The sequence below is a fragment of the Lutjanus erythropterus genome, chromosome 5, assembly GCF_056507025.1.
Source record: "Lutjanus erythropterus isolate fLutEry1 chromosome 5, fLutEry1.hap2, whole genome shotgun sequence".
NCBI lineage: Eukaryota > Metazoa > Chordata > Actinopteri > Lutjaniformes > Lutjanidae > Lutjanus > Lutjanus erythropterus.
The window spans coordinates 21,789,186-22,365,901 of record NC_139321.1 but is presented as its reverse complement, the minus strand read 5'-3'; the positions used below and the strand labels follow the sequence as shown (position 1 = coordinate 22,365,901).

Below are 576,716 nucleotides of genomic sequence, written 5' to 3'. Positions count from 1 at the left end.
GTAAATTATGAGGAATTTATGAACCTGTTAAATAATGTTTTTTTGTTTTTTTTTTTGCTGCTGGTGAGAGATTGGTTAGGTCTACACACAAATACAACTTGGTTGTGGGCAAAGGTTGACTCTCTCTGACTGTGGACTAACATCACAATATTTCCTCCCTTAGGAATTGGCTAATCCTACTGTCTTCCTTCAGAGGATCGTCTCAAGGAATTAATACTGTTGGTTTGATCAAATAGTAATCAGGCAGTAGTGTTTGATGTAAGCTTAGACCAAATTAAAACTGTGAATCATTGGAGCCTCAACTTCATGGTTTCTAAATGGTACCAAACTGGCTGTTATAGAATAAGTAAACACACCACACACAATCTAGATGAATAACTGTGTATACGCCTCCATGCGTGTTCGTGTGTGTGTACTCGGAGTCTGTTAGATCCTGACACTTCTGCTCTCCAGGCGATATGACAAGCAAAGAGTCTGAAGTGAAGATCACAGCAGCCTTCAGGCCAAACGTCGGGAAGTTAAGCGACACTGGGGGGAAGAGACAAGAGTTACCCAGACATCCAGCGTGTGTGTGTGTGTGTGTGTGTGTGTGTGTGTGTGTGTGTGTGTGTGTGTGTGTGTGTGTGGAGGGGTATATACAGGCCTAAATCTTGTAGGACAGATAATTTGAGGAGGGGATAAGAAAGACACTTCATTTGAGGAGGAGATAAGAAAGACACGTCATGATGAGAAAAAGGATGTTGGAGAAGACAAAGCAAGAGAAAGACAGAAATGGCTGGGAGGAGGGAACAAATTCTCTAAAATTAAATGTATCGTCCCGGGTGACTCAGCAACAAACCGTGACCCTGTCACACCTCTGCAACACTATTTTGTTACCCACTTTTCTCCGCCTCCTTTTCCCCCTCATCACAGTTTTTATGCTGCTACCAAATCCTCCAGGGTGGAGAATAAAGAGCAAGAGAGATCCATCAGCGCTTGCTAAAAAGCCTTACTGGCTCATAAATAAAGGAGGTGGATGAATTAGGAAGTTAAATCACCTTTGGTTGTTAATGTCACAGCCTACAGACAGACATGAAATACTCCCCGTACCACTCAATGTTTCGCTGATCAGCTCTGCTCTCCCTCAGGCTCCGCCACCAGATCACCATATGGTGGGGTGTCATAGCATGAGTGTGTGTCTGTGTGTGTGAAGGAGTTGATAAAAGGTGCACGACTTTGTATTTTGTACATAAGTGCACATAAATTTATTTGTATTGATCATCAGTCTGTTTCCTGCCCTTCATATATTTTATTTAGCTTATTATATTGTCTTGGTAACAATGGTTTCTTTGATCTTAATTAACCATCTCTTATTTCGGTGACTTGAACTGGAAATTACATAATATGTAGTGTAATTTACCACAAGGTTCTTTTAGCTGATCTGGAGCTTTTGATCATCTTGCATGATCTTCATCAGCAGATATACATACTTAGCTCATTTGTCATGAGATTGTAAATGTTCAAATTTACATTTTTCTGAGCTGTAAGGACTTCTTATCAAAAGCTGAGATCAAAAAGTACATTCTTTATCTCAGACACAGTAGTTGACAAAAAAAAAGAAGAAAATTCTCACTGCAAGGTCCATTTAGTAGCTGTTCAGGTGTTTACAATCTTTTACAGCAGATCAGCGTTTTCTTTATTCTGTTCAGTGTGAAACTGTGAAAGTGCTCTGAAAAACTGAGCATGTATAGCTGTGTTTCCATCTAAATAACTAGGAACTAAAAGCTTTCTTCAGCCCACCACGATGCAATGATTAGGTAAATTAGTCCACTGGCAAATGAAAAAGGGACAGCTGTTTTTACGTGTCATCTTTGTGTACAACTATACAACGACAAACCCAAATGAGGCAGTGGATAATATGATGTCTGGACTTCATAGCCAGTCCATCTATGCTATGCTAATGTTGGTCTTTGGTTTCTTCTACATGTTGATGTGTCACAGTGCAATGAACGTATCAACACGTGAACTGGTATGCAGCAGCAGACATAAAAAAAAATGGTTGCTGAAATGTTCAGTGCTGCAAACCCCACCCCCTAAATTCTTGTACTTGTAGAAAATACTATCCCCCTGCAGGGACTTTTCAGGGAGTAAAATAATGTTCCCGGAGCTTAATTTAGACCCTGGTCCCTGCGGTGGAAATACACTGAGTTCCTAGCCCCCCTGGGGAAAGTTGCTGTAGTGGAAATAGGGCTGATAACACCCACACTGACAACGGGGCAAACTCCATCTGCTCAAGAAGATTGTGTAATGTGATCAAAAGCTCCAGAGTATTTAAGTGTAATGACACCGGAGACTTGGTTTGAAGTCATATCATGATTGTTCATTTTAAGTGTTAAAACACTTTCCTCTTGGTACATTTTGAATGGCTGGAGAAGCTGATAAAAAAAACCTGAAAGGTCAGGTGAATGTGTCAGCAATCTAAGTTTGATTTTAATCTGCTTGTCTGTGTTCTCGCTCAAGAGAGAGATTCAACCTGCCACAGATCATAGAAAACTGAAAACTGTCATGAACAGATTTACTACAAACACTAGACACAAATTATCCTCCTTGTTAGCCTGGATATAGCTGTGTCCAAGAAACAGGGCAACTTTTCTCTACACACACACACACACACACACAGAAAGCGTTGCCTCTGAGGGAAGTCTGTCTGTTTTCCATCCCTCCTGTCTTTTCATTGTATTGATTTGTTCTTTTACTGTAGTTTCAGCCAAAAGCCTCACTCCAAACCTGATCCATAACTATCCTCCCACTGTGACCACTCGGGCATACAGATCTGGACAAAACACATTCACACATCGATTTACTAAGGACACATTTTTTCTTCATTACTGAATGTGTCAAATGTTGTATTTAATGGTTGGTTGACAACAGCAGTTACAGAACTTATACGGTTCTCTCTCACAGTTCCTACTACAATAAAAATGATCTGCTCTGGTATACAGTAGTGTTTAGTGTAATTAGCGCACCACATGTGTCAGAAGTGCGGAGACGTCATAATGGAGCAGAGAGATAATCGAGCCTACAGCCTGTCATCTGAACCAGATAGAGCCGTGGCTAATGCACACAGGAGGATCAAAGCTAGCCCCTTCAGTAACATGGAGCTATTTCCAGGGTTAGCTTCAATCCTGACATCATGGTCTGTTAGCGAAAGCTCACATGAAAGCTGTAGCTTGGGACTTAGAAGCGTTGTTAACGTGTGGGCAGTAGATTAAATATGAGCCTCCGCAGAAAAACGTAGGGGTATTTACTGGATGTAAATGTAATTATTAAGGCTAACATGGCCTCTTTTCTGGCGTGTGTGGTTGTAGTTTCTCAGAGGCTAACAGAGATGTGTGCATGCTGTATTTCTCATTCACTGACCATCATACACATTTGAACTTGTATTAATACCACCAAATTCACTGTCATGGAATTCAGTTAATCACTTGTGCTCTGCTACAACCTTGGTAATATCAAACCTGAAATGTCTTTAGACAGTTGTTACTGCAAGAAGGATTTTCCAAAGAAATCTATTTTAAAACTTTTCAAAGTGAAACACTGAAATTTGTTTTTCCAACACATACACGGAGGGAATATTTATCAAACTAATATATTTTAGTTCCGGCTGCTGTGCCAGGAACAAAAAATACTGTTTGAAAACAAAAGTTGCCCTCCTCTGCATCCTCCTTATTAAATTTGACCAAATGGTTGGGTGGTTCTCCCCATTTGTTCCCCTGCCATGAGTCTGCTTCTCCGTGGTTATTATGATTCAGCGGATAGATGAGACACAAATGAGATGAATGCTGGCCACCTCTGGCATTACCTGCAGGCAGTGTGTGTGTGTATGTGTGTACGTGGGTGCGGCTGTGTGTGTGCGTCACATGCCAGTGGGGAACCGGTGAAATGAACTCTCCTGCTGGCTGGTCGTGTGTGTTGAATGTGTGAATCAGTCTGAACACACAGACCTTCAGACGGTTTGCTGAACTGCAGACACAAAGATTACATAGACAGACAAATGCAAACTACATTAATTACATAAAACTATTCCTGGGCAGTCCAGAGGCCCAGGCCATGATTTACTAAATATTCAACTCTGGCCTCACAGATCATTAACTTTAGCTTATATCTAAATACTTCAGTATAGTAAAAATTGTAAAAGGAAAGAGTCAGACAGTCATCCATATTGAAGCAAAGCACAGTCCGACAGCCTTCCCCTGATGTGTGCAGCCTAAGGCAGAAACTTTAAAACTTGCACTTAGTAACTGCTCTGGGCAAGAGTTTTCATATTGGAAACTACAATTCCAGAGGTCAGTCTGTATTAAAAGATATTAGAGTGAAGAGAGAACCAACATGTCCCTTGACTCAGGTATGCTGCTCAGTGCTCACAGATGTCCACGTTGTGCCTGGACGGTAACACACGGGGGGGAAGTGTGACACATCGGGGAAGGAAGGAGAAAAGGTCACACACTCTCTATTCAAACCATGTTTTATCTTTACCAGATAATGCAGTGTTGTTCCTGTAGCCATAAATTCTAAGTGGCAACTGTGCTGCTGTCATTTCGCCCTAATGGACTGAAGTAAGGCATTATTATTTACATTTAAATTACAGAACTGTTGTTACTTGCGGTTCTTTAACTTCCTTTACCTCTTTATTTGACCTCATAACACATTTTGTTGTTGAATTAAACATTACAGTGATGCTGATGCAGGGAAAGTCACATGTCTAGCAGTCAGTCATATAAAATATCAAGTTTATTTAACTATGTAACTTTACTGAAACAAAGTTTAGAAAATTATTTGCAGTCACTGATTTATTGATTTATAATCCAGAATCGTTTGTGCATTGTTGCAAAGAGATCTACAAATATTTATGTACTATAATCTTAAAGATAACATGCTCTACTGACCTGCTGAGAAGTGATATGTGTGAGGAATAACCATGCTATTTGAGTAATTGATATCAAGGAAAGAATAATACAGTTACATACCACCTAATAACTGGCATAGTGTCTGTTTTACCTTTCTGTTCAACAAAACTGACATATATTTTTTGATAATTTTTGCAGTAAATACGATTTGGCATCACTGAAATGCTTGACATCTATTTTTTCTTTTAACAGTACAAAGTAACTCTGTGTGGTCGTTTAATCCTCAAGTTAAACTTTAGCCACCAAAAATGTGCATTTGATACAGTCATTGAGTCCACTTTGTGACTGTTTTTGACAAATTTGACAAAGTGTGACAAATCGTATTCATGAGTGTTTATCTCTGAAGCAGGAGCTTACAGTCCCAGCCTCTCAGAATTGCTGCTTCCAGCCGGAGGCTTCCTGGCTGCCAGCCAGCTGGGGTCCAGCCTTCAGCTATTATCCAGCCACTGGGAGCCCCCATCACCACCTCCTGTTGCCTGACAAGGCGTGTCCAGAGTTCTGCAGTAGACACACCCAGTTAAGTGGCGTTCATTCAATTGCGGGGTGTCATCATAAGATGGTGGTTGCTTTGCAAAAAACACATTCACAGATAAATCAATGTGTGACGGCCCGCAGTACACGTCAGTCATGTCTTTTCCCCCAGATTCCTGAATCTGACAGAAGGTCTGAGTGTTGAGGGTCTGGAGCACTGCAATATTTTTCCCCCAGCCCCAGATTTGAAAGAAATTGAAGTGCCAGTTTAGTTTAAATATGTTGCCATATTTGTTTTTTTACTGGCATCAACCTACTAAATAGGATTCACTATCCCTCTTTGTTAAGCCTTGGGTGTATTAAGCAGTGACTGACTGGATAATTTGGCTACAGAAATAAAATCTCTCCAAAATGTCTGTAGAATGAATTAAATTAGATGTATACAAAGTAGCTGCTTTGACCTCTAGAAAAACAGCCCGTGCGGAGCTGACAATGCAAAAAATCATTGTAGGCAAGCGTTGAGAAAACTTCTTTAAACAGTGTCGCAGAGCTCCATTATTTATTTTCAGCTCTATTGACTGTAATTGGTCACAATCAGCAGTGGCATCCTGTAGCCTGGAGGCAGAGAGTGGCCTCACATTCACTCTGCTGTGCCTTCATTAACACCAGAGCACAGAAGACACTTGGAGTCTCACTGTGACTCTAACAGGATATTTCAGAGACTATACTCCACTGGTCACCCTTTGGCATGTGTCCGATGGCCCTCTGGCAATATGTCCGTCTGCAGCTTATTAGCATTTCCCCAGTCCAGGAATCACTGCAGGGTTTGGGATTGTTTTGCCTTCTTCCCTCTCTACTTAAGGAATAGTTCAGATTATTTGAAGTGGGGCTGTATGAAGTACTTAATAAAGTTAGTGTATTGCCTACATTAGATGATGGAGTATGATTGGTTCGGAGAGAGAGATATTTGGCTTATATAATGGCAGTTTCCCAGTTTCCCCAGAAAAGGCTGTCAGACAGCAAAGTAAAGTGGTTAAAAGATTATAAATATAGTGTATGCTTCAACTGATCTATATTTTTTAGGTGGACCCTTTTAAGTGGCTAAAATACCTTTTGTTGCTGACCCTGTCCACAGCAGTACACTGTTTAGCTTCTATGCTGATGCTTCTCCAAACTGTCAGCTGGCATCTACTGCACTAACTATCAATAAGTATCCCATACAACCCCACATCAGATAATATGAACTATCTTCATATCAGTTTTCAATAATATTGATATTTATACATTCACAAATAAGTATGCATCTAGCAAGATTATGTGTAATGCAGCAATATGAATATTGATGAGATATTAATGAAAAGATACATTTTACAAGCAGATTGCTTTTTATGAATATGTATATGAGCATTATAGTTATTTTATGTGTTGGCTCTTAAACTCCATAGTCCATTTGCTCTCAGTGCTGCTGTAGTATAAAATTCAGTGCCGTTCAACCAAAGAAAAAAAATAAGTCGTTGTCAGACAGCAGTTAATGGGTTGTTGTGGAGGTCAGGGCATGTTTTTTTTTACTCGGGGAAAGCGTGTCTCTGCAGAGGAAACTGTGGATTTGACGAATACTAAAGGACAGAGGCCACATCAAACACGCCTTTGTTAATAGGGAAGAAAGCAGAAAGGGAAAATCTCCCTGCTCAGATACAAACACAACAGGTCTGCTTGAAAGGTTTGCGGCAAAGTCAAGGATTCAAACAGCTATACTTTCTGTTATTTCAGTAAAACGGCTAAGTCAGCTTCCAATTAGTGGAATGTCATTGTGCAGATGTGCTGGCCCTGGAAGGTCTTCTGGCTAAATGTCAGACTTTCCTTTGTTAAAAAACCTTCTGAAATACCTGAACGAGTGAATGTTTTGAATGTATGCGCTGTTATTAGCTTTTGTTGAGCTGGAATTTATGCAGGGATATGTGCAGCTTGTCAAAGCTTTTGTGTGTGTGTGTGTTTATTTGTGTTATATCTGTCCTGACTTCAAGACAGTGAGTCAGTCCACAGTGCCACAATGCAGCCAAGTCTGCCCCCCCCCCCCCCCTCTCTGAGCAGCTTATTATATAACAAATCTTCTGAGTTACATCCATAATATACAGCCATATTTCTTGCACATTAATTCTGTCCTTTTCCCATCATCCCTTCACAGGCTTTGTCCTCTTTTTTTTGTCCCATATCATTCCTCTTTTCTGCTGGCTTCTCCTGGTTATCCCACACTCCAGTGCCACTCGATGGCCAAACAGAGTCATATCCCGGAGGAAAGTTTCAAAAAAGCACAAAGAGACTTTTCTTTTTCATTCAGAAATTGTCTTGTTTTATGTTTTGCTCTTATTTCTTCTCCTCCCTCAAGTGCATGAAAGGAACATGTTTTTTCCCTTAAATCTAATTTTAAACAACACAGAAACTTCCTTTTTTAAGACAGATTTTTAAAGTCTCTTTCTTTTTAAATCTCCCCTTAAACATCCTTTGACAGCAAACTATTAAAGGCGATTAAAGAACCACTCAGCGCACATAATCACTGTCCTTTCAACAGCAGGCATGCTGGCCAAACAACAACAGCTGGCTTGGATAGAACTGAGGATCATGTCCTCGTTTAACTCAGAAAGAGAAAAAAAAATGTTTTAACGTCTCATAGATGATAGATCATTCAAAGTTCATGAATATTCAGCATTATAACGGTGTACCGGACTCACAATGCAATACAAAGAACATCATGAAAGCAATGACTTTGCCATGACAGAGAGGTACACAGGTGCATCTCCCCAGGCAACCTTGTGCCCAAGCGTCACATATTTGAGAGCAACAGAAAAATTAATAAAAAGCCAGTACAGCAAATATGGCAACATGGGAAAATGTGGGTATGTTGAGGACAGAACTGGCTGCAGCATGCTTGATTAATTTAGCTGAGTCAGTAGGGAGTTGTGTGTAAAACAGAAATCCACACAAAGTCGTGATCCTTGTTAGAATCGGGCTAATAATGCATAATATCACAGACATGTTATAACTGGATGAATAAATCAATGGTTGCACAGCTGATTTAAATCAGTTTTTAGGTTGAAAAAGTAAAATAATGCAAGAAAGAAAAAGGACACAGTCCATTAATTAAGAAGAACAAAAGCTAACAAGACAGAGGAGGTGTGAAAAGAAAACACTGGCAAACTTTTCCAGAAGTGTTAGAGCTACAAAAAAGTAAAGCTAAAATGAGACATGAGAGATAACTATGAAAAGACAGCAACAAGAGATCGACACTAAAAGTGAAAATATTGTACTAAAAGTACAAAGTATTCTTCTAAAACTACTCATTATATTTGTTACTTTTTAGCTGTTGATGTTTAATGCATCATCAATTGCACACAATTCAAAAGGTGTTCTGTTTCTCCAAATCTTTAGTCTAAATTACTCCTGTGCTGCTCTGCTCAGTAGTCACGCTCACCATGTATATCATATCATATCATATAAATCCTCATGGTTTTCATTGGCCCGTTTAGCTTTACTGTAGATGAACAGTTTGGATATAAATTCAAACTGTAGGCCTACTCAGCACAGAATTGAATAAATGCAAGTACCCCCAATAATTATTTAGTTACTTTAATGTAAGTAGTTGTAATGAATTTCTTCCACCCCTACCACTTAGCACTAAACACAAACTACAGCAGAGGCTGGTATGAATATTGCTAGTTTTGCAGGTATTTGGCCAAAGTGCTGAACAAACTGAAAGTTTGGCCCCACGTTGATGCTCGATGAAAAGTTAAATACATAATAGATAATACCTAACAGAGATTTCTGCTGCTGCTGCTGGGTCTCTCTCACATCATCAAAAAAAACACAAGACATAATTGAATGATATCATGAGATCAGTCAGTCTTCATTGTTATCAAGATATTTTGAGACCAAATAGTGAATAGACACACCAATATTACCATCTCTGGAGCCACACTGCCATTAGAACTAAAAAGATACTGTGTGAGACACCACGAAGGAAGAGCTGCAACTGGTTCATTAGTCATTGCTGTTCACTCAAGCAATGACTGATGATAACACTTCTACATTCTGCTCTGCCCCCACCCACCCATATCAACTTCTGCTTACACACATCTACAAAGTGTTTACTCTGAGGATCAGAAACACGAGGCGAGATCGTGACTGAATATCTGGGTGAATCAAAATTAATTTCATGTAAACAGTGTCTAATCTGGTCATTCTTCATTTTCATAACAAAGAGGTTCCAGCTGTGCTTAAAACCCATCCCATCGGTCCACTAATGGACATTAGCATCCGCACACGGTGCTTTGATCTACATACTGATCATGATTAACTGATGATTAACTAGCTTTGAAATCAGCTTCAGCCCTTTTACTGTGTGAAGACGCGTGTGTGGGTTATAGTGGAACAATGGTTCAAAGTCAAGGCGTCTTTGATCTCTGTTGGCTCGGACACCAGCCAGCTGGGTCTCTCAAATTAATCTCCATATTAAGATCTTCATACTTCAGAAAACTTGATGTCTGCTTCCCTAGTCTTAATTATTCCTCTTCTTTTTGACTTTCTTCGTCTCTAAGCTGGCTTTGTTGTGTTTTCAATTATGGCAGCTGTTGATCTACCAAAATACCAAGAAAAAAAAATGTTTGCTCTATTTCAAAATGAATGTTTTGTTCTGTTGTTCTGTTATTCTTTTTGCATACGAACTCTACACAATGAATAAACAAGGTATATACAATTGTGGGAGCCTCTATTGTGGCCAAAACACTGCTACAGTAATGGCAAACCTTTCCCACATGTAGTCACAAATAATAATGTCAAAGTTATTCAATGGAAAGTAAGCACACAATATCAGCCCAGATGCAGAAGTCTCCACAGATACAACATACACACACACCAAACCTCAGAGCAAACATCGAACTGATGTTGGCATCTGCCATCAGGTCTTCACATGGGAAAAACTTAGCTACATTGTTAGTTGCTGTAATCATATTGCATTGCACCTTTCTTGCTGTGTAGTTATTAATAATAATTTGTGATTAAGACTGAAGGTAAAATAATAATTGACTGGTAGAGGAAATAAACTGACTGGTATAGGTAAAATCAGGTTTTGTAATCGATTGCCTGTCAAGCAGAGTGAGTGTGGGCACACACAAAAATCATGTGTGAAGGACACAGATAAATTCTCTGCTGCAGTACTGCTACTGCTACTATTACAGCCATTTTTTCTTTACACTGAGCTGGCAAAGAGTTGTGCAGTGAAGAGCCAGAGTTGTAACCAGAGAGCAGTGTGATCCCCCCTATTCAGAGAGAGAGAGAGAGAGAAAGTGAAACAAGACTTGTTGCTTATTCACTGAACATTTTGTTGTGTGCCTCCTTGCATTTTGGAAAATATTACAACACCTCTGTAAAGACCATATAAGGCAAATAAGGGATTGGAAATAAACTGAAGAAAAGGGAAGAAAAGAAAGAAAGTTTCAGAAGCACAGAATATATTATTTTCCCTATTACACATCAGAATGCATAAATTGTTCAGTTATTTTGGAATAAAAATGGCTGCCTCCCACACATTGTGCCCTGCAGTTTCACTTATTATTTTCTAAACCTGCAATCACCAGTAATAACCTGTCTCTCTCCTGGACCTCTTTGTGTAATCTGACCTCAGCAGTCTTGACAAAGAAGCTGACAAACAGACTCAGCGAACAAAGAGAAATGAGGGATGATGATGGGTGAAATGATACAGGTGTATCTCCCTACAGCACGACCTCTGCTCTCTCCCATTCCTCTCAGCAACATTAAATCAATTATGCAATTAAGTGGGAGTAAGTGTTCATTTTCAGATGTTGCTGATGCCCCTGGACAGCCTCAAATGTCACTGAGCAGCAACAGCTCATGCAAATAAACGAGCTAATGGAAGCGGCGTGTTTTTCTTACAGTGTGTCATTATGGCCATCGAGCGTTCTTCTTCTTCTCCTTTCTCTTAGTGCTAGCGTGAGTACAAAACAGAGCATGCCTTCTTAATTCTCTTTTATCCACAATACACTGTATCAGAGTGCTGCTGTGTTTGATTACTTTATCTTAAGTCTAAGTGCCATTCGCAGAAAGGCTTTTGTTACATGCTTTGCTGCAGTTCAGTAGGTATGTTTAAGTAATTAAAGTGTGAATTAATTCAATTCCTCATTAACACTGACATTTATCTAACAAATGACTTGTGTTATAACTCTATCTTCTCAAGAGCATCACTCATTGAGGCTCTGAGCCATGCAATTGTTTAATCTCGTTTAATTTGACTGAGCTGTAATTAACACAACAATGATGGAGGGCCCTGTTGTGGTATTACATACTCGATACTGTATGTTTCAAGTCACTTCATAATCAACAACTTTAGGTGTCATACAGGTTTCATACAGCAGGTTTGGCATTTAGTTAAAAGTTTCATTGATAGTAAGAAAATACTTGATCTGGCTAGCTGGTGAAATTTTGTCGAGAATCCCCATGATGAGACCAAAACTAAAAAGTTTTTATTTGCTAACAGCTTTTCATATGCATGCAAAGTTGTACAATGAAATATATTCAAGCTGACATGAAGTTGAATAATGCAGTACTCCTATGTGTCTCCTCTCCTCTCCACTGCCACTTAGATAAAGCAGCAACTCCAGACTGAACCTCTCAGCCAACATTAACTCTCTCCCCCATCTGCCTCTGCTAGGTGCTCTGTCTTTTAGAATGAGTTTGGCTGCTTTGGGAGAGCCTCGCAGTGGCATCCCCCTGCGCTGCTCTCAGCTGTGACACAGAGACACACTTTCTTATGCAGGCTGTCATGGATATCCTGGTGCAAAGAAATCCAACACTTCAGCGCATGCGGCACTGAACGCCCTCCTGCTCTGCTGGGTTTACAAGGTCTAAGATAAACAGGAGGAAAAGTGACGAGACGAAAAATCATACCTCCTGTATCTGATTTATTTATTGGCGCGGTCTAATTTTTCATGAGAATAATTGTAGCTCAGTTGGTGGGCTTTATACTTGCAAAGAACCAAGTAGGTGTATGATCCACTGTCTGCATTGTGAATGTTTTATTTTTACAGAAGTTTTATAGATGTGAACAGCGGCATAAATATAGACAATGCAGTTGCACTGGGGCCCGTGGGGCAGGGGTGCCTGCAGAGGGAACAGGCCCTTGGGAGTGATACAGAATGCAGCTTCAAAGAAGAACTCACATTAAATTGAAAAAGGAGCCACTTGATATTTACACCCTCAAAAAGGGAAGCCCATCTCTTTCATGTTTTTTTTTGTTTGTTTTGTTTTGTTTTGGCAAAATTAGCAATTATTCTTACACTACATACTACATACTATTCTTAAATTTGTAGATTTCTAAATGTAATTACATCCACTATTGAAAAAGATTGAATGGACCAATCAGGACTCCTCACTCCAGCAGACCCTAACAATCAGAGGAACTTTCCTCTTAGTGTGAAACAGATTTGGTTTTTCCTACAAGTTAAGAAGTGAAAAACTGTGTCCCACCTGTGTACTTTCTACTCTTTCCCTCTCTCTCTCTCAGGTTACAACTCACATTAAGGAATTATTTCACCTTTCAGTAAAACCCCTATTATAGCATAAAACTATTCCTACAAAACATCTGTTGCACATTTCAGTGTGCGGGTAATCATCAGTGTAAATAGAAACATCAGGGCAGCAACATAACATACCTAAAGAATAAGAATGCTTTTCGTGGACTTATTTTGTTTTATTTGTAGCTTAGATATGATGTCTTGGTTTGTCTTTTATATTTTTACAGACATAGTTTTTGGTGAGAGAGATAATTCATATCACTTGCCACAAACTATTATTGGATCATTTAAACTATCACTGCCATGATGTTTGTAGATGAGCGATACACTTTAAGCCTTTTTCACAGAAACACAGGTATAAATAATGAAATTAATGATGGCTGGATTCCATTTAGCTGCTTCAGTTCAAAATTCCTGTGATAACTTTAGATCATCAAAGTCTGTAGATGATGCTGATGGTGCATATCGGACAACATAGTCACCAATACCAATATAGATATATAGCAATATAACAGTGACAGACCAGTAATATTGGCCAGCTGTCATCTGTCTGACTCTAGTTTATAGTAGCTTCCTCTGAATCTCACAGTCTTGACTGGTTTTACTCTCCTCATGCTCTTAACTTCATCGTCTTATTCTCCATTCACATTTCAATGTGTAAGTAATGAAGGTCATGTCTATTTAACTTTCTTTTAACTTAAGTTAATCTGTCCTTTGTGTTGTCTCACCCAAACTAACATTTCTTCTTCCCCCTCCTCTCTTTCACTTGATTTCCCCTTGTCTCACCTCTTTTATCTCCTTATCTCCTCTGTCTTCTCTCCTTCCTCCCTGTCTCCTTTTATTTATCATCTATCTATTGACTCTTGCCCTGCTATGCCAAGCTGAGTAAACGGCTACCCAGCAGCAGTTTTTTTTTTCTCTTTTATGTATATGATACATCCACTCTCACATACACATTCGGGATCCTATTAATATGACAATACTCTCATCACTAAAGAGACGGCTGCCCACTCAGTGTAGCACATTACTCCTCGGCCCTCTTAAATCATCATCTCTCCTCCGCTCTGTTGTGTTCATCCTCCAGTTAAGTGGAGCAGCTCCAGATTGAACCCCTCAGCAACCGTCATCCCTCGCTCACTCTATCTTCAATTTTCTGTTCACGTAGCATTAAAACACTGTATCAAAACCATATTAGAGAGACACCCACAGCGACTACAGAAAACTGCTGTTTGGAGGGATTTTGGTAACTGGTAAACTGCTGTATGTTGTTATTTCATTTGGCTCTCCTCTCCTGTTTTGTGCTGCCCATCCTTCACTAATAGTAAATAAAACTGTTTTACACTGAAGCTCTCCATCACTTCTCACTCATTTTCCACCATGACACAAATTGTTGTAGGAGCAGGGTTTCATTAAAACCATATTAAGCCCCAGAGAGAGAAAGAGAGAGGTGTGCCGGTGACTTGAAGAGGTCATCCATCTCTTGGGTTTTCTCTCATTCAGCCTCTCCCTCCTCAGACAGATAATTCAATATGTTCAGAACAGGACAGAGAGCTGTTCCTTTGCATAATTTTATTAAGCGACATTAGCGGCGCTATCGGAGAGGTGACAGGAAGGAAATGGATTTGAATTAGGACGTGATAAAAGAAGGCATCAGCGAGAGAAAGGTGAGACTGTGTGTGCAGTGTGGTGTCACACTAACAACGCTTGTCCTCAGCCGCTCGGAGGCAGGATTTACATAACCTACTTAAGTTCCCATATTTCTCTTGGGGGGACCTTGTGATTGGATTGTTGTTGTTTTTTTTTCAGACCAAACAATTTCTTACCTCAGGCTTATTTCAGAGGGGAGCGATGCTATTAAAGTGCATTCTGAAGTGTTTGCTTTGTCTCACATCCCACATACCAGGATATTGGTTTATTGTGTTTCTTTGCACGTGTATATCTTCTGTATGAGTGCAGGTCTGTTTTTATATCAGTTTAATCTTGAGGGATATGTTACCAGTCGGACAGGGAAATCTAAGGGGTGTACTGTGCTGACCTCTTGTTATAAAACTTGCCAGTTTGAACATGAAATTCTGTCTCTAATAATGAAGGGGTTAGTGCAGAAACTGGAGAAGCACCAATCAGATCCCTGGGCTCACCTTTACACACACACACACACACACACACACACACACACACAGCACCGGCTCTTTAACCCAACTCCTGGATAGGGCCGGGATGTTCTGCTTTTCCTGAGTTGCCTAAGGTGAGACACACCAGGTGGGTGTCTGGATACCCCCAAGCCCACTGCATTTAGCTGATTATGTAGTTCTTTTTTGCATAATTAGATTGTAACCTCCGGTGTGTACTGAGGTGTTTTTCAGCCAATTGTAAAGCAGCTGGGATGAGAGTCAGCAGCTTGAAGAAAACGGAGGATTGCCTCCTTTGGTTCAGGAGTAAGTTGCTTCCCCAGCTGAAAAATCTCGGTGTTCAAGTACCTTTGGGTTTTGTTAATGAATAAGACTTAGATGGAGCATGATATAACTGTTGGACTGGATGTGAAAGAGGGAGGTGAACCTGAAGGCAAAGTTACTGATTTACCAATTGTTCTGTTTCAACCTACGATTACCAAGAGATCCTTGTTGAAGTAACTGAAAATACTTATCTCTACAGGGTGTCTGTGCTTACCTGTGTTGGATCTTTAGACAGCTGAAGAAACAACACAGTGGGTTTGTTTTGGCGGAGGTGTGTTGTGTCATGTACAATCCAGGAGAGTTGGATTCGACCTCTAGTTAACACTTCTGCTGCCTTGCTTGAATGGCCTCTTTAAAAAGGACTAAAGTCACAGCCTTATTGACAAGGTAAAGGGAACAGCCACCTGAAAGTGTGGTGTCTTCACCCAGTGTTGTAAAAATGACTGAAATTTAGTAATTAGTACAGTTACTAGTTACTTTTCTCAGAAGCCATTAAAGTACTTACCAATTACCAGTTTCTACACAGAAACATACTTAGTTATTTTAGTGTAGCAATATTATTTTAGTGACAACTGTCAGATTTTTAGCTGCCATTGTACCCGTTGTCACTGATAGGAGTTAGTACCATTTTGACCACCAGAGCAAACTAGCGTTCCTAAGAATAAGCCACATCTATACTGCCTGTGGATTAGACAGTAGGATTTGGTAGCAGAAGACCACAGACGATGCTGGATATAAATAATTATATGATGAAATTTATATTATACTATGATGAAAAGCAACTGTCTTTAAAGGTCTTGTAATGACAGATCATACTATCCTATTTTCAGGTAAGTAAGTTAAGCAATGAGTAACAAGCGCATTTAAATTTCAGCAATTGTATTTGCGATGTGAATCTGATATTTTTGAAATATTACTTAGTGACATGACTACTTACGACCAAAAGTAACGTGTTACACCCAGCTCTGTGTGCCACAGAGCATCGCCTAAGTTTTTAAGAGGAGGAGCTAGCGGCTGGGTGACAAATGGATGTCTGTTTAACAGGCTAGGAAAAACAGCCCAGCTGCTGTTTCACAATCTGTGACTAGCAGAGAGACTGAAACATCTGATACGGTGCAGAGGAGGTCAATCAAAGTTATGATGAGAAGGTTTATTCCCGGGTGAGTCGTTGCCGTGAGCGATAGTACCGATTGTCAAATGACTGATCCCGCAGTATCCGCTGCAGCTTACTTTGATGTTCGAGGGCAGTGATGTTGTGACAGCACATGCTGACTTCACATCTGGGTCCCGTTCCTCGTACGAGGATAACGGAGTTACGGTTGAGTTTGTTGACAGTTTGGAATGTGCCCAGGATTTTCTGTTCCCTGAAGCAAGCTTTGGTCTATCATGTTAACAGAGCTGCAGCTCACATCTTCAAAGTCGCAGGTGCTGCCAACATTTGCAAACATGGCTGCTCCCCTATTTCAATTAATTTTTTACAACAACTCCTGTAGAGGAACATGTAAAGGTGTTGTTTGACCACTGACATAGAGATGAATCATTTCTTGATTTCATATTGTAAGTATTTCTTGTTTCAGTGGGGAGAGACTTTAAGACACTTAAAGAATAATAAAACAAACACAGGTATTTGTCCCAGGTTTGTGTCCCATGTGAAACCAAAAGTCACTGTTAAGTTATTTAAAGTTCTGTGATGTTGCGTGCTTCACTGTAACATGAGATACTCATTTTAAGACAAACCATGACCTTTTGTGCCATGACAACAAAGATCACCTAACTTGATCCTTTTCTGCACATCCAAACCCCGTAAAGTGCAAAATGCTTCTCACCAAGCACTGTTTCGAAAGTCTTCTTGGACGTTGCATATTACTTTTGCTAACGTGGCAGACTGGGATAATAATTCAGGCCGTGAATCTAACATCAGTCTGTACCAATCTGTACCATTCATTCCATTCACAACACCATGGAGGTGTTTTGCTGATTTTTTTTTTCAGTTTACCAGCAACAAATTCAAAAAACAGGTGGGATGCTTTAGTGTCAAGATTAGTCAATTGCACTTCCATAATTAAGGCAACAAGAATAAATATTCATATCTACAATATATATTTATGTGTGTGCACTTTTGGATTTTTTATTTTGCACCTGGCTTTTCCTCAGAGATCTGACTGGTAGCTTTCAGTAAGTGAACATAATTGACAGAAAAGAATATTCAGGTCTACTTTTCAGATTATTTGCATCTCCTGCTTTCCTACATAGCATGGTGAAGTTTTTTGAAACATAGGATCAACTTGGGAAAGGTAGTTGTGTTTAGGATGGTGCTGTTTTTTCTGTACACACCAACTACATCTCTCACTTGTGAAGATATCTGTAATTTACAGAACATCACAGTTTTTAGGCACATTATTCACAGTTTTTTTTTCCTTTTAATGTCTCAGCTCTACCTTTTCTCTTTCTCTTGTTCTCTCTTTCTCCACGGCGGTCTGCTTTTTTGCCTCATTGTTTGGATCAACCAAACACGATCCATGCACTGACTGAATGGTGCGTTGGTGTGTGTGCAGGCGACCAATCATGAGATCATACCATCAGGTTAAAAGCAGGGGAGGGGTAATGGTCTAAAGTTCTGAGGCACTTAAGCTGCCCTATGTTGTTTTGTGTTGTTTTCTCTTTTTACCTGTTTCATTTAACATTTTAACACTAAGCTTGCCAGGCCACTGTAATCCTGTCAGTGCCCCAGATAACCAATCCAGTACTGATTGCTAACTCGACTGCACATGCAAAACTGATGCTAAAGAGGTACTGACAGCGTCATAGTTTGAAATGTAGGGCCACTGACCAAGCCACTATATTTGACAAGCTAGGAGAGAGAATATGTTGGCACAGGGCAGGATATTTGCAAATACAGTCATCACCACCGTACACTTCCAGTGGATCATAAGTGATGACTGAAAATGTTGCAGATTATACCTTTTCAGTTAAGGTAAGAGTTTTAGCAATTTCTCAAACATTTATGTTACTTCATCTGCAATATTCTGCAGTGGTTTCTGTATCATTTTATAGAGATAAAATTTATTATTTAGAAGAAAATTTTTAGATAACTGTTGATCTGCTGTTAAACAAGTGCTGTCTCTTAAAGCCATGGTGCATTGCATGGTTTTGTTACCTTTAATAGAAAACAAATTCACCAGCCAGTTGGTTGGATAAAAATTATAAGATCATTTAAACTGACTAGCTCAATATTAGCTGATAAATTAAACACTGTAACAGAACCAGGACCTTTTCTCGGCATCCTCCCACCTCATCATTTTTAATTTCGCTCCATCTCTTCCTCCGTCCCGTTCTCTGGCAGCTTCAGGCAGCAGTGATGGAGTGAGTGTGTGTGTCTTATTGTTTGTCATGAAAATAGGATTTCAGCAGATGGATGGAGAGATTCTGGAGGAGAAATGTAATCTAACGGGACCGGCACAGAATGGATGGACTGTTATGGTTGCAGACTTGGTGCATCCCAGATGAGGGAGTGGTGGGATGAATTCCCAACTTTCATTCTTCTCCACTACTTATTGCTTCGTTTTAATAAGTTATAGTTAAAGCTGTGATAGGCATCAGTGTGCAATAATTCCATAATAACCTTTCAGCATTTTGTAAGTCAAGTGGTCTGAGAGAGAACTAGACTTCTGCACATCCTCTGGGCTCTGATTTCAGGCTTTAAGAAATCTGGCCTGTGATGGTAACTTAAACCAATCTCAGGTCATCTAGAGACCCGTCATTCCTGTTGGCTGTTCTACGAGTGCAGCTGTGTGTGCACGTTCCTACGGTGGGACCCTGACTCAATGGTTCATGTCTTCATTCATGTCTATCGCAGGACTTTTGCAGAGGGCTGAGAGGACCGGTTGGAGCTGAGACACAGAGCCGACAGACAGCTGCTCAGAGCCAGGAAGCTCTGCATGAGAGGGTCGGTGGCAGGCTACAGCTGCTTGAGGAAGAAACACTGGAGTCGCTCTGATGCTGACTCCTTTACTGGCAGGAGGGGAGCTCAGATTGTATGTTTCAAACTTTTGGGATTAAAAAGTGGATTTATTTTCATTCCTGCTTCTCAACCCCTCTGCAGCTGTGATCCACAAAGAAATCACTGACCCCCGGACCGGCAGATGAGAGCTCAGCATTTGTTTTTGAAACTTTTGGGATTACAAGTGGATTTAGCTTCAAGTTTGCTTGGAAACCTGTGTGCAGCATTGACCACAAAGTCCTATTGCTGTTTTAAATAAACAGTGGTAAGACTAAGTGACAAATGTAGGATAATAAATACCATCAGCATCCTTTAAAACATGTCAGGAGTTCAAGCACAAATCAAAAACACACCACACATCAATACTTGCCAAGTTTAAAGTTTATGCGAAACCAAAACTGGACCAAATGTGCAACAAAGTTGGATTTATTATGTATTTAGATTGACAGATTTATAGGTTTTAGATGCTGATGAGACATCAGTTTTGTAGGTTGACAGTGTAAACAGGTGTGAGAACTTAGCTGTAGCTTCTACAAAAAATAGCTGGGACATCATGGTCTTGTCTTTTATACTTTACTTAAAGGACTGCGCATTATTACATGGATAAAGGCTCAGGACTGAACTGTTTACATTCTCTTGCACTAGCATAGCTTCACTTTCTTCCTCTGAACAGCCACCTTTGTTACTTCTAACTCTGGTGTAAAACATTACTGATACCTTGTGGTCTGTATTAGCCACTCCACAGAATTTTAACTCCTAATACTACAGAAAATGCATTCATCCCTTTAATATATTTTACTCCTTTTAACTGTATGATTTTAACTATGTGAAGAACTGTATCAATGAACTAAAGGTACAACAACAGGGGAGTCCACCCATCATTCTCCTTTTCTTTGCTTTACAAGTAAGACTGCAGCCTGATTATGGAAGATGCCATGATGATGTTTCCTGTACACATATTTGTCTGTCTGTGTGTCAATCTCATTGTGGTGATTGTGAAAGGAAATGAGGAGAGAATGAATATAAATATGCAGAAGGAAGCATTGAACATAAGTGACTGAAAATGTGTTGAAAACTGATGAGAGAATAAGACTGTGCAGGCAAAGAGGATGCTCTCTAATGTGGCATTAAGAATAAATAAGGCACTCATTCTTTCCACTATTGCATCTACAGAATGCAAAGATGTTTGCTAGATGAGTGTCTTTTCCAGTTTTTACTGGAGCATTTACAAGTGCCTGCACTGTGCACCTTCCAGAAACATTTTAATATTCAGGGTCACTGATCTAGTATGAAAATCTGCTCACGTCACCAATTATTTTCTTTGATTCAAACAGTGAAATGAAAACAAAATGGCAAATCAATCTGATTGTCAGGTTGATAAACCCACTCACGCTGACACATTTAAAACAGAAGGAAATTGACTGCTAATTACCGAGAGCTGTCTTTGTCCCTTTAGTAAAGGTTTTACAACCAGCTGTCAGTGAGGCCCTGGAAAGTGCATCATGCACCAAACAACTTTTTACCCATTTCTAAGCAATGTTGGTAAGTGAAATGTCCTACTGCTGGTAGGACTAGTCTTCCCTTAATAAAGACATGAACATTAAATTTTAGTGAAATCAACAGGAGCCAGCTGGTTACCGAGCAGGTTATGAATGAGGAACTGATGGTGAACCATGAGTCAAGTGGCTGATTCAAGAATGAGTTCAGCTCTCTTGATGAAACAGATGTTCTCTTTAAGTAATCTGAGGCACTTCACCCCCAAATCAAAAATACATGTTTACTCTGGCCTCCGGTGCTATTTATTCATCTTGACTGTTTTGGTGTGAGTTGCTGAGTTTTGGAGATCAGCATAGAGACGTCTGCCTTCTCTTACATATAATAGAACTGGATGACACTTGACTTGTGGTGCTCAAAGCTCAAAAAAAAAAAAAAAAGAAAAGAAAGAAAAGCTCAACAGCAATGTCTCTTTCCAGAAATCATGACCCAGCCACTTGCGATAATCCACACACCTTGTTGTGAGCAGGAAGTATTTTCTTTCTACTGAACTATACCTGCCAACTGTATTATCACACAGAAGGACGCATGCTCCTCATGGACGAAAGGCTCATTTTCGTGACGGTACAGAATGTAAACAATACTGTATCTTCCTCAGTTGAATTGTAACATTAGCGCCACTGCAGTGTTTCTCACTAATGTATTTTGGAGTACTGCAGGAGGGATGTGATATATACTTTTTATGTTCATTTGAAAAATATAACGCATAATTCCAAAAATGATTATACTTTAATAAGTTCAATTAAACCACAGAAAACCACACAAAAACCGTCAACTGCTGTAAAACTTCAAAGAAAAAGAAAACATAATGCAGTTGAAAATATAGAGACAGAAGTGAAAGATAAAAGTGAAAAAAAAAAAAATAGAAAAGATAAATGAAATAGAGCCAAAAATATACAGTCAGGATCAAGAAGAATGCGTTGAAGAGGGATTTACCTCAAGGAGCTGACATGGATGGTGCAGCATTATACTTCTGCGACCGTAGTTACTGCACAAATCACATTTTTGGGTTATTTTATTGCTTAAGTTACTGTGTAATTTTGTGTTTCTTATTACTGGGCATATTATTTACATTTAAGTACTTCGTATATTGTTTCATTTGTATGTTCATGTGCAGTGTTTAAGTACAGTCATTGTGTTCCCTTGATTATAAGCTAATTGGTCCCTACCTGCCCCTGTTTTATGGGGACAGGTATGAGTGATACACAGAAGAGTGCCTTGTGCAAAAAAACAGGAGAAGTTGCTGTATCGTTAATTTGTGATGTGTTTGTACTGCTTCCCATTTTGGCGAGAATTAAATGAAGAGAAAGAAACCTGTTTATTACCCACAGCCTGGAAGAACTGGGGAGCCCCAACAATCAAGAAAAGAGGGTTACACCTCTTTAGGCATTTCTGTCAACCAAAAAATGTTTCCTACATAAAACTGCTTGCAACAAGTGATTTGTCTTGAGTGATGGGGTCATGATTTCTGGAAAAAGACAGCGCTGTTGAGTGTCAAGCCAAGTGTCATCTAGTTCTGTTATATTTGAGAGAAAGCAGACATCACAATCTAGATGGATGAATAGCACTTCATGTAAGAGGAACAATGTGTATTTTTGATTTTGGAGGTGAACTGTCATTCAATCATGTTTCATCCTTTGTGTAGTATTATTTACCCTGTGCTGCCACTAACCCCAGATTATAGAATGAAAATTTGCAAGTGAGATATTATCATAGCTAACAAGAATAATCCAAAACTACAAAATCAGATCCACTTTGGAAAACTGCCGAGTATGGCTGAATGTTGGAGGGAACAGAGAGTATCCAAGAAGTCTTTTACCATCTTGACTGCTGCCTAATTAATTCGTCTTCATGTTTGATCAGTGGAAACTATAATTATGTGTTTGGTTTGCTCAGAGCTTGGCTGTGGAACTGAAGGAAGTAGATGTGTGTGTGTGTGTTTGTGTGTGTGTGTGTGTGAAGTGGTATTTCCAGGTCTTGGACTGTGTATACAGACTTACATTACTTTCTAGTGTTTGGCCCACTGCTTTTACTCTCATCTGTGTGCTTTTTGTTACGTCTCTGTCTTGGAAATGACAGTCAGCACTTAAGATATTAATTTCAGATGTTACAGGCAGTCTGTGAGTTGATATTCAGACAGATGAGCTCAATGAGCAGAACTAAACTCATTAAGTCAAAAGTCTGCTCCTCTTCTTCCTCACATCACTCTCTAATCTTTCTTTTCTTTTTTCTCTCTGGCAGCTGTCTTTAATATCCAGGCTTTAGTCTCAGCATTCTCACTAATTAGTTTTAGCATTCATCTACTCGCTCCTCACTCATTCTCTGCCTGATGGACTAAACTTTACAGACACAGAGTTTCATTTCTCCCGTTTTTCTGTAATCCACTCTGACATTTAATTGCGAACCCTCCCTCTCTCAGCAGCCAGTCTCTGTGTTTTTTGTCATTTTTCTCCATCACGCTGTAATGAGATTGATGGGATGATAAAAACAAGGTGAGGCTCTCCCACTTCTCCATCTTATTTGATATCACACCATCTGGAATGAATGGCAGCCAAACAAATATGCAAATACAAATAAGTTAAAAAAAAAAAAAAAAAAAGGCAATTCCTACACACCTTTATCCCTCATCACCTCATTGATTTATCAACACAGACATTTCTGTCACAAGGACCTTCTCAAAACATAGCAGTCATAGTGTTGTGTGTTAAAATGAAACAAGATAGTGGACCCAAAAATGCAGACAGCGATTCAGGAAACAGTTCAAATGCATTTAATAAAATAAACAAAGGATCAAAACCTTACGTAAATGCAGAAAGGCCTCAACTAAAATTCAGAAAAACAAAAGAATCCACAAAGGGCAAAATGCAAAAACCGTCCAAGGAAATGAGTACGAGGTCCAACACAAGAAGGCTTAACAGAAGAAGGCCGGTTGACACACAAGGGGCAACGACGAACTGAGAAAGAAACGGAGAAACACAGGGACTAAACAGACAAAGAACTAGTCAGGCACAGGTGGACAGACAGGTGGAACAAATAGCAATCAAAAAGAGTGGGAAAAAGACAAAGATAGGACACGAGGGAGGACCAGGACTACAAAATAAAACGGGAAAGAAAAACAACAAAAAGCCCAAACCATGACAGATAGTGCTATGTGACATAGTGCTTAAATACAGGTCATAATTGCATGATAGCCCATTGAGGTGTGTAAATAGTCACATGCAACAGGTCACTCATTTAAAATCCTCAACTATCAAAATATAAAGCTTCCACAAACTTCTTCATACCACTGAATGGAAAGAAAAAAAAAATAAGAGTAGAAAAAACTGTAAATAAATACATAAAAAGAAAGACCCACAAAGAGCTAGGTCTCAGGTGAATCAAAACAATCTAATATGTTTGTAGAAAAAAAAAATGGTAGGAAAAAAAAGTAAAAAAGTAGAGAAAAGACCAGTCCATATACCAACTCTTGGGCTGAGTGTCCCGGATAATGTTTGATACTTTTAAAGCTGCAGTAGGTAGAAAGCCTGAAAACAGCTGATATGAGGTGGGCTTGCAGTTCATGTCAGGTGCAGCTCGCCACGATATAAGCAGTCATGAAAATGTAACTCAGTGGCAACACGGTTTGACTCGTGCGGCCAGAAATGACAGTACAAAAGCATGATGTCTGCAATTATGTCATTCTCTCACCCTGTAAACAGCGCGGTGGGCTCCTCCATGGTGCTGCTGCACACAGGTTCAGAAGCAAACATCAAGACAAATCCATTTTTTAATCCCAAAACTTTAAAAAAAAACAAAACTCTGAGCTCTCATCTGGCCGGTCAGCACATCCGTTATTGTTTCATGAATAGCTGCCGCAGAGGGGCAGGAGTAAAAATAAATCCATGTTTTCATCTCAAAAGTTTCAAAAACAAACGCTGAGCTGTCCTCTGTCCGGTCCGCGGCTCCATGATTTCTTCATTGTTGCTGCAGAAGGTTGAGGCAGGAGTGAAGATAAATCCTCTTATTAATCCCAAAAGTTTGAAACATACACTCTGAGCTCCTCTCCTGCCAGTAAAGTAGCTGGCATTACAGCGACTCTGCTGTTTTGTTCCTCCAGAAGTGCCAGTCTGCCACCAGCCCTTCACTGCAGAGCTCCCCGCTCTGAGCAGCTGTCTGTCGGCTCTGTGTCTCAGCTCCGCCCGGTCCTCTCAGCACTTGGCAAAGCTCCTTGATACACATTAATGAACACAACTAGAGGTGAACTCAAAAGTAACCAACTGAGCTGACAAGCTGCAGTAGTTTCTGCCACTGACTCAGGGTCTCACCAAAGGAATGTGCATGCACAGCTGCACTAGTAGGAGGAGTCCTTAAAGACCTGTGATTGGTTTAAATCTATCGTCACGGGGAAGATTCTTTAAACAAACAGAAAACAGAGTCATAGAGGAGGTGCAGAAATCTAGGTCTCTCCCAGAACACCTGATTTACAATATGCTGAAAGGTTTTTATGAAATTATTTCTCAATTATACCAAAACTATGTTGCCTACTGGAGCTTTAATGGTACCAGCATGAAATGCAGAAGGACATTCACTCAGTCACCGCTTCAGTAAAGACAACTTTCTTCAATTTTTCTTACCCATTTTCTTTCTTCCCCTGCCCAGATGGGGACAGACTGCAGCATGCTGGGATAACAGTGCAGTAGTTAAACTCTCTTGGACCTTTGCACCTGTCAGCTTGCTGCGATGGGACCTCTTCTGTGGCTATGGTGGGCGAAGGGAGACAGGCAGTCTTGTTATGAAGCCGTGCCCTCCTCGCCAGCAAATCTCTCCACACACTGGGGATATCTCTTTGCAGGAAAGAAGCTTTTTTTGGGGTCTCCATCTTCACTGAGTTTTTCCAGCAATTTACTTTGCAGTTTTTCCCGGGAGGTCATGGATTCAACCCTGTGAGCGTCTGGATGAAAGCTCACAGTTTTATCTGCAAAGTGGAAATCTACAGACTTTCTGAATGGATGTTTTATCTCTCTTAGGCCATTAATATGGTCTATTAGTCTCTTGCAGTGGATACACAAATATATTACTTCAGACTAATCTCTTTCGGCCCATTTGTGTTAGCTTCCCTCTCTGCTTATTTACCAAATGATATTTGTCGTCTGTTCTCTAAAAACTAATAATTCATGTCTTAACATTATCACCGTAAGTGTAATTGCAGCACTAAGAATGTATAAGCGTAGTTCAATCCCCAAATTGTCGCTGGGGCCTATATGAACTCATTAGGCCATGAAAGTCTTCCTCCGTTTTTAAAGTTAATTAGATATTCAAATTGGAGCTGCAAAGGTGAACGGGTTTGGATCCTTTAACTCTACTTCTTGATCAGCTCCCAGCCACCAAAGGAAGCTAGACGTTCACAAAGCAAAGTCAGCCACTGAATGGGCTAAATCCCCTGACTAAATTAAATTTGTCCTTGCAACATTGTCTGACAACCACACAGAGCTCACAGGAGGATGGATTATGTTCCTGTTCTCTACTCCTTTTCCTCCCCTCCATTCTGTCTGCTCCCTTATAATGGAGTGTCTTTGAACCCGTATAATTAAACATCCATCTCAACTGCTGCACAGACATGCCCGTCACTGCGTGCACACACACACACACACACACACACACACACACACAAACACACACATACACACAAATGCTCTCATCATTAAGTTGTGACAAATAATTGCACAAATTCATTTTATACTGTTTCTACTTTTCAAGAAGAAGCTGCAGGTCTTACAAGAGTACTTGACAAAAATATATTTTTGTACCAATAACTAAATGTCCAAAGGCAGGAGTGTTTGCGTTATTAATCAAGTTGTTTCTGTGAATGGCTTTGTCAGTCAGTGGTTACTACCACTGAGATTTGGATTTTGGCAAGCACACAAGTTGAAACCTGAAATTTGGGTCTACAGAGGTTTTAAAGACATTATGATATTTTGCTCCTATTAAAGCAAAGCAAAGAGGATTTTCAGAGTGAGGGATGCGAAATAAAACTTTTATGTCAGCATACTAACTAAACATAATAAATGATTAAGTAAAGTTTTCTTCAAAACTTCTTCCAGACTCTGTCCCAGGAGGAATGCCAAAAACACTCACTTAACAATAAACACACTTCACGGGCTGACTGCTAGTGATGTTGTTGAATGGCTGCTCCCATATGAGCCGAAGCGCAGCCTCAGATCTCGTACAGGGCCCCTCTGGCTGCTCCTAAGTCTCAGCTCAAGACCAAAGGAGGCCGGGCATTTGCAGTCGGGGTCCCTCAGCTTTGAAATTCCCTGCCTAAAGATCCAAGACTGCAGAATCAGTAACATCTTTTAAATCACCTCTTGAAATGTATCTTTTTAAAAAAGCTTTTATTAATTTAAAAACAGTGTTTTATTTTTCCAGTTCCACTGTGTGTTTTGCTTCTTATTATCTCCCATGTGTGGGCCAGCTTGTTGGGAAAACTGTCCAAGTAAGGCTAAATTTGGGTGAAAGAAAAACTGGTCTAGCCATCACCTTGAACTTTCTCCTCAAGATATCAAAATAAAAATGGGTTCTATGGATCCCCAGGACATTCACACTTTATGCTAATCAGATGCAGTCTTGGGCAATACTCATGCATTATTTTTTTGTATGCAGTATAAATATGTTATTTTCTCTGATTCTACAAATGGTGTGTTTGAATGTTCCTACACACTGGGGTCCCTAAACAATACTGAAATTGCATAAATTGGGTCTGACTGGAAAGCTGAGACTCTTGTAGATTCAATAAGCTTCATTGTATTGATTCGTGTGTGATGATGTTAGTCCTCCTGGCCATTTCTTTGTAGTGAGACCATGGGCACCGACTTCAGTTGAACATTGGGGTGGCAACAAATATCGACCTATATAATGTTAAGGTGTAATGAGGTGAAGGGTAGGGATTAATATTTTCTTGAAAATGACACATTTTGACCACATGATCACTTTAGTGAATTATCTGGTGGTATTAATAATGATTAGTGAGGCAAAAGAATGTAATTTCAACATTAATCAACATTACAGTGAACATAATATAAACTCTGCAGGCTGCGTGCAGCTTGACCTTCGCTGCAGCTGCACGCAAGGATGAAATGCCAAGTTCAGTCTTTGATCTGTCACTGTCTGACTCAACAGCCTTGTGGAAATTCTATTTTTCAATTCTTCATATTTTAAACTAACGAAATTCATTAAAACAAGTAATTTGGTGTTTTCAAAGTCACGATATTGAGCTGAAACAGATTCCACATTTCATTCATGTTCAGAGGCTGCTGCTGAGTGCAGCTCCCACCATGCGCGCTTCACTGTTCAACATAGTCGGCTTAATAAAGTTAATGATCACTCAAAGTTAAAAAGTAAAACCCTGAGAAAGTTCTCACTCACTTGCTGTGAGGCTTTGGATGGATTCTTCGGGAGATTTCAGCATTTTTCTTTAGTGAGGAGCGCTTTTTGTCGCAGCCAACTGCTCAAGGTAAATCCATAGGATGCTGCAGTATTTCACCCAGATGTATTTTGGATAAAATATAAATCCAGTGTTCTTGAAACTTTTGGCTTTCACCTGGAATTTTGTCTGATATTTCATATGTTGCTGCTCAGTCCATCGTATTTTATACCTCCAGCGCAGCACACAATTTGCATTTCCATTGTTTAATCTTTTCAAGTATTTCCACACAAAGCTGGCGACAGGCATCGTGTTGTGTGTCTCATTCAGATGATAGAGCAAAAAGTTACTGTATTAAGTGCATTAATGAGTGGAGGTGCTTGAATTCATGGCATTTTTTCCGGTAACATATTAGAGCAACAAAACACACACCAGCCTGCATGGAAATTAAACCTTAAGAATAATATCAGCATGCTCTGACTTTATTTTCCTTTTCTGTCAAATGTTAATTAAATTTATTAGTCTATGTCTATTTTACAACTGCATTTCTGCTTTGCCTCCAGACTGGAGGGTTGCTGCACCCAAACTTTGCTGTTTGGGGGGACATAAAAACCTTTTAACCTGTATGTATAATAACCTTCTTGTTCTTTGTTTATTCACTGTACTTTTATGTATTGGATTTAATGTAATTGTGACGCTTAATTTAATTTGACTTTGTAAAGGACATCGTGAGACTATTTTAAATGTGCTCAAGACTATTATTATTATAGGACTGAACTGAGCAGTAAGTGAAGCAGTAGATGAAATATCAATCTGCAATATCCAAATCTTAGGAGCTGCAAATCCTTGACAAAGGCAAATTGTATTATCATTATTATTATTAGTGTTGTTGTTGCTGTTGTATTGTTGGTATATACACTGCTATTGCACTGTCAGTTCTTCCTCACATGAGGAATGGAGAAATGGTCTCCTCCTGAACAGAACTGTTTGTGGTGCTGTCATGTCCAAGTAAAACAGTAGAAGTAGGCAGGAGTTATCAGTGTGCAGGTGTTTTCATCTCTCATTTCTCTTTCTGCAGGTTATTGTGATCCAGCACCTGCAAAACCTGTATGGCTGTGCATGTGACTCCTGATGATTGCTAGTTTGTCACTGAACAATAAAACCTGTCCAGCACAGAAAACATGTCGGCGAGAACATTTAAAATCAACTGCATCCCCTATTGACAGAAATCTTTTTTGTTTCTTTTTAAAAACTTAGCAACTGATTAAGTGAAGACACTGGAGGAAATTCCACTAAATGAGGATTTCAACAAACAGACCATGTTGCCACTCAGAAAGATATATGTGACAGTGTTGATCCTCTGTGTTCCCATGACGATAGCTGTTACATCTTCATCTTTCACGTCAGTGTGTCAGAAACCCTTGGCAACATGGGTAATCTGTCTCTTTGGGAACTGCCTGAGTGTTACAAGTGGGGTATACAGATTTTTTTTGTACATAAACAAACATCACAGTAGATCAAAATGTACACATAAATACACGTGCATTAATGCAAACAAAGAGACATATATCTTCGTCAGTGTTGTCTATAGTCGATCTACATTGTAATTTGGTTTGAATAAGTTATGGATGAGTAAACAGTTTTAGTGCTTTCATATATGTCAGAAATATTTGCAAAAAATTCTTTATTTTCTCCATGAATAAAAACCTCATAAGTTCTCCAGCCCACTGGTCATGTGTGGGTTTGGCCTCCTGCTTCCACCAGCCGGTAGTTAAGTTTTACCACAACATGATGATTAAATATGAAGCCATGCTGGTGTCTCGGAAGGTGACGCAAACAGCCAGTGAAGCATATTTCCCTCATTCATCGCCCAACAACAAATGAGCTATGACAAACACAAGACCTATGTTTGCCCTGCGAGTCCATGTCTGCCTTCCACAGTCTTTTTTTAAATCTCCGAACAACAAAAGTTTTCCCCCTTTCCATATTATTTCTTCTTTGAGTTAATTCATGTAATGATGTAATGATAGATAGAACCAGACTGATCTCTCTGGTTTTGCATCACATTGAACTTCAGTGTTACTGTAAATGTTAACTTAATTGAATTGAGAGTTGCATTTGATAGATACATCCACAAAACGCTTATCTCGTGTCTTGAATAACCTCCAAAATCCAACGTGAGTGTAATCTGTTTCAGTAAAGAGCTACCTGAACCTGTTACATTGTAAAGTAACAGTGTTTTTTCACTCCTCTTCTGTCGCTGTTAATCCCTGTCTTTCGCACAGTAACAATGTCATCACTTTTATAGTAACAGATCATTCAGAAGGTTAAAGTTGATAAAGTTAAGGAAACGTGTGGGATGAAAATGTGAGCTAAAATTGTGCAGCAGTTGGAGGAACAGAGGGGTGGAGGCAGAGAGGAGGAACTGAGTGGAACGAAATGAGTTGATGTGTTAAAAAGGAAGGTGTCCCTGCGAGTCTTTTGCTGATGTTTGTACACACTGTATGTGTTCTATGATTGTGTATCTACCACTTTTTTCCAGAAGGAGACAGTCAGTGAAGCGTGCGAGTGCATGTGTGTTTGTGTGTGTGTGTGTGTGTGTGCATATTTGCCATGTGCAGGGCCGCGTGTGTTTGGGCACTGTGTTTTGTCCGCTCTGTGCCCCAGGAGTCTCTATCGATCTGAGACAACAGACATGAAAGACATGGGGAGTGAGAGAGAGGGGCAGACAGGTGGAAGGAGAAAAATGGGAAGCAGAAAAAGGAAAGAAGGTAATTTCATAAACCAGTTTCTCATATCTGACCTGCAGCTGATCGATAGCTTCTCCTGCGAGAAACACACTGACTGTCTGGCTGGGTTCTTACTTTCACTTCCTCCTGGGTACTATGGAGGCATATTCCCCCAAACAAATTATGTGTGCTATACCTGATTATAGCTGAGACATGAGGTTTTGACTGTAAAAAACACAGTCCACAGTCTGCCTGAAGATACCCCAAAGAATTCAAATATTAGCCTCAACTTATTAACTGGACAAGTCTGACTTGCCCTGAGCTATTAGCCAGTGGCAAGAGTGGAAATGTCGCTCATCCAGTCAATTATAAGAGCAATTCTTGTTGCATTTTTGTGAACTTTTCCTTTGTCACAAAAAATATCAAAATGGACACATTTGTTTTGTTTCTGTTTTGGACACTTTATCTTTCCCCTTGCACCACTGTCAGGCAAAAATTTCCCACGTTACTCATAATGTAGTTCATGACTCACTATACAGGTAAACTGAGTATATTCCTGGTCCTATGCGGTTACAGTATGATAAACTCCACTTATCTTGAAGACCTCATGCTCTTTCCTCCAGTGCCATCTTGGAATTCAGGTAACACTCTTAAGCCTTCTTTGCAGGTATTACCTGGGGATTCTGGAAATTACCCTCACACATCCGTGTTTCATGCACATTGGCACTGGATAAGTCTGTATTTTACTCGAGATTACTGACATTATCCCTATGACCAAGGATCAGTTGTCTGATGACAAGCTTGCTGAAAAATGTTCCTTACTACATGCTGCCATGTACATCATCCATCTCATCATGTTTTTTTTTTTTAAGTTATGTTTTTGGGCTTTTCTTGCTTTTATTTGATAGTACAGCTGAAGAGTAGACAGGAAAGAGGGGTGAAGCGAGAGGGGATGACACGCAGCAAAGGGCCGCAGGAGGGAGTCGAACCAGCGGCCGCTGCAGAGGACTGACAGACTCCATACATCAGGGGGACGCTCTACCAACTGAGGTAAACAGCCACCCCCATCTCATCATCTTTTGAGATTTCATTTATCTGATTTAGGCTGTGTAGTGATATGAACCTCCTGACTCTGCACCCCAAATTCTGTCAACTTTCATTTATGATTTCCAATGCTTCCTTCACAATTCTCTGTGTTTAGGATTACAGACATCCTCAAAAATTAGGCTATTGCAAATTATTACGGGTCCCCAGTTGATATTAGTGCCATACAAATAGATTTTGAATAGCTAAATCATTTCATGAGGTGTCATGAACACTGCAGCCTAAACTGTAACTGGCTGGTAGCAAGGCTTTTGTTTAGGTGTATTTTGTGTGAGGTCTTTTTTCAATGAACAAAACAACTGGAAACTACACAACTTCTGCTTCTGTATTTCTGTGGGAAGCATCTGTGGTAGCTCAGTATCTCTTGTGCATATTGGCGTCTATGGTGGAACTCCAGTGAGCTGCAGTTGTGTCCTCCAATAATAGCTTATATCTTCTTCTGTCCCCGTGTGTTGTGGTGAACAATACCGAGAGGCTGGTAAGATGCCAAGCTGGCATCTCAAGCTATGTTTGTCCTGTGCTTCACTAGCACTCTTTTTTTTTTCTTTGTCTCCCCATCCTTACAGGTAACAGATGGAGATTTTACATTCTGCTGTTAGAGGGGCGGAGGGTGTGATTCACACAGAGAGTCTAAGAAAAAAAAGACAAGTAAGATCTAACAATAACATTCGTCTTCTCTATCTATCCAGAAGATGACCTATTGATTTCTCAGTTTCTCCGTTCCAAGCATCAATGTGTTTGTTTGTATCTGCGTAATCTAATGTCTTTGTGGGTAATCCCTTTTGCCCTAAGCTTCTGTTTGTATTTAAGTGTGTAGAGAAAGTATTTCTCAGTGTGTGATAGAGACTGTGGACAATCCACAGCTTAGTGCCTGAGGTGGACTTTATCACTGCCTCTAAATCTAAATAACACACAGGAAATTCACAGCACATACATACAGCACAACATATCCTCACAGAGGTGTGTCAGGTTTGCCTCTTCTGGCTTGTTTTCTTTTCAAATCTCAGATCACTGGAGTGTCTATTCAGCAATCTTTTAACGTGAATCAACATGTTATTATATATGCTTGCATTGACAAAAATGATTGCATTCGTATGGTTTACCAGTGGCAGTAGCAGTATCAAGTATTAGCTTCCACATTAAATCCAGCTTTGCACTAAGAAAGGCCTTTATTCAATGACATTTTTATTGAAAGAGAAAAATAGAGAAGAGAAAAATAAAGTGACATCCGAACACAAATTGGTCTCAAACTCAGATCAAACTAGGCAGTGCTGAACAAATATGGATTAAGCTTATGTTACAACATTGCCTATTTCTAGCCGCAAATTTTCAGAAACACATTTTAGCGTACAAGAAAGATTGTGACCTGGTGGCTGCTATTTTGGCTCCGGTTTCCAACGTAATGTTTTCAGATACAGTACTCATCAGGCCGCCATGCTGAAAACAGGGCAGAGGGAGGACAGAGAGGAACTCCCATACACAAAGATGCACGCATGGCCAGCTTAGATACACAGAGAAACTTAGATAACAGCATGCACAAAGAGAGTGTGACTCTCTGATCAGGATGCTATTAGTCTGCTGTATCTTCACATAGCAAATAGTTGTATGCTGACATCTAGTGAGGCTGAATGTTGTATTTTGCACCGTTCAATTACTACTCTATAAACAGATATCTACATATGAGTGCAGAATGCTTAATTGTAGATGGGCTACAAGATAACTGCTAATGCAAACCAAACATTTCCTACTGCAGCACCTTAAAATCATTGGTGATACTGGAGTCAGCTTTTATTATGGAGTAGTTATGGTGAATGAGAAGTGTTTGTCAGTCAACTTAGAACTTTTCATAATCGTTCAACAAAAATGCATCTACAAAACAAGACAATGGTCACTTTCACAGTCAGGAGCAGCCACAGCGAGCCATTAAACGAAGAGCTGCAGGCGACAGGTCGCACACCTCTGACTTCTCAGCAAAGTCGTTCATTTATTTTCTGTCTTCTCAGCAAAGCAACCAACTCATTTAACTGTGCGCTGCTGTTTACAGACACACACTGTGTGCACCATAAAATTAGATTACGTTTGCTCAGAAAAGTATGAAAAAGTCCATCATTCATGTTTGTTTTACTCACTGTTTTTTGGTGAGCCAAAGACAAATTTCTACCCCGGTCAACAAGTTTAGTAAAGAATTCCATTTTATTCTATTCTGTTCTATTCTTCCATGACTTAAAAGAACAATAGTTTGTTTTGCTGCCCCCAGACTTCTGTGAGCTGTTTTAAACAGCAATTTGCTGTTACCACCAGTAACTACACGTGTCACCAAATCAACACGGACTGAAATCTTCAAGATTGCCACACACTTTAATATGACTGTGTATTTCGTCTAATGCCAGATGGCTACACCAGGTGCCTGGAGTCCTTCCACAACAGTTTAGGTTATAGAAGTGAAAGAGAGATAGTCACTCTACACTCACTTTGGGCCTAAGATCCACAGAGAGATGAGTGGGAGTCAGAAGAAGAGAAATTGGATTGTGGAGAGAGTGAGTATCAAAAGTAACAAGAGATGTATTTCAACACTTTAAAGCCATAGAGGGAGTGAGGAAGAAATGAGAAAAGAAGCACTCAGAGTGTCAAAGGAAGAAATAAGAGAAGAGGGAGAGGGCTCAAGAGATGTCGTGTAATGATCGAAGAGAAAGTGGGATAGGTAGAGTTGGGATAAGTGGCCTCTATTGACTAGCAGGAGATTGACAGCTGCAGGAGAGAAAATGGAGAATTGACGGGCAATATAAAAAGAAATGAATAAGTCCTCAGAGGCAACAGTGGAGCGACAAAAGCAGAGAGTGACACAGAGAGCGGTCAGTTATGGAGGGGAGAAACACTGGATAGAGGGATGGAAGAGAAGAGTCAGATAAATGAAGAGAGGGCTGGAGTTTCCAGAGGTTTGTGTTTGGGAAAAGGGCAACATGCTACAGATCCACTTCTGCCTGAAGAAGAATGATATTTAGGAGGTGACCGCAGATAATGTTTAGTTGTTGGGATCCTGATCTTTCTTTCTCTGCGTTACACCTGCGGAAATGAAGAACACTCTGAAATGTTATCTGTCTGTGCTTGCCAAAAGGGTTGGCATACACATACACCTACACACACACACACACACACACACACACCACACAGACCGGCTTGTGATTTAAGTATAATGTCAGCTTGCATAGCCAGCCAGATAATGTTGTTATTTGTCTTCTCCTTAGTTCCAATCTTTAACCTGGACTCCATTATTTTACAACGGCTGAAATTACGTGACATTCTCAAACTATAACCATGAAATACAGTTGATTCAATTCAGCGTGTATATGGTGGTGCATATCTGTGTGTGTGAGAGAGAGACTTCCAAGACGTAATCTGCCTTTGCAGAAAATCAAAAACGATAGAAACAAATAATTCATTGCAGACTGCATGCAGAAAGGCAGTGTTTTTCCAAATCTCGACTTTTGGACTGGAACATCAGTATACTCCCTCTTACCCACACATCTTTGTGGAATATAAATACACTATTATCTTCCTGGTTTGCCAAGAATGATTGACTTTTGGCTATCTCGGTAGAAGTAGGACAACACAGCACTTTGTTACGACCTTCACAAAAAGATAAAAGAAAGACATCACCAGTAACAAGCGGCACCCCCCAAACAAAGAGAGAAGAATTAAATATAGGAGGTTTGCGCTATTCTGATGATCTATCTGAGTTTTTAGCTGAGACCAGCAGCTTTATAGGTCACTCCGTCAGTACACAAAAATTCCCCACCCTATGGTGGCCACAGTTTTCACCTTAGGAGGCTAAAATTTGGGAACATGGCCGTATGCAGATTGCAGACAGGGTGTGCAAGCTTATCAGTTTAGAACGATTCTAATTCACAAACATATGCATGATTAATCAGACAGTAAGTTTGCGTGGGAACTTATTTGTGCACACAGTATGAACATTTCTACACAAATGTTAATGAACGAAGCCCAATGTCTCTGCCTCCTCTCTCTTTTATTTTCTACATTGTGTGGCTCCTGTATTTTCTTCCTACCTCACTGTTTCCAACTGTTTATCACCAATTTTTGGGGACAGTGTGAGTGACACCTTTTTCTTTCCCCACTGTGCGTGCAGTCTTCAGGGACACAGCATGTCTGAAAGACTGACCTGTGTGTGTGTGTGTGTGTGTGTGTGTGTGTGTGTGTGTGTGTGTTTCATTAGACAGTCCATTTCTGGTAAACATGCAAGCACAAGTCAAATTGATGGAAATGCAAGTGGTGCTACAGTTTTCAGGATATTGATGTTCAGAATTGCAGTGAAGATGAGTACAGATACCAAACCAAGGAGAAGAAGGAGCGAAAGAGAGACGAGTTGAGGGTGTGGAAAAACGAGTGCATGAGAGGAGGAAGGAGGGACGGTAGGACATTTGGTCCTCAGGGAGAGATTGATGGAGGTAGAAAGAACACTGAACAGGTTGCTGGAATGAGTGTGAAGAATAAATCATCTAACCTTGTGTGCGCTTTGATCCTTGTCAGAATTAGATGGGTGGGAGTCAGAAGCAGGGTCACTGGAAAAACCACATAGGTCAATCAGGTTGAGTGACAGCTGTCACCCACAGTGGAAGTGACATCTATATTATCTATGCAGCTAAAAAAAAAAGCCCAAGGGAATGCATGATAAAACAAAAATATATACACAAAATATTGCTGGAACAACAATCCTGTGTGTGTGTGTGTGTGTGTGTGTGTGTGTGTGTGTGCGTGCGTGTGTGTGGGTGTGACCCTGAAAATGACCAGTCCACTTTAAGCAGGATCTATGGTTGTTGTCCTGCAGCCTTCACAGATGCAATTGACTGTAAACCTCAGTCTGTTAATATACAAGAGTTATAGTCAGAATATAAAGGGTCACATGATACTTTTACAACATCTAACTTGCTATTTAAATGTATTTAAACTTTTATTTTACAGACTTGACACTTACACAATGCATAAACAGATGACCTACAAAAATCCCAGAACAACATATGTGCACAGAGGCAAACAAAGGAATACAAGGATGGGAGGGGCATCAATATATTTTAATGTAGCTGTGTTTTTATCTCTTTTTTTTTTTTAACAAAAGATGCTTCAAAATCTTCACTGGGGAGTTTGTGGCTGGGGCAGGGCCTTTCTGTGTGGAGTTTGCATGTTCTCCTCGTGTCCGTGGTATAATAAGTTAAATGGTGACTCTAAATTGTGAAAATCTCCTTTTCCTGACAGATAACTCATCTATTTTGTCTCCTAGTATACACAGTATAGGAACATCACTCTGGAGGATCTCCATGGGTTATTTGTTACCACTGACCAGGAGTTCACTGCAGGGCATTCTCACAGTGTACAAGGATGCCTCTTTTACAGCAGCCATGCCAGCATTTTCACATTTACACACAACAGCTTTTGATTTTGCTCTACTGTGTTTCCATCTTGTCTCTTACTTTAAACTTTCTCTGATCATCTTGTTCTAGTCTTCCTTCTTGCCTTCCTGCTTCTGTTCCCTCTTATCTTCCCTTGTGTTTTTCTTCTTTCTCTTTTTAGCAGCATTGATCGTTGCTTGTGTGCCGACAAGGAGACTGACCACAAACCAAGGCTCTCTCTATGCAGCCTTGTCTGGAAAGGTTTGGCTTTGCTTTTGTTGTTGTTGGGTCCCATTTGTCTGGCTGTCTTTCAGAGTTAACACTTTGATCCAGTTGGACTCTTGTGTGATTGTCTTCTTTCTGTCTAGAAACAGCCTGCAGAGCCTCTCTTTAATAACAAAATCTGGGGACAATCACAGTAACAAGTGCATTCTCTGAGGGACACAACGCCTACACTAATATAGTAGGGTTTTACATGGGATATGGGATAATTAGCTGCAGGACGTTGGGCCTCATGAAACACTCGCAGATTCGATTTTTAAGTGGTTTGTACAAGTGATATAGGAGAATTTTCTTGTATTTTGAATAGATACGATATGAAGACAGTTTTTCCGAGTGGTCCCAACCTGTCAAAGAGTCATGTGTGGTAAGTCTTCTGGTATACAAACTGAAGTTTTTCACTGTATATTTCATTAATCTAAAGACATTTTGAGTTTGAAAAGTAAATTTCTCTTCATAATTATGCCAACATCATCTTGCTTGACTACATTTCAATTTAATTGTTCATTTACATATAAAGCCTATCATCCTCATATAAAGTGAACATCCTCATTTATTCTGTCTTCAATGCTAATTTACAAGTCTCATGCATGTGCACTCAGATATGCACAGGCGGATCATTTACACATTTATCTGAAGTTACAAGCATTTGCTGAATGTGCTGTGACATATTCATATGAGTCTTTTGCATGAAAAAATGTAAGAGAAATTTAAGATAAGAATATGAAAATGAAAATTCTCCCATGAGGTCTATTGTGACTATAACAACTCTCTGTGGAATTATCTTGCTCTCTTTATGACTCACACTGTTTCTTATGTGGGACAAAAAGTACTTCATCATCAGTGCTCAGTGACCTTTTCAAGTTTCAGTCCAAATTTCTTTGTACAAAGAAAATGTCTTTGGCTCATCTACCTTCTCCATCAATTATACATAACACAAAGTTCAATAGTAGGGTTTTTGACTTAGTTTGCATTAACATTGCCAACATTAGCAGCGGCTGTCTCCACTGCCAAAAGTCTCAGATATGAGACGATTAAAAACCATTTCCCTCCTTCAGCTCTTTTAAGCCTCACCCAAACATCCTGTTTCATGTGGAGACACACTAAATTAAAAAAAAAAGTTAGATCTGAAAGCTGTTTCATGGAATCTTCAAGCCCAAATTCAGCTCGCAAAAGACTTTAGTTGAACTTGCATCAAATGACAGCAGGCAATTTTGAATCTCTCTAAGTCTCTAAGTAAAATCACCCGTTCTAAATGCTGCCTAGGATAATTTATCTTTTTATTAGGGTCAACATCATGAGCATGTTATGTCAAATTCCTCTCTAATGTTATTATCTCTCAAGACTGTCAATAATATAAAGACATTTTATCATTGACTTTGACCTTTTCTAAATCTTGGTAAAGCTGTAGCCCTCTTAAGAGACACACAGAAAGGGAAACAGCAGAAAATGCTCTTATCTCTTGGCTTTGAGAAAGAGGACACATAAAAGTGGAGAGCACTTTGATTGTGTTCTTCTTAAGATTACTTTTTACTTTTTAAAAACACATTTGTAAGGAGTTAACATTTACTAACTTGATCAGCAGATACACTTGTTTCATGCTCAATTCCAATATTATTTTAAACCAAAGTTTTTTAAAGTTTATTTCAGTTAGCGTATTTTAAAATTCTGCTCCATTAAAAGGAAAAAAATAAAAAATTTTACGCCCTTTGACAAAGGCCCACCTAAAAAATTATATCAGTTTAAGTCTATGCTATATTTATAATATTTTGACTGCTTTACTTCACTGCCACAGCCTTTTCCACAAATTGCTGTGAAATAAGCCAAAAATCTACAAAAAAACAAACTTCTTTGAAAAAAAATAGCAATTTTAGGTTGCAAGACACTAGAGTTGCTGCTCTACCACTGCCTCGGTCAGTTCGTTATTTCGTGTAGCTTTGGTGGTTTAACAGAAGTCATACAATAACACAAAAACTAATCAGTTGACCAGCAACTCCTGTGTTTGGCAAGGTAAAATTACATTAGGAGTCCAGTTCCTTTGGAGAGAGTGATATTGCTTTATATAATGGTGGATTCTTGATGGAAAAGGTTGTCTAAAATATTCAAAATTAACTTCCTACTCTGGTTATCCCTGCTACTTCTCCAAATTGGGGGTGCCCTGACTGCTATCTACTATAGATAATAGATGGAATAGAATGGATAAAGACCTCATACAACCCCACTTCACATAATGCAAACTATCATTTTAAGAGCTGAAATGACTAGTTTGGAAAAATACCATTAAAGTGTGTTCTGTAACACAAAGAATGGTGACTACATCAAACAACGAACAGAACAACCACTAGAAAGTGTGTAAAAATTCAGCACAGGTATAGATTGCTGACAAATGCATTGGAAAAATAAATGTATCTGTCAACAGCAGAGACAACCCACTGGACCTGTGTGTGTCATTCCTCTTTGTGGTTCTGAATACGACTGCTCTCAGTCAGGTGTGATTACAGGGGTGCCTTAGGCTGCTGATACAGCCCACCTGTTACTGAGAGTAGCATAATGTGAACCTGTTTCCATAAATGTGAATGAATTGTGGTGGAATGTAGATCCAAATGGTCCACACATACACACACTCACAGATACACACAGTTTTCATGCAACTGACCCTAATGTGGTTTTCCTCGTCTGTCACACTGGGTTGTGTATGAGTGTGCCTCGGGGACAGCGGTGGGTGGCTGAGACATGCTGCAGCTAAGCCGGTGCGAGTGGAAGACATATTGGATGATCTCTGCTTACTTTAATGACTCTGTCTTGCATGATTAGTGTATTTAAAGATACCTGCAGAGCATATAAGACTATCGTCAATTTTAATTTTTATGCCTTTGAGGAACACCTGCTCTGGACTGCTAAGTAGGTGCGGTTGAAAATTTAATCTAGCATGCTCTGGTGACTCTGGCAACAGTGAGGGATACTCTCGAGAAGTGTCAGCAGGAGGTCGACATATTAACTTTGTTCTGAGCCACATTTATTCAAGGTGATGAGTATTTACCGAACATTGCAATGACAAGATTTGACACCAGCAGTGGAGGAACTGCCTAAATCCTTTACATAAGCAAAAGTAGTTACACCACAAAGTTGTTAAAACTACAAGCAAAGTTCATGTATTAAAACTTATGTTTCAATAAAGTAATAAATACATAAGTATTATCAGAAAAATAATATTAAAAGCAGAAGTACTTATCACGCAAAATGATCTATTTCAGTGTTAAATATCACTGCATTATTATTATTATTAACACATGTAAGCAGCATTTTAATGTTTCATTCAGTGTTTCAGTAAATTTCAATTATTCTGCAGCACATTAAACTGCAACAAAAACTGCAGCAAATTATACCTAATGAGGTTTTGTTTTTGTAAATAGTAACTAGCTGCCAAAAAAGGCTGAAATGATTACTCAACTCGTGGGTTCGTCAGTCAAGAGAAAATCAAATAGCAATTCAATAATTTTTCATGAAAAAAAAAGATGTAAAACATTTGCTGGCTCCAGCCTTAGAGACCACACATCCACATCCACACATCTGACAACGCCAGATGAAGATCTCTGTTACATCAAAACATTGCTCAATTAACATTGCTGGGAGCTACCAGTACAGTGCGTGAATCCTTTGTTTTGCCTTCAGTTTGCTTTTTGATCCTGCACCTGTAGAAGTTTTTTGGATGTGCTCACCCTACATTGTCCCAGGCTTTGAAACGTAAGGATTTAATGCTTTTCTTTGTCTTGGGTGTCTCACCTTTCGTGCACACTGTCGGTCAGACAAAACAAACAACTTTTACCATTTTTAGACATTTTCTAGACAAAGTGATTAATGAAAAACAAAAGATTACAATATCTTTACAAAAATAAACATTAAAAATCTCACCTTGGTAGTATTTCATTGCAGGCCTATTGGATTACATTACTTTGTACTGTAGGCTACATGTGTTCGTTTGTAACTTCATGCAGTTAATGTCTGAATAAAAATGTTTCAGCACCATGGACAGAGCTCCTCAGTCTGTGGACCTGTTGGCCCAAGACCTATATATACATAATTTATCTCACTATTGTGTCGACCGGGTAGACTGGAGGATTTTTACACTTCTGTCAGACCAAAGTGTAGAATCTGATAAAAGGTTTAACAAGGTGCCACATCTGACAAGATATACTGTGTGCACTTTGATATTAATGGGGCAGTGCAGTACTGTTATTCCTTTAGATAGAAGTTGATAGAAGGGATGGATGGAGGAAGCAGATGGCCAGAACAGCTATAATTAATTGATCATTTCTTTTTTCCAGGGACCCCTTTAATCCTTTCAGTGGCCCATACTGGGCTCTAGACCTGGTGACTGCCAAGACTCATGCATGAAAAGCAGCCTGCAAGTATGCTGCTATACACACTGTGTAATCTTCTTTATCATGCCTTTAACACCTGGAAATCTCCATACAAACTGAGTTACTGTTCCCATGTGGATGCGCTGCTGCATCTGTTGTACTGTAAATCAATGACACACTGATCGCAACAGAGGGAGGAAGGGAGAGAGGTGGTAGTGGAGGCAGTGAAGATATAATAATAATTTAATGTTTTATAAACTGTCACAGTTTTCACACCTGAAACAAAGTAAAATATTAACTTAAATCATAAATGATATATCTAGCTTTTAAATTGTACCTGTTTCTTGAAAGGTTCTTCATTAAATTCTGTTGTAAAATTACACTATTAAACTAATGTCAACAATATATACATTTTCTTCTCATTACTTTTCATGATTTTTAGGGCAATTAGTTTTTCTTTTAATCTAGCAGCTATAAAGCACCTGGGGTGGAAGTAATTAAGCAGTTTTTTGGGTACTTGTTCTTTTATGAGTAGATTTTCAAGTCTGTAGTTTTTCTTGTACTAAGTATTCATTACGCCATGTAATCTAGTTAGTTATTTTTAAAATGAGAATTGAGTACTGAGCACAATTTGAATTAATATCCAAACCTTTTTCCGCATTTTTATAGGTGATAAAAAGGTGATCTGATCGCAAAGGAGCCGATGAAAACCAAGACATATGGATAAAAGAAAACGCTGCAGCAGCAGCAGGTTTGGAGGACAAATGTTAATGATGTTATCGATTAATTGCTGTTAAGAATTTAACAAATTAAAAATGTATTCATGGATATTTGAAAATGAGGGGAAAAACATGTTTTGTATCATACAAATTATTAATGATTTATCGATTGTTAGCTTTTAACTATTGGCAAAGCAAAACACAAAATTTGCAGCACTAGTTTGGAGATGTGTGTGACATCTTCTGTTAAAAGACTCTGAGTAGTTTTGTGACGAAGGCTTTGTATTTTTACTGACTTTACTGAGTACTTTTATAACACCAGTACTTTTACTTTTACTTACTTAACTTAGCTAAAAAGTTATATTTTAGCAGTGTAACATTACTTGTACTTGAGTACAGATTTTCAGTACTCTTTCCATCACTGTAAAGCACTACAGAGTGGTACTAGTTGTAGTGTATTTTTTTGTTTTTCTTATATTTTTAATTATTATACTTTGTACACCGAACACGGTAATGCCAGCAAAGCAAATCTGAATGAGGCGGAGTTTGGACAACAAAACATTAGACAAAGCTTACTTACGCCTGTTGTTTTCATGTCCTATAGCTACGCTTACGTAAGGGGTCTGGAGTCAAACTTACCGGTGGGCGGGACATAACTTTAGCTGACGGTAAGTGTCCTCTCTCAGGTAAGTGAACCGCGGGTTTTGGCTTTCGCTACGACACCGAAAAAACAAAGTAGAGGAGAGCGGTCAAAGTTAGCTAATGGCGGTCAACACTACCCTCAGCTTTGCCCTCCCGACCGTTAACTGTCCCTTATGACGTAGCAGAAGATATTACTAACAGTTTTAGAATTTTGCTACGTCATAAGTTGAATTCTACTCTGTAATTCGACCTGAACTTAACTGTCGCAGTCAGGCAGCGTCAGTGTCTCTAGGTCTGCGCAACGTGCTGGTAACTTGTTTTAACCGTCTTTAAAAACTAGCTTAACTGCTACTTGGTCTGTCTCTCTCACTGAGAAAAGAAACGGCAGTCTCAGAACAGCGAGGATCGTGGATCAGATTCACAAATGTAAGTTTTGACAACATATTTCAGCTCTGTAAGTAAGGCTGGGTGAGACTGGCCAAAACGCAAGTTTGATTTAAAAAAAAGTGTAATGTAAAGAGTTATGCAAGACGGGATGTGAAATTAATTATTATTAGGGATGTAAATCACGATATATTATATTTATTCTTTGGACATCTATACAATATTTGCTTCTATCACTGAGTCAGCCACGATATGGTTTTGATTTAATTCAATTCAGGGGCCTGTGAGGGATATCAGATGATGTCATGTGTCTGTTAAAGACGTTTGATTACATTTATGTAAACTCAGAAAAAAGCAAATTATGATCGGACTATGTTATGCCTGAACTCTTCTTAACATTTATGGCACAGACACGCCATGGGAATTTCAAAATGAAGTCGTATCTTAAAAATGATGATATAGATTAATATTTTTTACTTTTACTGCATCGATCGTATTGGATCATTGAACATTAAATTGATATATCAATCCAGATGGATGTATGGTTACACCCATAGTTATTATATGACCATATAATATGGCACCTTTAACCTGGGAGTAGTGCACTACCTTATATTCAAAGGTCTGTAAACTATATATGTAATTATACATAGTAAAAATAGTAAATATATTATTCTCCATGCCTACGAATAGTTACAATATTGTCAGTGACTTCTGCACCGCTTAGCTCTTTATTCAGGCTTTAGAAAATCTAGCCAGTGACAGGATACTTTGGCCAGTCACAGATCATTTCAGAGAGAGGTTGTTCCTACCAGCTGTTTTTGCAGGGCAGCCACCTTCTGCTGTTTAACGTCATGGGTTTTTGTTGGAGGGACTTAGCGGACTGATATGAGGGAACAGAGAGAGAGGCAGTAAGTTATGGTTACAGCAGCTTTCAAGATACTTTTGCCTTTGAATGTGGCAATTATTTCCCAGTTGTCCAGTGGTAATACAGTGATGCGTAACACTTGTTTATTTATTTATTTAGGAAAAGAAGTGGTAATGAAGAGCTGTGTGGCCCAGCTGTGGTGAATCCAGGATATCGACCCCATTAACTTGGTTGAGTCAAGTACAGCTCTCAGGTACAGGAGAGTCTTATTATGGCTGCCTGCTGTGCTGTTAGCAGCAGAGTGAGATGGGTCAATCTGTCACAGCTCATGCATGAGCCTAAATATAGGTAGCATGTCCCAACCCGGAGCAGCCGGTGCTGCTCTTGGCTGAGCTTTTTCTGGTTGTGTATTGTAATTATAAATGTTGCTCTGTGACAGATGAGTGTTTTTGCTCATTTTTAGAAGGCAGATACTCCAGAAATGTGTGCTGCAGTTGTGATTACTGTGCAGTCTCTGTCTTTGACGGTGCACTTCTGAGAAACCAGATTTGGACCAAATGGACCGCTGTCTCCTCTCATCTGCTCCTTTTTCAGCATCTTTTGTCAGATTCTCTGTGTGGAAATTGTAACAGAAAGCCTGTTGTTGCTGAACAAGTACAACTGATTTGATCCTCAAGAGGAGGAAAAATGCTTCTGTTGTCGTTTCTTCCTACGTGTCCTTTACTGCATGTACTTTACCTTCTCTTCTCTGTCTCCTCATGCTGATAGAAAAGTCTCAGATTTCCCTGTTTTTTTAAACATAATGCCGCAATACATCATTTATGAAAAGAAACAAGATTCTGCACTTTTTGTGTATCTGCAAACTATATCTGAAATAGTGGTTTCCTGCTGTTAGAATAAGTGTCGTTCTTGGCTGAAACTCATCTTTTATCATCTGCTTTACAAACTTTAAACTTCATATGAGTCTTATATTTCCTGGGGTTTTTCTAAGATTCTTTTCTCTAGAGCACAGCCAGCTCATCCCTCTGGGCTGCACAACCAGCCATTCAGAACACATATACACATCCTCCCTCTCAATGATATCTTCAGATTCTACCAGCCAGTAAAGAGTCCTTGGCTCAGCATCTACTGTATCATTCTTCGCTATCTCTTTCCTGTTTTCCACTTCTTTCCCGTCTTTCCTCAGCTCATCTCTTTTCCCTCCTCTTTCATCCTCTAAATCTCACAGCTCTTCCCTCGCCAGTTTCATACTTCACTAATCACTGATGAATCATATAGCCCTGTTCTCTTTATCACTCTTCCTCTGTCTCTTCTACTCTTTTCTCCCAGTGGCTCTGTCTTTCTATATGCCTTTCACTTTTTCTTTCCTCAGTCTTTTCATCTCTTTAATCTTATCCTGTGCCTCCTTTTTTTCTGTTTCCTGTCCTTCCTTCTCTTTCTTTCTCTACTGTGTCAGCTGTGATAAGTGTGTATGATTCTCAGGTGCCTGGAAGGAGAAAGCAAGCGAGAGAAGGGGAACACTAGTATATCTCGGCAGATTTAAGTGTGTGTGTGTTTCTGTGCTGTAATGCCTTTTTGAGCAGACTGGAGGAAGGGGCTCATATCTCAACACACTCACACACACACACGCACACAGTTGGTTAACCACCCTGGGGTTCCTGGGGTGAAAAATTTTAGAGTCAGCCATATGTAATTAGAAAAATTACCTAGCCTCAGACCTTGTTAAGAGACTTGATTTAATCTGTGTGTGTGTGTGTGTGTGTGTGTGTGTGTGTGTGCGTGTGCGTGCGTGCGTGCGTGCGTGCGTGCGCGCACCTACCTACCTACCTACCTGGAGCCCCAGAGGAGACAGAAGAGGGAGTATTTTAAAGCATGTTTAAGTGATGCCAAATCTCATGGTATCTTCAGTATTGCAGAGTAGATCTAAATATGTGTGAGTTTAAAGTTTATACTTTTAAACTCTTAAGTCCCTCTGTTGACTGGAACTGTAAAATCACATGCGCATACTCCTCAAGTAATGGCTTTCAAAATCACAGACAGACTTTCAGACTACAGAGGAACAATTCAATAGGCTTGTTGTCAGGGATGCATACGTTAATCAGTTCACATAAATATTAAATGGCTAGCAAGCTAAAAAAAAATGCAATTTAAAGATACTAAGAGTAAATCTCAAATTAACTTAGAAAAAACATTTTTATGGCAGGCATTATGTTTTCCAGTTGTCCAGAGGTCTTGGGGGAGTTTCTTCAGGTTTGGCACAAACATCCATTTGAACTCAAGGAAGAACTGATTAGATGTTGTAGGTCAAAGGTCACTGTGACCTCACAAAACATGGTTCATGTATTTATTATAACAGTAACATTCACACAAGTACTGATAAAGTGATGACATTTTATATGCAAAAGTAGAGAAGGGCGATATGTTAAAATTTACCAAATGATAATCGTGAGTCCATCCATGGGCGATTGGTGATATATTTGTCCCCCTCCCCCCACCTCCTGTCCTCTCGGGTCTCAGCTGGGAGATGTGCACAATCGGCGAATTCACTATGTTACGCATGTCCGATAGACAAAATAAACTCACGAAGTGTCTAGTTCTTAGGGCTGCGCAATAAAATGATATTATATTGTATTGTGATATGACACTAGATATTGTGATAGATTTTGGATATCGTTATATCGTGATATGTCAGAAGTGTTGTTGTTTCTTGGTTTTAAAGGCTGCTTTACAGTTAAGTGAATCGGAAGTCGGAAGATAAGTGTTTCGTCCCAACTCCACTGTTTACCATGTCTAACCTGCAGACAGTGTCTTTCAGGACCATGGACAGCTCCATGTGTCCATTCAGGCCACAGAGTAGTCTGACAGACCAACGGTTGGCAGCTTGGCACATCCAATGACAATTCATAGGCAAGCTTATGAAAAAATTGCCACAACTTTCAATTTCAGCATTATCCTGTTGGGCCCCTCTCAGCAAAACACACCCACTGTTGGCGAGTTTATCAGTTTTGGTATTAATTTCAATTTTTCACTGCTCACCCTAATCTTTTTAATCAGAGTTAATGGCTCCTCCCCCACTTAGATGGCACTCCATGATGTGGTGACATCTGGCTAGACGTCATGTTCCTGGCCGACCTTCCAGACCTCTGTGTGTGTGTGTGTGTGTGTGTGTGTGTGTGTGTGTGTGTGTGTGTGTGTGTGTGTGTGTGTGTGAGTATGAGAGAGAGAGACAGATTTGCTTATAACTGATGTGGATCTCAAACAGATGGTGTTTGATCCCCTGGTCGAATAAACTGTTTGATGTCACTAATATAGAAATGTATCAAAGAGAGGCCACAGTTTAAAGGTCACTAAATGTCAAAATCCCTGGCCCTGCTTAGAGATATTACATTCATCATCCATCCGTTCAATTTTGCTTAATGAAAGGGGCTTGAAATTAAACACTTAAAATAAATGCTTTAAGGACACGTTCAGAATATTTGAATCAGGTTTCGATATGGGCGTCAGGTGCCCATATGAACGGGTTGTATGAGGTACTTAGTCAGTGTATTGGTCATGCCGAGAATTAGCAAAGGGGAGTACTAGCACTGAAACTAAACAATGTACTGTTGTGGACAGAACCAGCCACAAAAAGTGTTTTAGCCACTTAAAAAAAGTAAATATATGTTTATAGTAGCTGTTGCACTTGTTAAAAAAAAAAAAAACTTGTGACAACATGTGGTGGTGGTTAATTGGTGAGAGAAGGTGAAACAAGTGGTTGGTGAACAAGTTTCAGCTCATGTTTTAGCTGCGTCATTGTACCCAGAGCAGTTCAACAGGATGACACACTGTAAAGTTTACAAACCAAGTCTCTAAATCACCACCAACTACAACACTTACTGTGATGGAAGTGGAGAAAAGTGATAGAAATTAGGGCTGCGCAATTAACCATAACAAAAATTGTGATCTCAATTCATACATGTAATCTCATTTCTGGATGACAGTGTTTAATTCATGTCATGCTGTATTCACATAGCCCAGCACTTTGATATGTGTTATGTTTAGGGATGTCCCGATCTGATATTGATATCGGATATCGGTCCGATACCAGCCAAAAAATGAGTATCGGATTTTATCAGACTGCTCTGATATAAGCGCTCCGATAAGCAGTCCATTTTCCGCTCCAGCACTTCTATCCATAGGTGACTCTGGTTGCTGACTATTGTTCTCTGTTTGAGTAACATCACTTGATCAAGCCTTTTCTAACATTTCACACTACAAAATAAGTAATAAAAGTATGTATGATTCGTGCTGATATCGTATCAGATCGATATCGGTATCGGCCAGTACTCAAGGCTGCAATATCAGTATCGTATCGGAAGTGAAAAACTTTCATCGGGACATCCCTAGTTATGTTTGCTGAAAAAAGAATCACATGAGAAAATCGTGATCTCAGTTCTTATGGAGAAAAATTGTAATTCGCATTTTAGCAAGAATTGGCCGCCCTAATAGAAATGGAGTGCAGGACACGCGCTGCAGTAGCCACTTCACCATTGCACACTTTGGATAAGTAAAATGTTATTTGAACATACGTTCTATCAGCAATAACATGTAAATATCGAAGTTAAAATCGTGCATGTGTGTCTCGCGCTTGGCTGAGGCGCACACACATCTCCACAATCACAGGACACTTTTCATTAATGTTAAACAGTGTCTTTAAAGATAATAATTAATTATAAAATACAACACAATTTCATTGTTTTTCAGTGTAAAACATAACAGTTAGATATCTGCATGACATTTGCGGTTCATTTTTTGTATTGGTTTTAGCAGGCGTTAATGTAAAATAAACTATTTACACATGAAGCTGCTTTGGAGATGGCCTAAACTTGCCTGTGAATTAATGAGGGCACTTTGGCACACCTGATAGGTGCATCCCGCTTTGGGCTGGTGGCGCAAAGGGCGGAGCAGGGCAAAATACCACTCGCACCCCTGGCACAGGACGGCAAGGTTTGACTTTGACACACCTTGAATAAATTAAATCCATTTTGCCTTGCGCTTTCCACTTGCGCCTTAGATCAGTGTAAGATAGGGCGCTCTGTTTTTTTTTGTGTGTGTGTGTATGTGTGTGTGTGAGAAAGAGAGAGAGACTTTAAGGTAGAAGATAATTAATGAGGCTGGAAAACATTTCTCTCGCCAAAGAAGGGTAAAGACTGCGGATACCTGACACTGCAGTTTTTGTGTGTGTGTGTGTGTGTGTGTGTGTGTGTGTGTGTGTGTGTGTGTGTGTGTGTGTGTGTGTGTGTGTGTGTGTGTGTGTTGTTTCAGTGGTAATGGCTGTAGTCTCAATGGTGTGGGGAGCAGCTCAGAGAAGATAAAATATTAAAGGGACAGTAGATCTGTTTTCTTTGTGTTTGTACTTCTCTGTGTGTATTTGTGAAAGTACTGTTTTTCATTTCTTTACTAACGGTGAGTAAACCTCCATGAAAGCAGCACAGCTTTGTGCTCACTGCCAAATGTTCATCTTGGAGATACATAGCCTGAATAAACTAGAATAAAGTGTCTTTATTGGTAGATAGATTGGAGCCTACTTCATCACAGAGACAGATGTGGCTTGTCCTATAGAAGGACTAGAGGCATCTAGTGGAGCTTTTTCTTTATCTTCAAAAGTAGTGGCACTTTTTTGTTTGTCTGCTTACACACTGTCTCGGTTTTGGAGTGGTGATGCCTGTCTGTAAATGCACAAATTGAATTAAAAAAAAAAGAGAAGTGGCACTTTACAGCTAAATCAAGTTTATGATTGGACTAATCACACTGTAAATATACTCTCCTGTCATGTGCATCTATCTCTTATCTTTATTTCACATGTAAAGGTTTGTGTGGTTTTAAAAGAACATGCAGTAATTGTAGTTGTAATTCTGTCAGCTTGTGTGAAGTCTAGAGGGGAAATGTTTCACTTCCTGTGGCACAGGATATCCATCACTTTGTCAAGATGTTTCAAAGGTCACCTAGTCGACCAGGTGGGCGGGGTCATCACTGTCACTCTGTCTTCTATTGGACAGCTGGCCAGTATTTTGATTGATGGACAGCAGTGGCCTCGAGATGCTTCTACCTTGTAGATTTGATGAATGGTTTATTTTTGCACAAGGACACATACAAGACGGACTTGTTCACAAAATGGGCAGGACTGCATCTTTTCTGGACTCTTGTAAAATGGAGGACATGCACTCTATTGTGTATGTGTGTGTCTGTGTCCCTGTGTGTGTGTTTGATTTTACTTATATTTCATCCACCTTGATTTAAACACACAAGATGCCAATTCTGCCACCGAAGGTTACTCTCACATTAAAACAATAAGAGAAGATGTAGTTTGATGACGTTGTGAAGTAGTGTGGGTCCTCATTTCTACGTATTATGGTTCTGTCTTCTAATTGCTTGATTTATTTAGGATCTCTAAAATGTGACACATAATGCGTTGATGTTTTGTAGCTGATTATGTTTTGCTCTCCACCCTCCGACTGTAGCAGATATTTGGGTCTAATGTTTTTAGAATGTGGGTAACACTCTATCAGGAATTGTTGCCTGTTGCATTGTTCCTGGATCATCAGCAGATAATTATCAATTATCTATTCATTAGCCTATAATTAACATGAATCGATAAAACAAATAAAATGTGCATCCCTGGAGTATGAACGCACAGTATTGCTTGCTGTTTTCAGTTTGATTCTACATCTGTGTCATGATTTACTGGGCCAGCCGGTCACCAGATCATTAAATTTAGTATAATGTCCACAGCTTATGATGCAGCTCTTTAAAGTTAGTGTTCTCATAAAATCTGAAATGGAAAAGCAGTTTTTCACTGCTTTTCAGTATCGCTTTCCCATTGAAGCAGACAAATCTATTTCCTGGCCTTGTGCACTATAAAAGTTTTTTTTTTTAATAAACAACCACAAATCACAGAATTTATGCAGACATATGTTTTAAATTGTAGCTGTAACCACATCACAATCTGTGAGACAAAATTATCTCAACTCAAAGGTCCACTTTGTTTTTTCTGAGATTGTCTTATGATCTTCATCAGCATTCAGCACTCAAAACTGGTCACAGTATCGACTGGAGAAAGGCCAGAGTAGTCAACCAGAAGTTAGTGGACAGCAGGAGAGGGATCAAGAGGTCCATCCACATCTGATGTCAAAGGTCATCCGTAAACAGAGGCAGGGGTGACGGCCACTTGTTATGGCATGCCCTTGGTTTCACACTTGTTTTGCGATTGTGAAGATGTGTGTGTGTTTTAGCCAAACATGCCGGGTGCTATCTTGTGCTGAAAGACCACAGACTTTGTGCTCTGACCAGGTTTTAGCTGGTCTAAAGCACAAGTGTTTTTTACTCCATTGCTCAGAGCACAAGATAGCAAATGCGCTGGGCTGTTTAGACCTCCCGCCCATAGCTGCACAGACCAGGCGCAAGTGCATTTGCAATCTTGCAGACATGGCAAAAATGGCACTTGCGCTGGTGTAAGATAGGGCTCAACACATACTGTTACCAAGGTCAAGAATGGACTTCTATAATCAAACATCACATGCTGTTGGAAGAATTTCCGGATTTGGAGAGAGGCACACGGAAGCTTGATGCAATACTAGTTATTTTTGCACTGTCTATTAGAGAACTTTGTTTGAGTGTAGACAGTGACAGCTCCGTTATTTCTATCAGCCATTAAGAGCCAGCTAAGTCATTAGTCCTAGAAATTAGTCCGCCTGCATGAAGACAAACAAACACAGCGCCTCAAACACAATGTCAATCAACAGCCATGTGAGGTTTGTAATGAATGGTAATCAAACTGTGAGAGGGACAGAGAGGGAGAGAGACGGATGTCTGTGGTCTGTCTTACTTGTGTTCTCGCTGCATCATTACCGCAGTGGATCGAATTAATTGCATTTTAGAGAGACGAAGCCTGTTTCTAGTTTCTCTCCAGTATCTCACCTCTAGAGTAAATCTTTCTTTGTGTCTTCTCCTTTGTTTTCACAACCGTCACCATGTCTAGTCGGTAAATGTTTTCTCAACTATTCAACTACTCTTCCTTTTACTACAGCCTAGTTTTATATAGATTGAAAAAAAAGTTATGAATAGGCCGGGATAGTCCATGTCATTAGCACATGTCTGTCTTGACCTCACTTGATCTCAGTGGTGATTATTTTGTTTGAATATTTCAGATTTTCACTTAAAACTGTGATTTCAATGTACCTTGTGACATGTTTTCAGGTTGTCTGTCCCTCTGTCTGTCCATCCTTCCCATTCTTGTGAACATGATGTCTCAAGAGCATTTTGACTGAATTTATTCACATTGGACACGAGCATCCATTTGGACTCAAGGATGAGCTGATTAGATTTTGGGGGACAAATGTTTTTGGCCATAATTCAAGAATTCATTCAGTTATGACAAAATTTCACACAAATTTGTAACGTAGTAATGATATTTTGTATCCCAAAGTTCAAAGGTCAAATTCACTGACATCAGAATGTTGAGCTCTTTGTCAGTCCTCTGTACTCATCTGTAAAAATAGTCTCTAAGTGAGTGAAGACAGCATGTTTCTCACTTCCATTTAGCCAAAAAATACACTTCATACCTTTAATTAAATTCCTTTAATGTCTTCACTACACATATTTAATTTCGACAGACATGCATGTTAACTGGAACTGGTTGGTGGAGACATACAACCGCAAGGTTGTAATTCTAGTTTTCGCATAGCTTGAAATCCACCATATTTATTGAAAATAATGTATTGTGTTTTTGTTCATATATCCATCTGATAGAGTGTGGTGCAACACTAAATCAGGCACATTTACTTTACTGTCCAACTTGAAGCATTTCAGGCAACTGCTTTAAGTCGACTGAGGGGTCTCTGACTGATGATTCAAATCTTTGACCTTCAAGGGGCAGCCTTAACTCACTCATAACTCATAACAGAAACATTAGGTCTACCAGGTTGCAAATGTCCGCTTGACTATGTAGACACAATATAATTTACAGTAATTATAACATCAAATAATATAGTAGCCAACAACATTTGTTTTAACCTATGCTATTTTCATTGTACACCAAAAACAAGATGAAAGAACTTCACAAACATTACGTGAAGGAGTCTTTAATGTTTGAGATTTGATGATGAGTATTGATGACAGCTGGAATAACAATGGTCTGTAACAGTCTGTGTGGGCTTATTTGATTTCAGTGACGGTAGTTTAAGATTGCAGCACAGCAGTGAAAAAAAAGCTTCATAATAAAACACAAATGACAAAAGTGAGGTAGTGTGCTTGCACATGTAATGCCAGGTCAGCTGCTTCAAATATGAATTAACTCTCACTTTCCACCACAGCAGCAGATCCTCATTAAGTGGAAACTGGGTCCATTTGACCAATTTTTCTTTTCAGACAAAGCCAAGCCAAGAAAACATTATTAGTTAAAATGACTTGAAAAACTCAACACTTAAATTTAGTTTAAACTTTGAATTAAGTGGTTGAACATTCCTGTTTCTTGACCTTATCAAATGAGATTTTGAAATTAGCATCTCTTGATGTACTACACACACACAGTTTATGTTCTCCCTTTTCTGGCATTCTTGTGTGCATGATTTCAGGAAATAAGTAATATAGTATACTTACACATCTACACAAAAACATGCACAAGTACTTGTTCTGTCCTCTATAAAGCACAATCGGACTCTCACTTGCATGTAGGTACACGTATGTGCATTCTTGCAGGCTCAGATGCACAGGTGGAGTCTTGAATTGCTGTGTAATTGCATTTTTGAACTCAAGCTTGCAGCTTACCCAAGCATTCAGGTTCTCAGTCAGAATTTGCGCACACGCATACAAATTTATGACTGAGTCCTGAATTGATTTCAAGACCGTAGACCCTTCCTCCCAGACCCTCATCTTCCTCTTATCAACAACAATATGGCACTTAACTGGCTTAAATTGTAAAGCTCTCAATTCTAAGCAGGAGAGAGAGGTTCACCCATTGCTTGGAGTCACACTGAGGTGTGTGTGAGTGTGTGTGGGGGCTGGCAGACAGTGCAGTATACTGATAAGCAGGGTAGAGCCTATTAGCTGTTTGGCCTGCAGCCTGAATGTCACTGTTGATTTTTTTCTTTCTGGTCAGAAACATTGTTATTGTGTCAGAGCCAGTGGGGTGTAGGATGGTTTCCATCGTGTAGCTCCTGTTGAATTTATTTTGGTAGAATATGTTCTTAATAATTCATGTATACTTCTGTACATTTACTTACGAGTAAACCATATGAAGGATCACTGCACTCCCCGTTCCTTACCTGGTGCTCTGAGAGCAATTGTTCAACATTTTGCCTATTCAGTTCTTGCAGTAAGTTAAATGAGGTGATTAATACCATTGCTGGCAACCTTACCACAATGACAAGTCTCCATGAAGTGACTGTGCCCAGCCAAGGAATAGTCCAGCACATAATTGCCCTAAAACAGCAGCCTGTTGTTCTTTATATTTTGTTTTTTTGCGGGGATTAAACATGTTAACATCTTAGTTTGTGGACTTAAGTGCCTATAGGCAGATTTAGCTATTTTAAGCTAGCTTTTTACCCTGTTTTCAGTTATTTTGCAAACTAAGCTAATTATCTACAGACTCAATCTTAACATTAAGCATACATTCAGGAGATTTATATCATGGATCATTTGACATTTAAAGCAAATAAGCATATTTTCCAAAATGTTGAAATATTCCTTTAAACCAGCAAAACCCTAAATACAGCTAATATTTGTAATGTAATGCTAAATAAAACGACATAAGACTGAAATTCAAAACACGGTCAAAATATTTAACTATTATTATATGATGTTAATTGGAAAAATATATAATCTTATTACTTTAGATGAGAGATGAGCCGCTTATATCAGAGGGTGTGGGACCTCTTTCTTGGAGGCGGCCATGTTGTACCACCATGTTTGAATGGACAAACACTGGCTCTAGATATGGTCTTTTGCATTTTGTGCAAGTTTCATGGCCACTGTAGGCTCTCCTATACATTTGGAATGAGGAAAGACATGGTGTTTGCAGTCTGCAGGATCACTACTAGATGAAACTTAATTTCCACACACTGGTCCTTTAAACTGATGGGTGTTTTTTTTTAATGCAAAAACACTAGCATATAACAACCATGAAAACAACAACATTGATAATACATTAGGACTACAGTATTAAATTGAATTACTTTTTTTTTTCATTTTAGCATTAGCATTTGGTCTTGTTCTGCTTGCTCTGAAATTGAATGACAATTTATGTCTATCGATTTAGTGTGTGGTAGAGTTTTTCAAATCACCTTTCAGACAAAGAACACAAAAACTTTAATTATGGAAAATGCTGGAGATGACAAAGAAGTGATCATGGCACACAAACACACACACACATAGTACAATGGGTCTAATTAGCTTTCATTGTTGGAAAAAATGCATTTCCACTCTTGAGCGTGGTGTTTCTGCATTTTCTCTTTGAAATGGCTGGCTAAAAGGCAATTTAGTGCTTTTCTTTCATTGTTTCCTGCTCTTGCTTTCAGTTTAGGTCCAATTTAGAGTGTTTACCCTAAAAGTCACCATCCACTAATACTACTATATTGTGTAAGGTGTGCAGTAATATTAACAGTTTGGCAGTTAGTATGCAAGAAATGAATGTACCTTAGTATTTTGCATCTTGAAATCATACAAACTATGTGAGCAGAGTGGAGTGGCAGCAATTTCTGGTGCTCAAGTGAAGCATCCTTTAATCATTTCCTTCTAAACCATTGTAAAACCAGTTTGCTTGATAGAAAATGTGGTAATGTGCCCCTCAGTAACATTATTTACAGCGAAGCAAAATTGAAATGCACCATTTATGCATACAAAGTCAGTGGAAAGATGTGAGTGCAGACACATTTAAGTCCACTTAAGTTTAAAGTAGGAAAACGTGTGGTTATCACAAGTTTTACAACTCTGCCAGTGTGCAGAGACATGAACCAACCAGACTAACTGGAAAATCAACCAATATTCCCGACAATAGGCTTATTTGCAATTGTTCAGTTGTATGTAGTTCTTGTGCATTTTATTGTTAACACCATTCTAAAAAATGTTTCGGGCATTTTTAAGTATGCCTAACTTGTACACACTATAGATTAGGGCTGCACAGTTAATCAAAATATTATCAACATTGTATTATAATGATAATGTTTGCATGGTACAGACCTTAACAAATTTCACATAATCATGTTTTTTAAAAAAATAACACAAAAAAAAAATAACATTTCATCTGTCAAAATAATTGCAATGTTTTTACCATATCATGCAGATGTACTATAGATGTACTAAAACATGATTAAAATAAGTATACATAATGTAATTAGGTGTTTTTTCCTGCAAAAACAATACAATATAAGATTATTTTACTACAACAGATTTATCCAGATATACTGGCAGATCTACTCATACTTTGGAAAATATCTGAAAGTGAAGCATTGTTTTGTTTGTCCTGTTTACTGAAGAAAAGGTGGGAAAAAAATAATCTATTTTAATCTGACCTAAATATGTTTCCCTAGTTTGTCTTTATTCAATGTTCTTCTCTCAGAGGTGCGAACCAGACAACAGGCAAATAAATCTCTTTCAGAATAAAACGTTGCCTTTGAACCCAGATAATTGGTGACCATTTTCAGACTGAAGCAGCTCTGACGCCTGTCAGAATCCCAGATCACAACTTTTCCTCCAGCTTAAATCCTGCTTCAGGACCGGAGCAGTGTTTCTGCTCTCTTTGAATGGTATCAAATTATGAGCAAGGTCAAACTCATCAGAGAACAAGTCAGTCAGCACCACATGTTTGAATTTACTCATTTTATTCAGCTTTTTCCATCATAGCAGCTGGTTTCCTTGTCATCTCTCATCTCTTATCTCTAGTAAGGAGATGGCCGGCTGGTATTTGAGTCCAATGTCCTGTCATCTTCCTGAAGTCTTTAGAGTGTCTCTCAACACTTTTCCTCCTCAGGCTTCCTCTGTCTGATAGATTAGTAATAATTCAGCTCAGGGCCAGAGAGGAGGAACCAGCCTCAAAGAGATTGTTGTTAAAGGGCTAACTGCCTCACACTAGCCCACTGACAGCCACTCATAAAACCAAAGTCCTCAGTGCTGATCCCACAGCCTGTCCTAGAAGGACATACAGTGACAAATGCATAAAGCAGGGAGGCTGTATTGTCCTCTGAGTGTCATTTCTTTCATATTTGTTTTAGCTTTATGTTGATGAACTGAAAAGATTAATTGAAAAGTCAGTTTGTGAATATTGAGTTATTTGCACTCCCAAAAGGAGCTGATAGCGGCTACATTTGCTGAGTCCTGAGTCACAGTAGTCCAGTAAACTGTCATGTGAATCTAAACTCCATACATGCCCCCATCATAATTGTGGGACTGTTGCCGCCTCTGGTGTCTTAGCTGGCTCTTGCTATCTAACTTCTGGAGAGGAACTGTCTGAAAGAGACTGTACACACTGATCTGAGCTTTGTTATGAGAGATGAACTGATGAAAGTTCTTGATGAGGGTGTAATTTCTTCTTTTTTATTCTGTCTTTTGCCATGTAGCTGGTTAGCTGAAACTACCTAGATAGCACTGGATGTTTGTGGTCTATGAGTATGAAGCGTCTCGTATTGACAGTCCATAGATGTGTCACTTGGAAGATTCTTAAAAATGATAGCCTTGAAAGTGGTTTTGGTCTTTTACTATTGTCGCTTGTGTAGCTGCATTTTGCATGGCATTTTGCATTGTTACTGGCTGCAACAGAGTGGCTGGTAGGGCTGTGCCTTATCATACTGTACTGTTTTTCTGTCATCCTGTGACATCAATGATATAGTGAAGTGTTCCCTAGTGTGCATAACAATGACACAAGTCCAAACATGGCTTAAGGCCAAAACACACTAAATCTGACACTTGCATTTTGAAGTACACCCATTGTTCTAAATGGCAAAACAGGCACTGAAAGCACCTTGTTTGGGGAGAGCTATATGGAAAAAAAGGCATAGATGTGAGAAGTGAGTGCTGATGGAGCTGCAGCTCCACCTGGAAACAGGTCAAAGAAAAAAAGCCGACCTGCAGCAGAGAGCAAGGGAGGGAGAGAGTGTGTTAATATGGATAGATGTGCCAACTTCATATAAAAACTTTTTATGATCATGAATCATAATATTACAGTACACGTCTGTGGTGCATGTTTTTTTTTCCTCCAAGTCCAATTTGTGTACTTTTAAACACTTAATTACTTCATGCCGATTACCGATAACTGTGAGGGAGGAGGGGAGCGTGTGCATGAAGTGCAAACCAATATAAAAACTTTTTTGATCATGACTTCTGATGTTACTGTACAGTTCTGCGGTTTAGACACAGCAAACTAAAACATCTTCCTCAGTAACAGACAGACGCTCGTCTCCTGCACGAAAGGTTTGTCACTGCACAGCAATTATGTAAGTAATGATGAAATTTCCAGATGTTGTCTCTCCCTCTTCGTCTCCTTGGTGTATGTCGGTGTGCAGTTTGCTGTCTGCTCTTGACTAAAGCATCCTAACTGATGTTAATTGTGAGAGTGAAACTGATGTAAATTATCTGGGCTGACTTAATACAAAAAATGAATATCGTAGTCGTTATACAGACTGATCTGAAAAAAAGGGTTAGGATTTTCCCCTCAGACAACAATATTTTATTAAAGAAATAAACTATTATTAACAATTATAATAATAAAGAATTAAAATTATAATAATAAAGAATTAAAAAAATGCATATGAAAACCAACCTTTTCCTAAAATACTGCTGGTTCTGTGGTGTTGAAGCTTTTAGTGGGTTTTGGTCTTTAAGTGTTTATTTGTACGGTTCCAGCACTGACTTTCTAACTTACCTTATTTCATGGTATATCCATTTTATGTTTATACAAGAAATTAGAGGCAATGCAGCAGTTTCAGCACTGTTATTCTACCTCATTTGATGGAAACCCAAAAAAAAGATGCAAGGCAACTGTTATTTAAGTTTTGACAGCATTTTTATTTTATTTTTATAGGCAGTGAGTGTTTACAGTTTGAAGGTTTGTTTGGATTGCTGCTGTTTGTACTTAAATTTGAGGTCAGTTTTATTAGTTGACGATATTGTGCAGGCTCCTGAAGAGTTACAAGGTTAACTGACTGTCATCAATGACAGCAGCTCATTGGAAAAGAAGGATGGAAAATGTCCTTCATATTGTTTTCACTAATAAATGCTGCTGCCTGCAAGCTGTAATCACCAATAAAATGTTGTTCAGTGTATTTTTTTCTCTATTGTCATAAATATCATAAATTTCCTTGAAATATTGTGATAAAATTTTGAGGTTGAAACGCCCACCCTCTATGATAATGGCAAAATGTGGTCCTTTGAGACACCTATTAGTAGGGATGTGTGTGATTAGTTGACTACGTGATTAAACGTCGCCACCCTTGTTAGTTGGCACCAGAAATACTAGTCAGTTAAACTATTTATCAATGTTTTATTCATGCACAATACCAGTTAACTTTTGCCTCTAAGGTTTTTTGCAGCTGCCTGCTACTAGTCAGGGCTGTGGCCCCATCAAGTACGCCCCACTGTCCCATGCAACCCCAGATGTTTTTATCGGCAAAGTCGGACAGATGACAGCTCGTAAAACCAGCACGGTTTGGCAGCGATTTAATTAAAAAAATTACTCACTAATGTATCCACACTGTGTAGCAAGCTGCCAGCTAGTGTCAGCTCCATGTTGTTTACCAACAGATTTTGTCACCAACCTGATTCCTAAGCTTCTGGCGGATTTACCAACTTCACGTAACTATTGTTGGGCAGCAACTTCATGCCTTAAAGTCACATAGCACAATTGTCAGTAGGTGGTATATATCCAGCATTATCCAAACAGTCATTCAGTCCACCATAATCTACACCATTCACAGGACTAGAAGTTGAGTTTATTGAATTTACATCTATCATTGCAGGGTAAAATACCAGAGGTGCTGTTGGTGCTGTTGGTGCCTGTTGAACCAAAGGAGGATAGATACGGCTGAAAAGAGTATTGATTTTCCCTGCGTCTACTCAGGAAATTATTCAATAATTTAATTGCCATAAAACCTCAGATTGTTTTGGTGACATTAATATCTGTAAGGCAGTGTGATTGTGTTGCCATTGACAGCAGGATGATGTGGTGGTTTGGGAGACTATCCTAACTCCAGATGATCATTATTTTTATACCTACTACAATCGATCTGTCCATCCCTGCTGCAAAGCGTCTCCCCTCAGCCCAGCACCTCCAGAGCTCATAAACTGTTTGTTTGCTGCACACAAAGCATTATAGGCTCACTAAAATATTTCTTCCTAGTTTTTAATCTCATGCTTTACACATTTTACTGCCATTCTCATTACCTACTGCAGAGAGAATAATGGATGGAGAGAGGGGAAGAGACTAAGGACTGATGAAGGTTGTACTGTAGACAGAGAAGAGAAAAGCTTAAAGACTGAATATGAAACCACATGGGCAGCTGGACTGCTGTTTAACTTCTACATCTCATACTGTCTTTTACTCTTTGTTCAGACAAGGCTTGATATATGCATAATTGATGTACAGAGAATGTTTTTTTATTCACAGGCAGGAGAATTTTCTCCAAAACAAGAGTCGATGAGTTATGACTTCATTATATGGTGACTGCAGTCTACATTAGTGGTATGGATGTTTTTTCACTTAAACACAGAGATAGTTTTTGCCATTTTTGATCATTTAGAAGAAGCTGCCATTTCTGTAGAGTGATTGACAACATTTTGACTTCATTTCCATGAAGTTAGCACTTTATCATTTATCAAGAGCTGAAAGGTTGAACCCAAACTGTCAATAAAGTTTCACAGCAGGCGAGGAGGACTTTGTAACATTTACCTTTTAAATTAATTCATGAAACCAGTGTTGTTTTCAGTCAGGCCCACACCTTACATCAGACTTGTCCTTTTGAAACGTAGCAACTAGGTCTGGGGCGGTTGTCAACTTAATCAACATCCATGATTATGATAATGCATTGTTTTGCATATTGTGTGTTGACACGTCGTTCTGAACTGTTGCGCCTGATCAGAGCAGAGATTCACCCAGAGACCAAGCTGCAGAAAGCAAGCCTCGCCACGATCATCTAAAGTGGGAGTATTTTAGACGGAGAAGCAACAGTTTGGCTCTGTTTAGCTCCACAAACTAGACATGACTTATCACAGCAGGACAAACTGCCCCACACATCCTCCTCCTGCAGCTGCAGCGGCAGGATCGTTCTGATTACTTTCTGTCAGCACCCAAACACAATATATGAGGATTATCAAGACCTGGAACATGTTTCTGGTAGTAGAATCCACTTTAAATAGATTTTTCTAGATGTTCCTTCATCACCGCCGTGTTAAAAGTGATGTCTGAACTGCTGCTGTTAACTTTACAACGTGCGTCATCCGACAGTTACTCTGCTGTTTTGTACAGACAAAACAGAGAATATTTTCTTTGGCCCACACTGATGCAAACATATACTGCCAGTGATCATTTTTCCTGCATAGAACTCCAGGAATGAAATAACTTCATGTCATAACTAGTTTAAGTTTTAAGTCAAAATACTGACACAGTGATAAGTTATTAAATTAATATGCATCACAGCCCCTTTTCATTTAAGGTCCAGTATTTTTCTGATCAGGCATCTGGCATGCAGTCTATTAAACAGGGTGGAAATTAGACTAACTTCAAAATATGCCACTATTATTATTCTGATGTGTTTTATGTGTCTTTTTTTTTTACAGGATAAAATGTTGAAATATTAATGAGACAAGTTTTTGATATGTGTTTTAGGTAAATTAATTGTTACATACTTGAGTAATAAAAAATAATTGTTAGATTAATCAATAAATTATTTGATAGATTAATTTATTTATTTGAAAAAAATAATCGATGGATTAATTGATTAACCTCAATTGTTTAAAAATTCATTGTTACGTGTAGCCCTATTAACAACCCATCAAAAATGACAACCTGTCAGCCCACAGTCTTGCCGTGATACGTGTCTTTGTTGGTCGACATGCAGCAGCACTGGGATAGGCCAGTATTTCCTAGAATCAACGGGTCAACTTTTCAGAAAAGCAGTACATTCATATACACTTGTAGTCTTGAGAAAATATGTTATTCCATCTGTGCATCTGTTGAAAAGTTTTATAAGGTGTGTGGTAGCCTCTTTCAGAAAAAAATATTTGCTGTCATGGGTCTTACTGCAGTGAAACACAATACGTTATTCCAGTGGGCTGTCTTTGTCCTGGTGGACTGTGGGGTGGAAGCGTTTTATGTTTTTTCTTCTTTTTTTTTGGCTCCTTCTCCAAGGTTAAAATGAATATACTAACACAGGGTCATGGTGAGCTCATTCATAGTATACATTTGGTCTTGCTTTTTTATAAGATTTTATTTTATATTCTGCCAGCTCAGTGGCAGTCTGAGTTTGATAAGAAAGAACAGGTCTGGGTATGGATGGTGGGGGGACAATGTGATTTTCATTTTATATACTGTTGTGCTTTGGTGTCTTTTCAGTTCAGCTTTCATAAGAAGAAATTCATAAGAAGATTAAAAAAAGAAAAGCAGCAATTTCGTCACATTCAATCAGCTGCATCTACTGTACTTTGACTACTTCTTCTGTGTGTATTGCATGTCCGGCCAAATTACCAATCAATGCAGTGCTATGTGACACTGTCATTCTGTCATTGTAATTTGGCTAATTTGGATAAATCATAGTTTGCCTGGAACATTGTTATCAGGCCCACTGAAACACTTTCCAGATAGACACGTCGTGTCAGTCCCAGGGTGCTGTACTGCCGTGAGGTTCCCTTTCTGTATAATTTTTGTTTTTGTGTGCAGGTGGAATGGAACTTTCTCTATGACCTCACAAAAAGAATTTTGCTGAGCAGTTCCCATAGTAACAGTAACTCATGATTACTGTGTGTCATGTTGAGTGGTGAAACAAGGTCTCCCTTGGTTCAGATCTCCCAATGGGAAAGTCACATCCCAAGAGGGCTCATTAGCATCTCAGTGGTGTTTGTACTGAGCCAGCGACAGTGATACCATGTTGAGTTGATGGGCAGAGATAATGGACGGTTAGAATGATGGATGGACTGCTGCAAAGGTAGGCAGGTCATAGGAAGGTCTACAGAATCTCCTGGTGTCCTTCTCTTGAACGTTATAAATAGCTCAACTTACAGGCTGTGATCGCCATCCCTCTGGTCTTTGGCTGTGGAGAAATGTCCCTGACACAAGTTGACATTTTTGCCAAACTGAAATTGAAATTGTGGCTATCTTGGATATTTATAAATGGCAACCATAAAATTGGATTTTCCATTATTCTGTCCTAGAGATCCAAGAGTCGTGATTCTGGTGTTGCCAAAACCGTCATTATAAGGGCCAAGGGATGCATTGATGCTAATTAGGAGAAGGTACAGATGACTGATGCCATTTTTTTCGGCAGTAATCTTGATTATTTTGTTGAGGGACTAGATTGAATGGTTTGGGAATGTGCTTGTATAGAACTGAGCCTCCTTAAAAGGGTGTATTTTGTGATATTTACCCCTCTGAGAAACTATTTTAACAAAACCAGCAGGTACATTTAACCATATCCATGCCAGATATCTTGACCAGATGTGGTCTCGTAAGATATTTTTAGCTATAGACGATCCTTACTACAAACATGGATGTTGCGAGGTGGCATTTACCTTCATATGTGCAAACATATGGCCACCACACATATACACACACTGAGGAAATCTTAGTTTGTGTTTTAGGTAAGTAGTTTTTTTTTCCTTTTTTTTTATATTCGGCAAGCATAGCTGCCTGCAAACATTTTATATTTATAATTTCTCTCCATGCTGCTCTCAAAGTTTGGGGATCATAAATTGAAAAAGAAGGATTTATGGAATTAATTCTGTATTTGTTGTTGCACAGCTCCAAACTTGCAGGGAGTTATTGATCATTAAGAGTACTGTAAGCTACATCAATAAATAAAATTATTTATTTAATAGTTCCTAAAGGGAAGAGAGTATTGGCTGGTTTGGGGCTGAGCTCAGCATTTACTGCAAATACAATTTCTTTGACCTCCAGAAAAGCCCACACAGTAAAAACATATTTTTTTTAATTCCAAAAGTTGAAAATAGTTTTTTTCCCTTCTTTCTTTTCAATAACCAGTAAAAGTGCTTTGTAAGGAATTTAGTGTGACACTTGGCCATGGCCTGAAGTCAATTTTGTGTCTGCTTTTCTTTGATTTGCTTTTAGAAAATCCTGACAGGCAGACATATCAGGACAAAGGTACACAAACTCTCTCCCTGGTTCTCAGTCACTCAGTCACTTGCTTATTCACTCATTTTCACACACACAAAATCATACTCAGGAGAAACAGGTGGACTATTAACAACATATCGTTTTTACTGTAAAGATCTATATCCTGCAAACAGTGATGGTAAACCAGTATTTGTCACCTTGAGGAAAGGGAGTGAAAATGATCCTGAAATGTCCAGAGCAATCTGTTCAGTTTTCTCAGGAGCAGCAGACACAGACAGGAACAGGACAGATAAGAAAAAAGGTAGCTACGTGTTTGTTTTGCACACCTTGGACAGGTTTATAGAAGCAGCCATACAGCAATATGTGGAACTGGATCAGAGAGCTGAGACTGTTAGCGGTGTTGCCAAAATACCTTAGCAGCAGCAAACTGAATTCATCACCTTCTATCTGTTAACTCAGTGGTAGAGCTTACCTCACACATCAACTGTAAATTTAACATGTTTAATTTTAACCTTTATGTGCTTTGTGTCCATGTGAGCTATTTTCCTCGGCCAAGTGGGCTCATGGAACATATCTGTACTCTACAACACAGCAATTTGTGTGTTTGATTCTAAACATACAGTATTTCGGTCTTAAAAAGCAATGTATTCTGTGGTGGTGTTCCTGATGTTGAGCCACATTGTAGTGACCTTTTCTTTCAATCTTTAATAATCACCAAACAAAACTAAAACATGCATGATTTTTAGTCACATCTGACCTTTTCAGACTTGTATAGCTGACACATAAAAAGAGTAAGACATAAGTCAGCAGACACAGAAAAAACTGAATAAACAGATTGGACTACCAGGGTCATACTATTACTCTATTTTCACTTATTTTCTCACCTGTGCAGTTTCTTTTTAGCAGAGAAGTAATCTTTTTTGGTCAAATAATTCATAGTTATTTAAATATAAAAAAAAATCTGTTGTCTTTCACATAATGATAGAAAGCTGTGTTAGGTTAGGGGTTCACAGACATCATAAAACATACCCAGATGAAAGATTCATAAAACTGAACTTAACTCAACTTAAAATACAAATAATTCCATAAATAAACAAGAGCTGCATTAAAAAGTAGCGACAGTCTATTTGGCCGTGTTTAAAATGGATAGAGCAGTGGAAGTGAAAGAGTTTTTGTAAGAGTTGTTTCTGGCCAGAGGTGTTCTGTAGCAGCTGCCTGATGGGAGAACCTGAAAGGAGTGGTGAAGGACGTGTGAAGGGTCCTGAATGATGGAGCCTTCCTTTCTTTCTACTTCGTGACTCTGAAGGTCTAAGAGTGTTTGAGTGGTGATGGTATTTTGGTTACAGTCTTTATGATTCTTGTGGAAGTTGTACCAGGATGCAATGTTGAATGTGAGGACTGATTTGATGAGTGGCTGTTACACTGCTGTTAAAACGTTCTGTCTGACAAACCCTTCAACCTCCTCAGGAGAAACATGCACTGTTTGTACTTATTGTAGACCCAATCCACGTGTAAAAGACAGGTGATGGTCGATCTCCAGTCCCCAGGCACTTAAGATTTTGACCTGTTCAACCACCTGCCCCTCCAGGCTGAGTGGTCCAGAGTGTGGGGTGTCAAGGGCTTGGTTCCCCCCTGCAGCACAGCTCTTTGGTTTTACCTATGTTCAGTTCCAGGGAGCCAGAGGACCATGGTGTCCAGGCCAGGCGATATATATTCAAATTTATACAGTATATTGCCTGCATGTGTATCAGGTATAGAAGATATATTTAAATCGAGGTATCAAGGAAAAATATTTCATAATAATCCAGAAGCTTATTGCTTTTTTGTTATCAATCAAAGTAAGTGATTTTAATAGAGAATTCAGTTCTGTAAGAAAAGGTGCAATCTAAGGAATGATCTGCAAAACTTAGCTGCTATGAGTCATACTAAAGACTAAAGACTAAAACTGGAGTTCTTTCAGATACCTTTCAGTGCAAATGCATTTAGATGATCAGCGGGGTTTTCTCATGTGATTCTTATCCAGAAAAAAATCAGAACACTCAAAAAAACCCCAATACAATACTATCTGCTAACTAGCTAAGTTAACTTTTCATGGGCCAACTCTGCTGTTAACAGTACAGGAAGATGCTGTAGTAACATTACATAAACAGGGACGTTTTTTCTTTTCTGTGGTGGCAAGCACAACACACAGCCTTTCAGTAACGATTATACTGCGATCGGAGCTGAAGTACACACTTTATGGCTGACTGAAGTAAAGTGACTGCCCCTCAGCAGCCACCGGTGGAAACACTGAAAACTCAGATATGATGACATGGTCATATGCTATATCTCACATTAATCCATAATTGAATATATAGAATATATTTGTTGTTGCCCAGCCCTATCGTCAGCATATTTAAAAAGTGTAAGTCCCTTTGAATTTGTTTGTGTCCATGGAGGAGAGGACTGATGACTAGACAGAGCCCTGCTGGACCCCAGGATTTCAAACCATTCATGAGAAATTCTCCTATTTTTCTGCCTACCCTCATTATGTTTTGCTATTGTTATGATTAGGTAATTTACCAGTGGCTTAAATATCCCTACTCCTCCCTCCTTCATTGCTTTCTTATCATCTGTCCACCACCATATATACCTTTACCCCTCTCACATCTGCCTATCTCTTTCCTTTCTTTTTTCCCCTTCCTCTCTATTCTTGCCTTCTTCTTAAATAGCCAGTGGCAGCAGGACTTTAGAAGCGTCTCGCTAAATGAGAGACATTCTGTCTTATCTATTATTCATTACTCTACCTGCATCAACCAGTTACTTTTCCAATACTAGATTTAGGGTGACCTAACATGTATCTCCTGGTGCGGTTACTTGGGTGGGAAACCACCTTGACTTTGAATGAAGTGAGCATCATGTTGTAGCATAAGTACAGTGATCTGTGGGTGAAAAACAAAATTTCTTTTTCTTAACATTAAATATTTGTATTGAGGATTTCAGTTCAGGAGTTCAGTCACTAAGTCTTTAGAATGAAAAATGCACAGTTTTGAGCCTGTTTCAAATCGTCCAATACATCAGAATCATGCCTCTGAGTAGGGATGTACTGATGCCACTTTTTTTCAGCCCAAGTACAAGTACTTACATTTGGTTATGTGCCAATATTGAGTACCGAGCACAGATATGAGTAGGTAATAATGCCATTACAGTTCCTGCAATAACTTCACTTTCTAAATGTCACAAATTATTGCTGTTTCCTGCTGCTAGCATTAGCACACTCCTTTAACTCTGCATGACTATGAGTATGAGCATTGGAGCACAGCATTGGACTGATACTGGTATCGGTATCAGTGCATCCCTACCTCCAAGCTTATTAATTGTTTTTATGGATGCTGCCATGTCTTTCTGGCAGTTGTGCATGCAAAACAATGACTCATATGTCTACGCTGCTAGAAACTTGCAACAAGCAGTCATGTTGTAGATGAAGAAAGTGGCTTCATTTCACAAAGAAAGATGAGAAGAGGGGCAATTGTAAAGTAAATGCAATATGCTAGAACATCTCTCTATGCAGCATGGGCTAAAATTCTGGGAATGGCATATATTGGACACTCTACGCACCAGTGCCACTGCTTTCCAACTGAGGAGCTCATCCACTACTAAGGATAAATATGCTATGTTATAATAACATAAGCTCCACACAGGTAGACTTAGCAGATTTTTCTTTGACTTTGTTTCCAAATTGAACTGCAGTGGAACTTTTGCACACCTGAGTCACAAGCTTTCATTTTTTTCTACTCTTTCTACACAGTGTTCACTGAAAACCTGTGTAGGCCTACTTTTTTTCCATACAGAAAATTTATCAGGAATCAATCAGGGAATTGGTGCAGAACTACACCGTTAGTCAGAATTAGTAATTGCATTGGTATTACTTAATAAAATCCCATCCCTACCTTCAGATACTCTGATTCACATTAGCAATATGTGATCATTTTAACACAATTCTCAGCCTTTATAATAGTGGTACTTCCTCTCAACAACAGTCACACAACCTGCTGGGACTTGAGGCAAAGGTACAAGGAGAAATACTGATAGAAGAGAACTTTTACCAAGTTGACAAGTACAGAAAGAAATGACAGTTGCGCCACATTCTTTGTGATTGGGGAACTGTGGACTTTTGAAGTACTGTAGATCTCTTCTTTTATTGCTGTCATTTCTCTCAGTTCCATTGTTAAATTTTGCTGCAAAAGGTTGAGCTGACCTGACTATTACTTTTTCTTATTTTGTTCTCTGTACATTTTCTTGTTCTGCTTGTCCTTTTTCTGTTAACCTTTATTTCTCCTCCTTTTCCCTTCACCAGTGTCACTCATGTACATCCTTGCATTTGCTCCATTTTCTAGGCTGGCCTATCTTTACTCCATATCAGTCTATGTTCCTTTCTTTCAGTACCATTTCTATAGCTCCACAGGATATAGCTGATCCTAGACCAGTGCGTTTCTACGCAGTCTAGAAAGGGGAAGAGGATGAGGAAGTCTGGGAAGGGGGGAAGAGTGAAGGAAGGACTTGGGCAAGGCTGCACACCAATGAATAAAACAAGTGCATCTTTTCCTTCACAAATGATGCAGCTCATGTTTCTTAACTGTATACACTAGGGGTGTCACAAATTTAATATTAAACTGAAAATCGATCAAAATGAGCTTTCAATTTCAATAATCTAAATCTTTTTTTTTCTCCACCCGTGCCTTCTTGTGGTGTCCAGCACATGCATCAAAGAATACAAAGCTTAGCTTACTGACAGTCATATCACACTTTTCAAAGAAGAATTTGAAAATGTAAATGACAGTGGTCAGGGAATAAAACCAATGGTCTGTTGATCTTAACAAATTAAGACTCGATAGTCTGACAAATCAAATCTAATTAAATTGTGACCTTAAAATTCAAATCAAATCATGGATTTGTTGTGGCATCCCTAGCATATACACAGAAATGAGAAGACATTTGTGCTCCATTTGACTGTGGAAGGAGATGTTAAGATACTAAATAAATGTTGTAAGCAGAAGATACTAATTAAATGTTGTAAGCAGAATTTAAAAAGACTTAGATAACATACATTTGTACCTAAATAGGTGTTAAATGATGTCTTTCATAACATATATCTTTACAAACGTGGAATATGAAATAAAACTGCCACCGTCAATTTAAATTTTCATTATAAGAATTCCAGACAACTTATACCAGGTGAACAAGAAAAAGGACACTGATATTCAACAGGAATTTCATCCAGGAATACAAAATTTCTGAGGTTGGGAATTCAGCTGTAGTACAGGAGTATTGTTATTAGTATTAGTAAGATTATATGAGGCTGAAACTGAACTTCACTTTAGTGGTGAAAAGTTTTGTGTCAGTTGACGCTGATGCACATCCAGTCGGAGTATCCACTACTGGAAAGCTTTTTCAGTTTGTGTAATGTACATTGTGTAATGGCATCGTCCAACCTATGTGGAGTGCTTTGGATTGTGGCTTGTGACATTCATGTGTAACAGCAGACTATTTTATGTTCCAAAATGCAAATGTGAGGCTACTTTTTCTTAGTATTATGAAAACGCGTGGCGTTGTGGAATTTATACTAGAACATGGATCAGTGACACAAATCCGATATGCGATTAATACCTAATGTCAATATTGGGCCCTGATACCGATATTGGATTGGATCAGTCCCATCTCTACACAGTTGGTGGATTTTTGTGGATTTCTGTGGACTGTATTTGTTGCTTACAGTCACTGATTATATAGTTGTATATTTGGGCAGATGTGATGTAAAACAGCTTGTTGGCTCTGCAGATTGACACAACTCATTTTATGGAACTTCAGATGCTTTGTATAATATATATAGTGTGTATACTGTGATAGTAAATCACTTTCCCATAGATTTAAAGCTCTTCTATCTCTTAAATTATCAATACATATGGACCTCATTACTCACAGTATACCCAGAAGTTTGTACTGTGTTAAACTTTGAATAACCAGAGACTCAGAAGGCTCCAGCTCATGATACTGATACTGATAATAATGTGTACGTAAAACGATTTGAGAATGCATACACACACAGACACACACACACACACACACACATAGAGACCCACAAAGTAAACAAAATTCAAAAGTGACACAACTATGTTGCTATGCAATTGGATTTGTAGATTTTATCAAGTGCTATTTTTTCCACCACAGTGATAATCTCTTGCTCTGCACAGTCAGTCTAACTACAGTGTTAATATTTGAACACAACAGCATGATTAGCATCACTTGTCAGAGACCTAATTTGTACTGTGTAGTTGCACAGTAAGTAACCTACTTAGTGGGAGTCATAGTTGACTGTAATGACTCCCCAGTGGCCTCCTTAAGATAAGGATTTTGTGTGTGTGTGTGTATGTGTGCGTGCATGTTTGCATACGTGTGTGTGTGTTATCATAAATATCTAGCTCTGCAGCATGCAAATATCCAATCATTAAACTTTCAACACAGCAACACCCAGATTTTCTTTTTCAGTGTCTTTCTTCCTCATTCTGTTCGCCACAAGCTACAAGACAAACACAACACAAACAGACAAGAACAAACTGTTATAATGGCTGTAGGACATTAGGATTCACATTTGGACATGTATATGCAGAATTGGGAAAACAACTTTAAAACTGTCGTTTATCAAACTGTGTGCTACTTCAAAATGAGAGGTAGTTCAACTTAACTAGTCCAGTCTAAAAACAGCTTGTCAAGCTAAAACTGCTTTGAAAAAGTAATTCAGCCACATCCAAGCTACATCTTAGATCATTTTCACATGATCTAAGTCTGGAATATCATATTGTTACATACAGTACAACTGAACTGACACTGTAGGGTATTTAGGGACTAAAAGCAGGTTAATCCTCACTCAGGCAAGCTGAGGGTGTTTTCTAAGGAGAGGGTATTGTCAGTTCTTGAGGTGGAATCAGGAAAATGATCAGTTTCTAGGAAAATTCATAATAATAGATCGCAGACATCTTGGTCGCAAAACACAGGTGATTATTATCAGACAGGAGGTGATTGTCATTAAAGGAGCAATGTGAAGGCTTTAGTGACATCTTGTGGTGAGCTTGCAAAAACCTGGTGTGTAGGAGAACGTATGTCGGCTGCAAAAGTTGTGCAAAAGGTGGCAAACTGCATGGAAGAGGACTCGCTCCCTCTGTAGATACAAACGGCTCATTCTACGGTAACAAAAACACAATTATTTTCAGGTGATTGTACGCTAATGAAAATATACATAGAAATATTATATTCCATTTCTGCCATATTCTGCCAAATTACAACTGTAACCCATAAGCTGTGGCAGTGTGTCATATTGTGTGGCAAAAAACTAATGAGAATACTGTGAATATAAAATTTATAACTACCTATACATGACCCAAAGTAGAATTGTTCTGATACCATTTTTTTCTTCTTGATAATGATTCTGATATCTGGCCTTTACCTTACGCTGCTGTTAAGTAGCAGAGTCTCGTTCTGGAGTTAATTAATTACATGACATGGATTGGTGCATAGACTTGCGTACTCGCTGACACCAGATCCTGCATTTTAGGCAGTATTTAAGGCATTTTTCATGACTGGTTTTGTATACTGGAAAAACCCTACCCCAAATTAGTTACCTACTGACAAGGGTTAGTGGGATTCTAATTTAGTTAAAATGCCACCTAACCGCTGCACATTCCCACCTAACTACCGCAAATTGTAGTGTAATTGAACTACATTATGTGCATGTCTCCATCAGTTAGAAAAGTTTTATATAGATGATTCCATATGGTTTCACTAAACATTGTGGTGTGATCTGGATTCCTGATCTTGTGAGCACACTTTAGCACAGTGATTTCCAAACTTTTTCTGGCATACCATATAAGCAACCTTTTAAAATATATTACGGCTCCAACCTTTCATCCTCTTCATATTTAGTTTCAGGTTGTGATATTAATGTAAAAGCGGAGTTTCTGAGGTTAATGTCATTTCCGTCTGGGAAGATAATTTTTTAATCTAGTGTCTCGGCAGCTGTGGGAGCCAGACACTGTGAAATCCAGTCATCTTTCCGACCAGATCCATGCAGTCACATCTCCAAATCAAATCTGCCTATTAACTGTTCCATGAAGGCAGCAAATGAGCTTCTACCAAATGGCTCATACCAGTCTATCACCTAATGGATACGGAGAACTGAAATATTCCCCACAGTATCCCAGGACACCCCGTCCAGCTGATGCAGCAGCTGTTGCCAGAATGCAACGGATGCATGTTACCTGCAGAAACACAGGAAGGATGTCAGTTGTGCCATCTGGCGTATACAAATCAGTGGCACAACCCAGTGATTGAAGCTCTGTCTCTGGGCAAACGCTGGGCAGACTGAGTGTCTAATAAACTCATCACAGGCTTAGTACCAGCTTTCTTGCTGTAATGATTTTCACTCAGTTTTGCAAAGTTGGAAAATTGCTTTAAATATCATTCTCATTATTCATAGAGCAGTTAAGAGCATTCTGCAGTCCAATTTATTTTATTCAAGCCTGTGACTCAATGATTATATCCTGTTTGACATCTTTGGTATTTATTCCTGCAGGGCCTCACTCGAAGATGACAGCAGGATAGGAATGTATTGTTAAACCCTCAGTTCATTAATGTCATTTTACACAACAGCCACTGCCGAGCACATTTTATAGTTCATTCTCTGTGTTAATTTACATTACCATTGTGACAAAGACTGAGTGCTTTTAACAGCAAGTGTGTGACTTGTCTCTCTGTCTAGTTTTGTGTTTGTCACAATCTGGCTCTCCTAACACTGTAATGTAACACTAGATAGCAAATGCATCATTCATTTTGATGGCATTCTAAATCTGCCTCACACCTCCCTGTCCAGGCTTTTTGAAAAGGAGAGGGATGAAATACATGGACATAACTCTGTTATTTATTAGTTGTGAGAGAGGAAACAGACAGCGGCAATAAAAAGCGGATATGATCACAAAAGACAGTTTTATATTCTTGTAATCACTTTGAAGAGTTTGAGTGACACCGGGGTGAAGTCAGGGAAGGCTAAGTTAATGCTTTTGAAATGAGCCTACTTAAATATTAATGTGATTCTGGCAAAAGAAAGGTCATTTCGCAGACTAAGGCAGAATAATAAAAGAGTTTGTAGCAACCACTATAATGGTGAAATGAAGTTGTTGTTGAAGGAAAGTTGTATAAACATCTCAAACAATAGCACTGCAGCAGCAGTGCTGTGGTGGATCTGAGTTTCACAGTAAAGAGAAATGAATTTACTCTTGAAGATAAGTTCAATGGACACAAGTAGTAGGGATGCCCAGATCATTATCAGCTGATTATTAAAAATATGTGTTGCAGATCGCAAAAAATGATAGATGGTGCAAAAAACCTGAGCCAGTTCTCAGCTGAGATTGGTGTGATCGTCACATGCTAACTTACTCAAATAAGCACTTCACCTCAGCATGATTTATATATCAGTTACCCCATGTTACCTTGTGTTGCCCCCACGTAACATAGAATAAATCCAAAACAAGCTATTCAGACTTGCTAAAAACTTTTACGTAATTTAGTATATTTAGTGGTATTTAGTATTAGTATAATTAATTAGTAAGAATAATTAAGTATTAAGGAAGTATAATCCAGGTCTCATTTATCTAGTTTGTATGCTCAATACATCCAAAGAGGTTTGCTAATGAAATCATTTCTCATGGAAAGTCCTCAGGGTAAACTACACATCTGTATGAAAACCCTCATGTGGCTGAAAACATCAACCACGTATGATTGTGTTGCTGTTGGGTGGTGAACAAGAACGAAGCTTATTGATCTCCTCCAGTTTGCCCTGTTTAAGTTTGTTTTGCTGTTAATATAAACGCAACACTTTTTGTATCTGTTTCAAATTCAAAGTACACCAGTCGTACTTCATTTCTTAGCATGACATGTTTTGTGAAACATCTATAGGGGTGGTGTTGTTGGCTGAGTCACCTGCAATACCTAGAAGAAAAAATTGGGATTTCCAGTCATATTTGGATTAATATTGAACTGACCTTCAATAGTGCTATAACAGCTGCTATAACAAAACAAAACACGTATATACTACTTATGTACTACTTAAATAAGTGTAAGTCAAACAAAATAAGCAGTGTAATGTCATTACAGTTATATTCTGCGACATTTCAAGCCTACGTTATGTACTTGGAGTTTGTCTACTTGGGCACTGACCAGGCAGATATAATCTCATGAAAGCAGAACCCAGTGTTTTTGGAGTTTCACCTAAATTATAGGCACAAAAAGTCAGAATATATCATCCTCGTGTTGCATCAATTTTGACCATACTTACCACATTGAATCTCTCTCTGTGAGTCCTTCCATTTGATGAAAATGCAGTGCCAAATTGATGGAGTACCCCAGTAAGTACTGTTTGTTTGTAGAGAGCTTGCAAAAAGCTTTATCATACTCTACATATGGCATGTTTCTGTCCGCCAGCTTCCAAGTTGGGGAGACATCCAGATGGTGCAGAAATCAAGATGAAAAATACTTAAAACATTTAGTCGGTTAAAAAAATTTCACTCTCATGATTCCTAAATCCATTCTCTAATACATGCACAGATACACCAGCTATTATTCTTAACAACTTGCTTTTAAGGAACTTAATTGGCTTACTGTATCATGCTCATAGCTGTGTGTTATCGTCCACTAGTAAGGACATATTTTAGGCGGAGAAATAGATGAGGGAGGGACAGGGAGCTGCCCATGTCTCCTCTCTCCTGGAATTTATCTCTTTCTGTACTCTGTCTCCTCTCTATAATTTGCCCTCAATGTGTTTGGAATTACATGTCACATCAAATAAGGCTATCTAGTTTCTGCAGCCTGTGTGTGTGTGTGTGTGTGTGTGTGTGTGTGTGTGTGTGTGTGTGTGTGTGTGTGTGTGTGTGTGTGTGTGTGTGTGTGTGTGTGTGTGTGTATCCAGCTGTACAATGGTACCACTACCACCCTCAGAACCAAATATTCATTAAATGAATCTCTTGGTTGACTTTAGTGCTGAGGATGAGCAGCAGTGCGTTGTAATATATCTGATAGACATACACTATATCATTATCACTGACCTTTGTTTCATCTGTGTGGCCTTCATCCTTCTTTCTTCTGCTGAGAGATGAAGAGGTAAATAAACCCACTTTGTTTATATTTGGTGGTGTAATATGTTGAAATACAGTGCAGCACCTTCCAGGTCCAAGTGTTATCATGAGCCATTACTGCAGAGCCGGAGAGATGTCGCTGATTTAAAAGCTCAGCACACACAAATCTGGGTCGCTGGTCAGCCATTATTTGGTGCATTAAGAATTACTTATGCATGTATTGTATAAATACTGTATTATAGCGCTGAAATACTTTGGGAATGGAAATGTCGGAAATATAATATGATGGCATAGAAAATCAGCTTTCTGATAACCTGAATGTAACTTGTAACTTAGTTTTCTCTTGCAGTATCTGTTTTACATTCCCTGTACGGCCAGCCTTCCCCAGTGGAAGCTAATGAGGATTTTTGCCGCAGCAACGCTTTCAGCAAACTAGCTGCTAATCTGTAAACCCACTGTACGGTGGCATGCCTCATAGATATTTGAAAAAAGTACAGATGGGACTGATCCGATCCCCCATCGATATCAGGGCTCGATATTAATATAAGTCATTCATTGGTTATCAGACACACATCACTGATCTGTGGTCCGATCTACATTCCACAACACCACGTTTTCTATTTGTAAATACTATGCTAAGCAGCATGAATTGAGAGATGAATAGTGCGTTTCACTTCTACTCTGTTTTAGCAGATAAGGGAAACACTCTCCACCTTGAAAGTACTGCTAGAATAAAGGTAAACTTGACCCCACAAAAGGGAAATTCACACGTTACAGCAGCTCAAAAAGTACAAGTAGAACAGATCAATTAAAAATAGAAGAAAAATATAAAAAATATAGATTATACATTAGAAAAACTATATACACAGACTATATATGCTCTACATGTCACTTGTATAGATATTTGGACAGATAAATGAATTACAAGCAGCAAAGATTCACAGGAATGATTCATTGTGTGATAATATTATTGTGCAGATGATTTAACTGTGAAAAGAAATGAACAGTTTATTGCAAAGGATAATTGCATGTACAGGATAATTACAAAATATAAGAAAGCTATAATGTGTAGTATATTATGCATATGTAAAGAGTAACAATAGAGCCCATGGGCCACATCTGACCCACGATACAATTATATACAGCCCGCAAGATAATTTCATGTGTCTACTATGAATGGCCCACCACTCAGCTGAAGTATTCTCATTTTCCTTTATGTTACTGTTGAAGAAAAAAAATGTATTGAGGAAAAAGTTTTTGCAGTCTGGCTGTTCAAATTGATATTTCTGAATAAAAGTCAGTTTTAGACTGTTCAATAAATGTTAATCCTGTTTGGCTCGCGACTTCTGTGATTGAGTTTGACACCCCTGCAATACAGTAATAGAATATGTATAAATATTAGCAAATGTGGTATACAGCCAGTTGTATGTAATGAGTGATGTGACAGACAAATTAACAGTGCTGCATTATGTCATGTTGTTGTTCACCATTTTGACAGCTGTTGGGATGAATGACCTGCAGTAATACTCCTTCTTGCATTGTGGGTGCAGCAGTGTGCGGCTGAAGGAGCTGCTAAAGTCTCATCCAGGGGGTAAGGTGTGTTGTCCATGATTGACTTCAGCTTGGCTAACACCCTCCTCTCACCCACATCCTCGATGGAATCTAGAGGACAGTCCAGGACAGAGCTGGCCCTCTTAACAGGTTATTGAGTCTTTTCCTGTCCCTCTTTGTGCGTCAATAGCCCCAGTAGAAAACTGCGTAGAAGATAACAGATGCTACCACAGTGTTGTAAAATGCTCTTAACAGTATTCTGCACACTTGAGAGGACCTCAGCCTCCTCAGCAGATGGGGTTTACTTTGGCCCCTCTTGTACAGGACGTCTGTGTTTGTAGACCAGTCCAGTTCATTGCTTAGGTGAACACCCAGGTATTTGATTTTAACCTCTCATACTATGATCAGTCAGTGGTTCACACAGCCAGGTGGCAGTCTGCTCCAGCTCCTCCAGGCATCCCCCTGAGCAGTGATGGTGTTGAAAGCCCTGGAGAAGTAAAAAAAACAAAAAAACAAAAAAAACAAACAACTCTCACAGTGCTTCCAGTGTTCTCCAGATGTGTGAGGGATCTGTGCAACAGGTAGGTGACTGTATCATCCAACCCAATGCCTGGTTGTTAAGCAAACTGTAGGGGGTGATTGAGTATAATCCTCTATCCTCTCCATGGTCTTAATCAGATAAGAGGTCAAGGCTAGGGGTCTGAAGTGGTTGGGCTCCCCGGGGTGTGCAGTCTTTGGTACCCACATGGGACAGCCTGAGCCTCCGGAGTGAGGCTGAAGTTGAAGATGTGCAGCACTACCTTCCTTAGCTACCTCTTCATCTGATCAGCTGTTATGGAGAGGCTGAGGGGGGAAGGAGATGAATGTGGGGAGAGTAGAGAACAGAGGAGCAAGATTAAAGTCACCAGGGATGAGGAGGAGGGACTCGAGGTGCAATGTCTGCAGCTGAGACACATCAGTGTGTAAGAGCTCACAGCCTGCTGCAGCATTTGCCGATGGTGGGATGTACACTGTTATTGTGATGATGTGTGAGAACTCCCTCTGGAGGTAATATGGCCAAATGCTTACAGCTAGGAGCTTGATGTCCCTAGTGCAGCATTGCTCTTTAAAACTGATGTGCCCCGGGTTACACTATCTCTAGTTCACAAACATCACTATCCCCCCCACCCTTCCTCTTACCAGGCTCCTTAGCTCTCCTGTCCACTCATAGTGAAATTAACTGGCAAAAAAAAGATAGATACCAACATAAGCCGCCATAAACCATCATGTTCTGAACAAACACATTACAAACACTACTAAAAAGTAACATTCGCATTTTGGAACATAAAATGGCAAACATCAATTCTCAGCAGTGCATCATGGGAAAAGAGGGCTGTCTCTCAGCACTATCTGCAGCACTGCAATGTCGCAAGCCACAATCCAATCCCATCTCTAAAAAGTGAGATCTACCACGTTTTCATAGTGCGTGAGGCAGCGTATATTACCACAAATCCATATTCCACTAATTGGCAGCATTGTGTGAAGTGACTGTTTAGAATGCAAGAGGTCGTTAAAGCATTAGAGAAAATCTATTTAGCTGTTTTAACATCACTGTAAATCACAACTTTGTGAGGCCTGTTGCTTTCATAAAATGGTGTCTACATTGTAGACTGCTTTGGGTCAAGATAAAAAGCTGGTGGATTGGGTGTCGGCAACGAGAGAGGTATTTTTCCAATGAAGTGACAAGACACAGTGGGTTCTTTGGCTGCTCAAACATAAATCCCTGCAGGCTCTGTCTGTTTCTTTCTCTGTTGGATCAGTGATATACAGGTTAAGCCCTGCGTGTAAGTCAATACAACTGCTAAAACCATGGAGTTCACCTTTCCTGTTTTTTGTATTGACATAAAACTGATGGAGAGCCTGGTGTAGCTCCATTTTGGTGATGTTTTAAAATCAATAGCCAGATCCTTCTCAGCACTTCAGGTCTGAAAACAACAAATGGATCACATAGTCTGTTTGAGCTTCATTTCTTGACTCTTCCAGCTCTTCGGTTTCTCTGCCATTAATTCCACTTGTCAGTTGTCTTCTTTTTTTTATCTTTTTCCTCAGTCTTGTCCATTGCTTTCATTCGATCAAAATTGACAGCAAAATCTAATATTGCTAAAATATTGTTTGGCATAGTAATACTGATGTAGTGCAGCCATATGTGTATTTTACAACAGCTTTGAACACGGTTCATCCAATCATGATCAAGGGCCAGAGCCATCTGTTTTATATTAAATCATACAAAATAGCTTATATATGTCAATGTGGTCATGGGGTTATACTATTCTGAACTTGTATCTTTAAGACACAGTGAATGACCTATACCTATACCACTATACACAGAGAGAAACAAACAAACAGAAAACTCTACTCCACATGCACTCACACACACACACACACACACAGACACACACACACCACAAAAAACTGTGGTTCACAGTCTGCAGTGCACTAACATACAAATACTTAGAAAAGGAAAAAGCATTTTCAAATTATATCAATAGCAATCTTGTTGCTTCACTTTCCTGCCAATTAAGCGCACTAAATAGAACTTAAATGCATGAACAAGAACAAGAATGAGTAGTGTGAAGAAAAGGAGAGGAAGGCTGCAGATTTTGCTTCATTATCTCATGCCAAGCAAACAGAACCATCAGCATAAAACCTTAGTGGCTGCAGACTGTAGGACAAGGACTTCTAGACTTTGTGAGCCAATTTTCCATTTTTGTGGGTACTTTTGTAGATTATTGTCTGTCCTGATGTCACATCATTATGCATCCATTGTTTTCTCTTCTTATTCTACCAATTTGTTTTTAACAAAGAAGGTTAAGGTCCTACTTACAAGCTAAGAATGCTGGATATGCTATATTGTTGTATCTATATAGTTGAGACATTGGTGTCATGTCTGCCATAGGCAACACTGATCAGAGCCTGTGCTGTTACAGTGAGGCTTATTTTACATACAATGGGACAGCTATCTAACAGTTATTTGTTATTTTGATGCTAAAAACACTTGTAATCTGCACCTCTTCATGTAATCATCTCACTGTGACTGCTGTATTTTTTTTACCAATCATCCCTTGCCACATTTAAAGTTGAACCACTGGCCAAAAAGTCGTCAAATTGGCAGTAATACTGAACATGTTTTAATCAGACAAGCATTCGATTGCTAACCTCAGTGATGAGGCTTTTTCAGGTAGCTGCTTCACAATGAAAGCCCTCCACTTTTGACTCAGTTGAAAGCTTTTGTGACCCTGCAGCACCAGAAAATATTCTGATTGCATTAGTGGCAGCTTAACACAGTAAGTGCAGCTCCTATAGTAAAGTGGTAAAGTGGAGTGAAGTAGAAAACAGTGAGGCTGATATTTGTTGAAAGTAAGAACAGGAGCAAACAAGTGAGACTGAAATCCAAACCACAGAGGCTCTTAAAAATTTCTGTTTCTGTCAAGACACCTGCATGACTGCACACATTGAGCCAATCAGTGCAGCACATCGACATCTAAGTGCAGAGCCTGTCACAGTTTGGCCGTGTTCATGAGCAGGACCATAATATCTCAGGTCAGTGTGGTTATCACCTGCACAGGGGCAACACCTGTGATCACAGCTCAGCGTGGTGCGACTAAAGTGTGTAATATTGACCGAGTGGGAAAGAGGCCAATATCATGTTACTCCCTGCTGACACTGATATCACTTTCAACGTGCTACTTGAAGTGCCGCTGCTAGATGTGTGTGAATGTGTGTGCGTGTGTGTGCGTGTGTGTGCGTGCATGCATGCTTGTATCTGTGTGTGTGTGTGTGTTTTTACCCCAGATTAGTGGACTATTTTATTTGGCCATGGGGTAAACAGGTACATCAGGTACACCTTCAGGTATATTACAGGTGGAACATATTAATTTTCATACACAGCAGTATATGAAAGGCCTCACTAGTGCCGGATAAGATGTCTGCAATCTGACCAACCTCTGACATCATGCCTACAATTTCTATTATTACATGTGCATGATGCACATGTGGCGTAGGCGATGTGTGTTTAATTTAGTTGTACACTACACTTTATGGTATATGCAAACATACGGCTCAACAACACTACATCTGAAATAACAAAATGAACACATCTGGGAGCAGGTGTAATGTTGAAAATTAACAGAGAAACACATGATAGCTAACAATTTAACCTAATCCCTTAATGCAGTCCAGCTAGGCTGTATTTATCTAGATAGCGAGAGAGAGAGAAAGAGATTTGCCATTCTTCCTGTCCCATTATTGCAGGTACTATATGTTGTTTTTTATTGTGTAATATAGTAAATATATAATAGTATATAGTTAAACTTAGGGATGTGACAGCTTCTGGTTTAACGGTAAACTGCAGTAAAGTTACAGATGGTTAGTATTACCATTTCCAATGTTAATTATCATTAACACTGTGTTTGATTATCATGCTATGAAAAACCCATTGGAAAAAACTGTCAAGCTGGCAGCATCAACGTCAGCCACAGTCCCCCAGACGCAGGCACACACATGCAGAATGCAATGTAAATTTGTTTGGGGAAATGAAAACATGCTGCAGAGAAGTGACAGCGCTGCTCAGGAGATTTTTTTTGCTGTCCAAGAGAGTCTGAAGCATGGTCTTATTTGGGTTTTATAAAAGTGTTAAAGGAAACTGCAGAAGTTGGCAACTCCCACAACTTAGCGAGTATAAGTTAAGTTAACTTGATGTGGTGAGTTTGAGAAGGGGAAAAAATGTCATGGTTTGTCTAACATACTATTTTGTCAGCACTGTAAACTGAAACTTTCAGTTTAAAAACACTGCATGTTCTGCTGTTTTAACATTTTGTTTTGCAGTTCTGCTGCAGACTCTAGTCGCCCACTGTGCACGGTAACATTACATAGTTTGGTCACCCAGCCATCAAATTTTGTTCATTTAAAATCTGGTGGTCATTGAGTAGGTTGTAAAAGCACTCCAGTAGGAGAAGCACAACAGACTCACATGACTTTTATCAGTTATTGTGGGGCTTATTGAAATGACTACTGTGAAGACTGATTTGTCTTAATGTGAATTGTGCACGGGTCCACTGCATAATGGTCTATTCAAATGCAACACAATTTTTTATATTTCTATATCTATCATCTAACTGTAAATACTGGTATATTTTGGTAACCATTATGGCTGATTTATATGTGTAGGTAGTTAGTAGGTAGGAATAATGATGCAACAGCACCAACAACAATAATGATAATAATGATACATTTTCTATTCCCTTATTGTATTGTTCATGAAGTGTTCTCATGTGTGTACAGGCTGTGATGACAAATTTCCTCTACTGAAGGACAATAAATTATCCATCTGTCTATCTACAGAGTGGGCATGCAGCAGGTGAACCCAGTGATGCTCCTGTGTCCGTGTCCTCATCTACAGTGACACAGACACTCCAGAAACCACTTGAAAGACAGGCACCCACATCAAAAAATGCTGTAGACCTCACTGCAGCCCTTTCATATTACATTGCAAAGGACATGATGCCATTTCAAATTATTGTGAGACCTGGCATTCTGAGGCTGATGAAGGTTGCTGTGCCTTACTACAAAGTGTCATCACGAACATTCTTTTCCAAGAATCGAATCTCAAACCATTACAAGGTTAGAGGTGATTTTTTTTTTTTTTTTTTAAAGTTTGGCTCAAGGCACATGGTTTGCTGCAACTACTGACCTTGGGACCAGTGAAAGTGGGACTGGCCAACCCTACATCAGCTTCACTCTCTATTACCTCACCCCACACTGCCTGGAAACACAGCTCTTCCCAGAAGATCACTCAGTTTATAACATCAGAGAGTTTTGAACATGCTGAGTTTTGAACATATGAGAACATGCTGGAAAAGTGAGGGATCAACAAGGAAAACCTGGTCCGTGTAACCACAGATAATGCAGCAATCATGATCAAGAGCTTTGAAGAATTCCCAGATTTGTAGCCTGGGTGCTTTGGCCGTAATTTGAACCTTGCCATCTCAAAGGCTTTGAAAATTCAGAGAATTGACACAGCTGTCAAGGCCTGTCATCATCTGGACAAAGGCCTCTCAGAGCTGGAGGAAAAAGCAAAGCAGGCTGCCCTCCACATAACACAGAAAACATCATATGGTGACCCCATGGGGTTCTACACAAAAGATGCTTGAGTGTTTCCTCAGGGAACAGCAGCCAATCTGTGTGGCACTGGCTGGAGAAACAGGAACATGGCATGTGATGCCTAAGGATGTCAACATAAGTGTCATGGAGTAAGTGTGTAGACTCCTGGAATGTCTAAGCAAGTTTACAGATGCACTTTTCTCTGAGACAAGCCTGTCCTGGACCACCACAGTTTTCTAGTGCAAAAGAATAAGAAGCCACCCAAACCAAGCAGATTAAAAGGGTAATGAGAGAAGACCTTAACAACAAATACACAGAGGACGCAAAGAAAGTCATGCACATGGCTTGTTTCATTGACCGCTGCTTTAAAAAGAGTTTTTCAGATGAGCCTGAGAAAGTACAACAGTTAACAGCTGTGTCCAGGATTCCTTGAAGCTGGCACCTGCAGGAGTCAGGGAAAAGCTGCAAAGCACCAGCAGCACCTCCACCACCATTACCACCCCCACAGAAGCATTAGAGGGGTTGCTGAGAAAGATTACCTCAACAAGACAGCATAGACATGAAGAGGGTCGGCGCAGAAGACATTGCATTGAGTGAAAGTGTGAATGAGTGAAAGATAGGATTAAGGTCTTCCTGTCTCAGCCATCCATTCCAGCAAAAGAGGATCCACTAGCGTGGTGGCGGTCCCATGCATCAGAGCTGTCTCACCTCAACAGGGTTGCCAAGAAGTTTTTGTGCATCCCAGCAACTGGCATGTGATTGGAGAGATTGTTCAGTGCCAGTGGCCACATTGTGTCCCCACGCGGATCACTACTTACACTGGACAAAGTTAATGTGCTGAGATTTTTACATCTCAAATGAACAAGGATGCATACATACGGGGTGGTAGGGCAGCGGCACCTTATTTCTTTATGAAGGAGAGAACAGACATGCAATCAGTCTGAACAACATCTGCACATTGGATGTTTACATATGGTTGCATTTGTTTTTGCATGCACATTACTTTGTTCATAATGGTTGTCGTGTTTTCATAAGTATGCAGTATGCACTTTTGATTTGATTACTTGAGGTTATGTTCACTTTTTGGCAAGTTTTTCCCTGCCTACCTAACTCAAAGGCACCTCCCTTTGTATTTTTTGACTGCCACTTATATTGAAATATCGACACAACGATACACAACTGTGTCAAAACTATTGTGCCTTTTATCAGCAACTCTTCAGTGCATTTACACAAAGTGTATGCTCATTAACATGGCACAGGGGAATGATGCTTTCATAATTTCTGCAAGATTAAGGTAATCATGAGGCTAAGTTAGCCCATGTTACAGAAGTAAATTGGACTGGACAACCAAACCTCAGTTGCCCCTTTTTCAGCTCTTGATACATCATTTAGAAAACTCGTATCACATCTGCACGGACATTTTCTGTGATGCGATCAAAAGCTGTTAAAATTGTGTTTCTATCCTACTCCATGTACTTGATCAGTTCATTTAGTACTGCATAAACTCCTGTTGGTTCACTCTACTGTTTAAATTACACAAAAAAAATGTTATTTTTAATACTTTCATGCTGATTTGCCCATATTAATGAAAATGGATTAAATACTAAATTGGTCTTGTGTAGCAAGCCAATTTTTTATTTCAAATGTGTAATTTATTTTACAAAATTATTTGGAAAGAAAATAATTGATTTTTTTTTCAGCAGCTTCTACATCATGTGACTCCATACCCAATACCAAAATACCAAATAGCCCACACCTATTTTTGCTGGATTTTAATGCTTCTTTTTTATATTAACATTTTTTATGGAAAATTCATGATTTCTTTATTTCAGTATCAGATCTTGTGCCTCTTTGTCTGTTTACCTCCAGTTTCTTTGTCTGCCCTCAAGTTGTTAAGCAAAAAGTGAAATCATGATTTTTTTTTTAACTTAAGTGCATTTTGCTCTAAAGATGTTTGTCCAAACTGTATACAGCCCTGCATGCCACACATGTTCTCCAGCCTTTGCCACCTTTGTCAAAAGATCAACAGAGCATCGCACCTGACCGCTGTAGCTTCACCCAACAACACACCTGCTCTCCACCTAACTAGTTTGACAAGGTTAGGTGGAGTGCAAGTAAGGCACACCTGTCACACAGGTACATGTTCAAAGTAGTAGTGCACATGAATATTAGATAGACAGATAGACCCTTCTTGTGGCTTATGTGTGTTTTATGAGGAAGGAATAGGAGAGGGGGAATATTCAAGGTAAGACAGAGAAAATAGAGCCTTAAGATGAAGAGGTGGGGAGGCTAAGGTAACTTGTTGGTGAAAAGAAGTCAGTACAGCCTGAGGAGTTGGCTAGTGAGCTGTGAAAAGCCAGAACTGAGGACTGACTGTGCTGTTTTGTCATTTCTCAGTGGGGGAGACGGCTTTTTTTGTAAACTCTAAGCAGCTGAGCTGTTTAGATGAACTAGGAGGCCTTTAGCTGTGGGTAATGATTTGGAGCCAGCTGTTTCTCTCCTAATGCACGTGCCCAGCAGCACTGTCAGAAACAAAGCACCAGTTCTGGATTTTGACACAAGGGCATCAGAGCTGAGCTGGCTGTCAGATTGCTAGAGCCACCACAACTGATGTATACGTGTGTGTGTTTGCTGAATGACTCAACATTATGCCAACTTCAATTGTGTTTGATGTGTACAGAGACTGTTTTTGACTGAGGTGATCTTCTGTGCGACCTACATCCTCCAGTCAAACTAACATGCAAACCAAACACCACAGTTCTGCTCATCATTAGGAGCTCTTATCAAATCTTGGCAGAGTCTTGACACATTGTTTGTATAAGGGAGAAAAACAAAATATGTTGGAAGCAAACAAGCAAGCCAGTTTTATTTCCAACAGATTTAGTCCCACACAACGCTCCTCTGCAGCACACATCTGTTTACCAACTGCCATCTGTAGCACGTGCAACATGTTACTGTGATTTATTAGAAATATTCAGGTGCCGACACGCACACTTTGATCATACACCAATTTGATTGTAATTACGCCAACACCATGCCCTTGGAGGAAAAGCAGTGTTGGAAGCTACATTAGATGGAGGGTTTGTGTGTAGGTGGGTGGAGACGGGGAATCATTTTCAGAGTACAACCCCCTAATCAGTATTTAACTTCAAACATTTGCTTGTGGGGCTAATTGAGGATGACAGATGAAGAGAGGCTAGCCTACTCGCAGAGTGTAATTGGAGGCTAATTCTCTGTGATTTGTCTCATCTCAGTGGGACAGATCAGTGGTCTGGGGAGGGGAGATAATCAGGTGAACAAATCACTGTAGTCTGCCTCTGAATTCCTGTTGAACTGCTGGACCTGATAAGCCAAGCTGATTGCAGATGAGAGTGGCACAACATAACTGAATGCTACGTCACTCACTGTTTTTTTTTTTTTTTTCTGTCTTAGTCAGGCTAACTGAATCATTTTGCCCTGTCAGATACACTCTACACTGTGTGAGGGATGTTCTTGTTTGAGCCATCAGGTGTCTTCTTCTGTGTGCAGAATGCCTATGCGTATTTCCTACAGTGTTTTAACCTGATAGTATTAATTCGACTTGATTTCATTTTGTCTTGTGGTATAGTTTTTGTGGATTTTGAGGCAATAAACACTTCACGAAGACCTACAAAACTAAATATTACTTAATTAATACACACACTAAATAGAAATAATCTGGTGAAGCAATAATGTGTCTGATATTTTTCTCCACAAATCCAGCTGGACACCAACCTGAGCCGGATTGAGGTGCAGCTTTGTGGCCGCCCGTTCTCCTTCTCATTTTCCTCTTTCTCCGTATCCTCATCTCCTCCCATCCCTCCACCCTGCTAACACTACTGTGGATGGAGGAAACGGAATCAGAAAGTGTTGCTGAAGTTTAATATCCAACAGGTATATCCAACCAGCGGATCGGGCTGGTCTTGTGGTCAGATATGATGTCTTGTTCATATTGTATGTTATAGATCATAATTGTTTAATCCTTGTTTTTCTAGATTCCAATAAACAGACAGACACAAACACAACAGTTGCTTCAGCTGTCAGCTGACTCATCGGAGGAAGAGGACGATCTGACAGCTGTGATCCCATCCCTTGCGCACTTTGCCGGTCTGTAGAGATTTATTAGGCTTTATAATTACAATAACAATAATTCCTTAATCTGGTCACCTCCCAGACATTTTTTATTTCCATTCTCCATAGCCATGTCTATCAGTCATGCACACATTTAAAACACTGCCTGTCACTGTCTTTCTATGTCTCCTGTGACTGTGAACTGTGAAAAACTGTGGACACCATTTAATATTTGGTGCATTCAGTGCTCTTCACTGTGTTTTAAACCTGTCAACCTGGACAGATTTTACCTGACAAATTTCTATTTTTTTTTTATAATTTCTATTAATTATAGAGAAAATAATCAAATTGATGTAAAAGCAGCTGCATAATGTTTATTGAGTACTACAGGGCTCCTATCAGAGAGCAGTGAGTCACAAGTTCAACTTCTTTCATTGTTGGCAGAGGTGGCAAAAGTACACGCATTCTTCAGTCATGTAGAAATTGTGTTATATAAAAAAGATGATGATAGATGATAGATGTACTGATTCAACATCTTTACTAAAGTAAAAGTGAAAAAGCACAGGCTCTGAAAGTATAAATGTATAAAGTTGCCCAATGGCAGGTATTTTTACTGGCCGTTTCTGTGCAAAACTAACTGAACCTCACCTTTTCTCTGTCTTCCTTTCTTGTCTGTTATGTCTTTTATGTCTCCAATGTTGTTTTCATCTTATTATGTTTGTCAAACTAAAGTAATGCGAACAAGTAAAAACATAAAAATAAATACCAAAGAAAAGTACAGATAACTAAAAACTCTACTAACATGCAGTCATGACGTATTTGCACTTTGTCACTTTGCACCTCTGTAATTTGGAAACATAATTACAGGAATTTGTACATGTTAGTAGTTTATCATCTCTTTCTTCTGTACAAGCAACCACCATAATGTATAGAACGTCTCTGATTTATCGTGCGTAACTTAAGTAATGGACTTATGTAAACACAAAACATGGGAAATGTTCCAGTTAGCATGTATATTGCTGCATAGAACTTATATTAATGATTTCCAATTTTATACCATTGTAAAATATTACAGATAATGATTTTGAATTGCTGGTTCCTCTAAAAGTGAGTAGAAATGGAGAATGTGGCAAAAGAAGTAATTAGAGGAGAAGGGGATATGATTCAGTGAGGAGATGATGACTGTAAAGTGTGCAGACAGTGATTATAAGGTACTGAAGTCTTTCCTGCTCCTTTGTAAGACTCTGACAGCTAAAGGAATATGTCATTATTCACCTTTACAATTTCACTGAAGTGAGGAAAGTGCAAATGAACAGAGCTGGAGAGGAGAGAAAATTAAGGGAAGAGGACCATTTGTGTCATTATGGATAGACCCTTGTGCCCCTTCCCATAATGCCTCTGTATAGTTGATATATGGCAGGCCTTAAAGAGATCCCATCAAAGGAGTGCTCAGTGTGGTGAGAGTAAAGGAGATGGGTGAATTCCTAATGAAAAGTTCAGGAGTTTGCTACAACAAAGACAACAGTAAAATGCTGTGGATAATGTGTGAAATGTTACTGCCTTAAACTAGGGATTAACATTTTGGATAAAATATCAAACTGTGATTTTTTGGCTCATATTGCAGTTGCTGTATAATTCATGATATTGGAGGGGATGATCATTTTTGCATCCTTATTTTCATCGAAGAACATTCAAACTTTTCTTAAGTCTGCAGAATACAATTTGTGGGCTAGGACATATTTGCAGCACTGCAATAACTACATCAGAATGATATTTTGAGGCATAATTTGTCCTTACCTAATATTGTGTCCTGCAATTTTGATATTGCACTAGTAGTCCATATTGTGATTTTGCTAAAATTCAGATTTGTTGTTCAGCCTTACATTAAAGTATATAGTAGCATAGTGTATGCATGGCCTATTTACCTAAGCACCGAAAATGTACAAATACACAGCTCAATCATCACATGTATTTACATGTCTTGTTAAAGTAACAGAACATAGTTACCTGAAGACATGTATGTTTGGTAATGAATTTCACGATATGGCAATGTTCAAGTGTTCTGCTTGTTGATTTTTCTCTATATATTTTGTCCCACAATGAGAAAACATTGCTTATATCATGAAATTTTTTCTTAATATTACTCTGAAAGCTGCAGTAATCAATATTTCTCCACTAACAATGGGTCACATTATCATCCTGAACGTTAAATGATAGTAACTTTACTGTTTTGGTTCACTCTCATCAGTACCCACTGCTCACTACATGCTAAGGACCAAATAACAGACAGACAAATGGGGCTTTTTCATTGTCACTTTTGGCTGCTCCGAGTCAAACTATGTCACACTGATTTGCATTTCCCTTTCCACTTTTCATACATCAAGTTATGCCAAGTCGCAGCTGAGATGGAGTAGGGCCAAAGCGGTGTGATAGTATGTGTTGCGTTTGCGTCTCTTTCTGCTGATCAAAAAAGTCTGATGAGTAGTGCTTTCAATTAAAAGTATTCTGACTTAACATATGGCCATCTCATCAGGGTATTTGTACTACTCAGACATCAGTATTTTGTTTTTCCTGTGGCTCTCAGTTGTATCATTTCATCATAATCTAGGCTAAATCCAGGCCTAATTTTTAATCCTCTGGGCTTCAGTTTAAACATGGACTTTCTGTCACAGTCAATTTGTTTTACTAAATCAAGTTCTTTGTCTTGTTTGCACATCTGATTCATTTTCTGCCTCAGTTTTGTTCCAGAATATTTTCGTCAGTATTCATAAAGCAGACTAAATTAACTAAACCTGCAGTATATTAGAAGCAGTACCTCACCTCCTGAGTGTTGGCTGATGATAGCTTCTGCTGTTTTTCTGTGGCTATTAGAATCATGTTTGAGACACGTGATTACTTATTTTCTACTGTAAAATATGCTTAAAAGACTGATGTTTGGTCCTTCTGCAGTGAATGATCATTTCTCCTCACTGCTGGGAAAATGCAAGAATGTTTTTTGGAAATGATGTGAAGTAAAAAAGATAACAAAGGAAGATGTTTTGTCCCTTTTAAGCACACAACATTAGTGTATTTTTTTTTCATTTGGCTTTTTATCTTTGAACATTTCTCTGCCTTTCTTGTAGCCTTTTTTCTCACTTTTCTTCTTCTGATTATCTCCCCTCTTATGATTATTATTCTGTTTTATTCAATCTCCCAGGCTGTCTCTGCCCTATCCTCTTTTCTTTGAGAGACTTCCAGTTTTGTTATGTATTGAGAGCCTCAGATGAATCATAAATGATTTTCCAGTAGATGGATGATAGTGAATCAACACACCAGAGACCTGTGGGATTTAGCTGATTATTATTTGCATGTATTTCACACATATGAACAAAGTGGTTTGCTCATTATTATCTCTCCAGTCTGTGGTTTCATCAGCCTCTTATCCACTGCTTTGAATCTTCATTAGACCAAACAAGTGCTGTAACCATCTGCCCAGTTTCTCTTTTCCTCATTTGAATTCAAGCCCAAACAAAATTTCATAATGTCTATAAAGTTTTTGGCTGAATATTTGAAGATGATCTGTTCCTTTTTTTTCTAAATTGCACCAATAAAAATATAGTTGAGAGAACCTTTTATACTCACATTGTGTTTGTGACTCCATGAAGTGACCGGATATATATGTATATATGTATATATATATATATATATATATATATATATATATATATATATATATATATATATATATATATATATATATATATGTATCTTCATGCCTGTGAAGCATTCGAGACAAACTGCCTGATCCAACAGACTACAAGTACGACATCTCTGACCATTTTTAGTGATGATTATCAGAATGGATGTGCATTTGTAATAGTCTTAATCCAGTAATACAGTATTTGTGCTAAGAATAAATATTCACAACCTTTCAAGCCTGTACCTTAATTCTGTGTTTTTTTAGTATGTTTTCTACCAAAATAATCCACTTAATGTTTCACTACTTGTTTTTTCCTTACCTCACATCTGCAGGGTCATGTGATTGGCAGGCACCAATCAGTAATATGTAGAACAATTCACTCCCAAAGTTAATGCTTGGAGTAAAAAAGAAGCAATGAGGGTTTATAATTGCATTTTCAGGTGCATGTACTTTCAGTCTCACCACTGACATGAAGAGAGTTCTCTTCAAGAGTTCCCAATCTTTTTGTAGTGTCTTAAAATGAAGCATTGTCTACTTGCAACCCCTGATCACAAGTTGCATTTGTCTTTTTGTGACGACTCTAAATTAGTCAGTGTTTTTTTTTTCACATTTCATATAATGAGCTTGAAGAAAATGGTGATGATGTGATACTTGTTGGGGTCTGTGCCAAACAAACATGTTTCCTTTCATCAAGAAACAACATTTGATTTGATTTCAAGTTTGGTTTGGGTTGTTCTTCAATTTGGGTTTTGCACTTGGCCATATTGTGTATTTTACAAAATACAACTTTTCCAGAAGCATTTAAAAATATCAAGATATTATTTTTAAGACATATCATGCAGCTCTACATCAGAGTGACAGTGGAAAGCAGTGGTAACCGCAGTGATGACCCCCCCCCCCCCCCCAATAACAGGACTCAGATTGTAACATAAGAATTGTTCTCTAAATTGATGTAAATTAATTTTGCCATGCTTGTAAGATGAGGCATTTCATTGTAACTGACGTTCCACAGCAGTTCCTTGACTTTATGACTCTTCTCTATTTGTGTTACTGTCACACTAAGTCTTGGCATTAAGCATAACCCCCATAATTGTCAGTCGTGTTCAGCAACAGCTACACAGTCTCACTTTAAGCAATTGGCCAGTGACATAGACAGGGGAACTGGTGGACTTTCTTTTCCCTGAGTTTTGACGTGATGTCTTTTGACACCTTGAACAGTTATAGAACTGCTGTACATTTGAAATCTTAAACTGCATTTATGTAAAGTGGCTGCAATATGTGGTACTTCATTATGTCACTGCTAAATATCATTGTGTTGCCATGGCAATGGTCTGTTGGCCAGAACACTTGATTTGACATTCAGCTGAGGGTGCCTGTAGCAACTGCAGCTGGTTGTGTGCCTGTGTGTGAGTGTGTATGTGACAGTCTGTTAATGAATGTAATACTTCACACTTAGGGACAGAGCAACTCTGACAAACCTGCCTCTACCCATGTGCATGCAGAGAGAGAGGTGGAGCGTTGGACAGGAGTTGGAGCTTCAGTGCCTGTGCGAAACTCTGATGTCAGATAAGGTCTTCAAACCTTGACGGTAACACTCTTATCACAAGATTGATCTTCAAGACTGACAACATCAGTGGGCAGACGATTACTGTCACTGAGCTTCTTAAGGAAGGTCATATGGCACATATGTTGTTTTTTGCTCTTTGGTGGGGGGGTTGCGGCCTAAAATGTGTGAGTTTTTTGCAACACAATTATGGGAGCAAGTTTAGATTTTTATTAGTTTTTGTACAATTTATTAAAAATCAAAGGCAACTTGTCCTGGTGAGAATAAAACCACAGTCTGCTTTTAGTATTCTACGAAACGTTACGAAATAGGGTCATGATTAAAAAAATTCACAATATGCTTCTTTGTAAGTGCACCTGGGGGGTATTCCACAAAGAAGCAAAGTCGGCAATAATGACCAAACTTGTGTTCTCTTTCATACACATGACAAAATAACAAAATAAAAATACAAAAAATTTCATTGGTTCATTGAGATGTGCATGCATTACATTTATGGAAGGGGCTGCTATGACTGGTGATCAAAATTTGCCACATTTGCCAAAATGTTGCAGCGATTGGACAAAATTGCAAACTCATGCAGAATTCACAGGGCTTAGTTGAATTTACGTGAATTGTTGCAATCACAACATCGAAACTTCCTGACGAAACTGAACCAGATACAACATCCATTTTATCATGATCGTTTACTGTATTCTTCCCCTTGTTTCCATTTTGGTGTAACCTGGGCAGCAACATGCTCACTCAACCAAACATTAATTGTCACGTACCTATTTATGTACAAGGCTTACACACACATACACAAACTTCCAATCAAACACACAAGTGTTTGCCCTTGCTCTCTGCCCCTGAGGTGTGACTGACTGTAGCAATCTCAGGTTAGAGCAGCTGCCTTGTAGTCATTAAAATGTCAGCCGTGTCCTGACATTTACTTCACTACCCATTTACGTGGACAAGGAAAACAGATTCATTCTCAAACAAGCTCATACACTCTCTGTAAAGAGAAAAATGCAAGGACACAGAAAAAGTTGTGCATTCGTGTCCATTGCGGGGTTCCTCGCTGTTTTGATTCCAGTGTCCAGCTTACAGTGTCCTTGAGGTTACTTCCAAAAATCAAATTCTGCTGATTTATTTATTTGTTTTCATTATCTGCATTATTTTCAGCTCTGTCCCATCTGTAGTTGTTGGAGAGTGGCCCAGAGAGACAACAGGGATGGAAGAATCCTTGGGAGAAGATAAGAGTTGAGCTTTCAGCAGGGCAAAGTTTCATTCTTTGGGTCTATCAGCATGCCCCGCAGATTCGTGAGGTTGTGATTGTAATGCATTATCTGGTGAAGGCAGTCAAAGGGAGGATTACAAATAGCAACCAATGCCCCATTATCACAGCCAGTCCAGAGGAGCACAGGAGAGTCAAACTGGCACAGAGACACACATAGAACACACAGTACACAGACATTTGCTCATAGAAAGAGTGGTGAAAGAAAGACATGCCTGACTGCAGAGCAGGGCTGTCCTTGAATCAGGATTTTCAGAGTCAACTCAGAGTTGGCCTCCTCAGCATATTAATTTGTTGTGCGCTTGTGGTCCATGCTTTTTCTTGATTCATGTTCATTTTATCTTTTCTATGAACACTCAACATTATTACAGATTTTTTCCTCTTCAATTAGGGTTGGGCACCGAATTCTTTACTTTTAAGAGTACCAACCGAATAGCGTCACTACTACTGAGTACCGATTCATGTAAAATCAATCAATGCCAAATTTCTGTTACCCACGAGCACATGTGGATGAGGGAGTAGCTTAAAGTATAGCAAGAGAGAGACATCAAGGGTGGATATCTGGGAGAGACGGTAAATAAACAAAAAAATTTTGAGAGCAATTCCTGAAGGGGATGCTATAAGTGGCATGTGAAAGCACTGTTGTATTAAAGCTGCAGTAGGTTAAAATTAAACAGTTTATCAAGGCAGTTGTGAGCAAGCACAGACTGACAGACATCAGCTGTGTCTAATAAAGCTGATACCTGACAGTACAAACAATGACAGAGAGAAACTATTTTTCAAAACATAACGATTCATTTTAAAGAATAAATACTGAGAGTTGGACATGAAGACACTTTCAAAAATGTCTTTCTTTCTGCTCTCTCGCAGACACATGAGCTCAGTATCAGAACACTTGCTTGATTGAGGTGGAGAAAAGGGGGCCTTTCATAGTTTAGCCACGGTGAGCGAGATGTGACGTCAGCCTGCTTGGAGGTGAGTCAGGCTTGCTTTGGCCCCGCTCCAGAGTGGGTCCCTCTTGGGCGCAGTTCAGCGCAATAAAAGTGGTAATGTAGATGCAAATCAGTGCAACATGATTTGACTCAGCGGAGCCAAAAATACCAGTGGATTAGCCCCATGTGTGTCAGTACTGACAGTACTCACTAGAGAAGTCGATTCTTTCTCTTACATCCCTCTTCTCTTTACTCTCCTGACGTGACTTTCAAATACATTTCTCCTCTGGTCAGCAGTCAACATGGACAAAGAGACTAATTATCTTACTGTAAACACCGTGGTCGGCTCCTCCATGCTCACTGCACAGGTTGGCAAGCAGGAGTGAAAATAGATTCACTTTTCAATCCCAAAAGTTAAAAAAACAAATGCTGAGCTCTCATCTGACCAGTCACCAGGTTCACCAATATGTCGTTTTTATCCATTAAGTCTTCATTTATATAGGTTTATGTTTACAATTATATTTTGAGGTGACAACTGTCTGTTTTTGCCAGAAAGGGGGATCCGGACCCTTCTTTCCCCCCATAATTTCATCCCTTGAATGGCATTACCCCTGCAGCTTGTTCAAGTCACAGACAGAACATCAGGGCAATGGTGAGCCAAAGCCAGTCAGGTGTGGTAAAAATTTTCAAAACTCAACATAGACAAAACTCATGGCAGTATTTTTAGCACGAAATGCACAGCTGTCGAGGGCAATACATCTAACCAAACACAAAATATATCTAAAGCTGAAGAGTGCACATTTGCCTGAAACCAAAGTCCCCTGCAGCAGCTGTAGCCAATGTTAACACACCTGCAGCTAGTGCATAAAAAGTTTAACTTAGCCCCCAATGGACAACAAAACTTTAAGTGGGGTATCAACAACTTCATTGACATCTTCACATGATTAATTAGCTTTTTGGATAAGTTGTTGTTGGAAATAACTAGGCTTTTTTCACTGTCTTTGTTGACATTAGCAAAGCATTTTCCTAGTACTAGTCAACATTGCGTCATTAACTCATTACATGCTATATAGTACACTGTAAAAGGTGAGATTTATTAATATGTCTGAAACTTTCATGTGAAACCAATATGCAGACTATTTACAGAAAAATATTGTAATATGAAGCACTGCAGTAGTAGAACAACAATATAACAGAAATTATATCACATGTATTTCTTCTGAACTATAAATACTACAGTGTTAAATGCCCTGGTGACAGACTGACAGGTTGGAAGCTGTAGTGACATGTTCGGGAGAGGAGGCGGAGGTAGAGAGGGTTTTATTTTTTGTGGTGTCTAAAGTGTTATAAATTAATGACTCCATTGAAACTGAGAAGTTTTGACTGATTCTTTACAGCTGAAATTGCTTCATTAATATTATTACAAACAGAGTAAAATACCAAAAAAAGGTACCATTGGGTACTGAATACCAGGTACCGGTACTGTATTGGTTCAAATTTAAACGGTACCCAAACCTATCTTCGACACACCTTATCTATAAACACAAGATCTTAAGGAAGTTTTCTGATTATGATTCATAAAAATATTCCTTCCTTCTTATGTAGGCTAATTCATTTACATTGTACTTAGCTGGTAACTTAGGTTATTTACACTTTGTATCCCTTTTTGCTTGTAAAAGGGATACCTTCATCTTTTAGACTGTCTTGTTATGTTTGCTTTGCCATTGTTCCTCATTGACTTGCTGTAATGTAGTATGCTGCAATAAGCTGTTTATCAAATGTAAAACTTAGAATAAATTACAGTTCTCTATTTCCATCAGTCAGTTTTGTGGTGAAATTTGAAACAAGACTTTCTTTGTTTAGTTGACAGTCTGCCATGCTGTTGCTCTTTCATAGCTCTGTGCACAGTGACACAGCTAAAAAAAAGTTAAGTGATTTGAGTTTAAAAATATAATTTCACTTGAGGACTGATGACTCAAATTAACTGACTTTTAGGGGACAGCCTCCCGTCATCATTGTCTGTCATTGTTGAGCAGTTTGTTCTTGTTTAATAATGATCGCATTGACCAGTCAGGGTAAATTCTGCTGTTGCTGTCAAGTGACACTACTGTAGTTTTGTTTGGTAGGATAGCAGCGGTTGCCACATCATGGCATCAGTTAAATTGTTATAATAAACTGTCAGTCTTGAGAATCGCAAGAAGACCACAATTGTTATTGTGTCTAACAATCCAATTGCATATGAAATGATGTGGCATTTATGACTGCCTGCGTTGGCTCCAGGTCAAGAAGAAATTAGATGGTTTGATTTGTATGAATGTTTCCTGTGTGAGAGTCTCTAACATGGTAAATGTTGCTAGATTATTACTACTTTTACTTGGTTTTAGGCCTTGTTTTTATATACAATTTTGAGCTTGTACACACCAGAAAAACCTCCTTGTCAGACTTGTCAGCAGGGCTTGGTGATATGGTTGAAATCGATGACAGTTTTAAAAAAACGTGTCAGAATATGGCAAGAGTATGCAACTTGTTCCTCTGGTGTTACACTTGTTTACCGCTCTGATATTAACAGTTCATAAACAGAGACTCAGTATCAGCACCCGCAATCTCAGTGATTATTACTGTTACTCTGCTGCAGGGAGGTGTGCACTTCCTATGACCTGTCAGTGCGCAGAGAAAGCTAGAGCACAACACAAGCTCTCACCCACATCACATTACCCTGTCACACACATAATCAGTGATGTGGAGTCTGCTGACACACACACACATGCACACACACTGAAACAATGGAGGAAAAAAAAAAAAAAAGAAGCAATAAGGCATTGTGAATTGAGCAAGCAGACTGCTCAAGGGAGATAAAGTCAGTTAAATTCTAATCAAACCAAGAGGATGCCATGCATTTGATTATGGGGAAATAGAATGAGGTCTGTGTGTGTGTGTGTGTGTGTGTGTGTGTGTGTGTGTGTGTGTGTGTGTGTGTGTGTGTGTGTGTGTGTGTGTGTGAGGTTGAATTGGGTTAGGGGGCAGAGATGGCACACATGCTATAGAAAATACAATAAAGCTCCAAATGCAAAATTCAACAACAAACAAGCTCAGTAAAGAATGAAACTGTGAAGCTCTGACTCCTGTGTGTAAACAATACTAAACTAATTAAAATGTACACATACACATACTGGGAGGGGACGGGTATCATTCAGATTTTATCAGTACCGATACTGCTTTCTGATACTGATACTTAACAAAACTGTTATTGATGCTACTTTCCATAGTTTGTTGCAAAAAATAAAGATATGCCATTCAAACATGTGAAAAAGTCTTTTAGCTGGTGTAACTGGTAACTGTGGCGAAGGGCTTTGGTCAACTTCTAAGCAAAGGAATAATAGCGTATCACTGAAATGAGAGTAGTTGCCCTGGTTCACTTTACATGTCAGGCCACCTTAAGTAAGCCTTTGTCGAAGTTGTTATTACTTCAGAACTAACAGCTAACCCCCTCTAGCATCACTCCAGACTGGGGAACTTGGATTTTGAGGTCTAGGTAGTGCGTGTTGTCACAGTTGTACACACACACAGTTGTAGACACTGCTCGTCACTGCTACATTCACTTACTGTCTCTCCGTGTCTCTCATCTCAACTGCACACTCGCATTGCTACATTAGCAGGAGGGGATACCGAAAAAAAAGGAAAAGTTAAACCAGACTTGTGGAGAAAACACAACCCTCCCAGCTGTGTCCTTGCTTAGTTTATTTTGTGTATGCAGCTTTGACGTCTGCATCTCGCTGCAGTTTATCCTGCAAAATAGCGATGCGAGAAGCTCCGTTTTGTTTGTGTCTATGTGTTTGACAAGGAGCCAGACGGTAAGAGAGAGTGTGCAGCATGCAGGGTATATAGTGCAAGGAAAATCAGACGAATCAGAGAAATAAAAAGTTATTTTCTGATTGTTTCACTGTGGTTATGTTCTAACCACAACTAAACACTGTATCCTGTACAACCCTGTGGCTGATCACTCTGACCCTTATTTCTGTCTGAATGTGGGCTGTGGAGCATTACATAAATACCAACGGCAGCACTGTTTGTTCAGGAGGACAATCAAGAACCAGTACTTATTTATTAGTATTGGTATATTTAGTATTGGTATCCCTACATACTGGTGCATAAAACAAAGATAAATTGGATGTGAGTGTTGGAAAGATTGGCGTTGCTTCTATTAACAGGTAAATGACATGGAAGATGAAGTTGCAACACTGCTGAAGAAAAATAAGCTGAGCAGAAGTTGTAATGAACAGAGATATTTTCAGTCATTTGTGTATCTGCAGTGAGTTTGGAGGCCAGCCCTAAAGCCGTGCATATCTCAGGAGGAAATATGGAGCCTGCAGCCAGGATGGCTTCCCAGTCCCACTGTTGTGTCTTAATTAACACAGGGCTGGGTTGACGTATGGTGTCTAGCTGTGTTAAACGCCAGCAGCAAACGGGGCATTACATCTGTGCCAAAGAATCAATCATTTGACCCATTGGCATTGTGATTTTTCTTCTGCTGATTAACATTATGTTAATCAAGGAGGCACTGCAGATAATTGCAGCTTGACAACGGAGAGAGGGGACACAGACAGAGGGAGGTCTGTACTGCTGGTATGCAGATATTCACATAACCCAAAATACTGGTTGACCACCCACATCCTGACAAATACAGTATAGTCCTGCAGATGAAAGCCTAAACAATAGATGTATCAATAAATATCTAACATCTGCTGTGTAAAATTTTAAGTCTGTTCTTTTCTTACTTTTTTACACACAAAGTTACTCTGTGGTCACCAAATATTGTATTGTATAAAGTTGTATCCCCATGTTGTGAGTCTTTGGCAACACAACATTCCACAAAGTTCACTTACAAAGTTTCACTTGGTTCCCAAAAAACATCCTGATTCCTTTGCACCTTCTGGTTCAACATTCTACAAAAACAGCAGATTAGGGATGCATGAAATTGTGTTTTTTCTGATATCCGATATGCTAATATTTTCCAACTCATTTTGTCAGATTGCAGATGCTGATATATCAGCATATCCTAATTGCAGAGAACATCAAGTTTCTCCAGTGATGAAATTAGCTCATTAGTATGCATACTCTCACCGTGATGGCCCATTGGCACATACATAAAGTACAATACTTTTACAATACTTTTTATTTAAATGTACACATTCACAGGGCAATGCAAGAAATCCATTGCAGACAGGTTGTTCTTCACAAATTTGTCATAATGATCAGGATGATGGCTCATAAGGTGGGTCAACAGATTTGTAGTGTTTAAGGAATGAGAGTTGGCTCTTCATATGACCGATGATGAACAATCATTCTAAATACCAACTTCTATAACCATCTATAATTTTTACACTTCAGAAGACGTCCACACTGCAGACATGCTTGTGTTCAGTATTGTGTCTTGTCAGCCTGTTATATTGGATGAAAAGTTAATTTCATTTTAAGCCTTTATCAGCCGATACCAATGGCATGGCGATTGATCCTGCATCCCGTCAGGGAAGAAGGTTGTTGCCAGCTAGCTAGCCTGCAAGCCTTCTCAGACTGCTAACAGGATCCCTACAGAAGAGCCCGAAATATAAAAGTCAGACTATGAAAAATGAAACAATAATGAAAATTTAGGAGTAAATAGAAGCAGGGACAGCAAGGACGTAATGCACTGTGGTGTTTGCAGCCAGTTTCCTCAATTAGTTTAGCTCATTTTTCATCAGAAACAATGCCGTCTAGAAACACCGCATCACAATTCATGTGAAAAGTGGACAACACAAGTGTCACAGTAAAGGAAGGCTGTGTTAAGCTAAAATGCCTTTTCTTAAAAATTTACATTTTGCCACCAAATTTAGGGGCTTGGTGACGCATGGGGACAGGGCTTGAAATATTATCTATTCCTGTAGTGTTAGCCTTGATTTATAATAACAGCAGGTGTCTTCTCAGCTCATAGCCACCCTTCCAGTGTAGAAAGCTAATGTCACCAAATTTGTAGAAAAACAGGAATGAAGAGTGTGAACCAAACCCTTGGTCTTTGCAGTATTTTACCATAGCCCCACTCATACTTACCTTAAAAACATTCAGAATTTTCTACATTGCTTTAATTTGAAACTGGAAATGTAAATATTAAATACATGAAATCGTATTTAAGGAGCTACATTTTTAATGTAATGAAGTGATTAAGTTTACTACAAGGACAAAGCCAGACCAGCTGCAGGCAACACATGCCACGTTTTCCAAACACACAGATGAGCAGTCTCTAACATACTGTCAGTCATTTGTATTCTGTTAATGAGTTCTTCTCGTCATTGAACTAAAGGTAACTAACACTTCAACCTTGTCTGTCAGCAGCTGAGAGTCAGTTGTTTCTGTCTGAAGTCAATGTGCTTTCTCTCTGGGATTTGGAGTATAGCTGATATCAAAGGTGACTGTGTGATAGGAATGATATAACCCCCCTACTCACATGCATGCGTACACACACACACACACATACACACACATGCACATTAACCCTGCCTTAGGCATCAATCTCATCAGTTCTCATACCACACACAGAATTACAAGTTAAGCTCAAGTCATTTTATAAATCTTTTAAATGTACAAACCAGTCACCACATCAACTCAACCTTGACAGGGCTGCTGCTTTATGGAACAGCTCAGAAAAAACAGGATAGTGCCTGGTTCTTCGATAACTAGAACGGCTTGTGTCCTTCTCTCTGACCTTGTGTCATTTAAATACATGCCTGACTTGTCTCCAGTGGTGGATGGTCTGTGATTTTGATTTCAGTGTGTGAATATATATAATGTTTTCTTTATTCTTAAGCATACATTCAGCCATGATTGTTTAAAGGGTCATTATATGTGTTAATCTAATGAATGCATGTGTTATTACAAGGATAGATTTTGGAATTAGTGTTACAGTAATGTGATTAGCCTTTGACTGCTCTGCAGAAAACAGATCCATTCTCATTCTCTCATTAGTATTTATGCCAAACTGGATATTTTGCGTCATTTTAGATGATCGTTTTGACAGTTTTAGTCAAAATTGCAATGTGAGGCCTAATGTCTATGACTGGGGATCTACAGGGCCCCAATCTTTGATCTTGAGTCGACTCACTCTAGTCTGTAGTTTTCATGGTCTTAAGTGAAATACAGAAAAGAAGTGACTGATGAAAAAATCTAGCATTCTGGCTTGCAACATAGAAATATGAAGCTCTGATGCCTGAAAAACAGCTCCAGAGGATTAGTTTTATTGTGTAAGAAAACGATCCATTGGGAAGAGATCAAACACATCTTCTGTGTAAGAGTGAAAATGACAAACAATATGAATCTGATTTAAAAACATAGTCCCATCCTCACCTTGGCAAAGTACAGCTGTGTGCAGTTTAATAGTGGCTGTTTGCCTGCCAAATCAGAGATGAATTAACTCTTGATGGCTGGAGGGTGGCAGAAGATACTGTAGGTTATATGACTTTGGTGGTTGTGATTTATATAAAGTTATGTAGGAAGCTCTGAATGCCCTGAATAATACTGTACGTAGGTTGAAGGTTGGCTGTTATTTGTCAGCGTCTGTTGTGAGATTAATACCATGGTTGAAGGAATCTGTTGAAACAGCCAGCTGATCTCAACTATTGGGAGAACAATTTATTGATTGGGGCATTGCCTCAGATGTGGTCCAGTTTATTTTGTAGCTGGATCTCTGAAAGAAAAATGTATTGATTACTGAAAACACATTGCTGGAGCAGCAATTTGTGAGACGCTTGAGACCAATAATACTGCATCCATGTATGAAAGCTGCTTATGCTCTTCATGCCTGCTTTAATACACCTGATATTATTACGTATCACAAAGGCTCATGGTTCGATATTTTCCACGGGAGGCCAGACAAGAGTTTTGGGCCAGTTTATCGCTAATTAACCCCTTCTGACAATTGGATGAGAGATCTGGTCTGGGACTGTTGTCAGTGTCAATGTTTGGCCCAGGTTACCTGATAATGTGAGGAGTTTTCAGATCCAAGTCATTTCAAAATCTGGATGATTGTGTCAGTTGGTTCATAGTGGGACCACAGTGGCCAATGAGAGAGACAAGTCTACAAGGACACAGAAGTGAATGTGTGGTGTTGCCAAGCAAAGGTAATCATTCTAGCCCTTAAGGCGAACATTGGCTAGCAGTTAAAATCTCACCACCAGTTCTTGTGGAAGAACAGACAAACTGTGTTGATCCCCTCCAACAGTCCTCTCACTCAGACTGGTTTAGTCTTCCGCTTTTGTTTTGATGCCTCAGTGTCGGCGACAGCCGTGGCCGGAGCACGATATCTCAAGAATGCCTTGACAGAATTTCTCCAAACTTGGTACAAACATCCACTTGGACTCAAGGATGAACGGATTAGATTTTGGAGGTCAAGGTCGCTGTGACTTCATGTCCATCCCATCTTGTGAAAGCAATGTGATCATTCCTCAGCAAAGCTCATCCCATCTTTATTTTTGAAACAGAGCAAGTACACTTGCGCTTTTAGTGAGTGTACCCATTTGCAAATCACTACAAAATACAAGTAATAGCGGATAGGAAATAAACACACTCTCTTACTCTGCATTATTCTCTAATCTAATTGAAAATTTATTTTAATTTATTTTACCCAGTCCTTGAGTTCATTCTCATAAATATTTGATCATGTTTTGTGGTGACAAGAGTGAACAAAAGTAGCCATGTCCAATGCTTAATTTTCTGGATATTAAATTAAAATCACCTTATCTTCTGAGAGGCTCTCTGAATGACGTTCCTCACTGTCATCATTCACTTTGGTGTCAGACTCCAAACACTCAGACCTGTTCACAAAGCAGAGACTCAAGGAGTTTTGATGTTCATCTAATCTGTTTGTCTTTTGCTTTCGGTTCTTTGTAACCCCCGAGGTAAGAGAGAAGAAACACCTTTTTAATGAATTTATCAAACCTTGAAAGTGATGCTGGAGAACAATGAGCAAACACAACACAGACATGTAGCCACTTACTTTTATGCTTACTAAGACCTTACACTGCCAACAGTTTTTCTTGAACTTCAGGCTGAAAAATGAGAACTAGACAAAGTCTGTTCAAAGCACCAAAAATATCCTCTCTATGAAGGTCTACAATTAAACTTGTTCTCATAAAGATAAAAATACAAAATACACACACACAGTGTAATAAAACACAACACTGGTCCATGTCCAGCTCTGTAGTAATTAATTAGAGGCCACCTTCTTCCTTCTGAGAGGGTTTGTTGGCAAAGTGGCCTGTTCTCTTGCACTCTGACTATCTTTATTATCCAATCAGTGCTGGCCTCCGTCCAGTATTAGAGGACTCAGGAAGAGTGTTTCATCTTATCCTCCTTTTTCAGACTCCGTTTTTGTCTTAAGGCACATTAGGTGTGAAATAAATAAAGAAATACAAGGCTGCAGATTCTAGGGAGGAAGAGGTGCTTCACACTTAACCTTTCTTGTAATGAAAATTTTAAGCTCGGACTGGAATGTTTTGGGGTTTTTTTCTGCCAGCAGCCTTGTGTTGCTGGGTCTAAAAGTGGAAGATTACAAGGATGTTTGTAAGTAAAGTGCTACTACCACAAATGAGCATTGTCCATTCCGCTTTACATTAAGGTTTAATAAGCGTGTTGACTCCTTCTGTACCAGTGCCTGCATCTGTGTTTGACATTGTTTACGTAAACCAAGATGAATTTGATTAACTTTTCAAATTCAGATTACTGCCATCAAAAAAATTCAATATATAAAAAGTGCATGATTGACAGATTCAATCATAATCATAACAGAACAGGGGCTGCTGTGAGCTGCTTAATGTCAGGAAGAAAACGCATAATCAAGCAGAAAGCAATTGAGGGACAGTGATAAGGCAAAAGAAAATAATAGGAAAAATAATAGTTACTGTGTTGTTGGTATTTTTCTTTCCGTTAGGGTTTTTGTGGAGCTGAATAAAGAGCTCCCATAAAGCGCATTTTTGTTTTCTGCTGTCATGTATGTGATTTTCATTGTCATGTCACTCTGTACTCTAACTTTTTCTGAAATCTCTCTCCATCTATCTGTTTCTTCTTTCCAAATGTGACAATTCCTGGACTGCTGTCAGATGTCAGAAGGTTTCAACAGTGCCTCAATTTTTTATTTTTATTTTCAGATAGCAAATCACAGATGTAATTACCCCTACCACTGCAGTTAATAGGCCATGATTCATTAATCTCAATGTATATTATCTCTATTACCTCCTCCTATATCTGTGATCCTGCAACCCCCCCTCAAAAAACATAATATATTACACCAAGCAAACAATATTTAACTGCACTACTTATAGTTTGCCAGCACAAAAATATTAGAGGCCTCTTTCTTAACAACACTGAACAACTCTGCAAATTGTTCATGAAGTTCATGAATGCTTAATTGTTTACAATTAATTTATGTATATGCACTATACAGTATAATAAAGTTGACACTAATGAAGGCTTTCAGTGCATGATATGAATGATATGCATGCATAATACCTTAACCCACAATAGTGGTCTGGCAGCCCTTCATTTATATTCACCATACTGACTTTTTACTGAATTTACATACTGCAGTATTTTCTGTTATGGTGAATAAACTGAAAGACAAAAAAGCTGAACTTCTCAGTAGTTCTACACAAATTAAAAGGTAGATTTTGTTAAAATTTAATTAAGCTTTCCAAGTAAAACATACATGATGCAGATGATTATTTCTGAAGAGAGCTATTTTGTAGTTTAGACTCAGCAGTTTACAGCTTGATTATCACAGCGGTGCACATTCATCAAAATAATGTATATTTAAATGTGGTCTTAAGTAAGTTTGTGTTCATTTACACAGCGTGGTGGCGAGTGATGAGCACAGTTGCTTCACAGCAAGAAGGTCCTGGGTTTCTGTGTGGAGCTGGCATATTCTCACTGTGTTTGCGTGGCTTTCCTGTGAGTACTCTGGGTTCCCCCGCCATGAAAAACATGTATGTTAGATTAATTTCTTGTACCAGTGGCCTTGACCAAGACCCTGACTTAGAGCTAGAATCGGTGCCCGAGCCCTGCACAGCAAATGCTCAGGATGGGTCAAAAAGAGAAAAGATTGAGAAAAGATTGTGGTTTGGGTTAATGTCACGTGATGGAAGTGATGTAACTCACATGACAGAAGTCACATACATAACAAAATTTAAGACACGTAAAACAACTCAACATTGACTTTTGGTTACAAACAGGACTTGTGTCCCAGTCTCCTAGGAGAGGGTCCTTTCTATCCATCCACCCAGATGTCCTGTATAGGTGGACTTCTCGCTCTGTACTTCTCCAGGAATAAATTCTTCAGCCACCAGAGGTCACCCATAACAAGAAGAGATTATACATGCCCTTTTTTCTGGTGAGGACAGGCTGGAATTACTATTGCCAATCCAAAGCTTTTTACCTTGGCAATCCACGTACCCACAATTACAGTACAACGCTCTTTGATCCGGTGAGTCACTCACCGTGCAGTCTTTTTTTTACCATCTTTTTTACCAAAAAGTATCAGTTGATGGCCCATCACGCTCATCCAGAGCAGAGCTGTGACACTATTAATAATTGCATTGTGTTAGAAACCTGAAATACGCTATGCTGTCACGTGTGCTGGTGTCACTGCTAATGGGACAATATCATGATATTGTCAAAAAATTTCAATGATTTTTTCTGAATAAGGACAAAGAAAAGAAGCAACTAGAAGAGGCACAGCTAGAAAACTGAAAGATAAAAGACCAAGGAGAGAGGAGAAAGAGGAAATAAAGCATGTGAAAAGTGGAGAGATCCCTGCATTATAAGTGAGTTCTAGTTTTAAATGGGTCTAACTGTCCTCTTTCTTAGTTATCATTCTTCAGAGCCAGTCTTCCAATTCCTTTACCTGTCCTCCCTGCACCTGTCTACTCTGCTGACCTCTCCTCTTCTTCTCCTCTTATCAGTGTCACTACGTCTTTCTTCTCTCCCCACTGTTGTGGTTCAGTGATGAGGCCATTTCTCCTCTCAGGCTCAGATTATTTGATGTTACTTTTCTTACTTTTTCATCATATGTATGCAAGTATCATTCAGTCTAAGTCTAAGGAGACATTTCACATTCATCCATTCACCAAATGTCCACCAATTGATTATTTTTACGTCGCCATTTGTCTCTTTGATTGCACAGGTGTGTGTTTGTACCTCCACTCACCTCATCTTAAATTGCCTTTAAACATCTCTCTCTCTTCTCCTCTCATGCCTGTTATCATTTCCTTACAGTGAAAATGTCATTTTGAAGTGAAGAGAAGTCAGACAGGTCACCTCGAGTGCTGATATATGGAACTGAAGCCAAGCTTCAAATTAAATAACCAAAACATCAGGGGGAAAGGTTGACATATCACTTTGCCATGTTTTAGAAAATGTGACGCGTTTTGCTTGTGTGAAGTTTTCACTTCAACCTACAGAGGCTGTCAAATAGAGAAAAGAAATGATCAAGTTTTCCTTCCCAATGGATCTGTTTCTTTGATTGTACATAAATAAGCTTTGACAACTTTATTGTATGTGTGTGAGTTTCATTTTCCTTCTGTCACCTCCTACCATTTTTTCCATCCTTATTCTGCAATAGTAATCTATTTTTTAGAGTCCCTGTGTGAAACCCAATGACTAGTGACCAGAAATAGACACTCAGCAGGCCTGACTGATGCAGAAATATTATGCGTGTACAAGCTTAAACTTAATGATGCGTGTTTGTTTTACTTATTTAACCAGGGTACGATTTAGAGATTCAGAACGGAGGGGGCAAGAGATGTGATTCTGATAGCATCAGGAAAAAGAAAATATGTCTGAGTCTCTGGCAGATTTAATAGTGTGATTTAACAGAAATAATCTAGCATGTAAAGAACAGCAGTTAACAGTGTGTGTGTGAGATCAGGTCAGGAACTAGTTGATGTTCACATCAGACACCAGCTGTGGCTCAAAAACAACCCATTAAGCCCCTAATGGAGACAAGGCAGCTTCTTATGAATTTTGCAGCACAAGCTAATGATTTGTACACAGTGGCTTGTACTGTAAGTAACAAGTTGAAAAAAACAACATTGCTATATCACATCCATTAAAGGGATAGGTCTGATTATTTGAAGTGGGAATCTTTGAGGTATTTATCCAAAATCAGTGTATTACTTACAGTAGATAGAGTCAGGATGGTTCAGAGAAAGAATATTTGGCTTACATAACAGTGTAAAGCATTAAATATATTTTAAATATAGCAACTTTTTCTTAAGTGGCTGTCCATATTAGTACATTGCTTTGTTTCCGTCCTGGTACTCTGTTTCTCCAAACTGGAGGCATGTCGACCGCCATCTACTGCTGATAATACACTGACTATATGTACCTCATACAACTTCACTAAGGCAGTGGTTTCTGTTATGTTCTTTGTATATCCACACAAACATAGTGGTAAGGTGGACATGTCACCCTGACACAGTTTACACCACTGTCCTAATATCCAGTGTTGTACCTTGACTTTCTTTACTGTAGCTGGTTTTGTTGTTATACTCCAAGCTGTCTGCATTGTAACGACCACATCTCTCTTAATCCCCCACTTGTCTCTGTTTTACTGTCACTGTCTCTTTCTATAATGTCTTCCACCTTCTTTTTTTCCTGTTATTCCTTCTGTGACCTGGAAGTGGGGTTATGCTGTTAGCCTAGTGTGAAATGACATAATGCTCACAGTCAGTGAGCTGCTTTAATCTCTGTCACCTTGAACGCCAGCCAGCTGTGCCTCAATGCCACAGTGATAACATCACCATGGAGACTGATGTGGAAGAATATGTTGTAGATTAATTTTCTTATGCAGTGCACACATTATCATACATTTTATTATTCTTAGTCTATCACTTCTACTTTTTTGTCTTTCTGTCTTAAGATCTCCAAGGTGGAAGAAACACAGGGCAAAAGTTCAAGATAGAGTTTAAAACTTTACCTTGTTTTGCAATGTCAGGGCTTCTATGTCAGCTCTTGACATTTATCCCGACATGCTCTTACAAAGACAGTTTCTGTGCTGTATCTGACACAACACAGGTAGAGTGGAAACAGACACACAGTTTCTAAGATGACATCAGCATAATAATAGTTTTTTGGTGGCTGTTGTGCATTGTTGTGCAATTTATAAATTTGATTTTTCTAGTTTTATTATGCATCTCATCACCCATAGGTCCTGATGATGTGACGAATCTCTGCCTGGAGGTCCTCATTCTCACAAAGTTTGTGTTCATCTGTGACGACCAGACAGCCATCTGCCCCAGTCACAAACAGCCGACCCTCAGGTAACATCAGCACATACTATGCTGACAAACTACACATACAAACTCAAAACATATAGCATGGGGGATTAATATGTCAAAGTCGGTCTTGTGGTAAGATATAACATCTTGTTCATTTTGTATGTTTCAGATCATATTTGTTTTATCCTTGTGTTTCTGGATCCTGATAAACACGCAGACACAAACACTACAGTTGCTCCATTCTGTCAAAGGCGATCTGACAGCTGTGATCCCATCCTGTGTGCATTTTGCAGGTCTATTGAGATTTATTAGGCTTTATAATTATAATAATTCCTCAGTCATTATTAGTGAAAACTTATTTTAAACGCACACATGCATGCTGTTTATTTCGATATTTACACTTTATATTTCTGATAGAAAATATGCTTAAAGGAAACTATAATCACACTCCTTTGTGGGAAAAATCTTAACTTAAATGATGGTGTTTTGAAATTATAGAGACGTGTTTGCCTCAGTGCCGATAGCTATCTTGTGCTGAGCAGACCTACGTCACCACAGACCTGTTAGTAGGTGTGTTATCCCCATAATATTTTGTCAGCAATGTTATTTAACAAATGAATATGTTATTATGTTAATTATTTTCTACTATAAAACACACTGAAACAGTGAATCCTTTATTAAACCTATTTCATCATTCTGTAGTCTCATTCCTGTGTTGTTCATGTGCAGTACTCAGCCCTCCCCTTTTCTCTCCTCTCCTCTGTGTTTACATGAAATAAATAGGTGTTTTAAAAACTATTTCATTAATACAAAATAAACCCAGAAAGACAGTAACTGGGGGAGGTCATCTATCTGCTGGATTTTCTCTCTCACCTCCCCTCTTCATTGACAGATAATTCAATATACTATAAACGGCGCTGTTATGTTGTCAACAAATTTCATTATGCAACATTAGCAAGCTCTAAAAAGAGGTGAAGGGGTGCAAATTATGGTTTTAAATTAGAATATTTGGAACCGAAATGCACTATTTGGAGAAGGCTGAGGCCTTTGTAAAGCATATTTGTGTGTTGTAAAATTTGTAAGCAGCTATTCACAGGCAGAATATCTCATTATTCTTCTTGGAGGCATAGTGTAATTTGATTTTTTTCTCCAACTATCCAAACAATTTTGTAGCCCTCACTTCATGGAAATGAGAATTATACTGTTAAATTACATTCTGAAGTAGTCCATCTTGCTTTTTGCATTGCATTATTGTACTGCAGTGAATAATAAAATGTCACTGGGCATCTCTGTGTCTGATGGTGTCTACATGGCTGCCTAATGGACGCATCTGTTCAACAAAGATAAATGACTGATCCTTTATCAGCAAATCTTTTCCTCAGTTTGTTCTGCTAAAACTCAAATGTGAGTTACATTCTTGAGTATGAAGCATGTAGAGACTGTGTCATTTAAGTCTTCACCAGAACACCTTTGATATGCTGAGCCTTTATCTAAAGTTCCTTGTAGTGCTGTAGTTAACCACAGAACATCTTGATCGACTGAAATTCTACCCACTATTCAACTAATTGATGCATCTCATTATTAAAATGGAAATGCATTTATTGTCTAAAATAAATTTGATCATTATTTTATCCATAATCAATTGTAATTCTAACATTATATAGCTTATCACTCAAACATAAACACTTAAAGTTAAAGATATTTTCCTCCATTCTCCTTATGAAAGCAAAACCAGCGGTTGCACAACCAATGAGAATTTGGTTGGACAGGAGCGCACTGACCTGCCTGGTTCCTTGTAATAGAGATGATGACTCAATTACCCACGGTCCTTTTGGGGGGTTTGCAATGTACTTTGGAGTTCGAGAGCTAAGTGTCAGGGAAGATGATGTCAGTGAAATGTGAAGGACTGTGTCCCAGACAGGTCAAGATCACAGTAAACAACACAAGGCTGAGAAGACTGGTATGATGCTGTCTGTTCAGAAAAAATCATTTATAGACTGGTGGGTTGTTAACTTTGTTTAGATTTAATCCTTAGCTTTACTCTCCTGATATGCTCTTGCCAATGCCATTTGCTTTCATAGCGACATCCACCAGCCCAACCTCCTTCTTATGTGGTATTTTTGGTTTTGTTGATTTAATTCACATGTACATATATCTTAATTAAGGCAGAATAACTCTATTTCTGAACAACCCTAACTATGCATTGTAGTCTATGTAACATCCCCAAAAGTGACCAGATGCCTCATCTGCACGTGGTATTAACGTGCATCTTGGGTTATCCGATCGTCGGTGGACAGCTGTGAACAAGTCTGAATGCACCCAAGATACATTCAGGGCACATTGAGATCTGGTTGCTCAGAACTCATTTGGAAGGGATCTGGGGCTCTGGGCGCCATGTGACCACATTCTCTCAGCGCTTTCAGCAGCGTGTATGCAGAGTGTCCTGAGCCACAACAAGTAACATCCTCTGCATAAGCAGGAGTACATATGTGCAGTTTGATGTTCTCAGACTGCTCTGCCTCAACTCTGTGGTATACAAAGCTTCCTGATGGACCATTAGGTTTACTGCTGTGTGTGTGTGTGTGTGTGTGTGTGTGTGTGTGTGTGTGTGTGTGTGTGTGTGTCTCAAAGCTGCTGAATGATGCTGCAATTATGGATTCACGAACGTGGATGTGTCCTTGACTTCAGTGATGACAGATAATAACTATCTTTTTGAAACATCCTTCCCTGTTATGAAAATATTTACTGTATGAACATGTATGTACATATGTACCTATGCTTGTAGTAATCTGAATTCTCCACACTGATTCATTTTACACGTATTATGACCACCATTAAAGAAATTTAAGGAACTCTGAGAAAGTTTGGAGGTGAAAGACAGCCTTCTTGATCAGATGTTTGGGCAACAGCTCTTTTTAGACAATATGATTGTCTACACTTCTAGTTCAAGATCTAATTCACTGTCAATCTTAGTAGGTTGTTTTTTCTGTATTTCAGCTTGAGTGCTAGACTGGAGAATAGTGTTAGCAGCGTTAGCGATGCACTGATCAACTAAAAAAATGCCCTCATCTGTTGGCATGTATCTGACAGATCAGGGTCAGTCATCTCTAGTTTATATTTTGTAGAGGAATATTTTTTGATATGGATAGTGACAAGCATAGCTGGTTTGGGTTGTATCTTTAATGGAGTTAATGTTGCAGCTAGTTACTAAGTGCTAGTGAATAAATGTGAATCAACACAGTATCCTCAGAAGTGATCAAAACCAATATATGAATGTGAGTGAGTGAGCGAGTGAGTGAGTGAGTGAGTGAGTGAGTGAGTGAGTGAGTGAGTGAGTGAGTGAGTGAGTGAGTTAGTGAGTGAGTGAGTGAGTGAGTGAGAAACCTGTGGCTATTCTGTTTCCTTTGCTTTGTTTGTTTCCATTCCCTATTGATCTCAGTTAACAAATACTGCATGAAAGAGGAGTGAGGGAGATGGAGGGGAGAAAGACGAAAGGAAAGACAGGAGGGTAATTCCCAACCATGATCCGGTGTTTGATATCTGACTTGTGGCTCGGATCAATAGTGTATGTCTGATGAGAAGCACACAGCCTTCCTGCCTGACTGTTTAAAACAGCTTCCTCCTGGGTTCATGTGAAGACCTGAGACTCACAAACAAATCTCTTCACACACACCAACACCTTCACCTCTCCGTATAAAGTCCAAATATGGCTGTCAGCTTGTGTTGATGTTTTTGATCAGTGCAGCTTACATAAGAAACAAGCTTACTGATAATCAGCTCTTGAAATTCAAGGTTGTACTTAGCGTGCATTGTCTAAAAGACACATGGCAACAAACTGTTTACAATATACTTGGCAGGAACTTGCCTTACAAGTGTGGCTAACATTTAATCACTGCAAAAAATAATTTAATCTAAAATGATGAATCATTCACTGCAATTCACAATTGACAGTTGACAAACTCCATATACAGTATGACAGGAACTGACACCAGGATTTTTCAATCAATAAACATTGGAATCAGATACACAACAGTTTTCTCTGTGCATGTGGTCGTTTAAATCTGCCCATTTTTCCTCTCCCCCTCTCTCTATTGCCCTATCCATCTCCATGTCATCCTCCCCTGTCCTTTTCTCTGCTCCATTCTTTTATTTGATGGTGACACCTCTGCATAAAGGGCGGATGGATGATCTGCACATCTTGACTGCAAAGATGAATTACTCGCCTCACCATCTCTCTTTTGTTCTGTTTTGTGAATTCTCTTTCACACATGGTGCTCGCTCTCCGTTTGTCTTCTGCTTTATTATAAGCCTGGCAAAACCTTCAGGTTTACCCATGCCTTTACTAAGGAATGCATATTTAAAGGTAGACTACGCAGGAATTTTCAGTTGCTGTTTGTAAACCCACCATTTAAAGTCAGCCCCTCTTCCCTGGCTCAATGAATGAGAGAGAGAGAGAGAGACAGCAGCAATTACTGAGAGAGCTAGGGAGTGCATTAGGTGAGGGAACGGTGTTGGTGAAAACAAAGCAGTTAATCAGTGGATGAAAACAGTAATTTCTGATTGTCATGGCTATTATGTTCTAAAGCACAAATACGCCCACACCTCCGCACAACAGTGGATTTTGCATGAATACAGCTGAACCAATCCTCAGTCTGCTCTGCCTGTATGTGTGTATGTGTGTGCTTTATACAACTGCTCCAAGGCTGATGGTTCGGAAACATCCTGTGCACAGCAAAATATGAAAATGTAAATAAATACAGGCAGATGGCAGGATCTCTGCAGATACAGACACTACCACACACTTCTAGTAGGTCGTAAGTGATGATTTAAAGGGATTATTTTTATGAGTCTTTGTTTGTTCTTTGTTTTTTTTAGGAAACTCTGCTTAGTATACATAGTAAGTGACCTGTCCAGTTTGATGTTGATGCAGTTCCATTAAGTAAGACAAGAAAGAGGACTGTTAGTTCCATGATACATGAAGCAATGACTTCACAAATTATCGTCACACAGTCACAGATGTGTTGATTTTTGTTGATTGTAAAATTACTGCCATGTCTTTCTTTTGGCTGCCAGTTTTTGGTCTTGATTAAAATACCACACAGAAGAAAGACATGACAGTAATGTTAGATAATTTGCTAACATAAAACATATATGCACTTTGTATTTAGAGTGCAGGAAGACTCACCTGGACGAAAAACATGAATGCCTTTTCATCGTGTAGTAGTGGTGCAATTCAGCCTCATGTGGCTGAAATGAGTAGCTGTTAGTAATGTAATTTATATATAGATCAGTGTATAGGACTTTGTTGTGGCTCTGTCATCTGAAAGAGTGCAGGATCAGCCACAGTCTTGTTCTCTCAGGGCTGCTAGGCACACAGTGTCTCATTCAAGATGACTTCAGCAGGATGAATACCTCCCCTCACAGGGGCCTCTACTGAAGGTCTCTCTTAACCACTAAGTACCCCTTGTGCTCAGAATGTTCAAGTGTTCCCTGTGTATTCCCTGTGGAACAACTTTGATGTCAGTTCTGTGTCTGACTCTGACATCTTTAAGCCGTTCTGACCCTGCCGTGCTGCTGAAAGAAACAGTTAACAGGACATGTTGTCTCTGTGTATCTTGTCCCTTTGTATGTGTGTGCCTCCCAGTGTGCAAATGTTTTCTGCTCCAGCTTTCTGACTCACTGCCCAGCAAAGGACTTCCATCACAGGCAGCAGTGCCATTCCTGTCCAAAACAATTTGGGTCACGCCAAGTGAAACAGAAAAGAGGGCTCCTCTGAGACTCGTCTCGGGCCACGGTGCAAAGTCTAAAGAGAGTTGAGAGGCAAAGATGGGAAGAGGGAGAGGACGGAGAATCGCAGGAGGAATGAGTAGAATGAGTGTCAAAGTGAACAAATTAAGTTTGTGTCCTAACACCAAAGACTGTCAAAGGAACAAAACAGAAAAAGAACAAAAGGGAATACTGAGTAAGACATGTACCCAATTTTTGAGTCAGGAGAAAATGAGTTTGGTAGATGACTTAAATAATGTTGTGAGATGTAGTAGAAGCAGTTTCTAGTGATCACATCTGTGCAGGTCAAGTTGATCATTATTAGATTCAATTATTAGAGCCAATTCTTTTCTTCGTTCTCTTTATTTCTTAAGCAGATTACCATCTAATTGGCATTTGTATATTCATTGCATGACTATAAAGTACTGAAACAGACAGATTCGGTATTTACTGACTTTTATTGACTATTACTAAATACAGTACAGCTGTCTTAAACAGACTTTCTTTTCCCCGTCAAGATTTCAGTGTGATGCAGTAAATGTAGGGAGAAGCAGATGGGTTAGGAATGGGAGTAAAATTGAAAATAGCCTGCAGTAGTTTTAAAATTGTTTTTCATACCGTTTCATGTATGAAAAGACTCAAAATGAAGACTGTAAGTGGACTACTAGGCAAATTATTTAAACAGCATTTATATGCAAATGGTCCGCCCCAAGATTTTTTAACCATATAAGCAGTTGATCACTTTAACTGTGATCACTATAAGGCCCCGTGTCTACCAAAGCATTTTTTCCCAGCTGAAACAGCAGATGCTCTTCTGAAAATACACAGCGGGGAGTGCAAGAGAGCGTTTTGGAGTAACAGCATTATTTCAGCTGTGATGCTCTGGCTGCTACAAAACAGAACGTCTGCAGAAGTGACATTCATTCTTTCCTTTATTTTGCTTGTAATTACCCAGATAGCTTTGTTGTCCACAAACACTGATTGTAAATGTTTCCAAGGTGAAGTAGGCTACTTGTGCTGGTCCTCTGGATGAAGGGAGAGTTTAAGCATGTAGGAAGAGAGGACGGACCCTCGGTCTGTGTGGTTTATGAGATTTTGTAGGTGAGGAAACATCCCAGTGACTACCATCGTTTGGTTCAAGAGCTAAGTAGGAAGGAGCCCGGTGAAAGGAGTACAGGCAGGACACAGTTTGTGGGATCCTAATTGTCCCATCCCTTGGACGGCTTCATCAAAATTGACAGTGATGACTTCAGAATTTTACCCAAGGTTTGATATTTTTCAACTCTCTCCCACCAGAAAAAACACAAAACACTCAGCATAGTCATCAGACCTCTGAGTGAAATCACTCAACCAAGTGCTATTCAAATAAATATTAAGCTAAAAGGAGTTAGCTGAATCACAAAAACTTTATGGGTTAATTGATGACATGTCTTATTAATTTTGCTCAACTTACCTGCTTTTTGTTGGTTATTGAGCCTATCTGTCCTCTCCTTACTTGATTGTATCAGGAGCAACATTACTGTCAGTAGGCTAATTAACTGAAAGTAAAATTGTTTACATCAAGCTTACTTTACTGCCTGCCACATTTGAAGGAAATTTGACAGCTACTGTAAACATTCTGTACAAAACATGCAACACGTGACAGCTAAGACTGAGACAATGATGAAATGGCACTGATTACATTCGAAATTAACTGATTGCATCAATAAATTAGTTCTCAGGAACGATGAGAGAAGTTTCAGAGTGAGACTGTCTAGACAGCACTCAGTCAGTGTAACCATAGAAAGTCACAACAAGTGAACATCTTCTCCTGCAGCGTCCTCCTTGATCATGTTTAGAAGGGAACTCTTGATTTGCAATATTCTTGTAAGATCATGGTTTAGCCTAGAATGATCACTCTCACGAGATGTTTCACGGGTCTGGGGTCCCCCTCTAGACACAACCATCCTCCTGTCTGCAAACACAGTGCAAGGGAGGGAGAGGAAGAGAGAACCCCATACGCTGTTTGCAGAATAAGTTGCTAAATTTATCGCTACTTGCTTTTTAGACGTAAAGTTACTAAATGGGTCTGAAAAATCCCTAAATCTGTTAGCAACACTGGCTGTGCTATGTTGACGAGTGCTGTTTTCTGCCCCTTAGTTAAATGTGGATCTTTGTGATGACGTTGCACTCGTCACGCTGCAGGTGTTTGTAGCAGAGTGTTAATACACAGCACTCCCATTGGACAGAATTTTTAAAAAATGCGCTAGTCTCAGGAAAAAATGCTTTTGTGGACACAGGCCCTAAGTGGTTTTCACTGTAAATGAAGCAGAGAGTACATCACTTCAGGGTCAGTTATCACTTTACTCATTCTGATTGTTATCATTAAATCCACTTCCTCGCGAATCACATTTCTGATTGTTATATTTGAGGAAAATAACAAATGACTTTCTTTCATCCTCACGTTTTAGTGTGAGAGAGATGTTGGATCATCACCTGTTATGTGCATGTTTTCTCTCACCTCTGACACCATAACACTCATAAGCTGTTAAAGCGTTTTTGTGTTGCAGACACACACACACACACACACACACACACACACACACACACACACACACACACACACACACACATACACACACACACATGCACACGCGCCTGTCACATCTCCCTTCCCGGAGTGAATCCTGTGTTTTCTTCACATGCTGCCATCTCTTTTTATCAATTAGTGCTGCCGATCAAAGGAGAGACTCACACACATACACACACGTACAAACTAAATATGCAGGTCAGATATAATTATCAGATTGTGTTCCTATGGTAACAGTCAAGACTTTGCAACATATTTTGTGTTTTCTCTGTTACACTGAAAGGAGTACAAGGAGACAATAAAAGGAAGACAGGGGAAAAGGAAAATTATGTTTGTTTTTTGTCTCTGTTTATTATTATTCATATTCGTATTTTACATGTTTTAACATCTCCCCTCTGTGTGTGTGTGTGTGTGTGTGTGTGTGTGTGTGTGTGTGTGTGTGTGTGTGTGTGTGTGTGAGCATGCGGTTGACACTAACAGTGACCTGAAATCCTCCAACAGCTTTGATTCCACCACTCGACGTGAGTACAGCTACTGTGTGTGTGTGTGTGTGTGTGTGTGTGTGAGAGTATAACTGACTGCAGGGTTTTGTAACATTTTCTGCCATTTTACCCTCCTCCTCATTTCTGAGTCTCAGTTTCGAGTGGCCCCAATAGAATCTGGTGGATGTAGTGGTAAAATAACTAAACAATGAATTGGAATACCATTTCTTACCAGCCAATATTGGGATGGAAACATTTCATATAAATGTGGCCTTATTGTACTTCTTGAGTTATTTACTCTGCATGCAATTTGTTTTGTATTACTGCCCTCTACTGTTCACCGCTTATATTTACTGTTTACACTTGATGCCTAGTGTGGTGGTGAAAAATCTGCTATTTTGGAGAAAGTCACTTGACAGAAACATGTTTTTCAATTGGGAACCACAACATTTCATTGGAATATGCAATCAGGAACACAACTGGATTCAGTACAAGTGTTTTTGTATGTGTGTGTGATGGCATGACTCAGAGAAATGTGTTTTTGTGTGCTATTTTATGTGTGATATATGATATGTGTGTGATATTTAATCTTTTGAGAATCCACATAGAAAACAGCATTAGACAAGTGCTCATTTCAGTTGGAATTAAAAGCCTTAAAAAGATCTTAAAATGTCTTCATTCTTAAAAATTGAATGGATCATGAAGTTAACATTTCATTTCAAACTTCAGTCACACTTTTAACTATGTTTTTTGGGGAAAAAATATTTATCACAATGTAACAATTACAAAATGAAACCAACATGGAACCAATAACCACTAATGCAAACCCAGCATCCATATTTTTTATATAAAATTTAAGCACTATCCAGTATAAAAGAATGAGTTAGGAAATGTTGTTACACTGAGCTTGCTGGGCTCCATATAGGAGAATCACTGGTACATGGCACAAGACACAGTTAATGAAATAAATAAATAAACAGTTCGCAAACTGGAGGGCTCCAAGGTCCACTTGAGTATGATGAAGAGCAGGGGTACATTAAATAAATAAGTGGTCATTGGAGTCCTGCAGTGTATGAGCTATTAACTTCATTATTTGCTCACCTTTGGCTCAGCACCTGTCCTCTTTGGATGGGTTTGAGTTTGAATGTCCCTGTGTACTCCTACTTAAAAGATAACACACAATAGTTGCCAACATGGCATGGCGACTGTCTTGATGGTTTTGTGATAAAGGGCTTGTGGCACAATGAAACCGTGTGGACCTCTTAGAGCTCAAACGTTTGTTCCTGGAGCAGTATAGCATGGTAGTACTCGTAACCTTAAGTGAACAAATGTACTTTTAAACAGTAGCATAATCAATTTGAATCAATGGGAACAGCACAGAATACTACTTCATGTGGCTTTGACCTGGTTTAAGTGAATGCAATTTTGTCAGTCTGTGTCACCAAAATACACTGCCTCATTGTTGGTGACACACACTCTGTGTAACTCTAATGTGCTGTGCAATGTGAGTCACTAAAATAACAAATGGATGCAAGCTTAAAAGACAGTGTAGTTTTCTGAAAATGACATTTCCCTGGTGTAAAGCCCTGTCATTAGCTGTCAAAAATTGTGTTTTTGCTATCTAGTTCCTAAGTTTTTTTTGTGTAGATTACATCTTAATTTGCAAATCTACCTGACACCCACAAAGTGACTAAAATCAAGGAATCTGTTTTAAAACTCACTGGTAACCAGTAAAGAGGTGCCAAAACAGGACTCTTCTGGGCACTGCTGCCTCACAGCAAGAAGGTCCTGAGTTCAAATCCCCCAGCTGGCTCAGGAGCTGGGGAGTGTGCGGCTGCGTGTTCTTGTGGGTTCTCTCCAGGTACTCCAGCTTCTTCCCACAGTCCAAAGACATGCATTAAATAGGTTAATTGGTTGTTCTAAATTGTCCTTAGGTGTGAAGTTGAGTGTTTGTCTCGAAGTGTCAGCCCTGTGATGAACTGGCGACTTGTCCAGGGTGTACCCCGCCTCTCGCCCAGTGCGCCCCTGCGACCCTTCAAGGATAAGTGGTTACGGACAATGAATGAATGAAAAAAACAGTCTCACAGGATAAGAGCACAGTGGGGACCTGAACAAAGCTGCATTCACAAAGCCTTTACTCTCTGCTAAACTGCCTCGTCCTACATTAGAAAAGTATGCAGCTAAAGAAAATTAGAGGTAGTAGAACAATAGCCAAGCACCAGGGAGAAGAAAACACAGAATTTGTCAAAAAAGAAGTTTATTAATATTCCTGTCATATTCTGTCAAAGAATCCCTTTGACTCTTACACACTCCACATTAAAAGCTGTGCACCAGTGTCTTGTACTAACTGAAGCTGTGAGATCATTTTTTGGCTTAACCTTGTATACCGTGAATCACACAAATCCAACCGAGACGATATAAATGCAGGCATGGCCCTCTCAAGATCAAGCCAAGAGTGAAAATACTTGACTTTTCAGATGATTGAATGACTTCTGTAACTTGTTTGAAAATGAAAGGAAAGGTCACTGTGAAATATTACATAAAAGGTTTCTGGCTACAGGTTTGTAGGGATAGACTTTAGAGGACAAAAATAATCATTTTAGACGTGTCCTCATTTAGCTGGAGAAGGTTTTGGGACAACCAAGTCTTTATATCTGACAAATGATAACTAACAGTTGATTAAAAAAAAAAAATGTCTTCTTCACCGGTTTTCAGTGGGACATAAATTTGAGTGCCATCTACAACAAGTGGTCCTGCTGCTTCCAGAAGAGGGGGCGAGAAGGGGGAGAGTTTCCCATCACCTGAAGAAATCTGACAGAGGGAGATGAACTTTGGGAATGAGGAGATGCAAGCTTGAGTCACCAGGGGAAAACAACATCCACACATAGGACACTGTGAATGGACGTTCTCTGCCGGAGTTGGACCAAAAGTGATGAAAACGTAAGTGGTTGTACTGCTAGATGCACAGAGAATAAAGGAAGACAGGGAATGAGGTAGACCATGAAAAGAGGGGGGAGGCAGCATGACAGGCAGGAATGAAAAGAAATAATGAATAAGCAAGGACAGGGTTTGGTTGACAGAACATTTGAAGAGGTTGTTAGTGGTTTAAATCAATACTTTGATCAGCGAAAGTATTGAGAGGATGAAGGAGGTGGACACAGCAAAGACGTACAATCAAAATGTCTTTTGTGTTTGTTAAAACTGTTTTGAGGACACACTCAAAGGACTCAAGGGAAGAGGCCCAAAGGTCATTGTCCAAGGACAAAATATGGCCACTTTGAATGTTAATCACAGTATATACAGAACATTTACAGTACATTTCCTGTCCTTATTTCTTAGATTTGACATGCCTTACATAGCATCCACTGGCCAGTCATTTATTACTGAGAGGCATCTATTACATCAATTAATTCATTATCTATAGAAATGTGTGAGTGTGTAAATGTGTAGATGTCAGTGGCTGCCTTTAAGTAGGTAAGTGGGAGGGACTTGAGTGCAGATTATAAAACTCAGGTTTTTTGATTAAGATGTTTTTATTCTATATTTGTTGCTTATTTTAAATATATTTATATATACATATATGTGTTTTTTAAAATCAAATTATGTACTGTATTCTTCAAATATCTGATCATAACTTGTCACCAACATTCAAAAGAATAAATGTTAGCAACCCTTTCTTTTGCATTCAAAATATTGCCATCCATCCACTGTTGGAAGCTGGGAATTCTTCTGTCTTTGCAAAATATGTCTGTCTCTCAGTTAGCTCTTTGATCCAGGTAGAGTGCTGTGAGACTGTCATCTTTCTGCCAGTGTAATCTGGACCGCTGGAGACAGCCTGCTGAGCTTCTCTTTAAACATCATACCGAAACATAGTGAACATCACAGTTACAAGTGCGCTGTCATTTAGAGGCACATCGCACAGTGATGTGTGGGTGGCACAGTTCCCCTAAGCCTTTTTTTTAACCACGAGAGGGCCCTCAAGACGCCAAAGCAAACTCGCAGTAACAAACTGAGCTACAATATACTGTACATGAACAAGGTCCAGTCCAGTGAGTTGCGGCCTGTGTTTGTTCTGTCAACTACTAAAAAAAAAAATCTGGGTTATTCTTGATTTACTAGATGAACATTTGTTTCCTAGTCAGACATTTACTTTGCTTCTCCACAATGTCCTGCTGTGCATATGCATGTCATTTAATCTGTCTGTGCAAGCTGATGTGCTGGGAGTAGTTCTAAATTGTAGAGAAATGATGCCACTGAAACTGAACAACAACAACGAGCTGAAATTATCGCTATATGGCTGCAGTCAAGCAAGCAGATTTTTGTGTGAGATATGAACACAATCACATTACAGGGAGCCATTTGATTCAGTGTTAAATATACAAAAAATATAAATAAAAAAAATATCTATCCTCTGGGAATCTCTCTAGTGTATGCTTTTTTAGAGATATGCAAATTTCAGTTACAATCTAGGGCTTAAAGTATATTAAATCTTTCATAGAATCAATAGAAAAGATATGCTCCCTAACTCTGGAGTAAACAAAACAGCAGGAACACGTTGCATTATAGTGAAACTCAATGCGTAATAGCCTAGTGAAATAATGTTGTTTTTTTTTGTTGCTCTTGTGTCAAAGAGATTGATATTTTCACCCTATAGCATATGAATGTTCACTTTACCTCTCAAAATTTCATAAATGTCAACATGGACTAAAGAATTCATGCACTAAGTCGGACAAAAAAAAAAATCACGCAAATGTCTAATAGGATAAAAATAGCTCTGGGGAATAAGTACTTACATGTAACTTCTGAAAAGCTTCAGCTTCTGAAAAAAATATGTAATTAAAATACTGTTACTAATCAAAAGGTTGGTGATTACAAAGGGGCTACATCTGGATATTCTTTTTGGGTTGCCTGGCGGAGATCTGTACTCCTCTAATTCTGTCATTTCTTTCCTCTCTGTTTCTGTGTCATGGTCAGATCCCCTGGTCGTCGTCTGTGGGGCCAGAAATATTAGTTTACTGTACATGCTATCATAAATAATGTGTGTTTCTTCCAGCAAGGCCAGATTCTGGTTTATGTTTTCTTCCTCTCCATCAGACATTCACTCTCTTCTGTATTTCACCACTGGGCTCCTTTTAGGGGTCTACAGTGCTGATGCATCACTGTCAAACTCCCAGGCTTGGAGATGCCTGTAATTTTTTCATACTGGGGAGCTTGAGTGATGAAGAAAGTCCAAGAAACAGAAAGATTTAGGAGGCATTTTTTCACGGACATTCAAATGATCAGGTCAAGTTGTACATACATCTTACAGAACATAGAAGGAAAATAATTTGTCTTGTTGGTTATCATGTTCCTGCTTTAAAAATCACTTCATTTTTCTAGACTTTCCTCAATTCAACTCTGGCTGAAATCTTCATAAACTACTACTACTATTTTCACAATTTTACCTTTTCAAAAAGCATTGGAAAAAAACAGACATAAAGACAAAAAACTAGAGACTTAAAATAGAGGCACAAAAGCATTGAAACCTAAATACCAGAAAATAATCTGAAAACGTAACAAGGATTGTTTGTTGAAGTTTGTTACGTGTTGCCTTTGAGTTTAACTGATCAAGTTTATATCTAGTCTCTATTTGGAGGCTGATGTGCTTAAAGAGTCCTAATCATATCTATATGATATATAATCATCTGGTGAGCAACAACAGTTATCACTGACTTGTGAAAAGCATTAATCTTAGAATATCTAATGCAGTACACAAATGTTTAATCTCTTCCACTCTGATTAACAAGTATTTTACAGGTTATGGTTTGAATTTTGATTTAAAAAACTTAAGTACCACCTTTAGCTATGTGTTTGTCGTTATGTTCAAGTTCACCATGAAGTGATGTGTCAGCTGATAGCAAATACATTTGAATCAGTACTGCATCAATATTAAGGGTCCAGTGTATAAGATTTAGGGGGATGCTTCGGCAGAATATCAAGGAATCAAGATAATTTATTATCGTTATATGACACAAGGATGCATAACGAAGAAAGAGAGTTAGAGAATTCAGAACGGAACAGGATAAATCCTGAAACAAAATAAACGATACATTTATTTACATATGTGCATATATACAGATGTACACCCAGAAATAATTCTCTTGTGGATTTTTTTGAATTTGCATAAGGTCGAATGTAAACAACAGCAACAAGACAGTTGTGTTAGTATGGTCAACATCTTAAAATGAAAAGTTAAAAGCATTATCGATGTAAACACAGAGTCCTCCTCTCCCTGTCCTACTGGAGTCTTGTGTGTTGCATCCTGTCAACCCAGAGTATAATCTCCCATGAAGTGCAACAGAATATAGCAGCAAGGGAATATAATTTTCAGAAATATATTTTCATCAATGCATTATCACCTGAAAATAGGATTAGATGTGTTTTCATTACCTTAGAATGAGCCATTTATATCTAGTGGGTGGGTCGTCTTCCACAGAGTCCGCCTTGTTCCACTGCCATGTTTCTGCAGTATCCCAGAATGGGCAAACCAAACACTGGCTCTTGAAAGGGTCTTTCACAATTTTCATGACCTACACACTTAGAAGGGGAGCGTGAGATGAGTTGGTTGCAATCTGAAACACTACTGCTAGATGTCACTAAATGGTCCTGGTCCTATAACACTGCTGAAAACACTTCTGAAAAAGTATTGAAGTATTTCCTGACTTGAATTACTCTGCTGTGGCTGAACTGGAGTTCATCCACTAATTGCATGGTTCAATCCCTGGTTTCTCCTGACCACATGTTTGAGTGTCCTTGAGCAAGACACTGAGCCCAAAATTGCTGTAAATGGTTGGGGTCAGTGCTGCCAACGGTGTGAGTGTGTGCTTGAATTGTTGAATGAGAGGAAAATTGTAAAATGCTTTGCATAAAAGTGCTATATATATGCAGTCCCTACTCAAGCAGGAAAATACTGCTTGTTAAGTCGAATTAGAAGGGAACCCTGCAGTAAAAATGACCAGTTTGTGCCCATCATAAATTAATTGATTAATGGCAACAATATTGCCTGCATTTAAATATTATAATAATAGCTACAAGTGATAGTAAACCTAGAATATAAAGAAATCTAATTCTCAGTCAGCGGGGTTGCTCTTGCCCCCCTGCCAGTCATGCAGAATTAAAGTTCCCCTACAAAATTTTAATAACAGCCATAAGCTTGTTTAAAAAATGAAACACCACTGCCCATTTTTATATTTTACACTCCTCCATTTCCTCTCCATCTTGTGCTTTTGTCTCCTTCCTGGAGCTTCTTCTCTTTTCTTCACCTCCAACCAGGGCTCACTGATATCTGTTACAAGGCGCTCCTCTTTCACAGAGTCAATTCCATTGATTTCCCTTTTGTATTTTTGAATGTAAGATATTGATTTACTCATTAAAGAGACAAATGCAGCAAATGAACATAACCTCAGTTCTCACTGTTATGTTCCATTTTATCTTCTCTCAGCTTCACGGTCAGACTGAAGTGATGTTGACTGCAGCTATAGGCACACAGATGTAAACAAACAAAAACTCCATTTTACCGATCTGTCTTTTACAAATACAATACTACATGATCACATTTGCTCATGCTTTTTTTCTGTTAATGTTTAGTTTTTACTTCTCATTGTAAATACGTATTTCTGTCTCTCTCCATGCAACCACAGTGGATACGTTTTTCAGTCTTATTTTTTTTTTAACAATCCTGAAGTTCTAATGAAATGCTGATATTATGAGCTGAAAAGGTTTTGGTTTTACTGTGACAGTTCCACAATGTTTGTCTGAATAAATTTAAGTCTCCCTGTCCCATGCTGTCTGTTCAGTGTCCTCATTTCAGCAACAGCACTCTACATGCCAGCAGCAGGCACACACACTGACACTTTAGCATGCATCTGAGCAGACTCTCACACACGTAGGTTGCATCCATTGATTTGAGCACATTCCTGCAGAAACACGACTGTGGTTTAAAAAGCATTACAAAAAAATTCCAATCCACACAATTATTCTTTTATACAAGGGTGAAGCTGAGTATGCATTTTGAATATATATATATATAAATGCTTTCACCCAGAGAGGCATACATGTCACCCAAATGGCACTGACTTTTGATCATTCCCATCATCATCCCTCAAAGTAAGCTCGCCTCACCAGCCACGCCTTTGTCTTCATTTAATACGCTGTATTAAATCCATTGTACTGATAATGCCCTTTCTGTAGTCAATTTGATTAATGCAGCTCGAAGAAAATCAATTTTCCACCATCTTTCTCCCCTGTTTCATCCTCTCTTCCCGTCTTCCTTTCCCTATCAGTCTGTCTGTGAGGTTGTCATGGTGGTGGCTCCAATATAATGATTTCAGACTGGTTTAAAGCTGTACTGCATGAGTGATGGCATGGATTACTGCATGTACTGGACTCGCTGGTACGAAAACTTGATTTTCTTAGGGGAGTGGCAACCAAGATCACAGCATCTCTGGTGCCATCACAGTAAATATTTCTGCACCGGTCTGCAAACAGCACCGAATTGCAACTCCAGTTCCTAAAAAGTTAGGTTGTTGTGTAAAACGTAAATAAAAACAGAATGCAATGATTTCCTACATCTTTTCGACCTTTACTCACTTGAATGCAGTACAAAGACAAGAATTTAATGTTTACCACCGTGATACATCAGGTTTTCTTTCAAAAACACTCAGTAAGGGTTTTAGAACTTAGGGCACTAATCGTTGATGTTTTGAAAACAAAATTCTTTCTCACTCTTGCTTGATATATGACTTCAGGTACTCAACAGTCCAGAGTCTCTGTTGTTGTATTTTGCACTTCATAACACACCTTACATGTTCAGTGGGAGACAGGTCTTGACTACAGACAGGACAGTCTAGTACCTGAACTCTTTTACCACAAGACACACAGTTGTAACACATGCAGAATGTGTCTTGCTGAAATAAGCAGGGGGTATGAAAAATATCCATTTCAGAAAACTAAAATTTAGACCCATTAAGCCACAGCACACTTTTCCCATTTGCATCAGTCCATTTCAGATGGGCTTTAGAGAAGTGTGCAGTGTTTCTGGATGTTGTTGATATTTGATTTTCGCTTTTCATGGTAGAGTCTTAACTTGCATTTGTAGATGCAGCAACGAACTGTGTTGATTGACAACGGTTTTCTAGTGTTCCTGAGCCCATGTAGTATATACAGTTATGTGTTTTTAATGCAGTGCCGCTTGAGAGGTCAAAGGTCACAGGCATTCAGTGTTAGTTTTCAGTCTTGTCTCCTACATGCAGAGATTTTTCTTGAGATTTCTCTTACTCCTATCCCAACTTTTTTGGAACATGGAGCAGCATCAAATTCAGTGTACATTTACAAAAAAACTACAAAGTGAACCAGTTTACCACCTTTGTGCTGATTTGCAAGTCATTACATTCTGTTCTTATTTACATTTTACATAACGTCCCAACTTTTTTGGAATTGGGTTGGACTTTCTAACAATTTTGTGCAACTTACGTGATTCTCTTACATTCATTTACATTTTCCATCTGTGATAATTGTGTCAAAAGCCAAATAAACACCATCATCAAATGAAGAACTGCAGTGTTGATGATTGTGGCAGCTGTTGATGGAACAGATGTTTCAAAACAACTGCATTTGGTACATTTCTGCATACACAAAATGTGTTTTTCTGCATGTTTCTCCAATATAGATTGGTGACACAAATGATATAGCATCAGGCCCTGGGAAAGCTATGAGATTGACGGGAGCATCTGGTAATCTCTCCTTGGGGAGTGATAGTTGACATCCAGGCTTTATCAGCTGGATGTGTTGACATCTATACAGCCCTGTCCTCCAAGCTAACTTTGACAGGTAGCACATTGTTTGCTCAAGCTTTTCTTTCATATTTATTAGTCTGCATCACAGTACAGGGAAAATAAAGTAAAAAAAGGAATTTTAAAATCTAACTTAAACTGAAAAATACATTAAACTCCTTGCTCCCTGAGGCGTGAAAGACAATTGGATTATGCCCTGGGTCAGTGAGTGGTGTAGGCAGGCCAGCTGGTCCATATTACCTTTGGGTTTAACCCCTTTCCAATGCATCATTAAGATTGACTGTGTGTCCTGGCCTCTAAATTGAGGTTATTGGTCTTAATCCACTGCGCTGATAAACTCCTAATAGCCTACACTGTGTGGACATGCAGAATGTCTTGCCCTATGCCTCAAAAGACCTCATTTATATTTATGACAACCTCAGCTCTCCATTCCTGATTAATCTGCTTAATAGTTGGATGCAGATCGGTAAATCTCCTTCCACCATGGTGGAGAGCACTGAGGGAATCAGGGATGTGAAAAGAATGTAAAAAAAATAACATATTCACAGCTAAACATTCATGCTGCTGCAGTCCCAGTTTTTGCACATGTCCCACAGCCATAACCTCACAGCAGTGCAGCAGATGGCTGGCAGATGCCAACAGTTGTACATTTTCATAGCCATACAGCACGTCCTAAGAAGATTGGTTTAAGTCATAAGGAAGCTATTGAAGTGCTGACGATTATGATCCTCTTTTTCACTGGGGAGGACAGAGAAAAGAGAGCCTGAGAGACAGACACATACTGAGTCACAGATTAGCTAGTCAGCAGAGAATGTGCTGGTTAATTCTCTCTGAGGAGTTCAAAGGTTTCCTCGTCTGCGTTGAGAGCTACACTGCAAACAGTGGCAAATGAAGTTTTCATGGGAGCATCAGAGCTTTAACGCGTCAATGACAGCAAAGTTGATCAGGGAAACTGGTATTACAGAGCTTTGATTGTTTAAAGAGGCTATATTAGGCTTTGGGGGGATTTCCCTTTCCTTTAGTGTGTTATAAAGAGTATTGTCTAGACTCTGTTTGAAAAGTACTTTGTTATGGTTTGATGCTATGCAAATACAGTTGATTTGAATTTGTCTCCAAAGTTAATAGACAAGTTCTAATATGTGTTTTTCCATCCTGATTCTTCTTTCAATACATTGTCTTATAAATGTGTTAAAATGTTTTATTTTATTTTATGTTGTTTTGTTTTATTTTTTTAATAACTGTACACTACTAACCCTGTATGAATATGATATGATTGCCATCATTGTATTATGGCCTGGCTCATGTTAAACCCTTTGTAAAACATAAATTATTGCACACAGAGAATAAATTCCACATGACTTTTTTTCAGGGGAAATAATGTTGTATAGGCTGCTGCTGGAAAGTAGCAGAATGCTACTGGGTTAATATATTACATGGTAGTGGACTGGGGCATAGACTTGATTACTCGTCAATATTTTAGGCCATATTGGAGACATTTCCTACTATTTTCTACCTGGTATCTGTATTGGAACAACCCTAAAAGTTACAAAGCCTAACGTCCATGCCAAGGTTGTTCCTGTCTCCCACAGAAAACACTCCACCTGAACTGCCTCAAACACCACCTCAAATCCAGCCTTTGTTTCTTTACTTGGTGACATCACATTTTAACACATTTGCATTATGTGCAGGTAGTCTAGAACAAAATTTGGAATGGACTTTGGGCCTTAAAGAGACAGAAGCTAAAACAGAGTGTTTCAAACAGAGGATGAGTAGAGGTGCTGGAGCTATGGCCAGTATGAGAAAAATAAACATATACTAGTAGAAACACAAAATAAAATAGTACAATATCGCTAATTTAATGTCTAAGTCTTCTTTGTGATTTGTTTTTTGTGATTTGTAAGTCCAAGATGTTGGTCCTCTCTGATACACAGCAGAGAAGTTTCACAACCTGATTATGCAACTGCCTGCCACTTTCTGAACGTGTCTGATTGGATGCATCCTCACTCTGTCTGTCATTTTACCCTGCTCACATTTCCTTGTGATGACAAGCAAGACTGTGTCCTTGAATACCCCTGAGTCCCTCCTTCCACCTTCACTCATCTCTCTCTCCCCTCGACCCTACTTAAGCAGATGGCCACAGATGGGGAAATAGAGCCCTGTGAACCTGGTGGCATCTGTTTTGGGTCACGCTCTCCATAACTCTCCCACGTGCATACCTATGTACACCATACACACACACTCACACACACACACACACACACACACAGCTCTTCCTTTTTATGGCCTGGTCACTATGACAACACAGACTATTAGTCACTGTGACATCATTGTCTGCATAGGGTATGAAAGGTCTGTCTTGATATAATACAGAGCATAGAGTGACATTCTGTAAAGGGCAGCCATACATGCAACGTTTACTGAACACTACTAACTCACCCATCGCATTTCACAGAACTGTGCTTTAAATTTACACAATTAAAGCCACTTGCAATGTTCCCTAAGAACACTCCAGCATGTTGAAGTGTTAGTTTTGAAAAGACATACAGAGATTTAATTCTGGTATTAAAAGTGATGCACTAAAACAATAGAATTGGCGGCATTAAACATTTCGTATTCAATAAATATTCAATTTAGAGATTACAGTTTTGAGTGTCTAAGTGGTGTCAAGAAGGTTAAGTTCATTTGTCAAACAAAAACACAAACACACACAGTTAAAATAAAATGAAGTTTATTCTGGTTAATGGCATTGAATACTGACAAACTGTAAAATGATAAAGGTGAAAGAATAAAACATGTAAAGCAAAAGCAAAAAAAAAAGTTTTAAAGAGAGCTTAATGAAAGATCTGTGTTGTTCAAATAAAGTGCAGTATACACAATGTAGCTGTTAGAAATTAGATCCAGAGAATGGGGCAATTAATTTGTGGTCCTGAAAAAACAGTTATCTTGGTGGTTGTGATGGTCAAGATCATCACCACCATTAGAATAGTTGTCTAGTACCATGCAAAAATAGAAATAGATGTTTGCTTTGAATGCATATAATGTCTGACATCTAAAGAATCTGAACCATACACAAAAAAAATCTTGTAACATTATTGGATATTACAGCAGTAATGTGATTACGTTGCAGTGTGCTTTTATTTGAGCAGTGCTTGGCAAGTTAGGAAGTGTAATAAATTACATTTTACTAATTACTCCTTTAAAAAGCAAGATTACTTATTACTTGGTATCAAAAGTGATAAGTTACAGTACTTATTACATAACTATACTGTTATACACATTTATATACTGTTATATTACTTTTATACCTTGTTCACAGCCTTATTGCACTCCAGAGTTGAACAGCTGATCCAGTGAACTCACAGAAGAGTCGACCTCTCTCTGTGTGGCCTACAAATTAGATTCCATCACCACATATTCTCTCTCAAGGAGCCAGACAAACTCAAAATAATGATTAGACTGGCACTTGTGGAAAGTGTGCCCCTCCCTCATCTTCCATCCTTCATTTAGCTTTTTGGCTTGGAGCTGACATGACCTGCACTGACCTGCTGCACATACACACCATCATAAGATTACCTACCTAGTTGAAAAGGTAACTCAGGAGCTCAGAATTACTTGGATTAGTAAGATAATTTACTGTTTTGGAAATTGTAATCCCTTACACTACTCATTACTAGAAAAAATAATAATATTACAGTAATATAGTACTGAGTAATGTAAGACTGCATAACACGGTATTTGAAAATATAGCACTTGTATTATTAATTAGTGCATACATGTATTTCCTATATCAAAAGTTGCTTATTTGGCTAAAAAAGGCTGAGGATTCAAGAGCCTGTCAACCTTTTCTGCTCATCTGAAGGCTCATGTGTGACGGCCAGGTGAGATGAGGAATAACTGCCCTGGTCAGCTCAGCTCTCATCCACAGCACCATCTATTTCTAAGCGACAGATCATTACGGCTCTGATGGTCGACAGATGGTGATGAATTGGCGCTGATACTGGTGCCGGACAATTTTGGAAGCAGTCAGTTGCACAAACTGCTATATCAGTTTTTCTCCATGATGTAGTCATCATGTGAGTGCCAGATCTAGACAGAGACTCCACCCACCTCCACCCACTCCCCCCATTTCACCAGAGATATGGGTAATACCACAGGGGTAATCCTTGGGCGTGTTGCTTCATGCACGAACAGATGTTTATTCTGAACGAAACAATCACAATTCACATGACACTGACTAATATCCAGCATATGGCAGCCCTATAAAGTCTAACAAACTGCATGCTCCAATTAGGACAATAAATACACAACAAGACCTGATCTCTGAGTGTCCCACTGAGCAATACAAAAAAAACCAAAAAACAAAACAGAAGCTCCAGGGATGTGACGCCTATTCATAAACCAATGAAAACAACTGAGACACTGTATAGCCATTCACTTGTCCTTTAACCAATGCTGACATCTAGTGGTCAAAATGTGTGTAAACCAGAGTTTTGTTTCACTGCTAATCCACACTTCCGTATAGATGTCCTCGTCCTCACATATTTTTTTTTTTTTTTACCATTTTTACTTCTGATTGAGGCTCTCACTGCCACCCTTTCAGGTAAGTTTGTTCTCTGTCAATATATCTCTAACATACCTACATAGAAACAGTAAAAATGGGAACACATGAGGAAAAGTCACACATCAGATCCGAAGCCCAATATGTTCGTTAAAAGTTAAGTAAGCGATGTGTGTGGGAAGTTCTTTAAAACATAAAAAAAAAGGTACAAATAGTGCTCATAGTGCTAGTGTTTAGAGTGCTTGCAAAATAATAATAAAGAATAAATAACAATATTTAGATTACATTTAGAAAAAATGTAATTGGATTTTAGTTATATTGTCAAGGGTTACTTGATTATATTTTAAAAATAAATATTATATATATTCTGAACATTTTAATAATATTTTATTATACATATGATACATGGGCTGAATATGTAATGTATATCAATTACTCCTCTCAGGTTGCCACTTTTGTTAATGGTGACTTAACTATTTTTTTAATGATGATTCATGAAAAATTTGAGTGTATTATTATTATTATTGTTATTGTTGTTGTTGTTATTTACATTGAAATGGAAGATTCAGTAACTAACTATGTAGTTACCAACAATAACTAACTATATTTCAAAGACAAAAGGAACTATGGTCACAGCACATATTATATATAGCATACACTTTTGAAAAAATAATCAACATGAATGTAGCATTGAAAATATTTTTGTTATATCAGATTTTAAAGAGTTCGAAGTATGTACAAGTTATATTTTAATCATTTATAGCTCCTGTTTGTCTATTGTAGAGTACTCAGTGTCATTAAGGACAAAAACTCTGAGTGGAAACATAGTCAAACTCATATTTCACTTAATATTACCCAACATGCCAAGCAGTTAATTGCTGTGTTGCAGAGTGACCTAGAACCTTTAATAAGAACCACACTATACTTACACTGTGCTCACACTGCAATCTCAGGCTTACACATAGCTCACCCAGCATCTAACCCAGTAATTTACATCTGCATCATCAACCTCAACAACAGAAGATAATTGGATTACTGAACCGCCTGTCTTGAAACACGGTGCTAATTTATTTTTTATTTTTATTTTTTTAAAGGCTTCCACACCACCAGTCACACTAATTGGACAGCTGACCTTTCTCTGGGTTAAAATTGCCCATTCAGCAGTTTGGAAGCCACATTGTTGTGGCACAGAGAGGCTAAAAGGATGGCTGAACCCCGGTGGCTTACAAAGGAAAACATCCACATCTGTAACATTCAAGACACCAGTTGAATCACTAAACATAGCAGTTAACCTTGAAATCTGGTTAATGAGCAGGTGAACTGGTGCTGGAGACAGTGGAAATGTTTCTGGTGTTTCTTGGCAACAATAAATAGTAAAAAAAAAAAGTAACACCTGCTTGAATTGCCATGAGACTATCCACTGCTGAACAAAATGGAAACACTACATTTAATCCTCTTGCCCCCACTGCTAGTTAAACCTAAAGATTATAATAATGGTGTCCAACAGTTGAACATGTGGAAACGTATTCAACATCACATTCACAAAATAAAATTTTGTCAAGGAAATCTGTGGAAAGAAACAAAATGCTGACAACAGCTGACATGCATTCTGGTTGGGAAGTATTGTCTATATAGCAAAGTGGCCAGCAGGTGTCACACTTCACGCTAAATATTTATGGAAACTCATAATATAATATAATATAATATAATATAATATAATATAATATAATATAAGTTAAATCTCTAACAAAAGTAACACAAAATTAGTGGCTATGTCAGTTATTATACTGTTGGGGTTTTAATTATTATTATTATTTTTTTTCAAACCTAGTTTTGATTAATTAACTAAAATGCTAATAGAAAAACGTTGGTACCACTTTGGTACAACCTAATATTTTATTCAACTGAAGTATTTTAAGTCAGATCACACTAACTACAACTCCCATGACCCATATATACGTAATCCCAGCCAGTTTCAACGGCGTTTGTAGCTTCCGTCCAATCGTTGGTTCGATGTTGATGATTGGCGTACAATCCAAGAGCTTTCATTGGTTTCTATGTGGTTTCCAGGAAGTAAACGCCACAATTCTAACCACCTCCCACATGTGAGCCCCATCGACAGCACCACGCGCAGCGTGTGGAGGAGAGAGAAACCGGTCGGGAAGGCAACGTCACTCCTCGGACCACCGACTCGACGTAGCGCAGCGGACAGACAGCGGAGCGGAGCGGCGTTGTCCGAGGCAGGTACCGTACCAACTCCATTTATGTCGATAGATACTTAAAGTCTGAAAGGCTGGCAGTTGGTTTCCATATGGTTTACGGGAGAATAGAGGGAAAGTAGGTCGTATTAGATAAGAACAGGGTGGACGCTAGGGCCTGGCAGACTGTAGGCCTGTTATTCTCCGCGCACTGTACTGACAGAGACAGCCCGACTTTAAGTCTTTCTCTCACGGTCAGTCCAGCTGCAAGTATTGGTCAGGTGCCTTAACGGACACCGCGCCACTAGTTTGGAGAGGTATCTAATACAGCTAATTGGGACGAATATTTTGTCAGCCTAATAAGACTGTGATTATCAGTCAATCTGGTAACTAGCCGGTTTACCGCATATGTTTTGTTCTTCTTTTTCCACGTCTTTTCAGGTGCTGAAGCGATTACAGCAGAAAGATGGCGGACGACCCCAGCGCGGCGGACAGGAACGTGGAGATATGGAAAATCAAGAAGCTGATCAAAAGTTTGGAAGCTGCCCGTGGGTAAGGGGTCGATTTGAGTTGTGTGTTGATGCCGTGGCCAAGTCAACTGTATGAAGGCTTATTGCTTCGCGTGATGATGTGAATGTTGATCGCCGCAACAGCTGGAGATCGGATAAGTGGGGCCGAATTTGGGAGTGGTTAGCTTAGCATCGCTAACGTATCTTACCCTAGCTTTTGCTGCTAGCTTGCTAATTGCTAAGTGCTAATGGCTGTCGCATTTCGCTTGTCTGGAGGTCGGAAACGTTGTGTTAATCTGGAGGAATATGTGATTTGTCTTGTTGTAGGTGTTGTGGCTGACACTGCGCAGAATGTTGCCACAAATGTTATAACGTTTAAGCAATTATTGTTAATGTTAACGTTAGCATTGTTGCTAATGAGACCCGCTAATAGACGTCATCTTTGGAAAGAGGCCGCTTTCTTTAACAAGAAAGCACGCTGATGAGGAAGGAAGGCCGGTTAGCTTATAGTTGGACGTCCACATGCTCCGTTGGACTCATTCCATAACTTTAAATGGCGGATCGCTTGACATCTATACACGTAAATTACACGATAAAGCTTCTTTATTCCCTCAAGAATCCACTATGTTAAATCACCTCGTGACACCCGTTACATTAAAGCTTCACCGACTACAAAATGATCAGTTGAAAGGAATTCTAGTTTGTTGTTTGTTGGTGCGGACATTCTGGCCTTCGTGAATTATCAAACACGACATGTGAAATGTGGGTGTTGCTTCACTGGCTTGTAGCTTGCTCTGCGACAGCTTGTCGTTTAGTGCTGCGCAGAATTTGCTGTCCTGTGCTCCACCGCCTGCCATGTCACACACAGTTGACCATTTGCCCTACATTCATCCAGCTGCTGCTGCTGCTACCTGCCCGTGTGTGTGCAGTGTCAGCCTGTGCTGGTATGCTTTGTCTCTTGGTAGGTAGTGAATGGAGGGACAGTGTAGAACTGATACTCAGTCCTCTGCTTCAAGGGCAGAGATTGTGTACTGTGTAACTGAAAGCCCACCCTGTTCGTCCCTCAACCTTTCACTCCTTGTCAAGGTGATATTTTGCAAGGAGAGATTGTGTGTTTACAAAACGGGATGAGAGAAAGAGGTGGAGTTATCTCGGAGGTAATAAAATGAACAGATTAAAGTTGCTACACTAAATAATCAAAGTTAGAGTGGTTAACACTCATCACATTGGTGTCATTTCTGACATAGATATGAATTTCGTTGTTTTTGTGTTTAGCCAGTTACAGTGTTTATAGTGTGTTACACACTGCATCCCGTGGCATCTTGTGCGTATGTATCACAGTTGTCACAACACCAGAATTCTGAACTTGAGTACAGTACTTGTATTAATACAAAAAATGATACTCAATACCTCTTTTAAAGCCACTGCAAAAAGGAAAAACAAAGTCCAAGGAACACAATATAGAATAGTTTTCTTCTGTTTTTTTAACAACCTCCACACAGTGCTGGCACAGAAAATTCTGAACACTGTGTTTTGGTAAGCTTTCAGATAGGACAATAAAGACTGAACTGAACTGAGGTCTTGAAGGAGCACTTAGATTTTTTTTTCTTCTATCACTTAGGTACTTTTAATACTTACAATTAACAGATATTATATCATTTTAAACATAGTATAGAAACTGTATTGATGTACCAGTACTTTTGGCAACCTTAGTGTGTATGCCTATGTAAATGTAAATACTAACATTGCTGCCTTTCTCTCTGTATAGTAATGGCACCAGTATGATCTCACTGATCATCCCACCCAAGGACCAGATATCCAGAGTGGCCAAGATGTTGGCTGATGAGTTTGGAACTGCTTCCAACATCAAAAGTCGAGTCAACAGGCTCTCTGTGCTCGGGGCCATCACCTCTGTACAGCAAAGACTAAAACTCTACAACAAGGGTATGTATTGTGTTACAGTGAAAAACCACATAAAACCTTGCTGACTTTAATGTGGGAGTTGTCATGAGCAGCTTGACAAATTGATCCCTATCAGGGTGTCTTTACATAAAAATTACCCTCATGGTCTCAGTAAAGGCTAGATAGATGGTCAGATTTAGTGTTAAGTTGACCTTTAGTCAGATGTTAATGATGCATGGATGTAATTTCACTGTCAGTGACAAAAACTGCTAAATAATCATCTGTAAGAGAAGGTTGCATCTGATGTTTGTGCTTGTGGACAGTTAAGTTCAGATTTATAAACACAAGCAGGTTTTCCGTTACAGTACAACATTACAAGGTTCATTTATGTATCATTTAACAATACTTGGTTGTATAACAAGGCACCAGTTGTAGGTTCCATAATGCTACTAACAAAAACAAAAAATATATACAGTAAATGGGTGAATAAATAAGTCATAGAATAAAACCATTATTCATTCTTCTGAAGTCTGGAGGTATGGTAACAGTAGGTAGGTATAGACTGAACTTGAAATTCTATGAATCTAACTGTCCCAACATCTTTCTTAGCATGTACGTTTTTAAATTATTTTACTGTATGTATGTTTGGTGTGTTATGCACCCCCTTTCAGCTTTTAACTGCCTAGCAAATAAGAGGGCAACATTTAACTGCCAAAATATGTGGTGGTTATAACATTTAAATTACAAGGTAGGTAGCTATAAGTGTTGGAGAAGGGTGTCTGTTACCCATTGGTGCAGTGTTGGTGTATACATAATATTGTACATCGCCATAGCAAAACATTCCTTGTCTACTTTGGACATATTTTGTCGTGGAATAGCATGGCTTTTGTATTAGAAAGGCTAATAATGATGAGTTCTCCAGAGCCTGTAAATCGTTAATGCATCTGTACAGAAACCTGATATTTGTCTGATCTGTTGGCCTCTGACTTTCTCTCTTGCCAGTGCCACCCAATGGTTTGGTTGTGTACTGTGGCACCATTGTGACAGAGGAAGGCAAGGAGAAGAAAGTCAATATCGACTTTGAGCCTTTTAAGCCAATCAACACCTCCCTGTACCTCTGCGACAACAAGTTCCACACCGAGGTGAGACCCTTTGCTTGGTCTCTCTGTCTGTGTGTATTTTTCTTGTAGAGACGATTCTTGGCATGTAAATTCTGGTAGTTATATTACACTTGCTTTCTGTCATGTTCTAATCATCCATTTTTCCCCTCACACCCCCTAACACAGGCATTGACAGCCCTGCTCTCTGATGATAGCAAGTTTGGCTTTATTGTGATCGACGGTAGTGGGGCACTCTTTGGCACACTGCAGGGCAACACCAGGGAGGTGCTACACAAATTCACTGTGGACCTACCCAAGAAGCACGGTACTGACCCACAGTACTCACACAACACTGAACTTTAGATATTTCTAACTACACAGTAGGGATATTTAAGAGAATAGATTAACATATGTATGTATGTGTGTGTGTATGTGTGTATATATACATACATATAAACACACACACATATATACATATGTATATGTGTGTGTGTGTGTGTGTAGTTATGTTACACTATTAATTTGTAAAGCATAAATATTGAGTAAAAAATATATTATGATAAAATATATTAAAAAATATTGTGTCTTTTATGTTTATCTTTCCTTCAGGCAGAGGAGGGCAGTCTGCTCTGCGTTTTGCTCGTCTGAGAATGGAAAAGAGACACAACTATGTGAGAAAAGTGGCTGAGACGGCTGTCCAGCTCTTTGTGTCCAACGACAAAGTTAATGTGGCAGGAATGGTCTTGGCTGGTTCTGCCGACTTTAAGACTGAGCTCAGCCAGTCTGATATGTTTGACCCAGTAAGTCTGTGTCTGTATGTTCTGATAAAACACACGAGCAGTTAAGTGTTTATTCTGTACTATATCCTGAAACTGCTCAACTTGTTATTAATGACAGCATATTTCTGTTGATAGTCTTTAAAACATCTCCCATTTTAGGGACTTAAATAACCAAGATTTAGTTGTCAAACTGCCAGGTTTGGAGGAAAAAGTAATATGGCTATTCAGATTATCTGTGCTTCTAATTATAATCACTTAATGCCCATGTGTAATTATCTCTTTAGTGTGATTAACATGTGTATGTGTTTGTTTTCTACAGAGGTTACAGGCCAAGGTTCTGAAGCTGGTGGATATCTCTTACGGAGGAGAAAATGGTTTCAACCAGGCTATTGAGCTCTCAGCAGAGGTTCTCTCTAATGTCAAGTTCATCCAAGAGAAGAAGCTCATAGGTGAGTTGTCCTGTTGACACATTGGACCACTGTAAGACCAGTAGTAGCTAAAGGAAACAAGAGCTTTTGTTTTGGTGCAGAGTTTCCTAATGGCTGTCCCATTCTATAGGGCGGTACTTCGATGAGATCAGTCAGGACACGGGGAAGTACTGTTTTGGTGTGGAGGACACACTTAAAGCCCTTGAGATGGGAGCAGTGGAGATCCTCATAGTCTACGAGAACTTAGACACCATGCGCTACATTTTACGTGTGCACGGGGCAGAGAGCAACGGAGCAGAGAATGGTAAATAGACCAGAAATATCACATCTACCTTAGCTGGAAAACACAATGATAAATATTGTGTTAAAATGCTAAATCTTCATTTTTTTCCTTTTTGATTTTAAGATGAGAAGACTTTGTACTTAACGCCAGAACAGGAGAAGGACAAGTCTCACTTCACAGACAAGGAGGTGAGCACTATAGAGAAAAGACTGATCCATGTGATTTAAGTTAGACCCTGTTACCCATCATGCTATGTGTTTTTGACTGTGATTGTGTCTCTAGACGGGGCAGGAACATGAGTTGATCGAGAGCATGCCACTGCTGGAGTGGTTTGCCAACAACTACAAGAAATTTGGAGCCACATTGGAGATAGTCACAGACAAGAGCCAGGAAGGGTCCCAGTTTGTCAAGGGCTTTGGAGGCATCGGGGGTAAGCATGATATGGTTTATGACATTAGAATTGTGCTTTAGTACAACAAAAAATTAGGAAAATTGTGGGATATGTGTAGCGCAGTCAGCGGATATTTCATTCATTGAGATTTTCCTGTGGTTCAGTGAAATATGGTCAGTAAAAACAGGAGAATCCTGTTCTTGAATCTCTAGGAAATATGTTGCATGCCACACTGGAGACCACATAGAAGCTGCTCTACCTAAATTTAAAGTCATTATATGCTGTGATCAGCAACAATTAAGACATTGATAGCCAAGGTGGCAAGATTGCATGAATGTCACAGGCTAATAATAATCATCAGCTTAACCAACACATAGTAGTTTATGGCTTCAACTAATTCTGCTTAATAGATGCCATTTCAGACCACTTTTAGGAACAAATTGCTGTTAACATATAACCTTGGCTACAGCAGAGTTAAGTAATGGACTTCAGCACTTTAACTGGATAGGCTTCTTGTAAGTGGGCCACTTGATAGGGATTTTGATACAGTAGAGGGGACAGACTGTTCCAGTTCTGTTGTGTTTTTCCCTCGATTCTCTTTCCTCCTGGATTTTGGCCACCCTCTTGAATGTATACTTAGGAGATATATGATGGATTGGGAGGTAAAGATTAGGCATGGAGAAGGCAAATTAAAAGCATCTTGAATCCTAATGTTACTATGCTGTATTTACACTGTATGTTGTCTTTCCCTCTTAAGGACAGGAAGGTCTTAAAATTTCAAATGTTTTGTTTTAGGGATATGATATGGATTTTTTTTCAGTTGATATTGATAAGATCACTGATAATTTCACATTTTTAATGTTAAGAATAAGATCATGAAACTTGTGGTTTACACACACCTGAGGTGAAGGTGAGCAGAGATGGATGATTGAATGTTCATATTCATCCATATTACAGCAAAAAACATTTCTGATTATTCAGATATTCATTTATTTTTGTCCAATAAAAGACAACAAAAAATTGACAAATATACTTTGGTTTTTATAAAATATTTTGTCTTAGAATTTAAATAAACGCTTAGACATAATCTGCCTAATAAGATATTATTATTGCAGATTCATTATCAGAATAATAAATATAAATTTTACATTATCTGTCATGATAAATCAAAGTATTCAAAATTTAACATGGTTTCCTGCTAACAGGTAAGACCTTTTCATTTTGATGTCCAATATACATTGATATGATAGAGGCATTAACCGTTCAACATCTTTTAATCCTTTATATAAAAAAAACTTTTTTATGTAAAGAAACTAAGTATGAATTCCATGCAAATGTCCTCAGTTTGTAAGTAATTTTACTGATGTTGGTGTTGTAATTCGGTAAGTAGTGCTTGAAAGAGGAATTCATGCTTTTTAGATACAAATACTCCCACCCGCATAACTAATGGGGATTAGCTTATCCTAATACAAATTCTTCCTTTAATGCTGCTATAATCTAACGAAACATGACATAAGCTGGCCAACCATCACGTTACCCTTGGTAATCTATCATCTCTGTGTTTCTCAGGTATCTTGCGGTACAGGGTGGATTTCCAGGGCATGGAGTACCAAGGAGAGGACGATGAGTTCTTTGATTTGGATGACTACTAGGTAGTCGGGGACTGATTATTGGGAGAAAAAAGAAAAGCAAAGGAATGAATGAAGAAATAAGGAAAGAAAAATGCCACCTCTCTTGCAGCAAGTGAGAGGTGCAACCGTGTTGACCATATATATGACAGACACACCTTCCAATTTACCTGTTGCATACACAAACTTGCACATACATTTCATCTGTACACAAGACAAAGTACATCACACAGGCTGAAGAGGAGTGAGATTTTCTTTCATCCAGAGAGGGAGAAAGCCCTTCCTGAATAAATCCCTGCCTTAGAGTGCTGGTTCCTTCCCCTAGTTGGATTGGACTCGACTCATTTTTGTTCTTTTTTTCCCTCCTCCCCTCCATTTTGAATGAACACAACAGCAAGTTCCCAGATTCCTCGCTGCCCCTAACCTGGTCTGAAGAAGAACTTTGGACTCGCTCCTCACATATAGAAAATATATTTTCCTTTCTTGCCTCATCATGTCCCTACCCTCTCTCTCTTCTCCCTTCAATGCTTTCTCTCTCTTCTTTTTTTTTGCATTTCATTTTTTTACTGGTAACTGCTGCTGTTGTATTTTATGAGAGTGGGGGATTTTTTTTACCTGGGTTTCTGTAGAGAAAGGGGGACAAAGTATTAAATTTGAACTGCTGAAAACCATTGCTACCTCCTCATCTGCTGTGGTCTCAATCCTGTTCTGTGTCTGTCCAGTTCCTGGAAAGGCCAGTGTTTTCTCTGCTGCCCTGACTTAAATCAAAAACTTTGATAGTTGTGTGAGTGACAAGTATGTATGACTGCTTCAGGGGAGTTGATTGTTTACTTGGTTCTTCAGATTCCACCTCCTTATGTTGAAATTGAATTACTTTTACGTTGTAGAAAACAAAGGTATCAGATCTCTTGGATATGGGCATTCCTTCGTGTCCTCCTTGGTATGAGATGTGTCCAGTTAAATGAAATTCTTAAAAATTTTCAAGAATCTGAATCTCACCTATGTCAATTTATTGCTTTTAGAATTAATTTGTGAGAGCTTGATGTAGAAATCAGAAATCCATTCAAAAATTTGATTTTGTCTGTGCAATCCTGTGGATGCAATTTTAAATGTGACATGTCAGTCAGGTTTTCATTCATAACTCTGTGGAGAAATGTGAATACAGAACTACTCAAGGAGCTGTTATAGAATGGCCTTGTTAAATATACCAAAATTACATCAATAATTTTCTTAAAAAAGATTCACAGGTCAAGCTGATGAAGTAAAACTGCATGAAGGAGCTTGCTTTGAATTCTCAAAGTAGCCACTGAGTGTTAAGGAAGGAAACAACATCCTGCTCATTACAGCATTAAACATGTCTTTTGAAGATAGCATAACAGTTCTGGCACTTCAGGATGTGAGTAATCCAAACATATGTACTGTCAACCGTATTTCTTTAATCCCTGTGGGATTCATAGAAAAGCATCGACAAAGGTGAACTAAGGTAACAGATGACTGTAGCTGAAGCTGTGAATCCTGAGTGTCTGGCTTGCTGAGTTTTCTGGATTACTTTGCAGAAAAAAAAAAGCCTGGAACAGGTCTTCTCAGGTCAATCCATGATCATGTACTTAAAGGTTTTATTCTGTGTAGTCGCCCAATTAATTCAGTGACCATGTTTTTTTTGCAAGAGGTGTTATTATGTCACTATCATCCCTTGTCTCATTCACTTCACATTCTTTTTAGCTATGCATCATCCTGTGGATTTTCTAAAATATGCAATTTGATGGGAATGTACTGAAACAACTCAAACATGTCATCAAATATTGTACTTAACCATACAATCACAAAGGTATAAGATCACAGAACCTTAAATTATCAGATCACCACCTATGTTAATATTTTATACAGATTGATTTAAGTTGCCATTTACTTTAATCACACATTACATATTAAAATAGGCAACATCCTGCAGCATCTTATAGCAAAGCTATGCGGATGATTGATTTTGCCTTAGTGTATTCCTCTTCAGGATAGCAACAGCATCTTCATCCATTTGCCCTTTTGTTTGGGGGAGTCACCGGGGAAGCCTTGGTAGCACGGTTAGCCAATCAATAAAAGGCAAAGCCGTGAAACTACGCCCCTTTTGACAAAATCCGTCCAATCAGCGCGCCCCGTTCGTTGCATGGGCGTTCCCATCCCCCACCCACCCTCCTGACACTGCCCTACCAAAGCTGTGTGGTTGAGCGAAGTGAATGACGTCTCTGCATTTGCGGGCCGCCGACGCAGGGCTGGGTTTCCATTTTCAGAGCGAGTTTCGGGGGGGATCGTCAACATGGAGCCGGAGATGGAGGACAAAACGTTGGAACTGATGGTAAGATTTCGTTTCGTTGTGGCATCCTGAACACCCGAAGTGTTCAGTGTCGCTCTTATATTGTGTGAAGCGCCGAGGCTCGATTCGACGGCAGGAATGGGCTGAAGCGGCTTTTCGGGAGAGGTGGAGGAGAAAGGAGGGGGGACCAGAAATCGGAGGGAGGGCCTGAAATTATCGATACATTTCGCTAAGAATGCTCCGCATACTGGTCGGATTTATAATAAAGACATACGTCAACATCTGGTAAATGTAAATCGCGTGTTGTTTTGGGTGAAATCGGTAAACAGCGGGGGAGATTAAAAGGTTGATGTTGAGTCGTCGGCCGAAGACAGCCGAGGATTCTCGGGGTAGCGTTCACTGCGGTGACGCTGCGCCACTTTAACTGGGCCCTGTCTGATACTTAGCCATCCAGCTAACACAGGCTAGAAGGCGATGAACCACGTAAATTTACGGGTATGTTATATTTACTACTTTATGTTAAGACAACATACATGGTAATAGGTGTGTGTAACAGTCAAACAGATCCCATAATACAGTGGTATGTAGCTAAAACTGTTACAATGTGCTGCTTGTCTGTTTATATTTTCAAAGTGCGTAGAAGGAAGTGTATTGCTATTTCATTCACATAGCGTTACCACGATTAGCGAGGTAGCAATTAGCTTAATAGCTAGCATGCTAAAATGCTAGGTATACTTGACAGCCATTACCATACCAAAACACTCAATTGGTGAAGGCTATAAAAGCTGTTTCGATAACCAGAAGGATTATCTAACATATTAATATATGTTTCCTCTGTATAAACGGTCAGATTAGGTCAAGAAGCAACGTAGTTTTCTCATGAAATTATGGTTTCTTGTTAAGCTAGCTATCTAGGCTAGCGTTAGCTTACTAATAGCTAACATTAACATTACAGGGGTCAAAGTGGTCGTCAGGCAGACGTCAATTAAGATAAGGCACAAATGTGTTTTGTCAATGAACTTACTCATAAACAGAGTTACAGTTTACATTCGGTTTCCATATCTGAAATACCTCACAGTTCTCACTTTCTCCAATAACAAATCAATTGTATCGCACACATAAAGCAAGTTAGGCCTGTAAAGTAATATGTTAAGACTGTTTAGTAGATGATACTAGATGATTAGATAGATATGAACAAGTTAACTGAGTGAGCAGTTCGTGATTTTTGCCAAAGAGTTTATCCACAAACACTACAGATGTTTATAGATCGTGAATAACCATCACTGAGAGAAATTAATAGTAAATAACATTATATAGACATTATTAATGGAGCCAGTTAGTAGATTCCCCTACATTAGGCTTTAAGAAGGTGTTCAGAAGCTCATCAAAATGAAACATCCTTTAAAATCAGTATGTGAAAAAGAAAAAAGTCTTAATCTATACACTGCTTTAAAAATCTTTCGTTGATTGCTCGATCTGTATTTTGGTCTTAATTTAATAAAAAGAATTATAAATACTGAATACAGAAATGTACCCAAGCGCTTACACAGCAACAGAATACACAGTCTCAGTATGGTACTGTAGTGTTGCAGAGGTGCATTTTAAGAGTTTTGTGGGGAAAATGAAAAGTGTGATGCAAAAATGATAATTACCAGTAATCATCATAAATTATGTCACAATCCTAATATCTTTCAAAGTAGTCACTATGACCTTTTAAAACACATCATTCAGCCCCACTGAAGTTAATATGAACACAAGAAATACTGAAAACACGAACATAGTCAAATGTTTACACAGCCACAGAATAAGAAATCATTGTTGGTGTCTATAGTATGAAAAGTAATTTATCTGACAAGAGCACATACTGTGTGTAGCCCATGTATTTTATGAATTTATACCTGCCTCTATTTCCTTGCACTGGAGAACGATTACTCACATCATTCTTAAGTATATACTATATATTACTAGTAATGAATACATTTGTGGAGGATTTGGGGACTGCAATCTTACAGGCCCGCCAAAAATTTTGAATTTCGTCTGGATTGTCTGTGTATTTAATTTGATTTTATTTTTTGTCCCAGTGTTATTCACTAACCACTCATGAGAGTGGGGATGGCAGAACAGTGGGTGGGGTTTCTGTCAAAACAATAGTGACAGTAATTGACAATTAATCCCATTGCCCCTCCCTCTCCTCTACCTATCCCCACCCGGTTCATGTCTAATAATGCTTCTGTGTGTATGTTTATCAGTCTGTATCTTGTGTGTGAAGGAGTGTGTGTTCCTGCGCTCACTGTGCCAATGTGTGTGTAGCTCTAATACTGGTTTTTCCCCTCACTATCCCCCACCTCCTCCCCTCTTCTTCTCCCCTCACTTTTGACGGTTACACACCCACCTCCTCTCAATTTCACACCAAACCTTGTTTTTTTTGTGTTTATTTTTCCATTATTTTTGAATTCTTACACTTTTTCACACTCCACCTGTCCTGCTCCTCACCAACTCCTCTCTACTTCCATCCATCTGTCCATTCATTGATCCATCCACCTATTCATCTCCTTTGGTTTCCTCCTTCCAACTTCCCTCATCAACCCCTCTTCTACTTTTCCTTTACTTCTCATCTCTGGTCTCTCGCTCTTCCCTTTCTCTTCCTCCCTCACCCTGTCCACTTCGTTCTCCTCCTCCTCCCTTCCTCCCTTCCTCTCTCTCTTTCACACAGTGCTCTGTGCCTCGCTCTCTCTGGCTGGGCTGCTCCTCGGTGGCTGAGAGTTTGTGTGCACTCAGGTGCCTGCAGAGCATCCCCTCCACCCGGGCTCACAACCAGGTTCTGCCTCTCTCCTCTTAATTCTGCTGCTCCTCCTCCTCTCCCTTCCCTCCCTCCCTCGCCATCTCCTCACCCTTCACTTTTCTTCGCCCACTCCACACGACTCCTCATACCACCTTGGTGCGGATAGCACCCACTCATCCCCTCACCCTCCTACCTCCTCACCCTCCGTTGTCCTTTCCTCCCTGTTGGAAGCACACTGCTGCTCTCAGGTTCTTCTCTGGTGCGTCCTCAAACTCTGCTTAAAACAGAATTGCAGCTTTATGAACTGTAATTGACTTCTTTGTAATCATGTCAAATCACAGTTCTTGCATCAAAATTAGACGGTAGAGCTAAAAAGTCAAACAGTGATTGTGCCATGTTATGAAAACTGGAGACTTTTACAATCAGATGGGTTTGAATAGTAGAATATTGGAGGGTTGGATGCAGGGGGTACCAGAGAATAACCCCGCATTGAGGAGTAACGTTTTCTCCCCTTCTACCTGGAGGTGTGAGGGCCGAGGTGGGGGGTCTTCCTTCAAGCTCTGAGAGGCTACATGCTTGCTTGCCTGCCTGCCTGGCCAAACCTGGTCTGTCTGTTTTTATTTCTCCCTCCTTCTTCTTCTGCTCTGCATGATCATCAACACCAGCAAGCCCATTCTGGCTTCTTGTCCTGTCTGCTTTGGTCTTGGTACCTGACCGTTTGTTTGTTTGTTTGTGTGGTTGTGTTAGTGCCAGCCACTGGCAGAGAACATCTCTGTTAGTTTTGCTCTCCTTGTGTAGCAGCATCACTAAATTAGATGGATAACTGCACTGAGCAAAATCTGGAACAGTTCTTGAGAGGGTCTTGGGTTTTGCTTAGAGAAGAAGATCTACATAACTTAGTAATCCTGTTTTTACAGCCTTTGGAGAAGCACTAACAGATAGGCTCTTAAAATAAATAGACAGACAGGCCTCTATTCTAGCTTTTTTTTGCCAACATAGCAATTTCCAAAGACTGTGACCTTGGCTCAGTCATCACCTACACAGATATGGGATAGCAGTGACCCTCTCCTAGGGAAAGGCCTTGCATGTCCCATTATCCCAAGTCAGTTTGCTTAAAGGGATGCAAATTAACCTTTTTTTGTCCACCAGCAAAATGGTCAGTGAATGTTAAAATTTTACCACCCACTTGAGAGATTACCATTGTTTTGTGCTATTTGTTGAAATATCTGAGAATATGGAATGCATGTAGTATAGATAAAGAAATCTAAACTTAGGAAATAATGGTGCATTTGTCCCCTTTTGGTGTGCTTCACATGTACAAGATGGACAGGTTGTGTGGTTCCTGCTAATAAGTTTACAGTGCAGAAATGTACCAGTTTGACAAGAAAAAAAATTACAGTAGGCAAACTTGTTATATCAATAGTCCAACATATCCTCTGCTACAATTAAAGCAGTGAACAGCAAGCCCCTTACGAGGATAGCTGGTCTTCATGTTGTATGTTTGTATGAGTGTAATGATGAATGTAATATTATGGTGTTGCTGCCTGATTATCCATGGCCATATATGCTACCAAAAAACAGCTATTTATAATTTATTTGGTTTATAAGTGTGTATTATTATACTAATATATTTTATTATTCATCAAGTGTTAGAAGCAAACCTAAATAGTCACTCTCTTCACTCTATCACTGTCAACCAGTGATTTTATGCAATAACTCTGTTGTTAAAATGACTCAAGTCTCTTGCTTGTTTGCAGTGCACTTTTAGTCATGCTAGAAATGGGTGGGATCTGGTTACCTCCCAGTTTTTTTCTTCTCGTCTCTATATGCTGTAAGACCACTATCTGATTTTAGTTTCATTACAGTCATGCCTGAGCTGCTGCCAATGACATACCCAAGATGCTGCACTTTAATTTCCTGTCCAGACTACTTAGCCCACATCACAGACAAGCAAGCAAATAGATTCCTTTTGCTGCAGTGCTCAGTTTTTTCACTTCATATGTGTGTGTGTATGCACGGGTGTTTGTGCGTGCACGCCTCAGAAGTCATGATGGTTACCCTCCTTGGCTGTGTTTGTGGCACTCTTGTGTCCAGCGCTGTCCACACCGCTGCCCTGGCTCTCACAGTGCCTTTAACACAACATCCAATGAGAACAAAACACTAACCCACTCCTTCTCTTTGTTTTGTTTTTTTTTTTCTACAGAACACATCAGGGATGGAGTCACAGAACCTTGTGGACGATCTGTCGCCAAAGAAGAACACAGTTCTCAAGGTACATGAGCGCATCTGTTTTTGTGTGTGCTGATCATTTGTGTATCCATCACAACAGCTTGGTGAAAAGTGAGATCTGCAACTCAGTTTCTTAAAATTTACAGTATTTCAAATGTGTATATACTGTACAGGACTGACACAATGTGTGAATTGTTTATTGTCTTACTTGAATATCCCACCCAGGGAACCCTCATATACAGGTTGATAATATTGTGGTTCAAGTGTTGACAGGCTCCAAAATCATTGAAAAATTGTGAATGTACAATTTGGGGCTGGACAATATGGACAAAATCAAATATCACAATATTTTCTACCAAATACATTTATCAATATTGCAACAGTGTTGTAGGAATGACTATAAGTGCATTCATGAAATATTAAGACAATGAGATTTTTGATAAATAATCATTCGTCATGTGGATACAATGACTAAGTGGGTAAAGGTAAATAATAGTCTGTAACAATCTGGTAAGTTCAGAGAATTACTTCAGTTTACTGTATTGCAGCCTTTAAAACCAGGAAAAGACAACGATGTCAATGATATCCAAAATGTAATCTCTCATCATGATATTTATATTATATTGATTTTATTGTCCTGCCCGAAGTACTGTCTTAATAACGATTAATATTTTTTAGTTTGGATACAAAACAAAATATGACTTTTCATGGACTTCTGTTCCCTTAGTGCTTGTATTTAAGTAAAAACTGATGTTGACAAAATGCTGTTGACACGAACATTTATTTTAAAGCATTTTTTTTCCTATTCCCACACATACACCCCCACCACTGCAGGCTTCTAGTGGTTTAACGAGCTCTAACCCAAAGCAATGAAAATTGATTTTTAACTTAGTCTGTTTTGTAACAATAAGAGCCTCCTTTTGATTCTGTACAGAACTGCTTCAGTCTCCATTTTCAGCCACTACACTAGTTCCAGTAATGGCAAAAAAGTTTTGACAGTAATTAAGATTATATTCTGTTTACAATGCTGCTTAAGAAAAACTAATATACATCTGAAATGAGTTCCTGTAATACATCTGAACACCGGAAGAGTGCCTGAAGTTGACTGATTTGCTTCATATGAATGTCCCAATATATTCTCACAAATACATATTTTTAAGACATTTAATAAATCTCTACCTGATCTTTACAGCTTAGTAATGGTCCTGTCGTGGGGTCCCGCAAGCGTCCGTCAGAGGGGAACTACGAGAAGGAGAAGGAACACTGCATCGCCCTGTTTGACCAGTGGTCGGAGGCCGACCAGGTGGAGTTTGTCGAGCGCCTGATCTCCCGTATGTGCCACTACCAGCACGGCCACATCAACTCCTACCTCAAACCCATGCTGCAGAGGGACTTCATCACTGCGCTGCCAGGTACAAATACACATAGGAATATTAAGCAGAAACCACTCCAGTGTGAGCTCTACATTCCCTTCCTGTTGTGTGACAAGACTTGTGGTTCAATTGTTTTTGTTTGTTTTTACTGAAAGAAAAGATTATATTTAGATTTATTCACATATCCAGAATTTGTTTTCTGCTGCATGAGGATGATCATTATTGTTACGAGTAAATGAACAAAAAATTTAAACTACAGAAACTTTACTCTACAAATAGTATTACTAAAATGTTCAGCCAGGTTTTTGTATTATGATTTATTGATTTTCAAATCAAAAGGCATTTTTAATATGTGAAATAAACACAGATTACTTTTGAAAAATAAAATCTGGCACAGATAAACCAACCAGATGAAGTCCTATTAATTTTGCAGCAAACACTCACTCAGCCCCTTCTCTTCTTCCCTGCAGCCCAAGGCTTGGATCACATAGCGGAGAACATCCTGTCTTTCCTGGATGCACGCTCGCTATGCTCGGCAGAACTGGTGTGTAAGGAGTGGCAGAGGGTTATCTCTGAGGGTATGCTGTGGAAGAAGCTCATTGAACGCATGGTCCGCACGGACCCGCTCTGGAAAGGCCTGTCTGAGAGACACCAGTGGTGAGAGCAGACATTTGTATACATACATACAGAGTTATCTTAGTTATCCTACTTTAGTTTTACATTAATAGTTTAAAATTGCCAAAGAGAAAGAGGGTGCTTTCTGAGATTACAGGTGAACTACTTGTTTTCAGTGTGCTTGTTAGTCTTCTAGTTTTTGGCCTTTAATTTAGGATAAAAGATTTGGGATGTATAGTTATACTTGGTTGGCTCTGAATGTCAGTTGTTGGTGAAAAAAGATCCCAAATACAAAGAAGACGTCATTATTATATTTTTCTTACCTTAGGGAGAAATATCTGTTCAAGAATCGCACATCAGAAGTCCCACCCAACTCCTACTATCACTCCCTTTATCCCAAGATCATCCAAGACATAGAGGTAAGAGACAGTGAGATGGATTTCAGTATTAAATGAACACTTTGTTTGAAGATTTGAGTAATTTTGTGCAACTTATTGCGCCAGCTATTATTTCTTTACTTCCTTGTTTGAAATGTGACTTCACTGTTTGCAGAGACAGTATTATCTAGTACCATTTCAAAAACAGTGAAATTAAGAGTATATCTGATATATGGCACATGGCCTATTTCTTGACACATTGATGAAAAGTGGGAAAAGACTGTGTAGTATTGTTTAAATTAGTATTGTCTTGTCTCTGTTAATCTACAGTGCTTCTCTTTCGTTCGCTGGTTGCCTCCTGTGTTTCTTTCTCATTGTTTCTCTCTCTTTCCTCCAGACTATTGAGGCTAATTGGCGATGTGGCAGACACAACTTGCAGAGGATTCAGTGTCGCTCAGAAAATAGTAAAGGGGTTTACTGTCTCCAGTACGACGATGACAAGATCATCAGTGGCCTTAGGGACAATTCCATTAAGGTATGTGTGTATCGAACTGAACATTATGGACAGTCTGAAGTCTTGTCAAATTATGAACTCGCTCACTTCATCTTTGACACTGTTCCCTGTCACACACTGGATCTTTTTCTAAACTTTTTGGTTCATAACTACCTGGGAGATCTGTACAGTAGACATGTTAGCAAGTTCTTACAAGTGAATAAAAATATTTAATTATGCGATTTCCTTCTGTTCTAATGTCAGATCTCAACTGTCATCATTGTCTGTGGTATACTAACGGGCAATGCACTCGACAGCTGCTGGAAACAGAAACTTGTTGCCTAGAATTACAGCTGATGACACCTGTGTACGTCAGCAAAGCAACAGGATGTGAAACTGTCGTCATAGCCACTTTAGTAAGAAATCGCTAAATGTATTTTCAGAATGAATTCTGACATCCACTCTGTTTGGTATTTCTAGATTTTAACTTGTTTGTAGATTTATTGTATTTAATATATTGTACTTTTACAACACTGATTTTGTATCACACTCAACTAAACTTTATAAAAGGTGTATAAAGGAGAACTCCTACTACATTTTCTTTTTGCAAAGTTTTGAGTGAGATTAGTTGTTCTTATTTGTTTGGTCTATTTCCCATACACAGAGGTTAGGGTTGGGTGATATGGTTTATAAATAATACCTCAATATTTTTAAGATATGCCACGATATACAGTATATCTCAGTGCACATTTTCTGTAAAATAACATCCTGTAAATTCTCGAATAATGATGATCTTATAGAATAAAATGCATTTCTGTAGACTAAACCACCGAACAGTATATAAAGTAGGACTAGACAATATGGACAACATAAAATATCACAATATTTATGAACAAATACGTCTATTGATATGGCAACATGGCAACAGTATTTTAAGGATGCCTATTGGTGCTTTGACAAAATAAAAACGCAATGAGATTTTTGATAAATAATCATCAGTAACCTGAATGTGATGACTAAGTTACTAAAGTCAAATAATAGAACAGCCAGCACAGTCTGGTAAGTTCAGAAAACTACATCAGTTTATTATGATATAGCCTTTAAATCCAGGAAAAGACAACACTTTTTTATCACAATATAACAATATCCAAAATCAAAGACAATATCTTGTCTCATATGACGATATCTGTACAATAGTGATATAAGAATAATTACCAGTTTAAAATCTTCCTAGTGGTAATTGCAAATCCCTTTTATTTTTTCTCTTTTAATACTGTAATATGTGATCTTCCCACATTAAAATTTTAAAAAGACTGGATCTTGCGTTATCATACATATTTCCAACAAACGTCAAAGGCAGAGAATTCCGTAATTAATTCAAGGCATTTCCTCCTAGCCACTAGTTGCTGTAACTAAGATAGATTTTCATCAGCAATGGTGGTTGTACATCATTGAAGACAACAACTCCCATGATCCCAGGCTACTTAATCATCAAACTGCCTTTTTTATTGTTCGATATGAGAGAATCTTCTACCAGCCAGACTTGCATATTGTGAGTTTAATGCATTAAGTAATTTTATCTGATATTTCTCCTGAAACATTTTGAATATCATGATTATGATTCAGTGCTGTTAAGCCTAGCATATCATTACACCCCAACTGTGAACTCATATAAATGTAAATGTATACATCGGACTGTTGCATGCACAAGGATATCCCTCAGTTTTCCTGCATTATTTTTTCCTGCTGCAGAGGCAGTGAGAACATACAGAACAGTGGGCATGTATGAGTCTGCCCTGCTGGCCCAAACTGACATGTAGAAGTAATTAACATCCCATTTGTGCATTTAAGCAGCAGTAGCAGTAGAGAGAGCCAAAAGTGTTGGCTGTGAGAAAGACATGCCTGCTGTGTGTGTGGTTGTTTTCTTCCAACCTTGGTTTGTGTATTTATGAATTGAATCTTCTCCTCTGGCTTAGTATGGCTTATCATCTTATTGTCTATGGCGCTGAGCTAAACCAGCAGACACTGAGACAGAACACAAGTGAATTACAGGATAAAAGAGCTCAGCTCCAGACCCGTTGTGTTTTCAAATTATCTGTCTGGCCTGAGAGGAGAGTAGAAGATGATGAAGAGGAGGGGATGAAGGAGGGAGGAGAAGAGCGGATTTGTCTTCTTATTGTTCTGGAGAAGGCTGACGCACACCCAGGATCGAGCTGAATGGCTCTTACGTACAACACGCAGAGCTCAGCACAGCAGTGGGGAAATGGGGCATGAACACTGCTGAGAGAATAGGCCATTCTTAGACTGACCCAAATCTGCAACCTTTTCACAACCATTTATTTTTCCTCTTTTTCGGTGTCCTCCACGGTCAAGATCTCCCTCTCACTCTGCTAACTTGTCTTCTTCCTCCTTTCCTTTTCTTCTCCTAGATCTGGGATAAGCAGTCTCTGGAGTGTCTGAAGATACTGACCGGTCACACAGGCTCAGTGTTGTGTCTGCAGTATGATGAGAGGGTCATTGTCACCGGGTCTTCTGACTCAACTGTCAGGTACGACACACATCTTGTTACAGAAAGTACACACTGTATTTTTTTGAGTAGGATTCAAGGCTGTGGTCAGCATAAATGAACGTAAACAATGAATTACTGCACAACTATGCTTGGATTGAATAATCATATATCTATATTTACTAAAATACTTTCAGTTTGCAATGTAAATCCTTGTTTAGCTGTGACAACACAATGAGACAAAAAGCAGATGAGCATTTATAGACCTTGAGTATTAGTGATTAGTTATTTACTTGTTTAAACAATGCTACCCTTGCTAGTTGACAAAAGAAATACCGGGCAGTTAAACTAATTATTAATACTTTATTAATGGACAACACCAGTTAACTGTTGCATCTAAGATGGTAAGCAGCCACCTACCACTAGCTGGGGCTATAGCACCCATGATGACATCTTGTAAAACCAATAGGTTGGCAGTATTTTGATCAAGACCATTAAACGAGGTTATATGTAGGCTGTGTCAAAATAAAATGTGTCACCACATTCAGCCAAGGCATGTGGATGTTATCTCGCAAAGAGAGCAGGCTGCTGGTGTTAGCCACACTCTGCAAACCAGAGCCAAGCTTGTCTAAATTTAAAGTTTCCATTAAATGACATGGAAATGAGTCATTTCAAGAATCCCTAATACTGTAGATGATAAATTAATTATCCTCATAAACTGACTTATGACTATGTGCTACTGTTTCTTGTCATATTATGAAATGACCCTTGTCATCTTTGACACTGTTCACTGCCACACACTGGATCTTTTCGAAACTTTTTGGTTCATAATTACCTTGGAGATCTATACAGTGGACATGTTAGCAAGTTCTTACAAATGAATAAAAATATTTTTGTTTCATTATGTGATTTCTTCCTGTTCTAATGTCAAATCACAACTGTTGTCATTGTCTGTGGTATATGAACGGGCAATGCACTTGACAGCTGCTGGAAACAGAAACTTGTTGCCTAGAATTACAGCTGATGACACCTGTGTTCGTCAGCAAAGCAGCAGGATTTGAAACTGTCGTCATAGCCACTTTAGTAAGAAAACGTTAAATGTATTTTTTTTAGAATTAATTCTTGCATCCTCTGTTCTGTATTTCTATATTTTAACTTGTTTGTAGACTTATTGTATTTATTGAGTTGTATTTTTACAACACTGATTGTGTATCACACTCAACTAAACTTTATAAAAGGTGTATAAGGAAGTACTACTACTACTACATTTTATGTTTGCAAAGTTATGACTACATTTTACCATTTCTATAGTAGTCAAAACTAATGCAGCTTCTCCATAGTTATTTTTGGGTTGATTACTCGCTTATTATGTATCAGTAAATACAAGTTAACACAAATATCAGTGATGAAGACCACAAGTACTCGAGATGTTTGTATCAGGTACAAAAGCAGAATACTTGATTTTGAAAGCTAGAGTGTGGGCGTCAACAACTGTGTTCCTGTAGCACACGTTCTCTAACTGAAGGGAATGTGGAAATCAGGTTGTGGCAGATGAACAAGGATATACTTGCATGATTGATGATTTAGAAAGGAGACGCTACGTCAGCTGCACCAAAGAGGCTAAATATTAATAACGAGCAAAAAAAAGGAGCTCCTCTATTGTGTTAAATTAGTTTCAAATCCTGCATGTATAAAAACCACGTAATACAAGTATACAGACTTGTGTCTGTGAGTGGAAAGCCTTCAAACACAGCTGTCATTTTGATCTCATGTACACACCTGTGGAGCTCCATCATTGCATCTTACACGGTTGTCAAGCCATCATGTTGACAAAAACTGTACGCAGACAGACATATAAACACATATAATACTGAAAGCCACATATGTGGTAGGTGCCGCTACAGTAAGCGCCTCTAGGACCACATTTTACCATGATAACACACACACGCACACAGACTCGAGACCAATCAGCTATGGCACCCCTAGTCAGAGCTTCGAATTTTTGCTGATATCTTACACTGAAGCATCCCAAAAATGGCACTCAGGACAGCCCTACATTTCAATAATGAATAGATTATTGGTGATACATAATTTTACTGTAGTGGTTTGTTCAGCCATTCAAAATAAAGCGCATATAATAACTAGTTTATCTACACAGGAATATGTAAGAAATATATAGTGCACTTTTGTGCGAGGAGATGACTTGTTTTATAGCAACAGAAACCATGGCTGTTGTATATCATTTCAATACCTGCCGTGAACTTTATGCAATGACAAATAAAATGTAGAAAATGAATTTCGACATAATTCATTTGCTTATATATTTCTGTTAAATGTGTCTAGCCATATTGCAGCAGTCAGATGGAACATAAAAATGTGTATTATTTCATCATGAGTTAGATTTACTATCATTACTACAGATAGTGGGATATGTTTTATTGCAGATATTTAAAGACCTGGCTTGTGTGTGTATGTTGACACTTGCTTGGCTACTGCACACAGAAGCTCAACATTAATTCTCTTATTACTTCACACTTCAGCCGTACTCACTGGGCAGTATCCAAGGAAAATGTGACTTCACTTCCTTAGCAACAGCTTGACAGGCACTTTGTTTGTAGGTTTGGTTGTCAGCTTTTCCAGTGTGTTCTGTGTTTGACTCTGAATGCCCAGTGGTGCAGTTCAGTGACATGTTCTTCACAGCCGTGCGTGTGCATGTGCTTGTGAGTCTCTCCATTGTAAAACTAATAAACATAATTCTCATGTCTCCATTGTTTTCCTTTTTCCTTTGCTCCCATTACATATCTTTTCCACTCCACATCGTCAAACTTCTTTTCTTTCGTTTTGACCACTTATTCCCACTGCCCCATCTCATTTTTCTTTCCTACTCGACCCTCCCTCATATCGTTTTCCACTTTTCTCACCCGTTTGTCATTTCTTCCCTGTTTGTCTCACACCCCTCCCCTTTCATACCACATCCCCATTTTTCCTTCCTGCCCCATTCCACCTTCTCTTTTCCTCTTTTGATCACCTTTGCCCTCATCACTGGCCACTCTGCCATCTCTCCCTGCTTCTGTTTTTCCCTCCACCCCTCTCCTTCTGCCTCTCCTCCTCTGCAGGGTGTGGGAGGTGACGACGGGTGAGGTACTCAACACACTGATTCACCACAATGAGGCAGTTCTTCACCTGCGCTTTGCCAACGGCCTGATGGTCACCTGTTCCAAGGACCGTTCAATCGCCGTCTGGGACATGGCCTCTCCTACTGACATCAGCCTACGTCGTGTCCTTGTGGGACACCGGGCTGCTGTTAACGTGGTTGACTTTGACGACAAATACATCGTGTCCGCCTCAGGGGACCGCACCATTAAGGTAACAACAGCAGTGAAAGATTGAATAAAGAATTAAGAAAATTGTATTTAGTTGTGAAACACAAAACTAGGAATGTCAAGCCCACCAAGGTAGTTTTTCAGGTTTCAGTTTTAAGTTAGTTACAAAGCATACTGTGTTGCTTCCTGTAGGTATGGAGCACCAGCACCTGTGAGTTTGTGCGCACTCTAAATGGTCATAAGCGGGGCATTGCCTGTCTACAGTACAGAGATCGTCTGGTGGTCAGCGGCTCATCTGACAACACAATCCGGTACGTATGAGATTGAATGTGGACATGGTATATGGTATATTTTATGTAATATTTGTGTTCAAATGTACATTGTTAAAAGAATTTCAAATGTTTCAAATAATTGTATATGTTGTAATATGTTTCAAATATTTTATCACTAAAAAACACAAACAGTGTAGGGACTGTATTTTGCAATACATGTTTTCTAAGGTTTCTCTTTCTCCAGGTTATGGGACATAGAGTGTGGGGCATGTTTGCGAGTGCTGGAAGGTCACGAGGAGTTGGTGCGCTGCATTCGCTTTGACAACAAAAGAATTGTCAGCGGCGCCTACGACGGGTCAGTCTCGAACACATACGCACACACAGAGCTTTGTGCAGAGACATTTTGTTCCTGACATGTTGTCTTCTCATGTTACTCTCTGCAGTAAGATCAAGGTGTGGGACCTGCAGGCAGCCCTGGACCCACGAGCCCCCGCCAGCACATTATGTCTGCGCACTCTAGTGGTGAGTATCACTGATTCAGCTTTTTGCCACATGGCTGTCTGATGGAGCTTGTGACTTAAAGTACAAGTGTGTAGGATTTATTGGCATCGGGCGGTGAGGTTGCAGATTGCAAACAACTCACTTTACTCACCCCTTCTAAAAGTGTTAGAGAACCTATGCGAGTGGTCGTCCTTAGAGCCATTGTTTAGTTTGTTCATTTGATTTCATTGGTGAAAATTGATTATTCCTGCAAGAAATCCTACTTTCACAATGGATATAAGGTTCTGTTTTCGTTTAAAGTGTTCAAAGGTACAGATTTAAGTTAATTATCATTAGTCATGTTTCTGTTGTATTGTGTTATACAGAGAGGTGTTTCTAATATTTAATCTGCACTCATTGACAGGGAAAACATTGAGTAAGATTTGCAGTCATACAAAATTGTGTATCAAGTCGAGCGTTTCCCGGTGCTGCAGACAGTACTCAACATTGATAGTCGGCTGCAAAATGGAATTGACATTTGCGCTTTTAGCTCAATTCACCATGGTCTGCCTGTGTGCATAGTTCGTTAACATAATTTCTTAATTCCTCGTGTTTTCAGGAGCACTCTGGCCGTGTGTTCCGCCTCCAGTTTGATGAGTTTCAGATCATCAGCAGTTCTCACGACGACACCATTCTGATCTGGGACTTCCTGAACGTCTCAACCAATGGCCAGTCAGAGGGACGGTCTCCCTCCCGCACCTACACTTACATTTCTAGATAGCAGGTACAGTCAGACACTCTCACTGAGCCTTTTCATGGTATACATAGTTCAGAGAATAATACTGGGTCGAATCTGCGTGTGACTGCAGACTCCTCTCTACCCCCCAGGTGGCGCCATCCACTGCACCCTTTCTTGGAGGAGCCCAGGGCTGATTGGCTGATGGGTGCGTCCATCACGGAAAGGAGCCCATCTCTTCTCCTTCCTCCTCGTCATCTCTCTGTCCACCTCCCACCCCGCCCTCGCCACCTCCACCTCTCTGCCCGTTCTGACAGACTCTCGAGCTTGTGCCCATTGCCTGCCAGTACCGTGACATGCACTCAGACACGCACACACACAGGTCAGCACTGTTGAGGACTCCCTACTACAGACCCAACGCAACTCTCCCAAGAAGTCCACCTTCTACTACTAATTTATGTTTTGTAAAGTACACTAATGACAGTATTAACGTAGACATGAAAAAAGTCACAAGCTCCCTTTTTGTCCCCTTGATACAAACTTAAAGCAGCTTCTGCTCCTCAGTTCTCAACCCCTGCCAAAACAGGTTTCCACAGATATGGAATCGCTTATAGATATATATTTATATATATTACACACACCCACACTCACACCACACACACATACACACCCACACCACACACACACATACACACACACAGTGGCACAGTTGGACAGAGGATGACCGGAGCTGTGATGCGGGAGACAGAGACTCTTTACTCAGCTCTAGGAAAGGAGGGAAGGATTGGAGATGGAGGGAGTGAATGAGGGAGAACTGTGTCAGGGGACGACTTCCCCGCTCCCTCTCCCTCCCTCTCACTCCTCCCTGACTCCCTCTTTGCCCCCCTTGCCCCCTTTCCCCTCTAACCCCCAGAGATGCACACTTGCTTGGAATATGGGGGCGCACACACTCAAGTTTGCGGGAGTGTGTGTTTGTGTATGTGGACTTGTGAAATGGCAGAACAGAGCAGAAGCGTCAAAACAGACAGACATGCATGTGAGGTTGCCATGGATACAGCATCCTGGTACACCTCTGCTTTTTTTTCTCTTTAACTCTTACTTTCTTACTGTTTTTTATTACTGTTATTTTCTCATTTTATTTGAGTATTTTGGTTCTTAGTACAAAAATCATACTAAGCGTAGTCCTCTTTCTCTTTCCCTCTCTCTGACTGTCTTTTTCCTCATTCTTTCTTCTAACTTCAACCCTCGTCCATCTGTCCCTCTCACTCCATCTTTCTCTCCCTCATCATCTACGTGCTTGCTTTGGTTATGAGAGAAGCTGGAACTCAAGAGCTCAAATTTAGCTGTAAACGGAGTTGTCTTGTCAAAAATTGTGTTGTATATTAAAAATGATTTTTTAAAGAAGAAAATGACCTTATTGTGAATAAAGTACTTGACAGTGGTGGAGTGTTGAGCCAACTGTAACATGAATGAGTGTCTAATTGTCTGTGTTCTCGTCTGTGTGTGTGGGTGGATTTGTGCTACGCTGCCTCTGACAAGAAGATACAACACTCTGTACTTTCAGTGTTTTCTTTTTGTCCTTACGAGAAACATAAGGGAGCGTGTGGCTGTTTGTCCTGCACATGAAGAATTTGTATATTTATTTGTAATTTCACAAGAAAACAGATTTTGTTTTTTTACAATTTTTTTTCTCGAGACTACAGCATCTAATGGTCCTCCTCTGACTGGAGCTGTCTCTGTGGACCAACTCAACTGAGCCACCTACACCTGTTGAGGAAGACGCAATTGTGTCGAAGAGGAAAAACAAGTAGAGCAGCCTTTGAGTAAATAGTAGGGCTGCAGTGAACTATAATTTTTGTAGTTGATTAGTTGGTCAGTTATTTTTTCATTATTAATCCATTTGTAGTCTGGTCCACAAAATGTTTGTCCTTAGATGTCTTGTTTTGTCCACAACCCATAGATATTCTGTTTACTGTCATAAGCGGGTAAAGAATCCAGAAAATATTTGCATATAAGAATCTTTTTGCTTTTATTTTCTTAAAAAAAATTCTCAGCAGATTAATTGATAGTTGGCAATTAATTTAATAGTTGACAACAAAGTGATTAATTGTTGCAGCTCTAGCAAGGACTTTTGACAAACTAATATTTCCAAGTTTAAGAAAGAATATTCGTGCTCCACTTAAAACTGACTGTGTTAACATGCGCACTATTATCCTGGCTATAATCTTGGATTTTGATGTTTTTACGTGTAACATATTTATATCCCTGTATCTGCAATTCTAACAGTATCCAGGTTTCTGATCATCTGTGTACAGCTGTGTCTCACCATGTCAGCCAATGTGTTTTGTACCACCAAACTGTATCCTGGTTTCTAATGGAGTACTAGCATGTACATCATATCCGGGTCTCTCAAAACTATGATGTTTATAGTAGCAACACATAACTCCAGATGAAAAGGAAGATACCAGTGCGCATGTAAACACACTCACTGATCTCTGATTGGGCTGTGAGAGAACAAATGTGAAGAACGGATGGAACGTGTGATGTCATAGAGGTTTAGAACCCTGCAACAGTAAAGATTCTGGAACATAACTCAATATACTGAATTTAAATGTTAATGACCTTGTAAGGGTGAGATGATAGTCTCTTGTATCTACTGTGATATCAATATGGTTAGCAGCACTTTGGTAGGTATTTCTGAATCATATTTTCGTCTCATCACATTCTATATGTCTTCAAGAGATGTTGTTTCTTCATGCACAATTGGCCTTTAGATACTTTTATTTTACTTTTTACAGATTTGATTGAAATTTGTAAAGAAACCTGCACGGTATCAGTCACTTGTACAGGCTTTGTTAACAATGTTTCAGCCCTCAGAACTTCACCAGTTGAAATTAATGCAGACTGTCTATATGAAACATTGATAAAGCAGGAACAAGTGATTGAAAGTATGCAGAATTCAGTTTTTTGTAATGTAAAAAGTAGAATTAAAGAATAGTTAAAGGCCAGCTTTTATCCACTACTTGCAACCACAGTTTTATGTGTCACAAATTCACTGTCAACATGTTAGATCAGGGCTGACAGTGGGCCAAAATTGGCTCATCGTAAGGTTGCATTTGGTCCAGCAGATGTTTCGAGTGATTTTTTTTTTTCATTTAGAATATTAATTTCTGTTTATGCTGTTTTATTTTTATAAGGTAAAATTCTTAAAATATGTAGGATCCCTAATTTTTATTTTTCACTTTGTGCAGGATGTCTGCCAGTTAAGGTAACTTGGGATCTTAGTACCAGTTTGCATCTTAACAATCCAGTGCAATCAATGTTTGCTTTTGGCCCGTGTCCCACTGTTAAAATTCACTTTTGGATGTCGAAGGGAAAAGGTTTGGGCACCCCTGCTTTAGATTTTATGCACCCATCAGTAACACCTTCCAATGTGCAAGAACATATCTCATAATTATAATTTTTAAAATGCTCAGTAATTTGACATAAAACAAACAAACATTGGTTAAAATGTATTGTGTGAGGTGACATAATGAGTGTATTCAGCATGGCCACCAGGTGGGAGTATTAACTTAGCTATCTGTCCCCCACAGTGAAATGTGTTTATGAGACCTGGGCTCTGACTGTTTAGCAGCCAAGTTTGGAGTCTAAATAACCTGTTACAGTAGATCACATAGTCAGTCTTGTAAACACTGTAACTGTGAAGGAGGAATGTATGTCTGAGATGCTCAAAGTGGTGCCTTCAGTGCACAGATCTGGCCAGTGTGTTTGAGTTCTATCATACGTCTGGTTATTGTACAGTGTGTATTCTGTGGACAAGGAGAAGGAGGGGAGTTGTCCTGGTTGGTTTTCAAAATTTCTGGGTTTAGTTTTGTATAGTAGAATGTTTCAAATTCTGGGAATAAGTTATGTGGGATGGATTTGTGCTTGGTGGAGCACCATTAGTATATGATGTGTGTATGTGTTGGATATGGGTGTGTGTGCTTCCTCTGGGTCTGTGGGATTTTGGCCCATAATTCCTGCAGCTCTCAGGTCACAGCTTCGTTCTCACGCACATATTTGGCATTCCTTCCCCGACATGATTACCATACACCTTCCACTCTGGGTTTGGCTACGAGGAATATTTCCATCATTCCCGAGTGGAACTGGAACAACGTTCCAGAAATGAACAACTCGCCCCACCACCCCCCTACTCGCTCTTCTTTATCCCACCCCCACACCCCGTTTCCCTTCCACCCCACTGTCTCCTCCTTATACCACCCCCCTCCAGCACAGATTCCTGCTGCCTTGCAATAGGAATCCTCTGGTACAACCCTTTTTTTCCCCCTGAGTCAGCTGTTTGTGTCTGCCGGCATGATTGGGTCATTTGGCAGCGACATCTCTTCAGTGACCTCCCGCTACGATAGGGAAGGAAGGGGAGGGATGGGGGGATAAGAGCAGGAGAGATGAGAGAAGAAGCAGCTATGAAACTCTATCTCACTACTGCATGTTTCCCTTCCACTGTTTTGATCCTTCATGCTGTGTGTTCATGGCACAACTTTATAATCTGGATGTGACTGTTGATTTTTGCTCTGCAGTTGGAGCTCAGCACTTTTCAGAGCATTCCTGAGTAGATTTGTATTTTTTTAAGCAATTAATGTCTGAGATTTAAACGTCAATGATGTCCTACTGACAAGAACTATGAAAACAACAGAATCTGTTTTTCTGTTGCCTTTAAGTGCTTGTCTCTATTAGAAACCTGCTAGTTTGATTTTTGGCAATTGCAAAGGTCAAACAGCTTTTCCATTTGGTATGATGAATTGTGGGTAGTGCAGAATTTCAAAGTTTTGCAGTGGTTCTCATACCTATTAAGAGGAAGAGAGTGAAGTTCTTGCCATTGCCTGACAGTCTGCTATTTCCTCTTGGTACTTTTTCAAACCTATGATGTAGTTGATGTAGTGCGCTGCAACTAAGTAAGTTTCATTAGCAACTAATCTGTCTAATACTTTTTCAATTAAAAGAAAATTTCTTTTCATCTATAAAATTGGGATAGAATCTAGATCACATTAGATATATTTTTATTTGAAAATAAAATGACTAGAGGGCAGTGTTTGTTTTTGGTTAATGGACCAAAGGTGGAATAAGGGACTCTGAATAAAGATAGTTGATTATTGAGTCTCATTCTCAGATCGTCAGATACCAACACTTTGGGTTGATGGCTTGAACAGACCTAGTTATGAGACTCAATACTATGTTTACATGGACAATATTTATGCAATCCAATTGAAGCCACTCTGATTAGAAATTCCAACTTAACTGTTAACATGGGCACTAAACGGAGTGATCTGAGAAAGCATGCATGTTTACATGCCAAAAAACATCAATCGGAACTTTTTTTGGCATGCACAAACTGTTTCTGGCCTCTGTGAAGCGTTAAATCTACCAGAAATATGACAGAGAAAGAAAAAGTGGTGCCAGTAAACAAAAACAAGAAGTGTTTCCACTCAGTAATTTTCAACAAGGACCCACATCCTGTCGTCAGAACAATATTAGCATTTCAAATGTTTTAAGGTTTCCAACAGAAAAGTTGTATCTACTACTGACCCTCCCGGAAACTTGTTTGTGCCCTGTCACCTCTCCCCACGTGGGCCAGACGTACGCAGAAAGAACATATTTATTCCAACCAGAGAGAAACAATCGGAATATGCATTTGCATGGTTATTATTGTCCCATTGGATGGATTACCAAAGGTTTACACCACCTCTTTCAACCTTATTGAAAATCCCTTCTGATCCAGCCAAATTGAGGTGTTTACATGAAGCACTTTAATTCTGATTGAGCTGTTATTCTAATTATTTGTGGAATAATAGCGTCCATGTAAACTGAGCTAATCAATCCAACACAAAGAGTCGACATTTAATGACCTGGCGATGGGACTCAATAAACAAAAAAATTTCACCAAAATCACGTAGACTAACCTAAAAACTATGGTCCATTGATGCAAACATCCTGTGAGCCCAGTATCGCCTAATCCTACCAGAAATATCAAAGGGTTAGATATTTTGATATAAACAGCAGGGCTAAATCTCTGACAGTTGATAAAGTTGTATTTTATCAATCATCATATTGTCCAACCCTACTGTCTAACACAATTTGCCAGAGCCAGAGGAAATGTCCCCAGATTGCTTGTTTTGTTTAACCAACAGTGCAAAACCCCAAAATTTTCTATTTTGAATGATAACAGAGAAAACCATCAAACACTCATATTACTGTAGCAGGAACAAGCAAAAGCAGGGCTTTTTGCTTGACACATGATGTAAATTATTATTTATTGGCAAAATTGTTGCCAGTTAATTATTTATTGATCAACGAATTGATCACCAAAGCCAGCTGACCATATCTGTTGAATCTCTCATTACAATATATCCCTTGACAGAAAAGAGTGTTGTGAGTGTGGGGAAGCAGTTTAAAAAGGCTGAGAGACACAGGAAATGTTTCTGTAAGGTTTACTGAGTCGAGAAAGACTGCTGCACACAGAGCTGAAATAAATAAATGAAATAATTTTATCGTAATAATTATAGTAACCATCATAGTAAGATTGCTTATTTAGGGTTTCTGTCTTCTTTTATATATATAATATATATAACTTTCAATAAATTGTTCCCTTTAATATTTTTTCTCCTGTGTGTATGCATGAGACTTTGGTTTGTTCCACTGAATGTCCTGGTAGCAGCATTCTGTATCCACGGTATCGCACGGGAGCATCGTCCCCCGGGTCGTTTCTATAGCAATGCTAATCGACAAGGCACCCTCCCCGCCATCCTCGCCCCTGCGCTTGTCACCCTCTGCACCTATAATCTGAGGGTGTAGTGTCTTAGGGGTGGGGTGCAGGGCATCGGGAGGTGTCATGAAGAAGGTCTCCAGTTGTCTTTGGTTGGTCGTTGAGTTTGGTTTGCGGTGATTGGCTGGCTGTTTTTGGTGCAGCTTGGTTTTTATACATTCTAGTTCCTAAAGCTTCAGTCCCTGCGGTGAGTTGTCACGGGTTCATGCAGGGACTAGATGGTCCCTTTCCAGAGTCCCTTGTGATCCAGCTTCACTCATGGTTGTTGGTGCACTCACTCTCACACACACATACACACACACACACACACACGCACACACACACACACACAAACACACAAACTCTGTTGCACTCTTACATTTCCTCGTCGTCGTCTTCTTCTTCGTACAAACATGCATTTATTCAGTAAATCTCTCACTCGGTCATTCCCTCGTTCATCCATCCTTCCAGTCATCCAACAGTCTCACAGGTTCCCACCAGTTTAGCAGTGAGACATATAAGTGCGTCACATGTCAACAATCCATTATTGGTCCATTTGATCTGTGCAGATCACTCTATCCCTTTGTCCCCGTCTTCTCCTTTCTATTTTCCCTTTATCCATAGGCTGAGCACCCACTCTCTTGTTCGGTCAGTCTTTCCCACCCGTGTTCTCTCTCTGTCCAGTTGTAATCCCATACTTGATACTGTCCAGCTGGTCCAGAACAGGAGACATGAAAGCCTTGTGGTTCTTGTGGTTGTGGAATAAAGGCCTTCGAAGGGTTTGGGACTCTGGCTGCCCTTCAGGTTTCCTGTCAGTGTTTCTGGCCTATGAAGGGAAGCAGACCAGGTCCATAGAACTTCTAGCAATGGACCAGAAAAGATCTAGTTGGTCCACTTAAAGGGAACTAAAACTGAGAGGAACAATCACTAACTAAAAGGCTGTAGTGGCAAATTAGTAGGTGTAAAGCTAAACCCCGTGAATGATTCATCAAGTTTCTGGTCAATGTTTGTCCCAACAAAGGGAGATGTTCAGTCGTGTGCGACAGAAGAGATGACTGGGTTAGCCATTGGCAGGCTCAGGTCAAGGCTTTGGATGACAAGACAGTGGGTGCTAGCGTTAGCCACTACTAGCGGGGCCCAGTAGCACGAACCCTTTTGCCCCGCTTGCTGACGGTGGTGAAGCGGAAGGGTGTGGTGAGGTCGGGCTGCTCCCCAGGTGGGAAACGTTTCATGAAGTGTACATCCTGCTGGTTGGGGAGCGTGTGGGGACCACGGCGAGGACGGCCTCTTTTAGTGAAGCCCACGTACCAGCCTGTGTAGCGCGCTGACATCAGAGCTGTGTAGTGGTTTTCCAGAACCTTTTCCACAAAGACGCAGTCTTCACTTCGATTACTGGCCTTCTGAGAGAGCAGAGAAACCACAGGTAACCACAGACACACACACACACACACACACACACATTGAGAGACACAAAGAGAGGCTGGTCAGGAAACTGTAAAATACCAAGATATTCTAGATAAACATGTCTCCAAAAGGAAGAAGTCTCACCTTTCCTACCAACTTGCCGCGACGGTTCATGCACAGGTAGAAATTGGTTTCTTTGCCCCGGATTCTCACCTGGCTACCAAAGGTGTCAGCCTCCACTACGAGCTGGGCTTGTGAAGGGACAGACAGAGGAACAGACAGACATTAGAGCCACAGGCTTTGCATAAAAGTACAGATATGTATATATGTTGTGTCTGCAGGTTATACACAGGTTTGTTATGTGGTAAGTAACTATTGATACTTTATCAGTACCATGTTTAACGGAGAAATCTGAATTTACTGTAATCAATCATAAACTGACCATTATAACTAATCAGGGATTAAAGAAACATACTAAATTCAAATACTCGCTTCTGTGACAACAACACTACAACCACAGTGTCCTCTTTTTAAATTTCTATTCCAGCCTCTAACTTGTGTTATTGTTTGCCCGAGTGCCAAATGAGTAAACGCCTGTTTATGAGTCATACGAAATCATTAATCTTTTAGAAGTTTATAACGGTTAAATTGAGCAACATGTTAACAGAGTCTGGCAGGCAGTAAGACAGGCAGTCACTGAACTCCAACTCCAGAGTCTGTATTTTCAGAGCAGTGGGCATTTGTTTTCAGGCTAACAGGCTTAGCTTTACATCAACAGACAACTGACAGTTATAAACAGCTGATCAGCTTACAGTGTAGTACTCGTCACTTGTTACTAGCAGATTAAATCTTGCGATCATCTTGTGCTCCTGCAGTGTTCCTGCAGCCTGCCTGATCTTCCTTGAGTCTGGAGAGGATGGGGCTTCAACTAACTTCAATCATATACAGTATATTAACTAGGATTTCAACATGTTTCATATACTGTCTGTGCCTCCAACTTGCTATTTGGACTACAGTACTCATTTTTGGACTCACAACTGTTACATATTACTCCTTTAAAAAGATACAATATCTGTTAATTATAGTATAAAACATAGCAATTTGTTGTCCTGCCTAAAACTTTGGCTCACAGCAGCAATACATGACAGTTTTAAGTAACTGTAACTGTAGAAAAGAAAAAAAAATCCTATTTTATGCATATAGGGTTTTATTTTTCTCTTTGCTGTGGTATCAAAAGAGATATCAAGTATCCTTGTTTTATACTGGTATTACATTAAAGTTTAAAGTCTGGTATCGTGACAACTATTAAATTGTATTACACAAATACTAGAGGTAGAAAGATAAGTGCAACTCATATTTAAAGCTTACTTAGTTTCATGTTGTTTGAGATCATTTATCACAGCTGTGAACAACATTCAAGTTTATACAAACAAACACTGTAAAGTAGCGTGACACTAATTGCGCAGATTACCAGCCACCATTAAATCAGATTTGGCTTTGAAGCAGATAAGGCATTCACATTGAATCACAGTTTTAGGATTCATAGCTGCTATTAAACGCGCTGATAAATCACAGGCCAATGTAAATGTCTCTGGCTGGACAGATGGTTGTCAGATAAGCCCGGTCGCACACATGGATGTGAGGCCGCTGACCACAAATGGGCCTCGTAAAAAAGATAACAGCCAAGAGTAGACGGAGCACGGTGGGCCAAGAGGAGCGGGGAACACTCAGACTGAGTGTCTGCGATACTGTTGTTTTAAGGTGTGTGCATGTCCGCGTGTACCTCTGTGTATTTGTGTGTGTGCAGATGCATGCGTGTTCCTTCCAGGCAATACCGCTTCACCAACTGCACATCTTCAGAGAGCGCTTGTGCCTGTTTAAAAATAAATCCCTAAAATGGTTCCTACATGACCTTAGTCAACAAAGGGGTCAAGAGAAATCAATACCTCCCTCCCTCTTGCCCTCTTCCCCCAACTCTCCTCTCGTCTCCCTTCTGCTCCTTCACTTCATGTTTACACCTTCATGCACCCGCCCCTTCTTTGCTATATTTCTTCTCTCTTTGCTCTTGGCTCCCGTGTGTAATCGCCATAGTTGATCGGGTTTGAGCATTTGTCAATAAACAAACAGGCTTTTGCATCTATGATCCCATCTATGGCTTTAAGTGGCGTGTAAGCACCCTGACACATTTGTGAATGGATGGGATGTGCAACATGAGCCACCACTGGAGGAGCACACACAGAAATCTGAACTCTAGCTTTATGGCTTGGCTTTCTTCTGCCCATTGATTCTGTGTGTGGTTTAAGAATGGGTTAGACATCATTACAGACGGAGAAAGGTGGAGAGGAAGAAGAGGGAGTGGGGGATGGACAGAGGGAGTGTTAGAGGATGGAGGGAGGGAGGGTGGGAGGGAGAGGAAGCCTGCTGTTTTAAATCCAGAGGAGACAACAGGGAGGATGAGAAATCAATGGAGGGATCGATGGAGGAGATGAGTTTCTAACACTCTACCTGCCAGGCTTCTCCCACTAACTCACACTTTTTTTCACTGACACCTTCTCCCTCTCTGTCTTTTGCTCTCTTGTGAATCATTGAGTCAGCAGCCAGTCGATGAGGTCTTTGTACTCCCAAGACAAGCTCCACTGCCCCTCTGCCAAAGCCTGGGGAGGCATGTGTGTGTGTGCTTTTGTGAGTGTGCCTGCACAGTTGCATTCTGGATCCATTCATGCATGCACTTGGTCAACCTTCAAGTCTTTGTACTTGCAACCGTTAGTTGGTGTGAATGTGCATGTGTGCTTGCCTGTGTTCTGATGTGTGTGTGTGTCTTACCATATTTGTCTCCATCTTCTCCTCGAGCACTGATTCTGCGTCCCAGCACCTGCACATGTTTGCCGCTTGTGCGGCTGTAGAGCTGGTAGACCCGATGGTGTCGCCGACTCATGGTGTCTCGCACCTGCGTCTGGTTCTCCACATGCACGCTGAAGTTGACCCCATCCACACCAAGTACCTGCTGGGAACACACACACACACACACACACACCGAGGCAGACATCCAGAGATTGGCACACATACACACACATACAGATACAGAGAGTCATGAACAGGCTTGGGAAAACTGTACATATGACCAATATACTTTTTCATCAGTGGTACCCAACCTTTCCTTTAAAGAACCTCCTTTCAGTCATTGAGAAAACTGACAAGTGACATATTTTATGGATACTTCATGCTATATATTCAATACATAACAATAACAACACAGAACAACTGATAAACTGGACAATCAACCAAAATAGTGAATGCACTAATTGCAGAAAGTTTGTGTAAAAAGAGTCATCTGGATTGCTTTTGATAAGATTTAAATCAGACATTAGTTTTCATTATATTTTTGGGAGCTTTTTATTGAAATCTCTCTCTATTATGTTTTAGCTCTTTGGTCGTTTTAACTGTGTACTTTTCTACTGCAGTTTGCTGTTTAGCAGAGAGTGAAGGCTCCGTGAATATAGTTTATATAGTGTCCAGGTCATCATCGTGCACTTCTACTGTACAATCTTTTTCAAGTTTATATCTTTTCTTCACAAAAACAAATGAAATTCTGAGATATGGATCTACTGTATATTTTTCTTTTTAAAAAGGGACTTTTTTTTTTTACACCTCTTAACTGAAGAAGTCCCTATAACCCCCCTAAGAAACTTTGGCAAGCCCTAACTGGGGGTCAGAACCCCCAGGTGGGAAACCAGTGTTTTATACTGCATGATTACTCAGCCATGCATGCAGACTCTCACCTGTAATGGATTGCACATCACCAGTAACATCTGGATACATCTGGGAAAAGCAGAAACAGATGAGTTTAGAAATATGTAAGCAACACTGAATGTTGGAAGAGTCATGCGTGACACCATCATTTCCATCTCTTTCTTCTCTGCCGTTCTTTCTGTTCAACATCTCTTTTCCTCATTGGGCGATTACTCACACTGCTGGGTGTGTGGCTGCCTGGCACAGCCACTTGACATACAGACAGGCAGATGTCCAGGGATCAGCAGACAGACAACACCCAGAGCAGTGTTTATCGTTACGCTACCAGCCTTCTGTCCAAACCCTGTTTCTGACCCGATCATGACTTTCGCCACACCAAAATCTGGCCTCCAAATGACCTGATTGGACCGTGGCGAAATGGCAAACATGCCGAGACAACTAGAACATGTTTTGGTTTGGACATCTAAGGGACTGGGCTGGCTTATTTGGCTGCTCTGTGTATGTAGACAGCTGGGCTGGACTACAGGTGTACACTCCACTGTGATGTGGCTTTGGACAGCAGTGGACTGCGGTTGCATTTAGAGATGCTATGAATAAGTGAGAACATGAGCTACCAAAACGTGTGGAAAGATGATTTATGGAGGAATCAGTTGGTGGGGAGTAACTGTGGATATGTCGCATGCAGAATTAATGTGTATTGTCCATATGGAGTATAACTTTTATTAAGAATTTCTTACTACTTACTTGACTTCTTGGACTGAGAGAGACATTTATGAGTGAAACAGCTGGTTACAGTTAGAATTAAAATTCTTCTGACATTATCACATTGCTTAATTGAAGTTTAGACCTTGACCTTGGATGTATCAAATGTTATTTACAGCTTTAGTAAGGGAGTGATTGTGTTGCGCAAAATCTACTCTGGCAGTCCTTGAACTGCTCTGAATTAGTGGCTGAAGACTTGATGAAGTTCAGAACCAAGTGTGTGGGCTGAAAAGCAATTCTATGAATTTCGTCTTTCCCCACCTCATCTTCTGCTATCTCTCTGCATGCCTCTTCTCTCTCTTCTCTGGCTTGTTGTCCTCCCAATCTCTCTTCCACCTTATCTCTCCGTCCACTCTACCTTTTTCCTATCGTTCCCTGCCTCCTATCTGCCTTTATGTTTGGGGTTAGAGGGGTGACTCCTCCACACTGTCATGGGCATGCACACAGATGTGCAGATGTGTGCAGGGTGTGTTTGTGTGTATCTGTGTGTGTATGTGTACAGGAGGAGCAGGCAGCTGACAGCTGGGCCAAAGCAAAGACATACACGCTGCTGAGAGAGGGAGATAGCGAGGAGTAGAAGAGAGCTAAACTGCACAAGTACACATAGAGAGAGCGAGAAGGCCGGGCAGGGCAAGGTGATGTAAGAATAAATAGAGGGGAGATGAAGCGAGGGAAGGCTGACAGATAATACAGGAGGTGAGAGATAAAATCAGAAAGAATGGACAGATGGAGAGAGGGTAAAAAAATGTTATATCTCCAAGGACGGAGGAGAGAAAGTGGCAGAATGAGGGACAGTAGTGTAACCACAGAGTGTGGTCTGGAGTGAGGAGTAGACAAAAAGATAAATAATGGGAATGAAAGAGGTGGGGGGGTGAACTCATGCACATCCTAACACATGTCACTGCCTCCTGACTAACACACATATACCATCCTGCTTCCTCTCTCAACACTTCTTTCCCGTAGCTGGTGTGTTGGCCCCTGACTCGTTCTAATAGATGCACAGATGCCGGGCAGTGCAGCAGAGTGTTGGCCCTCACATTTTGCCTGCGCAGCCGAAAAAACCTGAGCGCCCTGTGCATTGTGAGGACTCTCAGCTGTTAAAACACCACAGCTGCACTGCCGCCGAGGACACTGCAGGAAAAGTGCCTCGGCACTGGATTCCCCCGCTCCCACAAAAACCACAGACACTCCATATTATGCCAGCCACAGAGAGAAGGAGAAGGAGAGAGAAAAGAGGGAGACAGGATCAGCCGAGGGCTGGGGGAGGGATGAGAAAATGGGAGAATAAGAGAGCGGCGAGTAAAAGTCAGGGAGAGTAAAGACAGAAGGAGGTATGAAGAGAGGGAAAGCCCGGTGCGCCTTGGCCGGCTGCCAAAACAAGCAAGGGTCTGACATCATAAACCTGCGTCCCAGCAGATCCACCATATGGAGGCTGCGGTTAGACTAGCAGGCCTCAGCAGTGAGGACTGGGCAGCAGCGTGGAGTGAGAGTGGTCGGCCTGGTGGGAGTCAGCACAGAGCGGCGGTTTCAGCTGTGTGTAGCAGTGGTTAGCGTGGTAGGCCAACACTGGAGCAGTGGGCTTCGGCATGGTGCAAGAGTTTCAGATGTTGAGCAGTGGGCCTCGGTGAAGAATAGTGGTTGGTCTGGTGGGTGTGTGAGTGGTATCAGCAGTAATAGGGCCTACAGTGGAGCAATGGCTAGAGAAGCAGAAGGGCCTTAAAATGGAGCTGTGGCTTTAGGAGAGAAGTAACAGGTTGTTGTGGCAAAAGGCCAACAAAATTAAACATGATCAAGTCTTGGGCTGCAACTAATGGTTATTTTCATGGTCCATTAACCTGTCGATCACTTCCTCAATTAATCGATTAGTTGATTGGTCCATAAAATGTGCAAAAATAGTGAAAAGGTTGATCAATGCTTCCCAAACCCCAAGGTGTCGCCTCAAATATCTTGTTTTGTCCACAACCCAAAGATAGTCAGTTTAGTGTCATAAGTGACTGAAAAAAAACAGGTAATATTTACATTTGAGAAGCTGGAATCAGAGAGTTTGGGCAAGTTTTATTTTTTAAAAATTAACATTTTTTCTTATAATAATGACTGAAAACAGTTCATCAATAAAAATAGTTTAAGGTTAATTTAAAGGTTGCCAACTAATTGATTAATCAACTAATCATTGCAGTTCTAATCAAGCCAGTATGAACAAAGTGAAGTGGCTGTGGTCAAACTGATAGGCAAGGAGGAAATGAATGGAGAGATGATTGGCTCTGGAATACCCAAACTAAAACCAGCAGACTAAACAGTGAGGCTGCTCCTCCTCGGATACTGCCAGGGGCGCCATCATTCAGCAGTTATTAATTCATACTTTTTATCTGAGCAAGTATCTGTGGAAAAAATGGGGGTATAAGGCAAGACAGGAAGACAGATGTAGGCAGTTAGGTGGGTAAGTGGAGAGAGTGTGAGGGGAGACTCAGACGAAGAGAAAGTAAGGCAGACACCAGCAGCAGCAGCAGCAGCAGCAGCACACACCCTGTCCAGGTTGTGTGAGGAATGAGAAGTATCTGGAGATGACTGCCATCTGGGAGAAGTACAGCCGACACAAAGAAAGAAAAATAAATCCCTTGGCTTTTAACAAGACACACCTCGAATGGGCAAACTCAAGCCCCCTGAGTCTGTATCCTCCTCCCTGAGATTTGCTCTTGGCACTTTATCATTTTCCTATCCCACTAGATAAAGCCGGTGTTATTTGACTCAACTTCTGAAATATTTTCAATACGAGGGGGAAAAAAGCATTTTCTTGGCGATGGGAAAATGGCCTTTTCTAAGCCAGCCTGGCCATCCCTGAAGTAAGTGCAGATGGTGATGGAGATGTTTATGGCAGGTTTTATGAGTAACAGGGCCCTGACTCTGACCCAGTGACCCTGAACTGTCAGCCAATCAAAACAAGGCCTTCCATGGCATGTTTTCTATGGGGACTGATGAGGAGTGATGTAATCGTTAGATACTGCAAACCTCCTCTCCATCATCTTCATCTGTACCTTGTGAAACTAGTTTTAACAGTTGCAGAGAGATGTATATCTGAGTGGATGAATGAGATTATTACATTATGAAGTTATAGAAGTGACTTACAAGACGGTCAGCGTGGAAAGAAGGGACCACATTGCTTCCCCCCTCCACTATGGAACTTGGCCCAGAGACGGTCTCCTCGCTCGGTCTGAGCCAGTCCGACAGTCCGGAGAGTCTCCCTGTGTGTTTTGAATCCGCTGGATGTTGTGCAGAGTCAAAGAGTCAGCGGACACTCCCGTTGGCATCGGGCGCGGGCAGTGTGGGGTTTGAGGCCGGGGTAAGTGTGCCACTGTGACCGCCGGGCAACCTCTAACAGCTGTCCAGACCGGTGGAGAGACGGGTGGGCGGGGGAGTAAAAGGGGAAGTTTAGGGCTTTAAAGGCAGCGCGTCCCCGGCAAGGAGAGGAACAGGTGAAAGCGCGCTCGCGCGTCACTGATAACCAACTCCAGTCGACCCCGCTGACCCTCAGAGGGATGCTCAGCCCCGCGGACAGATGCGCTGCGTGCGTAATCTTCTGCGTAATCCAATGCGTAACGTTTCAGCGCCACAGCCAGATGAACCGTGTACTTCGTGAGATGATTAGAGAAAGTGTTTGTTCCAGTACAGACAGGAGGACTAGGATGCAGGTTCAGTCCCAGCACACCGGGGTCAGGAGCTGGTGGAGGTGGGCTACCTGGGCTGGTTGATGGAGCAAACGGCGAGCTGGAGACGGGGGCTCTGCGGGCGCAGGGTAATACAGGGCGGTCTCGGTCATGACTGCGCCCCCACGCTGGCTCAACGGGTCTGTGGCTCAGGTGACACCGACCAACAGGGTCCGACAGAGAGGGTGATAAGGTCCCAGAGCGGTCCAGCTCAGAGGGGTGTATGGAGAGCGCTGAATGAGAATGGGAGGGGATAATAAAGGGCAGAGAAAGACGAGGGAGGGAGGGGTGGCTGGAGAGGATGGGAACAGCTGTGACTGGGTGGCGGACTCAGCCACCCGCGACACAGCGAGGAAATAACAGCCGCACTTTGCACCTGATTTTGTGGACTTCCCCGCTCGCCTCAGCCGCTGGTTACCGCCTGGCTGCAGCAGCAGTCCTCCCTGCGCCCTCTCGACACAATACCAGCCAAAACACAGCACGATGACATCACCTCCGAAATGTTTGAAGGGGGAAAATGCAATCCGATCTTTTTATTTATTTTTTTAAACGTAGAAAGTTTAAGCAGTTTCTGTGAAAGGGGAAAACACGAAAGTCTCCTCGTTCCGAGAGAAACCAACTCCGCGGTGCAAGAGGAGAGGAGCCGAGCTCGCCAGGTTGTGAAGAAATAAAGTTAAAAACGGGCGCACTGGAAACGTGTTTACTTAGAAATCACACTGACAGATCGACTCCCTGACCAGAACCTGCACCGTCCCTCTTCTCCTTATATCTGCCTCTCTGTTTCATTCAGACACCAGAGGAGAAAAACGCAAAAAGAAGCCAGTCGTGCGCTTTTTTATCCACTTTTCTGCAGATCCTTCTCCCTTTCAAAAAAATTCCAAGATTTCCTTCCATAAAAAGCTCTTCTTGAGGGGGCTGCACAGGAGAGGCGCGTCGGCAGGCACAGACCTCACTCCAAGAAAAACCAGAACAAGATTTTAACAGACGCGGATCAATCCTCCCTCCCTCCTCTCCTCGCCTCACTCCCTCCCACCTCCTTCTCTCCTCTCCTCTCTCTCTCTCACTCTGCCTCGCACACACGCACATGCACACTTATTGGATCAAAATGGGATTAGTCAGTCGCTATGCGATGCCGACCCAACTTTACACAGCAGAAAGATCCATTTTAACAAGTGAAAAACATCTGCTAATGAGGTGAGATAATTATGTTTACAATCGAAACCAACTTGTTTCTATCATTCTTCCTGCAACAGGCAATTTTCTGTTGTTTCAACTAATATTTGTTTGTGGAAATTCCTGAAACAAGTCAAATACACTGGAAACAATGTGAATGATGTCATGGTATTAGGAGCAATTCTTTCGTTTCCAGAAAATGCGATTTTAAAGAGCATATCAGAATAAATGAGTCTGACAGAAAAACAAAGTGGCAAAACTTTCTCTTTTCAAAACAAAGACACCTGCCTCAGTCAAGTGAACATCTGTCTTCAAACCAAGCGCACTTCTTGCCCTCCGCTATCTCCCCTGAAGATAACCTCACCCCTGCAGCCTCAGTGGCCCCGGACTCACTGAATATGGAGGGTGGAGGGCAGTGCGCACACACACACCCTTCAGAGCCGCCGCGCTTTCAAGTGATGTATTTTGACTCCCCATTTCATAACTTTTAAGTTAAACCTTAAGAGGGAAAAATGAAACGCAGAATGAGAGACAGTCGGGAGGGCGGTATGTAAGCACGGACACGGATCCAAAATGAACATTTCTCAGGGATTTCGGCAGCAACGCCCGCTCTGCGCTCCCAAAACTCCCTCTCACCGCCGCACAACCGCAGACGGTCAGCCAAGCCAACACAACACTCCTGCCATACCTTTCATTCACACACACACACACACACACGCGCGCGCGCACACATACACACACACACACTGGAGCGCAGACAAGGAGAGAATAGAGGGAAAGAGAGTAAATTTGTGCGTGTGTGTGCGTGTGTGTGTGTGTGTGTGTGTGTGTGTGTGTAATAGAGGTGGGAGGGGGTTGGCCTCATACATCAGGGACAGTTATCTTGGCTCCAAGTGTAGGCTTATTCTTTTCAGCATTGTACTTTCAAATCACACACTTGCACACACACACTCACAGACTTGTGCAACTGGACAGGGTTGAATTGGGCTGGGTAGGGTAGGGGTACTGTGGTTGAATGCCTTTCCAGTCATGCTCCATAGACAAGCCTCTGGCCCTCTTTCCTACTACTGGCTCCCTCTGTCTTTGCACCTGTGTCTAGGCGCTTTTTTTCGCCGCTCACCGCACTGCTGCGAGGGACACGAGTGTAAATGTTGTGGAGAGGGATTTGAACCACATTCTGGTGATGAGGTATGGGCCTCGTCTGGTACTCTTAAGCCCAGATGGAAGGGTTCAGATTCAGAACAGGGACTGCAGCAGCACATCTTGGTACAATGGTGGAATAGGAAACAGCAGGCAGAGGAGCCCAATAATTGATTTAAACAGTCATAATAAATTTGTAGATAGTAGTAGATTTTCCAAAAGAATCCTGATGCCGAGATAATCTTACTCCCATTGTAAATCTGTAAGATTTATGTTACACTATGATTCTTCTGGCAAACAAGTGCATCTGGCTCAGCAGTATGCACATAAGTTTTGGTTGAAATACGAAAAGAAAATTAAGGACAAAATTAGATTGAGCCCCATTCACATCTGGAGTCACAGACAGTTGTAATAACATATTGTTGCTCAAACAGCCAGTTCCCCGCCAAACAAAGCTGTACCTGCAGCAAGTCTTAGAAATGACTTACAGCTTTCTCCCTCTGTGGCGATAGTGATGGTCTTATGCTTTTTACATCTCACAGAAGAGCAAAGGACTGTACTCTTTGTGGTCAATAGACTTTTATATGTTGAAAAATGTTTGAGTAGGAGCGCTTCCTGGACACAAATTGAGTTTGTTTGAGGTGCTCTTTGGATAGGGACATATGTATACTCAAAAATTCACAAAAAACCCACAGAGTTATTCTCTTTTCAAATAATTAAAATGCCTTTATCACACAACATATCAAAGCATGGCCATGTTGGACCCTAAAACAAACAAACACAGATGTGATTTGGCATACAAGCTTTTGTCAGGAAGTCAAACCTTTTAAATGTCTGTACACCAAATGTTCGTAAAGACGTTGGGAAAAGGGCTGTTTATTTATTCTTTGGGATGTTATGTATTGTAACACTGTCTTGTTTTGTGTCTGTTTGATTATTTGTTCTTCCTGTCTGACTCTCTTGGTCAGGACTCCCTTGAAAAAGAGATTTTTAATCTCAGTGGGATCCTTCCTGCTTAATAAAGGTTAAACGTATAATATGTAAAATCTGCCTCTACAATAACAAAACCACAACAAAAGACATACCAACCACCATAGCTGCTGAATATCTGACATTACTCATGCTCATGGGTGAGGTAATGTATTAACTTCTTATTCCTGTTAGGTCTAGTCATGTTTATCAGCTTCCTTCCTCATTTTCTGACGTATCCTGTGTTTTTCCAGAGGTTATAGCAACTAGCAAGTAACAACTAGCACAAAATGCACCATTACCTTGAATAAATTACAAATTTATCTGCATTTGAATATTGTTGGAAACATTTAGGATAATGCAGACATTTTAATGCAGAAATGTTATGTATTATAGCTTTAAATTTGGTCTGTTCCAATGCTGTTACAAGTATTGGAAAATGCCTCTGATATTGATAAATCTGCGAGTACACAAGTCTATGCACTGATCCAATACCTCATAATGTATTGGTCCCAAAATGGGATTTGTCTTTCTTTGGTAATCGTGAACTGAATTGGACTGGATTGTTTGGGGGTTGTGGGGAAAAAAACAGACTCTATATTTACTGGATTGAACTCTGAAATACTTTTTTTTAATGCACCGGATTGGTACTTGGTATCACACAGTCAGGAAAGAAAAAAATGGTATTGGAATATCTCTACTTTAAATGATAAATATATTTCTAAAAAAGTCAAAGATGTTTGACAAGTGTTTCAGCAAGCAGAACCAAAATGTTAAAAATATTTTAAGCCAACCAGACCTTTTCTTCCTCTCTCCTTCTGTCACATCACTCTTTCTCATTCATTTTCTGTCCTCCCTATCTGTCTCTTTAATCTCCCCGGCTGTTTTTTATCTGCTCACTCTGTCCCTCCCTCTGTTTGCAGCCAGCATATTGATTGCCCATGTCTTTGCCTCTGCAGCTCCTGCCTATTGATCCTCAGCTAAGACACACACACATACACACACAAACTTGTGTGCACACACATCCTCGCATACACGGATGTCCCCTTCCCGTTTCTCCGCACTCTACACACACCATGTTACTTTCATGCAGACTAACTTTGCCACACACACATTATTCATAAGTGCACATGTGTGTGCATTCACATGTGCACAAACACACACAAAGAGACGCACACCAGGACACCTATTTTTTGCATATACCCTCTGTTGTGTTGAATAGACTTGGCATTGATGGACGTTATGCCTTTGTGCTCCTCTCTCGACTCATTAAAGTGAATGAGAGCCGTGTGTGTGTCTGGGGCCCTGTAGCTGCTGTAGGTCTGGGCCTAGTATCTCTCTCTCTCTCTTTGACTGGGCCTGCAGGCTTCTTCATCCAGGGAGCCTGGTCAATATGGCCATTCTGTCTAGCAATTAACATCGATCAGTGCTCGTCAATACCGTCAGCACCCAGACAAAGACCCAGGGTGCATTGCGTGTGCTTGCCCTTTCTCTATCACAGTCCAACAAATCCCCAAACAGCACTCTCATTATATGAGGGCATTCTGGCCTGACCCCAAGGTCATCGTGGAGGAGAGGCATGGTGTGCTGGACTCTAGGTTATGGGTGACTGAAGTGGAACCGAATGCAGAGCTTGGAGTGTTCTGAGCCACGGGCCAGTTGTTGACTCATTATGACAGTTGTGAGTGTGCATGTAGAGGTGGGAGTTTAGATAGTTTTTGGTTCGGACACAGTCAAAGACAAGTTGGCTGGCAAGCGGCAATATCATCCCCCCGCTGTGTACTCTAAAGTGTTTGACACTGTGAAAACTTTGAAGAGTATAAATGCAATCCATCATTCTGGTGACTGCACAGATTTGGAGTTCTTAGATGTGTCAAGTGCAGTGGATTGTGTCCAATTAGCTTTGTCTATAAGGTATGGGCTGTATATGTTTGGACGGGAGGAGGGAGCGGGGAAGCAGGCCTGTGTATATGTGCTATCTCTGGAGGGAGAGCGAGGCTTGTGGCTTTGATTAATACCTGCAGACATGGACGTTAAACTTCACATCAGATGTTGAGATGTCAGCCTAACATTGGTTTCTGGGATAGATATCCCTACTCTGTTAATCACGGGCCAAGTTTAAACTGTTCCCCAATGTGTAAATGTATGAGACACTTAATAAAGGCTCTTTGATGACAGGGAGGCCCACGCAAAGTCAAGGAATGTGTACAGTGTGCCGGGCTTTGAAATGAGAACCTGTTCGCCACTTGTCCGCGTCTGCGAGATGAGAGAATCGACAGCTGCAGCTAAGTAAGAGCAGGAATTAATTAGCAGAGAGCCGTTTGTGCGATAGTGAGCCACGGTCGAGATGAAGAGAAAAGCAAAATATTGTTTTTATTAACAGCAATGTTGGTGGTGCACAGCCTGCTCCCTTCTCTCGCTTAGAAAGATTAATCCAGTGAATATGAACGTTTACTCTCCTCCCTCCCAGAATCCATTGCAGCTGTTGTCTCTATACTTAGCCCAGCTGAAGCACTGGAATAACTTTACTTTGACACTTTCAAGTTGGAGGGTTTGATGCTGCTTTGGACATGTGTCAGGGTAATTATTCATGCAATCTAGCTTGTCACTGTTAGGCTAAAGCCCAGTTTTGCAGTGAATCGTACCCAGGTAGTCGTGTTCTTTGGGCTACACTTGCCTTCTAAGCAAGATACATGTTATGATTTTCATTATGGATATTATTCAGTGGCTTCAGGAGTTTGTTGTCATTGTTTTGGATGAGGTTTGCCAAAAAAAATTAGCTAATAATACAAAACATCTGTGCCTTTCAGATTAACCAAGTGCAAAATACCATCCTCAGATTCAACAACATATGAAACCGAGCAGCAAGACTCTCATCTTCACCTCTCTGCCATCTGGCAAGATCACTTGTTGAAGTTTGTACACTTTGCACTGATGAAGTGGTATGTAAAAAACATAATGACATAAAAAGATCAAACATGGAAGCCACTATCTTCATGCAGCTGGATCATATATCAGCATCATCAAAAACTCATGACAGAACCTCATACAGGTGCCAAGAACGCCTGACCCTCTCAATAAAATTTAATGAAAGACAGAAAATTAATCTCAACAACAACAGGGACCATCTGCATATTTAATTTGACATTTAGATGCATTAAACTGGTTGTGTCTAGCAGTGAATGCTAGATATGCAAATATGTGAAAGTCTCATGAGATTTGCGCATGCGGTCTCTTCATTGTTTCCTCAGGCTGTAGACACATCCAAAGTCTCCAACAACAGTTTATTTTTATGACTTATTCATCTATTTATATAATTGTTTGTTTTGTGAGCAGTATAAAGGGGCTGGAGCTGGCATTTCTTTATACAACCTTCTTATAAAATTATAAATAAATGAGCTCTGTATGACATTTATGAATGTTCTCTTTTCTCTTTTTGGCCTATCGCTTATGTTTGTTTTTATGTAGTCTAAGAATTTGTAAAATTTGAGAGTACACATGCAAAGTGCTTTAAAGTAATTCAGATACAGACAAAGACAACAAAATAAAGTCTTTGTCTTATCCTTGCTGATACACTTAAAACTCTGTGAGAAAAGAATATTTAGAAGCGTCTTCGGGAGCATCTCCCAGTATATCCACCATTGCTGAGTTAAGCCCTGCTGTGCTGAATAAAGTGTGCACAAGAGTTTTGCAAATTTGCGGTTACAGTAACACTACCCTCATAAATGATGCATCATTAGGTTTTTAATTAGGTTGTAAACACTTAATAATTGATTAATAAGCCGTTAAAATACATCAGATGAAACAGTGACCTGTTGCTGGCCAGATAGTGAGCATTTATCTTTGCTGTTAAGCCTCAGATCTGATTGTTTACTTACTTTGTCTTGTCCATCAGCAGTATTTATACCTGTCAGCTTCATCGGATATTTGTTACATTTGTTACAAGCATTTAACCCCTGTCAGCATATCTTAAAGGTCCAGTGCGTAAGACTTACTGGGATGTCCTGAAAGAACATGGTAGAGATATGATATAATATTTATAAGTATGATTTCATTAGTGTATAATCACCTGGTAATAAGAATTTTTGTGTTGTTACTGGCTTAGAATGAGCCCTTATATCTACCGAAGGCATGGGTCCTCTTCTATGGAGTCTGCCATGTTTCACCAACATGTTTTTACAGTAGCCCAGAAAGAACAAACCAAACACTGGCTCTACCTATGGCTTTTCATGTTTTTTTGTGAGTTTTGCGGCCATTGTAGGTTCTTCTGCACACAATGTTACTTACCATGACATTTTCAGCATGCACCATTTTATACAATGAGGCTCCCTCCTGCCAGATATATTAGTAACTCATTAGTAAAATAAATTATTACTAAGCAGTAACTGGATCTTGTCAAAATAATTTATTCAAATTAATTTATGAAGTTTTTACAACCAAGTTATTAACTGTTTATGAAGCATTTATAAGGGTTATTTTATTGTAAAGTGGTACCGATAAGATGCTACGACACTACAGTAAAAACAAAATCCTGTGTGATGGAGATTTTCTGCAGAACTGGAACTGCATGCTGTCTGATCCTGATTGGCAGTGAAGAAGAAGAAGAAGTTAATTGCTTTCGACCAATGAGGTTGTACATAAATATGCAGTGCTCAGCGGCTGGGTAGATGTTTGTTTAATTATGGCCGTTGTGGTTGTGTGTGTTTGGTTGAGTGAGAGTGTCATGACCCTCAGTGACAGACTGTGCACAGCTGAGTGTGTGGGGTTTGTGGCTATAGTGTGAATGGTTACAAGTACATGCAAAGATTGTGTCAACAAGGGTATGCACAAAGTTGTGTAAGTGTGTGTTTCATGGCTGCAATGTGCATATGCGTGCGTGTGTGTGTGTGTGTGTGTGTGTGTGTGTGTGTGTGCTGTCCATGCATAATGATGTGAATTGCAGCTGTGGCTTGTGTTGGACACTGAGCCATGTTCCTTTTTTTTCTTCCTGTTTCATGTTCAGGCGCTCAGCGATGGAATCCATGATCGTGGTAACCTTCACTACTGTCATCTTGTCTGTTCATCTCTTCCTCCCTTCCTCCTCCACATCTCCAGTAAATGCCTTTTACTCTTCTATCCTCCTCTCCTCTCCTCCTCCTTTGTGCTGCTTCTGCTCCCTCTCACTGTGTCCATTTCTCTCATTCTGTTTTTTCCCTCTCCCTGCCCCTTTAGCCTTGCCACCGGGCAGAGGAGGAACTGTAATGTTTATGAAACCCTTTAATGTGCTATGTAATTACCCTGGCAACACCTCCCATCATTACTCACGCCAATAAAGCACCTTCGAATTGACATGTCAGAGAGGGAGAGCTGGAGACAGAAAAAAGAGAGAGAGGGGTACAGCACACACACTTTCCATCATTCATCCCCCTCCCCTCCTTTCTTTTCTTTCCTCAGTCTCCATTTGTTCATCTCCGTTTTGTCGTTTCTTTCATTCTTTCCGTCCTTCCTCTCCCTCTGCATCCCCTTCTCTCCAGCTCGCTGTGACTTCTGCCAGATGCCCAGGTGGTGGTCAATTACAGCACAACTCCTTTTGGAATAACAAAAGCATTCTTAAACTTGCTCCACTGAGCCTATTTTAGGAAGACCTCTCTGTATGTTGGAAACTGGGTGAATGGGCTTGAAGGAGAGGGAAAGGGAGGTGAAAGAATTAGAAAGAATAACAGTTACTGAAAGAGTGTAAATGAGGATGCATAAAACAGGCAGGCAGCTGCAGGAGTAGCTTGAATGATGCATTCCTTAAACAAATTGTTGTGAGTAATGCAGAAATGTTTGTTTATGCTTAAAAACTTCCATATGCAATTAACACGTACTCCCAGCCTCTTACAACAGTCCCTCCCTTTCCAGCGCACCCACCCATGCTAGTCCTCCGGTCACTATACCTCCCACTTAGACAGCTGAAGCCCTGGCCCTTCTTGTGTTAGCACTTATGCTAAGTCCCCTAGCTTTTCTCTACCTTTATTGTGAATGTTCCAACTCCATTTGCTGCCTTAACGTTGGGCTCTTACTCTAATACCCTTTGCCCACCTCTGTTCATCTGCAGCTGGAGCCTCTCACTCTTCCTCTGTCCTGGCAAAATCCTCATTTGTAAGACAAATATTATAACAAATTAAGCAGCAAAACAATGGGTGGGTGTCTGCCTGACGTCAGCCTGCATTTCATTAGCAATCGCTAGGCTAACGCGTTCCATATGGAGGAGCCTGCAGGGTAGCCCCCTGCTGCCCAGCCCCAGCCTAGCCGAGCCCAGCGTGGCCCAACTCGACTCAGTTGCCACGGTCTGCCCCCACCCTCAGTCTCAGTCAGCCCCCAGTTTGGACCCCATCCGGGCCCCCGCCATTATGTCATCTTTAATTTGGACTTGTCACACATCACCTGACACCTACCCCCGTCATGCTGTAACCTTTTGTCCCGTTGGAGCAAAAAAGCACTCCAGAGGCTTTCTCCCTCTCCTTTTCTCTCCCACTATGCCTGTTGTTTTATTCTCCCTTTTCCTCTCCTTCTTTCTCCTTCTCTCACGCTCTTTCCCCCTCGCTCACACTCTCTCTATTGGCTTCTATTGCTTTCTCCCTTCCTCTCATCAGCCTCTCACTCTGTGTAAACCCACCTGCCTTTCTTCTCTGACCTTTGTCAGTCAGATTTTGCTCATAATACACACAAACAGATGTATCTAACCAGAGGAAACAACCCAGAAAGACTCTTACAGGAATCTGATGACACCTCTGCTCAGTCACCCGTAGCCCTTTTCCCAGACCCCCGACAGATGAGTTGAATGACAGTGATATATGCGAGGTGACAGTCCGAGGGAAAGTAAAGCGTTCTGGAAAGAGCTAAATTATAGCACATGACAGGATTCTGGAGTCCGACTGGTGTGTTGGACAGAGCTGTGGACTTCTGGAGAGCGGCAGGGCCGTGGGGCTGTCTCCTGTGATGGAAATATGGAATGTGACGCATCTCTGGAATTTGATAGAAGAAGAAAAAGAAAAAGGACAGAGAAATGAAACACAGTGAAAAAGATGAGGGGAAATGTGCAGATAAGAAAGGATTTATAATAACAAGCATGAGTTTATGTGCTCAGTGTGCGCTGAAACAAAGATGTGTATGCATGTGCACTACAGGTGTGTTGTATGTGAGATATGTGCAGGTATTGGTGAGCATGGTCTGGTGTTTGTGTGTGTGTGTGTGCATGTGTGTTTGCACCCATGCCCTTTCCTGGCCTGTGCATCTATGTGTTTAACGTTTTTGTTTTTTATGGCCTATGTGCACTGGTGTGTGTGGGTTGCTGTGCACACCCATGTGAGTTGTTGGGTGTCTCTGGTAGCCGTCCCTCATCACTGCTCTGTTCCCCCAGGTCTCTGCTGTTGGCTTCACTCTCCTCTCCTGTTCTGCTGTGCTGCTGTATGCTTTGTGTTCAACTCTGTTTTAAGCTAACCTATTCTATTCTGGTCTATTCTTTTCCATTCCATTCCATTCTATTCTTTTTTTAAGAACTAGTTTTTTATTTACACATAAACTACAAACAACATACAACTTGGAGATGCATATACAGATACACTTGTATTAAAGGTGCCCATCTTTCAACCAACCTGTTTTTTTAATTGTAATCTTCCTAGGATTTTCTCCATAATAAAGACCTTTATGCCCTGTCTCTCCATTGCAACATGTTTGGGGTCTGCAGCTTCAACTATGAAACTGTTGGCATTTTCTGTGTTATTAAGAGCAGAGTTCTCAATAAAGAAATCAAAACCATTTATCATATTATCTGGGAGTCTTCTCTGTATATAAAGAGCAGGATTTAGAGCAAAGTTAATACCCAAAATCTGTTTAATCTCTCTTTGAACACTCCTTGAACACTCTGAACACCAAAAATCCAGGAGCTTTGGGCAGATCCAGAATATATGAGTGAAATACCCCACCAATCTGCAGCCCTTCCAGCATATTTCTGATGAATTCTTATATTCTGAAGTGATAGGTGAAGCGTTAAAAAAAGCACATTTTTACCTTCCAATCAAATTGCCTTCATGATAGACCAATGGTTAATTTATGCCCAGCTTTAAACATTTCCTCCCATTTTTTACCTGTTCTTATAATGTTTGCTTCTAATTCCCATTTTGCTTTGAAATTGCTATTGTTATCATTACATGTTGTAGTGCTTTATAAATTTTTGATATAACCCCCTGTTTTGTCTCTTCTATAGAACCAATCACAATATTTACAATAACGTCAAGGTAGAAAACTCCTGTGCCACATACAATTTAGTGGCAGCAACATGTTGAATATTATTAAAGTGTAACATCTGGTTTAATGGATGTTTCATGCTTTGGGTATTTTGTGCTTTCACTGATGTTAGGTTGGAGACCTTATTTACCAGTTGGGCCATAGATTAAAGAAGTTGACAGCTTGAGTTTACCCCAAACAGACGTTGCGGCGATTATCACAGGGTTGTCCGGCAGTGTGGGGGTGTTTATTTGTGCTTTGAACATGACTGCTGTGAAACAAGTAATGGATAATGTACAGTGAGCAGGTCATTATTGTGAAATAAACCCTGACAGGTTAACTTTTACATGACTACTTACTGAAAAAAATCTATGATTCAACACAGACTCTTTTAGTTTTTAGTGTCCCACTGACTGTGTCATGTGGAAGTGTCTACCTCTCTACATAGAAATAACAGACTGTAGAATGCCATAATCAACCAAACACAAAAGCCATGTAATAATCAGAAATTGACGTTTTATTTCTTTGAATCTAGCTTTCTCTCTAACCACTGCTTTTTCTTCTCATTCAGTCTCTACCTTGCTCAACCACTGCTGCACGCTCTCTCTCTCTCAAACAAACAAATGGACACAAACTAAAGACAGTTCACTGGTATCACTATTTTGCAGCGTAAACTGAAAGCCAGACCCAGATGTCAAAACTGGTTAGACAAAAAGCAACACAGAGCATAAATTAAGCACAACAAGCATGGCAGATAGGTCAGACCACAATGTTTAACTATATATCTTTAAGTGTTACAATTATAGCTGAAAAATACAACATAAACATGTTTGCCGATTTTACATATATTCACATTTACAATAAACTGCCACTTGTCTACCCTGAAATGACTGTTAATGTTGGCACATCACAATATTCTATTCTATTCTATTTCACTGGTGGAAGTAAGATTAACTGCAGCACTTGTAAAGGGATTCCCCAATATATAGTTTATGATACAGATAATCATTTTTGGCTTTGAGTGGTCTGAAACCCAAAGTTGGATTGTTGGATGATTAATCTGCAGTCACGATAAATTCATGAGCTTTGAAAGCTCTATTTTTATATCTTGTAAGTCATAACTCCCTTTTGCTTCTGCAGTAAAAAAAAAAGCATGAATGAATCAAGTAGTGACAGCTGGTAGACAACCATTTGGTTAAATTATTCTCTTCAGCTCAATGGCCTGTATTCAGTGTGGTTGGAGGAAAATGATTTTTATTATGAGGGAACTATTTTGGACCAAAATGAGCTGGTGAGAACAGTGCTGACCGAAGTGAAGGGAAACTTCGGAGACTATAAATACCCAAACAACTACATATTGGATAAAAGACTGACAATGGAAAAGAAGAGGAAAACTCATATTACACATGAATAAATTATCTTCATCAAAATTCCTTTGCATTGAGAAAAGCCAAAAAAATATTCCCACACATTTCAAACGCAGCAATTAAGAGGCTACTCATTTACGCAAGCCTGAAGAAAGCTGGATGGAAAAATAGAACGGATGCAGATACTCATGCAGAGAGTATGAGGGGTCACTGAATGTAAGAGGTGAGACCAAGTCATTGTCTTGCGAGTCACAAGTCTCAAGTCTTTGCGCTCAAGCTCCAAATTAAGTCCCAAAGTCCTGAACCTTGAGTTTTTTTTTGTTTTTTGTTTTTGTTTTTTGAGTCCTAAACAAGTCATTATGCAATCTTTGGCAAATATAATGCCATCTTAACAACAGAGCGTCAACTTACAGTTCATTTTGCAACTTCATTTGTCAAATGAAGCTGGAAGTTGTGTCTTCATCTGTAATTTTCCTCCAGCATGTTTTTGACCATGTTTTGCAAAATGTAATTTGCTTTTTGTTTACCATCATGTATTTTTTGTACACAAACAAAATCGTTTCTGCTATTACTTTGTTCCAACTGGAGCTCAGTGATGTAACGTTCTTTATGGTTCTCTCCTGTAATGTCATTGGGTGCTGTTGCATTGGTTCAACCAAACTGGATCTGGGGAATTAGGTGTTGACTTGCTGAGAATAATTTATTATTGTTATTTGATTCAGGAAATGAATTCAATCATGTCAAACTTTATAAATAAAATATACAACATTTTTCATCTTTGGGCTAGAGCCAGACAGATATATTGCCTGGCAGATCCAATATTTGATTAAAACAAATTATTAATTTGTTACCCACTTGTATGCTTACCATTTACCTTTTCATATTAGGTATGATTGCTTCGTACTGTGCCTGAGTACAGTTTGCCCCACCTTCACCCTCTCACAGCTTTCACGTGAATAATGTTCTGAAACCGAGTAGACTTGTTTCATCATCTACGCCACATTTGTATAGGTTGTTGCTATAAATCAGGAAAGCCTTCCAATTGCAAGATCCCAGTAACAGTCCACCTCCTTGTTTTGGTATGGTTAGTTTACACACGAGTCGAACTTGAGACCACCTTTTCAAGTGGATCTGTGCACAGATCAATGAACCATATACTCATCAAACAAACTGGACTTGAAGGACAAGTGTTCTTGGATCAGGGCCCAGGTCCCCAATGTGAAAGCCTCCTTAAATCTAAGTACATTAAAACATATAAAAACCTTATTTTTTGAAGAATAAAGAATAAGATGTTTTGACTGCACCATTAGATCAAATGGAGTGCTTAAAGTATCTCATGAATCATTATATACACAGTTTTCTGTAATTGGCATGATCAGATAAAATTAATTCTTGACTTGGAACTTGTAGTTCGACAAAAAATTCTTCCTGCCTTCTTGTCTATACAGCCTAGCTTTTTTGGTGCTTTTAGCAACATCTCCCTCAGTTGACATGGAGTTTAAATAATTAAGTGACAAAGTGGACTGAACTGCAATGTGCTTTATCGCATTGTATTAAATTGTGTTTTGATCCACCAGGTTTCCATTTGTTCTGGCCTTCCTTGTCCTCAATCTGTCATAGCAGCATGGACGCTATTTCTGACCCTCAGTCCACTTTGGACATTCATCATTTCACGGATTGACATGCATATGTGCACCTTTTCTGTGAGCTGGTGAGCTAGCTTTGTCATGTCTATTTTTCAACTCTGTATTGTGGAAAAAGAAACAACCAGCTGAAGACTGGAGTTCCAAACTTAGATGAGAACTAAGCCATCTCCATCTGCTGAGAAAGATCATGAAACGTGGTTGAAAGCCTCAGAAAAAAACTCCTAAGTTTTATTTTTTAGGGGGTAAAACTATATATGTTTGGACTGCAGAAGAGTCATTTGCATTTTTTAAGATTATAAGAGGTAGAGAGGTGTGTAGAAACCACACTGAACAAACAGTGCAGTGTCTCCTGTGACCGAAACCACAATGTCTACATCAGCACATCAGGTGCTCAGGTACATCACTAATACATTAAATTTTTCACGTTTCATTCCACAGTGAAACTGAGATGTAAACCATGTCGACATAGTGGATTTGTAGCACTTGAGTTCTGTTTTCAACCAATAACTGTCACATTATGTGAGCTGTACTTTCAGCACGCAGCTAAAATCACAATGCTTGCACATTCAAAGTAGTGAGGCTGGCTTATAAAATGACAGTGGTGGAGTGGTAAATACCAGAGTGACAACATCAGACATTTGTTTAGTGAGTTTGGAGTGTCTGGTTGCGCGGTATGCTCAGTAGCAGTGTATTTTCTGTGTGTGTGTGTGTGTTTGAAACTATGGTTTGTTCATATGAGTGCAGTTTAGAATGTGTGCATACATGCAGGAGTGTAAAGCGTGTCAGTCGCTTGTGCAGCCAGTAGCATGGCGTTTGTGTGTGTGTGTGTGTGTGTGTGTGTGTGTGTGTGTGTGTGTGTGTGTGTGTGTGTGTGTGTGTGTGTGTTGGCTCTCTGTGGGGTTGTTGGTTGCTCATGCTGGTTGGAAGTTTATGATCAGTATTTTCCGGCTTGCATGACTTAGCGTGTGAAAATCCATTCACACCCAACACAAACACAAACACACACACTTACACACTTACACACACACACACACACACACACACACACACACACACACACACACACAGAGTAATGGTGTGGATCTTGATGATATTCCATGGTGTGTCCGTTACTGTATGGTAGTCTTGGTAGCGGTGCAGTGTGGGGGGAGTCAGCAGGGTGTGTGTGTGTGTGTGTGTGTAACTTTGTGTGTTTGTGAGTGCAGCTGCATGTCGGTGTGTGTGGAATGAGTGTAAAAGACATCAGACACCACCGTTAATGGGCTTAATCAATGACAGATGAAATTCCTGTTGTTTTTCTCACCGCAGCACTGTCTGCTCCAATAGAAACAAGGCACAGAATGTGCAGAGAGACTGATGGGGACGACTGAGGTTGGAAATCTCACTTACGCTCTCAGCCACCATACGCACACACACACACTCATGAGCACTGCGGGGAAAGGTTCTACATTGGCACAGAGCTGCTTGCATTTCACTCCGCCACAGAGTTTACGAATTGCATGAAATATGCATATTACAAATAAACTATGCGTACACTGGTCTTTGACTCTGTTACACACATACATCCACACACACTCACTCACACACACACACTTGCCAAAGTCCTTTCTGTGCTCCAGCTGGGGACCCAGCTGCAGTGATGTCATTGCTTGCTGCCACTTTGCTGATTGTGACTCTTATTGAAAGCAGAGCACTTTGATTCGGCTTCAAGAGCGGTCACCGTGCATGGACCGGTGCACGCATATACACAACACACAAACACTAAAATAGATTGCACACATTATGCATACACATACACACGTGATTCATACCATCAGCATATTTTTTGAGCTTGCACGCACATGCACGCATGCGCACGCACGCACACACACACACACACAGTGCTTAAAGGTTGGATCCTAGTGGCCACATCACTTTAACAGCACTTTTCCAAAGTAGACAAACAGCTTGAATACTCAGGAGATGAGATGGAAAGCAGGATGACTGGGGAGGAAAGCAAAAAGGTTGTGCCCCTAACGGCTTGATCCAGAAAGAGCGAGAGAAAGAGAAGGAGAGAAAGAGAGAGAAAGAAGGAGGGATGGGAACACAGCATTGACAGTTTGCTTTGAGAGCAGAGATAAGAGAGATGAAGTTACGCAATGAGGGAATGTCTCCTTTGCTTCTCCAAACTATCCCCAAATACATCCATCTCCCTCACACATGTAAGTTTACACACACAAACACCTACCGCACAGCACGCTGACAAACACACACTCCTAACTGTGTACAGATTTAGGCACAGACACACACACCAGATAATCTTTGCCAAAGCTTTTTTTTTTTTTTTTTTTTTTTTTAAACTATCAAGATCTGATATAAAACATCATTCTCCTCTTAACCTCCCCAACAGACAAACACACACATACACACACACACTGACAAAATCAGTTACAAGACTCTGTGAAAGTCCTGCCAGTGTAAAAAGCTGCAAACATATGAGAACAGTTCTGAACAGTTTCCCCATATTATGGTCCATCTGGAATACTCCCAGCACCCCCCTTTTCCTTCTGCGCTGGCCTTCGCTCTGTGTCCTCACTGCCAGTGGCACAATCTCAAGTTCTCAACCCTCCGTCACCTCCTCCACCCCCTACCCCCTCCCTCAGAGACCTTTCTACCCATTCATGTCCCCAGACTTTATTCGTTTGCCTCTTTCTAAACCTTTTTGCCCTGTCCCCTTCACCGCCCCCCCCCTTTCTCTCCCATCTCACCCCCCTCCTCTCTCCTCTGCCTTGTATACACTCGTCTGTTGGCATGTCCTCTGTCTTTCCAGCCTTTGAAGGCTTTTCAGGCTGCTAATAAAAGACAGGTCCCCACCACAACAAAAGGGCTCAGCGCTGCCTTTGAATAAACAGTTTATTTCGCTTTTTTTCTCCCCATCATACACCCCCTCCCCTTCACCCCACCCCAACCCTGTGTGTGTGTTTTTTCACTCTTGGCTGAGGGGGAAATATGTGCACTTGCTATGTTTTTTTCCATGTGATCACAATGCTCTGGAACAGATTAACAGAAGACGAGGGAAGGAGGGAGAAAGAGAGGGATGAAAAAGAGCGGAAGAGGGAACAGAAACAGAAAGCAGGTAACTGTGGCAACCTTGGCCTTGTGTGTGTGTATGTGTGTGTGCATCTGTCTGTCAGTCAGTCAGACTTGTTGCCTGTATCTCCATGCTGACTCAGACCACATTGCTCAGGGGTTGTGGGACACACGTTCTCCTCCTCCCATCTCAGCATCTTATCTTCTGAGTGGTGCAGCACACACACTCCTACAAGCACCTGTAGTCTGCGCTCGAAGGTAAACTCCCCCAAACCACATTAGGCCTGTGTACACTGGCAACACCTGGCTTTTCCCAAGGGGATTCAAATAAACATCTAGTTGAAGAGAGACCTGTTTTGTTGGATAAACTGGAACAACCTGGCTTTGAATCTGAGCGTAATCCACCACATCCAGGGGAATCACGTCAAAGTTAAGTTGACAATTTGTCCTGTTTACATGTGTAGAAATATTTCTCTGGCTAGAAATGACTTGTAAGGCATATTTGAAAAGGCATATTTTTCCCCCGAATGTAAATAAGTTCTCAGTTTGTTGGAACTGGACCCAGTGCGGCACCGCTAGCTGGAAAGACACTCTGCTACTGAACGGAGCCCTAACGACAGAGCCAGGACCGAGTGCTCCATCCAGAAGACCTGGACAAACATAAATACAACTCAAAATATTTGAAATGTATGAGGTGAACCTTAATTGGTCTCATCAGACACTTTCACAACCTCAGCGTGGATGAAAGTCACTTGGAAGATACATTTATTAAGCGCTTGTAATGTGTGTTTTCAAGTGTTCAGAGTGAATTCAGCTACTTTCTTGTTTCCCTGCTCATTTCAGCCCAACCCACACAAGCCACAGCCAGACTGTAACACAACCAAACGCTGCACCGGACCAAACCACAGCTTGCTACTCCACATCCACCAGCAAACTCTCCCCCTCTCTCTCTCAACCTGTGGCTCCTTCTGGCTCATTCTTTTCTTGTTCATCCACCGCTCCTCCCTCTGTCCTCTTCTGTTGTTCGCCTACCTTTCGCCTTCCTACTCCCTCCTCTGTTTCGCTCTTTGACTTTTTCATTTTTTTCTGGTACTGGCAGGCTGTGTTGCCGCAGCCCCAGAGCTCAAAGTAAATAAATGGTCATTTTTCGGCCTCTTTCTCTTGGAAGAAGAATAACAGCGAGGGGAGCATGTGTGTAAAGGTTTGTGTTAACTGTGTAAGTATGTGTGTGTATCCATGCGCCAGTGTGTACATATATGTGTGTGTGTGTATGTCTGCATGTGTGTATGAGGCAGCAAACCACAGGCTTATTGGAGCTATTAGAGAGCTGGCTGAGCAGCACAGCATAGCAGCACCAGATGGGCAACTAGAAGTGCATGTAGACGCACATTTACAAACACACACTTCATACATACATAAAACACACACTTTGTACACAGACACATGGTGCACATTAATATTGACAGATTGACAGAGCGAGTATTAATACATACAACACGTGCATAAACAGACTTTGAAATGTATGCAAACAAATTGATTACACACACGTACACTTGCGCGCAGCTGGAATGCACAGCTGCCACAAACTCTGGAGGCCCATGATGCTCCCGATGAATGATGGACGGAGTGAGAGTGAGGACGAGTGACACCAGAGAGCATCCCTTCATCTCTGTCACTCAGCTAATCCTTCTCTCCTCTCATCCATTACGTCACTCTGCCTCTCGCCAGACACCCCCTCCAAACCCTCATCCCGCTCCGTGCGTCAGTCGCCTACTCTTTCCCTTCTCTGTTTGCCTACTTTCCTCCATGAGATCCATCTTTTTCTCGCTCCTTCCCCCATTTGCACCCTCCTTTGTTTGGTTCTAATTTTCTAAATTTGGTTTATGTTTTTAATTTTTGCGGTGACATACTCTAGACTGTCTATGTTGTGTCATGTGGACCCCAGGAAGAATAGCTGTTGCTATGGATGCAGCTAATGGGGATCCTAATAAATTAAATGAAATTTACAGTGAAGAAAGAAGTATTCACGTCTTTAATTATACTACAATGTTAAAATACTCCACAATGAGTAAATGTTCTGCAAAGTTTTACTTAAAGGTCCAGCGAGTAAGATTTATGGGCATTTACTGGAAGAATATGGAAGCAAAAGAATAATAATATTTTTTCATTAGTGTATAATCAAAAATCAAAATAAGAATTGTGTGTTTTTGTCACCTTAGAATGAGCCATTTACGTATATCTACAGGGAGTGGGTCCTCTTCCATGAATTGTGCCATGTTGCACCGCCATGTTTCTATAGTAGTCCAGAATGGACAAACCTGGCTCTAGATTTCATGTTTTTCATAAGTTTTACAGACACTGTAGGTTCTCCTACTAAATGATGAGGCAAGGTGTTTGTGATCTGCAAACTTACCACTAGTTGCCACACTGGTCTTTTAAGTAACATTACAATGTTAAAATACTCCATTACAAGTAAAGGTCCTGCATTCAAAGCTTAACTAAGTAAAAACCCAGAATTATTATAAGCAAGCAAAATAGAATAAAATATAACATATTAAAAGTAAAAGCCTTAATCATGCAGAACAGCCCCTTTTCAAGTATTATGTTAAGCTCTTTTATGATTATTTTTTCTAATTTACTAGTATGTAACCAGCATTTTAATGCTTGAGCTTGTTAAGCTGGAGCTAATTTGACATTTTAAATAACTTTGGGGCTATTAAAATCTACCACAATGCATCATATAAAAATGTGGTCTATTTAGAACATAAAAAAATAATATGTTACTACTACTACTATGTGCATACTATGCTGCTGTAGATACATACTATGTAGATGAATAAAAAGCACAATATTCTCCACCATAAAGCAGTAAAATATAAGTGAGTGGTGAATAAAATGGAAATACTCAAGTAAAGTACTTGAGTAAATAGTTACCTAGTTATTTTTCATCAGTGGTCACATGTACCGTAACTCGTGGACCTGCACATACATTTGTGTGCATTTATGGATCATGGTATAACCCCACATCCAAAAAAGATGGGATGCTGTATAAAACGTAAACAAAAACAGGATACAACCATTTGCAAATAGACTGCATTTACTGGTTTTACAAGGTGTTCTCCAGCCCACTAAATACTATCCTTTATACAATCATGTGTTTCACAAAGGACCGACCCACACCCCATCCTTGTTTTGGAACAACTGAGTCTTTCTAAAATGCCCCCTTCATACCCAATAATGACTATCACCTATTAACAATTAACCTGCTTACCTGTGGAATGCTCCAAACTGGTGTTTTTTGAGCAGTTATATAACTTCCACAGTCTCTCTCTGAATTGTCTTTAACATTCTTCTGCCTTATTCTCAATACCATCATGTGTATCTCTAACAGCTTTATGCTTTATTGCAACTTGTTTTGTCAAATTTACAGCCTCCAACGTTAGTGGCAAAACCACACTTCTCAGAACATATTATTTATTCCCTCTACAGCTGTGCTTTACACCTTGCTCAGTATTAGGGATAACCTGTCCAAAAAACTTTCTTTATTTAATCCCCATGTTTGGAATCTCACAAAACATTATGGCTCGCACTTATCTGCTTCCCAGAAGTCAAAGCAACTTGTCTAGAATTTCTTATTTTCCCTGCAATGTTCCCATTGCATCTCCCTCTTGGCCTGCAGGAATTTACTACAAGCTCCAGCGTTACCCCTAACGTTCCTCCATTTGTCATCCATCAGGCTCGGCAGAGTTATTGGAACGTTGCAGTTGTGCTTCCCGTGGCGTGGATGCGGCCGGCGGGCACGTTCTTGGGGTTGCAGTAAAACAAGCGTCTAATGACACCCCCTGTAACCACAGCAAAGGGGGGGCACGCGTCACCAGCGCTAACCCAGGAAATGCTTTGGTTGGCCACAGGGTAATTGGGACTGTCCCATGTAATTTGGGCGGAGAGGCAGGCAAGTTTGGCCGGCACTCCTGCACTTGTCTCTCCCTGGCTGTTGGTCAACCACACAGCACCACAGAAACGACAAAGGGATGGAGGGAGGGAGGAGCAGAGATGGGGGAGATAGGGTACCAAAAAGAGATAAGGCTGGAGTTGAGGAAATTGGGAGAATGAGTGAAAGCAGAATACTGAGAGGCTGCATGGAAAGAAATCAGTGAATAGAAAGCAGAGGGAAACTGAAGAGATTGACTGAGGGGATTAGCAGAGTGTGTATGTGTGTTTGTGTGTGTAAAGGAGTGTCACAGTGAGAGTAGAGAAACTGAAGCGTGGCGTGTGTATGGTGGGCATTATTTTTCCCCACACAGGTTCTCCTACGCTGAGGCAGATGGAAAATAGGAAAGGGGAGCAGGGGGAAATTCAGCTTAGTCAGGTCTTCTGCTCCAGCAGTGTACTCATCGCAGTGTGTGTGCGTGTGTGTATGTGTGTGTTTTCTCTGTCTGTCAGGTCCTCTTCACAAGCAGCGCTCACTTTAAGTGGGACAGACAGCTCAAAGACTAAAGAGTTCTGTGTGTGCTGGCCTTAAACCACAGGTGTGTGTTTGTGTGCACTCACTCGTACCAACTGTATATGTGTGCGTATGTGTTTCTGAGTTGGTTCAAATGTGGTGGTCATGCATCTGTGTGTGTTTACATGTGTGTTTGACTGGTTATCAGTTTAATTGTGTGTGTATCTGTCCGCATGTATGTTTGAGTTAAACCTTCATAAATACATTACAGTACACTTGAGCATGTGTAATGTCTCTCTTTGTGTTTGTAGTGGCTGCTGTGTCATACCTGTCTGTCTGCAGATTTTTTCGTATTAGAGGAATTAGACGGCTTGTTCCGCATGTTGTCTGTGTGTGTGTGTTCTGTCTGCCTATCTGTCTGTGTTTTCTTGGCCCGCTCATGTGTGTTTGTGTGCATGTGCAGAAATATGTCTGCTTTCCGCTTTGGTTTAGCTGTGTATGAGTGTGCATATAGAAATGTGCAAGAATGTGAGTGTGTGTGTGTTGCAGGCTATGGGGTCACCGGCAGGTCCTCATCTCCTCAGACCAGACCAGACGATGAGGAGGGGAGCGGCTTGGTGCAGGGTGCAGCAGTGTGCTGTGGAGCAGTCTCCAATCTGGGACATGGCCTTGGGCTGCGACTAAATGAAAAATGAAACAGCACAGCAGCGGGGCCTTAAATGTTTGTAAATCGGAGACTGACTAAACCGCGCTAAACACAAAAACACACACGGAGCAGACTCCAAACAGATCTCCCGCAGAACAGCACCCTCTGACCTGCTTTCCTGGCCCGGTTCTGGCCCGACTCCAAACCTAGTCAGGTACACACCGAAGGCGATTTCTCCATCAGTGGGCTGCCTTGGGTTTATTTTCCTTTTAAAGGCTGCTTTGTTTTTATGATTAATCAGAGTGAAGGGTTCTCAAGCAGGATTCATGACCGCAATTGAATGCATTTTTAACTTCAATAAACAAAATATTTAGCAAGTGTTGTTGTTCTTTGCCCCAGATTCTTGCGTAACAGTAATATGTTTAACAAAGCACAGATGCTGTATCAGCCTGGAGACATAGGTCTGTGTTACAGAGGGAGAAAGACACACAGAGAGAGACTTTTTAAGAATGTCCCTACCTTTGGTTTAGCTGCAACACACACATCCTCATCCAGCCAGGGCCAAAGGCAGGCCGAGCCTAAGGAACACTCTGACCTTTCTCGGGACAATGCTGACCTATTAAGGTGGTATCATGTTCTCTTTGTGACATTTGGGCTCAGCTCTCCACATGTGGTTCGTTGGGGGGATTTGGGGTAACACAGGAATAAGCTTAAGTGAAAACACAGGGGAGGCAGGGTGGAGGAGGTGTAAAATGTGATGGAACAGGAGATGAGAGACAGAATGGGAGAGATATACAGAGTGAGAGATAAAATGGGCTGAGGTGAGGGGGAGAGGGTCTTGCCATAAACAGAGGGAGTGCTAGTTACACTTTGCGCTGGGGACCAATAGAATTTTAAGCCTTTTTCTGCAGCAGTTGAGCTTACGAGTTGTTTCAATTCTGGAAGAACTCGCCAAGTCAAAACAGTTCCAGTATCCCTGCACCAGTACAGCAGACAACGCCAAACCTCTGCACAGCTGGGAAAGTCCAATCTGACTCATTTGTGGATTCCACTCAAAGTCTATGCATCTACAGACGGAGAAACACTGCTGCAGTGTAAATAAGGCTGGAATAGTGAAATACTACACCATTCAGCCCGTCCTCTCCTCTCATCGATTTCAACAGTTAGTCCAATGAACAGTAGCTTCCCGACCAAATGTCAGTCATCTGTGACCTCCACTGGATGACTGACATTTGAATAGAGTTTCCAGGTGGTTAAAAGGTGGAAAAGGAGAACTTTTTGCTTAACTCATCATCATAGAGTAAATATTGATTGCATGGTGTGTATATAGAATAATGACACCATCCATGTTTAGATTGGTTGCCTATGAGCCTCGCTTTCACTATAGCTGTGATTCCACCACAGGAACTATTCCAGGGACTAGGAACCTTTAGAGGGACTCAATGCATTTCCACTGCAGTGGTTAGAGTTTAAATTAAGTCCTGGGGACATTATTTTACCCCCCAAAAAGTAAAGGGTGTAATACCTTACAAAAGTAAAGGAACTTTGGAAGTGATGGTTGCAACGTTGAATATTTCTGATTGGTTGAGTGTTCACAGCATTTTATTTCAGCCTCCATTTTTAAACAACTTCAGCCACAAACCAGTTTGTTTTTTGTTCATCATGTTTCAACGTATCAACATGCAGCTAAGATGCATTGACAATGGCAATCGTTATATAGTCACATGCAAAAATGTCAGTCAGTTGACTAATTTGCCAAATCTTCATGAGTCTTGCACTGGAAATGCAGACAACAACAAACTAATGGAACCTTTTAGTTCCTAGGATGAAAAGGTTATGGCTACTTTGGGTGAAAATTTGCTTATGAGTAATTTTCTGCCACCAGACACATTTTTCCTGGGAAAATTCTGTCTCCGTTATAGAGTAAAGTACAGAACAAATATACTCTTTTCCCCCTAATGTTTTCTGACAACATTACTCCCCCGCCACCCACTGCTGTACTTACTTGTTTGCATGACACAAAAGGCTAACATTACTCAAACTATGTTATGATCCTGCAATGTACATCCTTACAATTACTTTCAGTTGACCTCTATAGTAAACGTGCGTCTTTGTTGTCTTTTAATTTCAAAGTGGTGATGTTCATTTTGCTACAGAGCTATGTTCTGAGGAAACGGAGAGTGATTGGATGTTGTGTACAGGTGTTTTCTTTTCAACAGTGGCACAAATGATAATACCACTTGGAAACGCTAGGGTGGGAGTTCAAAAGTTGTCCGTCTCCACTTTAATATGCTGAAAGGGATAACACAGTGTAACAAGAAATCACTTAAACAGCAGTGAATTAAGCAGAGAGATGGAGAACTCAATTATTTTATGAGATTTACTCAAATTTTTGTCTGAAAAGATGCAGGAGACTGTTGAAGTGGCCTTCAACTGTAGTATTTTTATTACCAACAAGTTTCAACACTCATGATGCTCCTCTACTATTATTTATATGAATGGAAAGGCGTCACCATCTTTTAGTCTTGCTTTCATTCATTCAGTTCTTTTGGGGAAAGAAATTCAGAGGCTCGTGAAAAGTTACAGGAGCAAAAATGAAAGAAAGCAGAAGTAATGGCTGGGACACATTATATGATATACACTACAGCTGACACTCGTTCATCTATCCATCCATCTATTCATCCATCCATCCATCCATCCATGTAGTCCAGGCTCTTCCTTCTTCACTTCTCTCTTTGCACTCTCATCCCTCCCTCCTGCTCCCTCATTCTCTGTCCTCTTCCTCTTTCATCTCAGGCCAGACATGCCCAACTGTAGCCAATTAGCATTTTTCTCCCTCTCCTTTTCTCTCTCACTCCCCCCCTTCTCTTCCCCTCCGTTTTTTGCCCTCTCTTCTCTCCTCTTTCTGTTTGTTGTGTAAATTAGATTTGGGGGCTCTAGACAGATTTTGTACTGTTTAAGCTCTCCCTTTTTTTCTTCTCTCTTTCTCTTAACATGAATAAACCTGCTGGCAATTAAACATTTATGGAACTGGCATGCCCCCATTTATCCCATCTCACTCCGTCTTTTCTCTCCCTCACTCCCACCAGCTCTCCCTATCCATTCACCTCTAACCTGCTTTTATCCTGCTCTGTCACTCTCTCTTTCTTCTCGCGTTTTCACTGTGACGCTCACATTGTCTGCTGCCTCCTCACCTTTCAACACCTGCTATACAGGTCGTCCAGTCCCTGCACTCATCCGTCCTCATCCTTTAGTCCTCCACATCCCTCTCTCTCTCTCTCTCTCTCTCTCTCTCTCTCTCTCTCTCTCTCTCTCTCTCTCTCTCTCTCTCTCTCTCTGGGTGGAATAGGGGAATGATTAGTGAGAACACATTCAGATTTTCCTTCCATGTGTCGTGCCAGTGAAACGCCCGTGTGCCCGCAGCATTTGGGACAGCTGTGCCAGGGAAGAAGTGGTGTTTGAGTGTGTGTGTGTATTTGTGTGTGTGGGCATGCATGAGAATTGTGTGTGTGTGTGTGTGTGTATGTGTGTGTTTGTTGAGGATAAGAAAGACTGGGGTTAAAAAGCAACAGAGCGTGATACAATAAGCAGCACTTGCATAACATGAATGAGAAGCTGTGAAGCTGGTTGTACAATGTGTGTGGTAGCAGAGTGTGTGTGTGTGTGTGTGTGTGTGTGTGTGTGTGTGTGTGTGTGTGTGTGTGTGTGTGTGTGTGTGTGTACATGTGCCTTCAGTGTTTGTATGCACACACTCGCTGCTTACGCTTCACAGATGTTTGTGTACTGATCGTGGTTTATCAAGGTGTGTGCAGACGCATGTGAGTGTGTGTAGGCTATGTGTTTTCAGTCGTGGGAAATCTAATTCTGCTCTCGCAGCCCAGATGTGCTGCATGGTGCTATGAAACCTGACCGCCCCCCTCACCAACTATAGCAGCCCCCTCTCCTCCCTTGTCCTCCAAACCCGCCCAGAACTCTGCGTTAAGACACATGTGGAAACAATTCAGTCAATGCCCTGAGCAGGGTAGCCCTCACACACACAAACAGACGTATACACACACTTCATTCACACACACACACACATACACACACACACACACACACACACACACACACACACACAAGATACACACTCATTTCACACTCACCCCTCTCATATACTATGCGCAGACATACACACACCCAGCATACGCTCACATGTTACTCTCATCTGTCCCCTGTTGAGGTGCTCATTGCATGGCATTTGACAGTGTGTTAACTCTACTGTGATCCTAAACTGCTATCAGGTTGTCTACACTCAATCAGTAAGTCATGTGTATCCCCGGGATAGCTCAGGGTTTATGGAGGAGGTGAGCAGGGGGCTGCACTTTCAGAACAATATGTGCAGAGGGGAGAGCGTAGACTTTTGGGGATGCTGTAACATAGTAATGCTAGTTAGTAATGCTATATTAACCGGTGATGACAATGTGCTGCTGTGTAGTAAGGAGAGGTGATATGAAGCAGAAGAAAAGATTAAAGGGATAATTCAAATTGTTTGAAGTCGAGTTCTATGCGGTACTTAGTCAGTGTATTAGTTGTCGTAGATGGCGACCAGCATGCCCCCAGTTTGGAGAAGCAACAGGGGTACTGGTGTAGGAAGCTAGCTAAGCAACTAACCTGAACTAACCTTTTAAAAACTGTTAAGTCACACAATAACATAAACAAAATAACTGATTTAGGTAGCGGATAACCAGCAGCTCCCATTTTCTGTGAGGTAAAATGACAGATTTTTCTGATGGCTTTGAAAAGAGCAATATATGGCCTATATAACAGGGGCTTCCTGTTGGAAAAGGCTGTCTGATGGCAAGGTAAAGAAGTGGAAATGTTCTAAATTTGTTCTATAGCATACACTCAAAACTAAAATAGTTCTTTTGCTGACCCTATCCACAGCAATTCATTGCTTAGCTTCAATGCTTATACTTCGCTCTGCTTCTCCAAACTGGGGGCATGTTGATCATCTTCTAATGTAGGTAATACAGACTATCAATAACTCAAACGACCACACTTCAAATAATCTAAACTATCCCTTTATGGTCTTTCTTGGATGCCCACATTGTTATTGATGTGCTCATATCTCACTTTCTCTCATTACTGAAGTAACAGCACAAAATGAGGAGAATTCCTCATTTTTAATTCACCTTTACAAAAACATAGTTAATTTAGTAGGTTCTTTGGTAATAATTTATTCTTATACACTGCTGCACTTCACCAAGTTTTAAACTATGTCGAAAGGGTGGTTAAATCGTCAGTCTTATGTCTGTGTTGTAGGTTTGTTTATGGGGGTGGTGAGTAGTAAACTACATGTAATTTAACTAATAGTTCAATTACATTTTGTAGGAACTTGTTAGTAGTTCAATTGCATTCATATTTGCATATTGATTCAAATAGTTAAATTGCTTTTCTGCCATTGATTTGGGTAGTTAATTACTGAAACAAGGGCTAAAACAATATATTGAATATCGCGATATCTACCGTGTTATTACAAGGTTAACTATTTTATCTTATAAAAGGACTGCTATTGACAGCTGCATTGTTTTTGTTTTGTAATTCAAACACAAACAAAAATACTGTACACATCAGATTTGTTATCTATTTAGGACCTTTTTTAGATCAGCATTTTTCTTTGTTTTGAACTCACAAATCATTTCCAAGTGGTATTATTGCTGTGCCACTGTGGCAAAGACAACTAATTTTGTGTTTAAATCTGGTTCCCAGTTGATATGTGCTCCAACTTACCTATATTACCATAGGTAACCATAACCATAACCTATCCTTCAACCGTAGAGGGCACCTCTATGGGAAACACAAACTGACAGGTTACACACTATGAGGCAAGACCGGGTCGCTTTACCTTTCCTCAGAGTCGGAGTCTAGTTCAGTGAAGAAATGATCAACACCACTTTGGAAATAAGAGAGAAGAAAGCAGCATGTTCACTGAAAGGATAAATTTAAATCGTACAATTTCATAATGAATTAGGGAACACACATAAGCTATTGTAATCCAGTGCACTGCATAGTAATAACAGTTTGAAAAAAGTTGTCAATTTCCACTTTAACCAAGTTGACTTCTTACTACGTTAGCACTACTGTAGTTCAGTTTCTTTCAGTGAGAAGCAATTAGTAGCTTGCAAATCTATCCTCTTAAAGCAGCCTCCCCTACACAATTTGCTACACCCATCTTCCTTGACTTAAAAATCTGTTATTGTATTCTTTATCAAATGAGGACATAAAGAAAATTATGTTTTAGTATGTTAAGACTTGGAATTTGCCTTTAACTTTAATCCTATTATTTAACTGTAGCCACTACTGGTCATTATGAAAGTCCGGGACTGTTGCTTACCTTTTGAACTGCCCTTGACCCGTGATAATTTCTCTGGCTGCAGTGACTGGCACTGACTTTAATATATTCCTCATATAAACTATTCCCTGTGTGTGAGTATTTGGAAAAAAAAGCCCTTGTGATGTCACTCACAGTGCATTCTGGGGTTCCACTGTGACATTTAGAGAATTCTGTTCCATGCAATCTTTCAAATTCTCTGACAATAACTTCTTTTATTCCCTATTATTATGATTGTTTATGCTACTTTTATCAGTGGCATCCGCCTTACTGAGGTTTGTTCATCTCCTACATTCTTGCTTTGGTAACGTTGTGTCAAACACAGCTGATATTGCTGTTTCTTTTATCAATTTTCAACAACCAAACCATGCAACTGTGAGCATCTCTCTGTCTGATTATGTTTAAATTGAGGTTGGATAATTGGAAAACATTTAATATTTTGCTAAAATTATCTTGAGTGGAATGGCTGATATAGTAAGTCAAGGTTGGAAAAAAAGTATTGTACTAAGACAGCTGTGGTTTCAAACATTTTGAATTCTCATGATTTGTATATTAAGCTTACGTAATTTCTGTGTCCATCACTTCCCACTTCACTGCCATTATTTAGTTCTTCTCTGAAAACAGAACATCCAGCTTATGCTTAGCTTTGATCAAACAAACTGGCACATGCATACATACATCCACTTTTACTTATATTTCAGAATGAAAAATATTTACATTCCTCTACAATAATAATGAATATATAAAATAAGAAGTATGTAAAGGTACATATGACTTATGTAGAATATATAACAGCAATATATTAATATAAAATAGCTATATGCTAGTGATGCATGATAAATATCTGGACAATAATGTGAGATTTATATTATTATTTATTATTCCAGTAATGGACAGTAAATATTATCACTAATAATATCTGATTTGAAAGATTATATTAAAGCACAAATGGCAACCACTACAGCTGAGTGTCATAATAAGAAGTAATCCCCCACTCTCCAAATTTGCAATATGTTCCTTTTAAATTTAATATCCCCTTAATGGAACAATAATTATCACAATATGTCTTTTTTTTTTATTCTTTTTTTTTAATTTTATTTTAGGACATGTCACAGTAGGAAAAAGACATGCAGGGGTAAAACAATATTAATGATGTCTGATTTCCATTTAGCTGCTTCAGTTTCAGGGTCCTGGTATTGTGTGGGCTGGCCATCACTTACTGGCACACTTCCATCATTACTGTTACTACAAATATCAGTGCTTTTCATAGCATGACACGCAAAAATGTCTGCCGTTAAAAAGTCCTGTATTGGTCAAGAAAAAGCATATACACAAAGACCATCCATCCACGAAATCACTTATCCTTTAAGGGTGATGAGGGGCTAGAACCTATCCCAGGTGACACTGGGTTCATCACAGGGCTGACGCTTATAGGCAAACCGCAAACTTGAGATCAGAAGGTCGTTGGTTCAATCTCCCTCGACCAGCAGGTTTAATCTGGGTGGGAAGAGTAAAAGGCAGCACTTGTCCCTCCCTCACTGGTATTACCACTACTGTGGTACCCTTGAGTGAAGCCCTTAACCCCAACTGCTCCAGTGTAGCTGTTCAGTGGCCAGCACATCAGACTGTGGTTGTCCTGGGCAGCTTCCAGGTGTGAATATGTGTAACTGTGTGAATGTGATCAGGGTATTCCTGCAAAAGTGAGGCTCTACAGGTCCAGTATATAAGATTTACACACATTAATTGTCTTAATATTGCAGAAATGAATGAAGATATTCATAAGCACGTTTTCATTTGTGCATAATAACCTTGATATTAAGAGTTGGCTTTTGTTAGAATGAGCCTTTTGTATCTACAGAGGGTGTGAGTTTTGTGGCCAACAATGTCACAAATGCTAGAAAGAAATGTTTCCAACAATGGTCAAACGCAGTAAAATCTATTATTTATTCAAAGTAACAGCGCATTTCATACAAGCTGCTGGTTGCTAAAATTTCCGGGAAAACTTGGGATACATTAGACACATCAGAGAGTGAGGAAGGAAGTCAGCAAATGTGACTAAACAGGACATAAATAAAATTTTAATACATCATCGCATCTATTGACACGATTTCAGCTTGAGTCACATCAGATCGATATTCATCTGCAATTGTTTAACAGTGAAGAAAACAACTCCCATGATCCCTCGCTGCTTCAAATGTATTAAACTATTTATTTTATTATTTTAATGTGAGAGAGACCCCTAGTGGCAGAATTTATAGGCCGTGTGTTCAAACTGAAGAATGCTTGCATTGATTATCTGTGAGCAAAACCAAATAAATTGTCATTTTTTTTCTACATCCGGGTATAAAAAGGATTGAATGCAGGTATCATTTGACTGCAGATGTTTCAAAACTACTTGTTTGGGTTCCACTTATTTCCTATCAGCCACATTAGCAAGGCCTGTAACATGAAATAAACATGAGTCCATTAACAATGTTTATATTTGTACCTTAATGGTCTGTTGACTTCAGTTAGGGTTTTCTTGGAGCCAGTGTCTAGTGGTGTTTACAGGGACTGCACCCCAGGGCACTTCTGCAAGAGCTCCAGCTGTGGTGGTTGCATGCAGTGTGTATGGATAGTCTGTACTCTGAAATGAAAACAAATATTATGTAAATTTAACCACTGACAAACACTGAAAAAGTACCACTCTGTAAGTAACAATAAGCATTACTGTGTTTTGCTCATTTCACCTGCAGCATATGGTCACACACAGTTAAATGAAATGTGATTATCAGAGTGTGAGAAAAGTGTGTGTCAGGTCAGGAGAGAGCAGAGGCTGGGTTGTTTTTGATATAGCTAAAGTGCAGAAACAAGCCCATTTCTGTAATTTAATATTTCACTGCCTTCACATCTGGAGCTGCATGTAAAAATGGAAAATAGAGGGGTGGGATATAAGACTGACATGGAGAGAGGGAGGAAGAAAGAGGAGAGAAAAAATACACCCTCCTCTCTTCTCCTCTCCACAGCACACACATTCACAGCCTTCACTCACTCACTACTCACACTATGACCACATGCTTGTCTGCGCACACACACACTTTTTACGGTAACACAGGATGCATACTTGCTGCATGCACATATACTTCTTGTCTTTCGTTTTCTTTCTCCCTCTCAATCAGTCCCCCCCCCCCCCCCCCTCCTTTTTTAAGACAAACACACACACACACACACACACACACACCACTCTGGGGTGACTGGTGTTGTAAGTTGGCGTGAGTGTGTAGGTGATCTGGGTGTGATTACTGCTTGGCTCTCCGACAGCTCTGATGATGACATTCAGTGCTTTGAGCTCCTCTGGCCTGGGCCCGCTCCAAACACAACCAGGCAGTACACTCTCTCTACCTCGCAACCATGCATATATGTGGCCTAGATACTACTGCAACACGCTCTCTGTGTATTGTACCCAATGTTCAACTGCACATTCGGGGTGTGTTATGAGAGTGTGAAGTTCAGAGATAACAAAAAAACGTGCTGGCTGTGTATTTTGTGCTCTTTGAGGCCAAATGATGTGCATCTTGATGTATTTAAAGGTGGGATACGATTACAAAGGTTGTATCACTTCCTCTTCTTTACACACACTCAATGTCGATCATTGTTATGTTGTTTACAAGAACTGCAACCTGCTCTTGAGTCTGCTGCTGCTCCCCAAATCTTTTCTATCTGTCTGTGTTGTCACCGCCTCTGTCTGTATTCCATTTGCTCCAAGTGTCTGTTTGCCTCATTTAAATGCCAAGCTTAGGGAGCAGCTGTGTGTTGGATCGTTGCTATCAAGACAGAGTCAACATATGTACACACACACACACACACAGACACACTCACAAACACACACCGATACACACACACACACCATTCTCTCAGTTGTGGGGCTTCATGCCCAGATTGTGTTAATCCTCTCTGTCCTCCACATATTTCTCTACACCCATCAACGTCAACGCCGCTTTGATGAAGACACACACACACATACACACACACACTTACTACTCTCCATCATTATCATTGTTTCAGCTGGAGAAGAGTCAGCGCTTTTGTTTGTAATTACAGGGGTTTGAAGTGAAAGGGAAGAATTCTCAAGATGAGAGAAGAGGATGGATGGAAAAGGGAAAAAAACAGAACGAGTAGGTCAGAAAAAAACACACCAGCATGTCTGTGACATATTAGTCACATTTTACCGTAATTGTTGTTCGACCCCATCCCACACTTGTAAAAAAGAAGAAAAAAGAAATGCTTTGGGAATGTGCTTTGCAGTGGATGGCTTCCAAGGTTTTGTCTGGTGTGTTCTGTACAAAGGGCAAAAGGAGCTTTGTGGCTGGCTGGTATGGCTTTAAAAACATTACAGCTATGGGTAGAGGCCTGTTCCGCTTCCTAAGCCTGGGGCTTTGGTTAGGATTGACCCCATCAAAGCAGAATAGATTGTGCCATTTGTAGAGGTACTAAAGAGTCTTCAGCTGGAGTCTTTCAGTTTCCCTAAAATCAAAACGAATCCCTCAGTGCAAAACCCGAGATAAAGGAAACATGAAACCTACTTGGTTCCTTTTCCATCTGGACATGTGGTGATAAGACAACCTGAAGATCTGTAAGACAGCAAAAAACAATTGATTGATGGACTGATTGATTCACTTTTCAACAAACCGATCAATTCAACATCAAAAAGAGTAAGCCTATCTGTCAGAAGCATAAGCTTGTTTGACTGAAGCTCAGACATGTTCAAAAACAACCCTGCTGAATGATGACAGGCACGTGGCACACAGCAACATCCACACAGCTTGCAGCGATCCCTCAGGGTTCATAAAACACAAGCCTCGTTAAAGTCTGCGCCCCCACTGTGGTGAGCAAGTGAAGGTCACAGTTCATGGATAAGGGTCGTCATGAGTAAAATCAGAGGGCGAGGGAGACTTACTGTAGTAAACATTACTTGTCTGTTCTACTACTAATCCTCTCATTTTGATTTTCTGTGCACTGGATAATGTACTATGTCAGTTTTTGCATTTGGTGAACCCATCAGTCTCATCTCCTCTCTTTCCCCTTGGTTCCATATCACACCAATTCTTGCCTTGCTTCATTTGTTACCACTTAAAGGTAGAATCAGCAGAATTTGTCCAAGCTGTTCGTAAATGCACCGGAAAGATAGCCAATTCCTGAGTCTCATTCCCATGACGTCAAATACCGATGTTTTGGGTTAGTAAAACATCCTGAGCACAGCAAAGTAATGGGAAAACAAGGAAATACAGACAGAGAGCAGGGTCTCAGCAGATACAGACACCACCAGACACTTATAGTAGGTTCTAGTAATAATTGAAAGAGATAATGTTAAAACATTCATTGTTTTTAGGAAAACATTGCATATTGTGCCTTTAAATATATGATTGATTTAAGAGATTTTTAAAAATAACTCTTAAGGCCCAAAGAGTTCTGGTGCCCAGTTCTCCACAGTTTAACCTCTAATGTACCCTCACCAGTTGTCCCTAGCTCAAGGCTGGTGACTAATGGTCACCAGGCTATTGCTACCAAGTCCGCTGGGTTATGGAATTCTCTGCCTGAAGAGATAAGCCTTGCCAGCTCATTACCTGTTTTTAAATCACTACTTAAATTTTTTTTGGTGTTGTTTTGTCTTTCTTATACTGTAACTTTATATTGTGACTATATTTTGTATGATTGCCTGTTTTTTTTTTATTATATTATATCTATTTGTAACCATTTGTTTTTGTTTTTGTTTGTTTTATTCTCATGTATTTTGAACTATTTTGTAACCTTGTTTGGATAAGTGCTATACAAATATGTTTATCATTATTATTGCCTCTTGGATCACTCATACACACTCCTATGCCAACTTTGTCATACATAGAGCATTTTGGAAATGAGTTCTGCTTGTTTATTTGTGCACCAGCACAGCAAAACACTGCAACTCACGGCTGAAACATATGCACAAAACACACTCAAACACACCCTCACACACAACTGCTTTCAAACTTGCAGCGCTTGGGGAGGTGTGTGACCCATGTACGTCCTCTCCTGACTCCCAGTGTTGCCCAACAGGGAGTGTTTGTGTGGTATCCAAGGGCAACGGCTAGAGAGGGTGGGGGAGGCTGATGTAGAGAGGCAGGGCTGCAGCCACACTTTCTACTCTGGTTTGTTTGCATGTCTGATTGCTGTATGTGTGTGTGTGTGTCTGCAGAGCATGCAGGTGGGCTTATGCACGATGTCATTGTGTGACTATGTTTGCGTATGGCCATGTGTGTGCGTGTGTATTTCTGCATGTGTGCAGTGTGTGGAAAGTGTTGTTGTCTACAGGCTAACTGTTACTGACAAGCACACACTGACTACTGGAGTCAAAAAGTTAAACGCACTCTATGCTCTTTTCTCTCCCCGGAGGCTCCCTCTTTCTGCCTCTCTAACTTTCTCTCCTCCCATTTTTATTTTCTATATTTTTCTCTCTGTCATACTCTCCTGCTTTTTCTCTCTCCCTGACGATTTCTTTCTTTTGCTCCCTCCTCCCTCCCTCCATCTCTGATGATTTTAGCAGAGGTGTGACTCATTGGGCATCGAGCCACAATGTCAGGTAGTGAGGGGAGGGCGGGAATGAGGTGGAGAGAGAGAGAGAGAGAAAGAGAGAATGAGAGGGGGAAGGAGAGTTGTTTTAAAAATGGTGAGGTATGGTGCAAAGGGGGGGTAAGAAGAGATATGCAAAATGGAGAGGAATGTTCAAGAGGGAAAGAGTGAGAGTGAAAGAGGGAGGCTGGGGAGAGGGAGGGGTATACAGTCAGCACAAGGAAAACATAAAAAAGGAGGGAAATGAATAATTTCTGCAAACGGTTTCCGTCACGATTGACTTTTTTTCCTCCTTGCATGTTTTCTCGATTGCTGCTGCTCATGTTTTGGCCATGCAGTACACTCTGTGAGCTGACCAATGTGTTTATGTGCAAACCTGTTCATGGGCTGGCCTCCATTCATGACTTTTTATGCCTTAAAGTAGCTAATTACCGAGGGGGTCATTAATATACGCCTGCCTTCCACATAAAAAAGACCCAGAGGAAATAGAGACATGGAGGAAGGAGCGGGGATGGTTGGGAGAAAGGTGTAGAGGATGAAGAGGGTTTGCAGAGAGGGGAAGTGGAGGTGAGAACGGGTGGAGAGGAGGGACAAAAGAGGAGAAGTGGTGCGATTATGAGGATTTGGTATGGAGAGGGTTACACAGGCACATTCATGTTCATGTGACTTGTCAATCAACTGTCTTTGTGGCCCCTAAGGCAGGGGTTCTCCACTCTCATCTCAGCCTTGGCACTCACCCACACACACTCACTGACACACACACACACACACACACATACACACACACACACACACACACACACACAGTCTTGGCTGATAATACGGACATTCGGGTATTATTTTCTTCCTTGTGATGAGACATGTACTGAATGATTTTGTTTAATATGCCCTAAGGTTCAGGTCACTCTGCGGACTCACACATACACATGTACATCCACACGTACACACAAACAAACACACACACTCTTGAGCTTTGACTTCTGTCCTCAGTAGACACTGCATTTGTGCCAGAGCCATGTTTCTGTCTCCTCTCTGTCTCCCTCTTCTCTTCCTTCCTCGTGTTTTTCTTTCCTCCCTCAAATCTCAGATCATCTTGTTGACAAATCACAAGAAAATTATAAACATTAACCAAACAAATGTGACTGTATAGACATTAATGATGATGATGATTGTTGTTTCGTCTCGCGTATCCAGAGCAAACATTCCCATGATGTTATTTGCAGTGTTTCAGGTGTAACACAAACTCAAACTCCCTGGAGATTCTCTCAACACTGCCCCCTTCAGATCACCTCCCCTCACTGACCAATGCCACTGTTCTTCTGTCTTTACTTTGGACTCAACACAAGGAAGCATTGGGTACACAAACAGACTCATGATGCATTGCAACTTATTTTTAATCTGCACAAACGACCTCCTGTTTTCTCACTCCATCAAAACTACTATTTTACTTTGCAAGTATTTTGGTGTGGTGTTCTTATTACATCTTGGCATGCATGTGTTTGCACATTATGATTAATTGGAGAGCAGCCTGATCCATCCAGTGTATTTCAGCAGTGGTGACAGAGCCATGGGGAAGATCAAAGTCATCCTGATAGATTGCTATCGCCACTCCCACCTGTTCCCTCTGGAATTTCCTCTCTTCCCAGCATGTGTGCATGCGCGTGCACGTCTGTTATGTCTATCAGACTGTTTGTGTTTCTGCATGTGTGCCTGAGTTTGCATCTGTTACCAGGTGGACGTGGACCTGTATGTGTGTGTGTGTGTGTGTAGTCTGTTTCAACACGTCTGCAACTTGCGGGAATCTTATAATCTGGAGCTGGAATATGTGCTCATGTCTGTGTCTGTCTAGCCCTGCTCCACCTCTCTTCCTTTCTTCCTTTCTTTCTCTTACTCTCTCACTCTTTGACAGCTCTAATAAGTTGAAGAGATCAGGTTACACCCCTTGATACATGCCAACTTTTCCCTGTTTTTCTGTTCTTTCTCTCATTCTGTCTTCTTTCCTTTGCCCGTTTCATATAAATGCTATGTCTCTTACCAACAGACAGTTTCTCACGAACATGAGGACACACACATACACCAACGGGGAGTGAGACACAGTACATGCACGCACTGTCTCTGCAGGCCTCTCAGGTTGCTGACATTTTCCATTTTTGCGCATATAAAGTAATAATAATAATATTAGTGGGTGTGACAGAGCAAGGGTCCATTCACTGCAACTGCCAGCCTCCTATAAATATCCCCCTTCTTCGGGGGAATCCGAGAAGCAGCAGAGACCTTCAGTTTACACAGCTGAGGAGCATGTGGACGAAACCCTCTATTCTCTCTCTTTTCCTCTTTTTCCTCCCTCTCCTTTCCCCCTATCCATGCTCTTCATTTTCCTATCACTTCACCACTTGGTCTGCTACTGTGTCTCTGATGTTCTTCTGTTTTCTTTCTTTATCGTCTCTTATCTCGGCTCACCTGCCTTCCTCCCCCATCATTTCTTGCACCTATCTCTCTATCGTGTGTGACCTGCCACCTTTCCTCTCACCCGTACCCTACATCTCTTTGTGTCTTTCTTTCTCCCCGTTTATCTCCTCTGATAGATCTTGTAGTGACAGAGTTCAGTGGGTTTTTATGGAAACTGAGGAGAGTGATGAGGTGAAGCTAATTGCAGGTGGAAGTCATCTCACCCTCCCTTTCATCATATCCTCGTGTTTTGTTTGTCTCTTCACTTTCCTTTCCCTTCTGTCTCTCACCACACCACACACGCACACGAAGTAACATCTGCTGAAGTCATCAAAATAATCTCAGGGGCCATGCACGCACACACACACACACACACACACACACACACACACACACACACACACACACACACACACACACACACACATATATGTATACTCAACTAACATATAAACAAACACTTGTATTTTTGCTCCCATTTTCATGAGTTGAAGTAAAAAATCTAAGACTTTTTCTATGCTCTGACTGGCTTGTACGTGTTGCTGTTGCTTGGATTGGTTGGATTTAGGCATGAGGAATGACTGGTTAGGGTTAGGTTAAGAATATCAGGGTAAACCAATCAGACTCAGAACAGGGTGAATCATGCCTTTAAACCCCTGGGGGAAAAAGTGGTAGTTCCTAAAAGTGAAATAGCCATTATAGACTAATAAATGACTTTTTTTTTTTTTAAAGATAAAACTGCACATTTTAGAGTGGCCTTTTATTGTGACCAGTCCAAGGCACACCTGTGTTGGACTGGTTAGCAAAGGAGAAGTGCTCACTAATACAGATTTTAACGCATCTGTGAACAAACTTTGAGAGAAATAAACCTTTTGTGTGAACAGAAGTCTTAGATCTTTTACTTCAACTCATGAAAAAAGGATCAAAATTATAAATGCTGGGCTGAAAAATTATTGGATGCTAATTGGAGATGATTATTATTATTTATTATTCAGCTAATGAAATTAGTTAAATATCGGCTGTAACAATATCTGATTTGACAGATTATGTCAAAGATCATGTCAAAACAAACTTGTCAAACTTAGGCAAAATGCTTTATAAAAGCTAAAGTATATTTATGAAATTATTTGATGTACTTTGGAATGCTATGGAATATGAAATCAGCCATTTTCTCACTACATTTTAGCTTTTCTTACCCTCAGGTGTGCATACAATACAGGTTATATGAACTTCTTTTTAAATTACAAAAATGTAAAAATATATATATATCAGTTATCTGTATCAGCTATGAGAAACAGAAGAAATATTAATTATCCTATCAGCTGAAAAGAATCCATGGTCTCCATCTCTGGTGTATATATTATAGCTAGAGATATACATACTTCATCATATATATTTAATGTTTGTATATCATTCATCATCATATGAGACAGACGAGGATAAGTGAAAATTGTACCTTGGACTGACTTTTATTGGTATTTAGCTCCCCCTAGTGGATTTTCTATGTCAACGTGGCAAAAGGCCTGTTACTTTCTTCAGAAGATGACGTCATTCTAAATACTACCCGATTGTGTCACGAGCTCGCCCGGTTTCACCTTTAGAAAAGCAGAATATGCTGAAAGATATAAATAATCATTTGGGCAGTGGACAGTATCGGTGTCACATCCTTCTTATGTGGAGAGGTCATACAAATAATAATAATAATCAAAATCAAATCAAGTGAGAAACAGTAAATTAAGGTCTTTCACGAGGTTTAATTGTGGCCTGTTTATTATTGTGGTGAGGTGAATAAGCGGATCCTCTACTGCAGTGGTTCTCAAACAGGGGGCCTGGGACCCACGGGTGTCCATGTCACCCCGACGGGGTCCGTGAAAAGTTTTCAGGTCCATTCATTTAAATTTTCATCATATATAAAATATATACTATTATTACTTTACAAAGGCTTTATAGTTGCACGAATAACTTTTTAAATCTAAAAATGGCATAGTTCATAGATTACATTCTGACCTTACAATCTATTATTGTTGTTTATGTTTTTATTACGAATATTTATATTTTCTGATATTTATATTTTACGTAGTTTTTTGTAAATCATTATCTATTTTTTTTTTGCAACTCGATATCAGAGTAAATGAGGGCAATCTCAGTGATTCTTTGAATTTCAGTAAAGGTTTGAAAATTGAAAATGAATTATTTATAATATAAAATAAATATTATTTGTTCGGCATTTAAATTTATAAGTGAAACACACTCTCTTGATATGAACATGAAACGAAGGGGTCCCCGTTATTGTCTATCTTGAAAGGGTCCGTCGTTGAGAAAAACTGAGAAGCTCTGCCCTGCTGTCCCTGCAGTCAGTCAAGACCAAAGCGTTAAGCTGTCTGTCATCAGGTCTGAGTTACCATGTACCACGTGATCTGCAGTAAACTACCTATTCAGGAAGCGACGCACCTACACCTCGCGCGTCAGCCCTACCTTTTTAATATTAAACTATGAGGTCATTTCACTTTCCTGTCTCTTTGTTATTTTGCTCTGCGTTTATTCAACTCGTGGTTCTTCAACACTTTTCTTACTTTTCAGTTCAACCCCGGAAACAGGTCATACAAGCCAGTGACAGTTATCGTCATGTTCACAGTAACTTTTCGTGTATTTATAGAAGTTATACTCCCATGTTTGCTGCATCGGTTTAGCTCAATGGTTACTTCCTACCCCAAAGTTTCTACCCTACTGACCGCGGGCTGCAGAGTTTGACCATGGGCGCTGTCCGATGTTTTTTCCTTATTCCATTCATAATTCCGTTAGTCATTTTGTCTCAGACCTACAAGCTAAACAGCTTAATGTTACACCAAAAACCATGTGTGTGGAGAAATAACCCACCATGATCGTGTTATGATAATGTAACAAACGAGTTCAAACCCACACCATGAACCATAACATGACTTTTCAACGAATGCGCGTTGTCCAGCATTTTATACTCTGAATCTGACTAAGAAAATAAATGAATAAACATATTTCCACTGTTCTGAACGCGATTTATCCTCCGAGAAATAACATGTCACTGTAGTTCTTGTTATGGAAGTGAGAGCAGCTCAGACATGTACAGGTCTGTCTCCAGTAGAAGTCGCTGTTGGATCGCTCAAAATTTCATAATGCGTTTAATCTGGTGTTCTTATGGTTTTAGCTGCTCTTCAACAATGGAATAAAACTCATTTAAAGTGAGACAGCTTCATTTTTAAGGAAGGAAAAGTGAAAATACACTATTATGTGATGAAATATAAGGTTTCAACAACTGAAAACGTGAGAAAATGACGTCACTAATTTAAAGGACACAAAGCGACAGAAATGTGCCACGTTACTGTTTACTGTAGTCCGCTCTGATGGGGAGCTCCAACCGAAAGAATAAACTGTCTGGTCCTGTTATCCAGGGATCATTATGAGCAATGTGGTTTTATTTTATCTCTAGAAGTCCATCTTAATGGACATTACAATTAAAGTACTCTATGTAACATTTCTAGGTCTACCACTTGTGTAATTATTAGTAAAAATGCAAAAACCACAACAGCACTGACTGAGTCCAATGATGAGACCACTCTGACGGACGACGCTACAAATATTAAAATAATGAAAGTTAATGTATTTCTTTTCCTTTCATTTATTCCATTTTTTGGTCAGGGACAACACTAAATAATTAGCAGATCACAAAGAAACATCAAAATAGAATAAAAACACATATCTTAAAGGTAAACTTCTAAAAAAAATGGAGTGAAATCAGACACCATTTACAAGACTGCGTAATGCAACAATAACAAGAATTATTAATACTATAAGGACTCTCTTTGGTGATATAAATAATAAATGTAATGCTTTAGATGATCAGCTGCCAATAAATCTACCCTGCAGATTTACAGTCTTTCTCAATGGACGAGAAACTTAAGAAAACTTCTCTCACAAATTTGCTTCCTGTGAGAAGCAGGTTGTAACGTGGATTTTGAAAATCATTTATTACATTAATTAATTCTTAAACACAGATTAGGTTAGGTTACTGAGAATATTTAAACAGTGCATGGTGTTGTTTGCCCACAGTAACTGTTATGCCGATAAATATCCGGTAGATGGTGCACTAAGATCACAGATTTGTAAAAAGCGACAGCGAAAAGACGAGAGACTGTATATGGTGGACACTGACAGGGACAAATTGACAGCTACAGAAAGTCCATTGACAAATCCTGATTAGTGCTTCGGGATATCTCAATTTCTGAGCTTTTACCGTGTTTTTCTCACTGTCTTTCTATTTTTTAAGTTTATTTATGAAGTGCTGGTGAAAGGCACGCTCACAGGCCCTCAAGGACAGGCATTCGGTGATTATAATCTTATTTATTCCCACATGTTAATATAACCCGCACTAGCACTATTAACAAATCCCATTCTCAATCACTCACTTTGTGTATGCTTTTGGTCTAAAACCCAAGGTTAAGAAGAGCAGCATTTTGTTGTTATGTAACACGGTTGTAGTCTGATTATGCAGGAGCGCATAATTATTTTATGATAGGTGGTGTAAAAGCACTTTCCTTTTAAAGCAATATCACAATGGATACAGCTAATCCTGTCTTTACAGGCCGAGCACAGCTAATATAAAGTGATTTTTAATCAGTATAGTTTTACGTAAAATGTTTAAAACTGTGACATCAACCCGGTTACACATTTTGTACATGTCACTTGTTTTTAAAAAGTGGATTTTATACATTACGATTTACATTAATGAACTGCTATATATCTATTTATGTTTCTTCTTTAGTATATTTGTATCTTGAGAATCTGAACATACTTGGCAAATAAAGTTGATTATGATTCTATATTGTTAAAGTAATAGAAACGAAACTATGTATACTCAATTAAATTGCTCAACAGCCTGTTGCTGAGAGATGTCTCTTAGGTTACAATTGGCCTATGTATTTCGACACACTTTTACATTATCGGATAGCACCCAGTAGATGGCGCCACGAGAACACAAATTAAATGAAATGATTCAGATGGTCTCATTTGTGCACATTGTGGGTCAAATGAAAAGCCTATACTTGCTCAACTGAAATCCCCGAGGAAGAAATTAAACTTCTTCTTTATTTTTAATCGTGTAAAGGACTAAATGAAAAGTTTCCACCCATTAGTCCTTCAGCTTCATTGATCCACCCACCTCCACCTCCACCTCCTCATCCTGTGACGCTCTCATCAGACTGTGGACTGAGCACCGGGTCACGGTCAGGTGGCTGCTGAGCGGTAGTTCAGAGAAAGTAATGGCTGTCTTTCTGTCGGACAATGGGGTGAGCGAGGCGATAGGGGCGGATGAGACCGGCTTAATGCTCCGTGTAATGCATGTTAATGTAACAGGCACCCAGGGACCGGCGGCCGGAGTGCTTTGGGATTATTTATCACAAAACATTTGTATTCTTCCGTCGGAGAACGGTTGATCCCGGATAGCTACACACTAATCCTTCACTCCGTTAATTAAAAAGAAGGGGAAAGCAATGGAACTGGTGGTGGTGATTTTTTTTTTCTTTTCCAGAAATGTAATCATTTCTGGAGAAGCTTAACCATCTGCTTGAGGTTAAGTCTGCAAGCAGATTGTGTTTTCTGCTTATTTAAACCTGGGGATTTTAGGGTTTTTTTTCCTGAAAAGGGGAGGGTGTTGTGCTTCGGGGGCTGCTTCTTGTTGGAGAGGCAGTTCAGGGACAATGTTTGGCCCAGGGAAAGTTTAAGTGATACTTATTATTATGTAACATCTTATTCCACAATGAGCATTTTAGAATTGCAGTTTTTATCCAGAAATAACCCGTGACCTTTGTTATCCACCACGTTTAAATATCAAGCCAGGAATTATACAGAAACTGGGCTACATCCCACCTCCATTCCCCGACTCGAAAGTTATTTTTTCTCTAAGATAGTTTACGAGAGAAAAGACACAAACAATCTCCAAGTTGAAGTATTCCCTCTTAGCCCCGTTTGATTTCTCTCAAGTGAAAAGAGAGATCACAACAACATTAGACATCAACGTCGCTTGGTTTCCCTGATCCTTCTCACAGAGGACCAACCATCAACACGATTCTTGACAGAAGATGCAGTCCCCAGGTTTCGGGGGCAGTTTCACAGTACATGTAGCGTCTAGAGTAAAAGAAAATGCTGCCCCTAGGAGGTAGAAATATTTGTTTCTTGTTCTTTTCTCTCTCTCTCTCATCTCCTTCTCACTTTTTTTTTTCTCCCTTTTTAGTAGCTAACAAGCCCAGCGCTGCCCGGGGGCCACGGCTGTGTCGTCAGTCCCAAGAAGAGACTTTCACATTTCAAGCCACCGTTTTACATTAGGATGCCACTCGTGTCTGTGTGGAGACGAACCCAGATTCACAAAGGCATCCTTTAGCTACTCTCACACTCTTCCCTTCTCTCTCTCTGCGCTTCAGTGGTTGTCTAACTGTCCAGGATTAACAGGAAAAAGATTAGATCTGAACAAACATGTGCAGCACTCTAAAGAGGCCAGAGTTGTCCTCTTTGTCCTGTAGCGCTCAGTGGTAACACTTTCATCTGTAGAAGTCAAATATTTTTGTCCTCAAAAACATCACGATCACCTTTTTCTGTCATCTCAGAACTGTAAACACATAATCACCTATGGGTTTATTTATCTAATCCCAACTATAATACCTGATTATAGACAAGTATGATTAAGGTTTTATGACAGTGCTTTTATGTTGATTATGTTGATACATGTTCAGGCCAACTTAAGTGAATTAAAGTCGTGTAATGCGCATTTGTATGAGCCCACACGTGATTGTCACTGTAATCATTTTAAGCTCCAAAATGTAGCTCTCACTCATTTATATTATTGATTAAAATTGAATATCCTGGCCCATCAAAGATTCTTTTTGTAAAACCTAATTTGGTGTGTGATGATTAATGAATGGGACTGTTTTTGCAATGTGGGCATTCATCTTCAAAGAGCTCTCATTAAAAAGCATTAAAAAAAATCCCAGGAGCCCACTGGCAGTGGCCACTGGCCGGTGAATGACTGCCCTGTTTTTTCTTTCTAATAGTGGAACCCCAGATGAATAGTTTATTCTTTTCTGAAGCAATAATGGGGGTTATAATAAATCAAAGTAAAACAATGTTAGCTACCACTGCCTGCCATCCTGGGCCTGTAGGGCACTGTGGTCACCATGACAAATCCTTGTCCAGCCTCATCTGTTCAGTGCAGCCTAGAAAACGACACCCACAACACAATTTGTCCCCTAATCCAAATCTGGCTCTGACGTCTGGTGTCAAACCTACGCCTTCTCGTCTCTTTAATGGGTCAGATGAGCAGACAAGAGGACGTGAAAGGGTTAAACGTCTACAGTAATTATAGTCGCACTTCGCGTCGGCGTCCTCCAATACGGAGCTGCTAGGAGCTACGTCCACCCCCTTTCTCCCTTCCTCACTTTCTCTCTCTCTCTCTGTCTCTCTCTCTCTCTCTCGCACACACACACACACACACACACACACACACACACACATACACACACACACACACACACACACACACACACACACACACACATACACATACAGACACAAACACACGCGCCTCCCCACCAGTTCCTCAGAGTGTCTAATACACTGGAAAATCAAAGCGCGAGCCTCCCCCGTTCACACACCACCGGTGTTGCGCGTGGAGCACAACAGAGAGGGAGAGAGGTGCTCTCACTCTCCTCTCCACCCCTCAGCTCAACTCTCCAGTAAAGTTCGTTACACACACAGATGTTACAAACTTACATCTGAAGATTTTTTTTTCATTTGCTTTTTTTTATTTGCTTACTTTATAAGCTGCACGGCTGAATGACTTTATGAGGCGAGAGATGTCTGGGTGAGCTGATTTTACGCACATCACTGACATGGATCACAGACTCTCCAGAGGCAGTTGGTTGCCGGTGACAGGACTGGTGATATGTCTGCTTTTGTGTGCGTGTGTAGTGGACCTGGTTCTGGCGCAAATTCGGTACTCCATCCCCGAAGAGCTGGAGCATGGAGCTTTTGTGGGCAACATCGCCGAAGACCTGGGCTTGGATGTGGCCAGGCTGTCAGCGCGTCGGTTCCGTATCGTCTCCGGCGCAAAGAAGCAGTATTTAGAAGTGAACTTGGAGAATGGTATTCTGTTCGTCAACGAAAAGATAGACAGAGAGGAGCTATGTGAACGAAGCCCGAACTGCTTTTTACATTTACAAGTGGTGATTGAGAACCCGTTAGAACTGTACAGAGTGGAAGTGGAGATTTTAGATGTGAATGACAACTCCCCCAGCTTCCCATGGACTGAGTTTAACCTCGACATCACAGAGTCGGCAGCACCCGGCTCCTGTTTCCCGTTAGAAAGCGCGCAGGATCAGGACGTGGGCACCAACTCTCTGCGCTCCTACCAGCTGAGCGCAAACGAGCACTTCGTGCTGAACATCCAGACGCGCAACGATGGAAGCAAGTTTGCTGAGCTCGTGCTGGACACCCCTTTGGACCGAGAACAACAGAAAAAGCATGAGATGGTTCTGACTGCCTTTGACGGGGGGTCACCGGAACGCTCCGGAACAGCGTTGATAACTATTACAGTGTTAGACGCCAACGATAACGTTCCCGTGTTTGATCGCTCCGTTTACCGGGCGAGCCTGGTGGAGAACGCACCGCGGGGGACGCTTGTGCTGAAGCTGAATGCCACAGACCTGGATGAGGGCTCGAATGGAGAGGTGACCTACGCGTTCAGCGGGCACGCACCCCTTAAGGTGCGCGAACTATTCAACGTGGACCCGTACACGGGTGAAATTCGAGTGAAGGGCATCGTGGACTATGAGAAAGCCAGCGTATATGAGCTATATGTTCAGGCTAAGGACAGGGGACCCTCGGCTGTGGCAGTCCACAGTAAAGTGCTGGTGGACATCCTGGACGTGAATGACAACGCGCCCGAAGTCATCCTCACGTCAGTGTCCACTCCAGTTCAGGAAGACGCGCCACCCGGCACAGTGATAGCTGTGATCAGTGTCATGGACCGGGACTCGGGAGAGAACGGGAACGTTGATTGCCAGATTCCGAGCAACGTGCCCTTTCAGCTCCACTCATCTTTTAAAAACTACTACACTCTGGTGACGAGCGAGTTTCTGGACAGAGAAGCGGTGTCCGAGTACAATATTACCCTCACAGCCCGAGACCTGGGCTCTCCGTCGCTCTCCACCAGGAAAACAATCCTCGTCCAAGTGTCAGACATTAATGACAACCCCCCGCGGTTCTCTCAACCTTCATACACTGTTTATGTGACCGAGAATAATGCCCCTGGCGCTTCCATTTGCTCTGTAACTGCATTCGACCCCGATTCTAACCAGAACGCCTATCTGTCTTATTCCATTCTCGAGGGTCAGATTCAGGGCATGCCCGTGTCCACTTACGTCTCAATCAACTCTGACAACGGCAATATCTACGCACTGCGCTCCTTTGATTATGAGCAACTTAGAAACTTTCAGATTCTGGTACAGGCGCAAGACGCTGGTTTCCCTCCTCTCGCCAGTAATGTCACAGTCAACGTCTTTGTGTTGGACCAGAACGACAATGCACCTGTTATTGTGTCCCCGCTGCCCAAAAACGGCACCGTGGCCACAGAGGTGGTTCCGCGGTCAGTAGACGCGGGGTATCTGGTTACCAAAATCACGGCGCTAGACGCGGATGCAGGGCAGAACTCTCGTCTGTCCTATCAGGTGTTGCAGGCTACAGACCCGGGACTGTTCAGCGTGGCTCTGTACACCGGTGAAATCAGGACTATTCGCCGGCTGGTGGAAAAAGACGCAACAAGGCAAAGACTGGTAATATTAGTGAAGGACAACGGGCAGCCGCCACTCTCCGCTACCGTCTCCATTGTCCTCACAGTGGTAGACAGCGTGCCCGAGTCGCTGTCAGATTTCGGAGACCTCACTCTCAGCCCACAGCCCCCCTCAAACCTCGCTCTCTACTTGATCGTGTCACTGAGCACAATATCTTTAATATTCCTGGTGGCAATTATCGTGCTGGCTGCGGTCAAGTGCTACAAGGACAGGGAGACCCTGAGTGGGTACAACCTGCCCCCGTTCGCCTGCTGCTGCTGCGGGGGGTTTCAGCCTGAGCCGCCCCCGGAGGTGTTCAAAAAATCCAACCTCAACCTGCAGATCTCATCCGCGGCCAAGGTGCCCACGAACTGCATGGAGGTGAATGGAAACAGCAGTCTGTCACAGTCATATTGTTATAAAGTGTGCCTGACCCCTGAATCAGCCAAAAGTGACTTTATGTTTCTGAAGCCGTGCAGCCCCGGCAGCACACCGAGGAACAACGAGGCGAAGAGCGCGGAGAACTCGTGGAACGCGCACAGCCGGAGCGCATCTGTGAACAACGGAGCAACTACTCCCAGCGAGGTACAGTGAAATCATAAGACCCGAGAGCTTATGTTGTTCATTTAAATCCGCCTGTTCCACTCACTGCCACAACAAAATCCATCTCAGTTTTCCATCAGATAAAGAATCTGGACTGTGACATTTCTCCCATGAAGGTCAAATCACGCATGCCAGACACATTTAAACTCAACTTGATCAAAAAAACTGACATTTTCTTCCTCTTCTCCTCTTTTGCCACTAAGTGTTTCACAGTATGTGTCTCTGCTGTTTTTTTCTAATTATGGAAATAATTTATCCTAATTGTGCAGCCTATGGTAATGTTTGGCACCCGGGAAATGAAATGAGACGAAGCGAGATTAGATTTTAATTGACATATTAATGAAAGTGTAAAATCCTGTCTTGCGAGGAACATATTCTGCGCGCATACCGTGTCTTATCATCTGTGTAGGATGAAGTGAGGTATCAATTACCGTGTGATGAGAGGAAGAGCAGATGGGGCTCAACTGTCCAGGTGTCTTTTTTGCCTAAAAAGAAAAAAAGCTTTTCATAATAATAATAATAATAATTAATTTACGTAATTAAAGTTTGTGAATGTCTCCATCATCCAGTGTCATTGCCACACACTTTTAATGTATTGAGGAGACACACACCTGCTTCCACCTGAGTTTGAACAAAAAGTCAAGGTTATAAACGTGACAGACAAGGTGAATGGCAATTGTGTGAATTCGTCTGTCTTGGGTTCAGACAATTGTTGTTCGACCATGTTGGGGTTTGCGACACGCCTTCTTGTTCTCAAACTAACAATATAGGACAGATAACCTCACTAACTATGCCTCAAGGGCACAAGCACGGCTGAACCATTATACTACACACAATGTGGTGTATTCGCAAGGGGGGGCTGTCCATTATTGATGAAAAATGGCAAATGGCCGGTTTTGGGGAGACAGGGGAGGACATGGAGAGGGGAGGGGGCAAGGAGAAGGAGGAGGGGGTGCAAGGACATGGCTGGACTGAGACGTGGGCCGCCTGTAGATCGCCCCCGCGTTGTCCTCTGAATGCGAGGAGAGATAGAGGGAGAGGGAGAGATGTGGCTTCATATTTGTCGAGCGAGGAAGGGGAGAGGAGGGCTGTAATGGAAGGAGGGGAAAGGAAGGAGACAAGGAGAAAGGAGGTTTACGGAGGCAGGATGTCTACACCAGTGTTTTCTAATTCTAATAGACGGGGCAACAGAGCGTAAATATGTGCGTATTGCTCATTCTCGCCTCCGTGTTTTCATGGAAAGAGCCATGATAGCAGCAGACTCCACCGGGCAGGCAGACTGAGAGATGTCAGCTCGGTCACTGGCACATACACCTCTGGCCACAAGAGGGATTTCGAGGTCACGGTGATTGTTCTGCCTGCAGCTATGCTCCTTCAGGAGACAGTGTCCTTCCTCCCTGTCGTTAATTGGTTCCCCTCATTCACCCGGTGGTGTCCCTCAGCGCAAACACGTGAGCCGTGGCGAGGTCGTCAGTGACACATTAAATCTCAAAGGCAAATCACAATGAAACTACTTGAGCATCACACAGAACCAGTACACGGGCCTGCTTAAGTTGATGAATTGGAGGTGAAAAGAGAGATTAAACACACAGTCGAGCGTGTAAGACGCGCAGGACAGGTGCGAGCACAACGTGTATGCGTGCTAGGCGTGTTGAGCTGTCTCGGGTTGTATATACAGCTGCAAGGAGCGCAAACTTTTCAAGGCTCTCTCTGAGACTTTTAATTAAAAACCTTGCTCGAGGAGCATCAGGCAAATATTAATGTAAAATGATGCATAAAATCCACAAAACAATGACGTGTGTAATTTTCTTAATTTCCTCCCTGGCACGCTTTCCTTTGAAGATTAAAATCATGTTTCGTTTCATCCCGGTGGGGTTCTAATTGGTTTTGTGCGTACTTGGCGAGGAGTGTATTTTGAATACCGATTCTAATAATACGCTTACGTCGCATTCTGCTTGTTAACAACTTTAAGTGAATTAATAGAGCGTGGAATCCATACTATGAGACTCAGAGCCGGAATAAATATGACTCCTTCACCCCCTCCCGCTGCGCCACAGAGGATAAAAGCAAAACTAAGTGACAGGCGAGTCGTAGCTGAAGGCAACAGCACCTCTGCTCTTCACATTTCTGTTCTGCCGAACATCCACAGGGCGGCAGCCGCGGTCCACGTGAAAAAAAAAAGTAATGTCTCCATTTCAGGACGAACACAAAGATAGACTGCTGCTCATGTCAATTACTACTGACCTCTGCTGATCCAAGACGAGTTCTGTTATCAAAACCGGTTTAATTGAAACTTATTTTGAAAAGACATTTCTCAGAATAGATCTGGACAAGTGACACTGAACTACTTTGTGTCTTTATATGGAGAATGTTTCATTTTTAGCATTAATTTGAAATGTTTTTCCTGCTTTTTCCCACAGCTGAAGCAGCCAAACACAGACTGGACTCTCACAAAGAATCAGAACTCCTCCATTAAAAGGTACTAATTTTGACCTTTGACCCTTGTCAACAGAGTATAAAGCAACCTTACATTTTCTCAATATTGCAGTGTGTCTAGGGCTGAACATTTAATAATATTAATATTACTGAAATCACAATGGCCAAATAACAGAAGCTGCATTTTTGAGAAAAGAAAAATGTGTCACAAAACAGCATTATAATGATTACTGTAGTGCTGCAGAGATGCCCTGGCCTTCAAATCTTGTTCGCCAGATGTAGGACTTGTGTGTAATTGGTACACACCCCAACAGATGTCACATCACCATGATTTTATAGCTTTTTTCAGTGAAAATAAAAATTATGATGCAAAATTATCATTCTGACTAATTGTAAATCACATCACAACCACAATATCTGTAAAAAATAATCACAATATAATTTTTTATCACATCCTGCAGCCTTAAATGTGTCCAAGTACAATGCTCTCATACTGCACTGAAGTATAAAGCCTGTATAAAAATCACTCGTGCTAAAATGGATATTCAGTTTAACTTCGAGTTAAGGATGTTGTCATTACAGAATGTTATCTTGTTTCTAGTTATAACTCTATCAACATGGATGGCACCCTAATGCGTAAGGCCATGCATGCAGACCCAGAGAACTATGTCACCTCCATGGGTCCTGGACAGTACTGGACCTGGGGAACTCACATGAGAGGCATGAAAGGTAAGAGAGGCCAAAAACAGGGCACTGCAAACAGTTTTCAGTAAAACAACACACATTTAGGGCTACAGTTGTATTTAGAGTATGTTATGCTCACCCAAACAGAAGTACTGTCTATAACACAGCACAACACCATGCTTTTTGGTCATGACAGTCTGTTTTCCTTTGTTGGTATAGTTTTAAATTATTTCCACTACCACTCACATAAGCAGGGTTATATTCCCAGCCTATCATTATGGCTCTGTTTTTGTATTTTTGTTGCTGACCTCTTCTTTAGTTGTGTGTCATTCTTTATTATTCAGATTACAAAACACTAAACTAAAAATGCAAATGAAAAGAGCACTACAACAGTAAGTCGATAGTGCATAATTAAGTAGCTGCTTCTCCTCTCCTTTGTCTTTATCTATATCATACTACAGACTATAAGATGTCTCCTTCAACCAGTGGGGTCCCCTCTCGCCCCTGGACTCCTCGCTGCACACCTCCTCCCCAGCAGCAGCAACCATCAATCCCCTCCCACCCGCACCCTCACCCTCACCCACACCCACCGCCTGACTACCACCACAATGTGTACATCCCCGGGACACCATCGGGTTTCTGCACCCTGAGGCCTGCAGCACAGCGAAGTGAGCTGGACGTCCACAACTCCTTCTCCACATTTGGCAAGAAGCGACGCCTTCAGATGTCCCCCCAGGGAGAGGCTGCGATGATAAATAATGACCTGTACAATGACTGACGTATCAATGACTGTCTGAATGGATGGTAAAAGTGATATGAAAACAGATGGAGAGACCTTCAGTACATACATTAATGGACATTACAAGTGGTGTGAAAAATACAGAGGATGTGCAATTCATTGAGCAAGAGAAATAATGAATGAGCAATCCATTTGGCTAAAATACTGAAGGAAAATGAAGTCTGATGGCTATTTATGTGACATGCCACTGTAACATGGCCAATTTATGCGTCTGCCTATTATTATTATTATTATTATTATTATTATTATTATTATTATTATTATTATTATTATTATTATTATTTAGACAATCAAACTGGAGCAGCAAATACATCCAAAATGTTTTGAAAAAGCATTAGTGGACAATAATTTTGCACATCCTTATGAATTTATATTTTTGGTTTTATGAAGTGTTTTGGTTTTGTATGTTTGTTTGCTAACAGAGCTTGTGTGAATATGACCAATAGTATGATAATGTATATGCAAGCTGCAACATGATGCAGACTACTGTAAAGACGGGGGATTTCCTCCACACATGTACTGTATACATTTATGAAAATAAAGTATTTTTTTCATATGCTCTTTCTTATGTCTTTTGAACACGCATGTGCTGTAATTCGTAAAATCCAAGGCCTGACTCAATCCACGCACGGTGATACACGCACTCCAACACAGAGTGGGTCGATCTACATGCACAAAGCATTTAGATGTGAGTTTCCTAGATCTGTGTTTAATTAGCTTGAGTCAATTATTTTGGGGTGAAAAAGTTCCACAGCTCCTCTTACAAGGGTGGAAAGCTTTTCGCCTTGGTAAGCTGTTTTCCACGGTGAGGAATAAACATAGTAAAATGCTAACATATGCTAATTGGAGTGCTTGCATTTCCATTTGCCCGCAGAGAATAGTGGGGTTCATTAACTGAACAAACAGAACCACCTCTCTCGAAATATCACTTTAATTAAGACCACGAACACGAATACAAGCGTCAGGGGGAGGAGGGGGGGCTCAGCTGCAAATGCCACACCTGGATGTGAGCTAGGGGGGCCTGTGACTTCTCTCTCTGTGCCCTTTTGCATCTTACTTCTCAGGGAATTAGTTCCTCACATCAACAGATGAGAGCTGGCCACTGGCCAGAAATGAACAGGGTAATTAGGTCGTCGTATGGCTTAGATTGAAAATAATTCCGTTAATAAGGAAACGGGTGTCCGTGGAGAGCGTGCAGGGGAGCAGGCTAACCTTCTCTGCGGTAAGGTGATCCATAGGGACGGCTGAGGGGGCAGCCGTTTTTAGGTCAGCTTGGCTTACTTTCAGATGAGTGAGGGATGGAGCTCTGTTCCTAATATAGAGGTGTAGGATTGTTCTTACTCTCTGCTGCTACAAGAACAACTTTAAAGTTAAATATAGTAATGACAGTTATTTTAAAATCATTAAAGAAATATCCAGAAACATCAAATCCATGTACACATCTACAACTGGAGACCAATCCGAGTAGGCTCACACAAATTTCGGTTACTGTTAAACTCCTTGGTTGGTGAAATTATAATGAAATCAAAGTGTTAAGACTGTACAAAATTATGGTCATAAAAAGTATAAAATCTCCCAGTCTGTTCTGATACAGCGACATAGTACTCAACATATGAAAGCTTGTGTCACTTCACATCATTTAACCTTGCTGGTCATTTGCACTGGGAGCTGTCCATGGCCATGGTGCTGAAATTGTTTTGACCAGTAGCTCTGTCACCGTCAGCTGTAATGTACTATTTCGTCCACCAGAGAGCGCATATGACACGACTCAATGAAAACTGGTGCAGTGTGTTGGATAATGTTTTGGAGGCATCACTCCTTCTCTCCACGACACACCCACACTAGGCCACTCTTACCACCTTTATAAGCCACAATCTGTCTTTTATTCCAAAGAGGTCGCAATAAACAAAGCCATGATTGAAGTAAAAGATGTAGAAAAGTACAGATAATAAAAAACATAGTTAATTTCTTTGTGGTAAGTGTTACTAGAAGTGTTTATATACTGCAACAATATATACATATATATATATATATATATATATATATATATATATATATATATATATATATATATATATATATATATATATATATAAAACAAAAAACAAAGACAAAATATGTGCAAACAATTTTGCATTAATCAAACTTCAGTACAGCTGTAAAAATATTAAAATAACCGCTGCAAAATGTTTAGAAACTAGAAAATATAAAAGTATACAATGAATAGAAAAATGGCCTTGTGAGTGCAATTGTGCAGCTGGTTGTGGTAGAACTCGTCTTAAACAAACAACAACAAACTGATGGGTACCTCTTAAGAAAGGGTTTATAATGGTTTATAATTAGGTTATTACTTGGGTTGTAAGCATGATAAATATTCATAAGCTGTTACAACCTAAAAAAAGATAAAAAAAAGGCAAAAATGACCTGTTGTTTACCAAATATTGAGCCCACATTTATCTGTGCAGTTAAGCCTCAGATGTTATTGCATCATTAGCTTTCTTTGTTTTCTCTTTGTCACCTTCATCAGATATTTGTTCATATCTTAATAGTCAAAAAGTTTCACTTTACACATCAAATTACCAGATGGTTGGTATCTTCTTCAGGGCAGAATTCCAGATGTGGCACAGATGATAATCTCCCTTTAATTGGTGAACAGATCACCTAGTCTAAGTCATCAATAAACAGTGATGTATTTTAAACTTTTGCCAGTTATAAATGTTAGTAATTCATTAGTAAGATTAATTAATAGTTAGAAGCACCAACATCTTACCAAATAGTGAACCAACATGAATGTATGAACACTGTTATAACGTGTTTATGTTTATTCATTATTTACTAAGTGTTTGAAACCTAATTTTAAACAATTTATAAATAATTTATAAGTGTAGTCTTATTGTAAAGTGGTACTAAATGGGGATTTGTATGTTATATCTTTAAAAAAAACTGTAGCTGTCAAAAAGTACTACATAAATTCTGAAAAGAAGTGGAGTTATAGGCCTAATATGGAAGTACTCAAGTAAAGTACAAGTACCTCAAATTTGTATTCAAGTAAAGTACTTGAGTAAGTGTATGTAGTTACATTCCACTACTGCTCGAGCCCATGCTTATTAAAGAATAAATACTTGTCATGTGGACTGCCACAAGCAACATGCTTGTGACCCATTTACATCCCGTGATGAAGTGTAGATGTAGATGTATATGATTAGAATCATTCAGAACATTCAAACATATGGACTAGATGGCAGTCAAATACTGCATTAAATAGTATTTATCCACGATTCATACCCAGTCACAATAAACACAATAAACCTGTGATATTCAAGTATAAACATTTGCATTTGGCTTGGCAACACATTTCTCCAGCAGAGGGCATCATGGAGTAAGAATCACTGCACACCAAACAGGTTGATTTACAGAGTAAATTCATTTTTCTTTGTAAACTCGGGGAGTGTGGAGCTGGGAGATTACAATGACGTAATCCAAAACAATGAGAGACAAAGAAAGGGAGTTTGGCTGAATGCATCTGGGGGGAGAAAAAAACCCCCCAACAACAACAGAGTGGAGGCGGGAGGGGCAGAGAAGTTCACAGTTCTTTTCTCTGTCTCCTTTTTTTCTTCCTAACAGATGCACATAAAACCACACAAAACAACCTCTTATTAGCAGTACGGCTATTAAACCCAGTTCTATTTCTAATCTCACTTTTATATATGAAGAAAAAACAAACACATGTAGGAATATTTAGACAATACTGATTATACTTTTTTATTATACAATACACTGTGTATATAATGTATACACATTACCGTACAAAGGTTTGGAATTTACTGCCCCCAAAACTTGATTTGGTACAGTCACATGGCTGAGATGATTACTCTATATTTTTTGATGCTATTTTCTTGCTTTTGGTTGTACAGAGTTCTCTTTACAAATAGTTGTTGTTTTGTTTGAAGGGTTTGGAAAAAAAGTCATCTTTTGTTCATGGAGATGAAATGCTGTTCAACCAGAGTGACAACAGAGAGGGCAGAAAGAGACAAATACGCCTCTGAGCAACAGTTAGATATAAATATAAGAAATCACCAGTTATTGGTAAAAGAAACTGGAAGCTTTGTGTCACATTCTGTAATAGGAAGAAAATCTGAAGAAAAATGTGGCCACAAAAAATCCCATTCTCATTGCACTGCTGTGGTTCAATGATGACCTGGAATCACTTATGTTTTTTCTGGACTGACAAACAAAATCAAAATCGAAGGGGGGCAGTGGTTACAACCATGTTCTCCCTTGTCATGCAACACTGTGGGAACATTGACTGAATGAAAGTTTTAATAATTTAATATTTCCTCTTTTGGGGCCTAAACTATTTCAAAAGTAAATAATGCATTTGTTGTCTGGATTATACAGCTTTTATCTATGTTAAAATAGTCATTACTGAATGAAGGAAGAAAAACATCAAAATGACTGGTGACTCCAAACTTTTGAAAAGAATGAGGAGGAGGAGGAGTGTGTGTGTGTGTGTGTGTGTGTGTGTGTGTGTGTGTGTGTGTGTGTGTGTGTGTGTGTGTGTGTGTGTGTGTGTGTGTGTGCGTGTGTGTGTGTGTGTGTGTGTGTGAGTGTGTGAGTGTGTGCATGTAAAGAAGGTTTAGATTTAAGGTAGGTATTCAACTTTTCCCAAATTATGTCTGACATACAGTAAGACATGGAGAAAGCTACAGATGCTGTGCTAAAAGTTTGTGTTTAAGGTGTACAGAGTGTTCAGTTGTTTAACTTTACAAAACAACAAAGAGGCTCTCTGAAGCATTTCATTTCAAACATTAGAACCACTGTAATAATGAGACACCACAGCAAAACGCGGTGCTTTGCTGCCACCAAGTGACAGGGGAAGGTAATACAACTTAGGATGTAGTTGAAGAGTTTTCTTTTATTGGTTCCAAATTCCATTGACTTTGTTAACTTCTCTCACCCATCATATTATCACCTGGAAGTTTCCTGCTTTTTTTTGGAATATTTAAAACTACAAATTTGTGCAGCGTTTGTATTAAACAGAGTACAGAGTGTGAAATGGAAGTTTTTAATCCAGTGTTCGTAAATATTTTACAATTGAAAACTGGTAGGTCTTAGTTTGTTTGGATCAGGTAAATATGAAATGCACTGACGGACAAAGCTATACTTTCGAGGCATGACATCAGTGTGGCTCTTAATAGCCTTCAGTGCTAGAGGGTTCCTGAAAAATTATACAAGTTAAAACAAAGTGGCAATTTCAAAAAACAAAAAAGGTCAGTCATTTGTTAACGGGAGTACTTCACTGTGAATGACAGCTATGCAGTGTAGATTTTTGAGTGATTTCTTTTTTCCATTGTCATTGCAGGGGTTTGGTTAAGAAAAAAAAAGGCAAGCAAGTCATAATAATTGCTGAGAAAAATACAAACAGTCTGGATACATAGAATGGCCCTCACCCAGGAGAGTGAATCAAAACACAGGATGTCAGGATGGATAACTTTCACAATAAAATGTAAATTCAAAAACATACAGCACCACAAAGAGGGCAGGTCAGAGCGGGCATGTGTGCTTTTTGTACAGGAGGAAAATATGCAATAAGCACACATTAACTGAGGTGATCTACTAATGCGCGAGAAGTAAATGCTTTACATATGGAAAAACAGGCGCGCCTTGAGTGAGCAAGACACATGTAACACTGTTCACAACATAACTTCCAAGTTTATCGACAATCCCTATGGCACAGATAACAGAATTATCATCTTAGCAACAATATTAACAGAATTTAACAACACTCATATAACCCGATTATGGTGAAGGACTAGGATGTGCGTTAAACTGTTAGTAGACTACTGAACAAAAGGGGCAGCAAGTTTAGCACCAGAGCTGTGCCTATCAATGAACTTTACACACACTGTTTGTTTTTCAGAATAAAAATGTGCAGAACTCACTGTGTCATCAGAACACACACAGTGGAGTGTCACATGCCAAGGAAGTGTTAAAGTAGTCCAAATATTCAGGAAGCAGAAACTTTCCTCTCTCCTCACTGTGTCACTGGGTCAGTAATTAGCCAGGAGGGCTCCTGTGCCTTTATATGCTTGGCTTTTGCACCAAACTGGAGCTAATGTGAGCCTTTCTAACAAGGGGCAACACGTAGCTCTCGCCAGTGGTCACATTTGTAAAGTAAGGAGTCTGTGGGACCCTAGGACGAACCACAGAGCACCTATGCACTGCTGGCTCAAAAGGAGTTAAAAGGTCTGACATATAGCTTGTAGTGGAAAGTAACTAAGCATATTTTCTATAGTTAAGTACAATCTTGAGGTAATTGTACTTTTATGTGGATGTTTTGCTCTATACCTCTATTCCCCTGTAGTAGAAGGAACCTTGACTTTCAGGTGCATGCAAACATCAAAATACTGGTCCACATTTGAAGGTAAACTTTGACTATTAACTTTTTCACTTTGCAAGCCACAGCACGATATAAAAAACCTGTGTGAATTGATGATCAAAGGTGACCTGAAAAATTAATTAATAATAATTCTGACTACTATCTGCCACTTTTGTGCTTATTAATTTTATGATTTGTGTTTTGTTTAGTCTTTGTATTGAATGTCCTGTCTATTGCTAACTTTTTACAGTTATGTTTTATTGTTGCGGTTGTTCTGACCAGGTCTCTCTTGAAAATAAAATGCTGTGTCTTATTATGATTATAATATTTAGGTTAAGTTAGAAATATTATGAATATGTGATCATCACAGCACATCTACAATCCCTTGACTATATAACTCATGTTGCCACAAGGCTCAAAAGTAATAGTGTATTTCTTTTGGATTGTTATAATTTTAAACAGATTCATTTGTATTGTACATAGGTGGTCTTCTGGCACTTAGAGAGTTTGATGAAATGATTTGCTCATTTGTTGTTGAGTAATTAAATATGATATTCAATATGAAATAGTAAAAAAGGGTACTCCATATTGATTGTCATATTTAGGTAGAGCCTATACTCACAACCATCAAGACTGACCTGAATTTGGCTTTTGATGAACAAATCATATGTTGTGAGAAAAAAAAAAAAAAAAACTTTTTGCATATTTCAGTTCCATTATTAATTTTGTATTCTAACAGCTTTCCTTGTTTTTTTTATGTTTTTATGTAACCAGTTGGATTAAAAGCAACAATTGGCCAGTAGCCAATAACTAACTTTTCATTTCCTCTGGCTCCTCTGTTCATGTAAATGTGCACTACCAGCAACAGAGAAAATCCCAAGTGAGACGAACGCAATCATACAGTGTTAAATGGTGATTTAATATGCAATATATCTCCATCCCTGTTGTCCCAAACAACACCAGGCAGGGGTTCAGGTGAATACAAATACAACAAATTAATCAAATTTTCAATGTAATTGTGTTAGAATTTCTTATTTCTTCAATCATCATTACACAAGAGGATACAGCCTGTTTAATTTAGAAATAATGGCAAAGCAATTACTGTGAAAAGCCTAACATGCTGCTTACATGGATACAAAACTCAATTACATTATTTAACATCACCTAATTCTTTTTGTATATCACTTATCCAGGAGCTTAAACTTTCACCAGCGTGCAGAGGGCAAGAGGCAGGGTGCACACTGGAAGAGTCTCAAGGTCTAACACACAATGACAGACAACACATTCATCTCTCACATTCATATCTAAGGGTGATTTAGAGTTGGCCCATTCACCTAACATGCATGTGTTTGAACTATAGGTAGAACCACGAGTGCCAAGAAGAAACCTGTGAAGATAAAGATAGAACAACTAAACTGTAGACACAGAGGGAGGGAGTGTGACTGAACCACATCATCACTAAACACAACACACAAATAAGAAAACTCATTGTGTGTGTGCAAATGTGCCTGTGACTTTTGCCAAGGGCTGGATGATAAAAAAAAAAATCTAATTATTTTGACTGCTATTGCAATTGTGATATGATTTGCGATATTAGAGATAATGATCATTTTTACATCATTATTCTTATTTTGATTGAATTTTGTTGAAATGGCTATGGTGTGAATTTTTTGCAGCAATCTCTACCAAATTAATTATTTTTTTAAAGTCTGTAGGATCTGATTTGTAAGACAGAACATCTTTGCCTCATAACATTCATTAATTTAAATGTTTTTTGACACACATTTTGCCTTTAACAATTGTCTATTGTGTAAGGTGTCTGACACGTGCTGACCAGAGCCTGGGTGGGGAATACTGCCGATCAATATCTAAGGTATCAATGTCTGGGGTTCTTAAAAAAAGAAGAAGCTCTTATAGTTCAGTTTGGTTACATGTTAACTTGGTTCTCAGGACAGTTCCCAACACATATTCCTCATGTACTGCAAAGGCAATCACACTCAGCAAACACTTGCACAACACTCAGCCAAACATATAAATGATGATCGTAGTTTCAGGGCTGAATCATATGAAAAACAAATATTTTGACAGAATTTAGATTTGAGTGACAATTTTAGTGGGAATTTCATTTTTACTGGAAAAAAAAGATGATGATGTGTTTGTTGCTGGGGTCTGTGCAGCTATGAAACAATTACCAGTTTCATGATAAGCCATGATAAAATTTAAGATGATCTCAATGATAATTTAGGCTGTGTTTGATTATTTGATTAAGGGTTCTGGCCCTTTACTCTTTTTTTTTTTTTCAAAGCGCATGCACATTAACTCTGACCACACTCGAAATACACACAAAGTGCTTTATGTCTTTTTCTTCTTTACTATCAACAGCTTTTCATATTGCATTTACTTAGCTCATAAGCTGTGACAGACGTGCTTCACAGTAGCTGTCTGACATGAAATAGTAGGGTAAACACACATGCTACCAATAATGCTAAGTAGAAATACTAATACAACACAGTAAAATGCCCTGTTACAAGTAAAAGTACAGCATTAAATGTTATTTAAGTAAGAGAATGTAAGTATATTCAGGAAAAAGTACTTAAATTATTAAAAGTAGTAAAATGTTCCCTGTGACTGTTATAGACTACTTTTAAATATTATATCAGTAGATTATTACTCATGCATTAATGCAAAAGATGATTTTTCCTGTCGGTAAGGCGGAGCTTACAGGGCTGCAAATGATTATGAGTTTCATTTTGGATTAATCTGCTGATAATTTTCTCCATGAATCAACTGATTGTTTGGTTTGGTTGTTGGTTGAAATAGTGAGAAATGTGGTCACAATTACCCAGAACCCAAAGTGTGTGACACCCTCATGGTGCTTATTTTGCCCAAAAACAAAATTCAACATGATTACAAATACATTAAAAACTCAAATCAAAACAGTTGCCAATTAATGAAAAAATAAAAATTAATTAAATTAATGTAATTTACTGAATTTACTCAACCAATTTATTAAATGATTAATTGCTTCAGCTCTACTTATGTAAATCATGGGTAGTTTCACTGATCATAAAACATCATTTTTATAAACTGCTCCAATGTTCTGTGTGTAAAAATCTAAGTTTGGGAAGCAATTAGTATAAAAGCTGTCAGATAAATGTAGTGAAGTAATCTTTCCATCTGAGAATGAGTTCAGTAGACGAAGAAAGTGGCAGAAAATTGAATAAAATTAGTTGAAAGTTTCTCAAAATTGTACCTAAATACAGTATTTGAGTTAATGTACTTAGTTACATTCCACCATTGATCATTAGTGAGTTGTGTGTTTGAGAAAAATAAAAGATGTGAATTAGATGTTAATGACTCCAGTACTAAGTCATTAAGTGAAAAAAATCTAAAAAGAGACAAATTAAATACTGGTCACACTGTAGTTAAAACAGCCACTGAAGTGTCATTCCAAGTTGTATCAGATATGCTTGTATTGGCTCACTGGAACCATATAATTCATTTCCCTGATATAATATACTGTACATATGATAGAGGATTGTTTATAATTAAGCTGTCAATTTTTGGAAAATGTATGATATAAAATTCTGAAGTTGGGCAGGAGGCAATACAATTTGACTCGGTTCTACTCTTAGGGAAGCTCCTTGCTGCATATCAAGACAGAAAACAATCCCCAGTTTAATAAAATACAATCTAATGTGTATAAACACTGATCAAACTGAAGCCTGGGTAAATATTTTGTTAACAACAGCAGAAAAAAGGGTGAAAAGTGAGGGTCATATTACAATTAGATATGAAAGATAATTGTAGCACACTATCTGTAAACTGACACAGCAACTTAATTTCTTCTGAGGCCTAATGCTGCTATACATTGTAGTACACTTTCTAACCACGTCAATGTTTCTCATCCTTGGATACCTTGAGGAAATGAGTTCCCTCTAACTGACACACCGTTATCAGCTACCTCAAATGTCAGCCATCCCCCTACAGACACAAAGGCAAGTCACTGCACTATGTGCAGTCTCTGTCACATGGTGTCACTGTTGACCACCAAAGCATAATGTGTCTCTCTCCTCAAGTCATGACACACCCATTTATAAAGGGTGTAGGACACAGCTTTCTGGGAGATAAGCTTTTTATTTTTAAATTAAGAACAGGATGCAAAGTCATGTCCTATATTTAGTCAGGTTTTAACATCAACAAAACCAACACATGTTTTTAGAACCTGGAGTATTGTTTCCTGCAGACGAAAGGATGCATTTTTGGGCCACTGTCTTTGTTTTGTGTGCAGTACTGCCCAGCGCTTTGTCTGTCACACGGTACTCCATAGCCGAGGAGATGGAAAGAGGCTCTGTTGTGGCGAATCTCGCTGAGGATCTGGGACTTGAGCTTGGAGGTTTGGCACAACGAGAGGTAAAACTTGATATTTTCCATAACAAGAAGTATCTAGATGTCAATAAAAAGACAGGAGAACTGTATATCGTGGAGAAGATGGACAGGGAATATCTTTGTCCGACGAAAACTGCCTCCTGTTTTCTAAAGCTTGATGTTATCATAGAAAGCCCCTTGCGTATTTTCAACATTGAACTTGGAATAACGGACATAAATGATAATGCTCCACACTTTCGACGAGACAGAGTGGAGCTCGACGTTTCAGAATCGGCGACGCCTGGAGAGAGATTCTCCCTGCCTAATGCAGTGGATCCAGATGTTGGCATAAATACAATCAAAACATACAAACTTAGCGTCAGTGAACATTTCACCATCGAAATTCAGTCGGGCAGTGATGGCACTCAGTATGTTGATTTGGTGTTGACCAAGTCTCTGGACAGAGAGGAGAATGCAGTTCATAATTTAATACTGACTGCTGTGGACGGCGGGGTCCCTGTGCGCTCTGGCACTGCCAACATTATTGTTCGAGTGCAGGATACAAACGATAATCCTCCTCGATTTGACAAGCAGACTTATACGATTAATATGACAGAAAATTCCCCAATCGGAACCTTAGTGATGAAGCTCAACGCTACAGATCTTGACGAAGGTCTGAATTCAGAGATAGAGTACTCATTCACCCTTTACACGTCTGAAAAAACACAAGGTGTCTTTGCAATCAATCCTAACACAGGAGAGATAACTGTGAAGGGTACGATTGACTACGAAGACATGAAATTTTACGAGATGCACATTGAGGCCAGAGACAAAGGGACGCATCCCTTATTGGGGCAATGTACAGTAGTCGTCCATCTGACGGATATGAATGATAATTATCCAGAAATTACCATCCAGTCCGTCAAAAACACAGTAGATGAAAACATCCCAGTAGGAAGTATCATTGCACTGGTGGGCATAAGTGATCGAGACACTGGAGATAATGGAAAAGTAAGTTTATCCATAAACAAGAACCTGCCCTTTATACTTAACCAGTCATCAGATAGGCCGATGCATTACAAGCTCATAGTGTCTGAACCCTTAGATCGAGAATCAATGCCTGAATATGACATCACACTCATTGTGACAGATGCAGGAACGCCCCCTTTATCTGATAACGAAACAATACACTTGCATCTAATGGACGTCAATGATAACGCGCCACAGTTCCCTCTTTCATTTTATACCATACGTGTGATGGAGAATAACGCACCTGGAGCCTTGCTCAGTTCTCTCACTGCCTTTGACCCTGACCTCCATGAAAACCAGTATCTAGTTTATTTCATCCTGGAGAAGGAGATAGCCAACACCTCCATGTCCATGCTGTTCTCCATCAATCCAGAGAACGGGAATCTTTACGCACTCAAAACTTTTGACTATGAGATCGAGAAGGAGTTTCTTTTCCACATCGAGGCCAGAGACTCTGGCTCTCCTCCACTCAGCAGTAACGTGACCGTCCACATCATCATAGTGGACCAGAACGACAACGCTCCGGTTATTGTGTCTCCGTGGCGCGCGCACGGCTCGGTGGTGGAGGAGAAGATCCCCAGATCCACCGATAAAGGCTCTCTGGTTGCCAAGGTGATAGCCTTAGACACCGACTCGGTGCACAACTCTCGGATTACCTACCAGTTTCTACAGGTGACTGACGCCACCTTGTTCAGTCTGGATCAATACAACGGAGAGATCCGGACTATGAGGATGTTCAGTTACAGAGATCCGCGACACCAGAGACTGGTTGTTGTTGCCAAGGACAACGGGGAGCCTGCTCTCTCTGCTACAGTCACCATCAAGCTGTCCACAGTGGAGACTGCCGTTAAGGCCTACTCTGACATGACTGAGGTGCCTCTAGAATACGACATCTTTTCAGACCTCAACCTGTATTTGGTCATCGGTCTGGGCTCGGTGTCATTTCTCCTGCTCATCACCATATTGGTCACCATCGTGCTCAAGTGTCAGAAACCCAAGCCCAGCAAAGCGGCTCCTCCCTGCAGGAACAGTGTGATCAGTGAGAGGAACTCCACCATCGCAGACTCCACTCTGGTCTCCAACGATGCCTACTGGTACAGTCTGTTTCTAGCAGAGACCAGGAAAGGAAAGCTGGTGGTCAGACAGCCTGTGCCAAAGGGCTCCAGATACATCGTGTCCAGTATACCAAGAGGCACAGGACTGACAGATACTAGTGACTCAGCAGCGTCTACTCTGCAGGTAAGAGTCCAATGTGTATTTAATAATCATTTACCAGCATTAAGTTGCATCATATTTACCTTCGTAGACACTTAATGAGATTACAAATCCCGTCACCCTTATGACTCCTTGTAGCGATATCGTGGGGGAAAAAATAAATAAATCACATAATCTCAGCCCGATTGTCTATAAAATGAATGTTTAGGTGCTTCGGTATTTTAATGTGTTTTCACATACATGATACAAACAAATTAATACAGACAGAAAACGTAAAGCGTGATGGAGAGGTGCAGAAAACCGCCAGTGGGGCTTGATCAGGGAAGTCTTCAGCGCAAACATGTATGTATTAGAAAGGAAAAAAGAACAAAACTTAAAATATGAAATAAGATATTACAAAAAGAAAAATAGGAAAAATGAAAATACTGCTGACATGACGAAATAATCACGTATGCAAAATTAATCCTTGGAAATCATAGCGGGTATTGAAAACAAAACAAAAAGAGCTTTCTTAAAATATACTGGTGCTACGTTTAAACACGGGAACCCTGAGCTTATGGTGTTTTGAGTGCAATAAATGTGGATTGTAGAGATCATCAAAATGCCGTTTGAAGGTAGGATGGTGTTGTAAAAAGTTTAAATAAACATGGCACTTTGGTCTTGGGTGACGTGAAATACACTGATAATGCTTGGCTGAAAAAAAACGATCGTAAGACTTAACATTACTAGTCCGGTAATAAGAATTTATCAGTGATGCAAAGCTCATAACACACAGGGGTTCAAAATACAAAAGGTGGCGCTGTTCTCTTAATAAAAAAACAAGCAATAACCGCCATGATAGTGAATAGTTGTCACTGGAATAGACCTCAGAGACCGGACAGCTCCGTGGTGCTGAAACGTCAAGCCACAAATGGGATGCCGTTTTTTCTCCACCGATACTTCTCTGGATTAAATTCAGAAGAATGCGACTGAGATCATAACCGTTTGTAAAAATCTGAATGACAAGGGAAATGTACGTTATGTTGCTTGAACAGCGGTGAACCCACACACCACAATGGGGCCCGATGTAACAATGGAGTCTAGCAAACGGTACGTGCTTTTCATTTTTCTTCTTTTGTTTGTTCGTAACATAACGACTTCAGTGACTCATTATTCAATACCAGAGGAGATGAAAGAAGGATCAGTTGTCGCAAATCTTGCCACTGATCTCAGCCTTGATGTTAAAACACTGAATCAGAGGAGGATGCGTCTGGACATCATTGCCAATAAGAAATATTTGGATGTGAACAAAGACACTGGTGAACTGTATGTTGTTGAGAAGATTGACAGGGAATATATTTGTCCTGCAAAGTCCTCTTGCTACCTCAGACTTGAGGTAATACTGGAAAACCCAGTACGGATTTTTAACATAGAAGTAGAAATTTTGGATATGAACGACAACGCCCCACAATTTCGAAGAGACGTCATACATTTAGACATATCTGAAGCGACGCCAAAAGGAGAAAGATTCTCTCTTAGCAATGCAGTTGATCCTGATGTTGGAACCAATTCAGTAAAAACATACCATCTGAGTGAAAGTGAACATTTTAATATTGAAGTTCAGACTGGAAGAGAAGGCTCTAAATTTGCTGATTTAATCTTGAAAAAGGTTTTAGACCGGGAGCAGCAAGCTGTTCATAATTTAATACTGACAGCTGTAGATGGAGGCACACCTGCTCGATCTGGTACTGCAAGTGTTATTGTTCGTGTTTTGGACACAAATGATAACGCTCCGGCATTTGACAAGGTGAATTATAATTTAAAAGTAATGGAAAATTCTCCCATAGGGAGTCTTGTTATTCATCTCAATGCAACAGACTTAGATGAGGGATCAAATTCTGATATAACATACTCATATAGTTTATATACATCAGAGAAAACACAAGAAACATTTAATCTGAATCCTTCCACTGGTGAAATTACTGTTAAAGGGACGTTAAATTATGAAGATTTCAAAATTTATGATATGGAAGTTATAGCAACTGATAAAGGAGCAAACAGTTTATCAGGACAATGTACTATAAAGATTCTGGTTGAAGACATGAACGACAATCATCCAGAAATATCTATTAAATCATTTCAGAGTCCAGTCAATGAAAACATCGAGTTAGACACAGTGATAGCTGTAGTTAGTGTCAGTGATAAAGACTCAGGTGACAATGGAGTGGTTGATCTTCATATTCCACATAATATGCCTTTCAAACTGAGGGAATCCTCTGATAACTATTATGAATTAGTGGTGTCAGAGCCGTTAGACCGTGAGAAGGTTCCAGAATATGACATCACTTTCACTGTTACAGACAGAGGTTCTCCTCCTTTATCTGACAATGAAACTATGACGTTAGAACTGCTGGATGTTAATGACAATGTTCCACAGTTCCCTCTTTCATTTTATACCATACGTGTGATGGAGAATAACGCACCTGGAGCCTTGCTCAGTTCTCTCACTGCCTTTGACCCTGACCTCCATGAAAACCAGTATCTAGTTTATTTCATCCTGGAGAAGGAGATAGCCAACACCTCCATGTCCATGCTGTTCTCCATCAATCCAGAGAACGGGAATCTTTACGCACTCAAAACTTTTGACTATGAGATCGAGAAGGAGTTTCTTTTCCACATCGAGGCCAGAGACTCTGGCTCTCCTCCACTCAGCAGTAACGTGACCGTCCACATCATCATAGTGGACCAGAACGACAACGCTCCGGTTATTGTGTCTCCGTGGCGCGCGCACGGCTCGGTGGTGGAGGAGAAGATCCCCAGATCCACCGATAAAGGCTCTCTGGTTGCCAAGGTGATAGCCTTAGACACCGACTCGGTGCACAACTCTCGGATTACCTACCAGTTTCTACAGGTGACTGACGCCACCTTGTTCAGTCTGGACCAATACAACGGAGAGATCCGGACTATGAGGATGTTCAGTTACAGAGATCCGCGCCACCAGAGACTGGTTGTTGTTGCCAAGGACAACGGAGAGCCTGCTCTCTCTGCTACAGTCACCATCAAGCTGTCCACAGTGGAGACTGCCGTTAAGGCCTACTCTGACATGACTGAGGTGCCTCTAGAATACGACATCTTTTCAGACCTCAACCTGTATTTGGTCATCGGTCTGGGCTCGGTGTCATTTCTCCTGCTCATCACCATATTGGTCACCATCGTGCTCAAGTGTCAGAAACCCAAGCCCAGCAAAGCGGCTCCTCCCTGCAGGAACAGTGTGATCAGTGAGAGGAACTCCACCATCGCAGACTCCACTCTGGTCTCCAACGATGCCTACTGGTACAGTCTGTTTCTAGCAGAGACCAGGAAAGGAAAGCTGGTGGTCAGACAGCCTGTGCCAAAGGGCTCCAGATACATCGTGTCCAGTATACCAAGAGGTACAGGACTGACAGATACTAGTGACTCAGCAGCTTCTACTCTGCAGGTAAGAGTCCGATTTGTACTGGGTTATCATTTCTCAGTATTAAGATGTATTATATTTACCTTCGTAGACATTTAGAGATTACAAATCGTTACCATTGTAATGATTCGTTTTAGCAATGCTGGGGGAAATGTAATTTTAAATTCACATAATCTCAGCCTGATTGTGTATAAAATGACTTTTTAGGAGTTATTTGAATTTGTTTTCACGTACATAATACATATAAATTAATATAGACATAAACAACATAAAGCCTAATGGAGAGGTGCAGAAAACGGTCAGAGGGGGTTTCATCAGGGAACTCTTGAGCGCAAAACTATATGTATTACAAAGGAATCAATACTTAAAACATGGAAAAAAAAAAAAAAAAAAAAAGTAGAAAACGAATAAGGTCAACATTGCTCATACTAGTAAACAACCATGTATACCAAAATAATCCATAGATAACATAGCGAGGATTAAAAACAGAATAAAAAGAGCTTTCTTAAAATGTATTGGTGCAAAGTTTAAGGACAGAACGCCCTAGTTTATACTATTTTAGAGTGGAATAATTACGGAACTGAAGATTGTAGGGATGATGAAAATGACGTTTGAAGGAAGGTTCGTGTTGAAAAAAGTGTATACAAACGTGGTAATTTGTTCTTGGGTAACCTGGTAAACATGGATGATGCCTGACTGAAAAACTGATGGTAAAACTTTACAACTCCGCAAGTATGCATTTATCGATGCTCAGCTGAAGAAAATTTCATAACATATAGTGTTTCAAAATACAAACGGTGGCGCTGTTCTCTTAAAAAAAAAGACAGCGACCGCCATGATAGTGAATCGTTGTCACTGGAGTAGACCGAGGAAACCGGACAGCTCCGTGGTGCTGAAATGTCAAGCCGCAAATAGGATATCCCTTTTCGGCGCCTCTGTTTCTCTGGATTAAAATTCAAAGAAAATGGCCGTGATCAGGACCGATATTAAAAATCTGAATGACACTGGAAATTTACATTGTATTGCTTGAACAGCAGTGAATCCACATACGACAATGGGACCCTTTGTAACAATGGAGTCTAGCAAACGGTACGTGCTTTTCATTTTTCTTCTTTCGCTTGTTCGTAACATTTCGACTTCAGTGACTCATTATTCAATACCAGAGGAGATGAAAGAAGGATCAGTTGTTGCAAATCTTGCCACTGATCTCAGCCTGGATGTTAAAACGCTGAATCAGAGGAAGATGCGTCTGGACATCATTGGAAATAAGAAATATCTGGACGTGAACAAAGAGACTGGGGAACTGTATATTGTTGAGAAGATTGACAGAGAACATATTTGCACAACAAAGTCATCAGCGTCTTGCTATCTCAGACTAGAGGGAATACTAGAAAATCCAGTACGAATTTTCAATATAGAGGTAGAAATTTTGGATATGAACGACAACGCCCCACAGTTTCGAAGAGAAGTCGTACATCTAGACATATCTGAAGCGACGCCGAAAGGAGAGAGATTCTCTCTCAGCAATGCAGCTGATCCTGATGTTGGAACTAATTCAGTAAAAACATACCATCTGAGTGAAAGTGAATATTTTAATATTGAGGTTCAGACTGGAAGAGAGGGGTCAAAATTTGCAGAACTGATCTTGAAAAAGGCTTTAGATCGGGAGCAGCAGGCTGTTCATAATTTAATACTGACAGCTGTAGATGGAGGCACACCTGCTCGATCTGGTACTGCAAGTGTTATTGTTCGTGTTTTGGACACAAATGATAACGCTCCTGTGTTTGACAAGGTGAATTATAACTTAAAAGTAATGGAAAATTCTCCTATAGGGAGTCTTGTTATTCACCTCAATGCAACAGACTTAGATGAGGGATCAAATTCTGATATAACATACTCATATAGTTTATATACATCAGAGAAAACACAAGAAACATTTAATCTGAATCCTTCCACTGGTGAAATTACTGTTAAAGGGACGTTAAATTATGAAGATTTTAAAATTTATGACATGGAAGTTATAGCAACTGATAAAGGAGCAAACAGTTTATCAGGACAATGTACTATAAAGATTCTGGTTGAAGACATGAACGACAATCATCCAGAAATATCTATTAAATCATTTCAGAGTCCAGTCAATGAAAACATCGAGTTAGACACAGTGATAGCTGTAGTTAGTGTCAGTGATAAAGACTCAGGTGACAATGGAGTGGTTGATCTTCATATTCCAGATAATATGCCTTTCAAACTGAGGGAATCCTCTGATAACTATTATGAATTAGTGGTGTCAGAGCCGTTAGACCGTGAGAAGGTTCCAGAATATGACATCACTTTCACTGTTACAGACAGAGGTTCTCCTCCTTTATCTGACAATGAAACTATGACGTTAGAACTGCTGGATGTTAATGACAATGTTCCACAGTTCCCTCTTTCATTTTATACCATACGTGTGATGGAGAATAACGCACCTGGAGCCTTGCTCAGTTCTCTCACTGCCTTTGACCCTGACCTCCATGAAAACCAGTATCTAGTTTATTTCATCCTGGAGAAGGAGATAGCCAACACCTCCATGTCCATGCTGTTCTCCATCAATCCAGAGAACGGGAATCTTTACGCACTCAAAACTTTTGACTATGAGATCGAGAAGGAGTTTCTTTTCCACATCGAGGCCAGAGACTCTGGCTCTCCTCCACTCAGCAGTAACGTGACCGTCCACATCATCATAGTGGACCAGAACGACAACGCTCCGGTTATTGTGTCTCCGTGGCGCGCGCACGGCTCGGTGGTGGAGGAGAAGATCCCCAGATCCACCGATAAAGGCTCTCTGGTTGCCAAGGTGATAGCCTTAGACACCGACTCGGTGCACAACTCTCGGATTACCTACCAGTTTCTACAGGTGACTGACGCCACCTTGTTCAGTCTGGACCAATACAACGGAGAGATCCGGACTATGAGGATGTTCAGCTACAGAGATCCGCGACACCAGAGACTGGTTGTTGTTGCCAAGGACAACGGGGAGCCTGCTCTCTCTGCTACAGTCACCATCAAGCTGTCCACAGTGGAGACTGCTGTTAAGGCCTACTCTGACATGACTGAGGTGCCTCTAGAATACGACATCTTTTCAGACCTCAACCTGTATTTGGTCATCGGTCTGGGCTCGGTGTCATTTCTCCTGCTCATCACCATATTGGTCACCATCGTGCTCAAGTGTCAGAAACCCAAGCCCAGCAAAGCGGCTCCTCCCTGCAGGAACAGTGTGATCAGTGAGAGGAACTCCACCATCGCAGACTCCACTCTGGTCTCCAACGATGCCTACTGGTACAGTCTGTTTCTAGCAGAGACCAGGAAAGGAAAGCTGGTGGTCAGACAGCCTGTGCCAAAGGGCTCCAGATACATCGTGTCCAGTATACCAAGAGGCACAGGACTGACAGACACTAGTGACTCAGCAGCGTCTACTCTGCAGGTAACAGCTAACTTCTCTCCTATATGTTTATTTGTGCCTAGACATTTCCCAATTGTGGCATTTGTGAACGTCGCTTTAATAAAAAAAAGTAAAATACTATTACTACTACTACTAGTACTACTACTACTACTACTACTAACAATCATAGTAATAATAAGGAGAAAAACTCCCAACATAATTATTTCAACACAACCTGCTACAGTCAAATACTGAAAACATGTTTTACCAAGTAAAAGTAGATTTTTACGGCGAGCCGTATAAGAAGCACAAAGGTGCATCAGAAATGCATGGCCCAGGCTACCGGAGTCGACAGTAAGATGATACTCACCATAAAACGCAAAACAACATCCAGAGCAGAAGTAACTTAATCCATCACATCCACAGCTGCAACACCATGTAAGTCAATTTAACAACTCAAATATCACATTCATGTAGAAAGCACCAGTGCATGTCTGTCAGCCCAAAGATGAGAATATGCAATATCGCTTCCCCAAGATGTGACAAAATAGAAACAAATGATAGAATCATGTTCACAATAGCAGTGATAATAAATCAACCTTTTGATATCAAGTTAAACTGAACTGTGGCTTCAATGCTGCAAACGTCAACATTAGAGAAACAGAGTTCATAAGAGGTTATGAGTCAAGGCCAAACAATTACAAATCAGTGTATGTTTGTTTATCGTGCAAATGAATACTCAAAGCGTTCTCATTTGGCTTTTAAGGCTTCTTGGTGGAATCAGTTTTAAGGGCCTTTTGATTGTTCGTGCTCTTTTTTTCTCTCAACTTATGCCTTTTAAAAAAGTGATAGGGCCAAATTCAGCCGTTTCAAAAACTGGCGGTGACCTTTCCCTGGTGTCCCCTCTATGATGACGCATAGGTATTAAAAAATGTTCTTGAAATTGCCTCATTTTAAATACATGTTCCCGCAATTTGCACAGAGTGGCGCTGTTCACTCGATAAGACACCTTCCCACGGACGCTATGACACGAACACATTGTATGAAGGGTAGGTCTTGAAACAGCCGGAGAGCCCCGTGGTGCTGAAATTCAAGGGAAAGGCGAGTTCCTTGTTTTACGCGTCCAAATATTGACGGATTTAAAATTTGGATTGGAGGGATATTTCAATATCATCTTTGTAAATCAGTGGATAAATGCTTTAAATCAACTCGCTTACTACAAGCGGTGAACAGAAGAACAATGATGCAGTCCGATGTAACAATGCAATCATGGAAAAGGTACGTGGAGCTTGCTATTCTATTTTCTTTCGCGCATCATGTAACTGCCTCAGTGACTCACTATTCAATACCAGAGGAGATGAAAGAAGGATCAGTTGTCGCAAATCTTGCTACCGATCTCAGCCTGGACGTTAAAGCACTGAATCAGAGGAGGATGCGTCTTGATATCATTGCAAACAAGAAATATCTGGACGTGAACAAAGAGACTGGAGAACTGTATATTGTTGAGAAGATTGACAGGGAATATATTTGCACAACAAAGTCATCAGCGTCTTGCTATCTAAAACTGGAAGTAATTTTAGAAAATCCACTACGAATCTTTAATATAGAAGTAGAAATTTTGGATATGAATGACAACGCCCCACAATTTCGAAGAGACGCCATACATTTAGACATATCTGAAGCGACACCAAAGGGGGAAAGGTTCTCATTGAGTAATGCAGTTGATCCGGATGTTGGAACGAATTCAGTAAAAACATACCATCTGAGTGAAAGTGAACATTTTAATATTGAAGTTCAGACTGGAAGAGATGGATCAAAGTTTGCCGAATTAATCTTAACAAAGACTTTAGATCGGGAGCAGCAGGCTGTTCACAATTTAATACTCACAGCTGTAGATGGAGGCACACCTGCTCGATCTGGTACCGTCAGCATTATTGTACATGTATTGGACACAAATGATAACGCTCCTGTGTTTGACAAAGTGAATTATAACTTAAAAGTAATGGAAAATTCTCCCATAGGGAGTCTTGTTATTCATCTCAATGCAACAGACTTAGATGAGGGATCAAATTCTGATATAACATACTCATATAGTTTATATACATCAGAAAAAACACAAGAAACATTTAATCTGAATCCTTCTACTGGTGAAATTACTGTTAAAGGGACGTTAAATTATGAAGATTTTAAAATTTATGATATGGAAGTTATAGCAACTGATAAAGGAGCAAATAGTTTATCAGGACAATGTACTATAAAGATTCTGGTTGAAGACATGAACGACAATCATCCAGAAATATCTATTAAATCATTTCAGAGTCCAGTCAATGAAAACATCGAGTTAGACACAGTGATAGCTGTAGTTAGTGTCAGTGATAAAGACTCAGGTGACAATGGAGTGGTTGATCTTCATATTCCACATAATATGCCTTTCAAACTGAGGGAATCCTCTGATAACTATTATGAATTAGTGGTGTCAGAGCCGTTAGACCGTGAGAAGGTTCCAGAATATGACATCACTTTCACTGTTACAGACAGAGGTTCTCCTCCTTTATCTGACAATGAAACTATGACGTTAGAACTGCTGGATGTTAATGACAATGTTCCACAGTTCCCTCTTTCATTTTATACCATACGTGTGATGGAGAATAACGCACCTGGAGCCTTGCTCAGTTCTCTCACTGCCTTTGACCCTGACCTCCATGAAAACCAGTATCTAGTTTATTTCATCCTGGAGAAGGAGATAGCCAACACCTCCATGTCCATGCTGTTCTCCATCAATCCAGAGAACGGGAATCTTTACGCACTCAAAACTTTTGACTATGAGATCGAGAAGGAGTTTCTTTTCCACATCGAGGCCAGAGACTCTGGCTCTCCTCCACTCAGCAGTAACGTGACCGTCCACATCATCATAGTGGACCAGAACGACAATGCTCCGGTTATTGTGTCTCCGTGGCGCGCGCACGGCTCGGTGGTGGAGGAGAAGATCCCCAGATCCACCGATAAAGGCTCTCTGGTTGCCAAGGTGATAGCCTTAGACACCGACTCGGTGCACAACTCTCGGATTACCTACCAGTTTCTACAGGTGACTGACGCCACCTTGTTCAGTCTGGACCAATACAACGGAGAGATCCGGACTATGAGGATGTTCAGTTACAGAGATCCGCGCCACCAGAGACTGGTTGTTGTTGCCAAGGACAACGGGGAGCCTGCTCTCTCTGCTACAGTCACCATCAAGCTGTCCACAGTGGAGACTGCCGTTAAGGCCTACTCTGACATGACTGAGGTGCCTCTAGAATACGACATCTTTTCAGACCTCAACCTGTATTTGGTCATCGGTCTGGGCTCGGTGTCATTTCTCCTGCTCATCACCATATTGGTCACCATCGTGCTCAAGTGTCAGAAACCCAAGCCCAGCAAAGCGGCTCCTCCCTGCAGGAACAGTGTGATCAGTGAGAGGAACTCCACCATCGCAGACTCCACTCTGGTCTCCAACGATGCCTACTGGTACAGTCTGTTTCTAGCAGAGACCAGGAAAGGAAAGCTGGTGGTCAGACAGCCTGTGCCAAAGGGCTCCAGATACATCGTGTCCAGTATACCAAGAGGCACAGGACTGACAGACACTAGTGACTCAGCAGCTTCTACTCTGCAGGTATGGGAAAATGTAAAATATTCCACGTACGTTTTTTTGTGTACCATATAGACAGGTTCCATGTTTACAGACCTTACAGGGGACGCGCGCATTCAAGAGGCAAAACGACTTTGGTAGCTGGTTTAAAGATTGTAGTCAACAGATGTAATCAGCGTACAGTTAGCATAACTTTGTTAATCTTCATTGACTAAAATGCCATTTTCAGGGTTGGATCCGTCTGTTTGTCCTTCATATCATATTAAAATACTATGTAAAATGTTAGCTAACAAGACACTCAGTTTTATCATCAGTTCTCTGAATGACATCGCTCTGAGATTGCTATTTCAAACAAATGTTTAGCTAATAGGGCCGAATCGCAAAAACTTCATGGGTTGCTGACATGTCCTATTGATGTTTCTAATATTACCTGGATTTGTGGCTCATTGAGCCCGCTTATCCTTTCCTTATAACCACACCAGGAGCATGATTGTAATATTAGTGTGAATAACCTAATTAAACCAAAAATTCTTCACAGCAAGGTTACTTTACGGCCTCTACATTTGAAAGAAATCTGACAGCTACTGTAAACATACTGTATAAGACATGAGACACAAGTGACACCGAGGTAGGTCTGGGACAGCAACGAAATTGCTGGCATCGATTACATTAGAAAGTAACTAGGTCCGCGCCAATTACGTCAATAAATGAATTGTCAGTGATGGTGAGAAATTGCCAGATTACCTATACTTTGCATAGGCACACACTAAGTCAGAGACCCGAAGAGAAAGAGTGAGAGAAGAGCTCAAACAAATTATGTACATGTTTACAGGCTGTAGAAAAACAGCTCCATCTCCGACAGTGCCCTCCTCCTCATGTTCAAAAGGGAACCCTTGAATTGCAAAACTCTACCAGTCTCATGGTTCAGGCCTGACGTTCTTTCCAGGACAAAGCACTAAATTTGTCGCTTTGTAAGAAAAGTGACTAAACGGGTGTGAAAAGTTGCTAAATTTGTTGGCAACACTGGTTGTGCTACGTGGACAAGCCTGCTTTCTGGCTCCCTAAGTGCACGCGTATCTCTGTGATAACGTTGAAACCCGGCTATGACTGGATTTTATTTATCCACGTGTAATATTTGGGAACACAACCTTCATTGGAAAAAAACATAATTCCTTTCAACAAAACCTTCAACAGTCACACGTTTTGAAGTCACGTTTTAACGAGTAAAGCAGATAATTGCGGCGGGTCGAAAATAGAGCAAAATGGTGGATCAGAAGGGTAAACAGTCGACTGTACGAAAATACTCAGCTTTAAACGCAAAACAACACTGAGCACAAATATCTTTGTCCATGACATCCAAAACACCATGTCAATCAAGGGAGCATGCACTTTAATGCCATGTCTAATGTAAAAAGTTCCAGTGAATGTCGGTAAGCCCTGAAATAACGATATTCTATATCACTTCTCTAAAATATGACAAAATTGAAGTATCCAAAGGAATAATGTTAACATTAGCTAAATGTGTTGAGTTAAACTGCCCTGTTCATTCAATGCAACACACTGTAACATTAGAGAAAGAGTTCACAACAGTTCATGAGTCAGGTTCAACCAATCATGGCCCAGTTTATGTTTTCTTATTGAGCACATGAACTCTTCTCAAAGCGCTGCCATTTGATACTTAATATTTCTTGGTGCGAACTATTTTTCCTGTGTATTTTCAAAAAATGTTTTTTTTATAGAGATAGGGACAAGCTAGGCCATTTCAAAAAATCATGTAATCATGTCCCCAGTGTCCCCAATACGAATGAAACCCATGCGTTTAACCTTTAAAGAACGTTTTATTTCTTTGTATTTATTTAAACCATTTCCTCATTTTAAGTAGATGATCCTGCAATTTACGAGGCGCGGCGCTGTTTACTCGATAAAATACTATCTTACAGTCGCCATTACCCAGATTGGTAAAAACAGTTGAGCTTGATACCGGTGGACAGCTCCGTGGTGCTGAAACTCAAATGAAAGGCAAGAAAGGCGATTTCACTGTTTGTCGCGTCCAAACAATCACGGATTTAAATCTTCATCAATCCGATACATAGATATCAACGCTGTAAATTACTGGATATATGCTAAATATGAACTGACGTGCTACAACGAGTGAACAGAAGAACAATGATGCGGTCCGATGTAACAATGCAGTCACGGAAAAGGTACGTGGAGCTCATTATGCTCTTTTCATTCGTTCATCATGTAACTGCCTCAGTGACTCACTATTCAATACCAGAAGAGATGAAAGAAGGATCCGTTGTCGCAAATCTTGCCACCGATCTCAGCCTGGATGTTAAAACACTGAATCAGAGGAAGATGCGTCTTGACATAATTGCGAACAAGAAATATCTGGACTTGAACAAAGAGACTGGAGAACTCTATATTGTTGAGAAAATTGACAGGGAATACCTTTGCCCGACAAAGTCATCAGCGTCTTGCTATCTAAAACTGGAGGCAATACTAGAGAACCCAGTGCGAATATTTAATATAGAAGTAGAAATTTTGGATATGAACGACAACGCCCCACACTTTCGAAGAGACGTCATACATTTAGACATATCTGAAGCGACGCCAAAGGGGGAAAGGTTCTCATTGAGTAATGCAGTTGATCCTGATGTAGGGATCAATTCGGTAAAAACATACCATCTGAGTGAAAGTGAATATTTTAATATTGAAATACAGACCGGAAGAGATGGATCAAAATTTGCCGAATTCATTTTAACGAAGACTTTAGATCGGGAGCAGCAGGCTGTTCATAATTTAATACTGACAGCTGTAGATGGAGGCACACCTGCTCGATCTGGTACTGCAAGTGTTATTGTTCGTGTTTTGGACACAAATGATAACGCTCCGGCATTTGACAAGGTGAATTATAATTTAAAAGTAATGGAAAATTCTCCCATAGGGAGTCTTGTTATTCATCTCAATGCAACAGACTTAGATGAGGGATCAAATTCTGATATAACATACTCATATAGTTTATATACATCAGAGAAAACACAAGAAACATTTAATCTGAATCCTTCTACTGGTGAAATTACTGTTAAAGGGACGTTAAATTATGAAGATTTTAAAATTTATGATATGGAAGTTATAGCAACTGATAAAGGAGCCAATAGTTTATCAGGACAATGTACTATAAAGATTCTGGTTGAAGACATGAACGACAATCATCCAGAAATATCTATTAAATCATTTCAGAGTCCAGTCAATGAAAACATCGAGTTAGACACAGTGATAGCTGTAGTTAGTGTCAGTGATAAAGACTCAGGTGACAATGGAGTGGTTGATCTTCATATTCCAGATAATATGCCTTTCAAACTGAGGGAATCCTCTGATAACTATTATGAATTAGTGGTGTCAGAGCCGTTAGACCGTGAGAAGGTTCCAGAATATGACATCACTTTCACTGTTACAGACAGAGGTTCTCCTCCTTTATTTGACAATGAAACTATGACGTTAGAACTGCTGGATGTTAATGACAATGTTCCACAGTTCCCTCTTTCATTTTATACCATACGCGTGATGGAGAATAACGCACCTGGAGCCTTGCTCAGTTCTCTCACTGCCTTTGACCCTGACCTCCATGAAAACCAGTATCTAGTTTATTTCATCCTGGAGAAGGAGATAGCCAACACCTCCATGTCCATGCTGTTCTCCATCAATCCAGAGAACGGGAATCTTTACGCACTCAAAACTTTTGACTATGAGATCGAGAAGGAGTTTCTTTTCCACATCGAGGCCAGAGACTCTGGCTCTCCTCCACTCAGCAGTAACGTGACCGTCCACATCATCATAGTGGACCAGAACGACAACGCTCCGGTTATTGTGTCTCCGTGGCGCGCGCACGGCTCGGTGGTGGAGGAGAAGATCCCCAGATCCACCGATAAAGGCTCTCTGGTTGCCAAGGTGATAGCCTTAGACACCGACTCGGTGCACAACTCTCGGATTACCTACCAGTTTCTACAGGTGACTGACGCCACCTTGTTCAGTCTGGACCAATACAACGGAGAGATCCGGACTATGAGGATGTTCAGCTACAGAGATCCGCGACACCAGAGACTGGTTGTTGTTGCCAAGGACAACGGGGAGCCTGCTCTCTCTGCTACAGTCACCATCAAGCTGTCCACGGTGGAGACTGCCGTTAAGACCTACTCTGACATGACTGAGGTGCCTCTAGAATACGACATCTTTTCAGACCTCAACCTGTATTTGGTCATCGGTCTGGGCTCGGTGTCATTTCTCCTGCTCATCACCATATTGGTCACCATCGTGCTCAAGTGTCAGAAACCCAAGCCCAGCAAAGCGGCTCCTCCCTGCAGGAACAGTGTGATCAGTGAGAGGAACTCCACCATCGCAGACTCCACTCTGGTCTCCAACGATGCCTACTGGTACAGTCTGTTTCTAGCAGAGACCAGGAAAGGAAAGCTGGTGGTCAGACAGCCTGTGCCAAAGGGCTCCAGATACATCGTGTCCAGTATACCAAGAGGTACAGGACTGACAGATACTAGTGACTCAGCAGCGTCTACTCTGCAGGTATGGGAAAAGTTGAAATATCACTTGTACGTTGTATTCTTTGTTATCATTTAACTCAACGTCTACCCCCGTACAGTATTTGAGAACATATCTCTAGTTTTAAAAAGTTTGAGGAGCAAAACCACCAACAAAATTATTTTCAACAGTATGCGCAATAGTCATACATCGAGTTTACATTTCAACAAGGTTTCAACTTCGCGATGAAAAGTCGTTGTTCTGGAGGCTCAAAAATTATTTGCTGGTTACTCTCCGTTATAATCGCAGATTATGCATCTATTAGAATGCATATGTGTTCCCTCAAGACTCGGTTTACTAATGGATCTTGAGACGGTTGATCAGCTTACTTCACTTTAACGCAGCAGTATTCGTGTATGTGATTCTGAAATACAAACAATACAATGAAGCTATTAACAATAGGTCACTGATGGCACAAACAACAGCAGCAGATCTGCACTAAGTTATGACCCTCTAGTATTGCTGCACACAACCTAACAAATACATACGCGAACATAGATAACAGCCACCTATTCTTTACAGTGGACTTGTTTAATACAGGCTTTCACCATGAACTTAAATAACCATGCAGAAAACTCTACTCATCATTGGAACGTTTTCTACACAAATTAAAGGCAGTAAGAACGTGTGAGATGTGCTAATATAAACATAACAGTGCAATGACAACACAACAGATAATGTATTATCACAACTCACTTGTCTCTGGACGCACAAACAGGAACACAACAGTGGATCAACTGTCTCCCAAACTGCACCGAACCCAAACCAAAACACACAATGAAAACTGTGCCACCAAGTCTCCAACTGCAGCTGGTCTGCTCACACAAACACCGCTTTACGGAGTCCGTGGCCGCGCCCACTGGTGGCTGAGCCCGCAGATGCACGTGTTCAGTGATATCTTCAGAACAGTCGTGACGTCATAAGGATGGAAAAACCTTTCTAAAAATGTGTTTAATATAAATGGTCTTAGGTGATGTAATAAAGGGATCGATATGCGGGTAGATAAAAACCTACAAGACAGTGTATTTAAAGGACACAGGCTTAGCTACAGGTTGGACAACAAGAAAAGTTCAGCATTCAATGAAAAATAATTTCGATAGCCGAAGTAAGGTCATCACATCCAAAGCTGCAACACCATATAAATCAACTGAACAATTCCAATATCCCATATACTGGAGAAAGCACCAGTGCATGCCAGTCAGCCCAGAGATAACAATCGCCAGTTTCATCGCCATGAAATATGACAAAGTCGAAACAACTGAAGGAATGTTAACATTAGTTTAAAATAACAAATCAGCCTTTAGGTATGAAGTTAACGTGCCTTTTAGTTTCAAAGCTGGATATTTTAACATTAGAGAAACATAATTCACAAGAGTTCTTGAGTCAAATTCAACCGATCATAAGTCATTGCTTGCTCTCTTATTGTGTAAATAAACACTCAAAGCGTTCTCATTTTTTAGCTAAACTTTAGTGGTGCAAGATATTTTCAAACCATTTTAACAAATTATATTTTCAACAATGGTGGGAACCTGTCCCTGTGTAAATCATACATATGCGTTCAACCTTAACGGTTTGCTTTTTAAATTGATCTCATTTTAAATACACCATACTGCAATTTACAAAGTGTGGCGCTGTTTACTCAATAAAATACTAACCCACAGCCCCATGAAAGGGATTCATTGTAAGAACGGTAGAGCTTCAAACAGCCGGACAGCTCCGTGGTCCTGAAACTCACATGAAAGGCGAGAAAATACATTTTGATTTTCTGTGAGTCCAACGGATTCAAAATTTCGCCCGAACGGTTGTACGGATACTTTAATACCATCGTCAAAAAGCAGTGGATAAATGCTTTATATTGACGTACGTACTGCAAGCGTTGTACAGGAGAAAAATAATGGGATTCGAAGTAACAATGCAGTCACGGAAAAGGTATGTGGCGCTTGTTATTCTCTTCTCTTTCATTCGTCCAATAACTGCCTCAGTGACTCATTATTCTATACCAGAGGAAATGAAAGAAGGATCCGTTGTCGCCAATCTTGCTAATGATCTCACCCTGGATGTTAAAACACTGAATCAGAGGAAGATGCGCCTTGACCTGATCGCCAACAAAAAATATTTGGACGTGAACAAAGAGACTGGTGAGCTTTATGTCGTAGAGAAAATTGACAGGGAACAACTTTGTACAAAAACGCTGACACAGTGCTACTTGAAGATGGAAGTAATACTTGAAAATCCGTTGCGAATATTTAACATAGAACTAGAAATTTTGGATATAAACGACAATGCCCCACAGTTTCGACGAGACGCCATACATTTGGACATATCCGAGTCAACGCCTACTGGAGAAAGATTCTCATTAAGCAACGCTGTTGACCCTGATGTTGGAAGTAATTCAGTGAAAACATACCATCTGAGTGAAAATGAACACTTTTCTATTGAGGTTCAGTCTGGAAGAGATGGGTCTAAGTTCGCTGATTTGATATTGAAAAAGGCCTTAGATCGGGAGCAGCAGGCTGTTCATAATTTAATTCTCACCGCTGTTGATGGAGGCACACCTGCTCGATCTGGTACTGCAAGTGTTATTGTTCATGTTTTGGACACAAATGATAATGCACCTACATTCGACAAACCAATATATCGTGTTAAAATTTTGGAAAATTCTCCTATTGGAAGCCTTGTTACACATCTTAATGCAACAGACTTAGATGAGGGATCAAATTCTGATATAACATACTCATATAGTTTATATACATCAGAGAAAACACAAGAAACATTTAACTTGAATCCTTCAACTGGTGAAATTACTGTTAAAGGGACGTTAAATTATGAAGATTTTAAAATTTATGACATGGAGGTTATAGCAACTGATAAAGGAGCCAATAGTTTATCAGGACAATGTACTATAAAGATTCTGGTTGAAGACATGAACGACAATCATCCAGAAATATCTATTAAATCATTTCAGAGTCCAGTCAATGAAAACATCGAGTTAGACACAGTGATAGCTGTAGTTAGTGTCAGTGATAAAGACTCAGGTGACAATGGAGTGGTTGATCTTCATATTCCAGATAATATGCCTTTCAAACTGAGGGAATCCTCTGATAACTATTATGAATTAGTGGTGTCAGAGCCGTTAGACCGTGAGAAGGTTCCAGAATATGACATCACTTTCACTGTTACAGACAGAGGTTCTCCTCCTTTATCTGACAATGAAACTATGACGTTAGAACTGCTGGATGTTAATGACAATGTTCCACAGTTCCCTCTTTCATTTTATACCATACGTGTGATGGAGAATAACGCACCTGGAGCCTTGCTCAGTTCTCTCACTGCCTTTGACCCTGACCTCCATGAAAACCAGTATCTAGTTTATTTCATCCTGGAGAAGGAGATAGCCAACACCTCCATGTCCATGCTGTTCTCCATCAATCCAGAGAACGGGAATCTTTACGCACTCAAAACTTTTGACTATGAGATCGAGAAGGAGTTTCTTTTCCACATCGAGGCCAGAGACTCTGGCTCTCCTCCACTCAGCAGTAACGTGACCGTCCACATCATCATAGTGGACCAGAACGACAACGCTCCGGTTATTGTGTCTCCGTGGCGCGCGCACGGCTCGGTGGTGGAGGAGAAGATCCCCAGATCCACCGATAAAGGCTCTCTGGTTGCCAAGGTGATAGCCTTAGACACCGACTCGGTGCACAACTCTCGGATTACCTACCAGTTTCTACAGGTGACTGACGCCACCTTGTTCAGTCTGGACCAATACAACGGAGAGATCCGGACTATGAGGATGTTCAGTTACAGAGACCCGCGACACCAGAGACTGGTTGTTGTTGCCAAGGACAACGGAGAGCCTGCTCTCTCTGCTACAGTCACCATCAAGCTGTCCACGGTGGAGACTGCCGTTAAGGCCTACTCTGACATGACTGAGGTGCCTCTAGAATACGACATCTTTTCAGACCTCAACCTGTATTTGGTCATCGGTCTGGGCTCGGTGTCATTTCTCCTGCTCATCACCATATTGGTCACCATCGTGCTCAAGTGTCAGAAACCCAAGCCCAGCAAAGCGGCTCCTCCTTGCAGGAACAGTGTGATCAGTGAGAGGAACTCCACCATCGCAGACTCCACTCTGGTCTCCAACGATGCCTACTGGTACAGTCTGTTTCTAGCAGAGACCAGGAAAGGAAAGCTGGTGGTCAGACAGCCTGTGCCAAAGGGCTCCAGATACATCGTGTCCAGTATACCAAGAGGTACAGGACTGACAGACACTAGTGACTCAGCAGCATCTACTCTGCAGGTATGGGAAAACCTAAATTTAACATTTTATTCGCCAATGTTTTTTTTTTTTTTTTTAAATAGCTAAATCTTGGTATTTTCAAACGTAAAGATTACGACTCTACATTCCTTTCAGGGTGTACATGTATGTACCCCCAATAGCTACCAAAATAGTAGAATTCATATTGTAATGGTGTTTCCTAAATTAGTAGACACACATATGATCTTCATCAAAGTTTACATCGAGATATCATTCAAGCCTTGACACGATACTTTAATTCCTTTAACTTTCGATAAATCGCTGGGCATTTCCAGTGCTGCCTTTTCCATTAAATCAGTTTTTGTCGCATTGGGTATTTTGGTACGGCTTAAATTCATACTGCCTTAGGCAACTCAGTGTGCTGCATGTGGCAACATTACTTAAATGCCAAAAGTTTTTACTGCCGATAAAATCCATTAAAATATAGCCTAAATACGGGTTCAGAATAACTCATTTACCACAGTGGAATGGTTTTACGCACACAAAATGGTGCGTAAAAGTCAAACATAAAGGCACGGGTTGTGATAATATTTGTTTTGGACTAATATAATATTATGTAGTATGTTTGTGGTTAAAAGGTAATACAATAAGAATGCATTTTAATACTTAAAAATACATGACAGCAAAAACAATAATCTGTAGTTGCTGCACCACATATCTAGAAAATCCAAAGATCAGTAACCAGCAAAAAACTGTCGGTGGAAACACCACTTAAACATGAGAAATATTCACTCCTGAACTTAAGAAAACCACCTAAAAAAGAAAGTGAATACATGTGCAAACTAACTTCTTTTTACAATGCTAGAATGGTTTTTCGCACACAAATCCGTGCGTAAATGTCGAACCCCAAGGTAAGAACTGTGATATCATATACTTTAACTGGCAGAATATTACGTAGAATGTTTGCGATTAAATATAATACAACAACAGTATATTTCAATACTTAGAAAAACAATACAACGAAAAAAACAACCAACCAAATAAACTAAGAGATTTTGCCCTGTAACTCTAGAAGAACCAAGATCCGTAACCAGGAAAAACTCATGCCAAATATTTAATTACAATTTTTCTCTTAACATCAAAAACTTAACTTCCCAATTTATCTTTTTCTAACTAAAACTTGACGTCCACGATACATTATGAGGTGTAGATGTTCATGAGGGCCTATTCACGTCGCTGCTCTCCACAAAAACCCACGCACCGATGAGGTCATGTTTCTCCAGATACTTCATTGGAGATGCGGCAGGCAGACATATTACACGCAAACCTCGGCTGATCTCAAGATAAAGGAACGTGTTCCTTAAATACCCCCGTTTACTTTCAGCATTTCATATTAAGGACAGTTTCCCTTTTCTCCGACACAACATCCCAAGGCTTTATATACGGATTCTCTTCAATGGCTCGTCATATTCGTCAATATTCCCGGAGAGGGTACGTTTCAGTATTTCTCTTTCTCTCTGCTGTCATGAACACGGTGTTTACCGTCACCCATTATTCTGTTCCTGAAGAAATGGAAGAAGGATCTGTTGTTGCAAATTTAGCAGCTGATTTGGGTTTAGACGTGAAGACTCTGAACAAAAGAAAAATGCGTGTAGACGTTGTAGGCAATAAAAAATATCTTGACATCAACAAAGACACAGGAGAGCTGTTTATTCTGGAAAGAATTGACAGAGAGTTTTTATGCCCACTAAAGACAGCTACGTCATGCTTTCTTAAATTAGACGCTGCAATCGAAAATCCAATACGAATGTTTAATATTGAAGTGGAAATCACGGACATTAACGACAACGCTCCTCATTTTCGACGAGGGACAATGCATTTGGACATATCTGAATCAAGCCCCGTTGGAGAGAGATTCTCGCTGAATAATGCTGCAGATCCAGATGTTGGAACGAATTCTGTTAAAGATTACCATCTGAGCTCAAGTGAACATTTTGAACTCGAAATTCAGACCGGGAGAGACGGGTCGAAGTTTGCAGATTTGATTCTGAAGAAAGCTTTAGACAGAGAGCAGCAGGCTGTTCATAATCTAATACTGACTGCTGTGGACGGTGGAGTTCCCACGCGCACAGGTACAGCCAGCATCATTGTTCGCGTGCTTGATGTGAACGACAACGCCCCTTCATTTGACAAAGACAAATACGTCGTAGAAGTGATGGAAAACTCCCCAATTGGCAGTCTGGTGATCAAATTAAACGCCACTGATTTAGACGAAGGGTCCAATTCTGATATTGTTTATTCATATAGTTTGTATACGTCAGAGAGAACGCAACAGATGTTTAACTTGAATCCAGAAAATGGTGAAATCAGAGTGAAAGAGATGATAAATTATGAAGATCTTAAGATTTATGAAATGGAGGTTATTGCCAGTGATAAGGGGCCTAACTCCTTATCTGGACAGTGTAAACTGACGATACAGGTGACAGATATGAATGACAACCACCCAGAAATATCCATCAAATCATTTCAGAGTCCGATCAAAGAAAATGAACCAGTGGACACAGTGATAGCTGTAGTTAGTGTCAGTGATAAAGACTCAGGTGACAATGGAGTGGTTGATCTTCATATTCCAGATAATATGCCTTTCAAACTGAGGGAATCCTCTGATAACTATTATGAATTAGTGGTGTCAGAGCCGTTAGACCGTGAGAAGGTTCCAGAATATGACATCACTTTCACTGTTACAGACAGAGGTTCTCCTCCTTTATCTGACAATGAAACTATGACGTTAGAACTGCTGGATGTTAATGACAATGTTCCACAGTTCCCTCTTTCATTTTATACCATACGTGTGATGGAGAATAACGCACCTGGAGCCTTGCTCAGTTCTCTCACTGCCTTTGACCCTGACCTCCATGAAAACCAGTATCTAGTTTATTTCATCCTGGAGAAGGAGATAGCCAACACCTCCATGTCCATGCTGTTCTCCATCAATCCAGAGAACGGGAATCTTTACGCACTCAAAACTTTTGACTATGAGATCGAGAAGGAGTTTCTTTTCCACATCGAGGCCAGAGACTCTGGCTCTCCTCCACTCAGCAGTAACGTGACCGTCCACATCATCATAGTGGACCAGAACGACAACGCTCCGGTTATTGTGTCTCCGTGGCGCGCGCACGGCTCGGTGGTGGAGGAGAAGATCCCCAGATCCACCGATAAAGGCTCTCTGGTTGCCAAGGTGATAGCCTTAGACACCGACTCGGTGCACAACTCTCGGATTACCTACCAGTTTCTACAGGTGACTGACGCCACCTTGTTCAGTCTGGACCAATACAACGGAGAGATCCGGACTATGAGGATGTTCAGTTACAGAGATCCGCGCCACCAGAGACTGGTTGTTGTTGCCAAGGACAACGGAGAGCCTGCTCTCTCTGCTACAGTCACCATCAAGCTGTCCACGGTGGAGACTGCCGTTAAGGCCTACTCTGACATGACTGAGGTGCCTCTAGAATACGACATCTTTTCAGACCTCAACCTGTATTTGGTCATCGGTCTGGGCTCGGTGTCATTTCTCCTGCTCATCACCATATTGGTCACCATCGTGCTCAAGTGTCAGAAACCCAAGCCCAGCAAAGCGGCTCCTCCCTGCAGGAACAGTGTGATCAGTGAGAGGAACTCCACCATCGCAGACTCCACTCTGGTCTCCAACGATGCCTACTGGTACAGTCTGTTTCTAGCAGAGACCAGGAAAGGAAAGCTGGTGGTCAGACAGCCTGTGCCAAAGGGCTCCAGATACATCGTGTCCAGTATACCAAGAGGCACAGGACTGACAGATACTAGTGACTCAGCAGCGTCTACTCTGCAGGTATGGGGAAAATACTTATTTAACATGTGATACACACAGATGTACTTAGTGGATATTCAAAAAGTCCACTCATGGGAGACCATAGCAATTGTGACTTTCTTGTCAAGTCAGCGCTTGAGAACTTGTACTCTGCTCTTCACCTATTTTATGTTATTATACATAAATAGTTATCAAATAACTAAAAAGGAACCATGCATCACTGCTAAAATTGTACTTGTGTAAATTAACAACGTCTCCGATAAATCTTCTTATACTTTCTGGTAGCTATTTCCTACTTGTGTATTTAGTCTAACCAGTAATTTGACAAATAATTTAAACCCCCCTTTTCCAAATAGTTCATTCATAGTTATTTCAGCATGTATATTTCTGCAGACATTAGGTGTTGGGAGGAGAAATGGCGCAAGATGTGGGGCACATTGATATGATGTTACATTGAAAGTATCAGTAGCAATTATTGACGACACACACGCACAGTTTTGATTTAATCAGTTTTGACTTTTACGCACGGACAACTAAAACTCGCAGACGACGAGGGAATGAGGAAAGTTATTATTATTGTGTAGCCTTAAAATCACTGCATTCCCGTCTGAAAAAAATAAACTAACAAAACCTTTATAATTAAATCCAAATGTATGACATTCGTAATAATCACCAGCTTTTCAAAATTCCGCTTCCCAAGCAGTGCATACATGCTTTAAAATTAACGTTGAAAACGTAACCAAAAGACTTATTCCAGCTTTTAACCTGTGTTGAAACTCCTCTGGCAGTCTTAGTTCTTTAAAACAATATAAACATATTTTTGTTTTAAACGTTTGCAAAGGCTCACACTAAACTACTACGTCGCTACTCTCCATGAAAACAGACTCACTGGTGAGGTCATCAGTCTCATAGAATTTATTGGAGGAAGGACGGCCAGACATTGCACTACAGTGATGTCACTCTTGGTCTAAGCGTTAAGACACGTTTACTTTTTAGATCGCCATTTCGTTTGTTCGTTCAATAAGAGGGTGGTTTCTTTGGGTGTCAGGACATTTCAAGGCTTTGATTACGGAATTTGCACGATGGAGGATCGGATCCCACTGTTGCGCACGGGAGGGTACGTTTCTGTATGTCTCTTTCTTTCTGCCATCATGAACACGGTATTCACCGTCACCCACTATTCTGTTCCTGAAGAAATGGAGGAAGGATCTGTTGTTGCCAATTTAGCAACTGATTTGAGGTTGGACGTTAAAACGCTAAATGAAAGGAAAATGCGCATAGATGTGGTAGCTAATAAGAAATATCTCGACATCAACAAGGAGACAGGGGAGCTGTTCGTTTTAGAGAGGATTGACAGAGAGTTTTTATGCCCTTCGAAGACAACTACGTCGTGCTTTCTTAAATTAGACGCTACAATTGAAAATCCAGTACGAATGTTTAATATTGAAGTGGAAATCACTGATATTAACGACAACGCTCCTCATTTTCGACGAGGGACGATGCATTTGGACATATCTGAATCAAGCCCCGTTGGAGAGAGATTCTCGCTGAATAATGCTGCAGATCCAGATGTTGGAACGAATTCTGTGAAAAATTATCATCTGAGCTCAAGTGAACATTTTGAACTCGAAATTCAGACCGGGAGAGACGGGACGAAGTTTGCAGATTTGATTCTGAAGAAAGCTTTAGACAGAGAGCAGCAGGCTGTTCATAATCTAATACTGACTGCTGTGGACGGTGGAGTTCCCACGCGCACAGGTACAGCCAGCATCATTGTTCGCGTGCTTGATGTGAACGACAACGCCCCTTCATTTGACAAAGACAAATACGTCGTAGAAGTGATGGAAAACTCCCCAATTGGCAGTCTGGTGATCAAATTAAACGCCACTGATTTAGACGAAGGGTCCAATTCTGATATTGTTTATTCATATAGTTTGTATACGTCAGAGAGAACGCAACAGATGTTTAACTTGAATCCAGAAAACGGTGAAATCAGAGTGAAAGAGATGATAAATTATGAAGATCTTAAGATTTATGAAATGGAGGTTATTGCCAGTGATAAGGGGCCTAACTCCTTATCTGGACAGTGTAAACTGACGATACAGGTGACAGATATGAATGATAACCACCCAGAAATATCCATCAAATCATTTCAGAGTCCAGTCAGTGAAAACATCGAGTTAGACACAGTGATAGCTGTAGTTAGTGTCAGTGATAAAGACTCAGGTGACAATGGAGTGGTTGATCTTCATATTCCAGATAATATGCCTTTCAAACTGAGGGAATCCTCTGATAACTATTATGAATTAGTGGTGTCAGAGCCGTTAGACCGTGAGAAGGTTCCAGAATATGACATCACTTTCACTGTTACAGACAGAGGTTCTCCTCCTTTATCTGACAATGAAACTATGACGTTAGAACTGCTGGATGTTAATGACAATGTTCCACAGTTCCCTCTTTCATTTTATACCATACGTGTGATGGAGAATAACGCACCTGGAGCCTTGCTCAGTTCTCTCACTGCCTTTGACCCTGACCTCCATGAAAACCAGTATCTAGTTTATTTCATCCTGGAGAAGGAGATAGCCAACACCTCCATGTCCATGCTGTTCTCCATCAATCCAGAGAACGGGAATCTTTACGCACTCAAAACTTTTGACTATGAGATCGAGAAGGAGTTTCTTTTCCACATCGAGGCCAGAGACTCTGGCTCTCCTCCACTCAGCAGTAACGTGACCGTCCACATCATCATAGTGGACCAGAACGACAACGCCCCGGTTATTGTGTCTCCGTGGCGCGCGCATGGCTCGGTGGTGGAGGAGAAGATCCCCAGATCCACCGATAAAGGCTCTCTGGTTGCCAAGGTGATAGCCTTAGACACCGACTCGGTGCACAACTCTCGGATTACCTACCAGTTTCTACAGGTGACTGACGCCACCTTGTTCAGTCTGGATCAATACAACGGAGAGATCCGGACTATGAGGATGTTCAGTTACAGAGATCCGCGCCACCAGAGACTGGTTGTTGTTGCCAAGGACAACGGGGAGCCTGCTCTCTCTGCTACAGTCACCATCAAGCTGTCCACGGTGGAGACTGCCGTTAAGGCCTACTCTGACATGACTGAGGTGCCTCTAGAATACGACATCTTTTCAGACCTCAACCTGTATTTGGTCATCGGTCTGGGCTCGGTGTCATTTCTCCTGCTCATCACCATATTGGTCACCATCGTGCTCAAGTGTCAGAAACCCAAGCCCAGCAAAGCGGCTCCTCCCTGCAGGAACAGTGTGATCAGTGAGAGGAACTCCACCATCGCAGACTCCACTCTGGTCTCCAACGATGCCTACTGGTACAGTCTGTTTCTAGCAGAGACCAGGAAAGGAAAGCTGGTGGTCAGACAGCCTGTGCCAAAGGGCTCCAGATACATCGTGTCCAGTATACCAAGAGGCACAGGACTGACAGATACTAGTGACTCAGCAGCTTCCACCCTGCAGGTATGGGGAAAGCATATATTTAGAATGTGCACACAGATGCACTTCGTGAATATGCATCAAATCCACTCTGAAGTGACCATAGTAGTCATGGGTTTCTTGTCTCGTCATCAATGATCTTAAGGTATTATTCATAGACAGTTACAACTGCCTAGAGATAAAACATGCATCAACAGTAACACTGTAATTCTTCCCATTCACAACATGTCAGAAAACACCTCTTGCACGTCATAGAAGGTATTTTCTACTTGATCAATTAATTTGAAAAATAATCTACACCTTCGGTTTTTAAATACTTGTTTTTTATTTCATCTTGGACATTTCTGCAGACATTAAGTATTGGGAGGAGAAATGAAGCAAGATGTGGGGCACACTGACATTATATTAAATCAAAATTAACTGTTAGCAATTTTTGATGATAGACACACCATCCAACACCTTTGATTTCATTATTTTTGGCACTGTTTTTACGCACGGACAGCTGGATTATATAGGAAAAAGGATATTGTGATTCATACTCAGTATCTCTACAATCACTGTATACATGTGTGACCAAAAACAAACAAAACTTAAAGAATAAAATGCAAATGCAAATTGAGAACTAATAACTAGATTTGCAGAATTCCATCTCCCAAGCTGGGAAAAAATGTTTAAGATATCAGAGTTAAATATGTCACCAAAAGACTTTTTCCTTGCTGCTCTTTAAAAAAAAAAAAAAAAAAAAAAAATCAATCTGTATCAGCAATACGTGACTTACAAGCCAGTGGCATCTTAAAAATATAATAAATTAGGCTTTATAAAAAAAATATAATCTAAATAAAGACCTTCCTGTCAGGTGTGATACAATCAAAATGTCAATAGTACATGAAGTAATATGACAAAAAGAAAAAAATATATATAGTAGTAATTATACGACGAAGACTACTACTACTAGTAATAATAATATGAAAAAATTATGATATTTAAAACAAATTGAAAGCCATAATAAATAAACTCAAACAATTTAACAAAAGAGGTAGGCAGTAAATTAATTTACTCTAAAGAATTGTATCATATTTGTCATGCGAGTACATTTCTTTCTTTGTAATTTGAACAGACTCAAAGTACAGCTTAAAAAAATTAAGTAATTAATAAATTAATTCAGACTTAAGAATTATTCAAATGACAGTTGAGACCTCAAGAATCACAGATGTGAAATTTCCTCATTCGAGTTAACAAGTTGCTGAACTTTCAGATTTTTATTTTCATAATTTGGTATTACATCTTTGGCTTTCAACTTAATCGAATGATTGGTATATGTAACAAAATATCCTCAAGTTTTTTTTCTAGAATCCTGATGTGTACTGACATTAATAAAATAGATATTTCATAAATTTCTTCTTCCATCTTACATAACTCACATTTGCTATGTTATTGACTGTCTACATCATTATAGTGAACCAAAACGACCAAGACGAACAGGACTGACAGACAGTAGTGACTCAGCAGCTTTTTCTCTGCATGTACAAATGACAGCTCACTTCATCGCTGTTTAAATAAATCCTCTTTCCCAACTTTAGTTTGTGAAGAAAAACATCTGGCCCATTGTTAAAGAAGTTCAGACAATATTTCATTTGCAGTTTACTGGCAATGTGGCAAATAAAAGTGATATAAAAAAGAATAATGACAATACATTTTGCAGTCCAAACAATAAGAAACTTCAAACCAGTGTCAAATCAGATACAAGGAAAAAAAAGAAAAAAAGAAAACAAAATCACTAAATCAATACAAACGTTGGGTGGGTTCTCGGTATAGAACCCCACGTCATTTCTGCTTTACGTCTGATCTTGTTTGTGTTTGTGTTTTGTACTAAGGATGCTTTCTGTTTTCTTTAGTTTTCATCTGGTGCACTTTTAAATACCATAACAACAGTTTCACATCACACAAAATCTTTATGTCATAAAAAAGGCTTAAAAAATCTTAAAATGTCTTTACTATTTAACAGGTATGTCTTAAAATACTAATAAGAACCAACTCCTAATACGCCCCTAACACCCTCTACTGATCACGTCAACAACAACAACAACAAAAAAAATCCACTAGAAAATAGAAGTGAAAATAAGGAATAACCAGTGGAAATAATCCAATACAACAGTTCATAACAACCAACCTTCTGTTTCATAGAATATCTGCAACTTTTTATATTTAAAGTTTTGTTGTCTTTTTACAGCATGGCACTTTCTGAAAAGGGCTTTTCAATTGTAATCTTGGAGAGATTTCTACATGACTTTGGTTTGTGGTCGGTTTATCATTGTCTTATTTACTGCAAATGAAAAGACAACGTAGTCAAAAGCAGAACAGCAACTTTCCACACAGACATGAGATCTTTACCAGTAACTTTTTTGTTTCTTTAAACAAAAAAGTCTGAGTAAAGATTCTTTTCTGACTAATAACCTAATCAATTCCTTGTCATGCATGGCCCACTCTTTGTCTTCAAATACACATGCTCTCTGTTGTATGAACCAACGATAAAAAGTAAAAATGCACAATGCAGTTTTTCTTTGTTTTGAACAATGACTGCAGCAAAACTGTGATGCATTTCAGCACACATCAGTTCTGTCTGTGTTGCAGGACTCTGCATCAAAACACTACATAACCAAACTCAGACTGTTTAAAGTGACCTTTGATGCCAATGAATGTTGACCTCTGTCTATCTATCTATCTATCTATCTATCTATCCATGATGGTAAGTATGCTGCTGGAAGAAGAAACTGTTAAATAGCTTAATGTTTTATAGAACAGATTGTAACAAGTGTTATGTTATAAAGGGTCACACTAACCATGCCATGTATTTTTTCAAAGATAACTTTTCATTCATAGTGCCGCAACAGCAACTCTGTGATCATAGGATACGTACACAAATAATCCTTTTTTTGTGCTTGCAATGACCTGACCATTAAATTGCTTGTTTTTTTTTCTCCCCACTCTTTAAGTACCCTAAATGAGGGAAGTCCACTCTGCAGCTGGAGGTATGCAGGAGTCTCACTCCCCCGCCCCGGATGCCCTTTTAATGAATGATGTTGCAGAACTTAGTGTTTGAATTGTTTTCTGTGTTTGTTTTGTTCTCAGTGGATTTTTTTTTTTTTACAATTATTTTGTCTTGTTTAATTTCTCTTGGAGAAGGAGTTTTTTTTTTAATTGCAAAGGGTCACACAGTTGACATCACATGCAGTTTGCCAAATCTCTTATGTTAACCTATTCATGTCTACATTTTAGTTACTGTTAGTCATATTACAGTCTCATCTCAAGCCCACCAAAATGCATTCATGCAATTTAACTACAACAGTAATTAACACTACTTTTATTAGTATTTCAGGATTATGTCCCTTCTCAAAAGTTTGACAGAGTCACAGACAAAAGTGAACAGTGACCAAGGCAGCTGTAGCGTCAGTAATGCTTCAGTTTAAATGTAAAGTGTAATATATGTTATTTAATTAGTTAATTGTTATCACATATTTCCACGGTTGCACGTCTCCACCCAGAAAAAAGGGTCTCAGGAAGTAATGTGTTACACGCTAAACAGTCACTCCAAAAAAATATGTACTACTGCTTATTTATACAAAAGTAGAATCCCAATCCAAAAAAGTTGGGTTGTTGTGTAAGTAGTAAATGAAAACAGACTGCAATGATCTGCATATAGTGTGAATACAGTACAAGATATTTAATGTTCAAACTGATTAACTTCATTGTTTTATATAAATATACACTCATACTGAATTTGATGCCTGCTAAAAATTGGGACAAGGACAAGTTTAACACTGTGATACATCACCTTTTTTTTAACAATGCTCAGTAAGGGTTTGTGAAGTGAGGACACTAATTAGTGAAGTTTTAAAAGTTAAATTCTTTCTCCTTCTTGCTTGATATATCACTTCAGGTGCAGGTTCTCTGTTGGCATATTTTGTGCTTCAAAATGCACCACACATTTTCAGTGGGAGACAGGGCTGGACTGTAGACAGGAAAGTTGTACCTGCACTCTTTTACTATGAAGCCACAATGTTGTAGCACATGCAGAATGTGTCTTGGCCTCGTCTTGCTGTCTTCAGCATTCACGAGGCCTTCACAGATGTGACAGCCATGCCATGGGCACTAACAGACTCCCATACCATCACAGATGCTGGCTTTTGAGGTTAGTGCTGATAACAATTGGGACAGTCCTTTTCCTCTTCAGCACAGAGGTCATGACATCCATGATTTCTGGAAATCTAAAATGTGGATTTGTTAGGTCACATCACACTTTTCCACTTTGCGTCAGTCCATCTCATCTTACTGAACCCATGTAGTATTCTTTGTACAATTACATAGGCTTCTAATGGCGCTGTGAGGGGTCAAAGGCCGCTGGCATTCATTTCAACCAATTTTTCAGGATTCTGTGAATCTTTTATAGACATTATGGATTGTAGAGGATGAAATCCTTATTTCTTTGTAGTTTTGGTTGTAAAAACATTATTCTTAAAATACTGGACTGTTTGCCAACACAGTTGTGAACCTCACCCCATCAATGCTTGTGAACGACTGAGCCTTTCATGGATTCCTTTTTCATACCCAATCATGATACTCACCTGTAACCTCTTAATCTGTTTACCTGTGAAATGTTCTAAACAGGTGTTTTGTGAGCATTCCACAACTTACTCAGTCTTTTGTTGACACTGTCCCAACTTTTTTGAAATGTGTTGTAGGCATCAAATTCAGAATGAGTGTATATTTACAAAAAAGTTTAAATGTTTGAACATTAAATATCTTGTATATGTACTACTCAGTTGAACACAAGTTTAAAATGACGCATTGGGTATACAGTGGATAGTATGTGATTTTGGACACAGTATGAGTCTGACAGTCTGTAGTCAGTTTTGCAGACAAGCGAAAGTGGTGAGCCGATAGAAATAGTATTAAAACAATATTCTGGTCATAGTCATTACTTTTGGTGAACAAAGTGAGAGTCAGGCATTTGCAACCCTTAGTCACAACCCTGTCTCCTAGGCTTATAGCGTATTAATCTTGAATACAAAATAACAACATCAACATGCTGCTCTGCCTGGTCATTAATCACAGTTCTAAAAAAAAATCATTTTCTTCAGCTAACAATGTTGCCTTTTGCTGGCTTTGCTTTTTGCCCAATCTGGCTTTTGCTGTCAACACACATGTCAAGAAAATATTTTTAAATCTTCAATTGAATCACTATGTTCTCAAAAGGATCCTGTGCATGTGATGATTAATTTGTGTTCATCCCCTACTGACCCATTACTAATAGATAAGGAGTGTGTCCTATTTTTGAATGTTTATAAGTGGGAATGGACTGTGCTGTTTCTGTATAATTGGGTTGGTTAAAATTTTAATTCTAGTGTTACAGATTCCACACAGACACAGAATAACACTTGTGAATTTTCTGTCTGCTGTAGTGTGAATTATGACCCAATTCTTTGTGCAGGAGAGGCGCAAAGTGAAACCAGTCACCCAGTTACCTAGCAACCACTCTCCTTCACATAATCTTGGAGCATGGTATTCATTGATAGACCCGCCACCTCACCACTACATGTTCAAGGATCCCTCTCACCCACTCTGTCTTCTGCCTGAAGCCCCTGTCTGAGTGACAGACGTCGGCTGCATGAGATATGTCAGTTTGGCCAGTCACAAGTGCTGTGTTTCTATTCAAGATTAATCTCGTTCTCTTGTCTCATTGGCAGGCATCCACCACCAGCAGTGCCAGTTCCACATAAGGCCGCACCTTCAGCTGCACCCTGAATTGTCGCTGACTGAGAAGCTTCACAGAGGAAAGGAGAAACCCCTGCCCCAAACCCCTGCCCCCATGTTCATCCTGCTCAGTCTGATCCTCGGTCCTCACAATGTGTAGTTGTCATGCTATGACACCAAATGGACTATGGTGTCTAATCAATGACACGACCCTCCCCCTCTATTTCTTTAAGCACATGAAGAGCCAATCAACAATGCCTCTTTGTCCATTCAGTATGCATGATAAGAATGCATGGCTTCGACCACACTCCAAGACCTTCATACAAAAAAAGTCAAGAGGACATACTTGCAAAGAAGCAGTCTGCACGAGAATTTACACCTCTGGATATTCAAAGCAGACTCAACAAGGACTACTAGAGTGGACAAGGGAATGTTGAAATGCCTTTAAGAGACTGTTTTCCCTCTCTAAAAATGAAAAACATGTTGGATATTACATTTTAAACTTCTGTGCTTTGTCTTGCTCCATAATAGCATTGATGTATAAGAAACAAGTTATCTAAGAAGTGAAACAGCACAATTAATTAAATGTCAGAAAAGCACCAACTTGTGATTCACAAGTATGAACCAAAAGGGAATCAGTATTTTATAAATGTGGTAGCTTTTAGTAGTTTTATGTTTGTACTTGACTTTGTGCTTTATGTGAGCCCGGCCTAAGTGTATGAATGAGAGTGCTAAGAGATTAAGTTAAGTTGACCAGTACATCAAACAGATAAAAGCGAGGCCTTTAGCTATTACGTATCTGCCTTTGAGTTGTTTAAGCATGGATCAATCAAAGTACTTTGATAGCTTTCAGTATTTTATGATATTGAGCAATCCGCTTTCTGAAATTTTGCCTCACTGTTTAAAATTGTTCACAACAAAACTGAGGATTACATTTTAATGGGACCACAGTGAAGAAGTACAACAGCATAATACTTTTGTCTAAAATTGTAAGATGTTCAGAGAGGGGCAACAGATCCTTAATCTCATTCATTTCCCCTAGTTTTTGGACAAGAGGAAAATGGATATATGTACAGTGTGCTTGAATGTTATGTTCACTTGAATATCACAGGAGGATATGAGTCTTTGGGATTGAACTGAACATAAGTGAACACAGTGAGTCTTTGAGAATGGACAGAATGATATATCTTTATGACTTCTGTATATACATCACAAACATATCCATAAATGTCCACTTTTTTACTTTTAAAACCAAACTCTAGATCAGGGGTTCTCAAAGTTTTGATGACTTAGTGCCATTGCTACAGAGCCAGCATAAGATTAAGGGCTGCACAGGAAAACCCATGAACTTGTCGTAGGATTTCTGATTGGTCTCATAATGGTGTTTAATGTCCTTCAGCACTGAATTCATCTTTCTGCAGATAAAGCAGAGCACTTTATCTGTCCCATAAGGTTTTGCAATGTAAGAGTTAATCCATTCTTCCTGAAACTGCCTTTTCTTTTTTTCGTTCCTAACCTGACAGGTGCTTGTTTGGGGGGCACAGTTTGACACTGTATCCGAGTAGTATATTATATGTAGGTTACTGAAAGTGAAAGTATTTTCATGGAGTGATTAAAATATAATGCATGCATTTCATGTCACATTCAGGGGCCACACAAAATGTTTCTGAAGGCTGCCATTGGCCCATGGCCCACACTTTGAGAACCCCTGCTAGATTTTCTTAATGTATTTTGAGGCCGTGTAACAAGTTGAAAACTCTGAACTGAACATGATGACTTAATGTTTACTCTACAATACTGAAACAACATGGTTGTGGTTGATTTCACCCAATGAAAGCTGTGCTCATGTGTATTACTGACTACTGTATGTATCTACATATGCAACACAAACTCAGATGCAGATATGACTGACATAATATATTTCACATGTCTGTATCTATAAATATGCCTTTCTTTTTCAAAACCATTGCTGAAGTTTTTAAGGTGAACAAAACTCCTGTGCCATCAGATTTATGGGCCAACTCATATGTGAAATCAGATATAAAGTAGTCAAACTCTTTAGCACAGCTCACATTGCATTACTTGTATAATAATAAGTTGTAATCTTTTACAGGCAAACATTAACAGTAAGAGCTTTTGTACAGTGGTACTTTTGTGGTGCAATATGTAGTAATGTGTGTTAAGTGAGCTTACTGTATGCTATGGTCTGGTCTGTATGATCCATTAAATACAAAAACAAAATAGAACAGCAAACTTAGTAACGGACTCCTGAATCTCTTAAGTTTTGAATCAAAAGGCACAACATCCATTAAGAACAGATGCATTATTTGTAAAAGGAGTTTTAATTCTAGTTTAGTTCAAACAGCAAGTCAAAATTCAGTAGATCTACTCTCAAAGAAAATTTGTGTTTGCATCCTAATGGATATATGCAATGGATCAAGTCAATGTTAATGAGTTTAAGGCCAGTGTTACTGCATTATAATATCTGCCTAACCCTTGTCAGCTAGTTAACTAACATGATTAAGCATCACTACACTTGATTTGTCAGTTTAAAATCATTGGCACATCTAGTCACAGATCAAAATTTGTGTTTCCTGTCTGGGTCATTTTTTATTGGGTCATTTTCCTAGTTAGCAGTAATTTGCTTGAATACATACAATGCAATACAGTCTAAAGAAATGGCAGTGTTGGAGAATTGTTGTGTTGACGATCAGGGGCTTTCCAGCCCTTTGAAAATCATCTAGCTCACATAGTGAGTTGATTAAGGGACAGCTGTACTGCAAGCTTGCATTACTAACTCATGGATTAGAATTTTTGTGCTGAAAAAACACACACAAAGATTTTGCAGATATTAAGTGGTTCCAATTTTGCTCTAAGGTGGACCTTTCTCTAAATTAAACTGCAGGCCAGTGTCTTAAACATAAAAATATTAAAATGCCAAAAGATCCTGGGTTTCTACACTGAAGGATGAGTTGCTACATCTGTATGCAGACAGAGGTGAAGAGTAAAAATACTAATACCACACTGTAAAAGTGCTCCATTACAAGGGAACAACCTGCATTGAAAACTTAACTTAAGTTAACATATAAACAGCAAAATGTACTTAAAGTATTAGAAGTAAAGGTACTCAATGTCGCATAATGTCACCGATAAAGTGTTATATGTTATGTCAATATGTTATTACTTGTCAATTAATGTAAAAGAGGGACTTTATTATAGTAGTTGGTCGAAGTGGGGCTCATTTTGAATAATTTTTATAGGAGTGCAACAAATGATTATTTTCATGACTGATTAATCTGCTGATTATTTTCTCCAATAATTCATTGTTTGGTTTGTAAAATTTCTGAAAATAGTTTCACAAAATTTGCTTCCTCCAAACTTAAACTTAGTAAACAATAAATTAAAAATTACTGAAATAATCTTCATATTTGAGAAGCTGGAACCATGAAATGTTCTTGCATGAAAAATGCCTTAAATTAATTATCCAAATAGTTTAGTAAATTTCTGTCTGACCATTTCAGCTGAACTGTAGTGGAGTGAATAGTTTAATATTTTCTGCTGAAATGTAGTATAGTTGAAGGAAAAAGTAGGGCAAATATACTCAGGTAAAGTACAAATACTTCAAGTAACAGTAATTAACTTGAAAGAAGAAAGAAACAGTAATTTCATTTATTGTCAGAAAATGATTTACTAGAGTTTTAGCAACTAATGTTGTATCGATCTTCAGTGTGTTAGCCTCCTATCAGAGATTAGGACATACAGTAGCAATCATACTACTGCAGTATTAAGTCAGTCACCTATGTCTGACAAGGTATATTAAGAATATGGCAGGATTGATCCCTTCTTGCTCTCTATATCACTGACTCACCTCTTAACTGTCTTCCAGGAAGATTATTACAGCTGACACACAGACTGCAGTCTGTGATGACAAAAATGTGCTCTGTTATATAATCCTGTTTATGCCAGTTATTTTCTGGTCAAGCTCAAAGGTCACTGTCTAGCCATTGTAATCTACAAAATGACTATGAATGGGTGGACGGTAATTGCTTTAAGCATAAAGCTGTATTATTATCATCCAGAAAGTAGATCATCCTTCCTCCAGGATGCTCAGACATGTGGCTTCTATTTTTATCTCATCATGCCTCTCTGATACAGAGACATTTTTAACAAGGTCTAAAAAAAACAAGAACCAAAAAAATAAAAAAAGAAAGAAAATTGTGTGTGTATCAACAAAGATCTCTCTTCTTCAGTCACACTGCTTCAAGAACACAAGTAAGTACTAATTAAGATGAAACAATCATTTGAAGAGCTTTCCATATTGTGGTCTTCATGAATTGCTGGACTGTGCTATCTGATTGTTAACTGAGCTACAATACTTAACTGCTGCATCCTACAATGTTGAATTCAAAGTGCAGTATGATAATGACAATATATCTGCAAGGCACATTGAATGAAGAAGTCGACATGGGAAAAATTGTTACTATCTTGACTTTCTATGATTCATTCTAGCACAATAATCAGTTGGCTTTACTTAGAAAGGTGTCATTGAATCTGAAAAATCAAAGACGATCAACACATAGGCTGAAAATTCTCTTTCTGCTTCCACCTAACGGACAGAGGAGCATGTGGTACACTGTCCAAACCTCATTGGTATTATGACATTGCAGTAGCATTGCACTTACTGAGTGTCGTGGCACTAAAGTGTAGCAAAATAGTGCAACAATGCTTTTCTGCCACAAAAAGTTTAGTGTGGACTGAGTGTGCTATAAAGTCAAAAAGTGCAAATTCAGATGCATTCATATTATCATAGAAATAGCCACAAAAACCTCTCCATTTAACAACTGTAGACAAACTCAACAGTTTGTCTTTTCATTTCAAAATGTTAATCTAGGAGGTAGGTCCTTCTTTCCATATTTTCAGTTTAGGTACATGGCATGTGAGTCATTACTTTCCCCCTTTTTTAAATATCCATCTCTATCTACTCCTTAACAGATTGAAGATCAGTAAGGGTGACAGAGCACTATGGAATGGCTAAGGGTTCTAGTCCGCTTTAGGCAAATAAAGAGTTTTCCTTCTCAACTGTGTATCGTTCTTTAAGTGAATCATTTTAAAAAATTCAAGTGATCAATGTGTGTGTGTGTAAACAAGAGGGACATTACCACAGGCAGGCCATTGAGGACGTCCATGACAATGCCTTTTTAATGTAGGATCGCAGTGGAAACTGGCTCCAGCAAAGAACTCCCGCTGGGCTCTGCTCACTGATCAGCACATCCACCATGTGTGAGGACACCATGACCATTTGTATCCTGAAAAGGAATAAAGTGTTAAAAATAACTTAACATTTATATGAAAAGATAAATCTGCTGAGGCTCTAAATACCATTTAAATAATCGTGCTAAATGTCACAAGTTGAATTGCTGAATGAGTGTATAGTTAGTGTACTGAAATAAATTTTATTATAATGCAGTGCAAAAACTCAGATTTGGTTAAGTGTTACCAGTATTTTGCAGACAATGCATGTTCACAGGGTTTTTTCCCCCCCTGAGGGTGGAATAATGAATGCATCTGTCTCTGCCTTTGTGTATGACCTCATCTCCCCAGAGAGATGAGGTCATGTGTGAGCTGGAGAGCATGAAATTCATTTTCATTCTCTTAATGTAACCTGTAACATTTTAGTAGGACTTTTTTTTTAGCACTGAGGCCATGTGGGTTTGTAGTGTATTTTAAATAAAGTAAGAATAAAGGATTTAGTAAGATCTAGTTTGATTCTTTTGTGTTTCTTGTAACAAAGTGAGATAATGTGTGTTATATGAACATTTACTGTATGTTTTTATACAGTATGCACATGGGAAAACAGATAAAGCATGCCTCTGTTTTGAATACAACAATAAATTAATAGAATGAAATGAAATGAAACATAATTAAATTACATGAATTAAGGAACAGAGATAAGAAACATTTCCTTTCTAATCAGCACTTGAGCCCAAGAGGAGTCTCTCACACTGCCTGCTGCTCTGGTCCACTGGCAGACTAGCACACTGTTACATGACACAACAATGCACCAATGTGGAACAAAACACTACAACAACCACCAGCTGGCACTAGTATGCTGACACATGTGCATCAAGCTAATATCTATTCTATGCATTTGTACCCTACATATCTGGGCTCTTATTTGCTATATATGATTTTGTAATACTGAAGAGAAACAATGTGACGTAAGGTGATATTTTATATGTTTGTTTAATAATTACTGAATGGCCGTCACGTACAGTACATGCCTTTTCACCTGACACCTTAATTACAAAACAATTCTTGAATAAACCATTATGGGGGACGTGACTGTGAAGGGGAATGTGCACTTTACACGTTTTAGTGAATTAATAACAGAAGAGCATGTGGATACAGCTGGCTTCCTTTGTCTGCAGTATTCAGAGCTCCTGCATCCCTCCCCCTCTGCCTCCTTCCTTTCTGGGCGCTGCTTGATTTCAGCACCATGGACAGAGACCTGCCTGCTGGAGCTGTGTTGCCATGACGACGTGCTGTCTGTTCGCTGGAGCGCGCGGTGTGCTGTGAAGCTGCCTGTAATTTAATATTCAGACATGAACCCCCCCCTCCACTTCACCTTGCAGCCTCCTCTGCTTGCACATATCAGATGAGCATTATCTGTAAAATACTGCCGCTCCCACTGCCCACCGTAGGCGGATAACATTGTGAACTGGGTGCTTTAAAAAAGAAAAAAAAAAACAAAAAACAAGCTACAAGCACTGATGCAGCAGAGAGAAATTTGATGGAGACAGAAATGGGAGGAGGTCTTACAGAATGCGGCAGCGCTCGTGCACGCGCACGTATACGCTTGGCCTAATTTCAGAACCAATGCGTAGCCGGAGCCTGTGGGAGGGGTGCTTAGATATGGTGTTTTCACTATGTAGGTCACTTTATTTCCTAGTTGCTGTTAGTGCAATCGATATTTTTTTTCTTTTCCGTCATAATTTATTGATATTCCCATGCAGTGCTGCAGTGTGGTAAGGGTTCTACAGGGGGCACAAGGCACGATTACATAGAGACAATGCAGAGATGCGAGTGGGCTCATCATAGCTGCACTTGCGGGTACAATCCATGGGATGTCGCTGCTCACCACTGCAATAAGACAGATTGTGGGAGTGTGCTAAGCAGACCACATAGAGTTTAAGAAGACAGAATGTGAATGACTAAAGCCTTACCTCCCTAAGCAACAATACAATAAAATATTAAGTCGGAGGTTTTCAAACCGGGTCCAGGGACCATTATAAGTCCTTCAGTGGGCTAGAGGGGGTCCCCAGCAAAGAAGGAATAGAATATTTTAACTTTTATCATCGCTTTTGGAAGTTAGAAAAGGAGGAAACATATGGTTGGCCGTTTTGGCTAGTTGTAATGAGTCAGTGTTCAATTGGGACACTTTCAATTAATTAATTACAATTAAGTTCTAGGAGTGTAAAAAATGTCACTTTGGGTTATAGTGTTTCTACTTAAAAAGCTTACTTCATGATTGTTTGCAATAAAAACAACTTCCACTCCAAGGATGACATTAAAATATTAAGAAACGGAACAGCAATTGCCCTAGTACCTCATACTAAATTCTTAGATATTATTATTGTAGTTGGACGATTAAACTGAAAAAACAAACAAACAGACAAAACAATAACAACAACAACAACAACAACAACAAAACACTGATCAAGAGATCCATGAAGATGCTTGGTATACTGAAAAAAAAAAAAACGTTACTTGATCCATACATCTTCTTATTCAACTCTTTACAATGGTCTTATTTTCCCCCATATCAATTATTGCAACGTTGCAGTCATCTTTCTCAACAAAATATTAGTAATTCAGAAACTATTTTTTCGACTCATTTCACATTCTGACAGACGAGATCCATCTACCCGTCTCTGTTACTTACTATCCATAGATAAGAGTGATGCTTTTCAAACACGTTTATGTTTAAATATCGGAATTGCAGCAAAGATCTTAAAAATATATTATATATGCTTAATGCATTTACTCTTACTCAACTAAGCGGAAAAATATTTCCACTTACTATGCTGTCGCACATCAATACATATATATATATTTAAAATCGGATTTAAAGGTCCACAGCTATGGAATTTATGGAATATGTCGCTGTAACAGTTGTCGTCCTTGCTAGCTTTTCCATCAGTTATAGACATTTCTCAAATCACCTTTAACGTTCCTTTCTTTTCTTCTTCTTATGCTTTCTTGTATACCTTGAAATAGTTTGTGTTAAATGCTCTTTGTTGTTTGTTTATTGTTTGCTTGTTATGTTTTGTTTGCTTGTCCTGCTCATTTTTGGTGAGCATGTTAATCTTTTTATGGGAGGACTGAATATTTTCTTAATATTTTGAGTGTACATTTTGAAAACAAAAGCATCGCTCTCTGTTTTGAAGACAAGCTCTAACGCACACGATGTTAAAATAAATGGGATTGTAACTCCTATTTAAAGCGTCTACTGCCTGAATGCAGACGTGTGGCAGTATTTCAGCAAAATCACATAAGCTACACTGGATGCTAAACTGAAAGGAAATCACCGCACCATCCTTACAGTGACTATGGGTGGTGCTGTTACACTATACATCACCACCGTGGTTGTGGTTTGTGGGTCTTTTTCATGTGCATTCAGTTACAACCCAAAGAGACGGGTTGGCAGAACGGAATAGACAGCCTCTGTTCTTCGTTCAGTATGATGGTTCCTGCAGATATTTTTGTTTATTATCCATAGGAGGAAACTGAAAATGCCAGACGAAATTTGTTGACGGATTTAAAACCGTTGATGTGAAGGTTTCTCTTAAACAATGGCGATAACGAACAACAGAGGGCAACGGCTGGATGTGTGGATTTCTTTTTGTCTGGCTCTGCTGACTGCGACTCACTTGGAAGGAATATTTGCTCAAATACGGTATTCAATTCAGGAGGAATTAAAATTAGGCACGGCGGTGGGAAATGTAGCCAAAGACCTTGGATTAGATCTTGGAAGACTGATGGACAGAAATCTTCGTGTCGTGTCAGGAACAAAGCATGATCTGTTCAAGGTAAATCCGAGAGATGGTGTTTTGTTAGTGAACCAGAGAGTAGACAGGGAAGAGCTGTGTGCACAAACTGTCCCGTGCATCACAAATCTGAAAGTCGTTGTAGAAAATCCTCTTGAGATGCACCAAGTAACAGTTGAGATACTCGATGTAAATGATAATTCGCCAAAATTTCCTGAAGAAAACTATACATTAGAGGTGCTGGAGTCCGCCATAGTTGGATCTCGATTTCAAATGGAGGGAGCACATGACTTGGATGTTGGACTGAATTCCTTACAGGCATATAAGCTAAATCATAATCAGTATTTTAGCGTGGAAACAGAGGAATTTGGAGAGGATGGAAAGGTTCCGTTCCTAATATTACAGCGACCTTTGGATAGAGAACAAGTTGCTCAACACTGGTTATTACTAACAGCTACAGATGGTGGAAAACCATCAAAATCTGGTGCTATTAATGTCACTGTTATTGTATCTGATATAAATGACAATCTGCCAGTGTGTGATAAACAGAAATACACCATAACAATAAAGGAAAACGCACCTGCAGGAACATTTTTGTTGACAGTGAACGCATCTGACTCAGATGAGGGAGTGAACGGTGAGATAGAGTACTCTTTACGGACTAAACTCAGAGGACTGTCATCTGAGCCTTTTGATTTGAATAGTAAAACTGGCGAACTAACGGTGAAGGGTGGTCTTGATTATGAGGAAAAACAAGTCTATGAGATTAAAGTACTGGCTGCAGACAAAGGTGCCGTGTCTCTCTCCACACACTGCAATGTGGTTATCAGAGTGGAAGACGTCAACGATAATCCACCCGAAATAGACATAACATCCCTCTCAAGTCGCATTCCGGAGGACGCACCTCCTGGCACTGTAGTGGCATTGATGGCTGTGACAGACCTGGACTCAGGTGTGAACGGACAGGTGGTGTGCAGTGTGCCCGGCGATTTACCGTTTGACTTAAAGCCATCCCCTGACGGACAGTCATACTCTTTAGTCACCAAGGACTTCTTAGATAAGGAAACAAAACATACATACAGCATTACAATAACGGCGAAGGACTTAGGGAGCCCCGCCCTGTCGTCCACGAAGGTGATACAGGTGGATGTACTAGATGTTAATGATAATAGCCCTTTGTTTACTGAGAGCCCATATACTTTTTATGTGCCTGAAAACAACAAGGCTGGTGTGTCCATTTTTTCAGTGAGCGCTGTAGATGCCGATGGAGGTGAAAATGCGGCAATAACGTATTCACTCAACCGTAAGAGTCCGGAGCGCACTGTAACCTCGTTTTTAAATATAAATGAAGCCAATGGCACCATTTCTGCGCTAAAAAGTTTCGATTTTGAAACTCTGAAAAAGTTCCAGTTCCAAGTTGTTGCCACAGATTCTGGAACTCCGTCACTAAGCAACAACGTCACAGTCAACGTCTTCATTCTGGATCAGAACGACAACGCTCCAGTCATCCTGTATCCACTCAGCTCCAACGGTTCTGCTGAAGGTGTGGAGGAGATTCCCCGCAATGTCAACGCAGGACACTTGGTGACTAAAGTCAGAGCTTATGACGCTGATATAGGATATAACGGCTGGTTACTCTTCTCACTGCAGGAAGTTACTGACCACAGTCTCTTTGGTTTGGACCGCTATACAGGACAGATCAGAACACTTCGATCATTCACAGAGACAGACGAGGCTGAGCATAAACTGGTCATACTGGTCAAAGACAATGGGAACGTTTCGCTCTCAGCAACAGCTACTGTCATTGTCAAAGTTGTGGAGCCAAAAGAGGCTTTTGCTGCTTCTGATGTTAAAAGTGCAACTAAAGTTGACGAGGAGGACAATGTGACTTTTTATCTGATGATAACTTTGGGATCAGTTTCTGTACTTTTTATCATCAGTATCATCGTGCTGATTGCAATGCAGTGCTCCAAATCAACAGACTATACTTCTAAATATCTACAAAAGACTAATTATGATGGGACACTGTGTCACAGCATCCAGTACAGATCTGGAGACAAACGGTACATGTTAGTTGGACCCAGAATGAGTATAGGATCTACTATAGTCCCGGGCAGCCATGCGAATACACTGGTGCTCCCTGACAGGAGGAGGGGATCTGGAGAGGTAAGACCAATGTATGATTTCATAATACTTCTATATAGTAACTCACTTTGCTTACTTATACTACCTGTATAATAAATCAGGTGATTATTTCTTAACTATTTACATAATACTTTCTCACAACACTTTTAAATGGGAGTTCATGAGTTGTAAATGTAGATATGTTGCTTTCATTTGCTGTTTAGACCAATTTGGTTGAAAGTGAGCTGTCCATGGTGCTGAAATTTTGGTTGTTGTTATGTTCTTGTGGGGTTTTTGGCAATACAGTTAATGGAAAGAGGACCGAAGTGAGTAATCACATGATCTGTTGAATTAAATGAAGTTTTTGTTCCCAATTCAGTTAGTATTCTTATTTCCAGCCACGCGTTTTTTTCCCCCATAAATCAAAGTGAAATCACAGTGTATAACAAAATCGACCAATCGGGATTTACAATGTGAGTCTCCTCTATACTGGTTGATGGGGTTACATGTCATCTACCAATGCATATAATCGCAGGTGTTATTGTTTGTCCTGTCAATTATTCAATATCCACACAACTGTGTCTCGTGCTGATTGGCGGTTGGTGGGAAATACACAAAAATGTAGTTGAATTGCTGGAGGAGGCAGACTGGGGACGATTTAAGATCAACAGCTCACCTCCTATCCCTTATTGCTGGACTATGGACAGCATGGACGCATATAAAACGCATATAAAAGTCGACTGCAATAGAGACAGAGCTAGTGAAGGAAAACACTTGTGATTTGGTATCGTATTGCAGCCCACTGCCCACATGGTGTCAGTGTGACCTAATGGTTGTGTTGCTAATTGTATACAGGCCCTGCCCATCTCTGGATCATATCTGGTGGAGGTGCTGTGCTGACGGAGTACTCATCGAATACTGTGTATTAAGTAATATGAATAGCGGTTAATATTTATGTAAAAGCTACTATCTGAGATTCGTAAAATGGATCTAATTGGACTGGTTTGATGAGCGGTTGGATTATTGTATTCGGTTCAAAGAAAGCCTTCGTGTCTTGCTTGATAATGGGAGGACGAGGACAAAGGCTCCGAGTGAACTGCTGGTGGATTGCCGTTTTTCTGTTGCTGTGCTTTGGGGAGCGGATTTTGGCTCAACTAAGATATTCTGTTCCAGAAGAAGTACAGGTGGGATCCCCTGTTGGAAATGTTGCCAAGGATTTAGGACTTGATATTAGCACTTTGACAGACAGGCGGTTTCGTATTGTTTCGGGGCCCAATCATTCTCTGTTTCAGTTAAATCAAAACAATGGAGTGTTGTACATTGGAAAAAATATGGACCGTGAAGAGCTTTGTGAAGGAACAAAGGTTTGTTTGATAAACCTGAAAATTGTTGTTGAAAGTCCACTGGAAATACATTATGTTGGCGTTGAAATAACAGATGTTAATGACCATTCACCGACTTTCCCAGAAAACGAGCAGCGGCTGGAGATAGCAGAGCACACTCCTCCAGGTACTCGTTTCCAAATTCATGCAGCCAGAGATCCCGATGTTGGTGCACATTCAGTTAGATTATATAAACTGAGCACAAATGAATTTTTTGATATTGAAATCAGAGACAGCGAGGAGGATAAGATACCGTTTTTAGTGCTGAAAAAGCCTCTGGATAGAGAGCAAAAGGCAGAACATCGTTTTGTCTTAACGGCTCTCGATGGAGGCAGTCCACCGAAATCTGGGAGCCTTGATTTAAATATCACTGTGTTAGATATAAATGATAATCGCCCAATTTTCAGCAAAGACATATATACTGTGTCATTAGATGAAAACGCACCAGTTCGAACTCTTGTGATAAAAATAAACGCGACAGATTTAGATGAAGGTTCGAATAGTGAAATTGAATACAGTTTTGGGAAAACGCAGAAGAAAAAAGTACAGGACACTTTTGAATTAGACAGTATCACTGGGGAGATACGAGTGAAAGGAAACGTGGACTTTGAGGACACGGAGATTTATAGACTAGACTTACAGGCTTCAGATAAAGGTCAGCCACCCTGGACTGCTGAGAGCAGAGTTGTCATAAAAATAAAAGATGTCAATGATAATAAGCCAGATATTGAAGTAACATCACTGTCAAACGTAGTCCCAGAGGATTCAAAGCCTGGGACTGTTATCTCTCTCATCAGTGTTACAGACAGAGATTCGGGCGTTAATGGAAAAGTTATTTGCAAAATTTCAGATAATGTTCCGTTTGACTTGACGCCATCTATTGAGGAAAACATGTACTCTCTTGTGACAAAGGGACGTTTAGACCGAGAAACTGTGTCGCATTATGACATTACAATAACAGCTACTGACTGTGGTGAACCTCCACTTTCCACTGTAAAAACACTTAGTGTTCAGGTGTCTGATGTGAATGACAACAGACCAAATTTCAGTCAGAATCCATTTGAACTTTATTTGGTAGAAAACAATGCCCCAGGCGCATCAATATTTTCTGTAAGTGCTGCTGATAATGACTTAAACGAAAATGCAGCAATAACATATCACATAGTGAGAGGTGAAGGGGTACAGGGTGATATGACAACTTTCCTAAATGTCAATTCGGAAAACGGACAGATTTTCGCGCTAAAAAGTTTCGATTTTGAAACTCTGAAAAAGTTCCAGTTCCAAGTTGTTGCCACAGATTCTGGAACTCCGTCACTAAGCAACAACGTCACAGTCAACGTCTTCATTCTGGATCAGAACGACAACGCTCCAGTCATCCTGTATCCACTCAGCTCCAACGGTTCTGCTGAAGGTGTGGAGGAGATTCCCCGCAATGTCAACGCAGGACACTTGGTGACTAAAGTCAGAGCTTATGACGCTGATATAGGATATAACGGCTGGTTACTCTTCTCACTGCAGGAAGTTACTGACCACAGTCTCTTTGGTTTGGACCGCTATACAGGACAGATCAGAACACTTCGATCATTCACAGAGACAGACGAGGCTGAGCATAAACTGGTCATACTGGTCAAAGACAATGGGAACGTTTCACTCTCAGCAACAGCTACTGTCATTGTCAAAGTTGTGGAGCCCAAAGAGGCTTTTGCTGCTTCTGATGTTAAAAGTGCAACTAAAGTTGACGAGGAGGACAATGTGACTTTTTATCTGATGATAACTTTGGGCTCAGTTTCAGTACTTTTTATCATCAGTATCATCGTGCTCATTGCAATGCAGTGCTCCAAATCCACAGACTATACTTCTAAATATCTACAAGAGACTAATTATGATGGGACACTGTGTCACAGCATCCAGTACAGATCTGGAGACAAACGGTACATGTTAGTTGGACCCAGAATGAGTATAGGATCTACTATAGTCCCGGGCAGCCATGCGAATACTCTGGTGCTCCCTGACAGGAGGAGGGGATCTGGAGAGGTAAGACCAATGTATGATCTCATAGTACTTCTATATAGTAACTCACTTTGGCTTACTTATACTGCCTGTATAATAAATCAGGTGATTAGTTCTTAACTATTTACATAATAATTTCTCACAACACTTTTAAATGGCAGTTCATAAGTTGTAAATGTAGATATGTTGCTTTCACTTACTATTTAGACCAACTGGGTTGAAAGTGAGCTGTCCATGGTGCTGAAATTTTGGTTGTTGTTATGTTCTTGTGGGTTTTTGGCAGTACAATTAATGGCAAGTGGACCGAAGTGAGTAATCACTTGATCTGTTGAATTAAATGCAGTTTGTGTTCCCAATTCAGTTAGTATTCTTACTTGCAGCCACGTGTTTCTTTCTTTTTTTTTTTGTTTTTTGTTTTGTTTTTTACATAAATCAAAGTGAAGTCACAGTGTATAACAAAATCGACCAATCGAGATTTACAATGTGTGTCTGCTCTGTACTGGTTGATGGGGTTATATGTCATCTACCAATGCATATAATCGCAGGTGTTATTGTTTGTCCTGCCAATTATTCGATATCCACACACTTGTCTCTCGTGCTGATTGGCGGTTGGTGTGAAATACACTAAACATGTAATTGACTTGCTGGAAGAGGCAGACTGGGGGCGTCTTAAACTCATCAGCTCACCTCCTGTCCTTTACTGCTGGACTATGGACAGCATGGACGCACATAAAAGTCGACTGCAATAGAGACAGAGCTAGTGAAGGAAAACACTTGTGATTTGGTATCGTATTGCAGCCCACTGCCCACATGGTGTCAGTGTGACCTAATGGTTGTGTTGCTAATTGTATACAGGCCCTGCCCATCTCTGGATCATATCTGGTGGAGGTGCTGTGCTGACGGAGTACTCATCGAATACTGTGTATTAAGTAATATGAATAGCGGTTAACATTTATGCAAAAGCTACTATCTGAGATTCGTAAAATGGATCTAATTGGACTGGTTTGATGAGCGGTTGGATTATTGTATTCGGTTCAAAGAAAGCCTTCATGATTTGCTTGATAATGGGAGGACGAGGACAAAGGCTCCGAGTGAACTGCTGGTGGATTGCCGTTTTTCTGTTGCTGTGCTCTGGGGAGCGGATTTTGGCTCAACTAAGATATTCTGTTCCAGAAGAAGTACAGGTGGGATCCCCTGTTGGAAATGTTGCCAAGGATTTAGGACTCGATATTAGCACTTTGACAGACAGGCGGTTTCGTATTGTTTCGGGGCCCAATCATTCTCTGTTTCAGTTAAATCAAAACAATGGAGTGTTGTACATTGGAAAAAATATGGACCGTGAAGAGCTTTGTGAAGGAACAAAGGTTTGTTTGATAAACCTGAAAATTGTTGTTGAAAGTCCACTGGAAATACATTATGTTGGCGTTGAAATAACGGATGTTAATGACCATTCACCGACTTTCCCAGAAAACGAGCAGCGGCTGGAGATAGCAGAGCACACTCCTCCAGGTACTCGTTTCCAAATTCATGCGGCCAGAGATCCCGATGTCGGTGCACATTCAGTTAGATTATATAAACTGAGCACAAATGAATTTTTTGATATTGAAATCAGAGACAGCGAGGAGGATAAGATACCGTTTTTAGTGCTGAAAAAGCCTCTGGATAGAGAGCAAAAGGCAGAACACAATTTAGTGTTAACAGCTCTCGATGGAGGCAGTCCACCGAAATCTGGGAGCCTTAATTTAAATATGACTGTGCTAGATGCAAATGATAATCGCCCCGTATTTAGTAAAGATATATATACCGTGTCATTGGATGAAAACGCCCCCATTGGAACTCTTGTAATAAAAGTAAACGCGACAGATTTAGATGAAGGGTTGAATAGCGAAATTGAATACAGTTTTGGGAAAACGCAAAAGAAAAAAGTACAGGACACATTTGGATTAGACAGTATCACTGGAGAGATTCGAGTGAAAGGAAACGTGGACTTTGAGGACACAGAGATTTATAGACTAGACTTACAGGCTTCAGATAAAGGTCCGCTACCTTGGACTGCTGAGAGCAGAGTTGTTATAAAAATAAAAGATGTCAACGATAATAAGCCAGATATTGAAGTAACATCACTGTCAAACGTAGTCCCAGAGGATTCAAAGCCTGGGACTGTTATCTCTCTCATCAGTGTTACAGACAGAGATTCGGGCGTTAATGGAAAAGTTATTTGCAAAATTTCAGATAATGTTCCGTTTGACTTGACGCCATCTATTGAGGAAAACATGTACTCTCTTGTGACAAAGGGACGTTTAGACCGAGAAACTGTGTCGCATTATGACATTACAATAACAGCTACTGACTGTGGCGAACCTCCACTTTCCACTGTAAAAACACTTAGTGTTCAGGTGTCTGATGTGAATGACAACAGACCAAATTTCAGCCAGAATCCATTTGAACTTTATTTGGTAGAAAACAATGCCCCAGGCGCATCAATATTTTCTGTAAGTGCTGCTGATAATGACTTACATGAAAATGCAGCAATAACGTACCACATAGTGAGAGGTGAAGGGGTACAGGGTGATATGACATCTTTCCTAAATGTCAATTCCGAAAACGGACAGATTTTCGCGCTAAAAAGTTTCGATTTTGAAACTCTGAAAAAGTTCCAGTTCCAAGTTGTTGCCACAGATTCTGGAACTCCGTCACTAAGCAACAACGTCACAGTCAAGGTCTTCATTCTGGATCAGAACGACAACGCTCCAGTCATCCTGTATCCACTCAGCTCCAACGGTTCTGCTGAAGGTGTGGAGGAGATTCCCCGCAATGTCAACGCAGGACACTTGGTGACTAAAGTCAGAGCTTATGACGCTGATATAGGATATAACGGCTGGTTACTCTTCTCACTGCAGGAAGTTACTGACCACAGTCTCTTTGGTTTGGACCGCTATACAGGACAGATCAGAACACTTCGATCATTCACAGAGACAGACGAGGCTGAGCATAAACTGGTCATACTGGTCAAAGACAATGGGAACGTTTCACTCTCAGCAACAGCTACTGTCATTGTCAAAGTTGTGGAGCCCAAAGAGGCTTTTGCTGCTTCTGATGTTAAAAGTGCAACTAAAGTTGACGAGGAGGACAATGTGACTTTTTATCTGATGATAACTTTGGGTTCGGTTTCTGTACTTTTTATCATCAGTATCATCGTGCTGATTGCAATGCAGTGCTCCAAATCCACAGACTATACTTCTAAATATCTACAAGAGACTAATTATGATGGGACACTGTGTCACAGCATCCAGTACAGATCTGGAGACAAACGGTACATGTTAGTTGGACCCAGAATGAGTATAGGATCTACTATAGTCCCGGGCAGCCATGCGAATACACTAGTGCTCCCTGACAGGAGGAGGGGATCTGGAGAGGTAAGACCATATTTTGATTTTAACGTAAGATATTTCTCAAGCACTTACACAGAATTTAATGCTGGGCACATTACGGGAATTCCTCCCTAACAGTTATGCTTTCTTTTATAAACATAAAAAATAATGTTAAAATAGAAGATATGAAATGTTTCACATCGTTTTCATTTAAGTCATATCAATGTCCCTGTTTTTACCTCTCCTGAAATTTTAAAATTTGTTGAGTTCACGGTGGTCACAGTATGGTCACTTTAAAATTGGTATTCAAGTTAGAGCTCGACAATATTTTTTAGGGTACTGTTAGTGGAAAACTATATAAAGGTATGTATGGCAGCGCTGACTGCCACGCTCATATATTGTGGTGGTTTTCAAGACACAATATAGGCCCTAAGTTTGTTTTTTCAAAGTTCATGCATTGCAAGGAATAAGCTCCTTGGTGTATCACCGCTCCAGGAATCCAGTAGTTGCCATTCACCTGCATTGTGAACGTCTATTCGTTAAACCCTTGTAACTTTTGAGTAATTCTGTCAATTACAGTGCACCCAGTCTGCAACACCTCCTCAAGTAACATTTTTTTTGACGGAGTTAAGTGCATACTTGGATTATACTGCACTACCACGACACAATAATTCATGCAATAATGACAAGATTTCCACTGTTATGAGGACTCAATAAAAGCAAGTTCCATAGTGTGTTACTTGTCATACTATGCAGTACTGACGATAAACTTGTTACCCGAAGCAGTAGAAAAAAAATAAACTACATAATTTAAATACCGCTTGCAACTTGCATTCAAAAATGTTCAGCAGAATATATAAAATAAATAATTTGTGGTGAAGGAGCTACAATTTGAAAACAGTTTGGTATGTCGGTTTATGTTGGCGGTTTGGTTTATAAAGGTCCTGATGTCTCCAGTCCACACGGTGTCAGTGTCACATCAGCATAAACTGTTATTGGTTTTTGGCCCGGCCCCTCCAGACTGGTTTTGTTCAGGTCGACAGAGAAAAGACAGCACCCTCAACAGAAACCAGTGTAGCCGTTGACGGATTTGTACATAGACTTTGAAAATATGGAATATTTTTCAACAGAATATTTTGTGGATTAGGCAGTTTCCTTCTTCGTAAGCGCCCCTGAGTGGACATAATATTAGCAAGAACTGAAACGATGGGAGCCGGAGGACAAAGACGAGGAATACAGTACTGGTGGTTAGCCATCTCTTTTTCTGTGATGCTCAGCTGCTTGGAGCAGGTTTCATCGCAAGTAAAATATTCGGTTCCAGAGGAAGTAAAAGTGGGATCTGTTGTTGGAAATGTCGCCAAGGACCTAGGATTGGATATCATGACGCTGGAGGAACGACGGTTTCGTATTGTTTCGGGAACCAAAGATGCTCAGTTTGAAGTAAATCAGAACAATGGCATTTTGTATGTACATAAGAACATCGATCGAGAAGAGCTCTGTGAAAGCGTTTCTCCATGTTTAACGAACCTAAAAATGGTAGCTGAGAACCCCATGGAAATACATTATGTGGGAGTGGAAATCATAGATGTAAATGATAATTCGCCAAGCTTTCAAGAAGAAGAAACAATATTAGAAATAGCTGAATCCACTGTTCCTGGCAAACGTTTCCAGTTACCCACTGCGCACGATCCAGATGTTGTCATCAATACAGTACGTATGTATAAATTAAACCAAAACGAATATTTTACTATACAAATTCGAGAAAGAGGAGAAGACAAAATACCATTCTTAGTTCTGCAAAAGTCTCTGGATCGCGAAAAGGACCACGAGCACAAATTAATTCTGACAGCAGTTGATGGTGGAAATCCACCGAAATCAGGGACCCTTAATGTCACGGTAGTTGTTCTGGATTCAAATGACAACCATCCCACATTTAGCCAAGAAGTATATTCAGTATCAATACCTGAAAATGTAGATGCAGATACAAGTGTAATTAAAGTAAAGGCAACTGATATGGATGAGGGCGCAAATGGAGAAATTGAGTATTTTTTCGGGGGTCAGTTGGACCGTAAAATATACGATATGTTTAGTTTAGATAAAGACACTGGTGAAATTCGAGTAAAGGGAGAAATTGACTATGAGAAGGTTGATGTTTTTAAATTAGACGTCCACGCCACTGACAAAGGACAGCCTCCACTGAGAACTGATTGCAGGGTGATCATCAAAGTGCTCGACAAAAACGACAACAAACCTCAAATAGAAGTGACATCCCTGTCAAACACGGTATCAGAAAACTCAAAACCTGGAACTGTGGTTTCTCTTATTAGTATTACAGACAAAGACGCAGGTTTAAACGGTAAAGTAATATGCAGTCTGTCAAATAATGTGCCATTCGAATTAAAACCATCATTTCAAGATAATATGTACTCATTAGTTTTGAAACAGCAATTAGATCGAGAATCAGTTTCTCATTACGACATCACAATAACAGCTACGGACTGTGGTGAACCACGTCTGTTCACATTCAAAACTCTAAGTATTGATGTATCAGACGTGAATGACAATGCTCCCGAATTTTCACATAATCCAATTGAACTTTACCTGGTAGAAAATAATGTGCCTGGAAACTCAATATTTGCTGTAACTGCTTCGGATAAAGACTTAAATGAAAATGCGGTTTTAACTTATCATATATTTAGAGAGGATAGTAGTCAAGTAAAGATTGCATCATTTTTAAATATCAATTCAAATAATGGACAAATTTCGGCGCTAAAAAGTTTTGACTTTGAAACTCTGAAAAAGTTCCAGTTCCAAGTTGTTGCCACAGATTCTGGAACTCCGTCACTAAGCAACAACGTCACAGTCAACGTCTTCATTCTGGATCAGAACGACAACGCTCCAGTCATCCTGTATCCACTCAGCTCCAACGGTTCTGCTGAAGGTATGGAGGAGATTCCCCGCAATGTCAACGCAGGACACTTGGTGACTAAAGTCAGAGCTTATGACGCTGATATAGGATATAACGGCTGGTTACTCTTCTCACTGCAGGAAGTTACTGACCACAGTCTCTTTGGTTTGGATCGCTATACAGGACAGATCAGAACACTTCGATCATTCACAGAGACAGACGAGGCTGAGCATAAACTGGTCATACTGGTCAAAGACAATGGGAACGTTTCACTCTCAGCAACAGCTACTGTCATTGTCAAAGTTGTGGAGCCCAAAGAGGCTTTTGCTGCTTCTGATGTTAAAAGTGCAACTAAAGTTGATGAAGAGGACAATGTGACTTTTTATCTGATGATAACTTTGGGTTCGGTTTCAGTACTTTTTATCATCAGTATCATCGTGCTGATTGCAATGCAGTGCTCCAAATCAACAGACTACACTTCTAAATATCTACAAGAGACTAATTATGATGGGACACTGTGTCACAGCATCCAGTACAGATCTGGAGACAAACGGTACATGTTAGTTGGACCCAGAATGAGTATAGGATCTACTATAGTCCCGGGCAGCCATGCAAATACTCTGGTGCTACCTGACAGGAGGAGGGGATCTGGAGAGGTAAGCCCAAAGTATGATTTTGTCTGACTACTACCATACTACTATACAGTAGGCCCAACTTTAAGATCCTAACAGCAAGGGCCACCAAATAGAGCTCTTTGCCTGGCTGTGACCGCTATCCGTGGTGCTGAATGCTCCATTTGTATTTTGCTGTGAGTACACACACACACACACACACACACACACACACACACACACACACACACACACACACACACACACACACACACACACATATACACACTCATCAACCACTTAATTAGGTACACCTTGCTAGTCCCATGTTGGACTCCATTTTGCCTTCAGAACTGCCTTAATTTTTCGTGGCATTGATTCAACGAGGTGCTGGAAACATTCTTCACAGATTTGTTACATATTGACAGGATAGCATCACGCACTTGCTGCAGACTTGTCCGCTGCGAATGATGATGTGAATCTGCTGTTCCACCACATCTCAAAGGTGCTCTGTTGGATTGAGATCTGGTGACTGTGGAGGCCATTGGAGTACAGTGAATTCATTATCATGTTCAAGAAACCAGTTTGAGATGATTTGAGCTTTGTGACACGGCACGTTTTCCTGCTGGACGTAGTCATCCGAAGATGGGTACACTGTTGTTATAAAGGGATGGACATGGTCAGCAACAATACTCATGCAGGTTGTGGCAATTAATCAATGGTCAATTGGTACTAAGGGGCCCAAAGTGTGCCAAGAAAATATACCCTACACTATTACACTGCCACCAGCAGCCTGAACCTTTGACACAAGGCAGGATGGACCCACGCTTTCATGTTGTTTATGCCAAATTCTGACCCTGCCATCTGAATGTCACAGCAGAAATCATGACTCATCAGACCTGGCAACGTTTTTCCAGTCTTCCCTTGTCCAATTTTGGTGAACCCGTACAAATTGTAGCCTCAGTTACCTGCTCTTAGCTGACAGGAGTGGCACCTAGTGTGGTCTTCTGCTGCTGTAAAAGATTTGATGGGTTGTGGTTTTAGAGATGGTCCTCTGCATACCTTGGTTGTAACGAGTGGTTAATAGAGAGTTACTGTTGCCTGTCTATCATCTCAAACCAGTCTGGTCATTCAACAAGGCATTTTTGCCAGAGAATTGCTGCTCACTGGATATTTTCTCCTTTTTGCATCATTCTCTGTAAACCCTAGAGATCCCAGTAGATCAGTGGTTTCTGAAATACTCAGACCAGCCCATCTGGCACCAACAATCATGCCACGTTCAAAGTAACTTAAATCACCTTTCTTCCCCATTCTGATGCTCGGTTTCAATTTCAGCAGGTCGTCTTGACCATGTCTATATGACTAAATGCATTCAGTTGTTGCCATGTGATTGGCTGATAAGATATTTGCAAATGAACAGGTATACCTAATGTAGTGGCCGGTGTATATATGCGCGCGCGCACACACACACACACACACACACACGCACGCACACAAACGTATGTTCCTTTGACTATATATATATATACCTATAAAGTCTTTTACTTCCCTTTGCTGACCTCCGGGTGTCACTGTAACATTAGGAAACGATAAAATACTCTGTCCCTCCCCTGAAAAGCTTTTGTTTCTCATCTATAGCAGGGAAGTCATTTGAATCAAGCACGTCTGCCGATGGATTCACGTTGTGCATAAAGTAACTATGCGATATTCAACGGGTTGGACATAGAGATTTTTTTGGGTCGCAGAACCTATCTTTCTTGTGATTCTTCTGAATTTCATAGTAATGATGGGAACCCACAAACAAAGGCGACCGATGGGATACTGTTTGGTTGTGTTTTATTTGGCTCTACTGCTGTTTGTCGGAAAACAGGCTTTGGCTCAGATAAGATATTCAATTCCTGAGGAGGTGAAAGAAGGAACTGTTGTTGGAAATGTTGCGAAGGATCTTGGCCTTGAAATCAGCACATTGATTGACCGACGGTTCCGTGTTGTGTCTGGATCTAAGGAGACATTTTTTGAGGTAAACCAGAACAATGGGGCTCTGTACGTCAATAAGAAAATCGACAGAGAGGAGCTCTGTCACGATAGTGGAGCATGTCTGATGGAGCTAAAAATCCTTGTTGAAAACCCTTTGGAAATGCACTATGTCGTTGTAGATATTACTGATGTAAATGATCACTCTCCTAGCTTTCCGGAAGAAGAGCAGATATTTGAAATATTTGAACAAACATTGCCAGGAAGGAGACTGCAATTGCACACAGCCCGTGACCCCGATGCTGGAATGAACTCTATCCGTACATACACTTTAACATCAAATGAACATTTTGACGTAGATATCCGCCAAAGCGACGAGGATAAAATACCATTTTTAGTACTTAAGAAATCTTTAGACAGAGAACAAATAAGCAAGCACTTATTACTGGTCACAGCAGTTGATGGAGGTAAACCTCCAAGATCGGGTACACTAAATGTTTCTGTTATTGTTCTCGACAGTAACGATAACCGTCCGATATTTAGTCAGGAGATTTACCAAATTGCAATAAAAGAAAATGTTCCAGTCGGTACTTCAATATTTAGAATGAACGCGACGGATCCCGATGAAGGCACAAATAGCGAAATTGAATACAGCCTTGGAAAAACTCTCAAGAAAAAAGTCTATGACATTTTTGAATTGGACAAATTAAATGGAGAGATTCGAGTAAAAGGAGCAGTGGATTATGAAGAATTTGACGTTTATAAACTGGATGTTGAGGCATCAGATAAAGGAACACCTCCACTGACCGGTGAGTGTAGAGTCATTATAAAAATCATAGACGTCAACGACAATCCACCGGAGATAGAAGTCACATCACTGTCAAATACAGTGTCTGAAGACTCAAAGCCTGGAACAGTTATTTCATTACTTAGTGTGACAGATAAAGACTCCGGTGTCAATGGAAAAATAATATCAAGCATAACCTCAGAAGTGCCTTTTGAATTAAAACCTTCATATAAGGAAAATATATATTCAATCGTCACGAAGGGACTTTTGGATCGAGAGGAGGTGTCATATTATGAAATAACAATAAAAGCTACAGATTGTGGCGAACCTTCGTTATCTACTTTTAAAACTCTCAACATTCAGATATCAGATGTAAATGACAACAGGCCACATTTCCAACAAAATCCATTACAGTTTTATCTGTCAGAGAATAATGTTGCTGGAGCGTCAATATTCTCTGTAAGCGCAACGGATAGAGATTTAAACGACAATGCAGCAATTTCTTATCACATAGTTAGGGGGGGAAGTCAACATGATTTTATATCTTTTATCAGTATAAATTCCGACAATGGCCAAATTTCGGCACTAAAAACTTTCGACTTTGAAACTCTGAAAAAGTTCCAGTTCCAAGTTGTTGCCACAGATTCTGGAACTCCGTCACTAAGCAACAACGTCACAGTCAACGTCTTCATTCTGGATCAGAACGACAACGCTCCAGTCATCCTGTATCCACTCAGCTCCAACGGTTCTGCTGAAGGTGTGGAGGAGATTCCCCGCAATGTCAACGCAGGACACTTGGTGACTAAAGTCAGAGCTTATGACGCTGATATAGGATATAACGGCTGGTTACTCTTCTCACTGCAGGAAGTTACTGACCACAGTCTCTTTGGTTTGGACCGCTATACAGGACAGATCAGAACACTTCGATCATTCACAGAGACAGACGAGGCTGAGCATAAACTGGTCATACTGGTCAAAGACAATGGGAACGTTTCACTCTCAGCAACAGCTACTGTCATTGTCAAAGTTGTGGAGCCCAAAGAGGCTTTTGCTGCTTCTGATGTTAAAAGTGCAACTAAAGTTGATGAAGAGGACAATGTGACTTTTTATCTGATGATAACTTTGGGCTCAGTTTCAGTACTTTTTATCATCAGTATCATCGTGCTGATCGCAATGCAGTGCTCCAAATCAACAGACTATACTTCTAAATATCTACAAGAGACTAATTATGATGGGACACTGTGTCACAGCATCCAGTACAGATCTGGAGACAAACGGTACATGTTAGTTGGACCCAGAATGAGTATAGGATCTACTATAGTCCCGGGCAGCCATGCGAATACTCTGGTGCTTCCTGACAGAAGACGAACTTCTGAAGAGGTAAGAGCTTGAAAACAACATGAGAAATGACATGTTAATATGACTTCCCTTCCATCATTACTTTGTGGTCAATAACAGATTTCCCTTCTTTAGCGCCTTTGTAAACTAACTCATCAACTCATTAAACTCGATCATAGAAGCCGACTTTACAAGCAGAGGTAAAGAAAACTCATTAGAACTACTCGAACTGCTGTAATTGAGTCGTTGTTTGGGTGTTTGTACTTCTACTTGTTCTTGTCAATCTGTTCTCGTCCTTAAGTATGCATTCCTGTATGCACTCGACTTACTTTTGAAATGACAATGCACTACTCGGCTTGCGATCTGATTTAATAACCAAACATTTCATCTGTGTTTTTGTAGCCAGTAGGGGAAATAGGCTAAAGAAAACAATGACAAGTATGAAAACTACGCTACAGCAGGCACAGGTTTGGAACACCACAGGAGTTGGAAGTAAATAAAAATGAATATTTGGAGAAACAGAAACCCTTTTCGATGAAATACCTCCCATTGATAATGCTTTAAACATCAACGGTTAAAGTAACTCATACTTTTATTACTTTTTCAGATGACTAGTTTGTATTGTTTCTTAAATACTTTCAACACCAGTTCTTTTACTTGTAGTTGAGTCAGATTTCAGGAAGGAACAGAGCAGTGCTCTCTCTCCACCTCTGCTTACAAGCATGATTAAGTGTGGTGCTTGTTTTTTGGATCCTTACCGGTTAGTCTGACTTCAGAGATACTGTATTCACCGTACAGCGTTTACGATTTTCATGGGAAGAGATGTTAATGCTCATGTCTCTGCTTTTCTGTGTCGACAAGAGCTACACTGCCCTATAGTTTTGTCGAAGCATTTAAAATTGGTAAAACTGTTCATGTTCTGTCATCTATTTCCTTCACCGCAGCCTTTGCCATCTTATCACAGCCGTCCACGGTGCTGACATTATTTGTTTTTTTGTCCTCTTCCCAAATACAACAGCACTTATGAATTCCAAACTATATTTGTGCAAAGAGTCTTCGATATTTCTATAAACAAGCATCCAAATCCTAAAAGTGAAAGAAATAGGAAAGTCTGAAGCTACTAGCGTTTCCGTTGATCTGTATGAGTACTGAGCATGAGGCTGAACTACTTTTGTTAAGAAAAAGGCGCCTGGTTCAGATCTCTGTCCATGGTGCTGAAACGCGGTTGCTTTTTTTTCGTTTACACAGGACATAGTGTACAAAGATATTTAATTAAGGAAACTAAGTCCGTTAACTATAGAATTTATAGGACCTTAAACTAATATGTATTATCCACATCATCTACAGACATTGTATGTACACTTTCGTTGTCACACAACAGAAACATCTTGATCATGTGTTCAAACACGGAAGTCTTAAAGGTGCATACACTCCACTGGGTATATTCATTTTAAAATAAAATTATACTTTACCTCGTGTTCTCCCAGTGACCTCTGGGTGTCAGTATTACATTGGTAAACCATAAGAAACTTTGTCCCTCCCCTCACAAAGCTTTTGTTTGCCCCAAGAAAAAAAATGCAGAGAAGGCGTTTGAAATGAGCTTGGCTCCGAAGGGAATCTTCTTCTATTTGTAGGTTTGCGACATACATTGATTTTGACATAGATATTTATTGCATTAACGAACTTTTGTGCATTAATGTGTTGCTGAATGACGATGGGGATCGAAAGACAAACTAGAAGAAGGATCTACTCCTGGTTTGCTTTTCATTTGGCTCTACTGCTGTTCGTCGGAAACCGAGCTTTGGCAGAAATAAGATACTCGATTCCAGAGGAGGTGAAAGAGGGAACTGTTGTAGGAAATGTTGCGAAGGATCTTGGCCTGGATGTCACGTCTTTGTCTGATCGACGGTTCCGTGTTGTCTCTGAATCTAAGGATGTATTTTTTCAGGCAAACCAGGACACTGGGTTTCTCTACGTTAATAAGAAGATCGACAGAGAGGAGCTGTGTCAGGGCAGCGGTGCATGTCTAATGGAGTTAAAAGTAATTGTCGAAAACCCTTTGGAAATACACTACGCAGTCATAGAAATTACTGATGTGAATGATCACTTTCCTAGTTTCCCCGAAAAAGAACAGAGACTAGAAATAGCAGAGCATGCATTGCCAGGAAGGAGATTTCAGCTGCACACTGCTCGTGATCCGGATGCTGGAATTAACTCTATTCGTACATACACTTTAACATCAAATGAACATTTTGAAATAGATGTCAGTCAAAGCGATGATGATAAAATACCATTTTTAGTACTGAAAAAATCTTTAGACAGAGAACAAAAGGACAAACACACGCTACTGGTTACAGCCGTTGATGGAGGTAAACCTCCAAGATCAGCTACACTAAATGTTTCTATTATTGTTCTTGATATTAATGATAATCGACCGATATTTAGTCAGGAGGTTTATCAAATTGAAATACGAGAAAATGTTCCAGTCGGGACTTCAATATTTAGAATGAATGCGACGGATCCCGATGAAGGAACAAATAGCGAAATTGAATACAGTCTTGGAAAAACTCTCAAGAAAAAAGTCTATGACATTTTTGAATTGGACAAATTAACCGGTGAAATCAGAGTAAAGGGAGCAGTGGACTACGAAGAAAATGACATTCATAAGGTCGATGTTGAGGCATCAGATAAAGCTACACCTCCACTAACAGGTGAGTGTCGAGTCATTATAAAAATCTTAGACGTCAACGACAATCCACCGGAAATAGAAGTCACATCACTTTCGAATACAGTGTCTGAAGACTCAAAGCCTGGAACAATTATTTCTCTAATCACTATGAGGGATAAAGACTCCGGTGCCAATGGAAAAATTATTTCGAGCATAACTTCAGACGTGCCTTTTGAATTAAAACCTTCTTACAAGGAGAATATATTTTCAGTTGTCACGAAGGGACTTTTGGATCGAGAGCAGGTGTCACATTATGAAATAACCATAAAAGCCACCGATTGTGGTGAACCTCCATTATCTACTTTTAAAACTCTCAACATTCAGATATCAGATGTAAATGACAACAGTCCACATTTTGAACAAAATCCATTACAGTTTTATCTGTCAGAGAATAACGTTGCTGGAGCCTCAATATTCTCTGTAAGCGCAACGGACAAAGATGTGAATGACAATGCAGCAATTTCTTATCATATTGCGAGAGGAAATGACGTAACATCTTTCCTAAGTGTAAATTCTGAAAATGGACACATTTCGGCGCTAAAAAGTTTTGACTTTGAAACTCTGAAAAAGTTCCAGTTCCAAGTTGTTGCCACAGATTCTGGAACTCCGTCACTAAGCAACAACGTCACAGTCAACGTCTTCATTCTGGATCAGAACGACAACGCTCCAGTCATCCTGTATCCACTCAGCTCCAACGGTTCTGCTGAAGGTGTGGAGGAGATTCCCCGCAATGTCAACGCAGGACACTTGGTGACTAAAGTCAGAGCTTATGACGCTGATATAGGATATAACGGCTGGTTACTCTTCTCACTGCAGGAAGTTACTGACCACAGTCTCTTTGGTTTGGACCGCTATACAGGACAGATCAGAACACTTCGATCATTCACAGAGACAGACGAGGCTGAGCATAAACTGGTCATACTGGTCAAAGACAATGGGAACGTTTCACTCTCAGCAACAGCTACTGTCATTGTCAAAGTTGTGGAGCCCAAAGAGGCTTTTGCTGCTTCTGATGTTAAAAGTGCAACTAAAGTTGACGAGGAGGACAATGTGACTTTTTATCTGATGATAACTTTGGGCTCAGTTTCTGTACTTTTTATCATCAGTATCATCGTGCTGATTGCAATGCAGTGCTCCAAATCAACAGACTATACTTCTAAATATCTACAAGAGACTAATTATGATGGGACACTGTGTCACAGCATCCAGTACAGATCTGGAGACAAACGGTACATGTTAGTTGGCCCCAGAATGAGTATAGGATCTACTATAGTCCCGGGCAGCCATGCGAATACACTAGTGCTCCCTGACAGGAGACGCACTTCTGAAGAGGTAAGAGCTTGAAAACAATATGATATACAACATGCTTGTATGCCACTGTATTCGATCACTGCTCAATATTTTTCCTTTTTATCGTCCCTGTAAAGTCCCTAGTCGCCCACACAGAACACTACCAAACAATCAAAATCAAACGCGAACATATTACAAGTTTAATTAACTATAACGTTAGTTTAATTTTATCTAGAGATGCTGCATTCAATGGACAGTGTTCGCTGTTAACATGGGTGGGAATTTAGGTAATGCAAGTCAGTGCAACACACGGCTTAGTTTCTTTGTTTTGCTGTGTCTACAAGAACCTTAGTGTTCCACAGTTTTGTCCACACTTCACTCATCACCTCTCATTTTCAAATCTATGTAAGCTAATGAAAACCAATCACTTAGAATACGCAGAACAGTTCATTGTCTTCCATTTCAAACACCACAATCCTTCATTGATTATTACTGACGTCTACAGTAAAGAAATTGTTTGGTTTACTCTTTCCAAATATAACAGCAAGGAAGAACTGCAAACTGTCTAAGCCGATTTTATGCGATATGTTGATAGACATGTATGCAAAACCCAAAATACAACCGATAGAAGGGTTTGAAGTTTCTGGTATTTCTGTTTATTTGTAGGACTACTGAGTATGAGGCTGGACGCCTGTCGTCCCGTAAAAAGCGCCTGGTCCAGAGCTCTGTCCATGGTGCTGAAAGCGAGTGTCCCCTTGTAATGTTTTAAACTAATGTTCTCTCTCCTTCATTTGAAAGCATCCCATGCACACTCTCTTTCTCACACAAAATGAACATCTTGATCAGGTGTTCAAACGATTAACTCTTAAAGGTTCATACGCTCTATTGGGTGGATGTATTTTTAAATAAGAATACTGATTGCCATGTACTCTCCCAATGACCTCAGGGTGTCAGTATTACATTGGTAAACCATACGAAACTTCGTCCCTCCCCTCGCAAAGCTTTTGTTTGTCCCAAGAAAAAAAAATGCAGAGAAGGCGGTCGAAATGAGCTCGCCTCTCGCTAGAACCGTGCTATTCTATTTGTATATTCCTCACACGCAATGATTTTGATATAGACATTTTTTGCAGTAACGGATCTAAATGTGTTGTTGGATTACAATGGGAATCGAAAGACAAACTAGAAGAAGGATCTGCTCCTGGTTTGCTTTTCTCTTGGCTCTACTGCTGTTCGTCGGAAACCGAGCTTTGGCAGAAATAAGATACTCGATTCCAGAGGAGGTGAAAGAGGAAACTGTGGTTGGAAATGTTGCGAAGGATCTTGGCCTGGATGTCACGTCTTTGTCTGACCGACGGTTCCGTGTTGTGTCTGAATCTAAGGATGTATTTTTTGAGGTAAACCAGGACAATGGGGTTCTGTACGTTCTCAAGAAAATCGACAGAGAGGAGCTGTGTCAGGGCAGCGGTGCATGTCTAATAGAGTTAAAAGTCATTGTTGAAAACCCTTTGGAAATACACTACGTAGTAGTAGAAATCACTGATGTAAATGATCACCCTCCCAGTTTCCCTGAAAAAGAACAGAGATTTGAAATAGGTGAACAAATACTGCCAGGAAGAAGATTTCAGCTGCATAGTGCTCGTGATCCCGATGCTGGAATTAACTCTATTCGTACATACACTTTAACATCAAATGAACATTTTGAAATAGACATCCGTCAAAGTGATGATGATAAAATACCATTTTTAGTGCTGAAAAAATCTTTAGACAGAGAACAAAAGAAGAAACACACGCTGCTGGTTACAGCAGTTGATGGAGGTAAACCTCCAAGATCAGCTACACTAAATGTTTCTATTATTGTTCTTGACAGTAATGATAATCGTCCGACATTTAGTCAGGAGGTTTATCAAATCGAAATACAGGAAAATGTTCCACTTGGCACTTCAATATTTAGAATGAATGCGACGGATCTCGATGAAGGCACCAATAGTGAAATTGAGTACAATCTGGGGAAAACCTTGAAGAAAAAAGTCTATGACCTTTTTGAGTTAGACAAATTAACTGGAGAGATCCGAGTGAGAGGGATCGTGGACTATGAAGAAAACGATGTTTATAAACTGGATGTTGAAGCATCAGATAAAGGACAACCGCCATCAGCCGGTGAGTGTAGAGTCATTATAAAGATAAAAGACATAAATGATAATCCACCGCAAATAGAAGTCACATCACTTTCAAATACAGTGTTAGAAGATTCTAAACCCGGAACAATGATTTCTCTAATCACTATGAGGGATAAAGACTCCGGTGCCAATGGAAAAATTATTTCGAGCATAACTTCAGACGTGCCTTTTGAATTAAAGCCTTCCTACAAAGAGAACATATATTCAGTTGTTACGAATACATTTTTGGATCGGGAGCAGGTGTCACATTATGAAATAACCATTAAAGCCACAGATTGCGGTGAACCGCCTTTATCGACTTTTAAAACTCTCAACATTCAGATATCAGATGTAAATGACAACAGTCCACTATTCGAAGAAAATCCATTACAGTTTTATCTGTCAGAGAATAACGCTGCCGGGGCGTCAATATTCTCTGTAAGCGCAACGGACAAAGATGAGAATGACAATGCAGTAATTTCTTATCATATTAATCGAGGAAATGAAGTAACGTCTTTCCTAAATGTAAACTCTGATAACGGACACATTACTGCGCTAAAAAGTTTTGACTTTGAAACTCTGAAAAAGTTCCAGTTCCAAGTTGTTGCCACAGATTCTGGAACTCCGTCACGAAGCAACAACGTCACAGTCAACGTCTTCATTCTGGATCAGAACGACAACGCTCCAGTCATCCTGTATCCACTCAGCTCCAACGGTTCTGCTGAAGGTGTGGAGGAGATTCCCCGCAATGTCAACGCAGGACACTTGGTGACTAAAGTCAGAGCTTATGACGCTGATATAGGATATAACGGCTGGTTACTCTTCTCACTGCAGGAAGTTACTGACCACAGTCTCTTTGGTTTGGACCGCTATACAGGACAGATCAGAACACTTCGATCATTCACAGAGACAGACGAGGCTGAGCATAAACTGGTCATACTGGTCAAGGATAATGGGAACGTTTCACTCTCAGCAACAGCTACTGTCATTGTCAAAGTTGTGGAGCCCAAAGAGGCTTTTGCTGCTTCTGATGTTAAAAGTGCAACTAAAGTTGACGAGGAGGACAATGTGACTTTTTATCTGATGATAACTTTGGGCTCAGTTTCAGTACTTTTTATCATCAGTATCATCGTGCTGATTGCAATGCAGTGCTCCAAATCAACAGACTATACTTCTAAATATCTACAAGAGACTAATTATGATGGGACACTGTGTCACAGCATCCAGTACAGATCTGGAGACAAACGGTACATGTTAGTTGGACCCAGAATGAGTATAGGATCTACTATAGTCCCGGGCAGCCATGCGAATACTCTGGTGCTCCCTGACAGGAGGAGGGCATCTGGAGAGGTAAGCCCAACGTATAATCATGCATTACTTTTATGCAATAGTCCTAACTTTAAGACCTACAGAACGAGTGCCACCACATACAGCTCGTTGCATAGTTATGATCACTGTTCATGATGTCGAAATGATTTGGCTTTTCTGTCATTAACCAAAAGAAAGTTCTTATAAATTTAGAAACCACGACTGTTTTGGAATGCTTGGGCAGTTTGGTTTTGACAGTTGGATCTCTAAAAAATCCAAGGAACTCTTACAAATAAAGTGTTAAGTTGGTGGCGTGTCTGTTGAGGTGTGCAAGCAGTTTGTGTGAGGTTTATTGTTTAAATACCAAGCAACATTTGACTGAGAAAAACACTACGTATTTCTCTGGTTGTGACTGCGTCCCATAATTACAAACAATGTTTTCAAATAATATTTGTTACTACACCTGTTGGAAATTATGAACATCATCGAATAACACTTTGTGCTAAAAGCAAGTAAATCTATGAAAACTTTCCCTTAGCTCAACCAGAGAGAGAGGGGGGGGGGGGGGGTGTTTTTCTTTAAAGATCCTATCTGCTGCGCATTCTCTTATACATTTCAGGACAGGAAGTTACTATGATTTAGACAAAAATGTATACATATCCTTTACGACAATTAGAGTCTATTCCCATTAGTGACCTCCAGGTGTCACTGTTACATTGGGAAACGTTAGGACACTTTGTCCCTCCCTTGAAAAAGCTTTTGTTTTGTCATTTAGAGCAGGGCAGGCATTTAAAATCGAGAACGCCAGCCGACTGATTCATGCTGTGCATTTCGTAACTATGCGATATTCAACGGGTTGGACACATTCATTTTTTTGTCTCTGTAACAGCCTTTCTTGTGTTTCCACGGAGCTGTAGTACAATAATGGAGACCGACGGACAAAGGCGACCGATGTGGTACTATTTGTTTGTATTTCACTTGCCTCTACTGCTGTTTTTCGGAAACGTGGCTTTTGCTCAGATAAGATATTCGATTCCCGAGGAGGTGAAACAAGGAACTGTTGTTGGAAATGTTGCGAAGGATCTTGGCCTTGACATCAACTCGTTAATTGACCGACGGTTCCGTGTTGTATCTGGATCTAAGGAGACATTTTTTGAAGTAAACCAGGACAACGGGGCTCTGTACGTCAATAAGAAAATCGACAGAGAGGAGCTCTGCCGGGGCAGCGGTGCTTGTCTAATGGAGCTAAAAATTCTGGTTGAAAACCCTCTGGAAATGCATTATGTAGCTGTAGAAATTACTGATGTAAATGATCATTCTCCTAGCTTTCCTGAAAAAGAGCAGACCTTTGAAATAGGTGAACAAACACTGCCAGGAAGGAGATTTCAACTACACACTGCTCGTGATCCGGATGCTGGAATTAACTCTATTCGTACATACACTTTAACATCAAATGAACATTTTGAAATAGACATCCGTCAAAGCGATGAGGATAAAATACCATTTTTAGTGCTGAAGAAATCTTTAGACAGAGAACAAAAGGACAAACACACGTTACTGGTTACAGCAGTTGACGGAGGTAAACCTCCAAGATCAGCTACACTAAATGTTTCTATTATTGTTCTTGACAGTAATGATAATCGTCCAATATTTAGTCAGGAGATTTACCAAATCGAAATACAAGAAAATGTTGTAGTAGGTACTTCAATATTTAGAATGAATGCCACGGACCGAGATGAAGGCACGAATGGGGAAATTGAGTACAGTCTTGGAAAAACTCTACAGAAAAAAGTCCATGACACTTTCGAGCTGGACAAATTAACTGGAGAGATTAGAGTAAAAGGAATAGTGGACTATGAAGAAAACGACGTTTATAAACTTGATGTTGAGGCATCAGATAAAGGAACACCTCCACTAACAGGTGAGTGTCGAGTCATTATAAAAATCATAGACGTCAATGATAATCCACCAGAAATAGAAGTCACATCACTGTCAAATACTGTGTCTGAGGACTCGAAACCTGGAACAGTTATTTCATTACTTAGTGTGACAGATAAAGACTCCGGCGTGAATGGAAAAATAATATCAAGCATAACCTCAAACGTACCTTTTGAATTAAAACCTTCTTATAAAGAAAATATATATTCAATCGTCACGAAGGGAATTTTGGACCGAGAGGAGGTGTCATATTATGAAATAACAATCAAAGCCACCGATTGTGGTGAACCTCAATTATCTACTGTTAAAACACTTCATATTCAGATATCAGATGTTAATGACAACAGTCCACATTTCCAACAAAATCCATTACAGTTTTACTTGACAGAGAATAACGTTGCTGGAGCGTCAATATTCTCTGTAAGCGCAACGGACAAAGACATAAATGAAAATGCAGCTATTTCTTATCGTATCGTGAGAGAAGGGAGTCAGAATGACATAATGTCTTTCCTGAATGTAAATTCTGATAACGGTCACATCACTGCCCTAAAAAGTTTTGACTTTGAAACTCTGAAAAAGTTCCAGTTCCAAGTTGTCGCCACAGATTCTGGAACTCCATCACTAAGCAACAACGTCACAGTCAACGTCTTCATTTTGGATCAGAACGACAACGCTCCAGTCATCCTGTATCCACTCAGCTCCAACGGTTCTGCTGAAGGTGTGGAGGAGATTCCCCGCAATGTCAACGCAGGACACTTGGTGACTAAAGTCAGAGCTTATGACGCTGATATAGGATATAACGGCTGGTTACTCTTCTCACTGCAGGAAGTTACTGACCACAGTCTCTTTGGTTTGGACCGCTATACAGGACAGATCAGAACACTTCGATCATTCACAGAGACAGACGAGGCTGAGCATAAACTGGTCATACTGGTCAAAGACAATGGGAACGTTTCACTCTCAGCAACAGCTACTGTCATTGTCAAAGTTGTGGAGCCCAAAGAGGCTTTTGCAGCTTCTGATGTTAAAAGTGCAACTAAAGTTGACGAGGAGGACAATGTGACTTTTTATCTGATGATAACTTTGGGATCAGTTTCTGTACTTTTTATCATCAGTATCATCGTACTGATTGCAATGCAGTGCTCCAAATCCACAGACTATACTTCTAAATATCTACAAGAGACTAATTATGATGGGACACTGTGTCACAGCATCCAGTACAGATCTGGAGACAAACGGTACATGTTAGTTGGACCCAGAATGAGTATAGGATCTACTATAGTCCCGGGCAGCCATGCGAATACTCTGGTGCTCCCTGACAGGAGACGAACTTCTGAAGAGGTAAGAGCTTAACAATAATGTGATATACGATTCCGTCTTGTTATTGCTCATTTTTTAAAATCACACTTCTAAAGTCACTAGTTTCCAACGCTACCTAGCCTTATTCCCTTTGTCTTGTTGTGTCTTATCTGCCTTCCATTTCAAAAAACATCTGCTGATTATGAGTGACGTCTACAGTACAGAAATCATTTGGTTTAGTCCTCCCAAATATAATCGCAAGGAAGAAATAAACTATATAGAGGCGTGTCTGTCTAGGGAGTATCTCTGAAATTTCGATAGTGTCCGACTCATAAAATATAACCAACAGGAAGATCTGACGTTAGTGGTTTTTCTGTTCATTTGTATGATTACTGGTTCAGGTCTCTGTCCGTGGTGCTGAAAGGCAATGACTCCATCAACGTTATAACATTTTCCACTATAGTGTTTCCTCTCCGCTTCATCTGGACAAATTCTATGCATACGGTCCTTGTCAAACAAAATGACCATCGTCATCATGGGTTTAAACGCTGAATTCTTAAAGGTCCATAAGCACCAACGGGATTAAGAATTGCCATGTAACTTCCAAGTTCGTCCGTTCCCTCACAAAACTATTTAGTCCAGCACTGTTACCAGAATAACACATTTTGTGATTAATACTGATGTGTAGAGGTGATATGTTTCGTCACGCTGTGGTGATTTTCAAGTCGGGCTTTTATGTTTAAGCTAGAAGAGTCAGCTCCTTTTTATAACTTGTCGTTAACAAGTTATTTGCGCTGTCTATGGTGCTGAACATTTGTTTCAAGTACCTCCTGTTCTACCACAGCCCAACGGTTAAAAGGTACTGTGGCCAGTGACCAACCACTGGCTTCTGGATAATTAAGCTTTTAAAAACGGTTCGTTTCATTTGCTCTTAGCTGTCTAATGATATGCTTGCCTTATAGGGAGGGTGGTTTGAATTTTCAATTTTGATCATGGAGCAACTTAGTATGAGATAAATTTCTGTTCAGTGCAATCATGTTTTTTTTTTTTTTTTCTTTTTAATTCTCTGTCGCCTTCATATAAACTGAAAGGATCGGATTGTCCACTGGGCGTCAGTGTTACAGTAGGGATTTGCTAAGGCTTTAGTCAAAATAGACTCTGCCCCTTTCAAATGTGTTTTCAGCTCGGCCACAAAGAGTGACATCGTTTCGGCTTCTGATCTGTACCCTTCTTACATGAACGTGGTTTTCTGATATTTAATCTCAGAACGACTGGAAGTATTTTAAGTCGAAGAAATTTGTGGATGCTGTTTCAAATGATTACACCAAAGAAGACAAAGGACAAAGGGGCAAAATGATGTCTTGGTCGCGCCCACTGCTTTTTTCTCTGCTGTTTTGCGTTGGGGAGCTGGTTTTAGCTCAAATAAAATACTCCACTCCAGAGGAAGTTAAAGTGGGAGCTATCATTGGAAATGTGGCCAAAGATTTGGGCCTTGACGTTAGTACCTTGACGAACAGGCGTTTTCGTATTGTGTCTGGAGCTCAGGACGCGCTGCTTGAGGTAAATCCGAACAATGGGGTTTTGTATGTTGATAAGAATCTCGACCGAGAACGGCTGTGTGATGGGAATGGTGCTTGTTTAATAGATCTCAAAATCGTTGTTGAAAATCCACTTGAAATCCATTATGTCACAGTGGAAATAACGGATGCAAACGACCATGCACCGACATTTGTCGAGAAAGAAAAGGTTATAGAAATAGCAGAAAACACTTTACCAGGAGCACGTTTTCAATTACCAGGAGCCCTAGATCCAGATGTTGGAATAAATTCCGTCCAGCGCTATAAACTTAGTCAGAACGAGCATTTTCAGCTTGAAATCCGAGATAGGGGAGAAGATAAAATCCCTTTCTTAGTGCTGCAGAGACATTTGGACAGAGAGCAAAAAACAAACCACAGCTTGATTTTAACTGCTATGGATGGAGGGACACCGTTAAAATCAGCGAATCTTAATCTTACCATAAAAGTTCTTGATATCAATGATAACAGACCTACTTTTTCGAAAGAGGTCTATTCTGTGATATTACAAGAAAATGTTGCTTCGGATACGGTTGTAATAAAAGTCCAAGCAACTGATCTAGATGAGGGAACTAATGGGGATGTGGAGTATTCCTTTGGAAGTGAAATTAATTCCAATGTGCTAAAGCTATTTAGTCTCGACAGACATACGGGCGAAATTCGAGTTAATGGACAAATTGATTATGAGACAGCTGATGTTTTTAAGTTAGACGTCCAAGCCTCTGATAGAGGTCAGCCCCCGATGACAACGGACTGTAGAGTCATAATCAAGATTCAAGATGTCAATGACAATGAACCAGAAATAGAGGTAACATCAATATTAAGCATGATACCAGAGGATTCTAAACATGGGACTGTGATCTCTCTTATTAGTGTTACAGATATTGATTCTGGTCTGAATGGCAAAGTCATGTGCAGTCTGACGGGGAATGTACCATTTGAATTAAAACCGTCGTTCAAAGAGAATATGTATTCATTAGTGACAAAAGAAACACTGGACAGAGAAAGTGTGTCACATTATGAAATTTCCATAACAGCTACTGACTATGGAGAGCCTCCACTTTCTACATTTAAAACTTTGAGTGTTCAGGTGTCAGATGTGAATGATAACATGCCAGAGTTCTCACACAGTCCTCTTGAATTATATTTAACAGAGAACAATGCTCCTGGTGGATCAATTTTTTCAGTGAGCGCATTTGATAAAGACTTAAACGACAATGCTGCAGTGTCGTATCGGATAATTAGAGGAGAGGGCGGTCATAACGATATGACATCTTTTCTAAATGTAAATTCTGATAATGGACAAATATCCGCTCTCAAGAGTTTTGACTTTGAAACTCTGAAAAAGTTCCAGTTCCAAGTTGTTGCCACAGATTCTGGAACTCCGTCACTAAGCAACAACGTCACAGTCAACGTCTTCATTCTGGATCAGAACGACAACGCTCCAGTCATCCTGTATCCACTCAGCTCCAACGGTTCTGCTGAAGGTGTGGAGGAGATTCCCCGCAATGTCAACGCAGGACACTTGGTGACTAAAGTCAGAGCTTATGACGCTGATATAGGATATAACGGCTGGTTACTCTTCTCACTGCAGGAAGTTACTGATCACAGTCTCTTTGGTTTGGACCGCTATACAGGACAGATCAGAACACTTCGATCATTCACAGAGACAGACGAGGCTGAGCATAAACTGGTCATACTGGTCAAAGACAATGGGAACGTTTCACTCTCAGCAACAGCTACTGTCATTGTCAAAGTTGTGGAGCCCAAAGAGGCTTTTGCAGCTTCTGATGTTAAAAGTGCAACTAAAGTTGATGAGGAGGACAATGTGACTTTTTATCTGATGATAACTTTGGGCTCAGTTTCAGTACTTTTTATCATCAGTATCATCGTGCTGATTGCAATGCAGTGCTCCAAATCCACAGACTATACTTCTAAATATCTACAAGAGACTAATTATGATGGGACACTGTGTCACAGCATCCAGTACAGATCTGGAGACAAACGGTACATGTTAGTTGGACCCAGAATGAGTATAGGATCTACTATAGTCCCGGGCAGCCATGCGAATACTCTGGTGCTTCCTGACAGGAGGAGGGGATCTGGAGAGGTAAGATGTAACAACAAAGTTTAACGCAATATGTTTACAAAAATACAATTTTTTGTTCCGCATTGTTCAAAGATTTATCCTTATGGTGTCTCTAAATCCACTTGTACAAATATCAGCACCAGAAATAACTCACAACAAACTCAAATATTTCTTGAGTTTGTTGTTGTTTCGTACCAGTTCGAAAAGATTTGTTGCTATTTTATGGTCTGGTGTATCACAAAAGCTGCGTTTTTAATTTAGAATGGTATGTAACAATACAGTTCAGTGTTGCAAAATAGGAGATCTGGCTACATAGCTCAGTAGCCTGTGATATATATGTATATGAGGATGAAATTATTAGACCTCTTCCAGATTTGATGGTCTACTGGCATGTACCTTGGTCTTCAGTTCACACCACAGATTTTCAACGAGATTCAAGTCAGGGCTTTGTGCAGGCCAGTAAGTAACGTTCACTTTGGTCTTCTGGAGGAAGTTCTTCAACAGGAGTGACGTATGTTTTGGGTCGTTGTTGTGTTGGAAGACAAACCGACAACCCAGACCCAGTTTTGCTGCTGACTGTTTGAGGTTTTCTTTCAAAATTTTAACATATTTTTCTTTCTTAATGATTCCTTCCACCTTGACGAGATTCCCAGTTCCAGGCGCACTGAAGCATCCCTATAGCATAATACTCCCACCACCATTTTTCACTGTGGGGACGGTGTTCTTTGGGTTATACGCCTCTCTCTTCTTTCTCCAAACATAAGCAACGTCTCTGTGGCCAAAGAGCTGTAGTTTCATCTCATCTGACCAAAGGACCCGCTTCCAGTATACATAATCTTTCTCCAGGTTGTCCTTAGCATAATTCAGTTTTTCTTGGTCTGTAGCCTCGCAGTCTATTCCTGTGCAGAGCTCTAGTGATTGTCTTCTTTGAGACTACAATTCCTGACTTGGCTAAGTAATTTATTTGTGTCTTGGCAGTTGTTCTGGGGTCTTTAGACACATCTCTCACTAGTTTTCTTTCCAGAGACTTTGAAATCTTTCACTTCCTACCTCTGCCAGGCTTGTTCTGTACTGAATGGCTCTCAGTTCTGTCAGTTCTTGACACTTGAAAATGCTATGATAACTTTGTATATCCTTCTCCTGCTTTGTGGGCATCAACAATTCTTTTTCTCAAGTCTGAACCGATTTCGTTTTTGGCATGGTGCTTTCTCAAGTGACAGCTTAAACCCTTACTGAAGTTTTTATACTGTGTGTAAATTGGAAGATAATCCTCAGTTTTAACGTGATTTTACAAGCTTTGAGCATTACAAAATTAAAGCACATCATTGTACAACAGTGGTTTGTGCTATGACTCGATAAAACGGTCAGTTCTTAAGAAGGCTGAAAATACTGACCATGGTAATTTTTTTTCCTGAAATAATTCTGTTATTGTGTGCAAATGGAAATTATTTATGCTTTCTAAAGAAAACTAGTATGGTTAGAAATGCTATCTTGAATAATCCTTGCTCTGTTAGAAAAGTACTTAGGAAGGAAATCTTTGAAAAAAACTTTAAATTGCATATGGGGGCTAATAATTTTGTCCTCAAGTGTGTGTGCATGTGTATGAGTGTATGTTTGTATCATGTATACAAACATACACACACACATATGTATACATATGTGTCTGTGTATACACACACACATACACACACACACATATATATATATATATATATATATATATATATATATATATATATATATATATACACAGGGATATATAGGGATTGCGAGAAGGTGATAGACAGAAACATTAAAATGGTTGTTGAAATATTTTCTGAAATTGAATATGTGGTAATGTTTGTTCTCAGTAAATACCTCTGGGTGTCACTATAACATTGGGAAACCGCAAACGACTTAGTCCCTCCCTTCACCATTCTTTTGTTTGTCATCTTAGTACAGCAAAGACAGCACTTGAAACAAGCATACCAGCATATGGAATCACGTTGCGTAAAAATGCGATATTCAAGGAGTTGGACATAATTGTTTTTGTCGAAGAAACCAGCTCTTGTGTGCACGTGTTGTTGGATAATGATGGGGAACGATAAAAAAAAACGAACAAGGGACTGCTTCTGGTTTGCTTTTCATTTGGCTCTACTGCTGCTGTTCGGAAAACAGGCTTTGGCTCAGATAAGATACTCGATTCCTGAGGAGGTGAAAGATGGAACTGTTGTTGGAAATGTCGCGAAGGATCTTGGCCTTGACATCAACTCGTTAATTGACCGACGGTTCCGTGTTGTGTCTGGAAGTGATGACCATATTTTTGAAGTAAACCAGAATAATGGGGCATTGTACGTCCACAAGCATATTGACAGAGAGGAGCTCTGTCAGGGCAGCGGTGCTTGTCTAATGGAGCTAAAAATCCTTGTTGAAAACCCTTTGGAAATACACTATGTGGTCGTAGAAATTACTGATGTAAATGATCATTCTCCTACTTTCCCTGAAAGAGAACAGACATTTGAAATAGCTGAACAAACACTGCCAGGAAGGAGATTTCAGCTGCACACTGCTCGTGATCCGGATGCTGGAATTAACTCTATTCGTACATACACTTTAACATCAAATGAACATTTTGAAGTAAATATTCGTCAAGGCGATGCTGGTAAGATACCGTTTTTAGTGCTGAAGAAAGCGTTAGACAGAGAACAGACGGACAAACACACACTACTGGTTACAGCAGTTGATGGAGGTAAACCTCAACGATCAGGAACTCTAAATGTTTCTATCATTGTCCTTGATAGTAATGATAACCGTCCAGTGTTTAGTCAGGAGATTTACCAGATTGAAATACAAGAAAATATTCCAGTGGGTACTTCAATATTTAGAATGAATGCGACGGATCCCGACCAAGGCAGCAACAGCGAAATTGAATACAGTCTTGGAAAAACTCTGAAGAAAAAAGTCTATGATATTTTTGAGTTGGACAAATTAACTGGGGAGATTAGTCTAAAAGGAATAGTGGACTATGAAGAAAACGACGTATATGAACTGGATATTGAGGCATCGGATAAAGGAACACCTCCATTAGCGGGCGAGTGTCGAGTCATTATAAAGATAAAAGACGTCAATGATAATCCACCAGAAATAGAAGTCACGTCACTGTCAAATACAGTGTCTGAAGACTCAAAACCTGGCACAGTTATTTCACTTATTAGTGTAAGGGATAAAGACTCTGGTGTGAATGGAAAAATAATTTCACACATATCGAATGACGTACCTTTTGAATTAAAACCATCCTATAAGGAAAACACATATTCAGTTGTCACGAAGATATTTTTGGATCGAGAAGAAGTGTCACATTATGAAATAATATTAAAAGCCACTGATTGTGGTGAACCTCCCTTATCTACTTTTAAAACACTGAACATTCAGATTTCAGATGTAAATGACAACAGTCCACATTTCGAACAGACCCCTTTAGAGTTTTATCTAGTAGAAAATAATGTTCCTGGAAAGTCAATATTCTCTGTAACAGCGACAGACAACGATTTGAATGACAATGCCGCGATTTCATATCATATAATGAGAGAAGGGAGTCAGAATGATATAATGTCTTTCCTAAATGTAAATTCTGATAATGGACAAATATCCGCTCTAAAATGTTTCGACTTTGAAACTCTGAAAAAGTTCCAGTTCCAAGTTGTTGCCACAGATTCTGGAACTCCGTCACTAAGCAACAACGTCACAGTCAACGTCTTCATTCTGGATCAGAACGACAACGCTCCAGTCATCCTGTATCCACTCAGCTCCAACGGTTCTGCTGAAGGTGTGGAGGAGATTCCCCGCAATGTCAACGCAGGACACTTGGTGACTAAAGTCAGAGCTTATGACGCTGATATAGGATATAACGGCTGGTTACTCTTCTCACTGCAGGAAGTTACTGACCACAGTCTCTTTGGTTTGGACCGCTATACAGGACAGATCAGAACACTTCGATCATTCACAGAGACAGACGAGGCTGAGCATAAACTGGTCATACTGGTCAAAGACAATGGGAACGTTTCACTCTCAGCAACAGCTACTGTCATTGTCAAAGTTGTGGAGCCAAAAGAGGCTTTTGCTGCTTCTGATGTTAAAAGTGCAACTAAAGTTGACGAGGAGGATAATGTGACTTTTTATCTGATGATAACTTTGGGCTCAGTTTCTGTACTTTTTATCATCAGTATCATTGTGCTGATTGCAATGCAGTGCTCCAAGTCCACAGACTATACTTCTAAATATCTACAAGAGACGAATTATGATGGGACACTGTGTCACAGCATCCAGTACAGATCTGGAGACAAACGGTACATGTTAGTTGGACCCAGAATGAGTATAGGATCTACTATAGTCCCGGGCAGCCATGCGAATACTCTGGTGCTCCCTGACAGGAGGAGGGGATCTGGAGAGGTAAGACTTTGACAATAAATTTTTATGAAATAGGCTTACAAGCGTACAGTTTTTTACTTATGAATTGTTCGAAGATATTTTCAAAGCACATCCCTAAAGCCCTTGCATGGCGAACTGCCAAAGTATATATCAACACACTGAAATAGCACTTTGTGAATGTGTTGTTGTCTTGTGTGCATTCTAAGAGATTTGCTTCTGTTATTTTTGAGTCTCTCAATTGTCATGCTGCTGGTTATATGTAAAAATTTAGGTCAATGTAGCAAAATAAGGAATGTGTCTACTGTCGCTCCGTCTACAAAGGCAACTGTTTTCTGCTCCACTTCGACTGTTTGTGTCTCCTGTTCATGCACACTCATAGCCATTGCATATACCAAAATATCCGAAGTACAAAAAAGCTAATTCTTTTAAAACGGACAGCCTTGTTCTTCATTGTTATCGCTGCCCATGGTGCCGAAATGAAAAGTTGACTGATTACCAGTCTGCAAGGCAATGGATAGGTGGTGAATTCTTGTTAGGTCACAGAAACTTCCAGCCAGAACCTGGTTGACATCTTTGTTGAAGTGGCATTTAAGTTAAGGCCCTATACAGGGAGTTGTTTCAATAATTATAAAATCAACTGCTAGACTTAAAGAGAAAGGTTGTGCAACGACATATGGTTGCTGTCCCTGGTGCTGAAACGCACGAACACATCAGTGATGTCTAATGAAATATTAAATTAGCACGATGAATGGTTTCATTTTAATGGTCAAGTAAGCAGGTCATTGGTAGGTTCAAGCCAAATGAAAGAATACATCGCTTCAAACTGTATTGTTTAACAGGGAGAGCGAGTGAGCGAGAAAGGAAGAACGAAACCTAGAACGTTATTAAAAAGCTGAAATTCTGTTGGTTTATCAAGGCACGTAATACAAAAAAAAATCTTTTCTCACGGCTCTGAATATTTTCTTTCGAGAAGAAGAAGACCAAGTGATGAAGTTAGTTGTCAATAAATACCTCTGGGTGTCACTATTACACTAGGAAACCACAAACGACTTAGTCCCTCCCTTCATGATCCTTTTGTTTGTCGTTTTAGTACAGCAAAGACAGCACTTGAAAGAAGCACATCGGCATATGAAATCACGGGTTCTGTTAAGATGCGATATTCAAGGAGTTGGACATAAATATTTATTTGTCACAATAACAGACTCCTGTCCGTTGTTGGATAACGATGGGGATCGATGCAAAAAATCAAACAAGGGACTGCTACTGGTTTGCTTTTCATTTGGCTCTACTGCTGCTGTTCGGAAAACAGGCTTTGGCTCAGATAAGATACTCGATTCCTGAGGAGGTGAAAGATGGAACTGTTGTTGGAAATGTTGCGAAGGATCTTGGCCTTGACATCGCCTCTTTGACTGACCGACGGTTCCGTCTTGTGTCTGGAAGTAAGGACACAATTTTTGAAGTAAACCAGAATAATGGGGCATTGTACGTCCACAAGCATATTGACAGAGAGGAGCTCTGTCAGGGCAGCGGTGCTTGTCTAATAGAGCTAAAAATCCTTGTTGAAAATCCTTTGGAAATACACTATGTGATCGTAGAAATTACTGATGTAAATGATCATTCTCCTACTTTCCCTGAAAGAGAACAGACATTTGAAATAGGTGAACAAACATTACCAGGTAAACGATTTCAGCTGCACACTGCTCGTGATCCGGATGCTGGCATTAACTCTATTCGTACATACATTTTAACATCAAATGAACATTTTGAAGTAGATATCCGTCAAAGCGATGATGATAAAATACCATTTTTAGTGCTGAAGAAATCGTTAGACAGAGAACAGACGGACAAGTACACGCTGCTGGTTACAGCAGTTGATGGAGGTAAACCTCCGAAATCAGCTACACTAAATGTTTCTATTATTGTTCTTGATATTAATGATAATCGACCGATATTTAGTCAGGAAATTTATCAAATTTCAATACAGGAGAATGTTCCAGTCGGTACTTCAATATTTAGAATGAATGCAACAGATCCAGATGAAGGCACGAACGGGGAAGTTGAATACAGCCTGGGAAAAACCTTGAGGCGAAAAATTTATGACATTTTTGATCTGGACAAACTAACCGGGGAAATTAAAGTAAAAGGAATAGTGGACTATGAAGAAAGTGACATTTACAAACTTGATGTTGAGGCATCAGACAAAGCGGCATCTCCACTGACAGGTGAATGTAGAGTCATCATAAAAATAATAGACGCCAATGATAATCCACCAGAAATAGAAGTCACATCACTGTCAAATACAGTGTCTGAAGACTCGAAACCTGGAACAGTTATTTCATTACTTAGTATGACAGATAAAGACTCCGGCGTGAATGGAAAAATAATATCAAGCATAACCTCAGAAGTGCCTTTTGAATTAAAACCTTCATATAAGGAGAACATATATTCTATTGTCACTAAGGGAATTTTGGACCGAGAGGAGGTGTCATATTATGAAATAACAATCAAAGCCACTGACTGTGGTGAACCTCAATTATCTACTTTTAAAACCCTCAACATTCAGATATCAGATGTGAATGACAACAGTCCACATTTCCAACAAAATCCATTACAGTTTTATCTGTCAGAGAATAATGTTGCTGGAGCGTCAATATTCTCTGTAAGCGCAACTGACAAAGACGTCAATGACAATGCAGCCATTTCTTATTATATTGCGAGAGCAAATGGCGTAACATCTTTCCTAAATGTAAATTCTGATGACGGACAAATATCCGCTCTCAAGAGTTTTGACTTTGAAACTCTGAAAAAGTTCCAGTTCCAAGTTGTTGCCACAGATTCTGGAACTCCGTCACTAAGCAACAACGTCACAGTCAACGTCTTCATTCTGGATCAGAACGACAACGCTCCAGTCATCCTGTATCCACTCAGCTCCAACGGTTCTGCTGAAGGTGTGGAGGAGATTCCCCGCAATGTCAACGCAGGACACTTGGTGACTAAAGTCAGAGCTTATGACGCTGATATAGGATATAACGGCTGGTTACTCTTCTCACTGCAGGAAGTTACTGACCACAGTCTCTTTGGTTTGGACCGCTATACAGGACAGATCAGAACACTTCGATCATTCACAGAGACAGACGAGGCTGAGCATAAACTGGTCATACTGGTCAAAGACAATGGGAACGTTTCACTCTCAGCAACAGCTACTGTCATTGTCAAAGTTGTGGAGCCCAAAGAGGCTTTTGCTGCTTCTGATGTTAAAAGTGCAACTAAAGTTGACGAGGAGGACAATGTGACTTTTTATCTGATGATAACTTTGGGCTCAGTTTCAGTACTTTTTATCATCAGTATCATCGTGCTGATTGCAATGCAGTGCTCCAAATCCACAGACTATACTTCTAAATATCTACAAGAGACTAATTATGATGGGACACTGTGTCACAGCATCCAGTACAGATCTGGAGACAAACGATACATGTTAGTTGGACCAAGAATGAGTATAGGATCTACTATAGTCCCGGGCAGCCATGCGAATACACTAGTACTGCCTGACAGGAGGAGGGGATCTGGTGAGGTAAGAATTTAAGAGGTTTTATTTAATATGTTTACAAGAGTGCAGTATATTGGATAGCGTTTTGTTGACATTTCCTTTTTATCAAGTCCCTAAAACATTTCGGACAAAGAACAGAACCAAATATATTAAAAAAAACTTGCAATACTTTTTGTCAACTGTGATGCACTGTGGAGAAGTCTTAATGGATTTGATAAGTTTCTTTTGATTTCTATTGTCTTATTAATCACAATGATTGGCCGTTTTACTAAGAGATGTAAATGTGCAAATAATGGGCAGTAAGTTTGTGGTAGTTTGGTGTCATATTAATTTAACCTCTGACCAACAATTGGCTGAAAATTTTGAACTTGCTGCTAAGTTTCTCTTGAGTGTTTTGAACACTAAGCATGGACTTGATTGTTTTAACACTGGACTACTCTTGTCATTAGAAGGAGAAGCTGTGTGAATACTCGTGACTGCTGTCCATGGTGCTGAAACGCATGAACATGTCATACAGAAATGCAGTGTCAAAGGAACATACCGAGTAGTACTACTTTCATGCTCCAAATTGAACAGCAATCAATTTGTTTTGCCAGGGGGAAGGGGAGGTAAAAAGAGAGAAGATAGACGACAAAATTTTAAGAAATTAAAATAGATTTGTATTGCTTTCTTATTTAAATACAATTTACACTTATTTTTACGGGGACATCTTGTGAAAAAAACAAAAACAAAAAACATTTAGTCAGGTTTACCCTGGGTAGTTACCTCTGGGTGTCACTATTACATCAGGAAACCATGTAGGACTTAGTCCCTCCCTTTTCAAGGCTTTTGTTTCCTAAGGAATAGAAAAAAAAAGACGGTTCGAGGTCCAAGCACACAGCTGATGGAATCACGCTTTCAATTTTGGAAATATACGATATTTGGCGAGCTGGACATAAACAGTATTTTTTCGCTGTAATAGTCCCATGTGTTGTTGGATAACAATGGGGGCCGATGTCACAACTGGACAAAGGGACTGCTACTGGTTTGCTTTTCAATTGGCTCTACTGCTGCTGTTCGGAAAACAGGCTTTGGCTCAGATAAGATACTCTACTCCAGAGGAGGTGAAACATGGAACTGTTGTTGGAAATGTCGCGAAGGATCTTGGCCTTGACTTCAACTCTTTGACTGACCGACGGTTCCGTGTTGTTTCTGGAAGTGATGACCATATTTTTGGAGTAAACCAGAATAATGGGGCATTGTACGTTAACAAGCATATTGACAGAGAGGAGCTCTGTCAGGGCAGCGGTGCTTGTCTAATGGAGCTAAAAATCCTTGTTGAAAATCCTTTGGAAATACACTATGTGATCGTAGAAATTACTGATGTAAATGATCACTCTCCTAGTTTCCCTAAAAGTGAGCAGACGTTTGAAATAGCTGAACATACGTTGCCAGGTAAACGATTTCAGCTGCACACTGCTCGTGATCCCGATGCTGGAATTAACTCTATTCGAACATACACTTTAACATCAAATGAACATTTCGAAGTAGATATCCGTCAAAGCGATGATGATAAAATACCATTTTTAGTGCTGAAGAAATCGTTAGACAGAGAACAGACGGATAAGTACACGCTGCTGGTTACAGCAGTTGATGGAGGTAAGCCTCCAAGATCTGGGACGCTGAATGTTTCAGTTACTGTTCTTGACAGCAATGATAATCGTCCAATGTTTAGTCAGGAGGTTTATGAAATTTCAATTCAAGAAAATGTTCCAGTCGGTACTTCAATATTTAGAATGAATGCGACAGATCCCGATGAAGACATGAACGGGGAAGTTGAATACACCCTTGGTAAAACATTAAGGCAAAAAATGTATGATATTTTTGAGTTGGACAAATTAACCGGAGACATTAGAATAAAAGGAGTAGTGGACTATGAAGAAAACGACGTTTATAAACTTGATGTTGAGGCATCAGATAAAGGAACACCTCCACTAACAGGTGAGTGTCGAGTCATTATAAAGATCAAAGACGTCAATGATAATCCACCGCAAATAGAAGTCACATCACTGTCAAATACAGTGTCTGAAGACTCAAAGCCTGGAACAGTTATTTCATTACTTAGTGTGACGGATAAAGACTCCGGTGTCAATGGGAAAATAGTATCAAGCATAACCTCAGAGGTACCTTTTGAATTAAAGCCATCTTATAAGGAGAACATATATTCAATTGTCACGAAGGGATTTTTGGATCGAGAGGAGGTGTCAAGTTATGAAATAACAATTAAAGCCACTGACTGTGGTGAACCTCCCTTATCTACTTTTAAAACACTGAACATTCAGATTTCAGATGTAAATGACAACAGTCCACATTTTGAACAAACCCCTTTGGAGTTTTATCTAATAGAGAATAATGTTCCTGGAAAGTCAATATTTTCTGTAACAGCGACAGACAACGATTTGAATGACAATGCCGCGATTTCATATCATATAATGAGAGAAGGGAGTCAGAATGATATAATGTCTTTCCTAAATGTAAATTCTGATAATGGACAAATATCCGCTCTAAAATGTTTCGACTTTGAAACTCTGAAAAAGTTCCAGTTCCAAGTTGTTGCCACAGATTCTGGAACTCCGTCACTAAGCAACAACGTCACAGTCAACGTCTTCATTCTGGATCAGAACGACAACGCTCCAGTCATCCTGTATCCACTCAGCTCCAACGGTTCTGCTGAAGGTGTGGAGGAGATTCCCCGCAATGTCAACGCAGGACACTTGGTGACTAAAGTCAGAGCTTATGACGCTGATATAGGATATAACGGCTGGTTACTCTTCTCACTGCAGGAAGTTACTGACCACAGTCTCTTTGGTTTGGACCGCTATACAGGACAGATCAGAACACTTCGATCATTCACAGAGACAGACGAGGCTGAGCATAAACTGGTCATACTGGTCAAAGACAATGGGAACGTTTCACTCTCAGCAACAGCTACTGTCATTGTCAAAGTTGTGGAGCCCAAAGAGGCTTTTGCTGCTTCTGATGTTAAAAGTGCAACTAAAGTTGATGAGGAGGATAATGTGACTTTTTATCTCATGATAACTTTGGGCTCAGTTTCTGTACTTTTTATCATCAGTATCATCGTGCTGATCGCAATGCAGTGCTCCAAATCAACAGACTACACTTCTAAATATCTACAAGAGACTAATTATGATGGGACACTGTGTCACAGCATCCAGTACAGATCTGGAGACAAACGGTACATGTTAGTTGGACCCAGAATGAGTATAGGATCTACTATAGTCCCGGGCAGCCATGCGAATACTCTGGTGCTCCCTGACAGGAGGAGGGGATCTGGAGAGGTAAGATTATTGTTTTGGATGTTTTGATTTCCACATCCCCTTTATATTCAAGACTCTGTGTGAAAAGTTTGAATCAACACTGAGAAAAGTGACCCTCTAGCCGTGATTTTTCTTTCTAATAACAGGAAAGTTATACCTTCTTCTCCAAGAGTTAAAACAAGTGACAAACTTTGCACTTTATTTTACTTTACAACATATTTGAAATTAGCATTTTCATTTGGATTGTTGTTGTCGAGTTGTGGTGTTTGCTTTCTAAATTCTATATTTTTATCTACTTTTTGTGGTTCACTGTGATGGGTGTTAGTCTCCTGTGGCTTTATTGTACTTGTTAACTTGCTTGAAATGCAAACAAAAAGACCAAGTGGCAACATGTGCTAAAGACTTTCCTCTGATTCAAAAAGTCAAAACATGTCTGTTTTGATGTTTTGGCATTACTGCGCATATATCTGGCCTCTGGAGATTACAAGATTGTCTTTTTTAGGATAGACTTCGATGTATTAAATATCTGCTACTGTAATTTGTGTGTATCACAGTGTTAACGCTTGGTGTCAGTGTAGTTCAGTGATTCTGTGCATCTGGTTGCACTCTACGTCACGAGCTTTCTTTCGACTGAGCCCCTGCATTTTTCTCTAACAGCACACTTGAGCGCAAAATCACGATTAGCAGCAACGAGTTCGTTTGTTTTCAGCAGTTTTTCTAAGAACAGACCTGGACATCAATCAGAAACATGACGCATTAAGTCTCATTGCTATCACGACGTAGTTATCGGACTGTTCTTTATCGTCTTGTCATGGAACAAAGAGGATGCAAAGCATGGAGGAAGCGACAGTGTTGGCTTGCCTTCATGGTCGTTTTGGATTTTCTTTGGAGCGAAGCTTCTGCACAGATCAGATATTCGATATATGAGGAGGTTGAAGATGACACTGTTGTCGGGAATATAGCCAAGGATTTGGGACTGGATAAGACTGCACTCAAAGACAGAGGATATCGCATTGTAACAGGCTCAACTGAATCCCTGTTTGAGGTGAATCAAAATGATGGCATCTTGTATGTGAAAAGAAGAATAGATCGGGAGGAGGTGTGTGACAGGACCAGTCCATGTTTGATCAATTTGAAAACCGTGCTAGAAAACCCACTCGAGATTCACTACGTGGTAGTGGAAATACTTGATATAAATGATCACTCGCCTGTTTTTCCAGAGAAAGAGAAAAGGCTTGAGATTTCTGAGTCTGCCTTACCAGGAGCGAGATTTCAGCTACAGGCTGCGCGCGACCCCGACGTAGGTCAGTTCTCCATTCAGCAATATAAACTCAGCCATAACGAATATTTTAGACTAGAAGTGAAGGACAGAGGCGAGGACCGTAAAGTACCATTCTTAGTTCTACAGAAGCAGTTGGACAGAGAAACAGCCGGGAAACATAAACTGCGTCTTGCAGCCATTGATGGAGGAAAACCGATGAAATCTGGCGCTATAGAAATAATTGTGGATGTTCTTGATGTTAATGACAACTCCCCAGTGTTTACCAAAGAGCTGTATTCTACCACACTTCAAGAAAACGTTCCCGTTGGTACTGTAGTGATTCAAGTAAATGCAACGGATTTGGACCAGGGTGCAAATGGGGAGGTAATATATTCATTTGGAAACGAAGTTGATTTAAAGTCAATGCGTGTATTTAGTATAGATGAAAACACTGGTGAAATTAAAGTAATCCGTCAGATAGATTTCGAGGAAAGTAAAACTTATGAAATTGACATTCAGGCATCTGATAAAGGGCATGCTCCTCTAAGAACTGACAAAAGCGTCGTGATAACTATTGTTGATGTTAATGACAATGCTCCTGAGATAGAAGTGACATCATTTTCTAGCTCCATCAAAGAGGATTCAAAGATAGGAACTACTGTGGCTCTGATTAGTGTCAGTGATTTAGACTCTGGAATCAATGGTAAAGTCATTTGCACAATCAATGAGGATGTTCCTTTTACTTTATCTCCATCATTACAAGAAAACATGTACGCTGTTGTAACGAGGTCGCAGTTAGACAGAGAAGGTGTTTCCCAATTTGAAGTCACAATAATTGCGAAAGACACAGGTGACCCGTCATTCTCAACCGAAAAGACGATAAGCGTCATAGTCGCAGATGTAAATGACAACAATCCGCAGTTTTCATCAAGCCCCTATTCATTTTTTATCACCGAGAATAACAGCCCAGGCGCCTCGGTATTTTCAGTAAAAGCTTTTGATCGAGATGAAAATGATAATGCCCTAATTTCATATCATATTCTCAGAGACACAAGCGTAGATAATAAATTGACTTCGTTTTTAAATATTAACTCTGAGACTGGAGACATTTTGGCGCTAAAAAGTTTTGACTTTGAAACTCTGAAAAAGTTCCAGTTCCAAGTTGTTGCCACAGATTCTGGAACTCCGTCACTAAGCAACAACGTCACAGTCAACGTCTTCATTCTGGATCAGAACGACAACGCTCCAGTCATCCTGTATCCACTCAGCTCCAACGGTTCTGCTGAAGGTGTGGAGGAAATTCCCCGCAATGTCAACGCTGGACACTTGGTGACTAAAGTCAGAGCTTATGACGCTGATATAGGATATAACGGCTGGTTACTCTTCTCACTGCAGGAAGTTACTGACCACAGTCTCTTTGGTTTGGACCGCTATACAGGACAGATCAGAACACTTCGATCATTCACAGAGACAGACGAGGCTGAGCATAAACTGGTCATACTGGTCAAAGACAATGGGAACGTTTCACTCTCAGCAACAGCTACTGTCATTGTCAAAGTTGTGGAGCCCAAAGAGGCTTTTGCTGCTTCTGATGTTAAAAGTGCAACTAAAGTTGACGAGGAGGACAATGTGACTTTTTATCTGATGATAACTTTGGGCTCAGTTTCAGTACTTTTTATCATCAGTATCATCGTGCTGATTGCAATGCAGTGCTCCAAATCCACAGACTATACTTCTAAATATCTACAAGAGACTAATTATGATGGGACATTGTGTCACAGCATCCAGTACAGATCTGGAGACAAACGGTACATGTTAGTTGGACCCAGAATGAGTATAGGATCTACTATAGTCCCGGGCAGCCATGCGAATACACTAGTGCTCCCTGACAGGAGGAGGGGATCTGGAGAGGTAAGCTTGTTTTCATAGCTGATTATAATATGAGGGTTACTGTTGTGTCTTGATAAAACGTATTCTTTGATTGGAGATGTTTTCAAACTGAAAAAAGAAACAAAATCACGGAATCAGTGCCAACTGATTTACAGGTGGTTACATTCACTGTCCATGGTGCTGATTTCTTTTTCTTCTCAATAGTCTATGATCGTATCTGTGGGAGTCACAAGTTGTAGTGCTTTTCTGGAACATCCCCTAAGTTTAGGCAATTGTCAAGATGGATTTTCCTATCACTCTCCATATGCTTTGGGGACAGACATACACAGAAGAAAGATGCAGTATATATATGTCGGATATTAGAAAAGGTAGGGGGCATAAGTTAAACGTGACAACCCGTGTGCTTGTGGATAGATGTTTACAGACGAGTGGGATCTTTGGGTTCCCCCACTCTGTTGCAATGAAAACGGAGCTCGCATGGTGTCAGTGCACGACAGCATAACTGCTTCACAAGAGCTCATGCTTGCTGTATTTTTTGAACCGCCCACTGATGACAATACTAGATCAGGTGGCGTCTACGTTTGTGAGTTCACGATTTACATGGTAAAACTGCCTATATTTCAAATATCTGAGGAACAGAGAATCGATATCGTGTACTACTGAGCACGATGGTAGTTATCTGATGTCGTTAATCTTCCTGTGAAGGATTATTACACTTTCTGATGGGGACCATGGAACAAAGAAAATGCGAGGCACGGAGGCTGACACGACAGTGGGTATGTTTCGTGATTGCGGTGATTTTATGGAGCGTGGCCTCTGCGCAGATAAGATATTCCGTATCTGAGGAAGTCAACGAAGGAACTGCGGTTGGGAATGTTGCAAAGGATCTGGGATTAGACAAAAGCACGCTGAAAGACAGGAAGTATCGGATTGTTTCAAGTGCAATGGATCCTCTGTTCCACGTAAATCAAAACGATGGTATCCTGTATGTGAGCCGTAAGATCGACAGAGAAGAAGTATGTGAGCGGAGCAGTACATGTTTGCTTAATCTGAAAACCATACTAGAAAACCCACTGGAAGTCCACTATATTGGACTTGAGGTTTTGGACGTAAATGATCATTCTCCCAGCTTTCCAGAGACTGAAAAAACGTTAGAAATTTCAGAATCTGTGTTAAGTGGAAAAAGCTATCAGCTACAAGCAGCACGAGATCCAGACAGTGGTCAATTTTCCGTACAACAATATAAACTCAGCCCAAATGACCATTTCCGTTTGGAAGTTAAGGATAAGGGAGAGGATGGCAAAATACCGATACTAATTGTGCAGAAATCTTTAGACAGAGAAGCAGCAGGAAGTCACTCATTAGTGCTGACCGCACTGGATGGAGGGAAACCTCCTAAATCTGGCGAGATGAATATTCTAGTAAATGTTTTAGATGTTAATGACAACGCACCTGTTTTCTCTAAAGACGTTTACTCTGTGATGCTCGATGAAAATGCTCCAGTGGGCACAACAGTCATACAAGTGAATGCAAGTGATTCAGATGACGGACCGAATGGAGAGGTAGTTTATACATTTAGCAACAGCGTGAACCGAAGGCTATTTAAACTGTTCGAAATAACTCCGTCGACAGGTGAGATAATTGTGAAAGGTCCAATCGACTACGAGCACAAAGATAAATATGAAATTGAAATACAGGCATCAGATAAAGGTCTCGCTCCTCTTACAACAGAGAAGAACGTCATTATTAAGATAGTTGACGTGAATGATAATGCACCTGAGATTGAAGTTACCTCATTTTCAAATTCAATCCCCGAAGATTCCAGACCAGGAACTACTGTTGCTTTAATCAGTGTAAATGACTTGGACTCTGGTCTCAATGGGAAAGTTATTTGCTCTATAGGTGAGGATGTTCCTTTTGTTTTATCACCATCCTTACAAGAAAAAATGTATTCGTTAGTTACCAAATCCCCTCTTGACAGAGAGAAACATTCGCACTACTCCCTGACAATAACTGCAAAAGACACAGGTCAACCTCCATTATCATCTGAAAAGACTATAAGTGTTGTGGTGTCAGATGTGAATGACAACAGTCCAGAGTTTTCACTGAGTCCATATACTTTCTATATTACTGAAGCTAATGAGCCAGGTACCTCTGTGTTTTCTGTTAAAGCTTTTGATCGTGATGAGAACGACAACGCTCTGATTTCTTATCATATTGTCAGTGACGGAAGCGAAAGAAATAAATTAGCTTCATTTCTTAACATAAACTCTGAAAGTGGAGACATTTTGGCGCTAAAAAGTTTTGACTTTGAAACTCTGAAAAAGTTCCAGTTCCAAGTTGTTGCCACAGATTCTGGAATTCCGTCACTAAGCAACAACGTCACAGTCAACGTCTTCATTCTGGATCAGAACGACAACGCTCCAGTCATCCTGTATCCACTCAGCTCCAACGGTTCTGCTGAAGGTGTGGAGGAGATTCCCCGCAATGTCAACGCAGGACACTTGGTGACTAAAGTCAGAGCTTATGACGCTGATATAGGATATAACGGCTGGTTACTCTTCTCACTGCAGGAAGTTACTGACCACAGTCTCTTTGGTTTGGACCGCTATACAGGACAGATCAGAACACTTCGATCATTCACAGAGACAGACGAGGCTGAGCATAAACTGGTCATACTGGTCAAAGACAATGGGAACGTTTCACTCTCAGCAACAGCTACTGTCATTGTCAAAGTTGTGGAGCCCAAAGAGGCTTTTGCTGCTTCTGATGTTAAAAGTGCAACTAAAGTTGACGAGGAGGACAATGTGACTTTTTATCTGATGATAACTTTGGGATCAGTTTCTGTACTTTTTATCATCAGTATCATCGTGCTGATTGCAATGCAGTGCTCCAAATCAACAGACTATACTTCTAAATATCTACAAGAGACTAATTATGATGGGACACTGTGTCACAGCATCCAGTACAGGTCTGGAGACAAACGGTACATGTTAGTTGGACCCAGAATGAGTATAGGATCTACTATAGTCCCGGGCAGCCATGCAAATACACTAGTGCTCCCTGACAGGAGGAGGGGATCTGGAGAGGTAAGACATATTTAACTGCAAATTGTGAGGTCACTAACTGTATTGTGTGTTTAGCAAACATATCAAATATTCCTGCCTGCGCAGTGTTTTGATATGAATTACAATAACATGAGCACTGCTTGCAACTTTTTTATTTTGTTGCGGAAGCTGACTTATAGTTGGTGACTGAGCTCTTTCAACATGGCTTCACTGAACCATGAACAACACATGGTAAGAAAGTTAACATACCGTCCAGTAGAATTACAAGTACAGTATGGTGAAGTACAGTGTGGTTAATCTGTTCAAGTCGCCTCGGCACTATAAAGAAAACCCTGAAAAGATTAAACTACAACACGGCACGATCACTGTCCTTGGTGCTGAAAGTGGTCGTCTTAGTTTTGTCGTTAACACAGCGTCTTAATTCGTGACAATTTTCAGGACAGGTTTTGTTTCTACCATTTGTGAAGGAGGGTCTTTGTTACAGACTGAGCAGCTTCCTGATCTCTTTCCACACATTCGACCAACTTTACTCAGATGTCTGCGATGATTAAAAATTCGATTATCACTGACCTTTTGTGCAGAACATCCTTCAGATTTTGCAGTGAGAAATAACATCGCATGGTGTCAGTGCAGTGTAAAAAGTCAGCGTCACACGAGTTTGTCGTCACTGCTCGTTGGTTCCACCTCCTGACAACATTCTCACTTCGATACTGACGGGGTGGTTTCTGTGATTATCTTGTCTAAATGGTCGGTTTCCTCAAATTTCTATATAAATAAGAAGCTAATGAAGACATATGAAAGTGTTGGACCCAGCCTTTACAACAGACGCATCGCTCTTGTGATGGATAACCAGTGATTTCTGATTTAATCATGGAACAAAGAAGATGCGAGCCACGAAGGGTGAGAGGACGTTTGATCGGCTGCATGGTTGTTGTCCTTTTGTGGAGTGTGGCATCGGCGCAAATAAGGTATTCAATCCCTGAAGAAGTTAAAGAAGGGACTATTGTTGGAAATATAGCAAAAGATCTGGGATTGGATAAAGGTACGTTGAAAGAAAGAAAGTATCGGATTGTTTCTAATAATGCGGATCCCCTTTTCCATGTAAATCAAAACGATGGCATCCTGTATGCCAGTCGACAAATTGACAGAGAACAAGTGTGCGGGCAGAGCAGAACGTGTTCAATAAATCTAAAAACCGTGCTTGAAAACCCGCTGGAGATTCATTATGTAGAAGTGGAGGTTCTGGACATAAATGATCATTCTCCCACTTTCCCGGAGAAAGAGACAACGTTGGAGATCTCAGAGTCCGTGTTGCCTGGAGCACGATTCCAGTTGAAAGCGTCACGTGACTTGGACAGTGGTCATTTCTCCGTGCAGCAATATAAACTCAGCCAAAACGATCATTTTCGTTTAGAAGTTAAAGATAAAGGAGATGATGGTAAAATACCAATATTGGTTGTTCAGAAATCTTTAGACAGAGAAACTGCAGGAAGTCACTCATTGGTACTGACTGCACTAGATGGAGGGAAACCACCGAAATCTGGTGACATGAATATTTTAGTTAAAGTTTTAGATGTTAATGACAACACACCTATTTTCTCTCAAGATGTTTACTCTGTGATGCTCGATGAAAATGCCTCACTAGATAAAGCAGTCATACAAGTGAACGCCACTGATTTAGATGAAGGACCAAACGGAGAAGTAGTTTACTCATTCAGCAAGAGTGTGAATCAAAAGATATTGAACGTATTTGATATCAATTCATTAACAGGCGTGATAACTGTTAAAGGTTTAATAGATTATGAGGAGAAGGACAGATATGAAATTGAAATTCAGGCATCAGATAAAGGTCTCGCACCGCTAACAACAGAAAAAAGTGTCATGATTAAGATAGTTGACGTGAATGATAATGCACCTGAGATTGAAGTTACCTCATTTTCAAATTCAATCCCTGAAGATTCCAGACCAGGAACTACGGTTGCTTTAATCAGCGTAAATGACTTGGACTCTGGTCTCAATGGTAAAGTTATTTGCTCCATGACTGAGGATGTCCCTTTTGTTTTATCACCATCCGTAAAAGACAAATTGTACTCATTAGTCACCAAATCGCCTCTAGACAGAGAGAAACAGTTAAAATATGACCTTACAATAACTGCGAAAGACGCTGGCCAACCTCCATTATCATCTGAAAAGACAATGAGCATTGTGGTGTCAGATGTGAATGACAACAGTCCAGAGTTTTCACTGAGTCCATATACTTTCTATATCACTGAAGCTAATGAGCCAGGTACCTCTGTGTTTTCTGTTAAAGCTTTTGATCGTGATGAGAACGACAACGCTCTGATTTCATATCATATTCTCAGAGATGGAAGTGAAGAAAATAAACTGACTTCATTTCTCAACATAAACTCTGAAAGTGGAGATATTTTGGCGCTAAAAAGTTTTGACTTTGAAACTCTGAAAAAGTTCCAGTTCCAAGTTGTTGCCACAGATTCTGGAACTCCGTCACTAAGCAACAACGTCACAGTCAACGTCTTCATTCTGGATCAGAACGACAACGCTCCAGTCATCCTGTATCCACTCAGCTCCAACGGTTCTGCTGAAGGTGTGGAGGAGATTCCCTGCAATGTCAACGCAGGACACTTGGTGACTAAAGTCAGAGCTTATGACGCTGATATAGGATATAACGGCTGGTTACTCTTCTCACTGCAGGAAGTTACTGACCACAGTCTCTTTGGTTTGGACCGCTATACAGGACAGATCAGAACACTTCGATCATTCACAGAGACAGACGAGGCTGAGCATAAACTGGTCATACTGGTCAAAGACAATGGGAACGTTTCACTCTCAGCAACAGCTACTGTCATTGTCAAAGTTGTGGAGCCCAAAGAGGCTTTTGCTGCTTCTGATGTTAAAAGCTTTGCAAAAGATGATGAGGACAATAATGTGACTTTTTATCTGATGATAACTTTGGGCTCAGTTTCTGTACTTTTTATCATCAGTATCATCGTGCTGATTGCAATGCAGTGCTCCAAATCCACAGACTATACTTCTAAATATCTACAAGAGACTAATTATGATGGGACACTGTGTCACAGCATCCAGTACAGATCTGGAGACAAACGGTACATGTTAGTTGGACCCAGAATGAGTATAGGATCTACTATAGTCCCGGGCAGTCATGCGAATACATTAGTGCTCCCTGACAGGAGGAGGGGATCTGGAGAGGTAAGATTAATATTTTGGATGTTTTTATTTTTCTCATATCCTGCATATTTGATCATTTGAGGTTTGCTTTTTAACATTACTTGAAGTAATTAAGTATTTGAGTACAAGTTTTTGGCAACACTGTCTTTTTCTATTAACGATATCTGGAAATTTCACATACACTCTTTACCAGATAGTTCAGAATGGATGTATCTGAGAAGTGCTTACTTTCCAGTCTTTAGATCCCTTTCCTACATACAAAATGAAAGTGTAAGGGTTTGTTACATTTTGGCAAATAATGCAAATACTTCTTTGATTTTGGGGACACATTGCGGTCCTGGATTAGCGCGAACTGCATGTAATTCGATATTTCATATGAAGAATATTTGCTGCAGGCGAAGTATTTTATAGAAACCCGAACATGTTGGCTGACTATTTGATTTGTTTGTGCTTTCGTGTACTTCTGGTGTGGATTTTCAGAATATCGTGTTGAATTCGCTGGCTGTTCTTTGGTTTTATATTCCAAGTGTGATCCTTTTGTCGTTTTAAGGTTTCTTTTTAATAGGTTAACCTGGACATGGTTAAACATTGACCGTGGTTGACCGTTTTATGAGTAACTTGTAGCTCTTGATTTTTGTCGGTTTGAGAGCCCTATCAGTATTCTGACCTCTATTACAAACACTTTTGACTTGGCGCACTGTTTGCTATTCTTCTTGTAGCATAATTTGGTTAATGCTTTGTGACCTGTACTTTTCAGTGATACGTTTTTTATTATGTTCCTGTTTTCTTTTCACACTGTCACCCTATTTTCAAACCATTTTTCACATGGATATTTAAAAAAATCGGACGTTGCAAGTGTATATTTAAGTTCATCTATTGCTGTTTGCACGTTCACATGAGAGGAATATTACTCTTCATGAAAAAGAACTGAATGATTAGACATATGAGTGTGTTGCATCAGTAGTCTCACTTTTCCTACAGCATAGCCAGTCACAGACAGTATATGCTGTAAAGTCTTTCCTTCAAATGGAGGTAGCAGGAACAAGGGAATTAAGATCTAGATTATGGTGTATAATTGTACAATTAACTTGAAATACATGTATAATGGTGGTTTCACTAAGAGTAGTTACACTCTGCTGCGATCAGAAGGAACCGCTGTCCACGGTGCTGAACGTGTTCGGTCTCATTTCCGAGAATTAACCAAATAAAGAGCACAGAATGAGGTAATCTAGGTGATTTAAGCGATGCAGTCTATTCAGGGGAAATGCATATTATTGGCAAATATTCAGTAAAATCCTTGAAAACATTTTGGAACACTTTTGTTTTCTTGCTTTATTTGAATGACATTTTGACTTTGCCTGCTTACTCAGATGTAGTTCACCTGCTTATCTCTTTCCATTTTTTCCACTGCATTTGGTCAGAGATTCGCGGATACTAAAAAAAACGAAATGACTCTTATTTAATGTGCAAACCCATTGGACTTCTCTACATCCAGACGTTTGGTCACATGGTGTCAGTATAATGTAAAAAGTCAGCAGTTCACGAGCTTGTCGTCATTGCATTTTGGTTCCGCCTCTTGAAAACATTTTCACTTCGATATTCGCACAGCCATTCCCATGCTTATTGTTGTCTTTGTAAAAACCCTGCTTGCCACCATTAATGGCTGTGTAGGAGAGGAGATGTTACTTACATACACGAAAGTGTTAGACTTCGTCTCTGCAGAGTAATTCTTGTTATTGTGATGGACTGCTGATGACATCGGGTTTAACCATGGAACAAAGAAGATGGGAGCCACGAAGGGTGCGAAGATATTCGGTTGGCTGTGTGCTTGTTGTGCTTTTGTGGAGCGTGGCCTGGGCGCAAATAAGATATTCAGTCTCCGAAGAAGTTAACGAAGGAACTGTGGTTGGAAATATAGCAAAAGATCTGGGGTTGGATAAAAGCACATTGAAAGAAAGAAAATGTCGGATTGTTTCTAATAATGCGGATCCCCTTTTCCATGTAAATCAAAACGATGGCATCCTATATGTCAGCCGGAAAATCGACAGAGAAGAGGTGTGCGAGCAGAGCAGAACGTGTTTAATTAATCTTAAAACCGTGCTAGAAAACCCGCTGGAGGTTCATTATGTTGAAGTGGATATTCTGGATATAAACGACCATTCTCCGAGTTTCCCGGAGGAAGAGAAACGGTTGGAAATTTCTGAGTCTGTATTGCCTGGAGCACGATTTCAGTTAAAACCTTCAAGGGATCAAGACAGCGGTCATTTCTCCGTGCAGCAGTATAAACTCAGCCCAAACGATCATTTCCGTTTGGAAGTTAAAGATAAAGGGGATGATGGTAAAATACCAATACTGGTTGTTCAAAAATCTTTAGACAGAGAAACTGCAGGAAGTCACTCATTGGTACTGACTGCACTGGATGGAGGGAAACCACCGAAATCTGGTGACATGAATATTCTGGTTAACGTGTTGGATATTAATGATAACGCACCTGTTTTCTATAAAGATGTTTATTCTGTGATGCTCGATGAAAATGCTCCAGTAGGCACAGCGGTCATTCAAGTGAATGCCACTGATTTAGATGATGGAACGAACGGAGAAGTAGTTTACTCGTTTAGCAACAGTATGAATCAAAATGTATTAAACCTATTTGATATCAATCCATTAACGGGCGTGATAACTGTTAAAGGCCCAATCGATTATGAGGAGAAGGACAGATATGAAATTGAAATTGAAGCATCAGATAAAGGTTTCGCACCGCTAACAACAGAAAAAAGCGTCATTATTAAGATAGTTGACGTGAATGATAATGCACCTGAGATTGAAGTTACTTCATTTTCAAGTTCAATCCCTGAAGATTCCAGACCAGGAACTACTGTTGCTCTAATCAGTGTAAATGACTTGGACTCTGGTCTCAATGGTAAAGTTATTTGCTCTATAGGTGAGGATGTACCTTTTGTTTTATCACCATCCTTAAAGGACAAGATGTATTCATTAGTAACCAAATCGCCTCTGGACAGAGAAAGACAGTCAAAATATGACCTAACAATAACTGCAAAGGATGCAGGTCAACCACCATTATCATCTGAAAAGACAATGAGCGTTGTGGTGTCAGACGTAAATGACAACAGTCCAGAGTTTTCACTAAGTCCATACACTTTCTATATCACTGAAGCTAATGAGCCAGGTACCTCTGTGTTTTCTGTCAAAGCTTTTGATCGTGATGAGAACGATAACGCTCTGATTTCATATCATATTCTCAGAGATGGAAGTGAAGAAAATAAATTAGCTTCATTTCTCAACATAAACTCTGAAAGTGGAGACATTTTGGCGCTAAAAAGTTTTGACTTTGAAACTCTGAAAAAGTTCCAGTTCCAAGTTGTTGCCACAGATTCTGGAACTCCGTCACTAAGCAACAACGTCACAGTCAACGTCTTCATTCTGGATCAGAACGACAACGCTCCAGTCATCCTGTATCCACTCAGCTCCAACGGTTCTGCTGAAGGTGTGGAGGAGATTCCCCGCAATGTCAACGCAGGACACTTGGTGACTAAAGTCAGAGCTTATGACGCTGATATAGGATATAACGGCTGGTTACTCTTCTCACTGCAGGAAGTTACTGACCACAGTCTCTTTGGTTTGGACCGCTATACAGGACAGATCAGAACACTTCGATCATTCACAGAGACAGACGAGGCTGAGCATAAACTGGTCATACTGGTCAAAGACAATGGGAACGTTTCACTCTCAGCAACAGCTACTGTCATTGTCAAAGTTGTGGAGCCCAAAGAGGCTTTTGCTGCTTCTGATGTTAAAAGTGCAACTAAAGTTGATGAAGAGGACAATGTGACTTTTTATCTGATGATAACTTTGGGCTCAGTTTCTGTACTTTTTATCATCAGTATCATCGTGCTGATTGCAATGCAGTGCTCCAAATCAACAGACTATACTTCTAAATATCTACAAGAGACTAATTATGATGGGACACTGTGTCACAGCATCCAGTACAGATCTGGAGACAAACGGTACATGTTAGTTGGACCCAGAATGAGTATAGGATCTACTATAGTCCCGGGCAGCCATGCGAATACTCTAGTACTACCTGACAGGAGGAGGGGATCTGGAGAGGTAAGAGATATTTCAGAAAACATGTAAATCCGTATTTCATATGAGTTGTATACAGTATGTATCAAACGAAGAGTTTTATGAAAATTTGATTTGTTGGTGCTTTCTCGTGGCTGTGGCATGATTTTGGGTAGTACAGCGCTGAATCCGTTGGTTGTTCTTTTGCTTTACATTGCAAGTTTTATTCGTTGTCAGTCATGAGTTAACCTGGACATGGTTCAACATTAACAGTGATTTAACATTTATAAGCTTTTCATAGTTCATGAATTATGCCCTTCCAGTTTTGACTTTGAGCAATGTTTGATATATTCCACTTCTTGCAGACCATAATGTCCTCAGTAATTGTTGGTATTGATCATACAATCTTACGTTCTTTTTAACATTCATTTACTTGTTTTTTTATACCGCCTTCCAATTTCCATACATTATTTTTACAATGTAGGGAAGTTTAAAATTGCGGATGTTGTAAATGTGTAGTTTCATTCCAATCATTCATGCTTGGGTTTTTGGATGAGAACAGTTCTCCTTTCAATGGATTACAGGTGAATGATTGCAGAGCATGCTGCATTATCACTATACCGACACCGTGATCAGTCAGAGACAACACATATTGTAAAGTCTCTCCTTCAAATAGGTACAAAGTGGCCGCATGAAAGGGGAAATTATGCTGGAGTTTATGGCGCATTGTTGTGCATTGCGCTTGAAATAAAATTAGAATAACATATTCACCAACTGTAGCTACATCGGCTGCAGTCAGTGGTGATCGCTGTCCATGGTGCTGAACGTGTTGGCTCTGATTTTACAATAATCGTCCATGAAATTAACATAATTTCGATTATTTATTTCATACAACTTAATCAAAGCAAACACATGTTATTTGGAAAATTTCAACACATTTGCGTAAAGCAGTTGGATTCTGGTGAACTTGGTGAAAATCTTGAGTTTGATTGTGTACTGAGAAACAGTCCACCTCCTCATCTCTGTCCAGTTTCTCGACAACGTTTTCCAGAAATTTGCGGCATCTAAGAACCAAATTATCTTTTATTTAATGTGCTACACATCCCTTCGACTTTCCTGCAGTCTGGTTTATGGTCGCATGGTGTCAGTGTAATGTAAAAAGTCAGCCGTGCATGAAGTGGTCGTCATTGCATTTTGGTCCCACCTCTCGACAACATTTTCACTTCGATATTCGCACAGCCCTTTCTGTGCTTACTGTTGCCTTTGTGAAAACCCTATTTGCCGCCATGTCTAAGTCTGTAGGAAAGGAGTGAATATCTACATGCAAGAAAGTGTTGGATTCTGGCTTTGCAACGTCCTTCTTGTAATGGATTACTGATGGTGTGCTTAACCATGGAACAAAGAGGAGGCGAGCCACGAAAGGTGCGAGGATATTCGGTCGGCTGTGTGGTCGTTGTGCTTTTGTGGAGCGTGGCCTCGGCGCAAATAAGATATTCTATTTCTGAGGAAGTTAATGAAGGGACTGCGGTTGGAAATATAGGAAGAGATCTGGGATTAGATAAAAGCATTTTGAAAGACAGACAGTATCGGATTGTTTCTAGTAATGCGGATCCACCCTTTCGTGTAAATCAAAACGATGGCATTTTGTATGTGAGTCGAAAGCTTGACAGAGAAGAAGTGTGCGCGCAGAGCAGTACATGTTTAATAAATCTGAAAACCGTGCTCGAAAACCCGCTGGAGGTACATTATATTGAAGTGGAGGTGCTGGATATAAACGACCATTCTCCCAGTTTCCCGGAAACAGATAAAAGGTTGGAGATTTCTGAGAACGTGTTACCCGGAGCACGATTTCAGCTGAAACCTTCACGTGATCCAGACAGTGGTCATTTCTCCGTGCAGCAGTATAAACTCAGCCCAAACGATCATTTCCGTTTGGAAGTTAAAGATAAAGGGGAAGATGGTAAAATACCAATATTAGTTGTGCAAAAATCTTTAGACAGGGAAACTGCAGGAAGTCACTCATTGGTACTGTCAGCTCTGGACGGAGGGAAACCACCGAAATCTGGTGATATGAATATTCTAGTAAATGTTTTAGATATTAATGATAACGCACCTGTTTTCTCTAACGATGTTTATTCTGTGATGCTCGATGAAAATGCTCCAACAGGAAAAAATGTCATACAAGTCAATGCAACAGATTTAGATGACGGTCCGAACGGAGAAATTGTTTACTCATTTAGTAACAGTATGAATCAAAAGATATTAAATCTATTTGATATTAATCCACTGACAGGCGAGATTACTGTTAAAGGTTTAATAGATTATGAAGAGAAAGATAGATACGAAATTGAGGTTGAAGCATCAGATAAAGGTCTTGTTCCTCTAACAACAGAAAAAAGTGTCATGATTAAGATAGTTGACGTGAATGATAACGCACCTGAGATTGAAGTTACCTCATTTTCAAATTCAATCCCTGAAGATTCCAGACCAGGAACTACTGTTGCTCTAATCAGTGTAAATGACTTAGACTCTGGTCTCAATGGGAAAGTTATTTGCTCTATAGGTGAGGATGTTCCTTTTGCTTTATCACCATCCTTAAAGGACAGAATGTATTCATTAGTCACGAAATCGCCTCTGGACAGAGAAAGACAGTCAAAATATGATCTGACAATAACTGCAAAAGACGCGGGTCAACCTCCATTATCATCTGAAAAGACAATGAGCATTGTGGTGTCAGACGTGAATGACAACAGTCCAGAGTTTTCACTGAGTCCATATACTTTCTATATCACTGAAGCTAATGAGCCAGGTACCTCTGTGTTTTCTGTTAAAGCTTTTGATCGTGATGAGAACGACAACGCTCTGATTTCATATCATATTCTCAGAGATGGAAGTGAAGAAAATAAACTGGCTTCATTTCTCAACATAAACTCTGAAAGTGGAGATATTTTGGCGCTAAAAAGTTTTGACTTTGAAACTCTGAAAAAGTTCCAGTTCCAAGTTGTTGCCACAGATTCTGGAACTCCGTCACTAAGCAACAACGTCACAGTAAACGTCTTCATTCTGGATCAGAACGACAACGCTCCAGTCATCCTGTATCCACTCAGCTCCAACGGTTCTGCTGAAGGTGTGGAGGAGATTCCCCGCAATGTCAACGCAGGACACTTGGTGACTAAAGTCAGAGCTTATGACGCTGATATAGGATATAACGGCTGGTTACTCTTCTCACTGCAGGAAGTTACTGACCACAGTCTCTTTGGTTTGGACCGCTATACAGGACAGATCAGAACACTTCGATCATTCACAGAGACAGACGAGGCTGAGCATAAACTGGTCATACTGGTCAAAGACAATGGGAACGTTTCACTCTCAGCAACAGCTACTGTCATTGTCAAAGTTGTGGAGCCCAAAGAGGCTTTTGCTGCTTCTGATGTTAAAAGTGCAACTAAAGTTGATGAGGAGGACAATGTGACTTTTTATCTGATGATAACTTTGGGCTCAGTTTCAGTACTTTTTATCATCAGTATCATCGTGCTGATTGCAATGCAGTGCTCCAAATCCACAGACTATACTTCTAAATATCTACAAGAGACTAATTATGATGGGACACTGTGTCACAGCATCCAGTACAGATCTGGAGACAAACGGTACATGTTAGTTGGACCCAGAATGAGTATAGGATCTACTATAGTTCCGGGCAGCCATGCGAATACACTAGTGCTCCCTGACAGGAGGAGGGGATCTGAAGAGGTAAGGGATTTCAAATATGGTTTTTCCCCCTTACATAGTTATTTTTATGGGAGTTGTGCGGTGTCTGTTGTCATATTAACGACATTTTTATGGTAAGTGAACTTTTAGAAATCAACGGTGAAAGGGCATTTTATATCTTAATTCCAGATCGCGGTTGTTTTGGCACTAATTTGAAAGGCTCAATTCATACAGCGACTTTTCTCAAATAACACTTTGTTTTGCGTGCTGGTTCCCTGCCAGCATTGGAGTCATGAGGAATGTTGTTTATGTCTTTTTGTTTTCCATTGATTAATTGATCTTTATAGACTCCTCTTTCAACATTTTCTCATTTTACGGTTGTGGGATATTTTTAAAAAAATATGCTGTACCTCACACAGTCCGTGTCTGAAGTACAATTCATCTGCAGTTGCTCACATTGAACAATGAAAACTGCCAGTCACTCCGGTTAAATCGTCTTTCTTTCTTTAACCAATGACCACAAGCGACTGCAAAGTTTTATCTTTTTATCTTAACAAATAGATATGAAAATTGTATCGGTCGTTTTCCTCTCTTAAACAGAAAAGCGACTGCAATCACCTTGTTCCATTACGCAGCGTGGACAATGAAAATTAAAAAGTAAGCTGAGAGCCGGAAACATAGCCAACTGGCCTTCAAAGTAAAAGTAGAGCGTTTTGATCAGTTTAAACCGCAGCAGTCAATCTAAGGAGAGCTAAACGACACGAATAAACAAATAATCTAAAAGGGAAATATAATTAATAGCATACATTTTCTGTTACTTTCCCACAATTGGTCGTGAATAAAATGTCAATGGGTGCAAAGAACGTTGTGATTCATTTGTGTTTGTAACGATTTATTATATTCACCAACTTATTTATTGGTTATACTTAGGCTTCTTAATCGGTTGCTTTAGTGGGCGTTGTGCTAGTGTTGTGACCTGCAATGAGTTGATTTACCTTGTTTTTACATTTTGTTTTGTTTGTTTTGTTTTGATCTGTAGTGTTACCCAAGTCTTATAAGGCCCAAATTGCCTTGTGTGGCATCGTGCACGCCTCCACAGCTGTTGGTTGCCTTAAAGTATTGCAGGACAGGATGTTATATTTTAGGCATTTGACACACAAATGGATATAAATATGAATGAATAGATAGAATATATATCATTGACATTCAGTAAGAAGTCTGAAGATTAAATTAAAAAACAAAAATGCCCCACAACTAAAACAATTGATAGGCATATACTGTATAGTAAAAGCCAATAATGAAGTCAAAGTTCAGGGCAAATCAACTTATGACAGGCAGCAACACTATATATAACACAACGTTCACTCAAAGTAACAGATTAAGTTGCCTAGCCTTGTAATGAATAAATAGGCTGATAAATATAATGACATATTTCATACACACGAATCACAACACTTGTCGGAACCACTGACATTTTCTTCACGACCAGTTGTGGGAAAATGACAGAAATATGGCTGTATGTTATGAATTATGTTCATTATTTAGACTGGTTGTTTAATTATTTAGTTTAGCTCTACTTGAATTCACCGCAGCAAAGACGCTTCAAAACTGTTCAAAACGCTGAACTTTTACTTTGAAGGCCGCCTTTGTTTCCGGCTCTCGGCTCACTTTTTCTGTTTGATAATGTAAAGAGGTCATTGCAGTTGCTTTTCTGTTTAAGAAAGGAATACGACAGATATAATGTTCATTTATATTTCTTAAGATAAAAAGAAAAAAAGCATTGCAGTCGCCTTTCTGTTTTTGGTCTGAGAAAGAAAAACATTTGGAATGGTGTAAATTAGATTTTTCATAATGCAATGTGAACAAGTGAAGATAGATGCTTCACACAGGGACCACTTGCATTCCTGTTTGTGCGTAATTTGATGAGGTGACTCGTGTAAAGCAATGAGAGCTGAATTATTTCAGGTATACGAATGCAAGGCAATAGCACGAATTTACTCCCCACATTGTAAGGGTTTCACTGTGTAGCGCGAAAAATTGCAATCTTGAAATGGAGTGATATTATCAGCAAATGAAGCTGGAAAGAAGAAAAAAATACTGGTGATCCCTGTTCATGCTGCTAAATGGGAGTCCTATGCCTGCCCAGTTTGTGTTAATTAATTGAGATTTATGCAGAAAATCACCATGGATTTTATGTGTTTTAATTCCACTTCATCTTATTACAGAAACATAATTTTGCGTGTGATGTAGATCTTCTTGACATTTCGGAAGCTTTGCTTTCTTTGTTTAAATGTGCATCAATGTGCAGCCACGACATCTATTTTCTATTTTTGAGATAAAACAATCTACCATACAGCTAAAGTGACACTGCTTTTATATATGCAGTTAGAATTTAGATCGCATGGTGTCAGTGTAATAGAAAAAGAAAGCATGCAGGGAATTGTCAGGGTGCTATTTTGGTTCCACCTCTTTAGTCCTCAACTCGATATTGTCGCAGCCGGTTCTGAGCTCAACTGCTGCGTTTGGAAATACTCTATTACTACCCTCTTACGTGTCGTTGTCGATAGAGAATGACTATTTTCACAAATGGAAGTGTTGGATTCTGTCATTTTATAACGCAGTAACTGTTTTTGGGACGGATTACTGGCGATTTTTGGTTTAACCATGGAACAAAGAAGATATGAGAGACGAAGGGCGAGAGGATGTTTGTTCGGCTGTGTGCTTGTTGTGCTTTTGTGGAGCGTGGCCTCGGCGCAAATAAGGTATTCAATATCTGAGGAAGTTAACGGAGGAACTGTGGTTGGAAACATTGCAAAAGATCTGGGATTAGATAAAAACACTCTGAAAGAAAGAAAGTACCGGATCGTTTCTACTATTGCGGATCCCCTTTTCTATGTAAATCAAAACGATGGCATTTTGTATGTGAGCCGAAAGATTGACAGAGAAGAGGTGTGTGCACAGACCAGTACATGTTTAATACACCTGAAAACCGTGCTAGAAAATCCGCTGGAGGTCCATTATATTGAAGTGGATGTGTTAGATATAAATGACCATTCGCCCAGTTTTCCAGAGGAAGAGAAAGCGTTAGAGATTTCCGAGTCTGTGTTACCTGGAGTACGTATTCCACTGCAACCCGCGCGAGATCCAGATGGTGGTCCTTTTTCTGTCCAGCACTACAAACTCAGTCCCAGTGAGCACTTCCGTTTGGAAGTTAAGGATAAAGGAGAAGATGGTAAAATACCAATACTGGTTGTGCAGAAATCTTTGGATAGGGAGGCATCAGGAAGTCACTCATTAGTGCTGACTGCATTGGATGGAGGGAAACCTCCGAAATCTGGCCAAATGGATATTCTTGTAAATGTTTTGGATATTAATGATAACGCACCTGTTTTCACTAAAGACGTTTACTCTGTGATGCTCGATGAAAATACTCCAGTAGGTACAACAGTGATACAAGTGAATGCAACTGATTTAGATGAGGGACCAAACGGAGAAGTAGTTTACTCATTTAGCAGTATTGTGAACCGAAAGTTATTAAATCTTTTTGCTATTGAGCCATCAACAGGTGAAATAACTGTCAAAGGTTTGATAGATTATGAAGAAAAGGATAGATATGAAATTGAAATTCAAGCGCTAGATAAAGGTCTGGCTCCGCTCGCAACACAAAAAAGCGTCATTATTAAGATAGTTGACGTGAATGATAATGCACCTGAGATTGAAGTTACCTCATTTTCAAGCTCAATCCCTGAAGATTCCAGACCAGGAACTACTGTTGCTCTAATCAGTGTAAATGACTTGGACTCTGGTCTCAATGGGAAAGTTATTTGCTCTATAGGTGAGGATGTTCCTTTTGCTTTATCACCATCCTTAAAAGACAAGATGTATTCATTAGTAACCAAATCCCATCTCGACAGAGAAAAACAGTCACACTTTGACGTAACAATACATGCGAAAGACACTGGTCAACCTCCATTATCATCTGAAAAGACAATAAATGTTGTGGTGTCAGACGTAAATGACAACAGTCCAGAGTTTTCACTGAGTCCATATACTTTCTATATCACTGAAGCTAATGAGCCAGGTACCTCTGTGTTTTCTGTTAAAGCTTTTGATCGTGATGAGAACGACAACGCTCTGATTTCATATCATATTCTCAGAGATGGAAGTGAAGAAAATAAATTAGCTTCATTTCTCAACATAAACTCTGAAAGTGGAGATATTCTGGCGCTAAAAAGTTTTGACTTTGAAAGTCTGAAAAAGTTCCAGTTCCAAGTTGTTGCCACAGATTCTGGAACTCCGTCACTAAGCAACAACGTCACAGTCAACGTCTTCATTCTGGATCAGAACGACAACGCTCCAGTCATCCTGTATCCACTCAGCTCCAACGGTTCTGCTGAAGGTGTGGAGGAGATTCCCCGCAATGTCAACGCAGGACACTTGGTGACTAAAGTCAGAGCCTATGACGCTGATATAGGATATAACGGCTGGTTACTCTTCTCACTGCAGGAAGTTACTGACCACAGTCTCTTTGGTTTGGACCGCTATACAGGACAGATCAGAACACTTCGATCATTCACAGAGACAGACGAGGCTGAGCATAAACTGGTCATACTGGTCAAAGACAATGGGAACGTGTCACTCTCAGCAACAGCTACTGTCATTGTCAAAGTTGTGGAGCCCAAAGAGGCTTTTGCTGCTTCTGATGTTAAAAGTGCAACTAAAGTTGACGAGGAGGACAATGTGACTTTTTATCTGATGATAACTTTGGGATCAGTTTCTGTACTTTTTATCATCAGTATCATCGTGCTGATTGCAATGCAGTGCTCCAAATCAACAGACTATACTTCTAAATATCTACAAGAGACTAATTATGATGGGACACTGTGTCACAGCATCCAGTACAGATCTGGAGACAAACGATACATGTTAGTTGGACCCAGAATGAGTATAGGATCTACTATAGTCCCGGGCAGCCATGCGAATACTCTGGTGCTCCCTGACAGGAGGAGGGGATCTGGAGAGGTAAGACATGTTTAAATGAGCACTTACCCCCGAAAGAATTACATTGATATTGAAACATTGGGAACTAACAAATATGTTTTTGCGAAACCTACCTGTTTATAATCATTACATCAAACAAAACTTTCATATTAATTTTAAACTACTAACTGCCCACTTCATAATGAAATGCACAAAAAGTATTTTGACTCTGCACGTTTAAATTTCTTCCTTATGAAGGCAGAAGTAAAGCATTAAAGCATGCTGAAGTTGTTGAGACAAATAAAACGTTTCACTTTCGATAATTGAAACATAGTGATCATGTTTAAACCAAAAAAAGCTTTGGATGACTTAAAGATGAACCAAAATTAATATAATAATAATAATATATAATAATATTTACATCTTTAAATCTTTACATCCGCATGTTCAAAACACTTTAAGCTATTTGCTGAATCTAACTTTGTGATTCCCGCACATTTACCTCGGTCTAAGTCAAATTGGATTGTGATTGGTTTGTTCAGTCACGTGTGAGTTAGAACAAAGAAGCCTTGTTGTTCTGAAGTTAATCAAGTGTCGACTACAGTGAGGTTCTGCTTAAGAAAGTTGTCACTCTCTATCCTACTGCTTTTCTCACTAAGAGTGATCTAACCACCGCATACTGAACGCTTACATTACATCATACATGAAAGCTGTGTTGTATCTAGTGACCACTTTATTTTATTGTACATACTGTATTACATGCTTTTCTGGGGACTTGATATGAAAAGTAGTGTAAGTGTAGTACTAGATTTGTTGGAAACTTATCAGTTTTCCTTGGCAAGTTTGATCCGTTGTCATTTCAGAACTTTTTGTGAGATATTTAGATTAACCGGGCTAGGATGATTTAAACTGCTAAACAGACCGGAACTCAACTGTTTTTTCTTCTTGTATTGTTTTTCCACCTACATCCCCTCCCATGGGTAAGGTATGCCAACATTTACACAAGACAGATAGGGCAGTTTTCATATACAGTATAAATAAACTTGGAATGGAAACCTTTCACCAAATGAAGATGGACAAAAATAAAGTTAGTGGTAATCGCTGTCCATGGTGCTGAGCGCGTCTGCTAATATTTCACAGTAATGTTCACTATTTATATTAAATCGCAGTGACTTTATTTCTGTGTTTTAATTCATCTGCCTGAATCATATAATAAACATATCCCGATGTGTTCGATATGGTATTTCCAACATTTTCCCCACTATTTTTAGGTAGAGTTTCGAAATAACACACAATATATTTAGCTCATAGATTTTGCTTTTCTGCAGTGAGAATTTAGATCGCATGGTGTCAGTGTATAAGAAGAAGTCAGCATTATATGTGCTTGTCGTCAGTGCCTTTTGGTTCCACCTCTTGATAGCCTCCTCAGTTGGATGTTAACGCAGTCGTTTCTGTGCTTACGCTGCCTTTGGAAATACTCTATTTGCACTTTTGTCTGTCGTTGTGAGAAAAATGTGAACATTTTCACATGTGGCCGAGGTGGATTCTGTCATTATAACGCAGCTGTTTTTGTGACGGTGTACTGAGGATGTCGGATTTAACCATGGAACAAAGAAGATACAAGGGACGAAGGGTGAGAGGATGTTTGATCGGCGGCTTGCTTGTGCTTTTGTGGAGCGCAGCCTCGGCGCAATTAAGATATTCCATCTCTGAAGAAGTTAATGAAGGAACTGTGGTTGGAAACATAGCAAAAGATCTGGGATTAGATAAAAGCACTTTGAACGAAAGAAAGTATCGGATTGTTTCCAACAATGCGGATCCCCTTTTCCATGTAAATCAAAACGACGGCATCTTGTATGTGAGCCGAAAGATTGACAGAGAAGAGGTGTGTGCGAAGAGCAGTTTATGTTTGATTAACCTGAAAACCGTGCTAGAAAATCCACTGGAGATACATTACGTAGGAGTGGAAGTGCTAGATATAAATGACCATTCTCCCAGTTTCCCAGTTAACGACAAAGCGCTGGAGATTTCCGAGTCTGTGTTACCTGGAGTACGTTTTCCGCTACAACCCGCACGAGATCCAGACAGTGGTCCTTTTTCGATACAGCAATATAAACTCAGCCCCAACGAACACTTCCGATTGGAAGTAAAGGATAAGGGAGAAGATGGTAAAATACCAATACTGGTTGTTCAAAAATCTTTAGACAGGGAAACTACAGGAAGCCACTCGTTAGTTTTGACCGCACTGGATGGAGGGAAACCTCCAAAATCTGGCCAAATGAATATTCTAGTAAATGTTTTGGATATTAATGATAATGCACCTGTTTTCACTAAAGACGTTTACTCTGTGATGCTCGATGAAAATACTCCAGTAGGTACAATAGTGATACAAGTGAATGCAACTGATTTAGATGAGGGACCAAACGGAGAAGTAGTTTACTCATTTAGCAGTATTGTGAACCGAAAGTTATTAAATCTTTTTGCTATTGGGCCATCAACAGGTGAAATAACTGTCAAAGGTTTGATAGATTATGAGGAGAAGGACAGATATGAAATTGAAATCCAGGCATCAGATAAAGGTCTCGCTCCTCTAACGACACAAAAAAGCGTCATTATTAAGATAGTTGACGTGAATGATAATGCACCTGAGATTGAAGTTACCTCATTTTCAAGCTCAATCCCTGAAGATTCCAGACCAGGAACTACTGTTGCACTTATCAGTGTAAATGACTTGGACTCTGGTCTCAATGGGAAAGTTATTTGCTCTATAGGTGAGGATGTTCCTTTTGCTTTATCACCATCCTTACAAGATAAAATGTATTCATTAGTAACCAAATCGCCTCTGGACAGAGAAAAACAGTCAAAATATGACCTGACAATAACTGCAAAGGACGCAGGTCAACCTCCATTATCGTCTGAAAAGACAATGAGCATTGTGGTGTCAGATGTAAATGACAACAGTCCAGAGTTTTCACTGAGTCCATATACTTTCTATATCACTGAAGCTAATGAGCCAGGTACCTCTGTGTTTTCTGTTAAAGCTTTTGATCGTGATGAGAACGACAACGCTCTGATTTCATATCATATTCTTAGAGATGGAAGTGAAGAAAATAAACTGGCTTCATTTCTCAACATAAACTCTGACAATGGAGATATTCTGGCGCTAAAAAGTTTTGACTTTGAAACTCTGAAAAAGTTCCAGTTCCAAGTTGTTGCCACAGATTCTGGAACTCCGTCACTAAGCAACAACGTCACAGTCAACGTCTTCATTCTGGATCAGAACGACAACGCTCCAGTCATCCTGTATCCACTCAGCTCCAACGGTTCTGCTGAAGGTGTGGAGGAGATTCCTCGCAATGTCAACGCAGGACACTTGGTGACTAAAGTCAGAGCTTATGACGCTGATATAGGATATAACGGCTGGTTACTCTTCTCACTGCAGGAAGTTACTGACCACAGTCTCTTTGGTTTGGACCGCTATACAGGACAGATCAGAACACTTCGATCATTCACAGAGACAGACGAGGCTGAGCATAAACTGGTCATACTGGTCAAAGACAATGGGAACGTTTCACTCTCAGCAACAGCTACTGTCATTGTCAAAGTTGTGGAGCCCAAAGAGGCTTTTGCTGCTTCTGATGTTAAAAGTGCAACTAAAGTTGACGAGGAGGACAATGTGACTTTTTATCTGATGATAACTTTGGGCTCAGTTTCTGTACTTTTTATCATCAGTATCATCGTGCTGATTGCAATGCAGTGCTCCAAATCAACAGACTATACTTCTAAATATCTACAAGAGACTAATTATGATGGGACACTGTGTCACAGCATCCAGTACAGATCTGGAGACAAACGGTACATGTTAGTTGGACCCAGAATGAGTATAGGATCTACTATAGTCCCGGGCAGCCATGCGAATACTCTAGTGCTCCCTGACAGGAGGAGGGGATCTGGAGAGGTAAGACATATTTAAACAATGATTTTCTCTCCCAGACTTAAATTGAAGCTGAAATATAGGGCACTCACAAATATGTTTTTAGAAAGCATACGTTTTTACAGTCATACATGAAGCAAAACCTTCATATTCAACAAACAATAGGTGAAAAATGCCCCCTTGTAATCTTATTTACCCTAAATGTATAATGATATATCTAAAAAGTTCTCACTGTTTAAATTGTTTTCCTATATATATGAACACAGAAAATATTGTATTAAGTCAAGTTGCTGAGACAAATGAAACTTTTCAGTTAAGACTGTGGAAACATCGGGATCACGTTTAAACAGAGAAAAAACCCTTTGATTATTTGAAAGTGAAAGTAAATTCATATCTTCGAGTAGTAAATTTGAATTAATTAATTTAAATACATTTTAAATGTTTATACAATTTACGATTTACACATTCATGTTCACACGGTTATATCAAAATACATAACCTGGTTGTTTAAATATTTACATCTGCATCTTTAAAACAGTTAAAACAATTCTGTGAATCAGCCTCTGTGGTTCCCTCGCAGTTACATGAGTCTAAGTCTTCCTGATTGGTTCCTGATTAGTTCAGTAACATGTGAGCTAGAACAAGGAAGTGTTGTTGTTGTGAAGATGCCTGTAGCACAGCCAAGTACTGCTTAAGAAAGCTGACAGTCTCCATGCTGTTTTTTTCTCATTAAGAGTGATCCAACAACACATGTAAAATCAACACATTACATTATTTATGAAAGCTGTGGCGTTTTTTGTTTTTACTGGTCATACTATACTATATGCTTTCCTGGGGTCTTACATTGCTTTTCAAATGGATAATATTCGGGCAGGTGGCAAGACTCCCCTTTCACTTTTGCATGGGATATATACAAATTTGAAATTGAGTACTTTTACTAAATGTAGCAGGACTGAAGTAAAGTTAGTGTCAATCGCTGTCCATGGTGCTGAGCATATTTACTCTCGTTTTACAGGAGTATTCACAGTTTATATCAAACCACAGTGAATGACTCACTGTGTTTTAATTGATTTGTTTTATTTATATATTTAACATATCCCCACGTGTTAGGTAGAATAGGGTCAAAGTTTTGCCCATTGTTTTTAGGTATTTTTTCGAGATAAATAAGTACGAATTGAACACACAATGCACCATTTAGCTAAAGTGCTGATAGAATTTGCCTTCTGCAGTGGCAATTCAGATCGCATGGTGTCAGTGCAATAGAAAAAGTCAGCATTATATGTGCTTGTCGTCAGTGCATTTTGGTTCCACCTCTTGATAGCTTCCTCAGTTCGATGTTAACGCCGTCGTTTCTGAGCTTACGCTGTCTCTGGAAATATTCTATTTGCTCTCATGTCTGTTGTTGTAAGAAGAGGATGAATATTTTCATATGCGGAAGAGTTGGATTCTGTCATTGCAACGCTGTTATTGCTTTTGTGACGGATTACTAATGATGTCGGTCTTAACGATGGAACAAAGAAGACGGGAGCCACGAAGGGCGAGAGGATGTTTGGTGGGCTGTGTGCTTGTTGTGCTTTTGTGGAGCGTGGCCTCGGCGCAAATAAGATATTCAATATCTGAGGAAGTTAATGAAGGAACTGTGGTTGGAAATATTGCCAAAGATCTGGGGTTAGACAAAAGCACTCTGAAAGAAAGAAAGTATCGGGTTGTTTCCAATAATGCGGATCCCTTTTTCCATGTAAATCAAAACGATGGCATCTTGTATGTGAGCCGAAAGATTGACAGAGAAGAGGTGTGCGAGCAGAGCAGTACGTGCTTGATTAATCTAAAAACTGTGCTGGAAAACCCGCTGGAGGTACACTATGTAGAGGTGGAAGTGCTGGATATAAACGACCATTCTCCGAGTTTCCCGGAGGAAGAGAAACGGTTGGAAATTTCTGAGTCTGTATTGCCCGGAGCACGATTTCAGTTAAAACCTTCACGGGATCAAGACAGCGGTCATTTCTCCGTGCAGCAATATAAACTCAGCCCAAACGATCACTTTCGTTTAGAAGTTAGGGATAAAGGAGAAGACGGTAAAATACCAATACTGGTCTTGCAAAAATCTTTGGATCGGGAAGCGGCAGGGAGTCACACTTTATTGCTGACGGCGCTGGATGGGGGGAAACCTCCAAAATCTGGTGAAATGAATATTCTAGTAAAAGTTTTAGATGTAAATGATAACACTCCTGTCTTTTCTAGGGACATTTACTCTACCACGCTCTCCGAAAATACTCCAGTAGGTACAACTGTCGTACAAGTGAATGCAACTGATTTGGATGAAGGACAGAATGGAGAGGTTTATTACTCATTTGGTAACAGTGTGAGTAGTAAGGTATTTAAACTTTTTGATATCAATCAATTAAGTGGCGAGATAGTTGTCAAAGGTGCTATCGACTATGAGCAAAAAGACAAATACGAAATTGAAATTCAAGCATCAGACAGAGGTCTCGCTCCTCTTACAACAGAAAAGAGCGTCATGATTAAGATAGTTGACGTGAATGATAATGCACCTGAAATTGAAGTTACTTCGTTTTCAAGTTCAATCCCTGAAGATTCCAGACCAGGAACTACTGTTGCACTTATCAGTGTAAATGACTTGGACTCTGGTCTCAATGGGAAAGTTATTTGCTCTCTAGGTGAGGATGTACCCTTTGTTTTATCACCATCTTTAAAGGACAGAATGTATTCATTAGTAACCAGATCGCCTCTGGACAGAGAGAAACAGTCAAAATATGACCTAACAATAACTGCAAAGGACGCAGGTCAACCTCCATTATCATCTGAAAAGACAATGAGCGTTGTGGTGTCAGATGTGAATGACAACAGTCCAGAGTTTTCACTGAGTCCATATACTTTCTATATCACTGAAGCTAATGAGCCAGGTACCTCTGTGTTTTCTGTCAAAGCTTTTGATCGTGATGAGAACGACAACGCTCAGATTGCATATCATATTCTCAGAGATGGAAGTGAAGAAAATAAACTGGCTTCATTTCTCAACATAAACTCTGAAAGTGGAGATATTCTGGCGCTAAAAAGTTTTGACTTTGAAAGTCTGAAAAAGTTCCAGTTCCAAGTTGTTGCCACAGATTCTGGAACTCCGTCACTAAGCAACAACGTCACAGTCAACGTCTTCATTCTGGATCAGAACGACAACGCTCCAGTCATCCTGTATCCACTCAGCTCCAACGGTTCTGCTGAAGGTGTGGAGGAGATTCCCCGCAATGTCAACGCAGGACACTTGGTGACTAAAGTCAGAGCTTATGACGCTGATATAGGATATAACGGCTGGTTACTCTTCTCACTGCAGGAAGTTACTGACCACAGTCTCTTTGGTTTGGACCGCTATACAGGACAGATCAGAACACTTCGATCATTCACAGAGACAGACGAGGCTGAGCATAAACTGGTCATACTGGTCAAAGACAATGGGAACGTTTCACTCTCAGCAACAGCTACTGTCATTGTCAAAGTTGTGGAGCCCAAAGAGGCTTTTGCTGCTTCTGATGTTAAAAGTGCAACTAAAGTTGACGAGGAGGACAATGTGACTTTTTATCTGATGATAACTTTGGGCTCAGTTTCTGTACTTTTTATCATCAGTATCATCGTGCTGATTGCAATGCAGTGCTCCAAATCAACAGACTATACTTCTAAATATCTACAAGAGACTAATTATGATGGGACACTGTGTCACAGCATCCAGTACAGATCTGGAGACAAACGGTACATGTTAGTTGGACCCAGAATGAGTATAGGATCTACTATAGTCCCGGGCAGCCATGCGAATACTCTAGTGCTCCCTGACAGGAGGAGGGGATCTGGAGAGGTAAGGAATTTTTCGTTAAAACCCTGACTTATTTCCACTGCTGTTATGTGACATCATAGTTTTGTTGTGTGACGTAGGATACATTACTGTTTAGGTTATCAACTGTAGTTTTAATCATATTTGATGTCCTTTTGAGCATATCTGTAACAATATCAACATTTGCCAATATACAGTACGTTTACTTGTTCGTTTGTTATTTCAGTCTCCTGCTTTTTTCACTGTACTCTGGAGAAAAAACTCAGTATTACAACATCGTTTGATTTATTTAGGAACAGTGTGCACTTTTAATTAGACTAGAATGTGTTTTTTACTTTCAATGCTTCTGAGCAGAAAAGTAAAATCACATTTTTACTAGGGCTAATTATAACTCACTTGTTCGCTGTCCATGGTGCTGACACGTTTTGCCCTCATCCTTTGAGATATCTTTAATACACTGTAAGAAATGTCATACCACTAATTTGTTTAATGCAATGACCGCATACTTTTACGTGAATAAGTATCACATAAAGGAAATTCAAAGTTATCATGTGGAAGCACCAAACATTTTAGGAGAATTTGTCTCCATTTTCATTTAAAGGGAAATGAATTTTAGTTTGTTAAAACAGTTCACGAAGGCGTCATCGCCTGATGTAGTGTCATCCCACCACAAATTCTGTGCTGAGGGCCAAAGTAAATAAAAATAAACCCTTGCAAGAAGAAGCTATAAAATCGTTGATTTTCTTGTAGTGAGCAATGACGTCGCATGGTGTCAGTGTGTTAGGAGAAATGCGGCTTTAGCTTGTCGTTACTGCATTTTGGTTCCACCTCTTTATAGCAGTCTCTGTTCGCTACTGTCAGAATCGGTTGGCTGCTTACTGCTGCCTTTATGAATACGGTGTCGTGTTTTTAACAGTCTTTGAAACGGGGTCAGCTTTCACATACACGGATGTCTTGGATTAATTTCTTTAAACACGCTAACTAATCCCGCCAGGAATGATAACGGTTTTGTTGTTAATCATGGAACAAAGAGGATGCGACGTAAGAAGGGCGAGAAGACAGTGCACCGGATGCATGGTTGCTGTGCTTTTGTGGAGCGTGGCCTCCGCGCAACTAAGATATTCCATCTCTGAGGAAGTTAACGAAGGAACTGTGGTCGGGAATATAGCAAAGGATTTGGGATTAGATAAGAGCACGTTGAAAGACAGGAGGTATCGAATTGTTTCTAGTGCTATGGAACCTCTTTTCCATGTCAATCAGAATGACGGCGTGCTGTACGTGAGCCGGAAAATTGACAGGGAAGAGGTGTGTGAGCGAAGCAGTACTTGTTTGATAAACCTGAAAACTGTGCTAGAAAATCCACTGGAGGTGCACTATGTTGGAGTGGAGGTTCTGGATATAAATGACCATTCTCCCAGCTTCCCGGAGAAAGAGAAAACGTTGGAAATTTTTGAATCTGTACTGCCTGGAGTGCGTATTCCGCTAAAAGCATCGCGCGATCCAGATGGTGGCCCCTTCTCTGTCCAACAGTATAAACTCAGCCCAAATGACCACTTCCGTCTGGAAGTTAAAGATCAAGGAGAAGATGGCAAAATACCGATATTAATTGTGCAGAAATCTTTGGATAGGGAGGCAACAGGAAGTCACTCATTAGTGCTGACCGCACTGGATGGGGGGAAACCTCCGAAATCTGGTGAAATGAATATTTTGGTGAATGTCTTAGATGTTAATGACAACGCGCCTGTTTTCTCTAAAGACGTTTACTCTGTGATGCTAGATGAAAATGCTCCAGTAGACAAAGTAGTCATACGAGTAAATGCAACTGATTTAGATGACGGTCCGAACGGAGAAGTAGTTTATTCCTTCAGCAACAGTGTGAGTCATAGATTATTAAACCTGTTTGATATCAATCCATCCACAGGAGAAATAATTGTGAAAGGCGTAATAGATTTTGAGGAGAAAGATAAATATGAAATTGAAATTCAAGCATCCGATAAAGGTCTAGTTCCCCTGGCTACACAAAAAAACGTCATGATTAAGATAGTTGACGTGAATGATAATGCACCTGAGATTGAAGTTACCTCATTTTCAAGTTCAATCCCTGAAGATTCCAGACCAGGAACTACTGTTGCTCTAATCAGCGTAAATGACTTAGACTCTGGTCTCAATGGAAAAGTTATTTGCTCTATAAATGAGGATGTTCCTTTCGCTTTGTCGCCAACTTTACAAGACAAAATGTATTCATTAGTAACCAAATCTCCTCTGGATAGAGAGAAAAAGTCGCAATATATCATAACAGTGGTTGCAAAAGACGCCGGCCAGCCGTTATTATCGTCTGAAAAGACAGTAAGTGTTGTGGTGTCAGACGTAAATGACAACAGTCCAGAGTTTTCACTGAGTCCATATACTTTCTATATCACTGAAGCTAATGAGCCAGGTACCTCTGTGTTTAATGTTAAAGCTTTTGATCGTGATGAGAACGACAACGCTCTGATTGCATATCGTATTCTTAGAGATGGAAGTGAAGAAAATAAACTGGCTTCATTTCTCAACATAAACTCTGAAAGTGGAGATATTACTGCGCTAAAAAGTTTTGACTTTGAAACTCTGAAAAAGTTCCAGTTCCAAGTTGTTGCCACAGATTCTGGAACTCCGTCACTAAGCAACAACGTCACAGTCAACGTCTTCATTCTGGATCAGAACGACAACGCTCCAGTCATCCTGTATCCACTCAGCTCCAACGGTTCTGCTGAAGGTGTGGAGGAGATTCCCCGCAATGTCAACGCAGGACACTTGGTGACTAAAGTCAGAGCTTATGACGCTGATATAGGATATAACGGCTGGTTACTCTTCTCACTGCAGGAAGTTACTGACCACAGTCTCTTTGGTTTGGACCGCTATACAGGACAGATCAGAACACTTCGATCATTCACAGAGACAGACGAGGCTGAGCATAAACTGGTCATACTGGTCAAAGACAATGGGAACGTTTCACTCTCAGCAACAGCTACTGTCATTGTCAAAGTTGTGGAGCCCAAAGAGGCTTTTGCTGCTTCTGATGTTAAAAGTGCAACTAAAGTTGATGAGGAGGACAATGTGACTTTTTATCTGATGATAACTTTGGGATCAGTTTCAGTACTTTTTATCATCAGTATCATCGTGCTGATTGCAATGCAGTGCTCCAAATCCACAGACTATACTTCTAAATATCTACAAGAGACTAATTATGATGGGACACTGTGTCACAGCATCCAGTACAGATCTGGAGACAAACGGTACATGTTAGTTGGACCCAGAATGAGTATAGGATCTACTATAGTCCCGGGCAGCCATGCGAATACTCTAGTGCTCCCTGACAGGAGGAGGGGATCTGGAGAGGTAAGATAAATTAGTACTGATAATTCTACAATTTCTGTTTTGTTAAGTACAGCGTATAACAAGCTATGTAGCATTTTCATGGCCAAACACATTTTTGAATCATTAAAGTCTAATCTACTTTAGAACGATGAAATCATTAACGTTTGAACACCAGCATCCCTCACTTCACGTTTGGTATTTTGTTTTAGTTTACACATAGCTGCCTTCGTCTTGTTTCACAGTTGGAAACAAACACTATAGTATATGGTCATACGGTTTCCTATAATGTTAAAGTGTGTAGGAATCGTGTCACAGTGTATGTACTGTAATGATTGCAGTACATACACTGGCTGGTTGCAAGCTTTGCCGGCGCCTCTAAGTGCAGACGGATGTGTCGCTGTCCGTGGTGCTGAAAGTTGTCTTTTAAACGCAGCAATTCCTTTTCAAGTGTCACAGGAAGAGTAGTGTAGATTCTTTTTGCTTTTTGGATTTTTTTTTTCTGATTGTGATTGGAGTCCATTACTTATCAATAAGAAAAAACACTGTTAAAGCAAACATTACTTAATATATCAGTAGGCTGTTTGTCTTATTTGGCCATAGCCTTTCCTTGCTGTATGAACTTTAGATTTTACTATATTTTTATTTGAACAGTGCTGCAATAGCATTCTGGGTCGCATGGTGTCGGTATAATGGCAAAGGTGTCTCTAGAACTTTTCGTCATCAGCATTAGCTCCCACCCTGTATTTTGGCATTACATGTAAACGGTTTGAACACGAAACTGGCGTTGCACAATTCACGGGGCTGCCTTGGCGATGGAGCGCGGTTTGCAATGGAATGAGGCTGATTGTTATTTTTTGACCATACATTGATAGACTCTGGAAATGTTATTTTGTCCTATCATCATGGAAAAAAGCGGACGCCAGGCGTGGACAGCGCGACGGAGATGCGTTGTGTACATGCTGGTTTTGGTGACGTTTTGGAGCGAAGCCTCAGCTCAGATCAGATATTCCATCTCCGAAGAAGTGAAAGAAGGAAGTGTTGTGGGAAATATCGCGAAAGACTTGGGAATTGATAAGACCACGCTGAAAGATAGAGAATATCGTATTGTTGGCAGTTCAACAGAGCCTCTTTTTCGTTTCAATAATGACGACGGTATCCTGTACGTCAGTAGGAAAGTGGACCGGGAAGAGATCTGTGAACGAACCAACGCGTGTATAATCAACCTTAAAACCGTGCTAGAAAATCCTCTGGAGATCCATTACGTGGCTATAGAGGTGTTGGATATAAACGATCACTCTCCCGTCTTTCCGGAGAAAGAGAAACGACTGGAGATATTTGAATCGACATCACCCGGTGCAAGGTTCCAGCTCCAACCTGCCCGCGACCCTGATGGTGGTCAGTTTACTGTTCAGCAGTACAGACTAAGCCACAATGACCACTTTCGTTTGGAAGTTAAGGAGAGAGGCGAAGACCGTAAGATGCCCTTTCTGATTTTACAGAAACAGTTAGACAGAGAGGCTATGAGAGAGCACAAGCTAATGCTTACAGCTATCGATGGTGGGAGACCGCCGAAGTCTGGAACAATAGAAATATTTATTGAGGTGCTTGATGTTAATGACAACTCACCAGTTTTTACAAAGGATGTATATTCTGCGATTATAAATGAAAACTCAGCTCCTGGCACGTTAGTTATTCGGGTTAATGCAACCGATTTGGATGAGGGTGCAAACGGAGAAATTGTTTACTCATTTGGTAAAGAAGTGGATGCACATTTACAAGAACTATTTAATATAGACCCAAGTACGGGTGAAATTAATGTGGCAGGGGTAATCGATTTTGAAGAAAATCAAAGTTATGAAATTGATATTCAAGCTTCAGATAAGGGCATTGTCACGTTTTCCACAGACAAAACAGTGATAATAAAGGTAATCGACCTTAACGATAATTCTCCAGAGATTGAAGTTACATCATTCTCCAAATCAGTTCCGGAGGATTCTAGAATTGGAACAACAGTAGCATTAATCAGCGTCAATGATCTGGATTCAGGTCCCAATGGGAAGGTTTCTTGCATTATACGTGAGGACGTTCCTTTCACTCTATCACCATCACTGCAAGACAATATGTACGCCATAGTGACCAAATCACATCTGGACAGAGAGGAAAAGTATCTTTATGAACTTACAATTGTTGCTAAGGACACTGGTGAGCCATCACTCTCATCTGAGAAGACAATAACCGTGGTAGTATCAGACGTGAATGACAACAAACCACAGTTTTCAATGAACCCATATACGTTCTATATTACTGAAAATAATGACCTAGTATCGCCAGTATTTTCAGTGAGGGCATCTGACCTTGATGATAGTGATAATGCGCATATTTTATATCACATTCCGAGGGACAGCAGTGGAGATATTAGCCTGTTTTTAAATATTAATTCCGAAAATGGAGATATTTTGGCGCTAAAAAGTTTCGACTTTGAAACTCTGAAAAAGTTCCAGTTCCAAGTTGTTGCCACAGATTCTGGAACTCCGTCACTAAGCAACAACGTCACAGTCAACGTCTTCATTCTGGATCAGAACGACAACGCTCCAGTCATCCTGTATCCACTCAGCTCCAACGGTTCTGCTGAAGGTGTGGAGGAGATTCCCCGCAATGTCAACGCAGGACACTTGGTGACTAAAGTCAGAGCTTATGACGCTGATATAGGATATAACGGCTGGTTACTCTTCTCACTGCAGGAAGTTACTGACCACAGTCTCTTTGGTTTGGACCGCTATACAGGACAGATCAGAACACTTCGATCATTCACAGAGACAGACGAGGCTGAGCATAAACTGGTCATACTGGTCAAAGACAATGGGAACGTTTCACTCTCAGCAACAGCTACTGTCATTGTCAAAGTTGTGGAGCCCAAAGAGGCTTTTGCTGCTTCTGATGTTAAAAGTGCAACTAAAGTTGACGAGGAGGACAATGTGACTTTTTATCTGATGATAACTTTGGGATCAGTTTCAGTACTTTTTATCATCAGTATCATCGTGTTGATTGCAATGCAGTGCTCCAAATCCACAGACTATACTTCTAAATATCTACAAGAGACTAATTATGATGGGACACTGTGTCACAGCATCCAGTACAGATCTGGAGACAAACGGTACATGTTAGTTGGACCCAGAATGAGTATAGGATCTACTATAGTCCCGGGCAGCCATGCGAATACTCTGGTACTCCCTGACAGGAGGAGGGGATCTGGAGAGGTAAGATTGTTTTCGTGGTAGCTGATTATGATATACATGTTTTATTGGGATCACTGTTATGTTTTGATAAAATGTATTCTTTGATTCGAGATATTATCAAACTTAGAATAGTTGAGCATATTTTTAAGTCAGTAATATTACATTTTAACTTGTGCTTAAGTACACATTACACTAATCTACTTAGTTACTTTTAAAATAATAATTGAGCACTGAGTACAATTTGAATTAACATCCAAACCTTTCATTTACATTTTTCGTAGCCAATAAGGCTATCCGATCTCAAACGGGCAGATGAAAACCATTACATATGGACGGGAAGCAAAAAAAAAAAAAAAAAACACACAAAAAAAAACCGCTGCAGCAGTCACAGGTTTGGAGAGATGACCGTGACTGCACGGAGTTGAGAGTAATTTAGTCAACAAAAACCCCTTTCGATTGAAAGGCTGCAACTGTTAATGCATTAAACACCAACCAATACTCTGAGTAGGTTTTTAAAAGAATGCTTCGTACTTTTGCTTAGGTATTTTAGGACCAGTAGTTTTACCTTTACTTGAGTAATATTTAAGTAATAGAAATACTTTCAGTTGAGTTTCAGTCCTCTTTCCACCACTGGTAAATATCCAATTAAGATCACGTCTAACTCTTTTATTTTCCTTTTATGTTGTATCCTCAGCTGGCAACTGAAACCACTAAGAAAGTCACATAAATATTTCCATTTTAAGTGTATCTGCATTGTATGGTCAGCTCGCATGGTGTCACTGCTTGTGAAAGTAAACGACTCTGGGTTGAAAAGCTTCTACGTCATTAGTTAGGTGTTATTTCGCGACAGGGTGCGCTTGTGCTTCAGGGCGATGGCTTCAACTATTTGTCATTCACCTGCATATTTGTAACACCGGGTAATATGTTACTCTTCTTCAAAACGCATTTACCTCTGTAGAGTCACGTTTTTATTTCCAGCCTTTTTAAACGCTTTTTTTTAAAATCCAATATGGCACGACGAGGATGCAGAACGTGGTTGGAGCACCTGGTCATTGTCATTGTTTCTCTGGATCTTACTTTTAATTTCGCTTCAGCACAACTACGATACTCTATTCCTGAAGAACTTACGGTGGGTGCTGTTGTTGGAAATATCGCTAAAGATTTAGGGCTGGATATCAGCGCTTTGACTGCTAGAGGATTTCGCATCGTTTCTGGATCGACTGAGCCCCTTTTTCAACTAAACAATGATGGCATCTTACACGTTAAGCGAAAAATAGACAGAGAAGAGGTGTGCGAACGGATCAGTACTTGCACGATCAACATAAAGACTGTGCTGGAGAACCCGTTAGAGGTGCATTACGTCGCCATTGAGGTTTTGGATGTAAACGATCACTCTCCCACTTTCTTCGAAAACGAGACGCATTTAGAGATATCAGAATCTACTTTACCCGGAACACGATTTCAGCTACAAGGAGCCCGTGATCCAGACAGCGATATGTATTCTATTCAAGTGTATAAGCTCAGTCAAAATGATCATTTTCGCCTGGAGGTTAAAGATAGAGGAGAAGATGGGAAAATTCCTGTATTGTATTTGCATAAACCGCTGGATAAAGAAACTGCAAGAAATCATAGATTACTGCTGACAGCTGTTGATGGAGGGAAGCCTGCTAGGTCAGGAACCATGGGAATTATAGTTAATGTTTTGGATGTAAATGACAATATGCCAGTGTTTGTCAAAGACGCATATACTGCAGTGCTTAATGAAAATTCACCTATTGGCACAATTATCATGCAAGTAAATGCAACAGATTTAGATGATGGCTTAAATGGGGAGGTGGTTTATTCATTTGGCAATAATGTGAATAATAAATTACGGAAACTTTTTGAAGTTGATTCTAATACTGGTGAAATTATTGTTAAAGGACTGGTAGATTTTGAAGAGAAAGACAGGTATGAAATTGATATTAAAGCTTCTGATAAAGGACAAGTCCCCCTATCAACAGAAAAAAGTGTTATAATAACTATTGTGGACTTAAATGACAACGCACCTGAGATTGAGGTGACATCCTTTTCAAGTGCAATTCCCGAGGACTCCAAACCTGGAACAACAGTAGCATTGATTAGTGTGAATGATAATGATTCAGGTGTAAATGGAAAGATTATCTGTTATATCAGTGAGAATGTACCTTTTACATTAACACCGTCTTTACAAGACAATATGTACTCTATAGTCACTAAATCTCTGCTGGATAGAGAGCATCAGTCCATATATGATGTGACAATAGTTGCTAAAGATGGTGGTGAACAACCTTTGTCCTCTCAAAGGACAATAAGTGTCACTGTATCAGATGTGAATGATAACAGTCCAGAGTTTTCAACAAGTCCGTATACTTTTTATGTTAACGAGAACAATGTTGCTGGAGCCTCTTTATTTTCAGTGAGTGCTCATGATTCTGATGAGGGTGATAATGCTCTCATATCATACAACATTGAAAGAAATGGAGATGAACAAAAAAAGATTACATCATTTCTCAACATAAACTCTGAAAGTGGAGACATTTTGGGGCTAAAAAGTTTTGACTTTGAAACTCTGAAAAAGTTCCAGTTCCAAGTTGTTGCCACAGATTCTGGAACTCCGTCACTAAGCAACAACGTCACAGTCAACGTCTTCATTCTGGATCAGAACGACAACACTCCAGTCATCCTGTATCCACTCAGCTCCAACGGTTCTGCTGAAGGTGTGGAGGAGATTCCCCGCAATGTCAACGCAGGACACTTGGTGACTAAAGTCAGAGCTTATGACGCTGATATAGGATATAACGGCTGGTTACTCTTCTCACTGCAGGAAGTTACTGACCACAGTCTCTTTGGTTTGGACCGCTATACAGGACAGATCAGAACACTTCGATCATTCACAGAGACAGACGAGGCTGAGCATAAACTGGTCATACTGGTCAAAGACAATGGGAACGTTTCACTCTCAGCAACAGCTACTGTCATTGTCAAAGTTGTGGAGCCCAAAGAGGCTTTTGCTGCTTCTGATGTTAAAAGTGCAACTAAAGTTGACGAGGAGGACAATGTGACTTTTTATCTGATGATAACTTTGGGATTAGTTTCTGTACTTTTTATCATCAGTATCATCGTGCTGATCGCAATGCAGTGCTCCAAATCGACAGACTATACTTCTAAATATCTACAAGAGACTAATTATGATGGGACACTGTGTCACAGCATCCAGTACAGATCTGGAGACAAACGGTACATGTTAGTTGGACCCAGAATGAGTATAGGATCTACTATAGTCCCAGGCAGCCATGCAAATACACTAGTGCTCCCTGACAGGAGACGAACTTCTGAAGAGGTAGGAAAGATCACTTCATTTCAAAGCAGTTCTGGTATGAATGGTCATGACAGACGGGATGCAGATTTTAATCATTTAAGTGTGCCACAAGTACTGAATCACACGACCTGTTTGGAGAAGCTGGATAGAAATGGACCACATACATAAAATTCATCAGTGGGGGAATTTAGGAGGTTTTGTGTTGTTAGGAAACTGCAAAGTTAAGTTGGTATTTTACAGGTGGTTGTATGGTTGGTTCTATCTCAGTTCAGAGTGTTAATTGATTCATATCAACACATTGGACTATAGTCTGTATACTGTGTTTGCTTTATCTTAATGCTGCATTGTCTCAGTGCAGTTAAAAATTAAATTCATCCCAAGAAATAAGTCCATGAAATATACTGAGTTTGTGTTGGCCATGTCTTCATAAAAATAATATCAATCTATTCATTTCCTGTGACAGTGAAAACACAATTGCTTTCTAGGGTGAAAGATGTTATCCAAAGCAAACACATTCCTTCAGAAACTGAATGCCTCTAGACAGTTAAGCCACACTGCTTTATCACATTTGACATTTAAACCACTGTGAACTTTATGTTCAGTGCAATGACCGACCCTGACTGTTAATGGCTTTGATTCCTTAATCATTTAAACTGAAATATGCCTATTTTAGGGCTTGTGTAGTTGTGTCATAGTCATGTGGCTGGCTTGTGTTTAAACCTTGTCAAATAAGGAAATGCTTAGGGTCAATTTTAAAAGTAAAGTTTGGTTTATTTCAGTAAGAACTGGCTCTCTGGGTTAGCTTATCCTTAAAATAACCATCACAGACACATTTGCTCGCACAATGAACAGGAAAGCTTGTTCCCACAGCTACTGTTGAAGCTTACCCTAACATTTACATCTTTTGAGCTACTGCATCAGGTCATCGGCATCTGATATAATATGGTTTTAGTAACTGAATATCCAGCCAGTCATTTGAAAAATACATGTTACTATATACTACGTTTTGTTTAACCATGATTTCAGAGAGTTCTGAAATCGTGGTGTCTGTGTTTTACATGCTTGCTAATATATTTGTTTGTTTTTTTTGCTCTGTGTGGCTATCTGTTATTATTGTCATATGTGTAAAGAGAGCAACTGACCGACTGGCAGAGTTACTTGAGGTCTGTGCTTGCTAATGTTGTTGAGGTGATTCAGTGGGCCATGAATGGCTGCAGCCACGACAGAGAGGGGAGGGAGAAAGAGCCTGCGGCTGGTGTGCAGTGAATCACAATGTACAGGCAGTCAGGTGGGTTTAGGGCACTTTGCTTCAGCAGCGATCTTCATTCACTAGAGGACTGCAAAGCAGCAAGCAATATATTTTTACTGTTTTCATTTGAATGGCTTTTTGTGCTTTGGGCTTGAAAAATACAAGGCACTGATGCAAAAGAGAGTATGCAGTTTGTGTATAGATATACTATGCACAGTAGCTTATGTGCAGATGATCCCTTTTGACTGACTAAAAAATAGGTCATATTTTATCACATGTGTGAAAGTCTGCATGCTTGGCTTCTGCACTGATTCTCTCTTGAACACTGTGCGTTGCCCATAGCAACACACGAGGAGATCCACCTCTCTGAGTCTACTGGTCTCACAGACTAGCATCCGCTCAGCGGTCTTAGCAACAGCCGCGGAAGAGGATGGAGGAGGGAGGAGGGATAGAGAGAGCAGTAGAGGAGGGGGGAGGGGAAGTGGCTTTTGTATGGCTCATCTATAGACACCTCACAATATTTAATGGAAATGGGTTTACTTAGATAGAAACACATGGATTATATCAGAGAAATCTCCATCGTAAATCAGGCAACAGATGGTGCAGATATTAAAGCAATAGTCAAGGCGGGAATAGTTGAGCTTCTAATTAGATATTTTATAGTATGTGGATAATCTTTTCTCTCAAATAACTGGGTCAACCTTAGATTTCCTACCTAGAAAAATTACATGTATTGCAAACTGTCATTAAATATGTGTTTGTTGAAAAGCTGATGGCATATTTTGACCCACTGAGTGGCATATTAAATGAAGCAGTGGGCCAGAGTGGAATATGACTGCAGGAAGGGAAATGATCAGTTCAGAGTAAGGCAGCAGCTGAGCTTCACGAAGGAGACACTAAACACACAGTCTCAGCAGTTCCTCTGTCTAGCTTTATTCAGTGCTCTACTGGATGGCAATGACTGTCCCTTTGTTTGTATGTGTGCATGCATATTTGATGTGCACATGTTTCAGTGTGAGATAACCGTGTGTGAGGCATCATGTGTTTTGTAATACAGCAGCAGTGCCAAGCTGTGCCTGGACAGCAGATGCCCAGAAAAGATTTATTGATGTGATTAAAAATGAGCGCATCTCGTTAAACCTAAAAAGTGCAGGGTGGTGTCAATGGATCACGTTGGTTGTGTCCTGTTTCAATGTGAACTGGTTCTCTATGAAAAAGAGGTGTCAGTTACTGACTTTTATATTGCTGAACTTTTGTTACTTTGCCGTGGCATTTTGGGGAGAGGAAAAAAAAAACAGATGAGAGAAGAGCAGTGGATGAATTGCAAGTAGGGTCATGAGCTGCATTCAGAGTGCAAGCACACAGGATGTGGCTTAGTCCACTGATGAATCACTGCTTTATGTTTGAAGTTAGCAACTAGATTTTTAAATGTGCATTATGGATGTTTTTATGTAAACATTGTTGCACAACAGAACAGTGTACACTGAATACAGCATGTCTAACTGCATATCTTCCCTCTGTGCACTCTGTGTGGCGGGGGTGTGGCAGCTTGCTCCAGTGGCTTTGTCTGTCTGCTTGGTTGGCTCAGCAGATCAGTGCAATTGTGTTTGCATGCTGAGTGTCTGCAGTGAAAACCATTCACAGTGCAATGGCCCTTGTGCTTCGTGTGTCTGTTGTCTTTGTTAAGTGGGTGAGAGCATTTTCCTCATTAAACCATAGTCAGTGTCATAGGACGAGAGGGTAAGAGTTAAAGCTAAATGTCAGAGAGAGAAGACACAGCTGTTACAGCAAGCCTGTATTCACTGTGTGTGCTGTTGTTTCAGCAGCTTGAGAAAATTGCTCATTTTCTATGTGGCTGCTCTACTTCATTCACACTTATACAAAATATGCTGGCAGCTTTCTCCCAGGCAAACTCTTCTCCCTGTATTCCACTTTTTCCTTTGGTTTCTAACTTTTTCTGCATCCACCTCCATAAGCCATTAAAGACGTAGTTGGGATTATGTTCAGATTAAGTGTACACTATATTTAGAATATTTTCACTGCTTTACCTTGCTACCAGACAGCCTTTTCTGACAGGAAATCACTGTTATGTAAGGCAAATATCAGTCCAAAACAACCAGACAAGACAAGCAGCTATTTTATGAAAAGAGTTTTTGGACTATCGCTGACTCAACCAGTTACTATGTGTTATTTTATGACTTTGGTGAGTCTCAACTAAACTTTTAAAATGCCAATAAAACTAACATATTGAAGCTGTGGTAATTCAGAAACTCCCATGTTCTACAAGGTAAAATTAGTTGTTGTTTTTTTTTTGTTCTTTAAAGAATCTGGTTGCTTTGGAGACAGTGATAATTGTCATATATTATAATGGTTTCCAAACAGAAAATTCTGCTGGATGGCAAAGTAAAACAGTGAAAATTTTCTAAATATAGTGCACACTTAAACAGATCCTAATTATTTTTTGCTGTTGATCATGATCATCCTCTCTGCTTCTCTAAACTGAGAGTGTGCCAACCTCCATCTAATGTAGTTAATACACTGACATACAGTCCCACTTCAGATAATCCCCCCCCCCCCCCCCCCCAATAAAACTGTACACCCCGTTTTTCTTAGATACTGCATTATCAGTGTTACTTTCGATGATGCCATTCCTTGCGGTACTCAACATTAATCGACATTCAAATGAATGTAAATGCACCCACATTAGCTAAAGGCTAGTTTTCATCATCAGCTCCTTTGCTAGATGTTGTTAGGCACCCTAGAGTAATAAAAATAATAAAATATGTACAATAGTTATGATAGTTTAAAACATACTATGTTAGTGTTAATTCTGCCTCTGCACTGTTTTGTTTCTGCTTTTCCTTCCTCTATTTTTGTAGCGTCTCTCTCTCCACACTATCCCTTTCCTTCTTTACCCTCCATATTGGTATCACTCTCAGTTATCCCCTCCCCCACCCCACTCTTGGCCTCCTTTTCCCGCTTTTATGTCTCTGTCCTTCGTTTCCTCTTTCATATGCCACCCATTTCTGTTCTGTCTGTACTATTCCTTATCAGTCTCTCTTTCTGTAGCGTACCTCCTCTCTCATTCTGCCGCATGCTCTTTAGCTCTGTGTTGCTGTGCCTCATGCCTGTAGGGTTGTGGCTGTGGATGCAGCATGTGCTGCTGTGTGTCAGTAGGGCACATTCTCTCTTATTGCTCCAGCTTTGTTGGAGCATGGCGCCGCTCACATTGAGGTCAGCGGCAGTGATGGTAATCTAATTTACACACACAGTAGGGCACAACGAAAACAGCTACGATCTTTATGTTCACACTTCACACATGTATGCTTGGGCTCATAGACACACACAAACAGAACAGATCACACATACTGTCATGTGACTAATCCACCTTATTGGAAGGCATTTTTACAGCAGAAAGGGGCTGGATGGATGAAGGGAGAGACATGCAGAGAACAAGAAAACAAAGCATAAGGAGAGCATACCCCCTTGGTGATATAACGACTCACAGACAGAAAGGAAGACAAACCCACTGCACAACAACTATATCAATCAAAGCCCTGTGCCAAAAATCACATGACCTGAATTGATTTTAAAATAGAATATCACAGGGATGTGTCTTTTTTCGTGATGTCAGTTTCTTCTGAGCAATCTATTTTATGCCATCAGCTTTATAAACTGTACACAACAGCTTCCTTCACAACACATTTCATCTTCCATCCCAGACCAAATGTTTACAACTGAAACATACAAAATTGACAAAACAATAGCACTGGTTAACCCAGGTCAGAAAGTAGACTGGGTGAGTAATTACATAAGTAATACAGCTGTTCACTGGGACTAACAATAGCTTCTGTATCTCACTGCTCATTCTCTCTTGCTCAGTATACTGTACAATACATTGAATGAATTTCTGTTCTTTTTTTTCTCACCTAGATGTTAGTTTAAACCAGGATTTCCCAGTTAATGGGGTGAGTGGGGCGCATGTACCCCTTGGCAAGAGGAAGACTGTAATTGCAGTGTAATGGGGCAATTTTGGTATTATTATTACTACTATGTTACTGAGCCTACTCACACATCTCTCTCTTTCTTTCTCTCTCTGTGTCTTCTATCAGTGGGAGAGCCTACTTATCTGTTTCTGAGCCTCCGCATGTGTCATTCTTTGTTCTTCAACTGGCAGATCATGTGTGACTTTATTGCAATTTAAGTCAAATTGTTGCAGTAGCTTTAATAATATCTCACTGCACCGCATTCATCACAGCGAAAGCTATAAATAGGCGATGCTGCTGGTATTTTGGAAGGTGTTGGGGACTGGGGATGCATAAACCTGATCAGGATGTAGAAAAGGGTGCATGCCCTATTTGGAAACCGCCGGTTTAAGTGATTTCATTCTATCTGTGCCCTTCTCTCTACTGCTGTGCTTTGCAAACTTTAAGCCTCTTCCTTTGCTTTCTATCTCAGTGTGTGATATATCTTTATAGGTATTTCTCCTGTAAAGCTCGCCTTAGGCAGTACTTACACAGATTTTGTTCCTTCCTGCTCTCTTTTCCTATCTTTGTTGCAGTTTCAACTCAGAAAAAACAAATAAATAAATAAAATAAAACTATCACAGGCATTCAATCTGGTAAACAAGCACCAAACATGATTCAAATATTAAGAAAGGTGAATTGTGGAGGAAGGTGATTAGCCATCTATATTATGTTTATCAGTATCCTTTTTTTCTCAACACTATTTTAGAAGAGAACAAGCGATCTTAGAGGAGATTACTGACCATAATTACTAGTTTAAGATACAACCCTGATATTTTTGTTTACCCAGACTTTTCTCCTCTGCTGACACAGGACAGAGATTGTGTTGTGTGTTAGGTCTGGCAGTGCAATAGTACTCTGAGTGCAGTACTTAAACAACGGCAGGAAGATCTATCTTACCAGAGCAGGGCAACTCAAACTGTGGGCATGGATGACCAGGGGAAAAAATATGAAGTGAAACTAAGTTGAATAAAGATGATTTTCTTCAGCTTTTGAAGTAGGCCATGTTCCAAAAATTTTGAGAGCCACTGTAGTAGAGCAATGTTTTTCAATTTGGTCCTATTTTGGTCCTACTAGCACTATTTTGACATCATTAACATATACCCATACTGGTTTAATTCAGAGTGGGAAACAGCCTTTTTTCTGCATCACCCAGTGATGATTTTTTTTAAAGACCAGGTTGTTAAGTTATGTTTCATGCTGAAACATGCAGAAGTTATGTTATGTTTATGCTGATCTGACTCAGTGAATGGAGAAAGGGAAGTGGTGTATCAGCTTCCTGTTTGTTTGCTATTATAGTGGTGCTGTGTTGATTCCAAGTTAATAGAAAAACTTGCTGTTTTAGGTTTTGTTATATTATGCCTCGTAAACTGCATGCTATTCAGTTGCCTCAGAATACTTAATTATCTGTGCAGATACTAAATTTATTATCTCTGTTTCTGTGCTGGTGAGTGTGTGTGTGTGTGTGTGTGTGTGTGTGTGTGTGTGTGTGTGTGTGTGTGTATCAGCTTTTCCTCTTTGCAGACCATTCAGGTGATTTGGTGTTCAGCAAGTTGTTATTGTCAATGTCAGCAAAGACAGGGACTGCTGCAGTGCAGCACATAGAGTAATGGTCAATAAGCTGTTCGTACATCTCTGTGTGTTGTTATACTCTGAGGTAGTAGAAAGTAGAGCAGAGAAGGGTTTGACAAATAAGTGAAATGTCTTTTCTCTATATGAAGTAAAACTAACTGTATTATCAATTATTATTTCTCAGTATTATAGCATTTACATTTTGTGACTTTACCTAAAAGTACTTAATTTTCTTATACAGTAAAGAAAAAACTTTTTTCTGATTATGACAATTTGACAATGACATTAAATTAACTAGTAATGGCACAACATGCAGATGTACTACCGTGTTTTTCTCCTGGGTTGACAGGGCGAAATCAAGAGTCAGTGGGCCAAAAAATGTCATTGTGGGCCAAGACTCCCTGGCACAGCTCCTTTCACTCTTGTCATTTGTCCTAGAACATGACGAGACTGGTTCAGAGCCATGTGTGGCTTTGATGTGAACTGGCCCAGGCTAGCGACTGCTCTTAAGTATATGGGTCAAACCTGGTTCTTCCATGTTGATAAAGAGACATGCTTGTTTTATTTGTGAGCTTGTACAACAAGTCTGGACAGGTTACCTTCATATTGTAGCAGACGAGTAGTAACGATAGCTGGTAAATATCTTTTAAATAATCTCAACAATTCCATTTTTGTCTCACTTTTCTCACTCTCGCTGTCTCATTCTTTTTCATGCCTACTATTGTGTGAGTGGGTCTGACCCTCTCCCCTCTCTACCACTCGGTTATATAAGCCCTCAGTTTCATTACATCTCAGTCCATTGACTCATGGCTGGGTGGATGAGTCCTATAGATTGGACCTTGCCACTCTCATTTTATAATCACTCCACTGCAGCTGAATCAAGGCACTGAGGCCTTTTTCCTGGATGTTAACTAGCTCTACTTCTATGAGCATTAGCAACATTGCACTAATGAAAATCATTTGCTCACACTATTTTCATGTGTCATTTTAAATCCATGCTGGGTGATATGAGTTTGGCTCAGGGTGCTGCATCATGCTGATGGTGCTATCTTGCTCTATATAAAAACACTCTGTTCTGACCTGTTAATGTAATCATTTACCAGCAATAATAATATCCATTCAATATATCTATTTGTCTGACGTAACAACCAGTGCTTAAGAGCTTTGTTAAGTGCAGTTAGCCCTGTGCTATGTTTAATTATTTCTTTTTTTGTCTGAATCAACAGAGATCAGAACAGATGTAGGTCTGCACTGCTCTTGTTTGGCATCAGTGCTCATACAGCCACAACATCTGCTGCTGCTGTGCTTAGGTCATCACTGCATGCCTAGAGGATTGAACTGACTGAGGGGTCAGTGCAAGGCTGCGTGCAAGACAGCCAGCTATTAAGTGGAAAACTAGTTAAGACACACAGTTGGTTGAAAATCCACTTTAGGTTCACTCTGTTGCTAACCTACAAGTGTCCAGAGTCTGGAGCTCGAGATTAAGAAACAGACTTGTGATGTCTGATTGAAAGAATGTATGAATGGGTGAGGGAAATCCAGAGTCAGCTGATTTTGGATGCAGCCTTGGTAAGAGGATTGCCTTCTTACAGCAGTATCCCTGCTCTGCTCACTGTGGGGTAGATGGAGTATACGGCCACAATCGCCATACACTTGTCCGATTAATAGCGTATGTTGTATTTATTTCTGGCCACTCTGAGATGGGATCAAATCTTGGCTGTTAGAGGGATCCAGTGTCTCACTGCAGGGTTTCACTTCCCCCCGTGGCTATTTGCCCCTGCCTCATGCCCCCACTAAACATCTTGGGTAGTTGCTTAGTCTTGGTTTTAGTTAGTGCATTCTTATTTCTCTGAATGTTGCCTGTTTGGTTATTCACAACAATTAAGCTGTATACTCAAGTTTGTGTGTGTTAAGGACATATTTAATGAAGCCACATTATTGTGTTGTATTGCTGACTTTTTACTTTTAGTTTTCTACTTACATGGTCATGTCCTCATGTCAAGAGGACAGACTGACAATTACAGGCTATTTCCTATGATTTGTGTGTAGACAAGAGACTGACTAGATCAGTGGTTCTAAAAACTGCAGGGCATAGAGCCACCATAGATGGGGCATGGAGGATCAGGAGAAAAAATGGAGTGAAACTAAGTTGACGGAATATGATGTGCAGAGAAAATTATAAACACAAGTTTGCTGAAGCTATGTGTTGACCTTTATTTTATTCAAATTTAGTTTGGATCCTTTTTATTAATTGCTTCCCATATCATGATTAAAACAATGTTTTAGAAACACTAACAATCACTTACTCTGCCTGCTCAGTTAGGTATTAATTAGAACTAAACTGTCTGAATACCTATACAGAAACTACTTTGCTTTGCACATTTTTTCAAATATGTCTCATTAGTTGCACATTCAGTTCATTAAGTGGTCTGGTCAAACTTAATATGACTTGCCTATGTAAGCCTCTGGTGATATTAGTGTCATACAAATAGTATATTGGTGCTGTCAGGTAAAAAAAAAAAATGACTTCAACATGTTTGACTTTAGTTCCAGAGTTGCATGACCCTCTAAGAAGATTCTGCATCTCTTTAACTGTACAGCATTTTTTTTTTTTTTTTTTTTTTTTTTAAGCAATTAGATCAGCTCACACAATCCAGATTGTCTGACTGTAAATTAATGACAATATGATAAAAATAAAACGTTATTTATATAACACCATTCACACAGGGAGTTTAGCTCTAAGTGCTTTACAATAAAATGAAGAAACGGCAGGATAAATGGTACAAATTTAAAATAAGAGCAATCTTATAAAATATTTCTATGTGGTTTATAGTCAGGTTATCATTTAGGGTACCTGTGATAATAATTAGAAAGGCTGCTGACAGCCCACTTAAATTCTCATGGTAAACAATATTGCAAAAGCGTATGTGTGTCTGAATCTGGTAATTTGGTATGTTAATTTGATATGCCAAATTAAATTTAAACTATTAAGATGAGCTGGTTAAATGCTGGTAACTCATTAACAAATATGTGATGGAGCTGACAAGTATAAATGCTGGTTGATGGAGGAGACAGAGTAAGCTCAGTAAGGTATGAGATGTGAGTCTTAACAGTACAGATAAATGTGGGCTCATTATTTGGCATGCAACAGGTCACTGTTGCCCTTTTAATCTAATGTGTTGTAACAGTTTGTCAAGGATTAATACAGTCTTTCCAACCCAATTAATAACCTAATTATAAGCCATTATAAATTATTAATTTGGGTAGTAGTTGTACTGGATAAAATCATAAGAATAAATTACATTTTTCTTTTTCTTTATTTAAAATGTTTTTTAAAAATGGATGTTTTCACCTGACTTCAGTGGTAGATTATTTTACTACAAAACAGCCCCTTTTTAATTAAAAATGTTAATGTGGTCAGTGTGCATTCATCTTTACCAAGCTATAGTGCATTTTATTGATCTGTGGTTCTTTAGGACTGCACAGGGAGTCACTGTGCTGATACTCTGTGTGTAATCACATGACAATGAAATGATTCTATACAGAGAGAGAGGCTTTTTAAAAATAAATAAATAAAAAAATACTGTTTAAAGCTACTACCTGAAGCATCTCCTCAGATTTCTTTTTATATTTCAAATGGTCTGAACGTCATTTGGCTCCCTCTGGTCAGGAGGGTGAACCAGTGAGCTGTTCTGAACAGTGGGTGAGTCATCTCATCCCACATGTAGCTTTTCATTTTGTGAAGTTGGTCTGCTGTGTTTATTTTTAGGTGAACCATCTGTCATAAAAAGATGAAATCAGGAAGTTCAGCATTTATGGTTAGTGCTGGTATTATACTATCATTATATTAAGCAGATGTGGTTATGTGATGCCCTGTGGCCTCACACACTTGAGTTGGGTATGTGTTTACATGTGTCGACCGCTAAATAGCCCACGTTTCCCGCCATCTTATCTAGTGGGTGCAGTGTATGAATAAAACAATGAGACATGGGTGTGGAAGATGAGTGTTAATGCTGTAAGCCTGACTCATATCCCACTCTCTCCTCCCACCGACTGCCTCTCTCCCTCTCCCTTTCCTCCTCTGCCTTTGTTCCCGTTATCACTACCCCACTTTTCTCCAGCCTCGTGTGTTTTCCTTCTCATCTTCACCTTTTACTGGTTTCTTTTCCTCTGCTATCTTATTTCTTCAATCCATCATCTATCTCCTCGTTCTCATCCTTACACAAAGAATCTTTTTCTCTGATTTTCTTCCTCCCTCTCCTCCTCCTACGCATCCTGATTTCCTGTGGCTGGTACTCTCTCTTATGCCCCCTCCTGTCTCTTTAAGTAACTGCAGGCTGATAGAAAATGGCTGACACCTTTTGGGGGTTATTTTACTCTCTTGCTTGTTCTTTCTCATTCTCTTTTTCATTTAAGTTTGTTATTCTTAGTTTCATTGCTAACTGATACTGGAATACATAGCTTTGTCCTTTAGTCTTTATTTCACCTTGTACCCTCTTTTCTCCTCTCTGTTTCTGACCACAGAGAGAGTCTCTCCTCTCTACAGTACCTCCTTTTTCTGTAGAAACCGGAGCTCTGAGTAGAGCTTAATATTTCAGAGCACCATCCTCTGTCTGTCATCCTTATGACTGCAGCAAAAGTGGGGAGATGGGACACATTATCAAACCGTAGTGTGATTCCTCACAGCCTCAGGGATGGAGCCAAAGGCAACAGAATCTGAACCTATTCTCTGTCACTGTCTGTCTGTACATGAACCCAGAATGACTATTTGGGCTATTTGCTGTTGAACTGACTTGGCTTTCACAGTTGTAAATGGTTGCTTTATATGCAGAGTGAGAACTGTCAGACAAAGTGATATGGCATGGTTTTATGTTCAATAATGTCAAAATAGTCTTTTCAACTGGCACTTCACTATTCGCATTATGAATGTGTTGACATGTGTCCACACTTAAATATTCTATGTATTGGACATATTTCTCAAACTTTTTCATGTCAAAGACCCTAAATTAGGCCATGGACCCCATTTTGATAAGATTTGTACTTCTAGATGTTTTATTTAAAAATGGAGAAAAAAACATCACCCACCCAGTATCAGACTTATCTGACATGCTGTAGCTACGGATTAAAATTAATGTGGTTTTATTTATCACAGAAAGTGTCACCCCTGAGGACCCCTGAGAACCGTCTGTTGTATATAACCTAGCTGAATATAAAAAACAAAACAGAGATGTACAAACTATATAAGTTTATTTGTGTGGGTTTTTGATAGTGTGTAAATAAATACACAATAAAACGTGACCTACTTTCTGTCATGTTACTACACATTTATATTTTTCTCTAATTAGTATTAATATATCACTACAGTTTTTAAAGCTGAGTTCTTGTAGGGTTAAGGTTAAGAAAACTATTATTTCAGTGTGGACAGATTTTCAATACTTAATTTAAAAAGAGGATTTCTGTGAGATAAAGCAAATTATGTTTTAGTCCTATGAGTTACAATATTGCCCCTAACCTTTGTTGATTTGATGCAGTGCTCTATGCACTCAGTAATTAGGATCAACTTAGGCCATATGCACTGTATGATACATGCTTATTTCTGTATTGTTAATTGAGTCCTAATTGACAGCGCTTGTCTTATGTCTTATTAAAAGGTGAAAAATTGCTGGTTCCTGGAGTGCAGCCTTGGGCCTTATGTTATGGCTTCAGTTTGTTTATGTGTGGGTTGCACTATTATTGTTCACAATTACTAGTGAGAATTACGTACTGTTTCCAAGAAGCAATGTAGTATTGCAGTACATAAACATAATTTAACTGATCAACAATGAGTGCTTTATTATTTTGCATCTCAACCTCAAGTGCAGTCATATAGCCACCTGTAAAAAATATATATATTTATAATTATCTGATTTATAAATTATAACACCAAGAGTGTCTCTAAAGGTCATGGGACGATGTATTTTCTGGAGATGCATGAGAACTTTTATTTCATGCTGCACTTTAAATTCTTGTTCCACTTTCTTGTTACAGTAGTGTGAGGTTGCTTACTTTCAGAATGTTGAGTTTTCCTGCAGTTTACCATTGGTTTGGGTCCTATAAGTGCATATAATACTTCTCAAGGTAATGTCAAGGTAAGGGCTAGTATGACACATGCTTAAAGGGATAATTCCACCCAAAAATGAAAATTCAGTCATTATCTACTCACCCTCATGCCGACTGAAGGTCAGGTTTAGTTTTTTAGTCCACAACACACTGCTGGAGTTTCACAGAAAAACAGCATTGCCAAATATATCAAACAATTTGAAAACTGGTTACCATTCACTTAAATTGTTTTGGAGATGCTGCATTGCTGTTTTTCCTATTAAATTCCAGCAGTGTCTTGTGGACTTAAAAACTAAAGCCTACCTTCAATCAGCATGAGTGTGAGCAGATGATGACTGGGTGAACTATCCATTTAATACAATGCTGTATTTCACTTGTAAGGGTGTTTATTGTGGTAGCATGACATTACGATGTGCTTTATTGTGCAGCCCATGTTCATCTCTCTGAGTCTGTGTCTCCCATCTCATGTGGCTTTTGCCCTACAGGTATAGGATGCTTGGTGTTAGCAGTGGTGGATTATTGTTCTGCAGCTTAACTGTGCTATTTTCTTAATTTCTTTAAGTTCTGCTAGTTCAGCTCAAGTTCTCATAGCTCCCCTCCCTTGTTTAGTGACTTTCTTGCCAATTCTACAACGGTTTACAGGCTGTTTTTGCTCTGTTAGTTACCATAGGCTACTTTAGCATTAGTTGCTAGAAACGGCCTCTCTGTCTCTCTTGCTCAGAGTGTCCCATGTTCAGTTACTCCTCTGCCTCCTTTAACGATAACAATAAAGGTAATAAATGTAGTTTATTTGCAGCATTGGAGGCAAGGCTTAGTGAGAAGTGCCCGAGGTAACTTTGTTAGGATTTGGAGTTCTACAAATAAAACTACTACGTGTCACATCATATTTGAAATTATCTGATGTAAAGATAATAACATAAAGGGTGTCTCTGAAGGTCAGAAGAAGGAGATTTGGGTGTTTTTTTTTCTTTTTTCAATTTTTGGCCTGCTTTCTTGTTATAATTTTGAAAGATGATTTATATGAGGGTGCTCACTTTCAGATGCTTCAAGAGAAAAATAAAATCTGTCATGCACACCAAAACTCAGTCGTCCACAGTAAAGACTAGAGGGCTAGATAATCTAAGCATCACATTACAGTTAATGAAGTGAGAATCTGCTTAATGCTAGTAGAAGAGAAAAACTGAGCAGAGACAACAAAGTCGTTAAAAAACATGCTTCCAAAATAACAAGCAGAATTTGGTCTGCTTGTTTACAGACCACTGTAAATGGGGTCTTTGCGATAAGACTGGGGTATAATTGTTCCCTAAGCCCTTGTTTACTCCCTAATGTTCGTCTTAATCCAAACTCACTTTGCTTTGTCCTCTAACTGAGAACTGGAGTAGTAAATTGTGATGGTGGTGATTCTTATTGAACAAAGATATATAACCTAATCTATGAGGTGTAAGAAAATATACACTCACTGACTAGTAGAATAGGAAAATATCTGTAAAATATAATGTAACTGCAGTAAATATTACCTTTATTAAACCAGTATATTAACTCTCAGTGCACTGTATGGAAAGTAATTACTTGTCCCACCGAATGCTTAAAAATCATGAAAAAATATCACTGCTCCTTCAGGTGTTTTAACTAGGACATTCATGTCAAAGCATTCCTTTGCATTCTGCCACTACTGTCAATACTCCCAGTTGTCCAGGATTAAGGATTCTGTAAAGTGTGTAAAGTGATAATTCTACTATGTTGCTCCTCTAATGCGATTAGGTGGAATCATCTTAACGATGCCATGAAAAGAAGCTCTGAAAGGGCAACATCACAGGCAGCAGGCTAGGATGCCACTCCAGGCTGATGTGCAGGCTGCTTTTTAGTTTTTTTTTTTTATGCTCATATGGTGGTTTTTGTTGTTGGTGCTGTTGAATTGTACTGAGAGGTTTGTATATTATATACTCCATCCACTACATGGAGTAGACAAAAAGACCACCAAGGTTCAGCAATACCCCTCTAAAATAGTTTAAACAAAAAATGAACATTATAACCGTCATGAAATCAGGATTTATTGCAGGGTTGTTGCATCAGAGTGCATTAGTTTTAGCCAGGTGGACCTAATGAACTGGCAGCAGAGTGTGTACTCCCACTACCTCTCTCTCTCTCTCTCTTTGCACACACACACTAACCAGCATACCACACATGTGCAAGCTACAATGCACACTCATGTCACCCTTACATCCTTAATCTCCTCACTGCATTAAAAAAGGCTTCTGTTGCTCCACATGCTAGGCTGATGTCCATGTAGCTGTTTAAGTTTTGATGCTGATGAGAGTGGAAGATGGTGTTTGCTATTCTGGGAGAGCGGAAGCAACCAAAGTCAAACTTAAATGATTGGTAGGCAAGTCATTATTTTATAAATAGTTATCTTCATTTTCTGTGGAAAGTGGAGCAACCTCACAAAACCATTTCAGCCGTTTGCTACATCAGATCCTCTGCAGGCCAGCACTCTCCTCTATTATTCAGACATTTTTTTTATATATTTAAAGAAATGGGCCAAGCCCTGGCACAGCAGGCCTGCACCTGCAATGCACTTCCCATGCAGCACTGCCTGCTGCATATTCAGTACTGCATGACTAATAAGAGAGTAAAAATAGACATTACACAATCCTACATTTATAAATACATGTACAATTTGTCAATGTGTGGAAAATCTAAATGAGACACAGAAGTGTGCATAAACTATGCTTTACAGCTGCCTGTCTTCACAGTCTGCCCTTGTAAATTAAAACGTATGCAGCTTCTCTATTACGGATACTGGCTGATGGAATTATCTCCCCATCTTTGCCTCTTTTGTTTTGGTATGTATCAGGCTGGATAGGAATGTGCAGGTATTCTTAGATACATACACATTTCCTATCCCATCTGGAAGAGATGACATTTTAATTTCCGTAGGCAGAGGAGATGTGTGACAGACACCAAGGCTGCTAGTGTATCTGTACCACTGATATGATTTTTGGAGTGTGTGAGAGTGCTAATCTAATATAATGCTTTATAGCAATGCCTGCCTCTGACATAAGTGTGTGCCTGTCTGTGCATGTGGGCTCTGCTATAGAACAAAGGACAAGGGTAAAAAAGCGCCCCCTTGTGGTGAAAATGTGAAAATGACTTGCCACTTCCTTTGTGCTCGATGTGTGTCTGTGTGTCAATACATTCAATTATTTAGCATGTTTCTACTCTGTGTGTGGTAGTGTATTGACTGGTATGGTTATTGAGTTTCTGTGTCAGAATTGATCAACAGAGAGTGGGTCCTGTCCCATTTTACATTCTGATTAAACTAAAGCCAAACACAGTCCATGTCCCCTTCCCCTGTGAACTGTTTGACTGACAAATCTAGGTTATGCATGTCTGACTATAAAGCTAGATTTATTCTTAATCCGACAAAAAAATTGTTTGGTTTTGGCTGTTTCTGTGTGTGAGTGAGAGGCAGAGAAAAGGGGAATAACGGAGATAGAGAGTATACAGGGAGCATTTGTGTTCTCTGTTGTATGAAATGCTTGTATAAAATGAGTGAACAGTACACAGTATGGAAAGTATATGCATTTGAGTTGAATATAACCCAGATTTTTGAGTTTGTGTGGTTGTGATATGGGAAAAATAAATGGCCTGTCCTTGTCATAATGTACTGGGTCTTCATAAAGAGGGGTATAGAGGAGGGAGGTACAGGGAGTGGCACTGTCAGGGGCTGCATCTGCATCACCATGGATACAAGAGGGGCGATAGTGAATCAGTTACTGGTGCTCCCTGTGAAAGCAGAGCTCTATCGGACCCTGCCTTTGTCTCCAGGCACAGTGCTGAGCCAATCAGAGTGTCCATTGCAGTCACATTGATTCTAGCTAACCAATCAGATTTCCATGCCACCTTTGCTGATACCAAAGCTTGCTGTACCTCCTGTTTTATTGACAGTTTTGATTAATGGTCTGCTGTTGCAAAGTGAGCCACGACTGTGCCTCTTCTATCAAGACCTTTTTTATGGATTATACTTTTCTGGTCGAATAAGTCAGACAGGACATTCTCACTGAGCTACAGTGTACTATACATGAATGAAATTTGTGTGCACACTTTAGGTTTGTCTCTCTCACCATGTATTTCTCGCTCTCACACCTCTCTTACACACATAAACACATCCAAATCACACAAACCTTGATCATTCCTGCCTGCACTTAAATGCCATACAGAGACACTATGATTCATGCAGTATAAGTACTTACAGGTCCAATAACACCCTGTCTCTGATGACTTTGTGTAATGACTAAAACTGTGTTTTATGATTCCCAACCTGTTTCCTTAAGGAACTACCCAAATAGCAAAGTCAATAACTGCACGACATGTATGTAAAACAAACAATTTTTAGAAGCTTATGATAAAATTATGTCTGTATTATGCTTTTTTATTTTATTTTTAACAGTCATACATGCTTAAAATGCTTTATTTTTGTACAAATTCAGTGTTTTCTTCCCCTGCTTGATGGTTGACCATTGTTCTATTAGCTCTTTGGTTGTTTTAACTGTGTCCTTTGCTAATGCAGGAGGAGGCTGTGAGTGATGGCTCTGTGAATGCAGCTTTTATTCAGACATAATAGTGTGTGTTCTGTTATCTTGTGAGTTTTTTAAAGTAATGCTGACATATGAGCCTACTGTTTTTTGTTTGTCTTTTTGTCTTTTTTTTAACTTTCATTCTTGTGACACCCCATGAAGCTTTGACAACCCACAGTGGAATTCAGGACCCCCAGACTGGAAACCAGCGACCTTATATTTACTGTAAACAACAGCTAGCCAACAGCTAGTGTGAGTGCACTGATAGAAGGGGTTAAACATCAACTTAAGTGTAAAATTGTAACAAACCAGGCAAAGGACAGTATAGAAAATTTACTGGACATGTAGAGTGACTACATATACTGAGTTAAGATCTAAATTCTGCTGTCCTATCCCCTTCACTGGGCAGTGACATTTTGTGACAACAACAAAAAGAACAATCACTTCAGCAACAAGAGCATGCTGCTTCTCCTGCCTGTTGTTTTACAGTAGAGTAACTAATTATGTGATATTTGGGCATTGTGCAATTACTTTCCAAATGAGTGAACACTGTGTTGGTGTGCTTCTAGTTTTATCTCAGGGGTATGTGCATGTGTGTGTTTGGGCATGCTCCATATTGCTGTGTCCTGGTTTTCATCTTGTTCCGGCTCATGTTTTCCTGGACCCGCCCCTGTCCTACTTACTCCAGAAACCAGTGGAGACGAGCGCAGATTTGGAAATAAATGATTAAGTGGCAGTTGGATTAAATACTAGGAGTGATTCATCTTCCCCCACCCCTTTCTTTTTCTTCCCATCCATCCATTCATCTACCTATCTACCTATCTATCCATCCATCCGTCTATCTATCTATCCATCATCATTATGGACGATATCTTTGTGTAACTGTACATGTGTACCTGTTTCTGTGCGTAAATGTGTGAGTCTAGTCATCTAGTAAATGGATATGGCTGGGGATCCTGAACATTTTTTTTAATCTCAGTGTCATATGATAGCTATAGGGTGGGCATTCTCACAAGTACACCCTGCTCTATTTTTAGACTTCTTTATCTCCCATGTGCCATTTCCCTTCCTCCCTCACATTTTCTGTTACATGGGTTGGTCGTCTGCAGTTACACTTCCCCATGCTGTTTCTAATACATTACTCCAGTCTTGTTACCTTTTTATCAGATAATCTAAGCCATTAGTGTACTGCTGCAGTTGGGTGTGGTTCTAGTCACACTGTGTCTAAAGTCAAGTGTTGTATGAGCCATATCACAGCAGTTATTCAGAAAATCAACACAAAATTAAAAAAATAAAAAAGGAACAGATCTGAACACAGTTGTGCTAGAAGGTGGATTGAGTGAGGATGGAAACATGCACAAGGAGTAGGTTGCCCCCTTGTGCCGTAATCAGCTCAACTCCACACAAAAACAGCCCAATGACATCAGTATCTCGTCACATGAAGCAGGATATAGTGTGTGGACTGCAGGAGTGGGGGTAGTCCCCAGAGCCCTAGCCCAAAGAGGGTATAGTGGGCTGGGCATGGCTGAATGCAAAGGTCAGGCTCTCTGTGGGGCTGTGGGGGTGGAAAGAGAAGCAGGCGCTGCTGCTAAAGTGGATATGTCATACTGAATATGCTGCTGCAGTGCTACATTACCAATGCATGAGCAGCCCAACTGCAATTGTGGACAGCCTGGTATGGTATGCACAGTGTGGGCTTGAATTTGCTTGTGTGGTGTTAATGTGTGTGTTTTGTGCCTGTCACAACAATATGGTCTAATTCGTTCAGTTAGATGAAAGATAAATAATGTGAAAGTGGGCAACAAAATTCAGTGTTACTTTTTATACTATCCGATACCTTTTGAAAATTAAACCAACAGGCTTCCACATTAGTGAGAGTGTGTGGTTTTGCACACATGCATCATGTCTGTGCCTGAAATGGCGTTGCTATGGAGACAAGAGAGCTGTGCAGAAGGAGAGAGGAAGGGGGGGCTCGCCTTGAAGCATGTTCAGCTAACACCCTTCCCCCATCTACTCACACACATATGAACAGTGCAGTACACTCCCTTAGAACATACACTTGTTATTCACAAGTGCACACACACACAACCGATGGCTACACAAAGTGCTACGATGAAATCATTAGTATGAAGTAGATACAGTAGCTAATTTGGAGAGCATATGTGGTGGGAGCCCTTTAATAATCTAGTGAATATTCTTAAAACACTGCTGTGGACTGCTTCCACCCATACCACCCTCCTCCCCGACTCTCACCTACCACTCCCTGCTCCCTCTGCCCCTTTGATCCCACTGCCCTTGGTGCTTCCCTACTGTTTCTCCTTCACCACGTCATAGGTAAACCTCAGAGAATCAGGTTATCTGGCACACATGTATTTAACCATTAGATTTATTATGCAGCTCCCTGTGCTCAGGGAGCAAATACTGTGTTTTTTCTTAACCACTATTTATTCACTATTAATTATTCAACAAATTCAATTATCATATCCTCAGGAAATATGACTTTCATCAATGCATACAGAGTTTATAAATAAAAAGTGAAATACTGCCCTCACAAGGACTTGGTAAATGAAATCAACTAAACATTATCAAATAAGAAGAAGCACACATGTGCACCTCTCTCTGTTTGTATGTTTGCATATTATGATTTATTGTTTCTGCATTCAGAGCTCTTAATGGATTAACTGACCCCCTGTAAATTTTTCCCAAAAGAGCTATATCAGGCAGTGGAAGCGGAGGTGATGTGTGTTCAGCATCTTTTATATTTCCATGACACAATCAGTGTTTCCTCCACATGGCTGAGTGGGCATGCTCAGTAATGGGCCTTGACATTCCTCATACTACAGCCTCTGATATCCTTCATATACTGTAGGCGAGCTGTGCAGCAGGATTGTAAATGTAGATGCTATTGTAGCTTTGTTTATTATTTCTTGGAGAGGTGTGATTGCTTGCAGTACAGGTGTGTATTGCACATTTAAAATGGCTTGTTTGATTAGCTGACAAAATAAGGTCACAGTGTCAGCAGGCCATGAAGAGAATCCCTGGTAAGAAATATGCTTTTTAAAAGATAAATTCTCCTTACAGTGCTGAGTAAACTGTAGCATCAGTGGTCTGTGTGTGTCATGTTGATTTTATGACCGAGATAATCTAGAGTGAAGCCCTGTCAGGTCGTAGCAGTATAGACAGTGACCTACAAATAAACTATGAATCATTGAATTTCATCATGGGCTGTCTGAGTCTGATGGGCCAGGTGGTCTTTGTCTGTGTCTGTGTGTGTGTGTGTGTGTGTGTGTGTGTGTGTGTGTGTGTGTGTGTGTGTGTGTGTGTGTGTGATTGAGTGAAATGGACTTGTAGGTTAATTTACGTACATACAGTGGCCTTGTTCACAATACATACTATTTTCTCTTGCCATACATTAGGTAAATTGTGCACACAAGTCATCCTTTTGTGAGCTATTATTATTATTGCATACCGGGGTGAACAGATGACTATGGCTCAGTGTGTGATGGTTATTAATATTTTCAAATCAAATCATGTTTCCTACAGAATGGAAATAGGACAGGAGTTTCTGAATCCAGGGCTTAATCCTGGGATTACAAACGAGGGAATGTTCATAAGCCCATGACTACTGTCTCTGTGGAAATGTGCAGAAATGTTAAAACACACCAAAATACACCACAGCACACTGCTGAAACCTGTGTTCATGTGCAGGAAAACAATAGGGTCCAATTAACGTTATTTATTGCCCTTAAGGCTGGCAAAAAAGGAAAGGAGAAGGCAGTGATAGGGGAGTAGTGGGAAGAAATTTTATTATTTATTTCTACAATTTGTGGCCATTGTTCAGCCTTCTAAATTGAAATTATTATTTCTGCAAATATGTGGTAATTTGATACTACAATAATTTGTGGTAATTTGATACTACAATAAAAAAGAGCATCAACTGAAGACAATTTATTATATTGTATATATTATATATTATAATTTATTATATAGAACCATGGTGCAATTAAGAAATTGCCCTTAGATCGGGATACATGCATTTTATATAAGCATGGAATCCCAGTGAGGTCAGGCCACCAAAACTAAATTTACTGACACCAGAGGGAAGAAACATTGTATTTCCCAGATGATGCTCCTCTGCTTTAACAACACAGTTTATACATATACTTCTTTCAGTTCTACTGACTGAAATATGATGCTGAATTTAGCAGAAGAAATCAGTAAGATATAATGTTTGTTTTGTCAGGTAGTAAACACTTACATTGACTGAAAACCAATAATGGTGCATGAATAATGACATATTCATTCATTTTTATACATGCTATGAAAGAATTTGTCAGCTAACACATTGTCAACCTATGACTAAACACACAGCTCAAGGTTTGCTTACTTCTTTCTCATTGAAAGTTTTACAGTTGGGAGAAACATCTTTCAGTAGAATCATTACAGTATCATGAAATGAATGATTTATGACTAACACTGACTAAATCTTAACACTGTATGAGGTGTGTGTGTGTGTGTGTGTGTGTGTGTGTGTGTGTGTGTGTGTGTGTGTGTGTGTGTGTGTACTTAGATTTACCATCTGAAGGACAGTTCTTACAGTCACTACACATCAGAACAGGCAGAACAGTCTTTACATTCAGGACACAGTCTGGTGTGCTGTCCATGGTGCTGAAATAGAATTCCCAGCTTTCTTAATTGAGTTGGGCTGTTCAAGTATTACATGTAATTCTATAATTAAATTTAATGATGAATTATAGTATATATAAATATAACATTTCGGGGTGTGTGACGCAATGGCTGCTTTAGAGGAGGCATCATTACATTTTTGCTGCTGCCTGCATATTGCCCGTTTACCCACGTGGCGTCGCTGTTGACCCATCAGAGACAGCACTACCCTTTGATACGACTAGGCCCCTCCCGTTTTCAGGCGATTGAGACCTTTCCTTAGTCTTTGTTATAAAGAGAGGGCGGTGGAACAAACAGCATTTTGCAATCGGTTTCAAAGCTCACCTCGACTGATACCTTTCATACCGTCTAAAATATCTGGCTGTGACTGTTAGTCATATTTATGCCCTCTTCACATTGGACAGAAACATGTCTTCGTCTTGGAGATGGAGCTATTTTGGGATATATCTAGGGCTTTTTCTACTGGATTGTTACTGGGAAACGGTGTCAGGGCAGCTCTCCTATTCCGTGTCAGAGGAGGTAAAACCGGGGACTCCTGTCGGAAATATCGCAAAGGACCTAAACTTTAATTCACAGGAGTTGGAACTCCGTATGTTTCAAATTGTTACTGGATCAAAGAGGAAATTCTTGGAGGTAAATCTAAAGACTGGTGTTCTGTATGTCAGTGACAGGATAGACAGAGAGGAGCTCTGTGCAGACAGACCTAAATGCTCAGTCAGTGTAGAAGCCGTGATAAATAACCCTTTGAAGCTTTATCGTATTGATATTGACATTTTAGATGTAAACGACAATGCCCCACTGTTTACTACCAAATTACAAAACTTGTATATCGCAGAGAGTACTTTACCAGGAGTGAAATTCGCATTATCTGAAGCTACTGATGCGGATGTAGGAAAAAATGGAGTGAGCACTTACAAATTAAGCCAAAACGAGCATTTCTCTTTAGCGGTGCACAAAGCAGGAGACAGTGTGTCTGCTGAGTTAGTGCTGCAGAAAGCTTTAGACCGAGAGAAGCAGCCTGTGCTCACCATGACACTGACCGCTGTAGATGGAGGCAATCCTCCAAAATCAGGAACCTCACAGCTCGTTGTTAATGTGTTAGACAACAATGATAACATACCGATATTCAGCGAACGGTTGTATAAGACAAAAATTAACGAAAACACTCCACTTGGTACTACAGTAATCGCCGTGAATGCCACCGATGCAGACGACGGCTTGAACAGTGAGATTGTGTATTCACTGAGAAGCAAAGATCAAGATCACGTACTCGATATCTTTGAAATTGAAAGTCAAACTGGTGTCATTAAAGTAAAAGGCAATATAGACTTTGAAGACAAAGAAGCTTTTGAGATACGAGTAGAGGCGAGTGATAAAGGCCAGCCTCCGATGTCAGCTCACTGTAAGGTGCTGGTAGAAGTGGTGGACCTAAATGATAATGCTCCTGAGATCACTGTGACGTCACTGCACAACACAGTGAAAGAGGACGCTAGTGTTGGCACCGCGGTTGCTCTCGTGTCAGTGCTCGATAAGGATGGTGGTAAAAACGGTGAAGTGACAATTCAAATTACAAGTGAGGTTCCACTAAAACTCGAAACAAACTACAAAAATTATTATTCTTTGTTAGTTGACGGGTCACTGGACAGAGAGAGTGTCTCTAACTACAACGTCACCATGGTCGCCACTGATAAAGGAACCCCGTCGCTCTCCAGCACGAGTATTCTCTCTATATACGTTTCTGATGTCAATGATAACGCGCCTCTGTTCCCAGAACCCCTTATTAATGTATATGTGAATGAGAACAGCCCAGTGGGAGCAATTATTAAAACTGTGACTGCAAATGATACTGATGTTGACCAGAACAGCCAAGTGAGCTATTCAATTTTACAAAATGACAATAACCCATTGCCGTTTTCTACAATGGTCAACATCAACTCAGAGACTGGAGATATAGTCAGTCTGCAGTCTTTTAACTATGAGGAGTTAAAAACGTTTCAGTTTAAAGTTCAGGCCACAGACTCTGGTGTCCCTCCCCTCAGCAGCAACGTGACTGTCAACGTTTTAATTCTGGATGAAAATGACAATAATCCAACTATTCTCGCGCCATATTCTGAGCACGGCTCCGTTAACAGTGAGACCATCCCCTATTCTGCTGAAGCGGGATACTTTGTGGCAAAGATCAGGGCTGTAGACGCAGACTCTGGATACAATGCGCTGCTTTCTTATCACCTGTCTGAGCCAAAAGGAAACAACCTCTTCAGGATCGGAACCAGCACCGGAGAAATCAGGACTAAGAGGAGAATGAGTGACAATGACCTGAAAACTCACCCCTTGGTGGTGTTGGTTTCTGATAACGGAGAACCCTCCCTGTCAGCTACTGTGTCTATTGAGGTGGTGGTGGTTGAGAGCACAGCTGACATCCAGACTCAGTTCAGACATGTGCCCATAAAGGACGAGAGTTTCTCTGATTTAAACCTGTATCTGCTGATCGCCATTGTGTCGGTGTCAGTCATCTTTCTGCTGAGTCTCATCAGTTTAATAGCTGTCAAATGTCACAGGACAGACGCCAGTTTCAGCAGGTACAGCGCCCCAATGATCACCACACACCCTGACGGGAGCTGGTCTTACTCCAAATCTACTCAGCAGTATGACGTGTGTTTCAGCTCAGACACCCTCAAGAGTGACGTAGTAGTTTTCCCTGCACCGTTTCCACCTGTAGATGCTGAACTCATCAGTATTAACGGAGGAGACACTTTTACCAGAACTCAGACTTTACCAAACAAAGAAAAGGTAAGAAGATAAAGTAATGTGATATTTTATTGTCGAGAGGTGCAACTGAGATATCTCTTCTTTTTCTTTATATGTGAAATTAAATTACTTTGTGATGACTTTACACATTGTATTTGTAATGTGTACCAGTACATGGGTCAAATTAATGACAATATTACAGTTAATACACATGAAAACGCCCCTTCATTCTTGCAACAGCAGTGCAAGTGTTTTGTCGCTGTCCATGGTGCTGAAATAAGCGCCAGTGTGTGTTGTGTGCACGGTCTGCAGTGTTCAAAACTGATATCAGTCAGTCATTATACTTACCAGATACAGTGTATAACCCGTTTTCCTTGAGTTTCAGTTTTCTTACAGTTATTTATACTTAGTACTATGTGAGGCGTGTAGAGTTTCACAGTATCTAAAGAAGATGTCTCTATGGATAATTTCAATAACTTGGTGTGGAAACGTATAATAAAAATATGGAAAACAGAGATAGACGGTATTCTATGGGTCGATATACAATGTCTCGTTTGACTGCCTGTGCTCCAATAATAAACTTATGTCATTATTTTACAAGAAGACAGGTCGCATGTTTTCTCAAGGACTGTCAGTACGGCTTAACATTAAGTAAGACCTCCTGGATCTTGTTGTTGTTACTATTATTGTTCATTGTAGTTGTTTATATTTAGCCTGCTTTTGCACTAACAAGTATCTGTGAATAGGTTAATAACGCAACTGAGGGGTGTTATGTTCCTTGTGATTTGTGACTTCTCGAGAGCTGTGTGTTGAATTGCATGTTATGAAGAGTGTAGGTGATTTATCTGTTTTTAGTAGTGAATGTAGTAACTTCAACTGACCACAAGGAGACACCGTAGACCATCACATTTTGATGGTCCTCTTGGTTGCTTCAGGCTCCTCCCAGATTCAGAGCATGATGATGTTTCTAAGGCTTTGTTACAAAGAGACGCAGTGCAAGAACTGATTGTGTGTCCATCGTTTTGTCTGTTTCCGTCCTGAATCATCAAAAAGGAATTCGGCGACTACATTCCATATGCTCTGCTCAAGTTGGATAAAAATATGTCGACGCGGAGGATATGGAGCCCGTTTGGAATTTATATCATCGTTTTCCTTTTGAATTGTTGCTGGGAAGCGGCGTCTGGGCAGCTCTCTTACTCGGTATCAGAGGAGGTGAACCCGGGGACTTCGGTGGGAAATCTTGCTAAAGACTTAAACCTAAATGTTCACGACTTGGAGACACGTATGTTTCAGATTGTTAGCGGATCAAAGAGAAAATATTTTGACGTTAATCTGAAAACGGGACTTCTTTATGTCAATGAAAGAATAGACCGCGAGGAGCTCTGTGCGAAGGCTACAAAATGTACCGTCAATGTAGAGGCCGTGATCAACAATCCACTAAAGCTGTATCGTTTGGAGATCAACATACTCGATATAAATGATAATACACCACATTTCCCTGAGAATGTGCAGTCTCTTAACATTGCTGAAAGTACTGTGCCAGGAGGGAAATTTGGATTTATTGGAGCGACTGATCTAGATGTTGGTAAGAACAATGTCGCTACATATAAGTTAAGTCCAAATGATTATTTTTCTTTAGAGATCCATAAAGGGGGGGAGAGTGTGTCTGCGCAGCTCGTGCTTCAGAAAGCTTTAGATCGAGAAAAACAACGTACTTTAAGACTTACAGTGACAGCTGTCGACGGTGGAAATCCACCAAAATCAGGAACGTCGCAGATCATAATTAATGTTTTAGACATTAACGACAATGCTCCGGTTTTCAGCAGTTCTTTATACAAGGCACGGATTTCTGAGAACTTACCGGTAGGTAAAACTGTTATAATTCTGAATGCAACAGACGCAGACGAGGGTTTAAACAGTGAAATAGAATATTCACTGAGAAGTAGAGGTCAGGATCGTGTTTTAGATTTATTTCAAATTGATTCTAGAACAGGTGCGATTTTAGTTAAAGGTGAGATTGACTATGAAGAAAATCCTGCTTTTGAGATTCATGCACAGGCCAGTGACAAAGGCCAGCCTCCGATGTCTGCTGATTGTAAGGTGCTGGTAGAAGTGGTGGACCTAAACGACAACGCTCCTGAAATCATTGTGACGTCACTACTGAACACAGTGAAGGAGGATGCAGAAGTAGGTACTGCTATTGCACTTGTCTCTATACTGGACAAGGATGGTGGTAAAAACGGTGCGGTAAAAGCTGTGATTGCAAACGATGCTCCTTTTAAATTAGACACTAATTATAAAAACTATTATTCGTTAGTAGTTGACGGTCCGCTTGATAGAGAAACAAGAGGCCAGTACAGTATCACTATCGTAGCAACAGATGAAGGGACTCCACCTCTCTCCAGTTCCAGTATCGTCACGGTTCATGTTTCTGATGTTAATGATAACCCGCCGCGCTTCTCGGAGTCACTGATCAATGTCTATGTGAAAGAAAACAGTCCAGTAGGAGCAGTTATCAAAACAGTAACTGCAGCTGATGACGATATTGATCAAAATGGTCGTGTGAGCTATTCAATTTTACAAAGTAATAGTGACTCATTGCCGTTTTCCACAATGGTCAACATCAACTCAGAGACTGGAGATATAGTCAGTCTGCAGTCTTTTAACTATGAGGAATTAAAAACGTTCCAGTTTAAAGTTCAGGCCACAGACTCTGGTGTTCCTCCGCTCAGCAGCAACGTGACTGTCAACGTTTTAATTCTGGATGAAAATGACAATAATCCAACTATTCTCGCCCCATATTCTGAGCACGGCTCCGTTAACAGTGAGACCATCCCCTATTCTGCTGAAGCGGGATACTTTGTGGCAAAGATCAGGGCTGTAGACGCAGACTCTGGATACAATGCGCTGCTTTCTTATCACCTGTCTGAGCCAAAAGGAAACAACCTCTTCAGGATCGGAACCAGCACCGGAGAAATCAGGACTAAGAGGAGAATGAGTGACAATGACCTGAAAACTCACCCCTTGGTGGTGTTGGTTTCTGATAACGGAGAACCCTCCCTGTCAGCTACTGTGTCTATTGAGGTGGTGGTGGTTGAGAGCACAGCTGACATCCAGACTCAGTTCAGACATGTGCCCATAAAGGACGACAGTTTCTCTGATTTAAACCTGTATCTGCTGATCGCCATTGTGTCGGTGTCAGTCATCTTTCTGCTGAGCCTCATCAGTTTAATAGCTGTCAAATGCCACAGGACAGACGGCAGTTTCAGCAGGTACAGCGCCCCAATGATCACCACCCACCCTGACGGGAGCTGGTCTTACTCCAAATCTACTCAGCAGTATGACGTGTGTTTCAGCTCAGACACGCTCAAGAGTGACGTAGTGGTTTTCCCCGCACCGTTTCCACCTGTAGATGCTGAGCTCATCAGTATTAACGGAGGAGACACTTTTACCAGAACTCAGACTTTACCCAACAAAGAGAAGGTAAGAAAATAGTTGATTTAATACTTACTGCAATGTTTCTGCATTAAGAACTGGGGGCGAAATGCTGCAGTTCTATTCATATCGTTTTTAAGGGCTTAGGCTTAACTGGCAAGGAAACGAAATCTGAACTAGAGTTTCAGTTACAAATATAAATTATATTAAGTAACTGCGGAGTAGGTCTCTATTTTATGAAGTGTTACCTGCTGTGACCCACTTCTCATGATTGTGCTCTCAGAACTGAAATCATGTCTCTTGTGTTTTTACTTATTTAGGGAGTTAGATTATTTTCTGATAACCTTCCACATTTTATTCATGAATATGTTTTGGTGTTTATGTCGACGTATGCAGTGGTACAGGATCCAGAGTAGTGACGGTGTGTATAAACCTCACAGTACACAGAAAGTCCATGTCGTTGTCCATGGTGCTGAAATAAGCATCCCATTGTGTTGTGTATGGGCCAGAGAGTGCAACGTTTAAAAAGAGTTTAATGGAAAATAAGTAGTGTCATTTCCTGCCAAATATATTTGGACTTTATGGCAATTATTTTACGTGCTGATAAAACATATAAAACCCGTTCCATCACAATAAGAGAAGATATTTCATAGCTATTCCATTACAATAGTCTCATTTGCTTTTTACTCCCTTTTTTGAAACAGGCAACTAAAAGTACTTACAATTGTCAGTATGATCTTTCTCTACATCTTCAGTGCGTTTAATATTTTACTTCTAATGTACATCGTGTTTATATTTTATGTGGCCTTCTACGTGGCATATCAATATGAGGTGAGGGTCTACTGGTATGGATAAAAAAATAAAAGAAATAGGTTAGAAAAGGAAAACTATGGAAAATTAAAGAGATAATTGTATCGAACTGCGTTAACAACGATCGTTTTACATAGGTGAACGCAATTATACATTATATGTGAAGCTATAAAATTGCTCCGTTTCCGTAGTAGAGCAGTCAATCCATTGATGTTGTCAGAGGTATAATGCCTTATTTTATATCACCACATGATGGCACTGTAGACCATGACATCTGCACGTTACTTCATGATGCATAAGACTCCTCCCAGAAACGAAGGATGATGATGTTGATTCTCTGGTCTTTGTTACAAACGCACGCAGGACGAGAGAGAAAGGGGTGAAAACGTTTTCCACCTGGCTGATAAAAATGCAAGAAACTATAATCCTATGCTCGTCTTTGAATATGACTGTTTGACAGGAGTTGTTGAACTGGGATTTATGCCATTTTCTAGCTGGATATAATTATGGATTTCTCAAGCAGAACGAGCCTTTCTCGGATATATTTTGTGGCCGTGTTGCTGAATTGTTGCTGGGAAGCGGTGTCTGGACAGCTCTCGTATTCGGTGTCAGAGGAGGTAAACCCGGGGACCTCTGTTGGAAATATCGCAAAGGATCTAAATCTCAATGTCCAGGATTTGGAGTCTCGCATGTTTCAGATCGTTAGTGGTTCAAAAAGAAAATATTTCGATGTCAATCTGAAAACGGGTGTGATTTATGTCAATGAAAAAATAGACAGAGAGGAGCTTTGTGCGAAAGCTCCAAAATGTGCTGTAAATGTAGAAGCCGTGATAAACAATCCACTGAAGCTTTACCGATTAGAGATCACTATAATAGATATAAATGACAATGCTCCCACGTTCTCTGAGCAATTGCAGTCAATTGATGTTGCAGAAAATACTTTACCAGGAGTGAAATTTGGACTGACCGAGGCATCAGATTTAGATGTTGGTAAAAACGGTGTTAGTACATACAAGCTTAGCAATAACGACTATTTTTCTTTAGAAATACACAAAGGGGGAGAGAGCGTGTCTGCCGACTTGGTTCTGAGAAAATCTTTAGACCGAGAGCATGACCCTGTTATAAAACTCATACTGACTGCAGTAGATGGAGGAAATCCATCGAGGTCAGGAACCTCACAAGTTATAATCAACGTTTTGGATACAAATGACAACCACCCTGTTTTCAGTAAATCTTTATACAAAATCCAAATACCTGAAAACTTACCAACAGGGTCCACTGTGATTATTTTGAATGCAACAGACGCAGATGAGGGTTTAAATGCTGATATAGAATATTCACTGAGAAAAAAACGTCAGGATCGTGTTTTGGATTTATTTCAGATTGATTCTAGAACAGGTGCAATTTTAGTCAAAGGTAAAATCGACTATGAGGAAAATCCTGCTTTTGAGATTCATGCACAGGCCAGTGACAAAGGCCAGCCTCCGATGTCTGCTGATTGTAAGGTGCTGGTAGAGGTGGTGGACGTGAATGACAACGCACCTGAAATCACTGTGACGTCACTACTAAACACAGTGAAGGAGGATGCAGAAGTAGGTACTGCTATTGCACTTGTTTCTGTACTGGACAAGGATGGTGGTAAAAACGGTGCGGTAAAAGCTGTGATAGTAAATGATGCTCCTTTTAAATTAGACACTAATTATAAAAACTATTATTCGTTAGTAGTTGACTGTCCGCTTGATAGAGAAACAAGAGGCCAGTACAGTGTCAATATTGTAGCATCAGATGAAGGGACTCCACCTCTCTCCAGCACCAGCATCGTTACGGTACATGTTTCAGATGTGAATGATAACCCGCCGCGCTTCTCGGAGTCACTGATCAATGTCTATGTGAAAGAAAACAGTCCAGTAGGAGCAGTTATTAAAACAGTTTCAGCAATCGATGCTGACATCGATCAAAATGCTCAGGTGACTTATTCATTGTTACAAAGTAATAGTGACTCATTGCCGTTTTCCACAATGGTGAACATCAACTCAGAGACTGGAGATATAGTCAGTCTGCAGTCTTTTAACTATGAGGAATTAAAAGTATTACAGTTTAAGGTTCAGGCCACAGACTCTGGTGTTCCTCTGCTCAGCAGCAACGTAACTGTCAACGTTTTAATTCTGGATGAAAATGACAATAATCCAACTATTCTCGCGCCATATTCTGAACACGGCTCCGTCAACAGTGAGACCATCCCCTATTCTGCTGAAGCGGGATACTTTGTGGCAAAGATCAGGGCTGTAGACGCAGATTCTGGATACAATGCGCTGCTTTCTTATCACATGTCTGAGCCAAAAGGAAACAACCTCTTCAGGATTGGAACCAGCACCGGAGAAATCAGGACTAAGAGGAGAATGAGTGACAATGACCTGAAAACTCACCCCTTGGTGGTGTTGGTTTCTGATAACGGAGAACCCTCCCTGTCAGCTACTGTGTCTATTGAGGTGGTGGTGGTTGAGAGCACAGCTGACATCCAGACTCAGTTCAGACATGTGCCCATAAAGGACGACAGTTTCTCTGATTTAAACCTGTATCTGCTGATCGCCATTGTGTCGGTGTCAGTCATCTTTCTGCTGAGCCTCATCAGTTTAATAGCTGTCAAATGTCACAGGACAGACGGCAGTTTCAGCAGGTACAGCGCCCCAATGATCACCACCCACCCTGACGGGAGCTGGTCTTACTCCAAATCTACTCAGCAGTATGACGTGTGTTTCAGCTCAGACACCCTCAAGAGTGACGTAGTGGTTTTCCCTGCACCGTTTCCGCCTGTAGATGCTGAACTCATCAGTATTAACGGAGGAGACACTTTTACCAGAACTCAGACTTTACCCAACAAAGAAAAGGTAAGAACATAGTTATATAAAGTACACATTGCATTTTCTGTCAGAGATTTAGGTACAATATGGCAAAATTTACAAAGACCATTCTGAATCATGATGAAATCATTACCAAGTAACACGTAAATTATCAAGACTAACAATTCAGTGGCTTAGAGTGCAGCTTGCTGTTCGTTTGATATAATTATAAACTTTAGACATTTTTGGTTGCTGATTCGCATTCTCTGTGGTTCGCTATCCGTGGTGCTGAACGCAACTTTTTAAACTTGCGTGATTATACACAGAGCATGATGTAAAACAAAACATTGTTGAAATACATGTGTTGTAAAATACACTAACATATATCTTTCATAATAAGGTGAATAATATATTACAGTTCCCATAAAATATCATCAAGAAAAGTCTGAAAAGTTGACTTCACAGTCGACTTTCTCTTTTTTTTTTAGAAAAAAAAGTGTGTTTCAGCATGCCCACCCAGAATATCTGGCTGTCACACTTATGAGGCCATTCCTTATGGATTCAGTTAATTTCTTAAATCAGCTGTATTTAAGAATATATAGGACTTCAGTCAAAATCATGACTTATACCTATTGGTCGGCTAAACCTTCATGTTTGTTATTTCACCTCTTTTTTTTCAATCTCTTCATGTTTAAGGAGATTTGGAGAATGTTTTCACTTTCAAATGTATTATATTGGCTATAGCATGTAGGAATGACTTTTGTCCACACGGGGACACTGTAGACCATCACATCTGGACGTTCTCTTCGGTGGCTCGGGGCTCCTCCCTGTTTCAGCGGATGATCTATCTGTGTGCTTTGTTAAAGAGAGCGCGGACGACAAAGGACGGCTGCCTAATTTGCTCTGAAAGAAATGCTTAAATATTTGTTAGGGATGTTTCTCCCGTCATCTTGATGTCGTGGTTGTTGTAGCATGTGAGCAAGATTTCTTACATGTTCTTACTTGATGTATGGAATAATGAATTTTCCGGGCAGGACGAGCTCTGTGTGGATATATCTGTTGGTCGTGCTGTTGGATTGTTACTGGGAAGTGGTGTCTGAGCAGCTCTCTTATTCTGTCTCAGAGGAGGTAAATCTGGGAACTGCTGTCGGAAATATCGCTAAAGATCTGAACATCAATGTCCAGGATTTGGAGTCCCGCATGTTTCAGATCGTTGCTGGATCAAAGACGAAATATTTCGAGGTAAACCTAAAGACTGGTGTCCTGTACGTGAATGAGAGAATAGATCGAGAGGAACTCTGCAGCGAGGAGCCCAAATGTTCCCTCAGCGTAGAAGCAGTTATTAATAATCCATTAAAACTGTATCGGATTGAAATTATAATCTTAGATGTGAATGACAACTCTCCATCATTTCTAAGAACGTCACAGGTAATCAACATCAGTGAGAGCACAGCAGCAGGGACTAAATTTCCTCTGCATCCTGCTGACGACGCAGATGTTGGTAAAAATACTGTAAATACCTACAAGCTGAGCCAAAATGAACACTTCTCTCTCGCCACACATAAAGGGGAGATTGTATCTCCCGAATTAGTGCTCCAGAAAGTTTTGGACAGAGAAAAACAGTCTGTCATTCGGCTAATATTAACTGCCATTGATGGAGGAAGCCCTGCTAAATCTGGTAGCATGACTATAATAGTGAATGTGTTGGACATTAATGATAATGCTCCTATTTTTAGTCAAACTCTGTACAAAGCCAGTGTGTATGAGAATGTAAAAATAGGAACATCGATAATAACATTAAATGCAACTGATTTAGATGCAGGAGCAAATGGAAAAGTATTCTATTCATTCAGTGAAGTAGGACGAGGGAAGCAAACTGAAAACCGGGACTGGTTTGCCATAGATGAAAAAACAGGCACTGTAACAAATAAAAAGAATATCGACTTTGAAGAAAATAATGCTTTTGAGATTCGAGTACAAGCCAGTGATGGGGCCTCTTCTCCTCTTACCTCAAACGCCAAATTATTGATTGAAGTTTTAGACATAAATGACAATGCCCCTCAAATTTCAGTTACGTCGCTGTTAAATGCGGTCAAAGAAGATGCGTCCATTGGCACCGCTATTGCACTTGTTTCAGTACTTGATAAAGACGGAGGTAAAAATGGGATTGTGCACAGTACAATTACCAACAATGTCCCCTTTAAATTAGAGTCAAATTATAAGAATTATTATTCTTTGGTGGTGGACGGTCCTCTTGACAGAGAAAGTGCATCTCAATACAACATCAGCATCACTGCTACAGATGAGGGCAGCCCCCCATTATCAAGCACGAGCGTTATTAATATACATGTCTCAGATGTGAATGATAACAAACCTCGATTCACACAAAACATCATCAATGTCTTTGTGAAAGAAAACAGTCCAGTAGGAGCAGTTATAAAAACAGTATCAGCAATCGATGCCGACATCGATCAAAATGCTCAGGTGACTTATTCACTGTTGCAAAGTAATAGTGACTCATTGCCTTTTTCCACAATGGTCAACATCAACTCAGAGACTGGAGATATAGTCAGTCTGCAGTCTTTTAACTATGAGGAATTAAAAACGTTTCAGTTTAAAGTTCAGGCCACAGACTCTGGTGTTCCTCTGCTCAGCAGCAACGTAACTGTCAACGTTTTAATTCTGGATGAAAATGACAATAATCCAACTATTCTCGCGCCATATTCTGAACACGGCTCCGTCAACAGTGAGACCATCCCCTATTCTGCTGAAGCGGGATACTTTGTGGCAAAGATCAGGGCTGTAGACGCAGATTCTGGATACAATGCGCTGCTTTCTTATCACATGTCTGAGCCAAAAGGAAACAACCTCTTCAGGATTGGAACCAGCACCGGAGAAATCAGGACTAAGAGGAGAATGAGTGACAATGACCTGAAAACTCACCCCTTGGTGGTGTTGGTTTCTGATAACGGAGAACCCTCCCTGTCAGCTACTGTGTCTATTGAGGTGGTGGTGGTTGAGAGCACAGCTGACATCCAGACTCAGTTCAGACATGTGCCCATAAAGGACGACAGTTTCTCTGATTTAAACCTGTATCTGCTGATCGCCATTGTGTCGGTGTCAGTCATCTTTCTGCTGAGCCTCATCAGTTTAATAGCTGTCAAATGTCACAGGACAGACGGCAGTTTCAGCAGGTACAGCGCCCCAATGATCACCACCCACCCTGACGGGAGCTGGTCTTACTCCAAATCTACTCAGCAGTATGACGTGTGTTTCAGCTCAGACACCCTCAAGAGTGACGTAGTGGTTTTCCCTGCACCGTTTCCGCCTGTAGATGCTGAACTCATCAGTATTAACGGAGGAGACACTTTTACCAGAACTCAGACTTTACCCAACAAAGAAAAGGTAAGAACATAGTTATATAAAGTACACATTGCATTTTCTGTCAGAGATTTAGGTACAATATGGCAAAATTTACAAAGACCATTCTGAATCATGATGAAATCATTACCAAGTAACACGTAAATTATCAAGACTAACAATTCAGTGGCTTAGAGTGCAGCTTGCTGTTCGTTTGATATAATTATAAACTTTAGACATTTTTGGTTGCTGATTCGCATTCTCTGTGGTTCGCTATCCGTGGTGCTGAACGCAACTTTTTAAACTTGCGTGATTATACACAGAGCATGATGTAAAACAAAACATTGTTGAAATACATGTGTTGTAAAATACACTAACATATATCTTTCATAATAAGGTGAATAATATATTACAGTTCCCATAAAATATCATCAAGAAAAGTCTGAAAAGTTGACTTCACAGTCGACTTTCTCTTTTTTTTTTAGAAAAAAAAGTGTGTTTCAGCATGCCCACCCAGAATATCTGGCTGTCACACTTATGAGGCCATTCCTTATGGATTCAGTTAATTTCTTAAATCAGCTGTATTTAAGAATATATAGGACTTCAGTCAAAATCATGACTTATACCTATTGGTCGGCTAAACCTTCATGTTTGTTATTTCACCTCTTTTTTTTCAATCTCTTCATGTTTAAGGAGATTTGGAGAATGTTTTCACTTTCAAATGTATTATATTGGCTATAGCATGTAGGAATGACTTTTGTCCACACGGGGACACTGTAGACCATCACATCTGGACGTTCTCTTCGGTGGCTCGGGGCTCCTCCCTGTTTCAGCGGATGATCTATCTGTGTGCTTTGTTAAAGAGAGCGCGGACGACAAAGGACGGCTGCCTAATTTGCTCTGAAAGAAATGCTTAAATATTTGTTAGGGATGTTTCTCCCGTCATCTTGATGTCGTGGTTGTTGTAGCATGTGAGCAAGATTTCTTACATGTTCTTACTTGATGTATGGAATAATGAATTTTCCGGGCAGGACGAGCTCTGTGTGGATATATCTGTTGGTCGTGCTGTTGGATTGTTACTGGGAAGTGGTGTCTGAGCAGCTCTCTTATTCTGTCTCAGAGGAGGTAAATCTGGGAACTGCTGTCGGAAATATCGCTAAAGATCTGAACATCAATGTCCAGGATTTGGAGTCCCGCATGTTTCAGATCGTTGCTGGATCAAAGACGAAATATTTCGAGGTAAACCTAAAGACTGGTGTCCTGTACGTGAATGAGAGAATAGATCGAGAGGAACTCTGCAGCGAGGAGCCCAAATGTTCCCTCAGCGTAGAAGCAGTTATTAATAATCCATTAAAACTGTATCGGATTGAAATTATAATCTTAGATGTGAATGACAACTCTCCATCATTTCTAAGAACGTCACAGGTAATCAACATCAGTGAGAGCACAGCAGCAGGGACTAAATTTCCTCTGCATCCTGCTGACGACGCAGATGTTGGTAAAAATACTGTAAATACCTACAAGCTGAGCCAAAATGAACACTTCTCTCTCGCCACACATAAAGGGGAGATTGTATCTCCCGAATTAGTGCTCCAGAAAGTTTTGGACAGAGAAAAACAGTCTGTCATTCGGCTAATATTAACTGCCATTGATGGAGGAAGCCCTGCTAAATCTGGTAGCATGACTATAATAGTGAATGTGTTGGACATTAATGATAATGCTCCTATTTTTAGTCAAACTCTGTACAAAGCCAGTGTGTATGAGAATGTAAAAATAGGAACATCGATAATAACATTAAATGCAACTGATTTAGATGCAGGAGCAAATGGAAAAGTATTCTATTCATTCAGTGAAGTAGGACGAGGGAAGCAAACTGAAAACCGGGACTGGTTTGCCATAGATGAAAAAACAGGCACTGTAACAAATAAAAAGAATATCGACTTTGAAGAAAATAATGCTTTTGAGATTCGAGTACAAGCCAGTGATGGGGCCTCTTCTCCTCTTACCTCAAACGCCAAATTATTGATTGAAGTTTTAGACATAAATGACAATGCCCCTCAAATTTCAGTTACGTCGCTGTTAAATGCGGTCAAAGAAGATGCGTCCATTGGCACCGCTATTGCACTTGTTTCAGTACTTGATAAAGACGGAGGTAAAAATGGGATTGTGCACAGTACAATTACCAACAATGTCCCCTTTAAATTAGAGTCAAATTATAAGAATTATTATTCTTTGGTGGTGGACGGTCCTCTTGACAGAGAAAGTGCATCTCAATACAACATCAGCATCACTGCTACAGATGAGGGCAGCCCCCCATTATCAAGCACGAGCGTTATTAATATACATGTCTCAGATGTGAATGATAACAAACCTCGATTCACACAAAACATCATCAATGTCTTTGTGAAAGAAAACAGTCCAGTAGGAGCAGTTATAAAAACAGTATCAGCAATCGATGCCGACATCGATCAAAATGCTCAGGTGACTTATTCACTGTTGCAAAGTAATAGTGACTCATTGCCTTTTTCCACAATGGTCAACATCAACTCAGAGACTGGAGATATAGTCAGTCTGCAGTCTTTTAACTATGAGGAATTAAAAACGTTTCAGTTTAAAGTTCAGGCCACAGACTCTGGTGTTCCTCCGCTCAGCAGCAACGTAACTGTCAACGTTTTAATTCTGGATGAAAATGACAATAATCCAACTATTCTCGCGCCATATTCTGAACACGGCTCCGTCAACAGTGAGACCATCCCCTATTCTGCTGAAGCGGGATACTTTGTGGCAAAGATCAGGGCTGTAGACGCAGATTCTGGATACAATGCGCTGCTTTCTTATCACATGTCTGAGCCAAAAGGAAACAACCTCTTCAGGATTGGAACCAGCACCGGAGAAATCAGGACTAAGAGGAGAATGAGTGACAATGACCTGAAAACTCACCCCTTGGTGGTGTTGGTTTCTGATAACGGAGAACCCTCCCTGTCAGCTACTGTGTCTATTGAGGTGGTGGTGGTTGAGAGCACAGCTGACATCCAGACTCAGTTCAGACATGTGCCCATAAAGGACGACAGTTTCTCTGATTTAAACCTGTATCTGCTGATCGCCATTGTGTCGGTGTCAGTCATCTTTCTGCTGAGCCTCATCAGTTTAATAGCTGTCAAATGTCACAGGACAGACGGCAGTTTCAGCAGGTACAGCGCCCCAATGATCACCACCCACCCTGACGGGAGCTGGTCTTACTCCAAATCTACTCAGCAGTATGACGTGTGTTTCAGCTCAGACACCCTCAAGAGTGACGTAGTGGTTTTCCCTGCACCGTTTCCGCCTGTAGATGCTGAACTCATCAGTATTAACGGAGGAGACACTTTTACCAGAACTCAGACTTTACCCAACAAAGAAAAGGTAAGAACATAGTTATATAAAGTACACATTGCATTTTCTGTCAGAGATTTAGGTACAATATGGCAAAATTTACAAAGACCATTCTGAATCATGATGAAATCATTACCAAGTAACACGTAAATTATCAAGACTAACAATTCAGTGGCTTAGAGTGCAGCTTGCTGTTCGTTTGATATAATTATAAACTTTAGACATTTTTGGTTGCTGATTCGCATTCTCTGTGGTTCGCTATCCGTGGTGCTGAACGCAACTTTTTAAACTTGCGTGATTATACACAGAGCATGATGTAAAACAAAACATTGTTGAAATACATGTGTTGTAAAATACACTAACATATATCTTTCATAATAAGGTGAATAATATATTACAGTTCCCATAAAATATCATCAAGAAAAGTCTGAAAAGTTGACTTCACAGTCGACTTTCTCTTTTTTTTTTAGAAAAAAAAGTGTGTTTCAGCATGCCCACCCAGAATATCTGGCTGTCACACTTATGAGGCCATTCCTTATGGATTCAGTTAATTTCTTAAATCAGCTGTATTTAAGAATATATAGGACTTCAGTCAAAATCATGACTTATACCTATTGGTCGGCTAAACCTTCATGTTTGTTATTTCACCTCTTTTATTTCAATCTCTTCATGTTTAAGGAGATTTGGAGAATGTTTTCACTTTCAAATGTATTATATTGGCTATAGCATGTAGGAATGACTTTTGTCCACACGGGGACACTGTAGACCATCACATCTGGACGTTCTCTTCGGTGGCTCGGGGCTCCTCCCTGTTTCAGCGGATGATCTATCTGTGTGCTTTGTTAAAGAGAGCGCGGACGACAAAGGACGGCTGCCTAATTTGCTCTGAAAGAAATGCTTAAATATTTGTTAGGGATGTTTCTCCCGTCATCTTGATGTCGTGGTTGTTGTAGCATGTGAGCAAGATTTCTTACATGTTCTTACTTGATGTATGGAATAATGAATTTTCCGGGCAGGACGAGCTCTGTGTGGATATATCTGTTGGTCGTGCTGTTGGATTGTTACTGGGAAGTGGTGTCTGAGCAGCTCTCTTATTCTGTCTCAGAGGAGGTAAATCTGGGAACTGCTGTCGGAAATATCGCTAAAGATCTGAACATCAATGTCCAGGATTTGGAGTCCCGCATGTTTCAGATCGTTGCTGGATCAAAGACGAAATATTTCGAGGTAAACCTAAAGACTGGTGTCCTGTACGTGAATGAGAGAATAGATCGAGAGGAACTCTGCAGCGAGGAGCCCAAATGTTCCCTCAGCGTAGAAGCAGTTATTAATAATCCATTAAAACTGTATCGGATTGAAATTATAATCTTAGATGTGAATGACAACTCTCCATCATTTCTAAGAACGTCACAGGTAATCAACATCAGTGAGAGCACAGCAGCAGGGACTAAATTTCCTCTGCATCCTGCTGACGACGCAGATGTTGGTAAAAATACTGTAAATACCTACAAGCTGAGCCAAAATGAACACTTCTCTCTCGCCACACATAAAGGGGAGATTGTATCTCCCGAATTAGTGCTCCAGAAAGTTTTGGACAGAGAAAAACAGTCTGTCATTCGGCTAATATTAACTGCCATTGATGGAGGAAGCCCTGCTAAATCTGGTAGCATGACTATAATAGTGAATGTGTTGGACATTAATGATAATGCTCCTATTTTTAGTCAAACTCTGTACAAAGCCAGTGTGTATGAGAATGTAAAAATAGGAACATCGATAATAACATTAAATGCAACTGATTTAGATGCAGGAGCAAATGGAAAAGTATTCTATTCATTCAGTGAAGTAGGACGAGGGAAGCAAACTGAAAACCGGGACTGGTTTGCCATAGATGAAAAAACAGGCACTGTAACAAATAAAAAGAATATCGACTTTGAAGAAAATAATGCTTTTGAGATTCGAGTACAAGCCAGTGATGGGGCCTCTTCTCCTCTTACCTCAAACGCCAAATTATTGATTGAAGTTTTAGACATAAATGACAATGCCCCTCAAATTTCAGTTACGTCGCTGTTAAATGCGGTCAAAGAAGATGCGTCCATTGGCACCGCTATTGCACTTGTTTCAGTACTTGATAAAGACGGAGGTAAAAATGGGATTGTGCACAGTACAATTACCAACAATGTCCCCTTTAAATTAGAGTCAAATTATAAGAATTATTATTCTTTGGTGGTGGACGGTCCTCTTGACAGAGAAAGTGCATCTCAATACAACATCAGCATCACTGCTACAGATGAGGGCAGCCCCCCATTATCAAGCACGAGCGTTATTAATATACATGTCTCAGATGTGAATGATAACAAACCTCGATTCACACAAAACATCATCAATGTCTTTGTGAAAGAAAACAGTCCAGTAGGAGCAGTTATAAAAACAGTATCAGCAATCGATGCCGACATCGATCAAAATGCTCAGGTGACTTATTCACTGTTGCAAAGTAATAGTGACTCATTGCCTTTTTCCACAATGGTCAACATCAACTCAGAGACTGGAGATATAGTCAGTCTGCAGTCTTTTAACTATGAGGAATTAAAAACGTTTCAGTTTAAAGTTCAGGCCACAGACTCTGGTGTTCCTCCGCTCAGCAGCAACGTGACTGTCAACGTTTTAATTCTGGATGAAAATGACAATAATCCAACTATTCTCGCGCCATATTCTGAACACGGCTCCGTTAACAGTGAGACCATCCCCTATTCTGCTGAAGCGGGATACTTTGTGGCAAAGATCAGGGCTGTAGACGCAGACTCTGGATACAATGCGCTGCTTTCTTATCACCTGTCTGAGCCAAAAGGAAACAACCTCTTCAGGATCGGAACCAGCACCGGAGAAATCAGGACTAAGAGGAGAATGAGTGACAATGACCTGAAAACTCACCCCTTGGTGGTGTTGGTTTCTGATAACGGAGAACCCTCCCTGTCAGCTACTGTGTCTATTGAGGTGGTGGTGGTTGAGAGCACAGCTGACATCCAGACTCAGTTCAGACATGTGCCCATAAAGGACGACAGTTTCTCCGATTTGAACCTGTATCTGCTGATCGCCATTGTGTCGGTGTCAGTCATCTTTCTGCTGAGTCTCATCAGTTTAATAGCTGTCAAATGTCACAGGACAGACGGCAGTTTCAGCAGGTACAGCGCCCCAATGATCACCACCCACCCTGACGGGAGCTGGTCTTACTCCAAATCTACTCAGCAGTATGACGTGTGTTTCAGTTCAGACACCCTCAAGAGTGACGTAGTGGTTTTCCCCGCACCGTTTCCACCTGTAGATGCGGAGCTCATCAGTATTAACGGAGGAGACACTTTTACCAGAACTCAGACTTTACCCAACAAAGAGAAGGTAAGGAAATATGTATATCAGCTGCTATTTTTACTTGTACTGAGTAGAGAATTAGTTTCAACATGGTGCAGTGTTGTTTAGCTTATTCTAAAAAAAACATAGGTCTGTGCTGCATAGTGGTGAAAAAGCCGTCATGGTATTCAGGCGGACTCCGTTATTCAATTAAGACGCAATTACTATCAGGTAAAATCAACCAGTGTTATTGAGCTTCTAGTTTCATATTGTAGACTGCAGCATGCCGATAATTCTTTCAAACTTCTGTGCTTTGTCTCTGCTACGCATTCACTATGTGAATCGCTATCCGTGGTGCTGAACAAATCTTTTTTTAACTTGCTTGAAATACCCAGAATATGACGCAAAACGTTATTAAAATGCAGTTCATTTTAAATATCACTGGAACATATCTTTGGCAATGAATATTAAACAATGTGTTTATTACCTAATAAAAACCATAACTCTTGATCAAATGTTAACAATCGACTTGCTGTTAAAGGAAAAAAAAACATACAACCACAAAGTGTATTGCTGTGTTTCGATATCAAATAACTGCCTGAAACCATGAAGAGCTTTTTGCTTGAAAATTCAGTTAATTTCTAAGAGAGGCTGTGTTTAAAAGAACACGTCCGTCATATACTGTGCATTTTAGTCAAAATTATGTTGAACGTTCTTATTTATGATTTAAGCTGTTGACTTTTGCACCTGCTTCATGTTCAAAGTGAACTGACAATGTTCTTTACTTCACAAAATATTGTTTGATGAAACATGTAGCCATGACATTTGTCCACACGGGGACACTGTAGACCATCACATTTGGACGTATTGTTTGGTGGCGCGGGGCTCCTCCCAGATTCAGCGGATGATGTATCTGTGGGCTTTGTTGCAAAGAGAGCTCGGACGACAAAGGACGACCGTCTTGTTGGATCGTGAAAATGCTTAAACAATTCTTTTGAATATTTCTTCCGTCATTTCGATCTCCTGGTTGTTGTAAAATATCACCCAGAGTGGCCTTCATGTTCTTTCTCGATGTATGGAATAATGAATTTTCCGGGCAGGACGAGCTCTGTGTGGATATATCTGTTGGTCGTGCTGTTGGATTGTTACTGGGAAGTGGTGTCTGAGCAGCTCTCTTATTCTGTCTCAGAGGAGGTAAATCTGGGAACTGCTGTCGGAAATATCGCTAAAGATCTGAACATCAATGTCCAGGATTTGGAGTCCCGCATGTTTCGGATCGTTGCTGGATCGAAGAGAAAATATTTCGAGGTAAACCTAAAGACTGGTGTCCTGTACGTGAATGAGAGAATAGATCGAGAGGAACTCTGCGGCGAAGAGCCCAAATGTTCCCTCGTCATAGAAGCAGTTATAAATAACCCACTGAAACTCTATCGGATTGAAATTATAATCTTAGATGTGAATGACAATTCGCCGTCATTTCTCAGCACGTCGCAGATAATCGACATTGGTGAGAATACAGCAGCAGGGGCTAAATTCCCTCTGCATCCTGCTGATGATGCAGACGTCGGCAAAAATACTGTAAATACCTACAAGCTGAGCCAAAATGAACATTTCTCTCTCGCTGCAAATAAAGGAGAGAGTGGAACTGTCGAATTGCTACTTCAGAAAGTTTTAGACAGAGAAAAGCAGTCTGTGATCCAACTCATACTGACTGCCATTGATGGAGGAACGCCGGCGAAATCAGGCAGTATGACTATAATAGTCAATGTGTTGGACATTAATGATAACCCTCCAGTTTTCAGTCAAACTCTGTACAAAACCAGTGTGTTTGAAAATGTGAAGATAGGTACATCGATAATAACACTGAATGCTACTGATTTAGATGCAGGACAAAATGGACGAGTATTTTATTCATTCAGTAAAGTAGGCCGAGGGAAACAAACTGATCTCTTTGCCATAGATGAAGACACAGGGATCGTAACAAATAAAAAGATTATCGACTTTGAAGAAAATAATGCCTTTGAGATTCGAGTACAAGCCAGTGATGGAGCTTCTTCTCCTCTCACTTCACATGCCAAATTATTGATTGAAGTTTTAGACATAAATGACAATGCTCCTGAAATTTCAGTCACGTCACTAGTAAATGCTGTCAAAGAAGATGCGTCCATTGGCACCGCCATTGCCCTTGTTTCAGTACTTGATAAAGACGGAGGTAAAAATGGGATGGTGCACAGTAAAATTACCAACAATGTCCCCTTTAAATTAGAGTCAAATTATAAGAACTACTATTCTTTGGTGGTGGACGGTCCACTTGACAGAGAAAGCGCATCTCAATACAACATCAGCATCACTGCTACAGATGAGGGCAGCCCCCCATTATCAAGCACGGGCGTTATTAATATACATGTCTCAGATGTGAATGATAACAAACCTCGATTCACACAAAACATCATCAATGTCTTTGTGAAAGAAAACAGTCCAGTAGGAGCAGTTATAAAAACAGTATCAGCAATCGATGCCGACATCGATCAAAATGCTCAGGTGACTTATTCACTGTTGCAAAGTAATAGTGACTCATTGCCTTTTTCCACAATGGTCAACATCAACTCAGAGACTGGAGATATAGTCAGTCTGCAGTCTTTTAACTATGAGGAGTTAAAAACGTTTCAGTTTAAAGTTCAGGCCACAGACTCTGGTGTTCCTCCGCTCAGCAGCAACGTGACTGTCAACGTTTTAATTCTGGATGAAAATGACAATAATCCAACTATTCTCGCGCCATATTCTGAGCACGGCTCCGTTAACAGTGAGACCATCCCCTATTCTGCTGAAGCGGGATACTTTGTGGCAAAGATCAGGGCTGTAGACGCAGACGCTGGATACAATGCGCTGCTTTCTTATCACCTGTCTGAGCCAAAAGGAAACAACCTCTTCAGGATCGGAACCAGCACCGGAGAAATCAGGACTAAGAGGAGAATGAGTGACAATGACCTGAAAACTCACCCCTTGGTGGTGTTGGTTTCTGATAACGGAGAACCCTCCCTGTCAGCTACTGTGTCTATTGAGGTGGTGGTGGTTGAGAGCACAGCTGACATCCAGACTCAGTTCAGACATGTGCCCATAAAGGACGACAGTTTCTCTGATTTAAACCTGTATCTGCTGATCGCCATTGTGTCGGTGTCAGTCATCTTTCTGCTGAGTCTCATCAGTTTAATAGCTGTCAAATGTCACAGGACAGACGGCAGTTTCAGCAGGTACAGCGCCCCAATGATCACCACCCACCCTGACGGGAGCTGGTCTTACTCCAAATCTACTCAGCAGTATGACGTGTGTTTCAGCTCAGACACGCTCAAAAGTGACGTAGTGGTTTTCCCTGCACCGTTTCCACCTGTAGATGCTGAGCTCATCAGTATTAACGGAGGAGACACTTTTACTCGGACTCAAACTTTACCCAACAAAGAAAAGGTAAGAACATAGTTATATCAAGTACTCAGTGTCGTTTTTTGTAGAGAATTAGTTACGACATGGCCGAATTCACAGAGATTCTTCCTCAAAATGAAAATGGAATTGAAATTGATTAGTTACTTGTTCCAACAAGTAACTGACTTGTTCCAACAAGTAACTAATCAAGGTTAATGACTTAATAGTTTAATGTTGTAGACTACAGCTTGTTGTTCATTTGCTGATGCTTTTTTCTGTCTGTTTCTCTGCACGGGTCGCTATCCGTGCTGCTGAACGCAACTTTTAAACTTACATCCCTATACATCCCTGATCATGATAGAGAACAAAACGCTGTTGAAGTGCATGAGCTTATAGAATACATTTACACATAACTTTGGTAGTTACAGTTGAGTTATACATAACAGACTCCATATCAAGAAAACGCATTTGATTTACTATCAGTTGACTTTCTCTTTACAAGAACAGTCAGACTGTATTTCTGGATTCCATACCAATAAACTCACTGCCACTCTTATATGGCTTTTGGTCAAAGATTCAGTTAATTCCTAAAAAACGCGATATGTAAAACGTTTCACCTGCACAATGTCAGGGTAATACCTGCACAGAACGCTCTTGTTTATTATTTGACATTTTGATTCTTATATTTTCTTCATATTTAAAGAGGACTGAGGATGTTTTCTTCTTCCAAATGTTAAGTGTGATGTAGCATGCAGACATGTCTTTTGTCCACATGGGGACACTGTAGACCATCACATTTGGACGTTCTCTTTGGTGGCGCGGGGCTCCTCCCAGATTCAGCGGATGATGTGTCTGTGGGCTTTGTTGCAAAGAGAGCTCGGACGACAAAGGACGACTGTCTTGTTTGCTCGTGAAAATGTTGAAATATTTGTTTGGAATATTTCTTCCTTCATCTTAATCTCGTCATTGGTGGAACGTTTTTCGCAGATTCGCTTACATGTTCGTTCATGATGTATGGAATAATGAATTTTCCGGGCAGGACGAGCTCTGTGTGGATATATCTGTTGGTCATACTGCTGGATTGTTACTGGGAAGTGGTGTCTGAGCAGCTCTCTTATTCTGTCTCAGAGGAGGTAAATCTGGGGACTGCTGTCGGAAATATCGCTAAAGATCTGAACATCAATGTCCAGGATTTGGAGTCCCGCATGTTTCAGATCGTTGCTGGATCAAAGACGAAATATTTCGAGGTAAACCTAAAGACTGGTGTCCTGTACGTGAATGAGAGAATAGATAGAGAGGAACTCTGCAGCGAGGAGCCCAAATGTTCCCTCAGCGTAGAAGCAGTTATTAATAACCCCTTAAAATTGTACCGGATTGAAATTACAATCTTGGATGTAAATGATAATTCACCATCATTTCTCAGCAAGTCACAGATAATAAACATTACAGAGATTACAGCAGCAGGGGCTAAATTTCCTCTGCATCCTGCTCACGATGCCGACGTTGGCAAAAATACTGTAAATACCTACAAGCTGAGTCAAAACGAACACTTCGCTCTCGCCACACATAAAGGAGAAAGAGAAACTGTCGAATTGCAGCTCCAGAAAGTGTTAGACCGAGAAAAGCAGTCTGTGATCCGACTCATACTGACTGCTATTGATGGAGGAACACCAGCGAAATCAGGCAGTATGACTATAATAGTCAACGTGTTGGACATTAATGATAATGCTCCTATATTCAGTCAAACTCTGTATAAAGCCAGTGTGTATGAAAATGTCAAGATAGGTACATCAATAACAGTGCTAAATGCTACTGATTTGGACGCAGGGCCAAATGGACAGGTGTTTTACTCATTCAGCGAAGTAGGAAGAGGGAAAAAAACAGATCTTTTTGCTATAGATGCAAAAACAGGGACAGTAACAAATACAAAAAATATCGACTTTGAAGAAAATAATGCTTTTGAGATTCGAGTACAAGCCAGTGATGGAGCATTTTTCCCGATGACCTCACATGCCAAATTATTGATTCAAGTTTTAGACGTCAATGATAATGCCCCTGAAATTTCAGTCACGTCACTATTAAATGCGGTCAAAGAAGATGCGTCCATTGGCACCGCCATTGCACTTGTTTCAGTACTTGATAAAGATGGAGGTAAAAATGGGGTGGTGAACTGTAAAATTTCCAATGATGTTCCGTTTAAATTGGAGTCAAACTATAAGAACTACTATTCTTTGGTCGTGGACGGTCCACTTGACAGAGAAAGTGCATCTCAATACAACATCAGCATCACTGCTACAGATGAGGGCAGCCCCCCATTATCAAGCACGAGCGTTATTAATGTTCATGTCTCAGACATCAATGACAACAAACCTCTATTTACAGAAAACATCATCAATATCTATGTAAAAGAAAATAGTCCAATAGGAGCAGTTATTAAAACAGTTTCAGCAATCGATGCTGACATTGATCAAAATGGTCAGGTGAGTTATTCATTGTTACAAAGTAATAGTGACTCATTGCCTTTTTCCACAATGGTAAACATCAACTCAGAGACTGGAGATATAGTCAGTCTGCAGTCTTTTAACTATGAGGAGTTAAAAACATTTCAGTTTAAAGTTCAGGCCACAGACTCTGGTGTTCCTCCGCTCAGCAGCAACGTGACTGTCAACGTTTTAATTCTGGATGAAAATGACAATAATCCAACTATTCTCGCGCCATATTCTGAACACGGCTCCGTTAACAGTGAGACCATCCCCTATTCTGCTGAAGCGGGATACTTTGTGGCAAAGATCAGGGCTGTAGACGCAGACTCTGGATACAATGCGCTGCTTTCTTATCACCTGTCTGAGCCAAAAGGAAACAACCTCTTCAGGATCGGAACCAGCACCGGAGAAATCAGGACTAAGAGGAGAATGAGTGACAATGACCTGAAAACTCACCCCTTGGTGGTGTTGGTTTCTGATAACGGAGAACCCTCCCTGTCAGCTACTGTGTCTATTGAGGTGGTGGTGGTTGAGAGCACAGCTGACATCCAGACTCAGTTCAGACATGTGCCCATAAAGGACGACAGTTTCTCTGATTTAAACCTGTATCTGCTGATCGCCATTGTGTCGGTGTCAGTCATCTTTCTGCTGAGCCTCATCAGTTTAATAGCTGTCAAATGTCACAGGACAGACGGCAGTTTCAGCAGGTACAGCGCCCCAATGATCACCACCCACCCTGACGGGAGCTGGTCTTACTCCAAATCTACTCAGCAGTATGACGTGTGTTTCAGCTCAGACACCCTCAAGAGTGACGTAGTGGTTTTCCCTGCACCGTTTCCGCCTGTAGATGCTGAACTCATCAGTATTAACGGAGGAGACACTTTTACCAGAACTCAGACTTTACCCAACAAAGAAAAGGTAAGAACATAGTTATATGAGGTACTCATTGTAGTTTTTTTCTGCAGAGAATTAGTTACGACATGGCCGAATTTACAGAGATTCTTCTTCAAAATGAATATGGAGTTGGAATTGATTAGTTACTTGTTACAACAAGCAACTAATCAGGGTTAATGTTGTAATGTTTTAATTTTGTAGACTATAGGTTGGTGTTCATTTAGTGATGTTTTTTTTGTCTGTTTCTCTGCACGGGTCGCTATCCGTGGTGCTGAACGCAACTTTTAAACTTACATGATATACATCCCTGATCATGATAGAGAACAAAACACTGTTGAGGTGCATGAGCTTTTCAAATACATTTAAACATGTCCTTGGTAGTTACAGTTGAGTTATACATTACAGACTCCATATCAAGAAAACGCATTTGATTTACTATCAACAGTTGACTCTCTCTTTACAAGAACAGTCAGACTGTATTTCTGGATTCCATACCAATAAACTCACTGCCACTCTTATATGGCTTTTGGTCAAAGATTCAGTTAATTCCTAAAAAACGCGATATGTAAAACGTTTCACCTGCACAATGTCAGGGTAATACCCGCACAGAACGTTATTGTTTATTACTTGACATTTTGATTCTTATATTTTCTTCATATTTAAAGAGGACTGAGGATGTTTTCTTCTTCCAAATGTTAAGTGTGATGTAGCATGTAGACATGACTTTTGTCCACATGGGGACACTGTAGACCATCACATTTGGACGTTCTCTTTGGTGGCGCGGGGCTCCTCCCAGATTCAGCGGATGATGTGTCTGTGGGCTTTGTTGCAAAGAGAGCTCGGACGACAAAGGACGACCGTCTTGTTTGCTCGTGAAAATGTTGAAATATTTGTTTGGAATATTTCTTCCTTCATCTTAATCTCGTCATTGGTGGAACGTTTTTCGCAGATTCGCTTACATGTTCGTTCATGATGTATGGAATAATGAATTTTCCGGGCAGGACGAGCTCTGTGTGGATATATCTGTTGGTCATACTGCTGGATTGTTACTGGGAAGTGGTGTCTGGGCAGCTCTCTTATTCTGTCTCAGAAGAGGTAAATCTGGGGACTGCTGTCGGAAATATCGCTAAAGATCTGAACATCAATGTCCAGGATTTGGAATCCCGCATGTTTCAGATCGTTGCTGGATCAAAGACGAAATATTTCGAGGTAAACCTAAAGACTGGTGTCCTGTACGTGAATGAGAGAATAGATCGAGAGGAACTCTGCGGCAATGAACCAAAATGTTCACTCAGCGTAGAAGCAGTTATTAATAACCCATTAAAACTGTACCGGATTGAAATTACAATCTTGGATGTGAATGATAATTCTCCTTCATTTCTAAGTACGTCTCAAGTAATAAATATTACAGAGAACACAGCAGTAGAGACTAAATTCCCCTTGAAACGAGCTCATGATGCAGACGTTGGAAAAAATGCTGTAAACACCTACAAGCTGAGTCAAAATGAACACTTTTCTCTAGTTACACACAAAGGACAGAGTGTGACTGTTGAATTACTGCTCCAGAAAGTTTTAGATAGAGAAAAACAATCCGTGATTAGACTAATACTGACTGCCATTGATGGAGGAAGCCCTGCCAAATCAGGCACTATGGTCATTATAATCAATGTCTTGGACAGCAATGATAACCCTCCTGTATTCAGTCAAACGCTGTATAAAGTCAGTGTGTATGAGGACGTAAAAGTAGGTACATCTATAGTAGCAATAAATGCTACTGATTTAGATGCAGGTCACAACGGACAAATATCGTATTCCTTTATTGAATTAGACCAGGGTAAACAAGCTGACCAATTCTCTATCGATGAAAAAACTGGGACTGTAATAATTACGAAGAATATCGACTATGAAGAAAATAATGCTTTTGAGATTAGAGTACAAGCCAGTGATGGGGCTTCTTCTCCTCTCACTTCACATGCCAAGTTATTGATTGAAGTTTTAGACGTCAATGACAATGCCCCTGAAATTTCAGTCACGTCACTATTAAATGCGGTCAAAGAAGATGCGTCCATTGGCACCGCTATTGCACTTGTTTCAGTACTTGATAAAGACGGAGGCAAAAATGGGATGGTGCACAGTACAATTACCAATAATGTCCCTTTTAAATTAGAGTCAAATTATAAGAATTATTTTTCATTGGTGGTGGACGGTCCACTTGACAGAGAAAGTGCATCTCAATACAACATCAGCATCACTGCTACAGATGAGGGCAGCCCCCCATTATCAAGCACGAGCGTTATTAATGTTCATGTCTCAGACATCAATGATAACAAACCTCTATTTACACAAAACATCATCAATGTCTATGTGAAAGAAAACAGTCCAGTAGGAGCAGTTATAAAATCAGTTTCAGCAATTGATGCCGACATCGATCAAAATGGTCAGGTGAGTTATTCATTGTTACAAAGTAATAGTGACTCATTGCCTTTTTCCACAATGATAAATATCAACTCAGAGACTGGAGATATAGTCAGTCTGCAGTCTTTTAACTATGAGGAATTAAAAACGTTCCAGTTTAAAGTTCAGGCCACAGACTCTGGTGTTCCTCCGCTCAGCAGCAACGTGACTGTCAACGTTTTAATTTTGGATGAAAATGACAATAATCCAACTATTCTCGCGCCATATTCTGAACACGGCTCCGTTAACAGTGAGACCATCCCCTATTCTGCTGAAGCGGGATACTTTGTGGCAAAGATCAGGGCTGTAGACGCAGACTCTGGATACAATGCGCTGCTTTCTTATCACCTGTCTGAGCCAAAAGGAAACAACCTCTTCAGGATCGGAACCAGCACCGGAGAAATCAGGACTAAGAGGAGAATGAGTGACAATGACCTGAAAACTCACCCCTTGGTGGTGTTGGTTTCTGATAACGGAGAACCCTCCCTGTCAGCTACTGTGTCTATTGAGGTGGTGGTGGTTGAGAGCACAGCTGACATCCAGACTCAGTTCAGACATGTGCCCATAAAGGACGAGACTTTCTCTGATTTAAACCTGTATCTGCTGATCGCCATTGTGTCGGTGTCAGTCATCTTTCTGCTGAGTCTCATCAGTTTAATAGCTGTCAAATGTCACAGGACAGACGGCAGTTTCAGCAGGTACAGCGCCCCAATGATCACCACCCACCCTGACGGGAGCTGGTCTTACTCCAAATCTACTCAGCAGTATGACGTGTGTTTCAGTTCAGACACCCTCAAAAGTGACGTAGTGGTTTTCCCTGCACCGTTTCCACCTGTAGATGCTGAACTCATCAGTATTAACGGAGGAGACACTTTTACCAGAACTCAGACTTTACCCAACAAAGAAAAGGTAAGAACATAGTTATATGAAGTACACATTGTAGTTTTTTTCTGTAGAGAATTAGTTACGACATGGCCGAATTTACAGAGATTCTTCTTCAAAATGAATATGGAGTTGGAATTGATTAGTTACTTGTTACAACAAGTACAACAAGTAACTAATCAGGGTTAATGTTGCAATGTTTTAATGTTGTAGACTACAGCTTGCTGTTCATTTGCTGATGTTTTTTTGTCTGTTTCTCTGCACGGGTCGCTATCCGTGGTGCTGAACGCAACTTTTAAACTTGCCTGACCCATATCCCTGATCATGATAGAGAACAAAACACTGTTGAAGTGCACAAGCTTTTCAAATACATTTACACATAACTTTGGTAGTTACAGTTGAGTTATACATTACAGACTCCATATCAAGAAAACGCATTTGATTTACTATCAACAGTTGACTCTCTCTTTACAAGAACAGTCAGACTGTATTTCTGGATTCCATACCAATAAACTCACTGCCACTCTTATATGGCTTTTGGTCAAAGTTTCAGTTAATTCCTAAAAAACGCGATATGTAAAACGTTTCACCTGCACAATGTCAGGGTTATACCTGCACAGAACGTTATTGTTTATTATTTGACATTTTGATTCTTATATTTTCTTCATATCTAAGGAGGACTGAGGATGTTTTCTTCTTCCAAATGTTATTAAGTGTGATGTAGCATGCAGACATGTCTTTTGTCCACATGGGGACACTGTAGACCATCACATTTGGACGTTCTCTTAGGTGGCGCGGGACTCCTCCCAGATTCAGCGGATGATGTGTCTGTGGGCTTTGTTGCAAAGAGAGCTCGGACGACAAAGGACGACTGTCTTGTTTGCTCGTGAAAATGTTGAAATATTTGTTTGGAATATTTCTTCCTTCATCTTAATCTCGTCCTTGGTGAAACGTTTTTCGCAGATTCACTTACATGTTCTTTCTCGATGTATGGAATAATGAATTTTCCGGGCAGGACGAGCTCTGTGTGGATATATCTGTTGGTCGTGCTGTTGGATTGTTACTGGGAAGTGGTGTCTGGGCAGCTCTCTTATTCTGTCTCAGAGGAGGTAAATCTGGGGACAGCTGTCGGAAATATCGCTAAAGATCTGAACATCAATGTCCAGGATTTGGAGTCCCGCATGTTTCAGATCGTTGCTGGATCAAAGACGAAATATTTCGAGGTAAACCTAAAGACTGGTGTCCTGTACGTGAATGAGAGAATAGATCGAGAGGAACTCTGCGGCAATGAACCTAAATGTTCCCTCACCGTAGAAGCAGTTATTAATAACCCCTTAAAATTGTACCGGATTGAAATTACAATCTTGGATGTAAATGACAATTCACCGTCATTTCTCAGCACGTCCCAGACAATTAACATAAGTGAAAGCACAGCAGCAGGTGCAAGATTTCCCCTACAACGAGCTCACGATGCCGACGTCGGTAAAAATACTGTGAATACCTACAAGCTGAGCCAAAATGAACACTTCTCTCTCGATACACACAAAGGAGATAGTGTAACTGCTGAATTACTGCTTCAGAAAGTTTTAGACAGAGAAAAACAATCAGTGATCCGACTCATACTGACTGCCATTGATGGTGGAACTCCTGCGAAATCAGGCACAATGGTCATTATAGTCAATGTCTTGGACATTAATGATAACCCTCCTGTATTCAGTCAAAGGCTGTATAAAGCCAGTGTGTATGAAAATACCAAAATTGGAACATCGATAATAACCCTGAATGCTACTGATTTAGATGCAGGACAAAATGGACAAATATTTTACTCCTTTAGTAAAATTGACCGCGTGACCAAAACGGATCTGTTTGCCATAGATGAAAAAACAGGGACAGTAACAAACACAAAGAACATCGACTTTGAAGAAAATAATGCTTTTGAGATTAGAGTACAAGCCAGTGATGGAGCTTCCTCACCGATGACCTCACATGCCAAATTATTGATTGAAGTTTTAGACGTTAATGACAACCCTCCTGAAATTTCAGTTACATCTTTGTTAAACAGCGTGAAAGAAGATGCGTCCATTGGCACCGCTATTGCACTTGTTTCAGTACTTGATAAAGACGGAGGGAATAATGGGATGGTGAACTGTAAAATTTCAAACAATGTTCCTTTTAAATTAGAGTCAAATTATAAGAATTACTATTCGTTGGTCGTGGACGGTCCACTTAACAGAGAAAGTGCATCTCAATACAACATCAGCATCACTGCTACAGATGAGGGCAGCCCCCCATTATCAAGCACGAGCGTTATTAATGTTCATGTCTCAGATGTGAATGATAACAAACCTCGATTCACACAAAACATCATCAATGTCTATGTGAAAGAAAACAGTCCAGTAGGGGCAGTTATAAAAACAGTATCAGCGATCGATGCTGACATCGATCAAAATGCTCAGGTGACCTATTCATTGTTACAAAGTAATAGTGACTCATTGCCTTTTTCTACAATGATAAATATCAACTCAGAGACTGGAGATATAGTCAGCCTGCAGTCTTTTAACTATGAGGAATTAAAAACGTTCCAGTTTAAAGTTCAGGCCACAGACTCTGGTGTTCCTCCGCTCAGCAGCAACGTGACTGTCAACGTTTTAATTTTGGATGAAAATGACAATAATCCAACTATTCTCGCGCCATATTCTGAACACGGCTCCGTTAACAGTGAGACCATCCCCTATTCTGCTGAAGCGGGATACTTTGTGGCAAAGATCAGGGCTGTAGACGCAGACTCTGGATACAATGCGCTGCTTTCTTATCACCTGTCTGAGCCAAAAGGAAACAACCTCTTCAGGATCGGAACCAGCACCGGAGAAATCAGGACTAAGAGGAGAATGAGTGACAATGACCTGAAAACTCACCCCTTGGTGGTGTTGGTTTCTGATAACGGAGAACCCTCCCTGTCAGCTACTGTGTCTATTGAGGTGGTGGTGGTTGAGAGCACAGCTGACATCCAGACTCAGTTCAGACATGTGCCCATAAAGGACGACAGTTTCTCTGATTTAAACCTGTATCTGCTGATCGCCATTGTGTCGGTGTCAGTCATCTTTCTGCTGAGTCTCATCAGTTTAATAGCTGTCAAATGTCACAGGACAGACGCCAGTTTCAGCAGGTACAGCGCCCCAATGATCACCACCCACCCTGACGGGAGCTGGTCTTACTCCAAATCTACTCAGCAGTATGACGTGTGTTTCAGCTCAGACACCCTCAAGAGTGACGTAGTGGTTTTCCCTGCACCGTTTCCACCTGTAGATGCTGAGCTCATCAGTATTAATGGAGGAGACACTTTTACCAGAACTCAGACTTTACCCAACAAAGAGAAGGTAAGATTACAAAATGCATTTGCATTCAAACAAACAAACATCTGTTAAGATATTCATTGTACATTTTACGAAATGAGATTTAACCTAATTCCTCCCAATGTACCACAGAAATGTTCTTTCACAAACCAATTAGCTTATTTAATTGAAACAAAGCCCACATATAATTAGATTCATAATTAGATTTTCATGTTTGACTGGAATCTGGGGAGCTTTGATTGACATTATTGTCTTTAATGTTGCTTTCATTTACGAAAGTGTGAACCCGTTCTTAACCTCATTGTGGTTTGCGTTACAACAAGTTAGATACACGCAGCGTTCAATCTGTTCATTTACTTGCAAGATTTGAAATATAATCTATTTTGTAATGAGTCGTAGAGTTATGTAAGACTTTCTCTTTTGTTAAGAGATAACACATTGCTGAGCTGTTGCTGAAATTAGTTAAAGTTCAACATATGAACAGCATCATAAACAGAGACAATTAATTGTGATAGTTTGTATGTTTGCTAATTTGAGAATCCTACTGTTGTTTGTATGGCAAGGAAAGTCCTCGACGACGTGCCTTGTTGTTTAAATAGTATTATTTTCAAGAAGGTTAAACAATTCACTGTTGTGTTACGCCTGGCATGTATTTTACTTTGGATCAACCATTTTTACTATTCATTGACTCGTCTCTGATGTGCTTTGAATACCCACTGAAGCGTCACCATCAAACTCTGTCCATGGTTCTGAAATGTGGTGGTTACACTTGCTCCATTTTAAGGCTATTTAAGTGCACTCAGTAATGAAGGGGAATGCCATTTTTGTCGTTTATCGCTGACACAAATAACTGAAATCATGATGACTTCTCGCAGAAAAATAGTGTTGGACTGTATTTATTTCAGAGCGCTGTAGTTACGTCAAATGGCCATGAGGAGACACTATAGACCGTAACACTGTCAGCAGGTCGCTGATGTGTAGAGGCCCCTCCCACATTAAAAGGATCATCATTTTGCCAGTGCTTTGTTGGAATGAGAGGCAGGGCGACGGAGCATGGATATGGAAAATATATCGACAAAAAATTCGATCTTTGAAGCGATAGTTTCGTCTTAAAGGTACAGGGCGCGTTGATATAAGGATATATGCTTTGTTCACGTTGTATGGAATTATGCATCGGCCGGGAAGAACGACTTCCATCGGGATATATCTAGTGCTTGTTGTCTTGGAGTATAACTGGGGAGCGGTGTCTGCGCAGCTCTCCTATTCCGTCTCAGAGGAGGTAAACCTGGGGACTTCTGTTGGAAATCTCGCCAAGGACCTAAATCTTAATGTACAGGATTTGGAGTCACGTATGTTTCAGATCGTTGCTGGATCTAAGAGAAAATATTTCGATGTAAATTTGAAGTCCGGTTTTCTCTATGTCAGTGAAAGAATAGACAGAGAGGAGCTCTGTGCGAAAGCTACGAAATGCACAATAAATGTAGAGGCTGTGATTAATAATCCTCTGAAACTTTACCGTATTGAAGTTAATATTGTTGACGTAAATGATAATCCACCCTCTTTCAGTGCGAAAACACAAACTATCGATATAGCAGAGAGCATATTACCGGGAGCTACATTCCCTGTGCTGTCAGCCTACGATGCCGATGTAGGGAAAAATAGTATTAACACATACAAGCTGAATCCCAATGAATATTTCTCTTTAGCGGTGCATAAAGGAGAAAGTGTGTCAGCTGAGCTAGTTCTTCAGAAATCATTAGACCGAGAGAAACAGGCTTTAATTAAACTCACGCTGACTGCTGTAGATGGAGGAACACCTGCAAAATCAGGCACTTCAGAAATCGTCATTAATGTCTTGGACATAAACGATAATATCCCGACGTTTACCAAAACACTGTACAAAACAAGTATTGCAGAAAATGCACCACTTGGCAGTACAGTAGTAGCTGTGACTGCCACTGACGCTGATCAGGGGACAAACAAAGAAATAGTATATTTTCTAAATTCGAAAGATCAGGACCATGTGTTGGACATTTTTGAAATTGATTCAGAAACAGGAATAATAACAGTTAAAGGAAAAATCGACTTTGAAACGAATCCTGCCTTTGAAATTCGTGTGCAGGCTGCAGACAAAGGCCAGCCTCCGTTAACAGCCCAGTGTAAAGTACTAGTGGAGGTGGTGGATATGAATGACAATGCGCCTGACATCACGGTGACGTCACTGCTCAGTACCGTGAAGGAGAACGCTGAAATTGGTACTGCTATTGCACTTGTTTCAGTTCTTGACAGAGATGGGGGCAAAAACGGTGAAGTCAAATGTGAGATCTTGAATTCGGTTCCCTTTAAATTAGAGACAAACTATAAAAACTATTATTCTTTAGTTATTGGTGGACCTCTAGACAGGGAACAAATTTCCCACTATAATATCACTATAAAAGCTACAGATGAAGGCACGCCCCCTCTCTCTAATACCAGCTGGGTTGTTATTCAGGTTTCTGACGTAAATGACAATACACCTCGGTTTTCAGAGACTGTAATTAATGTGTATGTGGAAGAAAACATGCCAGTTGGGAAGGTCCTGAAAACAGTATCTGCAACAGATGACGACATTAGTGAAAATGGTCAGTTGAGCTATTCACTAGTCAGTGATAATAACACAGTGCGGTTATCTACAATGATAAACATCAACTCAGAGACTGGAGATATAGTCAGCCTGCAGTCTTTTAACTATGAGGAGTTAAAAACGTTTCAGTTTAAGGTTCAGGCCACAGACTCTGGTGTTCCTCCGCTCAGCAGCAATGTGACTGTCAACGTTTTAATTCTGGATGAAAATGACAATAATCCAACTATTCTCGCGCCATATTCTGAACACGGCTCCGTTAACAGTGAGACCATCCCTTATTCTGCTGAAGCGGGATACTTTGTGGCAAAGATCAGGGCTGTAGACGCAGACTCTGGATACAATGCGCTGCTTTCTTATCACCTGTCTGAGCCAAAAGGAAACAACCTCTTCAGGATCGGAACCAGCACCGGAGAAATCAGGACTAAGAGGAGAATGAGTGACAATGACCTGAAAACTCACCCCTTGGTGGTGTTGGTTTCTGATAACGGAGAACCCTCCCTGTCAGCTACTGTGTCTATTGAGGTGGTGGTGGTTGAGAGCACAGCTGACATCCAGACTCAGTTCAGACATGTGCCCATAAAGGACGACAGTTTCTCTGATTTAAACCTGTACCTGCTGATCGCCATTGTGTCGGTGTCAGTCATCTTTCTGCTGAGTCTCATCAGTTTAATAGCTGTCAAATGTCACAGGACAGACGGCAGTTTCAGCAGGTACAGCGCCCCAATGATCACCACCCACCCTGACGGGAGCTGGTCTTACTCCAAATCTACTCAGCAGTATGACGTGTGTTTCAGCTCAGACACGCTCAAGAGTGACGTAGTGGTTTTCCCTGCACCGTTTCCACCTGTAGATGCTGAGCTCATCAGTATTAACGGAGGAGACACTTTTACCAGAACTCAGACTTTACCCAACAAAGAGAAGGTAAGAACATTAGTATTACCTAGTACGTCTTATTAGTACCTTTCATATATGACGCTGATGAGGAAAAGTCAGAGTTTGTTGTCACTTCTTGATATAGGCCTGCACTACATTTATTGCTGCAATATTCCCATTTTGGCTGCTAACGCTTTCAAATCCTCTGCATTTAAAGTTTTATGTCGCTGTCCATCGTGCTGAACGCATGTTTTTGGACGTGTTCTGTCTGCAATCCTCTTGACATATATGGAAACATATACTCTATAGCTACGTGTGTTCCATTCTAAAAACGGGTTTGTTTATTAAAATGTGCAATATAGATGCAAGTCAATGTTTTTACTCTGATAAAAGAGATTGCATGGAGAAAAAAATATTATTTTATCTTAATGTCATATTTCTAAATCTTTACAATATCCTTTTTTCCTATTAAAAAAAATCAATGTGTTCTAGAAACTGCCAGCCTAGGATTACACACTCAAGATGTGTCAAGTCAGTGTTGACTTTTATATTTATGGGGGCTCTGTGTCAGCATTTAGTGATTCCATCATTTGGCTCGTCTTATAATATTTTATCTGTTGCAGGAACGCTGCCAATTCATTTTTAATAGCTAACCACATAAATAGGAAAACCCCTTACTCCCATGCAAACTTGAATATTTGGACTACTATTATGCAGAAGGTACGTCAAACAGCCAAAGAGAAAATTTCTCTTATGAACATTGTGTTTTTATATATCCAAATTCTTGCAATGACTTATAGAGCCGCTTATAATTATAAGTGCTTATGACCGTTTCTGAATGAGGAGAGGTATTTCTTAGTTCTTCCTAACATGTACAGTTACTTAGAGTTACCACATAGTGACGCTATAGACCGTAACACAGAAATGTTGAGGCTCCTCCCAGAGTAAAAACAGAGTGATTGTGTTTTTCATCACAAAGAGACACGGCAAAAGAAGAGAGAGCATAATGGAGTCTTCGTCCGTAAGGATAAGAAACTCGGAATAGCGTTGGCTAAAATTTTGTCGCATCTCGTAATTATACGGTAGAACCCCGTTGTGGATGAATGTTTTGTTCTTTTCACCGGAATTATGTCTTTAACGAGCAGCAGGAAGTCTATTGTTGCATATCTGGTGTTGGTGCTGTTGGATCGTTACTGGGAAGCGGTGTCTGGGCAGCTCTCCTACTCCGTCTCGGAGGAGGTGAACCTGGGAACTAATGTCGGAAATATCGCTAAGGATCTAAATCTAAATGTGCAGGATTTGGAGTCCCGTTTATTTCAGATTGTTACGGGATCAAAGAGGAAATACTTTGAGGTAAATCTAAAGACCGGATTTCTGTATGTCAATGAGAGGATAGACCGAGAGGAGCTTTGTGCTGAGGAACCCAAATGCACCGTTAATGTAGAGGCTCTGATAAACAGCCCGTTAAAGCTTTACCGCGTAGAGATAGAAATTAGAGATGTGAATGACCATTCTCCGTCTTTTAACACAAAATCGCAAATACTGGACATCGCAGAGAACACCTTGCCTGGATTTAGATTCGCGTTGTCGGAGGCCAGCGACGCTGATGTAGGTAAAAACGGTGTTGGTGCGTATAAACTTAGTCAGAACGAATACTTCAGTCTTTCGACACACAAAAGAGGGGAGAGTATATCTCCAGAACTAGTGCTGCAGAGAGCACTAGACCGTGAAAAAAAGCCACATATGCAGCTCATGTTAACGGCGGTAGACGGGGGAACTCCACCAAATACAGGTACATCGGAAATTGAAATAAATGTATTGGATAGCAATGATAACGCACCAGTGTTCAGCAGCACTCTTTATAAAGTTCAGATGGTTGAAAATGCCCCCATCGGTACAGCAGTCTTCACCTTAAATGCGACCGATGCTGATGAAGGCACAAACAGTGAAATCGTATATTCTCTCCGTAATAAGGATCAGGATCATATTCTCGATATTTTCAAAGTTGACCCTGCCACGGGCGTCATTTTAGTGAAAGGCGACATCGACTATGAGGAAAGAAAAGCTTTTGAGATCCGAGCAGAAGCTCGAGACAAAGGCCAGCCTCCGATGTCTGCTCACTGTAAAGTGCTAGTGGAAGTAATTGATGTCAACGACAATGCTCCTGAAATCACTGTGACGTCACTGTTCAATACAGTGAACGAGGACGCTGCTGTAGGTACTGCTATTGCACTTGTGTCCGTGCTAGACAGAGACAGTGATAAAAATGGTGAAGTGAAATGTGAGATCTTAAATACTGTTCCGTTCAAATTGGAGACAAATTACAAAAACTATTACTCTTTGGTGGTTGGCGGAAATCTGGACAGAGAGGTAACTCCTCAGTACAATGTAACAATTTCCGCTATAGATGAAGGGAATCCTCCTCTTTCCAACACCACTGTTATTACTGTCCACGTTTCTGATGTTAATGACAATGCGCCTCACTTCTCCGAACCTTTAATAAACGTGTATGTGAAAGAAAACAGCAAAGTAGGAACAGTTCTTAAAACTGTGACTGCAAGTGACGCTGACGTCAGCAACAACGGTCAGGTAAGCTACTCGTTTTTAGAGAGTAATAGTAAATCTCTGCCTCTCGCCACAATGGTGAACATTAACCCAGAGACTGGAGATATAGTCAACCTGCTGTCGTTTAACTACGAGGAGTTAAAAACGTTTCAGTTTAAAGTTCAGGCCACAGACTCTGGTGTTCCTCCGCTCAGCAGCAACGTGACTGTCAACGTTTTAATTCTGGATGAAAATGACAATAATCCAACTATTCTCGCGCCATATTCTGAACACGGCTCCGTTAACAGTGAGACCATCCCCTATTCTGCTGAAGCGGGATACTTTGTGGCAAAGATCAGGGCTGTAGACGCAGACTCTGGATACAATGCGCTGCTTTCTTATCACCTGTCTGAGCCAAAAGGAAACAACCTCTTCAGAATCGGAACCAGCACCGGAGAAATCAGGACTAAGAGGAGAATGAGTGACAATGACCTGAAAACTCACCCCTTGGTGGTGTTGGTTTCTGATAACGGAGAACCCTCCCTGTCAGCTACTGTGTCTATTGAGGTGGTGGTGGTTGAGAGCACAGCTGACATCCAGACTCAGTTCAGACATGTGCCCATAAAGGACGACAGTTTCTCTGATTTAAACCTGTATCTGCTGATCGCCATTGTGTCGGTGTCAGTCATCTTTCTGCTGAGCCTCATCAGTTTAATAGCTGTCAAATGTCACAGGACAGACGGCAGTTTCAGCAGGTACAGCGCCCCAATGATCACCACCCACCCTGACGGGAGCTGGTCTTACTCCAAATCTACTCAGCAGTATGACGTGTGTTTCAGCTCAGACACGCTCAAGAGTGATGTAGTGGTTTTCCCTGCACCATTTCCACCTGTAGATGCTGAACTCATCAGTATTAACGGAGGAGACACTTTTACAAGAACTCAGACTTTACCAAATAAAGAAAAGGTAAGCCACGTCTAATTTCATTACTCTAAAGGAGTGAATCTGTACTGCATTTGAGTTAACATGTGTGTACAGAGACACTAATGTGTTTGGAAAAAAAAAAGAAAGTTACGCCCCCGGATTGCATATTAACGAGGTGTTGGCTGTAATGTTATTAAACCAGTTACATGTATTGCAAATTCTTCGATGATCTGCAGCTGCATTTGTAATAAATGGTCTGATGTCCCTTTGAAGTTGTACTTGAAATTTAGCAGGTGATTTATGGAGTGTTAAATTTGTCGACGATGGTTTCTGTGATTTAAGAGCAGTTCTAGTACAAGGTTCAATTACTCTCACTAAGTTTTACGGTGTCATGGAGACAGAGTTGTGCTCTTACCTGAGTAATGCCATGATTTGCATAAGAAGTGCACTGAGGCGCTGTCCATGGTCCTACAAACGTCTTTTCTCTCCTCTCTTCTCTGTACTTGGAGTCGGGTGCTGTCCGTGGTGCTGAAAATTTGAAACGCAATGAAGCGTCAATGATATGTTAATGAATAACATGACATAATTTATTATACTACAAATTTCACAGATGAAAGGCAATTAATAGCAGCAGTTTGTTCAGCATCGAATTTCTTATCATTAAGAGTATTTTGTGTATCTTACAATGAACACATCCTCCTCTGTACTGAGCCCTGTTTCTCTATACAAAAGAATCACGAGATGTCGCTAGAGACCATGCAAAAATCTTGTGTTCACCGTTTAGAAACCCCTCCTCTTCATGACAAAAAAAGAAAACGTCATCATCTGACAATGCCTTGTGAAAATAGCGTACAGACGAGTGAAACCCTGAAGAGTGAGAATCCTAAGCGAGAATGGATACATAAAAAAGACATTTTTGTTTTGTCGTGGACAGGCCAGGAGGCAGGAACCAGGATTCGTAGCTTTTATCTAAACAGTGATGGCCGCTCGGGAACAATGGGATAATATTGTGGGTCTGTTTTTCATTCTGCTTTGTCTCTGCGACTGGTCCGTGGCTCAGATATCCTACACCATTTCAGAGGAAGTGGACAAAGGAACGGCGGTGGGAAATCTCGCTAAGGATTTAAACCTCAGTGTGCAGCAACTCCATTCATCGGGTCTGCAGATTACCTCTGGGTATAAAAAACGGTATTTTGACATAAATCATGAATCTGGAATACTTTTCGTTAGTGAGAGGATAGATCGGGAGGAGCTTTGTCCTAATACGGTAAAGTGCTCTTTAAATATAGAGGCCATATTGAGTAACCCTCGCAGCCTCCATCGAATAGAAGTTGTGATTACTGATGTTAATGACAATGCCCCGTCTTTTCTGGAAGACATAACTACAATAGATATGTCTGAATCTTCATATGTTGGAGAAAGACATCCACTCCCGATAGCTCACGATGCAGATGCTGGCACTAATTCTGTAAAGACGTACAAATTAAACCCCAACGACCATTTCGTTTTGGATATACAGAGCATCGGTGACCAAAGCGTGTCCGCTGAGTTGGTGCTGCAGAAAACATTAGATCGAGAAAAAGAGGCTGTTATTGAACTCACACTGACAGCGATAGACGGAGGAAAGCCTCCCAAAACGGGGACTTTACAGATAAAAATTAATGTACTAGATGTAAATGATAATTCACCAGTGTTCAGTAAATCTCTTTACAAGGTACAAGTTGTTGAAAACGCAAATATTGGCACAACGTTATTAACACTGACAGCTACTGATTTAGATGATAGTGTCAATGGTCAAATTGTATACTCTTTTACAAAAGGAGGAGGTTTAAATCCTGATGACAAATTTGCCCTCAATGAGAATACTGGAGAAATTACCGTAAAAGGTAATATTGACTATGAGGAAAATCAAGCATTTGAGATTCGTGTTCAAGCACGAGATAAAGGCAATCCCCCTCGCAGTGCACATGGAAAGGTTTTAGTCGAAGTTATTGATGTCAATGACAATGCTCCAGAAATCTCGGTGTCATCACTCATGAGTCCAGTAAAAGAGGACGCTGAAATAGGCGCAGCTGTTGCTATGGTGACTATCTCTGATAAAGACGGAGGCAAAAATGGTCTAACAAACTGTAAAATTACAAGTTCAGTGCCCTTTAAATTGAAATCTAACTATAAAAACTACTATTCTTTGTTGGTTGATGGGTCTCTTGACAGAGAGAGTGTTTCCCAGTATAATGTATCAATTACAGCTGCAGACGAAGGAACTCCCTCTCTGTCGAGCACAAGCATCATTACTGTTCAAATTTCTGACGTTAATGACAATCCTCCTCAGTTTCCGGAACCTCTGATTAATATTTATGTGAAAGAGAATAGCCCGATTGGAACAACTATCAATACACTGACAACGTTAGATTCAGATTTGAATGAAAACGCAAAAGCAACCTATCACCTAATCAGTTCTCCGAAGACCACACAGGTAGCTTCAATGGTCAACATCAACTCAGAGACTGGAGATATAGTCAGTCTGCAGTCTTTTAACTATGAGGAATTAAAAACATTTCAGTTTAAAGTTCAGGCCACAGACTCTGGTGTTCCTCCGCTCAGCAGCAACGTGACTGTCAACGTTTTAATTCTGGATGAAAATGACAATAATCCAACTATTCTCGCGCCATATTCTGAGCACGGCTCCGTTAACAGTGAGACCATCCCCTATTCTGCTGAAGCGGGATACTTTGTGGCAAAGATCAGGGCTGTAGACGCAGACTCTGGATACAATGCGCTGCTTTCTTATCACCTGTCTGAGCCAAAAGGAAACAACCTCTTCAGGATCGGAACCAGCACCGGAGAAATCAGGACTAAGAGGAGAATGAGTGACAATGACCTGAAAACTCACCCCTTGGTGGTGTTGGTTTCTGATAACGGAGAACCCTCCCTGTCAGCTACTGTGTCTATTGAGGTGGTGGTGGTTGAGAGCACAGCTGACATCCAGACTCAGTTCAGACATGTGCCCATAAAGGACGAGAGTTTCTCTGATTTAAACCTGTATCTGCTGATCGCCATTGTGTCGGTGTCAGTCATCTTTCTGCTGAGTCTCATCAGTTTAATAGCTGTCAAATGTCACAGGACAGACGGCAGTTTCAGCAGGTACAGCGCCCCAATGATCACCACCCACCCTGACGGGAGCTGGTCTTACTCCAAATCTACTCAGCAGTATGACGTGTGTTTCAGCTCAGACACGCTCAAGAGTGACGTAGTAGTTTTCCCCGCACCGTTTCCACCTGTAGATGCGGAGCTCATAAGTATAAACGGAGGAGACACTTTTACACGGACACAGACTTTACCTAATAAAGAAAAGGTAAGAAAAACGCAACCCAGTTCATCTAGATTTTTTTCTTGTATAGGCTATTAATTGCCATTCTCATTACTTATTGTTTTTGGATTTTTTTATAGTGTTAGTTTTAAAAGTTTGGTTGAATTTTGAAAGCACTGATTCGGTTTTCAAACATTTTTGGGGGGAACAAGAATATGTTTGGTGCGATGGTGTGGCTGGCTGGCTGTATAATGTTTTTATAATTTTATATGAAAACTGAAAACACTTAGCCTCTCTTGGAAATAGCACCTTAATCTCCTCACCAATTATTATTATTATTATTATTATTATTATTATTATTATTATTATTATTATCATTATTAATATTATCATTATTATTATTATTATTATCATTACCGCAGTTGTGAAATATTTCCACATGGTGACACTGTAGGCTGTAACACTGAGAGCTCCTATGTGGTAGTTTGCTCCTCCCAGTTCTACATGACGATTTGGCTTCTCTGGGCTTTGTCACAAAGAAAGACTGAAAGGACGAGGGAGGATCCGTTGTATCTGTGTGCAAAATATGTTAGATGCAGTGTTAAGTTATATATTTCTATACTTGTAAAATCGGTAACGGAGTCTCCTTGCATTGGATGTGTATTTAAATCGCTTTATGGAATTATGCTTGTACAGATGAGGACGTCTATTGTTTCATATCTGGTGCTTGTGCTACTGGACTGTTGCCGGGTAGCGGAGGGTGGGCAGCTCTCTTATTCCGTATCAGAGGAAGTGAATCCAGGGACTTCTGTAGGAAATATCGCAAAGGATCTAAACCTCAACCTTCAAGATCTGGAATCCCGTATGTTTCAGATTGTTACTGGATCGAAAAGAAAATATTTCGAGGTAAATGTAAAGACTGGTGTTCTGTACGTTAATGAGAGAATAGACCGAGAGGAGCTCTGTGCGAAGGCTCCAAAATGCATAGTCAGTGTAGAAGCTGTGATAAACAACCCTTTAAAGCTCTATCGCTTAGAAATAAATATACTAGATGTGAACGACAACGACCCGCTATTCACAGAAAAGTCTCAAGTTATAGACATAGCAGAGAATACTCTGCCTGGAATGAAATTCGCTTTGTCTGAGGCTATTGATGCAGATGTAGGGAAGAATACGGTAAATACGTTTAAATTAACACCAAACGAACATTTTTCTCTCGCTATAATCAAAGGAGGAGAGAGTGTGTCTGCCGAATTAGTTTTACAGAAAACGCTGGATCGAGAGAAACAGCCTGTGATACATCTCACTGTGACTGCTATAGATGGGGGGATTCCACCGAGATCTGGCACATCACAGGTCATCATTCACGTTTTAGACATAAATGATAACCCCCCAGTGTTCAGTAGCCCGTTGTACAAAACTCGTATATATGAAAACACGCCAATCGGAGCAACAGTGATGGCACTAAATGCAACCGACGCAGACGAGGGGACAAACGGTGAAATAGTGTATTCCCTAAGAAGTAAAGGGCAGGATCGGATATTAGAGATTTTTCAAATTGACTCCATAACAGGTGCAATAATGATCAAAGCTAATGTCGATTATGAGGAAAACACAGCGTTCGAGATCCGTGCAGAAGCAAATGATAAAGCTCAACCACCGATGTCTGCTCACTGCAAAGTGCTGGTAGAAGTAATTGATGTAAATGACAATGCTCCTGAAATCACTGTGACGTCACTGTTTAATTCTGTAAAGGAGGACGCTGATGTTGGTACTGCTATTGCACTTGTATCCGTTGTAGACAGGGATGGCGGTAGGAATGGTGAAGTGAAATGTAAAATCGTGAATCAGGTTCCATTTAAACTAGAGACAAACTACAAAAACTATTACTCTTTAGTTGTTGATGGGGTTCTTGACAGAGAAATGATCTCCACTTACAATGTCACAATTTCAGCTACCGATGAGGGGAATCCTCCCCTGTCCAACACTAGTGTTATTACAGTTCACGTTTCTGATGTCAATGACAACTCGCCTCGTTTCTCAGAGCCTCTTGTTAATATTTATGTCAAAGAAAACAGTCCAATAGGATCCGTTATTTATACAATTAATGCATTTGACCCTGATTTGGACAATAATGCAAAACTGACTTTCAAATTGTTAGATAGTTCTCCAAAAAATATTCCAGTTGCGTCAATGGTAAACATCAATTCAGAGACTGGAGATATAGTCAGTTTGCAGGCCTTTAACTACGAGGAGTTAAAAACGTTTCAGTTTAAAGTTCAGGCCACAGACTCTGGTGTTCCTCCTCTCAGCAGCAACGTGACTGTCAACGTTTTAATTCTGGATGAAAATGACAATAATCCAACTATTCTCGCGCCATATTCTGAACACGGCTCCGTTAACAGTGAGACCATCCCCTATTCTGCTGAAGCGGGATACTTTGTGGCAAAGATCAGGGCTGTAGACGCAGACTCTGGATACAATGCGCTGCTTTCTTATCACCTGTCTGAGCCAAAAGGAAACAACCTCTTCAGGATCGGAACCAGCACCGGAGAAATCAGGACTAAGAGGAGAATGAGTGACAATGACCTGAAAACTCACCCCTTGGTGGTGTTGGTTTCTGATAACGGAGAACCCTCCCTGTCAGCTACTGTGTCTATTGAGGTGGTGGTGGTTGAGAGCACAGCTGACATCCAGACTCAGTTCAGACATGTGCCCATAAAGGACGACAGTTTCTCTGATTTAAACCTGTATCTGCTGATCGCCATTGTGTCGGTGTCAGTCATCTTTCTGCTGAGTCTCATCAGTTTAATAGCTGTCAAATGTCACAGGACAGACGGCAGTTTCAGCAGGTACAGCGCCCCAATGATCACCACCCACCCTGACGGGAGCTGGTCTTACTCCAAATCTACTCAGCAGTATGACGTGTGTTTCAGCTCAGACACCCTCAAGAGTGACGTAGTGGTTTTCCCTGCACCATTTCCACCTGTAGATGCGGAGCTAATCAGTATTAACGGAGGAGACACTTTTACCAGAACTCAGACTTTACCAAACAAAGAAAAGGTAAGCTACGTCTAATTTCATTACTCTAAAGGAGTGAATCCATACTACCTTTGAGTAAACACAATGCCTGTACAGAGATACTAATATGTTAAAAAAAAAAAAAAAGAAAGAAAGAAAGTTATGCCCCAGATTGCACATTAACGAGGTGTTGGCTGTAAAGTTATTCAACCAGTTACATGTATTGCAAATTCTTTGATGATCTGCAGCTGCATTTGTAATAAATGGTCTGATGTCCCTTTGTAGTTGTACTTGAAAGTTAGCAGGTGATTTATGGAGTGTTAAATTTGTCGACGATGGTTTCTGTGATTTAAGAGCAGTTCTAGTACAAGGTTCAATTACTCTCACTAAGTTTTACGGTGTCATGGAGACAGAGTTGTGCTCTTACCTGAGTAATGCCATGATTTGCATAAGAAGTGCACTGAGGCGCTGTCCATGGTGCTACAAACGTCTTTTCTCTCCTCTCTTCTCTGTACTTGGAGTCGGGTGCTGTCCGTGGTGCTGAAAATTTTAAACGCAATGAAGCGTCAATGATATGTAATTAATAACATGACAATTTATTATACTACAGATTTCACAGATGAAAGGCAATTAATAGCAGCAGTTTCTTCAGCATCGAATTTCTTATCATTAAAGCGTGTTTTGTGTATCTTACAATAAACACATCCTCCTCTGTACTGAGCCGTGTTTCTCTATACAAAAGAATCACGAGATGTCGCTAGAGACCATGCAAAAATCTTGTGTTCACCGTTTAGAAACCCCTCCTCTTCATGACAAAAAAGAAAACGTCATCATCTGACAATGCCTTGTGAAAATAGCGTACAGAAGAGTGAAACCCTGAAGAGTGAGAATCCTAAGCGAGAATGGATACATAAAAAAGACATTTTTTGTTTTGTCGTGGACAGGCCAGGAGGCAGGAACCAGGATTCGTAGCTTTTATCTAAACAGCGATGGCCGCTCGGGAACAATGGGATAATATTGTGGGTCTGTTTTTCATTCTGCTTTGTCTCTGCGACTGGTCCGTGGCTCAGATATCCTACACCATTTCAGAGGAAGTGGACAAAGGGACGGCGGTGGGAAATCTCGCTAAGGATTTAAATCTCAGTGTGCAGCAACTCCATTCATCGGGTCTGCAGATTACCTCTGGGTATAAAAAACGGTATTTTGACATAAATCATGAATCTGGAATACTTTTCGTTAGTGAGAGGATAGATCGGGAGGAGCTTTGTCCTAATACGGTAAAGTGCTCTTTAAATATAGAGGCCATATTGAGTAACCCTCGCAGCCTCCATCGAATAGAAGTGTTAATTAATGACATTAATGACAACGCTCCGTCTTTTCTGGAAGAAATAAGTATAATTGATATGTATGAGTCTTCATATGTTGGAGAAAGACATCCACTCCCGATAGCTCATGATGCAGATGTGGGCACTAATTCTGTAAAGACGTACAAATTAAACCCCAACGACCATTTCGTTTTGGATATACAGAGCATCGGTGACCAAAGCGTGTCCGCTGAGTTGGTGCTGCAGAAAACATTAGATCGAGAAAAAGAGGCTGTTATTGAACTCACACTGACAGCGATAGACGGAGGAAAGCCTCCCAAAACGGGAACTTTACAGATAAAAATTAATGTACTAGATGTAAATGATAATTCACCAGTGTTCAGTAAATCTCTTTACAAGGTCCAAGTTGTTGAAAACGCAAATATTGGCACAACGTTATTAACACTGACAGCTACTGATTTAGATGATAGTGTCAATGGTCAAATTGTATACTCTTTTACAAAAGGAGGAGGTTTAAATCCTGATGACAAATTTGCCCTCAATGAGAATACTGGAGAAATTACCGTAAAAGGTAATATTGACTATGAGGAAAATCAAGCATTTGAGATTCGTGTTCAAGCACGAGATAAAGGCACTCCCCCTCGCAGTGCACATGGAAAGGTTTTAGTCGAAGTTATTGATGTCAATGACAATGCTCCAGAAATCTCGGTGTCATCACTCATGAGTCCAGTAAAAGAGGACGCTGAAATAGGCGCAGCTATTGCTATGGTGACTATCTCTGATAAAGACGGAGGCAAAAATGGTCTAACGAACTGTAAAATTACAAGTTCAGTGCCCTTTAAATTGAAATCTAACTATAAAAACTACTATTCTTTGTTGGTTGATGGGTCTCTTGACAGAGAGAGTGTTTCCCAGTATAATGTATCAATTACAGCTGCAGACGAAGGAACTCCCTCTCTGTCGAGCACAAGCATCATTACTGTTCAAATTTCTGACGTTAATGACACTCCTCCTCAGTTTCCGGAACCTCTGATTAATATTTATGTGAAAGAGAATAGCCCGATTGGAACAACTATCAATACACTGACAACGTTAGATTCAGATTTGAATGAAAACGCAAAAGCAACCTATCACCTAATCAGTTCTCCGAAGACCACACAGGTAGCTTCAATGGTCAACATCAACTCAGAGACCGGAGATATAGTCAGTCTGCAGTCTTTTAACTATGAGGAGTTAAAAACATTTCAGTTTAAAGTTCAGGCCACAGACTCTGGTGTTCCTCCGCTCAGCAGCAACGTGACTGTCAACGTTTTAATTCTGGATGAAAATGACAATAATCCAACTATTCTCGCACCATATTCTGAGCACGGCTCCGTCAACAGTGAGACCATCCCCTATTCTGCTGAAGCGGGATACTTTGTGGCAAAGATCAGGGCTGTAGACGCAGACTCTGGATACAATGCGCTGCTTTCTTATCATCTGTCTGAGCCAAAAGGAAACAACCTCTTCAGGATCGGAACCAGCACCGGAGAAATCAGGACTAAGAGGAGAATGAGTGACAATGACCTGAAAACTCACCCCTTGGTGGTGTTGGTTTCTGATAACGGAGAACCCTCCCTGTCAGCTACTGTGTCTATTGAGGTGGTGGTGGTTGAGAGCACAGCTGACATCCAGACTCAGTTCAGACATGTGCCCATAAAGGACGACAGTTTCTCTGATTTAAACCTGTATCTGCTGATCGCCATTGTGTCGGTGTCAGTCATCTTTCTGCTGAGTCTCATCAGTTTAATAGCTGTCAAATGTCACAGGACAGACGGCAGTTTCAGCAGGTACAGCGCCCCAATGATCACCACCCACCCTGACGGGAGCTGGTCTTACTCCAAATCTACTCAGCAGTATGACGTGTGTTTCAGCTCAGACACGCTCAAGAGTGACGTAGTGGTTTTCCCTGCACCGTTTCCACCTGTAGATGCTGAGCTAATCAGTATTAATGGAGGAGACACTTTTACCAGAACTCAGACATTACCCAACAAAGAAAAGGTAAGCGGCATAAAAATGAACACTATCACTCAGTGCATATTTTGTTTCAGATTTGGATGCTTTAACCTCAGCCAAAAATGTGCAATGTACACTGTAATTATCCGTTGGTGTTTTGTAGGTGGTGCGTGTGTGGTTCCCTTCATCACTGATAGTAATAATGATCAGTCTGGCAACATAAAAAGTCTGGTTGATTGCATATATCCACCAGTTTTATACTCTCATACGGCCTAAAGGGGGAGGTGCTCTCCATGGTGCTGATAAGCTCTCTGCTCTCCTCACTTTTCTGGCACATACTTAACCTCATGTATGTATGATGAACTCGTATTGCACGTACCATAGTTTGTTTTTGTCAATGGGTCTGCACATTTTGAGAAAAAAAAGTTTGTATATAAGTTTGTAGTTTTTATCATAGGGGCCTAGACGTTTAGCCACAACAACAATATCATGTGCTGGTGAAATACTAGGAAAATAAATGAAGAGTTCAGTTTTAAATGGTCATCTGATATTTGAAACAACGCTTTTAAAAATATATATATATTCGGTGGTGGGAGCATATTTCAAAGTATGTTCAGCAGCAAATGCTTGGGGGTCATACACCACCATTCACTCATTAATAATGTTATCAATATTGTATTGTCTCTCTTGGCGGTTCTTCTTTGTTTAATTAGTCTGCAATTACTTGGCATCTGGTTCTTACGGTTTTTTTTTTCCAGCAAACACACAAAATGCTCCACGGAATCCGATCAACAATCATACATTTCTGGTGTGTTGTAGCTGGTGTAAAAAAAATTACCCTAACTCATATTGTGTGGATAATGAAGAATCCACTGTAGTCTATCACAGGGCCGCAAGATGTCGCTGGAGACCACGAGTTCAATTGTGTTCATTAATGACTCAGAACTCCTCCTCCACTGCCCGTGAAACAGCCTGTACATTTCGTAGGGGATTGGTTAGTAAACCACCTCCACTTCGTCTTGAAAGATGATCTCTCCATGAAGAGAGCCTGACTGTCTCTTGGATATTTTCTCGTTTTTGTGGCTGAATGACGTTCGTTTGTCTGGAATTGTCATCGAAACCAAAGGATGAATCGTCGACGGTATAGGGAGGCCGAATGGATGTTGTACGCCATTCTTCTTTGTTTATCTGACTGGTCTGCAGCTCAGATTTCCTACTCCGTTTCCGAGGAGGTGGACAAAGGCACAGTGGTGGGAAATCTCGCTAAGGATTTAAATATCCATACACAGCAACTGGAGGAACGGGGCTTTCGGATTGTATCGGGACACAGTAAGAAATATTTCGAGGCAAATTTAAGAACAGGAGCTTTGTTTGTGAACGAAAGGATAGACCGTGAGGAGCTTTGTCCGAATTTACCCAAATGTTCCTTAAATATAGAGGGGCTGTTGAACAATCCTATGAATATTTATCGCATTGAGGTCATCGTTAATGACATAAACGATAATGCACCATCATTCCTTGAGCAAACCCATGTGTTTAATATCTCCGAGTCGTCTTCATCGGGGGAGAGATACCCGCTCCCCATAGCCCAAGATGCAGACACTGGTAGTAATTCAGTAAAAACCTACAAGTTAAGTCCCAACGAGCATTTCTCAATAGAAGTGAGCAGCGGGGGCGACAGTGCTTCTGCTGAGTTAGTGCTACAGAAAGCTTTGGATCGAGAGAAACAGCCTATTATTAAACTAACATTAACCGCTGTAGATGGGGGGAAACCTGCTAGGTCTGGCACCATGCAGATTCTTGTGAATGTGATAGATGTGAATGATAACACACCTTCGTTTAGCAAGTCGCTCTATAAAGTAAGAGTAAGTGAAAATATACCCATAAGTACAACAATACTGAAACTAAATGCAACCGATTTAGACGAAGGTCCACATGCAGACATCAGATATTCTTTAATGAAAAGAGGAAATGTGAACTCTGCTGAAAGATTCGCTGTTATTCCTGAAAGCGGTGAAATCATTGTAACGGCTAATTTGGATTTTGAGGAAAGCAATGCATATGAATTAAGAGTACAAGCAACAGACCAAGGTGCTTCTCCTCGGAGTGGTTATTCTAAAGTGCTAATAGAGGTTGTCGATGTCAATGATAATGCACCAGAGATCTCTATAACTTCCCTTATGAGTCCAGTGAAGGAAAATGCTGAAATTGGGACAGTCGTTGCATTGGTGACTGTTACTGATAAAGATGCAGGGCAAAATGGCCTCCTCACGTGTAAACTTACAGGCTCGGTCCCTTTTGCATTAACGTCAAATTACAAAAACTATTATTCTTTGATAGTTGACGGTCTCCTCGACAGAGAATTTGTGTCACAGTACAATGTAACCATTACTGCCACCGATGGGGGTGATCCGCCTCTTTCTAGCACAGCTGTAATATCTGTACAGATTTCTGATATTAATGACAACGCGCCCCTTTTCCTAGTTTCTAGTATAAATACTTATGTAAAAGAGAATAGTAAAGTAGGAGATGTTATCACAAGGACAACTGCACAAGACGCAGATGAAAATGAAAACGCTAAACTGACGTATTCGTTAATGGATAATAATTCGAAAGGTTTCCCAATTTCATCAATGGTCAACATCAACGCAGAGACTGGAGATATAGTCAGTCTGCAGTCTTTTAACTATGAGGAGTTAAAAACGTTCCAGTTTAAAGTTCAGGCCACAGACTCTGGTGTTCCTCCGCTCAGCAGCAACGTGACTGTCAACGTTTTAATTCTGGATGAAAATGACAATAATCCAACTATTCTCGCGCCATATTCTGAACACGGCTCCGTTAACAGTGAGACCATCCCCTATTCTGCTGAAGCGGGATACTTTGTGGCAAAGATCAGGGCTGTAGACGCAGACTCTGGATACAATGCGCTGCTTTCTTATCACCTGTCTGAGCCAAAAGGAAACAACCTCTTCAGGATCGGAACCAGCACCGGAGAAATCAGGACTAAGAGGAGAATGAGTGACAATGACCTGAAAACTCACCCCTTGGTGGTGTTGGTTTCTGATAACGGAGAACCCTCCCTGTCAGCTACTGTGTCTATTGAGGTGGTGGTGGTTGAGAGCACAGCTGACATCCAGACTCAGTTCAGACATGTGCCCATAAAGGACGACAGTTTCTCTGATTTAAACCTGTATCTGCTGATCGCCATTGTGTCGGTGTCAGTCATCTTTCTGCTGAGCCTCATCAGTTTAATAGCTGTCAAATGTCACAGGACAGACGGCAGTTTCAGCAGGTACAGCGCCCCAATGATCACCACCCACCCTGACGGGAGCTGGTCTTACTCCAAATCTACTCAGCAGTATGACGTGTGTTTCAGCTCAGACACCCTCAAGAGTGACGTAGTGGTTTTCCCTGCACCGTTTCCGCCTGTAGATGCGGAGCTCATCAGTATTAACGGAGGAGACACTTTTACTAGAACTCAGACTTTACCCAACAAAGAAAAGGTATGTGGTCTTCAGTTTTAAATGTGTGCTTTCAGTTTTCATCTGCCATTATATATTTTGCTACTGGACTTGACTGATAGCTACTCAGTTGCCATAGAAACGATTTCCTATGTTTATGTGAGCGCATATTGTATTTTATAACTGAATTAATCTTTAGTGATAGAATTCAGTCATGAGCTTATATTGAACCTTGACATTTATGAAAGAAAAACCTACTTCACACGCTGGTGTGTTTGTGGTTTACAGCCTGAATGAACAGCGCTCTCCGTGGTGCTGAAATGAATCTATACAACCTAAAGATTCTGTAAGCGGTCTGTATCCGTCCATTGTTAAAACCATATCTTCATCAAAAACCATCAGGAATAGTAATGAATTCACATATTAATTCAATAATCCATTGTTTTATGTAAATAATTCTGTTTAACTTTACAACGCGTATTCCTGGTTACACATTGCTGGAGTGTACATAACCTTGAATGGGACCTTATATTTTCACTTTTACATTTGAAAATAGCATGTTCAAATATGGCATTTCATATTTGATATTTCATTAAGACTAAAAAATAACCTACGATGTTGTTTCTATACACTGACGCCAACTTGTGTGTCAATGACTTCAAAATGCATCTTTTATACTATTGCAAATCACTAGATGAAGTGTACACACATTTATGTTGTCGTATCTCTCCTTCACCACATGATGTCGTTGGAGACCATAGATATTATTGTTACAATATGTGTGAAACTCCTCCCTGCACGGAAAACCTTACACCGTCATTCGCTATGAGTTAAGAGATACGCTGATACTGTATTGTGGCGAGAAGGGCGGCTGTCGATGCAGAATAGTCGTGTTTATGACGGATATAAACATAAACTGGAAATACATGATTAACGGGATTCGATGTTCATTGTGCAACGATGGGGAACGAGGAATACGTCTGGATTCATATTGTTGTTTTGCTTTGTCTTTGTGACTGGTCTGCTTCGCAATTATCTTACTCAATTTCCGAGGAGGTGAACAAAGGCACCGTGGTGGGGAATATCGCAAAGGATTTGAATTTAAATGTACAGGACCTAGAAACCAGGAATCTACGTATTGTTTCGAGTTACAATAAGAAATATTTCGACGTTAATTTGAGGACCGGGAACCTCTTTGTTGACGAGAGGGTTGACAGAGAAGAGCTTTGTCCGGACACAGCACAATGCTCCATAAGGATACAGGCTGTTTTAAACAATCCAATGAATGTTCACCGCATTGAGGTCAGTGTTTTAGATATAAATGATAACTCGCCAGAATTCATTGAACAGTCCTATTCGTTAAACATCTCCGAATCACTGTTTTCGGGAGAGCGATATCTTCTCCCGATAGCAGTAGATGTAGATATAGGCAGTAACTCCATAAACAGCTACAAGCTGAGCCAAAACGAATATTTCTCGCTTGATATGCAGACCGGTGGAGATAACGGTGTGTCTGCAGAGTTGGTTTTACAGAAAGCTTTAGACCGAGAGAAACAGCCTGTCATTAAACTAATTCTAACTGCTGTGGACGGAGGGAAACCTGCTAGATCGGGGACATTGCAGATAAATGTAAATGTAATAGATGCGAATGACAATGCTCCAATATTTAGCAAAACACTTTATAAAGTCCGTGTGCGTGAAAATACTGCATATGGAACAGTGGTAATAAAACTAAATGCGACAGATTTAGACGAGGGTTTGAATGGTAAACTTGTGTATTCGTTTATCAAACGAGGAAATATTGATCCGTCGAATATTTTTTATCTAAATTCAGAAACAGGAGAGATCTCTGTGAAGGGAATATTAGATTATGAAAAGACACCTGCGTATGAAGTTAGAGTCCAAGCAATGGATCAAGGCATCTCTCCTCGTGGTGCACATGCTAAACTACTCATAGAGATAATAGATGTCAATGACAATGCCCCAGAAATATCCGTGACGTCACTGATGACTCCAGTAAAAGAAGACGCAGAACTGGGGACAATAGTTGCTTTGGTTACAGTGAGTGATAAAGATGGAGGAAACAATGGTGTAACGAACTGTAAGGTAGTTGGGTCTGTTCCTTTTAAACTCAAGTCCAACTACAAAAATGACTATTCATTAGTAGTAGATGGACCACTGGACAGAGAAAACACTTCTCTTTACAATGTCACCATTACAGCTACAGATGAAGGAAGTCCGCCTCTGTCCAGTATCAGTGTCATTACTGTTCACGTTTCTGATGTCAATGACAACGCACCTCGATTTATGGAGCCTGTGATTAATATTTATGTCAAAGAAAACAGTCCAGTAGGCTCCGTTATTTATACAATTACTGCATTTGATCCTGATTTAGACAGTAATGCAAAACTGACTTACAAATTGTTAGACACTTCTCCAAAAAATATTCCGACTTCATCAATGGTGAACATAAACTCAGAGACTGGAGATATAGTCAGTCTGCAGTCTTTTAACTATGAGGAGTTAAAAACGTTTCAGTTTAAAGTTCAGGCCACAGACTCTGGTGTTCCTCCGCTCAGCAGCAACGTGACTGTCAACGTTTTAATTCTGGATGAAAATGACAATAATCCAACTATTCTCGCGCCATATTCTGAACACGGCTCCATTAACAGTGAGACCATCCCCTATTCTGCTGAAGCGGGATACTTTGTGGCAAAGATCAGGGCTGTAGACGCAGACTCTGGATACAATGCGCTGCTTTCTTATCACCTGTCTGAGCCAAAAGGAAACAACCTCTTCAGGATCGGAACCAGCACCGGAGAAATCAGGACTAAGAGGAGAATGAGTGACAATGACCTGAAAACTCACCCCTTGGTGGTGTTGGTTTCTGATAACGGAGAACCCTCCCTGTCAGCTACTGTGTCTATTGAGGTGGTGGTGGTTGAGAGCACAGCTGACATCCAGACTCAGTTCAGACATGTGCCCATAAAGGACGACAGTTTCTCTGATTTAAACCTGTATCTGCTGATCGCCATTGTGTCGGTGTCAGTCATCTTTCTACTGAGCCTCATCAGTTTAATAGCTGTCAAATGTCACAGGACAGACGGTAGTTTCAGCAGGTACAGCGCCCCAATGATCACCACCCACCCTGACGGGAGCTGGTCTTACTCCAAATCTACTCAGCAGTATGACGTGTGTTTCAGCTCAGACACGCTCAAGAGTGACGTAGTGGTTTTCCCTGCACCGTTTCCGCCTGTAGATGCTGAGCTCATCAGTATTAACGGAGGAGACACTTTTACTCGGACACAGACTTTACCCAACAAAGAAAAGGTAGGATATTTGTGCTAAACGCTTGTAAATATATAACAATGCTATCATACAATACAAAGCCATTTCCTGACTTCTTATGAGTGTCAAAATTTACACTAATTTAATACATAAAATCCTACATATTTATGTCGTCAATTTAACATCATAAATAAGGCAACCAAATAAAATCACTGTAATATCACCAATTTATCATGCTTGTTGGAATAACAACTAATATGACTTTTTACAATAGTGCAATCCAGACCTAGGACATGACGAGAATTAGCTGCCTAACCACAAGACGAAACATAACCTCTAGTCCTTTCAGAATTTTCTCTACGTTGTCTACCTGAAGTGCTCGGTGCCGGAATAGACTGTGACGTCGAAATAGTTTTGTAACCCTCTTTTCTTGGTTGTTGGCGTTCATTAGTTCTTCCAGGCTGTAATAAGCAGGCTACAGCTTCTCTTTCTTTATCTTCTTTTATTTAACCTCAAAACGGCATGACAATACAATACATCCAACTTCGGGGTTCAGAGCAAACCTCTCCCTGTTTGCTCATGCAACTCTACTCTGATACACTCATGCCTTTCCCCACAAAATAATGACAGGCAGAAACTAATTAACTCATAGCCAATGGGACCTGAAAGATACTGCACATGAAAATATATAAATGAAATAATATTTAAAGTGCTATAAATGACAAATAAATAATGCATTTACCAGTAACTTAATTCTGCATATTATGATGTGAAAATATTAATACTGTAAAATATAATTTATACTGTACAGCTTAATAAGAAAAACAAAATCCAACACAGCAACTTCAGCAATTAAAAAATAATGTAATGTGTACAGCAAATACGGTTAGTTTGTTGTCGCTGTCTAGGTAGAGATCTCCGTGGTGCTGAAATACGTTTTTATGCCATTCTGCTACAAACCCCGCTGATTTGTTTGTCTGCTGAAAAAAAATCTTCGGTGATTAAAATTTATCTAAGCTGGTATCTGTTGAAACAGTGTATGTCATGATGCAGAGTTGTTTAACCTTGGGTGTGTGTAGATGTTATTATCATGTTAAGTAAAATTTGCAGTTTCACCGAGTGAAAGTAGTGAAAAGTTGCTGTCCATTGTGCTGAACTACGTTTTTGACCAAGTCTGCTGAAAAAAACAAAACAGTTTTCATGTCTGGCCAGAGCGTTTAATTAGTGACAGGTGACAATTATTTAAGCTGGTACGTAGCTGAATTAAAACAGCGGTCACCGTGATGCTGACTTGGTAACCTCTGATGTAGCTGGCATCATTCTGTGATATGACATTTGCACATTCTCCTGAAACTGACCGGAGTGAAAAGGCGCTGTCCGTGGTTCTGGACTTTGGCTTGACTATATGTGATTTCTATACCATCCTGCGGTGAATCAAGGTCATGTCGTTGATTCATAATTAATTCTAAAACTGGGACTTTTATAATATGGTTATTACATTCAAGTATTAATTCAAAGTGATTTTTCTGAATCGGTTCTATTATTTCTCCTTTGCAGTGGCTCTGTTACTACTAAAATGTTCACAGAGTAAACTACATTATTTGTGCCGTTCATAGTAATTTGAATTCGCTATATATGTGTGTAGATACCTCTAATTCACCACAGGATGTCGCATGAGACCATAGACATGATTGTGCTTGCATATCCAGAACTCCTCCCACCTGCATGGGAAACATGAAATCGTCATCGCTCTTTAGTACATCCGCGGAAGCTGCTGTGCCGAGAAGGGCAGGAGCTTCAACAATACAATATTTCTTTGGACGAAAATTTCTGCACTGAGGATAAATGATCGTTTGGGATCAGTTTTTTTGCTGCTTCAACAATGTATATTCGGCGACAAGAGGAATACGTCTGGATTTACATTGTCTTTCTTTGTCTGTGTGACTGGTCGGCTTCGCAGTTATCATACTCGATTTCAGAGGAGGTGAACAAAGGCACCGTAGTGGGGAATATTGCAAAGGATTTAAACCTCAATGTACAGGATCTTGAAACCAGGGATCTACGAATTGTTTCGAGTTACAGTAAGAAATATTTTGACGTGAATCTGCGGACCGGGAACCTCTTTGTGGATGAGAGGATAGACAGAGAGGAGCTTTGTCCGAATGAGTTAAAATGTTCGTTAAAAATACAAGCTGTTGTGAACAATCCAATGACTGCACATCGCATAGAGGTTAATGTTGTAGATATAAACGATAATTCGCCTGTTTTTATTGAACAAACGTATGTTTTGAATATTTCAGAATCATCCTTAACGGGAGAACGATATTTTCTCCCAATAGCAGAAGATGCAGACATAGGCAGCAACTCGGTAAAGACTTACAAGCTGAGCCAAAATGAGCATTTCTCGCTTGATGTGCAAAGCGGTGGGGATCACGGTGTGTCTGCTGAGTTAGTGCTGCAAAAAGCTTTAGACCGAGAGAAACAGTCGGTGATTTCACTTCGCTTGACTGCTGTGGATGGAGGTAAACCGCCTAGATCAGGGTCATTACAAATACACGTCAATGTATTAGATGTCAATGATAATATACCAACTTTTAGCAAATCACTGTATAAGGTCCGTGTGCGTGAAAATGCTTCACACGGTACAGTGGTAATAAAATTGAATGCAACAGATTTAGACGAGGGCATGAACGGTAAGATCCTGTATTCCTTGATCAAACGAGGTAATACTGATAAATCAAATACATTTGATGTTAATTCCGAAACAGGAGAGATCACTGTGAAGGGTGCATTAGATTATGAAGAGACGCCTGCGTATGAAGTTAGAGTTCAAGCAATGGATCAAGGCACCTCTCCTCGTAGTACACATGCTAAATTACTAATAGAGATAGTTGATGTAAACGACAATAACCCAGAAATATCTGTGACGTCACTGATGACTCCAGTTAAAGAAGATGCAGAACTGGGGACAATCGTTGCTTTGGTTACAGTGAGTGATAAAGATGGAGGAAACAATGGTGTAACGAACTGTGAGGTTGTTGGGTCTGTTCCGTTTAAACTCAAGTCCAACTACAAAAATGACTATTCATTAGTAGTAGATGGACCACTGGACAGAGAAAACACTTCTCTTTACAATGTCACCATTACAGCTACAGATGAAGGAAGTCCGCCTCTGTCCAGTATCAGTGTCATTACTGTTCACATTTCTGATGTCAATGACAACGCACCTCGATTTATGGAGCCTGTGATTAATGTTTATGTCAAAGAAAACAGTCCAACAGGCTCCGTTATTTATACAATTAATGCATTTGACCCCGATCTCGACGGTAATGCGAAACTGACTTACAAATTGTTAGATGGTTCTCCAAAAAATATTCAGATTTCATCGATGGTGAACATCAACTCAGAGACTGGAGATATAGTCAGTCTGCAGGCCTTTAACTATGAGGAGTTAAAAACGTTTCAGTTTAAAGTTCAGGCCACAGACTCTGGTGTTCCTCCTCTCAGCAGCAACGTGACTGTCAACGTTTTAATTCTGGATGAAAATGACAATAATCCAACTATTCTCGCGCCATATTCTGAACACGGCTCCGTTAACAGTGAGACCATCCCCTATTCTGCTGAAGCGGGATACTTTGTGGCAAAGATCAGGGCTGTAGACGCAGACTCTGGATACAATGCGCTGCTTTCTTATCACCTGTCTGAGCCAAAAGGAAACAACCTCTTCAGGATCGGAACCAGCACCGGAGAAATCAGGACTAAGAGGAGAATGAGTGACAATGACCTGAAAACTCACCCCTTGGTGGTGTTGGTTTCTGATAACGGAGAACCCTCCCTGTCAGCTACTGTGTCTATTGAGGTGGTGGTGGTTGAGAGCACAGCTGACATCCAGACTCAGTTCAGACATGTGCCCATAAAGGACGACAGTTTCTCTGATTTAAACCTGTATCTGCTGATCGCCATTGTGTCGGTGTCAGTCATCTTTCTGCTGAGCCTCATCAGTTTAATAGCTGTCAAATGTCACAGGACAGACGGCAGTTTCAGCAGGTACAGCGCCCCAATGATCACCACCCACCCTGACGGGAGCTGGTCTTACTCCAAATCTACTCAGCAGTATGACGTGTGTTTCAGCTCAGACACCCTCAAGAGTGACGTAGTGGTTTTCCCTGCACCGTTTCCACCCGTAGATGCGGAGCTAATCAGTATTAATGGAGGAGACACTTTTACGCGGACTCAGACTTTACCCAACAAGGAGAAGGTAGGCCATTGTTGTGATTGATGTACTTGGAAAACCTTAACAATGCCACCATAAGGACACAATGCCATTTACTGCTCATGAGTGTCAAGATGTACAGCATTTTGATACATTAAAATGCAAATACGTTGAGCATCATGAATACAATAACGAAATACTATCAGTCACTCCCATCGTTCTTGTTTAAACAGCGACTTGTAATGTCTCTTATTCGACTCTCCCACAAGGCAATGTTCAAATCACAAATCAGTTTCCTAACGTCACTTTATATAACTTCTATTATTTTCAGAACGTGTGCAGATGCTCTCTACCTGAGACCGTCTGTGCAGAAATACCAAGATTCCATCATTTTTCATATAAATAGCTCGTGTGCTAGAGGGCTGTTTTAAATAGTTAATTGTAGCTCGTCATGGCTCTGAACTACGTCTATGTTCCATTCTCCTGCAAACCTCCCTGACTTTTTGTCTAGTGACAACATTTCATTAGTTATTAAAATGCTCCAAATTGTTGACATAAGGGTTGTCTTAGTGCTGAGTTTGTAACATCGGGTGTGCATAGCTGGTATCATTCTGTGAACATTTGTCTCCTGAACTTGATTGCAGTGAAAAGGCGCTGTCCGTGGTGCTGGACTTTGTGTTGACAATATGTGATTTGTGTAACAACCCAGTGAACCAAACTCGTTTGATTGATTGATTGATTGATTGATTGATTGATTGATTGATTGATTGATTGATTGATTGATTGATTTATTTATTACTCTTCCTAAATATGTCAGCGTTAAAAGGTGGCAATCACATTCAATATTTAATTTCCAATTCATTTTCTTGTTGGATATATTGCATTATTTGATCGTTATTCAACAGCTATTCAATAGTTACTGAAATTTTTCGCTTTTCCATCAATTCAGAGTCGTCACACTAAAAAGATTAAAATAACTGTTTGCACACTAAACCCGATAATTCGTCTCATTCATGCAAATCTAAAATTTCTGACTCTATATTTTCTTACCTATCATTTAACACAAGATGTCGCAAGAGACCACAGACATGACTGTGTTTATTTATCAAGAACTCCTCCTCCCTGCAAAAGAAAAAAAGGAAATCGTCATCAGCCATTAGTCCACCCGCTGAAGGAGCGGTGACGAGAGGGGCAGGAGTTTTAACACTAAAGGACTTCTTTGGGCGAAAATTTCTGGACTGAGGATAAATGATCGTTTGGGGATCAGTTCTTTTGTTGCTTCAACGATGTATATTCGACGACAAAAGGAATACCTCTGGATTCACATTTCCATGTTTCTTTGTCTGTGTGACTGGTCGGCTTCGCAGTTATCATACTCGATTTCAGAGGAGGTGAACAAAGGCACCGTAGTGGGGAATATTGCAAAGGATTTAAACTTCAACGTGCAGGATCTTGAAACCAGGGATCTACGAATTGTTTCGAGTTACAGTAAGAAATATTTTGACGTGAATCTGCGGACCGGGAACCTCTTTGTGGATGAGAGGATAGACAGAGAGGAGCTTTGTCCAAATGTAGTGAAATGCTCCTTAAAAATACAAGCTGTTGTGAACAATCCGATGACTGCACACCGCATAGAGGTTACTGTGTTGGATATAAATGATAATTCGCCTGCTTTTATTGAGAAAACTTATTCCTTGAATATTTCAGAATCATCTTTGACGGGAGAACGATATTTTCTGCCAATAGCAGTAGACGCAGACATAGGCAGCAACTCGGTAAAGACGTATAAGCTGAGCCAAAATGAACATTTCTCTCTTGATGTGCAAAGCGGTGGAAATAGCGGCGTGTCTGCTGAATTAGTGCTGCAAAAAGCTTTAGACAGAGAGAAACAGTCGGTGATATCACTTCTCTTGACGGCGGTGGATGGAGGTAAACCGCCTAGATCAGGGTCATTACAAATACATATTAATGTATTGGACGTGAATGATAATATACCAACTTTTAGCAAATCGCTGTATAAAGTCCATGTGCGTGAAAACGCGGCACAGGGAACAGTGGTTATAGCATTAAATGCAACAGATTTAGATGACGGAATCAACAGTAAGATCATCTATTCCTTTATCAAACAAGGAAATATTGATCCATCAAATACATTTGATCTAAATTCAGAAACAGGAGAGATTACTGTGAAGGGTGCATTAGATTATGAAGAAACTCCTGCTTATGAAGTTAGAGTTCAAGCAATGGATCAAGGCACCTCTCCTCGTAGTACACATGCTAAACTGCTCATAGAGATAACTGATGTGAATGACAATGCCCCAGAAATATCTGTGACGTCACTGATGACTCCAGTAAAAGAAGATGCAGAACTGGGGACAATCGTTGCTTTGGTTACAGTGAGTGATAAAGATGGAGGAAACAACGGTGTAACGAACTGTAATGTAGTTGGGTCTGTTCCTTTTAAACTCAAGTCCAACTACAAAAATGACTATTCATTAGTAGTAGATGGACCACTGGACAGAGAAAACACTTCTCTTTACAATGTCACCATTACAGCTACAGATGAAGGAAGTCCGCCTCTGTCCAGTATCAGTGTCATTACTGTTCACGTTTCTGATGTCAATGACAACGCACCTCGATTTATGGAGCCTGTGATTAATGTTTATGTCAAAGAAAACAGTCCAACAGGCTCCGTTATTTATACAATTACTGCATTTGATCCTGATCTCGATGATAATGCAAAACTGACTTACAAATTGTTAGATGGTTCTCCAAAAAATATTCCGATTTCATCAATGGTGAACATCAACTCAGAGACTGGAGATATAGTCAGTTTGCAGGCCTTTAACTATGAGGAATTAAAAACGTTTCAGTTTAAAGTTCAGGCCACAGACTCTGGTGTTCCTCCGCTCAGCAGCAACGTGACTGTCAAGGTTTTAATTCTAGATGAAAATGACAATAATCCAACTATTCTCGCGCCATATTCTGAACACGGCTCCGTTAACAGTGAGACCATCCCCTATTCTGCTGAAGCGGGATACTTTGTGGCAAAGATCAGGGCTGTAGACGCAGACTCTGGATACAATGCGCTGCTTTCTTATCACCTGTCTGAGCCAAAAGGAAACAACCTCTTCAGGATCGGAACCAGCACCGGAGAAATCAGGACTAAGAGGAGAATGAGTGACAATGACCTGAAAACTCACCCCTTGGTGGTGTTGGTTTCTGATAACGGAGAACCCTCCCTGTCAGCTACTGTGTCTATTGAGGTGGTGGTGGTTGAGAGCACAGCTGACATCCAGACTCAGTTCAGACATGTGCCCATAAAGGACGACAGTTTCTCTGATTTAAACCTGTATCTGCTGATCGCCATTGTGTCGGTGTCAGTCATCTTTCTGCTGAGCCTCATCAGTTTAATAGCTGTCAAATGCCACAGGACAGACGGCAGTTTCAGCAGGTACAGCGCCCCAATGATCACCACCCACCCTGACGGGAGCTGGTCTTACTCCAAATCTACTCAGCAGTATGACGTGTGTTTCAGCTCAGACACCCTCAAGAGTGACGTAGTGGTTTTCCCTGCACCGTTTCCACCTGTAGATGCTGAGCTCATCAGTATTAACGGAGGAGACACTTTTACTCGGACACAGACTTTACCCAACAAAGAAAAGGTAGGATATTTGTGCTGAACGCTTGAAAATATATAACCATGCTATCATACAATACAAAGCCATTTCCTGACTTCTTATGAGTGTCAACATTTACAGTAATTTGATACATAAAAACCTACATAATTAGGTCATCAATTTAACATCATAAATAAGGCCACGAAATAATACCAATGACAACAATCATATTTATCACGCCTGATCAAAAACCAACCAATGTAACTCTTTACGATATTGTACTTCAAAGCTTTGTCGAATAACAGTTGCTTCACCACAAGTTTTAACCTAACCTCTGTTCCTTTCAGAAGTTGTGAGAAATGTTATCTACTTAAAGTGGTCTTTACCGAAATACCAAGATTCTATTATATTTTAAAGGGAGAAAAAACTCCTGTATTATACTGGGACGTCGGACATGTTGATTGCACGTATTTAGAACTCTCCATGGTGCTGAACCACGTTCTTGTGGCATTCTGCTGGAAAAAATAACTGAAAGCATTTATTTTGTGATTAAGATGTGCCTAATTATTCTCTACATGAATTGAAACGGCGGTTGTTGTGGTGCTGACTTTGCACCGTTGGTTGTTTGGAGCCAGTATCTCTGTGATCTATCATTTGTGGTGTCTTCTGATACAAACTGCAGTGAAAGGCGCTGTCCACGGTGCTGGACCTTGTGTTAAGAACATGTGGTTTCTGTACCATCCTACTGATTTCAACTTGTTCTCTTTAATTTATGTTATTCTAAATATGTGAATTTTAAAATATGCCAATTATGTTCAAAAATTAACTTCTAACTCACTTTATTTCTTGATGAATTGCATTATTTTCCCTCTACAATAGTTCTTTTAGTCATTGAAAGGTTTATATAGTTTACCCGATCATTTGTGTCATTCATAATATTTTAAATTCTTTGACTGCGTTTTTTTTAAACTCTCATTCACCACAAGAGGTCGCAGGAGACCATAGTCATGACTGTGTTTGTGTGTCTAAAACTCCTCCCTCCAGAACAGAAAAAATTGAAATAGTGAACGCCCATTAGTCCACCCACTGACGGTGCTGTGACGGCGGGCAGGAGCTTCAACACTACAATATTTCTTAGAACGGAAATATCTGCACTGAGGATAAATGATCGTTTGGGATCAGTTCTTTTGCTGCTTCAACGATGTATATTCGACGACAAAAGGAATACCTCTGGATTCACATTTCCATGTTTCTTTGTCTGTGTGACTGGTCGGCTTCGCAGTTATCATACTCGATTTCAGAGGAGGTGAACAAAGGCACCGTAGTGGGGAATATTGCAAAGGATTTAAACCTCAACGTACAGGATCTTGAAACCAGGGATCTACGAATTGTTTCGAGTTACAGTAAGAGATATTTTGACGTGAATTTGCGGAACGGGAACCTCTTTGTGGATGAGAGGATAGACAGAGAGGAGCTTTGTCAGAATGTAGTGAAATGCTCCTTAAAAATACAAGCTGTTGTGAACAATCCGATGGCTGCACATCGCATAGATGTTAATGTTGTAGATGTAAACGATAATTCGCCTGCTTTTATTGAAAAGACGTTTTCGTTGAATATTTCAGAATCATCTTTAACGGGAGAACGGTATCTTCTGCCAATAGCAGTAGACGCAGACATAGGCAGCAACTCGGTAAAGACTTACAAGCTGAGCCAAAATGAGCATTTCTCTCTTGATATACAGAGCGGCGGAGATCACGGTGTGTCTGCCGAGTTAGTGCTGCAAAAAGCTTTAGACCGAGAGAAACAGTCGGTGATTTCACTTGTCTTGACGGCTGTGGATGGAGGAAAACCGCCTAGATCAGGGTCATTACAAATATACGTCAATGTATTAGATGTCAATGATAATATACCCACTTTCAGCAAATCTCTTTATAAGGCGCGTGTCAAAGAAAATGCCACTCCTGGAACACTTGTTATTAAGTTGAATGCAACAGATTTAGACGAGGGAATGAACAGTAAGATCCTGTATTCGTTTATAAAACGAGGAAATATTGATCCATCAAATATATTTAACCTAAATTCAGAAACAGGAGAGATCACTGTGAAGGGGATATTAGATTATGAAGAAACACCTGCTTATGAAGTTAGAGTTCAAGCAATGGATCAAGGCCCTGTTCCTCGTAGTGCACATTCTAAACTGCTCATAGAGATAATTGATGTGAATGACAATGCCCCAGAAATATCCGTGACGTCACTGATGACTCCAGTTAAAGAAGATGCAGAACTGGGGACAATCGTTGCTTTGGTTACAGTGAGTGATAAAGATGGAGGAAACAATGGTGTAACGAACTGTAAGGTAGTTGGGTCCGTTCCATTTACACTTAAGTCCAACTACAAAAATGACTATTCATTAGTAGTCGATGGACCACTGGACAGAGAAAACACTTCTCTTTACAATGTCACCATTACAGCCACAGATGAAGGAAGTCCGCCTCTGTCCAGTATCAGTGTCATTACTGTTCGCGTTTCTGATGTCAATGACAACGCACCTCGATTTATGGAGCCTGTCATTAATGTTTATGTCAAAGAAAACAGTCCAGTAGGCTCCGTTATTTATACAATTACTGCATTTGATCCTGATCTCGAAGGTAATGCGAAACTGACTTACAAATTGTTAGACACTTCTCCAAAAAATATTCCGATTTCATCGATGGTGAACATCAACTCAGAGACTGGAGATATAGTCAGTCTGCAGGCCTTTAACTATGAAGAGTTAAAAACGTTTCAGTTTAAAGTTCAGGCCACAGACTCTGGTGTTCCTCCGCTCAGCAGCAACGTGACTGTCAACGTTTTAATTCTGGATGAAAATGACAATAATCCAACTATTCTCGCGCCATATTCTGAACACGGCTCCGTTAACAGTGAGACCATCCCCTATTCTGCTGAAGCGGGATACTTTGTGGCAAAGATCAGGGCTGTAGACGCAGACTCTGGATACAATGCGCTGCTTTCTTATCACCTGTCTGAGCCAAAAGGAAACAACCTCTTCAGGATCGGAACCAGCACCGGAGAAATCAGGACTAAGAGGAGAATGAGTGACAATGACCTGAAAACTCACCCCTTGGTGGTGTTGGTTTCTGATAACGGAGAACCCTCCCTGTCAGCTACTGTGTCTATTGAGGTGGTGGTGGTTGAGAGCACAGCTGACATCCAGACTCAGTTCAGACATGTGCCCATAAAGGACGAGACTTTCTCTGATTTAAACCTGTATCTGCTGATCGCCATTGTGTCGGTGTCAGTCATCTTTATACTGAGCCTCATCAGTTTAATAGCTGTCAAATGTCACAGGACAGACGGCAGTTTCAGCAGGTACAGCGCCCCAATGATCACCACCCACCCTGACGGGAGCTGGTCTTACTCCAAATCTACTCAGCAGTATGACGTGTGTTTCAGCTCAGACACGCTCAAGAGTGACGTAGTGGTTTTCCCTGCACCGTTTCCACCTGTAGATGCTGAGCTCATCAGTATTAACGGAGGAGACACTTTTACCAGAACTCAGACTTTACCCAACAAAGAAAAGGTGAGTTGTGTGCAGCCTTACTATATTCTAAGGTTGAAAAAGCCCATTAAGAGCAAATGTTCCATTTCTGAATGGCCTTCCTGATGCTGTCTGTTGCCAAAAAGTTTATTCGTGCTTTCGCCCACATACATGGCAGAAATCATAACTATGATCAAACCACACGTTTATACCTTTATACCATTTAATCAGATAACAGATTTGTCTTAAGGTGAAAAACAATGGCTGTATCAAGTAAGCGGTAGGCGCTTTTCATGGTTCTGAAAACATGCTGTTTTCCACAAACTCTGGCGTGGCAGCTTTGAGTTGTGTTGTCACTATTTTTTTCAATTACTTAGGCTATCAGATCATAAGTTCTTTATGTACTTTTGTTTTTAAGGTGACAGATGAAAACCAATTTGTTTAGTTGGTGCTCAACAGGCTTCAAAGGATAGACGGTGATTGTACTGTCGACATTAACCTCTGTATAGGGAGAATACTGACATGCCTTGGAACTCATTTGTCTTGAACATGTCTTTGATGTACTTTTTCATCTGTATTATTATTATTTTTTTTTTGTCTTTTCTCTTCAGTAATCTGTTAGTATTTAACGTGATCCTTTTTTCTCTATACAACTTGTCAAATGGAACTTCATGGTTTGTACTGAACCCATTTACAACTTTAAGATATGCGGTATTAGACGTGTTGAGAGTGTGGAAATTATTTTCATATCTAAGCTGTTCCGCGCGAGGTCGCTGATGACCACGTCTTTTTTGTAAGCTCCATGTTTTCAGTCTCCTCCCTTCCGCGTGAAGCGTCAGCAGACTGCGAGTGCTTTGTGAGAGGAACACGGATGGCGATGAAAAGGAGAGGACTCGAGTGGATGGGATTAAAAATGTTGGCCGATCGAGCAGCGTTTTACGGATAAATATATTTTGTTTTTCTTCAGTTTACCTGAAAGCAGCGATGGGCTGTGGGAGGAAAAACGAAGTGCTCAGTTTGCTGTTCATTCTGTTTTTTTCTGACTGGACTGCTGCTCAGATATCGTATTCTGTTTCCGAGGAGGTGGACAAAGGGACTGTGGTGGGGAACCTCGCAAAGAATTTAAATGTCAACGTCCGAGAACTGCAAACGAGGAATCTAAATATCGTGTCTGGGTACAGTAAGAAATATTTCGAGGCGGATTATAAAACGGGGGATCTTTATGTTAATGAGCGACTAGACCGGGAAGAGCTTTGTCCAAACACGGTAAAATGCACGCTAAACTTAGAGGCCATTCTGAGTGATCCTATGGTACTCCATCGCATTGAGGTGGTAATTGTTGATTTAAATGACAACGCACCCACATTCGTCGAGAACTCATATTCACTTAATATATCTGAATCGTCACCTACGGGCGAACACTTCTTGCTTCCCCTGGCAATTGATGCAGATACGGGGAGCAATTCTGTTAAGACTTACAGGCTCAGTCCAAATGAATATTTCTCTCTAGATGTGCAGAGCGGTGGGGAACACAGTGTATCTGCTGAATTGGTGCTGTTGAAAGCTTTGGATCGTGAAAAACAAGCTGTTATTGAACTAACGTTGACCGCTGTGGATGGGGGAAAGCCTCCTAAAACAGGAAGCTTACATATAAATGTAAATGTTCTGGATGCCAATGATAACACGCCTTCATTTAGTAAAACACTTTACAAGGCACGGGTAAATGAAAATGCGCCAGCTGGATCACTAGTAATTCAACTGAGTGCCACAGATTCAGACGAAGGGGACAATGGGAGAGTTACTTATTCTTTTGTCAAGCGAGGAAACTTCAATCCTGCAGATGTGTTTTCAATAAATGCACAAAGTGGGGAGATCACGGTCAAAGGTAATTTGGATTACGAAGCACAGCCAGCATATGAAATTCATGTTCAAGCAACAGACCAAGGGGCTTTTCCCCGGAGGGCAAATGGAAAGCTGCTAGTGGAGGTAGTTGATGTGAATGACAATGCCCCAGAAATTGTGGTGACGTCACTCATGAACCCAGTTAAAGAAGATGCTGAACTAGGGAGCGTTGTCGCTTTAGTGACAGTTACTGATAAAGATGGAGGGAAAAACGGTCAGACTAGCTGTAAGCTTATTGGTTCTGTACCCTTTAAGCTGACTTCTAATTATAAAAATTATTACTCTTTAGTTGTAGATGGGGCCCTTGATAGAGAAGAACGCTCTTCTTATAATGTCACGATTACGGCTGCTGATGAGGGAACCCCACCTCTATCCAGCACCGGCGTTATTACTGTTCACGTTTCTGATGTCAATGATAATGCGCCTGGTTTCCTTGAACCTGTGATTAACATCTATGTAAAAGAAAACAGTCCGGTTGGAGCTCGTATCCATACAATGACTGCAGTCGACCCGGATATAAATGAAAACGCAAGAGTGACATACTCATTAGCCGGTGATTCAAAGAGTATTCCAATAACATCTGTTGTAAACATCAACTCAGAGACTGGAGATATAGTCAGTCTGCAGGCCTTTAACTATGAGGAGTTAAAAACATTTCAGTTTAAAGTTCAGGCCACAGACTCTGGTGTTCCTCCGCTCAGCAGCAACGTGACTGTCAACGTTTTAATTCTGGATGAAAATGACAATAATCCAACTATTCTCGCGCCATATTCTGAGCACGGCTCCGTCAACAGTGAGACCATCCCCTATTCTGCTGAAGCGGGATACTTTGTGGCAAAGATCAGGGCTGTAGACGCAGACTCTGGATACAATGCGCTGCTTTCTTATCACCTGTCTGAGCCAAAAGGAAACAACCTCTTCAGGATCGGAACCAGCACCGGAGAAATCAGGACTAAGAGGAGAATGAGTGACAATGACCTGAAAACTCACCCCTTGGTGGTGTTGGTTTCTGATAACGGAGAACCCTCCCTGTCAGCTACTGTGTCTATTGAGGTGGTGGTGGTTGAGAGCACAGCTGACATCCAGACTCAGTTCAGACATGTGCCCATAAAGGACGACAGTTTCTCTGATTTGAACCTGTATCTGCTGATCGCCATTGTGTCGGTGTCAGTCATCTTTCTGCTGAGCCTCATCAGTTTAATAGCTGTCAAATGTCACAGGACAGACGGCAGTTTCAGCAGGTACAGCGCCCCAATGATCACCACCCACCCTGACGGGAGCTGGTCTTACTCCAAATCTACTCAGCAGTATGACGTGTGTTTCAGCTCAGACACGCTCAAGAGTGACGTAGTGGTTTTCCCTGCACCATTTCCGCCTGTAGATGCTGAACTCATCAGTATTAACGGAGGAGACACTTTTACCAGAACTCAGACTTTACCAAACAAAGAAAAGGTAAGAATCAATCCTCCCCAACCAGTTCACGATTAGTTTCGTATTTTTTGTGTACACCTTCTCCCCCTGTATCAAAATAACTAGCTGTGCTGAGTTGTGGAAGACGTGTTTCTATAGACTACTTTTGTTTCCTTCCCTGTCTGCTTTGGCGCTGTGCACGGTATCCAAATCGCAAGAGCCTTTAAGGAGACTTGGGGCCTTCATGATGATTGTGTTATTCCATTTATGAAAGTATGGCCATCTGATTATCAGGTCTTAGTCGTGTATACCTGACAGTATCACAGAAAAGCTATTCAAAGTATGGTGCTGAATATCATGATTTGTTAGACAGTATTCGAAGCCGTTGCTAAATAATAGTATTTTAAGCAGAGAAGTCACTGGTCAAAGTAGATCTCCAGTGTGCTGTTGACCAGTGATGACGCTGTCCATGGTGCTGAACACTAGATGGCATTTTTTTCCATGCATGAAAAGGCTGCTTCGTTTTTATATTATATAAACCCTAATACGACATTATGTGTCACTTCTTTAATATGTTTTGTCCTGATAACACACAACTGTTAGCGTTCACTTGTGTTGACCGAGGTTTTATATAATTTTCCACTGCTTTGACTTTCTGCACAAGTACAGACTATACGCTCGCGAACATCCATGTCTTACACTCGCACCAAAATAACAGTTGGTGTCACTGGAGACCACGATCTCCATGTGGCTCCTTTTTCCTCCAGACTCCTCCTCTCCGTGCGACGCATGAGCAGTCCACGGGTGCTTTGTCAGAATATAGAAATGGTCACAAGACAGAGAGGGTTTCGTCTGTTTTTCACCTAAAGCGTGGACATGTTCGAAAATGGTTATTTCTTTTATTCTGTTGCAGCTATGGGACGTGCAGGACTAACAGTCACGATATGGATACAAATTACAGCTCTGCTTTGTTTGTGTGGTGGGGCTACAGCGCAGCTCTCGTTCTCCGTGTCCGAGGAGGTTGACAAAGAAACGGTAGTGGGAAATCTCGCAAAGGATTTACAAATCAGTGTTACCGAACTGGAAAAACGGGAGTTACGAGTTGTATCTGGTAATTCTAAGAAATATTTCGACGTGGATTTAAAAACGGGTTCTCTCTATGTTTGCGAGAGGATTGATCGTGAGGAGCTCTGCCCAAATACGGCAAAATGTTCCCTGAACATAGAAGCCATTCTGAGCAATCCAATGCATCTGCATCGCATAGAGGTACAAATTATTGATATCAATGATAATGCGCCATCCTTTCGTGAAAAGGAGAAGACTTTCAATATTTCGGAATCTTCTTTTACCGGAGAGAGGTATCTACTCCCAATGGCAAAAGACGCAGACACTGGCAGTAACTCGGTAAAAAGCTACAAGCTGAGTCCAAATGATTATTTCTCACTGGACGAACAGAGCGGCGGACAACACAGTGAATCTGCTGAATTAGTGCTCCAGAAATCTTTAGACAGGGAGAAACAGTCTGTTATCCACCTTACTTTAACTGCTCTGGACGGAGGAAAGCCTGCCAGATCAGGTACATTGAAAATAGTGATACATGTTATGGATGTAAACGACAATGCTCCGGTATTTAGTAAATCTCTGTATAAGGCCCAGGTATCTGAAAACGCTGCATTAGAGACATCCATGCTGACTGTAAGTGCTACAGATTTAGATGAGGGGATAAATAGTCAAATCGTGTATTCATTTATTGAAAGGGGAAATTTCAATCCCGAATCTGTGTTCTTTATAAACCCAGACACAGGGGAAATCATTGTGAGGGGAAAAGTAGACTATGAAGAGAGTACAGCATATGATATTCGTATACAGGCAAGAGATAAAGGTATGCCTTCTCGCAGTGTGCATGGTAAATTGCTAGTGGAGGTAATTGATGTTAATGACAATACACCTGAAATCATTATCACCTCTCTTATGAGTCCAGTTAAAGAGGACGCTGAGTTAGGTACAGTGGTTGCTTTGGTGACTGTGACTGACAAAGATGGTGGTAAAAATGGTCTCACCAGTGCTAAAATTCTTGGATTGGTGCCTTTTAAACTCAAGCTTAACTACAAAAATTATTATTCATTAACTGTTGATGGACCTCTTGACAGAGAAAGAGTTTCTCAGTACAATGTAACCATCATGGCCACTGATGAAGGCACACCACCTCTCTCCAGCACCAGTGTTATTCCTGTGCATATTTCTGATGTGAATGACAACGCCCCTCTATTCTCAGAGCCTGTGATTAATGTATATGTGAAAGAGAATAGTCCAGTGGGAGCTACTATCTTTACTATAACTGCAGTTGATGCAGATATGGAAGAAAATGCAAAAATAACATTTTCATCATTAGATGGCATTTCAAAAAGTATTCCAATAACATCTGTTGTAAACATCAACTCAGAGACTGGAGATATAGTCAGTCTGCAGTCTTTTAACTATGAGGAGTTAAAAATGTTTCAGTTTAAAGTTCAGGCCACAGACTCTGGTGTTCCTCCGCTCAGCAGCAACGTGACTGTCAACGTTTTAATTCTGGATGAAAATGACAATAATCCAACTATTCTCGCGCCATATTCTGAACACGGCTCCATTAACAGTGAGACCATCCCCTATTCTGCTGAAGCGGGATACTTTGTGGCAAAGATCAGGGCTGTAGACGCAGACTCTGGATACAATGCGCTGCTTTCTTATCACCTGTCTGAGCCAAAAGGAAACAACCTCTTCAGGATCGGAACCAGCACCGGAGAAATCAGGACTAAGAGGAGAATGAGTGACAATGACCTGAAAACTCACCCCTTGGTGGTGTTGGTTTCTGATAACGGAGAACCCTCCCTGTCAGCTACTGTGTCTATTGAGGTGGTGGTGGTTGAGAGCACAGCTGACATCCAGACTCAGTTCAGACATGTGCCCATAAAGGACGAGACTTTCTCTGATTTAAACCTGTACCTGCTGATCGCCATTGTGTCGGTGTCAGTCATCTTTCTGCTGAGTCTCATCAGTTTAATAGCTGTCAAATGCCACAGGACAGACGGCAGTTTCAGCAGGTACAGCGCCCCAATGATCACCACCCACCCTGACGGGAGCTGGTCTTACTCCAAATCTACTCAGCAGTATGACGTGTGTTTCAGTTCAGATACGCTAAAGAGTGATGTAGTGGTTTTCCCTGCACCGTTTCCGCCTGTAGATGCTGAACTCATCAGTATTAATGGAGGAGACACCTTTACTAGAACTCAAACTTTACCTAATAAAGAAAAGGTGAGTTGTGTAAAGCCTTTCACTCTATTTTAAGGAGTGAAATGTCCATTAACAGCAACCTTTCCTGTTCTGAATGTCATATTTTATCATAGGCTTACCTGCTGTTTGTCGCCAAAGTTCTCTCCTTGCTTTCACGTTCATGACCTGAAAACATGACAGAAATCATAATTAAGACATACACTTTAATAGTTCTGCATAACTGTGCAGTTAAACAGGTAACAATTTGTCATAAGTTGGAAATTAGTGGACATATCCAAGTGGTAGGCACTTTCAGTGGTGCTGAAGACATATGTTGTCTTCTTTGTCATCAATCAAAAAACTTTAGTGTGACAGGTATGGATTATGCCATCAGTAGTTTTTCAGATTTAAAGTGTCAATTTGTACATAGACTGTGGCACTTAACATTTGTTACTACCCTTACTATAAATTATTTCTCAAAGAAAAGGTTCAGGGGTGGTGCTTAAAATGCAGGGATGCCTATAATTAACCACAATAGGAATACGTCTTTCACTTCATTGTGTTGTGCTTGACAGCTGTGTGGTTGTGTTATCTAATGTACTTCTTCTCATGATGCCAATTTAAAATTAGTCATCTGTGCCATAATTGTAAGGGCAACACTTTTGCAAACAGGAAAATCTTGTTCCTCTGTGACCAGTTGGTCAATTACTTTAGCCATTCTGTATAGCATTCAACACTTTTGGACTTTCCAACAGCTTAATGATATTTATCTTCTCTTTAAATAGATCTATTGAAAGTTTTCTCTTCAGAATGCCTGGTAAAAACGAGTGTCACCTTTCAGTTGATTGCAAATCATTATGGATTTGGAATCAGTTAAGTCACCAAAATATCAAAGATTTTATGTAAATCATCATCTGTTTTCATCATTTCTTGCCTTTGACTTTAACATTTACCACCACAAGATGTCGCTATGAGCTCACAGAGTTTAAGTATTTATTTTCTGTGCGACGCTCCTCCCTTTTCGTCTAAGAGAGAGACTTGTAATTCTTTGTTCGTTGTGTGGCAGTACAGAACATCGTCAGTTTTGCGAAGCTCTGACCTGGATGTATCATTACTGAGCAATGTTACCGCTGGCGTGTTTTTTTTAAACTGACTTGTTTTAGCAGTCTGTGGACAGAATGCAACAAGGGACTATTTCTCGGAATTGGATTTATTTTTTGATCCATGTTTCTCACATGTGGAGTATCGCAGCAGCACAAATTGTGTATTCTGTTACCGAGGAATCCAGCCCGGGTACAACTGTGGGGAATTTGGCGAGAGACTTGCATCTAGATGTACAAGAATTGGAAACTCGAGGTTTTCAGATTTCAGGACCTAATACGAGGTATTTCGAAGTCAATGTTAAGACTGGGATTCTTTTGGTGAAAGACAGAATAGACAGAGAGGAGCTCTGCTCTCGTAATGTGAAGTGCTCTCTGGAAGTGGAAGCCATTGTGAACTCTCCGCTCAATCTTTATCGCTTTGAGGTGAAAATTCTGGATATTAACGACAATGCACCTTCTTTTCGGATACCGGGAATTGTTTTGAACGTGTCTGAGTCAGCTTTTCCTGGTGAAAGATTTGCGCTTCCAAAGGCTTTCGATGCAGATGTCGGTAGCTATTCAGTTAAAGGCTACAAGCTGAGTCAAAATGAACATTTCACCCTGGATGTGCAGAATGGTGGAGAGCCGAGTATGTCTGCTGAAATGGTGCTACATAAAAATTTAGACCGTGAGAAACAGCCTATTATCAAACTAACATTGACAGCTATCGATGGAGGAAAACCTCAGAAATCGGGCACGTTACATATCACCGTTAATGTGCATGATGTAAATGATAATATTCCAGTTTTTGATAAACCGCTGTACAAAGCCACAGTGCCCGAGAATACGCCGCCCGGTGCAACAGTAGTTTCTGTGCTTGCTCGGGATTTAGATGAGGGTCTTAATGGCGAAATACTTTATTCTTTTATCAACCAAGACAATGATAACGATGTCGATAAATTTGCCATTAATCCTATGACTGGAGAGATTACAATTAAGGGTGAACTGGATCACGAAAAAAGCAACGCAGTTGAAATCCGGGTCCAAGCAAAAGACAAAGGGCCAAATCCAAGAGCATCTCACTGTAAAGTACTGGTTGAAATCACGGATGTTAATGACAATCCACCAGAAATATCTGTAACATCTTTAGTCAACGTAGTGAAGGAAGACGCACCTCTAGACACAATGGTGGGACTTATAACGGTGAGGGATAACGACGCAGAAAAAAATGGCGTTGTTCAGGTTAGAATCGTTGATTCAGTGCCGTTCAAAATTAAGAACACGTATAAGAATCATTATTCTCTGGTCGTAGACGGACCTCTGGACAGAGAACGAGCTTCTAAATATAATGTCACAATAACAGCGACTGACGAAGGGGTGCCGCCTCTTTCTGGTACAAGCGTTATTACAGTCCACGTTTCTGATGTCAATGACAATGCACCTCGTTTTAAAGAGCCTGTGGTAAACATTTTCGTCAAAGAAAACAGTCCTATAGGCGCTGTTATCTACACTTTGACTGCAGACGATCCGGATGTAGACGAAAATGCAAAAGTAACGTTTTCGGTAATTAATAGTAATAAAAACAATGTAATAGGGTCAGTTATAAACGTCAATTCTGAGACTGGAGATATAGTCAGTCTGCAGTCTTTTAACTATGAGGAGTTAAAAACATTTCAGTTTAAAGTTCAGGCCACAGACTCTGGTGTTCCTCCGCTCAGCAGCAACGTGACTGTAAACATTGTAATCATGGATGAAAATGACAACAGCCCCACGATTCTTTCTCCATATTCTGAACACGGCTCCGTTAACAGTGAGACCATCCCCTATTCTGCTGAAGCGGGATACTTTGTGGCAAAGATCAGGGCTGTAGACGCAGACTCTGGATACAATGCGCTGCTTTCTTATCACCTGTCTGAGCCAAAAGGAAACAACCTCTTCAGGATCGGAACCAGCACCGGAGAAATCAGGACTAAGAGGAGAATGAGTGACAATGACCTGAAAACTCACCCCTTGGTGGTGTTGGTTTCTGATAACGGAGAACCCTCCCTGTCAGCTACTGTGTCTATTGAGGTGGTGGTGGTCGAGAGCACAGCTGACATCCAGACTCAGTTCAGACATGTGCCCATAAAGGACGACAGTTTCTCTGATTTAAACCTGTATCTGCTGATCGCCATTGTGTCGGTGTCAGTCATCTTTCTGCTGAGTCTCATCAGTTTAATAGCTGTCAAATGTCACAGGACAGACGGCAGTTTCAGCAGGTACAGCGCCCCAATGATCACCACCCACCCTGACGGGAGCTGGTCTTACTCCAAATCTACTCAGCAGTATGACGTGTGTTTCAGCTCAGACACGCTCAAGAGTGATGTAGTGGTTTTCCCTGCACCGTTTCCACCTGTAGACGCTGAACTCATCAGTATTAACGGAGGAGACACTTTTACCAGAACTCAAACTTTACCTAATAAAGAAAAGGTAAGACGCAGTCGTAAACAATGAGTTCGCTATTAGTTTTCTAACTTGTGTGTACATCATCTCCTCCAGTATTAAGCTCTGTTGAACTGTGAAAGAAGTATTTTGTAGCCTTCTTTTTCTTCCCTCTGTCTGCTTTTGGCGCTATCCATGGTACTGAAATCAAAGAGGCCTGTTCGAGCCTCTTTGTAACAATAGTGTGCTTGTTATATCCCAGACCGTCCCACAGAGTATTACACAAAACTGGTAGGGGCTGGGGTGTAGTACTTTATATCAAAATGTAGTAAAGTAAAATTATTAGAGAAAATAACAATGGTAATAATGTATCTAGTGGAAATACAACTTGTGAGTAAGGTCATGAAAAGCTTTGATAGACCCTTTTCAAAGCAGCCGTTTTGACAAGAAATAGTGGGATAAATACAACGGGACCTTAATTAGTACTATTGATAACACCTGTGTTTACCATATTGTTCCATATCAATATCGCTACACTGAAATTACAGTAAATTACTGGCAGCTGCAGTTGCCAGTATTTAACTGTTATTCTGCAGTTTACCTACTGTAATCTATAACAACATTTTGTTAGTGTAAAATATATTACAGTACTGTGCTGTATAGAATGTAACTTTTACACTAAAATACTGGCAGCTACAGTTGCCAGCAGGAAACTGTTATTTTAGTCTTCCTACTGTAACCTAATTAATCAATTCATTACTGTTAAACTTATTTAACTACTGTTTAATGTGATCTTTACAGTATAACACTGCTAAAAGTTAATTTGAACATTTAAGATTACATTTCAAAATAAAAGTCACTGAAAATTGCTAGAAATGGCTCAAACAAGAAAATGACCTTACAACATTGAGCTTTTATTAAATTCTGTGAAGCATCAAACACATTCTGTGGCTGACATACTTAAACTAAATACATTTTTTTAAATCCAACCCATAAAATCAAAATGCCTTGCACAGAACATTTTCTCAAACTGCATGGCTTAGTCCATGTACCCTGAATTCAGTTTCCTTTTTTCTGTACTTTGGTAAGAGAAGAGAGTGAGTGAAAAAACAAACCTGGAGCTGCACAATTGAGACAACTGGAACAAACTACACTGAACATAACACAATGCTGAGGCTTGTTACCTTAAAATGAAAGCATGAACATCTGGTTGGAGTGTGGACTTCCTTTCTATGAAAGTGAGGTCCTCTATGGAGATGTCTTTTGGGCTTTCCTGTAAGGATGGCCACATGGGGGATTCACAGTTGCTGCGTTTTTCTGGACCAGCTTCCCTGTCTTCTTGGGCACCACCGTCCCCTGGCTGGTCTTTGTTCCCTTCTCAGGATTAATTCCAATTAAGCACCTAAACGTGTAATAACAGAGAAAACACATAAGATATTAGGTATTGTAAGTAAATATTTTTGTATTTAATACTGAAACCCAAACACAAAATAAAAATTCTTTTTTTTTTCTCATGAATATGACCATTATATATGACACAGCTCTAACTTAAGTGCACATTTCAATCAATTTTGTTGACTCCTGTTTGCACCAACTTGCATAAACGAGCATGTTTCCCCTACCTAGGTGGGGAGAAAAGCAATATAAAACATCCTACAAAGAGTTTTTTATTGAAATAGCCAAACAATAAAGGGCGAAAATCAGCCTAGCACCTTACATATACTTATTTTCAATCAATGGTTAATTACATCAGTTAACTGTGAATGCCCAATCTAGCAAACTCAACTTTACTGATTAGTAACATCAAGCAGGAATTTCATCTTTATCAGGCTTATTTTGGCAAAAACAAACAAAAAAGGCAATATATTGTAAATTCAACACAAAATGCAACAACAGGGTGATAATTAATTTGATAAGATCACAGTTACTTTTTTAAATAAACCAGGATGGTGCGATGCACAGTGTTTGTAGACAAGATGGAAAGCAGCAGACGGCCCTCCGTTCACTTCTTTGCATTGAATTTGTGCTAAATGAGATGGTGGGACTTGATGCCACATGATTTTTCTCTAATGAGTTATGGGTGGACTAGTGAACGGAAAAAGAAAAAATACTGTATATTATCATACATTTTTACAGTAGCTACTTGTTAATACTTGCTCCTTAAAGACAAACATTTACAGTATTACACTGTTCACAAAAAACAGCACAATACTGTACAAAATTTCCTGTTTTTTTACAACAATTTGTTACAGTGTACTGTGAAAAGGGTCTATTGGGTTAAATCAATGACAACATGTAATTAAAGCGATAGTTCACCCAAAAATTAAATTTTACTCAATATCTGTGCTGTGCTGATGTGAGGATGAGTGAAGATCTCCAGTTCACAAAACACTCCCAGAGCTTCAGCAGAAAACAGCATTGCAGCCAAATCAAGCACAATTGAAGTGAATAGTGACTAAAATGTAAAAAAAAAAAAGAAAACACAAAAAAAAAAAAACACAAAATGTCTCCATACTGCTCGTGTGGTGTAATGCAAGTGTCCGTAAGCCACAACATTAAAATTTGACCCGAAAAGATGCCATTTTCGCAAACTTTCAACAAAGAAGAAAATGTTTGAGGACTTGGGTGAGAACTTTAATATCGCGCCTTACGGACACTTAATTACACTATCCCTTTAAGTGCCTAATATGAACTCACAGCTTAAGAATTGTAGCTTGTGTACATGGAAAACAAGAGTAATTGAACATATTTATGTATTACACATGTATTCAGTGCTAAAACCGAGGGCTTAAGGGACAGCATAATCAAACCTTATTGCTCTGATCAGATCCGCACGATGCTCTAATGCACTAACCTTGAAGATTTATATATATATTTATACATATATATATATATATATATATATATATATATATATATATATATATATATATATATATATACATATATATATATATATAAGAAGGTCTCGTTGTTGTCGGATAGCCAGATACATAAGTTAGAACCACTAATGGAGTTTGTGGGGTCTGAGGTGGTTCTGCTATATCATAGACTGAATGGCTGCAATAACCTTTAATATTTAATGCATAAATATTAAAGGTTAAAACGTTAAAACTAAAATTCTGAGTAGTTTTTGAGAATAATAATAAGAGAATAATAATACTTTAATACCCAGTGATTTCAGAGATGTAACAGTACTTCTAGTAGTGTACAGATTTAGGACTTTTCTATCACATGGTCTGTATGTATCACAAAACGCCGGTTAAGTTAAACCAGCCAACATGAGTCTAAAATGAATTGTTTTGTTCAGTGTTTAATACTCACCGTCAGGAGGCTTGAGGTTAGCTGAGAAAGAGTTGTAACTTGCTTCTTCTCAGAGGACAGCAGTTGTAGCAAGTAAACTTGGATTCACCGCAGTTTGAATGGATTTGAATGGCGATACAGACACTGCAACAAAAGGCACAAATATATTATCCTAACACCAACAGCAGCCACTTGTGTATCATAAACAACGTCTTCAAAGTTTAGATAACTATTCGTTTGCTCCAAACACAGAGTCAGGGACCAACGTTAGCACCAGCCACCAGACAAATGCTGCTAAAATATATAATTGGTTGATACATTTCATTCACCTATTAGCCCAAAAAGTGGTATTATTAGCCGTTTGGGTGGTGGACTTAACAGTTAAAGGTGCCCCACGCTCACTGTTTCTCCACAACCTAAGCTAGCTTAACACGCGATATAGCCTCACACTGCAGTAGCTAAAGCTCAGTCGAAACCAGCTTATTTAGGTGATCTTGCTAGCTGCTACCAAAGCTGAGACTGTTTGGAATAGACTCAATGTACATTCAAAGTGCAGAATAATGGGTTTTTGTTACGGGGGTAGTTAATTATGATAGTTTATATTGTAATAAGTTTGGAGCACTGAGTGTCTATGACATTTATCGCTCGGTAAGTTCACTTCACGGTTGTATGTCTCACCAGATATAAGCTGGATATAAACTTCTTGGTAACGCGTCTGGCGAAACAAGTCAAGGTTATACGGGTGTTAGTGTAACGAAAACACGACTTGGTTTCAGGGAGTCCAAAAGATTCCCATAGTGTTCACAGGCTATTTAAAAATCCAAGATGGTCGCTACGTCTTCTTCGCTTTCTGAAAACCGTTGCTCCACCGCATCGCGCTCCGTGCTGCCACGGGTGGCTGGAAGCCGTGTGACATGTTGTCTGATAACAGCTAACGTTAGCTTTCGGCCAGCGAAGGTATTTGGACTACACACGAGCTATATTGTCTCACACGAAAATGACCGCTCTGCGTCTGAGTGAGTCTTCATTTTGTTACTTTACAAACGTCGTTTGTCTAACGACACTTTGATCTTTAATCTCATATTAAATAACCTGGTCTTGATCCAGTGAGGTTACCTGTGATACACGGTTGGCTCAAGCGCTATATGAATGAGTTCGTGGCTTGGTTGGAAAACCAGAAGTAAACAGAGCTGGAAGATGACCTAGATTTCTTACATGCTTTGTGAAACCAGTGCCTGAAGTTGACATGTTTTGTGTTACAATGGAGAGCAGTCGCCTTATGAGGTATTACACTTGACAGGGAATTATTGACAGCAGCTAGCCTGTCTTGGGTGGAGTGTTGTTTTGATTCGCTCTTTACATTTAGCCTCAGGCCTTTTGCCCTATAGCCAGCTGAACAAATTTGCCTTAGATCTGCATACAAACTGTACGTTTTATCAGCCTTTCAAAACTAACTACTTTAGTGTAATATATATATTCACAAGGCAAATCTGGCATACAAGAGTTTTTGGTACATACTGTTGTCTTTATAGAGGTGTTTTCTTCAGTTATTCTGGTTTTTAGGAGGGGTTATGCTGGGAATATACCTTTTTCACAGCAGCCATTTTGCATTGCTATTTTGCATGATGGCTCACTGGAAAGACACTGCTGCACTAAATTGAACAAGACCGTAATTAGTATCATTCTAACATCTATGTTAATCTAAGGATTTCATATCAATATGGCTGCTGTGAAAAAGGTCTGTAAAGTCACCAAACTCAATGCAACCATAGGCCCTTTTCACAGCATTTTACTTGTCATAGTGGTAAAAACACAGGTGTAATTATTTGACAATGTTCTGTTCAGGTGTCCTCGCAAGGTGTGACAGTGATAGGGCGACCAGATCCTAACAAACCAAATATAGGATAAAAAGTGTTTGTGTGCAACAATGTGGAACATGTTACCACTGATGAGACGTCTAAACGTTTGATATGTTGATCTGAGTTAAAGAATAGATTAAATTGTCTCTCACAATCGCCCTCACACAGTAAGCAACAGATATATATAGTTTTACACTCTTTGTTGTCACTGTATTTCCTCTTTGTAGTAGTTTCCATCATATTCCACCTATGTCTGTGCAGTTTGTAAATTTAGGAGAGCATCCAGTTTTCCCTGATCCCCGTTTCCCCATCTATCGTAGTGGTTTCACTTCTGACAACTAAGGACAATCAGAATGTAGGACATCTTCTCAATATGCAGGATGGTGGGACAAGGGATAAATATGCTGTGCAGCCTCACATGGCGTGGGACACCTGGTCACCCTAGACAGTGAGCTTGGTATGCACAATACCATGATCTTGAATCTGAAGCAGCTAAGTGGAATTTAGCTACCTTTTAAATGTGTTATTTACACCTTTGCTTTTCCTCCTGTGTTCATGTCAAAATGTCTTCTGTGAAAAAGGTCTACACTTATAGGCCTTTTCACAGCAGCCACTTTGACATGAAATAATAGGGTAAACAGATGTGACCAGTGATACTAATTTCAGTTCAGTTCCATTCATGTCAAACAGAGTCAGTGTGCTGCATGTTTGTGTTCTGGAAAGGCTCTCCTACACTAAATAGAACAGGATCTCAATTAGTTTCATTGGTAACACCTGTGTTTCCCTACATCGTCATGGCTGCTGTGAAACATGTCTATAAAGCTGTGTTTGTGCCACCTTATCAGGTATAACAGGAAAGAGATGAAGATGTCAGTCGAGAACAATTTGTACATGTGCACACCACTGTCCTGATAGGAGCTCTAATTAGAAAGAAAAAAAAAAAAACAGAAAGAGTGGTGTGGTTGTGTGCAGGGCCTTTCATTCTCTTAGAACTGTAACTCTTTAGCCTTAAAACAGTCCCTAATTTGGAATCCGTTGTTTCTTTGATTGCAATTCAATATTGCTCAGCTCATATTTGTTGTATTCTTCTAAATGAATGTGTTTCTCAAAAGACATTTCCATTAGTTTCTGTGGAGGCAGACATTCACCATGAGAGATTTTAATTCTCTGTTGTTTGTTCTCATATCTCTGCATTCTGCCCAGAGAATTTGCTTATGTTGTTAATGTCTTTGTGTGTAATTTAGGCTTATGCTTTCAGTTTGTCACGCCATGCCCCTTTTCTTAATATTACAGCTGTTAGGAACTGCACTTCAAGGCCCAAGTGTATTGTGATGAAACACAGTTATACTTTTGTAGGGTAGTGTGTAATGGTGTATTCCTAAAAATAGATAGCACCCTGAGAAAGGGTCGCTTTTGCAGAGCCATCTTTTTACTTTGAATACAAAAGAATAGCAAGCCTAAGAAATTGTCTTCCTTGGCTGTTTATTCTCTGCTCTAAAAATACAACTGCTTAACACATGCTTTTAAATATTTAGTTATTTATTAAATTAACATGCTCGCATCCTCCTAGTGATGCATTGTGCGATTAGAGCTACTTGTTCTACTTGTAGTTCTTTTTTTAATTTTCATTTTTCTAATTCCTGCTTGCTCCATGTCACAAATATATTGATAATATGTTGATATGGTAGGAGAATAGATATCATCTTGGATTATGGACATTGTATATTGTGATATGGCATAAGTGTTGTCTTTTCCTGGTTTTAAATGCAGCATTATGGTAAAGTGATGTAATTACCAGACTGTTCTATCTGTTCTATGATTTGTCTTTACTGACTTAGTCATTAAATCTACACTACTGATAATTATTTATCAAAAATCTCATTGTGTTAACATTTTATGAAAGCACTCATCCCTTTGTAGCAATATATCAAAATTGGCCTATTTGGTCAGAAATATTGTGATATTTGATTTTGTCCATATCTCCCAGCTCTACCATGTCCCTATTTCTCTTGATAAATATCTAGACGTATACAAAATATGATATTATGTATTTCACGCCTGCTCCTTTTTCTCTTCCTCCTCTTCCACCATGCTGCCAGATCTCTTTCCCCTCCCCCTCTCCTTCACTAGCACTCCCTGAGAAGGGGAGCAGCTGAGAGATCTAACAGGGAATTAACGTTCATCTCTGCAGACATGTGTGCCATCAGCGTTAGAGCACTGTAAACACGATCTAATATATTTTCATTAACATCCCTAATGTGCGCACAGTGTGGATACAACCCTGATCCGCTCATGGCAAGTGGGACAGAGGCGCCTTGTGTATTCTGTTTAGATCTAATTTGCCAGGTTAAATCTAGCTTTATGCATATTTGCGTGGTATGTATAATATGTATTTGATTGTGTTATTATTTCTTCAGACTGGTGGAATGTGAATAGATATCCCCGGTAAAGCTCACTGTATTTGTGCTGTGGTGGACCTGTGATGCTTTGACTCACTCAGACGATGTGACCTCATTTCAGGGAGTGGTACAGCACAAACAAGCGTGGCCAGATCTGTCATAACTGCGTACGTGTGGCCGGTTCAGTGTGAAGGAGACTGAACCAGGGCTTTCTGCGCTCTCAAACAGACTTTACACAGTGCAGTCGATGCGTATTGGCTATGTGAAGCGTCTAAGTGGGTCAGCGTGTGATTTAAAGATGGCAGCGCGCTACATCATGCGCCATCTGAATAAACTTGTGCTCGGTAGCTGCCTCTCGGTTTTTCCGATACCATGCACACGCTCTCCATCCATACTGTGGATCCTGAAACAATGCCTGGAGGTGTCTCTGCGTAAAAAAAAGTGGTTCAGTACGTGTTCTGTATGCTGCAGCTCTCTGTGAATGTGAGTGGGGGAGAGAGGGGGAGGGGCAGGTAATTTTCCGCTACTCTCTGCTGCAGCAGCAGCAGGAGGGAGCTTCAGTACCGATCGAGGTATCAGCTCCGCTCGGCTCAGCTCTCCCTCCTGCTCGGCTCTGCGGCTGGGCGGGGTCGACAGCACCTAGTGTCAGTCACAGCCAAACCGGCTGGGCGGGGCAAACGGCCAGGGCGGATGAGGAGGAGAGGCTTTTATCCATGCATCCATCAGAACATCGTGTGTCTGTGTCGGTGTTAGTTGTCACAGGATATTTTAATGGAATACACAGCTGAAATTGCTTGTTGTGGGTGTTTTATAGAACCACAATAATAATAATATAAACATTGAGAGAGCTATAGGTGTTTGGCAGTATAAGCATAAGGTGATGATTTGGGGTTTAGAGTGTGTATCTGGTAAAGAGCTTCTACCTCCGCCTCTCCTAGTGCTGCAAAGTGCATTCAATTATTGATTCTACAGTACATTATCTTGGTTGAGGCATACAGCTAAGTGGTATGCAGCTCATAGTTTGCAGTCCTACAGTAGAAGCATTCACCTCATTTTGGTGGATTACACAGATGGGTTCAACAGATGGAGCAAAACCATGACGTAGAAATGTCATTACCTCACCAGTTTTAGTACAAGGTGACAGAGCAGCAGAGTGGTAACTAAAGAAATGAAGAAAATCAATGTATTCTTCGTCTTTATCCATCTCTCTGTCTGTCTGTCACATCTTGTGTAGCACTTCCTGTTTTTCTCCTTCACAAGGGTGTGTCCTTTGTGTGAGAGTGAGGTTAGCTCTGCTATCTGTGGTTACCATGGAGACTGTTCTGAGCCATAATGAAATGATGAACTAGTCTGTTTCCAGGGAGCTGCCAGTATGTACCCGCCCCCACACACACACATCCATCCTAGCATGTGTTGTAAAGATGCAAACAGGAAGGGACACAAAGGGAGGCAGGAGAAATGGAGAGGGAGACAAAGAAAAAGATGACTACCAAAGATGTGCAGCATCTCGAGTGGAAATGCCAAGTCAGACGCAGGGTAAAGGAAGTGGGTATGTGAGGGAAAAGTGTGTGAGATTATAGAATTGGTTCTAAAAATGGAGAGGGTTTCAGAGGAAGTCACAAATACAGCAGCACAGACTCGAGCCTTGAGCATGAGATAGTGAGAAAACTGGAGCTTCTTAGGATGAGATGGACAAAAAACACATTAAATACATGCCCTGAAGCTGAGTGAGAACATCGCAGGCCTACAATTGGTCACAGATAAAAGAAGGAACTTATCACCACCCCTCCCCTTCTCCCCCACCAAACCATCCTGCATCCCTGCTCCCTCTTAGTGGCATCGGGATGTTGTTGCACTCGTTAGATTAGCTTTGTCATGCTCAGAACCACGGGTTCCATCCTCTCCCATCCGGCAAGGATACAAAGCCAGGGCATCCTAAGAGGGAAGTATCCAAAGCCTGTCTGCATTTCCTGATAGCTTTGTTCAGTGCCACAACAAGAATCTGTTTGATTTATGCACAGGCTCAACCAGGACGACCAAGGAGCTGTTTAACCCTTGCAGGGCCCCAGAGGGAGGGATTTGTACTGCTTTTAGTTCTCTCATGCCCTTTATTTTTGAAAGCAAGGTACACAAGGGATCAGCCCAAACAAACATACCCAGAGAATGCCTCCTCCACCCGCTTACTGTGTCCACCTGAGTAAAAGGATTGTGGTTACCAGGGGACTTTTGTGTTGGAGACAAAAAATGGGAAAGTTCTTGTGCATAGAGAAAAGTATGATGAGAAGAAGGTATGAGAGCACAGCTTTGTCATACTGTTGCAAACCTATTTACTAAATGATACCATTCGCCAGTATGTTTTTGCTTCTACAATTCACAAGTCTGTATTTTGAGGTTTGTAGCTTTTTTAGTGTTGCAACGATTATATATATTAGTTGAGCAAAAGAAAATTATTTACTATTTTGATAACCAATTGTTTGACATTCTTCAAGCAAAAAATGTCAAACATTTGTTGGTTCTAGCTACTAAAATGTAAGAATTTGTTGCTTTTGTCATTTATGATAATATATGAAGAGTCACTTGGGGAAAATGTGATGAGCATTTTTTTGACATTTAATAGATTAAACAAGTTAATGTGGAAAATAATCAGCAGATTAAGCACTAAAGGAATAACTTAGTTGCAACCCTATGTTTTTCTACACAGTTCTTCTTTTTATTTGAAGGAATGATGCTGATAAAGCAAATGACAGCAAAACTAGAGCATGTTGTGGTACCTTGTCTGCAATATCAATCTGTTCAATTCCTTTTTTGTTAATGTTAGAGACAGAATACTTAAGTTCATCTGGTTGTGTTCTGTGTATACTGCATTTTGCACTAGAATCCTCCTTTTAAAAGTGTGTTTGATGTGTGTGTATCTGTGTATGTCAAATATATAGTTACCGTTTTGATAAATACACATATGACTTTCCCTTATAAGAATCACAGATAGATTTACTGTAGATTCTGCCATCTATATGCTTTAAGCTGCTCTTTCTCATCCCACCTCTGGAGGGTGCCTTGCCATATATATTGCTTTATCCATTGCGGTCACTGTATTGAAAATGAGAAAGAAAATGACTGCCACTGCAGTCTGACGTCTGTGCCCTCTTTCTCCCTTTCTCTCTCTTTCTCTCTCTTTATCCCCCTTCTCTCTCTCTCTCTTTCTCTCTCTCAAACATGCACAGCAGGGATTATGCTTTAGTGCTTTGGTTTAATGAGAAAGCCTGTGTGGATGGGCAGTGGGGTGATGATCACGTGTCCAACCCTTGTACTACCGATTTAGTCCAACAGAGGGACCAATTTCACTGTCTCTCCCACCTCTGCTCACTCTTGTTCAGCCTGCCTCTCCTACTCTTACAGTAGGTTTACAGTAGACTTTGTTACTCAGGCATTAATCATACACCCAAATGGTGTTGGTTAGAGTTATGCTGAAGATGTTTTGTTGTCATATGTGATAATAATTTTGCTCTCAACTGAAGAGATAATTGAAGGACAACATGAGTAGACCCTAATGACACATTTGATTTATTGTCAGTATAATTGGGTAGTGATTAGAACTGCACAACATTGTAAGAAAAATAATTCTGAGATTATGAAAAAAAATAATTTTGACATTGTGACAAATGTTGCATTTGCAAAATCACTGCATCACATTTTTTTTGTTTTCACTGAAAAAACATTTTAAAATCACAGTGATGTGATATTTGTTGGGGTCTGTACCAAACAAGCATGTCTTTTTTAATCCGGAGAACAATACTTGTAAGCTAGGGCATCTCTGCAGCACTACAGTACCTCATTATAATACTGTTTTGTCGCACATTTTATCAAAAACTTGCAGCATCTGTAAATTGAATATTTCACATGGCCATATTGCAGTTTTAATAATACTGTGATTAATTGTGCAGTGCTAGCTGTCTTCAAGTATTTCCTCAGCTGTTTTTTGGTTTTATACATCCACACCCCCAAAAGGTGACCTTAATCTTTAAAATACTTAAATTGTTTGACATATTTGTTTAGGATACTGATTCTGCTGTCACTTAACTTAGTTTCCGAGTTTCTGTATTTCATTGCATCTTTTTTAGTTAGCTAAATCTGAAAGCACATTTCCTGACACCACAGACGTTGCTACCCACCTACACAACAGCCTGCAGACATTTCCTCTTTTTTTTTAATATTTCCTTATCTCTCCTGGAATGAAGAAAAATGAGACTAGTATTTGTGTCTTTAACAATTTATCAATCTAATCCATAATACCACATGACTGCTGCCCTGTGCACAAAGTGGCACTAAACCAAAACTTTATATATGGTTTTGATTGGAAAAACATGGTTTTGAAAACTTTGGGCCAGCAGTCTTTCATCATGGTTGTGAATAATAATATTTTCTCTAAATGTGTTTAAGAAAGGTCCATACATTGAACATTACCTGTGAGCCAGTAGATGTAGTCAGTATAACCTCTAAGAACCTGCATGCTCCTATGCCACAGTTGATCTGTCTGTCAAAGCTCTTGATAGCTGTTCCCTCCCTGCCATTTAAGAGTGAGATGAAACAAGAGCAAAATATGTTCTGAGATTCATTCAGACAAAATAGTTTTGTCCTTGGATAGCATTTGTGTTTTTACTGCCTGGATGTGTGTCTGAGAGCATAGCACATGCCTACAGGCACAAATGGCCTTTAAGTTTGCTTGACTGCCTCTGTTTGTGTATGTGTTGACGGAGGGAGTGATGTAAGGACTCCTGCTTCATGATAGCCCAGCCGTGACCCGTTCCTCTGTTGATCTCTGCTTTCATCTGACTCATTAAAAATGGGGGGATTCCAGATAAAAGACTCTTAGGGGAAGTTATATGAATGGCTTTTAGAGTGGCCGCTTACAGTATTAATGAGGTTGAGTCTTAGTGAGGAGAATGTTATTAATATGGTGGCCACCTTGCATAATTGATGGGATGGGGGATGTTAATATTCTGGCAGAGAGAACGAACAAAGAGGAAGTCTCCATTTCTTAAATCTGAACTATCTCTCTTACCCATGTCTATCACTGGTCTATTGTATAAGGCTACATCTTTCTCACCAGTTTCTTACTTTTTTGTCAGTCAGTCTGCAAAAGGGATGAACTCTTGTGTTTCCACATAAGACCCCAGTATGCCCCTCTGCAGAAATCTGTCAGAGGCGCAGCTGGAGACACTCAGAGTGGAGACAGGAGACTTGTGGAAAGTGATAATGTGGAGGGTGAGGGGACTGAGAGTGCAAAAACATGTCAAGGTCGGGTAAATGATGAGATGACTGCATTTTTTAAAGACTAGATACAGTAAAAAAAAAAAAAAAAAAAAAAAAACTCCAATTAGCCAATTAAGGTTTTGAAATCAGAGTTTGTTGATGTGTAACAGGCATCTGTGTGCAGGTGGAATAATGGTGATAACTTCATCTGCAGCACCCTTGAGTGAAAAATGAAATAATTCACAGCTGAGTGGCGTGCAATTAACGCAGAAACAGATGGGCGTATTTGAAACGGGTATGAGAGAGCTGTAACATATCAAACAGTGGAGGATAGAGGGAGGAGGGGAGAAGGAGACAGACAGAGACAGGTACAAAGGTCAGGTGTAAATCCAGCTCTGTGTTTGTTGTTGACGAGATAAACGTCGCCTGTTTTCATTTTTGTGTCACTGCCAAAAACTGAGGTCCACACGTCCCACCGGGAAAATCTGCTAAATGTCACGGTTGGCGTGGCGGACCGCATATACAGACCATCAGAGACTGTTTGCCCCTGTTGAAAGAGATTCTGCGTTATCACCACTGCTCAGCAGGACGATCACGCAAAGAGAGAAATGCCAAATATAGTAACTCTTAAAAAGGTTTGCAGAAACACTGCGTAAAGGCAGCTAGATATTTGTATATATGGTTTGAAAACGACAATCAATCTGCAGTGTGTTATGTCAAAAAAGTTTTTATATTGGCACATATGTAACAACATACGCCAGTAACGATATAGACCGGTATAACTCTGATAGGCCAATATTGGCTGATAATATCAGCTGACTGATGTATCTGCCAAGACGTACACATAAGTTTTAACCTCGACCCACAACATGCACACTTTTTTAAATTAATATACTGATACCATTACAAATGAACTATACCTTAAATTGGTTCTTTTATACATGTCCTTTATGTAGAAGAGGATTATTTATGTAGCTAATAATTTGTCTTCCTTCAACGGACATTTGGCTGCTTCTCCGACTCCCATTTCGCCACCTCCTCCTCGTCGCCTTTGAGTGTGAAGAGTCGCTCTCTATCTACCCATCATCCACTAGCAGCATCCTAGTGAGTCACTGTCTTCTTCCCGTCTCCCGGGATGCCAAGCTCTGTCATCGCCGTGGGCAGACTGGGCGTGGGTGAGAGTGGCAGCGCACCAGGAGAGGAAAAAAGATTATGTGGGCGATGGACGATCATTTTGGCCCAGTGGCCAGGGCGAACCAAGAAGGCGCAGGGTCTCACAAGGCCACTTCTTCACAGCTTAAAACTTGTTTAAAGAGTTGCGTTAATGACGCCTACAATACTGGATGCACCATTGTTCCTGAGAGAAATTTGTATTCATATTCTTGGTGCCTTGGCAAATACTAGACTTCAGTTGATTATTTTTTTCCGTCGGCGTCAGTGTCAAGGGGTTTCTTTTTTTCTCTTTATTTTCCACCTTGACTGCATGCGGTTAGGGGTAAAGTCTCATCCAGTTCAACTGAATCCAATTTAAATCTCAATTTAATTGATGTACATGGGTTCTGGGACAGGAGTAAGGACAGCCAGAACAGTATGAGTTGGGTGTTAATTTCAGCACCTGTTACACAACACATAAGCTACTCAGACCTTCCTGCAGGTTACAGTGATAAAAAAAACAAACATCTTAATTAGAATCTCATAATGTACGTCTTGTTTTGGTCTGATGTCATCTGGTAGCTGTTTGGTAATTTGTATATTGACAGAATATATGCAACATAGATAAACAGTGTGTAAATATCCTTCCAAAGTGTTGCTTTTTGTAAGTGCTGTAGCAAATAGTGGTGTGGTTACTTTGATAGGGAATGCCTTGTAGTAAGGGTACACGAATTATCATGAATTCGTATACGTGACGTCATGCATTAAAAAGCATGAATTCTTACGTGTGGTACTTTATAAACTATCAGGAATGTACAAGAATTCACAGTCTGAATCTCATGCACTCAATGCAAGAACAATAATTAATGTAACAACTAAGGTCGAGATTTCTGAGTTGATAATGGTGCTCATGTCTTCTTGTTGAGTATGCAATTAAATGGGCTGAGCAAATACCTGAGCAATCACCGCGGTAGCCACTGTTGTAATAATGATTAACTATGCATTAGTCCACGTCTTCATTAATGCATTATATATTTGGTGGGAAAAAAAATGCAAATCAGATAATATTTTTGGAGTCCACCTCAATTATCAGTTATTTAGTTAGGAAAAGGAAGTGAATAGGCAACCAAAAAGGCCACTTTATTTGGGCACAATCTTGACAAATTAATTAAGAAGTCATGCTTAGTTAATCATGATTACAATAAACAACAGTAAACACGTGAAAATTATGTTGAGAATAAAATGAAAACAACAGAAAACCAGTATAACTTCACTGAAGAAATTCCAAAAAAAAGTTAACATATATCCTCGAAAAGGAATAGGAAGCAGCACACACTTATTTAATCCCACCCCTTAATCCTACCCTCATTATAAATCCTGCTGATTGAAATATCTTTCAAAATATTAATGAACGCACTTTTCTTTCATGAAGTCATAGATACAATCAATCCTTGTACATTCTTGATCGTTCATGGAGTACTAAATTATGAATTGATGCTTGAATTCATACATTTTCATGGATGAAGTCATGTATTAATTAGTGACAGTCTATCGATATCAATCTATATTATCGTGAATGTTACCCTTTTAAATATTAGTTCAGTTTATGCACGCGTAATCATCACTGCCTGTCAGGCGAGTCCAGCGTATTTTTGGCAGATGTGGGAAGGGGTCACATCTGGAGCATCTTGTCTGTGACCCGGTTAGCGTCGTCACCAGTGAATATCTTCGTGATCATCTCGGGCTTTGTACTCTGTGTGGGCATGCACTTGTGCCGCAAAGGGCATTGCAGCACCTACATTCAATAGCGGTGTATAAATACAAAGCATTGTAAGCTGTCATCTTGGGGAAGAGTGATAAGAAAAGTGCTGACAGAATCCCCGGTGTCTCAGCGCTGAACTCGTGAACAGAGACAGGGTGAAACAGCCCAGCCCACTCTCGGTTTTTAACAGCCAGATTCACATTACTATTGATCAGATGGTTGTGTGTTTGAAAACAGGTAGAGAGACCTCAAACACATGGCGTAATTCACCTGTCACTCCCAATGACGTTTAACATTACCGAGAGTTGCTGCACTAAAACCAATTCGCATGAAGCATTTTTTTTTACAGTCGGTTTATTTCTTTATTTATTTGTTTTATTTATCACTTTACTTTTTCCAAAATATAGTCTGCATGTATCAGAAATCTGCTTTTCAATTTGGCTGGAGGGCTCCTGGGTAATTGTGTGTTTCCATCAGTGAGGACGTCTAATATTCAGGCTGGTTCATAAATCAGATCCCGGGCGCACAATGAAAAGGGCGGTGGCGCTGACAAAAAGAGGGAAAACGATTGTGTCGAGTTCATTTACCGAAATCAGTGTGCAGATGACACTGACCGCACCGTGTACGACGTCCAGATCTGCGGGAAGATTAAACACCACCGCGTTTTCGTCTTTTGTGTTTTTATTTGCATTAGATGGTGCTCGATCATTTTATCGGAGGTGCTGAAATGCAGCCAGCACCGCTTGAGCAAGAGGCTCCCCCTCCCCTTTTGCCCACAGACACCATCACCACATCGCAGGGAGAGAGAGGGAGAGGGAGAGAAAGAGACCAATAGACAGCACCAGTGAAAGTCAGCCTTGCTGGGAGGATAGAGAAATTTAAAAACAGCACCCGTACAGACAAAGGAAAACATGGATGCACAGGGGAAGATTCCCTTTAAACAGGCGACAGAGAGGATGCGGTGGTCGTCCTACACATAGTCGGACTTATGCACGGACTATTCCCTCGTTTTTAATGAGGCGGGTGGGGACGCACAGCAAGCTGAAAAGGCGGAAAGATTTCTCAGACCCGTCTGCAAATTCTGCCTGCCTGCGATGGCTGTGACGGCGCGATGCTGTTACAGTGTAAAGGAGAATGTGCCTTTTTCCTTATATCTCGTTATTTTCGTACTCAGTGGCCTTACAAATGCACAAATTCGATACTCCATTCCGGAGGAGCTGGAGAACGGGGCACTGGTCGGTGACATTGTCCGAGATTTGGGTCTGGACCTGAGAAAACTTTCCACCCGACGGATCAGAATCACATCTGACAGTGGCCGCAGGTATTTCACCATAAATCACAAAACCGGGAAGCTGGTGGTGAGTGACCGCATTGACCGAGAGACAATTTGTGAATTCAGTGGCACCTGTTCGCGCAACCTGGAGGTGGTATTAGAGAATCCACTGGAGGTGCACAACGTGGAGGTGGAGATTTTGGACGTGAACGATAACGCGCCACAGTTCCCAAGAGATGAATACCAGCTTGAGGTGTCGGAGTCCGCGCTCACCGGGTCGAGATTTCACATCGAGGGAGCTCAGGATGCAGACGATGGCTCCAACTCTGTGAAGCAGTACCGCCTCAGCCCAAATGACCACCTCACCCTGGACTCTATTAAACCCTTCTCCAATAAACAGCACATCGAGCTTATTCTCAAAAAGCCCTTTGACCGTGAGCAGATGGCCTCTCATCAGCTAATCCTGACAGCGATGGATGGAGGCACCCCACAGAGAACTGGCACGGCCAAAATCAATGTACGCATCCTTGATGCCAATGACAATGTGCCTGCTTTTGACAGCTCCGTGTACAAAGTAAAACTGTCTGAAAACTCCCCAAAGGGCGCACTTGTCATTAAGTTGAACGCAACAGACCCGGATGAGGGCTCGAATGGGGACGTTTTCTACTCTTTTAGCAGTTACACGCCAGAAAGAGTCAGACTCATGTTTTCCATGGACACAGACACAGGGGAAATTCGTGTGAAAAACAATATAGACTATGAGGAGACAAACTCATATGAAATGTATATACAGGCTATGGACAAGGGGCCGGCCCCTGTGGCAGTACACTGTAAAGTAGTTGTAGAAGTTTTGGATGTCAATGACAACATTCCTGAAATTGTACTGTCTTCACTCTCCAGCCCTGTGCGCGAGGATGCGCGGGCTGACACGGTTGTAGCATTGATCAGTGTGAATGACCGTGACTCTGGACCAAATAAACAAGTTACCCTGGAGATCATGCCCAATTTGCCTTTTAGGATCAAGTCCTTCCGGAATCACTACACCATCGTTACTTCCGCTTTCCTGGACCGAGAAACCATCTCATCCTACAATGTTACAGTCAATGCTGTGGATGGAGGCATTCCACCCCTGTCATCTCAAATGACCTTTAAAGTGGATGTTGCAGACGTGAATGATAACCCACCTCGCTTTGAGCAGACATCATATACAGTTTATATAACAGAAAACAATGCACCTGGTGCGTCTCTGTGTGTTGTGAAGGCCACAGACGCTGATGCTGGAGAAAATGCTCGCATCACCTATACTGTCCTCAATGACAACAACCATGGTATCCCTATAGCCAGCTACGTCAGCATCAAACCTAACACAGGTGAGGCCTATGCCCTGCGAGCCTTTGACTTTGAGAAGCTGAGAGAATTTCACTTTCAGATCAAAGCCCAGGACAATGGTGTGCCTCACCTCAGCCGTGTAGCCACAGTTTATGTTTACATCATGGATCAGAATGACCATGTGCCCAAGATATTCTACCCACCTGCCAATGGGAGCCGCACAATAGAGACGCTAATGAAAAATGCTGAAGCAGGAGTTTTGGTTAGCAAGGTGACAGCATGGGATGGTGATGCAGGGCAGAATGCTTGGCTGCTCTATGCCCTGGACCACACCAGTGCAGACGTCGACCTGTTTAAGGTGCATGAGTACACAGGTGAGATTCGCACCACAAGGCGTGTCATTGAGGACAACTCCACCTCCTTCGTTTTGACTGTGCTCGTGCGAGATAATGGCTTGCCACCACTTTCCTCCACCGCCACCATCCATGTGCATGTAATGGAGCTGCCACCGAAGTTGGCACCTGACCCCAAGCGCATCATCAGGCCCACCAGTCCCCTAATGTTTTCCAATGTCACCCTCTACCTCATCATTGCCCTGAGTGCCACAACCTTTGTGTTCCTGGTCACTGTTTTTGTGCTGGCTATTGTGCGTTGCCATGCCTACTGCACCCAGCCTGGCTCCTGCTCCCCATGCTGTGTATCCAAGAAGAATGTTCCAGAAGGGGGCGCCCCAGCAGCAGGAGGTGGTGGAGGTGGAGCAAGAGCTGCAAGTGGAGGAGGTGGAGGTGGAGGTGGAGGTGGAGGAGGTGGAGGGCAACCAAATAACAATGTGGCCCTGCGCCGTGACCTCAAAGTGGAGCCGCATTATATTGAAGTGCGGGGAAATGGGTCTTTGACCAAAACATACTGTTACAAGACATGCCTGACTGCCACGTCAGGAAGTGACACTTTTATGTTCTACAATACAGGACGGCCGCACAGTGGCACTTGGGGCTCGGGCTACGTCACCAGCCACAGTGGACAGAGCCAGATATTTGTACGGCGTCTCAGTATGCCAGACGCAACTGCCATTCAGGTGTGTGTCTGGTATGATCTCTGTGTTTGTTATTTTAAGATTGCCTTACAACAGTTAATGACACACTTAGCACAAGCCATGAAAAATAGAGAGTTATTCCTCAGGTTTTGTTCTAGGGCGGTGTTCTTGCAGTGGGATTGCAGTTGACATTTATGGAGCTGTTGAATCCTTTCATCTGTTCTTGCGTGTGAGGTTGGAAAAGATCTATTTTCTTGTTGCTAATTCAAAGTAGCATATGAACGTTTATTGGATCTGCTTAATCCTTCAAGTTCTCTAAAACAAATGTATTTGATCGATCTATCAGGATGTAGAAAGATATGCTATCAGTTTGTTTATGTATATGGCTCTATTATTACATTTAGTGGCTGTGACATTATGTTCCATTTATTTTCATGTCTGTCTGCATCTTAAACCGGCAGAACAAATGCAGCTATCTTCTCTGGGTTGTGTCTTTATTGAAGAGGGCAGGTGGGAGCACTCTGATTTGCTGGATTTGGTAGATAGTGACTTTTTGAGTGTTCCACTAGTTGTTTGGTGATTCAGCATGTTAGGTGTTAACCAGAGAGCACAGCAGAGAGCTGTAATCAGAATGTTTGTCAAGAACCATCTCTTGTTCTTTTTCTGCTTACTGTTAATTATTGTCTTTTCAAAACAAACCAGTAGTTTTCAGTAGTTTGTTCACCTTTGACCCCACACAGCCAGTGTCATTTGTCTACTACGGGCTGTGTGCCACAACATTCAAGTCCAGTAGATCCAAAGGGCATTCAGTGGTCATCTCTATAGAGAGGGAGAGTCTGGGAAATAGTGCAGCCTTTGCCAGCTACGAGGGCCACCAGTCCCACTGCACCAAAATATCCTCTTCTGGTCACGTACGTCTGTGGTACTGAGCAGTAAGCCAGAGTTTGGGAATCCGTGAAGACGGCAGGAAGGAGGCAGGGTTTTGTTTGGACAAGAGCCTCTTCTCATGATTTAGTGGTATTTTTCCCATGCAAAAGGTTAAAGACAATATGCACATAGTTGTTTGCATCATTTCTGGTTGTAGGAAAACAAAAAGTATTATTAGGATTAAACAAACATTATTTTCTTTCTACATAATAGTGTTTGCCCCAGAGCCTCTCTGGGTTTCTCTATGCAGTGCAGAAAAGGATGCTAGAGAAAATAAGTGATAAAAAGAGGACTAAAAAGTGTTTAAGGAAATTGTTCTGTTAACACATGATGTGTTCCTCATTAAATGCCAGTCATGTTTGTTCTTGCTATGTAATTAACTGGCAGCAATGTGTTTCTCAGCACTGTGTGTGGATTGGCTGGCTCCGCGCAAATGAGGCGGGGGATGAAAGGTGATTGGACACAGTGTTGATGGCGGAGGTGTGAGCTCTGTATCCATGCTAGGAGTGTTCACTCAGAGGGAGAAGGAAGAATGGAGAAAAAGGCGAGAAAAGGGTTGAGTAGTCAAACCAAAAGCTTTCTTTATTCTTTGATTTACATTGTACAGCCAGGCAAGGAAATGAATCCACTAAATACCCATGGGATTTTTTTTTTCAATTTTCACTTAATTGGGTTTCTACCTTTCCGGTGATGAAACGCAATGCATTTATTTCTCCTCCTCGGAGTCAGATTTTTTGTTCCTTTTTGTTTGTCTGTTTTTATTTACACTCACTGTGTGGTGACTGGTAACATTCTCATTTTGCATGTCTTCCCTTGGGATTATATCAGACTGCAGACATGTTTAGGTTCCAGATGCTTGTATTGGATGTGTGTATGTGCTAGTCTGTGTGTTTATATCTACCCCAATCAACACCATACGGCCAAGCAGACCTCTGCCTTCAGCCACTGGCATGCTGCAACACGGCACACATTTCGCAAAGCCGTTTAGTCCCATTTGTGGACAATCTGGCCTTATTTTGAATGTTTTTGTCTTACTCTTTTCTAGTGTGTTGTGCAATATTTGAGATAGAGCTTTTGCTTCCTCTTTTATCATACATACTAAAACTTTTCTTTTTGCAAACCAATCTAAACTATTGATCAAGCTACTAACTGATTGTCCTACTGAGTGCACACGCAGTCTCCAGTGTGAAGAGTCTCCGTTACTGCAGTTCTTCATATCCCTGTACACCTTCTGCTCTGTTTGATTGACTCCAGCAGGAATACCAGGCTTCTCTCATTAAGACTAAATATTGGATTTCAAGGGTGATGAATGTCCACTGCAGACTCATAGAGGTCAATGCAGCCTCAGCACCAAGTGAACATCTGTCATATTAGAAAGGAAATGGGATTGGAAATGGGTCTCTTATGAACTGCACGGCCAAGCAGGAAGAATTTAGAGGTCTCAGTCAGATTGGTTTAGCCCTGTCTGTGCTTTACGTTGAGATTGGAGAAAATGTAATCTCATCTGAGTAGTGTGGTGAATTTAACATTCCATTTTGCTGTACTATGAGCTTGTTCTTACAGGAAAAATCCCAACTGCTAATGATTTTAGACCTCTAACCACATTTGGTCAGGTTTTATGATGTTGTATCCTTACACATTTGTGATAATAGAATTTACTAGAAGCACTAACACTGAAGCCTCATATTAGAATGTCAGACACATCACGAGAGAGGGACACAAAGGGGCACCATACCGCTATAACTGAGTCTAGATGCAGTGTCGAGGGGGTTAATCTGATATCTGCCCTCCCCTCGCCCCTCCTTCCTCCACCTGTGACCTTCACAAGAGTGAAATGACAGAGAGAGAGAGCAGTGGGTGCAGGGTAAAATGTAGGCCCAAACTGGGCTCTGCACAGTTACCATGGTGAGATGTGTCAGAATGACTCAGGCAGACTGTGCCAGTGAAACTCAAGGTTTTGATCAGTGTAAAGAGGATATAACAGGGAGAAAGAATTCAGCAGCACAGCAGAGGGGGTGGTGGATATACAGAGGCAGAGTAGAGGAAGGGAGGGAGGTACAGTCAGTGAAAAGGAAAAATACAGCACAACCCGTTAACAAGCCACGATCTCGCCGAAAAACGCCTTGATATTTTAGCAGTTTTGTGACGACATTTTTAAAGTTTTTGATAGAGAATGGAGCGGAAAGAATGGAGAGTATTAGGTAGACTGCAGCTTTGAATTGATTGAGGCTGTCATAACCACACACAGCAATGTGAGATTTCTGCAATGTTTCCATAGTAATGGAGTGTACCATGAACAGCCCAGTCTAAGTGGACAGCCCAGGACACAGCGTCAGGGTCTATGTATCTCAGTGCCAGGGTCAGTGGCTTGCTGGAATGAAATCTCTTGAAAGTCATCTTTTTTTGTCAAAGGACATGGATGGAGGTGGGAAGGAGGAGGAGGTGTGGGGATGGGAGCAGATGAGTGCACCTATAAGCTTCAATTCATCACTCACTTCTCTCCAAAGGCAAGGGGCCTCTGGAGATCCAAGCTGTCACTGCATGGTTGTGTGTGTGTGTGTGACTGAGTTTGTGCGTTTATGTGCGTGTGTGTGTATGTGTGTGATGCGCATGCACCAGCAGTTCTCGCCATGACTTATTAATGAGATGCTATTGGCTTTCTCCTGTACTTAAGACTCAATTCCTCTCACTCTCTCTTGCAGCCCAAAGTGCCGAGTGCAGACTGGAGATATTCAGCCTCCCTGAGAGCAGGCGGTGTAATGCAGAGGTAAGCATTCCATTTTTTTCTGTCACTTTGCAGTAAGCATCTCATCATACCTCACCATCATGTTTTGTTGAAGACCAAAAGACAAGTACATTATTGTCTTACCTGATGGGATTTAAACAAATGACCAAATCCTGCACCATTCTCTAACTGACTGATCTTAAACCCCATCCACCCTTTATTAAAGGCATAATATGCAACATTTTTGTAAAAAATAATATAGACTCATAAAGCATAATCCCTTTCAAACATTACCCACTAGAAGTGTGTGGTGGTGGCTGCAGAAACCCTTAACTCTGCCTGTATTTCCTTATTTTCTCATTATTTTGCTATGTCCGGGACACCCAGGACCAACTCCATGTGCTGGTATTTGATGTCCTAGCATCTTTCTGATGCATTTATGAACGGCTTGGACAAATTCTACTGATTCTACCTTTAAGACTGATTGCTACCTCAGACAACTTTGCACAAAGTTTTATTTAACTGCCTAACAGAAATTAATTCTGGAAGTCATGCAACTTTTTGTCAAATAGTCTACAGTAATGGTATGCTATTAAGCCATGTTTTAATTTAAGATCTAAACTAATAGAAACATTATTGTTGTTGTATATTATTATAGTCTATCACAAAATGGCCAAGTGCAGTATCGAAAGCAAAATTTTGATAAATGAAAAATGTTAATGTGCATTTTTTGCACAAACCCAACAAATATCACATCATCATGATTTTGTTTTTTTTCTCTGAAAATGAAAATTGTGATGATCATTCCCACTAATTGTGAATCATATTGCAATCTCAAAATATATCAAAATAATCACAATATGATTTTTTTTACATATTGTGCAACCCATGATGTAAAATGAAATGAACATAAAATGACTATGACTAAATAAAGCAAAGTCATTCTTCTGTCAGTTCAAAGTGAGAGGATCTGTCATCCTGCAGTAGAGACCAAAGAAATTAACTTCATGAATTAACTCATTCTCTTTTATCATTAGCTCATCACCATATGTTTAAAGCAATGTTGTACATTAGGGCTGAAAAATTAATTGAAAATTTTATCAAAAACGCAGTATGAAGTACTGCAATTTTCAAAGGCATAATATTTGTTGAAGGTAAATTTAAAAAAGGTAAATTAAAAAATAAATAAATAAATAAAAAAGATTTAGGCCCATGTTATCTTATATATCTGACAATGCCCTCTTTCTAATTTGAGTAATGTTGGAGAACCAGTTGATGCATAGTCTTTGATGGCAATAATAAGCCTGGCTTGCTACCCAGAGGCAGACTGTTACCTAAAAGAGGATCTGTAGTCAGGTGATAATGTTACTTTGAAAAGATTTCTTGGGGGTGGTGTTGATGTTGAGCTGACACTAAGGTCTACTGCTCAGTCTAATCCATTCTTGACATTTCGCTGAATCCGTTTTAGGTTGTTGAAATGTAATAAACGGCATCAACATGAAAAGGGTACAGAGTGTCCCTATTACAAGGCCACCAGGCAAACTTCATAAATGTCTTCAAAGCCCTACTTATCTTGACATTACAGAGCTAGGTGAGGCATTTAGGTTCATCCACTGGCCTGTTCCAGTAAAGATGTCCAAGATCATCTTTGCTGCCAGCTGTTGCTCAGCTGTGATTCGTGCTGAGGGGAAAGCAGGGGACCTAAATATCAGTAGTTTCCAAAACAAAATAATTAATGTCTTGTTCATCTTGACCATTTACATTTACATTTCCCACTGTACATTATTTCTGTTAAATATGCATCTAAGTTGAATTTAGAAAATGACATACGTTTGATTAAAAACACGAGATTTTAATAAGCAGAAATTATTACTTTTGTAATGAGCACTGAAATCAATTGAATGTGAAATATCAGAGACACAACATAGTGAGGAGAAATGCAGTTGAAATAGCTCTCTCAATATTTCCGTAGACAGATGGAAAACTGACAGGAGGGAAGGGTAAGCAGAGAGGGGGTTACTGATGGATGAAGGGCAGACAGTCAGGTGGAAAGATGGCCTATCAGGGACGTGGGGATTGCTGCATGGCCACACCAGTGATCACATTACCCATAAGACACTGCACTGTTACCTGCTGTGGGATCAGATGGACATCACTAAATCAAGGGTCATGTTAATGAGATGGCACCATAATTACACAAGCACAGAGGCTTAATGAGTCAGAGTCAGCCAAAGTATCTATCTATCTATCTGTCATATCTATGTAATCAATCTGTTCTATCCACTTTCTGTTTGACAGAGATACTGACATTTAACAGAAAGCAACTGGCTTTCCAATCGCTATGTTAGAGAAAATAAGAGTATTGTTTGTTTGTAATACCCAAATCCATAATAAAATGAGATGCATTTAGGCAGAAGTCTATTAATGTGTCAAGGACAGTATTATGGCAGAGACAACCACATTAAAAGATGGACAAGTCTTTCATAGTTCCAAATAAAAACACCATTCATCTGTTGATGGACAAAGACAACAAAAAAACAACAGGAAAAAAATGAACAGTAAACCGTGACTAGCTTACCTTCAATTCTTTCTGCAAAATGGGCAAGCCATACTGTCCATGTCTTCCTATTCACCTTTTTATTGATTTAATTATTTATGTATTTATGTTTGTTTCTTTGTTGTTTTAAGCTGTTTCAACACTTAGGATGGCACTCAACTCTTAGCCTGCAGCTGTAATGTAATGTCTTTGTCTCAGCTCACATGCAACCTGAATCATGTAATGCAGTTTAGATTATGCATTATCTGTATATTGTATATACACATGCAGCATATATGTATTCATGTGTGTACTCTGTTTCCCATGTCAAATTTATAATTGTGCACTATCTGAGTGTTAATAATGATACACAGATTCCCTCATAATCACAGCAGGGATTAATGAGAGATTAATGAGAGTTAATGTGCTTGTGTTGAACCAGTCTAATATATTAAATCTGTCTGGTGACTCACAACCTCTGATGTGTTTTAAGTTGACTGCCCCACCATGTCCCACAACCAAGCCTCACTCAATGTTTATCTGTAATCAGAGCTTGTATAAGAGATTTTAGATACCACACTCAAACACCATGTAATTCAGTGACCTATTTAGTTTCGTTTAATATCTGGTAGAATGCAGAATGTTTACCGGAGGTTGTGTCCGAGTTCATTTTGTGATCAGTGTAGTTAGAAATTCAGTCTTATGAGAAAGAATTAATGCTGCAAAGTGATGAATCTGTGTTTACAGACAGTAGGAGAGGATGAGAGGAGTGAAGAATGAGAAAGGACTGACATTAACTGAAAAGTGCATTATCAGTCCAGCCTTGATGATGCTGTTGCTTAGCAGCACTTAAAATGGCCTCCATCTCCAAATCATTTTTAGACTCACTCTTCACAGAACCACTGTACATAGGGATCTAGATTCATACATCTTTTAATTGTCTTTTAACATGATTAAACTACTGATTTTTACTCTTTCATCCCAACATTCTCGATATCCCCTTGTTTTCAAGAGGTAAAACAATTATTGATGCCTTAGAGCACACAAATAACCAGGAAAAGAGACCAGCACACATAGACCTTAGTAAAGGTTTTAACTTCTAGAGACCTAGTTTTACACTTGGGGACAAAAGGGGGAGGAGTGGGCAGGTGGATTAAAGTGGAACAGCAGCAGATAGAGATTGAGAGTCAGAATAGTGTTTTGTTTTGTTTTTTTCTTTTTGAATAACAGTTTAGTTACTTTCATGTGTTTCTGTATCTGAAATATCTCCTTTTGCTTTGACAGTAAGTCTAGGTTAACTAAGTAAGTAACTAATAAATCATGGAAAAATACATGTGTATTATTGTCTGTATGGTTAGTTATCCTGTTCACAGCTTGGCTCATGGCTAGGCTGGTACAGTATGTTTGTATAAATTGGTGAACCGATCTATTTAAATGACGTTTTTCCTTCCTTGCTTGGATCACATCAGACCACAGTTGCCCTATTTTTTAAAGATTTACAGGTTTCTTTTGGATCATCATCACTAAAATCTTATGGTCAGACCTACAAAATATAATCCTTCCTTTTTAAAGATAAGGTTGAGGCAGTGAGAGACAACTGTAGTTTGTCGCGGCATTTCCGTCGCTGTTCAGCTCTACAGAGAATGTAGTTTTTTTTCAGTAGAGGGAAGGGTGCTGAAATCACACAGAGTGAGTGTGAAAATGTAAGAACAACCATCTGTAATCCATAATCCAGAAAATGTCAGGAAAATGTAGGGTGAATTCTTTAATCCTAATCTGAATGTTGCATTTCTCGGATTGTGTTTGCTACACCCCCACCCAATAACCACGCACAGAGTACCAAGGTTTGAACTTAGAATATTGTGCATTACAGGAGACATATGGAGACAAGAGTATTAGATATGTGAGGGCTTATGTTTCAGTCATTATATGATACCTTCTGTTGTGCAGTTTAATGGCTTAGTATACAGTAATACTATGAATGAGAGAAATCTGTTTAGTTTGTAATATTTGCATGTTTGTTTTTTGTGTTCCAGCTCAGTGCACATGGAAGAGTCCTCAGTAATGCAGGGAGCCCAAGGGGTCCTGGTTCAGAATTGGCCCACTGCATCCAGCGCCGCTGGTAAGAATCTGTCATGTTACTCTCACCTTAACCAATCACATCTAAATTCAAGACTGGCATAGACACAGGAAAAAAAAAAAACTTTAAAATAAGAGGTCTTTTTGGTGCACATAGACCAAGTCTAGTCCTTTAGGTTTAAAATAGTGACAACTGTCTACATTTCAACTGAATGGATCTTTATGCAGCCCATTCCACTGTCAGCTGAGACTATCTTATACCAATAACTGTACATTCCTAAAGAGCTTATCAAACCACAAGAGAGTAATAAAATGAGGAAAACAGAGATATCAGCTACGAGATCGCCCGACCCACTCGTACCCCTTCCCTTTGCTGCAGGGAGAGGAAATGACACATGCTTCGTAGGCGTAGATGGATATCTCTGCACTCTGCATCAGGAAGGGAGACAATACAAAGAAAAGGAGGGAGAGAAAGATTGTTCTTGAATAGTTATTTGGATTATCAGCAAGATGTTTACTGAGGCATAAGCCACGGAGCCACAGAGGACAAACATTCGAGAACACATTAGAGAAGAATAATAAAACACAATTACGTTCCCTCTTCACTTAATGTGAATCTCTGTCATTCTCTAGCTCATTAATAGACACAATCACAAAGACCAGGATTAGGGATGGGTGATGAAGGCAACAATAGAAATATCAATATTTGAGTATATTTCTAAGTTTTTTCTTTATATAAGGTATAGGCATTTAAAATTATTTATCTGTGCATTATGTAATTGTACCTTACATTCATCTGAATGCTAACCATTTTGTAGATTTTCATGTTGCTCCCATGTAGGAAACAGTCTTATAATGAATTTAAAGCATCAGGAATTTCAAAAGACAAAATATTTCTGGCCAACTGGCCTTTCATCAGGGTGGGAAAGACCTCACCAAGGTTCAAGCAAAGCACTGCAAAGGGGCTTATTAGAAAACTGGATAGTCCGCCTACATAGAGTTTACTGAGTATTGGCAACATTTCAACAGTTTATGAGTTGAGATGTAACAATTCAGTTGTTTCACTTTGCATGTAGCTGTTCAACAGATTATCTCTAGACTATATGTGACAATTCATAAACATATCTACATATTCTCAGAATAATTTAGTTGAATTTGAACTACTCACCACTCAAACTATGCTATACAAATATTCAGCAAACAATTAGATTATTAAATCATTAAAGTAAGCACTTTAATCAATCTTTGTCAGACATTCTAATGCTCAAAAAATGTTCAACATTATATATACAAATGTTTGACAATACATTGAAAAATGTTTTACATTATTTATTTTATTGATGTTGAGCATTTATAAACTTTCACTTGTATGTTCCTACACTTATTAAAGTGTTTTCTTTTTTCTTTACTGTGTATGTTGTTAAATATTCTAATATTCAGCTGACTCCAGTCACACCCTTTATTTGTTTGCTTTCTCACTTTTTTCCATTGACTTACTGAACAAACCACTATTGCCTTGTCCATGTATTTCAGCCGCATATGTAAACATGAGGTTGATTATCACTTGTATAACATGTAGATTTCTGTTTGGACTTACCACGTAAAAGTCTACAAATTTAGCTGCATATAGATATAGAAATTTAATTACTTGCATGGACTGTCCAAATCTGTTAGATCTTCTATTTCACATCTGTAGACAAGTTAATTCTCAACTAATAAGCTGTTGAAATGTTATCAATTCTCTGTAAACTCTCTGTAGGTGGACTATATAAATAGTGTTACTGAAAACAATGCTAGATGAATCATAAGAGCAGGAACACTGGAGCATAACAAAGCTCTAAATGACAGCGTACTCAATGTTAGATGACATTTCATGGACATTGTAACGTGAATGTCATTGCATATGATGCCATATCCCATGCCCCGTACCAAGATTTATGACCAAACATGCACTGCATACCCAGTGTCAGTGCCCTCCACGCTTTGAGGAGAATTCAGTTGTCAACTCTTGACTCTCCACACGGTGACAGGAAAGTGTGGTCTAAAAGGCTTAAGAGTGAAACAAAAAGAAGATTAGCCTGGTAGAGAAAAATTGAAGGAGGAGGTGAGATAACTAGACAGAAGTATGTGCAATGAGAGGACTGGAGCAAAGACGACAGTACAATTAGGTTTAGCTAAAGAGGTGATTTGTTGTAATTAAGGATGTAGAAATGGCCTGGCATGGTGTCTTTTATAGACAGGAGGCGGTGGGCTGGGCAGGCAGACAAACTACCCACACACTAACTACTGTCCCTTCCTATCCACACACACAGCCTCCTCCACTCTGCCATCGATTTCTTGCCTTGGCTGAAGACTTACAGCCTGCAGGCACTTCAAAACATGAGAGATAGTGAGATAGAAAGATAGACAGACACAACGACAGAACAGAACAGGCAGGAGTGACATCCTCAGGGTGGGTCAGTGGTAACAAGATCAGCTGGTGAGGATTTAAGGTGGTCTAATTAAGCCGTGGCAGTCCGAGAACAACACATTGTGCACACGCTAACCTTGATGTGCCTACAGGCTCACTGTCTCTTCTTTATCTCATTGTTAGTCAGGTTAAGAATTATGGAAATATTAGCTGAGGGCTATATTAGCTTCAGGTCACATTTTAGGGTTGGATTAAGGATAAATCTCAGTTAAGCGTATCAGATGATATGAAAAGCATTTATTTCGAGAGTTCCCTGACTGGAGGACAAGACAGAGAAGGATTTTTGTTCGGGTCTGACTTTCAAGTTCTGTTTATCATGTCTCAGAAACAAGAGGAATGTAGATATTGATTCAATGTGGCCTGTCACATCACTATGAGTCATGGTCTGTGCTATTTATAACTAAATCGTCTTGTTTGTTAGGCAGGCTGTGGTCCTTAGGTGGGGAGCAGGAGTACATGGGAGTGTGGTTTGTTGAGGGAATTGTTTCGGTCTGGGTGCCGTACCTACAGGGTGCTGTTTTGCCTCACAGTCTATTTTTTGCTTCGATGTGAGAGACACAGAGGTACAGCCGACAACGCCCCTATTTCTTCCCCTCTGATTTCCACCGTGTGGATTTGTGTGTTGGTATCAATTTGTGTCTGTGTCGCTGTTGCATCTTGTTTTGTGTCTCCATGTGCCATGTGTGTGTGTGTGTGTGTGTGCTTGGCTGTGTTTCTAAGTGTGTTTTGGCTGCCTGCTTTGTGTGCTGCTCCTGCTGTGACAGATGGAGCGCAGCCCACGCCCAGATTAACAGACCCACATTAATGAAATCAGGGTTCTGCTTGCTGTCTAACTCTCACTCCCTCTATGTCCCCCCACCCCGCCCCCCCCAGTCACTCCCAGTATTTCACAGCTCTGTCTCTAAACCAAGGACACATAGCAATTTAGTGAGAATTGTGCAGAATTGCAACTGTCCCCTGGAGAGACAGGAGGGAGACAGGCAGGTAGCAAGGTGAGGGCTTGAAACAAAAAAGAGACGAGCAATAAAGGACAAGCTGGATGAGAAGACAGAGAAGCGATGGACACTAACAGTTTGGGAGGGAGTGACAATGAGTAAATCAGAGTGATCGACTGTAGCAGAGGAAAGAGAGGAGGCTGTATGAGGCTGCTGTTGCTAGGGGAGAGTGGTTAGACTAGACAGAGAGAGGGGGAGAGAGCTTGCAGCATTATTCTCCATCAGCACAAGCACTGTCACCATGACTCCTACCAATGTCCTACTGCCTCACTGGAGGATGTAGTTTCCATGGCAACCATTCATGGCCCCTAATATTGGCAGGAGAGAGAGGGAGGGAGGGGCGGCTGTGATATAGAGGGGAGTGCAAACATATGGTGTGGGACAAAAGGTGCTGAAGGAAGGGGAAAAGGGGAGGGGAGAGGGAAATAAAAAGTAGACTGGCATCAGGAGGTGAAGGACAAGACAGGGAGGTGTTGACTAAAAAACATATGCATGAGCAAAAGCTAAAGCGCGGGGTGGGGGGGGGGGGGGGTTGATGAAGTCAGAGGGGGGTGGATATGATTAGGAAGTGAGAGCTGGAGGTAAGCATTGTAAAGCAAAGAACAGAGGAGTGAGTAATAGGAGTAGAGTGACCTACATTCACTGGGGCGGTGGTGTACTGCAGAGGTGGATGCAGGTGTACTGTTTTCTGTATCACCCCAAATCGCACACATACACTGAAGTATATTCACAAAGGAACAGAGAAAGACAGATTTGATTAGAGCTACAGTAATCGACTGCAGCAGGCACCTGTCAAGGCAAAAATAGATCTGAGGGTGGACTTAAAAAGCCAAATGAAGGGGAAAAAGTGTATATGATGATGGAGAAAAAGGTGGACAAGAGGAGACTCTATTGCAGACTTACCCTTCAAGGTTTGACCATATGATCTGCTACTTAGCATCTAGTGCCATGACCTCATCCATTTACATTCACTGTATAATTTTATAAATCAGTTTTGATGGTAGAATTGGGATAATTTGTCCAAGATGTTCATAAATGCAACAGAAAGATAGTTGCTTGTTGAGTCTCATTGCCAGCGTGTCAAATGCCAACATTTTGGGCTGATAAAACATCCCGAGCACAGCAAAATAAGCAGAAAATAAGGAAATAAAGGCAAAGGACAGTGTCTTCACATACAGCCACCACTACTCACTTCTAGAGGGTCATAAGTAATGACTGAAAGGGATTATTTTTATATTAGTCTGTATGTTGTTTTTCATGAAAATATTGCATATAATGTGATTTCTATGAGTGCTAAATAAAAAACTGAAGGGCAGGTAAAGAAAAGATTAAAAAAAAAACAGACAGTTTATGCAATTCAAGCCTAGATTTTATTCTTTAGTGCTGCAGTCATTTAGTTAAGATGTATTTGATATGAAAAGATTGATGGCACAATCAGAGAGGCAAAGTAGAAAAGTCTGGAAGCCGTCAGGGACTTTTCACTGAATCTCTCCACCCCATCTGCTTCCTGTTCTCGACTTCAGTTATTTGCTTTTCCTTTATTGTCACTGTTTTCTGCTCCCATCCTGAGCTCTCTGAGTCTTTACACAGCTTGCCAGCTCTGTCTCTCTTCCTCTCTGGAGAATAAATCAATTTCTACTTCTCCATTTATTGTTTTCATCATAGCACCTACACATACTAACATATACACACAGGTAGCAACTCAAACTCCCACTGGTACACCTACATTCAGTGTTATTTTTATTGTGCTAAGTCCTGTCACTTGGGATTGCTTGTGTCCACCATCTGCCACATGATCCAGCTGGGAGCAGACAGCAAGGTGCTCAGCCTGGCATGAAACCCAAACAGCCACACACACACAAACACACACACAAAATATGCATATGCAGAGGCATAATTGCGTGTAAAATCCAGCAACCAGCCATCATTATTGTACTATTACCCACAATAGTTTTATTTCTCTATTTCATTTGCTGTTAGCAGATAGGAGAATATATGGTAATTTGTGCAGGCAAAAAAATGTATTCTTCCATCACCACCCAGCTATATCAGTGAACACAGATGCATGAATAAGAATTAGGTTTTTAAGAGACAGGAACGTCACATTTTGTTTTTTACCAACATGGGCACACGCTGCACAGCACACCAACAGACGCAGGTGTTATCTTGAAGAAGGGTGTGGTCTCAGCTGACAATCATAGATTTCTGTTCCACTGCAGTGTGAAAGAAAAAAAAGTGAATTGCACCTTCAGGATCTTTTAATCCATCTTTTTTTCCTTCCCTACCACCCTCCGTTTTCGTGGTGAGCATCGTGTTTCATATCTGCATCCTTGCACTTCCTGGCCCCTTTTTTCTTCCTCCTCCTCCTCCTCTTCCTCCTCGGCTCAGTTATGTAACGCTGCACTGCGCTCCACTGCGCTTCTGCCCAACTGGCCGGTGGTAGGGTGAGACAAGGGGATGAATAAAGTAGACGTGGCAAAATGGAGCTTGGGTGATTTAAGTGGCTGTGAAAACCTTGGGGAGGGGAGCGTCGGGACATTCACACGCAGAGATGCTGGATTGAAGATTCCAGAAATCAAACTGAGGCGGGGAGATATGAGGAAAATCTGTCACAGTCTGTAATACAAAATTATTGATAAGAGAGACTTGTGGCACTCATATAAAATATTGTTGGCAAAGTTACAGATACATGGAGAGAGTAATTGAGTTGGGGGCAACAGTCATTGCTAGGAATCAAATAAACCATCCTCGTCTCTAATGTGCCTGGAAGTTATCACTGATGGACAAGCTGTTTAATACCCAATCACATTAATGTTGCCATAAACATTGATAGGCATGATTAAGGCTTTTGTTAATAACTGGGAGTGACGGGTGTTAGCTGGCTGAGTTTTCACGCAAGATTAGTCGAAAGGTCAGGGGAAATGAGTGATAGAGAGAGAGGAGAAGAGAGGAGAGAGGGTGGCAGGGAACAGAGAAAGGTGGAGGCTGAACAGAGAGAAGAGAGGAAGCTTTGCTCTGCAACAGCTATCGACAAATCAGATTGAAGCAATGGTTGTGTGGAGATCAGAGTTGGGCGAGGTGGGTCTGTTAATGTTACCGTGAAGGAAGAGACGCAGAGAAGAAAGAGCGAGCCAATCTAGTGAGGGAAAACATAAAGTGTAAGGAAACGGATAAAAGAATTACATACAGAGGGAGCACATGTGGCTGGCATCACAGGTCAAAGTCCATACTGTCAATGTTTTCTGTAAAAAAAAAAGTACATGCAGTAATTGCTTTTGCTCCCATTTTTTTATGAGTTAAAGTCTAAGATCTTAGATGACTTCTTTGCACACAATAGGTTTATTTCTCTCAACTTTGGCTCACAAATTTGTTCAAATGTATGTTAGTGTGAACTTCTTTTTTCCCAAGATAATCCATCCACCTGACAGGTGTTGCATATGGAGATGCTGATTAAACAAAATGATTATTGCCCAGGTGTGCCTTTGACCAATCACAATAAATGGACACTCTAAAATGTACAGTTATATCTTGAAAAAAGTTGTTTATTACTGCCTGTTCACACTACTAGCAATAAAGCTACAAAACGGCCAAACATAGTGAGTGTGTAGATCATCAAGCTGCCTTTTTTGTTGATACTGCAGTGAGAAAAAAGTGTAGGGTTTAATGAAACTGGCTGGCAAGTCCGCTGTTTACACAGCACAGAAATTATCTGGAGATGGGAAGTGGAGGGGGTCAAACAAAAACATATGATTTGTTGACATAGTGTCACCTCATTGGAGCAATGAAAGAAGCTGATGGACAGCTCAACTTTGACTTGTAGCACGTCATGCCAGACAAGCGGTGACAACTGTCCCATGTCAGTTTGTGGCTTCATGTCACCAGCTTCCTTGAAAACGACTTGTAGCCTAATGCTTTGTTGATGGTATTTTGAATATACCTTTAAGCACCAAACTATGACTCTGAAGATATACTCTGATATTCTTACCATAACCATAACCAATCACTCCTCATGCCTAAATCTAATCCAATGAAGGCAACAAGTACTAACCAATCAGAAGCAAAGTAGGGCAGATCATGACTTTGCCCTTTTGGGGGAAAAATGGGTATTTGTAGCCCTTTTTAAAATATCTGTAGTTCAGTACCTAATAAATGCCTTTTTTCAAGATCAAACTGCACCCTTTAGAGTGGCCAAGTCCAAGACACATCAGGTGGATGCATTGTCTTGGCAAAGGACAACTGTTGACTAACATGAATTTTAATTAATTTGTGATCAAAGTTTGAGAAAAATAAATCTTTTGTGCTTAGAACAATCAGGTCTTTACTTCAACTCAAGAAAAATGGGAGAAAAAACAAAAGAGTTGCATTTATATTTTTGTTGAGCATAAATGTTGTAAGAATTGATTTTCTAAGTACAAAAAGGACCCCTCCAGAGTAACAAAGACTATTATGATGTGACCTTTTCAGTTTAACACAGCCAGACTACGGCATGTCCCATGATTTGCCTCTTTTTTGAAATGTCTAATAAGACATTGACCCTTTCCAGAGAGTTGCCGTGCCCCGCCTTACCCTTTTCCATCTGTCTGCTCTCAGCATGACTCATCACTCTCTAGGGTGTTGTTTTGTTTATGGATGTAAGTTTGCATGGGGGCACTGGTGCCTCATCAAGTTCCCACATTGAGTTAGACAGGTAATTTCTTAGAGGCAAGAGAGTGGACACTTCAGAGCAAAGCATTGCCAACACTCTACTATTCTGGATTTTACATTTAGTATTTTTGTGCTCCTTTTTTTCTGTTTCTGCTTCCCTTCTGAGATTAAAGGATCAGGGTCATGTATCTGGTTGGGGAGTCAGATGAGGACTTATCAACTGAGGGAAGAATGTGACTCTAGCTGTCTCTGTGTCTAAATGTGGAGGAAGTAGTGACTGAATCTAGCCTGTCCTGTCTTGATCTTTTCAGTCTCTTTGTCAGATTTTGTCTTCTCTCTGTGGCTCTTGCATCTGTGTTGTCGCAGTCAGTAAAAGTATGGGAGTTTTTTGGGGAATAGTTATGTGAAACGATTCAAATGCATGACCCACTTAATTCTAGAACAGCAGCCCTACTGTGATTTTTTAAATATATCTGAGGGAATTAAACATTATATTGAAAATTACAATTCAGACTAGGGTTGCAACTAAAAGTATTGAACAATCTGCCATTTATTTTCTGTTTATAAAATGAAAGAAAATGGTGATGACATTTCAGCTCTAATTCAGACTAGAATCCATGGGTGTTAGTTCACACATTAAAAAATATATATTTAATACCATTGTCTGTTTCGACTTTACAGCAGTGCATGCCTCTATGAATGATTAGGATTAATGCCAAGCAGGAAACGTCATGTTTGCAGTGGATTTACTCCATGAATCCTTCACTGAGAAGAGATCTCACTGAGAGTTGTAATTGTAAATGGTAGAATATCAAAGGGAAAACAAGTGCGAAGAATTAGCAAAATATGAATTGAAACCAGAGACAGAAAAAAGTGAGGGAATAACATTGGGGCACATTATATTTGAAAAAGGGAGCTAATGAAGTTTGTGAATCTTTGTGACTTATGGCTGAATTAGTTTTAATTATTCATCACCCAGCATCTATAACAATGTAATGTAGCATTGTAGCAGCCAAACGCAAACAGAGTAACTGTATATGAGACTTATGTGGAGACTCACTATTTCTCATATCACCCAGGTCATCATAATTGGGTGGAATCCAGCTCATACCCAACAGTACATTCGTATTTAAGTCAGAATTACGTTTGCATTCTCTTTGTCCAACTATATTTAGGACGACAGTTCATTTTATGTAAGAGATGCAGCATGAAGCAAACTGAGACCAAACATTGAGTGTATATTTTGAGGCTGGTTGGGTAAGATAAGATTGGAGGCTGGTATTCTCTGCCCTGGGTACTGCATGAGGTCAGGCTCCCTCTTCCAGACACTGTTCCTTCTGGTTGGATGGAGCCCGGCTCAGTTAATCTCCCCTTTGGAAAGAACTCAGAAAAGGAGTCAGAGAAATAAAAGGAATATGTGAGGCAAGTGTGGCAAGTAGGTCACTGCTGTGAGGAAAGTAGCAAAGTGACGGGGTCTTTTGCTGGTAGACTACGTGCAGCATATAACAAAACTAAGCACAGACATTTATGTAATGACACACACTCACACAATGAAGTCAGGAATATGATCACTCCTTGATGCATGGTCAGGTTGGTTGCTGATACCCTCCTAAATACAGTTACACCTAGCAATTACTGAATGATCACGTGGTTGCTTTGTGTTCATTTTTCTTACCAGTGTCCTTTCCAAAAATTGGAATTGCATATGTACATTATGTACCATTTTAACCGTCTAATTTATTTCTGGGGAAAGACACTTCTGCCCATTGGCAAATCAGTAGTGAGACTTATGAGACTTATGGCAATGATGAAATGTATTTTCTTACCTATTACCGCCAGGAGGCTGTGGGCTGCTAAGCCAGACCCAGTCACCTTAAGAGACAGTTTACTTGTTCGGCTCCTAACATTAAAACTTACTGTAAACAAATGTCTGACACAGAAGAAGTTTTTGTATAGGGCAGAAAATACAGTATATAGCAAAAGTAAACTATTGCTTTTCTTGCAGAACAGTTCACTTCAATTTCACTAGCTTTACTTTATTATCTTTCTCAGCCTTTAACCTAATAATGAAGGCTTTAATGTTTCATCAAATCGTGCCATGGATGTTGGCTTTTGCCACGAGGGAGTCTTTGATTCATTGCCCGTTTAGCAGTCTCTCCTTGGAAAGCTTGTCCCATTAAGTTCCACCACCTCCCGCCTTTTATAGCATGTCATGACTGTTCCTCAGTGCCACTCATTATTGACCGCTTAGAGATTTTTTTTTTTTTTTTTTACAGTGAGTGCTGTGGATATTAGTGAACTCTCCTCGCAGTCAAAGTTTTGGCACAGTAGGCCTGATTTATGTTTTAAATGCTTAGGGCAGATTGGCCTTTTATTGGATTTGCAGTAGCTAATTTTATGGTCAGCCACTGAGCCTGGCTCCTGCAGGCACATTCTGTCCACTCAAAGGTGCTGTTCAGTGGTGGGGGATTTGTCTGAAGAAATCAAACTGCAGTAATACTAAATAAAGTTACTTGCTAATTGCATACCAACAGACTGCAGTTAATCTCTGATGAAGAAAACATGTGGACATCTATTACTGATTAAATGAAATTATGTTAATAATACACAGTATAGACTGTGCATAATGTTTATTTATAGAAAGAATTGTGGAGCTAATGCAGCAGGAGTTACTAAGTATATCCTACATCTTATTAAATCAAAAAGATATGGAAGGACAGATGATGAAGAAGGAAATATTACCTATAAAAAATACATGCCACCACAGTCTACCTGTCATCCTGAGATTATGTTTGCTTTGGTGCAGTGGTTGTGCACTCATTAAACATTACACTTCCCACTTTACTGGCTACACCTGCTCATATTTGCACCTGGTCTTCAGAAACAAATACACTGTCGCATACAGTTGACCCAGTAAATCGGGAGAACATTTGTAAATCCAGCTGGATGTGTTTTGTCAACATCCTTTATTTCATCACCTCTGGTTATTTGTTCAATCCTTGCTTTAATTTGCATGCATGAAGGACAGACACAACCTGTACCTCATATGCAGGGAAATCGTGTTTCCAAGCTGGTGTGTTTCATAAATAGCATTCATAACATTCATCTAGGAGCAGAATGCATCACAGATGAGAAGCAACAGGCTTAGCAAATCTCACTCAGTATGTCTTGTTCTTTACATAATAGTGCAGAGTGTGTGAAATAAAATGCTGGCAAATTTTTATGCTGTCTCTGAGTAGGAAAATCATCACATTTGGTTGTTTTAATGACAACATCTTTCTGGAGCAAATAATAACCCGTCATCCAACTCTGTGTTTCTTTCAGATGCTGAAGGGGGAGAGGTGTCCCCCCCAATGGGTGCTGGCGTAGACAGCAACAGCTGGCACTTTCGCTATGGCCCTGGCGGTCCCGGTGCACCCCCACAGCACCTGAAACCTGGAGAGGTTCCCCCAGAGGCCTTCATCATCCCAGGTTCCCCCGCCATAATATCCATCAGACAGAACCAGGGAGGAGAGGACGACAAGAGCGATTTCATCACCTTTGGAAAGAAAGAGGAGGCCAAGAAGAAAAAGAAGAAGAAGAAGGAGAAGAAAGACAAGAAGGATAAGGGGAAGGATGATGGAGATGAGTAAAGGAGCAGAAAGAGAAAATAGCAAAGAAGAAAAGGGCGTTGTTAAAACAGAGGTACCAACCAAAGCTCACTGGGCAAAAAGAAAATGTGAAAACTATTACAGATTTTCCAATTTCATTTTATTACATATTTTCACTGATAATATTTTAGAGCTCTTTCTGTTATAAACCTGGCCTTACCAAGATTTATTTTACCTTCAGGCATTCACTGAGGTAAAACATTGATCTTGCCTTGATAAACAATAAAATGATTGATTTTGCTCCACGCCCCTATGTGCCTATGCACCCTGAGTCAACTCATGTCAGTCATTATTCCCAATAAGGAAGGACCACTCTTTGCCCTCGTCTTGAATTTTTTCTCCTTTAACCCACTGGGCACGTTGGCACCTCTGTCTTACCCCCTCCCCAACTATAATGTGTAAACCATTCTCCCTGAGAGAAGACAAATACTTTGTACAAGAACAACAAAAAGCTCTGTGCCAGCTAAGGAAAAGAAGAAAGACATCAACGATTGAGACAGATGTATGTCATCTGGAGCTGGACACACACAACTTGTAAATAGCACAGGAGAGAGTCACTGAAACTAAGGCTAAAATGACACTGCTGCAGATTCCTCTGGTATTTACCAACAGTGTTTCCTGAGATCTCAATGAAATCACATGCACACACGCGCATGCTCACACATTCAAACATGCATACATACACTTACAATGACGAAGTAGGCACGGAAAGCACTTGAGACCTAGAGAGAGGGAAATAAATAAAAAAAAAGGTGAGAAAATCGACTGACATCAAAGAAATGTGCTTAAAACTAGACACTGCAAGCTTTTTGCCCTGCACAGTCGCCCATGCGGTGTGCATATGTACATCAACTCTCTCAGGATGGAAGCAGCATCCTTTGCAATCACTCTGCATTTGCTCACTGCATCTGAAGGACATTGAGAGCTTCATCTCCAACCAGAGCCCCAACTGAGGAATGCAGAGAGCTCCAGAAAGATGGAAAGATGAGAGGATACCTCACATTCTCCTGAGGATCACAGAGGGGAGAGTCCAGCTGAGCTGGCTTGTGACTCCACTTTCAGTTTGTGGACTCTGATGAAACCTTACAGAATATTAGGAGATCCTTGAGATTTTGATAAGACCTTCACTTCTCCCCCTGCTGCAGCAAAAGCCTGATGCTTTCTGCTTTGAATGTTTGGTAGCAACCAGTCCTTACCTGATACCTTGAGTTTACAACTGCTCACCTGCTTGTACTTGCCCCAAGCTGCCACGAGCCGTCCTCTCCTCCCCCAACTGCCTTTTTCGCCCTACCATCATCCATCCCACTGACTGCCTCTTCATGTGATAATGAAGTCTGTGAACTTGTTTTGATTTCATCTATTCTCTAAATAGATTCATCATTACATACTCTGGCATCTTTTTCTTTTCTTCCTCATAGCTTTAACTGCTTTTTGCGTGTCATGCCTGCCCCTGTTTACCCTCAGACACTACACCCAGCCCCCGCTCTGAACCCCTGCTCAGGATTGATCCTGGGAGTGGCCTGCTCTGAACATTGTGGTGTGCTGAGAACAGCATGGAGTAATGTGGATGAGGCCTGGGGAAGCCCAGTCGGGGGGTCTATGCCCTGAACTCTTGTCAGATGTCTCTCTAAGTTCACAACGGTTCAGTGCTTTTAACTTGCGAGTACTACAGTACGCTGTTCATTTTCCTGTTTGTAGCCACTGATGAGAGGGGACCAGGTGGGATGAGGCAGATTACAGGGATGGAGGACTGGGATAAAGTGAGGAGACAGGTGCCGTGGGCTGGCCCTCACCCTCTATGTTCAAAAGACGAACGTTGTTCTCCAAATTGATTGTTTAAGATCGTTGAGTCACATATTAGCTTTTATGTACGCTGTAAATGTAGCGTAGACTGTTCATAGATTGTCTCTACATTAGTAATTGAAACCTGTTAAAAAATTATGGGCATCTAGGGATTTCCACCCCGCAGCTATATCCCACCAATCCTCTCTCAGGAGGTTTTGAAAGACGGGCGCACACTTGCCTCAAGACTTGCTTCTGTTGGTTCCCCTCCCCTGCCTGTAACTTGTTGCCACGTCCCCAAAGTTTTGCGGCTCAGTATGATGTCACTCCATTAAGTGGCTGCTGCATGTACTGCTCTAAGGAAACACATACTATATAGAGAAATATATATATAAATAGATAGATGGCTATGATTTTATTCTTTTGTATTATCATTTTTCTTCATTACTCGCACAGGAGATATTTGTATGTACTTCTGTCTGCCAAACATCTATGTACTACAATCTTCACGCTCCACAGATGTTGTATGGCATCCACTAAACCTCTTTAGATATTTGTAAATGCTATAGTGTGATACCTTTCAAAGCAAGTTTATTATTTTTCTTTTACCAACTTTGATTTTTGCTTTTGAAAACAAGCAAAGCAAGAAAAAAAAAGAAAAAAAAAAAAACACTCTCTGTGTCCGGCTTTGACATGACGATCTAACTAACACTGTAATATTGTAACTGAAATATGTATGATCCTATGATGAGCTATCACTTCCCTTTCACTCTAAAAAACAAAGAAAATGACTGAAAAAAAATATTCCAGTGTAAAAAAAATGTATATGTAGTGTATGCTTGTGTTTAGTGAGCATTCATGCTGTCATTCTTTCCCAATGTATGGTGGTGAACTATGGTGGCAATGTGCTGTCCAAACTGGACTAGCCCAGATCTGTTGTAAAACCTTTTTTTGTACACCCGCTCATCAACTGTGACAGTGAAGTAGTGAATTTCATTTATTTCATTTCTTTTCTGACTTTTTTTATTTTACCTAAATGGATACAGTGGTAATGTGTTTTGTTTATAAATCACTAATAAAGTTTTCTTTCTTAAAAACAAATGTGAATTTATTGTCTTTACAAATGAACTAAGAGCTTGGTTAAAAAATTACAGACTGTGATTGAATTTAGATAGCTTTGTTCAGGATTTTATTACAAATAATTTTGGAGCACACAGTTCATTTGTATTTTTTACTACTGTGTAGTGAATAAGATGTTTTAATCAAAAGATACCCTTATGTAATGAAAACCTTAATTAAAAGTCAGTATCAGACTTCTTTTACAGGCCTTTTATCTCAAGAGAGATTTAAAAAGGGTCAGTGCAACACTGCAGAAGAGTAGGAAATAATTAATCAGTAAGAAGGAGAAAGAGTACATCTTTTCACATCAGTGAAGGCAGGGCTGATAAACTTATCTACAAGCTCCTCTCCTCTATCACACATGCTCATGTTCCACTTCTTTCTCTGCACTGACAACAATCCAGATGAGACACAGCCAGAATGACCTGCCCAGTACTGATGCCTCGTTTGTCCTTGTTGAAAGCTGTGGTCACAGATGGCCGAAAGAGTCCCATGTGAAAGGAAGCTTCCAGAAGCAACATAATTTAATAGAGTGGCTAAGTAGATTTATTGTGTCCCAGTGGGTGAGTTTATAGAAAAAAAAGATCACAATAGAAAGACATCAGTCATGCTGGCCTAGATAAAATGCAGCATTGATAATCAATACTTTCACCCAGTCATCTACTCCGGAAGCCAGTTCAATAGTTTCCTAAAGAGTCATTTAGAGCTCTAGGAACTACAACAGCTTTCCCATTTTGTTGTTTTGTCCGTCTAGAATAAACAAATTTAAGGATTTAGTCATGGCTGAGGCAACAGAAAAAGAACAAGGGACATCACATCACTATAGAGCACTCTCTGCTCTGCTTGGTGCCAGTGCTATTAAAGCCTAGTGTGACTTTTAATGAAGAAATTAAAAGTCTAAATAAAGCACTTCAGAGAAAAACATATTGATTGTTTTTTTTTTCCAAATGTGGGCATTTGTTTATTTGCTGAGGTCTCCATTATTTACATTTTATTTCCCATAAGCTGCAATAGAACTGTCCCCAAAGTCTGGATTCACTATAGAACATTAGGTAAATGTTCTATAGTGAACATTAGGTAAATGTTCTACAGTGATGTAATGTCCCTTCCTAATTTTTAGTTTCCATGGTCAACTCTGAGTGTTAAATAGATGTGTTTGTGCATCTTTGTGTTTATATACTGATATATATTAAGTTAATGAAGTCTCCCTTTCTCCACTTTTGGCTTTCATCTTTCACCCAGAGAGGGGGTGGCCATGAGAGACGTTCAAGAGTTCATGTTATGAAAAAAAAAAAGCTTGCAAAAATGCCACATCCCGTTCTTTATTTCATTCTCTACTGAGAAAGACTAAATTGTTTCTATGGTTACAGCTATTTTGGGAATGGTTTCTACGGCAACAGCCTTTTAAACCTAGCAAACACAGGGTTGAAACTGTGGGGTGCCCAGGATGGGGTCAAGGTGTGTGTGTGTGTGTGTGTGTGTGTGTGTGTGTGTGTGTGTGTGTGTGTGTGTGTGTGTGATGGGTGTGTCCTTTTATATGCCACAGGCAGCACAGATGACTCTGGCTGCTGATGTGATGATGCAATAACACCAACAGTGTCCCTGACTCCTCACTGACATTTCACTGTTCACAACAGCAGATCCATGGAAAAACAACACTTTAACAAAAACCACTAACACCCACACATTTAAAATGCCTACAGTTACATATTCCCATGAGCATTCACAAAATGTGCTCTGGTCTTTCTGAATTTTGGCTCATTTGAGTTATACAAACAAATTAACAAACAAGCAAACCAGCTCAGTGTGCAGAGAAGTAGCCTGCAGTGTTTGGTCTGTGGAGCACTGAATCTCTGGCTAATGAATATGGATATATATTATGGCAGAGTGAACCGAGCCACGCAAGCAGAGCAGTGGGCCACTGTGCTCACTGTCTTTAGAAGCTGTCCTCCCTACAGAGATGAATGAAAGCCAGTTTAAACACAACATAAACATAGGCTATATTGTGCAGTGCATAAGTCTACCTTCATTTATGCAATATGTACTCAACTGACCAAGAGAGGAAGGTCAAAATGTGAAATATAAACATCTAAATTGCAACGGTCATAATATGAAAGGGTATTTAAACATATGATAAGGCAGATTAAGGCAAATCAGGGTACACTGAAACTGAAGTGTGCATGTGTATATCTTAGTGGGTGTGTTGGCTTGTGATGTTGCCAGCTGCAGTGACTCAGCAAAACCATCATCCTGCTGAGGAAGGCAAATGGAGTGACTTGGAAGCAACCACGATGAAGATGGAGAGATTAATGTGCACAATAATTTTGGCCCGTGGCAATAACAGCACTATACACATTACACTACAGACTGTGTGTGTGAGAGAAAGTGCAAAGGAGTTAATGGAACAGGGGCAGACAGTAGGTTGAGAATTAAGTAAATTTGTTTCAGCTTGTCATGATTACTGCAAATTATCTTAATTGGCTTACTGGTACTCTAAATATAAATGCATGAGTGGTAGCAAGTGCAAATTTTGACATGATGTTTGGTGTTTTACAAAATAGAGTTATCATTTTATGAATTTTTAAAATAAAAACTGTGCTACAAGCTCATTAGAGTTTCCAATTTGAACAGTTTTAGCTGAATCCAACATTGTATAAAATGTTCAACATCTATCTATCTATCTATCTATCTATCTATCTATCTATCTATCTATCTATCTATCTATCTATCTATGTCTGTCTGTTTATCCATCTATTAAATGAAATGTATTAGCCTATAATATTACTTTTCAGTATCACAGGCGAAATTCCATTAACTATCATCTGCATGTACATTTATTACACAGTGCACACATACAGTACAAATACAACAGTAACAATATTATGTTATTATCCTTTGCAATATTGCTTTTCATTATTATTACAATTAACAAATTTATGTTGAATATCATGTGAAATTTAAAGTTCATTATCTGGTGCAACATAATGTTTTATTACTTTCAATATCACTGCTAATTTCTGTCTTGATTTATTATCATCATCATCATCATCATCGTTGTAATTATTATTGTCATTAGTAGTAGTAGTAGTAGTAGTAGTAGCAGTAGTAGTAGTAGTAGTGGTAGTATTTATTTTTTACTTCCAACATCACTGCCAATGTTACTTTTCTATTTTAGTTCATTTTAGTTTACTTTTTTATGTATGAGTGATAGCAAGTGCAAATTATGTGAATTTTTAAAATTAAAACTGGGTTGCAGACTCTTTAGAATTTCGATTTTGAACGGTTTTAACTAAGTCAGACATCTATAAAAAAAAATATGTCTATATATATAGCATGCATCACACATGCCTTGATGGTTTACTATGCACTGTGCATTTTACTGGACTGTCACCACAAGCAGCGGTAGCCTTTTGTATTACAGTAGGTGTGACGATGCGCCTGAACGACCACTGGTCTCCACTGTAATCAACTCTGCCCTCGATAAAATGAGACACACAAACATTGCAGTCAAAACGCAGAGGTCATCTGAGAGGCTACTGTGTCAATAGCTCTGCTGTGAGTGAGTGTAACAGAATGTAGTTTGGATGGAGTGAGAATGGACTTCATATACCATAATGCAGCGTGTGTATAACATACGACTTCGTGGATACTGTCTGAAACCCTCCATCATTGTCGGTTCGTTAATTCTAACAAGAATTTGGGCGTAAATGTCAGTAGTTCTGCATGATCTGAGACATCCGGAACCCGTTTAACTCTGATGTTCATGTTATAAAACCATACTGTTTCAAAATAGTACATGGCAGCAGCTCATTACCTTTTCCGTTCATTCCTATCAGCTGCACTTGTTCTATCTGTAGAAGTGCTGAACAAAAGGCGCCATCTCCTGGTCAAAAAATCACAGCGCATTTGGCCTGAGTGGCAGAACAACTAACTAACCAATGCAAAAGTGTTTTATGAAAAGAGAATTTGTCATTTCCCCTTTAAACCTTTACCCAATAAACAATCAAAATCACAAGAAAGTGGTGGAGGGCAAAATGACGGTGGTATCATTAGTCTTTCAATGCAATGTTTTGTTGTTGTTGTTGTTGTTTTTGTTGTTGTTGTTTTTTTTGTCATTTATTATTCTGGCGATTTTCCAAATTGCCATTAATTGTTAAAGTCTTGAGTATCATTACCGTTTTTCACAGTCGTTTTGGCTCATGTGTCAACTGTAAGTGCAATTATAACAACTGTTTCATGGAACATCACAACTCTGGTGTGTTTGCAACTCACCCAAAACATTATATCAATGCTTCGAAACTACTGTATCGGTAAATTGGTCAATGCCACCAAAATGAGGAGTTGTTTTGTCATTGTGATAGTTGCTCTGCTTTTGATGTTTTTTCAGCATGACAGTCAACCCTGGAAATGTTTCTTAAGTCTGTTTCGTTCTACTTTTTGCTGACATTGACTGCTTACTGTACCATAAAAAAATGTTAGTTTTTGCTTTTTAGATTCAGATTTAACATTACATAAACGTTTACTGGGAAAAGACAATACTTTAAATACTGTAGCACACAGAAAATTCATATGCACATGTGAATCTATCCAGTAAATTTATTTATGACAGTAAACATACTGTGTATTCAATAACCTCCCAATACACACACACACACACACACACACACACACACACACACACACACACACACACACACACACACATATATATATATATATATATATATATATATATATATATATATATATATATATATATATAAATAATAAAAAGGCCAACTGCCAATATCATAAAAAGAGCAGTTTTAATTGTTGCAATGGACGTTGAACTGAATGTCTGTGTCTAAGTATGCAAACAGCAGCATGTTGATAAATGGCAAGCCTGTAATTCAGAAATAAAAAAGGCAATATTTTTTCTGCAACTCAAAAACAGTTTTAATTTCCCATCAAAACATATTTAAAAATATTTGTATTCTGTCACACTTGAAATATTAATCTGAATCTTTGGTCTGAATAATGAGTACAGTATGTACTGTATCAGTACATTATTTTTTTGTATGATGTGCTTTTACATTCTGTATATACAGTAACCTCAGGTAAGAATGCCTTTTGCATAAGAGGGGAATGATGTGCATGTTTCTTCAGTGGTTTACTGAACAGAATCAAAAATAGAGACAATTTTTTCACAGAAGTTGTGACTCTGGAGTGAAAACAGTAAAGAGGGCACCATGCAGTGAGGAACGGAAGTGCAGAAAGTAAGATGCATTCATAATAAAAAAGTTTCAAACCTTGGTTAAGATTAAAATGATTTTGTTCTGTGACTCAGAGTCAAATTATAACTAACACACCACTGTCATAAACACATACAGGGATTAACTATTCAACCATTTAGAAGCACATAGAGGCCAACTAATTTTCTAACATGTTGGGCAGCGTATAGCGCTGTATCACATCATTTCAGTGGGGCAAATTTGGGGTTTTATGTATCCTCCAAATGCAAAACAATATAAATAAAGAGCTTAATGACTCGGCCTTGAAAGGAGGTCAAGGAAATAGACCTATACTTAAAATACCAGCGACTAAACCTGAGCAAAATTACATGACACAACCTCATACTAGGGAACATATATAGTGGCTTGGCCAATCAAATTAAACACAAGGGGAAAACAAGATGGACATCAATGATAACTGATACGAAGAAAAACTAACTAAACCCGAACCCCCCCTTCACACGGCAGTACATGGTTTGGCCTGATTGGCCTGCTCCAGGATTTAAACAGTACTCATCCCGCGATCACGCCTTTTGCTTCTTCAAAGAGGGGACGTCCACACAACCACGGTAACTAAAAACACAAGGAAAGAATGATTAATATAACAGAAAACTGTTTGTTTAACCCTGCAGTGTGAAAGTATGTACACTCCATTTAAACAACATAAAATCAACAGCAAATAAACAGATTACAAATCAAATAAACCATGTGTAATATCGGATGTAATGAGGAAATGAATTGTTTGGGGTGTGGTCGACTACCGACGTATTGAGCATATATCCATTTGAAGGCACCTGGAGGCCCGCTGACTTTCTAGAGCCGCTCATATATCAGTGAGTTTTATTAGGCAACTGGGAGGACGGTGTGATTTTTGGCACACATTTAGTGATAAGCAGAAATACGTTGGATTTATTGCGCGCGTCTTTTAGTTGTGTCGACACATCAGCTATATAATTAAAGTGAAGCCCTCGTTCTTAGAGCAGTGTTTCCCAAACTTTTTTTTTCCTATAGGGACCCATTTTTAAAGTCAGAAAACATGGTATAAATTAACGTTCCTGACCATTTTTACTACCGTTTCCGCATCGCTATATTATTTTGGCGGGAGTTTTTAAAAACGTATAAGTCTTCACGTTAGATACCTGATAATTGAGAAACAAATGAATTTAGGCAGAGTTGACAGGCCACTAATTGTTTTTATTTTCTCTCATCTGGAAAACAGCAATAGACGCTTTAGCTTACTTTATAAATGAGACAAAATGAGCACATTTTGGCAGATTTAACAGGCTCTCATTCCCACCCTCAATGATAGGCCTACCCTCCCATAGTAATAATAATAATTATTATTAATAATAATATGATGCATAACGATTCTGACAGGCCAAACTATTCAGGTGGTGAGGCAAACATGTAATGTCATCAGTGTTCTGTCATATGATGTGCATGCCATCTAAGCTAAATGTACATTTCTACTACTTTAAATCAATAAAGTCAACAATGTAATTGTGCTAATTTAAACACTGGATTACTCATCTGAAGTCCTGTGCCAGATTTATTGTGGGTATACTGTATTGTATGTGTGTTACAATAATGCCCCAGCCAAACTTTCTTCTTGTAACATAGAAGGGCTACAAGATTGAAATGACCGTATCATCAAGTGTCTCTGGCAGAGGTCTGCAATCTTTATGATCAAAAGAGCTATTTTTGGCCAAAAAGGGGGGGAAAAAGTCTGTCTCGAGCTGCATCTATTAAATGCCCTCTTTTCCCTGATGACTGTGTTTAGCAGCCATAGCTTATGGAGACTCAAGAAGAGCCATCATCACAATTTAAAAGAAAAGACACCGAGCCATAGACAATCTTTGATATGTTAATTGATGAAATATTAACATTTTTTTTTTAATTTGGTGTTCAACATACTGCAATAGATTTTTGAGTTTTGTGTCCAACTCAAACTTTTGCAAACTTTCTGCTGACCTTTAGCTGAGATAATTTACTATTCTTCCTTAGATAAATTTATAGTAAAAGTAAAAGTTAGAGAAACTAAAAAAAAAATAATAAAAAAAATAAAGGAATTTCAAAATTTGGTCACAGTTAACTGTGAACCTGATTGTTATTATTTTGTTGCCTTAAAATTAAATGGTTTAAGCTATATATTTTTAAAATACAACATTTTGGGGTTTCTAAAATTCCAATATTTAAATATATCTAAAGAAGAAAAGTAAATTATCTCAACAAAAGATCAGTAGTTGGTAAAACTTTTTTAAAACTGAAGAATTTGACTTGGGCTCAAAACTGATGTACTATGTATGTAATATGTTGGCTTGAAATTTTGAGCGGTCTCAACTTTTTCAGACCTACAACAATGAAACATGCAGGCATCTCATAATTTTACAGCCCTTATTGTAAAACTAATATGTTTTGTGACATGGACCAACATAGCTATTGAGACTGGGTTGGCTTATTGGTTCTATGGGACATTACAGTTCTGATGCATGCCAGCAAAACTAACCCAAAATATTTCATCCACACTTCAAAACATAGTTATGGTGTCTGTTAATTAGCAATGCCATCAAAATTAAAAGTTGTTTAGTCATTGTGTGAGCTGTACTGGTCATAATGTTTTAATTTTTGGATGTTTTTTTCACTAAGTGTGTTGAGAAAATGGTTCTCCAGCACATATAGAAGAGCATCCCAGTCGGCCTGGACCCTCGCCTGTTCAGATCCAACAGAGCCATAGATGATGTCATCTACACTGCCCTCCACTCAATTTTCATGCACCTTGAGAAAAACAACTACATCAAATGCCGTTTCTTTATTTGAACTCTGTTTTCAGTAGAATCTCACCCACAAAGAAGCTGACTGGCAAACTTAACACCCTGGGCTTGAGTGCCACACTCTGCAATTGGATGTTGGACTTCCTCACAAATAGACCCCAGACAGTAATGATTGGCGGTCTCACCTTCTTTCATCTGGTGCTCAACACCGGCGTCTCCCAGGCTGTGTGCTGTGCCCCTTCTTCTTCATGCCCAAGACTGATAACACTTTATAGCTTAGAAAATCAACAGTCTTGCATAGTGGTGCACAGAAAACACCCTACTGCTCAACGTCAGCAAAGCTGAAGAGCTGATTGTTTGTTTTCGGAGAAAGGAGAGAAAGACACACGTCCTTGTGGAGCTGCTGTAGGCCAGGTGAACAGTTTAAGGTTCCCGGGAATCAACTTCACAGAGAACTTGTCATGGACATCACACATCTCCACCCTGGTAAAGAAGGCAAAGAAATGTCTGTAAATCTTAAGTAATCTTAAGAAAGACAAATTCCTGTGCCATATTCTTGTTAACTTTGACATAGGACTAATAGAAAGCATTCTGACTGGGAACATCACAAACTGATGTGCACAGCCCAGGACAGGAAAACTCTACAGTGTGTCATTAACACTTCTGAACATCATTTGTACCCTCTACTGAGCATCAGTGATATCGGGAAGGTGAGGTGTGTGCGAAGAGCCCAAAAGATATTAAAAGACAATACCTGCCACAGCCTGTTGACCCTGCTGTTATCAGGCAGAAGATACAGAAGTATGTTGCTGTGCCACCAGACTGAAGAGCAGCTTCCTGCCCTTGGCTGTGAGGCTGCTGAATTCATCCTCAGTGCTCCACCATACGAATTAGTTTGTTCTGTACTTTGTTTATCTCTTACACAAATTCCAGTCAATCAAAGAACCATTTTGTAAATTCTAGATAAATTGCCTTGTATCCTTTATTATACTATACAAAAAGCAATTTTGTGTAACTTAAGTCTACTGTGTATTGCATTGAGCTTTTTAGATTGAGAGTTTTAACAGGAGATAATAGTTTACTGGGGAAAGTCAATATTGTACACACAAAAAGCACATTTGTAATGACATGTACTGTATGTAGACAGTAATTTTTTTTGTGTGGACATGTACTCTAAAAAGTAAGATTCACCTTTGGATTTATGTACTTCCAAACTTGATTGGTTGAGTGTCAAACTTAGTTCATAAAAATACAAAAATAGGTCCACACACCAGAAACTGCTCCTTTAGAAAACTGAATTGCTCCTATATCGGAACAATCTAATGCTCCCTTTGAAAATTTAATAGTATCAAGTGATACTATTACATTTCCTAAAGGAGCAGTTTCTGGTGTGCTGACCTATTTTTGTATTTGTTCTGCTGTCCAGCACCCAGTATTCATCGTTTTTGGATATACTTGCTGTGTTTTTTGAGTCTTCAGTTCAAACTTAGTTCATAACTGCCACCTGACAGGCCATTGCCACTTTATCAGACATCACAAACATTCCATGTCATAGATATTGATACACAGATGTCTGACAGATTTTGATAATTGAATAGATTGTTTTGTATCAAAAAAATCAAATGGTGAAAGGATTTTTAAGTTGTGAGGAGTGTTGCAATTTTACTAGGAATCAACCCCTCAGTTTTGATCATTGATGCATGTGCAGATGGTTAGTGTACAAGTTATTGTTATCAAAACATGCAATTTACTTCAAGGAATGAGAAATTCAAATTTGTTGTGAATTACAAAGTAATTGGACAGAGATTTGAACTCATTGTTTTGAAATAAATAAATGAATAATAATCGAGAATTAAGCCGAGGCACATGAGAAAAACTGTAAACGTGGCACTTGGTTTAATATTTCTATTTAATAGCTTATTTTAAATATTCAAATTGCGGCTGGTGGCGGGAGTAAACTAGTCCGCCACATAAGAGTCCCCTTCTTTAATGTGCTACGCCAGTTAAATCTGCGACAACCATGGGTCGCGTTTAGAAGGGAACCCTTGATTTGTGAAACTCTCGCGATATTTGTACATGCTGCTTCTTCGTTGCGCGTTCTACAAAACAATTACGTACGCGGGTATAAGGTTACCTTCTACAGAGGACTAACATTAACTGTAAGTCAACGTTTTCACCATGGTAACCAGAACGGCCTCAGTAACCGAAATTAAGATTAGTTTAATAGTCAGAGTAACAGTTACTATCTTAAATACGAGGCTAGCAAGATTCAACAAACCGGACTCAGTCCTATTACCTGCTGTGCCAGTAAATGTTGTCCTACATGCGTGTGAATTAGCTTGTTAGCGCTCAAAGTTGGCACAGTTGTATGCTTCAGCGTTACAGCAGGACAGAGAACACGGTAAGCCCACAGGAACAGTAATGAGAAAAGAAAACAAACATCACAGAGGTTTAGAGGAATGAGAGCTGTCAGTTCTACCAAAAAGTCTCCATAAGGACATCATATTATTAAGGAGATAGATATGTTTTAAAGCTCATAATGGTCATATCATTTTTATAATCATTTATATTTTGTATGGTTGCACTGAACAGCAGTTATTTTGACATGAACACAGGTGTACCAATTACACTAATCAGTGTTCCTTCCATTCAGGTCAAAAAGTGTCGGGGTGTTGTTATTGTCCATGTTGGCTCACCGGAAAGGCTCTTTCATGTCTATGTGGTTTAGGTGAAAAATGTTTATTGAACTAACTAGCTTTTGAGTTTTTTTTTGTTCCTGGTGAAGGTAGGGTGAGGTATTTATGTGGAAATGATACAATTACGTTATGAAGGACATAAAATGAAAATGTAACACGTGCATAAAAATAAAAAAGGTGCTACACATGTACACAAACTTTTAAGTTAAGTCAGAGGTTTTGGGGAAAAATGTTCCATAATATTTCAAAAGCCTCTGTTGTTAAATAAACTGAGTGGTTTAAGTGAAGAATTCAGTTCAGGAAGAGAATGTGAGATCTTGGATAGTGACTTATTGCATTTAGCATAAAACATTTAATCAAGACCATCATCTACAGATATATATATTTCTTTATGCTTTTGGGGTTCCCCGGAAACCTCTGTGTTTTCCATCACAATGCTATGAACCAGGGATGAAAATTAGCACCAGCCACCAGCCAAATGCTGGTAAAATATGAATGTGGCTGGTAGATTCCAGACAAATCAATGATTAACTATCAAGTGGCTGGTGAATTTTGACATTTTTCTGTCAGTGGTAGATGTTCAGATTTTAAAAAGTTAATCTCTAACCCTTCTATGAACTGTTGGCAATTCGCAGTGTGAATTTTGTTGTTGCAGAGGGTTTAACATCTGTGAAATATCCTATATTAACATTAGTTCAGTTTTCCTTTTATATTTCTTTTCTTCATCCGCAGAGGGATTAGGAACAACTTTTGTCAGTGACTTTGGAAGTACACCATATCAAGGAAAGAGAGATGCATTAATCCTGTGATAATCATAGTATATATTTTATGCTGATAGCATAGTGATTCACAATGGACCTTTTTCACATTAACCATTTTGTCATGAAACAGTGAACACAAGCATTACCAATGACACTAATTAGGCTCTGTTACATTCAGGTCAGGGTCCTGCATATTGGCTCACTTGACAGACTAACTGGAACGGGATCTTAATTACTCTAATTGGTACCAACTGTGTTTACCCTACAAATTTATGTCAATATCACTGCTGTTGCCTTGCCTCTATTAACATTAATTCAGTTTTACATTTATATGTCTTTTTTTCCTTTTAAATCTGCAGAAGTAACCGAAGTAACTCTTGCCCAGGACTTCGGAAGTGCATCGTATCAAGGATGGAAAGGTGCAATAAAAACCCACAATAATGGTAAATATTGTATGCTGACAGCACAGTGACTCATAATTAAAAGTTGTTGATCTGTATTAACCCCTTTTCCACCTACCATAAACAACTGACCAGGCACAGCCCATCTGTACAGTTTGTCTGGAAATGTGTGTGTAAACAAAATGAAATACTATATATTTTTGTTAATTTGATTATATAGTTTTGTAATACAGTACTAATACAGCATGCTGTGTATTTTCTAAGTTGTCTGAAAAAATTAGGGTAACTTCATAGCAGACGGCACATTCCATTAGTAAAAAGTACAATACACTAAACAAAATTTGATGGTCTTGCATTCTCATCTTAGGTTTATCTTGATCCTGAGAGAAAACCCCTGCTTGTGGATGATGATGGACATACATGAGGAACATTTCTTCCACTCATCTTTCAAAACTGCGTCATTGGTGAGTTAGTTAAGTTTAATTCTCCTTTATGCGACAACTACGAAGAGAGGTAACATTTCACACAAAATATGGTCAATTTTCACTAAATCAGTGAAGAAAATTATGAAGTAGTGTTTTTGTTCTTGCGTGGGCCTGAGCTGCTGAACTTAATGCACTGCATGATGGACAGGAGTCACACAACAACACTTTAAGTGAGTGGATAAGTAATATAGGTCAGGCTGAAAAGAGTGAATAATTCAACAACAACAGTGTGGTAATGGTTGCAGAGAGTTCACAACACAACTTGGCTGCAGAGAGAGTGTTTTGCACTCTGAGCAACCTAAAAACCTTGTTTGGAAATACTTTGGATCTTGTTCAGTATACAAGTAGTTGTGTCTCTCATATTGGTTTGCGTTCTCTTGCACATAATGTGCAAAAATAGATAATAAAATGGCTCGAACCTATGTGTTGGTCTTTTTGTAGAAGGAGTAATTGAATGCAAGTTTTGCCTATGTTTTTACAGCCCTACCCTGAACTATAATATCGCTGCATCATTAGTATGATGCAGTGTTGATGCTGAGTCTGTGAATGGCCTTGTAGTAGTTTTTGCTAAATTGCTGAGCTGTGACATTTACCATCAAGAAGAGAAAAAGAGAGAAACAGAGTAAAACACGGCGATAGACTTACTGCAGTACAGACACTGTCAACTGAGACTCATAAGAGCATAGGATTTACATTTGATTTAGCGTTAAGATTCACAGTTGATATTTTGATGTGGTTGTAGGATATAGATATATTGTTTACATTTGAAGCAACTATCTCAAGAAATCGCTGACTTTGTTATTGGGGGTGGCACACATCAGTGCAATCCAGCTTTTCAGGGGCTTGAGGGGTTGTTTGGGAGGGCTGAGTAAAGGCATTAGCATGAGGAGATGGTGGAGCTGCTTGTCAGCTGGTTGTACTGAAGCTAGAATATCAAGCAACAAACAGCTGAAGTACAAATCAGCTGGTGTTTGTTTACAGCTTCAAGGCTTAAAGCAAGCAAGCAAAGGTAGATTTAAATCCAGTTTCAGGCCATAGTTTAATTCAATAGTAATTTATTTAGTTATTCACAGATAACAACAACAGAAACCAGAAGTTTGCTATGTGGAGTTGTTGATCAAGACCTGATAAGTTAGGTGGCAAATGGTAATTTGTGTTTTTGAAATACAGGAAATGTACCAGAAAAACAGTTTAGAATAACACTGGATCATGTGTATGATTCAGTGGATCTAATTTTCGGTGTAGAAAGACACCGTAAAAGTGCACAGCATCACAGTGTCTCCCAACTGTCTATCTTACATGTGATCCTGAGTTTAATGGAGCTTATTGCCTCTTAAAAGGGAACTCCTCTGTTTACTTTTCTTGTGAAGTATTACTGCTTATTTTAAAGAAATTCTATGATTCTATACTTTTTGTAGTTTTAGAGGAAGCTGTGTAAAATGTGAGAAATTGCCTAATGTGAAGTCACTTGAGTCTGCATCAGTTGGCACTATAGGCTACAAGTTTGAAAATAAAAGAGAATTTGGGATTGTGGAGTTTCAAAAAAATTATTGTAAATATTCAACATTGGTGATGATGATGTTGAGGAGTAAGTGGTAAGACCAAGAAGAAATGTTTGGCAATGTGTGACGCTTTCCAAGCTGCTTGATCCAGCAATCTTGCTGCAAGACCACTTAACTAGTATTCTTATGCGACTGCTTCTGTGTGTGTGTGCTGGAGTTTGTGCATGTGTGATCAAAGGACTTGCATCATGCCTGGAGCTAATCTCATATACTACTTGATCAATCAGAGTATTTCTCTTTTGGCACATTTATGACAGTATGCTGAAGGACCTCTGTAATTCAGAATTTTGAATTTTAATCTTAAAATTACTTTTATATGGCTCCATACAGGTGAAAGCCATGGCTAGAGGTATTATGTTTTTAGATCTTCCCATTCTTGTGAATGTAAAATCTCAGGAACCTCTTCAGGGATTTTTTTTTTTAAATTAGCCCAAATTACCACTTTGACTCAAGGATGAAGTACTTAGATTTTGGTTGTCGAAGGTCATGGTCATCGTGACCTCATGTCTGTGAAAGCTATATCTGAGGAACATTTGGATGGAATTTCTTCAAACTTGGTTTGAGGGTCCACTTGGAGCTGATTAGTTTTTGGTGGTCAAAGATCACTGATGTCACTTAACACATTTTTGGCCATACCACATGTCATGTGATGACATACATTATATTGAATTCCCTCAAATTCTTCACATTACATTCGTCTGGATGGACATGGATGTAAACTGCAACTTGACTGCATGTTGGAGGCATACAACAGGGCTGTGAGGCAGTAATTCTATCTTTGACGGCTCTGTTTTATACAACCATTGATAACTGCCTTCTCTCTCTTCTTAACTGATCACGAGGGGCCACAAGTGATCTGCAACTGCTTCCCTAGCTGAAATCTCGTTTGTATTATTTGTGGGTCATGTAAATGTTGGCAGAACTTTGCAAATCTCAGCTGGTTGCATCTGGCAGTTGTGGGGCCATTGCAGTAGGTGTTTCACCAGGTCAGAATCTGCACTCTACTGAGTGCTCTCTTCTAGTTGTCTGTGTGTTTTTTACATTTTTGACCATGCATTACCTATGATATGACAAACACTCATTAATATGATTTACATGTAAGGTAATTATTTGAATTTTGGATATTATGTATGAATTAGAGCTGAACAATTTATTGAAATCAAAATCACGATATGTCCAACTGCAATATTCAAATCACAGTAACTGCATATTTTTGAAAAATGTGTTACAGTAACATTACAAATGAAGCATTGTGGTGCTACAGAGATGCCCCAGTCTTCAGATCATATTCTCCTGGATTTGTTTGGTACAGACCCCTAACATCCTAATTTTTTTGTGACAATGAAAAAAAAACATTCCCACTAAAATCATGACTCATACTGAAATAGGATTTTTTGCATATTGCATATGTAAGTGTATTTTTGTAACCAGCCCTCTCATGTTATTAGATCAGCCTGTTGTCTCTGTCCATGGTCCTGAAAAAGCTACTATAACTGGAAACTTTTTTTTTCCATGTCAGCCATATTTTCTTTTTAATTTGTGACAGGTTCAATACTACTACTGCCACCTCTACTATCAGTAATAATAGTGATAATAATACAACTATTTAATTGTCCCTTCAAATGCTAATAATAATAATGTATATTTTGTACCAGAAATAGAAAGCTTGGTGGCCTGGTAGCTCAGTGGGTACAGCTTCTGCCCAATGAACTGAGGCTTTCAGTCCTCTGCAGTTGCTGTGGGTTTGACTCCTGCCTGCGTCCCTTTGCTGTGTGTCATCCCCCCACTCTCTCTCCCCCTTTCCTGTCCCTGCTTCAGCTGTCCTGTTAATAAAAGGCATGCAAATATTTAACAAACATAGAAACCTTCAAATGAGCTACCAATAAGCATACATGTGCAGGATCTAGGGATTTTATTATAAATGTATTTTGGCAACACTTGACACACATGATTTTGTAAGATTTTGATTTTATTCAGTGTTGCAAACTTGGCCACTTTCTCACTAGATTTAGTGACTTTTCTGACCTTCTTAGCAACTGTATTTCTAAAAAGCAACTAGTGACAAATTAATTAAGTATTCAGACCACCAGGGAAAAAGCAAGAAATTTATACATTGCAATTCATTCAGGGTAATCCATCCCAAAGTCAGCAGCAGGGTCTCTCTCTCCCTGTCCCCTTGCACTGTGCTGCAGTCAGTGTGGTGTGTAGAGCAGGCAACTTCTCTCTTACGCTTTTTCTCCAGATCTCTGAATTAGATGCTCCTGTATCTTGTAAATGTGCAAATTGTTCTTTTGAGCTTCTCTCTAAGTTTCACTAGGGATCTTGAATATGAAGCGTTTCTACTTGTTTGATCTTTGTAGATTTCTTTTAAACTTGTTTACTTAAATTATTCGATGTCCCTATACTGAGTTTGTGTTTATTTGGCTAAGGTAAATGCTGCTGAAATGCGTGCCACTTCTAGCCATGCATTTGCACATCATTGCAAAACATGACAACAACTCACTCAATACTTCAAATTTTCAGACTGAACAGGATCACAGTGTCCATTTTTTATACTAATGGGCAATGTGTCCAAAGTGTGTTCACTGTGCAACAGACTGGATGAATTACAGCTATTGGTATCACAATGACAAACACTGATTCACAACAAAACTGACAGTAAAAGACAGTTGAAGTTGCAAAGAAAACACTGTTTAAGAGTGGGGACAGGGACAAGAATCACAATACAGGTTTTATCATCGCATTGAGAGAATGACTTTACTACCTGCCCCTATCACCGTGTGTGACTCACACAGGACTGTTTTTTTTTTTTTTTTTTTTTTTTACTAAGAAAGCTAAAAGCCCAGCACAAGTTGTACTTTTTGGGACAGGTGAAGAAGTTCAACATTCCTTCAAAAGACAATGATGATGCACTCATACATATCACTGAGTCCATTTTCACCTCCTCCATCACAATCTTGTATATTGCTGCTGCTGCCAAGGACAAGGGCTGACTGCAGCCTATCATTCACTCCCCTGAACACAAACTTCTTGAGACACTCCTCTCTGTTAGGAGGCACAAAAACAGTGTTTTCCCCGACTGCAGAAGAGTATGTATACATTACATAGTTTTGGGTGTAATGAGCGAAGTTTGAATTTATTGCAGTAGAACTAAATTTCCCATTCATTGTATTTGTTGTATCTACCTGCAAATAGAAATAACCGACTAGCAAAATCTGGTACAAGGCATATCTTCTCCTTGTGTGAGATTAATGTTTGTTGTACATGGTCCCCAACAAATACATAACAAATTAAACTAAACAGAACTGTTTTTGTATAGTGACATGAATAATGGAGCATCTGTGGTTTATCCAGGATGCTAATAAGGGTTATTTTCAATCATTTTTTGTCAGTGCAAATTGTCTTATACTATACTACTATACATTAGTTTATAGGGTTTATATGTTATACGGGGCACACAATGAAAGTGGGTGAAATTAGGGCGGGTTTAGACTTTGTCGAGAAGATTTAATGCAGGTGCAAAGAGTGAAAAGTGACTCATGGTGCCGCTGTAGGCCAGCACAAAAGCAGGACAGACATCTCCACCCACTGTTACTGCATTCAAATTGGTTGTAATTTCTCAGAAGAACCCCTTCATTCATCGGCTATCTCTCATTCAGTTTGATATCTAAAATACTGGATTATTTATTCTGTTGTGGGATTAAATTTTCTGCATCCGCTCATTCTTTTGTACCAACTGTTTACGTGTCTTTTTCCGAGGATGGGAGACAAAGGATTTCCAACGCTTCGTCCGGTCCTCTGCTTCGCTTTCTTTATTGTAACGCTGCACCTCGTTCATGGAGACCTGAGTTATTCTGTTCCAGAAGAGATGAAACGCGGGTCTGTTATTGGAAATATTGCCAAAGATCTCGGCCTTGATCTGAGGAAATTGTCCTACCGAAGGGTCCGAGTTGATTTTGAGGGAACCCAAAAACGCTATTGCGACATTAATCTGAATACCGGAGATTTGATCACATCGGAGAGAATTGACAGAGAAAGTCTTTGTGGCAAGAAACCCTCGTGTGTTGTGAAAGTAGATCTGGTGTTAGAAAATCCTCTTGAGCTTCATCGACTGAGTCTCCATATTCAAGATGTAAACGACAACTCGCCAAAATTCAAAAAGAATTTGATTGAAATGGAAATCAGAGAGTCAGCTGAGAAGGGTAACCGCTTCTCTATCGAGGAGGCCCATGACGCAGATATAGGTCAAAATGCTGTTCAAAGGTACAACCTTCAAAAGAATGACAATTTTATTCTTGCTGTTGATAGTAACAAGGTTGAACTCGTACTGGAAAATAAACTTGATCGAGAAAAGCAAAAGGAGATAAATTTGCTTCTGACAGCTTTAGATGGAGGCTCTCCTCAGAGATCAGGTACAGTAGTCATACACGTCACTGTACTGGATGCTAATGATAACGCTCCAGTGTTCAGCCAGGACGTTTATAAAGCCAGTCTGCCTGAAAACTCTCCTTTAGACACTGTGGTGATTCAGGTTAGTGCTACTGATGCAGACGAAGGAGTGAATGGAGATGTGACATATGACTTTGGCCACGTATCTGATGACGATGTAAATGTATTTTCTATTGATCCTAAAACAGGAGAAATTCGAGTAACTGGCGTGATTGACTTTGAAGAAAGTAGTTCTTTTGATATGAGAGTGGAGGCTAAGGATGGCTTAGGACTAACCTCTTACGCCAAAGTTATAATAGATGTTACTGATATGAATGATAATGCTCCAGTGATATACCTGAAATCACTGACTACTCCCATACCTGAGAACATGTCACCTGGTACAGAGGTGGGCATCATTAATGTGCAGGACAGAGACTCTGAGACCAATGGACAGGTCCGCTGCTCCATTCAACAAAACGTCCCTTTTAAATTAGTTCCTTCTATTAAAAACTATTATTCGCTGGTGACCACAGGACAACTGGACCGTGAAGTAGTTTCTGATTACAACATTACAATCACTGCCACTGACGAGGGCTCTCCACCTCTGTCCTCCTCTAAAACAGTTCAGTTATCTGTAGCAGACATCAACGACAACCCGCCTGTGTTTGAGGAACAGTCGTACAGCGCATATGTGAGTGAAAATAACAAACCTGGCTCCACTTTATGTTCCGTTACTGCTCGAGACCCCGACTGGAGACAAAACGGTACAGTGATTTATTCTCTGTTAGGCGGTGAGGTGAACGGTGCCCCGGTGTCCTCCTATCTGTCTGTTAACGGAGACACGGGGGTGATCCACGCTGTGAGGTCGTTTGATTATGAACAGTTCAGGAGTTTTAAAGTCCAGGTGATGGCCAGAGACAACGGTTCTCCTCCGCTCAGCAGCAACGTGACCGTCAGTGTCTTCATATCTGATGTGAATGACAACTCTCCTCAGATACTGTACCCCGCCCCGGAGGGCAACTCCTTCATGACCGAGCTGGTCCCCAAAGCTGCACACGGAGGCTCTCTGGTGTCCAAAGTGATAGCGGTGGACGCGGACTCCGGCCAGAACGCCTGGCTGTCTTATCACATAGTGAAATCCACCGATCCGGGACTTTTCAGTATTGGTGTCCACAGCGGAGAGATCAGGACACAGCGAGACATTTCTGAATCTGACAGCATGAAACAGAACCTTATTGTGTCAGTGAAAGATAACGGACAGCCGTCTCTCTCTGCCACCTGCTCCATGTATTTACTTATTTCTGATAACTTGGCTGAGGTGCCAGAACTGAAGGATATTTCTTATGATGAGAAGAATTCCAAACTGACCTCTTATCTGATCATCGCTCTGGTGTCTGTGTCCACGTTTTTTCTGACCTTCATTATCATCATCGTGGGTGTGAGGTTTTGTCGCAGGAGAAAGCCCAGACTGTTGTTTGATGGAGCAGTTGCCATCCCCAGCGCTTATCTCCCTCCTAATTACGCAGATGTTGACGGCACAGGAACTTTACGCAGCGCTTACAATTATGACGCCTACCTGACAACAGGTTCTAGAACCAGTGACTTTAAGTTTGTGACTTCTTACAATGACAACACACTGCCTGCTGACCAGACTCTGAGGAAAAGTCCATCAGACTTTGCTGACCCATTTGAAGACTTGGATGCTGCTATAGAGGTAGGAGCTTCTTAAAGTCGTGTATTTAATACAAGTGATACATTTTGGATCGCTTGTTGGCCCTTTAATTCTTGCCTGAAGCTTTGTGTCTGTAATTCTTTGTGCTTTGTCACTGTTGAAGTGAAAATTTTCATTAATGGTTAAACGACCTTGTTAGTCTTTGAACGTATTGAAAGGTACTAGTTTGACATGTAGCATACAAGAAATATAATGGGTCGTTTCAACATTCTCTTTTCTGGGAGAAGACTTTGGTGTAAGGTAGTTTATACTATGACATTTTAAGAAGAAAGTACAAATATGTGTAATGTTGAGGCAGAGGTTCTTTGAATGAAGCGTTCAGGTCGGACTTCTCGTTGTTTGCTGTACAGCATTTTTGTCACTCAATAGGACGTGCCACAAGCTACAATTTGCCACCTAGTGTCACTGAATGATTGAAGCGCTGCCTTTCGCGTGATGTCACAAAGAATTTCGTCCCATTGTCTTTGTGAAACTGTCTTATTCACATTTGGAGCATACGAACGTTGTCCTGAGGCAGTAGATTGACTTAACATGTTGTACATTGATCAGCGATCTTGTCAAATCTGATTGTATCTGTCCGTGGTGCTGAAACATTCCTTATGCGCCGCTGCAGTTGTAGATGTGTTAACACGTGGTCAGGTTGCCAAATTTCAATAAGCTGAATGAATGATGACAGTAAAATAATTGTAATTATTGTTGTCATTGTTTTGATACTACTTCTATTACTACTACTACTACGAATTATAAATATCACAATAACCAATTCTTTAGAATGTCATGTACAATGTTTTAAAAGCTACATATTGCAAAACCGCCCTTTAGATTTTAGTAGCAAATACCGTGTTTTGTCCGTTTGTTTTCAACCATATGTATGCTCCAAAAAATGGTGTAAAGCAACTTAGAAAAAGCTAAGGCAAAATAGATATGTTGTTTTCCTTTTGAAGGCCTCTAAAGTGATAGAAATGAATTTAATTGGTCTGACTTTGTGAAGGCTGTTTTATTACATACTGTTGTGAGGATAAAAAATTACTCATGGTGTCGCTGTTGGCTAAAAGAAAATAGGTAATCACTACTCCACCCATTACTACATTATACAGATACCAGCTGCAGATTTACCAAAGAAACGCTTATATTTCCGACCATATGTTATCTTTTACGTAGTGGTGAAGTGTTGGATTATTGAGTGCTTTTGGACAGCTCCTTTGTTCCAAGGAAAGTATACGTTGTACGATCTGAGGAGCTGTTTTGTGTCAGGATGGAAGAAAAAGGATTTTCAGCGCTTCGTCTATTCTTCTGCTTCGCCTCCTTTATTGTAACGCTGCACCTCGTTAATGGAGACCTGAGTTATTCTATTCCAGAGGAGACTAAACGCGGCTCTGTTATTGGAAATATAGCCAAAGATCTCGGTCTTGATCTGAGAACCTTAACGTCACGAAAGGCCCGTGTTGATTTTGAGGGGACTCGGAAGCGGTACTGTGACATTAATCTGAATACCGGAGATTTGATCACATCGGAGAGAATTGACCGAGAAAGTCTTTGTGGCAAAAAACCCTCGTGTGTTGTGAAAGTAGATCTGGTGTTAGAAAATCCACTGGAGCTTCATCGACTAAGTCTTCATATCCAAGATGTAAACGACAATTCGCCAAAATTCAGAGAAAATTTGATTGAAATGGAAATAAGCGAGTCGGCAGACAAAGGTAATCGCTTCTCTATCGAGGAGGCCCATGACGCAGATATAGGTCAAAATGCTGTTCAAAGGTACAACCTTCAAAAGAATGACAATTTTATTCTTGCTGTTGATAGTAACAAGGTGGAACTGGTTCTGGAGAATACACTTGATCGAGAAAAGCAAAATGATATTAATTTGCTTCTGACAGCTTTAGATGGAGGCTCTCCTCAGAGATCAGGTACAGTAGTCATACACGTCACTGTGCTGGATGCTAATGATAACGCTCCAGTGTTCAGCCAGGACGTTTATGAAGCCAGTCTGCCTGAAAACTCTCCTTTAGACACTGTAGTAATTAAGGTTAGTGCTACTGACGCAGATGAAGGAGTGAATGGTGATGTGACATATCACTTTGGCCACGTATCTGAAGACGATGTAAATGTATTTTCTATTGATCCTAAAACAGGAGAAATTCGAGTAACTGGTGTGATTGACTTTGAAGAAAGTAGTTCTTTTGAAATGAGAGTGCAAGCTAAAGACGGTTTAGGACTAACGTCTTATGCTAAAGTTATAATAGATGTTACTGATATGAATGATAATGCTCCAGTGATATACCTGAATTCACTCAGTAACCTCATACCTGAGAACGTGTCACCTGGTACAGAGGTGGGCATCATTAATGTGCAGGATAGAGACTCTGAGAATAACCGACAGGTCCGCTGCTCCATTCAACAAAACGTCCCTTTTAAATTAGTTCCTTCTATTAAAAACTATTATTCTCTGGTGACCACAGGACAACTGGATCGTGAAGTAGTGTCTGATTACAACATTACAATCACTGCCACTGACGAGGGCTCTCCACCTCTGTCCTCCTCTAAAACAGTTCAGTTATCTGTAGCAGACATCAACGACAACCCGCCTGTGTTTGAGGAACAGTCGTACAGCGCATATGTGAGTGAAAATAACAAACCTGGCTCCACTTTATGTTCCGTTACTGCTCGAGACCCCGACTGGAGACAAAACGGTACAGTGATTTATTCTCTGTTAGGCGGTGAGGTGAACGGTGCCCCGGTGTCCTCCTATCTGTCTGTTAACGGAGACACGGGGGTGATCCACGCTGTGAGGTCGTTTGATTATGAACAGTTCAGGAGTTTTAAAGTCCAGGTGATGGCCAGAGACAACGGTTCTCCTCCGCTCAGCAGCAACGTGACCGTCAGTGTCTTCATATCTGATGTGAATGACAACTCTCCTCAGATACTGTACCCCGCCCCGGAGGGCAACTCCTTCATGACCGAGCTGGTCCCCAAAGCTGCACACGGAGGCTCTCTGGTGTCCAAAGTGATAGCGGTGGACGCGGACTCCGGCCAGAACGCCTGGCTGTCCTATCAGATAGTGAAATCCACTGATCCTGGACTTTTCAGTATTGGTGTCCACAGCGGAGAGATCAGGACACAGCGGGACATTTCTGAATCTGACAGCATGAAACAGAACCTTATTGTGTCAGTGAAAGATAACGGACAGCCGTCTCTCTCTGCCACCTGTTCCATGTATTTACTTATTTCTGATAACTTGGCTGAGGTGCCAGAACTGAAGGATATTTCTTATGATGAGAAGAATTCCAAACTGACCTCTTATCTGATCATCGCTCTGGTGTCTGTGTCCACGTTTTTCCTGACCTTCATTATCATCATCGTGGGTGTGAGGTTTTGTCGCAGGAGAAAGCCCAGACTGTTGTTTGATGGAGCAGTTGCCATCCCCAGCGCTTATCTCCCTCCTAATTACGCAGATGTTGACGGCACAGGAACTTTACGCAGTGCTTACAATTATGACGCCTACCTGACAACAGGTTCTAGAACCAGTGACTTTAAGTTTGTGACTTCTTACAATGACAACACACTGCCTGCTGACCAGACTCTGAGGAAAAGTCCATCAGACTTTGCTGATCCGTTTGAAGATTTAGAGTCATCTATAGAGGTAGGAACTGTTCAAAGTACTTAAGTGGTTACAATGCATTTTAAATGATTGTGTGGTAGTTCAAGGGAAATATTTTTGCTTCACAGGCGGAAACTTTGGTTTATCTCGTCTTTGCGTAGTTTTGAAATTATGTCAGCAAATTAATACACATTTTGTCCTGTCTTTCAATGTCATAGGACTGTATTTGTTAATGTTTTTTTTTTTTTTTTTTTTACTCGTCAGCACATAAGTTTCGATTCTTTTTCACTCCCTGTCTACGTGAAATTATCTTTAATTGTAATTTATTGAGAAGTCTTTGGTTTTATGAAATTGCGTTTTGCGGATCATTTTAAGTATGATTAATTTGATATAAAAAATATTGGTTACCAAGGAGTTTCTTCCTGTTCATATTCGCCAGCAAAAAGCCTGGACTACATGGGGAAATGCATAATTCCATGAACATTTTTGCCAGCAAGATGTAGTGATGTGTGAAACTGTCACAGAAAAAAATATTTATTTTAAGTCAAGGGGTTTGTGCCGTCTGTCCCGAGTATTTTCCTTAAATTCTTTGCTGTTAAACAATTTTTTTTAGCTGTAAGCAGGTGTCACTGATCAGTAGTCATCAGGAGGCTGATGGAAGTGCAGCAACTTTTTTTTAAAGTCAGGTGCCTAACAGTAAGGTCTTAGAATAAATTTGAGTATAATTTTGTCACAATGTCTAAAAAAGTATAAAACTGGAAAACAAAACAAAACAACAACAACAAAAAAACAAACAAACAAACAAACAAACAAACGAACAAAAAAAAAAACACTGACTAAGAGAACAAAACAGCGTTCAATATCTCTGTGCCATCAGTTCCATCAAGTCTTAAATTAGCGGCCCATGGCAATGGCATAGTCCCGAGGCGCTCAGGCACAACCTCAGCTTGAAATGTCTGTTTCTCCTCGTCCACTCTGTCCGAATGTTAGTAGTAATAATGTTGCTGATATTAATAAATGTATTTATAGTAAATTAAAACTTTTGATCGTGAATACTGTTTACCATATTTTTATATTACGTTATGTTACGTGATATTTAGAACTGCAGTGATTAATTGGTTAATCAATTATTAGTCGATTATTAAATTAATAACATGCTAATGTGATAATTGATTAATTGGTTTGAGTAAGTTTTCAAGATAACAAAAATGTCAAAGTCCTCTAATCCAGGCTCCTTAAATGTGAACATTTCCTGTATTTTTTCGCTGACAGTAAACTGGACTTCTGGTTTGTGAGCAAAACAAGATCTTTGTGGACGTCATCTTGGGAAACACTGATCAACATTTTTCACAATTTTCTGCCATTTTATGGATGAAACAGCTACCTGATTAATTGAGACAACATTTTACAGATCAATCGATGATGAAAACAATTGTTAGGTGCAGCCAGAGTGATATTACAGTCACAGTGTTAGTAAATGTTTTGTTGTTGTACCCAGCTCGGCCTCTCTTTCGGAGTCTCAAGTGGTATTTGTTTATCTGTTGCCAGTAGCATTCTTTAGAAAGCTAGGGAGGTTATTTCAAACCAAATCGTATTGAACTCTGCTGTACTGAGGTGAACATCTCTCTTTAAGACAATTATTATTTTTTTTTACCACACATGCACAGTTCATTTGAACGTAATGGGAATATTGTCTTAAAGTAGTTTGAGACTTAATGAAGGATGCTCTATCACATACTAGTGTGAAAATAAAAAGAATGACTCATGGTGTCGCTGTTGGCTGACAGAAAATAGGCACTCACCACTCCACCCTCTACTACAGACATCAGCTGCGGATTTTCCAGAGAAACGGTCATATTTCCGACCATATTTTGTCGTGTATATTGCTCTTAAATATCGGATTATTGAATGTTTTAGGGAAACTTTATTTTTCGTCCTGGAAAGTTTATGTTCTACAAGCCTTGGAACATTTTCGTGTTAGGATGGAAGACAAAGGATTTTCAGTGTTCCGTCCGATCCTCTGTTTCGCTTCCTTTATTGTAACGCTGCACCTCGTTAATGGAGACCTGAGTTACTCGGTTTCAGAAGAGATGAAACGCGGGTCTGTTATCGGAAATATAGCCAAAGATCTCAGTCTTGATCTGAGGACCTTATCTTCTCGAAAGGCCCGTGTTGATTTTGAGGGGACTCGGAAGCGGTACTGTGACATTAATCTGAATACCGGAGATTTGATCACATCGGAGAGAACTGACCGAGAAAGTCTTTGTGGCAAAAAACCCTCGTGTGTTGTGAAAGTAGATCTGGTGTTAGAAAATCCACTGGAGCTTCATCGACTAAGTCTTCATATCCAAGATGTAAACGACAACTCGCCGCAATTCAATGACAATTTGATTGAAATGGAAATCAGAGAGTCAGCTGAGAAGGGTAACCGCTTCTCTATCGAGGAGGCCCATGACGCAGATATAGGTCAAAACGCTGTTCAAAGGTACAACCTTCAAAAGAATGACAATTTTATTCTTGCTGTTGATAGTAACAAGGTTGAACTCGTACTGGAAAATAAACTTGATCGAGAAAAGCAAAAGGAGATAAATTTGCTTCTGACAGCTTTAGATGGAGGCTCTCCTCAGAGATCAGGTACAGTAGTCATACACGTCACTGTACTGGATGCTAATGATAACGCTCCAGTGTTCAGCCAGGACGTTTATAAAGCCAGTCTGCCTGAAAACTCTCCTTTAGACACTGTGGTGATTCAGGTTAGTGCTACTGACGCAGATGAAGGAGTGAATGGAGATGTGACATATCACTTTGGCCACGTATCTGATGACGATGTAAATGTATTTTCTATTGATCCTAAAACAGGAGAAATTCGAGTAACTGGCGTGATTGACTTTGAAGAAAGTAGTTCTTTTGATATGAGAGTGAAAGCTAAAGACGGTTTAGGACTAACCTCTTATGCTAAAGTTGTAATAGATGTTACTGACATGAATGACAATTCCCCGTTGATATACCTGAAATCACTGACTAATCCCATACCTGAGAACGTGTCACCTGGTACAGAGGTGGGCATCATTAACGTGCAGGATGCAGATTCAGAGACAAACGGGCAAATCCGCTGCTCCATTCAGCAAAACGTTCCTTTTAAGTTGGTTCCTTCTATTAAAAACTATTATTCTCTGGTGACCACAGGACAACTGGACCGTGAAGTAGTTTCTGATTACAACATTACAATCACTGCCACTGACGAGGGCTCTCCACCTCTGTCCTCCTCTAAAACAGTTCAGTTATCTGTAGCAGACATCAACGACAACCCGCCTGTGTTTGAGGAACAGTCGTACAGCGCATATGTGAGTGAAAATAACAAACCTGGCTCCACTTTATGTTCCGTTACTGCCCGAGACCCCGACTGGAGACAAAACGGTACAGTGATTTATTCTCTGTTAGGCGGTGAGGTGAACGGTGCCCCGGTGTCCTCCTATCTGTCTGTTAACGGAGACACGGGGGTGATCCACGCTGTGAGGTCGTTTGATTATGAACAGTTCAGGAGTTTTAAAGTCCAGGTGATGGCCAGAGACAACGGTTCTCCTCCGCTCAGCAGCAACGTGACCGTCAGTGTCTTCATATCTGATGTGAATGACAACTCTCCTCAGATACTGTACCCCGCCCCGGAGGGCAACTCCTTCATGACCGAGCTGGTCCCCAAAGCTGCACACGGAGGCTCTCTGGTGTCCAAAGTGATAGCGGTGGACGCGGACTCCGGCCAGAACGCCTGGCTGTCCTATCATATAGTGAAGTCCACCGATCCGGGACTTTTCAGTATTGGTGTCCACAGCGGAGAGATCAGGACACAGCGGGACATTTCTGAATCTGACAGCATGAAACAGAACCTTATTGTGTCAGTGAAAGATAACGGACAGCCGTCTCTCTCTGCCACCTGTTCCATGTATTTACTTATTTCTGATAACTTGGCTGAGGTGCCAGAACTGAAGGATATTTCTTATGATGAGAAGAATTCCAAACTGACCTCTTATCTGATCATCGCTCTGGTGTCTGTGTCCACGTTTTTCCTGACCTTCATTATCATCATCGTGGGTGTGAGGTTTTGTCGCAGGAGAAAGCCCAGACTGTTGTTTGATGGAGCAGTTGCCATCCCCAGCGCTTATCTCCCTCCTAATTACGCAGATGTTGACGGCACAGGAACTTTACGCAGCGCTTACAATTATGACGCCTACCTGACAACAGGTTCTAGAACCAGTGACTTTAAGTTTGTGACTTCTTACAACGACAACACACTGCCTGCTGACCAGACTCTGAGGAAAAGTCCAACAGACTTTGCTGACGTGTTTGGGCAACCAGATAACTCTCCAGAGGTAGGCCACATATAACTTTATATAAAACTTGTCTTTGCTTTTGACTATCAAATTTTATCTCCATAGACTTCCTATTACCTTACATTTAAATATTTCAGTATGTGTTGGGTTATTCAGAACATGAGTGTTTTCCCGCTTGTATGAAATTTGTATATAAGCCTCTATATTCATGACACGAAACCCTGACTGTTGGGTGTCTATTTTGTTGCCTTGTTATGCATTTCTTCAACAATATAGTTGGATTGATTTAAATTTTGTTTGCTTTTTTCGCTTTTCGCCCATTGCTTGATTAAGATTCAAAAGATTTTCACCATCCTATGCTTTTGGAATAAAGTAAATTCGCCACCCAAGAAACATGAATTTAATTATTTGCAGGTGAAACGGTCAATGTGAGTATAGGTTAAAGTTTTTAGAAGAAGCCAGTTACAGGGTATCTGTGACGGCAATCCCTTCATTCCGTTGATAACTCTCCTTTGCACGTGTTCCTTTCCTTCCAGCAATGATAAAAGTAGCAATCATACAAGATGAATTTGTATGTGCAATACTTCGTAGATTCACATGCTGACTAAACATATTTTAATCAAATTTTAGATTTTCTTAATTGAGAAAAAAGGCAGGTTGTTCAATATGCAGATCGTTTAGTGTATTGATATGGCCATCAGACATTGGCTGCCACATTTGTGTATTAGATTTCATAGTTGAGTGTACTGTAGTTAACCGCTGAATAATTTGCCATAAAAATAAAATAGTCATCTGTTTTGTTGAATTACAAATATTCAAGGTCTCGTCATGTTTAAAATTTGAGCACGTCTTTTCTCTTGTTATTTTATACCTGTATTTTCACTTCAAATGTAAGATCAGAAGTATGTTTCTGTGTTCAGTGATCAGTCTGTCTCAATTCTTTAAGAGCAGAAAAGTTAAATGCAAGAAATCTTTTGGTCTAATACTCGCCGTTCAAACGCTGTCCATGGTTCTGAATGGTGATGTCAGTATGCGCCTTTTACTCAAACCAAAAACCCCAATAAGATCGCATCACTTTGAATGTTAACACTAAAATATGGCATTGCAGTGTTGATCATGGCAACAACTGAGACATTTTTTCATCGAAGTTGTTTATTTGTAATATTTTAAATAAACTCACGGCGTCGCTGCTCACTCACAGATATATGAAGGCTTTCTCCACCCACTGCAAAGGGGGTAATGCTGCCATGAAAACCTAAGCTGCCATTGTCATAGTAGCGGCCTTCCTTCGTTCTGCCATTCCGTTTATTCCTTTTGGCGAAAAGGAAAATTTGCTTGTCTGTGTCTTCTTTCTGGTAAATACAATGAAACACAAGGGGAAATCGTTGTTGAGTTTTGTCTGCGGCTTTGCTGTCTTCGTCCATATCACCAATGCAGACCTCAGCTATTCTGCTCCGGAGGAGATGAGACCTGGATCTATTGTTGGAAATATTGCCAAGGATCTCGGGCTGGAAGTAGGGAAATTGTTCTCTCGTAAAGCTCGAATTGATACTGAGGAAAGCTACCAGCACTACTGTGATATTGATTTAAAAACGGGAAATTTTGTCACTCGGGAAAGGATAGATAGAGAGGAGCTGTGTGGGGAGAAGGTTTCCTGTATGCTTAAATTCGAGCTAGTCCTGGAGAGCCCTTTGGAGCTGCACCGCATTTTACTGCTCATTCAGGATGTAAACGACAATTCACCCATTTTCCCAAAGGATACAATAAAACTGGAAATAAGAGAATCGGCCGTCAAAGGAGCTCGATATCGAGTAAACGAAGCACATGACGCTGACATCGGACAAAATACAGTTAAACAATACAGTTTACAAAAGAATGAACATTTTGTTTTATCTGTTCGAGACGATAGTGATGGATCTAAGAACGTCGAGTTGGTTTTAGACAAAGAATTAGACCGTGAAAAGGAGCATGATTTAAATTTGGTGATGATTGCTGTTGATGGTGGTAATCCACAAAGGTCAGGAACTACCAATATAATCGTGACTGTGTTAGATGCTAATGATAACGCCCCAGTGTTTGACAAAGCATTTTATAAAGCCAGTCTACCTGAAGATTCTGCCCTTGATACTGTAGTCGTCACAGTAAGTGCCACTGATGCAGACGAGGGAATAAATGGGGAGGTGACATATGATTTTAGCCGCATTTCAGACAGAGCTAGAAAGGTTTTTTCTCTGGACAGTAAAACTGGAGAGATAAAAGTCATAGGTCCACTTGATTACGAGAGTAATTCTAAATATGAAATGCGCATTGATGCCAAAGATGGTTATGGACTTTCATCTGATTCTAAAGTAATGATTGATATCACTGATGTGAATGATAATGCTCCAGTGATATATATGAAATCACTGACTACTCCCATACCTGAGAGCGTGTCACCTGGTACAGAGGTGGGCATCATTAACGTGCAGGACAGAGACTCTGAAAGTAACGGACAGGTCCGCTGCTCTATTCAGCAAGGCGTCCCTTTTAAGTTGGTTCCTTCTATTAAAAACTATTATTCTCTGGTGACCACAGGACAACTGGATCGTGAAGTAGTGTCTGATTACAACATTACAATCACTGCCACTGACGAGGGCTCTCCACCTCTGTCCTCCTCTAAAACAGTTCAGTTATCTGTAGCAGACATCAACGACAACCCGCCTGTGTTTGAGGAACAGTCGTACAGCGCATATGTGAGTGAAAATAACAAACCAGGCTCCACTTTATGTTCCGTTACTGCTCGAGACCCCGACTGGAGACAAAACGGTACAGTGATTTATTCTCTGTTAGGCGGTGAGGTGAACGGTGCCCCGGTGTCCTCCTATCTGTCTGTTAACGGAGACACGGGGGTGATCCACGCTGTGAGGTCGTTTGATTATGAACAGTTGAGGAGTTTTAAAGTCCAGGTGATGGCTAGAGACAACGGTTCTCCTCCGCTCAGCAGCAACGTGACCGTCAGTGTCTTCATATCTGATGTGAATGACAACTCTCCTCAGATACTGTACCCCGCCCCGGAGGGCAACTCCTTCATGACCGAGCTGGTCCCCAAAGCTGCACACGGAGGCTCTCTGGTGTCCAAAGTGATAGCGGTGGACGCGGACTCCGGCCAGAACGCCTGGCTGTCCTATCATATAGTGAAATCCACCGATCCGGGACTTTTCAGTATTGGTGTCCACAGCGGAGAGATCAGGACACAGCGGGACATTTCTGAATCTGACAACATGAAACAGAACCTTATTGTGTCAGTGAAAGATAACGGACAGCCGTCTCTCTCTGCCACCTGTTCCATGTATTTACTTATTTCTGATAACTTGGCTGAGGTGCCAGAACTGAAGGATATTTCTTATGATGAGAAGAATTCCAAACTGACCTCTTATCTGATCATCGCTCTGGTGTCTGTGTCCACGTTTTTTCTCACCTTCATTATCATCATCGTGGGTGTGAGGTTTTGTCGCAGGAGAAAGCCCAGACTGTTGTTTGATGGAGCAGTTGCCATCCCCAGCGCTTATCTCCCTCCTAATTACGCAGATGTTGACGGCACAGGAACTTTACGCAGCGCTTACAATTATGACGCCTATCTGACAACAGGTTCTAGAACCAGTGACTTTAAGTTTGTGACTTCTTACAATGACAACACACTGCCTGCTGACCAGACTCTGAAGAAAAGCCCATCAGACTTTGCTGATCCGTTTGAAGATTTAGAGTTATCTGTAGAGGTAGGAAATGTTCAAAGTTCTTAAGTGATCACAATGCATTTCTGCCTTGTTTACGAATCCTCTTTAGCTGCAGCATGTGCTTGTCTCCGAAATTGTAAAGTGATATTTGTGGTTGTTGAAGAGAATTGCTTGCATAATGGAATGAAACTTTCATCTTTTAGGTTGCTACTTCCTTTTTAAATGAGGTGAGCGAATTATTACATTTTTGACATTGTCCTTCACTGCCACGAGACTGTATTTGTTGACGCTGTTTCTTGATATTCGTCCTTATCAGCACACATGTTTCAATTCTTTATGGTCTCTACCTCAGACAGATGAACTTTAAATATGATTAACTGAGTCGGACGGTCTGTCAGTTTGTTGGTATTATAAAGTTGCTATCTGTGGATTGTTTTAAGTAGCACGTATTTGGCATTAACTCTTGGTGCAAAATCACTTGTGACCACGGATTTGCTTCAGGTTCATATTTGTCATCAGAAAATCCTGGCCTCTTGGTGAAAATGTACTATTACAAGAATATGTTTTTCACCATTGAAGTTCACATATGTGAGAAGCTGTCACAGAATTATTACTTTTTATATCAGTAGTTCTTTGCAGTCTCTCTTGAGTGGTTTTACATTCTTTACTTTAAAACGGTTTTGTTCTTCCCGTCATCAGCAGGTGTCACTAATTGCCACTGATGGAAACGCAGTAACTTTATTTTTACGTCGGCTAACCGTTAGGTCTTGGAAGAAGGTAGCGTTTACTTCTGTGAATATGTTTCTAACTGACATTATTAGAATAGAAGAACACTAAGAACCCCAAAACAGAGATTAATATCCCTCTTTCATCAGTCCCATCAAATCACAGAGTAGCTGTCCATGGTGCTGAAACAGTCCTGCATTGCTGAGGCACCACCGAAGCTGGAGATATGTTTATCCTTGATGTTGCCGCTACTACTCCCACTACTACTCCCACTATTACTACTACTACTACTACTACTACTACTTCTACTGCTACTACTACTACTACTAATAATAATAATAATAAAAATAATAACAAATTCCATACTAAATGAAACATTGCAATTTTGAATTCTGTGTATATCACATCTTCTATCATTGTATGCTAAGTATATAAGTCAATAAGCTGGTGAATATTATAACGTTATACTGAACTTGACTTTTCTTTCTCTTTCAATTAGTATTTATTATGTATTCCTTATATGGCATTCTGCAGAAAGTCTAGTGAAGGTAACACATTTCAAAACGAATCTCACTGAGCCTCGCTGTATTGAGATGAACATAATTAAAGCTCAGCGAGTTAAAATGAATAGTTCTTGAGTGTGGTTTAAAGAAAATTTACAAAAACGCATGCAAATTTCATTTGAACATAATGTTAATGTGATTTTAACGTAGTTGAGACTTAGTGAAAGGCTTTTCATTGCATACTAGTGTGAAGATAAAACATGGCTCCTGGTGTCGCTGTTGGCTGACAGAAAACAGGCACTCACCACTCCACCCACCACTGAGTAGGTATCAGTTGCGGATTTTCTAGAGAAACTGTGACATTCCTGACCATATTTTATCGCACACATTGCTGTTCAGTGTTGGATTATTTTGTATTTCTGGACAGTTTCTATGTTTTCGAACATAAAGACATAAGTTGTACAAGCCGGAGACGCCTGGTTGTGTCAGGATGGAAGACAAAGGATTTTCAGCGATTCGTCCCTTCTCCTGCTTCGCTTTCTTTATTGTAACGCTGCACCTCGTTAATGGAGACCTGAGTTATTCTATCCCAGAAGAGACGAAACGCGGCTCTGTTATTGGAAATATAGCCAAAGATCTCGGTCTTGATCTGAGAACCTTGACGTCACGAAAGGCCCGTGTTGATTTTGAGGGGACTCGGAAGCGGTACTGTGACATTAATCTGAATACCGGAGATTTGATCACATCGGAGAGAATTGACCGAGAAAGTCTTTGTGGCAAAAAACCCTCGTGTGTTGTGAAAGTGGATCTGGTGTTAGAAAATCCACTGGAGCTTCATCGACTAAGTCTTCATATTCAAGATGTAAACGACAACTCGCCAAAATTCAGAGAAAATTTGATTGAAATGGAAATCAGAGAGTCAGCTGAGAAGGGTAACCGCTTCTCTATCGAGGAGGCCCATGACGCAGATATAGGTCAAAATGCTGTTCAAAGGTACAACCTTCAAAAGAATAACAATTTTATTCTTGCTGTTGATAGTAACAAGGTTGAACTCGTACTGGAAAATAAACTTGATCGAGAAAAGCAAAAGGAGATAAATTTGCTTCTGACAGCTTTAGATGGAGGCTCTCCTCAGAGATCAGGTACAGTAGTCATACACGTCACTGTGCTGGATGCTAATGATAACGCTCCAGTGTTCAGCCAAGACGTTTATAAAGCCAGTCTGCCTGAAAACTCTCCTTTAGATACTGTAGTGATTCAGGTTAGTGCTACTGACGCAGATGAAGGAGTGAATGGAGATGTGACATATCATTTCGGCCACTTATCTGAAGACGATGTAAATGTATTTTCTATTGATCCTAAAACAGGAGAAATTCGAGTAACTGGCGTGATTGACTTTGAAGAAAGTAGTTCTTTTGAAATGAGAGTGCAAGCTAAAGACGGTTTAGGACTAACCTCTTATGCTAAAGTTATAATAGATGTTACTGATATGAATGATAATGCTCCAGTGATATACCTGAAATCACTCAGTAACCCCATACCTGAGAACGTGTCACCTGGTACAGAGGTGGGCATCATTAACGTGCAGGATAGAGACTCTGAGACTAACGGCAAAGTCCGCTGCTCCATTCAACAAAACGTCCCTTTAAAATTAGTTCCTTCTATTAAAAACTATTATTCTCTGGTGACCACAGGACAACTGGATCGTGAAGTAGTGTCTGATTACAACATTACAATCACTGCCACTGACGAGGGCTCTCCACCTCTGTCCTCCTCTAAAACAGTTCAGTTATCTGTAGCAGACATCAACGACAACCCGCCTGTGTTTGAGGAACAGTCGTACAGCGCATATGTGAGTGAAAATAACAAACCTGGCTCCACTTTATGTTCCGTTACTGCTCGAGACCCCGACTGGAGACAAAACGGTACAGTGATTTATTCTCTGTTAGGCGGTGAGGTGAACGGTGCCCCGGTGTCCTCCTATCTGTCTGTGAACGGAGACACGGGGGTGATCCACGCTGTGAGGTCGTTTGATTATGAACAGTTCAGGAGTTTTAAAGTCCAGGTGATGGCCAGAGACAACGGTTCTCCTCCGCTCAGCAGCAACGTGACCGTCAGTGTCTTCATATCTGATGTGAATGACAACTCTCCTCAGATACTGTACCCCGCCCCGGAGGGCAACTCCTTCATGACCGAGCTGGTCCCCAAAGCTGCACACGGAGGCTCTCTGGTGTCCAAAGTGATAGCGGTGGACGCGGACTCCGGCCAGAACGCCTGGCTTTCCTATCATATAGTGAAATCCACCGATCCGGGTCTTTTCAGTATTGGTGTCCACAGCGGAGAGATCAGGACACAGCGGGACATTTCTGAATCTGACAACATGAAACAGAACCTTATTGTGTCAGTGAAAGATAACGGACAGCCGTCTCTCTCTGCCACCTGTTCCATGTATTTACTTATTTCTGATAACTTGGCTGAGGTGCCAGAACTGAAGGATATTTCTTATGATGAGAAGAATTCCAAACTGACCTCTTATCTGATCATCGCTCTGGTGTCTGTGTCCACGTTTTTTCTCACCTTCATTATCATCATCGTGGGTGTGAGGTTTTGTCGCAGGAGAAAGCCCAGACTGTTGTTTGATGGAGCAGTTGCCATCCCCAGCGCTTATCTCCCTCCTAATTACGCAGATGTTGACGGCACAGGAACTTTACGCAGCGCTTACAATTATGACGCCTACCTGACAACAGGTTCTAGAACCAGTGACTTTAAGTTTGTGACTTCTTACAACGACAACACACTGCCTGCTGACCAGACTCTGAGGAAAAGTCCAACAGATTTTGCTGATGTATTTGGAGAGTCAGGTGAATCTCCTGAGGTAGGAATATGTTTTTTTATTTAACATCCATTTTAACAATTTTTTTTCTGTCTTGTATGACAGCGTTGCAAATCATAGAAAATATTTACTTGCGTTCATATGAATTCACAGATGCAACAAAATCCTCTTACATAATGTTTAATTAAGCTGTTGGTCTGGAAGGACTTTTGTGGTCTTAGGGTTTGAAATTTGAAGTCTGAAGTAAACATCTTCTTTCATTTGTTTGTGGTATTTATCAGATGTGTCATTGTTCTGAAAAGCAGGCAGTCCAGTCTTCCCTACAATCACTGTGCAGTATGTTAAAATATGTATGATCTGTCCTTCGAGTAATGTGTGATACTAATCCCTATGCTTTTAGACCAAACATTGAATAATTAACACAGAAACTGTAGCCCTGAAAATACAGTGTCATAATAATAATGTCCTTTTTGCATTTAGTTGGCTGTGTTTGAGGAGCTGCATTTTGGTTCTCCTCTGTAGAAGGAGGAATGTTGTGAATGTTCTCTGAATATCAAAGCACTTTATACGATGTACACATAACTTTCCATGTAGATTATTTATGAGTTTGACCCACCCCCGTTGTTGCATTATACAGTCAAGGTTTTGTTTTCTTACAACAGCGTTGAACTGCATTGTGTGTGATACAAGAAAAATTAACACCATATTCTTGAGAATGTTGTTGGAGATAATATTCAATATTGTCTTCCATCCATTTAGTTATTATACTGGAGGTCACTATTAAACTTTTTGAGGCAAGCACATTTCAGTTTTGGTTTAAAAATATTAAAAAGTCCTGATATTGAATGTTAAAATGGTTGTGCTGAACTTTTTGGTATTTGTTGAAGGCTGGTTAGTCTCAAAGAATAGTCTGTCAAAGAAATTGTTCAGACAAGTCATCAAGGCTTAAAACTATTGTGATACCTTTTTTTAACCACTTACCACATAAATGTTTCTGTGTTGTGCTGACAAAGAGCCATGGTCCTATTTATAAACACATTTGAAATTACTCCTTACAGTTTTAGTGCTAATTTTTATCTGTATCAACTTCAGCTGAGGTACAGGAATTGGCTCTATTTAGAGTCATATATTCAAAGTGAAGGAAACAAGAAAGAGGAAAAAACGACTTCGCTTTTGCTACAGATGTATTCACTAAAATACTACTTTACAATTTAACAATTTTAAGTATGTTAGTAAAATTATATTTGGTGCAAATGAATGAGATGCATGTATTATTATGTTTAAAGGAAAATTACAAAATAAAATCAGCGTAGAGGCCTGAACCATACATGACAAGCCAGCCAGCACAGATACAAATAAATCCAACCAATCTAATCTCCATAGGTTATGTGCTCCTTGTAATGGAGAGGACACTGCACAGGTCCCCCACCAGCAAATTCTAAGGGGTTATCAAATCACACGTTGTAAGATCAGATCCCTTTAATATAGTATTCACGGATAGTTCTTTTAATTTATTTTTATGAAACAGAACCCTAAAGACTCTCTGGGCCTTCAAGACCTGCTTCTTCCTCATCTGCGTAAATGTGCCCCTGCCCTGGATGTATCCAGACGAGGCACTTTTAAGGACCACAAACATGCTTTTAAGATTGATTTAATGCAATGTTGCTTAATTACGAAGGACTTAATTCTTAGTAAGAATTAGCATAAAGGTTATTTATGTCCCTCATATGCAAATATGTTGTGTGTACTACCATGGAAGTACACCCCTATGAGCATAGTAGCTCAGTAGGATTTTTCAACATATTCCATAATGGAACAGTTAATTTAGATTAGACTGAGTGTACATTTTTATCATTTTACAGCTCCCACTCCACTGAATGATTATTACTTATGTTTATCTCTACAATATATTTATTTAATCACTCTCTCAGTGGTACCCTCATCCATGAAATTCCTACTTGGCTAGAATAATAACTTCTGTAGCAAGAGAAAAAATGGTTTGGGTCAGAGTAAAGACAGTTGATTTGCACATAGGCAGTGAACTGTCTGCTTTGTTGTGAAATCAGTTACCATACCATAGCCTTTAAAGGTGGTTTTGGCTTTTCAATAATTAATGTGTCATGATATTTGTATATAAATTATGTGCTTATTCTCTATAATAAACCTCTCAAATGACTAATAATTGCTTACATATTCATAAACTTTTCTTTATAGGCTTGGAGTGGTGCCGAAATATAATAAATCGAACACGAAAACAATGACAGTGCAAACGTTTACTGTTCATCTTTCACGTGCAGAGATGAAATTGAACTCATAGTGTCGCTGTTGACCAGCAAAGGAAACACGCCTCCCCCTCTTGCTCGTGCATTGTGATGTTCTCCTTGTCAAATCACACCCTCGGATGTGCTTTGGTCAGCGTTCGCTTCAAATACATTGTTTTTCACTATAGCTGATTTTCGTTGTTATACTGGACCGCGTAAAATTTCACAGCGGGACAAACAACACCATTAAACGCTCTTGAGATATTTTCCATTTTTGTCCCAGGATGGCACACAATGGATATTCGGCGGCAGGCCTGCTTTACAGCGCTGTTTTTTTTCTTCAGCTGCTTTGTATCGGTAACGGAGATGTGAGCTTTTCTATTCCAGAGGAAATGAAACGCGGATCTGTCATAGGAAATATAGCCAAGGACCTCGGTTTAAACGTGGGGAAGCTATCTGCTCGAAAGGCCCGCATTGACAGCGAGCTGAATCGTGAACGGTACTGTGACATAAACCTTAACACGGGAGATTTGATTGTAGCTGAAAGAATTGACAGAGAGGCGCTTTGCGGCGAAAAGGCATCTTGCATCCTTAAATTTGAGTTAATCTTAGAGGCACCTTTGGAGCTGCACCGCATTTCACTACAAATACACGATATCAACGATAATTCGCCTGTTTTTACTAAAGATGAAATCAAGATCGAAATCAATGAACTGGCTGTACAGGGATCTCGCTTCCGCCTTTTGGAGGCACATGATATAGATATCGGTCAAAACGCAGTTCAAAGCTATATATTACAAACCAATGACTATTTAGTGTTGAAAATTCAGTCAAAGTCAGATGGAGGTAAATTTGCAGAGCTAGTGTTGAATAGAGAATTGGACCGGGAGGAACAGCAGGAATTCAAATTACTGCTCACTGCACTAGATGGAGGCAGTCCTCAAAGAACTGGCACTGCGACTGTACATGTGACCATCCTAGATGCAAATGACAACGCTCCAGTGTTTAGCCAAACTGTGTATGAAGCCACTCTGCCTGAAAACTCTCCTCCAAATACTGTAGTGGTAACAGTGGAAGCAACTGATGCAGATGAAGGTCTAAACGGTGCAGTGACTTATGAATTAAGTCGTATTTCAGAAACAGGCAGGAGAGTATTTTCTTTAAATCACACCACAGGAGAAATTAAAGTAATAGGGCCTTTGGATTTTGAGAAAGAGTCAATGTATGAAATACGCGTAGCCGCCAAAGATGGATACGGCCTTACCTCAGATTCTAAAGTGATAATTGAAATTTCTGATGTTAATGACAATACACCTGAAATCAGTTTGAAATCTCTTAATAACCCCATACCCGAAAATGTGTCACCTGGTACAGAGGTGGGCATCATTAACGCGCAAGACAGAGACTCTGAGACTAATGGACAAGTCCGCTGCTCCATTCAACTAGGCACTCCCTTTAAATTAGTTCCTTCAATTAAAAACTATTATTCTCTGGTGACCACAGGACAACTGGACCGTGAAGTAGTGTCTGATTACAACATTACAATCACTGCCACTGACGAGGGCTCTCCACCTCTGTCCTCCTCTAAAACAGTTCAGTTATCTGTAGCAGACATCAACGACAACCCGCCTGTGTTTGAGGAACAGTCGTACAGCGCATATGTGAGTGAAAATAACAAACCTGGCTCCACTTTATGTTCCGTTACTGCTCGAGACCCCGACTGGAGACAAAACGGTACAGTGATTTATTCTCTGTTAGGCGGTGAGGTGAACGGTGCCCCGGTGTCCTCCTATCTGTCTGTTAACGGAGACACGGGGGTGATCCACGCTGTGAGGTCGTTTGATTATGAACAGTTCAGGAGTTTTAAAGTCCAGGTGATGGCCAGAGACAACGGTTCTCCTCCGCTCAGCAGCAACGTGACCGTCAGTGTCTTCATATCTGATGTGAATGACAACTCTCCTCAGATACTGTACCCCGCCCCGGAGGGCAACTCCTTCATGACCGAGCTGGTCCCCAAAGCTGCACACGGAGGATCTCTGGTGTCCAAAGTGATAGCGGTGGACGCGGACTCCGGCCAGAACGCCTGGCTGTCCTATCATATAGTGAAATCCACCGATCCTGGACTTTTCAGTATTGGTGTCCACAGCGGAGAGATCAGGACACAGCGGGACATTTCTGAATCTGACAGCATGAAACAGAACCTTATTGTGTCAGTGAAAGATAACGGACAGCCGTCTCTCTCTGCCACCTGTTCCATGTATTTACTTATTTCTGATAACTTGGCTGAGGTGCCAGAACTGAAGGATATTTCTTATGATGAGAAGAATTCCAAACTGACCTCTTATCTGATCATCGCTCTGGTGTCTGTGTCCACGTTTTTCCTGACCTTCATTATCATCATCGTGGGTGTGAGGTTTTGTCGCAGGAGAAAACCCAGACTGTTGTTTGATGGAGCAGTTGCCATCCCCAGCGCTTATCTCCCTCCTAATTACGCAGATGTTGACGGCACAGGAACTTTACGCAGCGCTTACAATTATGACGCCTACCTGACAACAGGTTCTAGAACCAGTGACTTTAAGTTTGTGACTTCTTATGATGACAACACACTGCCTGCTGACCAGACTCTGAAAAAAAGTCCAACAGACTTTATTGAAATTTTTGGTCAACCAGATGAATCTCCCCAGGTAGGCATAAATGTTTGCTTGTTCCTTTTAATTTTAAATAATATTTATTAATATCGTTATGAATTAAAATTTTCAGAATGAATGGGGTAGGTGCTTTTGACATAAAACAAAAGTTCCCACTTGGAATTGAACTGTGGATGTTGCGTCTGAGATTGATTCCTTTGGTGAACGTAAAACGGCCACTTTTCATCTAACGGCGATTGTCACTTTATAGTGAAACTGGCATTTTATCAGTTGCTTCTTATTGTTCTTTGTCAAATTATTTGTGACATGAGCAGTAACTTTTTCACTTTGCATTACTAATTTGTTAATAAATATACTATCATATTTTTGCCAGGAAATGCCTAACTTCATCACCCTCATTGTATATCTTCTTAAATTTTCATCATAATGTTGGTTTCACCCCTTTTCTAACTGTTTACAAGCGATTGCAGTATTGAGATGTTAGCCACTGCTTAGCGACAACGGGGTATCACAGCCTATAACACTGGTCTGTTTCTATTGCGTATATAACATTTACTGTTGTACATTTCTTCAGCAACCTTTGTAATACCATTACCATAAACTCAAATCTGGATTTCAGTGTGCTTAATTGTTAAGGTACGCCACCTAACGATACAAAAGAGCTTACCTGAAAATAGGTTAAAGTTTCAGTCGAAATGTCGATCTGATGCTGATTGTTTTAGACTTGGAATAAGAGGTGTCAGCTTCATTTTGAAATTCGATTTCCATACTTTATGAAAAGGAATATGCTTGTCTTCTATGAATATGTGGATTCCAACGACATTTTTAGAGAAAATAAAATAAATAAGTGAATAAATAATGACTCGTACAGGCTTGGTTGATAAAACTGGAGCGTGACAACATGCAAGTGCTCGTTTATACTGCATCAGCCTGCTTTAGTATTTGTGCCCGGAGCTTGCATCTTTAGCTCGTGCCTAAAGAGAGTTGAAGATGGTAACAACCGGCCTTAAATGTCCCTGTTGTCATGAAAGACAAGAATTCCTTCACCCCTGTCTCATCTAAATCACTGAATGCTATTGGGAGGAGGAGGTACCTGCTGCTGTTGTTGACAATTCAATGAGCTAAGGTGATGGTGATGATGACAATGATACAGTGACAGTGATAATAAAGCTTTTTTGTAAAATTATTTCAGATGCCGTAAATTTTATTTTAGTGTTAATTTTCGTCGTGATGCCAATGTCCAAAATAACAGAGACGAGTCGCGTTCTGTTGATGGTTATTTTCATTACATTGATAACGGGTTGTTGTTAGGTAATGCTCACTGTATTTAATGTTATTTTAGTTGTTATATTATCTATATGCCCCGTGAGGTTAAGATGGACACTTGCAGTCTGCCCCAGAGGAGCTTAAATGACTCTGTGTAGGTATAAGTCAACCTGTGCATGTATAAATATCAATTGTATGTTATACCTTATAGTGTATGTTTAATGTTTTGCTATGTGTTTTGTGCTTGCTGAAGCACAAATAGCCTACTTGGGACAAATAATGAAGTAACTGAAGCGTATTTGCTCCAGTTTCCGCACATAGCCCAGATACCCTGAGAACATAGTGAATGAGTAATTCTACATTACCCGTTGTTGTGAGTCTGACTATGAATTTTTGTCTTCAATATATTTGTTGGCCCTATTAGACTGATGAGCTGATCAGGTTGTACAGTGCCTGCAGCCCTGTATGCTATGTTCATTGCCCCCAGACCTCTGCTACCCTAACAGGTTTAACATTTTAATTGGAAGATGCTTGGATGTGGCCTTAAGAGACTGCTTTACTCTAAGGTATGCAGTTGAATGTTATATTTCGTTTGCTCCAAGGCCTCAAAGAGACAACATAGTGTCATCCATATAATTAAACATAGAAACTAAATGTGGGTAGTTTGTTGGTACCTATGAAGACTCATGGTTTAAACATGTGAACACGTTTTTATCTTCTTCACCTGAAGAGTGTATTTAGAATACCTGTAGTACTGAGGGTACCAAACGTTTGTTGTTGTCATTTTTGGATGTTTTTGGTTGACACTATGCTCTACAGCAAGGACCGCGACATGTTTGCCAGGTGTTAAGTCAACCAAAGTAAGAGTTGCGCATAAGAAATGTCAAAAACAATCCATGGACCTACCTCTGTTCCAACGCCATTTATGGTGCTGAATTGTATTTCTTACAGTGCGCATATAAATCATGGGTATTTAAATGAACGAAGACAATGACATGAAACACACGTTTTATGTTAATGTTGGATTAAGGCCTTGCAGTTTCAACTCATTATGACAGAAGCTGTAGCATCGTCTTTGGCTAATTCATTTGTAATTTTCCAGTTGATCCCACAGTGTCGCTGCGCACTTGCAGATATGAGGCAGTTTTTTCCTCCACCCACTGCAAGAGGGCAGTAATCCCAGCCTTGAAACCAGAGCTGCCATTGTTAAGGGAGCGTCGGAGGCTAATGTTGCCATTACCATTACATATAAGTGATCTGTGTGTTCCTATCTTCGTTCGGGAGAAACAATGGACCACAAAATGAAATCGTTGTTGAGTTTTGTCTGCGGCTTTACTGTCGTCGTCCAAATCATCAGTGCAGACCTCAGCTATTCTGCTCCGGAGGAGATGAGACCTGGATCTATTGTTGGAAATATTGCCAAGGATCTCGGGCTGGAAGTAGGGAAATTGTTCTCTCGTAAAGCTCGAATTGATACTGAGGAAAGCTACCAGCACTACTGTGATATTGATTTAAAAACGGGAAATTTTGTCACTCGGGAAAGGATAGATAGAGAGGAGCTGTGTGGGGAGAAGGTTTCCTGTATGCTTAAATTCGAGCTAGTCCTGGAGAGCCCTTTGGAGCTGCACCGCATTTCACTGCTCATTCAGGATGTAAACGACAATTCACCCGTTTTCCCAAAGGATACAATAAAACTGGAAATAAGCGAATCGGCCGACAAAGGAGCTCGATATCGAGTAAACGAAGCACATGACGCTGACATCGGACAAAACACAGTTAAACAATACAGTTTACAAAAGAATGAACATTTTGTTTTATCTGTTCGAGACGATAGTGATGGATCTAAGAACGTCGAGTTGGTTTTAGACAAAGAATTAGACCGTGAAAAGGAGCATGATTTAAATTTGGTGATGATTGCTGTTGATGGTGGTAATCCACAAAGGTCAGGAACTACCAATATAATCGTGACTGTGTTAGATGCTAATGATAACGCCCCAGTGTTTGACAAAGCATTTTATAAAGCCAGTCTACCTGAAGATTCTGCCCTTGATACTGTAGTCGTCACAGTAAGTGCCACTGATGTAGACGAGGGAATAAATGGGGAGGTGACATATGATTTTAGCCGCATTTCAGACAGAGCTAGAAAGGTTTTTTCTCTGGACAGTAAAACTGGAGAGATAAAAGTCATAGGTCCACTTGATTACGAGAGTAATTCTAAATATGAAATGCGCATTGATGCCAAAGATGGTTATGGACTTTCATCTGATTCTAAAGTAATGATTGATATCACTGATGTGAATGATAATGCTCCAGTGATATATATGAAATCAGTGACTAACCCCATACCTGAGAACGTGTCACCTGGTACAGAGGTGGGCATCGTTAACGTGCAGGACAGAGACTCTGAAAGTAACGGACAGGTCCGCTGCTCCATTCAGCAAGGCGTCCCTTTTAAGTTGGTTCCTTCTATTAAAAACTATTATTCTCTGGTGACCACAGGACAACTGGATCGTGAAGTAGTGTCTGATTACAACATTACAATCACTGCCACTGACGAGGGCTCTCCACCTCTGTCCTCCTCTAAAACAGTTCAGTTATCTGTAGCAGACATCAACGACAACCCGCCTGTGTTTGAGGAACAGTCGTACAGCGCATATGTGAGCGAAAATAACAAACCTGGCTCCACTTTATGTTCCGTTACTGCTCGAGACCCCGACTGGAGACAAAACGGTACAGTGATTTATTCTCTGTTAGGCGGTGAGGTGAACGGTGCCCCGGTGTCCTCCTATCTGTCTGTTAACGGAGACACGGGGGTGATCCACGCTGTGAGGTCGTTTGATTATGAACAGTTCAGGAGTTTTAAAGTCCAGGTGATGGCCAGAGACAACGGTTCTCCTCCGCTCAGCAGCAACGTGACCGTCAGTGTCTTCATATCTGATGTGAATGACAACTCTCCTCAGATACTGTACCCCGCCCCGGAGGGCAACTCCTTCATGACCGAGCTGGTCCCCAAAGCTGCACACGGAGGCTCTCTGGTGTCCAAAGTGATAGCGGTGGACGCGGACTCCGGCCAGAACGCCTGGCTTTCCTATCATATAGTGAAATCCACTGATCCGGGACTTTTCAGTATTGGTGTCCACAGCGGAGAGATCAGGACACAGCGGGACATTTCTGAATCTGACAGCATGAAACAGAACCTTATTGTGTCAGTGAAAGATAACGGACAGCCGTCTCTCTCTGCCACCTGTTCCATGTATTTACTTATTTCTGATAACTTGGCTGAGGTGCCAGAACTGAAGGATATTTCTTATGATGAGAAGAATTCCAAACTGACCTCTTATCTGATCATCGCTCTGGTGTCTGTGTCCACGTTTTTTCTGACCTTCATTATCATCATCGTGGGTGTGAGGTTTTGTCGCAGGAGAAAGCCCAGACTGTTGTTTGATGGAGCAGTTGCCATCCCCAGCGCTTATCTCCCTCCTAATTACGCAGATGTTGACGGCACAGGAACTTTACGCAGCGCTTACAATTATGACGCCTACCTGACAACAGGTTCTAGAACCAGTGACTTTAAGTTTGTGACTTCTAATGACAACACACTGCCTGCTGACCAGACTCTGAGGAAAAGTCCGACAGACTTTCTTGAGGCTTTTGGCGACTCTGACAGTTCTCCCCAGGTAAGAAATGCATAGTAACAGTTTCTTATCCAATCATTGATTTGGTCAGGGGCTTCACATAACCTGAGGTTGTAACAACAACAAACAAACAAACAGAAAAAAGAAACAAGCGAACAAAACAAGATTTGATTACAATGGGTAGCATATTTTATCCATGGACAACACTTTTCAAATATGATATAACTAAATCCAGCACATGCTGTCCTTCAACGATTTTTATACTTTTTTTTTTTGCTTTTGAACGAGCGTTTTGTTTCCTGCTTGTTTCATTTAGTCTAGATCTTTCTGAACATTTAATACACACAGGAGATCAACTTTCTATTATCTCGTTCAGAAAATAATAGTGATTAGTTGAACGACCTTCATATTGCAATTGTTTTTAATCCCGAAATTCTTACTTTTAAAAAATTTAAATCATAAATCTGAAGGAGCATGAAGGACTATGTTGATATTATTTATCAACGCTTCTAAAGCCTTATTTGTTTACATTCTTTGGCAGAGGGTTTCAAGTTAAGCAGGTTACCATTGATAACACATTTTTATTCAGATGTGTATAAATAGAAACATCTTGCATTATACTGCAATACAACAATCCTAAATACTATTCTGTGAATTAGTGTTTCGCTGTTACTAATTCCTTGCAAGACAGATGCTGGCTCATTACCAGTAATGTTTAGGGTTTTTCTTTTGGTGAAGTTGTAGCGTGTTAGTTTTTTCTAGTATTTTTGTTTATCAAAATATGTTTAGAATCTGGATAAAAAGTTTAGAAATACAGTTAAATACAGTACAAATAACGGACGACGTAACGTCCATTTGTTCAAAACGTATTCACTTCTTTAACACTTCATTCCTTTTTGGTAACACGCACCTGTCCGTTATCCCTTAGCAGCAGTTTCAAATAATCACATTTAGGAGTGTTGTGAAGTAGGCATTTTTCTTGAATTGTACGAGTGTCACTGACTTTTTGTGATATATAGAACCCTCAACAGACCTAGTGATGGCCAACACAATTGTCCCACTGCGCTACGTCTTACATGCAGAAGCTGGTCTGTTTTCACGCTGGTAAAGTGATATACTTTTTAACTTTACCGATTGTGCTTTCTCTCGAGTTTGCTTGATATTAAATAAATCCCCGCCTTTATGTCTTAAAAACTGGACTCAGCCATATCGATGCGTTCTATAGAAACTCAATTACTCTGGTTTTGTGATCTTGAGTATTAACTGCGACCACCACCTGTCAGTCTGTTCTCAGGAGTTGACTTCTGCCACTGGGGCAGTAAAGTAATTGTGCTATTTTGCCTCTCTTTATTTGGAAATACCATTGAATTGTCAGAGCTTCATGGCTCTCTGAAGCAAGAACTCATTTTTTGCAGAAGTAAAACGTGACAGTTTTCTGCATTTTTTTTTAAACAGACGTTTGAAGTCCGCCTTATGTAGGCGAATAAGCTCTGTCCATGGTGCTGAAAACACGGATGGTTGATACACGCAAGTCAGTTTAAATGCGTTTCTTGATACGCTGCTATTGATATCAGCTTATTTTTGTGGTTCATATATTATTAAAACGTAGTGAAAACGGAAAAGCTTTTTTTATGTTATCTTGAAACTTGCGTTCACTTGTTTTTATTTAAATGTTCGCATTTCTGTCCATCAGTGCAACATGCTTGCAGCCTTTTACTGGTGCTCCTCGCTACAAGTTTAAACAGACTGCATAAAAGTATAGGCTACATATTGTTTAATCTCAGCAAACGTCGTGGCGATATCTTCCCTCTAGTTGATTTAATAATATACTGCAGTATATACCCACGATCTGCCAAGGTGCATCCTTCTGCTTTATATTGAGAAATGTTGAGATGTGCCATTAAGCTCCCTTTTACTGTATCTGTTGCTGTAGCTCAAATGAACACATTGTGTCGCTGTCCACCAGTTTACTAGGAAATATTGCAATGTCGTGCAGCCAAACGTCTCCACCCATTGTTCCTAAGCTTTGTGCTTCTAGTTATGTCGCGGCTGTGAAACGAGCTGGAGGATCGTGTTGCTTATTTTTGTCTTTGGATTTGCCTGACTGAGTCCATCTCATATGTAGTCGCGAGCTGAACTGAATACAATTTAACATTCTCTCCTTGCTGTGGATATTTATTATTTTGAATAATGGAACACAAAGGATTTTCAAAGCATGGCCTGGTTTACCGCTTTGTTATCTGTCTACTTGGACTGCAATCCGTATGTGCCGAGGTGAGCTATTCTATCCCCGAGGAGATGAAACCAGGAACAATCATTGGAAATATAGCCAAAGATCTTGGCCTGGATATAACTACCCTGTCGTCTCGCAAAGCCCGCATTGATTCCGAAGGGAACAACGAACGATTTTGTGTTATCAGTTTGAAAACTGGAGATCTGAGTGTTGCTGAGCGGCTTGACAGAGAGACTCTTTGTGGCAGTAAACCATCTTGCATTTTAGGCCTAGAACTTGTACTGGAGAATCCGTTAGAATTACATCGTATAAATCTACACATCCAAGATATAAATGACAACTCCCCGCAATTCAAAAGAGATTTGATTAGAATGGAAATTAGCGAGTCTGCAGAAAAAGGCACCCGATTCTTAATAGAGAATGCACATGATGCGGATATCGGTCAAAATTCTGTCCAGAGGTATAGCTTACAAAAGAATGAAAATTTTATTCTCATGATTGATGCTAACAAAGTTGAACTTGTTTTAGAGAATAAACTTGATAGAGAGACACAACAAGACATTGATTTACCTATAACAGCTGTTGATGGCGGTTCTCCACAGAGATCAGGTACTGTAATGATACACGTCACTGTGCTGGATGCTAATGATAACTCCCCAGTGTTCAGCCAGGCGGTCTATAAAGCAAATCTACCTGAAAACTCTCCTCTTGATACTGTAGTGGTGACAGTAAGTGCTACTGATGCAGATGATGGGGTGAATGGGGACGTGACATATGACTTTGGTCATGTTTCAGAGACAGATGAAAAGTTGTTTTCTATTGATAGTAAAACTGGAGAAATAAGAGTCATTGGTGCTAGTGACTTTGAGAAGAAAAATTCATTCGAACTCCCAGTCATGGCAAAAGATGGACTAGGATTAAGTTCTTACGCTAAGGTTTACATAGACCTAACCGATGTAAATGATAACGCCCCTGGAATATATTTAAAATCACTGGCTAACCCCATACCGGAGAACGTGCAGCCTGGTACAGAGGTGGGCATCATTAACGTGCAGGATAGAGACTCTGAGACTAATGGACGAGTCCGCTGCTCGATTCAGCAAAATGTCCCTTTTAAATTGGTTCCTTCTATTAAAAACTACTATTCTGTGGTGACCACAGGACAACTAGACCGTGAAGTAGTGTCTGATTACAACATTACAATCAGTGCCACTGACGAGGGCTCTCCACCTCTGTCCTCCTCTAAAACAGTTCAGTTATCTGTAGCAGACATCAACGACAACCCGCCTGTGTTTGAGGAACAGTCGTACAGCGCATATGTGAGTGAAAATAACAAACCTGGCTCCACTTTGTGTTCCGTTACTGCTCGAGACCCCGACTGGAGACAAAACGGTACAGTGATTTATTCTCTGTTAGGCGGTGAGGTGAACGGTGCCCCGGTGTCCTCCTATCTGTCTGTTAACGGAGACACGGGGGTGATCCACGCTGTGAGGTCGTTTGATTATGAACAGTTCAGGAGTTTTAAAGTCCAGGTGATGGCCAGAGACAACGGTTCTCCTCCGCTCAGCAGCAACGTGACCGTCAGTGTCTTCATATCTGATGTGAATGACAACTCTCCTCAGATACTGTACCCCGCCCCGGAGGGCAACTCCTTCATGACCGAGCTGGTCCCCAAAGCTGCACACGGAGGCTCTCTGGTGTCCAAAGTGATAGCGGTGGACGCGGACTCCGGCCAGAACGCCTGGCTGTCCTATCATATAGTGAAATCCACCGATCCGGGACTTTTCAGTATTGGTGTCCACAGCGGAGAGATCAGGACACAGCGGGACATTTCTGAATCTGACAGCATGAAACAGAACCTTATTGTGTCAGTGAAAGATAACGGACAGCCGTCTCTCTCTGCCACCTGTTCCATGTATTTACTTATTTCTGATAACTTGGCTGAGGTGCCAGAACTGAAGGATATTTCTTATGATGAGAAGAATTCCAAACTGACCTCTTATCTGATCATCGCTCTGGTGTCTGTGTCCACGTTTTTTCTCACCTTCATTATCATCATCGTGGGTGTGAGGTTTTGTCGCAGGAGAAAACCCAGACTGTTGTTTGATGGAGCAGTTGCCATCCCCAGCGCTTATCTCCCTCCTAATTACGCAGATGTTGACGGCACAGGAACTTTACGCAGCGCTTACAATTATGACGCCTACCTGACAACAGGTTCTAGAACCAGTGACTTTAAGTTTGTGACTTCTTATAATGACAACACACTGCCTGCTGACCAGACTCTGAGGAAAAGTCCAAGCGATTTTGCTGAGGTATTTCAAGATTCTTTGGAGCCTCTAGAGGTAGGTGTATGTGCTTGTTTTCAATGGAGTAAAATTACTTTATTTATGCGGAGTTTTTACTCTCGAAGAAACTAAAGTCAACTCTGGTTACATTACTTCAACACCACTTTTATTCTGTATAGTAGATAGTTAATGGGATGGACTGGTAGTGGAAAAATATACCTGCCATTGCCCATCAGGATTTTTGTTTTGTTGTTTTTCCCTGAGTTGCGTTCTTAAAACGTTATTGTTTATATAAAAAACGAAAAACCTAGTTAAAACTTAGCGTATTTCGTTTCATTTGAAAAAGCTTATTCACACTATAACAGTAAAATTTTATTTCTAGCTGTAGTCTATATTTTGAGCCATTGCCCAGTGTAGAAAAAAAATCCGCAAACTATAGTATTTATTTATTTATTTATTTACAAATAATTGCAATCCCAGTCATCATATTGCTTCTCTCTAATCATCGAATTGCTTTACTGTATTTTTACCATACTGTATATGAACATCACACTGCCTTCTGCTGTTTTATGTAGCATACCTTTGAATGAAAATCAGTCCATCAGAATTGTTTTAAATGCACATAACCACTTAAAGCTTTCCTTTGTTGTATAGGAACAGGTACGCAGCATTAATTTAAACGAGGAGCACTGATAACTTGATAACCCGGTGACTAGTGATTAGAACTAAGACGGCATCCTTACGAACAGTATCAAATATAGTAAGCTGTGCAAACTAGCATGCCTTGCCATGTACCCATCATATTCCTCACGTTCTTATTGTAGCTACTGTAGCCCAACATTTCTCTTATGGAACCTGTTGGACAGTAGTGTTTAATCAAGCGAGTTACTGTATCACGTCCAGAAATAAGAGATCGGTTTTGTCATTATTTCTTTAATTTTGCGGTTTGGTGTGTGTTTTTCCTTTCACGTTTAATATGAACCCTGTGCTTTGGAGCGTGTTCACTTATATTGTGGTAACTATCCATGGTGCTGAAACCCATCCACCCTTACTGATCCGCGCTCTGGTCGATACTGTGCAATAAGACAGTTTCATTGAAGTAAATACACAATGACATTTACTATAGAAAACTCTCCCTATGTTATGTGGCTATATTACTATTACTTTATTACAGCACAGACTTAATTGTTTTGTTGTTGTTGTTTATGTTTGGATCTGGTTGCATCATGGACTTTTTTTTATTCTCATGAGAATACTCAATTTTTAAAAATCTTTTGTAATACCCACAGTTTGCTCACAGTGTCGCTGTCCACCAGGTTTACTTAATGGTGCTTCATTTGTGTTACCCTACAGGCTTACATATTTCTGGAACACGATAGATTGTTTGTTCGTTAGAGCAGCGAAGTCGCACCCTTTAAAATCGGACTTGCATTTATTGTCCGAGGAGGACTCCGGTTGACTGGTCGTTTTTATGTTTAAAGTATTTGTTTTGGTGGATTCAGCAATCGTGTTGCAGGAAAATGGGACACAAAGCGTGTTCACAGCTCGGCCTGGTTACCTCTCTGGGAGTATTTCTTCTGGCGCTGCAAACCGTCTGTGGGGATGTTGCTTATTCTTTTCCAGAGGAGACGAAACGCGGCTCCGTTGTTGGAAATATAGCCAAAGATATAGGACTTGAGGTGACAAGACTGACTGTTCGAAAGGCTCGTATTGATGCAGACGGAAACAGCAAACGGTACTGTGACATTAATCTGAGTACTGGAGATATCATTGTTAGCGATAGGATTGACAGAGAGGGGCTTTGTGGCAAAAAGCCATCTTGCGTGTTAAAACAGGAGCTTGTTCTAGAGAACCCTTTAGAGCTGCACCGCATTAGTCTTCATGTTCAAGATATCAACGATAATTCGCCGCAGTTTAAAAAGAATACAATAAAATTTGAAATCAGGGAATCGGCAATGAAAGGAAGTCGCTATCGTTTAGATGAGGCCCACGATGCAGACATTGGGCAAAACGCTGTCCAGGGCTACAGTATCGAGGCAAATGAAAACTTCAAGCTGAACGTTATTCCAAAAAGTGGAGGGGGGAAATACAGCGAATTAGTTTTAGAGAAGGAGCTGGATAGAGAACAACAGCAGGAGCTAACGATTGTGCTTGTGGCAACAGACGGAGGCACACCTCAGAGATCAGGCACTGCAGTCATTCACGTGGCTGTACTGGATGCTAATGATAACGCACCAGTATTTAGCCAGGCCGTTTATAAAGCCAGTCTCCCTGAAAACTCTCCTCTAGATACTGTTGTGATCACTGTGAGCGCTACAGATGCAGACGAGGGAATTAATGGAGAGGTGACGTATGAAATTGATCACATTTCAGATGACAGTAATAACGTCTTTTCTCTTGATCAGACAACTGGTCAAGTGAAAGTAAGTGGCTCAATAGATTATGAGGAGCTGTCCGCCTATGAATTGCAAATTACAGCCAAGGATGGTCTTGGATTAGTTTCATCCTCTACCTTAATAATCGATATCACAGATGTGAATGATAACGCCCCTCTCACGTTCATTAAGTCACTGACTAACCCCATACCTGAGAACGTGTCACCTGGTACAGAGGTGGGCATCATTAACGTGCAGGATAGAGACTCTGAAAGTAACGGACAGGTCCGCTGCTCGATTCAGCAAAATGTCCCTTTTAAATTGATTCCTTCTATTAAAAACTATTATTCTCTGGTGACCACAGGACAACTGGATCGTGAAGTAGTTTCTGATTACAACATTACAATCACTGCCACTGACGAGGGCTCTCCACCTCTGTCCTCCTCTAAAACAGTTCAGTTATCTGTAGCAGACATCAACGACAACCCGCCTGTGTTTGAGGAACAGTCGTACAGCGCATATGTGAGTGAAAATAACAAACCTGGCTCCACTTTATGTTCCGTTACTGCTCGAGACCCCGACTGGAGACAAAACGGTACAGTGATTTATTCTCTGTTAGGCGGTGAGGTGAACGGTGCTCCGGTGTCCTCCTATCTGTCTGTGAACGGAGACACGGGGGTGATCCACGCTGTGAGGTCGTTTGATTATGAACAGTTCAGGAGTTTTAAAGTCCAGGTGATGGCCAGAGACAACGGTTCTCCTCCGCTCAGCAGCAACGTGACCGTCAGTGTCTTCATATCTGATGTGAATGACAACTCTCCTCAGATACTGTACCCCGCCCCGGAGGGCAACTCCTTCATGACCGAGCTGGTCCCCAAAGCTGCGCACGGAGGCTCTCTGGTGTCCAAAGTGATAGCGGTGGACGCGGACTCCGGCCAGAACGCCTGGCTGTCCTATCATATAGTGAAATCCACCGCTCCGGGACTTTTCAGTATTGGTGTCCACAGCGGAGAGATCAGGACACAGCGGGACATTTCTGAATCTGACAGCATGAAACAGAACCTTATTGTGTCAGTGAAAGATAACGGACAGCCGTCTCTCTCTGCCACCTGTTCCATGTATTTACTTATTTCTGATAACTTGGCTGAGGTGCCAGAACTGAAGGATATTTCTTATGATGAGAAGAATTCCAAACTGACCTCTTATCTGATCATCGCTCTGGTGTCTGTGTCCACGTTTTTCCTGACCTTCATTATCATCATCGTGGGTGTGAGGTTTTGTCGCAGGAGAAAGCCCAGACTGTTGTTTGATGGAGCAGTTGCCATCCCCAGCGCTTATCTCCCTCCTAATTACGCAGATGTTGACGGCACAGGAACTTTACGCAGCGCTTACAATTATGACGCCTACCTGACAACGGGTTCTAGAACCAGTGACTTTAAGTTTGTGACTTCTTACAACGACAACACACTGCCTGCTGACCAGACTCTGAGGAAAAGTCCAACAGACTTTGCAGATGTTTTTGGAGATTGTGATGGTTCTCCTGAGGTAAGAGCATCAAACATTTGACCCATTGTTTTATAAAAAACACTAAGCAGTTCTTGAGATTTGTGGCTGGCAGAGACGAAGTGAAATGGATACTACCACGTACTAAAACGACAAAACATATAAATATAGAAAAAAAAATTTAATTCCTATAGATGTTTCATGTCAGGCACATTTTGAGAATAGGCACTCAGGATGTTTTCTGAATCATTATCAGCTTATATCAGTGTTGGACCTGTTATTAGATGACTGTACAAACGTTATTCTTAGTTGCATTTGGATGTATGTTTGGCGTTTTGGACAGTGAGGCACTTCAAGCAAGTATTGTATGTCTTAATTAGAGGGTTAGTTAGTGCCACCATGTTTAACAGAAGCACAGATCAGTCTTATTTTCTTTTTTCGTGTGTTATTGCTTTTTAATCGATACTTTCCTTGTTTTACACTCGAATTTTAACTTTAAAAGGAAATTTTAAACATGTTTACGGGTGGAAATAAGACTTGTTCAGACGGACTCTGTTTTTCCTTGCTCATAGCAAATTGCCCATATCTTTCAAATTATATTATGGCCCATACTTTTGGGGTTCTGGGTGGTCGTCTGTCATTAAGATGCACATTGTCCTTTTTCTGCGGCATAACTAGATGCTCTTCAGATTTGGGACGTCTTCAGGGTAAACGAATCCTTTATCGCTTTTTAATCATTTTCATCCTAAGATGGTGTGGCAGCTATCCCTATTTATCTCTCTGCTAATTAATTTTGTGGCGTTAGAAAGATTTGCTTCCAATATCGGTTACTATTTTCAGTGAAGTTCAGCTTTTTTCCCAAGTTGCTGAGTTTTGTAAATGCTGACTAGCCTGTTAAAGATTCTAATGGTGCTGAGGAAAGCGATTAGAATACTGCAATAAAATCAAGTGATGTTGTTTTGTGATCTTAATAACTTGCTCATTTTCCGGTTTTATAAACAGTAAAGGAATCTTGATAAAGAATAGTGTCTTATATGGCTTAAGACATTCCTTGTTTGAACAGTTAAGTTGGTGATTTCTTTCAATGTTTCATTCTTAACGAGGATTTGTCATGGGCTGTGGTTTTGCATACTTTTTTCTAACATATTTGTTGTCTCGGTAGCTGTCACATAATTTCAGTAAACATTCATGCAAACAGATTTAGTCACTAAGTGCTAAATTTTGTGAAATTTTTAAGATATGAGTGTAAATTCTTGGACAAATGGGTATTTTATTTCACACATAAAATGCAGTGCTTTAAAATGAGGTGTCCTGGTGACACAATTATGTTTTTTACAAGTAATTTTAATTTTGATCTTCTTGACCTGTGTCACGATATTTCAATAGATGGTGTCCCCTAAAAATGAAAATACTCGCCATATATACCATTTTTTTTTAAATGTACGGCTGGTACAGACCTGCTGTCAGTGGAAGTATGCAGTTTCTAGAATAGACTCACGATGTCGCTATGCACCAGCTGTAGTAGATTCTCTGTCGACATCCACCCACTATTGTGGACTCATAATGTGACTGAAGGTGCTGCAGTTGATCGTCGAGAAAGGCAGACTCGTGCTTTTATTGTGTTGATTTTGATTCAAATCCATCAATTTTTAAAGCTGCGTTCCTCTATATCGACAAGAAAACGTGTACTGTTTCAGAACAGCGTCATGACGGCCATCATGGGACTCGCATTACACTGCTGTGCTGTTGCTTCACTTATCTTTTCTTGGCATTTGGCAAATGGGGATATCAGCTATTCTTTTCCGGAGGAGATGAAACGCGGATCTGTGATTGGAAATATTGCCAAAGACTTGGGTCTTGAGTCAAGCAGACTATCTGCTCGAAAGGCCCGCATTGATACCGATGGGAGCGACAAACGTTATTGTGACATAAACCTCCGTAACGGGGATCTGATGGTTGCCGAGAGGATTGACAGAGAGGCCCTTTGTGGAGACAAAGCATCTTGCGTCTTAAAACAAGAACTCATGTTAGAAGGTCCATTAGAATTGCATCGAATCAGTCTGCATGTACAAGATATCAATGATAACACTCCGAAATTTAATAAAGAGTTGATCCATATAGATATAAGTGAAAACGCGGATAAAGGAGCTCGTTTTCCAATAGAAGAGGCACATGATGCGGATATCGGCAAATATTCAGTCCAGACGTACAATCTTCAGAGGAATGATCATTTTATTTTGGGCGTTGGAAGTAATTCTGTGGAACTTGTCCTTAACAAAGAGCTTGACCGTGAAAACTTGAAGGAAATCAATTTACTTCTCACAGCTTTGGATGGTGGTTCTCCTCAGAGGTCAGGTACCGTAGTAATTCACATCACTGTACTGGATGCTAATGATAACGTCCCAGTGTTCAGCCAGGCCGTTTATAAAGCTAAGCTCCCAGAAAACTCTCCACTAGATACTGTCGTACTCTCGGTGAGTGCTACTGATGCAGACGAGGGACTAAATGGTGACGTTACATATGAATTTGGACACATTTCAGAAGATATGAAGTCAGTTTTTGCTATAGATCCTAAGACAGGTGAAATAAAATTGACTACAACGGTTGATTTTGAAACAACGTCATCATTTGAACTGCGAGTCACAGCAAAAGATGGTTTGGGATTAACCTCTTATGCCAAAGTCATCATAGATGTTACTGATATAAATGACAATGCCCCGATAATATATCTAAAATCACTGACTAATCCCATACCTGAGAATGTGTCACCTGGTACAGAGGTGGGCATCATTAACGTGCAGGACAGAGACTCTGAGAATAACCGACAGGTCCGCTGCTCCATTCAACAAAATGTCCCTTTTAAGTTGGTTCCTTCTATTAAAAACTATTATTCTCTGGTGACCACAGGACAACTGGACCGTGAAGTAGTGTCTGATTACAACATTACAATCACTGCCACTGACGAGGGCTCTCCACCTCTGTCCTCCTCTAAAACAGTTCAGTTATCTGTAGCAGACATCAACGACAACCCGCCTGTGTTTGAGGAACAGTCGTACAGCGCATATGTGAGTGAAAATAACAAACCTGGCTCCACTTTATGTTCCGTTACTGCTCGAGACCCCGACTGGAGACAAAACGGTACAGTGATTTATTCTCTGTTAGGCGGTGAGGTGAACGGTGCCCCGGTGTCCTCCTATCTGTCTGTTAACGGAGACACGGGGGTGATCCACGCTGTGAGGTCGTTTGATTATGAACAGTTCAGGAGTTTTAAAGTCCAGGTGATGGCCAGAGACAACGGTTCTCCTCCGCTCAGCAGCAACGTGACCGTCAGTGTCTTCATATCTGATGTGAATGACAACTCTCCTCAGATACTGTACCCCGCCCCGGAGGGCAACTCCTTCATGACCGAGCTGGTCCCCAAAGCTGCACACGGAGGCTCTCTGGTGTCCAAAGTGATAGCGGTGGACGCGGACTCCGGCCAGAACGCCTGGCTGTCCTATCATATAGTGAAATCCACCGATCCGGGACTTTTCAGTATTGGTGTCCACAGCGGAGAGATCAGGACACAGCGGGACATTTCTGAATCTGACAGCATGAAACAGAACCTTATTGTGTCAGTGAAAGATAACGGACAGCCGTCTCTCTCTGCCACCTGTTCCATGTATTTACTTATTTCTGATAACTTGGCTGAGGTGCCAGAACTGAAGGATATTTCTTATGATGAGAAGAATTCCAAACTGACCTCTTATCTGATCATCGCTCTGGTGTCTGTGTCCACTTTTTTTCTCACCTTCATTATCATCATCGTGGGTGTGAGGTTTTGTCGCAGGAGAAAGCCCAGACTGTTGTTTGATGGAGCAGTTGCCATCCCCAGCGCTTATCTCCCTCCTAATTACGCAGATGTTGACGGCACAGGAACTTTACGCAGCGCTTACAATTATGACGCCTACCTGACAACAGGTTCTAGAACCAGTGACTTTAAGTTTGTGACTTCTTACAATGACAACACACTGCCTGCTGACCAGACTCTGAGGAAAAGCCCATCAGACTTTGCTGATGTATTTGGAGATTGTGATGCTTCTCCTGAGGTAAGAGCATCAAAAGTTTGTTCGATTGCTTCACCTGAAAAAGTTTACTCAGTTTCGAGTTTTGTAAATGGCAGTGTGAAATTGATGTTGATACAATACTTTTTATAATATCAAAAAAAGAAAAAGAAAAAAGAAGCTCCGCTAATCATACACCAGTCATTTTTTGCATTTACATTTAGAAAAAAATAACAGCGGAAAAAACGGTCCCTCTGAGGATGTCATCATGTCGTCCATTTTCACTCTATTAATAAGTGTCATGAGGATTTTTCTGTTCAGGATTCCAATTTCTTCTCCTAATCTTTATCAAGTTATATTCGCGATGCATCGGTCTTTAGATGTCCTTCTTGGTCATTACACAATAGTTGTCCTTAGTTGCTTTTGGATCTGTCTTCATATATATTTTGGTACTTGGACACACATAAAGAAATCATTTTTGTTGAGGTTGTTACCTTTTTGCCCATTTTTTGCTCCTTATTTTTTTTTTGTTATTCCCATGATAGTTTTAGATATTGCAGCCATGTTCACAGGAATTATAGAATGGAAAAATATACATTTTTAAAATGATTTTAAACGTTAAAAATGTTAATAATTTCCTCTTTTTTGCTCTATAATCTAACTTAAAGGGTAATTTTTAAACGTGTTTCTCAGTGCTTGTTTTGATTGTTCAGACTGATTCTTTTGTAACTCTCTTTCCTTTATTATTGGCATTTCGCAATTCTTCCGGGCTCTTGGAAATAAGCTAGCTACAACATTTCTTTCATTATCCTCGTTTAATGTTAACCAACACGGCAAAGCAGTACAAACACATCCCAACACAGTGGTACAGCAACTTCTCTCTCCACCATTTAGCACGAGAGCACGAGCCAATGCCTGTGCAACACCCATACTTGTCCCCACAAAACAAAGGCAGTTAGGAACCAAATAACTCACAAGCAAGGGAATACAATGACTCTCCTTAAACAATCCACATAAAAAACATGCAAAGGAAGCAATATCCAAAATTTCATGAATGAAAATGAAATGATAATTTAACAGAAATTCAATAATGCTGTGAAAATATCACTACTTAAAAAATCCATCCATCCATCCATCCATCCATCCATCCATCCATCCATCCATTTTTCTTGATTCTTTACTCATACAACTACCTGCCCTTCAGATTTGCTTACTCTTCACGTTCAACAAATCTTTGATCGTTGCTCTCTATATATTTAATGTTATCCTCGTATTCATTGTACCAGATAATATGCTACCTATGCGAATTCACCTAGTGGTGTTTGAATGATTAACATCGGTTGCATTTCGCAGTAAAGTGGAGGTTTTATCCTGAGTATTTGAACTTTGTTCATACTGAGTGGCATGTACAAGATTTTATTAGTGCTGAGGAAAATTACCAAAAATCTGCAATTAAATCAGACTATATTTTTATGCCCTTAATAGGTTTCTCAGTACCCGTTGTTTTTTCTTTAGACAACAATGAAATGTGAATTACGGATAGTTTCTCATGAGGCTTAAACCATTCAATATAAAAAAAAAAAATGTTGGTCATTTCTTCCACTGCTTCAGCCTTTTTACCTATAGTATTATAGGCTTTCGTTTTGCTCACCATTTATTTTGTTGCCAGAGGAGTTGTCTAGATTGTTATTACACCAGTTCAAAATACATCTAAGCAGAAATATTTCTCCACTTGACGCTAAACATTACAGATATTTCCGCTTTAACAAAAGGGTGTAAATGTTAAAACAATCTGTTTTCATACCGAAAAGGCAGTGCTTCGTGTGGGGTGCCGTAGTGAAGTAATTATGTTGGTCCTTTATGTTTGATCCTCGTAATATATCCCATTATATTTCAATATTTAAAACCTCCCCTGTAAATGATTATACTCTCCATTATATGGAGTTTTGATACATTTTAGGTTGTACAGATTTGCCTCTAGTGACAGCATGCGCTTTCTAAAGGAGACTCAAGATGTCGCTATGCACCAGCAGTAGTAGATTCTCCCTCGACATCCACCCACTATTGTCGATGCATACTGTGACTGAAGGTGCTGCAGTTCATCGTGCAGAGAGCCACAAAGCTGGCCTTGGGTCGTGTTGATTCTGGATTAAATTCTTCATTTTTGTCTGTTTTCCTGTACAGCGACTAGGAAACGTGTCCTGTTTCAGATCGGCGCAATGACGGCACTTGCATTAAGGAGCTGTGTCGTTGCTTTAGCAGTTTTCTCTTTGCATTTTGCTAGCGGGGACATCAGCTATTCTTTTCCGGAGGAAACGAAACGCGGGTATGTGATTGGAAATATCGTCAAAGACTTGGGTCTTGAGTCAAGCAGACTATCTGCTCGAAAGGCCCGCATTGATACCGATGGGAGCGACAAACGTTATTGTGACATAAACCTCCGTAACGGGGATCTGATGGTTGCCGAGAGGATTGACAGAGAGGCCCTTTGTGGAGACAAAGCATCTTGCGTCTTAAAACAAGAACTCATGTTAGAGGGTCCATTAGAATTGCATCGAATCAGTCTGCATGTACAAGATGTCAATGATAATACTCCGACATTCAATAAAGAATTGATCCATATAGATATAAGTGAAAACGCGGTCAAAGGTGCTCGATTTCCAATAGAAGAGGCACATGATGCGGATATAGGCAAATATTCAGTCCAGACGTACAACCTTCAGAGGAATGATCATTTTATTTTGGGCGTTGGAAGTAATTCTGTGGAACTTGTCCTTAACAAAGAGCTTGACCGCGAAAACTTGAAGGAAATCAATTTACTTCTTACAGCTTTGGATGGTGGTTCTCCTCAGAGGTCAGGTACCGTAGTAATTCACATCACTGTACTGGATGCTAATGATAACGTCCCAGTGTTCAGCCAGGCCGTTTATAAAGCTAAGCTCCCAGAAAACTCTCCACTAGATACTGTCGTACTCTCGGTGAGTGCTACTGATGCAGACGAGGGACTAAATGGTGACGTTACATATGAATTTGGACACATTTCAGAAGATATGAAGTCAGTGTTTGCTATAGATCCTAAGACAGGTGAAATAAAATTGACTACAACGGTTGATTTTGAAACAACGTCATCATTTGAACTGCGAGTCACAGCAAAAGATGGTTTGGGATTAACCTCTTATGCCAAAGTCATCATAGATGTTACTGATATAAATGACAATGCCCCGATAATATATCTAAAATCACTGACTAATCCCATACCTGAGAACGTGTCACCTGGTACAGAGGTGGGCATCATTAACGTGCAGGACAGAGACTCTGAGAATAACCGACAGGTCCGCTGCTCCATTCAGCAAAATGTCCCTTTTAAGTTGGTTCCTTCTATTAAAAACTATTATTCTCTGGTGACCACAGGACAACTGGATCGTGAAGTAGTTTCTGATTACAACATTACAATCACTGCCACTGACGAGGGCTCTCCACCTCTGTCCTCCTCTAAAACAGTTCAGTTATCTGTAGCAGACATCAACGACAACCCGCCTGTGTTTGAGGAACAGTCGTACAGCGCATATGTGAGTGAAAATAACAAACCTGGCTCGACTTTATGTTCCGTTACTGCTCGAGACCCCGACTGGAGACAAAACGGTACAGTGATTTATTCTCTGTTAGCCGGTGAGGTGAACGGTGCCCCGGTGTCCTCCTATCTGTCTGTTAACGGAGACACGGGGGTGATCCACGCTGTGAGGTCGTTTGATTATGAACAGTTCAGGAGTTTTAAAGTCCAGGTGATGGCCAGAGACAACGGTTCTCCTCCGCTCAGCAGCAACGTGACCGTCAGTGTCTTCATATCTGATGTGAATGACAACTCTCCTCAGATACTGTACCCCGCCCCGGAGGGCAACTCCTTCATGACCGAGCTGGTCCCCAAAGCTGCACACGGAGGCTCTCTGGTGTCCAAAGTGATAGCGGTGGACGCGGACTCCGGCCAGAACGCCTGGCTGTCCTATCATATAGTGAAATCCACTGATCCGGGACTTTTCAGTATTGGTGTCCACAGCGGAGAGATCAGGACGCAGCGGGACATTTCTGAATCTGACAGCATGAAACAGAACCTTATTGTGTCAGTGAAAGATAACGGACAGCCGTCTCTCTCTGCCACCTGTTCCATGTATTTACTTATTTCTGATAACTTGGCTGAGGTGCCAGAACTGAAGGATATTTCTTATGATGAGAAGAATTCCAAACTGACCTCTTATCTGATCATCGCTCTGGTGTCTGTGTCCACGTTTTTTCTCACCTTCATTATCATCATCGTGGGTGTGAGGTTTTGTCGCAGGAGAAAGCCCAGACTGTTGTTTGATGGAGCAGTTGCCATCCCCAGCGCTTATCTCCCTCCTAATTACGCAGATGTTGACGGCACAGGAACTTTACGCAGCGCTTACAATTATGACGCCTACCTGACAACAGGTTCTAGAACCAGTGACTTTAAGTTTGTGACTTCTTACAACGACAACACACTGCCTGCTGACCAGACTCTGAGGAAAAGTCCATCAGACTTTGCAGATGTATTTGGAGATTGTGATGGTTCACCTGAGGTAGGAAGACGTCACATATTGTTTGACCTGACCCCACACAGCGACAATAATATACCCCCTTCCCCTTTCTTTATTTAAAAGTAAGATATTTTACAATAGTCGTTTGAGTTGAAATTATCCTGTTTAAATGAATTTTACGTTAGATGTCATTGTGAGCTTAAATTTATAGCCATTAGTTCCACTTACTTTTAAATTCACACAGGATATTTTGCAGATATATTTCAAGTTAAGTTGTTATTTCAGGAGAGGCTTTCAGTTTATAACATCTTTACCCCCAAACCTTTCAGTCAACTCAGCATCTGCATCAGCATTTCTGTGTTTTGAGAAAAGCTGCAGCCTGTTTTTAGTGTCTCTGTCCATGGTGCTGAACCTTGCTTTTGTTATTGTGATGTATTGTCATGAGTAATTTCTGTTATATTGTTTTGCCCTTCAAGCATTATAGATAACAGTTTTACTCAGAAATGTCTTTCTCATTCTGTTATTAGAATTTGTCCTCTAAATTAAAATGTTCTCAGTTAGTGAGATGAATCTGATTTGAGAGAGAGATAACTTTCTCAGCCTGTTTCGATCTGAGGTAACACTTCAGTAATGTTGTCTTCCTATTATCACTATACAATATTCAGGTTTATTACTTGGAGAAGACATAATCTTGTTTATAAGTCTTATAACCCAGGGTATTTCACTGCAAAATAAACATGACAGCACCTAATTGCAAATTTTAATGCCCTCCTTAAATATCCTTTTTATTAAAACACAAACGCCAAATGAAATGATAATGTGTTATGAAAATGTTTATCAATTCCACCAAACTGTTATATTTCATTTTTGCTCATGGTGTCACTGTAGACCAGCTAAGGATTCAGGTGTTCCCTTTGCTCTGCACAGCACCCATTATTAGGATCATCCACCTAAGTGTTCTGTTTAGCCACTGAAAAAGATGACAAATGCTTGGAAGGCAAATATATCGAATGGAGTATTTGACATTTGATGACCACCCAACCTTGACAGCAGCTGATGTTCAGACCTGAGTGTATGATCACTGAAATGGTGCTACTTCACTTCACAATCAATGGTGTTTGCTGACTTTGTGTTACATCTTGACTATTGTTTTTTTGTCTTAGTGGGCTAATTTAAGAATTGCAAAAGCCTTCTTTTTGTTGACATTTATTTCCTTCAGTACACCTATACTGAGTGAGCAGAACAACTGTTAGCACAGTATTGTGTTGTGGCTTACACTTTCTCTTGTTCTGATAAGTGATTCCCTATTTGTTTCTTGTACATACTTGCTCAGAAAGATGGGTTTACCACAGGAGCTTAGCTGCATATAATAGTTAGTCTCTCCTTTGTGACAATATGATGGGTTAATTATGTTTTCAAATTACAACAATACACAACTTTAACCATAGCAGTTTATGTTGCGGACATACTTTACCTTGAGATGGAACAGGATTTGGAATATCGGTGTAATCTTTGTTTATCATTTCCATGCTGTAAACAAGTGGAGTGATTGTAGGCTTAGCTTGTTTTAAAGGCTTTATCCTCACTGATTGTTTCATTTGGTGACTGGGTGAACTTTAACAACCTGCAGATTGATGTTAAATATGTGATCACAACATATACTCATCAATTTTTGTTGAATTACACAATTTAGCAGCGAGAGTTGTTGCAATTTACTTAATTTTCTGTTGCAAAAAACATTGGCTCATCAGTAAATTAAGATTTGCCTGTTGCTCAGTGAGGCACAACATAACTACCATTCAGACATTATGAGTGTGAGTCACTGAATTGCACCAGTGCTGTCACACTGCTTCGATTTAATACAAAATGTGAAACTGTGAAGTAATGGTAATGGTAATAATGTTATACCTTTACGCCATGTATTTGGTAGATTTTCATCAACTATATACACAACAAAAATTTTATATTACTTTCAGTTTCCATAGGATAATTCACAATTAGGGGTTTATATTGAGTATGGTAATACATATTTTTTCTGTTGTGTTTTTAGTTAAAGATCTTTTTAATAATTTCAGATAAATAATTTGTATGTCCTTCAGCTAGTAATATTTATCCCAGAACAAACTATACATAAATATTGATTGTTGCAGTGGATTTTTAATATTTTTGAAGGGCTTTAGAACCATGCATTTAATAAAACTTTAATTTTAATCAATTATATTCATTTTCTTGTGCAAACATAAAAAAAATCCAACATATAATGAATATGTGAGCAGTTACAAACTATTTCCCAGCAAAAATATTAGGACTATCTTTCTGTGTTTTCCTTTCATGAACTCCACTGTACTTCTCTGTCCCTGCTTGTGATTCTAAACTGAGTCAGATGATCTCTAGTCTGTCAGACTCCTAAGTAAATGGTTGATTCTTAAATATGATACATATTGTATGTCATTGTTACTTAACCTTTGCTTGGTTTCATTTTGTTTTTCCAAGCAGTTCATAAAAGTCTGTGGATACAGTATTTTCTTTTTGAACTATGTGTTAGTGTGTTAGGTTTTGTAATGAACAATCACATATAATTAGTACAGTATCTTTTCTGGTATAAAAGATATATTTACTTTACAGATAGGTTTTAAAGAACGTAATGCAAAATAAATTCAGTACTTAATACATAATGCTGAAGCCCCTACTGATAAGGCAATCATCAGAGTTTCATGTTAATTTATAATATAAAACACCTATTACGCATTCATCATGTCAGTATCATTATACTAATGAAGTTATGACTGAATAATAAGTTTTGTCTTGATATGGCCTTTTAAGTTGTGAGCTTGTTTTAATTTTCAGTGCTATAACTGATTGGAACTCTTGGTGTCACTGTGCACCAACAAAGGCTGAAAGTGTCCTCTGCTTCATCCATTCTTTTTCACCATTGCAAGGCGTTGTGGTGCGGTGTGTCAGTCGGAAGGACGATACAAAAGGCTGACGTTATGGTGATATTCGGATGGTTAATTTCAACGATAACTATAAGCGTCCTTGATCACTTCGAAAGAATTAACAAGGGAAGGACGAACGCCTGGCCCATCATGAGGAATACAATGCACAGAGGATTTTCTGTGAATCGCTATTGTGTCTTTTTCCTCTTCATCAGCCTGCATTTCGCGTATGGAGATGTGAGCTATTCTGTTGCAGAGGAGATGAAACGCGGGTCTGTGATTGGAAATGTAGGTAAAGATCTCGGCCTCGGGGTTTCCACACTTTCTTCGCGCAAAGCTCGCATTGATACAGACGGAAATGACAAGCGGTATTGTGATATTAATCTGAGCACCGGAGAATTGATTGTTACTGACAGGATCGACAGGGAAGGCCTTTGTGGTAAGAAGGCGACTTGTATTTTAAAAGAAGAGCTAGTTTTGGAGAACCCTTTAGAGCTTCATCGTATCAGCATTCATGTTCAAGATATTAATGACAACGCACCGCAATTTAGTGAGGACTTGATTTCCTTTGAAATAAGAGAATCAGCCGTCAAAGGAGCTAGATTCTCACTCACTGAAGCACATGATGCAGATATCGGTACAAATACTGTACAACGCTACAGTTTACAAAATAATGACCATTTCACCATCAATGTAGCTACAGAGGGCATTGGACGGAAATACTCCGAACTGGTTTTGGCAAAAGAATTAGACAGAGAGCAAGAGAAAGAACTAACATTGCTGCTTACAGCTCTAGATGGTGGTTCTCCACAGAGATCAGGCACGGCGACCATTCACGTCACTGTACTGGATGCTAATGATAACGCCCCAGTGTTCAGCCAGGCAGTTTATAAAGCCAGTCTGCCTGAAAACTCTCCTGTAAGTACTGTTGTTGTTGCAGTGAACGCTACTGATGCAGACGAGGGACCCAATGGTGATATTACGTATAATTTTGATCATGTTTCTGATGACCATGTCTCTTTGTTCTCACTTGATCATAAGACAGGAGAGATAAGAGTCATCGGCTCTATCGATTATGAGACTGAGACCTCAATAGAACTGCGAGTAAGAGCAAAAGACGGACCAGGTCTTACCTCCTATTGTACAGTAATTATAGATATAACCGATGTCAATGACAACCCGCCTGTTATCAGTTTGAAATCACTGAGTAACCCCATACCTGAGAACGTGTCACCTGGTACAGAGGTGGGCATCATTAACGTGCAGGACAGAGACTCTGACAATAACCGACAGGTCCGCTGCTCCATTCAGCAAGGCGTCCCTTTTAAGTTGGTTCCTTCAATTAAAAACTATTATTCTCTGGTGACCACAGGACAACTGGACCGTGAAGTAGTTTCTGATTACAACATTACAATCACTGCCACTGACGAGGGCTCTCCACCTCTGTCCTCCTCTAAAACAGTTCAGTTATCTGTAGCAGACATCAACGACAACCCGCCTGTGTTTGAGGAACAGTCGTACAGCGCATATGTGAGTGAAAATAACAAACCTGGCTCCACTTTATGTTCCGTTACTGCTCGAGACCCCGACTGGAGACAAAACGGTACAGTGATTTATTCTCTGTTAGACGGTGAGGTGAACGGTGCCCCGGTGTCCTCCTATCTGTCTGTTAACGGAGACACGGGGGCGATCCACGCTGTGAGGTCGTTTGATTATGAACAGTTCAGGAGTTTTAAAGTCCAGGTGATGGCCAGAGACAACGGTTCTCCTCCGCTCAGCAGTAACGTGACCGTCAGTGTCTTCATATCTGATGTGAATGACAACTCTCCTCAGATACTGTACCCCGCCCCGGAGGGCAACTCCTTCATGACCGAGCTGGTCCCCAAAGCTGCACACGGAGGCTCTCTGGTGTCCAAAGTGATAGCGGTGGATGCGGACTCCGGCCAGAACGCCTGGCTGTCCTATCATATAGTGAAATCCACCGATCCGGGACTTTTCAGTATTGGTGTCCACAGCGGAGAGATCAGGACACAGCGGGACATTTCTGAATCTGACAGCATGAAACAGAACCTTATTGTGTCAGTGAAAGATAACGGACAGCCGTCTCTCTCTGCCACCTGTTCCATGTATTTACTTATTTCTGATAACTTGGCTGAGGTGCCAGAACTGAAGGATATTTCTTATGATGAGAAGAATTCCAAACTGACCTCTTATCTGATCATCGCTCTGGTGTCTGTGTCCACGTTTTTTCTCACCTTCATTATCATCATCGTGGGTGTGAGGTTTTGTCGCAGGAGAAAGCCCAGACTGTTGTTTGATGGAGCAGTTGCCATCCCCAGCGCTTATCTCCCTCCTAATTACGCAGATGTTGACGGCACAGGAACTTTACGCAGCGCTTACAATTATGACGCCTACCTGACAACAGGTTCTAGAACCAGTGACTTTAAGTTTGTGACTTCTTACAATGACAACACACTGCCTGCTGACCAGACTCTGAGGAAAAGTTTAACAGACTTTGCAGAGGCGTTTGGAGATTGTGAAGACTCACCTGAGGTAGGAACATTTATCGTTTGCCCCATTGTGCATCAATGTTAGGTGGTATAATACAAGCATATAACCTACGCTGAGCTTGATGGGCAGTATGTGAAATATTGATGTTAGTTTTATTGTAGATGTTGAGATCCCTGTCTTTATTTTGGAGGATATCTTCCTCCAGTGTTTTCCTTTTAATCTGTGGCTCGATTAAGTTTGTGTCATCTACAATGGCAACACACTGCCTGCTGATCAGACGCTAAGTAAAAGTCTATCACACTTTCCTGAGGTGTTCGGAGATAGTGATTGCTCTCCTGTGGTTGGAACGTGTACCATATCATCTGACCTTTATGCAGCTTAATGATTCATCCAATACACTCAGTAGTTATTTATATGTCACTCTTTTTTTTATTTAGACAAAGATCTTAGACAATGTAGCATGCGTATGAGCCTTAAATTTATTTAAAGTGAAACGTTATGACAACCTTCAGTGTATTCATTAGTTGAACTTGTTTCTAAATTCAAATATTGACCGTCATGTCGCATCAAGAAACCAAAGAATAGTTTTTTTTATTATTTGTTTTGTTTTGTTTTTGTTTTTTTTAACACATGCAAGAATTTCAAGTTTGGTGATCATTCGATTAGAGGTCCTACACCGGTCTATCAGTTAGCTGAAAGTAGGCGTCTCTGTCTGTGTCTTTTGAGTAGAGCTGCAGTTTGTTATGTGTCTCTGTCCGTGGTGCTGAACTTCGCAGT

The 576,716-nt window shown here is 40.2% G+C and overlaps 24 protein-coding genes, 1 long non-coding RNA gene and 22 pseudogenes across 57 annotated transcripts; 45 read left to right on the top strand and 2 right to left on the bottom strand.

Moving 5' to 3' along the window:
- The first annotated feature begins 135,180 nt into the window (after positions 1 to 135,180).
- LOC146326868 (eukaryotic peptide chain release factor subunit 1) lies at positions 135,181 to 142,981 on the top strand. Of its 3 annotated transcripts, none has more exons than XM_084719222.1 (11): positions 135,181 to 135,336; positions 135,732 to 135,842; positions 137,568 to 137,743; positions 138,704 to 138,843; positions 138,988 to 139,126; positions 139,411 to 139,601; positions 139,900 to 140,029; positions 140,139 to 140,312; positions 140,415 to 140,479; positions 140,574 to 140,721; positions 142,252 to 142,981. In XM_084719222.1, the coding sequence occupies exons 2-11, from the start codon at positions 135,757 to 135,759 to the stop codon at positions 142,332 to 142,334; spliced, it is 1,332 nt and encodes a 443-aa protein (XP_084575348.1). In that variant the 5' UTR covers positions 135,181 to 135,336; positions 135,732 to 135,756; the 3' UTR covers positions 142,335 to 142,981. The 3 variants fall into 3 exon arrangements, with proteins under 3 accessions (XP_084575348.1, XP_084575350.1, XP_084575349.1); XM_084719224.1 differs by having other exon boundaries at positions 135,207 to 135,332; XM_084719223.1 differs by lacking the exon at positions 135,181 to 135,336 and adding an exon at positions 135,465 to 135,607.
- Positions 142,982 to 144,504: 1,523 nt separating this feature from the next.
- Positions 144,505 to 161,274, top strand: fbxw11a (F-box and WD repeat domain containing 11a). Of its 2 annotated transcripts, none has more exons than XM_084719220.1 (13): positions 144,505 to 144,660; positions 149,604 to 149,672; positions 150,822 to 151,041; positions 151,473 to 151,659; positions 151,946 to 152,036; positions 152,392 to 152,529; positions 154,917 to 155,035; positions 158,110 to 158,359; positions 158,509 to 158,627; positions 158,833 to 158,943; positions 159,032 to 159,110; positions 159,688 to 159,852; positions 159,957 to 161,274. In XM_084719220.1, exons 1-12 carry the CDS (start codon positions 144,622 to 144,624, stop codon positions 159,847 to 159,849), a joined length of 1,584 nt encoding a protein of 527 aa, XP_084575346.1. In that variant the 5' UTR covers positions 144,505 to 144,621; the 3' UTR covers positions 159,850 to 159,852; positions 159,957 to 161,274. The 2 variants fall into 2 exon arrangements, with proteins under 2 accessions (XP_084575346.1, XP_084575347.1); XM_084719221.1 differs by having other exon boundaries at positions 159,938 to 161,274.
- Positions 161,275 to 166,323: 5,049 nt separating this feature from the next.
- On the bottom strand, positions 166,324 to 177,205 carry fgf18a (fibroblast growth factor 18a). 3 transcript variants are annotated; one of them, XM_084719219.1, is made up of 5 exons: positions 175,643 to 177,205; positions 171,787 to 171,826; positions 170,831 to 171,011; positions 168,152 to 168,258; positions 166,324 to 168,000 (listed from the first exon to the last, which is right to left on the bottom strand). In XM_084719219.1, the coding sequence occupies exons 1-5, from the start codon at positions 175,672 to 175,674 to the stop codon at positions 167,731 to 167,733; spliced, it is 630 nt and encodes a 209-aa protein (XP_084575345.1). In that variant the 5' UTR covers positions 175,675 to 177,205; the 3' UTR covers positions 166,324 to 167,730. The 3 variants fall into 3 exon arrangements, with proteins under 3 accessions (XP_084575345.1, XP_084575344.1, XP_084575343.1); XM_084719218.1 differs by having other exon boundaries at positions 166,324 to 168,003; positions 170,831 to 171,008; positions 175,643 to 177,204; XM_084719217.1 differs by having other exon boundaries at positions 166,324 to 168,003; positions 175,643 to 177,203.
- Positions 177,206 to 207,224: 30,019 nt separating this feature from the next.
- On the bottom strand, positions 207,225 to 209,909 carry LOC146326865 (uncharacterized). The gene is made up of 2 exons (XR_014770577.1): positions 209,860 to 209,909; positions 207,225 to 207,923 (listed from the first exon to the last, which is right to left on the bottom strand). It is a non-coding gene; the product is annotated as an uncharacterized LOC146326865 (long non-coding RNA).
- Positions 209,910 to 221,927: 12,018 nt separating this feature from the next.
- Positions 221,928 to 229,259, top strand: LOC146326864 (protocadherin-10). Of its 2 annotated transcripts, XM_084719151.1 has the most exons (5): positions 221,928 to 224,562; positions 224,653 to 224,766; positions 227,205 to 227,263; positions 227,822 to 227,949; positions 228,366 to 229,259. In XM_084719151.1, the coding sequence occupies exons 1-5, from the start codon at positions 222,244 to 222,246 to the stop codon at positions 228,680 to 228,682; spliced, it is 2,937 nt and encodes a 978-aa protein (XP_084575277.1). In that variant the 5' UTR covers positions 221,928 to 222,243; the 3' UTR covers positions 228,683 to 229,259. The 2 variants fall into 2 exon arrangements, with proteins under 2 accessions (XP_084575277.1, XP_084575276.1); XM_084719150.1 differs by having other exon boundaries at positions 221,929 to 224,766.
- A 9,951-nt stretch (positions 229,260 to 239,210) lies between these two features.
- pcdh2a1 (protocadherin 2 alpha 1) lies at positions 239,211 to 241,793 on the top strand. The gene has a single exon (XM_084718272.1). The coding sequence runs from the start codon at positions 239,295 to 239,297 to the stop codon at positions 241,791 to 241,793; it is 2,499 nt and encodes an 832-aa protein (XP_084574398.1). The 5' UTR covers positions 239,211 to 239,294.
- Positions 241,794 to 242,556: 763 nt separating this feature from the next.
- On the top strand, positions 242,557 to 275,583 carry LOC146326861 (protocadherin alpha-C2-like). Of its 10 annotated transcripts, none has more exons than XM_084719149.1 (3): positions 242,557 to 245,151; positions 271,332 to 271,367; positions 274,083 to 275,583. In XM_084719149.1, exons 1-2 carry the CDS (start codon positions 242,749 to 242,751, stop codon positions 271,341 to 271,343), a joined length of 2,415 nt encoding a protein of 804 aa, XP_084575275.1. In that variant the 5' UTR covers positions 242,557 to 242,748; the 3' UTR covers positions 271,344 to 271,367; positions 274,083 to 275,583. The 10 variants fall into 10 exon arrangements, with proteins under 10 accessions (XP_084575275.1, XP_084575273.1, XP_084575270.1 ...); XM_084719147.1 differs by lacking the exon at positions 242,557 to 245,151 and adding an exon at positions 246,128 to 248,590; XM_084719144.1 differs by lacking the exon at positions 242,557 to 245,151 and adding an exon at positions 249,604 to 252,200.
- On the top strand, positions 254,349 to 257,080 carry LOC146326862 (protocadherin alpha-C2 pseudogene; annotated as a pseudogene).
- Positions 275,584 to 282,806: 7,223 nt separating the features above from the next.
- On the top strand, positions 282,807 to 286,160 carry LOC146326860 (protocadherin alpha-3 pseudogene; annotated as a pseudogene).
- LOC146326859 (protocadherin beta-15-like) lies at positions 286,157 to 289,552 on the top strand. Its single transcript, XM_084718271.1, has 2 exons — positions 286,157 to 288,676; positions 289,508 to 289,552. The coding sequence occupies exons 1-2, from the start codon at positions 286,268 to 286,270 to the stop codon at positions 289,550 to 289,552; spliced, it is 2,454 nt and encodes an 817-aa protein (XP_084574397.1). The 5' UTR covers positions 286,157 to 286,267.
- A 108-nt stretch (positions 289,553 to 289,660) lies between these two features.
- Positions 289,661 to 293,108, top strand: LOC146326858 (protocadherin beta-15-like). Its single transcript, XM_084718270.1, has 2 exons — positions 289,661 to 292,068; positions 292,965 to 293,108. Exons 1-2 carry the CDS (start codon positions 289,702 to 289,704, stop codon positions 293,106 to 293,108), a joined length of 2,511 nt encoding a protein of 836 aa, XP_084574396.1. The 5' UTR covers positions 289,661 to 289,701.
- LOC146326857 (protocadherin alpha-8 pseudogene) lies at positions 293,089 to 295,614 on the top strand (annotated as a pseudogene).
- Positions 295,615 to 297,305: 1,691 nt separating this feature from the next.
- Positions 297,306 to 307,182, top strand: LOC146326856 (protocadherin beta-15-like). Its single transcript, XM_084718269.1, has 5 exons — positions 297,306 to 299,683; positions 301,590 to 301,647; positions 302,965 to 303,419; positions 306,404 to 306,883; positions 307,147 to 307,182. Exons 1-5 carry the CDS (start codon positions 297,326 to 297,328, stop codon positions 307,180 to 307,182), a joined length of 3,387 nt encoding a protein of 1,128 aa, XP_084574395.1. The 5' UTR covers positions 297,306 to 297,325.
- An 850-nt stretch (positions 307,183 to 308,032) lies between these two features.
- On the top strand, positions 308,033 to 507,865 carry LOC146326833 (protocadherin alpha-C2-like). Of its 18 annotated transcripts, none has more exons than XM_084719169.1 (4): positions 308,033 to 310,402; positions 488,586 to 488,650; positions 493,181 to 493,266; positions 504,657 to 507,865. In XM_084719169.1, exons 1-4 carry the CDS (start codon positions 308,048 to 308,050, stop codon positions 504,962 to 504,964), a joined length of 2,814 nt encoding a protein of 937 aa, XP_084575295.1. In that variant the 5' UTR covers positions 308,033 to 308,047; the 3' UTR covers positions 504,965 to 507,865. The 18 variants fall into 18 exon arrangements, with proteins under 18 accessions (XP_084575295.1, XP_084575293.1, XP_084575294.1 ...); XM_084719167.1 differs by lacking the exon at positions 308,033 to 310,402 and adding an exon at positions 326,033 to 328,466; XM_084719168.1 differs by lacking the exon at positions 308,033 to 310,402 and adding an exon at positions 345,176 to 347,533.
- On the top strand, positions 311,385 to 315,980 carry LOC146326855 (protocadherin alpha-8 pseudogene; annotated as a pseudogene).
- Positions 315,983 to 319,541, top strand: LOC146326854 (protocadherin alpha-8 pseudogene; annotated as a pseudogene).
- LOC146326853 (protocadherin alpha-8 pseudogene) lies at positions 319,541 to 322,013 on the top strand (annotated as a pseudogene).
- On the top strand, positions 322,699 to 325,960 carry LOC146326852 (protocadherin alpha-8 pseudogene; annotated as a pseudogene).
- Positions 329,177 to 332,227, top strand: LOC146326851 (protocadherin alpha-8 pseudogene; annotated as a pseudogene).
- On the top strand, positions 332,258 to 335,312 carry LOC146326850 (protocadherin alpha-8 pseudogene; annotated as a pseudogene).
- On the top strand, positions 336,426 to 338,875 carry LOC146326849 (protocadherin alpha-3-like). The gene has a single exon (XM_084719685.1). It carries the CDS (start codon positions 336,473 to 336,475, stop codon positions 338,873 to 338,875), a length of 2,403 nt encoding a protein of 800 aa, XP_084575811.1. The 5' UTR covers positions 336,426 to 336,472.
- On the top strand, positions 340,039 to 343,165 carry LOC146326848 (protocadherin alpha-3 pseudogene; annotated as a pseudogene).
- Positions 348,947 to 352,029, top strand: LOC146326847 (protocadherin alpha-3 pseudogene; annotated as a pseudogene).
- Positions 352,729 to 355,317, top strand: LOC146326846 (protocadherin alpha-8-like). The gene has a single exon (XM_084719679.1). It carries the CDS (start codon positions 352,855 to 352,857, stop codon positions 355,315 to 355,317), a length of 2,463 nt encoding a protein of 820 aa, XP_084575805.1. The 5' UTR covers positions 352,729 to 352,854.
- Positions 387,609 to 391,114, top strand: LOC146326845 (protocadherin alpha-8 pseudogene; annotated as a pseudogene).
- LOC146326844 (protocadherin alpha-3 pseudogene) lies at positions 391,065 to 393,879 on the top strand (annotated as a pseudogene).
- LOC146326843 (protocadherin alpha-3 pseudogene) lies at positions 394,768 to 398,147 on the top strand (annotated as a pseudogene).
- On the top strand, positions 398,157 to 401,504 carry LOC146326842 (protocadherin alpha-10 pseudogene; annotated as a pseudogene).
- Positions 401,514 to 404,861, top strand: LOC146326841 (protocadherin alpha-10 pseudogene; annotated as a pseudogene).
- On the top strand, positions 404,871 to 408,286 carry LOC146326840 (protocadherin alpha-10 pseudogene; annotated as a pseudogene).
- On the top strand, positions 408,395 to 410,785 carry LOC146326839 (protocadherin alpha-8 pseudogene; annotated as a pseudogene).
- LOC146326838 (protocadherin alpha-8 pseudogene) lies at positions 411,617 to 415,078 on the top strand (annotated as a pseudogene).
- LOC146326837 (protocadherin alpha-10 pseudogene) lies at positions 415,090 to 417,480 on the top strand (annotated as a pseudogene).
- Positions 418,185 to 420,866, top strand: LOC146326836 (protocadherin alpha-10 pseudogene; annotated as a pseudogene).
- On the top strand, positions 431,629 to 434,223 carry LOC146326835 (protocadherin alpha-8-like). The gene has a single exon (XM_084719214.1). It carries the CDS (start codon positions 431,753 to 431,755, stop codon positions 434,144 to 434,146), a length of 2,394 nt encoding a protein of 797 aa, XP_084575340.1. The 5' UTR covers positions 431,629 to 431,752; the 3' UTR covers positions 434,147 to 434,223.
- LOC146326834 (protocadherin alpha-4 pseudogene) lies at positions 441,527 to 444,218 on the top strand (annotated as a pseudogene).
- Positions 507,866 to 525,504: 17,639 nt separating the features above from the next.
- On the top strand, positions 525,505 to 531,799 carry LOC146326832 (uncharacterized). Its single transcript, XM_084718268.1, has 3 exons — positions 525,505 to 527,974; positions 528,132 to 528,150; positions 529,177 to 531,799. Exons 1-3 carry the CDS (start codon positions 525,590 to 525,592, stop codon positions 531,654 to 531,656), a joined length of 4,884 nt encoding a protein of 1,627 aa, XP_084574394.1. The 5' UTR covers positions 525,505 to 525,589; the 3' UTR covers positions 531,657 to 531,799.
- Positions 531,800 to 533,442: 1,643 nt separating this feature from the next.
- LOC146326831 (protocadherin gamma-A4-like) lies at positions 533,443 to 536,460 on the top strand. The gene is made up of 2 exons (XM_084718267.1): positions 533,443 to 535,957; positions 536,455 to 536,460. The coding sequence occupies exons 1-2, from the start codon at positions 533,573 to 533,575 to the stop codon at positions 536,458 to 536,460; spliced, it is 2,391 nt and encodes a 796-aa protein (XP_084574393.1). The 5' UTR covers positions 533,443 to 533,572.
- Positions 536,461 to 537,282: 822 nt separating this feature from the next.
- On the top strand, positions 537,283 to 539,697 carry LOC146326830 (protocadherin beta-15-like). The gene has a single exon (XM_084718266.1). It carries the CDS (start codon positions 537,283 to 537,285, stop codon positions 539,695 to 539,697), a length of 2,415 nt encoding a protein of 804 aa, XP_084574392.1.
- Positions 539,698 to 541,289: 1,592 nt separating this feature from the next.
- On the top strand, positions 541,290 to 544,215 carry LOC146326829 (protocadherin gamma-A11-like). Its single transcript, XM_084718264.1, has 2 exons — positions 541,290 to 543,735; positions 544,174 to 544,215. Exons 1-2 carry the CDS (start codon positions 541,351 to 541,353, stop codon positions 544,213 to 544,215), a joined length of 2,427 nt encoding a protein of 808 aa, XP_084574390.1. The 5' UTR covers positions 541,290 to 541,350.
- A 1,939-nt stretch (positions 544,216 to 546,154) lies between these two features.
- On the top strand, positions 546,155 to 551,007 carry LOC146326828 (protocadherin gamma-A4-like). The gene is made up of 2 exons (XM_084718263.1): positions 546,155 to 548,638; positions 551,002 to 551,007. The coding sequence occupies exons 1-2, from the start codon at positions 546,239 to 546,241 to the stop codon at positions 551,005 to 551,007; spliced, it is 2,406 nt and encodes an 801-aa protein (XP_084574389.1). The 5' UTR covers positions 546,155 to 546,238.
- A 124-nt stretch (positions 551,008 to 551,131) lies between these two features.
- Positions 551,132 to 555,445, top strand: LOC146326827 (protocadherin beta-15-like). The gene is made up of 2 exons (XM_084718262.1): positions 551,132 to 553,545; positions 555,437 to 555,445. Exons 1-2 carry the CDS (start codon positions 551,158 to 551,160, stop codon positions 555,443 to 555,445), a joined length of 2,397 nt encoding a protein of 798 aa, XP_084574388.1. The 5' UTR covers positions 551,132 to 551,157.
- Positions 555,446 to 555,554: 109 nt separating this feature from the next.
- LOC146326826 (protocadherin beta-15-like) lies at positions 555,555 to 559,416 on the top strand. The gene is made up of 2 exons (XM_084718261.1): positions 555,555 to 558,078; positions 559,375 to 559,416. Exons 1-2 carry the CDS (start codon positions 555,694 to 555,696, stop codon positions 559,414 to 559,416), a joined length of 2,427 nt encoding a protein of 808 aa, XP_084574387.1. The 5' UTR covers positions 555,555 to 555,693.
- LOC146326825 (protocadherin gamma-A11-like) lies at positions 559,334 to 561,962 on the top strand. Its single transcript, XM_084719852.1, has one exon. The coding sequence runs from the start codon at positions 559,542 to 559,544 to the stop codon at positions 561,960 to 561,962; it is 2,421 nt and encodes an 806-aa protein (XP_084575978.1). The 5' UTR covers positions 559,334 to 559,541.
- Positions 561,963 to 563,507: 1,545 nt separating this feature from the next.
- On the top strand, positions 563,508 to 566,095 carry LOC146326824 (protocadherin beta-16-like). The gene has a single exon (XM_084719851.1). It carries the CDS (start codon positions 563,606 to 563,608, stop codon positions 566,093 to 566,095), a length of 2,490 nt encoding a protein of 829 aa, XP_084575977.1. The 5' UTR covers positions 563,508 to 563,605.
- Positions 566,096 to 568,035: 1,940 nt separating this feature from the next.
- On the top strand, positions 568,036 to 570,612 carry LOC146326823 (protocadherin beta-16-like). The gene has a single exon (XM_084719850.1). The coding sequence runs from the start codon at positions 568,162 to 568,164 to the stop codon at positions 570,610 to 570,612; it is 2,451 nt and encodes an 816-aa protein (XP_084575976.1). The 5' UTR covers positions 568,036 to 568,161.
- Positions 570,613 to 573,446: 2,834 nt separating this feature from the next.
- On the top strand, positions 573,447 to 576,023 carry LOC146326822 (protocadherin beta-16-like). The gene has a single exon (XM_084719849.1). The coding sequence runs from the start codon at positions 573,483 to 573,485 to the stop codon at positions 576,021 to 576,023; it is 2,541 nt and encodes an 846-aa protein (XP_084575975.1). The 5' UTR covers positions 573,447 to 573,482.
- The last annotated feature ends 693 nt before the right edge of the window (positions 576,024 to 576,716 follow it).

Bases quoted from the DNA above. Each gene is read 5' to 3' on its own strand.
- LOC146326868 (XM_084719222.1), top strand. From the start codon at position 135,757: ATGGCGGACGACCCCAGCGCGGCGGACAGGAACGTGGAGATATGGAAA. The intron at 139,127-139,410 runs GTACTGACCCAC...TCTTTCCTTCAG, and splicing joins GGACCTACCCAAGAAGCACG to GCAGAGGAGGGCAGTCTGCT. The intron at 140,030-140,138 runs GTGAGTTGTCCT...CCCATTCTATAG, and splicing joins CCAAGAGAAGAAGCTCATAG to GGCGGTACTTCGATGAGATC.
- fbxw11a (XM_084719220.1), top strand. From the start codon at position 144,622: ATGGAGCCGGAGATGGAGGACAAAACGTTGGAACTGATG. The intron at 149,673-150,821 runs GTACATGAGCGC...TGATCTTTACAG, and splicing joins AGAAGAACACAGTTCTCAAG to CTTAGTAATGGTCCTGTCGT. The intron at 159,111-159,687 runs GTGAGTATCACT...TCGTGTTTTCAG, and splicing joins TATGTCTGCGCACTCTAGTG to GAGCACTCTGGCCGTGTGTT.
- fgf18a (XM_084719217.1), bottom strand. From the start codon at position 175,674: ATGTGGTCCCTTCTTTCCACGCTGACCGTCTT. The intron at 171,827-175,642 runs GTAAGTCACTTC...TGCTTTTCCCAG, and splicing joins CTTTCCACGCTGACCGTCTT to ATGTATCCAGATGTTACTGG. The intron at 171,012-171,786 runs GTGAGAGTCTGC...GTGTGTTCCCAG, and splicing joins TGATGTGCAATCCATTACAG to CAGGTACTTGGTGTGGATGG.
- LOC146326864 (XM_084719150.1), top strand. From the start codon at position 222,244: ATGGATCACAGACTCTCCAGAGGCAGTTGGTTGCCGGTGACAGGACTG. The intron at 224,767-227,204 runs GTACAGTGAAAT...TTTTTCCCACAG, and splicing joins GAGCAACTACTCCCAGCGAG to CTGAAGCAGCCAAACACAGA. The intron at 227,264-227,821 runs GTACTAATTTTG...TCTTGTTTCTAG, and splicing joins CAGAACTCCTCCATTAAAAG to TTATAACTCTATCAACATGG.
- pcdh2a1 (XM_084718272.1), top strand. From the start codon at position 239,295: ATGTTTTTAGAACCTGGAGTATTGTTTCCTGCAGACGAAAGGATGCAT.
- LOC146326861 (XM_084719139.1), top strand. From the start codon at position 249,789: ATGATGCAGTCCGATGTAACAATGCAATCATGGAAAAGGTACGTGGAG. The intron at 252,201-274,082 runs GTATGGGAAAAT...TCTCATTGGCAG, and splicing joins CAGCAGCTTCTACTCTGCAG to GCATCCACCACCAGCAGTGC.
- LOC146326859 (XM_084718271.1), top strand. From the start codon at position 286,268: ATGAGCGGTTGGATTATTGTATTCGGTTCAAAGAAAGCCTTCGTGTCT. The intron at 288,677-289,507 runs GTAAGACCAATG...AATTGTATACAG, and splicing joins GGAGGAGGGGATCTGGAGAG to GCCCTGCCCATCTCTGGATC.
- LOC146326858 (XM_084718270.1), top strand. From the start codon at position 289,702: ATGATTTGCTTGATAATGGGAGGACGAGGACAAAGGCTCCGAGTGAAC. The intron at 292,069-292,964 runs GTAAGACCATAT...TGGTTTATAAAG, and splicing joins GGAGGAGGGGATCTGGAGAG to GTCCTGATGTCTCCAGTCCA.
- LOC146326856 (XM_084718269.1), top strand. From the start codon at position 297,326: ATGATGGGAACCCACAAACAAAGGCGACCGATGGGATACTGTTTGGTT. The intron at 299,684-301,589 runs GTAAGAGCTTGA...GTATTTTTTCAG, and splicing joins GAAGACGAACTTCTGAAGAG to GCAAACCAGGACACTGGGTT. The intron at 303,420-306,403 runs GTGACTTTTTAT...ACTCTGAAAAAG, and splicing joins AAGTTGACGAGGAGGACAAT to TTCCAGTTCCAAGTTGTTGC.
- LOC146326849 (XM_084719685.1), top strand. From the start codon at position 336,473: ATGACATCGGGTTTAACCATGGAACAAAGAAGATGGGAGCCACGAAGG.
- LOC146326846 (XM_084719679.1), top strand. From the start codon at position 352,855: ATGCGGAAGAGTTGGATTCTGTCATTGCAACGCTGTTATTGCTTTTGT.
- LOC146326835 (XM_084719214.1), top strand. From the start codon at position 431,753: ATGCTTGTACAGATGAGGACGTCTATTGTTTCATATCTGGTGCTTGTG.
- LOC146326833 (XM_084719152.1), top strand. From the start codon at position 482,416: ATGGCTGTGACGGCGCGATGCTGTTACAGTGTAAAGGAGAATGTGCCT. The intron at 484,999-488,585 runs GTGTGTGTCTGG...TCTCTCTTGCAG, and splicing joins CAGACGCAACTGCCATTCAG to CCCAAAGTGCCGAGTGCAGA. The intron at 488,651-493,180 runs GTAAGCATTCCA...TTTGTGTTCCAG, and splicing joins GCAGGCGGTGTAATGCAGAG to CTCAGTGCACATGGAAGAGT.
- LOC146326832 (XM_084718268.1), top strand. From the start codon at position 525,590: ATGGGAGACAAAGGATTTCCAACGCTTCGTCCGGTCCTCTGCTTCGCT.
- LOC146326831 (XM_084718267.1), top strand. From the start codon at position 533,573: ATGGAAGACAAAGGATTTTCAGTGTTCCGTCCGATCCTCTGTTTCGCT.
- LOC146326830 (XM_084718266.1), top strand. From the start codon at position 537,283: ATGAAACACAAGGGGAAATCGTTGTTGAGTTTTGTCTGCGGCTTTGCT.
- LOC146326829 (XM_084718264.1), top strand. From the start codon at position 541,351: ATGGAAGACAAAGGATTTTCAGCGATTCGTCCCTTCTCCTGCTTCGCT. The intron at 543,736-544,173 runs GTAGGAATATGT...TTTTGCATTTAG, and splicing joins AGTCAGGTGAATCTCCTGAG to TTGGCTGTGTTTGAGGAGCT.
- LOC146326828 (XM_084718263.1), top strand. From the start codon at position 546,239: ATGGCACACAATGGATATTCGGCGGCAGGCCTGCTTTACAGCGCTGTT.
- LOC146326827 (XM_084718262.1), top strand. From the start codon at position 551,158: ATGGACCACAAAATGAAATCGTTGTTGAGTTTTGTCTGCGGCTTTACT.
- LOC146326826 (XM_084718261.1), top strand. From the start codon at position 555,694: ATGGAACACAAAGGATTTTCAAAGCATGGCCTGGTTTACCGCTTTGTT. The intron at 558,079-559,374 runs GTAGGTGTATGT...GTTACCCTACAG, and splicing joins ATTCTTTGGAGCCTCTAGAG to GCTTACATATTTCTGGAACA.
- LOC146326825 (XM_084719852.1), top strand. From the start codon at position 559,542: ATGGGACACAAAGCGTGTTCACAGCTCGGCCTGGTTACCTCTCTGGGA.
- LOC146326824 (XM_084719851.1), top strand. From the start codon at position 563,606: ATGACGGCCATCATGGGACTCGCATTACACTGCTGTGCTGTTGCTTCA.
- LOC146326823 (XM_084719850.1), top strand. From the start codon at position 568,162: ATGACGGCACTTGCATTAAGGAGCTGTGTCGTTGCTTTAGCAGTTTTC.
- LOC146326822 (XM_084719849.1), top strand. From the start codon at position 573,483: ATGGTGATATTCGGATGGTTAATTTCAACGATAACTATAAGCGTCCTT.